This window comes from Prionailurus viverrinus, chromosome F2, assembly GCF_022837055.1.
Source record: "Prionailurus viverrinus isolate Anna chromosome F2, UM_Priviv_1.0, whole genome shotgun sequence".
Classification (NCBI taxonomy): Eukaryota; Metazoa; Chordata; class Mammalia; order Carnivora; family Felidae; genus Prionailurus; species Prionailurus viverrinus.
The window spans coordinates 83283915-83825061 of record NC_062578.1 but is presented as its reverse complement, the minus strand read 5'-3'; the positions used below and the strand labels follow the sequence as shown (position 1 = coordinate 83825061).

The following is a 541147-nucleotide window of genomic DNA, read 5'->3' as shown; positions in this document are numbered from 1 at the left end:
TCTAATTTGTCTGATATAAGTATGGCTAATCCAGCTTTCCTTTTTAAAAATTTTTAATGTTTATTTATTTTTGAGAGAAATAGAGTGCAAGCATCGGAGGGGCAGAGAAAGAGGAAGACACAGAATCTGAAGCAGGCTCCAGGCTCTGAGCTGTCAGCAGACAGCCTGATGCAGGATTCAAACCCACAAACCAGGAGATCAAGATCTGAGCTGAAGTCAGACACTTAACCGACTGAGCCTCCCAAGCACCTCACTCTAGCTTTCTTTTGATGACCATTAGCATGATAGATGGTTCTCCATTTCCTTACTTTCAATTCTAAGGTGTCTTGAAGTCTAAAATGAGTCACTTGTAAGCAGCATATAGATGGGTCTTGTCTTCTTATTCATTCTGATACCCTATGTCTTTTGATTGAAGCATTTAGTCCATTTACTGAAATATATGAATTTAGTGCCATTGTGTTGCCTGTAGAGATGGTGTTTCTGGTGATGTTCTCTAGTCCCTTCTGGTCTTCGTTGGCTTTGTTCTTTTTGTTTTGTCTTTTCTCCACTCAAAGTGCTGCCCCTTAAAATTTCTTGCAGGGCTGATTTAGTGGTCACAAACTCCTTTAGTTTTTGTTTGTCTGGGAAACTCTGTATCTCTCCTTCTATTTTGAATGACAGCCTTGCTGGATAAAGAATTTTTGACTGTATATTTTTCCAATTTAGCATGTTGAATACATCCTGCCACTCCTTTCTGGCCTGCCAAATTTATGTGGATAGGTCTGCTGCAAACCTGATCTCTCTTCCCTTATAGGTTAATGGTTGGTTTTTTTTTCCCCTTGTTGCTTTCATAATCTTCCTTTGTGTATTTTGTGAATTTGACTATGATATGCCTTGGTGATGAACTTTTTTTTAATTAATCTAATGGGAGTTCTCTCTGCTTCTTGGATATTCACGTCTGTGTCCTTCCCCAGATTAGGAAAGTTTTCTACTATAATTTGTTCACATAAAACTTCTCCTTTTTCTCTCTCTTCATCTTCTGGGACTCCTATAATTCAGATGTTATTCCTTTTTATTAAGTCACTGAGTTCTCTAAGTCTTATATTGTGATCTTTTGCCTTTGTTTCCCTCTTTTTTCTGCTCCATTATTCTCCATAATTTTATCTTCTATATCACTGATTTGCTGCTCTGTTTCATCCATCTTTGCCATTGCGGCATGCATTAGAGATTGCATCTTGGTTATAGCATTTTTAATTTCAGCCTGACCAGATTTTATTTCTTTTATCTCCACAGAAAGGGATTCTCTAGTGTCTTTTATGCTTTTTTTCAACCCCAGTTAGAATTCTTATTATTGCGGTTCTAAATTCTAGTTCAGACATCTTACTTATATCTGTTTTGATTAAGTCCCTGGCTGCCATTTCTTCCAGTTTTTTCTTTTGGGGTGAATTCCTTCATTTTGTCATTTTGGAGGAAGAAAAAACAATAAAATTAAAGTTAAAAAATTAAGAACAAAACAAAAATCAAATAAAGGAAGATAGATCCTAGGTGTGTTTTGGTCTCCTTGTTGAAAGAAGCTTGATAGAGGGGCGCCTGGGTGGCGCAGTCGGTTAAGCGTCCGACTTCAGCCAGGTCACGATCTCGCAGTCTGTGAGTTCGAGCCCCGCGTCAGGCTCTGGGCTGATGGCTCAGAGCCTGGAGCCTGTTTCCGATTCTGTGTCTCCCTCTCTCTCTGCCCCTTGCCTGTTCATGCTCTGTCTCTCTCTGTCCCAAAAATAAACGTTGAAAAAAAAATTTTTTTTAAAAGAAAAAAAAAGAAAGAAGCTTGATAGAATAAAGGGGGAAAGGTAAGAAAAATATATAAAAATTATTAAAAATTACATAATAGAATAGAATAAAATAAAATGAAATAGAATAAAATTTTTAAAATAAAGTAAAAAAAATAAATTTTTCTGTGTCCAAGAAAAGGAAAGAGAAAGGAAAGACAGAAAAAAGAAAACAATTTAAGCAAAAACAGAAAAAAAGAAAACGAACAAATCAATGAACAAGCAAACAGAGTGAAACCCAAATGAAGTTACATCCAGTTTACCCTAGAACTGAAACTATGAAGCAGTCTCTAGTCCGTGCATTAAGCAGGTGGAATGACTGGTGCTGGTCTTCTGGGGGATGTGCTTGGAGGGTGAGTTGGGTGGCGCTTGGTGTAATGGCTCTGTTCTCCATTAGGTGGTGCTGCTTAGCTTACTAGGGTGGATGAGTGTGTATGTGTGCTTCCGCTGCGTAGGAGAGGTGGAAATGGCTTCACCCAGCTCCTCAGTCTCTGGTGCAGGAGCTTTGGGCTCTCACCCACCCACAATCAAGCACCCTTCCTTTGTTCCAGGCCTCTGTCCACTCTCTGCCTCTACCCTCTCCGTGTCCAAGCTGTCTGCCTGCCAGATGAGCACCTCCCTCCAGAGCCTTATCTCAGACAGGGTTGTGTTTCAAAACCCCACACTTCAGAGACCCCTGCGGCTTGGACCTGCACCACCTCTCCAGGGGAAGGTCTCACTGAGGAATGGCCGGGTGCCAGCTTGCCCCAGAAAACACTTGTGGGATGGCACAGTGGCAGAGGTTCAGAGATTATGGCAAATCACAACACACAGCTGGTGCCAGGTTTCCCCACACTCTGGCATCTTTGTTCCAGTACCAGCAAATGTGGCTGCTGTGGAGTTATTTCTAGAGAGTGTATAAGTCCTAAAGGGTGAATGAGGTAATTGCTGAAACATCAGTAATATTCTGGTCTCAAGGTTGCAAATGATAGCATTATGAGGACAGAACCCCATGATCCCCTAAAGGACAGTTGAGATATAACACCTGCTATAACTCCCTGAGATTCCAAAAACCACACACACTCTGTTCATACCTTCAGGTAGCCACCAGACGTATGTCTGGCTACTATCTAAAGATCCTTTGTACTCTCTTTCCTTGCTTTGATATTCTTTGATACTTCTATCTAAATAAAGGCTATGTGCAGTCTGATGCTGCTGCTGTTTTGCTGGCAGAGGCAGCCCTGCATGTCCACTCAGCCTAATGTCTGAGAACTTTTTCTTCAGTGCGCAGCAACAGGCTGCTCTCCAGAGTCTGCTGGGACCTTTGCCTGTGGAAAGGCAAATGCAGTCCACGCAGGGGAACCACTTCTCCCTGTGTGGCACACAGACCCCTCAGACCACACTGCCTGCTCCTGGGGATTCGCCCTACTTCCTCACCAGAGCACTGCTAGGCACTGAGCTCTGAAACTTCAGACTCTACGCTCCACTGTTTACAGAATCCTGATGGTATTGAAACCCTTTCCTTTTCCCCATCAATGGTTTTGGGGGAACAGATTTCTTGTTCAGTCCCCTAATAGTGTTTTCACTCTTTCTTTCTCTTTCTCTCCAGCAATTTTCAGGAGGAGTGCTTTACTTGCATGATCCCAATGTGCCACACTGTCTCCCTTTCTCTTTCTCTCTCTGTCCTCTCTCCATGAAAATGGTTCCCTACCCTCCCTGGTTTTTCTCTCCTCCAGTTCACCTCTCCACACCATGTACCTACTGAGTTTTGTGGCTCAAGTTATGCAGATTGTTGTGTTAATCCTCAGATCAATTTCCTAGGTGTTCAAAATGGTTTGGTGCAGATCTAGCTGTGTTTCAGGGATGAGACAAGCTCAAGCTCAGGGTCTCCATGCTGCTCCACCATCTTCCTTCTCACCCCTGGTGATGAATTTTAATACACAACACCAAACACTGATCCACAAACAAACAAGTGATAATGTGAGGTTTATAAAATTAAAACTTGTACTCTGTGAAAGACCTTGGTAAGAGAACCAATGATGTTCAATGATGTTCTGATGTCTCAGAAACGCAAAGATTCGGGGCGCCTGGGTGGCTCACCCGGTTGAGCATCTGGCTTCGGCTCAAGTCATGATCTCAAGCCCACATTGGATTCTGTGCAGACAGCTCGGAGCCTGCAGCCTGCTTCTAATTCTGTGTCTCCCTTTCTTTATGCCCCTTCCCCATTCACGTTCTGTCTCTCTCTGTCGCTCTCCCTCTCTCCCAAAAATAAGCTTTTTTTTTTTTTTTAAAGAAAAAAAATGGAAAGATTCAACAGGCTGAAGAGACCTGGGAGTTGTCCAGCTACTGAAAAATATTCTAAGTGAGACCTAAGAGCAGACATGGACTCTTCAAATTACAGTCAAATGTGTCTGTTTTCTCTAAGAAGTGATAGGAAGCTCAGAGAAATGTCAATAGAGTTAGATAAATGGGCCTGAGATGTAGTAAGCCTTCAGGACAATGTCCAAATCACACTGCAGAATTGGCCTTCAAACTATACAGAAAGTTGGTGTTACCCCAAAATCCCTACCAATGGCATTGTTCAGAGATGACAATGGGCAAGCTGTCCACACTGCTGTCAGTCATAAATGAGGGGAAACTGCTATCTTATGGTAGAATTTACTAACATTGACAAAATAGTTTTGTTTCTTATTAGGACTTTACATTGTTTAAATTTATACTAGAAATTCACTTGAGAGATTAAGAGATTAATGAATACTCTCCCACCAAAAGTTAAGGTAAATGTATTTTAAACTTAGCAGGATTTGCCATTGACAATTTGGCTTTTCATCTTGTTTGATGTAATAAGAAAAATTTCAAATATAGTGAAGAGAATCATGTAGTGAATACCATAAAACACATTATCTAGACTGAATTAATAATTAGCCATATTTGCTTCACATTTTTTATTGTAAAATATTTTCTTATATTATAAAATCTTATAAATTACAAACATAACAACACTGCACACCTAAATATCTCAGTATGCACTTCCAAAAATACTAGCACAATTTTCCACAGAACTGCAATACTGATGAAGTTTTGGGGTGATGGTGGGGTGGTCCAGAGCCAATGGCCAAAAAAGAATTCTTGATAACACCTTTGGTTCAAAAAGGCGATTTTGTTAAGGCACAGGAGCAGGACCTGTGTGCAGGAAAAGCTACACCGGGGTTGTGGCAGGGTAACTGACTATATACCTTCAGGGCGGGGACAGAGGGGGGAGTTAGGGACAGAGTAAGTCTTAACATATTTTGAAAGCAGGTTTCCAGGACTTTGAGGGGCTAGCTATTGCTAGGAAAACACCATGTTTACCTTTTAGTAAAACCTCAGTCATGAGACCCTTCAGATGTATATCAAGGGCCATAAGCTTGGAGTATGATTGCAGTATGTATCTTGGGAGAGTTGGGCTAAAGGAAGTTTCCAAAGGAATTTTTATATGTTAAAGTAGACTTACAGGATCCTCAAGGTTGGGATAATGTTAAGCTAAGATTCTCTTTTGCCCCTAGCAAAGTGCCATCATCAAGGCAGCCAAGCTTCAAGGACTTGTCAGTGGGCTATAGGCAGTAAGAGCATTTAATTTTTCATTTGCCTTTGTTCCCCATATCACCATGGCAAGCACTTAAACCCCTTTCCTCTGTTCTTGGGTAGCCAGGAGTGTCTGAGGAATATCCCACCTGGGCGGAGGGGGGGTGCTGTTAGCCTGTACTTTGCCCTCAGCTTGCCCCACACTCTCTCATCACCAGTATTGAACCTAATAAAATCAGTAACTCTCACATATCATCAATGTTCAGTTAGGAGGGATTTTCTAAAAACCAATTAACATTACCATGCATACTGAAGACATAACCAGGAGAAATGATATTTGTAAATCTAAGAATCTAGTATAATTTCCCTTTGAGGAACAACAAAATAAATAGCTCCCTTGTACACTGAAGAGGAATAGAGGGGTTGGGGGGGGGGTTGTTTGTTTGTTTGTTTGTTTGCATAAAATCACCAGGGAATGAGAAATGTAAATCTAAAATTATGCATAAAGACCTTTCCTGTAGCTGCGTGGAGAAATATGTCCAAACGTTCCAATATGACTGTTTCTATAGAAATGTGTAAGAATTACCGAAACTGAGACATTACATTTCTGCTTTCTCATCAATGCAGACCACTATGTGAAGTATCCAGACAATCACTTTGGAAAGAATAAGAGAGATTGCCACCCCCCACCCCTCCCTGCCCCAAAGGCTGTGACCTTTCTGGTTTTTGAGGAAAGCTCTGGCCAACACAACTCTCTCCTCTGTTCTCACAGCTATGATACTTGGGGTCTTTGTGAGGCACTGAGAAACCCCCACAGTGAAGTTCATCAACAAACCCTCAGCTACATCCTGCTCACCTCCTTCACCCTGGGCTTCCTCTGCTCCTTATTCTTCATTGGTCCCCAACACAGCCACCTGCATCCTGTGGCAATCCACATTTAGGGTGTGCTTACTATAGGTCTTTCCATGGTTTTGGCCAAAACCATCACTGTGGTCTTGGCTTTCAGGTTCACCACACCTGGGATAAAAGTGAGTGTTGATTAGTGTCATGGGACATCTAATTCTGGCACTTCCATCTGCTACCTGATCCAAGTGAGTCTGTAATCCGGCTAGGAAGTTCTCCCAGCTTCACTGACACAGATACTCTGAGCCTAGATACGGAATCAATTGTAAAATTCTTCAAATCTTCCCTTACCAGGTGTGCAGTGATCTATTTTACATTCCACTTCTTGAACCATGTTTCTATCACTAGGTTTTCACTTTCTCTGTCTTCCTCAATTACAAAAGTCTTTCCCACACTCCAATCTTTAACAGGTCTTTCTACGTTTCCCCTAGCATTTCTAAAGGTTACTTTACAGCTTTTTGTCTTCTACTCCTCTGGAATTTATTATTGAGAATTGTAAGGAACTAGCATTTCTTTCCAAGGAAAACAACAGGGAGAAGGTCTGAGTGTGACCTGTTTCTGAAGCTCCCCATGTAGGGGGTCCACATTACCAGAAGTGAGGGGACAACTGAGCCCAGGACTGGAAGGGCAGGACTGGAGGGGGTTTCAGGCCAGTGGGCCCAGCTTTTAGTGAGTCCCACAGGGACACAGCAAGTGGCCAAAGTAGGCTGGGGGCTTCCTGGGAGTCCCAGGATACCTGGGGTATGTGCAGTTGCAAGTGTGCATTAAAGGGACCTCCAAAACCTCAGGGGTTGGGGTGTATCCTGTCCAGGCACCCAGTAGATAGGTGATACACCTCCATCTTTTCAGGAGACAATGGGACTCAAATAAGGAGGAGGGTTCGCCTCTGCTGGAAAGAATATAGTCTTTGGAACAAGCCGTCAGGCACTAAGCATGTGATGATAAAAGTTTGTAAAACAAATGATCATCATCCAGTGGTATTTGTATCAGACATGTGAGTGCAGCTGCAAAGGCCACTGGGAAAAGCCAAACATGAGCTGCAGAGCCTCGAAGCTGGTATTGAGACCCCCACCCTACACACCAGGGCCTGCTGCATAGACCAGAACACTGACACCCGAGAGCAGTGCAGGTTAAGCTCCAGTTGACCTCACCCAGAACTACCTACAACCACCCCACTTACAGATGGATGAACTGAGGCCAGGCTAAAGAGTGTGACTTAGCTGTGGTTGCCCAACATGCAAGCCATGGATGAGACACTACCAAGAACATAGCTGGGTATAAGCCGAAGGAGGAGCACCCTGAGTAGAAAAATGACCTAAGAGGGAAGCAGGATTGATGGCCCAGTCAGAGGCCACACAGTGCCCTCCCATCTCCGGCCTTCAGATGCTTCCTGTTTCCCAGTCCCCTTGCACTATATTTCCCCAGAGTCTAAGACCTGCTACAAGTAAGTGGACTTTTTGTGAACATCCTATCAGGATTGAAGCCATTAAGGCAGGATTGAGTTGGTTATCGCAGGAGCAGACAAGAAGCCAGCAAGGAGGGAACAAGAAAAGGGAGCCACATCAGAGAGAAAAGTCAGAAGCCTAAATGTGTGCAAGCCCTAAGTGGGGCTTCATCTACCAGCTTTCACACTGTTTTCTGGGTACAATAAAGCCACTAGGTCAGAGAAATAGGGCCCAATACATATGATCACTGGCTACAATGAACACACAAGATGTAAGAGTGATGTATGGGACACTAACACCTGGAGGCTCACAGAGCAGTCAGGGGAAGAGCTGGGGCCAGGACTAGAATGTCTAGCAGTAAAGAGAGAAAGCACAAAAGGTTAGAAATTTAGTTTGAAGACAGAACTCATATACCAGCTGAAGTACAGAACACACGTATGGGAGAAGGAAAGCAAGAAAGGATGACATAGGTTTTTGGCCTAATCAACTAGGTGGGCAGTAGGGCCACTGACTCAAAAGCAAAAGACAAAGGGAGATGTAGGGGCCAATAAATGTTTTGGATATGTCAAGTTTGAAATGCCCACAAAACATCTAAGTAGAAATGCTGAATAGGCAGTTGGGCTCCTGGTATCTATCCAGTTTGGGATGCAAGCTTGGGAAACACCAGCAAAGACAGCATCACAGCCACTGAGGATTAAGTCACCCAATTTGATGCAGATGTACTGGGACTATCATTTGGAGTAGCCAAACGTTGCGGAGGTCATCTACTGAAGCTCAACCCAGGTCTTCAGCCAGGATTGTTAGGGCAAGAAGCTCTCTTGTCCTAAGAACAAATCTGCCCTTCTGGGAGCTACACTGGCTCCCTGAGGATGACACATGCTCAGAAATGAAAGCAATACAAAGGACCACGCACTGTGGTGAGCCTGGACCCAGAAGTGCCAGGCACCTGCCTCCTCTGTATTCACCTAACACAGATAATTAGCACACAAATTCACTAATCCATTTGTACAGAAAATAGTTTTCTTACTACAATGTGATATTACAGCATAAAGCACTACATCATTTGACAAGACGTTCTTCTATAGGTGAGCACCACTGAACAACTCTATAGCGTCCTCCATTGTCCTTATTACAAACAGCTGCTTAATGTCAGGCTAAAGATTAAGTAAAACATTCTTTCAACGACACGCTGAACACTCACTTCAGTTTATTGTAGAAGCTTTTCTGAATGGAGCTCCTTCTTCTGGCAGGAAGCACATTTCATTTGAAAACCTACAAACGGGTCTTGTGCTTATCTGAAATTTGCCCAATATGCTGGTCTCACATCTGTCTAGCAGCCATGGCACCAGATCCACGGACCATGGACAAAACCACATCTGTCCAACAGCGCATCCCCAGAAAAGTTCTACACTCAACAGAAACCCCCATGCTCCCAGGGAGGGGAACTGTTCCAGGATGGAGGACAGGCTAAAAGAAATTGAACCTGAACTCTTCATCAGGAGTGTCCAGGGTGGCCTTGGCTACCCCTGCTTGGCGAGTCCTGCAGACCCTTCCGCTCTTCCTTCTGGTGGCCTCAGCTACAGGCCGCACCTGGGCTGTGCGGGCTGCTGTGGGGGAGAGGACAGAGTATCAGAACAGAGTAAAAGCAGCTAACATTACCTGTGCCTTAAGACAAATCAACTGATTCACTTCTCAAAGTCTTAGGGTAGGTATTATCATCACACTCCACTTAGAATCACTGAGACATTCACTAACTCTGCTGCTCTGTGTCCCAGGTCCAAGCCTGACATCAGTGTTCCAGAGAGGACCCAGCTCTCTCTCCATGTTTTCCCAGGCCTCCCTGAGTCCATCTCCTCTCTCCACCCCTGCCAGCCCTGTTACTCTAGCTTTCTTCTAGTCACTCCCTAGGTTCTTCCTCCCTACCCCCTGAAATCAACCAGTTTCCAGCTCCTCACCAGTCCTGAGAACCCGAAGGGCCTCTCGCCGCTCGGCTTCCATCTGAGCCCTGTAGTCCCCAAACAAGGAGCGCATCAGCTGCCTCTTCCGGGGCAGAGGGGTTCTTTCACTACGCAGGGTTCGGATTGCCCCAAGAGCCTGCTCTTCTGCGGATTAAAGATAAATAAATAAATAAATAAATAAATAAATAAATAAATAAATAAATAAAAACTAGGAATCTCCTCTATTCTGACCGCCTATCATCCTACAGGAAAGACAACAATTCCATCCCCTGGCACCACCTGAAGGCCACAGCTTTATCATGGTTCACCTCTCCCCAATTCTACAGAAAGGCCCCTCACTCTGTTTCTGACTGGGTCTCTGCATCTTGAGGCCCAGCTCCAGTTGCTCCACGCACCACGCCAGTTCCCGGGCCAGCTGCTCTGCCTGTGATGAAACGGGGAGAGTGGCTGTGAGACCGCACCAGGACAGCGTGGGTTCCAGCCCCATCCCACAGGCACCCCTCCCTCCCACCCTCCGTCCCCATCCCATCCCACCCCATCCCATCCCGGCCTTAACTCAGAAAAACCGAGACTACACACACCCGCCAGCACACTCACACCCGGGATGCAGCGCTGAATTCCACCCGCCCCGACAGAGGCCCGCCCTTGCCTGAGCCTCCGCGCTTAGGGGCGCTTCCTCTGAGCAGGGCTTTTCTGAGACCTTCCCGCCTCCACTCGCCACAGAGGCTCCGTTCCGGGTTTTCTTCTTCTTTCGCTTCTTAGAGGCTGCGTCGCCTTCACCACGTTCGGGGTGCGCCCGGGCGGCGGCGTCACTGCGTGTGGAGTGCCCTAAGCAGAGACGAACTGGATGGGACCTTACGGCGGAAGGACCCGGGGAGCCGGGAAACGACCCGGGGAGCCGGGAAACGACCCAGGCAGCCGCGGGCTGCGGAGCGCGGACAGTACCTGGGCCTGCGGCCACTGATGTCTCCCGAGCAGGATGTCCTAGGGCCTGGAGAAAGGGGGGCAGCACAAGGGTCATGGGGGGCCGCCAACGGCCCAAGTCCCTGGGACCCCTGTGGTCTCACCGCGCAGCTCACCGCCATGCGCCGCAGTCGCCGCCGGAGACTGCGTGGTGCCTGAGGTCCGAGGCCGAAATCCCCCCTGCAGAAACGCGTGTGCGGCGCAGAGTTCCGCTGGGCACCGACGGCGCTGTGGGCGGTGCCTTGGACGCACTGGGGGCGGGGGAGCGCGCGGCGCTTCGGCCGCAGGGAACCTCGCAAAGGTCGGAAGGGGAGCCTCCGGACGGCGCTCTCGTGGCACTTACTACGTTGAAGGCACCACTCTGGGTGAAAGGACAACGCCTGAAGCAAGGGAATGCTCTCAAAGCTCACTTAGTGCGGAGAGAAAAACCGTCGGGCAGAGAAGCGCCGTCAATAGCAGCCCGAAACAGGACGGCGAGCGGTCAGCAAAAACCTCCCAGGAGCAGCCTGTGCCTGGCCGGCGGGACTGGTCGAGTAGCCAAGAAGGAGGCCGGGGAGCTGGGGCCGTGGTGCTAGGCGGGCTCGGAGTTGTGCGAGATCTGGTCATAGACCCCGTAGGATAGCCCGCAGTCCACCTCTATTCTAAACGCAATGGGAAGCCATTGAGAGACCTTCATCCGAGGAGTGATGTGGTCTTTCTCAGATGTGTATTTTATTTATTTTGGGGGGGGGGGTTCTTTTTTTTTTTTATGAAATTTATTGACAAATTGGTTTCCATACAACACCCAGTGCTCATCCCAAAAGGTGCCCTCCTCAATACCCATCACCCACCCTCTCCTCCCTCCCACCCCCCATCAACCCTCAGTTTGTTCTCAGTTTTTAACAGTCTCTTATGCTTTGGCTCTCTCCCATTCTAACCTCTTTTTTTTTTTTTTTCCCTTCCCCTCCCCCATGGGTTCCTGTTAAGTTTCTCAGGATCCAGATAAGAGTGAAACCATATGGTATCTGTCTTTCTCTGTATGGCTTATTTCACTTAGCATCACACTCTCCAGTTCCATCCACGTTGCTACAAAAGGCCATATTTCATTTTTTCTCATTGCCACGTAGTACTCCATTGTGTATATAAACCACAATTTCTTTATCCATTCATCAGTTGATGGACATTTAGGCTCTTTCCATCATTTGGCTATTGTTGAGAGTGCTGCTATGAACATTGGGGTACAAGTGGCCCTATGCATCAGTACTCCTGTATCCCTTGGGTAAATTCCTAGCAGTGCTATTGCTGGGTCATAGGGTAGGTCTATTTTTAATTTTCTGAGGAACCTCCACACTGCTTTCCAGAGCGGCTGCACCAATTTGCATTCCCACCAACAGTGCAAGAGGGTTCCCATTTCTCTACATCCTCTCCAGCATCTATAGTCTCCTGATTTGTTCATTTTGGCCACTCTGACTGGCGTGAGGTGATACCTGAGTGTGGTTTTGATTTGTATTTCCCTGATAAGGAGCGACGCTGAACATCTTTTCATGTGCCTGTTGGCCGTCAGATGTGTATTTTAAAGATCACTCTGCTGTCTTGTGACGAAGGCCGGACGGGTTGGGGGCAGGTGAGCCTGGGGATGTGGAGGAGTTTCAGAAACTGAGGGGGGAAAGCCTGCGCACTTGCTGGTGGTCTGGATGTGAACACGGGAGGCGGGGGGGGGGGGGGGGGGGCGGTGCAGAGAGGGAGGCCCATCCCACCCCACAGTCTACCTTGCCCTTCTTCGCTTTCTGCCCAGGGCAGTCCTTCCACCTTATGGCACTAGAGACCCTGGTGCCTCCTCCCTGTCTGGGGTCACAGTCGTTAGCAGACCGCCACAACCAAGAGGAAGGAACTAGGAACTTCAGGAGAACAGGAGTCGTGAGTGTTGTCTTATGACTCCTGTCAGGGAAATCAGGGTAGAAAGCGTCGTTTCCTGACCCAGTGAATGGGAACCGCTGCCTGCCTGGGCTGAGAGGTGTCAAAGGGTAGGAGTTTGGTCATCACAGATATTTATTGCAGCATAACAAGTTGTCACAAAATTTAGCAGATTGTAAACAGTAAACATTATCTCATAGAGTTTCTGAGGATCAGGAATGCAGCAACAGCATAGTTGTGGGGTTCTAACTCAGGATTTCTCATGACCACTCTTGAAAGGAGGAATTTCAAAAACTTTTAGACATATTTTTAAACTACCACAGTCAGGATGTATCTCAGCCCTGGGAGACTGGAGGTTTTGGCGGTGAGTGGGTTCCAGATCCAAAGGGACTTTTTACTGCCTTGTTTGGCTGTGAATCAGCCTGTGTGATTTGGCCCAGAACTGCTTCTTCCAGAAAGCCTTCTCAGCCCAGACATCTGTGATTGAGCACAATCCTCACAGCCAACTGTCCTCTTCCACAGCCCTATATGCAATCAGCCACCCAGTCCTATCAGTTGATCTCCTAAATGGTCTCCCCTCCCCCTCCGCCCCGCCCCAGACCATCTCTGCCCTGAACAACCTCTATCCAAGCCTTGCTAATCTCTATACTTCCATTCCCTTTTTGTCTCTTCTGAAGCATCTTGTGGGAGTGAACTTTCTAAAACAAAAACTATATTACTCTCTTGCCTGGAAATCTTCCATTTCCTCCAGCATGAAGTCCAAGCTCCTTAGTTGACATGGACAGCTGTTTGCCTGACCTTCCAGCCAGCACATGCCCTTCAAATCATACAGAGGCAACTTTTTCCAGACCTTACTCTGCTGTGGTCCCACTGAGCCCCCAGCCTTCTGATTTCCTTACAGGCCCCTGCAACCCCTCTGTCCTTCACAGAGACTTCATTTTCCTTCCCTGGCATTACCAACACCTATTCAAACCCCCAAACCCAGAAGGCAGGTCCTTGAAGGACTTCAGAGAGGAAGGCCTAGAGGACCCAGCATTCCATGTCAATAAGTCTCCAAATCTCTCCACCACCTCCCACCTTGACACGGAAAGAGGATTCATAAAAGGAAGCTACCTCTTCCTGACTATCTACACCTCCACAACCACTCTAGAAACCACTCCTAACATTTCACTCTCCATCACCATAGCTACTTCCTATCTCTTGAATAGATAAGTTCCACTGGTCTCCACCAAAACCATATTTCCTCTGTCTACTCCTCTAGCCTCTTTAGAAAATCTATTACAAATTTCATACCTGCAAATATCAATATTCATATGCAGTCAATTATCATCCAAGGTAGTCCTATAAAATATCTGAGAACGCTGAATTTGTGAATACTGAACCATTGCTCCTAGGGGAAATACAGTTGGGTTCCTGGGAACCTCCAGTCACAACATTTTCATCAATCGATTGATACATCACCTTGTATGTTCCTATTTAAAGTCACATTTAATATACATTAACACATATATTTAGTATATGTTGTTGATTTATTAACATTGAAGTCATGGTCATGGTATAACTAGTACCTGAATGAAGTATTTTCTCCATAAGGCACAGCACACCTTAGGAACACTAGACAACACTTCAGTACTATGCTTCAGGGCCATTTTAAACAGTAAAATCCCCACCAAAAAGCACAAGAATACAAAAAGTGTACCATTGAATATACCATGAAAAGGACATTGATTTACAGTATGAGAGCAGAGTGTCACCTGTTCAGCCTAAGCTGGGAACACATGATTTTCATTACTCTGTGCATGTCCATGAATACCGTGAAAGTGTGAGTGTTGGTTTTGAGGGTTACAAGTAGATTTTAGCAACCAGGTGAATTTGCAAATATGGAATCAGAGTAATGAAGACTAACTATATATAAACATATTTGAAGTTAAAAATCATAAAAATGCATCTACCTACCACCCAGTTGCAGAAACAGACATTACCAATCTTTCAGGACTCCTGTGTTCTTACGTAACATAAATATGTATCTCTAAACAACATTGTTTGCATGCTTTGAACTTTGCATACATTAAATCACCCTATATGTGTTCTTGAGCTTGTTTTTCTCAATAAGTTTGTGAGGGTTACACATGTTGCTGTGTACAGACAGCTGTAGTTCACTGTCTTCACTGATGATAATACTCCACCGAATAAGGAAACCCAACAATAAACATTTGAGCTTCTTGCAGTTTTTTGCTATTATAAACAATGCACTAGGAATATTCTTGTATGTACCCTGTGTTCAAGAATTTATTGGGGCACCTAGGTGGCTCAGTTGGTTAAGCATCCTACTTTAGCTCAGGTTGTGATCTCACAAGTTGTGGCTCCGAGCCCCATATGGGGCTCTCTGCTGTCAGCACAGAGTCTGCTTTGGATCCTCTGTCCCCCTCTGTTTCTGCGCCTCCCTGCACATGCATGCTCTCTCTCCCTCTCTCTCTAAAATAAATTAATTTAGGGGTGCCTGGGTGGCTCAGTTGGTTAAGCATCCGACTTCGGCTCAGGCCATGATCTCACGGTCCGTGAGTTCGAGCCCCGCGTCAGGCTCTGTGCTGACAGCTCAGAGCCTGGAGCCTGTTTCAGATTCTGTGTCTCCCTCTCTCTCTGACCCTCCCCCATTCATGCTGTCTCTCCCTGTCTCAAAAATAAATAAACATTAAAAAAAATTTTAATAAATAAAATAAATTAATTTAAAAAATAATTTTTAAAAAAATGAATTTCTCTAAGATATATCCAGGAGTGGAAAAACTGAGTTGTAGGGTCTTTTCACTTCCGTTATAGTATACTTTGATGAAAAGAAATTCTTATTTTTAACAGTGTTAAATGTATCAATCTTTTTATTTTCCCCTTTTGTGTCTTAAGAACCTCTTGTTAACCTGGGAACCTAGAACTAACTTCCTCTTTTAAAAGTGTTATGGCTTTACCTTTCATATTCAAATTTTTAGTCTGGGGTGATTTTTGTGTCTTTTGTAAAGTAGAATTCAGTTTTATTTTTCAAATAGGGATAATCAACTTTTCTACCCTCATTTGTGAATTCAGATCTGCAGTGTCCATCTGTTGTAGTTCATGTCCACATATGTGTGGGTGTATTTGAGAGCTCTGCACTGTGTTCCATTAGACCTTTTGTATATCCCCACACTAATGCCACTATGCTTCACTGCCAATCTTTTTTTCTTTTAATGTTTCTTTTCGAGAGACAGACAGGCAGATCGTGAGTGGGGGAGAGGCCAAAAGAGAGGCAGACAGAATCTGAAGCAGGTTCCAGGCTCTGAGCTGTCAGCACAGAGCCCGACGTGGGGCTTGAACTCAGGGACCACAAAATCATGACTTGAGCCAAAGTCGGAGGCTTAACTGACTGAGCCACCCAGGAGTCCCTCACTACCAATCTTTATAGTGAGTCTGATCTAAATAAGGTAAACCCCACCTTTTCTTTTGCTTCAAAGGCACCTTGACTATTTGTTTTTCCGTATACATTTTTTAAATTTGTTTTCAACGTTTTTTATTTATTTTTGGGACAGAGAGAGACAGAGCATGAACGGGGGAGGGGCAGAGAGAGAGGGAGACACAGAATCCGAAACAGGCTCCAGGCTCTGAGCCATCAGCCCAGAGCCTGATGCGGGGCTCGAATTCATGGACCGCGAGATCCTGACCTGGCTGAAGTCGGACGCTTAACCGACTGCGCCACCCAGGCGCCCCTGTTTTTCCACATAAATTTTTTAATTGGCTTGTCAGTTTCTACTAAAAACTCCTTCGGGATTTTGTTCAAATTAATTCTATAGAGGATTTTGTTGCAGATTGAATCTCTTTAGTAAACAGTCATGAATCTTACATAAGCCTTGTATACCTCTCATTTATCTAAATCTTCTATAATGTTATTGTTATGTTATTGTTATATGCATATAACATTTGTTATTGTTTTTGTTATGTTATTGTTTAGTTGCTATTAGGATTCAAAGTGGGACACAAATCATACATATAATAAAAAAATTTTTTGATTTTTATTCCTGGTTCATGGCACAGAGCTCCTAAAACCCTTGGAATTTCCTAAGTGATAAAGATGATAGGAGCACCTTTTGTTCTAATGAAATGATTCTTGTGGGCCCCTAGAAAGCTTCAAGATGGGGGCTGGTCAGGGGCACCTGGGTGGCTCAGTCAGTTAAGTGTCTGACCTTGGCTCAGATCATGATCTCGCTGTTCCTGAGTTTGAGTCTCACACCAGGCTCTCTGGTGTCAGGACAGAGCCTGCTTCGGCCTCTGTCTCCCTCTCTCTGTCCCTCCCCCCACTCACGTGCTCTCTCTCGCGCTCTCTCTCTCTCTCTCTCTCAAAAAGAAATAAACATTAAAAAAAAGATGGGAGCTGGTCAGCAGAAAAATAATAATAAGCTTTTATTAGAGGCTTATACCTTTCAGCACCATCTCCCAACCTCCAGAGAGGAGAGAGGGGCTAGAGATTGAGCCAATCATCAGTGACCACACTCATGCCTACATAATGAGACCTCAATGGAAACCCCTACAGGAGGGGATTTGAGGAGCTTCCAAGTTAGTGACCACATCCATGTGCTGGGAAGTGGTACACCCCAACTCCACAGACACAGAGCTTCTGCATTTGAGACCCTTTCAGACTTCCCTTCCATACCTCCTCATCTGGCTATTGATTTGTATCTTTTATAGTAAATTGTAATCATGAGTTAGCATTTTCCTGGGTTCTGTAAGTCCTTCTAGCAAATTGTTGAGCTTGGGGGTGGGGGTTGTGGGAACTCCTGACTTCATAACTCAGTCACACAGAAGTGTGAGTATCCCTGGCACTTGATATTTGTGACTGGTATCTTTAGTGTGGGAAGTCTTGTGGGCTGAGCCCTTAGCCTGTGTGGTCTGCTCTACCTCTGGTAGTTAAGTGTCAAAATTTAGTTGAGTTATAGGAGTCTAGCTGGTATTGGAGAGGATACCACATAGTTGGTGTCAGGAGGGGAAAAAAAAACCTCAATCCTTAGATTTTTTTTTTTTTTTTTTTGTCTGTCTGGTCTATCAGTTATTGAAAAAGGCATATAACACCCTTCCACTATGATGGTATGTGTATTGTTCTTTATGATTCTCTAATTTTGAAGCATTTTGAAACTCTTATTCTGTGAATTTTAAATATTTGTATCTTCCTGATTAAATAAACATTTCAGAATTATTTAATGACATTCTGTTATCTATAGTAATACCTTGGTCTTAAAGATTACTTCATCTTCGGGCATCTGGGTGGCTCAGTCAGTTAAGCATCCGACTCTTGGTTTCACCTCAGGTCATGATCTCCTGGTTCATGAGTTTGAGCCCCACATCGGGATCCATACAACAGTGTAGAGCCTGCCTGGGAGTCTCTCTTTCTCCCTGTCTCTCTGCCCTTCCCCTGTGTGCTCTCTCTCTCTCTCTCTCTCTCTCTCTCTCTCTCTCAAAATAAATAAATAAACTTAAAAAAATAAAAAGATTACTTTATCTCTAAGTTATACAGCTTCGATAGCTTTTCCATCTTTTTTTTTTAAGTACGCTCCACACCCAGTGTGGAGCCCAGTATGGGGCTCCAACCCAGCCCTGAAATCAGGGCCCGAGCTGAGATCAAAAGTTGAACGCTTAACCGATTGAGCTACCTAGGCATTCCACCATCTTCTTACTTTTAAACTTTGTGTCCTCACGGGGTGCCTGGGTGGCTCAGTCCGTTGAGTGTCCCGCTCCGGCTCAGGTCATGATCTCACAGTTTGTGGGTTTGAGCCCCGCATCGGGCTCTGTGCTGCTGGCTCAGAGCCTGGAGCCTGCTTCGAATTCTGTGTCTCCCTCTCTCCCTGCCCTTCCCCCGCTCATGCTGTCTCTCTCTCTCTCTCTCTCTCTCTCTCTCTCTCTCTCTCCTTCAAAAATAAATAAAAAACATTAAACTTTGTGTCCTCAGGTTTTAAATAAGTCTCCATATAGCATGGGGAGAAGAAAAAAAAAAGGGCTCCTGGGTGCACCTGTCAGTTGACCATCAACTCTGGATTTCAGGTCAAGTCATAATTCCAGGGTCATGGAATGGAGCCCCACTTCAGTCTCCACGCTGAGCATGGAGCCTGCTCAAGATTCTTTTTCCCTCTGCCCTCTCCCCGACTCGCTCTCTCTCAAATAAAAATAAATAAATAAATAAATAAATGAAAATATTTTAATGGTTGCAAATATATCTAGTAGAACTAATCTGAGTCGGCTTTCAGGTAACACTATACTGCTTCATAGGTAGCATAGGTACTTATAACCAAGTATTCCCAATTCCTCCCTCCCATCCCTTATGACATTGCTGTCTTCCATTTTACTCATCCATGTGCTATAATAACCTAATATATCGTTGCTATTATTACTTTGAAAAACAGTAATCTTTCAGAATAATCGGGAATAAGAAAAATAAAAGATTTTGTTTCACTGTCACTTATTCCTTCTCTGATCCTTTTCCTTTCTTCATGAGTTTCCGCCCTGTGACAGTTCCCAACTCTCTAAAGAGCTTTTAACATTTCTCACAAGGCCAGTCGGCTTCTGGCAACCAAGTCAGGACCAGGACCCAGGAACTTGCCAGGAGCGCAGAGTCTTCTGTGAGCAGCCTCCGGAACCGGGAACCCGATTGGTGGTGAGATGGAGGGCGCGGCGGAAGTTCAAGGCGGGCACTTCCTGTCCGGCCGCTCTGGCGCTCAGGGCCTGGCGTCTGCGAGGGGCGCGTCCACCCGTGTCCGAGCTGAGTGAGTCTGGGCGGGGGCGGCCGGCGCGGAGGTGTCTGAGCGGCCGTGGGTAGCGCGCGGAGGTGGCGTGGAGTGTGGGGAGGCGGGCAGGGGAGCGGCGGAGGCCCCCGCGGAGACCCGCTCCGTGGCGTCCAGGCTCCCCGGGTCGCCGCGTGGATGAAGAAGGCCTTAACGAGGAGGCGAGGTTGGGACGTGGTCAGGGGATGAATCAAATTGTGCTTTTTCTCGAAAAGTGCTTTTCACGCAGCTGATTAGGTGAAAGGATAGAGTTGCTAAAGCTGTCAGGGAAGGGACCTCGGTTCCTGGGTCTGAAGGGGACAAGCAGGAGATCACTTTCTGGAGCTAGAACAATCACGGCGTTCGTTCATTCGTTTGTTGGGCGGTCAATAAACATTGCCTTCATGATAGTGATTAAGGTTTAGTTATATTTTTCTTGGTTGTGGTTTGCCAACACTATACAAAGTACTTTATACATTTTCCTCATTTAATTCTCAAAATAGTCGCTTAGGATAGCGGTAGTGTTCTCATTTTAAGGTCTGTGTAGAAACTCGTCACTTACCGGGGACCTTTGCATTAGTAGGTGGTGTATCCAAATTTGGAATTCAGCCCTCTTAGCTTCCAGAGCCCATGCTTCCAGCAGCAGTGTTACACGCCTTCCTGCCAGTCTGGAAGCAAAGGCAGAGTGCAGACCCACCAGCGATACACATTTCTACTTGAACTAAGGGGTTCGTTTGCATGGAGTGGGGAGCTGTGGAGGTGGGAGCTAGCTTCGTATCAGAGGCTGATTGGGAAGGTCTTGCTGAGAGTGATAACCCTCATGTCACCTGTCAGCCTGTAGTAAAACCAGAGGAGGGGTTCTAAATGTCATATGTATACTGACAGTTCCCAGTGTATACCCAGCCAGCTTCGGCCTTTCTCCTGAATTATGGACCCATATATGCAAAAGCTCTCATTCTCCACTTGTAAGTCTAATAGGCATCTTAAATACAACACATACAAAACCAATTTTTAATTTTTACCCTTCAGGTGTACTTCTACAGTCTTATCCTTTTGAGTGAACGGAGATGTCATCATCTCAATAGCTTGGGCCAGAGTTCTTGATGTTTTATCCCAGATCTAATTCATCAGCAAATCCTATTAAGTATGCCTTTGAAATGCATCTAGAATCTGATCACTTATCAGCTGCTGCCACCACTCTGGTCACCTCTCGTGGATTATAGCCAGAGCCTTCCAACTGGTTTTCCTGTTTAGGCCCTGATAGCCCCCACCCCCCACCCCCAGTCTGTTCTCAAAGCAGCAGCTGGAAAGGCCACAAGACCTCTCAAGGTCATATCACTGTCCAGACCTTCTAGATGCTTCCCACCTCATTCAGATCTAAAGCCCAAATCCTATAGTCTAGGAGGCTCTCCACCCTCTTTTCTCGTGCCCTCCCAGCTCCCCTTCAGCCCCTCTGGCCTCCTTGCCCTTACTTGCACACATCAAGTGAGCTTGCACCTCATAACCTTTGCACTTGTGCCTTCCCCTTCCTGGGATATATCTCCCCTAATATCCACATACTGCCTGCCCTCACTACAGTGAGGTCTCTCCTTTGATGTTGCTTTATCAAAGGTGCCTTCCCTGACTATCCTCTGTAAAATATCTCCTACCACCAAGTACTGCCCTCATGCTACTCATTCTTTCTATCCTTTATCGCCACCTGTCATAGGCACTTAAAATTTTGTCTGTCAGCCTCCCTACTTGTTGTGCACTGCATTAGAAAGAGCCTGGTCTGCTTGTCCTCAGGTGTTTGCCCACTCTCCAGGACCTCCTAAGTGGGCCTGAGATGCAGCCCATTGGCTCCTCCAGCCAGGTGCACTGCTGGGGCCATCACGTGGTGGCCTTAGGATGCTGTTGTACCAGGGGCTGCTGGGGAGGCCTCATGGTGGGCGAGGGGGATATAGTCTCAGGGACTACTGGGTGCTTAGTCCATCTGCCCTTCCCAGGGCTTTCTGGCAGCCCCACACTCCATGTCTGCTGCCATAGACCTCTTGAGATCCAGGCACAGAAGTCTCAGTGTTGCTGTGAGAAAAGCAGGCTGGTCACACTCCATTACAGTCTTCCCTCTCCCTGCAGTTTTGCCCACCTCCTTGGGAAAAGCTCAGAGATCCAATGATAGCCGTCAAGCAGCTCCTTCCTGATGGGCCCCAGGTGAGTGGTATGCATGGAGACACCTCTGTGTGGCCTTAGCCCTTTCTTGGCTGGAGTCTCTCCATGGTTCTCTCTATGAGGGGCTGGTCCCAGAGGGTAGTTGGCTGCCTGTCTTCACCAGTGTCCTCGGTCCCTGAGTTCAGGTCCCTGAAATGTGCCCCACACTGTGTCTTCCCAACCCCTGGACCGGACACAGTGGAGGGCAGGGGTTCGGCAGACAAAGACAAGTGGAAATGGTGCCTGCCTCAAAGAGGCCACTCTTGTGAGGATAAGTCTGGTACATGCGTTCAGAGGGATTTTGCCCATCCTGAGCCTAATGGCTCCTCCACACCCCAGACCCACCCTGGGCCTGATCCTGGGGTTGCAACAAGATCTCGTCATTCCAGGTCTCAGTTTCTTTTGAGGACGTGGCTGTGCTCCTCTCCTGGGAGGAGTGGGGCTGTCTGGGCCCTGCTCAGAAAGGCCTCTACAGGGACGTGATGCTGGAAACCTACAGAAATCTGGTCTCGCTGGGTAAGGCTTCTCTCTGAAGTTGGGCTCTGGGTTCCTTGCTCATGAATGGGACTGGGGCTAGGCTTGGGGCTAAGAGGCTCCTCATCCCCTGGGTCCGAACGCAAGACATTTATGACCCTGGTCCCAGGCAGGCCTGGTCTGCATAGAGGAGAGGACAGGCAGTGCCATGGACACCCCAATTTCCTTGTAGGAAGTATAGAAGAAGAGTATCATTCAAGTTCATACAGGCAGTCAGGGACAGATCTAGGATTTGAATCCATTTGGTTTCAGAGCCCCACCTTACACCAGAATGTGCTGCTTCCCTTTAGTCCTTGTAGACAGTCCTTGGTAGACACCAAGATTCTGTGAGTCTTCTAGTGTGATGTGTTCAGGCCCCAACTCTGTCCCTTATCCACAGCCCCCAGAAGAGCTGGGTGTAACTTTTCTTCAGCTGGGGCAGAGGCCTGAATCTGTCTCCTTGATTTGCAGACCAGGTGACAGGGGAGGTCATGACCAGCACACACGTGCTGCCCATGGGGCCATCCTGCCCTGGACTTGGATGAATTGTCAGTCTTGCTTCCTTTCTCTGGAACAGGACTTCAACGTTCCAAACCTGATGTCATCTCCAGGCTGGAGAAGGGGGAAGAACCATGGACCCCACACTCACTGAGAATTGAGGAGAGCTGGATCCGGAATCACAGGAGTGGAAGTAAGTCTCCAGGAATGCCCCCATGCTCTCCTGCCCCTGCTGGCAGGTGCTGCCACTTCTCCAGGCCCTTCTCTGTGAGCTCTGGGCCACATCTCTTGTCACTGCCAAGGCTTTGCTTTCCCTCTTCTCCATTTCTGCCTTTCTTCTCGTTTCTCTCTATACCCATAAATGAGTTCATGGTTCCCTTACCCTAGAAAATGATCAGAAAGATCCCAGAAAAGAGCTCAGGTATCTTTCTGGGGCGCTGACTCCCTGCCCTGGCTGCCCATTCCTTCTCAGGCCTTGCTGGTCAGCTCTGCCTTGGCTGCTTGGAAAGACCACCCAGAGATATGCCCTCCTGCCCAGAGTCATTCCTGCTATTGCTCACTTAGACTTCCCAGGCTGATTCAGGGCCTTGGAGAAAAACATGAGTTAGGGTTTCTTCATGTGTAGCAAAGAGTATGGGCATATAAATAGTGAACAGTAAGTGTAGCTGAATCCTCTGTGCTACCACAGCAGCTAACAACGCCTGGACATTTGTGCTCAGTACATGAACTTATGCAATCTTCCAAGGTCCTCACAGTTGGTGCTCAAGAAACTGAGGCACGAGAGATTCAGTTGCTGGCCTGAGATCACACAGCTGGCCAGGAACAGAGCTGGGTTGGATCTCTGGCATACTGGCTCCACATTCCATGCATTTTTCCCCCTTTTAGAAACAGCTTTATTAATGTATATTAAGCATTAATATGCCATGCATGTTTAAGATGTGCAATATGCTAACATTTGTGCATTACGTATGTATGTGTGAAACTATTCACCACAGTCGAGATAGCAAGAATATCCTTTACCCCCAAAACTTTCTCCTGTTTCTTTGTAATCCCTCCTTCTCACTTCTTCCCATCTCTATCGTGAAGTGATTACTGATCTGCTTTCTGTCTATATAAATTACATTTCCTAGAGCTTTATATAATTGGAATCATAGAGCATGTATTCTTTTTTTTTTGTCTGTCATCTTTTGACTCAACATAGTTCTTTTGATATTCTTCCATGTTATGTATCAATAACTTACTAATTTTTTTATTTTTTATTTTGTTTATTTTTTAGATTAGTATTTTATTGTATGGATATGCCGCAATTTGTTTATCAATTCTGTTAACAGACATTTGGGTTGTTTCCAGTGTGGGGTTAATAACAGATAAAGCTGCTAAGAACATTTGTATGCAGACCCCTGTATGACCATTCATTTCCTTTACTCTTGGGTAAATACCTAGGAATAGAATGGCTGGATTACATGGTAGGTATATATTTAACTTTTTAGGAAACTGCCAGACTCTTTTCCAAACTGGTTGCACCATTTGATATTCCCACCAGCGATGGATGAGGGTTCCATTTTCTCTACATCCTCATCAATGCTTGGTGTCATCAGTCTTTTTCATTTTAGCCACTCTGATGGATGTGTAGTGGTGTCTCATTGTGGTTTCAATTTTAATTTCTCTAGTAATTAAAGATGTTAGCTGTCTTTCCGTGTACTTGTTTCCCTTCTGTGTATTTTCAGTGGTGAAGTGTCTGTTCATGTCTTTGCCTATTTTTTAACTGGATTTTTTGCTTTCTGATTGTTAAATTTTTTTTGTTTTTTAATTTTTATTTTAAAAAAATGTTTTTAATGTTTATTTTTGAGACAGACAGAGACAGAGCATGAGCAGGAGAGGAGCAGAGAGAGGGAGACACAGAATCCGAAGCAGGCTCCAGGCTTTGAGCTGTCAGCACAGAGCCTGACATGGGGCTCAAAATCATGAACCATGAGATTGTGACCTGAGCCAAAGTTGGACACTTAACTGACTTAGCCACCCCAGTGCCCCACCAAGATTTAATTTGTTTAATTTGTTTAATTTGTTAATCCACTTGTTCCAGCACCATTTGTTGGAAAAAAAAACATTTTTTCTCCACTTGTATTGTCTTTGTGCTTTTGTCACAAATCAGTTGTCCATATATGTGTGGGTTTATTTCTGGACCCTCTGCTCTCTTCTGTTTGTCTATTGTCAGTCTCTACTGCAGTATCATACTGTTTTGATTACTGAGGCTTTACGAAAAGTCTTGAAATCAGGGGTGCCTGGGTGGCTCAGTCAGCTAAATGTCTGACTCTTGATTTTGGCTCAGGTCATAATCTCATGGATCATGAGTCCCAGCCTTGCACTGGGCTCCATGCTGACAGTGTGGAGCCTGCTTGAGATTCTCTCTCTCTCCCTGTCCCTCTCCCTGCTCCTCCCCCACTCAAGTGCGCTCAAAAATAAATAAGTAAACTTAAAAAGTCTTGAAATCAGGTAGTATTAATTCTCCAACTTTGTTCTTCATTTTCAGCGTTGCTTTGGCTATTCTAGGTCTTCTGTATTTCCATATGATCTTTAAAATCAGCTTGTTGATTTCTGCTCCTGCTAGACAGCTAGCATTTTATTGTGATTGCTTTGAATCCATAGACCAGTTTGGGGAGAATTGACATATATTGTGTTTTCTGACCCATGAACAAGATGTACGTCTCCATTTATTTATGTTTCAGTTTCTCAGTAGTATTTTAGTTTTCCACGTTTAGGCATTTAACATCTTTTGTCAGATTTATTCCTAAGTATTTTTATTTTTATGCTGCTGTGCATGGTATTTCCAATTCTTCATTACTTATGTATAAAAATATAGTTGATTTTTGCAAATCGTTCTTGTACCCTGCAATTTTGCACAGTCCATTTATCGAGTTTCCTGTATACGTGGGTGCACACAGTGGGAATGGTGGCATATAGGGAAATGAGTCCATGCTGGCAGGAAAGGGGTAGAGTTGGCAGAAGTGCTGTAAAATAACTGAGTGGTAGCATGCCTCTGTAACTCTCTTACCCAGGTTTTGCCTGATGAAATTAAACCAGTTAAACTTATTTTTGGGTCCCCCTTTGTTTCTCCACATGCACCACCCTCTGTGGGTTACACAATATGTTAAACATTGTCCCCTGATGACTTCTATTTTGTCATATCTCCTTACCTGGAAGTAAGAAGTGGTTTATCTTCCAGGAGATTTCCAAGGGCCTTTGGTGCAACCTCCCATTACAATTTCTTGAGGGCTCAGAGTCCATGCCAGAAGCATTATTTTCCCTATTTCATAGATGAGGAAGTTGATGATCAGAGAGATGAGTCAGTTACACACAGCTGGGGAGTAGCTGGGATTTGAATCATGGCTGTTTGGCTCCAAGACTGTGTGGTTTCCTCCTGAGACCAGGATGGACTTTGTCATTCTGCCCAGTTTCAGGGATGTTCACCGTCCTGCAGCTGAGCATTTAACATGCTTCTTCTCCTGGTGGCCTTGTCTGGTGGTCCTGGTGGTCCTGTGGTTTTGCCTCTTAGGTAGGAGGAGGAGCCTGAGAAGAACCTGAGCAAAAGGGAAGGGGGTCCAAGGACAAGGACACCCAGGCAGAAGAATTTGTCAAGGACAGGCTGGGAATTGGGGACAGGACATGTATGAATTCAAATGTATCACTCAGCTATGATCTGGCTTACTTACGGTGAACAAGCTGGGTAGCATCCTCGTGGCTGTCAGAGCCTATAGTGTACAGGGGAGGACAGACCAGAACAGAGACACACATGTTTAAAGAGAAGTAGACAGGGGCACCTGGGTGGCTCAGTCAGTTAAGCATCCCAACTTCGGCTCAGGTCACGATCTCATGGTTCGTGGGCTTGAGCCCCTCATTGGGCTCTGTGTTGACAACTTGGAGCCTGGAGCCTGCTTCGGATTCTGTGTCTCCCTCTCTCTCTGCCCCTTCCCAGTTCACACTCTGCCTCTTTCTCTCTCTCTCAAAAAATAAATAAACATTAAAAAAAAAGAGAAGTAGACAGGACTGCATTAGGGCCTAGCAGGCTGTGTTAGATGTGTGTTAGATGTGATTCTGATCCCAGAGGAGTAGGAAGCTATGAAATGTGTGTTGAAAATTAATTTATTTTGGGGGTGCCTGGGTGACTCTGTCAGTTAAGCTTCCAACTTCAGCTCAGGTCTTGTCTCAAGGTTCATGAGTTCGAGCCCCACACCAGACTTATATTGATAATGCAGAGCCTGCTTGGAATTCTCTCTCTGCCTTTCCCTGCTTGCTCGCTCTCCCTCTCAAAATAAATACATAAACTTAAAAAATAAGATAATTTATTATTTTTAGAGGTGACTGGGTGACTGTTTTTTGAGTGGCTGACTCTTGATTTCGGCTCAGGTCATGATCCAGAGTGGTGGAATCAAGCCCTTCATCGGCTGTGCAGCTGAGCATGGGGCCTGCTTGGAATTCTCTCTCTCTGCCTAAAAAGAAAAAAAAAAAGTATTTTTATACAGTGAACACGTATCATCTTACCAAAATAGTCTTGTAGAGAAGTACAGCAATGAGAATAAAATCACCCCAAATCTTCCTATGTAGAAATGTTCATTCTTGGCACTAGGTGACAGTATTTCATAGACCACATATACGTTGGCTTGAACAGATAAAAGTTTCTTTTCCTCATGTAGTAGAGTCCCTGTTTGGTGTGTTCCCTGTTGGACATGCTTGTTCAGAAGCCAGTTTATCTGTTTTGTCTGCCGTCCTCTGGAGCAGCATGTCCAAATGCTCATCTCCAGCCCCGTCTCTATGCTCCGCGTCATAAACACATCTGTCCTCAGACTTGTGAGACAGAGAAAGAGCAGAGGAGGTAAATCCTGGCCTTGAAGAAGCCCGAATCACTGCCTCTCCCGTTCCAATGGTGAGTTCAGCTACATGGCCATACCTAGTACCTTTAGTTTCTTCGTGGTTGCTCCAGAACTTACCAGGTACATCTTAACTTATCAGAATCTCCTTCTGGTTTATACTAACAATTCCAGGGGCATGTAGAATTGTTGCTTCTACATGGCTTTATTTTCTCTTCCTCTCTTTGTGCTAATGTTACACAGTTCCATCTCTGTATGTTCCGAGTAAAACAATACATTTTCATAATTCTTACTTTATATAATTAATTATGTCTATTATGAAAATTGAGGAAAAAATGAGAACAAGAATGAATATAGAGTTTGTTGTATTTACTTTCTTATTTACCATTTGTCTTCATTTGTTGCTGTACATTCCATTAGCCACCTGCTGTCATTTTCTGACTCCCAACAGCACTCTGCATTCACTCACCTCCTCTGTGCTGTCTTTGTCACCTATAAAATATTCCTATCTGTGATACTGTGATTTATAATGAATACATATTTGGTTCTCATCCCCATTTCTGGCACAGAGCTCCTGAATCCCTTGGAATTTCCTATGTGAGGAAAGCAACAAAGATTGCTCTACTGTTTTGATAATACCCTAGGGTATAAATAGCTCAGCAGTCTGATCCAATTAAACTTGGGCTGTGGTATTTTTTTTTTTAATTTTTTTTTTCAACGTTTATTTTTGGGACAGAGAGAGACAGAGCATGAACGGGGGAGGGGCAGAGAGAGAGGGAGACACAGAATCGGAAACAGGCTCCAGGCTCTGAGCCATCAGCCCAGAGCCCGACGCGGGGCTTGAACTCACGGACCGCGAGATCGTGACCTGGCTGAAGTCGGACGCTTAACCGACTGCGCCACCCAGGCGCCCCAAGGGCTGTGGTATTTTTAAAGCATTGTTAGAGGTTTGTTCTGACTCCAGCAGGGTGACTCCCTGCCCTCTCAGCCACACTCACCAGGACTTTTGCCTCTTTGCCTTGGAGTTGGAAGGAATGGTAACTACCCGTGGCCTAACCTCCTGGTGAGATGTGGTAAGCTTTCACTAGGAGCCAAGGAGAAAGGCCCCTTCTTCCTGTCCCCACCGAACCCAAGTACAGCATCTGTCAGGCTGAGCTGTGGGTAGAGATGGAGTGGGTCATGGCTCAAATGCCCTACATTCTCAGTGTTCATACCAAATTTTAGTAGATTTTCTTGAATAAGAAAACTGCTTGATTTGCAGTTTGCCCTTAGGATAATTTCCGGAGACTAAATCATTGTTAGTTTGGTTTTTTGTTGTTGTCATTTTTGTTTTTTGGTTTTTGGTTTTTGTTTTTAATTTAAATCCAGGGTGGTTAACATACAGTGTGGTCTTGGCTTCAGGAATAGAACCCAGTGATTCATCTCTTACATATGACACCCAGTGCACATCCCAAAAAGTGCCCTCCCTAATGCCCTTCACCCATTTAATCCGTCCCCCTACCCACCTCCCCTACAGCAACCCTGTTTGTTCTCTATATTTAAGAGTCTTTTATGGTTTGCCTCCTTCTCTGGTATTATCTTATTTTTCTATCCCTTCCCCTGTGTTCATCTGTTTTTATAATTCTTACCATCTTTGTTTTGCTGTAACATGGATCCAGTGAGTTCTTTACACTGTCATCCTGGAAATGCAATTTCCTAGCTTTCAGTTTTGAAGACTGTTTTTGCTAGATGCTGAAATCTGTGTTGCCATTTATTTTCTTCAGCCCATTAACAACACCCTTTTGTCTACTGCCTTCCACTTCTACAGTTGAACAGTCAGCCTGCAGTCTTATTTTGCTTTTAAGTTGATAAGTCTTTTTCTTCTTGCTGCTCTAAATATTTTCTTTCTTTAGTTTTTAGCACTTTGATTATGTTATACCCAGGTGTGGGGTCTTTTTGCATTTATATTGCTTATGATTCTTCAAGCTTTTTGCAATGATTTGTAGATTTTTGTCAGTTGTGGAAAGTTGTAAGCTAATATTTATTTTTTTTTTGAAGTTTTTATTTTAATTCCAGTTGGCTAGCATACAGTGTGATATGAGGTTCAGGTGTACAATAGAATGATTCAACAATTCCATACATCACCCACTGTTCATCAGAACAAGTGCACTCCTTCATCCCCATCACCTATTTAGCCCATCCCCATATCCACCTCCCCACTGGAAACCATCAGTTTGTTCTCTATAATTAAGAGTCTGTTTCTTAATTTGCCTCTCTCTCTTTTGTTTTTCTTTGCTCATTTGTTTCTTAAATTGCACATATGAGGGGCACCTGGGTGGCTCAGTTGGCTAAGCATTTGACTTCAGCTCAGGTCATGATCTCACAGTTCGTGGGTTTGAGCCCCGCATCGGGCTCTGTGCTGATGGCTCAGAGCCTGGAGCCTGCTTTGGATTCTGTGTCTCCCTCTCTCTCTGCCCCTCCCCCGCTCATGCTCTGTGTATCTTTCCTTCAAAAATAAATGTTAAAATTAAAAATAAAATAAAAATAAAATAAAATAAATTGCACATATGAGTGAAATCATATGGTATTTTTTTTCTCTAACTTATTTCACCTAGAATAATACTCTCTAGCTCTATCCATGTCGTTACAAATGGCAAGATTTCATTCTTTTCTATGGCTGAATAATATTCCATTGCCCATATATACACCATGCGTATCCATTCATCAATGGATGGACACTCGGGCTGCTTTCGTATCTTGGCTATTGTAAATAATGCTCCTGTAAACGTAGGGGTGCATGAATCCCTTTGAATTAGTGTTTTTGTATTCTTTGGGAAAATTCCCAGTATCGCAATTGCTAGGTCATATGGTAGTTCTATTTTTAACTTTCTGAGAAACCTTCATACTGTTTTCCAGGGCAGCTGCAACAGCTTACATTCCCACCAGCAGTGCACAAACGTTCCTTTTTCTCCATATCCTTGCCAGCATCTATTATTTCTTGGGTTGTTGATTTTAGCCATTCTGATAGGTGTGAGGAAGCCAGTATTTCTTTTGTCCTGTTCCTTTTCTCCTCTTTTTCTGGGATTGTAACTATACATATATTACACTGTTCTACCATATCACACCTGTTTCTTATGCTCTTTTCTATATTTCCTGTCCTTTTTTCCCCCTCTGTGTTTCAATCTGAAACTTAAGAATACTTTTACTTGTGTACCTTCCAGTTAAGTAATCCTCTGTTCTATTATGTCCTATCTGCTAACAAACTCTCTATTGAACTCTTAATTTCAGTTTCCGTTTGATTTCTGGTCACATTCTGTATCTCTTTATGTTCTTATATATACTAATCAGTTTTGCTTTTGATATTGGTTCATGACAGTATCTGAATCACCTGTGGGTTTGTTTCTATTGTGTATTTTTTTCTCTTGGTTTCTTGTCATTATTCTTTTTCTTAACATACTTTCTGATATTTAATTGAGAGTCAATATTATAGATAAAACATTATAGAGTCTCCATTTGATGTCATACTCTTGAAAGAAGATTAAGTCTCCTTTTGGTAGAAAGATAACATGACATTGAATCACCATGTCTTGTCAAGGGGTTGGTCTTAGGCTTTGTTAGAGCTGTTAGAGTTGGACTTTGTTAGAGTAATTTCCTACTCATTGGTCACCTTTGAGGAATGCTAGGGAGTTGATTCATTATTCTGAAAACTGGTGAATAAAAATATCAAGTGTTTATTCTGCCTTTATAAGATGTATTATACCTCAGGATAAGTGAACAATTGGTGAGTAGAAATTTCTCTTCATAGAGCTTCCAGCTTTAAAAAAAATAAAAGAGGGGCGCCTGGGTGGCTCAGTCAGTTAAGCGGCCGACTTCGGCTCAGGTCATGATCTCACACACTCCGTGAGTTCGAGCCCCGCGTAGGGCTCTGTGCTGACAGCTCAGAGCCTGGAGCCTGTTTCAGATTCTGTGCCTCCTTCTCTCTCTGACCCTCCCCTGTTCATGCTCTGTCTGTCTCTGTCTCAAAAATAAATAAACATTAAAAAAATTTTTAAAGAAAAAGAAAAGAATGACAGAATTAGAAATCACTATTTCAAAATTCCAAATTTAAAAATGAATATAGGGGCGCCTGGGTGGCTCAGTCGGTTAGGCAGCTGACTTTGGCTCAGGTCATGATCTCGCAGTCCGGGAGTTCGAGCCCCGCGTCGGGCTCTGTGCTGACAGCTCAGAGCCTGGAGCCTGTTTCCGATTCTGTGTCTCCCTCTCTCTCTCTGACCCTACCCCATTCATGCTCTGTCTCTCTCTGTCTCAAAAATAAATAAACGTTAAAAAAATTTTTAAATAAAAATGAATATAAATAATGATCACTAATGGCTGCTAACATTGCAAAAAAGAGAAGCAACCAGACATCTTGCACCTCCTGATGGAAAAACAGTCTACCACTTATAAAGAGTTGTTTTTAGTTTAGTTTTTTTTTTTTAAAAGACCTGAATCCTGAGATATCAACTAAAAGGTGTAAATACAGAAACAGCTAATAGTGACACATCCTTCCTCTGACTTTGTACAAAGAATACCCAACAGTAAGGCATCGTCTATCTAAGGCAAAAATTAGGGGATTGCCTCAAAAAACCAACCATAGAAGAAAGACTTCTAAATTTTGACATTTGGGGATGCCCTGGCCTTATAACTACCACCTTACTCAAATGTGCCTCCACTTGACAAGTACCATTCATCCACAGAGTTCCCAAGCATCTTTTTATTGTCTCATGTTAAAATACAAATAGGCAACCAAGGATCACTAGATTCCTGAGGGAAAATGACAGCATGAATCAGCATGCGATGTTGCTTCTTGACCCACAGATCATTCTATTCTGTGGTTGGTTGGTTGGTTGGTTGGTTGGTTGGTTGGTTTTGAAAGGGAGAGAGTGCACACAAGTCAGGGAGGGACAGAGAGAGAGAAAATCCCAAGAAGGTCCACACTGTGAGCACAGAGCCCAAAGTGGGGCTCAGTCCCACAAACCGTGAGATCATGACCTGAGCCAAAATCAAGAGTCGAACACTTAACCAACTGAGCCACCCAGGCACCCCTCTTCTGTGGTTTCTCATTTTGTTCACATTCTTCATTGTTTCCTACCCAGTGAAATAATACCTCTCGACTGGGATCTTTTTAGACTCCACTCCTAAGATGTTGAGGACTCTTGACACTTCAGATACTCCTGATAGAAGCCACAAGAATTCTGGATGTTTACATCCAGAGTCTGCCCCTTCAGACTGCTCATAAGTTTCTAGAATAAATTTTTGTTTGTTTTTAGCTTCCATACTTAAGTAAATCCCTTTGAAGTACTGTGAGTAGTTCACTGAAGTCTGTTAAAAGGACTTAGCCCAATGCTAGACACCATCTAATCAACGTTTTCAGCTCTGTTTCCTTGTCTGGCCAAACAGTCTGCAAGTAACAGCCTGTTACAGCTCTATAAGAACTAGCTTACAGGGGCGCCTGGGTGGCGCAGTCGGTTAAGCGTCCGACTTCAGCCAGGTCACGATCTCGAGGTCCGGCAGGCTCTGGGCTGATGGCTCGGAGCCTGGAGCCTGTTTCCGATTCTGTGTCTCCCTCTCTCTCTGCCCCTCCCCCGTTCATGCTCTGTCTCTCTCTGTCCCAAAAATAAATAAACGTTGAAAAAAAAATTTAAAAAAAAAAAAAACTAGTTTACAAAAGAGGTTCAATTATGCTTTCATGGCATCCCACAACAGGGCTCCCCTCTCAGTGTTCTGACCTGGGTTATCCTTCCAACGGTCATTGTGTCCACATGATTCAGTGGTTTAGTGTGAAATTTTTGTCTTTAGTAAATTTCCTTTCATTGAATTTCAGAATTCGGTTGTATCACAATTTTTACCAATACTCAGGTAGTTTTGTACATTGGGAATGTGTGGTATGGACTGTTGCACACATTTAGCTTTTCTGCCTTGTACTGTGCCTGCTGTTTGGATGAGTATCTGTTTTTGTATCTTTTCTTTGTATCTATTTTTCTCTATTTACCCTAATTTGCTTCTATAAAGCCAATTTGTCCATATCAAATCATTTTGCATTATCTGTTACTCTGTATACCCTTTATTCATTACAAGCCATTTATCATTCATTTATTTTTAAACAAATATTTGAATATCTATTATAGAAAGCTATAAGCAGCTATAAGAAGATACCTTGTTTGCAAAGTATGCAGCAATGACATGATCAGCAGAGGTGGTGACCTTCCGAGCCTCCACTCCTGTTACCCTCATCACCTTTCTGAGCGCCCTCAAGTCATGTCTCACTGTTTCTGCTCCATCTGTGCCTAGTTGGCCCATCTGGAGATGTAACATTTTGACCTTGGGCTTCTCCTTACTTCCTCCCCACACCAGCTTTTGTTGCTTTGATAGAATGCTTCTCTCCCCTCTTTCCTCATCCCAGTGAGGTCATTTTTTGCTTTTGCATTCTGAAAATCCAGTATCCTCCTAGGAGATACTTGTTTCATATAAATGTTCCTATTTATGCTCTAATTCTTTTTCCCATAGTAGAATACACATAACTCATTTTTCTTCATTCTTTCAGGTTTTGAGTCTCTAATGGAAAAAAAGGAATTAACTCCAAAACAGGAAATTTCCAAAACAGTGGAGTCCCAGAGAGCAAAACCAGAAGAACATGCAAGAAATATATCCAAGGAATCTGATTTTGAAGGAATGTGTAAAACTGAGGGAAAGATAAAGAATTACTGGGGAAAATCTACAGTGGAAAGACTTAAGAAATCCTTCTCCCAGAAGAACAATTCCAGACCGGTGACATTGACACGTGTGAAAACCCCTATGGGGGAAGGCCAGATATCCAGTTCCATGGAGGAAAACTGCACTGCAGACCCAAACCCTGTCGGATTTCATCGAGGATCTAGAGGGGAGAGTCTCCACCAGAATGTGCCACATGTAGATGACTTTCAACAAACTCAGGGCCTCATTAATCTCCCATGTTTCCATCTAGGAGAAAGATCATGTCAGACAGATGTGTTTGTGAAAGTGGCCAGGCAGAGTTCAGTTCCTGGTGAGAGTCAGAGGGTTAACAGGCCAAAGAAATCCTTTGAGTGTACTGAGTGTGGAAAACCTTTCAGCCGGAGTAGACCTCTTTCTCAACATGGGAGTAATCACACCAGAGAGAAGCCCTTTGAGTGTGGTGGATGTGGAAAAACTTCCTGCCATTGCTCTGTCTTCAACCAACATCAGAGAGTTCACTGTGGAGAGAAGCCCCACACCTATGCTGAGTGCGACAAAGCTTCCAGGGCTCATGCCTACTTCATTCAGCACCATAACATTCACACTGGAGAAAGACTTTATGAGTGCAGTGAATGTGGAAAAGCTTTCAGTACATGTTCATCTTATAGTCAACATCTTAAGATTCATACTGGGCAGAAACCTCATGAGTGTAATCAGTGTGGGAAAGCCTTCAGTCATAGCTCTAACCTGATTCATCATCAGAGAACTCATAGCGGAGAGAAACCTTACACGTGTAAGGAATGTGGGAAGGCTTTTAGTAGACAGTCACACCTCCTTCAGCATGAGAGAACTCATTCTGGAGAGAAACCTTATGACTGTACTGAGTGTGGCAAAGCCTTCAGTGCACGATTATCTCTCATTCAACATCAGAGAATTCACACAGGAGAAAAACCCTATGAATGCAATGAATGCGGGAAATCCTTTAGCCTGAACCGAACCCTTATCGTTCATCAGAGAATTCATACTGGAGAGAAACCCTATAGGTGTAATGAATGTGGGAAATCCTTCAGTCAACGTTCCCAAGTCATTCAGCACAAGAGAATTCACACTGGTGAGAAGCCTTATATATGCAATGAGTGTGGAAAATCATTCAGCGCTCGCCTGTCCCTTGTCCAGCATCAGAGAATTCACACTGGAGAAAAACCTTATGGATGCAATGAGTGTGGGAAGACATTCAGTCAAAAGGGACATCTGATTCAGCATCAGCGAATTCACACTGGAGAAAAACCCTATGAGTGTAATGAGTGTGGAAAAGCCTTCAGCCAGAGTTTTAATCTCATTCATCATCAAAGGACACACAATGGTGAGAAGCCCTATGAATGTAATGAGTGTGATAAAGCCTTCAGTGTGCTCTCTTCCCTTGTTCAACATCAGAGAGTCCATAATGGTGAAAAGCCCTATGAGTGTCACAAATGTGGGAAGGCTTTTAGCCAGGGCTCCCACCTCATTCAGCATCAGAGGAGCCACACTGGAGAGAAACCCTATGAGTGTAACGAGTGTGGGAAAACCTTTGGGCAGATATCCACCCTAATTAAACATGAGAGAACACACAATGGAGAGAAGCCCTATGAGTGTGGAGACTGTGGAAAAGCCTTCAGCCAGAGTGCACACCTTGTCCGCCATCGAAGGATTCACACTGGAGAGAATCCCTACGAGTGCAGTGACTGCGGGAAGGCCTTCAACGTCCGCTCCTCTCTCATCCAGCATCACAGAATTCATACAGGAGAGAAGCCTTACGAATGTGAGAAGTGTGGCAAGGCCTTCAGTCAGCATTCACAATTTATTCAGCATCAGAGGATTCACACTGGAGAGAAGCCCTATATGTGCAATGAATGTGAGAAAGCCTTCAGTGCACGCTTGTCCCTTATCCAACACAAGAGAATTCACACAGGAGAGAAACCCTACAAATGCACTGAATGTGGAAAATCCTTCCGACAAAGCTCTCACCTCATTCGTCATCAGAGAGTTCACAGTGGAAAACGACCTTATACGTGTAATGAATGTGGGAAAACTTTTAGTCAGAGAATAACTCTTACTGGTCATGAGAAAATTCACACTGGAGAGCAAGCCTATAAGTGTATTAATTGTGGGGCCCTCTTTAGTGCACAGGCAGCTTTCATTCAGCATCGTAAAGTTCACAATGGAGAATAACTCCACTTTATTCGATAGTCTTCCCTGTTTTACCTCAGAAGCAATATACTGATGGGAAAGCTGTCACTTTTACAGCTTTCATTTTGGAGATTCATCTCTCCAGTGATTTAAGATCTCCCGGTGTGCTGTTAACTAAAGGTAGGCTGCAAAATTATGTGCTAAAAATTCCAAGGTCACATGCCTTCCCTCAGATTCAGAGGGTGGCGCTGTGCTTCAGTACTTTAAACAAGCACGGCTTAAATATACTTATTTAAAATCATGTTTTCATAGCACCAGATCTTAAGGTGCAGTGAGGTATTTTATGTGGTCACCTGCTTTTCTTTCCTTGTACTCATCTATTTCAGGTTCAAGAAAAGTTCACCGGAATCCTTGCACTTTCAATCATGATAGAGCCAGGTTGGGATTTCTTTGTTAGGGCCTCTTCAAAATGTTTTCGTTCTGTTGTGAGGAATATCCCTTTAACTTCAAAAATGTTATCCCTTTTCAGCATCAGGTAATTCAGACAGGAGACAAACCTTATGAGCTTGAGCAAAGTTTGTTAAGGAACGACATGAGGCTTATGTGTAGATTGAAACTTGTAAGGTCCTGCTAAGGAGTCGAATGACACAAGTAAAATGGGTTTTTCTACAAGGTAATTGGGAAAGACAAAATCCTGTGAATTGGGAGGAAAGCAGCCATAAAGTAGACACACAGTGGTATATGGGATATGACTTAACAGGTTTTGTTCTCAAAACCAAGGTTGGTGTATTCTGTATCAGTTTCTCAGGGGGAGAAGGTGAGTGGTCATAACTGTGTTCTGGGCAGCCTGGCACTGAGCAGACTCTGGTGAGGAGTGGCAGGTCCTTCTGCTGCCAGAGGACAGGATTCCAGGTGAGGTAGGTAAGTAGTTAATTGTGCAGGTTGTTTGTCAGCCTGGGAACTCTTGTGTGCATGTTTTAAAGCTGCCTTTTGTCCTCCAGAGTGATGTTGTTCAGCAAGGTCTCAGTGTCCTTTGGTTCTTGATATTTGAGATGACAAATATCCTAGGAGCTCTGTTTTCCTAAAGCCAGTTTCCAGAGTTACCACCCTTGCCTGTGGTGCTTCTGGCCCAGGTTCCCTTATGAGTGGTTCACTTCAGTATCCTCAGGACCCTGTTCTCCAGAAACTTCTTTAGCACTTTTTCCTACTTTCTTTGTGGAGGAAAGATTAACATCAAAATGGTCTGAAACAGGCTATAAATAAATAGAAATTCAGCAACAGCAGTCTGTGAGAAACAGTTGTAGAAGCTGAAATCTGACGACTGAAAGTAGCTTAGAGTCTTTGATGAACAATTTGAATGCCATATGAACAAACACTTGAGAGGAGATTGACCAGTTAATATTTGGGATAAGCTATAATGGAATGGTGCTTTGTATATAAGAATCAGGGTAAGAAAGAATAAGTGAGAGCAATTGGCCATTTTATTCCTTAATAGTGTCATTTTCACTAATAAAATTATTCCAGTTTTCCCATTTATTAAAGGAGCTTTCTTAGAATTTGACTCCATTCTTTTTTCTTACATTGACTTGACCTGTACTTCAGATTTTATTTTCCAGGCTGTTGTCCATATGGTAGTGGCAGTGGTCTTTACTTCTCTTAGAATGTTGAAAAGCTGATTAGAAAAATCTGCCTCTTGATGATAATCCTCCTAAGCATACTTCACCGCAAATAGCTTTGACTTAAAAAATGAAAATGGGAGTGAATTTACTGTGATAATAATGGTCGTATGCTGAATGAAAATTGTGATTCAGTCAATAAACCTTTACTTTTTTACCTTAGCATGTGCCAGGCATTGTGATTAATGCTTTGCATGGGTTTTCTCATTTAGCCCTCACATCAATTCAGTGACGTAGGTACTTTTATTTACCCTGTTTCACAGTGAGACCTGAGGCACAGTCCGCTCAGTGGGAGTGCTCTCTGTGTGGCTCCACCACCCAGGCTCTTGATACCTCCTGAGTCCTGCAGGCTAGCACCTGCTGCACCCCAGCACCCCAAGAATGAAGGCAGTGCTGGTAGGAAGCTTGCAGCCCCAAGGCTGGCCCATCTGCTGATTCCAAATGGTACATCTTACTTAAATGTGGTTTGGTAGATGGGTTTTTAGGTGTTTGATCAATGACAGAAAACGAGAAACAGTTCAAAGGTAGGAGCTTCTGGCTTATGACTTCACTAACCATTGCCCGACAGGCATGTTCCACATAAGAAAGAGAATGTCTGTCTTTTCCTGAGGTGGCTGGAAACTTTAGTCTCTGGAAGTTGTGTCAGAAGCTCCTTCTGGCTCTCCTGGTTTCTCAGTCTGAGATAGGGCCTTGGAGCTTTTTATTCAGTTACAACTTTTGCTTCTAGAGAAGGGCCCTTTAGGAAGGAAGACAAATTAACTGTTTTTGCTCCAAGGGTCTCCCATCCTTTCAAGAGACAGAAAGACTAAGAAGCCATGACAGTGTCTTCCTCAAGATTGCATGCGATCTTAGAATGCCAAATCCAGAAGAAATATTTTTTTTTCTTTTTAAATCCATCTTTATATACAGTGCAGATATTTACTTAATTAAGAATTCCAGCCTTTATTTTAATCCTCTGTTTAAGTAACTATGGCTAAGACATCCCTTCTAATTCCTGTGATGAATTTTTAATTGTTTTAGTTTTCAGTTAAGTATTTCACCCAAATTGTATTAGATCTTATTTACATAGTTGTTCATATGCTCCATTCCAGTCATAAATTTCTCTCTTACATAATTTTTTACTTAGCGTGGTGATGACATCAATATTGGCTGGGAGGCAGACTGTCTTCTGATGGTGCAGACCCGCTCTGTGCTACACTTGTTGCTTACCACAGAGCAGTCATCCCTTGGGACCCTAGCTTCTAAACCAAGTAAATTAATTACAATTGAGAAGAGAAGGACATTTCACTTTCTCCAGTTGATGAAAAGAAGCTTTCTGGAAGAGATACTCATTCTGTAGTGGCTGGAGCCTACTTCCCTCAAGGAGCATCACCCAGGCTTGAGAAATGCATTGGTGGGGGAGCACCAACGTCCTGGGAAGGTGATACAGTGGCTCATTTCTATAGGCTAGGAATGACAGTAGGAGGGCTGTCATGAAAATGGGTTCCATAACTCAGTGGGGAGTGTTGAATACCAGACAGGAGCTCATAACCTTTTCAGTGGAAGTGTGTCACCTTAACAGGCCCAGGGCCAGAGCAGTAATCAGAACAGTTAGAACATAGATGTTTTGGCCCTGGATAACGGTGATGGTGTCTCTGAGACAGAAATAGACGGCCCACTAAAGTTTCTATCAGTGTAAGTGAAAAAACCATATATTTGGTGAAGAGACACCTGAACCTCTTGAAAGAAGAAAAGGCCAGATTCCCTTGAGGAAAGACCCTAATGCTTTCCCCCAATTTTATACTATACCTTATTTCCTTCCCAAAAGGGAATGTGGCCAATTATGGAGTAACCATGTTGAAAGACAGGAAATACCCACCCTTATGAGAGATGAGAAAGTAAGAATTAGCTTGGACTGAGGAAGAAAACAATCTATTAAACTGCTGGAATTGCAGACGAGGATAAAGCCAGCTTCAAAGTTAATAGGAGACGATACTTTCCCAAAAACGATATGTACCTTTAAAATGTCATGACATTTTACCTCTGTTTTCTTACTGAAGAACTTTGTTCTCTAATGTCACAGAAAACAGGGATGTGTGATAAATTATCAAGAATGAAACACCCACTCTTTCCTGACAGATCTAAGTCACTGACACAGAGAAGCAGCCTTGATTTACAACTGGAACCAGATAAGGAGTTTAGGACCCCATATTCCACATCTATATTTTGTGGTTTCCAGGGAAATAGGAGACTGGGTCCACTTCACAGTCCAGAACCAATGTTGACCCACTACTCACAGCCTAGTTTTGCTTCCTGCCTGTCCAAGCACTGCTTCAGACAGATTTCACCTAAACACCCTTCCCTGAAGTCCTGTAACAACTCCATTTTCCTTTGGTGAGACACCCCACAGATCTCGTTTGTCACCCTTGTGGTAATAGCTCCATGACCCTAACTTTGTTGGAATATAGGCTTGTTCCTGGTAGTCTGAGGCTGATCAGGCAAGGGGAGGGGATACTGGACTCTGGCTCTGAACTGATGTTGGTTCAAGATATTGCTGTTGTTCACCAGAGTAGGAGTTCATGGAGTCAAGTGGCAAATGGATTTTTAACTCAGGATCATTTATTTCACAGTAAGATCACTGGGGCCCAGAACTCACCCTATGGTATTTACCCAGATCCTGAATGCATAGGTAGAGGAGACATATTGCACTTGGCAGAATCCCCACATGAGTTCTCAGGGTGTTACGATAGGAATCTTTGGATTAAACAGGCCTGGAGGTGAGCCCAGCTCCCCACTTGTAGGCTGGATTACTCTGGGCAAACTAACCTTTCTGAGTGTTTGCTTATCTGCAAAATGGGAAAAGAAATAAAAACCCATGTGGGGCTATTTGGGGGTTAGGATTAGGTAGAACCAAATATGCAGAGTGACCAATGTGCTACTCAGAACACAGTGGCCACACAGCAGAGCCAGCTCTCTTTCCTGCCACTCTGGTCAGGGCAGCAAGAACAGTAGAAAGATCACACTGCCTTTGGAGAGGGTTAGCTTGAGTCTTGGCTCCACATCAATGGGCTGTTTTTCATTGTAAAAGAGGGCATAATATAACTCCTATTGGAGAGAGATTTATGTGTAATAACTCCTATAATGGAATGTGGTGTTTTCCCATATACTACCATTCTCTTCCTTTCTTAAAAGAGAACTAGTGTGGTTGATCATGGATTCATTTAATCAACAAATGTATATGGTAAGTACTTATTCTGGGTACGGTTCTAGATGCTGGGGATACAGCAATAGATAAAACCCCTGCCCTCATGGAGCATACATTCTAGCAAGGAGAGAAAGATGATAAGCAAAGAAATTATATGGTGGTGGTGAATGCTCTGAAGAAAAACAGGGAGTAAAGTAGCTCATTATGGAACAGAAGTAAAGTGTCCTCTCGATCCTGTGGCCAAAAAAAAAAAAATATCTACAAGCTCTCATCTCAGAAGAATTTGGCAAGTAGCTGCAGGGCCTGGGTCCCCTAGCCCGCAAGACTTGGATTGGGAATTGTGCCCTGGATGGGAACAATTGTTTTCCCCTCAAAACTATGGGGCCTGCTTGAGGGTGGGGACTGGTCTTTATTTGCTGTTGTATCCTAAGTATTTCAGGTAGAACAGTGGTCATTGCATGTTTCAAACACTGGCTAACCATTGTCACTCATTCCTCACCCCTTACACCCATACCATGCCCTTGGGAAGAGATTAGGGATCAGGTTTCAGGGTTGGGGTCACAGGCTTTTCGCTATTTCAGGCTGCAGCACCAGGCTCCAAGGACTGATGACTCACCTGGGTCCCAGCAGTTGGAAGAGGAGACAGCAGCAGGAGTGAGTGCAAGTTGTTCAGGGCCCACCTGCCCTGCCTTCCTCACCAACGCAGCAGGCCGCAGGCTGGTCCTCAGTATGGGCAACCATTGTGAATCAAACTAGAGAACCAGGCTATAGTATCCCCAAGACCCATGAAACAGCAGAGAGCCTCATGGAGTTCCCATTCTCACACTTCCAGATTCCCGGGCCATTTCATTTGCTCCTCCCCAATTTGCTTCCTCTTTTCAACTGTCTGGGTTTCAAGGTCACCATTCTAACTGCAGAATGAGAGGATCGAGATCAGGAGAGTTCTCTGTATTATTCACAATCCCATTTTTCCAGAAACCTAGAACTAAAGAGGCCTTAAGAGGCTCCCAGTTGTGTTGAGAATCCCTTTTTCTAGGGATAGTGATTCCTTGCCACACTGAAACATCCATGATGGTATCCAATTCCCAGTAGTGAGAGAGGTGCACTGCATCCAAAGCCTCTTGCTGCATTTTCAGGGCAGTTTCTCTGGTCTTTTTTTTTTTCACATGTATTGGGGTAAATTAAGAAAAATAGTATATATTTAAAGTATACAATGTGATGAGTTAATATACTTATACATTGTGAAATGATTACCACAATCAAGTTAATTAACACATCCATTACCTCACATAGTTTTTCAACACTTTTCTTTATGTGATGAGAACACTTAAGATCTATTCTCAGCAAATTTCAAGTATAATACGCAATATCATTAAGTATAATCACCATGTAGGGGCACCTGGGTGACTCAGTCGGTTAAGCGGCCGACTTCGGCTCAGGTCATGATCTCGCGGTCCGTGAGTTCGAGCCCCGCGTCAGGCTCTGTGCTGACAGCTCAGAGCCTGGAGCCTGTTTCAGATTCTGTGTCTCCCTCTCTCTGACCCTCCCCCGTTCATGCTCTGTCTCTATCTCAAAAAAATAAATAAACATTAAAAAAAAAAAAGTATAATCACCATGCTGTACATTAAGTCCCCAGAACTTACCAACTTGTAACTATAAGGCTCTGTCCTTTAACCAACATCTCTCCATTTCCCACACCACAGTTTCTCTGGTCTTGATCATTCCAAGCTTCTTCATGAGAACACAAAAAATTTCCTACAAACCATCAAAATGAAGTAAACACCACTCAAGTGGGCAAAGTCATAGCTAAAAACAACCTCCCTTTCACTCCTCAAAAACAACTCTGAGAACCCAGCCCTCCCTCAGCACCCACATGGGAATGTACACCTCCAATCCTCTCAATTTCTAAAGTGAGTACTACCTATGGGTGTTGGAGCAGTAATGTCACTTCCCCTCTCTTCCATCCCCAGGTGAGTAAGGGAGAGACCAAGTCTTAGTGGGCCAGGGGCACTGGCCAGGCAGTGACAGGGAAAGGAGAGAAAGGAGCCAGGCCATGCATGATGGCAGGTGAGTATAGGCACAGGGGCAGGCCTCATGCTAGGTGCAGAGCCCCACCCAGGCAAGCAGAGGCTGAGGCTGAGGCTGAGGAAGCAAAAAGTGTCCCAACCATGCAGGACCCTGTGGACCAGGACTGGGCTTTAACTGTAAACAAAGGAGCACTGAAAGTTTTGAGAATATTTAAGCTCTGTCATGTTGGGACATTGGGCAGATAACTAATTTTATGGAGTTATTTTAATCAGCAAAAAGAAGAGGCAGGGAAGCAGCTGTTAGAGGCTTAGTGGTGGGGGAAAGAATGAGAAGGTTACAGGGAGGATCCAGGTAAAGGGATATGGGATTTAACTGGTAGTAGGGGAACTGGGCAAAAAGAATGTGTCGATTTTGGTGAAGGTGATATGGAACTGAACTTATCATACAGAAATGGTTAAGGGAGATGAAGGGGTGCCAGGTAAAGTCGTTTAGGACTGGAAGGGATAGGAATTATCTAGGATAAAGGTGATATAGGACTGAATTCTTGATAAGCATGCAAGAGAAGGAACAGATGCCAGAAATGTTTAAATGGTAAAATTGGAAAGACTACATGACTGGACACATCTATATTTTTTTAATTTAAATTTTAGTTAACATGTAGTGCAATATTGGTTTCAGGAGTAGAATTTAGTGATTCATCACTTATATACAACACTCAGTGCTCATCACAAGTGCCATCCTTAATACCTATCGTCCATCTAGCCCTCCCTCCATCAGTCCTCAGTTTGTTCTCTGTTGTTAAGAGTCTCTTATGGTTTATATCCCTGTCTCTTCTTCCCCACTCCCTTCCCATATGTTAATCTGTTTTATTTCTTAAATTCCACATATGAGTGAAATCATGTGGTATTTGGTCTTTCTCTGACTTATTTCACTTATCAAAATACATTCTAGCTCCATCCATATCATTGCAAATGGCAAGATTTCATTGTTTTTGATGGCTGAGTAATAGTCCATTGTGTGTGTGTGTGTGTGTGTGTGTGTGTGTGTGTGTGCATGCGTGCCTTCTTTATCCATTCATCAGTCAATGGACATTTGCTCTCTTTCCATAGTTTGGCTATTGTTGATAAGGTTGCTATAAACACTGGTGTCCATATACCCCTTCAAATCTGTATTTTTTTTTTTGTATCCTTTGGGTAAGTACCAAATAGTCCAATTGCTGGATCACAGAGTAGTTCTATTTATAATTTTTTGAGGAACCCCCATACTGTTCTCCAGAGCTGCTGTAGCAGCTTGCATTCCCACCAACAGTACAAGAAGGTTCCCTGGTATCTGCATCCTTGCCAACACCTGTTTTCTTGTTTGTTAATTTTAGCCATTCTGACAGGTGTGAGGTGGTATCTCATCATGGTTTTGAATTGTATTTCCCTGATGATGAGTGATGTTGAGCATCTTTTCATGTATCAGCCATCTGGATGTCTTCTTTGGAAAAGTGTCTAATCATGTCTTCTGCCCATTTCTTTCTTTTTTTTTTTTTTACATTTTATTTATTTATTTATTTTGGTAAAGAGAGAGTGCACAAGTGGGGGAGAGGCAGAGAGAGAGAGGGAGACACAGAATCCAAGCAGGTTCCAGGCTCCCAGCTATCAGCACAGAGCCTGACGCAGGGCTCAAACTCACGAACTGCGAGATCATGACCTGAGCCGAAGTTGGACGCTTAACCGACTGAGCCACCCAGGCACCCCATGCCCATTTTTTAATTGGGTGATTTGTTTCTTGGATGTTGAGTTTTATAAGTTCTTCATAGATTTTGGATACTAACCCTTTATCAGATAGGTTGTTTGCAAATATTTTCTCCCATTCTGTAGGCTGCCTTTTAGTTTTGTTGTTTCCTGACTGGACAGATTTAGAGACTGAGGAAGAAATAAGATCAAGAATGACCCCTCATTTCTTATTTTTTTTTTTTTAATTTTTTTTTTCAACGTTTATTTATTTTTGGGACAGAGAGAGACAGAGCATGAACGGGGGAGGGGCAGAGAGAGAGGGAGACACAGAATCGGAAACAGGCTCCAGGCTCCGAGCCATTAGCCCAGAGCCCGACGCGGGGCTCGAACTCACGGACCGCGAGATCGCGACCTGGCTGAAGTCGGACACCTAACCGACTGCGCCACCCAGGCGCCCCCCCTCATTTCTTATTTAAGTGTCTGAGTGGATCAGGTAAAGTTGGTGTGTTCTTGTATGGAGATGGATATGAAAGAAAGTGAGGAAGTGATGGTGCCCTGGGCCACGTAGGGGTTCTGTATATTGGCAGAAGTTTGGAGTAAAAAGTTAGGGGCTGGGGTCCTGGGCAAAAGCATCACTGAGGGCAGATAGAGGAAATGGAGTCCATCAAGGAGAGAGGGAACTCATTTGTAGAATCAGACTAAAAATAAGATCCTGGTAACATTGAAGCAGGAAAAAATTTAAAGGCCTGCGTGATAACTGCATCAAATACTACATAAGTCCTTTACAATAAGGGCTAAAAGTGTCCCAGGATTTCATACCTAGGATATCCATTGAAACTGCATGCAAATCCCTGTGGGGAGGAGGGAGAGGGGTAGAAGCCAGGCTGCGCTGGGGGTGATTGCATATGGGTGGCAAGTGCAGACAGGTTTCTGCAAACACCCCAAGCTGAAAGGGCTAAGGCCAACTTATTAGTGAGTCTATGTAAGGATCAAGAGAAAAGGTACAGAGGGGAGTGGCCTGAGAAAAGTTCACAGGAAGACATGAGATCACAAAGATTAGGCTCTGAGGTCTGATGGGTAAAGTGCATGCACCTGTAGTGAGCTTTTAGAGGCAGGCCATTGGGGAGATGAAATCTAATCCTCAAAAGGAAGGACTGCTTGAGGAGAGCATGATGTTGTGACTAGGAACACTGAAGTCCCCGCATGGAGAAGAGGGTGCCCTCAAGAGGGCCTATGGTGATACTGCTGGCACTATGAGGGAGCCAAACATCTGGCGCTCAGGGGCAAGGGGCTCCCCAGGGTGGAGCCATTAGGAGTGTGCAGTGACCCCACCCAGTAGACCTTCCCAACTTCTTGACCCTCCAAGGGGAGCATACACAGTTGCCTGTAAGAGACAATACGTGAGAAGTGCATCCTGGAGAGAAGGGGGCAGACAGGCCAGACGGGGCGGACAAACATTCCATTTCCCCACATCCTTGATTTCTTGTAGTCCTTCTATCCCTTATCTCATTGCTTCTGTCACCCCCCCCCCCTTTCCCTATACTTCTCCCTCCCGAGTCAACCACATGCTGTACAGGCCCTGGAAATGCATGGGGAAGCTAGGGAGAGGAACCCTGAGATAATAGAGGGCACAAATGACTTTTCTGAGGTGGAGGCCTGTCCACTGCCACTTGAGGGCCTCTCAGGCCAGTCTCACAGCTGGGAAATAGAAAAACAGATTGTAGTGTTGAAGAGAGGAGCAAAGGGAACTTTCAGGAGCTTGAGCAGTTGTCTTGGGTGTAGGCTACTTCAAAACTCAACCCTGAGTGCCACCAGGTATTAGTGTTCAAGGTCAAAGTGTCAATGGCCACATCAGTAAGGCTCAGTCTGTGACTGCTGGGTCATGTGGAAGGTGCTTCCACACATATATCCCAAGTGGCCATGACAAAAATCTGTGGGACCAAGTGACCTCTTAAGGGAGGATTCTGAAAAATTAGGGACTTTAATAACTTGTCGAAAGCCAGGACCCCAAAATTTTGCTTCTGAAATATCCACTATGTGTCACTGTCCCTAGAGGGTAAAGACCCCTGCTCAGCTCCCTCACTTGTTACTCCCACAGAAGGCAGAGCAGAGCAAGCAGTGTGCCTGGTCCCTATTCCCCTGACAAGTTCCTCAGGGTGCTCTGGTTTCTGAGAAGGACTGGCTTTAGGAACTGGTGTCCTCCATGTTGAGGGATCTGAGCCTGGTAGAGAGAGAGATGGTCAAACTTGTGGGAGCCCAGGGTTGACCAGCAGAGTCTCGCCTTTAAATTTTTATTTTTTTAATGTTTTTTTTGTGAGAGAGAGAGAAAGACAGAAAGAGAGAGAGACAGAACACGAGTGGGGGAGGGACAGAGAGAGAATCTGAAGCAGGCTCCAGGCTCTGAGTTGTCAGCACAGAGCCCGACGTGGGGCTCGATCCCATGAACCACAAGATCATGACCTGAGCCGAAGTCAGATGCTTAACCAACTGAGCCACCCAGGTGCGCCAGAGCCTCATCTTTAAAAGCCCCCACTCATTTCTTCCTCCTTCTGTGTTCCTGCTGAAAGACAAAAAGAGACTAAAAGAGAGTTTGGAGCCTACTTCTTACTGTCCTCCTACTGTAGATTGTCTACATTCATTAACTTTGTTGAGATCTCTTTTGTTTTCATGTTACTCATTTTGAAGGTGATGAAAACACTTTCTACTGATCCTTTTCCATCAGTCCCAAGTAAAGAAGCATTTTGTGCATTGGTCTTCACTTGACATTTCAGTGTCCCCTATTGAAAAGGAGTCCAGATGTCAGATCTGGGGGACCATCTGTGCTGCATTCTGTGAATTCTGCTCCCTGGGGAAAGATGGAGTGGTTTGTGGTATGTCTTTTGAACTCAGCAGTGATTTCTAAGTAGCCCTGATCCAGGGAGAAGCTTGGCCCAGAGACACCTGAGGTGGCAAGGTGAACCAATGTGAGTGAGGCCTATCCTCTAGGGGTCCTGAGCTCTCTTAGATCCCTTCCAACATGCTAAGAATATGGGCTGTTAGTTTGGGATAGAAGCCCTAGTCTTCACCTGACCACATGCCCTGACCAACCCATTCTCATAGGTTGAGGATGTTCCCATTTCATCAGAGAATGGTCCTCTGCTCCAGCAATTATTTTAGGAAAGTGGAAATGATGGGGTGCCTGTATGGTTCACTAGGTAGAGCATAGGACTCTTGCTATTGGGGTCATAAGTTTGAGCCCCACGTTGGGTGTACAGATTACTTTTTTAAAAAGTTTTAAAGAAAACTGGGAGGGGCTCCTGGGTGGCTCAGCTGATTAGGTGTCCAAACTCTTGATTTCCACTCAGGTCATGATTAACAGATCATGGGATCAAGCCCCGCATGAGGCTCTGCATTGACAGCTCAGAGCCTGCTTGGGATTCTCTCCCACTCTCTCTTCTCCTCCCCTGCTTGCTCTCTCTCTCTCTCCCCCCCCCTCTCTGTCTCTCTCAAAATAAATAAATAACCTTAAAAAGAAAAGAGTCTGTCTCTTTGGGGGGCTGGACCTTGGTTTCCCTTCCTTGAGTGATGTTTGTGTTTTTTAAGATCAGTTTTAGGTTCATAGGAAAGTTGAGGAGAAGGTACAGAGAGCTCCCATGTATTCCCAAACTCCCACGCATCACAGTCTCCCCCAGTTCCAACATCCCCACCAGACTGGAACATTTGTTACAATTGATGAATCTACATGAACACACTCAAAAGCCATAGTTTACGTTTCTTTTTTTATTAATAATGTTTTAATGTTTATTTTTGAGAGGAGGTGGGAGAGGCAGAAAGAGAGGCTCAGCATGTGGCCCAAACCCATCAACCCGTGAGATCATGACCTGGGCCAAAATCAAGAGTTGGACATTCAACTGATTGAGTCACCCAGGTACCCAGTTTACATTTCAATTCACTCTTGCTATTGTACATTCTTTGGATTTGGATAACTATATAATGACATGTATCCATCATTATGGTATCATATAGAGTATTTTACTGCCCTAAAAATCTGTGCTCCACTTATTTACCTGCCCCCTTCTAGCCCTGAAAACTACTGATCTTTTGACTGTTTACATAGTTTTGACTTTTCCAGAATGTCCTACAGCTAGGCTCATGCTATATTTAGTCTTTTCAGATTGGCTATGCTGGCCTCATAGAATGAGTTAAGATGTGGTCCCTCCTCTTGAATGTATTGGAAGGTTTAAGAAAAATTGGTGTCAATGCTTCTTTAAATGTTTGGTAGAATTCACCAGTTAAGCCATCAGGTCTGGGGCTTTTTGGAGGTTGCTGTTTCAATCTCCTATTTTATGACTATTCACATTGTCTCTTTATTCATGGTTCAGTCTTAGTAGGTTGTGTATTTCTGGGAATTTTTCCATTTCATCTACATTATCCAGTCTGTTGACATACAGTTGTTCACAGCACTCATTTTTTTTTCAAAGCGTCTTTTTTTTAATGTTTATTTATTTTGAGAGAGGGAGACAGAGAGAGAGAGAGAGAGAGAGACTGTGTGTGTGTGTGTGTGTGTGTGTGTGTGTGCGCGCGCGCGCGAATGAGGGCAGAGAGAGGGGAGAGACAGAATTGCAAGCAGGCTCTGCTCTGTCAGCACGAAGCTCAACTCGGGGCTCAATCTCACAAACCATGAGATCATAACCTGAGCTGAAATCAAGAGTCAGATGCCCAAATGACTGAGTCACCCAGGTGCCTTCACAGCCCTCTCCTGTATTTCTTTTTATTTCCATCAAATTGGAGGTAATATCCCCATTTCGGTTTCTAATTATAATAGTTTGGGTCTTTTATCTTTTTCTCAGTCAATATAGCCAAAGATTTATTGTTGTTCATTTCCACACATATTCATCATTTTATTGTCTTCTCCCAACTTGAGGAGGCTGACTTATCATTTATATGGAAAATTCAGGACTGGTGAACTCAGATGTGGTGACTCCTATGCCATATGAAATTCTCCATTTTTTTACTTTATTTATTTGTGAAAGAGACAGAGTGAGTGGGGGAGGGACTCGGGGGGTGGTTGCAGAGGATTCAGAGCAGACTCCATGTGGCTTGAACTCACAAACTTCGAGATCATGACCTGAGCCGAAGTTGGATGCTCAACTGACTGAGATACCCAGGCATCCTGGAAATTCTCTATTCTGAGAAAGACAGTTAAATGTGGCAAACCTCTAAGGCCCAGATTTTTTTTTTTAATTTTTTAATGTTTATTTATTTTTGAGAGAGAGAGAGAGAGAGAGAGAGAGAGAGAGAGAGAATGAGCAGGGAAGGGGCAGAGAGAGAAGGAGACACAGAATCTGAAGCAGATGGGGCTTGAATTCACGAGTTGTGGGGCTCGTGGCCTGAGCCAAAGTCGACCCTTAACTGACTGTACTACTGAGGCGCCCCAAGACCCAGATTTCAAGTAAAGTTGACTAGTGTCTTAGTCAACTTGGCTTCTATTACAAAATACAATAGATTGGGTGACTTAAACAACAAACATTTATTTCTCACAGTTCTAGAGGCTGGGAAGTCCAAGATCGGGGTGCCATCATGATCAGGTTCTTGATGAGGGCCCTTTTCCTGACTTGAAGATGGCTGCTTTCTCACCATATCCTCACATGACAGCAAGAGTGTGACTGAGAGAGAGTGGAGAGAGAGAGAGAGAGATAGCACAAGCAGAGCATCCTCTTCTTCTTCTTATAAAGATACTTATCCTATCACAGGCATCCCATCCTCATGACTTCATGTAACCAAATTATCTTCCAAATTTCCCACTTCTAAATGCTATCACATAGGGGATCAGGGCTCCAACATATGAACTTGGGAGACACATTCATTCCATAGCACTCCCTCCATGGCCCCTCAAAATTCTTGTCCTTCTTGCATGCAAAATACATTCTTTCCATTCCTACAGTCCCAAAAGTCTTAACTAATTAAGTTAAGAGTCATCAACTTTAAAGTCTAAATTCCAAAGTCTCATCTAAATATCATCTGTGTCAGGGGTGCCTGGGTGGTTCAGTCAGTTAAGCGCCTGACTTTGGCTCAGGTCATGATCTCACAGTTTGTGAGTTCAAGCCCCCAGTCAGGCTCTGTGCTGATAACCTCAGAGCCTGAAGCCTACTTCAGATTCTGTGTCTCCCTCACTCTCTGCCCCTCCCCTACTCATGCTCTGTCTTTTTCTCTCTAAAAATAAATAAACATTAAAAATTTAAATATCATCTATGTCAGATATAAGTGACACCTGAGGTATGAATCCTGAGGCAAAATTCCTCTTCAGCTGAGAACCTATGAAACCAGGTAAGTTATATACTTCAAAATGACAATGATGAGGCAGGCATAAAAAAAAATTCCCATTCCAAAAGAGAGAATTGGGAGGAAGAAAGGGGTGATGAGTTCCAAGCAAATTGAAAACCTAGCAGGGAAAATATCACTATATTTAAGGCTCAAGAATAATCCTTACAGGTTCAGGGCTCTGCCTTCCAGATCCACCAGGGCAGCAGTCTCTCCTCTGTGGCTCTGACAAACAGGTGGCATCCTGAAGTCTCCAGAAAGTCCTGCAGAGGCTGCCCAAGGCTCCAGGCCCATTGAAACCAAGGTAATAGGCACCCCCTTTGAAACTGAGAAGACAGCTTTGGTGATCTCTGTATCAGCTTTAGGGTCATTCTTCACTTGTCTTGCAGAATAGTGCACATTTGTAGCCAAGTAGCTCTGTGGTTCAGTCCTATAGGATCTTAGAAGTCTAACAACCTTCCTTCATTTTATCCGATCTCTGTCCCCTTCAATGAAAGTTGTAAGTGTTTTTGCTCATGTCCCATAAGCTCTTTATCAAGTCATAATCCAGCCACATTCCTGCTGTTCTCTTCTGAACACACTTACTTTTTTTTTTTTTTTTGCAATAAGGACAGGCTGAGAATTTTCCAATTTTTTATGTTCTTATTCCTTTTTGCCTTCTTCAATTCATCACTCCCTTCTTGCATTTTATTATAAGAAGTCAGGAGGAAACAAGGCACTCCTTCAATACGTTGCTTAGAAATATCCTCAGCTAGGGACACTTGGGTGGCTCAGTCAGTTAAGCATTCAACTCTTGATTTCAGCTCAGGTCATGATCTCATGCTTTGTGAGATTGAGCCTTGAATCCAGATTTGCAGTGACAGAGTAAAGCCTGCTTGAGGTGCCCTCTCTCCCTCTCTCTCTGCCCTCTCCTGTTCATGTGTGTTCCCTCTCTCAAAATAAATACACTTTAAAAAAACTGGCTTTGTTTAAAAAAGATCTCCTCAGCTAAATATCCAATTTAATTGCTTACAAGTTCTACCTTCCACAAAATGTTAGAACACGAACACAATTCAGCCAAGTTCTTTGCCACTTTATAACCAGGATCACCTTTCCTCCAGTTTTCAATAACATGTTTCTTGTTTCCATGTGAGACTCATCAGAAAGGCCTCTACCATTCATATTTCTTCTGACATTCTACTCATGATTATATATGTATTCTCTAAGAAGATGGAAGCTTTCTCTACATCACTCCCATTTTCTTTCTGAGTTCTCACCAGAATCACCCTCAACATCCACATTACTAGCAAAACTCTTCCAGCCTCTACCCACAGCCTAGTTCCAAAGCCAATTCCACATTTTCAGGTATCTGTTACTCATCACCCTACTTTTTGGTACCAAAATCATTACTAGTCAGCTTGGGTTGCCATAACATGACACCATTGACTGGTTGGTTTAAAATAGAATTTATTTCTCACAGTTCTCCATGCTGGGAAGCTCAAGACCAAGATGCGGGCCAATTTGGTTCCTAGAAGAGGGCTTTCTTCCTGGCTTGCAATCTGACAACTTTTCGTTGTCTTCACATGGGACGGGGGTGGCAAGGTGGGAGGGAGAAAGAGGGGAGTGGAGAGAGAGAGAGAGAGAGAGAGAGAGAGAGAGAACACTCTGGTCTCTCTTCTTATAAGGGCACTAATCCCATCATGGGGGTCCCACCCTTATGACCTCCTCTAAACCTAATCAGCTCCCAAATGTCCCACCTCCAAGTACTATCACATCAGAGATTAGGGCTTCAACATATTAATCTAGAGGGCGGGGACACAAACATTCAATCCATAACAAGTTTTAGCTTGATTTCTTCCTCATTTTTTGCTTTAATCTGGTTTCATGGTTTTTTGCTTTTGTTGTTGCAATCAACCATTAACAAAAATTTTCAGGCTTCAGTATATCACTTGTCATGTGAAAAGCAATTTACAGCAGTTCTGTGGTCCATTCTTAGTTTCAGTTTTTTCCCCTTTCTTTTATTTCTAAGTTTATTAGATAGCTTATCCTCAATAAATTTATTAGAAGTCTGCCTATTATGTCCTATTATGTATTATAGTAATAATGCCACTATCTCATGAATTAATCTAGAACTAAATATTTTTATTGCAAGGGTGATGAAAAACATTATTTTTTCAGTCAATCTTAACCATCTCTCTCTCTCTCTCTCTCTCTCTCTCTCTCTCTCTCTCACACACACACACACACACAAATATAAAGGTAAATGTGTTGACACTACACAAGATGGCCAGCTGCTGAACTGAGAAACTCCCAATGACCATGAGATAGTGATTTCCTAACCACCAGCCTACACCTCCAAATCCTGACAAGAACTCAAGGCCCATTTGAGAAGAAGGCTGAGAAGAGCATGGGACCAATGATCTATCATATTCTATACAAATGTGCTTTCCCCTAGGTACATTATGGTGGGTTTTCACAGACCTTGTGTTGGGCATCTTTATCAGTTTTTCCTCTAATATTTGCTGATGTTGCTTCCTGATTTTGTATTTTATTTTGTGTTTATTGTGTTATTCTCTCTCGTAATAGATACACAGAGAGTGCTGTTTGTCCTTTACTGCCTTTCCCTTCTCTGTGCCCTTTTTAGAGATGAAAATGTAGCTGAGCGCTTGTCCATCCATGCAGAAATGGCCTTTCTGAGCTGTGCTGGAGTAAGGTGTGACATGTGGGCCATGGGCAGAAGGAATGTGTGCATCTTCTTAGTGTGTCCTCAAAGTTTCACATTTTCATTTTCCCACTGGACATGGTAAATGCATCATGTTTGGCCATAAAGGTGCTCTGAAGAGGGTGGAATCCTCAGGTAGAAGAGGCCTATGACCCTCCAGCTTCAGGAAGACAGCCACCACACCCATGTGGACCGTTACAGGAGACCCTGTGCCTTGTTAAAGCCAATGTTTGTTTTGAGCCTCTTTATATCAGCTGAGCTTTATTCTAATTCAGAACTTGACACCTGAGAGCAGAGTGGTTCCAAAACAGAACCTAATACATGTGGAATTGGCTTAACGATCAGCCAGTCAGGACAGAGATGTTACAGGTAGAAAGCTAGTGACCCTTGATATGCATGAAAAAGCATTTGGTATGACTCTTGCTTGTGGTGTATTTATAGCCCTAGAAGAAATGGTTGAAAATAGTTCAGAATATTGGCAAGTGTTGGTTACTTCTTGACACTTTCAGCAAAGCCCACCTAGAGACTTGGGTAGAGAAAGGAAGATGGACGAGACTACAGCTGGACAAGTGGGTTTTCTTCTGCCTGTGCCCTGTGATCTGTAAGTCTGTTAAGAAGGCCCCATAGGTTGAAAATACCAGTTGCTTCTGAACCCCACATGAAGCTTTGAGAAAGCAAGGCTCTGAAAAGGCAGCCAAGTGTGTGCCCCACGTTCCTCTCAAATCCTGAGTTCTTAGCCAGATAACAGGGGTCGGTCCAGCATTAAACCAAGTGCTAGTCCTTCCAAGCAGAGGGCTCTTCTGACTACACCAGATCCAATACACGTGAAGACAACCCAGTCAAGAGAGTGGGCCTGTGTCTTGCTTGTGGAAGGTCATTCTGCAAATATTTGAGGGACAGTTGGCGGTGCAAGTGGCCTCAAGGTAGCCACCTTGAGCTGGAGAAGCAGAGAAGGATGATGAGCATATAGAGACCAACAAATAAAAGACAAGAATCCTCAGCTTAAACCCATGACTAGATGAGGCCTTTGCATGTGGAGCTGAGTGGGAGTATGTATGTAAGAAGCTGACCCAGGGACCCAGCTGTCAATCAGGAAGCCCCTGCAAAGCTAGGCAGCTGTGGCTAGGGCGGCCTCTCACATTCCTTTGCAGTTGACCATGAAGATTATGGACAAGGACACACCCCAGAAAGTAAAGTCAGACCTAATGAGGCCCAAAGTCCAGGGAGTTCCTCCTAGCTGAGTTTGGGTGATAGGGTTCTGTCCAGAGACAGAAGGAGACAGAGAATTCAAAGTAGGCTCTGTGAAGTCAGCACAGAACCCAATGTGGGGCTCGAACTCACAAGCCATGGGCTTGGGCTGAAATCAAGAGATACTTAACCAACTGAGCCACCCAGGTTCCCCTACACAGTTTTATTTAAATAACCACGTGCCAGACTTACCTTGGACAGTGCCAAGCAGAGTTTGAATGCTGCTGTGTGTTTCCCATTCTCCTCCTTTTCCACACTCCAGGTTGGGGGAGGGGGGGAGGGCGGCACACAACTGGCCCTTCAGTGATAGAACCTGTTGGAGAGCCTGTACCTTGTCCAGAGGGACTGGACTGAGCTGCATTGGGGATTGGACAGAACTTTGGGTTTTTCCTCTTGACCAGGGGCTGCATCCTGGTGCAGCAGGTGACCACATGGAAAGACTGTGGCAGAAGCAGCTCATTATCCCTATGATCTGTTCTTCTCCTCTCCTCCAAATCAGCGGGCAGAACATCCTCAGGGGAGGCACTTGGGTCCTTGATCACTGCCTAGGGAACCTGCCATAAAATTTGTGATTTTACATATGAGAAAAATATTTGAACCTCAAGTGCTAACACTAGTGTGATCCAGGCTTCTAAGTTCTCCAACCCAGCAGTATGAAGTCATATCTCACTGTCATTTATTTGTCTTTCTCTGATAGCTGATCAGCAGAGCATCTCTTTCATCCCAGGGTTTCAAAATATTTCCTGTGTAGTTTTTCTGCTAACCTCATTTCTGTTCATGTCAGGTCTTTAATTCATTTAGAGACTAACATTGCACGTGTTGTTAGGTAGGGATCTGGTTCTGTTTTTCTCCATTGAGTGAGCTCATTTTCTCAGTACCTTCTACTAAAGAACCCGCCCACTCTTTTGCCATTGATTGTGGTGCCAGAATTATCATCTATTGAATTTCTACCTCCACAAAAGTCTGACACTGATCTCTTCACTGTCCTGCTTCTGCTGTCTGTGTTTTCTTCTGTCAATACTAATAGCACATCCTCCTCTTTCCCTTTTTAGGTTGATTTGGCTATTCAATGATTTTTCTTTTTCCACGCACATTTTGAGTTTCCTCCTAACCAAGTAGAACTTTGACTAGATTGCAGTGAATGTATAGGTTAAATTGGGGGTGGGGAGGAATTTACATCTTTGAAATATTAAATTACCTGATCCAAGAACAAGAAATACCTCTCTATTGACTAAGATCGCCTTCTGTGTCCTATACTACAGTTTCAAAGTGTTCACCAGACGTCTTGAGTGCTTGTTGTTAATTACCAAATGTTTTATGGTTTTTGTTGCTATCGTGGAGTACATTTCATTTTTTGTTACATTTTCTTGTTGGTTATTGCTGGTGCAATGTATTATTCCTTTTTCTAATTTCATCAAATACACGCAATATTAACAAAACTTTTAGAATCTCTTAAAAAAAGTGAGTTTTATCTGAGTCCAAATTAGGACAGCTGCCCTGGGTACACAATATTCACAAAGAAGAGAGTCCTCCAGGACACCTGGGTGGCTCAGTCCGTTAAGCTCCAATGCTTGATTTCAACTCAGGTCATGATCTTACAGGTTCATAAGTTCGAGCCCCACATTGTGCTCCACACTGTCAGTGCAGAGCCTGCTTGGGATTCTCTCTCACACAAAATAAATAAACTTTTAAAAAAAGACAGTTTTATGCCCCATAACAACAACAACAAAGAAGAGAGTGCTCCTGGGAAAGAACATTTGGTGCGGGGTTATATACTTTTTTTTTTTTTAATAAGAAGTTAGTTACAAACCATTGGACAAAAATCATTTCAGAAAGTTACAGTTACAGTTATCTTTTTAGTATATGCAGAGCTGTATGACCTTAATCTTATGGGAACTGGAAAGGTTTTGGTTTTGGTTTTACTTTTCTCTTTATGTTTGGAATGCTTCCTTTTAGGTTATTTATAAATGAAGCAGACTACGATGTGTTCAGGGTAGAAACTGAGCTCATGCTTTGAAGTTTTGATGACTATGATGTTAAAATATAGCTTCCATGAGAGTCCATGCAGGGCCTACAAACATTAAAACTTGACAATTTCCTTTTTTTTTTAATTTCCTTTATTTTATCAATACATTATATATTTTTCTCCGAAAAACATTCAGTGAATTTTATATCTTTTACACGTTATACTGGGTCCCATAGGTTTGAGAATTAAGTGTTTCGCTTTTCGTTGCTTTATGCATTATCTGTACTTTTCTAGCTAGTATCATTTTTTATTAAAAGGTTATGTAGGCTGTTTGTAAATTCCGATACTTACGTTTTTTAAGTCAACTTTATATATTTCTAACTTTGATAATTGCCTGTCAAATACATACCTTAAAACTCGTATTCTTAATGTCTAAGTGTATAATCAACTTCTGTAAATGTTCCATGGACACTCCCACTAAATGTGTATTATCTATGTAAGGAATTTCAGTTTTTCCATCTATCTGCCCCATCATTTACTGATTCAGGGATTCAGTTCTACCACGTGCGCCCTCATGTTTTCATCAAGCTGCAGTCTGATTCCAGGAATTGGGCATCCAAGTCTCGCTACAGCGGCACGGCTCATTCTTCTGCATTTCTAACCGTCGTATTTTCACGTTTAGTCGCCACCGCACTGGTGGCTCGGTCGACTCTGAAGCAGGAAAGCTAGGGAGCTCCACCTCCGCGCCGGACCAGGGGCGGGACCACCAAGTCGCTCTGGCCTCCGGCCGCCTAGAGCGACGACGTTGGCCCGGAAGTCGGGAGAGGGACTTCCGGGGTCCGTCTCGGGGCCCAGCCGCAGTACTTCTGCGGCGGTGCCGGGAGAGATTACCCGGAGTGGGGAGTTCGAGCCGGCGAAACCCCCACGTTTTGGACCGCGCTCCCGCGTGACTCCGATACCCCAGCGGTGGGTGCCGGCCACGGGTGGTCTAGGCGGGGCGTCGTGGAAAGAGGGGCAGGCGGGCGGCTCGGCCTGGGCGGGGTTGGGGCCTCGGAGGCCCCTCCCCGGAGCGGGCCTGAGGGGCGCCCTCCAGAGGGTTCCCAGGACGGCCGATCCTGACCCGCCCGGGAGCCAGCCTCAAAGCTGCGTGGCGAGGCTGGCTTAGGCGACGGGGCAGGTGTGCGGTGTCTGGCGCATGGGGGGTGGGGTTCAGGAGAGGCCTCTGGACTTGGGTGCGAACGTCAGAACTGTACTGAGCTGCATGAGAAGTGAGCTTGTCGCTTGTCGCCTGGAGGCCTCGGGTGATGGATTCACTCTCCAGGTGGCGAAGAAGCTCTGAGGAGAGAGGAATTTATTCTCCTCCACGTGAGTGGGGCTGAGGGATGAGCCATGTCCATCCTGTGGATGCCTGCAGTGGGCTGCTGTCTGCTTGTCTTTCCCAGTTGTCTCTGCTCAGCACCCTGTTGGGCTCTTAGCTGAGAGAATCTGCTTCCAGGCTTGTTGGCAGAATCGAATCCTTTGGGGTTATTGCACTGAAGTGTCTGTTTCCTTGCTGACTGTCCTTAGCTCTTGAGGTCCCAATCTTTGCACAGAGACCTTGCATCTCAGAGCCAGCAATGGCTTATGTAATTAGATTGGGTCCACCAAGCTAATTCTCTCTGCAAAGTCTCTTTTGCTGTGTAGTGTATCATATCCACAGGTTTGGGGAGTGGGATGTGGACGTGGGTGTTGAGGGACATTCTGTTTACCATAGATTGACCCCATAGATTGGGTTTATAGCCTCCTGGGCAAGTTCCCACATATACTGAGGTGAGAGAAACAAGGTGTAAAATGAGCATAGACTATTCTGGAAGGATACATTAACAACTGGGAAGGGGAACTCAGTGGCTGGCCAGGAAGTTCTTTTTTGCCTGTTCATATTTGAGCCATATGATTGTGCCTCCATTCAGTGACAGTGATGATAATTTCAAGAATTTTATTTTATTTTTTTAAGTTTATTTATTTATTTTGAAAGCAAGAGCAAACACATGCATAAGCAGGGGAGGGTAGAGAGAAGGAGAGACAGAATCCCAAACAGGCTCTGCACGATCAGAGGAGATGCCAGTGCGGGGTTCAAACTCAGGAACTGTGAGATCACGACCTGAGCCTGGATCAAAAGTAGGATGCTTAACCAACTGTGCTACCTAGGTGCGCCTTCAAGAATTTTAAAATAAAATGAACTGGGGCGCCTGGGTGGCTCAGTCAGTTAAGCGTCTAACTCTTGATTTCAGCTCAAGTCATGATCTCAGGGTTCATGAGTTCAAACCCCACATCAGGCTCCATGCTAACAGTGCGGAGCCTGCTTGGGATTCTCTCTCTCCCTCCCCCTCTCTCTCTGCCCCTCCTGCATGCAAACTCTCTTTCTCAAAATAAATGAACTTTAAAATAAAGTGAACTGAATGAATATTGCAAATGACTGAGTCTCCCCTTGGAAGAGGGAGAGTGAAGGTTCCCCCCATGGAAGCAGCATCTGCTCTGTTCTGCTGCTGCATAGACAGACACCTTAAGTCAGTGCTGTCCCTGCTTTGAATCTTGTCTGTGCCATTCCCCTGAGCACCAGTGTCAGGTTAGTTCTGTCTGTCCTAATACAGAAATGTGGCCGGTGCCTCACCACTCAGGCAGCCAAGGGCCCTGATAGTCTCTATCCCAATGACCCTGCCTCTGAGCTCTGTCCACATCTTTGCCCCATCTTCTCCTACGTCTCTAACCAGGCATTGCCTAAGCCCTTTTCCCTGGGCCTGGTTTAAATGCCTCCTTGCCCCAGGGTGCTGCTCCTTCCTTGCTTCCTCTGTTTCCTGCGGTCTCAGCCTGTCAAAAACCAATGATTTGGTTGGATCAACCCTTGGGGTTCTTACCTGCAACAAAAACCATCAGGAAACTTTCAAAACAAGGGCCTATAGATTAGCACACCTGGAGCCACACAGTGAGGTTGCAAGTAATGAGAGAGAGAGGTGCATGGGCCTAGGCTTCTGCTTTTATTGGAGTTGAGGGTGGACACCTAGGGTTTTGTAGGCTACTCTTTATTGGTGAATTTAAAACATAAGAGTGGGAATTTAAAGTTCAGGAAGAGAAAAATGACGAGTGACCCAAATGACCAGTTATCAGAATCAACCAAGATTGCTAAAAGGAGGCTCAGTCAGGGCAGACAGCCAGGCTTTTTATCTAGTCCAGTGGCTGGCAATGCATTTATTCTCCAATAACCATCTTTGAAATCGATGCCTCTTTGCAGTGGATGCCTCAGCAATCAAAGCTTAATTCAGGCATTTGCCTTATAAAACAAAACAACACGACTGGGAGGGCTGATACTTCCCACTACCCAGTAGGCAAGTAGTGTCCACAGTGGGCTTCTGCCAGCATTTCCTGATTTGTCTTCTCAGTCTCTGAAGGACAGAGGGGTCATTATAATCTATCAATGGTTCAGTGTGAATAAGGGGCCAAGGGGTATTGCCACAAACGTGTGGGCCACTGAGCAGAGCATGGTGCATTTGAAGAGACAGGGCAGTGGGAGCGGTGGGGGAAATCACTAACTCGGACCCATCATGTGTCGTTGAGAATATTTTATCTTCTCAGAAGGAGCATTTAGAGCTGGAGATGAGCCCAAGCTTGGGAATCTTCACATAAGGGTCTTGATGCCTTCCTTAATCAAAGAAATTGGTATAGGTTCAAAAGTGAACCCTGGGGTAAGAACATGAAGAGGGAGATAAGGAGAAGCCTGGGAGGGAGCCACTGGTAGAGTGGGAAGACAGGGATACCCACTGTGGATGCTGCCAGGAGGACACAACTCAGATACCATGGTGGTCCGCCATGAATGGATCAGATGGTCCACCTTCAGGACATTGTGTCAGGAATCAGGGGTGGGCCCATGGTGGGCGCAGGTTTTGTGGGACTATTCTATCATGGCAGGATCCCTTCTAGGGGACACTGTGCTCACCTTGCCCTGGGGTCAGCATCTTACCCCTTCCTGAGACCTAGCAGCAGGCCCTCCTCTGGTCTCAGTCTATAGGAGTAGAAAAAGACACCCCTACCTGGTGGGAGGATGGATCCCTGGAGCTAGGCCCCCTGCACATTCACCTACACCCTTGTTGGTCTCCAGGTCCCAGCCATGCCCAGCCTCAGAGCGCGCTCTGAAGAGGCAGAAATGGAGCCCTCAGTTCCTAGACCATCCCCTTGGATCCCTGCAGCCCAGGCGTGTGTGAGTGATGCTCCTGCTGTGACCCACCCTGGATCAACACTCCGTGATCCCCACTGCTGTGACTACACTGAGCCAGGAACCACCCCTTCTCACCAGCAGCGGCCAGGTACTGGGAGCAAGTCCCCCACTGGTGCCCTCATTCTAGAGGGACTTTATCCATGTCACCCTGTGCTTACCCCTAGAAGGCAACCATGTCATCATTAGGGATAGGGTGCCTCGTGGACTTGAGGACCAAGGCTAGAGATCAGAACGGAATTTGGCCTGGCCCCAGGCTGTCTTGGTGCCAGAGCAGGACACATGTTTCCCCCACCTGACCTAGAGGGGTGTGGTATGATGGTCACCAGCTGAGGCCTGCCCAGCCCAACTTCCAGGCTAATGACGGTTGTCTGCATTCAGGCAGGTAGGTACTGCCTGATTCAGTTACTGCCCTACCTGATTCAGGTACTGCCCTAATTCAGGCTTTCGTCCTGCTCCCTTCTGGCTGTGTTCACACTGCTCAGCCACTCTCATCCACTTCAGAACACTGCTAGAGTCCTTTTCCAAAGAGCCCTCAACTAGCTTGCCTTTTTCATGGACCTCTCAGCAGTGATTAGGGTGGATAGTAGTGTTCACTTTCCTTACCGGGATCTGATGTTGGCTATTTTACAAAAGGCACTCTTAAATACAGGGACCTATGGTTATTCTCAGGACATCCGGGCAATGTACAGACTCTGTATGACCAGGGAAGGTTGGGATAATGGCAGTGTTGGTTGACAAACCTTGACAACTAACTTCCTGGGTATAACTTAAACTGGCCCCTATCGGGGCGCCTGGGTGGCGCAGTCGGTTAAGCGTCCGACTTCAGCCAGGTCACGATCTCGCGGTCCGCGAGTTCGAGCCCCGCGTCAGGCTCTGGGCTGATGGCTCAGAGCCTGGAGCCTGTTTCCGATTCTGTGTCTCCCTCTCTCTCGGCCCCTCCCCCGTTCATGCTCTGTCTCTCTCTGTCCCAAAAATAAATAAACGTTGAAAAAAAAAATTTTTTTTTTTAAAATAAACTGGCCCCTATACATGGAGGGGAAGGAGAAGCTGAATAACAAGGCAGGCCACCCCGATTGGTAGGTGGCAGTTTAATAAGCAAGAGAACTTACTTAAGAAGCTTGTCATGAGTGGCTGCAATACAAGTAAATCCCACCACCTGCCTGCCAAATCTTAAAAGTTGATATAGTGGCCTTAACTGGGTTTAGTCCTATGTACTGTCCAGATGGTCTCAGCACCATATCACTGTCTCAAGGCTCTGTCCTTGGGGCAGCTTCTGGGAGCAGGGAAGGCAAGCAGTATGTACATCCAAGGACAAGTGAGAAGATGAGGGGCCTCCAATTGCCTGGATCCAGCTCGTAAGTCAACCAGTGGTCGCATCCTCTCAGTGACCTTCCCCAACAAGCAGAGGTGGTACAAGGCAGTCCTGGGTGTTTTGGAGCAGGAGAGTGTTAGGGGATGAGAGACATGATGAGGTCCCAGGAAGTAGAAGTAGCCCTGAGAGACAGGTCTGCTGACTGTCCCACACAGAGGCAGAATGTGAACCGAGTGGTTAAGGGTATGCTAGGCAGAGAATGGTGAGAGAGGCCAAGCCCTGCTCCATTAAAAAAGAACAGATTGATGGTAGCTTATGTTTTAAATTTTTTTTAGTGTTTTTATTTTTTTTTGAGAAAGAGAGTATGAGCAGGGTAGGGGAAGAGAGAGAAGGATCAAGGAAAGAATCTGAAGCAGACTCCAGGCTCTGAGCTGTCAGCACAGAGCCCAATATGGAACTCCAGCTCACAAACCACAAGATCATGACCTGAGCCCAAGTCAGTCGCATAACTGACTGAGCCACCTAGGCGCATGTTTTAAAAGCCACTGTGGGGGGAGGGGAGCCTCGGTGGCTCAGTCGGTTAAGCATCTGACCCTTGATTTTGGCTTAGGTCATGATCTCATGGTTCATGGGATTGAGCCACATGTTGGGCTCTGTGCTGACAGCGTGGAGTCCTGCTTGGGATTCTCTCTTCCTCTCTCTCTGCCCCTCCCCTGCTCACTCTCTCTAAATAAACAAACATTTAAAAAAATAAAAAGCTACTTGTGGAACTAAATGGTGGAGTAGGTGGTTCCAAATACCCAGTCCTCCACAAAAACAAGCAGAAACTGCCAGGACCAACTTCTTCAGGAATCTAGAAAATAGGTTTACAGCAACCAAGTAAATGCCAAATCAAGAAAAAGGCAACTTAAAAATGATAGGAAAGCTCTGTGGTGTTTTTACTTGCTCATGTCCCCATAAATCCCCTGGCTCAGTAACAGTCTTAAAGTGAGCAGCTTATGTTCCCAGTGTGTGATCATGGTCCCTGATTCCAAAGGGAGCAAAAAAGACCTATTTAGAAATTATTTTGTTTGTCCTAAGCTATATGGGGTAGTATAAAGTATTGATGCAAAGTGCTTGTCTCTGTTTTGCCTAACTCAGAACTTACTCAGGGCAGAAAAGTAGTGGATTCAAAAACATTCTAAGGGGAACTACCTTCCCCAACCACCTAGGATATCGCTTAACAGTACAGTCAACCACCTAAAGCCTAGGAGGAAAAGCTGGGGAAATGAGGACTTTCAAAAGCACCCAGTATATCAGGGAATGTAGAAAGCCACATACATGCCCAGGACAGGAAATGTGCTCTGAAAAGACCTCTGAAGATCATAACTTCACCTCTGGATCATCTCTAAGTTCAGTAAAAGCAGAAAGCTAAGATAGTTATATATAGTATTCAAATAGTACCCCAGCATAAAAAATGGGAGAGTGGTATTACTTTTCTTTTACTGTTAGCATTCAAGGAAATCTCTGTCAAAAGACTAGCTGAACACAAGCTAAAGAAACAGAGGCCTCAGTGACCTCACATGACAGACTTGTTTTAGTTTGCAAAACTTGTTTGAAAAGTCACTAGATCAACAGATGATTGTAGCCTTCAACAATCAGGAACAGCAAACCCTGGAGGAGGGAGAGACTGATTTACAGAGTTATCACAATAAATATTCAAATGTCCAGCTTTTAACAAAAAATTACAAAGAATACAAAGAAAAAGGAAAATAAGGCTCGCCCTTCAAAGGAAAAAAAATTAAGTGGCAGAAAGTGTCCCTAAAAAAGCACAGATACTTGACAGACTGTAAACCAACTATCTTTAATGTGCTCATGTAACTAAGAGAAACCAGAAAAACAATGTGCAAATAAAATACCTAGAGGTTTTAGATTTATATAATTATACAATATATAGTTACATAATTCTAAAAAGAAACAACAGAAATTCTAGAGTTGAAAGGTACAATAACAAATGGATTCACTAGAGGGTTTCAACAGCAGATTTGAGCAGACAAACCTGAAGAATCAGCAAACTTGATGGTGTAACCGTTGAAATTATTCAGTCTGAGGAGCAGGAAGACTAAAGGTTGAAAAAAAGTGAACATGGCCTAATAGACCTATGGAATACCATCAGTCAAACCAACATATTATGGAAAAAAGAGAGAAAGGGGCAGAAAGAATATATGAAGAATTAATGGCCAAAATGTCTCAAATTTGATGAAAGATATGACTATATACATTCAAAAAGTTCAACAAACTCCCAACTAGGATAAATTTGAAGAGATTCACACAAAGACTCATAATCATATTGTCAAAAGACAGAATCTTGAAAACAACAAAAAAAAAGTGACCCGTCCCTTATAAGAGATCCTGAATAAGAGTAGTAGCCAGTTTCTTATCAGAGCCCGTGGAGGTTGGAAGGCAGTGGGATGACCTATTTAAAGCGCTGAGAGACAGAAAAAAACTGTCAACCAAGAATTCCTTATCTGGCAAATTTACCCTTTAAAAAATGATATTCTCGGGTATTTCCAGATAAAAGCTAAGGGTGTTTATTACCAGTGGACCTGCCCTATAAGAAATGCTAAAGGTCCTACAGGTTAAGATGAAAGGACACTGGGTAGGGACTAAAAGCTATATAAATAAATAAAAATCTCTGGTAAAGGTAACTATATAGGTAATTATAAAAACTACTATTATTGTATTTTTGGTTTATAACTCTACTTTTATTTCCTAAATGATTTAAAAGACAAATTTGTAAAAATAATTATAAATCTGTGTTATTAAACACAACGTATAAAGATACATTTCTGACAACATGAAAGTAGGGAACAGAGGTGTATAAGAGCAGAGTTTTTGTATGCTGTTGTGGCTAAGTTGATATCAGTTCATACTTGATGGTTATATTCTGGGGATATTATGTACAGCATGGTGACTGTAATTAACTATATTCTATATTTGAAAATTGCTAAGAGAGTAGACCTTAAAAGTTCTTATCACAATAAAAGGGGTTGCCTGGCTGGCTCAGTCAGTAGAGCATCTGACTCTTCAATTCAGGGTCATGAGTTCAAGCCCCACATTGGGAATAGAGATCACTTAAAAAAAAAAAAAAGATAACTGTGTAAAGTGACGGATGTGTTAACTAACTTTATGATGGTAATCATTTTACAGTGTACATGTATCAGTGTACAAATAATCACATTGTGATTAAACTTATATGATGATGTATGTCAGTTATGTTTCAGTAAAGCTGGAGGAAAAAAAACTAAGACAGCTGGGAAGGGGGGACCATGCTACATTGCTTCAGGATATTAGGATGTTAATTGTCCCCATTGTACAATCCCCATTGTACCACTAAGAAAATATCTTTAAAATATACATAAAAGGAAGAAAGAAGAAAATTAAGATGGTACACTACAAAAAATAACCCAAAAGAAGACAATAATAGAGGAAACAAGGTACAAAAAAAGGTGAGATACCAAAAATAAATAGCAAAATGAAGTACATCCTTCCTTATCAGTAATTATTTTAATTATAAATGGTTTAAGCTCTCCAAAGGCTGATATTAACACAGTGGATGAAAAAGCATGATCCAACTATAATGTTTACAAGAGGCTTACTTTAGATCCAAAGACACAAATAAGTTTAAGGTGAAAGGTGAAAAAAGATATTACATGCAAATAAATAGTAACCAAAAGAGAGCTATGCTATAATACCACACAAAATAAACTAAGTTAAAACCTGTAAGAGAAAAGAAGGAACTTATGTTTGGATAAAAGAAATCAATTCATCAGGAAGATATGTTATAAACTTCTACATGCAAAAAGAGAACTCCCAAATATATGAAGCAAATATACATTTGAAGGGAGAAATGGATAGTTCTACATTAATAGTTGGAGACTTTAGTACCTCATTTCCAAAAATGGATAGAACATCTAGACAGAAGATCAATAATGAAATAGGGTGCTTGAACAACACAATAAATCAATCAGACCTAACAGACATATATGTACACACCACCCAAAAGTGCACATACTCTTCTCAAGTGTATATGGACATTCTCCAACATAGACCATATATGTTAGGGCCAAAAATAAATTTTAATAAGTTGAAAACAGTTGAAGTCATGTAAAGTATTATTTCCAGTCAATAACAGCAGGAAAATTGAAAAATTCACAAATATGTAGAAATAAAACAACATACTCTTAACCAGGGGGTCAAAGAAGAAATCAAAGGAAATTGAAAAATGTCTGCAGACAAAACAAACAAAAAGTTACGGTATGCAAGGAAGGTAGTGCCAAAGGGGAAATTTATAGCAGTAACCTAATTTGATATCTTAAGGAACTACAAAAAAAAAAAAAAAAAAAAAAAAAAAAAAAAAAGGGAGGAAACTAAACCCAAAGGTAACAGAAGGAAGGAAATAATAAACATTAGAGCACAGATGAATGAAATAGAAAGTAGAAAACAGTAGAGATTCAACAAAATCAAAAGTTGGGTTTTTTAAAAAGATTAAAATCGACAAACCTCTGACACAAAAATTTAAAAATTCAGAAATGTACATTATTACCAATCTTACAAAACAGGAGTATAAAAGAAGACTGTTAACAGTTCTACACCAACAAATTATATAGCCTCAATGAAAAAAATTCCTAAAAACAAAAACAAAAAAAATTACCCGAGTGACTCAAGAATACATCCCATGACCAAGTGGGATGTAACCCAGGAATGAATACAAAGGTAGTTTAACATGGGGCACCTGGGTGGCTCAGTCATTTAAGTGTCCAACTCTTGATTTTGGCTCAGGTCAAGATCTCACGGTTTGTGGGATTGAGCCCTGTGCTAGGCTCCATGCTGACAGCACAGAGCCAGCTTGGGATTCTCATCCTCTCCCTCTCTGCTCCTCCCCCACTCTCTCTTTCTCTCAAAAATAAATGAACTTTTAAAAAATGTTTAAAGGTAGTTTAACATAACAAAACCAATGTCACTTACCACATTAATAGAATGAATAGAACTAATAGAATGTAATCATCTCGATGCAGAAAAAGTATTTGACAAATAAACACTCTGTGATTTAAAAAAAAAAAAAAAAAACAGAAAACTCAATACAGGGGAACCTCCTCAACATGTAAAAAGGCATTCATTCGTGAAGTACCCACAGCTAGCATCATTTAAAGCATCAAAAGAAAAAAAAATACCTACAAATAAATTTAACCAAGGAAGTGAGAGACTTGTGTATTGAGAATTACAAAGCCTTGACAAAAATTAACAGATACCTAAATAATTAGAAAGACATCAAGTCCTTGAATTGGACTTAACAGTGTTAAAATGTCCATGCTATCCAGAGCAATCTACAAATTCAGTACAAATCCTAGCAAAATTCCAATGGCCTTTTTTTTGCAGTAATTGAATAGTCCTCAAATTCAGATAGAATTACAAAAGGCCCTAAACAGTCAAAACAAGCTTGAAAAGGGAGAACAAAGTGAGAGAACTCATACTTACTAGTTTCTAAAATTACTACAAAGCTGCAGTAATCAAAACATTTTGGTCAATGGAATAGAATTGAGAGCCTAGAAATAAACCCAGACATCTATGACAAATTGATTTTCAACATGGATGCCAAGACCATTCAGGGAGAAAAGATAACTCTTCAACAAAAGATGCTGGGACAAGTGGATATCCACATGCAAAAGAATAAACTGGGACCCCTACTTCATACTGTATACAAAAATTAACTTAAAATGTCCCGCCAACCTAAATATAAGTAATAAAGTCATAAAACTCTTACAAGAAAACAGGTAAATTTTTACGACCTTGGGTTTGGCAATAGATTCTTAAATATGACACCAAAGCATGAGCAGTAAGAGAAAAAGATGGGTAAGTTGGACTGTATCATAACTTAGAACTTTTGGGTATCAGAGGACATTATTGGGAGGCCTGGGTGGCTTAATCAATTGAACATCTGACTCTTACTTTCAGATCAGGCCATGATCCCAGAGTCATGAGATCAACATGGAGCCTGCTTAAGATTCTCTCTCTCCCTCTTCCCATCTCCCCCGCTCATGCATTCTCTCTAAAATAAAATTAAAAACAAAACAAAACAAAACAGGACATTATCAAGAAAGTAAAAAGATATCCTACAGAATGGGTGAAAATTCTGTGCCAAGTGTATTTCTGATAGGGTCTAGTACCCAGAATATATAAAGAACTACAACTCGGAGTGCCTGGGTGGCTCAGTCAGTTAAGCATCTGAGTCTTGATTTTGGCTCAGGTCATGATCTCATGGTTTGTGAGATTGAGCCACATGTTAGGCTCAGTGCTGATGGCATGGAGCCTGCTTGGGATTCATTCTCTCTCTCTCTCTCTCTCTCTCTCTCTCTCTCTCTCTCTCTCAAAATGAATAAACATTTTGAAAATAATAAAGTCCTAAAATGTATTTAAAAAAAAAAAGAACTCTTACAACTCAACAATAAAAGACAACCCAATTTTAAAATGGGCAAAGAACTTGAATAAACACTTCCCAAAAGAAAACATGCAAATGGCCAAAAAACATATGAAAAGAAAAGATGCTTAAATGTATTCAGTCATTTAAGAAATACAAATCAAAACCACAACAAGATTACCACTTCATATCTACTAGAGAAGTAGGCTCCAAGCTGTCAGCACAAAGCCCGAACCGTGAGATCATTACCTGGGCTGAAGTCAAGAGTCGAATGCTTAACAGACTGAGCCACCCAGGCAGAGCCTTTCTAGTGTGATGAGGAACGTTGTGCACATTTCTGCCTTCAGAAAGATGGACACAGCAGCTTAAAACATTGTACCAGGGCACAGAATTGTCCAGCTAATGCCGGTTAGAATTGCAGCTTTTAGGGGGTAAGCGTTGCTTTTGCAGGACAGGGCTCAGTCTCTGAAGGCCTCTTTGTTGACGGGACAGAATCTGATATTTTAGGCAAGTCCCTACTGCAGTTCTTAGCCTACTATGCAATCAGAACCACCCTTGCTTCTCTGAATGGAACAGGTCCCTCTGCACCTGCCAGCAGAGAGCCTGCCTCTCTGTACTGGTGACTTCTGAGGCAAAGCCTGAATGCCATTAGTTGGTGCTAAGAAAACAAATACTGGCCCAAGAAACATTGTGGGAAAGAAAAAACGGTAGAGTGTTTAACAATATAGCATAAGGCATGTAATGGTGGGAATGGTGAGTGCCTGCATTTGAGGCGCTCCAGGGTAGAGCTCACAAGACTTGCTGATGACCTGCTGTGAGACAGGAAAGGGACAGTTGAGGGGCAGGATTTTGGCCTGAGCCAGCAGGGAGACTACAGGTGATTTCCTGAGATATGGGTCAGGGGAGTGAGGGTCAGTCTTGTAGGTTGAATGCCCTGCAGCCTGGTCCCCTCAAAGCCATCCCAGCCCCCTCTGTGGCCCCCGGTCCCACGTTCCCAGATGTGTCATCTGTATTTTCCTGTTTCCTTCCAAGTGACTGTGTTTGTTATTTCAGATTGGGACACCAGGACTGAGGACAAGGAGTTTCTTCAGAAGAGAGAAGTTTGTGAGGATTTGGAATCACAGGCAGAAGTATCAGAAAACTATACCAGTGATTTTTCCCAGGCTTCTGAGCTTGGAGAACTCTGTGAGGATGTCCTGGAGGGAGATTGGGCAGCCCCTGACAATGAGAAAGGGGTGCAGTCCCACTACCAGGAGCGGGGCTTCACACCAGTGGCAGTGCTCCTTAGCAGCACCTTAGAGAAAGGGCTAGACTGTAATGACTTTGTGAGAAGCTTCAGTCTGAGCCCAAACCCAATGGCATCTCAGGGAATTCCTACAGAAGAGAGAACACATATGTATGACATGTGTGACCACAGCTTCCAACACAGTGTGGAGTTAACTAGCCATGAAGGGCTTCACGTAGCCGAAAGCCCACTCATATGTAATGATTGTGGGAAAACCTTCAGAGGAAACCCTGATCTTATCCAGCATCAGATAATCCATGCTGGACAGAAGTCCTTCATATGCAATGAATGTGGAAAATCCTTCAGTCAGAATTCATTTCTTAAAAGTCATCAGAGGTCTCATGTGAGTGTAAAACCCTACCAGTGCAGCGAGTGCAGGAAAACCTTCAGTGTGCATTCTAACCTCATTAGGCATCAGATTAACCACAGTGGTGAGAAGCCTTATGTATGCAATGAATGTGGAAAAGCCTTCAGCCAGAACTCAAGCCTTAAAAAGCACCAGAAGTCTCACATGAGTGAGAAACCCTATGAATGCAGTGAATGTGGGAAGGCATTTAGGCGGAGCTCAAACCTCATCCAGCATCAAAGAATTCATTCTGGAGAGAAGCCGTATGTGTGCAACGAATGTGGGAAGGCCTTTAGGCGGAGCTCAAATCTCATTAAACACCATAGGATTCATACAGGTGAGAAGCCTTTCCAGTGTAATGAGTGTGGGAAAGCATTCAGCCAGAGCTCACACCTGAGGAAGCATCAGAGAGTTCACACTGGAGAGAGACCTTATGAGTGTAATGAGTGTGGCAAACCATTCAGCCGGGTTTCCAACCTCATTAAGCATCACAGGGTTCACACTGGAGAGAAACCCTATAAGTGCAGTGACTGCGGGAAGGCCTTCAGTCAGAGTTCAAGCCTCATTCAGCATCGAAGAATTCACACTGGAGAAAAACCTCATGTGTGTAATGTGTGTGGAAAAGCCTTTAGTTACAGCTCAGTGCTCAGAAAGCACCAAATAATCCACACAGGAGAGAAGCCCTATGAATGTAGCATCTGTGGGAAGGCCTTCAGCCACAGTTCGGCTCTCATTCAGCATCAGGGTGTGCACACGGGTGACAAACCCTATGAGTGTCGGGAATGTGGAAAAACATTTGGTCGGAGCTCCAACCTTATCCTTCACCAGCGCGTTCACACTGGGGAGAAACCCTATGAATGTACCGAATGTGGAAAAACCTTCAGCCAGAGTTCAACTCTCATTCAGCATCAGAGAATCCATAATGGATTGAAACCTCATGAATGTAACCAGTGTGGTAAAGCCTTCAACCGAAGCTCAAACCTTATCCACCACCAGAAAGTTCACACTGGTGAGAAGCCATACACATGTGTCGAATGTGGTAAGGGCTTCAGCCAGAGTTCACACCTTATTCAACATCAGATAATCCACACTGGCGAAAGGCCATATAAGTGCAGTGAGTGTGGGAAAGCCTTCAGTCAGCGTTCGGTCCTCATCCAGCACCAGAGGATCCACACCGGCGTGAAGCCTTACGACTGCTCTGCTTGTGGGAAAGCCTTCAGCCAGCGGTCCAAGTTGGTCAAACACCAGCTGATCCATGCTAGGGAGTGAAACAGAGCTCCATTCCCGACTCCTCTGGCCATGTCCCAGCCTCACCCACTTCCCAGACTTGAAGCCAGGCTCACTTGCTGCCCTGTAAACCCATATCCCACTGTCCAAAAAACCTCAACCCTCCTTCCCCTGTCATCATTCCAGCCTCCTGTGACCTCTTGTTTCTTGTTTGTTTTGTTTATACATTTTGTTATCAGACTGCCACATTTATTAGGAGGAAAAGGATGATAGAAGGTGCATATTCATGAATAGAGTTTATTACTATAATCAAACAGAACCAAAAAAGTAAACTGACATTTGGTTCAAAATAACAACAGTAATTCTTTTATTTGGTAATTATTCATAGTTCTTTTCTATAGTTATAATGATACTCTGTTTACATATATCAGGTTGAGCTTTTCAGTTTGAATTATAGTCATCCTTCCCAGAAGTGGTGTGTAGTCATCACCACTGACCCTCCCATACAGTCACTGGATGCAGGACCCCTTCGCCCCCCTTGCCCTTGTGCCTGAGTCTGAGGTCATGCTTTCTGCTTACAGTTCCACTCAGGGTTGCTGCACAAGTACACATGCAGGTGTTTCCCAACTTCCCAGCTCTGTGCCTTATGGTCCTGGCTGTCGGCCCCACAGAGGCCTGCCCTCTCCATGCCCCTCCTGTTCTCCCCACAAGTTCCCAGGTTGTTTTCTCCCAGGCCCATTCATCACCAGACATTTATGGAGGACCTGTGAGTGCCCCCAGTAGGTGGGGACCGGCCTCCTCAGTTTCCCAGAGCTGTGCCCTTCTCCGTGAGCAGGGGGAGTTGGCCCAGAAGCAACACATCTGCCACGAGAGAGGCCCCTGGGTGCCAGCCACCAGGTCTCAATTTAGGAGTATCCTAGGATGGGTGGACGGAGAAGCACTTCCCTCATGGTTCAGGAGGAAAGGCATTAATGGGCAGATGTAGTCAGGTTTGCAGTTGAGGTAGGAAGATAAGGGCTTGGCTTCTCTGCTTTCAAGGATGTAGAGGCAGAGTCATCAGTTGCAAATGAGGAGGGAGAGGTTTGAAGAGAGAAGTATGTGAAAGTTGGATCAAGGGTGCACAGGTTGGTTCCATGGGCTTGGGCTACAGTGGGCTGCCTACCCTTCTCTCAGAGGCCATCAGGGTAGCCCATCACTACTCACTCACTCCCCTCCACTTCAGCCCTGCTTTCCCAAGGCAATACGCTAGATAACAAACTGTCACACTTGCAGTTTGGTGACAGCCTTGCTCTGTTATCCTCATTTGCTCATCTTTCCACTCCATGGAGACCTCCATCTGTTAACCCTCATTCTGTCTCACCGTCAGGCAATCCTTTCTGGCTTCACATTCCCCATTGTCCAGCCTGGATTCCACAACCCCACCCCCAGCCCCCAGTGAATACTTGTGAGAGACTACATGCCATTCATAGGGACACGGCAAGAAACAAGTCTGTCCTTGAGGTCAGTGGGTAGAGAAAAATGGCCTAATGGTCATGGTTGTCATGAGGTGAAAGGAAAGCAGGAAACAAGGTGTGGGTGTTTTGGCAGATTCTGTTTTAAATGGGGGCTGTCAGAGCAGGCCTTGCCACAATGCCCTTTGAGTGACAACTTGAAGCAAATGAGAAAATGACCAGTGAAAATGGGGGAGTGGGGTTGACAGCAAGAATAGCTGGTTTTGTTGGGAAGCCAGATCTGGGGTATTAGGAATGTGCAGATTATGACTGGCTGAGGTGGGACTCACAAGCCACCCACACGGGTTGGCAGGTAGCTCTCTCGTTATCCAAGCTCCTGCTTTGGGAAAGTGAAAACCCAGAGTCTTTTTTGATTGAAGGCACAGTTTCAGTACACTTACACAAAGGAAGTAAAGTCACAAGATTTGCTACACACACATCCCAGAAGCAAGGGAGCACAATGATGGAGGGCAGTCCATCATCCCAGGTCATGAGCAAGCAAGAAATAAGAGAACAGGGTAGCAGGCGCCTGTTACTTAGGAAGTGGTTAGGGTGGTGAGCACTGAATTCACGTTCTTATCTAAATGCCCAGACTCTGATAATAGGGTTATCATACAGTAAAATGCCTAGGCAATAACTGGGAAAAACAACTTTTGTTTTTCCATTCACACAGTACAAAAGCCCTGAGCAGAACAGGTCTAGAGTGTTCAAGAATCATTGGAGTTCAGTATGGCTAGGAGTTGAGTGAGCAGAGGGAGAAGCAGATGGGATAGGTAGTAATGGGCCATATCACAAAAGTCCTCATGGCCATGACAAGGACTTCGGCTTTTACTCTGGGTGAAAGGAGATGTTGGAGGATTTGGATGACTTACATTTTAACAGGGCCATTGCTGTGTGGAGAAGAGGCTCTAGGGGCAAGCATGTTCTCTGTATCACTCCCTCATCAACTCCTTTTGCTCCTTCCCCTGGCCTCCACACTGTTGGGAGACCCCTGGGGCTGAGGCATGGCTGTGGGAGTCTGGAGACAGGAAGGAGGAGTGAGTGTCAAGCTCTACTGGACCCTTGTCCATACCCAGTGTCTGGGCAGAATTGACCACATTTAGGGGCCTGCTATCCGCAGCCTGAGAGTTTTGATTTTGGAATGTCACATTTCCAAAGAGAAAGTCTGGGAAACAAATGGTCAGCCACAATTTCTTTCTTTTGACTTTGATGATGTCCTTGGAAATGTTTCTTGGGAAACGGGCTGAGAGAGAAGCCTGAGTGCCATCCCCTTGGTGCCAGCAGATTTCAAACCATTCAAGTCCCACTCAACAGGAAATGTGCAGTATGTACTGCAGCCTCATCCCAGGCACAGCAAACACCCAGTTCAGTGCCCTTCCATCATTCCTTAAGCCACTTTGGGCCTCCCCAAGGAACCCTGCCCTGCTCACCTCAGTTACGTGAGTAATAAACCATCTCATGCCCTCTTGGTATGTGTGGCATTGTCAGTCTTGACATCTGAACCAACTTTTGGGTGGGGTCCATCCACCGTGCAGGTGATGGTAAAAGTTGGAGTTGGCACTGTGAACAGGACAGCTAGACAATGGCGTCCACAGCCTTTCAGCCACAGTTTGCCTTCACCTCTGAAGGAACATGATATATCTTTACTAGGATGCCCACAGGGTGCCTCAGCAGCCTCACTGTCACATACAGTCTTGACTGCATCCACCTTCCTCTGGGAGCACAGATGTGACATTACATTGATGACATCCTCCTCCAAGGTGATTTAATTGGCATTCATTTGTGTGTCACTTATTCAGGACATACAGATACAAAGCAGCTCACCAAAGGGAATGGGCCATTGCCCCCAAATGTAGTGCAAGGCCCTGCCACTTCTGTTAAGTTGCCAAAAATGTTTTGTAAACCAAGGACTGCTCCATCCTTGAAGCTTCAGAAATAATCAGTGTCCCTATCAGCACCCACAACTCTTTTAGATCTTTTGGGGGTTCTGGAGGCAACATGTTCCTCATCTACAGATTTTACTTAACCTCATTTATGTTGCGACTTGCAAATCAGCCCACCTTGGTTGGGGCCCCCTCCAACAAAATCCTCTAGAATCTGTCCAGCTTCCAACACCACATTCCCATTAGTGTCCCTCCCACCAAGACTTTTCCATCACAGGGGATTCAACAACCTCCTTTCACATCTCCCAGAGTCTCCGGACCACCCATCATGGCCATAAATTGTCCAAGGGCTTCTGATCCAAGAAACTACCTTCCTTGCCCTATACTACATGCTACCAGAGCTGCAATTGCTGGCCACAAACTGGAACCTCCTAGAAATGGAGGCTTTCACAGGCCCTGAGTCTGTGACTTTATCTCTGTACCCAGCTGCCCATTGTGTTCTGGGTTATGGAAGTAGTACACCATGAGCTCAATACAACTGCTGAGGCCACCTTGGTACAGTATAAAGCCAAACCTGGGCCCCCTGGTATATTCCACCTGCAGAAGGGGCAGCCTCCTCTGTCCTCTGTCCCTTGCCAGATGCCAGGGTGTTGGAGGGCAGCCCTCCCCAGACCCTTTGGCTACCTGGAGAGCCACCTGGGATGAAGTAAGTTAACAGCAGAGGGAATCCACAGACTATACAAACAGCACTGCCAACCATCATAGGTGATGGAGCGCAGTGGGGAGCTACTGTTCCTTATTTCTTAACCAGGACTTCCCTAATAAAGAACCAGATCCAAACGTCAGCACAAGTGGCTGGGCTGAATTTCCAGCAATTATCTTAGCACTGGATGGCCTAGCTAATGAATAGCCCCATCTCCACATTTTTACAAACTTTTGTGCCATTGCCTTAAAAGTTGCCCCCTTTAGGGTAAAGAACTCTCAGAACCTCTTACCCCACAGATAGATGCCCCAAAATATCAATCAAGGTCAAGATATCTCTCTACCTATGCTCAGGCCTAAGTAAAAGGTCTCACCAGGACACCCTCATCCCCTCTGGAGTAGCTGAGGCACTCATGTCACTTCTCAGAAAACACAATGCTGGACTCTTGAAAAAGCAATTTAGTGGGATTTTCATCTCCCTCACCAGCCTCAGGCTGCAGGTTGCAGAGAGTGCCATATAGTTTATTTAAACGAGTACTAATTCAACTAGTGTTTCAGTCATCAAACATCAGGGATGAATTATAATGAATGGTCTGGTTCCATTTTTTAGTGTTTGCTGATAGCTTTGGAACCTCATCCTCCTACTTCTCCATGCCCACATTTGGACAAGCTGATAAGAAAGCTGGTGCTTGGGGTGTCTGGGTGGCTCAGTCAGTTAAGCCTCTAACTCCAGCTCAAGTCACGATCTCACGGTTTGTGAGTTCAAGCCCCACATAGGGCTCTATGCTGACAGCTCAGAGCTTGGAGCCTGCTTCAGATTCTGTGACTCCCTCTTTGCCCCTCCCCAGCTCGCTCGCTCTCTCTCTCTCTCAAAAATAAACATTTAAAAACAAATTTAGAAAGAAAGAAAGAAAGAAAGGAAGGAAGGAAGGAAGAAAAAGAAAAAAGAGAGAGAAAGAAAGCTGGTGCTCTCTCTTTTGACACCAGCAGGAGATTCAAACCACACAAGCCCTCACCTATGCTTGGCAGTCCTCCCACCCACCATACCTACTGACCACAATAAAGACCCAAAGTTGACATCCCTTACTTGCTCTCTTAAGCCATTTCAGACCATTCTGAGAGGCCTTCCCTACTCTCCCAAAAGACCTCCATTATGTAAGTAATAAATATTTCCACACCTTCAAAAATATAAACTCTTTGGCCCCCACACCTTCTACTCTTTGGTTTACGGACATAAACAAATTACTCTGTGTTGTGACTTCACTGAAAGCTTCCTTCAGCTTCCTGTTCAAACTAAAACCTGGTTGCCCCCTAACACATGGTCTCCTGAAGCTTTCTCCCTCCCCCATGTACCACTGGAACCAGAGATTGGATGTTCTCCTTGCTCTTTATTTCCACTCCCAGATATTATTCCTACCTTCATCCAACAATCCCAATCCCTTTAATGGGGTGCCTCAGTTGGTTGAGCATACGACTTCAGCTCAGGTCATGGTCTCACAGTTCATGGGTTTGAGCCCCGCATCAGGCTCTGTGCTGACAGCTCAGAGTCTGGAGCCTGCTTCGGATTCTGCATCTCCCTCTCTCTCTCTGTCCTTTCCCCACTCGCACTCTGTCTCTTTCTCTCCCAAAAATAAATAAACATTAAAAATTTTTAAAAAAAGAATAACAAGCAGCCCTAATAGTTGGTAGCTGGCTTGGTACCAACTGTGCCAAGAGATTCATGTGCTTGGTAGAGTCCTGGGAGATCCCCTTCACAGAACCCCACAGTTTGTGCCCCATGAAGTGTTTCCTGCAACTTCCGGAGTTAAATCGGTGAGGGATTAGAGTTTCCCCCAACATCCACAGGCACCCCTCCACACAAGGTGATGCAGGGAAACTGTGGAGCATGGTATGTGCAGAAAAGGGCCAGAATCCATGCCAATCCTAAAACCTCCATGGATCTGGTGGGAACTCCTGAATCTGAGGGGAGAACAGGGACCTGATGGCTGAGGACAATGCACTCCATGCCAGGACAGTTGTGACAGGAGCAGAGTCTTACCTGGACCATTCTCCTAGGAAGATTGGCAGGCATTGGCCGGACAATCGTCACTGGCCACTGGGCTTCCCTGGAAGTAAGATGAAGGCCTGGGGGCATCCTGACTCCTAGGTACCCCATGTGGTTTATTCTGTGTGCAGGGTCTTCTTCTGTGTCCATGGGATAGGCTCTGAGCATTTCCACATGTTAGAACATCAATTAGAAGGCCACTCCTGGTATGTACAATAGCCAAACTACGGACAGAGCCCAAATGTCCATCAACTGATTAATGGATAAAGAAGAAACAGTATATATATACAATGGAATATTACTTGGCAATCAAAAAGAATAAAATCTTGCCATCTGCAACAATGTGGATGGAACTGGAGTGTATTATGCCAAACGAAATAAGTCAAAGAAGACAAATATATTTCTCTCATATGTGGAATTTAAGAAACAGAACAGATGCATATAGGGGAAGAGAAGGGAAAATAAGATAAAAACAGAGGGAGGCAAACCATAAGAAACTACTAAATACAGAGAACAAACTGAGGGTTGCTGGAGGTGAAGTGAATGGGATGATGGGCTAAACAGGTGATGGGCATTAAGGAGGACACTTGTCAGGATGAGGACTGGGTGTTATATATAAGCAATGAATCACTGGGTTCTACTCCTGAAACCAATACTACACTACATGTTACCTAACTCGGATTTAATGTTTTTATTTGGTGAAGGGGGGGTGGGGGAGGCAGAGAGAGAGGGAGACACAGAATCTGAAGCAGGCTCCAGGCTCTGAGCTGTCAGCACAGAGCCCAACACCGGGCTCAAAACTCACAAACCGTGAGATCATTACCTGAGCCAAAGTTGGACCCTTAACCTAATGAGCCACCAGGTGTCCCTAACTTGAATTTAAATAAATAATTTTTTAAAAGGAAAAAAATATGCAGAAGGAGCAAAGGAGCAGTAGACCTTTTGAAAGTGTTTGATAATAATATAAATCATTGTTTTATTATTATTGAAATAATTTCACAAATTAACTCTCTTTGAAGAGACTGGCAATGTAGATGCCTCATAATCAGATTATATAAAACACAGACATCAAAAAGAGAAGAAGAAGAAGAAGAAGAAGAAGAAGGGGGAGGGGGAGGGGAGGGAGAGGGGGAGAGGAAGGGAGGAAGGGGAGGAAGAGGAGGAGGAGGAGGAGGAGGAGGAGGAGGAGGAGAAAAAGAAGACCACTCCTGGGATGCCTGGGTGGTTCAGTTAGTTTAAGGGGTGTCTTGGTGTCTGCTCAGGTCATGATCTCACAGTTTCATGAGTTCAAGCCCTGTGTTTGGGCTCTGTGATGGCAGCATGAAGCCTGCTTGGGATTCTCTCTCTCTCTCTCTCTCTCTCTCTCCCTCTCTCTCTCTGCCTCTCCCCCACTCACACTCTCTCTCAAATAAATAAACTTAAAAAATTATATTTGGCACAAAAACAGACACTCAGATCAATGGAACAGAATAGAGAACCCAGCAACGGACCCACAAACGTATGGCCAACTAATCTTTGACAAAGCAGGAAAGAATATCCAATGGAATAAAGACAGTCTCTTTAGCAAGTGGTGCTGGGAAAACTGGACAGCGACATGCGGAAGAATGAACCTGGACCACTTTCTTACACCAGACACAAAAATAAACTCAAAATGGATGAAAGGCCTAAATGTAAGACAGGAAGCCACCAAAATCCTCGAGGAGAAAGGAGGCAAAAACCTCTTTGACCTGGGCCGCAGCAACTTCTTACTCAACACGTCTCCAGAGGCAAGGGAAACAAAAGCAAAAATGAACAATTGGGACCTCATCAAACTAAAAAGCTTCTGCACAGTGAAGGAAACAATCAGCAAAACTAAAAGGCAACCGACAGAATGGGAGAAGGTATTTGCAAACGACATATCAGATAAAGGGTTAGTATCCAAAATCTATAAAGAAGTTATCAAATTCAACACCAAAAAACAAATAATCCAGTGAAGAAATGGGCAAAAGACATGAATAGATACTTCTCCAAAGAAGACATCCAGATGGCCAACTGACACATGAAAAAAATGCTCAACATCACTCATCATCAGGGAAATACAAATCAAAACCACAATGAGATACCACCTTATACCTGTCAGAATGTCTAACATTAACAACTCAGGCAACAACAGATGTTGGCGAGGATGCAGAGAAAGAGGATCTCTTTTGCATTGTTGGTGGCAATGCAAGCTGGTGCAGCCACTCTGGAAAACTGTCTGGAGGGTCCTCAAAAAATTAAAAATAGAACTACCCTATGACCCAGGAATTGCACTACTAGGTATTTATCCAAGGGATACAGGTATGCTGTTTCAAACGGACACATGCACCCCAATGTTTACAGCAGCACTATCACCAATAGCCAAAGTATGGAAAGAGCCCAAATGTCCATCGATGGATGAATGGATAAAGATGTGGTAGATATAGATATAGATATAGATATAGATATAGATATAGATATATACACACACACACACACATATATATACATATATATGTGTATATATATATATGGAGTCACTCATATGATGAATGACTTTAATACAGAACAGATGAACCTAAGGGAAGGGAAGCAAAAGTAATATAAAAACAGGGAGGGGGACAAAACATAAGAGACTCTTAAATATGGAGAACAAACAGAGGGTTAATGGAGGGGTTGTGGGAGGGGGGATGGGCTAAATGGGTAAAGGGCACTAAGGAATCTACCCCTGAAATCATTGTTGCACTATATGCTAATTTGGATGTAAATTTTAAAAAATAAAATTAAAAAAAATTTTTTAATTATATTTTAAAAAAGAGAAGACCATTCCCATATGGAAATTTGATATAAGTAAAAGGTAGCATCTCAAATCCATGGGGAAAGGATAAACTTCAAAATATGTAGTGTTTTGGATAACTAGATAGCCATTTAGAAAAACAACAAAATTAGATCTATTCTTCACATCATATAACAAAATAAATCCTGTTTAAAAATTTTTTTAACATTTTATTTTTTATTTTTTGAGAGACAGAGGGCAAGAGGGGGAGGGGCAGAGAGTGAGGGACACACAGAATCCGAAGCAGGCTCCAGGACCTGAGCTCTCCACACAAAGCCTGACGCGGGGCTGGAACCCATGAACCATGAGATCATGACCTGAGGCAAAGTCGGACACTTAACCAACTGAACCACCCAGGTGTCCCTAAATGATTATTTTTAAATTAGGGCTTTATTTTCAACAAATGGTGCTTGTACTATAGAATAACCATATACCAACAAACTGAACCTCAACCCTTACACCGCATCATATACAAGAATTAAAATATATCGTCAACCAAAAATGCAAAGTAGAAACTTCCATGGGACACCTGGGTGGCTCAGCTGGTTAAGCGTCCACATCATCTCAGGTCATGATCTCACGGTTTGTGGGTTCGAGCCCTGTGTCAGACTCTGTGCTAACAGCTCAGAGCCTGGAGCCTGCTTCAGATTCTTTGTTTCCCTCTCCCTCTGCCCCTCCCCACTCATGCTCTCTCTCGAAAACAATAAATAAATAAATAAATATTTTAAAAATTAAAAAAAGAAACTTCCAGAAGAAGACATAATAGAAAACCTTAGTGATCTTAACTTTGGCAAAGATTTACTGAATAGGATACAAAAAGTCATGAAATTTCAAGGAAGGAAATCAATGAACAGGACTTCATCAATTTTAAAACTTTTGCTCCTCAAAATGAAATAAAATGAAAAAGCAAAGCACAAACTGGGAGAAAATATTTGCAAAACATATATCCCAACAAATGACCTGTATCCCATGCTATAATGAAGTCCTGCAACTCAATTAGAAGACAAATGATCCAATAAAAAATGGACAAAACATTTGAATTGGCACTTCACCAAAGAATATATGCAGATGGCTAGTAAGCACAAGAAATGACACTCAGTATCATTAAACATTAGAAAAATGCAAGGTAAACGGCAAGACACCACCCCAGATCCCCTAGAATGGCCATTTTCAAAACAAATGACTCCACCAAATGTGGGCAATATGTAGAGCAACTATAGCTGTCACATCTGCTTGGGAAGGCAAAGTAGTAAAAACACTTTGACAAGAGGTTGGTAGTTTCTTAAAAAGTTAAACACACATCTACGATACCACCCAGCCAAGCCACTTTAGATGTAAACCCGAGAGAAGTGAAACATAGGTCTATACAAAGATTTGTACATAAATGTTTGTAGCAGTTTTAGTTGCAGTAGCCAAAAACTGGCAACCCAATGTCCATTAACAGGTAAGTGGATAAATGGATAAACAAGTTGTGGTATATTCTTACAATGAAATACTACCCAAGAGTAAAAAAAAAAAAAAAAAAAAAAAAAAAAAAAAAAAAAAAAAAAAAGAAAAAGAAAAAAAAACTATTGCTATATACAGTAATAAGGATAAAAATCAAAATAATTATGCTGAGTGAAGAAAGTTAGACCCACACATCCCCCCAAATATCTACTCTGGGATTCCATTTATATCTAATCAGATATACAGGAAGTGCAAAATAAGCTAAAGTGACAGAAAGCAGATCAATCACCAGCAACACTTGGGGATGCACTTAGGGCTAATAGATATGTTCATTATCTTGATTGTGGTGATGGTTTCACAGGTATATATTTATGTTGAAATTTTCATCCAAGTGTATACTTAAAGTATTTTCAATTCATACCTCAATAAAGCCATAAAAAAGAAAAACAGCAGTAAATTTTTTTTAATATTTAAAAAATATTTTTGCAATTTTTAAAATATTTTAAACAATATATTATCGGCTTTATACTGTATTTTCCCCTAAGAAATTTCCTCTGCTCTGAACATAGCATTTCTAAGTATCCTGTAAACTATGAACATTAGCTACATCGAGGATGAATACTGATAGTTAATGAAATTAGGTTTAGATAACAGAAATTAAAATGTAGTTTGAAGACTATTCTTTATAACCATCTCTCTGGTATCAAATTCCTTATTAATTTGTTGGGTTGCATCAAAAAAGACTATACAGGGCTTATTTTGTAATTTTTAATCTTAACTGATAAATTGGTGCATTGATAATAGAGTTTTATAAATATCTGCAACTTATGTCACAAAGGGTTAACATAATAGCATTTCTAAAACCAGAGGGAAGAGACCACCAACTAGGAAAAGAAGCAAGTTCACAGACAAATAAGTGAAGATGATGCTTAAATATATAAAAAGATGCCTGACTCCACCCACAAAAAAAAAAAAAAGATGCAAAAGGAAACCACACTGAGATGCTATTCTTCTCAGATAGGAAGATTACATATATTTGACAAAATACTTGGCTTACAAGGTTGTGAGGACACATCACAGTGGGAATGCAAGATTCCCACTAAAAAAGGGAACTGAGCAACATACAGCAAAAACAAATTACAAATGCCTGCTGACCAGGCAATTTCTAAGAATCTAACCCAAAATTAAACTGGCAGAACTATACAAAGATCTGCATAAGACTATTCACTGTAGCACTAAGTTTAATAGGAAAAGACAGGAAACAACCCACATGTCCAGTAATAGCTGACTAGTTGAATACTCTATGGTACATTCACAAAAGAAGGGAATTACAGCTGCAAAAAGGAACAAGGAATATCCCTAGACACTGCTAATGAGAGGTCTCCAAGATACTGTTAGGTGCGAAAGCCAAAATGCAGAACAGTAGGTACGGGGGAGTCTGGGTGGCTCAGTCAGTTAAGCATCTGACTTCATCTCAGGTCATGATCTCACAGTTCAGGAGTTTGAGCCCCGCATTGGGCTGTCTGCTGTCAGCACAGAGCCTGCTTTGGATCCTCCATCTCCCTGTCTCTGTCCCCCTCTCCCACTTGCAGTCTCTCACAAAATAAATCAATACACTTAAAAAAAAATGCTTACTGATAGGGAGAGGAAGGTAACAGGTTTGTGGGGACAGGGAGAGAAGTCAGACTTCTCTGAATGTACATTGTTTTGTAGACTTGACTTTGGAGCCATATACATGTTTTACATAATCATGAAAAAATTTTTATAAAAACCTGAAAATTTGGGGGCACCTGGCTGGCTCAGTCAGTAGAGCATGCCCCTCTTGATCTCAGGGTTGTGGGTTCAAGCCCCAGGTTGGGTGTAGAGATTGCTTAAAAATAAAATCATAAAAAAAAAAAAAAAAAAAAAAAAGACCTGAGGGGCGCCTGAGTGGCTCAGTTAAGCATTTTGATTTTGACTCAGGTCATGATCGCACTATCCAGGACATGGAGCCCCACATCAGGTTCTGCACTAACAGTGTGGAGCCTGCTTGAGATTCTCTCTCTCCCTCTTTCCCTGCCCCTCCCCCATCATGCTCTCTCTCAAAATAAACATTTTTTAAAAAACCTGAAAAACTTAGCCCTAAAGAGCATAAGCAAAATGAAACAAATGAACCAGTATATATAACCCCACAGAAACAAATTATTTTCATTGACTTTAAAGTTTTATATCTATTTTTGAGAGAGAGAGAGAGAGAGAGAGAGAGAGAGAGAGAGAAACAGAATGCAAGCTGGGGAGAGGCAGATAGAGACGGAGACACAGAATCTGAAGCAGGTTCCAGGCTCTGAGCTGTCAGCACAGAGCCCAACGCGGGGCTCAAAACTCACAAACCGTGAGCTCATGACCTGAGCCAAAGTTGGACGCTTAACCAACTGAGCCACCCAGACGGCCCTTAATTTACTTTAAAGCATGGGATATAACCTAACAACAGAAAGAACTGCAAAAGAATGTTACACTTTTCAATAACCATACCATTAGTAATATTGGCATTGTTATTCTGACATAATTATATATATATAAATAATAAAGTAAATCCTTGTGTTAAGATAATCAGGATCCAAGATTTTTTTTTTTTTTTTTAATTAGAGACGATGCATGTGCAAGTGGGGGAGGGGGGCAGAAGGAGAGACAGACTGAATCTTAAAGGACTCCTTGATTAGGGTAGAGACTGACAGAGGGCTGGATCCCGCCACCCTGGGATCATGACCTGAGCTGAAACCACGAGTCCTATGCTCAACTGAGTGAGCCACCTAGACGCCCCCCAAGATTCTAAATATGAGGGGAAAAAAAGATACAAACATAAAATTTTAAAAATTAATAGCCACCTAGCTCTAAATTTGAAATATCACTGTAAACTCATGATGTATTTTTACATTAAAAAAAAAGTTTCCTACATTTGATAATAACGGATAATCATTAACATTCACGGGTGATAATAGCTTTGTAATTACGTTTTTAGGGGCCCTTATCTTTTAGACAAATATGAGAATAATTATTATATAAAATGACCTCCTCTACGGGATTGACGAAAGAAATAACCAGAGAAATAGGTGAAGACACTGCCCATTTCAACTGTTTGATGGACACGTGGGGTTCATTACACTACTTTGTCTACCTTTGCCTATCTTTGGAAGTTTCTATAATAAAAAGCTAAAAGGAAAAAGGAAAGAGGAAAGGGTGTCACTGTTGAGGGACTCTCTGTCCCCTCCTCCTTAATTTTTCTTCCCATCCCTGCCTGAAGTTAGGGAGTCCTACTCCCAACCCAGGGTCGCTTATCCGAAAAGGCGAGATGGCCAACTCTTCCTCCGGCTCCCCAACCGCTCCTCCAAGAAAGCCCTCACCGTTCTAGTTTTTCTAGAACACGACTAAGCATTCCAGCCGTGGCTGTCTCAGCCTCCTCTCCCGGGAGTTGCTACCGCACCGTGCAACGCCCTCACGGACCGAGGCTTCACGGCCCCCCCCCCGCCCCCAAAAAAGTCCGTGAACAGCAGTGCAAGTGGTTGAGGAGGCGGTCACTGTCACACGTGACGACCACCGCTAGGTCCTCGGCGGGTCCCAGGGCACAGGAACGAGGAGGCACGTTCAGAGGGGGTGGCACCCGGTTAGGAGCGGAAAAGGAACCCGCCTGGACACAAGCCTGAAACCCGACTCTACAGGCACTAGGTGGCCCGTGGGTCCGATGCTCGGAAGCTTCACTAGAACTTTCCACAGGACCGCCGGAAGTGCGGTAAATGCGAGGCCGGAGTGCGGTGTGGCCTCTCTAGGCGCGCGGGAGATCTCGCCTCTCGGTGGCTCCGCAGAAAGCGGCCTCGCTGTCAGTCAGGAAAATGGCGCCGGCGGGGAAGGCGGGGACGACTGGGAGGTGTCCGCTCCAGGACTGGTGACCGGGGGCGTGGGCGGGGACTGAGGAGGCGGGGCCCCCAGGGATTGGCGGATGCGCAGACCAGGCGGGGCGTCCCCTTTGTCTGAGTGCGTTGCGGGCGTCCGTCCCTTCGCGCGTGAGGCTGCGGCGTGGAAGGTGAGTTGGAGGTCCGCGTGGGCACTGGCGCCCGGGCCCTTCTGCCAGCGCGCGCGCTGGAGCCGGGTCGTCCTCACGGACAGGGCACTTCCCCGCGGGCACGCTCCGCTTCCGCCCCTCCTGCCGGGTTCCTCCTGCGGGCGAGCGGTGGGCTCCTTCCCCTCCTCGGACCCCATTCTGAGCCCCCTCTCCCCCAGCGTTTTGCCGCATCCCAGTCCTCTCTCCGCTCCTCACACCCGGGCTTCTCCCGACCTCCGCCCCTCGGCCCCTGCCACGCCCCAGAACCCTCTCCCCTTACCCTTGACACACACCAGGCTGCCTGCGACCCAGTCTCCGGGCCCTCAGCCCTCCGGCCCTGCCACGCCCGGAATCCCCCCCCCCCCCCCCGCTCCAGGCCCTGAGACACCTCACCGCCCCCCTCCGACCCTCCCGGGCCCCCTCCCCCGCGGACGGCGAGCGCTGGCAGGAGGTGCAGGTTTGCGGCGCGGCCGCGGCGAAGAGAACGGCGGCGCGATTGCCCCGGGAAGGGTGGTCAGCGACCCGCGAGTCCCCGGCTCGCTCAAGGTCTCCCCAAAATACAGAACCAGAGGCTGAGAAGCCCATCCGGACCCCGCGGCGGCAGGAGCGCCTGTGCCGTTCGCAGTAAGCCGTTTCTCCGCGTCCGAACGGCGTTGGTATCTCGTTGGCTCAAAGTACTTTCCTAATTTTACATCCTTTCTCCATGTTTCTATCCGTGCTCTTCTCCTTACTACCTTGTAAGAGCCCCTTTTTAGTGAACGAGACCAACCTTTTCTAACATGGTTTGCAAATATTTCCCTAGTTTATTATTTGCTTTTTAAGATTTCAGTAGAAAATAACATGCATTTTTTAAAATGTTAACGTGTGAGAAAAATAGAAAAACTGGAAATCGTCGTTGGGAACAGCCTGCCAGTGTGCGCAGAGGCAGCACTGGCTGGTTTCCTTTGTACCCTTTCTGGATTTTGCGTGCGCTGTTTTCTGTTATTCACCTAAAAGGGAAGCTCGGGGGGCAGAGGGGTGGCCATGCTCTAACGGTCGATACTTGTTAGATTTTTCGCTTGCAAACTGTCTTCGTGGCGGTGCGTTCCGTCGGTTTTGTACACCCGGTGTTGTGCAGGGTGGACTCGGAGGCGGAGTGAGGGGGAGGCTGGGGCCTTAAGACCGCCCGCCCCGCATTGTTGTCACATGAATGTTTTAATTTCCGTTCCCCGATGACTGGTGAGGTTGAAACTGTTCGTGTGCCTTTGTATTTCCTTTTTTGTTTTCCTTTGTATTTCCTTTGTGATCTGCCAGCTCATACTCTTTTCCGTATATGTTGAAAACACTCTTCACAAACTGACATTTGACTCCAGTTATGGTGCTTTGTTCTGGTTTGGGGTTTTTTGAAGAGATTTCAAGTTTTTAATCGTAACATATTTACTCCGAAGGCTTTTGAGCTTTGCTATGTCTTAAAAGACTTTCCCCACGCCAAGATTATTTTTAAAATAGACTCTTGTTTTTCTCTGGTACTTGTGCAATGCTGGATCCATCTGGAATTTATTTTGGTGTGGGGTGAGTTGGGAATCCAGCTTCATTTTTTTCCTTCTATGCTATTTCTAACACTACCTACTGAATAATTCATCTTTCCATTGATTTGGAAAACCAACTTTGTCATGCATTAAATTCTTACATGTCTTTGGGCCCATTCTGGAATTTGGTGGCTTTGATGTGCATAAGGTATTAATTTTCATGCAGCAAATGTGGGAGTCTCTGCCCAGCAGGTTTCTGCTTTTGCTAGTTTGCTTAGAACAGCCCTTCCCACCTAAAATAATACAAATGTATCTATACTTGTATTCAAGTCCTTAAAATGTGATCTAAAATTTCAACTCTTACTCATTAGTTAGCCTAGTGGATTTATTAGACTGAGATGATCTAATTTTTTCTGGCCAATTTTTTTTGTTTGTTTAAATCTCTTTGCCTCCCTCTACTTTCTGGGAGATTTGTTGAATTTTATGTAAAGGCTTAATTTTGCTTTTCCTAAAGCATTTAAAAAATTTTGTCTTCGCACCATTTATTGAATCATCTTTCCTGAGCAATTTGAATTGTCTCATCTATTCTCCATTTGTTTATACAGACTTGGCCCTGCTCTGCCCCGTTCGGTAGCCACTGCTTTTCCTCCAGGCCCACCGGTTCTAGGCACCTTGGTTTTGTGGATACGGTGGGCAGAATTAACATCACATTCTAAAGTTCATTTTAAGCTTGTTCCTTGTTGCCATTTACGAACAGAATTTTCCCCCCTATACGTTTTCTGACTAGGTGTTGCCGGTGTATAAGAAAGCTGTTGGTTTGGATGCTTGATCATTCCCTATGGAAGATTGCAGGGTTGTGCTTTGTGTTCGCAAATGGCTCGGAGCTGCCCTTTGTGAAGATGCTTCCACCGTGGAGGTGGGGCAGGGCATTCCACCAGGAAAGCCTGTGGGTGAGGATGGTGAGGACTGAGGGAAGAAGATCCTGGGAGCCTCTCACCCCAGACCACGCACGTCTGGTATGCCCATGCTAGCCTGTCACTGTGTGCGAGCTCTTTGGACAGACATGCGTGTTCTTTTACATCAGATCTATCAGGGATTCCAACAAAGGTGATAAGTTCCTAAAGCTTAGCTTACAAAACAAAACAATAATAGTAAACTTTAAACTCTAAGCTCTTTGCATCTCTGCAGCCCCTTCTTTAGTTCCTGTCCATGTAGCTGGCTGCTCAGTCATCATGAGAGCTAGATTCTGTTTGGCTGAGTGTCTCACTGCAGTGTGGCTTCTGTCCCATTAAGCATCCAGGGCTGCTGAGAACATGGATCTGTTCTGGTTTTGTTTGGGTTATTCCCTGAGGAGATTTCCAAAAATGGAATTCCTGCATCTGAAGAATGACTGTGATTGGTGGATGGACGGTGCTCTTTGTGCTTGCCCCTTTGTGGGGGTGGCATGGCCTTGCTCACAGTCTGTTTGGGGACTCAGTGGTGGTGATTCTGGCTTGGGGGAGTCATCCAAACAGGCCTTGTCGTGCCCACCTGTTCTCTCTTCTTGTCTAAACTGTGTTTTTCTCACAGAGCATCTCACAGGGCATCAGAATCATGGAGGTCAGGGTTGGGGAGAGGGCGGCTTGTTAAAAGCCAGTTTGGGTACCCTGGATGACTCTGTTTTCCTGCCTGACAGTTGTTGGTTTTGAGATGCACAGTGTTTTGTACGTCTTTGCTTGAAGTCACAGGCTTGTTCAAAATTAGTATCACTTCTTGTGTTTATTTTGTTCTTTTTTTTTTTTTTTTTTTTTTCTTTTTTAATCAGAATACAGTCGGGGCGCCTGGGTGGCTCAGTCGGCTGAGCATCCAACTTTGGCTCAGGTCGTGATCTCGCGGTCCGTGAGTTTGAGCCCCGCGTCGGGCTCTGTGCTGACAGGTTGGAGCCTGCTTCAGATTCTGTGTCTCCCTCTGTCTTGCCCCTCCTCTGCTGATGCGCTCTCTCTCTGTCAGAAATAAATAAACATTAAAAAATTTTTTTAAAAAACAAAAGAATACAGTCATCTTAGTTCCTTGGGCTTCCAGAGCAAATTACTGTGGACTGGGTAGCCTATAAAACAACAGACATTTCTCAAAGTTCTGGAGGCTGGAAGTCCAAATTAGGGTGCCAGCATGGTCAGGGGAAGGCCCCCTTCAGGTTGCAGACTTCTTGCTGTGACCTCACGTGGTGGAAGGAGTGAGAAAGCTCTGTGGGAGTCTCTTCTTACAAGGGCACTAATCCCATCATGAGGACTCCAGACTCATGACCTAAGCACTTCCCAAAGGCCTCACCTCCTACCACCATCCTACTGGGCATTAGGATTTCACCATATGAATGTTGAAAGGACACAAATCTTCAGATCGTTGTAAAAATACTGTGTGATAGTATAACACATACTATGTGGTATGCTTTTTTTTTTTTTAACTTGGTAATGTGTGAAGGTCATCTAGGTAGAGATCCTTTGTTTTTGTGCTTTTCTAGGACTCCCCCCCGCCAGGTAGGAATCTTTTCCTTTGCCCTCTCCACCCACCTCTGTTTCTCACTCGTGTTGACAGCCTGGTTGTTTGGAGTTAGTCTAATCGAATGAGATAACACTTGGTCCAGCGGCATCTGACTCTGCGCCCAGTGGTTCTGAGCACTGTCTCCTCTTGAGGCCCACAGAGGAGGGATGTGATCTTCCTGTTTTACGGGTGAGGACAAAGCACACACATACCCTTCATGGCCCTGGAGTCATTGTTTCTGAAAGAGGAACATTTTGGACATGCTCTCTGTGTCCCACGGTGTCATTTCCCTGTCGTCTATCTAGCACAACCTAAATCTTTCTCTTAGTGGGTCTGTGACCTGTGTGTGGAAGGACTGTGGGTTGGCAGTCACACCATCCTCATCCATTCCAGCGGAGTTCCCACTGTCTAATGGCATGTCTGGTTCATCTACATAACTGTTAGGTGGCTTTTCTGAGACAGGGTGTAGAGTATGGTGTCGTCGATTTTTTAATTTCATTCACTTACTCAGCAAACATTGGCCTGATGGCTGCTTTGCTGAGACAGGAAGGGAGAAGGAGGACTGGGCAAGGCAGAGGCCCTCAAGATAAGGGGTCAGGAAGGGCTTCAATGAGAAGGTGATGTGGCCAAGCACCAGCTAAAGGGAGGGAGCCTCCCTGGCAGAGGGGAGGTTCAAGCAGGGTTCTGAGCAGCCTCATAGCCATAGAGGGGCCAGGAAGTTAGTTGAAGCCAAGGACAGTCGCTATTCCCATGGAAGGCAGATGCATGACCCTGCTGTAACAGGGCCAGGTTCTGGGTGCACTAGGAGAGTGGATTTGGAGTAGACTGTGAAAGAATGAGGAGGAAAGGTAGTTTCAGGATCGGGTCTTGGGTAGAGGTGCCCAGACCAAGCTGGGGGCAGAAATAGGAGCCTAGTGTTAGATGTTAAGTATCTGAGATGCCAAAGAACATCTCCATGAAGATGTTGAGTTGGAGGGAAGGGGATTGCCAGTTCAACTGCACCAAAAAGGAGACCCTAGGCTCCACTGAACATTCAGGCTCGTAGGATAACCATGGCCAGTGCCAGATATGTGCAGGATGTGGGGCAGGAAGAAGCATGGGCAGGAGCAGGAGTTGGTCTGGCTTAAGGCCTTATGGCCACATGTGCCACATGCCTCCTGTGTCATCTGTACCCACTGGGAAGGCCCTGAATGAGGTTCCTATTGGTGTTTATCGTTGGATCCTGGCCTAGTTGCAGTGGGGCCATAGTGCCAATGACTACTTCTGCCAGGTTCCCATAGGACCAGAGCTGTATTATACATGAAGGTCAAATTCTCAAACAGGTGAGGATGGCTGGAGGCCTTGGCTGAGGGAGCAATGTCCAGGAGACTTGGTAGAGACCAACTTGCAGGAGCACAAGAGACCAGTGTCATCCTGTCAACAGGGGGCAAGGATCTGACCACATGGAAGTCATGGGAGACCCTGACCAGGGCCACTTTCTGGTGGGGTGGGGGTACGGAGACCTCTCATGGAGAGGTATCTGGACGAGACCATGGGGAAGATGACTGACAATGAGAGATGGCAAGTCTGTGAGCTGGTCGAGTGGATGTGGGTGTTGGATACACTGCCAAGAGGGCAGGAGGTGGAGTGGGTGGTGGAAATGGCTTCCTCATCTTTGTTCTGAGATCTGGTGAGGCAGGCCCACCCTGGCTCACACCCATTTTTTTCAAATTTTATTCTTAATCTATTATCCACCATCTATCGTTCATGTGAATTCAAGGTAGTTTTACTCCTTTAAAAGGCACCTGTTGGAATCCTAATTAGAGTTGCACTGACACAAGCACACACAGATTTGGGGGGAATGGACATTCTTGGTGAATAAGTCTACCATTGTGTTCCGCAGAGGCAGCTGCAGTTGGGAGTTCAGGATTTGTATTCCCAAAAGTTGTCCATGCAAACTTACACATACATCTGATATTCTACAAAGAAATCAAACAAACAGATGAAGCACCCTGTTTGTTGAGGTACCTGCTGAGCTGCATGCATGAGAAGGTTGATCACCATCTTGTACCATTTTTCCTAGAGTGATCTGCCCACTTGGCTTCTGTGTCCCTGTTACAGACACCCTTTGGCACTCCAAAAGATGTGAACCCCATTCCCCCATTAGGAGAGCCTTTGGTCCCCCTTTTTTTTCCCCCGTATTTTGAGTATGATAGACATCTCAGCTTAATTTAGCCTGATAAGCCCCCAGAACCCGCTCACCCCCAGGCCTCCACATCAGGTGTCACCAAATCCCTGGGTGACTCTGTACTTAGTCCTCCAAAATCAACCATTTGTCCTGCCTCCGTTCCCAGTCCCTGGTGGAGCCACCACCAGGCTGATGACCCCAGCCTCAGTGGAGCATCAGGGCAACTGGGGCACAACCACATGAGACTGAGGCGTCAGTGGGGCCACAGGAGTTACGGTCAAGCCAAGCATGCCAGACCTGGGGTGAGGCCCCCACAGGAGTGTGGACCTTGAGGAAAGCCTGTCTTCACTGGGAGATTGTCTGTGGAGGCAGCCTGGCCTGGCACCCACACCAGACCTGATGAACATTTCACACCTATGTGAATGCTCTGGCATGGGCCCTTGTGCCTAGACTGTGGGCCTGAGCAGGTGCCTCAGAGTCCTTGCTAGCTCCCTAGCTGATCATAAAGACCCCAGGTCTGGAGAGCAAAACCTTGTGGCTGGGCCCATGGGAAGAGTTCACAGTGGGGGCTGGACTCCCTCAGAACTCAAGGGTCTGTGGGGGCAAGGGTGGGCCCCTCATGTGCTCCCTCCTCTTCCTCAGCCCCACAGGCTCCTCTGACTTCCACCTTCCTTGGAAACCTCAAGGGATCACGCGATGGCAGCAGCCAGGCTCCTACCACCACCAGCAGGACCCCAAGTGAGCTGCCTCCAGGGCCTTTGTTGCACCCCTGGGTTTCCTCGCAACCCTCCCATGCCCAGGGTTCTGGGTGACAGCCTGAGTGTCACTGTATCTCCTGAACAATGTGGCCCCTTCCTGATGCCACCCATCTGCTCGCATGTGTTTCCCCTCCCCCCTGACCCAGGGCATCTCCACTCCCCCCACCCACATTGCTCCATCTCAGACATGGAGACTCAATCCAACCTTCAGCAGCCCCTGTCATTCCAGGCCAAGGTGACCTTTGAGGATGTGGCTGTGCTCCTCTCCCAGGAGGAGTGGGACCGCCTGGGCCCTGCTCAGCGGGGCCTCTACCGACACGTGATGATGGAGACTTATGGCAACGTGGTGTCACTGGGTATGGCCCCTCAGCAGGCGTCTTCTGTGTCTCTGTGCTTGGCCAAGGGCAGGGACCTGGGGTGGGGGGTTTGGGGTTGCCTCCAGGTGTTACAGCTCTAGAGGGACATCACACCTGTCTGTCTCATGCCTACAGGTCACTCAGGTGGGGTAGGGGTGTTCACAGATGTTGTGCTGACAAAAGGCCTTCCTTCCCCATGAGCAGGACTTCCAGGATCAAAGCCCAACGTGATCTGTCAGCTGGAGCGAGGAGAAGAGCCATGGGTCCTGGATGGGCAAGGGGCTGAGGAGACTGGGGGCTTGGGCATTGGCCATTCAGGTGAGTGAAGGGAGCTGGCCCTCCTTCAGTTGGACTGATCAGCTCCTGGCAGCTGTGCACACTGACAGGTGACAGACAACAAGAGTAGCTTCCACCTGGGGCCTCTTCTGCCCGAGGAGCCTGTGGTCTTAACTCTGTGAATTGCACTTACCTGCTGTAACAGCCAGTGGAGGAAGTTCCTGCTCTTTTTTTTTTTTTTTTTTTTTTAATGTTTGTTTATTTTTGAGAGAGAGAGAAATAGAGTGCAAGCAGGGTACGGACAGAGAGAGAGGGAGACACAGAATCCTAAGTAGGCTCCAGGCTCTGAGCTATCAGCACAGAGCCCACCACGGGGCTCGGACTCACAAGCTGTGAGATCATGACCTGAGCTGAAGTCGATCACTTGACCCAGTAAGCCACCCAGCTGCCCCAGGAGTTCCTACTCTTAAAAACTGTTTTGTTCTCTCTTAACTCTCTTTTCTTTTTGCAGATAACTCCAAACGTGACCACACGGCAGCTTGTAGGCAGCAAGACAGTTCACCCTGTCCATGGGGTAGGTGTATGTCTTATCTTTTTAACCCAGTACAATCCCTGAAGGTGTTAATGCTGATGGTTCACCAGAATGTAAAGAAATTCCTGGGGTTCTCTGATGCAGAATGTATGCTCTTGTTATACAATACATACACTCTATACAAAATCATGGAGAGGGGTTTTTTATTTTTTTTCACGTGTTTTTTTTTTTTTTTTTTTTGGGACAGAGAGAGACAGAGCATGAACGGGGGAGGGGCAGAGAGAGAGGGAGACACAGAATTGGAAACAGGCTCCAGGCTCTGAGCCATCAGCCCAGAGCCTGACGCGGGACTTGAACTCACGGACCGCGAGATCGTGACCTGGCTGAAGTCGGACGCTTAACCGACTGTGCCACCCAGGCGCCCCGAGAGGGATTTTTTAAATTAAAAATTTGTTTCAGTGGAATTTTTTTTTCCTTTGTTTTGTCCAATGTAAAACATTCTTCCTAGTCTGTACTTGAAACAACAGCTGAAGCTGTATTGTTCTGAAAGTGAGGGCTCTGCTCTTGCAAGTTTGGTCATGTGTTGCTTTTATGCCATGGATGATTGAATAACCTTTTGTACAATTATTTATTAAAGTCATTTTGCTCATCTCGTTACTTTGGCATCAGGAAAGACACTACCTATTTAGGAAGCTTCAAACAATAGAAGAAACACTTTTCAATGGAAATGGGTAATTATTTCTTTGGCTTGCTAACTTTATGAAGATGAGGCTTCTTAAGTAAAAAAAAAAAAAAAAAACAAACTAAACCATGTGTTCTCCAGTTTAAAAAACATATAGTATAACTTTTAAAAAATGAGATGTGTAAAAATTTTATTGGCCATAAACCCAGATTTTTTAAATGAAGAACTTATTGGTATTGCCATTTTTCAAAACAGTGTATACACTTAATAATTGCTCTGAAGAGAATTTAAAAAATGCAGAAATATCAAATAAGAAAAGTGGGCACAAAACTTGAACAAGTTCTGATAGAGGAGGAAATCAAAGGGCTAATAAATGTGAGAACATGCTCAGCCTCATTATTTATCAGTGACATGGAAATTAAAACTGCTGTGATATACCATGTTAGACCTTCAGTATCAAAAAAAAAATAGATCTGACATTATCAAGTTTGGTTGAGAATATAAAGCAGCTAATGATGATGTAAACGTGCACATTCACTTTGGAAACCAGTGTGCCGTTATCAAATGAAGTTGAAAATATGGATCCCTATGGCAGATGTTCCACTCTTAAGTGTACAGTAAGAACGTTTGTGTGTAAACCCCAAGAAACATGTACAAGAATCTTCAAAGAAGCATGTTTCAAGATAGAAAAATCTGGAAACGACCCAGGTGTTCATCAGCAGTAGACTAGACAGATAAATAAGCTATGGTGTTGTAATAGAACAGAATGTACTGTAGTGAAAGGGATTTGATAACTGTTGTAGAACAATATAACGAATCAGGAACACAGTGTTGAGAGGCAATTAAGTTGCAGAACACCAGGTAACACAAAATTCTAGAAATCTCAGAAATATGCCTAATTAAGTTATTGGTTAGAGATCCAACCTTTAATATAAAACTATTAAAAAACCCAGCAGCAACAAGGGCTTCTACTTCCAGCCAAGATGGAGTAAACAGAGATGGTAGTTACCCTCTCACTTGAAACAGCTGAAAAACTGGACAATGTATATGAAACCTCGGCTCTCAAGATGTTGGACATCATTCTCTCAGTGGAAGTCAGTCAGTGAAGGAAAGTAATTCCCAAAAGACAGGAAACAAAGGGATGATCCCTACAATTGTCCCAGCTCACCACTCGGAGAAGATCCCAGTGTAAGGAGGGGAACCCTGGCAGAGCCCAGTGGTGTCCCAGACTTGAAGACATTATTGCCAGGAGTCCAGAGATGCCAGGGAGGCCAGAAGTCCCACAGGGGAGTCTGTGTGACAAAGAATTCTGGAGATCTGCAGGAAGACTTCCTGAGTATTAGCAAGGAAATCCAAAGCCAGGAAAGAGCTGCCTCTTTAGAAGGAGTAGTAGCTGTGGTAACCAGGATTTAAGATGGTCCTCATAATAGAATGAATGTTTGTGCCCCTCCCCCATTCATATGTTGAAGCCCTGACCCCCAGTGTGAATGTATTGGTGATGGAGGCTTTATGGAAGTAATTAAGTGACCTCATAAGGGTAGGACCTTGATTTGCTATGATTAGTGTTCTTAGAAGAGGAAGAGAGACCGGAGCTCTCTTTCTCAGCACAGGACCTGCCCTGCCTGCATAATCCTCAAGATTGTGAATGTGGATTTTATTCTCGTGATTATGTTACGTTAAGCTTTTGCCTTTAAGGAATGGAGAACTCTTTAAATCGGGGTCTGGGGGGTCTGGGGGTTGGAGACCGAAGCCAGATTCAAAGAATGGGAAGAAGGATTTGATGCACCATTGCTGCCTTGAAGGTGGAGGGGGCCACATGGCAAGGAATGCAGGTAGCAATCAGGAGGTGAGGGTGGCAAAGGAAACAGTCCTCTTAGTCCTGTAGCTACAAGGGGCTAAATTTTGACAACAGTAAGAATGAACTTTGAAGTGCATTTACTCCCTGAGCCTCCACGTGAGTATTCAGACTAACACTTTATTTTTCAGCCTTGTGATACACTGAGCAGAGAACCCATATGGAATTCTAGCCTGCAGAGCTATAGGCTAGTAAATACAGTGCCCAATGCTCACATAAGGCTGGGAATGCTATCTGTTCCCAACAGCAAGAGTGGGAAACTTGTAACTCACAGGGAATCCTTAATTAGAGAACTAACGTGTGTGTGTGTGTGTGTGTGTGTGTGTGTGTGTGTGTTGGGGGGGGTGGGGGGAGGGCTGGTGAAAGAGCCCTAAGCACTATTCTGTTCTGGTCTAACAAAGTTCAAAGGCAAGAACCATACATGCAACTTCCAAGTAACTTAACCAAGAATACTTAAGTTCGAGACAATTTCTAGAAATAAAAAATATCCAACATGAAGCAAGGTAAAATCCATAATATCTGGCATTAATAAAAAATTATCAAGCATTCAAAGAAGTAAGAAAACAACCATAATTAGAAGAAAAAACAGTCCTGTTAAACGGACCAGAAGTGACATCAGTGATAGAATTGGAAGACCAGGAGGAGTGCCTGGGTGGCTCAGTCTGTTAGGCATCTGACTTAGACTCAGGTCATGATCCCATGGTCAGTGAGTTCGAGCCCCGCTTTGGGCTGTGTGCTAACAGCTCAGAACCTGGAGCCTACTTTGGTTTCTATATCTTTCTCTCTCTCTCTCTCTCTCTCTCTCTCTCTCTCTCTTTCTCTTTCTCTTTCTCTCTGCCCCTCCCCTGCTCACATGCTATCTTCTCAAAAATAAATATTAAAAAAATAAAAAGATTTGGAAGACCAGGACATGAAAACAAAATAAATTTATTCTGTATGTTCAAGGACTAGAGGGAATATTCAGCATGTTAAGTAGAGTCTTGGAAGATACATGAAAGGCCCAGTTCTGATCTCTAGAGATGAAAACAATGCATGAGATGAAGAGTTTACTGGGTAAAATTAGTGACAGGTTAGATATTGCATAAGAAAGGATTAGTGAAAACAAAAATCCTAGAAACTACTGAAAAGGAAAAGGAAGGAAAAAAAGACCACAGGACATTAGTGAGCTGTGGGACAATCTGAAATTGCCTAATATATCTAGCTGAAGCCAATAAAGCAGAGGTGGGAGCATCAGAAAAAATATTCTAGGAAATGATGGTTGAAAACTTTCCAAATGTGATGAAAACCATAAACTCACAGATCTAAGAAACTCCAATGAACCCCTTACATAATAAACTTGAATAAAATCACTAAGCTATATCATAATCAAAAGAAGTGTTAAAGCTAAGAAGCCGGGGGCGCCTGGGTGGCTCAGTCGGTTGGGCGGCCGACTTCGGCTCAGGTCGTGATCTCGCGGTCCGTGAGTTCGAGCCCCGCGTCGGGCTCTGTGCTGACAGCTCAGAGCCTGGAGCCTGTTTAAGATTCTGTGTCTCCCTCTCTCTCTGACCTTCCCCCATTCATGCTCTGTCTCTCTCTGTCTCAAAAATGAATAAACGGGGGCGCCTGGGTGGCGCAGTCGGTTGAGCGTCCGACTTCAGCCAGGTCACGATCTCGCGGTCCGTGAGTTCGAGCCCCGCGTCGGGCTCTGGGTTGATGGCTCAGAGCCTGGAGCCTGTTTCCGATTCTGTGACTCCCTCTCTCTCTGCCCCTCCCCCGTTCATGCTCTGTCTCTCTCTGTCCCAAAAATAAATAAACGTTGAAAAAAAAAAAAAAAAAAAAAAAAAAATGAATAAACGTTAAAAAAAAAAATTAAAAAAGCTAAGAAGCCACAAAGGAGATAAGATAGAATCATGAGAAGTAACTTAATTTTTTTAAAGGGAGAAAGAAGAGAGAACAAAGAACAGATGGTTAGTGGCTGCCTTAGGGTTCACAATATATATCTCCAAACATTCAAAGAATGCAAACACCATTTCATATGTGTTAGAAGACTGTTGGGGTAGCATACTTGTTTATTGGTCCATTCAGGCTGCAATAACCAAGCCATGCCATGGGTTGAGTGACTTAAACATGAAAAATTTCATTCTCACAGTTCCCTAGGCTGGAGATCCAAGACGAGTGAGTTGGGGCGCCCGGGTGGCTCAGTCGGTTAAGCATCCGACTTCGGCTCAGGTCATGATCTCGCGGTCCGTGAGTTCAAGCCCCGCATCGGGCTCTGTGCTGACTGCTCAGAGCCTGGAGCCTGTTTCCGATTCTGTGTCTGCCCCTCCCCCGTTCATGCTCTGTCTCTCTCTGTCTCCAAAATAAATAAACGCTAAAAAAATTTAAAAAAAAAAAAAAAAAAGTGAGACTTTGGTGAGGGCTCTATTCCTGGCTTGCGGTATGGCCACTTTCTGTGTGTTCACATGGCCTCTGTGTGCTTGTGGGGGGAAAGTGAGTAAGCTCACTGAGGTCTTTTCTTAGAGGGCAGTGATGCCATCATGGGGGCCCCACCCTTGTGACCTCATCTAACTCTCAATTACCTCCCAAAGTCCCCACCACCAAATACCATCACATTGGGGGTTAGGGCTTCAACATGTGAATTTGCGGGGAGAGACACAAACATTTGCTCCATTACAACTATTTTTTTCAGGTTTATTTAAGTAATCTCTACACTCAACGTGGTGCTTGAAGTCATGACCCCACGAGTAAGAGTCCCATGCTCTTCCAACTGAGCCAGCCAGATGCTCTAGTGTGTAATCATTTTTGCTTTGGACAATTCTCTTAGAGTGATTTAGAAAACCGTTTTACATAGTCTTTTATATTTACCTTCACTTTAACCATTTCCAAAAGCCTTCATTTCTTGTATAAATCCAGCTTTGTCGGGTATATTTCTGCAGCCTGAAGAATTCCCTGTAACATTAGTTTGGATTTGATTGTTGGATGTTCTCTCCATTGGTGCTTGTAAATTGACTTGTTTTTTCTTTTTCTGCCCTTCAAGGGTGTCAGTCCATTGTTTTCGGACTTGTTTCTGATGAGGAGTCTACTGTAATTCTTACATTTGTTCCTCTGTGTTGTGTTTTTCCTCTACCTCTAAGATGTTCTCTTTGGTTTTTGGCAGTTTGAATATGATGTATCTAGTCAGGTTTTTTTCTTTTTCTTTTATTTTTAATGTTATTTTTGAGGGAGACAGAGACAGAGCATGAGCGGGAGAGGGGCAGAGAGAGAGGGAGACACAGAATCCAAAGCAGGCTCCAGGCTCTGAGCTGTCAGTACAAAGCCTGATGTGGGGCTCAAACTTACGGACCTGTGAGATCATGACCTGAGGCGAAGTCATATGCTCAACTGACTGAGCCACCCAGGCGCCCCTCTAGTTGGTATTTTAAAAACATGTTTGTAGGGCGCCTGGGTGGCAGAGTTGATTGAGCATTCCACTCTTGATTGCGGCTCAGGTCATGATCCCAGGGCTTGGGAATTGAGCCCCATGGCAGCATGGAGCCTGCTTAAGATTTTCTTTCTCTCTCTTCTCCTCCCCCTACCTGTCTCCCCCACTTGCACTTGCGCCCTCTCTCTCTCTCTCATATTAAAAACAAAACAAAATGTGTGACACTAATATCTTGAATCTGTGTTATGATGTCTTCCGTTATTTTTAGGAAAATCTCAGCCATTATCTTTTCAGATATTTTTACTTCCCTGTTCTCTTTCTCTTCTGCAATTCCAACTACATGTAGGTTAGGCCATTTGATATTGATCCATATCAATTTTATTTTTATGTTTCATACATTTTTGTCCTTGTGTTTCTTTTTGGGTAATTTCTGTTGACCTATTTTCAAGCCCACTGGTCTTTTCCTCATCTGGGTTGAGTCTGCAGTGAGCCTATCAGAGGCGTTCATATGTTGCTATATTTTCTACATCCAGCATTTCCAGTCCTTTCTTACAGAATCTATCTGCTGAGGTTCCCCATCTGATCATTCACATTGTTCAACGTATGGGTCATCTCTAATTCTGGTCCTGTTGGTCACTTAGTCTCTTGACTCTGTGTGTGTGTACACACAAGCAGTCTTTTTCCTTTCTCTTGGGTGTCTTATAATATTTCATTGAATGTCAGCTATCATTAATTAAGACAGGAGATATAGAAGTAAATAGTATATCTGTCTGGGAACATAGCCCCTCCTACTAGGTGGTTAGTGTGAAAGCCTGAGTCAGGAGTTTGGCTGGGTTCTGTTCCCATAGTTGCCTTCAGTATACCACTGGATTCCCGTTCTTCTGGCATTTCCTTGTGCATAGGGTGGGGACTTTCAGTCTTCCAGGTATGCCTGCAAGAGAGGGTTTTCCTCTGTGCTCTGGCCACCAGCACCCCCCACCCCCAGCAGAAGTCTTCTGTTGCTTGTTACTCAGTGCTTGCTGGCCTTTTCGATAGGAGCAGGAGGAGATGACCGTGTGCTCCACTGTTCTGATCATCCTCAATTTTAGGCAGGTGTTGTATTCTTGGGTCACAGCCCTTCCCCTAGTTGAAGCAGACTTCTCAATGTCTGGGCTCATGATCATTTTCCTGCCCCTCCCTCAGGGGTAAAGGGTAGTTTTCCCTTCCCAGCCATTGGGATGTTTGTGCCCTAGAATGAGAAGTTTGCTTTCCTTTGCCCAGTGACTTGCAGCTTTCATTCTGTCGAGGAGAAGGGTTCAGGTGGGTGCTTGTGCTCTCCTCTTGCAGTCCTGAGCCACCAAAGGAGGCTTCCTCTGGATCTAGCCCCTAGGGGGAAGACCATGGACATGAGCCCCTGTGTCCAGAATGCTGCTGAATCTGGGGTGGGTGTGGAGAGCAGGTTAATCTAGCCTGGAGTGGGACCCCAGCCTCTACAAGGCCCCTCACACTTGGGAATCTCCCAACTTCCCACTCCTGCCTCTTCTCAGATGACCCTCTGCTGAGGGCTTGCTTCAGTCTGGCTGCTACCAACTTCTACAAGAAGTATTAACATTTGGTATGTCTTTGTCCCTCCAAGGTAACCATTCCTTGTCTGTCAAAAGGCAACATAAATTAAAACAAGTGTATTTTATTTATTTAATTTCTTGTAGTCCTAATTTTTTTTGTAAGTTTATTTTTGAGAGAGAGAGAGAGAGACCGCATGAGCAGGGGAGAGGCAGAGGAAGAGGGAGACAGAATCTTAAGCAGACTCCATGCCCAGCGCAGAGCCTGACATGGGACTTGATCTCATGATCATGAAATAGTGACCTGAGCCGAAATCAAGAGTTTGACGCTGAACCAGTTGAGCCACCCAGGCACCCCAAGCATATTTAATTTATGGGCCACCTTGGCCCAAATCTTTTTCTAAACATCAGTCAGAAGTCGTTTTAGAAGGTCCCTTGGCTTGGGGTACCAGGTGACCCACTATATAGCATATGTCTTCCCAGACCAAGTTAGGAACTTACTAAAAAGTGAAGCTTATATCTCAGTAATGCTGTTACCAGCAAGGTGGGGGGCTTATTGGACTTGAAAATATCCTTATTACAGATAGGACACAATTGGAAAATCATTGCTGGTCCACATCATTTCTGGTAAAGAACCCCGGAATGAAGCATACTTGCCACCAGATTCAGGTAGGGAAGGACTTACACAGGCCCCTGTCTTGGAAACTACTACCTTTGTAGGTCTTTGAACCTGAAGGAACATTGCAAAATATGGTTCCCTAAGCTGAGAATACCCAGTTCTTACCCACATGAACCAGTGAAAAAGTTATTCCACCTCCCCTGGAGAGACGGGAGAGCCAAGAAGCAGTTCATATGCACACTTGGATGCCATCCTAGCTCAGGATCTCTGGGTACAGCTAGGTTGGCATTTGTAAATTTCCCCTCAAGGCTGCCCTCCTCCCCCCCCCCCCCCCCGCCAGTACCTGTCATAGACCTTGAGTACGCCTTTGAGAGAGAGAATTCCCTCAGATCTTCCCCTGCCCAGAGGGATTCTTACTCTGAAATTCCATTCAAGTGCAGCAGTCTAACGCTGTTCCTGGCAGAGGTCTTTGGGAAGCTGGGGTGGCAGCATGGTGTGAGGAGCTGGCCTCCTAAACTGCAGGGTTGAAATTGGATTGGGCACTTGAGAGTCCACAAGGAGGCCTGGCTGCTCTCATGCAGAGTTAGCTCTTGCTTATGGGCCTGACACCCTGTTGAACGTCCTTGATGAAGATCACTCCATGAGCGCACCCCATCCTCCCACAGCATCCCTGTACACCCCTGAGAAGTTTTGGTCTTTGAGTGGCATCTTGTCATCTCAACGGTTTGGTTTCCAAGATTTAAGAAACCTGTTCTCAAGGGCACCTGGCTGGCTTAGTCAGTAGAGCATGTAGTCCTTGGTCTTGGGTAGTGAGTTGAAGCCCCACATTGGGCATAGAGCTTTCTTAAAAAAAATTGGGGTGCCTGGGTGGCTCAGTCAGTTAAGTGTCCAACTTCAGCTCAGGTCATGATCTCATGCTTTGTGGGTTTGAGCCCCACATCGGGCTCTGTGCTGAACGCCTGCTCAGAGCCTGGAGCCTGCTTTGGATTCTGTGTCTCCTTCTCTGCCCCTCCCCTGCTCATGCTCTGTCTCTCAAAAATAAATATATGTTAAAAAAAATTTTTTTAAAAGTTATCAGCACATCCTGTAGATCCCCCAACCTGGTACTAAAAACCTCTACCCTAGTCTTCTCTGCAGTGCTCACTGCTGCCCTACAGGACTCCTCTCCAGCCTAGACATGGCAAGACTCCCATTGTGTCTCGGTTTCATCTTGCCCCCCAGTGCCTTCTCCACAAAGAAGAGGTCACAGTCCCCCATGTATAAGTCTTCTGGTCCTGTGTCTGTTGGACATGCACACAAGAGTTCACACATCTACCAGCCTGACACTAGGCTTCTCTGTTCCTGTGTTGCTGTCAGCCCCACAAAGCTCCTTGCAGTCATGGGTGGGGTCCTACGTGTATTCTTACCACAAGGACTCCAAGGAAGGCGGGACTCAGGTGGTAATGGGCTGTAGCCCTGCTGCTGTGTGACACGTGCACTTCACGCAGTGGGGGGCGGGGGGATGACTCAAGACTACAGGTCACACCTGTCCCTTAAACTGCCCTGTGAGCCTGGGCACATTTCTAATTATTGGACACAGTTGTGATTTTTCTGCACTGCAGAAAATGTGTATCCATGTGCGTTCAGGGACCGCACCCCTGATGGCCACCTGTTGTCAGCTAAACACCTTCAGGTTGCACTTTGCTCTGCTGTTTTGAGTGGGTTGACATTTGAGTTAATATTTGTACTTTGGTTTTGTTGTTTCAGAATATGAAAACAAGGGAGAGAACCAAAATAGGGACGTGAGTCGGAAGCCATTTATTTCAGAGGAAATATCGGTGATCCTGGGGAAAGCACCCAAAGGATGGATTGATCAAAAAAGTTATGAACCTGAGCAGAGTTTCTGTGTGAGTCCAAGCCCTGTTGGCCCACCTGAAGTTCAGGTCTTGAGCCAGAGTGTGCCTCTCTCTCAGAATCAGGCTGTTCCTAGTGGGGAGAGACCCTACAAGTGCACCGAGTGTGGGAAATGCTTTGGTCGGAGCTCCCATCTCCTCCAGCATCAGAGAACACACACTGGAGAGAAGCCCTATGTGTGTGGTGTGTGTGGGAAGGCCTTCAGCCAGAGCTCTGTCCTCAGTAAACATAGGAGAATCCACACCGGCGAGAAGCCCTACGAGTGTAACGAATGCGGAAAGGCCTTTCGAGTGAGCTCAGATCTTGCTCAGCATCACAAGATACACACGGGAGAGAAGCCACATGAGTGTCTTGAGTGTCGGAAGTCATTCACTCAGCTCTCGCATCTTATTCAGCACCAGCGGATCCACACGGGAGAAAGACCCTACGTGTGCCCACTGTGCGGGAAGGCGTTCAACCACAGCACCGTCCTGCGCAGCCACCAGCGGGTGCACACTGGGGAGAAGCCACACGAGTGCGCACAGTGCGGCCGTGCCTTCAGCGTGAAGAGGACGCTCCTCCAGCACCAGCGGGTGCACACCGGGGAGAAGCCCTACACCTGCAGTGAGTGCGGCCGGGCCTTCAGCGACCGCTCCGTCCTCATCCAGCACCACAACGTGCACACTGGGGAGAAGCCCTACGAGTGCGGCGAGTGTGGGAAGGCCTTCAGCCACCGCTCCACACTGATGAACCACGAGCGCATCCACACAGAGGAGAAGCCCTACGGGTGCTATGCGTGCGGGAAGGCCTTCGTGCAGCACTCTCACCTGACCCAGCACCAGCGGGTGCACACCGGGGAGAAGCCCTACGTGTGCGGCGAGTGTGGACACGCCTTCAGCGCCCGCAGGTCTCTGGTCCAGCACGAGAGGATCCACACAGGCGAGAGGCCCTTCCGCTGTGCACAGTGTGGCAAGGCCTTCAGCCTAAAAGCAACACTGATCGTGCACCTGCGGACCCACACTGGGGAGCGGCCCTACGAGTGCAGCCGCTGCGGCAAGGCCTTCAGCCAGTACTCCGTGCTCATCCAGCACCAGAGGATCCACACGGGCGAGAGGCCCTACGAGTGCGGGGAGTGCGGGCGCGCCTTCAACCAGCACGGTCACCTGATCCAGCACCAGAAGGTGCACAGGAAGCTGTGACCTCCTCTGCCACTAGGAGAACTCCCCTCCCCCGCCCCGCCCCCCCAGCCTAGGAGAAGGTTCTGGTAGCTCCGTGGGATGCCATTGGTCATTTAGTGTCACAAGTAACTCCAAAGAAAAGCACTGAGCATGTTCCTACGGAAGAATGACAGAGCATGCCTGTTTTGTTTTTCCCAACATCTTGAAGTTATATTGAAGAGTAAATGACACAACTATGGTAAATTTTGGTAAAGACACCCATAATTCTTTAACATTAGAAAGTTTATTAGAAGAAACTGAAGGAATTGAAGACATAAGGATTACTATCACAATGAAACTTTCTTACATTCTAAATAAAGATTTTGCTTAGAATATTACATGCCTTTCCTAAAAACAGTAACTATTCTAATTATTCCCTCTAAAATTAGAATTGGATTATGTGCAGTATTCTGTGAAAACACTAAAGTGTGTGGATAAAATGATATAAAAAAAGATTGTCATCAAGTATCATAATGTAATATGGCTAGAAATGCTAAGTGTGTGGAACCACTTGTTTTGTATGAAAAAAAGAAAAAGTCTAAATATTAGTGAGAAAACACTTCATCTGGTGTTTGAACTTTATTCAAGATGAGGAGGGATGTCCTAACTTTTTAGTGAAAATTCAACTCAAAAATGGATGTTTGCCTCAAAACCCACCCTTATGACTTACAGACCTTACGCTCTGGAACTCATAGGATGTCTTGGGTCTCTGGATCCCATGTGGGTAGGAAGGGAGCTTTGCCCTCAGAGCCCAGATCTTATAGCTGCTACACCAGCTGGGTGCCTCTTTGCACATTGTGGTGTTTCCCAAAAAAGTTTTACTGAAAAGACCATTCTTTGATACATATTTTTTATGATCTAAAATTTTCATTCCTGTGTTTGAGGTTTTTATTTTTTTACATGCCAAGAAGACTCTGGTATACATTATCATATACTAAAATGAACCTATTCATAATTTTTCAGTTCTCTCTCTCAAGCTTCTCAGGAGAAATGAAGGACTAGAGTTGATCCTCGAGGGCACGGCAACACACTGACACTGATAAAAGCTCCTTTTCCCCTCGCTGTGATACTGCTGAGAAGATAACATCACAGGTGAAACTCTGGAAGTTGAAGTAGCTGGTGTTACCTCAGCAAGGAGATAGGCTCCTTCTGAAAGGGACTGATGTCACTAACGTACTGCAGAGCAGTTGGGGTCACTAAGGCGTATGTTAGGAGATGAGCTCACTGAGGTGTCCCTTCACTGGACTGGAGATCACATGGGTATTTCTTCAGAGATGGCTGAAACCCCCAAGGAGAGACTGTAGTGGAGTCTGAGTCATGGGGCAATTCAGAGGAGCTGATCACTGGGTGGTTACTTCAGAGGAGAGAGCAATAGTGTCACTTCAGGGAAGCTGAAGTCCCTCAGATGTTACTGCAGACAGTAGCTGAAATCACTAAGATGAAACTCCAGATCAATAGAGTTCACAGAAGCATTACTTAAGAGAGGAGCTGAGACCAGTGAGGTGCTAGCTCATAAATTCCCACAGAGGGAAGCTTCCGCCCCGTGCTGGTTGAGTTCCTAGCTGGCATCTGACTCAGTGGCTGCCCCTCAGAGCCCACCACTACCCGGGGTACAATTCCTAATCATGTGGAAGAGTTAGAATAAGAAATAGGCATATTCCGGTCAAGATGAGAACAGGAGTTCAGTTAAATACAAGGTACAGAAATACTTGTTTGGGAAGATGCTGTGTGTCACAGGACAACATAAATTACACAGTACAGATCGTTCTGGATCACTAAATCCAAATAATCTAGGGTTTTCAGGGGGACCAAAATGTGTAGTTGGCTTTTTTACCTTCTTAAGTGAACTTAACATTCTGCCTTTGCTTGCTATCAGCCGCCATTGACCCACTGGTGAGTATAAGGCTCAAGTGTCTCTGCAGCTGGGAGGTGGCTTCAGTGCCCTTCTCCCTGGGGAGGATGCCTGGGCCATGCATTTTTGCCACTCACCTCTCCAAGGACCAGGAGGTAGTATATAACCTGCCAGAACATACGGTCAGTCTCCCTTTTTTGGAAGTGGTATCAGGCACCAGAATGACTTTGGGGTCCTTTCACCCTGTTAATCGCCATTACCTCCCACCTCTGACTGGTTAACAGTATTCCACACTTAACTTTGGATTTTTTTTTACTTTTATTTACAAGTTTTTCCATTTTATGCATTTAAATTTTTATCTTATTTCTCCTTACTGCTACCAAGAATTTAACAGTTCTCAAGTTTTCTGTTACTTAGAAAACACCTGGAACTTTATTTCTGTGTACTGTGTATAATCAGACATATTTTCCAATAAAAAAATGACTAGAACACCTACTTGTGGGTGAAGGAAGATCAGTAATTTTGGCATAAGGATCAACTACAAATCAGTGGGCAGAGGGCATGAGCCAGCTGTTCCCAATAAGGGGAAATACAATGGGGAAAGCTTGAAAAAGGCTAAAGCACACCAATTTCAAACAAAACCATGTCCCCTCTTCCCGATCAATTAGGAAAGATTATCCTGTAATACAGAGCTATGAAGGTATATTGAAATGGGTGTGTTCGTGCATTGATGACAACCTGGTCAAGTGTGGGGGCATAATTGCATGATCCATCACTTCTCTGCAGGAAGTTGACTGCACACCAGGACCCAGCTTGGCTGAGGCCGGGCAGTCCAGAGGTGGCCCTAAGGGAGGCAGGAGCATTCCTGGAGGACATGCTGGAGAAGCTCAGGCCACTCTGTGTAGAGGGGCTAGTAGTAAAGGCCCAAGAGATCTTTCCCAGGAGCTGGGTTTGCCCAGAGGAAAAATCACCAGTTGGCGGGGACAGCATTACTCTGGCCCATCTGGGTGAGTTTGGGGAACACTTGGTTTCATGCATAAAAGTTCCTGAGCTAAGAGATGTACGTGAAGTACAGGGGTCCCCAAGACTGCCCACCCCTCTGACACCAATAACAAATTGGGGGATTCGCAAGATCACCCTCAAGTTCAATAATTTGCTACAAGGACTCCTAGAACTCACCTTGAAACCTGATATACACATGGTCACAGTGTATTACAAGTGACAGACACACATTAAATTCAGACAAGGGATTGCACAGGGATAGAATCCAGGAAAAATACCAAATGTTGAGCTTCTGCAAAGTCATGGGCAGTATTACTTTCCTGGCACTGTGTGACAATGTGCATGGGGTATTGCCAAGAAGGGAGGCTCACTTGAACCTTAGTATTGAGAGTTTTTACTGGGGCTTGGTGACACTGACACACATGACCACCTGCACGACTGACCTTGATCTCCAGCCTTCCCACAGATTGAGTAGATGCCACATGGCCAAAAGCCCCTACCATAAACCATAATGTTACCATAGACTGGCTCTGAGTAAACAAAAACACTCCGGCAGGACACTCCAGCCACCCAGAATCCTAGGGCAAAGGCTACCCCTCTCCTGGTGTCAAGTTAATCCTTTCTGCACAAGTGGGTCTTATCCTGGGCCCACTTCTATCTGTTCTGTGACCTTGATCCAATCACATCCCTTCCTTAGCCTTGGCTTCTGACATGTAGATGAGAATATCACCATCCACATCACAGGGCTACCTTGAAAATTAAATGAAATCTACAGGAAGACCAGCCTAGCACTCAGTTCTGTCTAGTCTGTGTTGGAAGTTAGTACAACTCTGAACAGGTGCAGCTATCATGGGAGGCAGGGAACCACAGAGAGCAACAGGCTAGGGGAGCTGCTCACCCACCACAAAGAGACAGAAATGCTCCCCAACCCTAAGTGATCATGGAGAAGCTCAGCCCACAGTCACACAATGTGTGCAGGAAACAAGCTGAGGCAGGGTAGGGCACAGCTGGTACCGAGCGAGGACTCATTTCCCTCCTCAGCATGAAAGGCCACACGGCCACCTCCAGCAGGGACTCATGGACAGCCTAGAGGTCACTAAACTCAGGGGGCACCTGCAGACTGGTCCAGCCCTTGAGGCAGGGTGGGAGGGCCCAGATCCAGCTCTCAGTGGCCCTCTGGCTCAGATCTGATGCCCTGCCTGGGTCTTTCTGCCTTAGGGGTATGTACAGGGCCACCCACAAAGGTGTGGGCATGGGTACCACACATGCACACTGTGAGCATAACCTTACCCCGACTTACCATGACCTCTGGGTTAGGTGCTATTACCTATTTTACCTGGGGATACTGACTCAAGTCTTCCCTAACAGGCCAGGGTCCTCAGCTGTCTAATCCTCTGACACCAGTAGTTCATCTCCCTGATAACTGCCCAGAGCTATTAACAATTATTAATAATCACCCTGTGGTCTGAAATGACATTGCTCCCAAAGGCCCTTTGCCATCAGCAGGCTGACAACTCAGTTTCTAATCCTGTGAGCTGAGGAGGCAATAGGACACCTGCAAGGAGTTAACCCACCAGACACCCAGGCATGACTGTACAAATGGCCCAGTGGAAACATCCAGAACCAATGAGTCCCTTTGCCTGCACTCCCTCTCATTCTTAGATGGGCTTGACACTTGGCCCCTGTGAAAATGTGTCACCAATTCATGTTGCCAGCCCTCTTAAGCCAAAACCAAACAGCCAAGAGAACTTGTCAAACCAAATGTTCTCTAGTTTTGCACAATGAAAACCACCAGCATCTTTTTTTTTTTTCCAGGCATTTCCATTAAATATGCTTCTTCAGACTACACTGCCTCACCACACCTCCCTGGCCCCACTAGCCCTCCCACCCAGAGCTTTAATGCTCCCTTCCAGGCCACAATCCTTTGGGGGTGCCACTGGCTTAGAGGACATTGACACTGATGGGAGGAAGGACCCCCAGAGCAGGGGTTCTTAACAAACAACCCAATGAGAAAACATCTGGGCCACAAGCAGTGACAGGGCAGAAGATATGAAAGGAGAGATGGTTCCTATAAAAACCAACACAGAGAAATACAGGTTTCCTGAGTAATCAGTCAAATGCAACACTAGCCAAAGTCATGCCTATTTAATTAGCAAGCAGAGGTTAAAATTACAATATCCTGTACGGGGGGATGTGTGGAACTCAGACATGCTCTACTCAAATTTACATCCTGACACAGAAGGTAAATGTTTACAATGATTCAGTGCTGGTGACATGGTATATTGGGTCAGCCACCCTACTTATATACATCAGTGTCCATGTCATGCAGGAATCCATCCCTCCACCTAAACAGCTATTTGGCTGACAAGAATTGTCCGAAGTAACTCTTCTGGAACACCAGAGTCTAGTCAAACACTTATGTGCAGCTTCCAGGAGTGAGCCTGATGAAGACAGGAGTAAATTTCAGCAGATTTCAGTGAAATTCCACCTACCATGCCCACCTCTTATCCCACGGCATGCAGCCATGTGGATAGCAGTCTGCATTCCTGGTGTGGCTTGCTGGAGCCAGGATGGACAATAAGGGCCTGGTCCTCCAAATATCAGGGGTGTGTGTTTTGATGGTTTATTGCCATTTTTTCAATCACTGAGGGGCTGGCATAGGCTTAGCTGCCATTGTTTTAAATGCTGAAATAGTTTCTGGGAGAGAGTAGAAAGATTAGAGATAATGCTTGTTTCTTCCATTTTTGGGAGACAGACACCTAACAAAATCTTTTTCAGGATGCTGGATGACCACACACATAGCAGGACAGAACAGAAACATCAGGAGCCACACACATCAAAGAATAAACACTTTGCAAAAAAATAAATTGAAAAAGTCACAGATGGCTCTAGCCATCAACAAGCAAGATTCATCAATCTCTGAGAGGTGGGAGACTCAGAATTTCAGAATGCTCAAAATGTCCAGTTCTCAACAAAAAATATTACAAAATATACAAAGAAACAGTAAAGTATGGCCCACTCACAGAGAAAAAAAATAACTTGACAGAAAACCCTCCTGAGGAAGTCCAGACACTGGAATTATTAGTCAAGGATTTTAAATTAATGGTATTAAATATGTTGAATATGCTAAAAGAAGCTCTAGAGAAAAAAACTAAAGGAAATCAAGAAAATGATATATGAATATTAATAAAGAGACATAACTTATAAAAAGAAACCAAACAAATTCTGGAGCTGAAAGTACAATAACTAAAATGAAAAACTCACTGGGGCAGTTCAACAGATTTGAACAGGCAGAAATAAGGATCAGTGAATTTGAAGAAAGGACAACTGAAATTACCCAGTATGAGAAGAAGAAAACATAATGAAGAAAAACAGATCCAAGAAACCTATGAAATGTGATCAAAAGTACCAAAGTACACATTATACAATTCCAAGAAGGAAAGGACAGAAAGGAGCAGAAAAAGGTATTTGAAGAAATAATGGCTAGAAACTTCAAAATCTGAGGAGACATGAAAATACTTGTCTGAGAAATTCAGTGAACTCCGAACAGGATAAACTAAAAGAGACCCACACTGAGACACATTATAGTCAAACTACCAAAACCCAAAGATAATGAAAATGTTGAAAGAAGCAATAGAGAAACAATTCCACATGCATAAAGGAGCCTCAGTAGGATTAACAACTGATTTCTCTGAAGCCAGAAGGCAGTGGAGGGGTGGGGGGTGGGGGGGTATTAATAAACTTGAAAGGAAAAAAGTTGTCAACCAAGAATTCAATATCCAAAAAAACTATCCTTCAAGAATGAAGGTGAAATGAAGACATTTCCACATAAAGGAGCGCCTGGATGGCTCAGTTGGTTGTGTCCGACTTCAGCTCAGGTCATGATCTCATGGTTTGTGGGTTCGGGCCCCACATCAGGCTCTATGCTGACAGTGTGGGGGACTGCTTGGGATTCTCTCTCCATCTCTCTGTCCCTCCCCCATTTGCACTTTCTCTCTCTCTCTCAAAATAAATGAATATACTTAAAAAAAAAAAAAAAGGAAATGATGGGGCGCCTGGGTGGCTCAGTCAGTTAAGTGTCCAACTTCAGGTCAGGTCATGATCTCACGGTCCATGAGTTCGAGCCCCACGTCAGGCTCTGCGCTGACAGCTCAGAGCCTGGAGCCTGCTTCAGATTCTGTGTCTCCCTCTCTCTATGACCCTCCCCTATTCATGCTCTGTCTCTCTCTGTCTCAAAAATAAACAAACATTAAAAAAGAAAAAAGGAAATGAATTGTTTAGAAATTCTGGAGGTCTAATAACTGTTAGGGAGAGGAAGGAAGGAAGGAAGGAAGGAAGGAAGGAAGGAAGGAAGAAAGGAAGGGTGGGAGGGAGGAAAGTTGACAGAGCTCATTAACAGTACACCTGCTCTACAAAAAATAATTTTCAGGAGGCGCCTGGGTGGCTCAGTCAGTTAGGCGTCCGACTTCGGCTCAGGTCATGATCTCGTGGTCTGTGAGTTCAAGCCCCGTGTCAGCTCAGAGGCTGTAGCCTGTTTCAGATTCTGTGTCTCCCTCTCTCTCTCTGACCCTCCCCCACTCATGCTGTCTCTCCCTGTCTCAAATAAACGTTAAAAATTTTTTGAAAAAAAAAAAACAAAAAACAAAAAATACTTTTCAGGCTGAAATGAAAGTACATTGCACAGTAAATCAAAGCCATAGGAAAAAATAAAGAACACTAGTAAAAGTAAATAGGTAACTATAAAAGATAGTATTACTTCACTTCTGTTACGGTTTGTAATTTTTCCTACATGATTTGATATTCAACTGCATAAAATAATAATCATAAGTCTCTTAGTGGGCATAAAACATAAATGTGTGATCTATGACCATAACAATGTGAAGGGGGAGGGTCAGCGTTAAATATGAAGAGTGTTTATACTATTAAAATTAAGCCAGTATTATTCAAACTAGGTTGTTCTATTGGGGCACCTGGGGGGCTCCATTGGTGGAGTGTCCAACTTTGGCTCAGGTCATGATCTCACAGCTCATGGGTTTGCAGCCTGCGTCGGGCTCTGTGCTGACAGCTCAGAGCCTGGAGCCTGCTTCTGATTCTGTGTCTCCCTCTCTCTGCCCATCCCCTGCTCATGCTCGCTCTCCCTCTCTCTCTCTCTCTCTCTCTCAAAAATAAACATTTAAAAATATTTTAAAAAACAGGTTATTAAAAACTTAAGATGTTAATATAATCCCCACAGTAACCACAAAGAAAATAACTAAAAATATAAATATACAGAAAAGGAAAGGAATTAGAATGGTACATGATAACACACACACAAAGCAGATAGTAAGAGAAAAATTGAGGAACAAAAAAACCAAGACATAAGACACATAGAAGTAAGTCTCTCATCAGTAATCACACAAAATATAAATGGATTAAATTATCCTATTAAAAGTAGAGGTTGGCCAACTGGATTGAAAAACATCAGGATCCAACTACATGCATCTATGAAAGACTTCATCTTAGATATAAGGACACAAAGAAGTTGAAAGTAAAAGGATGAAAAAATATATTTCATGCAAATAATAACCAAAAGAAAGTTAAAGTGGTTCTAATATTTTCAGAAAAGGATACACTTTGAAACAAAAAGGATTAGAAGAGACAAAGAAGGAAATTATGGACTGATAAAAGTTTCAATATAGCAAGATATAACAATTATAAACATACACCTAACAGTAAAGCTCCAAAATATATTAAAGCAAAAATGATAAATTTGAAGGAAAAAAAACCCAGTTCTATAAGGATTGGAGACTTCAATATTCTACTTTTTTTTTTTTTTTTTTTTTTTTTTTTTAACAGAGAGAAAGAGAGCAGGGAAGGGGCAGGAGAGGGAGAGAGAACTTTAGGCAGGCTCCATGCCTAGGGCAGAGCCCAATGTGGGCTCTTAGCTCATGACCTCGAGATCATGACCTGATCCAAAATCAAGAGTCAGATGCCTAACCTACTGAGCCACCCAGGCATCCCAACTGCACTTTCAATAGTAGATACAACCAAACAGAAAATCAATAAGAAAACCTGAGGTGCCTGGGTGGCTCAGTTAGTTAAGCAGCCAACTTTGGCTCAGGTCATAATCTCATGGTTTGTGGGTACAAACCCCACATCAGGCTCTGCACTGACAGTGGGGAGCCTGCTTGGGATTCTCTCCCCACTCTCTCTCCCCCTCCCCAACCCGTTCTTTCTCTCTCTTTCAATATAATAAATAAATAAACTTAAAAAGAGAGAGAGAGAAGCTGAAGGACACTAAAACCAGCTAGACCTAACAGACGTCTACAGAACACTCCACCCAATATCAAAATACATATTCTTCACAAGTGTACCTGGAGCATTCTCTAGATCATACTATAGTCTACAAAACAAGTCAATATATATATTTTGTTTGTTTGAGAGAGAGCGAGCACACACAAGCAGGGGAGGGACAGAGAGAGGGGGAGAGAGAATCCCAAGCAGGCTCCGTGCTTTCAGTGCAGAGCCTGATGCAGTGTTCAAACCCACAAACCATGAGATCATGACCTGAGCAGAAATCAAGAATTGGATGCTTACCCAACTGGATGTTTACCCAGGTGTCCTGAGAGAATCTTTTTGTTGTTGTTTTATTTATTTGAGAGAGAGAAAGAGAGAGAGAGAACAAGCGGGGGAGGAACAGAGAGAGGGCAACAGAGGATCTGAAGCAGGCTCTGTGCTGACAGCAGAGAGACCTATGCAGGGCTGAACTCACTTAACCGTGAGATCATGACCTGAGCCAAAGTTGGACACTTCACTGACTGAGCTACCCAGGTGTCCCCAAGTCGTAATATATTTTAAAAGATTAAAATAATAAATTATCTTTTCCAATCACAATAGAATAAAACTAGAAATCAATAACAGAAGAAAAACTGGAAAATTAAACCAAACTCTTAAACAACTAATGGGCCAAAGAAGAAATTACAAGAGAATGTACAAAATACATAGTGACAAATGAAAACAAAAAAACACAAAATACCAAACCTTATAGGATGTGGTAAAAGCAGTGCATTGAAGGAAATCTATAGCTATAAATGCACACATTTAAAAAAAAAAATTCTCAATAACTTAACTGTACAACTTAAGAAATTAAAAAGAAAAAAAAAAGCAAACTAAACACAAGTTAACAGAAGGCTAATTAATAGTAAAGATCAGAGTGGAAATAATGAACTATAAAATAAGGAAATAGAGAAAAAAAAAAAACTAAAAGTTGGCTCATTAAAAAGATCAACAAAATTGACAAACATTTAGGCTAATAGAAAAAATTCAAATTAATAAAAACCAGAAATGAATGTGGGGACATTATGACCAGACTTAGAGAAATAGAAATTATTATATGAGAACACTAAAATGATTATATGCTAACAAAACACATAACCTAGATGAAATGGACAAATCCCTAGAAACACACAATCTACCGTTGACCCATGAAGAAGTAGAAAATCTTAATAGACTTATAACTCTAAGAAGATTGAATCAATGATCAAAAAAACCTCCCAACAAAGAAAAGCCCAACACAGATGCCTTCACTGGTCAAGTCTCTTTTTTTTTTTTTTTTTTTTTAAGAGAGAGAGAGATTGAGAACACTTGAGCTGGGGGAGGGGCAGAGGGAGAGAGAGAGAGTCTCAAGCAGACTCCATGCTTATCCAGGGGCCTAAGGCGGAGCTTGATCCCACAACCCTGGGATTCTGACCCAAGCTGAAATCAAGAGTCAAATGGTCAACAACTAAGCCACCCAGAAGCACCTTCACTGGTCAATTCTACTGAACATTTTAAAAAGAAGAAACACCAATCCTCAATATCTTCCCGAAAATTAAAGTGGAAGTTTTACTTGCCTAATGAGGTTAGCCTAATGCTAAAATCAGAGAGACAAAGACAAAAACTATGGACCAATATCCCTTATGAATATTGATTCAAAAATCCTCAATAAGGGGCACCTGGGTTGTCAGTCGATTGGGCATCTGACTTTTGGTTTCAGGTCAGGTCGTGATCTCACGGTTTGTGAGTTCAAGCCCCACATCGGGCTCTGCACTGATAGTGTGTAGCCTGCTTGGGATTCTCTCTCTGCCTCTCTCAGGAGAAATAAATAAGCTTTGAAAAATCCTCAATAAAATACTAGCAAAATGAATTCAATAGCATATTGAAAAGGATTATACACTATGACCAAGTGGGGTTCATTCCCAGAATGAAAGAATGGTCAACATGAAAATCATTGTAATAGATCCCATTAACAGAACGAAAAAAAAAACCCATGGAAACTTTTCAATTGATACAATAAATAAAATACTTAGAAATAAATTTAGCCAAGGAGGCAAAAGACTTGTACACTGAAAAACAGCAAAGATCACGAAGTTAAAGAACATATAAACAAATGAAAATACATCCCATGTTCATGTAGTGGAGGACTTGACACAAGTGATCTACAGATCCAACGCAATCCCTATCAAAAGCTGTGATTTTGGGGCGCCTGGGTGGCGCAGTCGGTTAAGCGTCCGACTTCAGCCAGGTCACGATCTCACGATCTCACGGTCCGTGAGTTCGAGCCCCGCGTCAGGCTCTGGGCTGATGGCTCGGAGCCTGGAGCCTGTTTCCGATTCTGTGTCTCCCTCTCTCTCTGCCCCTCCCCTGTTCATGCTCTGTCTCTCTCTGTCCCAAAAATAAATAAACGTTGAAAAAAAAAAAATTAAAAAGCTGTGATTTTGCAGAGATAGAATAACTCACCCTAAAACTCATATGGAATCCCATATAGGGATCCCAAATAACCAAAAAGATCTTGAAAAAGAACAAAGTTGGGGTATCTGGCTGGCTCAGGAGAGAATGCAACTCTTGATCTCAGGATTGTGAGTTAGAGCCCCATGTTGAGTGTAGCAATTAAACATAAAATCTTTAAGGGGCGCCTGGGTGGCCCAGTCAGTTGAGTGTCTGACTTCGGCTCAGGTCACAATCCTCCTGTTTAGGAGTTCAAGCCCCACATTGGGCTCTGTGCTGACAGCTCAGAGCCTGGAGCCTGTTTCAGATTCTGTGTGTGTCTCTATCTGCCTCTACCCGCTCGTGCTGTCTCTCTCTGTGTTTCTCGAAAATAAACAAACATTAATAAATAAAATCTTAAAAAAAAAAAAAAAAAAAAAAAAGAGGGCACCTGGGTGGCACCATCAGTTAAGCAACAGACTCTTGATTTCTGCTCAGGTCATGATCTCACAGTTCATGGGTTCAAGCCCCACATTGGGCTCTGCACTAAGTGTGGAGACTGCTTGGGATTCTCTCTCCCTCTCTCTGCCCTTCCCCCTCTCACACGGTCTCTGTCAAAGTTAACTTAAAAAGAACAAACAAGTTGAAGGACTCATTTCCTATTCTAAACTTCCTAGAAAGCCACAGTTATCAACAGTATGGTGCTGGCATATAGGCATATAGATGAGTTGAACAGAACCCAGAAATAAACCCTTGCACGTATCATCAATTGATTTTAGATAAGGGCACAGACCATTTGTTATGAACTGTTTGTGTTCCCTCCCCCCGTCCCCATTTAAACATTGAAGCTCTAACCCCCAATGGGACTGTATTTGTAGACAGGGCCTGTCAACTGGTGATAAAGTTTAAATAAAGTCATAAATATGGGACCTAATCTGATAGGGCTGATGCCCTTATAGAAGTAAGAGACATCTGAGATCTCCTTCTCTACCATGTGAGAGCACAGTGAGAAGGCAGCTGTTTGCAAGCCAGGAAGAAAATCCTCACCAGGGTTGAAATCAACCAGCACCTTGATCTTGGACTTAGTCTCCAGAACTATGACAGGTTTGTTTTTGATAAATTTGGTTTTTACGCCACCAGTTCTATGGTATTTTTATGGCAGCCTGAGCCAATACAGGCATACCTTGTTTTATCATGCTTTGCTTTATTGTGTTTCTTACAAACTGAAGATCTGTGACAATCCCATGTCAAGCAAGTCTATTGGCAGTATTCTCCCAACAGCATTTATTCACTTTGTGTCTGTCACATTTTGGTAATTTTTGCAATACTTCAAACTTTTTCATCACTATTACATTTGTTATGGTAACCTGTGACCGGTGATTATGATTCACATGATGACTACCATTTGTTTGAAATAAACTGTTCAAGGTATGCACACTGGTTTTTTAGACATGCTATTGCACACTTAATACGCTGTCCTGTAAATGTAACTTTCATATGAAATGGGAAACCACAAATTGATTTCACTTGCTTTACGGACATATGTGCTTTATCACAGTGGTCTGGAACTGAGCCCTCAAGATCTCTGAGGTATGCCTATACACCATTCAATAAGGAAAGCCAAGTCTTTTCAAAAAATGTTGTAGGATGGGGCGCCTAGGTGGCTCAGTCGGTTAAGCACCTGACTCTTGGTTTTGGTCATGATCTCACAGTTTGTGGGTTCAAGCCCCACATTAGACTCTGCGCTGACACACAGAGCCTGCTTAGGATTCTCTCTCCCCTTCCCTTTGCCACTCCACAACCTGTACTCTTGCTCTCAAAAATATATGAATAAACTTTTAAAAACAATGTTGTAGGGAAAATTGGAGATCTACTTCCAAAAGAAGGAATTTGGACTCTTACCTTATACCATATTAAAAAATTAGCTTAAAATGGATCAAAGACCTAAAACTACAAACTTCAGAAAAAAACAGAGGGGCAAATCTTCCTAAGCTCGGACTTAGCAATTTCTTGAGTAGGACACACAAAGCACAGGCAACAAAAGAAAAAAATACACTGAACTTCATAAAAATTAAAAACTTTTGTGCAACAAAGGACACTAATAACAATAGACAGAACTCACAGAATTAGAGTAAATATTTCCAAATCATATACCTGATAAGGGATTACTACGCAAAACATAGAACTCCTACACCTCAACAATAAGAAAGAACCCAATTCAAAAGTTGGCAAAGGACTAGGACAGACATTTCTCCAAAGATGATATACAAATGGCCAATAAGTGCCTGAAAAGATGTTCAACATCATTAGTCATCAGGGAAATGCAAACCAAAACCACAATGAGATACCACTTCACACTCATTAGTATAGATATTTTTAAAAATGGAAAAATTGGGGTGTCTGGCTGGCTCAGTCAGAAGAGCATGCGACTCTTGATCTCAGGGTTGTGAGTTCAAGACCCATGTCGTGTACAGAAATAAATATATCAACCTTTAAAAAATGGAAAATAACAAATGTTGGCAAGGATGTGGAGAAATCAGAACCTTCTATTCATTGCTGGTGGGACTATAAAACGGTACAGCCACTGTGTGGAAAAGTCTGGCCGCTCCTCAAAAAGCTAAACGTGGAATTACCATATGATCCAGCAATTGCACTCCCAGGATTATACCCCAAAGTACTGAAAGGATCCAAAAAATACTTGTATACAACACCCAAGTGCCCATTAAGAGATGAATGGATAAATAAAACATGGCATCTACAAATCAAGGTCATATTTTTCAGGCATAAAAAAATGACATTCTGATACAGGTTACAACATGGATAAATCTTGAGGACATTATGCAAAGCTAAATAAGCTAGATATAAAGGGCAGCTACTATATGACTCCATACCTGAAGAAGCCAGAATAGGCAAATTCAGACAGAAAATAGAACAGACTGTCAGCAGCCGAGAGAAAGGGAGAGTTATTATTTAATGCGTACAGAGTTTCTGTTTCAGATCATAAGAGTTCTGGAAATAGTGGGGATGGTCATACAACATTGTGAGTGTATTTAATGCCACTGAGCTGTACACCTAAAAACGGTAAAAATGGTAAGTTTCAGGTTATGTGTATTTTACCACCATATCACCTCTATTAAGATACACGGAAAAGCATGAACATTACGCTAATCTTTTTAAATTACAATATATAAATATGTAGAATTTTTCCAGTGGGACTTTTCTAGGGTCGAGGAAATAACAAAGGAAGACCCTCTGTGCTGCATTGACAAGCACGCGGTGTTTTCTTTTGACCACGCGCTGAACTGCGTGAAAGGAAGCTTATGCTAAATCAGCAGTAATGGATTCATTTTCTAAACGGGGGGAATCACAAGAACTTCTTTTTGCCTACCTCTCTCTCAATTTCTCTAAAATGAACATGCACGGCTTCGGGATTAAGGAAAGAGTTGCGTCTGTTTTTAATTAGAAATGCCCTTCATCCGTGACAACACTGTACGGACAATAAATAGAGGGGTGGGGTGGGTCATATGGAGAAGTGCACAGCAGAACTCACGGGCCCTCGTCCACGGTCACCTCGCAAAGTCCTCCCGGAGGTGAATCCTCTGATGCTGGCACATGTTGGAACTGTGCCGGAAGGCTTTCCCACACTTGCTGCACTTGTAGGGCTTCTCCCCCGTGTGGATCCTCCGGTGCTGGATGAGGTAAGTACCCTGGCTAAAGGCTTTCTTGCAATCGCTGCATTTGTACGGCTTCTCTCCGTGGTGTGACCTTTGGTGGTGGATGAGTCTGGAACTGTTGTGGAAGGCCTTCCCACACTCACTGCACTTGTACGGCTTCTCTCCCGTGTGGATCCTCTGATGCTGAATAAGGTGTGTGCTTTGGCTGAAGACTTTGCCACAGTCGTTACACTCATAGGGCTTCTCTCCAGTGTGGCTTCTCTGATGTTCAACCAGTTTGGTTTTTTGGATGAAGGCTTTCTCACATTCATTGCATTTATAGGGTTTCTCCCCAGTGTGAATTCTTTGATGTTGGATAAGGTTAGAACTTTGGGTAAAGCCTTTGCCACATTCTTTGCACTCAAATGGCTTCTCTCCAGTGTGAGTCCGACGATGCCGGATGAGGATTGAGCCATCACTGAAGGCTTTCCCACAGTCATTGCACTTATAGGGTTTCTCTCCAGTGTGGATTCTCTGGTGGTAAATAAGGGAAGAATAGGCACTGAAGTGTTTCCCGCAATCACCACACTTGTAGGGCTTCTCCCCGGTGTGAATCCTCTGATGCTTCATGAGGTTGGGCCTTTGGTTGAATGTCTTCCCGCACTCACCACACCGGTAGGGGATCTCCCCTGAATGCATCCTTCGGTGACTGATGAACTCGCAGCTCTGGCCGAAGGCTTTCCCACACTCTTCACACTTGTAGGGCTTTTCTTCGCTATGAAGCCGCTGGTGCTTGACGAGGTTAGCACTGTACCTGAAGGCTTTCCCACAGTAACCACAATGATGCAATTTTTTCCCAAGAGGAATTATCTGAGCTTCTTTAGCCAGATTTGCACTGAAGAATTCCCCAGAATCATGGACTACATTTATCTTTTTTGTCCTGTGTACACGCTTATGGTTATTGAGGTATGATCTCTGTTCAAAACTTTGTTCACATATATCACATTTGTGAGGTCTCTGGTCAGAGATCGGGCTTGACTGGAAGCTGAGGCTCCGTGCAGACTCCTGGATGCTCTCCTCATTAGTCCATGTGACTGGCCTCAGGCATCTCTGTTCCACAGGCTCGTCCAGGCTGTCCTCTGGCTCCCGGACACACGCACGGGCCTCTCCAGGCTCAGGTCCCTGGGAAACAGCACTCTGGAGTCGATCCAGTTCTTCCCCATCAAGCATTTCTCCTGAAGACAACTCACTGTACTCAGTCCTGGTCCCACGAGCTGAAACAACAAACACATCTCTGGACCACCTGTTCTGCCTTCAGAAGGAAGGTACGAAGATGCTGCCAACCATCGGTGCCGTACCGATTCCACCACCTCCAGGGTTACAACGCCTTGCAGAGAGGAGAGCCGGTAGCTCAGAGGCTTAAAGAACTCACCCAAGGCTGCAGTCATGTGGCAGTGCAAGTATTTAAACCAGGCCTGACGAATTCTTCCTGCCCGCCTTCTGCCCACAAAACCTTCCTAAGTGCGGCTATAGGGCGCAGGTCCTCATTACAAAGGGACAGGACACGGAAGCTTCATGCCACCACGGAGACCAGGGGGCCCTGAGAGTCACAGAGGACATCTGACAAAGAAGGGAGTCTGAGGCCACTTAACAACAGCTAATTCACCCCAAAATTCAGGGTAGGAAAACCAGGTGCCTCCTCAGGACATCAGAAGGCCAACCTCGTGCCAACCATGGGCCTTGGTGTCCCTGAGCTCCTCCTCGCAGGCTATACCCATTCCTGTGTCTTTCCTCAGGGGCCTGAGAGGCAATTACCAGCCCCTTAAACTCAAGGTGCCACACAGAATGGTTCCTGATACCCTCAAGCCTCCTCTCCTTCCTGCCTTGACCAGACATTCATACACCAACTCCCCTTGCAGAAACATACCACCAGAAAGGTACTTTCTGTGAACCAAGAGAAACATCCACAACGACCCCAAAACGGGGACAACCAAATGTCAACAAGAATGGAAAATATCTTGGAGTGCCTGGGTGGCTGTCGGTTAAGCATCCAACTCTTGACTTCAGCTCAGGTCATGATCTCACAGTTCGTGGATTCGAGCCCCACATCAGTGTGGAGCCTACTTGGGATTCTCTCTCTCCCACTCTTTCTGCCCCTCCCCTGCTCTCTCTCTCTCAAAATAAATTAAAAAAAAAAAAGGAAAATAATTTGTGGTAGATTCACACGGCAGAACATCATGTGGCAACGAAAGAGAACAAACTGAGTCCACCACAGCAGCCCTCACAACGTTCAGATGCGTGAGACAAGACACAGAGCTGAGGGGCAGAGTGCCGTCCCCAGGAGTCAGAGAGAAGGGTCCTGTGAGGAGCAGTGGGAAATGACAGGAGGCCCAGTGGGCTCCCAGGGAACTAGAAAAGTTCTACCTCTTGATCTGGAAGAGGATTTTTATAAAAATTCACTGAGTTATAAACAAGATTTACCCTGGTTCTAGAAGTATTTATATTTGAATAAACAAATTTACAAAAGAGAAATTCAAGTCCTTTGAACCAAGAGTTGCTTCTTAGGACATCACCAAGACGTGCAAAATAACGCTTATCAGAGTTGTTCATGGCAATGAAACTACAGAGCACCCTTTCCACTGGCACTTCCAACAAAACCAGTGACTGACTTGTGCATAAAGACGGACACTCATTGGGGCGCCTGGGTGGCTCAGCCGGTTGAGCATCCGACTTCAGCTCAGGTCACAATCTCACGGTTCGTGAGTTCGAGCCCCGCGTCAGGCTCTGGGCTGATGGCTCAGAGCCTGGAGCCTGCTTCTGATTCTGTGTCTCCCTCTCTCTCTGCCCCCCCCCCCCCCCCATTCATGCTCTGTCTCTCTCTGTCTCAAAAATAAATAAACATTAAAAAAAAATTTTTTTTTTAATAAAAAAAAAAAAAGATGGACACTCATTGAGTGAAAAAGGAGGTGACAGCAGTACACTTGGGAGCACTGCATCCCTGTCAAGAAGCAACATTCGTATGGGCGTGAAACAGCACGAGAAAGGGGAGAGTAGGAACACACTGGTATCTGGGTGATGACATATTCTCTCTTTCTTGTAATGGTCCGTGATTGCCAAGTGGCAATTTTAGTAAAGGAGAATGAAGCGATGGTCTCCATACTATGGCCCTGCCTGACCCTCCTCACAAGGCGTGAGCTCTGGAGGGCAGGGCTCCATGAGGTCCCATGGACCCAGCCTTCCCTCACAGCATACCCAAATGCCCTTCCCTCTTCTCCTCTGCCAACAATGCCCCCTCTCACCCTCCTAGAAGATTCAGCTCAAGAATTACCACAATGAGGTACTCAGAATAATGCTGCCCCAATGCACCTTGTTCTCAATTCCGGAACCATTAACCATACACCCTGGACTCCAACAGATGCCTGTTCAGCAGCTGTTGGGGAAGAGCCCCCTTCACGCACCTGAGACACTGACTCTCGATCGCCCTTTCCCTTTGGCACCCTGTGCATCCAGGACCCATGGTTCATCCCCTCGCTCCAACTGTGTGATCACCCCAGGCTTGGGACCTGCACGTCCAGCTCCTAAGAAGAAAACAGGGCCTGGGGTTGGTGCCAAGGAACAGGGCTGTACTGAGCATGATCTCACATCTCCTTCCTGTGGCAGGAAGAGAAGCACAGGCAAAGTGGGGTGATGGGGAGTCTGGACACTCTGGAGGGCTGGGGGCAGTCGTAAAGAGGCAAATTGAACACAGGGAACAAAAGTGCAGAGGGCTCTCTCCTCTTGGAAGGTACACAATCCCTCTGGGGAGGGACCTGTCTCGGGTCTGGAGCAGGAGGCGCTCTTATCTGGGAGCTCAGAGTCAGATGACAGAAGCACAGACCCAGCCCTGCCTGGCCCCTCCTCTAGCAGACCAGGCCTGCCCAGGACCAGGGGGAAGAGGCCCCCAGCCCAACCCCTGCTGAGCCCTCAGTTCCCGGGGCTGTTCCCTGAGCTGCATCCTAGTGAGGGGCCTTACCCAGGGAGACCAGATTCCTGTAGGTCTCCAGCATCACGTCCCTGTAGAGGCCCCTCTGAGTAGGGCCCAGACGGCCCCACTCCTCCCGGGAGAATAGCACGGCCACGTCCTCAAAGGTCACCTCAGCCTGGAATGACAAGGGCTGCTGCAGGCCCAGGTGCGACTCAGTGTGGGCCCTGGGGGCAGGTGCCGCAGAAGCACTCTAGGAGCAGCAGCACAGGGGCAGCTACAGGAATGATCCCCCAGCATGACCCAGGGGAGTGGCCCGGGCCCTTGGCTGCTAAGCCAGCTAACTAAGGAAGGCCGGGGGAATCCCAGGGTCACTCCTCCTCTGCTCAACGCCCCAGACCAGACATGCCTCACAGTGCCTGCTGAGGCAGCAGAAGCGGGAAAGCCCTGTGTGGAGACTTCACACCTCCCAGGGAAAACGGATGCTCACCTGGGGCAGGGCAGACAGGTGCAAAGTTGCCATCGCCTGGTACCCTGGGCTTCCAAGGGGAGGAAGTCAGCAGTAAGCCACACTGGTGCTGAGGGAAGAGAAAGGAACACGTGGAGGCCCAGCCTGGCCTCTCCTGTGGGCACCTTGAGGACCATGTTCATCCCCATCAGGGCACAGCTGGCCTCCCAGGCTGACTCTGCTCCCTGCCTGGGGCTACCCTGCCCAACCTGGCACCCAGTACACAGACACGTGCACAACTCCTCGGGTCATCTGCTCCCCTCAACGTCCCTGACACGCCAAGCTGTCTCATTCAGGAGAAAGACGGAGATACCCATTCACTTTACATGAAAGAGTAAAGACAACTCGTTAAGTATTGAGGAGAAAAAGAAAAAGAAAATCAACGGAAGGCATAGAACAAAGTCAAAGTACAGACGGCAAAAAATACAACAGTAGTCGAAACAATTCAGTGGATGAGTAATGATAAGAAATAAAACAATTAAACTCACCTACTAGAAGCACAAGACTCTCCAACAGATGCACACAACGCATCTACATAACCTAAAATAAAGTAACACAAAGGCTGAATATAAGACAGATTAAACAAACACTAATTAAAATAAAGCTGTAGAAGATATATACCTTTTCTTTGCCTTTAAAGCTCTTTATTGAAATATGACATTTATGAAGAAGAGTTGAGAAATCCTGAACACACAGCTCCAGGGGCAATCACAAGGGCCCACACCCACAGAACCAGCACCAACGTCAGCCCTCCTGCCCCTGCAGGCACTGCTTCCTCCCTGAACACCCAAGAGTGAAGCTCTACCCTGAATGCCACCACCACAGATCAGCTATGCCTCTGGTGAGTTTTTTATCAAAGGAAATATAAGCTGTCTATACTCTTGACTTCTTCCCCTCATTCATGATATTTGTGGGCTTTTAATATGCATTGCTATGTGTGGATCAGCATTTATTTAAACCAATTAAAACAGAACTGAAAGCAAAAATTATAAGAACAAAAATAACAATCCACGTTAATAAAAGGAAAATCCACCAAGAAGACATAATTACAGACATGTATGTATCTACCAACAAAATCCAAATGTAGAAAGCCAATGCTCTAACTGAAGCAGCAAAGAGGAACCTGGCAAAGCTCCACTGGAATGAGAGATTCTAACACATACCCCTCAGAAGCAGGAGGACTGAGTAGAGAACAGCCACTTAAAACATAGAGAATAGACACTTTCCAAGATGCACATTCAAAACTACTAAAATAACATCATGAACCAGGCAACAATGAAAGTTTCAACAACTTCCAAAGGCTGACACATTTGGGAAAACATTCTCTCACCAGACCGCTGTTATGCTGGAAATATATGCTAAAAACAAGTACCCCTTTCCAGAAAACCATAAAAATGGAAACAAAGGCCACCTAACAAAAAAATATACATTCTTTAAAAATTTTGTTTTAATGTTTATTTATTTGGAGAGAGAGAGCGCGAGCAGGGGAGGGACACAGAGAGAGAGGGAGACAGAGAATCCCAAGCAAGCTCCGCACCATCAGTGCAGAGCCCAACGAGGGGCTCAAACTCACCAAACAAGAGCAAGAGATCATGACCCGAGCTGAATCCAATAATCAGACATTTAACCAACTGAGCCACACAGATGCCCCGAAAAATGTGCATTCTTAATGCACTTATTTTAGCATAAGAGAGACTGAAATAAACTATCTAAACATTCAATAAGAAATTAGACACAGACTGAGAAAAGTGGATTCAAGGAAAGATTAAAAAAAAAAAAAAAAAAAAGAACACCACTTAATTTAAAGAAACAAAATAATATCTGGGGCACCTGGGTAGCTCACCTGGTTAAGCGTCTGATTTGATTTCAGCTCGAGTCATGACCTGACCTCACAGTTTGTGAGACTGAGCCCGAGATGAACTCCACACTGACAGTGTGGGAGCTTGCTTGGGATTCTTTCTCTCTCTCCTCTCTCTGCCCTGCACCCCCCTTGTGTGTGCTCTCTCTCTCTCTCTCTCAAAATAAGTAAACATTTTAAAATACATAAAATAAAGAAACAGAAAATAACACTGGTCCTTTAGAATGCTAATAACAAATATCTGGCAAGTCCAATGAGGGGGAGGCAGCAGAAAAGATAGAAAAAGAAATACTATTAAAAACAAAAAAGTCAGGGAGGGGGGCACCTCGGTGGCTCAGTCAGTTAACCGCCCAACTCTTGATTTGGGCTGTCATGATTCGAGGGTTGTGGGATCAAGCCCTGTGTCAGGCTCCACACTGAGTATGGACCCTGCTTAAGATATTCTCTCTCTCTCTCTCTCTCTCTCTCTCTCTCTCTGCCCCTAGCCCCTCTCCCCTACTGACGCTCTCTATGAAATGAAATGAAATGAAATGAAATGAAATGAAATGAAATGAAATGAGGGACACAACTCTACATACCATACATTCAACAATGGCCATCAAGTGTTGTCCATAATGCCAGGGACAAAATGGTAAAACTTCACTGAAGGACATCAAAAAGACCTACAGAGAAACAGACAGTATTCACAAATAGGAGGATTCGATATCATAAAAATGTCAACTCTGCTCAAATAAACCTATTAATTCTGTGCAATCAAAATTGCAACAGGACATAACACGAAATCTGACAAAAATGACTAAATATCAAAATAATGATCCACGATTAACTAAGACAATGCCAAAAAAGAACTAAGGTAGGCAGAGGCATGCCCTCCCACCTATCAAGACTTACTGTAAGGCTATGGTAATAAAAGCAAAGTGTAAGCAAAGTAAAGAAGATAAGGAACAGACCCATGCATATGTTAATGACATGCTATTCATAATGGTACCAACACAACTGATTTTCCTTAGGAAAATAAAATTCAATCCCTGCCTCCTAAGGCCAACAAAAATATACTTTAAGCACATAGAAGACCCAAATATTTTTTTTTCAAATTACAGCTATTCTAGGAAAATACACAAAATACAGTCCATAGAGGAGAAGTTGCTTAATTTTACTCCAAAAATTTTTCTGTACAAAACACAAAATTAAAAGACAAGATGCAGAGTGAAAGATATTTGCAGACATAATACATAAGAAAAGATACACGGAATATATCTTAAAACACACACACACACACACACACACACACACACACACACAGGACAAGACCATTCATTTAAGAAACTAAACACAGAATGACTTGGTAAGTCACAGATGATGAAATCAAAGAGTCCAATAAACATTTGAAACAATCTTCAACGTCATTGAGAATTGGAGAAAGGCAAATTCAAGACTTCTCTCCCCACAGTTTGGGAAAAATGTAAAATGCTTCGCAATATCAAATGTTGAAGACATAAAGAACAATGAGATCCTCAGGGTCCTGCGGGAGTATAAACTGGTACAGTCACTCTGGAAATCCACCTGGCACCACCTGGAAGAGCTGAAACCCTGTAAATTCAGTCAGGAAACCTAATTCTAGGTATGTGCCCTATAAAAACTCTTGCTAATGCACACAACAAGATACACAAGAATGTTACCATGTGGCTGTGTGTACCAAAACAAACAAACAAAAAAACACCCCAAAATCAGAAACTTCAGTATCTACTATCAGGGAATAGTCACGGTCACAGCGATTGAAAGAAATGAACCACATCAATGTCAGAGGCAATACAAAGCTATAAGGTTGAATGAAACTGTTAAGTCCAGGATATCAATAGTACATAATGTACGGTATGCAGACTTTTAAACACAAAAACTCTAGTGGGAATGTAAAGGTATAAGAAAATGTGTCGACAGCAAAATAATAATCAACAGAGTGAAAAGGCACCTAAGGAATGGGAGAAAATATTTACAAACCATGTATCTGATAAGGAATCAAGATCTAAAATATATAAAGACCTCACACAACTCCACAGGTTAAAAACCAAAAACCCAACTTAAAATGGGCCAAGAACCTAAATTTCTCCCTCAAAGCATACAAATGACCAACAGGTACATGAAAAAGTTCTCAACATCACTAGAGAACTGCAAATAAAACCACAATGAGTTATCACCTCACACCCGTCACAATGAGCATTATCAAAAAGCAAAAGATAAGTGCTGGTGAGGATACGGAGAAAAGGGAGCCCTTGTGCACTGTTGGTGAGAACGTAAATTGGGGCAGCCATTACGGAAAACAATGCAGAGGCGCTTCAAAAAATTGAAAATAGAACTAGCACATGATCCACCAATCCCACATCTTGTTATATTATCCAAAGGAAATGAAATCACTCCCTGAAAGAGAGATCTGCACTCCCATGGTCACTGCAGCATTATTCACAATAAATAGGCAAGACAAGGAAACAACCTAAGTGTCCAACGATAGATGTAGGGATACAAGATGTGGTACATATACACAATGGAATGTGACTCAGCCACAAAGAATGAAATCTTGCCATTTGCTACAACATGGGTAAACCTGGAAAATATCATGCTAAGTGAAATAAACCAGACACAGAGAGACAAATACTACATGATCTCACTAACGTGTGGTATCTAAGGGCCCAAATCATAGAAGCAGAGAGTAGAATGGTTTGGCTGCCAGGGTTTGGGGGTTGGGAAAAATGGAGACATATCCATCAGAGTACAAACTTTCAGTTGCGCTACATGAGTAAGTTCTGGAGATATAACATACAGCACTGTGACTACAGTTAACATTACTGTAACTCTGAAACTTGCTCAGAGGGTAGATCTTAAATATCCTCACCACAGAATAAACAAAAAAAGGGCACCTGGGTGGCTCAGTAGGTTAAGCATCTGACTCGATATCAGCTCCAGTCACGATCTCACTGCTAAGATTGAGACCTGCATCGGGCTCTGTGCTGACAGCAAGGAACATGCTTGTGATTCTCTCTGCCTCTCTCTCCGCCCCTCCCCTCCTAGTGCTCACTCTCCCTCAAAACGAAAAAAAGAAAACAAAAACAGCAAATGGTGCCTGTGTGAGGTGCTGGATGTGATTATCTCACAATGTACACCTGTATCAAAACATCAAGTGTACACTTACAACTTCCACAATTCCTGTTTGTCAATTGCACCTCCATAAAACTAAAACAAAATAAAAAACTGCTGAAACTATGTCCAAACTAAGGGTTGCTCAGGGAAGCAAATGGGACTGGGGACCCTGCCTCTAAGGGCAATTTCACTTCAACAGCTTTCTTAAAAAAATAAAAACAAAAACTAGGAGCGCCTGGCTGGCTCAGTCAGTAGAGCATGCAACTCTTAACCTCTCAGGGTCATGAGTTCAAGCCCCAGTTCAAGACTCTCATGGAGTCTACTTTAAAAAAAAAAAGGAGGGGGGGACGCCTGGCTGGCTCAGTCCCTATAGTATGCTACTTCCTTAACCTTGGGGACACAAGTTCAAGCCTCACATGAGGCATAGAGATTGTTTAAAACAAATCAATGATGTATTTTTTAAAAATTGAAAGCTTGAAATACACGTGGCAAACCCAGTCACTAGTGTTTGCTAATCTATTCTCCATATTTTTAAGTTTTCTCTAAAAAAGATTTTTTTTAATGTTTTCAAAGCACAAAAACATGGTGTATTTTTTAAAATACATTTTTTTAAAATGTCTTCAGTTCCTGACCTTGAAGAGAGGCCTCTAAGACACATAAAAACGTGGCTGCTAGGGGAGCCTGAGTGGTTCAGTCAGTTGGGCGTCCGACTTCAGCTCAGGTCATGATCTCGCAGTCTGTGGGTTCCAGCCCCCATCGGGGCTGCTCCGAGCCTGCTTCGGATTCTGTGTCTCCCTCTCTCTGCCCCTCCCACACTCACGCTCTGTCTGTCTGTCTCTCTCTCTCTCAAAGATAAAACAAACATTAAAAAAATTAAAAACAAAACAAAAACGTGGCTGTTAAGAGAAGGCCTTGGAGCGCCAGAGGCAAAAGAGGATGGTTAGGAAGGTATATCGGTGGGGCAGGCATTTCGGGGAATTGCTAAAGGCAAGAGGGAAGCGAGGGGCACGGGAAGGGGGATGGTAAATGGGAAGGACAAGAGCCGAGGAGAAAGAGTGTGTTTTGGCATTAACTGACCCAAGCTAGAGACCCGGTGAGGAGAGAGATGGGGCTAGGGACAGGGAACAGGACGACTCAGTGGAGAAGCGGGGGTGGGGGTGGGGGTGGGGGGTGGGGGGGTGGAGAGCTGGGGAGGAGTGGGGAATACAACCTGGACCCACATGCGAGGGAAAGACTTGGCTCAAGCCGGGGGCTATGGTAGCGGGGTTTATTTGGGAGAGCTGGCTTACCGTCTGCGGGGTGGAGAGGAGCTGGCAAGGAGAGGGCCTCGAGTCACCAGGCCATGAGAGTCCCGGGCATCCCGGGACGCAGCCCTCTAGGGCGACCTGGGAAGAGGAATGCGGTGGAGAGACGCCGAGGCTCCCGGAGTCATAAAACCCGGGAAGGGGAGTCTCGGGCGGGGCAGGGGCCCGGCAAGGAAGGACTCCCGGCCAGGGCGATCGGAGAGCGGGACGCCAGGTTTGGGGAGGACACCAGTCGGGGTTTGGGACCCATCGGAAAACGCCGGAGCAGGAACAGGGCTTTTCGTGAGGACTCCGAGAGTGGGGAGGGAGCCTGCCCGAGGGACGCCGGGCGGGAGAGGTCGTCGACAGCGGGGTGGGCCCCGGCCCGAGCATCGCGTTGCTACAGGGAAGGGCTGGCACCCCGCGCCCGGGAGACCTCGCGGTCACCGCCGCCCCCACCCAGCCACACTCACCTCAGCACCGCAGAGGAGCCGCCGCCGGGCCAGGCCCCAATAGCCGCACCCGCTGCAGCACGGCAACCCAACCGGAAGTGACCTCCCCACCCCGCGTCCGAAACCGGAGGTACCCTGGGGCCGCTCTGGGAAACGGACTCCTCGTCTCTGTAGTTAGTCTCCCTAAGGAACTGTAAACTCCGTGCCGGAAGCCGGGAGCGCTGCCACTGGGTGGCAGCCTGGAACCATGACCCCGAAGCTTCAGATCCGAGGCAAGGGGAGGCTTAGGAACCCATTTCGAAGATTAATAAACTACAGCAATTTTCAGGGGAAAGCTCTCTAGTAATTCCTCAAGGCACTGCCACCAACAAAAGAACAGGTCCTTTCCTTTACAGAGAATGGCAGAGAAGCCACGTGATGACCAAGAAAGATGCTTATTGGTTAGAGCCCCTTTAGTTCAGCACACTGAACGCAAGCTGCGTCCACTCTAACTGGGATAAGGGGTTCCCGGGTGCTTGCGAGTAGAACAAAGCCTCCCTGGGGCCACTTCTTGGCCAAGGATCCAGACCACTTTATCCAGAAGGGGAAAGCAGTGGCAGGCAGGTTATTCTACAGATCAGGTGACCAAGCCTAGCCCTCTCTCGTTAAAGAGGAAACCCCAGCCTCCTGTATGTTCTACCCATTACCAAGGCCTAGCCCTGCTAGGTTCACTGCCTAGGTGTGGTGGGTGGTCAAGAGGCCAGTGGAGACCGGGAAAGCAAGACCTGTGGGCAAGGTTCATGCTAGAGACAAGTGCAGAACCCACCAAGAAGCCACCTGGCAACAACAAAAAGGTCTGCTCTCTGGTGGGAGACGCCTGACTGCACACAGCCTCTCGAAACAACCCTGAGGTGACTGGTTCTGATGCACTCTGGGAGATGGTCCCCAGGAACTCTCAGTCCCTGGCCTTCCTGCCTGTGGTCGGTACAAGGAGTGTTCTACCTCAACCAGCCACCAACCTCTCTGCCCCCAGCCTTCCTGCTTCAAGGTATCACTTACAGAGGGCTGCAGCCCCTGCTTTTTACACAGGTTCACAAAGGGAACTACTGGGGCAGGGAGCTCTGGGAAGCAAGTGTCCCGGTTCTGAGGCTGCCATTACCATCTCTGCACCAGACTGGCTCAACATTATCTGCCTTGGATCTCCCACCTTTGATGAACTGTCAAAAGTTTGGGACAAGGTACCATGAGCCAAACAGGGAGCCCATTTGTCCTGAGAAACTAACCTATCCTGGTCCTGGCTTCCCACCGTAGGATGGCTTCCTGGCTCTCCAGCCTGCAGCTTCAGGAGCACCACTCTCACCCCAAAGAATCCATACCCTGACCTAGATCCTCCAAGAACTCGAGAGAAGTTAACACAGATGTGGGCAGAATTCTCTGCTCTGTGTATTGCATGGCACAGTAGTTTCCAGGAATCAAGGTGTGAAGATCCCTAGCACCCCACCTCTTCTTTCCAGAGCTTTCACTGTTCACTGGTGCTTCTAACTTCATCTTCCTTCTCCTTACACAAAGAGCTCCATGGAGGTCCTCCCGGCAAAGACCCTTCCCTCTGAAACCACAAGCAAGCACAGCTTAGTGGCAAAAGGACAGATTTTATTGAGCTCCTCGTCCCTAGTTTTCTTTCTCCTGCACAGTCTTGGTTCCCCGCAGACGCCCAGTCCGGCGGGCAGCAATAAGACCCACTTTGCGGCCAGCAGGAGCATCTCTGCGGATAGTAGAGGGTTTGCCAATGTGCTGGTGGTTGCCACCTCCAAAAGGATGCTCCACGGGCTGCAAGCAGAAAAAAGTGGTATTAACATAGGGATGTGGACCCCATCTACCTCAGGACTTGGGTAAGAGCAGGATCAACTGACACGTGCCAACAAACCGTAACACAAAAAAGGAGACACTCCAGGAAAGCACCTGTCCATCCAGCCTCCCAGCCCCCAAATCCCTCAACACCCCAACTGCCCGATTTCTGGGTTACTTACATTCATGGCCACACCACGCACACGTGGCCAACAATTCCTCTTTGCCTTATACTTGTGGTAAGCACGCCCAGCCTTCAGAATGGGCTTGTCAATGCGGCCGCCTCCAGCCACCACACCTGTTGGGGAGATCAGGCACCTGAGGGAGGTGCACCATACCCTCCCAGAACTTCAGGACCCTATCAGGCTCTGAGCATCCTTGCCAGTACCCCACCCCCACACCAACCACCCTCTCACTACAGTCCTACACCGTCACACAGTTCCCAAAATTTCATTAACACCCCAAAACTACCACTGAGCATTAAGACCCTTCGCAACCCAGTAGCCAACATTAAATTTTTCTGGATTTCTCAGGCAGCCAAGCCAAGCCTTTCCCCACGTCATCTGTAATGTCGACTTCAACCCACGATTCTCCAGGGAAGCTCCCACTTTGCTGTGTCGGAGCGGATCACTCAATCTAACCTCCAAACACCAACAGGATGGCTAACCCAGCCTGACACACACATCTTGGCCAATTTTGCTTACTTCGTAGTAAACATACACTCAACAGCATCCCTTGAGTTTGCCACAAGAATAAAAAGATGTTGCCCAAATAGCAAAGTGAGCCAGGGCTCAAATCTTCCTTAAAGCATTTCCTAGTAGCTTAAAAAAGGTTACACATCCCTGAAAAAGCTCTTAACTACGTGGACGTGACAGCAGGAATCACGGAAGAGCAGATTAGGCCACACCACAGACAAGTCTGACCAACAAGTCCCAAAGCCCAGCTCTAGCTGTTGACTTCACAGGCACACAGTGTTCAACTGCTGCCTGCCACTCACCAACCACAGCTCTGTTGGCTGAAGAAATTACTTTCTTTGAGCCGGAAGGCAGCTTCACTCGAGTCTTCTTGGTCTCTGGATTGTGGGAGATGACAGTGGCGTAGTTTCCGGAGGCTCGGGCCAACTTGCCCCGGTCACCAGGCTTCTCCTCCAGACAACACACAATAGTGCCCTCAGGCATAGTGCCCACCGGGAGCACATTGCCTATGTTGAGCTGGGCTGCAAGAAGCACCATAGGTCAGTACAGCAAAGTGGTCCCCCTTAACTACTGCTGATCAGAAGCAATGCAAACCCAAGTCCCCAAGAAGGCCAGCACAGCCCACAACATCCAGCCTCCTCCTACACAGCTCTCTGGGCATCCCCTCTAGTGTGTTTAGCCAAACAGCTCTCACTAGGTGAGACTTCTGCCTGGATGTTCCTCCTGACTTAGGATGTAACCCTCCTCCCAGCAACCACAGGTCCAATCCCCTCCCCATCTCGACCTTCCACACCACACGCAAAGCTTACCCTTAAAAAAGAAAAAAAAAAAAAAAAGGTAAAAACAAAAACGTGCGCCCAAGCGAGTCAAGGGCAGAGAGAGGAGGAGAGAGAAAATCCCAAGGAGGCTCCACACTGTCAGCGTCAGCGCCACCGCGGGGCTCGACGCCTCCAACCGAGATCAAGACCTGAACCGATATCAAGAATCCGACGCTTAAGAGACGGGCAACCCAGGCGTCCGCGAAGCCTACCCTTCTTGCCGCAGTACACGAACTGGCCGGTGTGGATGCCCTCAGCAGCGATGAACAGCTCCGTCCGCTTCTTGAACCGGTACGGATCCCGAAAGACTACCTTGGCGAGGGGTGCACCGCGGCCCGGGTCGTGGATGATGTCCTGCGGGCCGAGGTGGCATGAGTGGCGGGTCCCGGCGGGGCGCCCCGTGTCCCCACCCGCCCGCACGGGATCCCCGCACCTTCACGATGCCCTTGATGTAGCCGTGTCGCTCAGCGAAGTCCACGGCTCGCAGACGCGCAGCGCCCTTGCGGTGCTTGACGTGCGCGCGGAACACCGAGCCGGCGCCCTTTCTCTGCCCACGGATGACGCGGCCCATGGCGGCTGTCTGGAGGCGGCTTACGGTCAGCGCCCGGGCGGCCCAGGCAGCCCCACCACCCTAGCTTCAGGGTCCCAGGTCCCCAGGATCCTCCCTCCAGGTCCCGACCCTTTCCCACCCCCATCCCTGGCCCTGCACCCCAGCTCTCTCTCAGGAATCCCGCCGGGGTCCCTAGCTGACCCTAGGGCAGCGGATGGCGGCGGATAATGCCAGAGCCGCCACGCCACATACACGTCCTACCTGCTGCCGAGCGCGGCCGGAAGAGGAGACACAGCGGAGGAGAGCCGCCTTATCTTCCGGGGCGGGGCCGAGAGCCCCTTGACGTTCCGGCACGGCCGTGAGCCCAGTGCACGCCGGGATTTGTAGTCATCCCGCGGGTGCCCGCGGCCCTTACCCGGCCGCCGGGGCGCCAGGTCACGCAGGTGACCGGATGTCCTGCAGCGGGGTCCCTGTGGACGGGGCCCGGGAGGAGGCGGGAGGGATGTCCGGACTTCATAGAAGTCTCACGGAGGATGAGCGTCGCCCCCTGAGCGGCCGAGGAGACTCCCCCCTCCCCCCCCCCCGCCCCCGAGAGGTTGGGTGACTTTACAGGGTTACGCGGACCCGGATAGAGCGACTTACTCCGGGCGCGGAGTCGCAGGGGTCCTCTCTTGGCCTGGCGAATGCCCCCTTATATAGCTAGAGCTCCTTGCAAGGTTACTGGCTCCCGTCTAGGGCAAGGGCCGCTTTCTAGGGTGAGGCCCTTCCTTGTAGGGTTGTGGGCCCCCTTTTAAAATGGGTGGACGGTGTGGTGGCTTACAGAAGACGGGTGTCTGGACGAAAAATAGCAAATGTTCAACCACCGCGGGTGCGGCCGCTCCGGGCACGTTGCGACTCTGTGCACTGATAGGTTTTCGGAGAGGTCAGAGTGGCCGTACCCGGATGTGGGTATTGGGGAGAGAGACGGGGGCACCCTGGTCTTTGCTTGGACGACCCGGGCAGGGCATGGTTGGCGACGGTCGAGGAGGCTGCCACGGACAGACTGGGCGACAGTAGAGGTTCGGGAGTTTCAGTTGGGATGGTGGGACCTCCGGGGAGGAGGAGTGTCGCCCTCCTGCTCCCTACACCACTCCCTCCCGGGCACGTGGAGGAGGGAAAGTGAGGCCAGGAAATGGAGAGGGCAGAACTGGTGGCTTGGGAAGGGGGAGAAGAAGAGAGTGAACCATGTCACCGCTGCGAGAATGAGGAAAGGGAGACTGGACAAATGACCCTGAGGTGAGGGAACACGATGAGCCTGCTCAGAACCCTATAGGGAGGGGTGGGTGAGGTTGGAGTTGAGAAAGGGAACAGCTGGAGGGGGACCCTTGGAGTGTGAGCTGGAGATAAAGATCAAGTCTACCAGGGCAGGGAGCCCCCAGCTGGGCGTGTGCTGCTGAGTGAGGACTTTCCGGAGTTCCGCCCCAGAGGAGTGGGAGGAGCCTTCAGGAAAAGGTGCCAGGGGTTAAGACCTGGGGGTCAGACAGAGTGAGAACTGCCCACAGGCAGGTCCAGGTAGAGCTTCTTGACTAGGGCTGTGGGTGTGCAGGGGAGACCAGTAGCGGGAGAGGTCGCAAGGTAAGGGGAGTGAGCGCAGGGGTCCCAATGGACAGAGACTTGCACTCAGGACTTTGCAGTAGGGTGTTTGCTAGCAGCAGTGCAGTCAGGTAGGCCTTGGAGGGGCGGTGACAAGAATGACATCGTGAGAAAGTAAGAAGGGGGCCACGTGGCCACATGCTGAAGCGAAGAAGCAGAGGGGACTGGTGAGGCCCCAAGAGAGGCAACAGTTGGGTCAGCAGGGTTGGGGACTCAGGAGGCATCGCAGCCCTGGCAGGGCCAGGGGCTGAGGGTGAGATGGGAAACAAAGGCAGAAGGAAATGGCAGATAAAGTTAAATTTCCTTATAACCCGCAGCCCATTGGCAAATACTTGAGGCAGGCAGAGTAAAATGTTTCTCCTTGAACTCCCTACTGTCTTAATGGTAATGCTTTGCTAGAGGGAAAAACAACCTTAGTTTGACAATAGCGGGGCCTCCAATATCCTGTGAGTCTTCTCTAGCCTATGAAAATCTCTTTGGGAACTTCCCCTGGACTCTACCTCCCCTGACTCCATGGTATAACCAGTCTCTCATGGTTCCCAGGACAGCTCTTTCTGCCCACGGGTCCTATCCCCGTGCTTTAATAAAATTACCTTTTTGCACCAAAGACATCTCAAGAATTCTTTCTTGGCTGTTGGCTCCTAACCCCATGAACCCCATTATCACCCCAAAAAACCCCATCAAGGGGCACCTGGGCCTCCTTGGGGCAGAGTGAGGGGTTTTGAGGTCAGCCCAGGATAGGCTCAGAGGACCAGAAAGGCACAGGGAGTGGCAGGGAGGTGGGGACAGTACTTGGACACTCAGGCTATGTGGTCCCTAAGGTCTCAGATCTCTGGGATGAGATATGGTGGAGGAGGGCCCCCCACTTTCTCTTTGCCCTAGAGCTCAATGCAGCCAGAAGGTGGCTAACCAGGCCTACTGCAGGACATGTGTTCAGAGCCTTGCCATAGGCAGATGGTCAGTAATGCCAGCCCAAGAGTTCCAGGGGATGAATGGCAGCTGTGAGCCCCCAGTGAAGGTTCTGGGCCCAGGGAAGCCTCAAGAAGTGCTGTTGGGAGCGGGGGGAGGCTTGCTTGCTTGGATGCTTCCTCCTGAAGGCCCACCTGGAGATGGCAGGCATGGACTGACTTAAGGGAGGGCAGCCAGTTCTGGGGCTCTCTGAGGTGCAGACACTTGCCTGATATTTATTGTGCCCCTGCCTCAAGCTCAGTGCATCTGTCCTTGCAGAGCTGGGGATCCTGGCTGGTGCCCTCCCCCTTCAAAGTCCAGAGACCTCTGACTTGCCTCCATCTCGCTAGCCTGAATGTTAGTCCCCGTGTGAGAGGCCGCCAAGTCCGGCACACAGCAGGGACTCCACAAATCTGGGTCACCTGATGATGGGGACCTCTCCAGGGGCAGCCACACTGGGCATGGGGTTCTCAAGCCTTCAAGAGGGGTCCATCTGCCTTTGCTCATGCTGGTGAGCCAGCCACCTTTCCCATGCCACCCAAGGTTACCTCTTCCCAGCATTTCAAACTTTATTCTTAGTTCTTTATTTCCTTTTAAAGTTGCTTTTTAAATATTTTTTTGTCATGTACACACAAGAATAATTTGGTTTAAAATTTTGTTTTTTAACATTTATTCATTTTTGAGAGTGGGAGAGACAGAGCATGAGCTGGGGAGGGGCAGAGAGAGAGGGAGACACAGAATCCAAAGTAGGCTGCAGGCTCTGAGCTGCCAGCACAGAGCCCGACACGGGGCTCGAACTCACAGACCACGAGACCACGAGATCATGACCTGAGCTGAAGTCAGACGCTCAACCGACTGAGCCACCCAGGCGCCCCAAGAGTAATTTGGTTTAAACATGTATGACCACGACTCTCTTCTGTCTTTTTGCACTTGGCTCCCCGCCCCCACATCAGCTGCCCTCAGGCAAATAACAACACTATGCTTCTATTCTTTGTGTGGGAACAATAATACTGTCTTTCATACGGTTATTGTGGGAGTTAAGTGAGTGGATATACACCAAGGACATAAAGTATGCCTACAAAAGTCATCAGGGCTAGAGAAGTCAGAGTGGACACACTCGGACACAACCAGAGAGGTGTTTTGAGAGCGACCCGAAGAGAGCCCTAGGAGACTTTGAGGTACCCAGACAAAATCAGCTTGCTGACATGGGTGCTAACTTCACGGGATATTCAGGGTGTGAAAATTCATCTGGCAGTATGCTAAAGGTATTTGTGACTCCTTCCTATGTATTCTACTTTTAAAAATACTGTTTTTTTGTAAGTGTGCATGAAAACTAGTAAAAATTCTTGGGCTGTCTTTAGACCTCCAAAAGCTGTGGAAGGGGCGGTGTCCAACTCTGTACCTCCAAGCAGAAAAGGGGAGCCCAGCTAATACCTGGGGTAAAATTGGAGTAAAGGATAATTCTTATATATAAATATCCAAAGCAAAACAAAAATGAAGGAAAATATACATCTTGAGACAAACCAAACAAAATTTAAGTGAAAAAAAGAAGAATCAGTTCTTTCATGCATGTTTTTAGTATCTGAATATATGCGCTGAAAGGTTCTAAGTGTATGTAAACAGGCATACCTCACTTTATTTTTTGCTGATACTGTGTTTTTTACAAATTAAAGGTCTGTGGCAACCCTGAATTGAGCAAGACTGTTGGTGCCCTTTTTCCAACACCATTTGCTCACTTATGTCTCTGTCACGTTTTGGTAATTCTTGAAATGTTTTAAACTTTTTCATTATTATTTGTTATAGTGATCAGTGATAGGACTTGCCGAAAGCTCAGATGATGGTTAGCATTTTTTAGCAACATAGATATAGATACAGATATACATATACATATACGTATATATACATACACATATAGTTATAAGTTATTTATGTGAGAGGGAGAGCACAAGCTTAAGCAGAGGAGGGGCAAAGAGAGGGGAGAGAAAGAATCCCAAGCAGTCTCTGTGATGTCAATGTGGATCCTGATGTGGGGCTCCAACTCACAAACCATGAGATCAAGAGTCAGACACTCAACCTACTGAGCCACCCAGGCACCCCTAGCAATAAAATATTTTAAAATTAAAGTATGTATGTTGCTTTTTTAGACCTAATGCTATTGCATGCTTAATAGACTACTGCATAAACATAACTTTGTTATGTACTGGGAAACCAAGAAATTCGTTTGGTTTGTTTTATTGTCATTATTCACTTTATTGCAGTGGTCTGGAACCAAACTTGCAATATCTCCAAGGTATGCCTGTATATATATGTAAATTTATTTGTATCCTGCAAAGCATTTTCATTTTCTTTCAATTCCAAGTATGATTTTCTCTTCCTCCCATGAGTTATTTTGCAGGTTGCTATTTAGTTTCTAAGCATATTTGTTTAAACTATTTAGCCATATCTAAATGCAATATCTTATTTTCAGATAATGTAGTTTGTATGATGCCAATTACTTGCAATACAGATGCCTCCCGGGGCCCCTGGGTAGCTCAGGTTACCATCTCACGGCTTGTGAGTGGCTTGTGAGTTCGAGCCCAAGGTCGGGCTCTGTGCTGACAGCTCAGAGCCTGGAGCCTTCTTCGGATTCTGTGTCTCCCTCTCTATCTGATCCTCCCCCACTCGCACTCTGTCTCTTTCTCTCTCTCTCTCATAAATAAATAAACATTAAAAATATTTAAAATATAGATGCCTCGGGGCGCCTGGGTGGCTCAGTCGGTTGGGCGACCGACTTCGGCTCAGGTCATGATCTCGCGGTCCGTGAGTTCGAGCCCCGCATCGGGCTCTGTGCTGACAGCTTGGAACCTGGAGCCTGCTTCCGATTCTGTGTCTCCCTCTCTCTCTGACCTTCCCCTATTCATGTTCTGTCTCTCTGTCTCTAAAATGAATAAACGTTAAAAAAAAAAATTAAAAAAAATAAAATAAAATATAGATGCCTCCTTTGCTGCCTTGTACATTTTGGCTCTTGTGTCCCTCTTCAAAAAGGTGGTCTCTGCTTTTGTTCCCCCTCCCCTTTATAAAAATAAGAAAACATTTAAAGAAAAATATACGAGATTTCATCGCATAAGACTAAATAGTTTTGTTTAAGTTCTTTTAAAATTACTGTATGTGTAAGCATTTATTCATAAGCATAGATTTGTGCGTGTGCTGGGTCACACTGTAAAGCATTTTTTACCGTGTCACAAAAGTTTGAAAGACACGATCGTAGAGAAGTTTTTCAACTGTAGGGGAAGAGGGTGAAGGATACACAGGACCTCTCCGTACTGCCTTTGCAACTTGCATGATTTTATAATTATCTAACAACAAAAAGTTGAAAGAGAAAGGACGCTGCCTCAGCACCCGGTTGCCTGGAATGATGCTCGACTTTTCCATTGGCCTTTCTCGACGTCTCGCGTGGACGCGTCTGCTCTCAGGCTTGGGGGCTCTGCGCCGGGATCCCCGACTCCCGCAGCGGGCTCGCCCCTCGGATTTGGGAGTTCACGGGAGATCAGGTCCAGAACAGCGCCCCGCCCTCAGCGGCCCTCTTCCGTCACCAGCCTCGCGCCGTAGGAGCCAAAAGGCGCCCACCGAGGCGCGTGGTCCTCCGAGCCTCCTAGAGCGGCGCTGAGACCCGTTTCCGGGGGCGGGCCGGAACCGGACCGCCTGCTCCCGGCGCCCTCTGCGCGCGGTCCGGGATAGCGGCCCAGGGTGAGTAGGTCCTGGCCGCGGGGCGGGGACCGGAGTGGGGTGAGTGCGGTTCTCTGAACCCGGCCTGGCTGAGGCTGTGGCCCGCACAGAGGCCGCGCTGAGCACCGCGGGGCGCTGACCTGCAGCCGGCGCCGCCCCCTCGCTTTTCCTTCGTTCTGGGCCTTAGGGAGGGTCCGGAGTCCGGGTCCCACCGGCTGGCGCGGCAAGTGTGCGGGCCGGTCCCGCAGAGCCTGGGTGGCTGCGCAGAGCTGAGGCTGCAGTGGTGGGAGACCTGGGAGGACCGGTTCTGTCCGGGTTGCGTCCCCCTCGGCCTCGCGCCTGCAGTTGCCTGAGCACACCCGCTCGTGAGCGGCTCGTGCCGGCTGGCCACCCCATGCGCTGCCTCTCCCCTGCACCCTCGTTTTCCAACCAATTGTCAGCCCGACGCCCTTGCTTTACCCTGTGCGGTTCTTCGCCCCCGCCCCCTCTTCGCGGAGTTGCCTCATTCATTGGACAACTAGCATTCGGACAACTGGCATACTTACCTTGTCCTGACGACCCTTCTAGTGCTGGGGATACTGCAGTGAAGGGGTAACATCCCTGACTTCATGAAACATCTGTTGTAATAGAAGTGAGGCATTAATGCAATAGAGGCAACAAACAAGAAAGTAGGTTTTTTTGAGAGTGTAATCGAGCGAGGGAGGGGCAGAGAAAGAGCATCTTAATTAAGCCAGCTCCATGCCCAGTTGTGTTCAATCCCACCACCGTGAGATCTTGACCTGAGCTGAAATCAAGAGACGGATGCTTAACCGAGCCACCCAGGTGCTCTGAGAAAATAGTTTTTGATGATTTCAAGGGTTATGAAGAAAATGAACCAAGAGGATAGGTTTGTGAGAGTTAAGGAGTTAGGGGTGGCTGTAGGTGAGCAGGGAAGGTCTCTGCAAGAAGTTAACATTTGAACTGAAACCTGGTGGCTGACAGGCCTTGCTAAGCCCTTGTAGGCAAAGGAAAGTGCATCAGAATGGCATTGGCTAATTTGAGTAACAGAGAGAACGCCAGCTTGGCTGCAGTGTAGTACGCAAGGGGGTAGGTGAGGGAGTGGAGCAAGGTGCCCCAGTCCCCTGAGGAACAGAGGTTTTATTCAAAATTGGAGGGAAAGAATGACTCCTGCTGGTCCTCCAGGCCCCAATTAAATGTAATCCCCTCAAGAAGCCCTCCCTGAACCCCCATCTAAGTTAGCGCTCCCCTTCCCCTTGATATTTTCTGTCTCAGGACTCCGAGCAGGAACCTGTTTTGTTATCATTGTATCCTCTCCTCCACTTTTTTCAACTTAGCGCTGTTTTTCTCACATTAAAGACTTATTCCCTGGCTCCAAAGATAGGACTAAAATCAGGTCTTTTCCCCTCTAACCAGGTGGCCCCTCCCTGAGGACATGCATTCCCCAGAAATAAGCAAAGAGACAGGCATGGTAACTTACCCTCCTAACTGTGGAGAGCGGTATGTGTTGAGTTGACAGCCAGGTCTTCTCCTGAGATGCTCCTCCTCTTAAGATGCTGTGGCTGTCTTGGGGTGAGGAGGACAATAGCTCTGTCAACAGGGGCAGCAGCAATGGTCCACGCAGACTGCCCTGGACAGACAGCCCAGTGCCGTGTCTAGTAGTGGTGTGGCTCTGCTGTTTGCGTTTGCCGTTTGTGCTGTCCGGGCACAGATGACTCACCAAGCTTCTCAGATCATCCTCTGTAGCCTGTTATACTCTCACATGTTAAAAGGGCCTTCCTGCCAGATGTTACCTCGTAGCATCATAACCGCAGGATTTCTGCTGTTGCCAAAAGGGACATCGCTTTACAAAGCGGCAGCTACTTAGGAGGCTCAAGCCCCACAGAAAAGGGTACTCTAGATACCTCCACCCAATACACAGGAGCTCAAGTGTCCATTGAGGAGGGGACACGGAGACCAGAGTCTACTCTGAGCACCTAGCCAGAGCAGATTGTATTTACTGGCTTTTATAAATAATTTTTCCTCAACTGCGACACATTTGAAAAGAAGCAATAAGTCTTAGAGAAATCAGAAAAATGAGAAGAAGGAAAATAAAAACTACCTTGGAAGAAACTAAGGCTAATGTGCTGGGGTATGCGCTGCCAGATTTATTTTTTTGCTTAGAGTCTGCTTATTTCACGTGGTAATGCAGTAACAATGTTTTCTGGTGTTCCACAACATGGTTTTACTGGTTGCAGAATCACCCACTGTCAGGGAACCACTCATTCATTCCACAAATCCTTGCTGTGTATCAGGCCCTCCCCCAGGCCCTGGGGGTACAGCATGAATAACCAGACTGCAGGCCTCATCTCATGGGGGAAGGTGGATAAGAAGCAAGTAAGTTGACTGCATTATGTCCGATAACAGGTGCTATGGATGAAAATAAAACGGAATGAGGATAGGGAAGGAATTCTGCGGTGGGGATGGCATTTTGTTTATTTATTTAAGTTTATTTATTTTGAGAGAGAGCACACATACATGTGAGGGAAGGGTGGGGGGCGTGGGGGGTGGGAGAGAGAGAACCCCAAGCAGGCTCCAGTCTGTCAGTATGGAGCCTGACTCAGGGCTTGAACTCACAAACTGTGAGCTCGTGACCTGAGTGGAAATCAAGAGTCACACTCTTACCTGAGTGAGCTATCCAGACACTGAGTGAGCTATCAGACTTCATTTGAAGTAGGATGGTCCCAGAAGACATCCCTGGGAAAACCAGGAGTGAGAGGTGGAGGCTTGTGGGTGAGCAGGTCTCAGGTTGTGGCTTCTTGGGATGTGAGGGGTCGTCTGGGCTGACCGGGATGTGCTTGCCTCATGTCTCACGCTTTCCTGTCTCTTCTGTATCTGGGTGGTCCTTCTGGGAGACAGGGACAGGGGTGGATGGGCCTTAGGCCTGGGCTCTTCCTACTCAACACTCACCGTCCCCAGCGCCTGCCTTTCCCCTGAAGGGGACCTTGGAATGGCGGTGCCACTTGCGACGCCCAGACTCCAGGTGAGTGTCCCCTCTGAGCCTTTAGGCTGCCTTCATCCCCATCCTCAGCTTTTCAGCCCTGAGGACCTTCCCAGGGGGCCCCAGGCCCACCCATGTAGCTCCCACTCCTGCAGGTGGGTCACAGGGATGGATTCTGTAAGCCAAGGGTCAGCCTCCTCCCTTCGAAGACTCACAATGGCTCTGTCAACTCCTTCCTGAGGCTTTGGGCAGAAGTAGGCTGCCCACAGTCTCCTGAAGCCCCTGAGCTTCAAGGGTCAGCAAGCAAGGTCAGGGGCCCTGTCCCTCCCCAGCACCTGCCTCCATCTGGTGTGAATGGTCAGACCTTCTTGGTGCACACAACCTTTGGCTTCTCCACTAAGAGCAGAGAACCAGAGAACAGGACAGGAACTCTCCCCACCAGTGTGGAGGCTCGGCCACCAGCATCTCGAGGGTGCCCCTACCCAGGCCAAGGTTGAGACCCTCACTTCTCCCGTGGCTTTTGCAATAGGGCTGTTCCACTTTTCCTTGGAGAGTGTTGAGGTGTACCCCCTCCCCCCCCCCCCCATGCCAGGCCTTAGGAATGCAGCAGTGACCATACAGAAGCCTTGACTTCCCAGAGCTGAACAGGCGTCCTAAATATCCCTGACATGGTCTCCGCATCTCCTGCCCAGATAGCCCCAGACAGCAGAGTTTGTGGTTGCAGGAGACCGTTGTGTTTGAGGACGTGGCTGTGTACTTCACGAGAATAGAGTGGAGTTGCCTGGCCCCCGACCAGCGGGCACTGTACAGGGACGTGATGCTGGAGAACTACGGGCACGTGGCCTCACTGGGTGAGGCTTCCCCTTCCATCCTGGGGCTGGGCTCAGACACAACCCTGCTTCTTCCACCGGCCTCCTGGGGGAGTTGGTTCCTTTCCAAATTCAAAGCCTAACATGTTCAGAGGGGAAGTTGGAGGGGTTCCCGCTCATCTCTCCATGGCCACCCAGCTGCCCTGCTCCTGGGAAAGTAGGTGTTCCAACCCACCCCAAGTATGTGTCCTCTGAGGCCTCCAGCCAGGCAGCCAGACACCCTTCCTCCTGCTCCCTGACACGTGCTGCTCTCCTCCCTGCATGTAGGCTTTCTCGTTGCCAAACCAGCGCTGATCTCCCTCTTGGAACAAGGGGAGGAGCCAGGGGCTTTGATTCTGCAGGTGGCTGAGGAGCAAGGGACTGTGGCCAACCTGTGCCCAGGTAAGTGCAAGGCACAGCAAGGCCTGGCCTTCACACAGCTCCTTGTAGCCCCCTGGTGCTTGGAAGGCTGTACGTTTAGTTCCTCACAGCATGGCCAGATTTCTTACTAAACACCTTGTTTGTCATCCAAGGTCACCCAGGACTAACTTGTACAAGAAACCCAAGTGCATGAACATCCTTCCTTGGTGCCCCGAGGTGTCGGGCCAGATCTGTGGGGGCAGTGGGTGTGTGAGGAAGACCCAGCAGGGAAGACCCTTGAGCTGCTTTGATCCTTCCAGCTCCCCGTGGCTCACATGCCAAGGCCTGAGTTTGGGACTGCAGAGGCTGCAGAAAGGGAGGAAAGGTGGCCTGCAGTCCATGGGGCCTGTATGGGCAGGACTCTGACCTGTCTACTGAGTGGATGACCTGTGAGTGAGTGCTGGGAGGAAGAGGTGAGCAAAGGATAGCAGTACGCCACACCCTGCAGGTCCCACTCCTGCATCAGGCCTGCTCCCGACCCCCCAACCTCTGCCCCAGTACTTTGGGCCAAGCTGTGCCCTCCCCTGTCCTCCTGATGCCCCTCCCTGGTCATGAGTTCCCCTCTTGAGCTAACCTCCCACAGTGCTTAAGCCCTTGATGAACCTTCCTTTGGGTCCTCTTATACAAACCCTGATTTTACAGTTTCTTTCTTGCAAGAAGTTTCCAAACCTCTCTACCACTTTGACATGAGGATTCTGTCTTCAAATCAGAGTTCCTTTTGTGAACGTAGAGGCGAGGTCACCTTTCCATTTTCTGTTCATTCTTCCAGATTCTAGGATGGAGGCCGGGGTCAAGGAGTCTTCTCCGGGGAGAGTGTCCTCTAAGCAGTTAGGACTGTTGGGCACAGTTTGGGGGCGCCTCCCTGAGGAGAGGAATGGCCGTCCTAAAGATGGGTCAGATAAACGACAACTCGACCCCCAGGCAGGCGGCCTTGGTGGGGAACTTAGCACACCCCTGGGGACCCTGGAGGCAAAACAGCCAGGCTTGGGCCCTGCAGAGGCTGCTGGGGACAGAGTGTACAGGTGTGCTTGCGGCAAGGCGTTCAAGTACAACTCGCTGCTGCTCAGGCACCAGGTCATCCACACGGGGGCCAAGCCCTACCAGTGCACCGAGTGTGGCAAGGCCTTCAAGCAGAGCTCCATCCTCCTGAGACACCAGCTCATCCACACTGAGGAGAAGCCCTACCAGTGCGGCGAGTGCGGGAAGGCCTTCCGGCAGAGCACTCAGCTGACCGCACACCACAGGGTCCACACGCGGGAGAAGCCCTACGAGTGCGGCGAGTGCGGGAAGGCCTTTGGCCGCAGCTCCCGGCTCCGGCAGCACCAGAAGTTCCACACGGGAGAAAAGCCGTACGAGTGCGGCGAGTGCGGGAAGGCCTTCTGCCGCAGGTTCACCCTCAACGAGCACGGCCGCATCCACAGCGGGGAGCGGCCGTACACGTGCCTGCAGTGCGGGCAGCGCTTCATCCGCGGGTCGTCGCTCCTCAAACACCACCGGCTGCACGCCGGGGACGGCCCCCGAGAAGACGGCGGCCGCCAGGACCCCCAGCCCGGCGCCGCACAGAAGACCGCCTCGGGCGCCAGGCCGTTCGAGTGCCCCGTGTGCCAGAAGCCCTTCAAACACAACTCCTTGCTCCTCCTGCACCAGAGGCTGCACACGGGCGAGAAGCCCTTCGAGTGCAGGGAATGCGGCAAAGCCTTCAGCCGGAAGTCCAACCTCACTCTGCACCAGAAGACCCACACCAAGCAGAAGCCCTTTGCCTGCACGGAGTGTGGCAAGGCTTTCCGCAGGAGCTACACGCTGAATGAGCACTACCGGCTCCACAGTGCCGAGAGGCCCTACCGGTGCCGGGCCTGTGGCGGGGCCTGCGGCCGGCCGTCAGCCCTCACGCAACACCAGAAAGTCCACGGGCCCGCGTGTTCCCGGGAGGGTGGGGAGGACAGACGGGTGCCCCACTGGGCTCCCCGTTGAGTTGATGAAAGGCGGAGAACTCATCCAGGAGGGGGCCCCAAGGCAGAAGGCTGTCGGTCCTCCCCGCTTGGCTGTGAGAAGGGTCAGGGCCAGGGCTGTGGTCGAGCAGCCCGAGGGAAGGGCAGTGAGGAAGGCTGAGCCCGAGCGGGTCCCCCCACGACTGCTGAGCCCAGATAGACGCCCGCGGGAGGGCGGCATTTCTAAACCGTCCAAGTCTGCGCCTGGAGGCACACGCGGGCTCCAACACAAGTGGGGGTTGGGGGTGGGTTTCGTTTTCTCTTGCCACTCCTCGGGTTTCCAAATATTGACTTGTGATGGGGGGAGGGGAGCGGAATCTGTTGGCTTTTTTTTTTTTTTTTTTTTGGATGTTCATTTGTTACTAGAATTGACCAAGATCAGACTGTTGGCAGGGGACCCAGCCACCTAGTGGGGCAGAGGACTAGAATCCACACAACACCTGCCATGGAGATGTTGGGAACTCTCAGGTAGACCCAGGGTTTGTTGACAAGCCACGGCAAAGCTGGAGGGGTAGTGGTGGCTGAAGCAGGACTCGGGAGTGGGGTCTGCAGGCTCCCAGGCAGTGCCTTGGGAGCCCCAGCCAGGCTAAGTGTGATCCCTCAGCAGGCCTGTCAGCAGAAGGTATTCACTGGGGAGAAGCTTCCCTGGGTGGCCGCTGGTGAGAGGGGCCATCTCTTAGTGACCCTTCTTCTTCATCAGCCCCCTGGCCCCAGGAGCCCCGAGAACACGGAGGGGCTTCTACAGCATCTTACAAAAGGTGTGCCAGAAAGGAAGCCGCCAGCCCCAAGCAGAGCTACCAGTGAATGTGTATTTTTTAATCATTTTTCCCCCAAATATAAATTTATTTTAGGACATTTGGGAAATGCAAGAACTTAGAAATGTAAAAAACTGCCCTTTGGTCTCACTCTTCAGAGATCACTACAGCGATGTTTGGTGTGTTTTCTTAGCCTCTTTTTAAAAATTTTAATGCTTATTTATTTATTTTGAGACAGAGAGAACATGAGTTGGGGAGGCACAGAGAGAGGAGAGAATCCCAAGCAGTTTCTGCGCTCTCAGCAGAGCTCGATCTCATGAATCACAAGACATGACCAAAACCGAGATCAAGAGTTGGACAGTTAACTGACTGAGCCGCCCAGGCACCCTCTTAGCCTCTTAAAAAAATTTTTTTTTAATGTTTATTTACTGTCGGGAGACACAGGGAGACACAGAATCTAACCCAGGCTGCAGGCTCTTGCTGTCAGCACAGAACCCCGACGTGGGGCTCAAACCCACGAGACTATGACCTGAACCAAAGTCGGATGCTTAACCAAGTGAGTCGCGCAGGTGCCTCCCCACCCCGACTCTTTCTAATGCACACGTATGGTATTTGTTTTACAAATCGGGGTTTACTTTCACCGTGTCCCTGCTGACTGGTTTAGGTAGCAGCTTCCTTGCTGTCACACATCTGTCCTTTCCTCACACCTTCACTGTATTTGTTGGCCCCGTAGCAGACCTGTGCACATTTGCTTGTGGCTGAGGTGGACTTTCCCCATCAGGGTTACAGATGTGGAGGGACTGTTTTTAACCATTTGATTAATCATGAAAAATGCCAGTCTTGTTTTCATTTATATTTCTTGGCCTTTTCGTGAGTAAATTCCCTGTAAGCTCTTGTACCTATTTTTATTAGGTTTTTAAGCCTCTGTGTTGAGCTCCAATCCCTTTCCCTTAATACCTGTTTCTTCAACTGTGATACAAACCACAGGTCTTTTGGTGGTGGGTGAGCATGGAAGAGATGGGACGGAAACTGCGTCATACACTTGAGGAAGTGATATATTACAGATATTTTTTCCCAGTTCCTTATTTGCTTTTAGTTATGAGGTTTTTAATAAGAAAAATACATGTTCCCTATGGGCAAAACTGTCTTGTTGTGATTAGAAAGGCCTTGTCCACCCCAGGATTTTATAAAACACTTTCTTTACTCTGGTTAAGTTACAGAAATACTACATATTTGCAGTAAAGCAATAACGAAATCTCAACACAAAAATAGGAAATATTTCCCTCTTCCCTTGTCCCACATTCCCACCTTACTCCCCAGACATACACCTGTTAAGTCTGGGTAGTTCATTCCAGACTTTTTTCTCTACATTTCAAATAGTCAGCCTATGTGTGCCTGTGTTTTTACAAACAGGATTACTCTAGTGTTTGAAATGACTTTTAGTGTGTCAAGTCACCGGGCTAAACTGCCCCCAGAATTCCCTTTCAGCTGAATTCCTGAGTGGCAGGCTATGCAGGAGGAAGGAAATGGTGGTCATTTGTAGCTCACACACCTACCTAATACTTAGACACTAACCCAAAGGCTGTTGTGAAGTGATTTTGCAGATGTGATTAAAGCACCTAATCAACTGATTTTAAGTATCCTGGTAGGTCTGGAGTAATCAGTTAAAAAGCCTTTAAAAGCTTAGGGTGGGGCGCCTGGGCGGCTCAGCTAGTTGAGCGTCCAACTCTTGATTTCAACTCAGGTCATGATCTTGGTTTGTGGGATTGAGCCCTGAGTCAGGCTCCAAGCTGCCCTTGCCCATCTCTCTTCTCTCTCTCTCTCTCTCTCTCTCTCTCATTCCTCCCAAAATAAATAAATTAGCTAACTAAATAAGCAAGCAAGCAAGCTTAGGTTTCCCTATGCCTCCAGCCTGTGGAAAAGCATCAGCTGGTGATCTTGTCAGCAAATCCTCAAAGTATTTGCAAAATGTGGTTTTCTCACTAAGTAAGAATATACTTGAAGAGGTGCCCTTTTTCAAAACACAAAGCCAGTTTTCAGCCCTGACTTTTTTCCAAAATTTAAAAAAAAACTGTGGTAAAATATACACAGTGTTTGCCATCTTAACCATTTTTAAGTATACAGTTTGGTGGTATTAAGCGTATTCATATGGTGGACCCATCACAACCATCCATCTTGAGAACCCTTTTCATTTTGTAAAACTGAAACCGTTCCCATTAAACAATTCCCCGTTCCCTTCTCCCAGATCCTGGTAACTACCATTCTACTTTATGTCCCTATGATTTCTGACTACTCTAGGAACCTCATCTTAGTGGAGTAAAATAGTATTTGTCCTTTTGTGACTGCTGATTTCAGAGTATAATGTCCTCTGAATTTATCAATGTTGTAGCACGTGATACAATGTCTTTCCTTTTAAAAGGTTGAGTAATATTTACTATTGTATGGTTGGACATTTTCCTTATCCACTCATGTGTCATGGAGACTTGCATTGCTTCCACCTTTTGGCGACTGTAACTAATATTGCTGTGAACATGGGTGTACAAACATCTCTTCCAGACCCTGCTTTCAATTCCTTTGTGTATTCACCCAGAAGTGGAATTGCTAGGTCATAAAGTAATTGTGTTCAATTTTTTTCCTGTTTTCTACAGTGGCTGCATCATTCTATACCCCGACCAGCAGTGCGCCAGGGTTCCCTTTCTCCAAATGCTCGTCAACACTTGTTGTTTTTGTTGTTTTGATAGTAGCAATCCCAATGGGTGTGAGCCCTGACTTTTTTTAAACAGCAGTATTCAAATGGACACTAACAGGAAGCAGCTCTCCTCTGAAAAAGAATTCAAAAGTATCAGTGACATCTGGTAGAGTGAATTTTGTAAAAGGCGTATCTCTGAGTACCACTTCAGCCATATTTCAGTTCCATTCTAATTAAACTTGAACTCCCGTTCTGAGTGCAGGAAATCCACATAATTTTTGGAAATCCTATTTTTCCGTTTTTATGTTCCTTTAAAGAAAAATAAGTTTGCTGACTCAGGTTACTCAGTCTTTCAAACAGGTTTCTATTGATCATGTGATCCTTGTTGAGCACAGAAGAGATGCATGATGGAAACATCACAGGCTCTGCCTTTGAGGGACCTGGGCCTGAGTAGGAGAAAAGGAGTCACACAGGAGAGGGAGGAGATGGGGCCTCAGGAAGAGCCTGGTGCCCATAGACAGCCCAGGACGGGTGGGGACAAGGTCTCTCTGTGCTGGACACAGGCCCTTGTCACCAACCTCCTCAGGCCCTCTTGGCCCTACTTCCAACTCCCTTTTTGTTCTCAGGATTCCCAGCTCCTGACCTTCTCAGGCCGGGGGATTAGGGAAATTCTGCTTTTGTGCAAGGCCCTTGGGTCTATTGGTTCCTCCCACCAGCTTTGGAGCCAAGCAGGCCTAGATCCAAAAGACATTCCTAGAAATAGCAAACAACCCTTTAGAGCAAGGCTTTGATACAAGCCAACAAATCCAGAGCCCACACTCCCAACTATCTCCTTTATCAAACTCACACACCAAGGCAGAGCTCCTCCTGCCCTAATTCATCCCAGAGCCACTTATCAATCAGAAATCACATTTCTACCCTGGAGCTTGCTGAAATTATTCAAACTATCTGACCCTGATTTTACTTAGTGTACCTGCCCTGCATTGCCCATTCCTTCCTGCAGAAACCCCAATAAAGGCTCTGGGCCACACTGTACCCTCCCTCTCTCCTGCCTCCTGACCTATGCTGGCGCTTCCCAGTGTGGCCCTTCATGTTGTACCCTGCCTTCTAGAGAAACTGAGTATAATTATCTTCCTTCATGACAATCATTTCCAAGTCTGCATGTCTTACCATACCAGACTAAAACAAGCCCTAGGTATATTGTAGTATATCATGAGACTCCCGAGTGCCCAAGGATGGCCTGTGGAGAAGCTCTGTTCCAGTTTGTTGAAAGTATTATTGCTCTGGGCTACCTACTAGGATACAGAAAAAGTCCTTAGAAACACATCTTCTTGTAAGTGATTAAGGTAACGACTTTTTCCCTAGTTACATTTATGATGTGGAATCCTATTCCCAGGCTGGAAATAGCTGGAAAGCAATCTGGGCTGGCTCAGAGAAGGGACACACTGACCATTCATAGTGTTTAGGCCTCTGGCTATGAACAGTTGGTTTGTTTGCTCATTGGGCCCAAGGTTCAGTGAGGATTGTGGGACTGGGGCATGGAGGTCCTGGAATGGCCTGCAATGGATAGAAGAAATCCCCATCACTGCTAGCACCCTGGTATCTGCACCCCCAACACCGCCCAGGTGTGGGGTGGGTGGGTGCTCTGGACCAGGCTCTCGTGCTGGCTGAAACAGCTCTATCCTAAGGGTCTTTGCCTCCCCTTCTTGCTCTTTGAGTCATCTTGGGAATGACCCTACCCATCTACCTAGAACAGGCTAGCCTGCTGTGTGAAGACTCCAGTTGGAAGGCTCCCAGTAGGTGGGACCAGAAGTGTGCTCAGCGCACCCGGGTTTCTTTCTGGAAGCGCCTTGGTTGGGAATTAGGACCTGGAGGGCGGCTGGGAAGCAGGTATGTTCCCTGTCCTTCCCAGTTCTCTATTCACTCGTTTATTCATTATTTGCACAGATGCTCCCTGTGCGTAACCAGAGAGGATGTGGGACTGGTAGAGTTGAGTTAGGAGCGGCGGTGTTGCAGGCTGTGAGCGCTAGGACCGAGAGGCTCGGGAAAGGAGCTGATCTCGCCAGAGAACCCCGCAAGGCCCGCTTTTCCCTAGTACCTCCCCTCGGAGTCGGGGCGGGGGGCTGATTCAGTCCATCTCCTCCCGTAGGGTTTGCGCCAGATTTCACCGCGGCTGTCAGGGACCCCGATATTTGGGTCGTCGACGAGTCGAGTGCTAGGTCTCTTCTACCGAAAAAGTTCTGCGCATTCTCTGCCCCGCCCTTCCCGCCTCCGGGGCGCATTCTTCCGCCTTAGGTGCCCTGCGCCTCCCGCCCAGCTTCAGCGGTGTCCGCGGCCTGGACCACGTGCCCCAACCACCCAGACAATACCTGCTGTCTCCACTCGGCTCCTCTGCCCTCCTCCCAAGCTGGCCCGCTCCCCCGTGCCCACTTCGCCCGTGGTCGGGGCGTCTCCGTTGCCCGGTGCCTGGACCGTGCCCAGCGGGAGCTGCCTTCTGTAGAAAAGCCCGGGCACAGATCTGGTGCGGGGTCCAGCGTCCCCGAGGTGATAAGAGGTAGGCGGGGCCGGGCCCGGGCCACCTCAGGCTCTTCACCCGCTTCGCCAGGACCCCCTCCGCCCTTTGGCCTGCACGTCCGCCACCTTCCGCGGGCCCACCCCTCCCTTGACCCCAGCCCCGCCCCTCCCTTGACCCCAGCCCCGCCCCTCCCTTGACCCCAGCCCCGCCCCTTCCCCAGCGCCGGGGCGGGGCGGCTGGGAACCATCGAGACGGCCGAGCCTCCGAGCCGCCCAGAACGCCCGGAAGTCTGTGAGAAGAAGAGGGAGCGTGAGCCCGAGGCCCGTTTCCGGTTTTGTCCCGCGTTTCGAGGCTCGGGCGGCCCACGGGGAGGGTGAGTGGGCGCGTCCGGCGCGGACTCGGGTTGGGGCACGTTACGTGCTCATCGTCCTCGGACCGAGTGGCAACCGGCCGACCCCCGCGTCCTCCCGCCTCCGGCACTGCGGGCCCGGCGATCCCCTGCCTCCCCGCTGGGAAGCGCGGATGTCGCGAGCGGCTTGGGGAGGCCATGGGCGCCTGGCGTGGGAGGTGGTCGAACTGCGGCCGCCTTGGCCCGCGGAGGCAGGAGGCATTTGGGCGAGTCCTGCAGGCCCGGCGCGGGATCCACCCGCGGCCTCCCACCAGGTGTAGGCCTGCTCGAGAGGGGATCCCTGATTCTCCTTTCTGCATAACTACAGCTTCTCAAGTCGCCTTTTCCCCTCATTTACTGCCCGTGGGACAGTGGTAAAAAAAAGGGCTGTGCCTAGGGTAGGGTGGGGTGTTTCCCTTCTCAGGGCCTGTCCGTTTCTACTGGGAACCTGGGATCCAGCGCTTCCAGATTCACTCTTGGCCCGTCGCAGGTGGGGGCCCACCCGGCAGTGCTCACTACTGCCTGGGTCAGCTTCACTATGCCCACGGCCTGGAGCTTCCGCCCACACGCCACTTTCTGAGCCAGAAGCTCCCATAGGAAGCCCACTTCTCATTCAGACTGCCTAGGGGAATGCCTGGGATTGGGGCCAAGTTTATGTAGATTGCCGGGGCGGGGAGGGGGGAGGATTCTGAGTCCGTTCCTTTCTCTACGGTAATCCACTGTTCTGGCGTCATCCTCCAGTCACACCACCACTTCCCCTTGCTGCTTGTGAACAGCTCCATGGACTCATTCTGCCCATTCTATTTTGCTTCAGTCCCTTTGCACATGCCTTCCCTGCTGCCTTTAGCGCCCTCCCTACCTCCATCCTCTTGGCCTAGTTAGCTCCCTTGGGAAGTGACTCATCATTAAACCAGAGTTTCCTAGTTTAAATGCTTTCAGAGTTTTCTTGCACTGGGGCATGGTCATGGTTGTGATGTTGTGTTTGTATCGTTAACCCTTTAGACTGTGCTTCATGATGGGAAAGTTCTCAAGCGTTGTGCGCTGCTACATCCCCATTGCTTAGTCTAGCACTTACCACGTGTGGCAACCACCCCTTCTGTGTCTGGAGTGATTCCCACACACCACACACTCGGAAAGATGAAGCTTTGGTGGGGAGTGGGGGAAGATACTTAAGTGCTGTGGTTATGTTGGTTCCACCTTATGTCCTTGCTAATGAACATCTGGGGTTAAAGGTAAAGGATTGGAGAACACAGTACCCTCTCAGTTAGCCAGGAAGTCAGGGCTAGGGGTCCTCCAGTACCCTGACCTCTGATCCTTTCATAACTGCCAACAGGTCTCATCCAGGACACATGGATGCCCATCCACCGAGCCTCATGGTAGGAGTGTGACTGCCTCCGTTCCCTCACTTGCTCTGTGAGGGCCCCTACCTTTTCTTCTGAGAACCCACCCTGCCCACTGGGCCTTGGCCTAGACCCTCCATTGGCCCCTTGTGGCCATTCCCAAGCTCAGGCAAGCCCATCCTCTGCCCAGACTGGGGCCCATCTGAGGCTCTTGTGGGGGGAGGTTTGTAGGCCTGGCTCCTTCCCCCTCCTTCATACTGCCATTCTCCTTGATTTTAGAGCCAAAGGGGCTTGGTGACTGTCTTGCCCAGCCCTGTGGTACATGTGGCTGAGACACACCATGAGGTGGAGCCAGGATGGGGCTGGCACCCAGGTTTCCCTGGGGTGCTGGTGTATGTTTTTTCAGGAGGCTGTGACGTTCGGTGATGTGGCCGTGCACTTCTCGAGGGAGGAGTGGCAGTGTCTGGACCCTGGCCAGAGGGCCCTCTACAAGGAAGTAATGCTGGAGAACCACAGCAGTGTGGCTGGACTAGGTGAGGCTGCATCTTGGGACCCCTCCCCCTGCATCATTGGTCAGCACCCACCTAGCCAGGCCCTTGTCAGGGCTGTGGTTATGGGGGCCGTGGGTCTTTGTGGGTCAAGAGCTGACCCTGGGAGGTGTTGTGGTGAGTTTTGTGCGTTGTAAATAACTTTTCCCGTTCTCTTGTGTTTGTTAACTTTAACAAAAAAATTTTTTAATGCTTATTTTTGAGAAAGCGAGAGAATGCAAGCAGGGGAGGGGCAAAGAGAGAGGGAGACAGAATCTGAAGCAGGCTCCAGGCTCTGAGCTGTCAGAACAGAGCCCCACGAACCATGAGATCATGACCTGAGCCAAAGTCAGGTACTTAACTGAATCGGGTGTCCCTGTGTTTGTTAACTTTGTGAGGTCAGATTTTAATGAATCAAATCCATTAGTTTTTGCCTTATGCGCTGTATCTTTGAAATTTTATTTAAAAGTTCTTTCCTCTCCAAGGTCATAGAGACAATTTGTACGTTCGCCTGTGAACTTTATCTTTCTTATTTAGATCTTGGCACCACGTTTGTGTCTGGAGTTAGGTAGGAGTCTTGCTTTATTTTTGTTTATATACTGAGCCATTTCCTGATATCACCGCCTAAGCAGCCCATTGTCTTCCGTTGATTTGTGGAGCCACCTTTTTTCATGTGTGTGACTGTGTTTCTGAGCTGGCCTCGTAGTGTGTCTTAATACCTGGTAAGACAACTTTCCCTTTTTATTCTTTCATAAAACTTTGCTTATCTACTCGTGGGTAATAAGATAATTCTTTCATATAAGTTTATAGTAAGTGAGTTATTCAATACTTGGAACTGGAATTTTTATTGGGAGTGCTTTGAATTTCTAGAACTAACAAGAGAAGAACTGATCTCTTCCTCATTAATTGTTCCCACCCAAGACCATGGAATGTGTCTCCATTTATTCTCTGTAATTTATTAGAATTCTAGAAATTTAGGGGCGCCTGGGTGGCTCGGTTGGTTAAACGTCCGACTTCGGCTCAGGTCATGATCTCATGGTCCGTGAGTTCGAGCCCCGCGTCGGGCTCTGTGCTGACAGCTCAGAGCCTGGAGCCCATTTCAGATTCTGTGTCTCCCTCTCTCTCTGTCCCTCCCCTGTTCATGCTCTGTCTCTCTGTCTCAAAAATAAATAAACGTTAAAAAAAAAAAAAAAGAATTCTAGAAATTTATTAGATTTTCTCCAGAGTGGTCTGGTCCCTTCTAGATGCTTTATTTTTGGTTGCTTTGTGAATGTATCTTTTTTTATGTTGCTATATTTTTAACTGAGTATAGCTGCTCTACAGAAATGCTTGTATTTGGTAACTTTGTTGAACTTCCTGCTGCTCTGGTGCTGTATTCTAGGAGGAGTCACCTGCAGCTGAACCAGTGGTGGTTTCCCCCTTGGTGCCCCCAGTGTCCTGGCCTTTAGCTGTGCCCAGAGCCACAGTGGTGTGTCAGACAGGACTTATGTGGATATGCCTGTTTTGTTCCTTATTTAATTTTTTTTTATTTGAGAGCGAACGTGTGCAAGTCGGGAAGAGGGGTAGAGTGAGAGAGAGAGAGAGAGAGGGAGAGAACTTTAGGCAGGCTCCATACTCAACAAGGAGCCCTACTTGGGGCTCGAGCCCACAGCCCTGGGATCATGACCTGAGCCAAAATCAAGAGTTGGTCTCTCAACCAGATGAACCACCCAGGCGCCCTTTGTTCCTCGAGTTAAAGGGAATACTTCAGGGCACCTGGGGGGCTCAGTCGGTTGAACGTGCAACTTCAGCTCAGGTCATGATCTCAACGGTTCGTGGGTTTGAGCCCCATGTCAGACTTTGTGCTTTGGATTCTTGGTCTCTCTCTCTGCCCCTCCCCCACTTGTGTTCTCTCTCAAAAATAAATAAACATAGAAAAAAATCTAAAAGGAAGATTTCTAGGGGCACCTGGCTTCGTCTGTGGAGCGTGCACCTCCTCCATCTTGGGACTGTGAGTTCCAGCCCACCTTGGGTGTGGAGATTACTGAAAAAATAAATTAAAAAAATAACTAAATAAAAAGACCCCCCCCTTTTTTTTTTTAAAAAGGAATACATTTAATTAACATCAGAAGTTGACTAATCATAATCGTAAACAAATTCTTTTTCTGCATCAATTGAAGTGTTTGTATGATTTTTTTCACCTTATTAGTCTTGTAAATCTTATTAACGTGTTTTGTATTTCTGGAGTAAACTCTACTTAAATTATATTTTACATATAAATTTCAGTACTATTTTGGATTCAGCTAGGCAGTATTATGTTTCAGATTTTTGCTTCCCCGTTCATGAGCAAAATTGACTTTTAATATGTTTCTTTGTATTGTTTTTTGTTGTTTTGGGTTTTTTTAATGTTTATTTTTTGAGAGAGAGAGAGACAGAGCATGAGTGGGTGAGGGAAAGAGAGAGAGAGAGACACAGAATCTGAAGCAGGCTTCAAGCTGTCAGCACAGAGCCCAATGTAGGGCTTGAACCCACAGACTGTGAGATCATGATCTGACCTGAGGTTGGATGTTTAACTGACTCAGCCACCCAGGCACCCCTGTTTTTTGTTTTTTGTTTTTTGTTTGTTTGTTTTTGTGTTTTAATTTAAAAAAGGTTTAAAAAAAATTTTTTTTTGAGGAAGAGAGAAAGAGTATGAGCGGGAGAGAGGCAGAGAGAGAGGAAGACACAGAATCCGAAGCAGGCTCCAGGCTCTGAGCTGTCAACACAGAGCCCGACGCAGGGCTTGAACTCATGAACTGTGAGATGATGACCTGAGCTGAAGTCATTTGCTTAACTGAGCCATCCAGGTGCCCCTATATGTTTTCTTTTTGTGAATTGTTTTTCTATTTTTTTGGCAAATGGCCCTTGGCATATGAGTTTCATAAGATGAACTGGGCACATTTTGCTGTCTTTAATTTCTGGAAGAATTTATGTAGGTGGAATTACAGTGTTTGGTAAAACTCACCGGTAAAACTGTCTGGGCCTTGGGCCCTTGGGAAAGGAAGGTCTTGCGCTAGTGTTTTTTGCTTTTAGTTTTGTTTTTGTTTGTTTATTTTTTTAATGTTTATTGATTTTTGAGAGACAGGGAAGGGGCAGAGAAAGAGGGAGACACAGAATGTGAAGAAGGCTCCAAGCTCTGAGCTGTCAGCGCAGAGCCCGACGCGGGGCTCAAACTCACAAACCGTGAGATCATGACCTGAGCCATCGTCAGATGCCCAACCGACTCAGCCACCCAGGCGCCCCTGGTTTTGTTTTTTAGTGAATAATATCTGTCAAGTTTGCAGGTTTCCTTTTGTGCTGATTTTGTCATTTTTAGTTTTCCTGTAAAGTGATGTGTTCGTTTAGATTTCCAAGTTTTTTAGCATCTGTTTGTTCATGATACTCTTTTATTTTTAGTCTGCATTGTGTGTGTAGTTGTTTTCCTTATTTATTTTATTTTTTCACTGTGTTGACCTCAATCAGTTTTGCCACAAGAGCTGTCGTATTCATTTTTTCAGAGAACCAGGTTTTGGTTTGGCTGATCTTTCTCTGGGGGATAGTGTTGTTGCCTTTGTTCTCTATTTCATTGAATCCCACCCCACCTTTATTATTTTCTTCCTTTTTATTTATTTGAGTTTGCTGTGCTGTTTTGTTCCCAACTTCTTGAGTTTAACATTTATCTCATTTGCGTTTTACTATGCTCATTTCTATAATAAATGTATTTAAAAATGTAAAATTTTATTTGCAAACACTGCTTCAGCTTCATCCCATGAGTTTTGTAGTAAATAGAGCTGCTACTTAGTAATTCATTATTTAGTTTTCAAGTAGTTGTTTGTTTTTAGTTTTTTAATGTTATTTTTGAGAGTGTGTGTGTGGTGTGTGTGTGTGGTGGGGGGGGGGGAGGGGCAGAGAGAGAGAGAGAGAGAGAGAGAGAGAGAAAGAAACCCAGAATCCGAAGCAGGGTCCAGGCTCCGAGCTGTCAGCTCAGAGCCCGATGTGGGGCTCGAACCCATGAACCGCGAGATGATGACCTGAGCCGAAAGGAGATGCTTAACCGACTGAGCCATCCAGGCGCCCCAAGTACCTAATAGCTTTGAGCTCCGTGTTGTCATAACCTTCACATCCAATTATATTTTGGGTTGGGGCACAGTGTTGTATTGTCCTGTGGACATGACTCCCTTCACAGTTGGCCTAGAGTTGTTTTCTTTGTACATTCCACATGTTCTTCGAGAGAGCACGTTTCCTGCTGAGCATGGAGTCCTATGTGCACCTGAGGCCTTTATCCTGCAGGGTCTCTCTGCTTGCCCTTCCCCACCCCCACAGCCGGAAACCTGGGGGAGGGAAACCCTGACCACAGGGCTTAGCGCCCTCCGAATTAAAATCCATTCATTTGTTGGCTTACTTTTGTTGTTTCTGTCTTGCTTCTTGGCCACTCCTATCTCCTGGAATGTTCCTGCCCTCTGAACTGAGGGACAGGCCATCTCTGCTGAGGGAGGTGCTGGCAGTGCCTGGCTGCTGTCTCCTAAAGCTAGACCTGGCCTGTTCCTTGCAGATTCTTTGGTGATAGATCCCCTGAGGATCCTGGCCCTGGTGTGGATGGGGATGGGCTGGGAGTCCAGGTATCTCTCATTGTCCAACTTGAGGAGCTGGACAGAGAGGACCACTGTGTCCAGACCCTTTCCCCCTGATGTTCCCTTTGGAAGCTCTGCTTGTGCTCCAACAGCCCCCTGCCTCTTAATTCCTGGAAACCAAGAGCATTGGGCCCTGGGATGTACCCTCAGCCATGCTGACATGGTCCCCTTCTCTGCCATCCCCACAGCAGGATTCCTGGTCTTCAAGCCTGAGCTGATCTCCCGGTTGGAGCAGGGACAGGAGCCATGGGTCCTTGACCTGAAGGGAGTCGAGGGGAGAGAGGTGGCAAGGACCTCCCTTACAGGTGAGGCTTAGGCCTGTGGCAAAGAGGTTTCCAGGTAAAGGAGTGAGGAGATGTTCGGGGAACCCATGCCCAGCAAGGGTTGAGGGTGGGAAGCTGAAGGCAGACCCCAGGGACCAGCCAAGAGGGCATGCCGGGCTGCCTGGGGGCACCACGGGGCCACAGGTGGGCCCGTTGACAGAACTATCGCCTGGTCGTGGGGTTGTATTGGGAGAGACTGAACTACAGAAAAGCAGGGACATGAGACTCTTACGTGTTATAGCAAAAACAGAGTTTGCTTTTCAGGCATAGGTTCAATTTCCAATTTTACTGATGTTCTTGTTAAGCAAAGTGCAAAGGAACTTTCAAGGGAAGCACTAAGCTTGGCTCTGAGCAGCCTCTCAGGCAAACATCAGTCATCCCTGAGACAGTTGCCGCCCACCTGCCAGCAGCTCCTCCAGAACTGCTTGGGCTCCTGGGTGACCCCAGCCTCTCACATCAGGCTTCAGGGCTGTGTTGGGTCCTAGGGCTGCTGTACCAAAGCACCACAAACTTGAGGCTTAAAACCACAGAGGTTAATTGTCTCACAATTCTGGAAGCCACACGGCCAAAATCGAGGCATCAGCAGGTTCGTGTCCTGAGGTATGAGTGTATGGGCAGGAGTGTTGGGAACATTGACCCCAGCCCCCAGCCTCCTTGGCCTTGCCTTCCTGCTTAGACCCCTTTTTGATCCTTCCTGGGAAGGAGGTAAAGCTGTAGGCTAGACCAGTTAAAACCCAGCTCCTACTAAGTATTCCCAAGGTGGAGGAGAGATTTCAAAGAGGGTACCATGGCGGAAAAGCTAGCTGGGGCTGGCAGAATTGGGTAGTTCCATGGGTTTGTACGCAGCAAATGGTCTTTATGGTGATGAGGCAGCAGCAAAGAAAACCTCCCCACAATAAATGTAGACTTGTCACAAGCCTGAGACATAGGACAAGAGTACGGACTCACAGATGAAAACCTGTGGAGCGTGTCAGAAAAATGTAAGTACCCAGAGATGTTATCTGTGCCTGGCTAGTGCAGCAGGTAACTGAGGAATGGCCCAGAGCGGCAGCAGGTTGCAGAGCCACACCCCTAACCCACCACCACAGCTACCTTTGTCCCCAGCACAAGAGACCTTAGTGCCTGTCAGCCTGCAGGGACAACATCTGTTGTCTGAGGGAAAACCACTTCCAGAAGGAGGCTCTGTTTTTTAACATGTGCTTGTATCCTCTCATAGGTTGTTCAGAGCTTACAGAGAAGGGCTTTCGAGTTCTAGGGAAGGATGAGAACTCTAGGCTTCAATTATGAGTCCCCGAGGGGCCCCGTGGGCAGCGTCATGCATAGACACACACAGCGAAGCACTAGTTAAAACAGTGAGGATAGATTTTTCTTAATCCATAGTAATAAATTGCAATGGAGAAAGTCCAGTGTGAGTGAACTCGGCTTCCATTTGTTCAGACATGATCAGAGCAGGCAGGGGGTGAGTGGGGTTCAGCTAGAGCCAGGAAGTGATGGATTACAAGAGCGGAAGGGAGTGGACCCTCTGACACCTACCTGGGCTTGCTGACCTCTGCTTGTGGCATTTGGGTCTTGCCCTCCCACAGAAGTTGGGAGACAACCTGTCCCTCAGGTGTGGCTGGAATAAACAGATCGTTCTGACAGCCTTGAGTTTTCTCAGGCACACACCTTAAGGAGGGCTAGGCTCATCCTAGGGAGGAAACCTTTAGCTGTAAGTAGCGACATTAGTCTTTTGTCCTTACGGGCCAAGGATGAGGCCTGGTCAAGAAAGGCTCAGAGGAGCCTGGCTGAGCTGGTCAAGAGAGGGTCTTTGTCAGAGAAGGTGTCACTAGTAAGTAGGGTCACGTAAAAATGGGCCGTGCTGGGTACGAGTGTGACGTGGGCCCAAAGAAGAGAGGGACCGTGTGGCTACCTGAGCCTGAGGGGAAGCCTGGTGCGTAAGGAGGCTTCTCATAGACTTGGTTGCAGAAAGCCAGATGGAGGCAGACTCCGGAGAGGAGTTGGGTGGGTTTGTGGCTGCTGAGCCACGTGGATTATCTTTCTCCTTCCTGTGCAGCGGGAGGTTCTAGGCTCACAGCTATGGACGTTTCCACTGTGCTCTTCCTTGGCGTCCATGGGGGCCTTTGTTTTCCAGCAGGAGGGAGAGGAGAGCAGTGCGTGTCCACTTTCTCATCTCCAGAGTGGAGGGAGGCCTGGGCAGAGGACTGAGTGAGCCAGCACCATATGGCCACTCCTGCCCTGTCGAAAGGTTGTGTGATTGTGCCCCAGAGGCTAGGTAGGAGATGCCCTGTGTCATAAGGGCACAGAGAGGTTGAAGGGGCATGTGTTGGGGGAACAGAATTGGGTTCATTCCTGATTCTGTAATTAGCTGTGTGACTGGGGAACCACAAGCTCCTCTGACTCACTACTGACCTCATTGGATTGTCACAAAGACTAATTGAGGAACGGCCAGGGACTAAGTGTTCCTTATGCCCAGAAGATGCTCAGTATGTGATGGCCTCTTCCTCACCCTAGGACTGACTGAGAACTTCAGATCACCGAGCTGGAGAGGGGACTGACATTAAGAGCCACCAGGAACCCTGGAACTGGGCCCCTGGAGGATATTTCTGTGGGGTAGAAATGGACTGGTTATAACAGCGGTTATCGCACTGGTTACGAAGTTGGTTGTGATGTTAGTTATGACCCTGGGTGTGATCACAGACACCAAGGAGTTTAGCAAGGGTACTCTCTGGGACTGCCGAGTAGGAGAGGGGCTGACACTTATTTGGAGAGTCCAGAAGGAAGGCAGATGTCAGGAAGGCCTCGTGGGGGCCAGTCAGGGGTGAGTGGACTGACCAGAACCCCAAGGGAATGAGAAGGCAGTATAGGCCACCGGGTGTGGCCTCCTGGAAGCTGTGGGGCTGACGTACATGGCCAGGTGTGTATCAGAGAAGGTGGCTCAGCAGCAGCTGGAGGAAGCCAGATTCGGGTCTGGGGTCCTCCTCAGTACCACCCCCCTTCAGGCTCACCCAGGGCGTGCCCCACGGCAGCTGTCCAGCCTCATCTTCCTCGGAACCTGTCCGTTAACTCCCCTCACCACGCCTCTGGATCCAGGAGCCTCTGGCACCTCAAGCCCAACCTGCCTCTTGCCACACTTGCCAGGCTCTCCAGCCCAGAGCTTCCTTATGGATTTTCACTCATACCGGTTCCCCACGGGACGAGCCTCTGCTGATGTGTCCCCCCCCACAGGAACACACGGTAGTTGAACGCATGAAGTAAAAGTGTCAACGAAGCTAAATCTTGAGAACTGTCCAAGGCCCGACTTCTGGTAGTGTTTTTCCATGTGGGTGTATCCTTGCCTGATGCAGCCTCCGCCACTGCCCCTGGTCTTTGTCCTTTCTCTGAGCACAGGGGATAAGAACCATTTTATTTCCTGTTTATTTCAGATTCTGCAGTTGGGATGGCAAGTGAGCAGGCCTGTGAGGACGTGGATGCTCTAAAATCGGAACCCCGTGTGGCCATGGTCAGAAGCTCCCCACAAGGTTTTCCTCAGAGTTCTGGCTTTAGAGACACCTCTGATTCTGAGGTCTGGTCAGAGAGTAAGCCAAGCTCCCTCCTCCAGAAAAACTGCTTGAACACTGGCACTGTGGCTCCCAGGAAGACCTTCGCCAAGGAGGGTGCCCAGGGACGTGGCGAGCCGGAGGGCATTGGCGTACTGGGTTGTCACCCTGACAAAAGTAAGGGAGGTGCCGCAGAAGGGACATCCCGAAGATGTGATATGTGTGGCAGGAGTTTCAGGTCGACTCCGGACATTGCTCTGCATCAGGAAATTAATACACCGAAGAAACCTAACAGATGTCCAGAGTGTAAAAAAAAATTACCTGATTGCTTGCAGGGGAAACCTCGAAGTAACTGCCATGGAGAGAAGCCGTATGAATGTGAGGAATGTGGGAAAGTCTTCAGGTTGTGCTCGCAGCTTAATCAGCATCAGAGAATCCACACTGGAGAGAAGCCATTCAAATGCATCGAGTGTGGAAAAGCTTTTCGTCTGAGCTCCAAACTTATTCAGCATCAAAGAATTCATACTGGAGAGAAGCCTTACAGGTGTGAGGAGTGTGGAAAGGCCTTTGGTCAGAGCTCCAGCCTCATCCACCACCAGAGGGTCCACACGGGAGAGAGGCCCTATGGCTGTCGGGAGTGTGGGAAGGCCTTCAGCCAACAGTCTCAGCTGGTCAGACACCAGAGGACCCACACTGGAGAGAGGCCCTACCAGTGCCAGGAGTGTGGGAAGGCCTTTAGCCAGAGCTCAACCCTGGCTCAACACCAGCGGATGCATGCCGGGGAGAAGCCTCAACTTCCAAGAAGCCCAGGTAGTCCCAGCCACGTTGCCCATCAGAGAATCCACGCTACAGAGAAACCGTTCAAGTGTGATGAGTGTGGGAAGGCCTTCAGGTGGGTGTCTCGCCTTAGTCAGCATCAGCTGACCCACACTGGAGAGAAACCTTACAAATGCAACAAGTGTGCAAAAGCCTTTGGTTGTAGCTCACGGCTTATTCGCCACCAGCGAACTCACACTGGAGAAAAACCATTCAAGTGTGATGAGTGTGGGAAAGGCTTTGTCCAGGGCTCACACCTAATTCAGCACCAGAGAATTCACACCGGAGAGAAACCCTACGAGTGTAGTGACTGTGGAAAAGCCTTCAGCCAGAGTTCAAGTCTCATTTACCATCAGAGAATCCATAAGGGAGAGAAGCCCTACGAGTGTGTCGAATGTGGAAAGGCTTTCAGTATGAGCACACAGCTCACAATACATCAAAGGGTCCACACTGGGGAGAGACCCTATAAGTGTACCGAATGTGGGAAGGCCTTCAGTCAAAACTCAACCCTTTTCCAACACCAGATAATTCATGCAGGAGTGAAGCCGTATGGATGTAGTGAGTGTGGGAAAGCCTTCAGCCGGAGTTCCTATCTTATTGAGCACCAGAGGATCCACACTCGTGCCCAGTGGTATCATGAATATGGGAATACCCTGGAAGCTTCTACCCATGTGAGCCGTAGAAAAGTCAGCACTGTAAAGAAACTGCATAAATGTAACGAATGTGAGAAAATATTCAGGTGGCGCTCACATCTAATCATTCATCAGAGAATTCACACTGGAGAGAAACCTTACAAATGTAACGAATGTGGCAAAGCTTTTAATCGGAGCTCACGGCTTACTCAGCATCAGAAAATTCACATGGGATAGACCACCTGTCTTTATAAATGTGTATAAATGTGAATAAACCTGCAGCCTTAACCTTAACGTATTTTATATGGGATCATTTATACTGACAAGAATTTAGAATGTGGGGATAGATTCAGAATTGCTCCCTTAAGAAAGAAAATGTCCGAATTCGTACAAAGTGGATATATCTTTGCTGCAACGTGTGACCTCATCCCGCGCAGCAAAGCCTGTGTCCCTCAAGCCAGGGCGCACAGGTGTAGACTTTCGAGTTCACAGAAGAAAGACGCCACATCCCGCGGATGAGGAAGTGTCATGGGGAAAGGCCCATGAGCCCTGCCACACAAGTAGCTGAGAAGTTGCCCAAAGCGTCTTCCCTTAGCAGTTCCTTAGTCAGTTCCTCAGACTGGCTTCAGCAGTAAGGATGTGTTAGCTTGTGCTAGTGGAAGCCCAGAGGAAGCTGCCTTCTTCACCTGACTCCTTTTCCTCCAACTCCATCCCCATCAGAGCAACCCGGGGCTACAGCCAGAGGGCCTGGCACCAGCCTCTTCAGACAGGAGCTTGGATCAGTGCAGGCACTCCAGGAGTAGCACCTGCACCCAGGGACCTGCTCTGTGACTCTGGATGCCACTGTTCTCCATGAAATCCAGAGTCTGTCTGCTTATCTGAGCATCGTTACAGGGTGACCATAAGAACTGAATGTGGGAGAGCTCCCTGCTCCCACACTGAGACCCCGAGCCAGCATCTCTAGCGGAACCCAGGGCAGACCTGGCCTCAGCACTGCAGAAACCGCTCGTGTGAGCCCAGCGGAGCTACCCGGAGGCCAGGCTGCTTGCCAGACTCCCCAGAACTGCTCCTGCCACACAAACTGCCAGAACCAGGAGGGTCTGCGAGCTGCATGTGAGCCCATTGCCTTTTCCCGGATGCTGGTGGAGGTGGAGACAGACTGCTGACCCGCAGAATGAGGCTAACAGTGTTGATGGTGGCCCCGTCCTCAGGGTCCTGGCCCTGCCAACTGTGAAAAAGTTCCAGGGGACCAGAAGTCTTAGACTGGCTACTACCCACGACCACTCACTCGAGACCTGCCGATCTTTGGTGTCATTGACAGTTATCGGAGGGGTGAAATTTGGGCCAGGGACCCCTCCCCCTTGTCCCAATGGAGAGGCCCATTTCTCCCACATACAGAAAGGTAACCCAGAGGGACACAGGTCAGTCACTTCAGGATTTATTGCAACACTTGATTTGGGTCACCATCACCTGGTATGGTTAAGCCTGTGGGTAGGTCCTTGAGACACAGCCTCAATGGCCATGTGTGGTATGGCCCACCAGCAGGTTCTGGATTTGTATTAGGTGAAAATCAGGCTGGCTGATCCCTCTGTTTGCATTGGGAATTCCCCAACTTTCTGGCATTAGGAACAGCAGAGTTCAGGATGGTCAAGTCTGTGTGTTTGTGTTTCTAATACATGGACAGGGATCTCGGTCCCACAGCAGGTCAGCCCAGTTGCCACCCACTGCTGCTCAGCCAGGCACAACGCGTGATATGTTCTTAGGCCACAGTGCTAGTCCTAGGAGTGAAGATTGTCCCCCTGGCCTGTACCGCCCCCTTGGAAGTGGTGTTCCCAGCCCAGGTGTCAGGACGCCATGAAATCATTGTGCCCATTTCAGTGGCTGTAACCGCCTCTCCACCTGTACCTACTGCACCCAGAAGTGTGTCCAAGAGGGTCATTGTCAGAGGACCAGGGACTTTTCGTGGGCTCACGTGCCTTAGGAAGGCAGTTTGGTCACTGAATGTGCCATTCCCAGAAAGGAAACCTGTCTCTGCCACTTCTGGGTAATGATGGGACAGAGGGGTGGAAAGATACATGAACTCTTCCAGATTCCAGCCTGAGCATGGTGCTTTCTGTCTTCTAACAGCAACCACAGGCCAGCTGAAAAGGGCCAGAGGATTCAACCTAAATCTTCTTTACCTGGATTCTCTCTTTGGATTGATACGGTTCTAGATCAGGAGCTGACAGATTATAGCGTATGGGCAAAATGCAGTTTGCTGTCTGTTTATGCAGCCTGTGAAAATATGTACGAGGCCATTAGACTGGGCGACTCTCATGCCTTGGGAACTACACAAGCAGATCAAAAGCTAAGCCAGAGTCCGTTCCTGTAAATGCACTCCTATCTGAGAAAATGAAATTTAAGAACACCTAATCACAGTCAACTAGAATTCCCCAAATAAGGCACCTGCTTAAGCCATAACCAGTCACACAGTTTCCCAGTTTTGCTCCTGCGTCTATAAACACCTCTCCCTTTTCTCCTGCCAGCACAGCACTCCTGATGTTTCAGTGTGGTCCTGCCTGGCTCCAGGCAGTGTTTGTTCAAACATCAACTCTTCAAAAATTTAATGTACCTCAGTTTACCTCTTAAAAGGCCTAAAAGCTAAGAAGCGTTTTTACATTTTTAAATGGGAAAAATGACTATTTTATGACGTTTGAAAAGTATGTTGAAATCACATTTCAGTGTGACCAAATAAAGTTTATTGGAACAGAGCTGGCCCTTCTGTGTGCAGGCTGGCTCTGCCCACTCTTGTATTCAAGGGCCAAGTTCACACTTGCTGGTCTTGCCTTGTTAACTTGGGTAAAATCTTCATGCCCTCCAACCTTTGAGGAATTACTTTTCCTCTCAACTCTTAGTGCGGTTTGTTCATATAAATGTCCCAATACAACCAGGAATTCGATAGAAACCACTCTAGAGTTTACATTCCAGTCTAGAGCCTCCCCTGCACGAGTGTAGGGTGAGGAGTCCTTAGCTGCATCCACGTGAGACATGGGACACTGGCCTGCCCGGCAAGACTTTGTGAAATCAAGCTGCCTCAGCACCTAAAATGCCTGGAGCCCTTGAAGAGCGTCTGTGCGTGTCCTGTGAGCTGGTGGCCCTTTGGCAGAGGGGGTGGAGGAGGGCCACCTGTGGGATAGTGCAAGGTTTTGGGCATTCTGTTCTACTTTAAAAGGTATTTTCCAACATGGGCTTCAGTAGATGTAACAGTGAACGTTTTTAAGACTACCCAGAACTCTATTTCAGAGTAGATATTAAAATACCTTGGATTTTTTTTTTTTTTTTTTGAAGCAATAAGCCCATAATTTTGACTTGAAACTACTTTTTGCTCAATCAGGCTAAGCTTTGATTCATGACATTGGATTGGAACCACCAAGCTTCCTGGAAGCTTCACAAAGGTGTGGGGGGTGCAGAGCCCAGGTGAGTTTACGCAGTGTGCGTGGCGTGCACTCAGAACCTAGGAAATTTTTGTCGCACGAATGAATGCTGCATTTGGGGAGCTTTGAGGTTGGGATGTTAGACACTGTCAGAAGAGGAAATGCACGAGCATCAAGAGTTTCCACAGAGGGACACCTGGCTGGCTCAGTCAGTGGAGCATGCAGCTCTTGATGTCGGGGTCGTGATTCAAGCCCCATGCATGTTGAGTGTAGAGATTATTTTTGAAAACTCTTTTCACAGAGATCTAAATAAGATCAAGAAAATGGAAAAGGGAAATTTTTCCAAGTACAAGTGTCCATTCTCTGTACAAGACCTTGTGCAGGCTGGAGACAAAGGTGGACCTCAAGGCCTGTGAGTGGTAAGGACTGACTACAGATGAGGGTAGACAGTTGCTCTGTAGCCTAGGGGAGTCCTTTGGGCACACAGGATCCACCCACCCCAGCCTGGCTGGGTTGAGGGCCGTATGGCAGAGCCACCTGCCACCTAGTTTTGCATGTCCCCAGAGACTAACAATGGTTTTTAAATGCTTGAAAACAAGATGATTTTGTGACCTATGAAATTAAAATTTCAGTGCCAGTAAGAAAGTAATTGTGCCCGTTCATTTACGTAGCGTCTGGCTGCTTGCAAGCAACATTGGCAGAGCCGACAACCCTTGTGACCTGGAAAGCTGAAATACTCCCTTGCAGCCGTCCCCTGCTGCAGCAGCTCTGCGGAGCAGCAGTGGGAAACGGAGGGAAGGCCACCTTGCAGGTGCTGTGGGGGGGACAGCGTGGTTAGGGCTGCCTTGTCCAGCCCACCATGGATGGAGAACAATGCTCTGACCCCACTGTTACTGACTGAAAGACCAAAAGCATAGACTGTCTCTTCTGGTAAACGGCTGGTGAGTGGGCAGAACATTACACCCCCACGTGTCTGGAGCCCAGCAGGAGCAGATTGCATGTGACCAGAGTCTGCTGACTCTCAGAGTGGACACACCAATGCACCAAACTGCCAAGCAATCCCGGTCGGTCTGATGCACAAGGATGGGGTAGGGGGTGGTCCCTGCAACCCACAGGCAGAGCAAGGGTGTGCAGATCTGGGCACTTGCCCACTATCTGACTCCTGTAACTCTGAGCCTCCATCGGCCTATCTGTGAGCGGAAGTGTCCTCTACCTGCAAGAACTGCTGAGAGGCTTGATGTGGGCTCCAAGTGAGAGCTCTGTCCTCCCTGCGAGGGCCTCTTGGGAAGGAGCTGTGCGTGTTTCTCATAGATGCCGACAGTAGGGTGGCCTGGGAAGTGCTCCTCCTCTCTGCTCAGGTGTATTATTGAGGACCATGGGGGCCCAGCCACGTGGCCCTTTGGTGGCACTACAGCGTGGAGCTTCCTGCTGGGGCATAAAAGCCTGGCTCAGATCCTAGGGCTCCATTCCTGGTTGCACCTACCAAATTCCAAGAATCCTGCACAGCAGAAGCCCCTGAATCTCCATGGCTTTCAGCCCTAAATGTGTGTCCTCCTTCTGGGGCCAGTAGCCACTCAAGGCACGTGAGCCAGCAGGGAGAGCCTCTTGAAGCCCCCCCGGCTGAACCTCCTTGCCCCTCCCAGTCACTTGCCCAGTCAGTAGACCAGGGACACTGTCACAGGGGAGCCCCATCCAGGTGGGGAGGGAAGGTGGACAGCACCCCCACCAGCTGTTTGACATCGGGCAACTCTCTAACCTCTATGCGTTCTCACCTGTGAAGCGGGGGAACTTCACACTTGTGAGTTAAAGTTGTACCTAGACTGCTCAGCACCTGTTGGTTACACCTGTAATTTCTTTGTGCATCACCAGGGACTGGCCCGTGAAGGTTGAGGAGGCTGTGCTTTGGCAGTAATATCAAGGGCTTTAAAATGTTCTGCCTCATCTGTTCCCACTTCTAAACAGTTTCAGTATAAAATGGTTTTACCACTAATGTCACTGTGGTTTTTAAAAAAAAATTTTCTGAATGTTTATTTTTGTAGGGGAGAGAGAGCGTGAGCAGGGGAGGGGCAGAGAGAGAGGGAGACACAGAATCCGAAGCAGGCTGCAGGCTCCGAGCTGTCAGCACAGGGCCCTGTGCAGGGCTTGAACTCACGGACTGCAAGATCATGACATGACCGGAGCTGAAGTCGAACGCTTAACTGACTGAGCCACCCAGGCACCCCCACTGTGATTTTTAAAAGAAAAAAAGAATACAAAAGCTGCTGTGGTCTGTGTCCTCCCACCCCCACCCCCCTGGCCAAAATCTATATATTGAAACCCTAATGCCCAATGTGATGCTATGAGGGTTTGGGGCATATGGGAGGTGATTGGGATGGGTTCAGAGCCTCATGAATGGGATTAGTGCCCTTACAGAGAGACCCAAGAGAGCTCCCTCACCCCTTTAACCTTGTGAGGACACAGGGAGAAGTCTGCAGCCCTGAAGAAGGCCCTAACCCAGCCATATCGGCATCCTGATCCCAGCCTCCCAGCCTCCAGAGCTATGGGCGATCAATGTTTCAGCCACCCAGCCTGTGGTGTGTGTTTGTCTAGGTAAAATTCAGCACATCCACCGAGGGGAATGGCAGGTTTTGCAGCCATTAGCCACGACTGTCATACTCAGGAGGGGTTAAGTGAACAGAGCTAACACAGACACACAGCATAAGTATGAAGTCTGATGAACACAGTTTCCATGGCTGTCTATGGGCAAAGGGACTTTTAAATTTTTTTTTATTTTTATTTTTGAGTTTCTCCAAATGTCTCATGAGTACATATTGCCTGAACATGTCTGATGGTCATGAAAGAAACACCTAGCATAGAAAGCCTCCACTGGTTGGGCACACCTGGCACTTAGCACATGCTTCTAGGGTGGGCCAGGTGGCAGTTTGGATGGCCCAGTCCAGCTCGCATCCTTGGGGAAGCAGGGCCCGAAGATGGCAGCGGATGCTGGATGAGACACACAGGGTGCATCCCTGTTTAGCCAGGTCTGGGCCTTGCCTGGAGGGCTCGGCCTCTGAAACCCTAACTCTTGAGTGTGTAGCACCGCCCCACCTTGTTGTCAGCTTCCTGTGCAGCCGCCTCCTCTCTCTGCCCTCGGTGCACACCTAACTTGCCATGACCCTGTCTCAGGGAGAAGACTCAACGGAGATGGCGGGAGTGTTCTGTAAATGGCAGTGAGCAAGCACTGCTGATCTTGATGGAGCCTGACACAGAGCAGGGGGGCAGGAAGGGGGTGCTGGGTAAGGGCAGGGGTTCCAACACAGATGCATCAGGGTGACTGATGGGCACCCCAAGATCATTAGCTGTTTTCAGAGGAAGTTTTTCCATGAGACTTGTGACCCGGTCGCCCAGCAGAAAGCAGACCGTGGAGGCAGGGACACTGCAGGGGCAACACGGCCCTACAGCAAATGTCTATGCAAAGAGCAGGACCCCAAGTTCCCCTACCCGGCAGGGAGGGGTTATGCTGGAAGGTGCAAAGTGGCCATGGGCCCTGAACATTCCCACAGAGTCACCCAGGAAAGAGCCCGCTCCCCTCTACCCTGCACACTCTCACTGCCAACGACTGAATCGTGTCCCCCGGCCAAAGTTCGTGTGGAAGCCTTGACCCCCAGTATGACTGTTGATGGAGATGGTGCCTTTAGGGAGGGGGTTAAGGGTAAATGGAGTCCTAAGGGTGGGGCCCTGACACATCAGGACTGGTGTCCTCAGTAAGAGAAGAGAGCTCTCTTCTCTCATGCACGCACGCTTCCTGAGGAAAGGCTGTCTGCAGACTAGGGACAAGCCTCTCACACTGTGATCTCTGACTTCCAGCCTCTGGAACTGTGAGGAAATACAGTTATGCTGTTCAAGCCATTTCATCTATGATATTTTGTTATGACAACCTGAGCTGCCCAAGACACCCACCTAGAGGATCCCAGGAGAGGCCCCCGTTTCCCTCTCCAGATACCAACTCAGCCCTGGCAACAGCCTCTCCACCAGGCTCCCCGCCCCTGCCCTTGTGCTGTGCTCTCAACACAGCATCCAGTGAGATTATTTATTTAATGTTATGTATGTATGTGTGTGTGTGTATGTATGATTTAAAGTGCTCCCCTGTGATTTTTAAAAAAAATTTTTTTTGGGGCGCCTGGGTGGCGCAGTCAGTTAAGCGTCCGACTTCAGCCAGGTCACGATCTCACGGTCCGTGAGTTCGAGCCCCGCGTCAGGCTCTGGGCTGACGGCTCAGAGCCTGGAGCCTGTTTCCGATTCTGTGTCTCCCTCTCTCTCTGCCCCTCCCCGTTCATGCTCTGTCTCTCTCTGTCCCAAAAATAAATAAAAAACGTTGAAAAAAAAAATTTTTTTTTTAACGTTTATTTATTTTTGAGACAGAGAGAGACAGCATGAACGGAGGAGGGTCAGAGAGAGGGAGACACAGAATCCGAAACAGGCTCCAGGCCCTGAGCGGTCAGCACAGAGCCCGACACGGGGCTCGACCTCACGGACCGCGAGATCATGACCTGAGCCGAAGTCGGCCGCTTAACCGACTGAGCCACCCAGGCACCCCCTGTGAGATTCTTTTACAACAACTGTCAAGGGCGCCTGGGTGGCTCAGCCGGTTAAGCGTCAATTTCTGATTTCCACTCAGGTCATGACCTCACATGGAGCCTGCTTGAGATTCTGTCTCCTTGTGTCCTCCCCTGCGTGCGTGTGTGCTCTCTCTCAAAAAAACTGGGAAAGAAAAGTTATTAAAGCAATTGTCAGATCCCACCCACTCTGCTCAGAACTGAGGCCCCGGGGGCCTCCACAGCCCCTCACCCAGCCGCAGCTCCACGGTCATGCACTGCCAGCTGCCCCTCCCCAGAGCCCCCATTCCTCAGACTGCTCTGTTCCCCTACCTCCTTCAGATCTTTGCTCTTAGACCATGTCCTCAAGAAGGCCCACACCATGACCCAATCTAAGATGACAGCCCAGCTCTTCCATAACCCTGCCTCCCTTCACAGGGACCCTGCTCTAGTTCTGCATCTCTCACCCTTCTCTGACAAGATACTGGTCATTTTTTACTACCCATTTTACAATGTCACCCCCTCAGCACTAGAATGTTGGCTCCACGAGGTCAAAGATTTAAGGCAGGAGAATGAATTGTCGCCCCCTAAGACATAAGGTTCATAAAAGCAAATGAGCGGAGAGCTCAAATGCTACATCAAGCCAGGCCGAGTGGCCACAGTGTCCGCACAAAGGCCTTGGCCTGGACCCCAGATGATAACCGGACCACATGTGGCCACACCAGAGCAGCAGGTGCCCTCACCCAGCAACACGAGCAACAGCCAGGGGAGGGGTGGCAGTTTGGTGCCCACCCAGGGGAACGTGTTTGGTTTTGTTTTTTTATAGTTGCTTTATTTCCAGTACAAAGAGAAGAAAAAGTTGTCTTTCTTAATTAAACAGAGAATGACATCATTACGTTCAAACATCTCATTGAAAAATGCTTCCTGGAAGGACAGGCTTCACTTTGGAGATGCCTATCGGGGCCAGCCACCCCCAAGTGACTGGAATGGGACTGCAAGCACAGGTCAGTCCTGCAGTTTGAGCTCACACCTCTTCTCCAGGTCCGCCATCTCCTTCAGGACTAGGGCCACGCCGTACCTCAGCTCCTGGAACTTGGCTGTGGGGACCTCGAAGCGGTATGCTGACCCATCTGAAAGCTTCAGCTGCATTAGGACACTCGGCTGCAGGGAGCGGGCCAGGGCACTGGTGGAGATTGCCACATCCACCCTCCACCACAAGCTGGCAACATGGGGCAGCCAGGTCCCCTGCCGCCTGGCCACAGAGTTGAGGAGAAGCCGCTGGCTCCCAAACACCACGCTGGACAAGTCCGTGACCAGGTCCTGGGGGATGCAGAGCTCCCGGAGCTGGTCTTTGAAGGCGTCGGGCTTCAGGCTGGCTGGGGGCAGCCGGAGGGCCTGCTGGAGCAGTGTGTTGGTGCCGGCTAGGAGGGCGCCCAGCCTTTCCTCCGGCAGGTCTGCGCCAGCCCTGAGGCGCTGCACAGCCTCCCGACAGTCCTCTCCCTGCAGACTGCTGACCACCAGCTTCAACAACTTTCTGAATGTGCCCCTGTCCAGGTCCCCCAGGAGCCGGGGCATTGCTGCCACTTCTGGGGGGAGCTGGGCCCCCAGGAAACTCACCCGGCTGCTGTGACTGTCACCAGGGTAATGCAGGTATGGAGATGCAGTCCCCACGGCAGACATCGCTGTTTCCTCCCTCGTGATCAGGCAGCCCAGAGGAAAGGTCCCAGCTGCAACTGCCAAGGGCGGAGGGGGAAGAGAAGCCCAGTAACTCCTCTGTTCTTTGAAGGGCCAGCAAATGAGGACTGACATGGTCTCTGCCTTGGAGAGGCCGACGGCATGAACCACTGATGACAGCCCATGTTACGGGAGGTTCCCTGAGAGCAGGTGGCACAGGGGTCCACTCGAATCCCGCGAAGAGGAGAGCCAGGAGTGGGCAGGGAAGGGAGACGGAGTGGGGAGGAGAAGAGAACCAGAAAACAAGAGAGCTCACATAAGATCTCCAAATCCATAATGGAGAAAAGAATGAAGGAGAAGAAAAGTCCAGAGAACACAGGGACACACAGCCATGGCTGCTGCCACTGCCCACGGTAAGATGATTCAACTTTGAATTCTCACAACAGCTCTGCCAGAGCCAGTTCCTATCCTCACCTTGTCTATAAGGAAACCGGGGCTCAAACACAACTGCCAGGGCCTAGAACCAGGCCCGTCTATCAAAACTTCTCACTGTTTCCACAGCACAGGGGAAACCAGACACAGTCACTCAGGCAGGAGGGGCTGAGGTACCTGGAGAAAGGTCTGTGTCATTACCTGAAGGGACAGGATAATGTCATGACACATCGCAGGTGACCGAGCCACACACCTGCTAATACAGGACGAGGGAGCACCGCCCACCTCAGCAGCTCCAAGTGCTTGAACAGAGCTCAGCCGGGCACAGATCCTGCCCCCAAGGCTCCCACCAGGCCCAGGGCGAGATGCGGCACCGCGGAGCGCTGGGGAAGCCCCGGGGGGCACGGAAAGCCCTCTACGGGGTTCATCGTGCCCATTCTCCTCGGAAGGCCGGGCCTCCCCTCACCCTGCCTGTCAGAGATCATCCACTGACAAACAAGGGGTCGTCCCCCACTGCCTGGCCACTATCAGGAACTGCCTTCCACTCGCCCCGGCCGCCGCGCTGCGCAGGCCCTGCTCCCCGGAGGCTGGCGTGCTGCCCCACGCTGACCCTCTCGGCCCACCGGCCCGGGGCAGGAGCTGACGGAGACGGCCCGATTGGAGTCGTGCCCCCTGCTCGCCGGGGCGGCCCTGGCCGCCCAAGAGTCATGCGCTGTCCGGCCCCGCCCCAAACGGCACCACATCTGCCTCTAGAGCTCCCCGGATGTGGCGGCCAAGGGGCCGCGTCGCGGTCCGCGGTCCCCTCCCGGAAAGAGCGATCCCATTCCCCGCACCCCAAAACCCCGAGACTTCCCCGCACCTGAACGCGCAATCCGGCACACGGCGGCCTGGCGGAGGGCGGGACCCCTGCCACGCCGGAAGCAGGGCCAGGTCCTCGGAAGCGATCCAGAGACACTTCCGGGCAGCTCTAGGACCTCGGGAGGACCCGGCCCTCTGTGATCCGGGCATCTGGGCTGACGCTGAGGGCGTCGTAGCCGCTAATCTTTTAGCAAATTTTCAGTATACGATACAATATTGTTGATTACAGACACTACACTATATAGCAGATCTCTAGAAATTATTTGCCTTGCAAAACTGCAAGTTTGTACCCTTTGACCATCACCTCCCCCATTTCTCCCTTTCCCCAGCCCCTGGCCACCGTCGTTCTAATCTCTGTTTCTAGGAGTTTGACTGTTTTAGATTCCAAATATAAGGGAAATGATACAGAATTTGTCTCTCTGTGTCTGATTTATTTCACTTAGCATAATGCCCTCTAGGTTCATCCTCGTTGTCACAAATGGCAAGATTTCCTTCTTTTTTGAAGCTGAATAAAATTCCGTCGTGTGTGTGTGTGTGTGTGTGTGTGTGCATACACAAATATATATAACACATATAGTTTGCATATATATAAATGTGATATATATGTCATATTTTCTTTATCCACTTGGTTGATAGTTTGTTTCTATATCTTGTCTATTGTGAACAATGCCCCAGTGGACATGGGAGTGCTGATATTTCTTAGAGATCCTGCTTCCAATTCTTTTGGATAAATACCCAGAAGTGGGATTTTTAACTTTTTGAGGAATCTTCATACTGTTTTCCATAACGGCTGTAGCAATTTACTTTCCCACCAACAGTGCACAAGAGTTCCCTTTTCTCCACACCCTTGTCAACACTTGTTAGGTTTTTGTTTTGTTTTGTTTTGTTTTGTTTTGTTTTGTAATAGCCACCCTAACAAGTCTGAGGTTTTGATTTACATTTCCCTGGTGATTAGTGATATTGAACACTTTTTCATGTGCCTGTTAGCCATATGTATAAGTCTTCTTTGGAGAAATGTCTTTTCAGGCCTGTAGCCCATTAAAATTTTTTTTTTTTTAAGTTTATTTACTTTTGACAGAGACAGAGTGCAAGCATGAGCTGGGGAGGGGCAGAGAGAGAGGGAGACACAGAATCCAAAGCAGGTTCCAGGCTCTGAGCTGTCAACACAGAGCCTGACGCAGGGCTTGAACCCACGAACCGTGAAATCATGACCTGGGCCGAAGTCGGACACTTAACCGACTGAGCCACCCAGGCACCCCAAGAGTCTCTTATGTTTTGTCCCCCTACTTGTTTTTATATTATTTTTGCTTCCCTTCCCTGTGTTCATCTGTTTTGTATCTTAAATTCCTCATGAGTGAAGTCATATATTTGTCTTTCTCTGATTAATTTCACTTAGCATAATACACTCTAGTTCCATCCACGTTGTTGCAAATGGCAAGCTTTCATTGTTTTTGATTGCTGAGTAATACTCCATTGTGTGTGTGTGTGTGTGTGTGTGTGTGTGTGTGTGTACACACCATATCTTCTTTATCCATTCATCCATTGATGGACATTTGAGCCCTTTCCATACTTTGGCTATTGCTGATAGTGTTGCTATAAACATTGGGGTGCATGTGCCCCTTCAAAACAGCACACCTGTATCCCTTGGGTAAATAGCTAGTAGTGCAATTGCTAGGTCGTAAGGTAGTTCTTTATTTTTTAAATGTTTATTTATTTATTTTTGAGAGAGCGAAAATACAAGCAGGGGAAAGGGAGAGAGAGAGGGAGACACAGAATCCGAAGCAGGCTCCAGGCTCTGAGCTGTCAGCACAGAGCCCAACATGGGGCTCAGACCCACGAACTGTTGAATCATGACCTGAGCGGAAATCGGATGCTTAATCGACTCAGCCCCCGTAGGGTAGTTCTATTTTTAATTTTTTGAGGAAACTCCAGACTGTTTTCCAGAGCGGCTGCACCAGCTTGCATTCCCACCAACAATGCAAAAGAGATCCTCTTTCTCCGCATCCTTGCCAACATCTGTTGTTGCCTGAGTTGTTAATGTTAGCCACTCTGACAAGTATAAGGTGGTAACTCATTGTGGTTTTGATTTGTGTTTCCCTGATGATGAGGGATGTTGAGCATTTTTTCATGTGTTGATGGCCATCTGGATGTCTTCTTTGGAGAAGTGTCTATTCATGTCTTTTGCCCATTTTTTTCAATGGATTATTGGTTTTTTTGGGTGTTGAGTTTGATAAGTTCTTTACAGATTTTGGATACTAACCCTTTATCTGATATGTCGTTGGCGAATATCTTCTCCCATTCCATCGGTTGCCTTTTAGTTTTGCTGATTGTTTCCTTCGCTGTGCAGAAGGCTTTTATCTTGATGAGGTCCCAGTAGTTCAGTTTTGCTTTGGTTTCCCTTGCCTCCAGAGACGTGTTGAGTAAGAAGTTATTGCGGCTGAGGTCAAAGAGGTTTTTGCCTGCTTCCTCCTCTAGGATTTTGATGGCTTCTATCTTAGGTTTAGGTCTTTCATCCATTTGGAAGTCATTTTGTGTCTGGTGTAAAGAAGTGGTCCAGGTTCATTCTTCTTCGTGTCGCTGTGCAGTTTTCCCAGCACCACTGGCTGAAGAGACTGTCTTTATTCCATTGGATATTCTTTCCTGCTTTGTTAAAGATTAGTTGGCCATACATTTGTGGGTCCATTTCTGGGTTCTCTTTATTCTGTCCCATTGATCTGAGTGTCTGTTTTTGTGTCAGTACCATACTGTCTTGATGATGACAGCTTTGTAGTATAGCTTGAAGTCCGGGATTGTGATGCCTCCAGCTTTGGTTTTCTTTGTCAAGATTGCTTTGGCTATTTTGGGGGTCTTTTTTGGTTCCATACAAATCTTAGGATTGTTTGTTCTAGCTCTGTGAAGAATGCTGGTGTTATAAGAATTGCCCCTTGTGATTTCCAAAGTGATAGGAGAGTCTGACACAGACCCTTAGCTCCCTTGGAATTTCCTGGGTTATAGGAGTGTCTTTTGTTCTAATGAGGTGACTCTCAGTGTGCTCCTGAGTGGGTCTGAATGGAAGCTTGGAATGGTCAGTCCTACTCCCTTATCCTCCAAAGTGGAGAGAAATGGAAAATAAGTTAGTTATTGACCATGCCCATGTGATGAAGGCACCATAAAAATCCCCCCTCCAAAAAAAAGGGGGCTAAGTGAGCTTTGGGGTTGGTGAACACGTGGAGATGCAGGGAGAGTGTCATGCCTTGAGAGGTCAAGGAGGGCCCTGTCCCCCTTCCTCACCCCCGTGCATCTCCTCTATCTAGCTGTTCCTGAGCTATATTCTTCATAATAAACCGGGAATCTGGTAAGCAAAGTGTTCTCCTGAGCTCTGTGAGCCACACTAGCAAATGATCAGACTGAGGAGGGGTCATGGAACCTCAGAATTATAGCCAGTTTGTCGGAAGTGCTGGTGACAACCTGGTCTTGGCAATTAGCCTCTGAAGGAGGACTGAGTCCTTAACTTGTGGAGCTGCCTCTACTTCCCCCGTCTGTCCTCTGTGTTTGCACAAGGCTGGCATGGCCATCACTACCCACACTGCCCTGCTCTGACATGTCATTCTCATGCAGGCCTCATGTGATGACTTCCCAAACATGTCTGTGCACAGACCCCTAATTACTCCCCTGACTTTTATCTTTCGGACTGGTTGGGGGGGGGGTGGGGAGAGCAAGAATTTCATTAGCAAATATTTTCATTAGCAACTTCCTGAACTCATATGCTTTTCCTTTCCCCCAACATAGGCAACAGATATCTTGGTTGGCAACTGTGGTTTCCAGGAGAATGTTCCTAACACAACTGCAATTTCAGAGACCTCATTAATTAATGGTTCAGTGGTTGAGCTCTGAAAGTTATTAACATGTTTGCACAGAGGCCCCACTTCCCAGGGCTCATCCCTACCATCTACTGAGCATGGCAGGGACACTAAGGCAGGCCCATTCCTGGAACGCACAGAATGCCAAGATGGTTGACTTCATCTCAGTAAGTTTGCTTAGATGGCACAAGTCTGGAATGATTCCACCCAAACTTCCCTCCGGGTTGGACTTGAATTGTGATCTGATAGCTCTCCCCATCTTCCCTGACTCCTTATTTTTTCTCATGCCAACTCTTTCCCTAATAAAACTTTTGCATGCTTAATCCTGTATTGGTGTCTGCTTCTTGGAGGATCCAGACTAACACAAATGAACCATAAGTGGGTGGTCAGGAGGACATTTGGGACTGCTTCACCCACTGTCTGGCTGGTGAGGAGAACACTGTCCTGGTTAGTAGTTGGTGCCTGGAGCAAAATGGTGACTCAATTGCTAAGCATGTCACTTGTGGTGACCTGGCCAAATGACCCAGGGGGAGGAAATGCCGTGAGAGGTGCAATGATGCAGGCATTTGGAAAATATGGGGAGCATGACAGAATGACAGAATCTTGGGATTTTGGAGTATGTATGGCTGTGACATCTGCAGAACAGAATTATATGCCATTTAAGAGCCAGGTCTTGGCACATTCCTGGGCCCTGGTAGGGGAAAAAACTGCGCTGATCCTGGAACATCAAGGAGCCACCTGTCCATATGCACCTCCCATTATGAGGTGAGGTCCATAAGACCTACAAAGGCATAAAGCTAGGGAGGCCCGGCAGCAGTCCATTATAAGGTGGAAATGGTAGGTACATCCAGAATGATGCCCAAGTAGAGCCAAGGGGACACAAGTAAGCTGAGTAAGCAGATAGCCCAGTCTCCCATGTCTTCTACCCCACCCCCCAGCTCACAGTTATGGCCATAAGGGGGGTTCTGCATGACCAGCTAATGGAGGAAGGAAAGGTCTGAACTTGGTTTCTAGATAGATCAGATCAGTACATCGGTACATGTCAAGAATGGGCAACAGCTGCTGCATTACGGACACACACAAGGGTGACCTTGAAAGACAGTGGGAGGGAGGATATTTCAATGGGTAGAGCTTCAAGCAGTGCACCTGCTCCTCCACCTTGTGTTGAAACCGAAGTGGCTTGTAGTGAGAATATACAGATTCCTCGGCAGTGCCAGTATCCTGGCTGTCTGGTTGGGGGCCTAGAGAGAAAAGGGAGATTGGGAACAAGGAGGTCTGTGGGAGAGACACGTGTATGGACATGGGAGGGGGCATGGAGTGTGCAGATTTTTGTATTATAGGTGAACACCCATCAGAAAGCATCCACTGCAGAAGAGGCACCAAACAACCAAGAAGTCAAAAGAACATGGAATGTTAGCCAGCCTTCATAATCAGCCACCTTGGAGTCAATATAGTGGGCACCTGAAAGAGGTAACTGTGGTAAAAGAAATGCACTCCACATGGGCCCCAGCATGACCCTCCCCCTGTGACAGGGCCTATCTATATAACCGCTGCCCCCTTCTGACTATCCAGCATGTGAGGAAAAAAGTTGACTACATCAGGCAGGCCCCTTCTATCCTAGAAGGGCCAGCAGTTTGTTCTCACAGAGATGAATACTGATTCCAGGCATGAGTATGTATGTCTTTCCTGCAGAACCTCTGCCAGTACCACTCAGGGCTTACACTTTGCTTCATCCACAGGCATGGAATCTCACATAGCATGGTATCCAAACAGGGGACCCAATTTATAGTGAAGGAAGTGTGAGACCCAGTGGTTGTATCCTGTAACATATTATCCAAAGACAGGTGGCCTCATGGAACGCTGGACTGGCCTTCTAATCGGTCAGCTGAAGCACAAGCTTGGAGAAAACACCATCCTTTGGGACAGGTGCATTAAATCATACTTCCTTGCATACTCAGTTTGCAACAAACTTGCATTGTCCTAATACCCCGTTTTGTCTTACACAGATACTTCTCCTAGGAATACCCTTGCGTGTTTAATCTCGTCTTGGCACCTGCTTCCTAGAGCATGTTGACTAACACAGGAAGCTGTTTTCTCGTCACCGTTTACCCTGTCCACTGGATGGGACTGGTCTCATTCTTCTCACTGGGACTTCCTCATTTAGGGCCTTATTTCCACCTGATGCTGACAGGACTCTTCTAACAACACTTGGGGCTACTTTTCTCTTGGGCTTCCCTGGAATGCTGAGTCCACCTACCCCTGGTTACAGTTTTTCATATTGCCTAGGGCCTGCTTCTGAAAGCCTGACAATTACTCCTGTGATGTATATGGTGCTCTATTGGGAACCCTCAACCAGTGTTTGGGTCATGCGTTAGGAGGTTCACGTTGTATCAATTTCCATGCTGTGTCTCCAAGAGGGTGTTCTAGACCTGCTTAACTTGAATCTCCATTACTGGTCTATAAGACAAGGTTTGTACAAACAGATTTACACTATTTTGAATGCTCTAAGTGTAAAAACAAGCTTTTCCCGACATCTTTCCAACACTTTGAGGATTTTACAGCAAGACAAAGACTGACATGAAATGGCTGAGAGCTTAAACTGAAGTCTTATCCACATTTCCAGAATTAGTGATAATCCATTAAGCATGCACTATTTGATGATGACATTGATTTAATTTTTTTCCAGTATGAATTGTAGCTGTAAGAAAACATGTGGTCCCCACCTACAGGTCTTCCCATATCTATTGTGTATATACAGCTCCATTCTAGAATAAATTTGACATTTAATGAAGTTTGAAACATGAGTGGTATTCACATGTAATGCATCAACAGGGCTTTGTCCATCAGGGTGAATTTTTTTATGTAGAATAAGATACACACTCTAATTGAAGGTTTTCTACATTCATTACATTTGTGCGGTCTTTATCGGGTGTGAACTCTCATGAGTAAGTAGTGAACTCTGACTGAAAGCTTTTCTACATTCACTACATTTGTGCTATTTTGCTCCAGGATAAATGAACCCTCTGTGTAGTGTAAGCTGGGAGCTCTGGTTGAAGGTTTCCCCACACGCTGAATGCATAAGGTCTCTCCCTGTCTGAATTCTTTGTTGCTGAATATGCTGTGAGCTTTGAGTGAAGGCCTTCCCACGCATACTGCATTTATTGGGCTTTTCTTCAGTGTTAAGTAACTGATGTTGAATAGGGCATGAGCCCCAACTGAAGGGATTTCTCACATTCATTACATCACAGGGCTTCACTCCAGGGTGAAGTTTATAATGTAGAATAAAATGTGAATTTTGAATGAAGGTTTCCCCACACTCTTTACATGTGTAAGGCCTCTCTCCTGCATGAATTCTCTGACGTCTACTAAGGAGTGATCTCTGATTGAAAACATTTCCATATTCATTACATCTATGGGGTTTCTCTCCAGTATGAATTTTTTTTTAATGTGTATTTTGGGGGCACTGGGTGGCTCAGTTGGTTAAGTGTCCAGCTGTAGCTCAGGTCATGATTTCCCAGTCCATGAGTTCAAGCCCCGCGTCGGGCCCTGTGCTGACAGCTCAGAGCCTGGAGCCTGCTTTGGATTCTGTGTCTCCCTCTCTCTCTGCCCCTCCCCTGCTCACATCGATCTCTCTCTCTCAAAAATAAATACACATTAAAAAAACTAACATTAAAAAATTTTTTAGGGGCGCCTGGGTGGCTCAGTCAGTCGAGTGTCTGGCTTCGGCTCAGGTCATGATCTCACGGTTCGGGAGTTTGAGCCCTGCGTCGGGCTCTGTGCTGACAGCTCAGAGCCTGGAGCCTGCTTCCGATTCTGTGTCTCCCTCTCTTTCTGCCCCTCCCATGCTCATGCTCTGTCTGTGTGTCTGTCTGTCTCTCTCTCTCTCTCAAAAATAAATAAACATTAAAATTTTTTTTAAATTTTATTTAAAAATTTTTAATAATAAAAAAATTAATGTGTATTTTTAAAAGAGAGAGAGAGGCAGACAGAAGGAGACAGAAGACCCGAAGCAGGATCTGTGCTGACAGCACACAGCCCAATGTGGGGCTTGAACTCAGCAACTGTGAGATCATGACCTGAGTTCAATCACTGAACCACCCGGTTGCCCCCAATATGAATTATTTGATATAAAATAAGTTGTGATTTCTGACTGAAGGCTTTTCCATATTCATTACAACCACAAGGTTTTTCTACTGAATGAATTCTCTGATGCTGAAAATGACTAAAGTATTTCCTACATTCTCCACACTTAAATGGCTTCTCTCCAGGGTGAGATCTCTGGCATTATGTTGTGAGTTAAGACTGAAAGCTTTTCCATATCCACTACGCCCTTAAAGTTTCCTTTCACTATGAATTAGATGATGTTGAATAAAGCATGAGCTACAAAGGTCTCAAATATATATTGCGTTTATATGGCTTTTCTCCAGTATGAATGTTGTTACGTCCTGCAAGACTTGAACTTCAACTAAAATCTTTCCCACATTCAGGGCACCTGTGGGACTTTCTTCTAGTATGAATTTGTTGATGTAGAATAAAATCTGAACTGTATTTAAAGCTTTAGCCACACTCATCGCGGGCTTCTTTTTACTTCGTATCTTTGCTTGTGCTACTTCTGCCCCCTTCTGCCATTGTCCTACCTGTACTTCAAGGCCTGGTTCCAGTTCTTCCTCTTCAGGCCTTCCTGACTCTATAGCCACTACCTCCACCTCGCTGTGGTGGAGGTACCTGTGGTGGCGGTACCTGTGGTACGCCCAGCAGGACAAATGGAGGGGAGTGAGCAAGGCCTCCAAGGAAGTGCCTCTTTGTGACAACACCTCCTGCTTCTCCCTTTCCCTATGAGGAACCTGGAATCGAGGGCAAGACCCAGAGATACCCCCCTCCCTTTTTGACAAGTGTAAGACAACAGCTTACTCCTCCACCCGGGGCTGGGCATGTGGAGCCCTGAAGCATGTGTGGGCCTGCTTGCTCTTATCCACACTTCCGGGCTTCTCAAGATGAGGCCTCTGAAGACAGGTGCACTCGGTCAGTCTGTGCCTCTGCCTGGTGGTGAAGGAGGGCTGGCCAGATGCATTTCACATTTAGGCTTCCCCGCAAAGGCTTTCCTCCTTTCTCCTAGGATTGGGCCTAAAGGGGGAAATCTAATCTGAAACTATTTTTTCTCTCATTAAACTTTGTTTGAATGGGTCTCAAAATTTTGTGACAGAGTTTTGGTCAAGTTTTTTTTTTTCCATTAAAAAGTACTGAAAACACCAAATGGTCCTTTCCTTCTGAAGATTATGGTGCATTGTTATTATGAACCAGTCTATTACTACTAAATTTAAATGGCCAATTGAGGCAGTTCTGAGACCATTCTTCCACCACTGGTTAAGAGTGGGGTTGCAGTGGGGAACCCGGGTGGCTCAGTTGGTTAAGTGTCCAATTCTTGATATCAGCTCAGGTTGTGATCTCATGGTTGTGGGATCAAGCCCTGCATCAGTCTCTGCACCGACAGCACAGAGTCTGCTTGGGATTCTCTCTCTGCTGCTCTCTGCTCCTCCCCTGCTTGCTCGTGCATGTGCACGCCCCCCCCCTCTTTCAAAATGAATAAAAACTTTATTTAAAAAAAATTTTTTAAACGTTTATTTATTTTTGAGACAGAGAGAGACAGAGCATGAACAGGGGAGGGTCAAAGAGAAGGAGACACAGAATCTGAAACAGGCTCCAGGCTCTGAGCTGTCAGCACAGAGCCTGACGCGGGGCTTGAACTCACGAACCGTGAGACCGTGACCTAAGCCAAAGTTGGACGCTTAACCGACTGAGCCACCCAGGCGCCCCTCAAAATAAATAAAAACTTTAAGAAGGGGGGTGGGGTAGCAGATATCGGGGACAATATTTATTTAGTCTATTACGCTTTCTGAGAAGACTGGGTGACCTGGCCAGCGACAGCAGCCTTGTCCACTGCTTTGATGACACCCAAAGCAGCTGTCTGCTTCATGTCAAGAACGGCAAAACAACTTGGAGGAAGATAGTCACAGAAGTTCTCAATACACATGGGCTTGCCGGAGCCATATCAATGGCAGCATCACCAGATCTCAAGAATTTGGGGTCATCTTCCAGCTTTTTCCCCAGAATGGTGATCAATCTTCTTCAGCTCAGCAGACCTGCAAGCGATGAGCTATGTGACAACCCCACACAAGTGCATAGCCAGCACTGATTTGGCCTAGATACTTCAAAATTATCGCCTGAGCCATGAAGCTGGGGGATTCCACTGATGGAGCAGTTTTGTTGTCACCATCCACATTGCCGTGATGAACACCTTGGACAGACATATTTTTGACACAAAAGCCCACACTGTCCCCAGAAAGAGCTTCACACAAAGGCTCGTGGTGCAACTCCACAGACTTGAGTCCGCAGACTTGACTTCATTTGTAATATTGATTTGGTGATGAAGAAGACGCTGCCCCCTGGAATTGACATTCTAATGAGGAGACTGACAATAAACAAATAAATATATGACAGCAGACCAGGTAGTGACAGAGATTTCCTTTGAAAACTGGAATGTTCTCCCAAACCAAAATGCAAATGCCGCAAAGACAAGGACAAGGGCTTTGCTTGGCTTGCTCTTACCCTCAGCATCTAGAAGAATGCCCACAGGTGGCACACAAAAAGCACTTGTTGCATGAATGAATGAAAGGATGGAAGGAATGTTCCAAATGTAAACACAATGAAAAGTTCTGTTCATACAGCTGACCCTGAACAACACAGGGGTTGGGGCACCAGCTCCCCATGCAGTCGAAAATCTGCATATAACTTTTGACTCCCTAAAAACTTACCTACTAATAGTCTGTTGTTAACTGTAAGCCTTACCTATAGCATAAACAGTCAATGAACACATATTTTGTATGTTATATTATTATAAACTGTACTCTTACAATGAAATAAGCTAGAGAAAATAAAATGTCATTAAGAAAATCATAAGGTTACACTATTGGGACTACAACAGAATAAAAAGCTTTTGCACAGTGAAGGCAACCATCAGCAAAACAAAAAGGCAACCTACTGAATGGAAGAAGATATTTGCAAATGATATATCTGGTAAAGGGATTACTATTCACACCATGTCTTAAAAACTTATAGAGTTCCACACCAAAAAGCCCAGATGATCCCGTTAAAAAAATGGGCAGAGGCCTGAACAATTTTTCATGGAAGACATACAGACGTGAAAAGATGCTTGACATCATTAATCATCAGGGAAATGCAAATCAAAATGGCAATGAGATACCACCCTACACCTGTCAGAATGGTTAAAATGTAAAACACAAGTGGGGCACCTGGGTGACTCAGTTGGTTAAGCCTCTGACTCTTGGTTTCAGCTCAGGTCATGATCTCTCTGCTGTGAGATCGAGAACCGCATCGGTTTCTGCACTGACAGCGTGGAGCCTGCTTGGGATTCTGTCTCTGTCTCTGTCTCTGTCTCTGTCTCTGTCTTTGTCTCTGTCTTTCTCTCTCTGCCCTTCCCCCCAGTCACTATCTCTCTCAAAAAAATACATAAGCTTAAAGCAAAAGAAAAACACAAGAAATAACAAGTGTTGGGGAGGATGTAGAAAAAAAGGAACCCTCATGTGCTGTTGGTAAGAATGTAAATTGGTGCAGCCACTGTGGAAAGCAGTGTGGAAGTTCCTCAAAAAATTAAAAATAGAATTGCCATATGATCCAGTCATTTCGCTACTGAGTATTTACGTAAAGAAAATAAAAACACTAGTTTGAAAAGATATATTCACCCCATGCTTATCGCAGAATTATTTACAGTGCGAAGATATGGAAGGAACTCAAGTACCCACCAATAGATGAGTGGATAAAGAAGATGTGGTGTATATACACAGTGGAATATTAGCCATAGCAGAGAATGAGATCTTGCCATTTGCAATAACATGGACGGACCGACAGGGTATAATGCTAAGTGAAACATCAATTATAGAAAGACAAAGACCCTATATTTTCACTTCTATGTGGAATTTAAGAAACAAACAAAAAAAAGCAAACAAAGGAAAATAAGACAAAAAACAGACTCAAATACAGAGAACAAACTGGTGGTTGGCAGAGGGGAGTTGTGGCGAGGATGGGTGAAGTAAATAAAGGGCATCGAGAGTACACTTATCACCATGAGTACTGGGTAATGTATGGAATTGTCAGATCATTATGTTGTACACCCAAAAATAATATAATACTGTGTGTTCATCTTAAAAAGAAAAAAGCAAAAAAAAAGAGAAAATAATAAGGAAGAGAGAATAAATTTACAGTACTGTATTGATATTGTTTACATTGTCCACTAACAAGATGAATCGTCTGTCAGTACCTATGTCGATACTGTCTTATATGATATAAAACACTGTAGATATTATAGGTGTTACTAACACTAGACATCAAAAATGAAAAGATAATGTGAAAAAGACATTCATATTTATTTACAGGCATAACAATCCATGCATTGATGCGGGCAGTAACGGGATTGCTTTATGGTAGCTTAGTGTAATTAATATGATTGCTACACAGTAGCCTACCCTATGTACTAATAAATGAATTGCTATAAAATTTGTATGGCATAGAGTATTACAGTCATGTTCATAATATAGCATTAGAAACTGCTACTTAAAAAAAAGCACGCTTACCTGTGATAGGCTGATACACATTTTCTCCAATCAGGAGAGAGAGAGACATATTGTACAGTAATGTAATTCTTTGAAAGCAATGTTATAAAATAGTAAGAAAACTAACGCATGAATTTTGTATTGAACATCCCTCACGTTATGCCTTTGTTATGCCCAGTTATGCCTAGTTGATGGTGATGACACAAAATATCTCATGAAGTTCTTGCCATACGGTTACTAGATTTCCACACAAGGACACACACACAAGAGGCAAGTTTGTTAATCGGACTGCTTGATGGTTATTTACTATTCATCAAGTGGAAGCGGACCCTCATACAGTTCTCCATCTTCCTCGACTTCACGCTGAGTGGTCCGAGAAGGAGGGGAAGTGGAGGGGAGGGAGGCACACTCAGTGTAACCCTGCAGAAATACATCATCATTTCTATCTTGACTTTTTGGCTTTTTCACTTCTCTGGAAATGTTTCAGGGGTGCCTGGGTGGCTTAATTGGTTAAGCACCCGTCTTTGGCTCAGGTCACGATTGTACGATTGGGAAGTTTGAGCCCCGAGTCAGGCTCTGCGCTGACAATGTGGAGCCTGCTTGGGATTCTCTCTCTGTCCCTCCCTGTCTCTCTGCCCCTATCCCCACTTTGCGCGCCCCCCCCCCGTCTCAAAGTTAATAAAATTTAAATTATTAAAATGTATTGTATAGGTGCTCATCCTTCCTCCACTGTTTAAATTCAGGGCCCATATCACAGAAGGGTCAGTGTTGTAAAAGAAGTCAAAAGCAGTCTTGAGTAATCAGAATCTCTCTGCCAGATTGCCTTATGCCCACTTGCTCTCTGTGCTGCTTCTTGTGCATCTTCTTCCTCATCGTCTGGCACTGGGTTGGAAACACTCACCTTCATCAAGTTGTCCTCTGTTAGTCCCTTTGGTCTGGTGTCTGTTAGCTCTTGAATTTCTGCAAGACCCACATTTGGAAGCCCTTCACCCCTCACCTTTTTTGCTATATCCACAATCTCGTAATCTCCTTGATTGGCTCTGTTGTAAATCCTGTGAAGTCACGCATAGCATCTGGACACGGTTTTCTCCACAAAAATTCGTTGTTTCAGGTTTGATGGCTTTCACAACCCTTTCTATAACAATAACGGCATCTTCAATGGTGTAGTCCTTCCAGGTTTTCATGTTGTGAGTTCCTACTGGGGTTCTCTTCCATAGCATTGACATACCTTTCCATAGAGTGCCATGAATAATGAGCCTTAAAGGTCCTCATGGCCCCCTGACCTAGACAGAGTTAGAGACACTGTTTGAGGGCAAGTAGACCACTCCAGTGCCTTCAGGATTGAACTCGTGGAGATCTGGGTGGACAGGTGCATGGTCCAATACGAAAAGAACTTTCAAAGGCAAGCTACTTCCTTTACTGGCAAGGTACTCCCTGACTTCGTGGAGCCAGTCCAGGGAACGGCTTCTCATCCAGGCCTTCTGGTACAACCAAAAGACTGGCAGCTGGTGATTATTATTTCCCCTCAAAGCTCAGGAGTCAGCAGCTTTATAGATAAGGACAGTCCCAATCATAAATGAGACTGAATTTGCACAAAACGGTAGAGTTAGCCTCTCCCTTTCTGCCTTAAGGCCTTGCGCTCACTTCTCTTCCTTACTAATAAATGTTCTTTGTGGCATTTTTACCCCATGATAAGGTACTTTCATCTGCATGAAAAACCTGTTCAGGCAGATGTCTTTTCTCAATGATTTTTTTACTTTTTTTAATTTTAATTTTTTTAACGTTTTATTCATTTTTGAGACAGAGAGAGACAGAGCATGAACGGGGGAGGGGCAGAGAGAGGGAGACACAGAATCGGAAACAGGCTCCAGGCTCCGAGCCATCAGCCCAGAGCCCGACGCGGGGCTCGAACTCCCGGACCGCGAGATCGTGACCTGGCTGAAGTCGGACGCTTAACCGACTGCGCCACCCAGGCGCCCCTCTCAATGATTTTCTTAATGGCATCTAGGCACTCACCTGCTGCCTGTTGGTCAGCTGAAGCTGCGTCTCTTGACATTTTTTAAGCCAAACCTCTTTCAACAATTGTCAAACCATCCTTTGCTGGCATTGAATTCTCCAGCTTTAGATCTTTCAACTTCCTTTTATATTAAGTTGTCCCAGAATGACGTGGCTTTTTTCTCAAATCATATCGGGGTCTCCAGGTATGCCTTATAGCAATTCTGCACCCACACAAAAGCTGCATTTTCAGTATGAGATAAAAAGGTATTTCACAATAATTGTGAGGTTTTCAGTCCTCCTGGCAGAGTTGCAGCAACAGCTCCATGAATTTTCTTCACTCTATTTTTAGTGTTTTTAAGTTTATTTATTTTAAGAGAAAGAGAGGGAAGGAGGGAGGGCCAGAGAGAGACAGAGGGAGAATCCCAGGTAGGCTCCCCAGAGCCCGACACAGAGCCCGACATGGGGCTTGAACCCACGAACCGTGAGATCGTGACCTGAGCTGAAATCAAGAGTCAGACACTTTACCCACCAAGCCACCCAGGCACCCCTCCCTCTCTCCTTTTTTTTTTTTTTTTTTTTTTTAAAGTAAACTCCATGTCCAATGTGGGGCTTGAACTCACAACCCTGAGATCAAGAGTCGCCTGCTCTACTGACTGAGCCAGCCAGGTGTCCCTTTTCCTCTTTTTATAATGGTTCTTAGGCTGGATTCATTTATCTTGAGATCGCAGGCAACTGCAGCTGCAGAACTCAATCTGCAGCACATATGAAGCAATCCAACTTTTTCTTTTAACATCATTTTTCCTGCTTCCTGGGAGCATCATTAGTGGCAGTTCGTATGGGTCCCATAGTGTTATTCAAGGTTTATACTATTGCACTAAATACAATGAAAAATACATGAGAACCATGAGAGATGACTTGTATTGTGATACACAATTTACTGGAGAGGCAAAATGCTGATATGGGGTAATTAACGTCACAAGGCATTTTCAGTGGACCCTTAAAACACTGGAGCTCACAATAGCAACAGGAGGTGGCTGATATTTATCACAGTGGTACATTGTGTGCTGTGAAAAAAACAAAATTTAACCAAGTAAATTTGAAGATCTAATTGTCTTTATTAAGTGATTCATGAATCAACCATGTATCAAGTAGAGCAGAGCTCCAAAAGGCCACAGAAATGGAACAGTTTTTAAAAGCAGAACAGGGAAGTCATAACCAGAAAAAAAAAAAAAAAGGATTATTTTAGGTGAGGTCACCTTCATTTGGGGACAAAAAGCCCTTAGAAGGTGGATTATCTCATCTTCCTTTGGGAGATGGAGAGGCCCATTTGTCAGATTACCTTCCTGGTGCTGACCAGAAAATTTCTAAGACTACATTTCTGGGGCAGGGCGAAAAAGCAATTAGGTTAGGTAGTAAGCCCTGGTTTGGTGACTTGGTCTATGTGATGTCATTTTGGGTCTGCAGCTTTTTTTTTTAAGTTAATTAATTTAGGGGCGCCTGGGTGGCTCAGTCGGTCGAACGTCCGACTTCGGCTCAGGTCATGATCTCACGGTCTGTGAGTTCGAGCCCCGCGTCGGGCTCTGTGCTGACAGTTCAGAACCTGCAGCCTGCTTCGGATTCTGTGTCTCCCTCTCTCTCTGCCCCTCTCCCGCTCATGCTCTGTCTCTCTCTCTCGGTCAAAAATAAACATTAAAAAAAATTTTTTTAATTAATTAATTTATTTTGAGAGAGAGAGAGATAACACGAGTGCACAAGAGGGGGACGGGCAGAGAGAAGGAGAGACAGGATTCCAGGCAGGCTCCACACCATCAGTGCAGAGCCCGAACTCACGAACCTGGGAGATCATGACCTGACCGAGATCAAGAGTCGGACACTTAACCAACTGTGCCACACAGGAGACCCTGTAGCTTTCTTTTGAAAAAGACTGCAGCTAATTTTATGCAGTTATGATTTAATACTGCATCTTTAGATTGCTTATATTTCTCTTGACTACGAATGGCGCTATACGTGGTCTGTGAGTATTTGTGTGCATAAGTTTTGATAAATTTTAACTTTTTATAATCTCGTGTACATTTGACAGTAGTAGATGATTCAGTAGACTCGTATCTGCATATTTTATACATTCCTGACACACCTAACCTTAAAATTATTTTTTCATATTTCTAGGCTATGAAGTTTGCAAGTTTTTAAAATTTGTATTATTATTTTTTGATGTTTATTTATTTTTGAGAGAGAGAGAGAGTGCAAGCAGGGGAGAGGCAGAGAGAGAGGGAGACACAGAATCTGAAGCGGGCACCAGACTCTGAGCTGTCAGCACAGAGCCCACATGGGGGAGGGGGGAGGGGAGGAAGCCCACAAACCGTGAGCTCATGACCTGAGCTGAAGTCGGACACTTAACCAAGCCACCCAAGGGCCACTGCAAGTTTTCCTAAATTATCACAAATCTCCAAAACATCTTCTAATATATTTATTGAAGAAAATCCACATATAAGTGGATCCACACAGTTCAGAGCTATGTTGTTTAGGGACCAACTGTATATATTGTGAAACGGAATAAAGTAAACTTCGTTTAAGACGGAGTTGGGAGGCCAGCAGAGGGAGCTCACCACTCCTTGCAGCCTAATACAACTTTCGTGTACCGAACTCACTTGCAGGTAGATACTCGGTACTACCCACTTTCCTCTATAAAAGTTTTGCTCTCTTTTGCTCTGAAGACTTGCCTACGGTTTTGCTTTAGCTTGTTTATCCTGAATTGCAATTCTCTGCTAGTACCGAATAAGCCCATTTTTGCTGGCAAAATAACTGGCAGTTTTATTTTTAAAGTTACCAATATTGTTAATTATTTGTACTCTCTTAACAGAACGTAATTTCCTTTTTACCTTGGCAATGTTTCTCACTTCAATTATTTCACTGCCTCAGTGATATTAAATTTCCACCTGGGTTTTATTTTGGATCATTTCTCCAATATATATTTTCCCATATTTATTTTTTTCCATTATATAAACACTTTCACCTATGTTTGGCAGGAGGTGGGAAAGGAGAATGGAGACACACTAGTAGGTCTACATCTTTTTCCAAGGAAACCTTCATTCACCCTCTCACTTCCTAGTTCACATGTACCTGGAATGGTGAAGGGCAAAGAATTATGGAGCAGTCATTGGCAGCATCCTAGAAGCCCTGAATATAGGTGTTTGCATCTTTCTAGAATACGTGGACATGTCTTACCTGCTGTCCTTAGCCAAAATACTGACATCCTGTGTGGGGCGCCTGCGTGGCTCAGTTGGTTGAGCATCGGACTTCGGCTCAGGTCATGATCTCATGATCCATGAGTTCGAGCCCCGCATCTGGCTCTGACAGCTCGGAGTCTGGAGCCTGCTTCAGATTTTGTGTCTCCCTCTCTCTCTGACCCAGCCCCATTCATGCTCTGTCTCAAACATACACATTAAAAAAAAAACCAACTGACATCCTGCGGTGTTACATGCATATGACACACGAAGTCATTGGAGCCCTGAACTTGTACATCCAGTGCTCCCGTCAACAAAAGGAACTCAGACTCAACATGTGGGATGTTCCTGATAGGATTACCAGATGACAACAGAAAAAAGTACACTGGAGTCAGCAACAAGTGACCTAAATAGGGATGTGTTCCATGGAATTGGAGGATGAGAGGAGAAAGAGGTAAGAGTTGCAGGCAGCTTTTTGAGCAGCACAGCCACCAGGGAGGCTGAGGGGCGGCATAGACCTGGGAGGAGGCTATGAAGTTAAAGGAGCCCCCCTCCCTTTTTTTTTTGGTCTATTTGTAATGAAAAATATCAGAGTGTATTTGTATGCTCATGGAAATAATTAGAGAAAGACAAACAGACGATTAGGAGAGGAGATAGCTACGCACAATCTTTGAAAATTTAAGAGGGAGCAGGTTCCAGTTCTCCAGGGGAGGGACTGCCTTAGGTAGGAGCAGGGAAATAATGCTTGCACATTTTCAGGAAGGAAGGTGAAGGGCAGAGGATGGATATGGGTGGCCCTTTGGGTTTGGTGATAAGAAGAGTTTTGGTCTCATCTGGGAGGTTCAACTAGAGAGGCCTGAGAAATTCTGGTGGTCACTTGGAGAGTGAGGGGCTTGTGCTACCTGAGAACGTCACAAGATTGCAGGTGAGTGTGAAGTACTCATTTTAAGTTTAAAGTGAAACCACCTCGCCTGGGTGTGTGATGTTTCTCCAGCGGTCATGATGGAGAATGGTTGGGTTCATCCAGGGTGGGTTTTCTCAGGTGCCTACAATGGAGACGGAGCTCCAGACAAAATAGCAGAGACCACCTGTCCACGCGTTTGGGTATGAAGTGTGAGGATGGCCCAAAAGGGAGGTGCACGAGTGGTGCCACACTCCTGGTCAGAGAGCTCCCGAGGAGACATGGCAGCAGTGGAGCGCAGCAGGAGTGAGCTGCGGCACAGGAAATGGAACTCAGTTGAGGATTTTTTAAAATCGAGCTTCCGGCCCTTTGCGGTTTCTCCGATGGTGGGATGCAGGGTGTGGCCAGGGACCGAGTGGTGTGGGCTTCTGTGGTTCGTTGTGAGTTTCTGGCTGTTTAGCTTAGAAACAGAAGTCAAATGCAACTTTTAGAAATGGATATGGGTAATAACGATTTTTAAAAGCTTGAAGCTAGCTAGAGACATTAGAGAATGCTGAAGAGAGCACTAGTAAAGATGAAACTGAGCAATTACCAAGAGTTAGGAATGACAGAGCAAAATGATAGAAAACAATACAGACACGGAGGATACAGATCGTCCGACTTAGCTAACAAATTACGAGAGACTACGAGAATGGAGGAGAACCAATATTTTAAAGAGACAAAGGCTGATAACTTTCCAGAATCCAGGAAAAGGGAAATCTGAGATTCAGGGGGTCCGATATGGTTTCCGGAGGTAAAATGACACCAACTCCACAGCGAGACGTCTGAAGCGTCAACTGCACCCACCAAAGGGACATGGAGAGTCTCCGGAGCGATCACACTGGAAAGGTCGGCCAGGGTGCGGGCCGTGGGACTGCCAGGAGGGCTGCGGCGTCTCCCGGGCAGGGGGCCGTCCGTTCCGCGGGGCTCACCTGCCCGCTCGCCTCGTGGGCGGAGCCGGCTCGACCGCACTCCCGCCTCCCGGCAGGCCGCGCGCGCCCTCGGGCAGGATTCTGGCTCCCTGCGGGCCGCACGCCGGCGCACGCGCACCGGGCTCGCGGAGACGCCCCCTGGCGGCGGGAGCCGGGAGGCGCGGGGGCGGGGCCGGAGGCGGGGGGTTGCGCTGGTGACGGGAGGACGCGCGGCTGCGGCGCACTGGGCCGGCGGCAGCGGCGGCTTCGGTGGCGGCAGCGGCGGCTTCGGCAGCTGCGGCGGCGGCGCAGGACGCGGACCGAGCGGGCTGCTCCTGCCGCTGCTCCTGCTCCTGCGGTGGCGGCTGCGGCGGGAGAGCCGCGGAAAGCTCGGGTGCGGCGCTCAGGCCGGGATGAAGGGCTGTGGCGGCGCGGCCCGCGAGCAGCCGGCGGGTGAGAGCGCGGGCGGTGGGCGGCGCGGGCCAGGAAGATGGCGGAGGGGCCGGCGCTGCGGCCCCCGCCCGGCCTCGCCGAGGTCCGGGCCCGCGGCCTCCGAAAGGGCGGACGGGGCTGCAGCCGGGGCGGGGAGGGGAGGGAGCGTGGGTGTGCCGGGCCGGGTTGGGCGGAGGCGCGGGGCGCTGGGGGGTCGAGGCCGCGCGGGGGGCAGGGTGTGTGAGGTGGGTGTGAATGTGCCCGGCCCGTGGTGGGCGTGAGTGCGAGTGTGCCCGGCCCGTGGGTGACCGTGAGTGTGGCCCACTGACGGTGAGCGTGAGTGGCCTCGGCCGTGGGTGAGTGTGGGTGTGAGTGTGCCCGGCCTGAGGGCGGGCCCGAGTGTGGGGCGTCGGCGTGGTTTGCGGGGCTCAGTCGGGGCGGGGTGCGGGGTGGGGGCTTTGTCCGGGCGCGGGGAGTCGTGTCGCGCGTCTCTGGGTGCGGGCCGTGTCCGCAGGGCTTCGCAGATCTGGCCTCTGCAGCGCGGCAGGCTGGGGCGCCCCGGGGCGCAGCCCTCCTGGAGCCGGAATTCTCTCGGTTGCTTCCTGGTTGCGGGAGTGGTGTGGGTGGAGGCCGCGTGTTCCGTGTCGAGGGCTACGAGTGAGGCAGGCTGTGCATCTGGGGGTCAGGACGTCTTTTATTTCAAAACGTGCGGCCGGCTGCGAGGCCGCGGCAGCTGTGGGTGTGTTACATGCTGCTCCCACCAGCAGCTGCTGTGGGCGCTGCGCAACCTTCAACAGCAAAAATGCAGCGCACCCCCCCCCCCCCGTCCCCCCGCCGCCCGCCCTCCGTTCGGTGTCGTAGGGTTTAACCAAACCTCCAGTGACCTCTGCAGAAACCTACAGTTGCGAGGCTTCGTGTTCCTCCCATGGTGCAGACAATAGGAGATTTGTCTTCGGAGCCAGTGAGAGGAATTAGAGCCTGTGGGTCCGGGGTGCCTCTGTAAACAGCAGGTGGTTCCCGGGCAGCGGCTCCCCTTTCACAATGAGCTAGGTGTGTTTCTTCTCGCTGGGGGAGGGGAAGGAGATTCGATAGGAGGTGTGACTGTAAAACAAGGAGACCCTGCGTAAAGCGTTCTGGGCGCAGACTTGATGACCCTCCCGCGCTTGCTCAGTGAGTGACCAGAGGCCAGTGGATCTCTCGGCCTGCACTTTGTCTAGTCAGCCGTCTTGCCAAGAGTGGAGAAGAGGGCGGGTTCTGGAGCCAGACTGCCTGCCTTTGAGTCCTGACTCTTCTGTTTACTGGCTTTGTACTCTGTGCCTTTGCTTTCTCATCTGTAAAATGGGAACACCAGTAATACTGGCTCCCTAGGTCGCGAGGACTCAGTGAATGGAGACACAAACACGTTGGGCCCCGTACATTGTACGTGTTGGGCAGAGTTGGGAGCTGTCACTGCCGAGATCTGGTTTCCAGGGCCTGGTTGCTTGGCTGCTGGCTCTTCAGTTGTGTACTCCTGGCACCGCCTTGGTTTTACACTGACTTGAAGTCTTTGATGCTCTTTTCCTACACAAGCTAGCTGGGGTCATAGTCTTTATAAAGGTAAACAACAAATCTCATGAACTTCGATACATTATTCTGTATAAATAAAATATATATCAATTATTATGTATTTATAATGTGTACGTTATGAAAATGTTTTGAGAAGAAGAAAGCTGCTAACGAGCCACTCAGTCCTGTGGTAGTTATTTATTGTCCTTGGGGGCAGGTAGGGTTCTTGTAGACAGAAGTGAGACTTCATTCTCTGAGTTAAACCACTGAAGCAATTGTCACACTTCACTGAACAGTGTTATCCTTGTAATAGGAAAGATAATTTATTAACACACTTAAATGACAGGACACAAGCCACAGAATAAGAACTTGGAATTACCAGTTCTGTAACATTCTGTCTTGCTAAGCTGTTGGAAGAAGTGATTTAACGTGCTTCAGAGCAAAGCAGGAAAATTCCTCATTTCCCAAGGAAATGATTCTCAGATCTAGGGAGAGTATCTTGGATTCTTAGATTTACCGTAGATAACTGCATCTCATTTCCTTTAAATCTGTGACACTAAGACTGGGGGGGGGGGGGGGAATCCTTCTACTTTAAGTAGAGTCTTTGGACATTTGTGGGGTTTAAGGGTGAGAATGTTTAACGTTCAGAACAAATGGTGACGCAATAGCTTATGTGAGCAAAGTTGAAAATCTCTGAGATAGAGATAAAAATGCCTATCCTACCTAGCCTTTCCTCCTGCACGTGTGCTGGGGTGGACTTCCCCCCCCCCCCCCCAAGGAAATAGAGGGTCTGCTTTGTACTCTGGGTGGTCTCACCAGGGTGATGGTGCCAGCCAGACTAATCCCCTCAGCCTCAGACTTGGCTGCCAGCCTCCGGATGCAGAAGCCCTTTAGGCTTCTCAGACCCTGCATCCTTCTTCACCGTTGGCCTCAGCCCTTTGGTGCTTTGTGACCGTCATCTGGCTGGTTTCTACCTGGAACAGCCTGGTGTTCCTAGGTCTTCCCCTAACCACAACATCTTGCTGCGGGTTCTACTCATTGTACCCGCCAAGTAGTTACCAAATTTATCCTTCCTCAGACTGATCCTCCAGGGCCTGTGCGCTTTCGCATTATGGCTGCCCCTTCTGGGTCGGCCCCCTTTCCTCTGGCTCAGGTGATGTGTTCAGAGCATTGGTTCTCACCCAGCGGTGATTTGTCTGTAGAAGTTTTTCGGTGTCCCAGCTTGGGGGCGGGCGCTCCTGGCACTGAATGTGTGGAGGCCAGCACTGCTGCTAGGGCACCCTGCGATGTACCCAGCAGCCACCCCCCCCCCCCCCCCCCCCCCCCCGGGCAGGATGCCAGGCTGTGCTCCTCCCTGGCTTCCCGTGCCTCTTACACTGCTCTTTCCTGTGTGCCCTGACTCGCACTCTGCTCTCCAGTGACACCAGCCAGTGCTACAAGGCCAAGCCCTACTCCACGTTCCCTCCCTCCGCCCCTGAAAACAGGCACAGCTTGAGTGACCCCTTCATCTCCTTTGACCCTCAGTGGGGCTTGTCCCAGCAGGAACCTGTCTTGATCCCTCCCTTACTTAGCACATCAAGTTCTCCTTCTGTATCCCATGGTGCTCTTAGCTATGCCTTTCTTTGGTCACTGCACAGATGAGAGTTGTCTCCCCTCTGCACTGGGAGGTCTTTGAGGGCAAGAGATGTTTGTGCTCTCAGTGTCTCGTTGCAACATTTTCTTAGTGCGTTGACATCAGTAAAGATGGTGGGTTTGGGCAGGATTCACCCTGGAGAGGACTGGCCCTTTATTCGTTTCCTCCATGTTGGCTGCTTACAACTAGCTTGCTTTCTTAAGTATAATTTTTTTTAATTTAATTTTTAATTTACATCCAAGTTAGTTAGCGTATAGTGCAACAATGATTTCAGGAGTAGATTCCTTAATGCCCCTCCCCCATTTAGCCCATTCCCCCCCCCCATCCCTCCAGTAACCCTCTGTTCTCCATATTTAAGAGTCTCTTATGTTTTGTCCCCCTCCCTGTTTTTATATTATTTTTGCTTCCCTTCCCTTATGTTCCTCTGTTTTGTATCTTAAAGTTCTCATATGAGCGAAGTCATATGATATTTGTCTTTCTTTGACTAATTTCGCTTAGCATAATACCCTCCCGTTCCATCCACGTAGTTGCCAATGGCAAGATTTCATTCTTTTTGATTGCCGATTAATACTCCATTGTATATATAAACCACATCTTCTTTTTTTTTTTTAATTAAAAAAATTTTTTTTAAAATTTTATTTATTTTTTTTGGGGACAGAGAGACAGAGCATGAACGGGGGAGGGGCAGAGAGAGAGGGAGACACAGAATCGGAAACAGGCTCCAGGCTCTGAGCCATCAGCCCAGAGCCTGACACGGGGCTTGAACTCACGGACCGCGAGATCGTGACCTGGCTGAAGTCGGACGCTTAACCGACTGCGCCACCCAGGCGCCCCTAAACCACATCTTCTTTATCCATTCATCCATCAGTGGACATTTGGGCTCTTTCCATACTTTGGCTATTGTTGATAGTGCTGCTACAAACATGGGGGTGCATGTGTCCCTTCGAAACAGCACACCTGTATCCCTTGGATAAATGCCTAGTAGTGCAATTGCTGGGTCTTGGGGTAGTTCTATTTTTAGTTTTTTGAGGAACCTCCGTACTGTTTTCCAGAGTGGCTGCACCAGCTTGCATTCCCACCAGCAGTGCAAAAGAGACACTCTTTCTCCGCATCCTCGACAACATCTGTTGTTGCCTGAGTTATTAATGTTAGCCATTCTGACAGGTGTGAGGTGGTATCTCATTGTGGTTTTGATTTGTATTTCCCTGATGATGAGTGATGTTGAGCATTCTTTCATGTGTCGGTTGGCCATCTGGATGTCTTCCTTGGAGAAGTGTCTATTCATGTCTTTTGCCCATTTCTTCACTGGATTATTTGTTTTTTTGGGTGTTGAGTTCGGTAAGTTCTTTATAGATTTTGGATACTAACCATTTATCTAATATGTCATTTGCAAATATCTTCTCCCATTCCGTTGGTTACCTTTTAGTTTTGCTGATTGTTTCCTTTGCTGTGCAGAAGGTTTTTATTTTGATGAGGTCCCAATAGTTCATTTTTGCTTTGGTTTCCCTTGCCTCCAGAGACGTGTTGAGTAAGAAGTTACTGCGGCCCAGGTCAAAGAGGTTTTTGCCTCCTTTCTCCTCGAGGATTTTGACGGCTTCCTGTCTTACGTTTAGGCCTTTCATCCATTTTGAGGTTATTTTTGTCTCTGGTGTAAGAAAGTGGTCCAGGTTCATTCTTCCGCATGTCGCTGCCCAGTTTTCCCAGCACCACTTGCCGAAGAGACTGTCTTTATTCCATTGGATATTCTTTGCTGCTTTGTCAAAGATTAGTTGGCCGTACGTTTGTGGGTCCATTTCTGGGTTTTCTATTCTGTTCCATTGATCTGAGTGTCTGTTTTTGTGCTGGTACAACACTGCCTTGATAATTACAGCTTTGTAATACAGCTGAAGTCCGGGATTGTGATGCCTCCTGCTTTGGTTTTCCTTTTGAAGATTGCTTTGGCTATTTGGGGTCTTTTCCGGTGCCATACAAATCTTAGGATTGTTTGTTCTAGCTCTGTGAAGAATGCTGGTGTTATTTTTTTATAGGGATTGCAAGTATAATTTTTTTATTCTCGTAGATTGCCTTTATTTTTGCTTCCTAAGGAAAAAAAAAATCTTTTTTGGAATAGATAATTTATTCACATTCATGATTGGGCACAGTGTTGTGTCTGTCCTGTTTCTACCCCCAGGAGCCTGTGGTCCCCTGGAGGCACCCACTGTATCTCATTTAAGAGATACTTTGTAACTATAAAAGCAAATATATACACTTATTTTCTTTTTCCTACCCTTTCCAAAAAGTTTCTGAACCTTGCCTTTTTAAAAAAAAATTTTTTTTTTCAACGTTTATTTATTTTTGGGACAGAGAGAGACAGAGCATGAACGGGGGAGGGGCAGAGAGAGAGGGAGACACAGAATCGGAAACAGGCTCCAGGCTCTGAGCCATCAGCCCAGAGCCCGACGCGGGGCTCGAACTCACGGACCGCGAGATCGTGACCTGGCTGAAGTCGGACGCTTAACTGACTGCGCCACCCAGGCGCCCCCTGAACCTTGCCTTTTTAAACTAAATATGTTTGGGAGGTCATCCTGTATCAGTGCATTTCCCAGTTCATTCTTTCTCATGGCTGTGTCGTGTTTGGCTCCATGGAGGTGGTGTGATTTATCTAAGCAGCCCCTACTGCTGAATATCATACTTTGTGCAGTTACAAGTAACTTTGAAGGCACAGCGTTTGGTGATGTGGGAATATGCCTGTAGGACCCATCCCTAGAAATAGCACTTCTCTCTTTAATCATGTTTATTCCACTAGATTGAGTTTTGCTCTTGTTTCTTTATTTAACTGTCCAATTCCTTTGGTCATTTATTTCTCCCAGTTGTCTACATCTCAAATAATACAGTATTGTCAGGTTAAATGGGGTTCTCAATTGGAAGTTGGCTTACTTTTCATGTGTTCTCATGGGTAAGAGTGACTAGAACACTCCCACACAAGCACTTGTACACAGATATTCACAGCAGCATTTTCATAATAGCCAAAAAGTGGAAACAACCCAAATGTTCATCAACACATGAATGGATAAACAAGATGTGGTTTGTCTGTGCAGTGGAATATTATTTGGCAATAAATACACGTGAAGTACTGATTCATACTATAATGTGGGTAGATCTTGAAACATTGTGCTAAGTGAAATAAGCCAGACATGTAAGTCCGCATATGATATGATTTCATTTGCATGAAACGTCCAGAATAGGCAAATCCATAGAAAGTGGATTAGTGGTTGCTAGAGTCTGGGGGATTACAGCTAAGAGTCATGGGATTATTTGGGGGGTAATGAAAACATCCTGTGATCGTGGTGAAGACTGTACGGATCTGAATATACTGGTATCAGTATAGTGTACACTTTAAATTTTTAATGATTTTTATTTTTGAGAGAGAGAGGGAGCGCGTGTGCCAGCAGGAGAGGGACCGAGAGAGAGGGAGACAGGATCCCAAGCAGGCTCCCCACTGTCAGCACAGAGCCTGATACGGGGCTTGAACTCACGAACCATGAGATCACGAGCCAAAGTCAGACGCTCAACCGACTGAGCCACCCAGGCGCCCCAAAATGGGTGAATTGTATGCTATGTGAATTTTATCTCAATAAAGCTATTAAAAACAAGAGTGACTAGGATTTTTCAGGAGGGAGCATTCCAAGGTGAGAGCCCACAGGGAGTCTTGGTGTTGACGCAGTCCTGGGGTGGTGGGGAGAAGTCCAGGGGGCAGCATGGAAAGTGAGGCAGTAAATCCCTGATCTTCAGAGCTGCCGGTGTACCGGATGCAGCACTGGTCCCACTTGAGTTAAGCTTTGACTCAATCCCTGACCAGTGCAGTCACAGATAAATTGCTGGTCACAGATAAATTGCTTAACATCTGCGCCTCCGCTTTTGGTTGTGGCTCAGATTGTATCTACCTTGTTTATTTTTCAGGGGTGTTGTAAGGCTGAAGCATGACTGAGTCCTAGAGGATCCTGTAGAATACCGAGTGTTATAGGCATGTAAGGATTTAAAACCTTAATTTTAACACCAAGAGGCTGATGAGTCAGCAGAGCCTCTCTTCTGTCCTCGTGAACACTGGTCGAAGACCAGCAAAAGCCCAGGTGTTTTTGGCTGCAGTGTAAACCAGCCACCCCAGCCAGGGTGCTGGGGCTCAGACCTGAAAGCCCTCATCGGGCTCCTGGTATTGAAGCTGATTTTCCTTTTTGAATGTACTCTTATGTCCATCCTGCTTCCTCTCTTTGTCTTTCTTTCATATAACTTTTATTACAGTGTATTATTAATAACTGTTGTGGTTTATTATTATGGTTATTAATCTCGTGTCATTTATGAGTTAAACTTTATCATAGGTACGTATGTATAGGACAAAACTTTGTATGTTTAGAGTTGGTTTTTACCTGGGGTTTCAGGCATCCACTGGGGGCCTGGAACATACCCCCGTGGATGTGGGGGGCTGCTGTAATACTTACAGTGGTACAGTATGTATCAACTCCTTCAGTCCTCCTGGCAGTCCACTGAGGCCCCTTCATTACCCCCATTTTACAGATGACAAAACTGGACCCCCTCCTTCCAGTCAGGAGGCTGGGCAGGAGGGCCTCTCTTGGGCTTTTCTTGGGGACCCTAGAGTCTCCAGCACTAATCAGAGGGGCTGATACTTCCTTCATGGGTTGAGATTTACAGTAATATTGTCCCTAAGACACTGCTGGTGGCTTCCTATTATAGTCCCTTCAACCATTCCCTGGGATTTTTGTGATGGCCGGTATGTTCTTCAGAGCAGTTGGCATTGTGATGAAGCACCTGCGGCCCACGTTTCCCCAGTCCACAGTTCTCACGTTACTTGTGCATCACTTTGCATATGTTACCAATAAAGGGGAAGCGGCTTCTGAACTGTATTGTTTTTCTATTTGTGGGGTTGGCCATTATATTCTGTATTCACAATTCAGCTGTGCTATTAGGGTTCCTATTTCTTCCAACTCTGGGAAGTCCAAGAAGCAGCCTCTGTTCCCAAAAGTTGGGAGAGAATAACACTGTGGGTCCCAGCCCAGAGACCTTCATTGTAGGGATGTGTGGAGACCACAGGTGGCTGTCTAGGAATAGCATCGGCCTTCCTGCCTGTGGCCACTGGGGCCCAGGATGGGCATTGCTCAGGGGTAGAGCCCTTCTCCGTTGGTTTGTTAAGACTTGATGTCTGCTTCTCTGTCTTCCAGGCCCACCCATGTTTATCCTGCTCCTGGTCTCTCCTGTAACCTGCTATGTGCCAGCCACTTGTCAGTCAGGTGACCTGAGATGGAGACAGACCAGACCCCTGGTGGGGGACACACGGGAGTGGATTGTGATACCCTCATGTGGACAGCAGTGGTAGACGCATCTCTGGGATCTTGGGAAGAGCCCTGTGGTGGCTGTTAGCCTACCCTAGAATGAACAAAGTTTAGGTAGGCTTTTTGGAGGAAAGGGTATCTCATCTAAAAAGGAGGGGTATGTGTGACTGAGTCTCCAAGGGTGTTAGCCAGGCACAGGAACAGTGCCCCTGGTGGAAAGGGCAGCACGAGGAAGGAAACAGCAGGTGTGTAGAAAGCTTCTAGTAGCACTCTGTGGCCAAGGAAGGGTGGGCAGGGCAGGAGGTCAGCAACTGGGGGCATGTCTGCAAAGCTGAGAGCTTGGAGGGTGCCTCCTGGAGGGGCAGCCCCCTCATCTAGACCCGCCTGCTGTAGTCAGAATGCAATTAAGTTCAGTGAGGAGTGTTGCAAGAATCTTTTTTAGCCCTAGCTATAGCCATTCACTTCCTTTCCAGAAGACATCAGAACTTACATAAAGGTATTATCTGCCTTGATCCACTGTAATGTATTTTACATGATAAAATCACTTGTGAGGGTGGGACTACATGCCTGGTGGTGACAGTGCACAGCTGTGTGCGGAATGCTGTGGGGCAGGGGCTTCATCAGTGCCCCTCTGAGCCTGTGTGGTGGCCCTTATGGAGACCTCATTTCATGTCACCCATGTAGTGCCTAAAGAATGCCAGCGTTAGGAATTTACAAACTGGAGTTGGCATTTACTCAGGACATGGAGGACCCTGATGGGCATTTGGAGAAGCTTGGCTGTCCCAGGGCTTCGTAAAGCTCTGTGCTTCCTCCCGAGCATGAAGCCTGTCCTGGTCAGGGTCCCTGTGTGGGAGGAGGGAGCACCACCGGCAGCACTGTTGGCGTTGGAGGCGGGTGGTCGTTCCTTTCTCTTCATCCACTGAGTGTCAGGCAGTGCTGCTGGTTGCTGGTAATGCAGGGGTGAGGCCCCTGCCTCCTGGAGCTCAGAGGCCAGTGCAGGGAACAGACATGCACTTGCCCGATTGTGGTACCCTGCCCTGAAAGATGGGGGTGAGACTGTGAGAGCAAATCTAGGGCACCCTTTTCAGATGATGGGTCAGGGAAAACGCCTCTGGGTATGAGATCGAGTCTGAGGCCACAGTATGGATGGAGAGTGGGGAGGAGAATCAGCCACGTGGCACCCCTGGGGCAGCAGGGCCCTGTGGACTGGGAGCCTGGAGCAGGGGAAGAGATGGGGCAAGGCAGGCAGCCAACCAGATCATACCAACTACAGGAGCTGCCAAAAGGCTGACCTGAACAGCTGATCTTTTTGAAGCATCACCCTGGCTGTCCTATCAGAATGAATTAAGATGAAAGTACGGAAGTAGGTTCACGTGAGTGAACTTGGGATAGAAGCTAAGAGGTGGGCAGAGGTGTCCCATTGGTGGGGTTTGATGGGTTACATGTGGAGGGTGACGGGAGGGAGTGTGGCCACTGGTCTTAGATGCTGCTGTCCTGCTTCTCAGTGTCTTGTAGCACACATCAGAGTTGCATTCCTTTTTATGGCTGAATAATATTCCATTGTCTGAGTGCCACATTTTGTTTTTCTATCTTTTTAAAAAAATGTTCGATCATTTATTTATTTTGAGAGAGAGAGAACGCACGTGTGTGCTTGCTCGGGAGGGGCAGAGAGAGAGAGAGAGAGAGAGAGAGAGAGAGAGAGAGAGAATCCCAACCTGGCTCCACACTGTCAGCCTGACCTGGGGCTCTGGCTCATGAACCCAAACATGAGATCATGACCTGAGCTGAAACCAAGAGTCAGATGCTTAACAGACTGAGTCACCCATGTGTCCCCACATTTTGTTTTCCCATCTATCTGTTATGGACATTTGAGTTGTTTTCACTTTTTGGCTATTGTGACTAATGCTGCTGTTTGTATACATTTGTGAATAAATGTGCATGTTCCAGAACCAGTGTTTGGACATATGTTTTCATTTCCTTTGGGTATTTGCCTAGGACTAGAATTGCTACATCTTATAGTAGCTAAAGGGCTATGTTTGAGGAAATGCCCAAGTGGATGCATCAGTTTACATTCTTGCCACCAGTGTATAAAGGTTCCATTTTTTTCACATGTTCTCCAACACTTGTGACTGTGTGTCTTTTTCATTATAGCTGTCCTAATGGGTGTGAAGTACTATCTCATTATGGTTTTGATTTGCATTTCCCTGGTGGCTAGTGATGTTCAGTATCTTTCCGTGTGCTTACTGCCCATTTATATGTCAGCTTTGGAGAAGAGTCTGCTCAGATCCTTTGCTCATTCTTTAATTGGGTTATTTATCTTTTTGTTACTGTGCTATAAGTGTTCCGTGTATATTCTAGATACAAGCCCTTGATCAGATACGTGATTTGCAAGTGTATTTTCCCATTCTGTGGTTGTCTTTTCCCTTTCTTAATGGTGTCGTTAGCACAGAAGTTTTAAATTTAACTTTTGATGAATTCCAATTTATTTTTTCTTTTGTTGCTTGTATTTTGGTGTTGTAGCTAAGAAACCAATACCTAATCCAAAGTGATGAAGATTTACTCTTACGTTGTATTCTAAGAGTTTTATAGTTAATTTTTGTGTAAGGTGTAAGGTAAGTGTCCAGCTTCGTTCTTTTGCATGTGGACATCCAGTTGTCCCAGCACCATTTGTTGAAAAGACAGTTCATTCTTTCTCTGTCGAATCATCCTGACACCCTTGTTAGAAATAACCTGTGTGTAAATTGGAGGGTTAAAATTTTCAACTCTCAACTCTGCTCCATTGGTCTGTATGTCTGTCCTTATGCCAGTACCACCCTGTCTTTCTTGATTACTGAAGTTTTACAAGTTTTGAAGCCAGAAAGTGTGTCTTCCACTTGATCTTCCTTTTCAAGATTTTTTTTTTCCTCAGTCCTTTGAACTTCCATATGAATGTCATGTTCAGCCTGTCAATTTCTGCAAAAAAGTAAGCTCAATTTTGACAAGGGTCTGTAGAGTCTGTAGATCAATTTGGAGTGTTTCGCCATTTTAACAATGTTAAGATAAACATTTCATGAACATGGGATAGCTTACCTGTAGGGGTTCTTTAATTTCTTTAAGGGTGGACGGTGGGGAGCAGTGGGTGATCCAGGTGGACAGTGGGGGACAATGGGTGATCCAGGTGGACAGTGGGGAACAGTGGGTGGTCCAGGTGGACGGTAGGGAGCGAGGGATGATTCAGGTAGATGGTAGGGAGTAGGGGATGATCCAGGTGGACGGTGGAGAGCAGTTGGTGATCTAGGTGGACAGTGGGGGACCATGGGTGATCTAGGTGGACAGTGGAGAGCAGTGGGTGATCTAGGTGGACAGTGGGGGACCATGGGTGGTTTAGGTGGACAGTGGAGAGCAGTGGGTGATCTAGGTGGACAGTGGGGGACCATGGGTGATCTAGGTGGACAGTGGAGAGCAGTGGGTGATCCAGTGGACAGTGGGAAACAGTGGGTGGTCCAAGTGGACAGTGGGGAGAAGGAGGTGATCCAGGTGGACGGTGGAGAGCAGTGGGTGATCCGGGTGGACGGTGGGGAGGAGGAGGTGATCCAGGTGGACAGTGAAGAGCACGGGATGATCCAGGTGGACTGTGGAGAGCAGTGGGTGATCCAGGTGGACAGTGGGGAAGAGTGGGTGATCCAGGTGGACAGTGGAGAGCACGGGCTGACCCAAGTGGTCACTGGGGAGGAGGAGTGGCTTTCAGTGCCTGGGGCTGCAAGGTTAAAGAAGCAAGGATGAGGACTGCCACTGGATTCAACATCAAGGTCCTTGGTGACTTGGAAGAGAAGATTCTGAGGTGTGTGTGTGGTGGGGAGCCAAAACGTGTTGATGTAGACTTAGGGAAAAAATGAAAAGAAATTGGAGGTAGTGAGTACAGGCACCTTTTTTCAAGGATTTTTGCTGCCAAGGGGTAACAGAAGGTTATTTATGCAGGTGTTTTCTAAGATGCAGGAAATCACACCCAATTTATGTGCTGATGGGACTAACCCCTTAGATAGGAAGAAATGATGCAGAGGAGACACTTGCTGGAGTGTGTCAGGTTTGCTGCACACGTTTGGGGGGTGGTTGGCAAGAGGGCCGAGAGGTGTGGTGGTCCATGGTGGCCTTGGGAGTCCTCTTCCGAAACTTTTCTTGGAGGAGTAGAAAGCAGGCTCTCTGTGGAGAATGAGGGTGGGAAAGTTGCTGTTTGGAGCTTTGGGAGGGGAGTAGGTGAGCCCAGGGCTCAGCCCCAGCCCCGCCTCCCCAGATCTCAGGGGATGGGACTCATAATCCTCTAATCACCTGGTTGGTCCTCTTGGCAACCAGCGCCCCCTCGCATGGGGTCCAAAAGTCACCTTTGTTAGTAATAAGACACCCATCTCACCTTTATAGCTCTGAAGCAGTTTTTTAGGAATTGTGGATGAAGACCAAATATATATTTCTTGTAAATCATTGTATTGTAGCAACTTCATTGAATAGACACTTTGGAAAACTCTCTGTGGCTGCTGTGGGAAGGTAGAGTATGCACGTGAATGTGTGAGCATGTGTGTGAGGGTGAGCATGTGTGTGAGTGTGGGGCCGTATGTGTGAGCATATGTATGTGTGAGCATGTGGCTGTATGTGAGCATATGTGTATGAGCATGTGTGTGAGTGTGTGAGCAGGTGTGAGTGTGTAAGCATGCGTGTGAGTGTGTGAACACGTGTGTATGTCTGTGCATATGCATCTGTGTGCATGAAGGGGGCTGTGGTGGTTCAGGAGTGCCTGTGTTTGAACTGGGTGCATTCTTTTTTTTTGAGAGAGAGAGAGAAGAGAGAGAACACGTGTGCAGGGGAGGGGCCGAGAGAGTTCAGGGGATCCAAGCAGGCTCCACACTGACAGTAGAGAGCCCAACACCAGGCTCAAACTCACAAAACATGAGGTCATGACCTGAGCCAAAATCAAAAGTCGGACATTTACCTGACGAGCCACCCAGGTGCCCCTGAACTGGGTGCATTCTGAAGGTGGAGTTGGGAGGGCTCCCTGAAGCCTAGCTGGACTGGGATGTCTGGAAATGCGGGGGACTGGCGATCACCCTACGGGACCCCTTGAGGCCTTTGTGAGGAAGAGCAATGTTCCTCAGGTAGGAGTGGGACTTGGCAAGTGGGAAGCATAATTGAGGAGCAGTTAGTGAGATGTTTTTATTGGAACAGAGTGGAAATAGGAAATGATTCTGGGCCAAGATGGTAAGACAGGCACACTCTCAAGTTGTGCTGTCCAGGAACGCAACAGCCACTAGCCGTGAATGGCTATTGAGTGCTGAAAAGTGGCCTGTGAGACTGAATGTTAAGCCTTTTTTAATCTTAATTTAAATTCAAATAGCCATAATGGCCAGTAGCAACCGTTTTGTATGGCAAGTTCTGGAAGATTTTTTTTTTTAATTTTAAAATTATTAGTTTTTTAAGTTTATTTTTGTACGTTTTTATTATTTTTTAAGTTTATGTATTTGTGTATTTATTTATTTGGGGGGGGGCAGGGGAAGAGAGAGGGAGAGAGAGAGGATCCCAAGCAGGCTCCACATTGTCAGTGCAGAGCCCAGTATGGGGTTCGAACTCATGAACTGCAAGATCATAACCTGAGCGGAAACCAAGAGTCAGATGCTTAACCCACTGAGCCATCCAGGCGCCATCCCCAGAAGATGTTAGTGTAAGGAGTGTCCTTTATTTTGGGGGCACCATTTGAGGTGATGTTGGCTGGCCTTTTGGGAGATTCTTCGGTGTGGCAGTGGAGGTGAGATGGATTGGGGGAGGGAAGGCTGAAAGCAAGTGAGTCTTCTGTATTTACCCAGAGAGAGGGGATTCTGTCCCGAGTGTGTGCGTGAGGCCGTGAGACGTGGGAAAAGGTGACTGGTGGCAAATGTTGAGAACCGCGGACCGGATAGGCAGTGGTGGGGACATGATGCTGGGGGAGAGGCAAGGGAGCATCACACACCCTTGAGCCAGGGGGCAGACCAGTATGCTGTCACAAACTGAAGCAGGTATGCAGCGCAGTGCAAGCGCGTGCCAAGGTTGGGAAAGAGATCTGAGGAGGAGAGTTCCATTGGGAGCACCATTCAGGGCAGGTTCCCCCAGCATTTGGGAGAGACGTGGTCAGGGCAGAGATTCTGGACTTAGCTACAGAGAGATTATAGTGGAAACTGGGAAAAGAACCAGCAGTTGAAAGGATAGGGTGTAGAGGGAAAAAAGAGCCTTGATTGACGGCGGGCAGGGTTTGGGGGGGGGGGGCCTGGAGGGAGGTCCCGCAGTTGGAGGGGCGTGGACAAGCGGATGTGCGTGAGGCAGCTAGGGAAGGTGGGGGAGAGAAGCAGGCTGGCTCAGTGCTTGGGAAACCTCCAGGGAGGGAGTATGGTTGTGAGGTATAGCTGTCAACATGGGGAGCACTGAAACCAGAGAATGAGCCAAAGCCAGAGGATTCCTTGGAAGATTGTTTGGAATTCTCTTGTCTCTTGGTTTAGACCCCATGAAATATTCTACAAAATGTCTTACATTTTTTAGACTCTTGAACTTTGAACTTGACTTGGTGATAACTCTTGTGTCTCCATACTTAGATTATTCTAGGGCTAGTGGTGACTGAAAATGGAGCATTCAGGGGCGCCTGGATGTCTTAGATGGTTACGCACCAGACTCTTGGGTTTGGCTCAGGTCATGATCTCATGGTTTGTGGGTTCAAGCCCCACATCAGGCTCTGTGCTGACAGTGTGGAGCCTGCTCAGGATCCTCCCTCCCCCTCCCTCTCTCTGCTTTCTCTCTCTCACAAAATAAATAAGTAAACTTAAAAAATTTTTTCACAAAGGGGGCATTTACTAGCCTGAAGGATATTTTGTTGTGATTGAGGTAAGACTCAGTGGAAATACAATACGAAGTTGAACCATGTGAAATTGCAATTTTTGTAAGTTAGAAAAACTGTTAAAAAACAGCAATTTTGTATATGATTTTATCTACTGTATAACGAGAGCACTCTTCACATGTGCAGCTTTGAAGCACATGTAGGGAGTTAATCTGGTGGTTTTCCTCCAGCCTTCACTGTGTTAATCTACTTATGTTCATTATACTGTAACTGTCTGCGTTGGCATATTGCTAGTATCTAGACATCTGCCTTCTGGCTGTAATTATTATCTCACATACTTTTGTCTCCTTTCCTTTACAAATTTATAAATTTGACCCTTGGGCAACCTGGGTGTGAACTATGTGGGTCCACTTACATGCAGGTTTTTTGGATATAGTATGATACTGTAAATGTGTTTTCTCTCCCTTAAGATTTTCTTTTTTTTCTTTCTTATGATTTTAATACAATTTCTCTAGCTTACTTTATTACAAGAGTATGGAGTATACATATAACATACAACATATGTGATAACCAGCTGTTTATGTTACTGGTAAATCTTCCGGTCAATAGTTAGAAGTTACATGCAGATTTTCAAGTGTGTGGAGGTTGGCACCCCTGACCCCACACTGTTCAAGAGTCAGCTGTTAATTTTTTCTTTTTTAGTCTGTCCATGTTGCGTTCCCTGAGAAACTGACTTTGGGATGGAGATTTGCAGGAAGTTTACTGGGGAGTGCTTTTGAGATCCAACACCTGTGGGGAGAGGAAATTGCATGGGATTAGATAGATTGAACCTTCTACTTCATGAACCTAGTATACCTCTCCATAAGTGGAGATCCATTTAAATTTCTTTCATCAGTACTTTGTAGTACTCTGTGTATCTTTTGCCAAATTTATCCCTAATATTTATTAAATATTAAAATTTATCAATAATATTAAGCATTAATATGTTCTTTAATATGTGCAATCATTTTGTCTATGAATAATGGTAGTTTTATTTCTTCTTTTCCAATCTGAGTATCTTTTATTTCTTTTTCTTGCCTATTGCACTGCCTAGGACATCCAGTAAAATGTCATACAGAAGTGCTGAGAGTAGATGTCCTTTTCTTGTTATTGATCATAGGGGGAAAGCATTCAGCCTTTCACTATTGTGTGTGTGTGTGTGTGTGTGTGTGTGTGTGTGTGTGTAATATCTTTGGTTTTGATATCAGTATAATATTGGCTTCATAAAATGAGTTGAGAAATGCTTCTAGAAAGTAGAAGTAGTGGAGGAATTTGTACAGAAATGTTTTTTCTTGATTGTTTGGTAGATTTCACCACTAATACCATCTTGGCCTGGAGGTTTCTTTGTAGGAAGGTTTTTACTATAAATTCTGTTTCTTAAAATTTTTTTTTAAATGTTTATATTTGAGACAGAGAGAGACAGAGCATGAGCAGGGGAGGGGCAGAGAGAGAGGGAGACCCAGAATCTGAAGCAGGCTCCAGGCTCTGAGCTGTCAGCACAGAGCCCGATGTGGGGCTCGAACTCACAAATCTCGAGATCATGACCTGAGCCGAAGTCGGACACCCAACCAGCTGAACCACCCAGGCGCCCCTATAAATTGTTTCCTTAATAGATAACATTGGCTATTCAAGTTATCTACCTTTATAAGTGATCTTTGGTATTTTATGGTGTTCCAGGAATTTATCCTTCCTTTTCATCTAATTTGTCAACTCTAATAGTATAAAGTTGCTAATAATATTCCATTATTATCCTTTTAATATCTGTAGGATCTATAGTAATGTCCCCCTTTTTTTTAATTCCTGGTATTTTTGTTACTTTGTGTCCCCTTTCTCTCTCTTTCTCTTTCTTTCTCTCTTTCTGATCAATTTTCCTAGAGGTTTGTCCACTTCATGGATTTTTTCAAAAGTCCCTGGCTTTGGGATTAATAGATTTCCTCTATTTTTCTATTTTTTTTGTCTCATTAACTTCTCTTTATTTTCTTCTGCTTACTTTGATATTTTGCGCACCTTTTGATATTTTGTTCTTTTTTCTTTTTTTTATTAAAAAAATTTTTTTATGTTTATTCATTTTTGAAAGACAGAGAGAGAGCACAAGCAGGGGTGGGGTGGAGAGAGAGGGGGACACAGAATCTGAAGCAGGCTCCAGGCTGTGAGCTGTCAGCACCAGAGCCTGATGCGGGGCTTGAACTCACGAACTGCCAGATCATGACCTGAGCCAAAGTTGGGCGCTCAACCAACTGAGCCACCCAGGTGCCCCTATTTTGTTCTTTTTTTCTGGTGTTTAATGTAGAAGCTGAGATAATGATTTTAGTACTTTTTTTTCCCCCTACTTCAGACAGTCCCCAACTTATGATGGTTTGACCTATGATCTTTCAGCTTTACAGTGGTGTGAAAGTGATACCTATTCAGTAGAAACTGTTTTTCAAATCTTGAATTTTGATCTTTTCCTGGCCTAGCAATATGTAGTACAGTACTCTTGTGATGCTGAGTAGGGGCAGTGAGCCACAGCCAACCACACAATCACAAGGGTGATTCACCGACAGGGTGATGGTTGTGATCACCGACAACCATTCTGTTTTTCACTTTCAGTGCATATTCAATCAATTAAATGAGATATTCAACACTTTATTATAAAATAGGCTTTGTGTTAGATGATTTTGCCTAACTATAGGCTTATATAAGTGTTCTGAGCACATTTAGCTTAGGCTAGGCTAAGCTATGATGTTCAGTAGGTTAGGTGTATTAAATGTGTTTGTCACTTACAACATTTTCAACTTATGATGGGCTTATGGGAACATAACCACATTGTTTGTTGAAGATCCAAATTAAGTATTTAATGCTGTGCATTTTCTTGTAAGCACTCCTTTAGCTGCATGCAGCAAATTTTTATTTTTTTTTTGCATTTTCATTTTCCTTCAATTTAATATACTAATTTCCTATGTCCTTTCTTCTTGGCCCACGTGTTATGTAGAAGTATGTTATTTAAGTAGATATTTGGAAATATTCCACCTATCTTTCTGTTATTGATTTCTAATATAATTATGTTGTATTTAGAGAACATAGTTGGTATGATTTCATACCAAGTGTAAGTGTAAGTGGATTGATAAGGTAAGTGGGTTAATAGGACTCATATGTGTACTTAGACTAAATTTTTTGAGTTTGTCTCTTACTCTTTCAGGTCTGTACTTTTTTTTTGCTCATGTGTTTTGAAGCTCTGTCATGATGCATACACAATGAGGATTGTCATGCATTCTTTTTTTTTTAATGTTTATTTATTTTTGAGAGAGACAGACTGCAAGTGGGGGAGGGGCAGAGAGAGAGGGAGACACAGAATCCAAAGCAGGCTCCAGGCTCCAGGCTCCGAGCTGTCAGCACAGAACCGGATGTGGGGCTTGAAGTCACAAACTGTGAGATCATGACCTGAGCCGAAGTCGGAGGTTTAACTGACTGAGCCACCCAGGCATCCCAGGGTTGTTATGCATTCTTAATGAATTGACCCTCTTTGTTCCTGATAGTATTTCTCTTCTGGAAATCTGCTTTATGTGATAATATATAGGCTTTCAGCTTTCTTTTTAAATTTTTGCTTTTTTTTTTTTTTTTTTTTAATGTTTATTTATTTTTGAGGGAGAGACAGAGCACAGGCTGGGAAGGGGCAGAGAGAGAGGGAGACACAGCATCTGAAGCAGGTCCAGGCTCCGAGCTGTCAGCACAGAGCCCGATGCAGAGCCCAAACCCATGAACCACAAAACCATGACCGGAGCTGAAGTTGGATGCTTAACTGACTGAGCCACCCAGGAGCCCCTTGGCTTCCAGCTTTCTTATGATTGGTGTTTGCATGGTGTGTCTTTCTTTTTTAACTTTTACACTGTCTGTATCATTGCACTTACAATGGCCTCCTTTAATAGCATGTCTTGCTTTTTTTCATACAGTCTGGTAATCTTTTGCCTTCTAATTGGGGTTTTAAGACCATTTGCACTAATGTAATTATCAGGATGGTTTGCTTTCTGTTTGTCCCATTTTTTTTAAGTTTATTTATTATTTATTTATTTTGAGAGAGAGAAAGAAGGGGAGGGACAGAGAGAGAGGAGGAGAGAGAGAATCCCAAGCAGGCTCCGCACTATCAGCACAGAGCCCAACACAGGGCTCAAACCTACGAACCATGAGATGATAACCTGAGCCAAAACCAAGAGCTGAATGCTTAACTGACTGAGCCACCCAGGCGCCACCCCCACCCCCCAATCTGGTTTTTTTTCCTTCTTTTCCTTTATTCTTTCCTATCAGCTACACAAGTTTTGTATACGCTTGTTGCCATTGTTGGCTTATTTGTTATGCCTAATTGTTACAGTTTTTTTCCTCTTTCTGTTCAGGGGGAGTTCAATGATGCTAGGCTGCTTGATAACCTGTTTGTTTTCTCTGTGCTGCTTCTGCTCTCTTCAAGTTCACTGCCTTTCCTCCTCACAGAGTTGAAGGTGCGGTCATTTGCTTCCAGTGACTCTTGGCTCAGTGAATTGCATGCTTGGGACCCTGTCCTTGCCCCCATGGTCTCCAAATGGCTCAAGACAGAAGTGGGGGGACGGCAGGGCTCACCCCTTTGTTTCCCTTTCCTAGCAGCCACAGTCCTATGCTGCCTGTTGCCTAGCATCTGACAAGAGTGCTTTCAGACATCTGGTGTACGTCTCGTTGCTGGAGCAGGAGGACGAGGCCAGTCCAGCCGTGACTCTGGCTCCACTGAACACAAGGCCGTCCCTTAGATTTTTTAGGTTGCTTTTCTGCACACGAGGTCTTTGCAGATTAAGTGCAGATGTGGAGGTTAAGTGTCCATGTTTTTAGAGTCTCTAATGATCAGTATTGGTGATGTCACCCTGTGGGGATTTTGCATGTTGGGAGAACACAGCGTGGGGGGCTGTGCTTCCTTAGGGATGGAGGCTCTTTTTCCCCGTTTCAGCGACTTTTACCGCACAGTGAGGCGGCAGGCCTGGTGCTGTGTGTTTGTAAGTTACTATTTCTCGTTTCTGTAGTTTCCTGTTAGCACTTCAGCCTTAATTTCTATTTTGTTTATCAGTGATTTTTGATTCTGGCTGTACATGAAAACCACCTTAAGGACTTTAAAAAATGTACTGGACTTTGCCACCAGCTATGCTTAAAAATGAATTTTTTTGAAGTTCACAGGTGATTTTAAATATGCAGCCAGGATTGCGAATTGTTCTTTTATGTACATATTCTACATTTATTTTCCAGTCCACGTTGGCCATTCACTAACTGCCCCTCCTGGGTAGTCTTTATTATTGTTGAGTGAGACTTGTTCCAGCTTTTAGTATAAAAAAGCTTTTTAAACAGGCAGTGATTGAATTTGTCTCATATTTTCCCTGCTTGGCATTGTTTCCTTCCAGCCTGTTTTCTTTCCAAAATGAACCCTTTAGTAGTTTTTACCCTGAGGGTCTGTGAGTGCCAAAATCTGATACGACTTTGGTGTTTCTTGGTAGATTGTCTCCAATTATAACAAATCACCCCACAACTTAAGGGCCTATAACAATCGTGTATTGTCACCTGGGGCTGGGCCATCTTCCTTGTACCTGGAGCTGGGCTGGAGAGGCCGCTGGTGCTGGCCATCCCCTGTGGCTCTCCAGCATGGCATGGCACCGCACCTTGGTGGCTGGGCGTCTTACTCGGCAACCAAAGCCCGTATCTCAAGAGTGTGTGGTGGAACCATGGTGCCTTTTGCAGCCTGCCTCAGTGGTCACAGTGTCTCTTCTTCCTCGTCCCATACACTAGGACACGGCTGGTAAGGCCAGCTGTGGTCAAGGGCTGGTGTCCAGGAATCCTCCAGCATGTTTCAGACCACAAGTCTTTCTTTTCTCTGTGGTAGCTTGTAGGGTATTTGGTTCTTCGCAGTAGTGAGGCTAGAGGTGGATTTGTGCGTGTTTATCCTGCTTTGCTTTGGAAAACTACCAGCCAGCACTGCTTTGGCTGCATCTTCTCTTGGAGTCCCCTTGGGTATGTGGCAGCTGCCTGTGTGTCCTCTCTGGAGGGCACAGAGCTTCCCTCTGGTTTTTGTGCATTCTGCATGAAGTTCGCTAATGTCCGCTGGCTCATTTAAGTTTTCGTAGTCTTCGAGGTGTCATTCTTTCCGCTCATCCACTGAAGTTCCTAACCTGGCAAATTTAAAGTTGTTTCCATGTTGCTATTTTGTTTTATGTGGAATGCCTCCCTCCATTCTCACATACTTAGTGCACAGGCAGCTGCAGGCTAGCGGGTGGGCGACTGTGGGCTGCGGAGAGGCAACATGCTAGGTCCAGTGGGAACAGTGAGCAGGGAGCTCATGTGCATGGTGGCACTGGGCAGGGGGCGGGGGGGAGCATCCCCGGGGGTCCGTAACAGTGAAAGTGAGGACAGGTGATAGTGTTTGGCACACTGCCACCTTCAGCATGGTGACTATGAAATTTAGCATATGGACAGACTGCTTCCCTTCCCTACCATACGGATGCATAATTTTCACATTTTTAGAAGGATCAGCACAAAGGCTTCCAAACTGTTCCCTGTCAAGAGGGAAACAGATGAACACTGCCATCCTGGCCAGGGGTGCTGGGGTGTTCTGGGCACGCCTGCTCCTGGGAATGTGCATCTGCAGTGGCTGTGGCTCCTGGGAAGCCAGGACGTGTATTTCCTGGGAGGACTCTCTAAAGAAGTGCCGCCGTGCCCTGATCATGCGCCACTGTTGTGTGTAGGAGGAACGGCATGGGTAAAGGTCCCGACGTCTACTGTGCCTGGGGACTCTTGCAGTGCAGACACAGAGACAGAGGCAGTGAAGAGTGTGCCCACTGAGGAGAGAGTTTCCAGCCCGGGTCCCTAACCCTGGACCGACCTTTCTCAAGCCTGAACGGAAGTGGTGTCCCTCAGCTTCCAGGGCGGCTGCCCCCCCGTGTGCATTCTACCGTGCTCTTTTCTGGTTGCAGGACACGGGCATCTGCAGTGTGGGGCGGCTGCAGTCTGATGCTGAGCAGAGTGACGGCCGGCTGGAGTTTGCCTCTGCTTCGTTGTTGGAGAAGCGGGGCTACAGCGGACCCTTCGTGGAGGAGGCTTACTGTACCCAGGGCCTGTTTTGGTTCCCTGGGCGAGGTGTGGCAGCCTATGACAGGGGACCCGCAAGGGACAGAGTCCGATGACACTGCGTTGAGTTGTGAGGAGGGTCTAGGTTATCTCAGATTTGGCCTGGGTGCAGAGAGGGGCAGGAGTAGGGCGGAGCTGCTGGCAGAGGGCTGAGCAGGCAGGTGGCGCTCAGAGAAAAGCCAGGTCTCAGATGGGGCGTGCTTGGCACAGTTGACCCCTCCTCAGGCTGCTCGTAGGGAGAGAAGGCCTCAGATACTGGCGCTGAGTGATACGGAGCCCCAAAATGTGTGGTGAAAGCGGGGGGAGGCTGCCGAGAGCCAGCATTCCCCCTATAATGTTTTAACTGCTTTATTAAGGTATAGTTTACATAACACAGAATTCACCTGTTTTAAGAATACAATTCACTGGTTTTAGTACGTTTACAGAGTTGTGCAGCCATCACCATATCCAATTTTAGAGCATCTGCATGACCCCAAAGAGATTCTGTGAGCTCATTTCAGTTGGCCTTTGTTCCCACCACCAGCCAGGTAGCAACTCACCTGCTCTCTGTCTCTGCAGACTTCATTTGTTCTGGACATCTGGTATAGGTGGAATCACAATACACATATCTTAGTATGTGACTTTATTTTTTTTAAGAAAGGAAGGATAATGCTTTTAAATGTTTATTTTGAGAGAGAGCACACACAAGTGCAAGTTGGGGGAGGGGCAGAGAGAGGGAGACAGAATCCTAAGCAGGCTCCCCACTGACAGTGCAGAGCCCCACGCGGGGCATTATCCCACGAACCTCGAGACCAGGACCTGAGCCGAGACCAAGAGTCTGACGCTTAACCGACTGAGCCACCCAGGTGCCCCGTGTGTGACTTTCTTGCTAATGGGTTACTTTTACTGCCCGAGCATCCTGCTGTGTGGATATCCACGATCTGGTTGTCCGTTCTCTGCGTTTTTCAGGCTATGGCTCTTAGGGGTTGTGCTGCCGTGAATGCCCCCACACAGGGCTTCATATGAACGCCTGTTTTCATTTCTCTTGGGTAGAGTCCTCGGACTGCAATTGCTAGGTTGTTTGGTAAATTTATGTTTTAACTTTTTAAGAAACCGCCAAATTGTTTTCTAAGGAGGCTATATTGCTTTGCATGCCTACCAGCTATGAACGGGAGCCCCCATTTCTCCACATCCTCGACACTTGTCATTGTTCATCTTCTCGGTAGTGCCCATCCTCGTGGGTGTGAAGTGGCATCTCACTGTGGTTTTCATTTGCATTTCCCCGATGACAGTGATGACGAGCACTTTTCCATTTGCTTTCTGGCCATCCGTGTATCTTCTTTGAAGAAATGTCTATTTGCATTCTCTGCCTGATTTAAGAAAAAAAATTTTAATGTTTATTTTTTTTTTTTGAGAGAGAGAGAGAGAGACAGAGCATGACCAGGGTAGGGGCAGAGAGAGAGGGAGACACAGGATCTGAAGCAGGCTCCAGGCTCAGAGCTGTCAGCACAGAGCCTGATGCAGGGCTCGAACCCATGAACTGCGAGATCATGACCTGAGCTGAAGTCAGGCGCTTAAACCGACTGAGCCACCCGGGTATGTGCCCCTCTTTTTTTTTTTTTTTAATTTTTAAATTTTTTGGTAATCTTTATTTATTTTTGAGAGACAGACAGACTGCGAGTGGGGGAGGAACACAGAGAGAGGGAGACACAGAATCGGAAGCAGGCTCCTGGCTCCACGCTGTCAGTACGGAGCCCAATGTGGGGCTTGAACTCACGAACTGTGAGACCATGACCTGAGCTGAATTCGGATGCTTAACTGACTCAGCCTCCCAGGTGCCCCTGCCTGATTTTTAATTGGGTTGTTTTCTTCTTGTATTGAGTTTTTCCCCTACATTGTGGCTACAAGTTCTTTACCAGATATATGATTTGCAGATTTTTTTTTTCTGTCTGTGGCTTGTCTTTTCATTGTCTTTTTTTATTTTATTTTATTTTATTTTATTTTATTTTATTTATTATTTTTTTTAACGTTTATTTATTTTTGAGACAGAGAGAGACAGAGCACGAATGGGGGAGGGTCAGAGAGAGGGAGACACAGAATCTGAAACAGGCTCCAGGCTCCGAGCTGTCAGCACAGAGCCCGACGCGGGGCTCGAACTCACGGACGGGGAGATCGTGACCTGAGCCGAAGTCGGCTGCTTAACCGACTGAGCCACCCAGGCACCCCTCATTGTCTTAATGATGTCACTTGAAGCACAGTTTTGAATTTTGACAAAGTCTGTTCTTCCAATTTTCTCTTCTGTCACGTGTGCTTTAAGCATCCTGTCTAAGAGGTCTTGGGCCTTCAGCAGTATTAGTGCCAGTCATTGGCTTGGAAGTCATGGCACCCACAGAGTGGTGGGGACACAGTTCAGGTTTTTGGGATCACAGGAAGTGAGGAAGTGGAGACCGCACGGCGACCAGAACAAAGGGGAAGGGTCTCCGAGTTGCGATTGTTAATATGGGGAAATTAGGGCCTGACTGAAATCTGAAGGGGAGAGGGAGAGCACGTAGTAGAAACCAGGAATGAGAATGCAAAGCTTCCCTAGGAGGAGGGAGTGCTCCCTAGATTTCTGTTGCTGCTGTGACGAGTTACCACAGATTTGGCAGCTCGAGACGGCACTGCACTGGTGGTGCTGAGGGAGTTCAGTCCCTGTAGGGTTGGGCGTGTGTGTGAACGTGCCGAGGGACCCAGGGCTGGCACTGTGATTTGTAACTAAAGAAGTTTTGGTCTCCATGAGGTTCTGACTCACAGCCCCTAAAACCCTTCTGAGCAATAAGAGAAGAGGAAGCATCTTTTGTTTCATGTTTGGTCTTTTGTCCTCAGAGCCATCAAGGTGAAGTGGGTGTCTCGCATTAAGGAGGTGACTTTTGGAGAGCTCCTAAAGATGGTGGTCAGGGAACCATCCATGGGATTAGGAAGTTGGAACTTTCATCCCCACCCCCCTGACCTCAGGGGGGTGGGGAGCGGCCGGAGATGGAGTGCAGTGGCCGGTGGCCCGTGACTTCATTGGTCATGCCTACTAATGATGCCTCATTAAAACACCAAAGGACAGGTTTTGGAGAGCTTCTGAGTTGGTGAGCCAGGATGCATCTGTGTGCCGGGAGGGTGGCACACCGCAGACCATGGGGACAGAAACTCCTTTGTTTGGGACCTTGCTTTATGGATCTCTTATTAATCTGGCTGTTGATTCATACCCTTTCATATCCTTTGTAGTAAACTGGTAATCTAGTGAGTAAACTCATTTCCTGTGTTCTGTGAGCTACTCTAGCAAATTAATGGGGCCTGAGAAGGGGGGTGTGGGAATCTCCGGTTTACAGCCAGTTGGTCAGAAGTGCCAGCAACAACCTGGACTTGTAACTGACATCTGAAGTGGGGGCAGTCTTGTGGGACGGAGCCCTTAATCTGGGGGAGCTGAAGCTGACCCCAGGTTGATGGAGTCAGAATTGAGTCACATTTGTGGGGCACACTGGTCAGTGTCTGCAAGGATTGGAGAGCTGCTTGGCTGTGTGGAAGACACACACACATACTAGAGAGGGCAAGGGTGTTGGGTGGCCACAGGCATCACAGTGACACGTGGGGGCCTGTGCCCACGCCCCTCCAGGTCGCAGACCGCAGCTGTGGCCGGTGGTATCCTCGGGCCTCTGCTCCCCTGCACACCCTGGGAACAGCCAGCTCCCTGCCTTGGGGGACACTGTTGGGTCCCCATACAGACAGCAGGAGCTTGGTTCTTGGGTTCGCTTCCTAAATAACCCCTCCCAAACCTGCTTTTGGAGGAGCAAACAAAGGCCGTGTTTGAGGGGAAGTTGAGTGATGTGGGGTTGGGCACTGATGGGTAGGCAGCAGTGAGGTCAGGCAATGTGCCCATGTGTGCATGGCAGATGTCAGTAGGGACAGCTGGCTGTGCCTGTGCTGCAGGTAGAGGGGCCAAATGGGTGTCTGCACAGGCCGGGGTTTGCTCCTGTGAGCGCCAGGCAAGCCTGGAGGCCACATGGTGTTTCCTCCTGGAAGGGGTTTCTTGCTGGAAGGTGCTTTTGATGTGCTCATTGGCACCTCTCTTGTTTCTGCTGCCTGGAGGGCCCAGGAACTGGTGCTCACAGGTTGGCCCCAGGAACTGAAAGCGGCATGGCCTTTCTACCCGTGATCCTGTGGCCAGGGACCTCTCAGGTACCACATCCCAGATCACCTCTGTGAGGGCTGGTGCCCAAGGAGACCCCAAAGACAAATGACCCCAACCTAGAAGTCTCTTGAGATGCCCACACTAATGGGGAACCAGCTTCTGAGCTGGTGAAGAAGGGGGTCTCCAAAACCACATATGTGGGCACAATTTGTTTTATCGCGCTTTGACTTTTTGCACTTTGCAGATATTATATTTTTTATAAATTGAAAGTTTATAGCGACCTTGCATCAAGCAAATCTATCAGTATCATTTTTCCATTAGCATTTGCTCACTTCATGTCTCTGGTCACATTTTGTTAATACTCACAGTATTGGAAACTTCTCTGTTATTATACTTGTTACAATGATCTGTGATCAGTGATTACAACTCACTGAAATCTCAGATTGTGGTTAGCATTTTTTTAGCAATGAAGTATTTTTTAGAATATGTTTAATGTGTATTTATTTTTGAGAGAGAGAGAAGTGTAGAGAGAGAGCAAGAGTGGGGGAGGGGCAGGGAGAGGGCGTCAGAGCATCTGAAGCAGACTCTGCACTGACAGCACAGAGCCCGACACAGGTCTTGAACTCACAAACCATGAGATTGTGACCTGAGCTGAGGTTGGATGCTCAACTGGCTGAGCCACCCAGGTTCCCCAGCAATGAGGTATTTTTTAAATTAAGATCTGTGCAGTGTTTCTTTAGGTGTAATACTGTTGCACACTTAACAGATGACAGTGTAGTGTAAATATGTTTATATGTGCAGGGAAACAAAACAATTCATTTGACTCACTTCATTGCAATAGTCACTTTGTTGTGGTTGGTGGTCAGTAATAACCCTCAGTATCTCCGAGGCTTGCCTGGTTAATATGTTATTAAAAGAATTGTGTTTTGCATTTTTGTACTTACTAGCGTGAATACAAAGATTACTGAGATTTAAAAAATGGAGTTAAATGTGAATTTTACTTTCGTAAATAAGAAAGAACTAGAGTAATTTTGCCAATATAGATGAAAAATGATGTCAGCACACCATCTGTCCTATGCGCCAAAGCCTGATGAGGTAAAAACCAGAACAAAACAGTGGGAGATGCTAAAATTGATAACAGTGAAATGGAAAGTTTGGCTAAATTAAAAAAAAAATTTTAGAGAGAGAGAGAGAGAGTGCATGCACACAAGTGCCAGCAAGCGGGGGAGGGGCAGAGGGAGAGAGAATCTTAAGGAGGCTCCGTGCTCAGTGGGGAGCCTGACATGGGGTTCAGTCCCACCAGCCTGGGATCGTGACCTGAGCTGAAATCAAGAGTTGGATGCTCAACCCACTGAGCCACCCAGATGCCCCTTGGCTACATTTTTAACCATATTTTGTGGAATGTTTATCTGCCTCAGTGGGTACTATCAAGAAAACGCTGTTCTTTCTTGCAATACTAAAGCACTTTTTTTTTGTTAAAAAAAAAAAGTTAAATCTGTATTGAAATGTTGTTTTGTAATTTTGCCCTGAAAACTGCCTTCTTTGAATCACATTGTGTATGAACTGAGCAGAGTCAGAGGCAGAAAGCAAGCAAGGGGCAGCTTATTCGAACTTGTCTGAGTTTAGCAAATCCTTGGTATCAGGGAACCTCAAATAGGGCATAGATTTCTTGGATCTTCCTTTTAGCAGAAATAGCTTTCAATATTTTCACATAACACTTGTAATGTATTCTACAAAGAACAAGTAGTCAAGTATTTTTCACTTTCAAGTATTTTCACGGGTTCATTGGTAACCCGTCTTGAAAATCAGATATTCTGTGGGCACCTGGGTGGCTCAGTCGGTTGAGCGTCTGACTTCAGCTCAGGTCATGATCTCCTGGTTCGTGGGTTCAAGCCCCGAGTCAGGCTCTGTGCTGATGGCTCGGAGCCTGGAGCCTGCTTCGGATTCTGTGTCTCCCTCTGTCTCTGTGCCCCCCCACCTCCACTCACACTCTGTTTCTTTCTGTCTCTCAAAATTGAATAAACGTTAAAAAAGGAAAGAAAATCAGACATCCTGCATGAAAAAGCCAAGTCTTTTCCATCATATTAAATGGGAAAATTAATTCATTATATCAACCAACCAGTTTCTTTAAAACAATGGTAAAACACCCTTTTATAAGAAATAGGCTGTCATGTTAGGATGTTAGGATGTCAGAAGTGGTTTCTAGATTGCCAGACAACTGAAATATTTGCCGTTACTTCCCTGTGGTAAAACCCAGATGCTGTTGTCTGCAGCACTGGTGCAGCACATGCCCAGTTGACACGTGGCATACTTTTTAGACATGCACGTGCAATTATGATTTCTCATTGGGCTAGAAATGCAACTTGCAGCTTTTTTCTGCATGTTGCTTTAGGGAAATTTTCGATTTGGTTTTCTGACATAAATACAAATGTATACCTATAACCAGTAACTGGAATATATTTTAGAGGAATAATATGATTTATGGACTTGTAAACTATGAAGAACCAAAAGACATGCCACCAAGAAATGTTAACCAGGAAGATGTCCATGGCGTATGCCTGTATTTTTAATATGACTAATGTTAATAGATGATGAGGTTAAGAAGTTATTTCCTTTGTGTTTGAAATAATTTATAGGGTGGGAATGAAATTTTAAATTAATTAAAAATTATTTCTAGGGTCCAACTGCAATTTTTTATGCTGAAGGTAGTTTTTAAATTTTTAAAAATTTTTATTTTTGAAAGACATGTCATGAGCAGGGGAGGGGCAGAGAGAGAGAGAGGGAGCACAGAATCTGAAACAGTCTCCAGGCTCTGAGCTGTCAGCACAGAGCCCGACGTGGAGCTCGAACTCAGGAACTGTGAGATCGTGACCTGAGCTGAAGCTGGACGCTGAACCAACTGAGCCCCCCAGGCTCCCCTTTAAAGAAAGCATATTGACTTTCAGGTAAGGGTGGAAGATTAAACACAGGCGTACAATTTCACTCTCTCCCAGATACATGCTAAATGAACAGTAAAGTGGTGTTCTAAAAAGTCAAACTTAGAAGGTCGGGTAAAGCGCGAGGGAGACAATAGCAGTAAAGTTTGGGAAGCTGAAAGCAGATGGATAAGTCATAATTCACTTGGCAGATATGAGAAAGCCAGATTCTATGTTGGCAGTGAGGAAATTTGAGAACTAATCCTATTTGCACTACAGAACCCTCAAAAAGCTCAGAATTTAGAGGCTCCGGGGACTTTAAAGAGGTAAAACAGAACTATGAAAATGAGCAGAAAACTGGAAGGATCAGAAGATTTGAAAGAGACCAAATGGAATCTCTAGAAATAAATACTTGAAATTAAAAAAATTAACAGTTATCAGATTATACGCAGTTAAAGAGAGACTTTGTGAACAAACTGAAAGGAGCAAATTAGTCAGATGCAGGATAGGATGAGACCCCTGTTAAGTGTTCTGACTCTTGGTTTCAGCTCAAGTCATGATTTCACGGTTCCTGGGTTTGAGCCCTGAGTCAGGCTGTGTGCTGACAACACGGAACCTTCCTGGGATTCTCTCTCTCCCTCTCTCCTCTGCCCCTCCCCTGTTGTGCATGTACGGATGCATACTCCCCCCCCCCCCCAGGTAAACTTAAAAAAAAAAAAGCTGCAAAATAGGATGGAGAAGGTGATGGAGAGGAGGTAGAGGACACAGTGCAAAAGTTTAAGATGCATTTGATTTCAGCCCCCAAAAGGAAAATAAAAGGGAGGAGAGGCAATATTTGAAGAGCTGTTGGCTGAAAAATATTCTGGAATTGATAAAAGATGTGATGATGGAAATATAGTTTATTTCAAACAGGATCAATAGTGTCTTTATTGAGACACAGCATAGTGATGCTCCAAAACACCGAAGACCAAGGGAGGATTTTTTAAAAATATTTTTTGTTTATTTTTAAGAACGAGAGAGACAGAGTGTGGGCACGGGAGGGGTAGAGAGAGGGAGACACAGAATCTGAGGCAGGCTCCAAGCTCCAAGCTGTCAGCACAGAGTCCGATGTGGGGCTCGAACTCACAGAACGTGAGGTCATGACCTGAACCAAAGTTGGACGCCCAACCAACTGAGCCACTCAGGCACCCCTCAAGAGAGGATTTTAAAAGTAACCAGTAGTGGGACTGCTGGCTGGCTCAGTGGGAGGAGTGTGCTACTCTCAACCTCAGGACTGTGAGTTCGAGGCCCATGGTGGGTGTAGAGATTACTTAAAAATAAAATCTTTGAAAAATAAATAAACAGGGGCGCCTGAGTGGCTCAGTCAGTTGAGTGTCCCACGTCGACTCAGGTCACGATCTTGGGGTTGGTGAGTTTCAGCCCCACATCGGGCTCTCTGCTGTCAGCACAGAGCCTGCTTTGGATCTTCTGTCCCCCTCTTTTGGCACCTCCCCCCCTCTCAAAAATAAACAAACAAACAAACAAATAAGTAAAGTGCACTCAGGAGTAAGAGAGAGGCCATCCGAGTAATGGTTTCAACGCTGCTGGCTGCCTTCTCTGCAGCAGTGAGGCAAGCCAGAAGGTGGTGGAAGGGGTCTGAGATGCTGGGAGAAGACTGGGCGTCCAGCTAGATTATCTTTTAAGAACAAAGGTGAAATGAAGGTTTTCTCAAATAAACCACAGTAGGTTACTATCCACAGAACTTTGTTAAAGGTGCTTTGTTAAATAGTCTGCAAGAAGGAGGGAAATGATTTTGAAAGGAAAGAATGAGCTGTGAAAAGGAATGGTTAACAGGTGGTAACCATGTCTCTAAATCTAAGCATCGCCTGGCATAATTGCCCTCTCTAGGGCTCAGAAACAGGGAGATTACAGCAGTAGGTTACAAGATGAAGTTGGAGATCTCAGGATGTAGAACGTAGAGCTGGAAAATAGGAGGGAAGAACATTTAGAGGACCTACCTGTCTGGGGAGTCCAGTAGCCAGTAGTGAAAGTTGCGGGCATGGAAGAGTGGAGACATCAGTGACAGAAAGTCACCCACAGAGTCATTGAAGAAAACGCTGTGGAGCCACCAGACATCCAGCACAGTGTATGAAATCAGACCCATCACCTTGAAATTCTGGAACAGGACCAGGAGAAGACTCTTGAGGCTTTCCGACAGAAACAGGTCAGTTCATGAATCAAGAATCAGGATGACTTTGGACTTCTTAATAGCAATTCTGGAGTTTAGAAGTCCGTGAAGCAATGTCAAAAAATCTGATGGAAGATGATTTCTAGTATACTATCTTTTACCCATTGTAACTTTCAGAGACCTCAGAATTTGCCTCATCCTTCCTTCCCTGGAAGTGATTGAGATCTTCTTTACCAAAACAAGGTAGTGAATGGGGAAGCTAATCCCTGGGGTGTGGGAAGGACAGTGTGCTGGGTGACAGTGGGGCACCGGGGGTAGAGCATGCCTCGGTCCTGTAAACCGTATGTGTGGATAGTTTGATTAAAGAAGAAGGTGCAGAGAGCTAGCAGGTGCTGTGCATAATGGATTGTGCACAGAAGTACAGGTGAGACTTGAGGTGACCCAGGTCTGTTCTTAGATCTCCTTTTTGCAAATTCTCTGATGGCATTTCAGTATTTCCAGGAAAGGAAGGATGAGGCAGTTTCTGAGTTCTTGGACAGTTTCAATGGCTAATGCCATCTGGGAGCCTTCACATCACTTGCATCATGTGGGGACATCAGGAACTGTGGGGAGTGGGGCTGGTACCTGCAGCTCCCCTCTTCACTCTGTCTCCTGAAATTCTAAATCTTGTCATCTATGTAATCCATTCGTCACCGTTGCCTTTAGCCCGTGCCTTGCCCTGTAAGTCCTAGCTGCATGGCAGCGTGGCCTGGACAGGTGACGGATGTGCTGCACAGCCACGCTGACACTCAGCTCAATGCCCAGGCCCTCTTGAGCAGGCTCCCTTCTCCCGTGGCCTCCCCGGGTCTTGGCCCTGTGGCTCCTGGCTATACTGTAGCATTCCCTTGCCTTCAAATAGATTTATTTATTTTTAAAAACAAATTTTTTAGGTTTATTTATTTATTTTGAGAGAAACAGAGATATTACAAGTGGGAGAGGGGCAGAGAGAGGGAGAGAGAATCCTAAGCAGGCTCCTCACTGCCAGTGCAGAGCCTGACGTGGGGCTTGACCCCTGTGAGATCATGACCTGAGCTGAAATCAAGAGTCAGGCACCCCCTTCAAATAGATGTAAAATTTTTTTTGTTTTTAAGAGAGAGAGTGTGAGCTCCTGCAGGGGAGGGGCAGAGAGAGAGAGGGAGAGAGAGAGAGAGAGAGAGAGAGAGAGAGAATCTTAAGCAGGCTCCATGCTGCCAGCACAGAGCCCAACACAGGGCTTGAACTCATGAAGCCGTGAGATCATGACCTGAGCCAAAATCAAGAGTCAGATGTTCAACCAACTGAGCCACCCAGGCACCCCAGATGGAGAGACAGTCTTAACATGAGGCTCAATCCGATGACCCTGGGACCATTACCTGAGCAGAAATCAAGAGTTGGACACTTAACCAACTGAACCACCCAGGGGCCCCCCATTTTTTTTTTAATTTGGTTTTCTAGTTGTCCTCAGCAAGAGTTTTAACCACTGAACGCTCTTCCATTGTTGGATGGAAAGAGTCAGACCAGCATCTTAAAACTGGATGCATGTGACTCACCTTGTTTAAAACCCTCATAATATCGTTTCATTGTTCTCTCTTAGAGGGTTGGGCCAGCTGTCTGGTTCATTATTCTGACAGAAATGGAAGTCTTTACTCCAAAATATTTCCAGTGGGTGCTGTGGGCTGGTCTCCTGTGTCAGAGGAGGGGCACGGCTCCTTCTCCAGGGCACTGGCACCACACTCGGCTCAGCCTGGCCCTTCTGGTTCCAGGAAGTTGCTTTCCTTCTGTAACGGGGACTGGGCAGAAAGGAGCCTCTGATAGTCAGAGTTGGTGAAATGTTTCTCAAGTTTATCTGCAGTTTTCTGGAACCTCCCGTGAGTAACTGGAAGAGACTCCCTCACAGACAGCAGAAGCCCTGAAGACCGCACTCGTGACAGAAGGGTGTGGCTCCCAGGCCTCACGGTCCTCAGGGCCCTGTGCAGACCCCAGTGGGATCTGTTACCAGTGGCTGCTGGCACCAGTCTGCAGGTGTGCAGGGCTCAAATCTTCCATTTGCTGGTTACGTCTGTTTCCTGATGTTTTCTATCCTGCTTTCTGTGGGATTGATAAAATTTTTGTTTTATTTTTCTCTGGTGTTTGATTAACATTTTATCATATGCTCCCTCTGAGTCCTCCCAATAAGGAAGTTCATGGGGCGTCTGGGTGGCTCAGTCATTTAGGCGTCTGACTCATGATCTTGGCTCGGGTCATGATCTCACGGTTCGTGGGTTTGAGCCCCTCGTGGGCCTCTGCACTGACAGCCCAGGGCCTGCTTGGGATTCTCTCTCCCCTTCTCTGTCCGCTGCCCGCCACCCCCCCCCCCCCCCCGAAATAATCCATTAAAAGAAGGAAGTTTGTGGTCACGCAGCACCTTTGTTCTCCTTTTGGGCTTGAGAATAACTCTCGTAACCATCATACTAGCTGTTGTGGTTTTGACTGAAAATGTCATTTTATCACTTTGAAAAATACTTTAGCCAATGGTCAGTGTCCCCCACGTGCTTTCCTGCTCCCCTGTCCGCCCTCCTTGCTCAAGAACACTCTTCAGCAGTTGCGCTCATGGTGTCTGTGGGTGGGAAGTACTGCTATGGTTTCTGTGTTGGAAAAGGACTTGACTTTACTCCCCTTCCTGAAATGTAATTTCAGGACCTTAGAACTTCATGCTGCTCATCCGTCTCTCCGTTCTCTGTAAACTTTTCCACCACACGGACGCGGTCCCCTTGTGGCGGCCGCTCGCAAAATGCTTAGTTTCCCCGAGTGAATTGCTCCTTTGCTAGGCCGTGTTTAGCTGCGTGGGTTTATCTGTTCACAGAAATTGGCAACCTTGGCATTTGGGAATATCTGCTGGCCTTTCAGCCGTAGGATGAAGCACTCAGGAGGTGGCAGGCTTTTGTTCTAGAGCTCAGACTGAGTGTGAGGGGCTGTCCCATGCAGGCGGGAGGGTGGTGGCCTGCTTGGTTCTTAGTGCCATCAAGGTGCCCTTGCCAGTGGGACAGGCCAGGTGGGCGGGGGCAGGGAGGTGGGAGGTGGGAGGTGGCTCCGATCTTTGGCATTTTCTGTCTAGACGAGAACCAGTGAATGGAGGGTGCTGTTTAGTGTCCCAGTTGCTCACCCTGACCCGAGGGTGCCAATGGTGTCTGTGTCTGTGGGGAGTCTCGGGACTCCCTCATCACTGCCGTGGTCCCTGTCCTTTCCTAGGACACAGGTGTAGAAGTCGCTTCTGGAGAGGCTGAGGGCAGAGCCAGATATGGGGGTATCCAGGGCAGCAGAGCATGTACCCTAAGGGAGTAGGTAGGTCCACCTTGCCTCGAGCCCCATTCTGGCCTGTGTGGGGCCGCCTCTCAGACACCAGGCGGGGGTGGGGGTGCCCAAGCTTGGAGTGAGGAGAGTTGCTGGGCACCAGGAGCAGATTGCAGCTTCCTGGGACTCCTTCTCCAAACAGCCCCCATTAGGAGCCAGCACAGAGCGTCTTCTGTTCTAGGGCTCGTGTAGGAAGTTGGAATCAAGAACCTTGTCGCCCACTCATGCCCGGAACTTTCCTGCAGTGTGAGGCGGAGAGCAGTGAGCAGCTGCCCTTGGGGTGGGGGTGGGGGTTGCTGGCTCGAGGCCTGCAGTGCAGTTGGGGCTCCCCCACAACACCAGACCTGCTCTGGGCGTGCCCCTTGCCCACCAGCCGTCCTAGCTGCCCCACCACGGCTCCAGGCGTCGGCACAGGGCAGGTCTGGGCCAGCAGATGACCCTGGGCTGCCCTCTGCTCATCCGTGGGGCGAGGCCTGAGCAGGACCTGACTCCTGAGGTGGAGGGGAAGATGGCCAAGGCCCGCACGGCTAAGGGTCTGCAGAGGGCGGACGCGCATGCAGCTCCCCGGGACCGATCCCAGGACAGATGTCGCCACATCACCGTGTGTCTTCACACACACTCACTTGTCCGCACTGTGTTGGTGCTCTTCCAGAGGTGAGGCTGGGGGGCACCTGAGTAGGATCAGGACCCAACAGTCCAGGCTGAGGGGGGCAGCCCTGGCAGTAGCCTCAGTGAGAGCCAGGCACCATTTCTCCACTCAAATGCCACCTCCCCACTGGGGAACGTGTCACCCGGGCTGCAACCTGCCCCAGCTGGCCCCCGGGACCTGCCGAGCAAGGGGCAGCCTTCTGCCGCAGGGAGGAGAGCTGGCCCTCCGTCTGCGCTGACTGTGAGGAGGGTTGGGGCCTTGCCGAGGTGCGCCTGCGCTGACTTTCAAGGTAAAGGACATGTGGCAAGTGAGGGGGGTATCTCTCAGGACAGAGTGCAGGGAGCTCACACGTAGGACTCGACGGCAGGCTGACCCAGGGCCAGGAGCCCCCTTTCCTAGCCTCCCTTTACGTATTCCTGAAAACAGTCCCAGAATGCATGAGGAAGTTGTGAAGTCAGCTCTTCTGAAGGTCCCTATGAAGTCGTCCCCCCCCCCCCCCAGCAGAGGAGAGGGGCGGGGCAGGGCTGGGTGTTGGCTGCTCCTCCCACCCCCCACCCCCCCCAGGTGTGCAGGCCACTCTGCCCCACGGGCGGCTGGGACCTGCAGAGGGACAGGTTCAGGACTTTCTGAGGAACGTTGCCGTAGCCTCTAATAGAAATGAAAACATTCTGTTCTATTGAAAATACCGTTTTGGAAATAAGTGCAGATGACAAAAGCAGAGCATAGAAGTAGAGAAATGAAATGAAGGCAGGTGTGGAAACGGCCTGCCTGAGGAGACGGTTCCAGACCCCACCACCGCAAGGCGGAGGCCCCCTGCGCTCCAGAGACCAGGGGCAGCCGTGCCCCCGCGATGAGGGCCAGGCCGCGGGCTGCTCTTGTCTGTGTTTCCAGTTGCCCCTCAGTGTTTGCAGGAGCTTATTTTCCTCCTGGCTCTTCTGTCTGCGCCGGAGTCTGTGGCCTGAGGGCTGCACGCTGCCAGGCCCTGCCCTGCTGGCTGCTGCCTCCCTGGCGCCCCCAAGGGGAGGGACAGGCGAGAAGCTCCCTTAACGCCTCCCCCCTCCCCCCCACCAGGTTCCCCCGCTCCTCTGCCTGTCACACTCTTAGGCCATTTTTTCACTCAAAAGGAGGCTTCTGTTAAGAAACCAGCCAGTTATTTTAGTTTATTGAGTGTTGACTCACAATGCAGAGGTCTAGGCACTAGTACAGTAGCGAGCAGAAGGCACGATTCTAGTTCAGAGCATTTAAACCAAATTTTTTTTTTTTAACGTTTATTTATTTTATTTTTTTTTTTTTTTTAAATTTTTTTTTTCAATGTTTATTTATTTTTGGGACAGAGAGAGACAGAGCATGAACGGGGGAGGGGCAGAGAGAGAGGGAGACACAGAATCGGAAGCAGGCTCCAGGCTCCGAGCCATCAGCCCAGAGCCCGACGCGGGGCTCGAACCCACGGACCGCGAGATCGTGACCTGGCCGAAGTCGGACGCTCAACCGACTGCGCCACCCAGGCGCCCCAACGTTTATTTATTTTTGAGAGAACAGCATGCGCGGGGGGTGGGCAGAGAGAGAGGGAGATACAGAATCCAAAGCGGGATCCAGGCTGTCAGTAGAGAGTCCGATGCGGGGCTCGAACTCATGAACCATGAGATCATGACCCGAGCCGAAGTCAGATGCTTTGGATGCTCAGTCAGACCGAGCCACCCAGGCGCCCCTGAAATCAGAGCATTTTTAAACAATCATGAGATAAAAGTAATAAGAAAACCGTCGTCTACATCTGTCTTTGCAGAGAAAAGTCTGAGTCTCCCTCCATCCTGGTCCTGCCCTCAGACTCTGGCTGATACGCCCAACTTGCCAGTTGGGGGGCTGAGGCAATTGGGTGGAGTCTCCCACCAGCTGGAGGCTGGCCGGCACCCCAGCCTGTGGGCTCTGGGAAAGGTGACCGCAGGACCCAGAGCTGCTGTCACCCCTTTGTCACAAAACCCTCTCACAGCTGCCCTCATTTCTCTCAGACCCTGGTGGGGTCATGCCATGCTTGTAGAGGGTTTGGGGAACAAGAGGACCGGGCGTGGGGCTGTTCTGGTCACAGGCTGGCTTCTCTTTTCTGACCTCTGGCACCTGAATGTGTGATGCGTATTCTGAATGTGTGATGCGTATTTTGTTCTCTCTGTATGGTCCCGCGGGGGTCCTGGTACAGTTTTGTTGGTGAGAGAAGCCCCGAACAGCAAGGACCACAGGAGCAGGGACTGTGCAGCCCAGCGTGTCTGGGTGTCCTGACTGTCATGGAGCCTCCCGCGACCAGAGGCCAAGTGCTGTCCCCAGGGCGGCAGCTGTCCAAGCGCCCTCAGAGATTCACTCTGTGCTGCACCCAAGTGTCTCCAAACAAGCGTCCTTTCTGTGTGGGGTGTGGTCCAACATCCTTCCCAGAAAAGTTTGAAAAGCTGGTCCTGACCCACAAGTTGATGCCATGACTGGCAGGTCGGGTCACGGTTGAAACCTTTGGAGGGGGTCGATGAGAAGAGCCTTGCGGGAGGCGCGAGCGGGAAATGCCAGCCTGTCCTGGTCACTGAGTGTAGAGAATGGGCCATTGTGCTTCCTGCTTAGAGCCAAGCTTTCAGAACATGAAACTGAGATGCACTCATTGTTCAGAACTTGGAAAACTTATTAAAAACAGCATTGAGAATGGAACTCAGGCCTTTTGGAGATGATGGCTGACTAAAGACTTGTTTATTCTGCTTCCCTCCCTGAAACTCACTGAAATGAACAGAAAGAATGAGAAATAGAGAACGAGATTTAATCTACAATGAACCCAAGGAAGAGCCATAGCCGGAGGAGGAAGAGACGGGGAGAGGGCGGCAAGAGCCAAAGCCCTGATGCACAAAGAGGATTTAGGGACACGACTGACGGCATTTACGTGACACAGCAGTGGCTGTGGGACAGACCAGATGTGGGAGGCATGTGGTGAGGGAGGTGAGCCGGAGTGAGCTCTGGTGCTGGGCTGTCGCCGGCCCTGAAGCGGCTGTGCAGGCAGGCCCCCTGTGAGCCGCAGCTGGGCCGAGGCCACGGCAGTCGCCAGAGCCTTTGGGGGACCCTCGCTGGACCAGAGGGCAGGAACTTGTGGCGCACGGAGACAGCCCACCTGAAAGTGCCGCCAGCCTGAGCAGAGCGCCGGGGGGAGGTGGCCCTGAGGCCTTTCTGGGACCCCTGCATCGGTGGGGCCTTGGCCCAGACAGCCCCGTTAGGTCTGCTTTCGGTTTGAGTTGGATTTCCGTCACTTGCAACCGAAAGATTCTGGTCCTAATACCAGAAACTCATTTCCAGGGCAGAGCCTGTAAGAAAACTTGGCAGTAGAGCATCCTGGAATGATACACCCGGTTTGAGACTGTCTCATTCCTTGTTTAAAGATGAGCAATAATCAGGAGCCAGACCTTATGTACAGACTGAAGAAGGAGAAGAGAAGAGGGAATGAGCACAATTAAACCGTGGGTGAAGCAAACAGAAGAATTAACAGATGGAAAGTTTAGATAGAACTTTTTCTGTATACTAAAAATACAGAATTCAAAACACATGAAAAAGAGCTCAAAGAAAAGACGCCATAGCAGGAGAGGAAGTGAGCTGGCAGAACCGAGAAAGGAAACTGAAGTCCGAAATCCATTACCAACATGAGAGCCCCATTAGCAATGACAAAACGGGATGGACACTCCTAGGAGGAATTAGTCCTCCAGAGGACAGGCTGCTTGGAAAGAACATGCTGCGTGGGGAGAAATCAGCAGAAAAGTGGTCAGAGAGAAGGTGCCTGAGCCAGAAGGCTGCAGGGTGGTCCCTTGTGGGTCGGGGTGGGTGTGGGGAGTCCAGAGGAGAGATGATGTCCAGGGTGCAAGGGACGAGCAAACCAAGGCCTCCTGAGAGTAAAGGAGGGCTGGCTGTGTACAGTGAGAAGGGTGCATCACGTTTCTGGAAAAAATGGATACGGCATGACCAGGCGCTAGAACAGAAACTGGTCGGTGAACTGAGTCTGTTGTACGGGCCCAGCCCACCTCATCCTCTGCTCTGGACGGCAGTGGAGCAGAGGCAGCAAGGTGAGGGGTGAAGAAATGCTCCCCAGGAATTTGTTCTGAGCCAGCGTGGCCTCGGCACAGGCACCCCACCTCGTGGAGTTGTGTCTGCCAGGTGCTCCGCTGTGCGGCTTTGAGAGGAAGGGCGTGCTGGAGAGCCATGTCCTTGGAGGCAGAGCATTTACACAGACTGCTCTTTTCAAGGAGAGATGTGTCTGTTTTCCCCACTTCACTTATTTATTTGGTTATTCACTTATATCGGTATGGGCTCAGATATTTTATACTTTGGATTATCATCTCATATGACTTTCCCCCTCACACTGCGCCAGCTTTGGTCATTGAGAGCTCTTTCAGTTGGCTTCGTTGTCCCTTTGACAGACCCCATCACTGTGGGGCTTTGTCTTTGTTTTAGCTCTTCCTCACTGCCTCAGTGGGACCCTTCAAACTCACCTTGTCTTTTTCCTTCCCCAGGGATTTCAGCCATTTCTCCAAGGAGAATGCTGTCAGAGCCCAGAGCTGGGCACTGGGTATGATCCTCGCTGGGGGCTGTTGTTGTTGCTTCTAGGCTCTCTTAGCTCATGGAACCAGGAAATCTGTGAGTGCACGCTGACCTGTGTATGGGTGTATGTGTGTGCACACATACACACAGAGATCTCTCCAGGTTCTGAGGAACCCATCTCTCACGGGTTCTGACTTTTGTCTCCACCCTAACCGATCCCCATGTGGGGTCATCCTAGCCTCCTCCCCACGCTTACCTGTAACCTGCCATCCTTTTGCTGAATTGTTCAGTTCCCATGTACACATGTAGTGGTATCAGAGTTGGAGACCCATACTCCTGAGAAGTGACTTTATCAACTAGAGACAGTGCCTGTATGTAGTTCCTTTTGTGTTGAGTCTTATATCCTTGCTCATTTCCAAAGTCATTCAGGTTAGCACCTTTCCACCACCTCCTTTGAGGTTGTTTCATACATTTGCAATACAGGTAGATTGTTTTTTCCTATGCTGCATTGCATTTTGAGAAACCTTGACTTCCTAAATTATTTTTTTTAACTTGCATATGTTAAAGTTCACTCTTTATGCTATAAATTTCTGTGGTTTTGACAAATGCATAGTGTCAGGTATCCACAATGGCAAAATTGTACTGAATATGTTCACCACTTTAAAAAATCCCCTGCTCAACCTTCCTCCCTCCCCTGAATCACTGGTAGCCAGTCTTTGTACCATTAATATAGTTTAGTGTTTTCCAGACTCTCATATATTTGGAACCATACGTCGCATAGCCTCGAACAAACATTTTAAGTCCTTAGTTATACACTATGCCAAGATAAATTCCAGGTGATTATGGAATGTGTTTATTCAGTAAATGTTTGATTACTCCGTGCCAAGGATGCAGTGGTTCACAAAGCAAATATCATCCCTGCTCTCATGGAGCTTACCCTCTGGGGAGGAAGGGAAATTAAATATCACAGTTGTAATACTTTATTTGTGTGATTGTGGAGTGCTGAACAAGAGTACCTGCACTTCCTCCTGTTCCCAAGATGAAGCAACAGGGGTCATATTTACCCTCTCACAAGGAACTAATAAAAAGCTGGACCATATATATTTATATTTAATGTATAACATAGTTACATTTTTTTTTTTTTTACTTTCTATAATTTGTTTAATTTTTATCATTTACATCCAAGTTTGTTAGCACATGGTGCGACAATGATTTCAGGAGTAGATTCCTTAATGCCCCGCCCCCATTTAGCCCATCCCCCCTCCTACAACCCCTCCAGCAACCGTCTGTTTGTTCTCCTTATTTAAGAGTCTCTTAAGTTTTGCCCCCCTCCCTGGTTTTATATTATTTTTGCTTCCTTTCCCTTATGTTCATCTGTTTTGTATCTTAAAGTCCTCATATGAGTGAAGTCATATGATATTTGTCTTTCTCTGACCAATTTCAAACAAGCTGGACAATATTTATGAAACCTTGGTTTTCTAAGTTGTGGGTCTAAGACGACAAACTATACTGATTCCTGTGAGATGAGAGTCGAACAAGGTGAGTCCAGTGATTTCCTGGCTCCCTGCATGAGCACAGTTTCCAGGTTGTGCTGCAGGGATGCAGGGTCTGGCAGAGCCCCTGAGTTCAGGAGATGGAGCTTAGAGTCTGGGGTGGCCACGGTGATGAAGCGTGTAGGGAAGAGCAGCAGAGTGGAATGCTGCAAGTGGAGAGAACTTGGAGGCCTGTGGGAGAGTGCCTTTCAGTATGTGGGTGTGAGGAAGCTGGTAGAGGCAGGGAGAATCCCCCAGAAGAGTTAGAGGGAATGATGCTCAGAGCTCTCAGAACACTGTGAAAGGGGTCTTGTCATGAGGCAGACTGAACCTTCCTTCATGATTCACAGGGCACTGGGTTGACTACTCAGTGGAGGGTAATTATCCATAGAATAAACAGTGCTGTGGTGCCCCTAACCAGTGGTAGAAGCAAGAACTGAAGGTTTCACGCATTTTCCAAGTAACTGTGTCCCATAACAAAGCTCAAGAATATTTATAGGAATACAAAGGTTATTATAACTATATTCCACGTGTTCAAAAAGCGAAAGGAAACACTGGATACATTGAGTAGAGACAAGATGAAGTAAAGACTGAATCACAAAAAGATCCAAATTAAACTCACAGAGTTGAAACTAAAATGTCTGAATGCAAAACATACTGGGTGGGATGAACAGATTACACACTGCAGAAGAAAAGCTCAGTGAACTTGAAGACAAAGCAGTAAGATCTATGCAAAGTAAAACAAGGACAGGAAAAGTACTCTCAAATAAGCAAAAGAGCAGGACTGAGCTGTGGGACATCTGGCAGAGGACTAACACTTGTGTAATTGTAGATCCCAGTGGGGAAGGAAGAGTGCAGAAACACTATCTGAATAAATATTAGCTGAAATGCTTCCAAATTTGATGAAAACTATCAAGTTAAGCAATCTTAACAAACCCTAAACACAAACACAAATACTGTTACACAAGGCACATGATAATCCAATTGCTCAAAATCGGTGATGAAGAGAAAGTCGTAAAAGCAACCAGAAAACGGGGTGCCTGGGTGGCTCAGTTGGTTAAGTGTCTGACTTTGGCTCAGGTCATGATCTCACAGTTTGTGGGTTTGAGCGCCGTGTTGGTCTCTGCTGACAATGCAGAGCCTAGATAGAGCCTGCTATGAGTTCTGTGTTTCCCTCTCTCTCTGCCACTCGTGCTCTGTCTCTCTCAAACATAAATAAACATCAAAAAAAATTTTTTTACTGAAAATAAAAAGGCGGCCAGAAAACAAGACTACATACAGAGGAACAACAGTGCAGATGATAGCAGATGTCTCTTTGGAAAGTGTGGGTGAAGAGGCCAGGGAGCAGCTAGCCTGGAACTCTGCCCGTGTAAACACGTTGTTAAATGAAGGTGGAGTAAAGATATCTCAGATGTAGAAAAGCTGAAAATCCATCACCAGCAGACCTTCACCACAACAGATGTTACAGGAATGGCACCAAAGGCTTCAGGCTACAGGAAAATGAACCCATGTGGAAATCTAGGTCTACCCAAAAGAGTGAAGACTCCTGGAAATGGCAGCTGCATGTCTAGATATACATATACTGTCTTATTATTTAAATCTCTTTAGAAGATAACTATTTGAGGAAAAGTAATAAGATAGCAGAAGGGGGGGGGGGTTATATATAGAATAAGATATGGCAAGAATGGCACGAGGTCCAGGAGAGGAGAAATGCCAGACACATGTACTTGAAGTGGTATGATTTCTCTTGAAGGCAGACTCTAATAAATTAAATATGGACACTATAAACCCAAAAGCATCTACTAAAATAGTAAAACAATGAATTACATACAGCTGGTAAGTTAGCAATGGAGATAAAATTGAATCACATACAATACTTAATCCAAAAAGGAAAAGGGGAATAAAGAATAAATGAGACAAATTTTTTTAAATTAGCAAAATGAAGGCACCTGGGTGGCTCAGTCAGTCGAGTGTCCAACTCTTGATTTTGGCTCAGGCCATAATCTCAGGGTAGTGGGATTGAACCATGTATCAGGCTCCACACTGAGCGTGGAGCCTGCTTAGGATTCTCTCTTTGCGCCGCCTCTCCCCCCCCCCCAATAAAAAATTAAATAAAAATAAAAAAATTAAAGTAGCAGAGTGGTAGATTTCAACCTAACCATGTCAACAATCACAAATCTAGATGGTTTAAACACCCAATTAAGAGGCAGAATTTGTCAGCATTAAAAGACAGTACCCAAATATATGCTGGCTACAATAAACCCACTTTAAATAGTAAAGACACAAATAGGTTAAAAGTAAAAGGAAGGCAAAAGATGTACAATTCTAACACTAATAGAAAGCTGGATTTGCTGTAATAATGTCAAATATACTGATTTCAGAGCAAAGAAGACTACCAGATAAAGATATTTCATGATGGGAAAGAGGTTAATTCACCAAGAGGACAACATAAACTTTATGTACCTAATAGCAGAGCGACAAAACACGTGAAACAAAAACTTATAGAACTTGAGTGCCTGAGGGTCTCGGTTAAGCGTCCGATTTCATTTCAGGTCATGATCTCACGGTTTGAGAGTTCAAGCTCAAGCGTCGGGCTCTGCACTGACAGTATGGAATCTGCTTGGGATTTTCTCCTTCCTCTCTCTGCGTGTCTCTCTCTCTCTCTCTCTCTCTCTCTCTCTCTCTCTCAAAATAAATAAACTTAACAAAGAACTGATAGAACTGCAAAGAGAAATAGATAAATCTGCAATTATAAAGTTGGAGCTCTTGGTATCCTTTACTCAGAAATTGGTAAAACAGGTAGACAGAAAATGAATGCTGCTACCATCAGCCCACCTGCCCCGGTTGGCATTCATCGAGCAGTCTACCCAACACCGTGCTTTCCAGTGCATATGAGCTGTTTACCAAGATGGACCATTTGTCTGCATGATAAGTTTTTCTGAACCAATAAAAATATCTAGAAAATCATCAGCTACTGGCAAAGTAAATCATGTACGTCTATGTAATCCATGAGTTAAAGGAGAAATCAAAAGGGAAATTGGCAGGTTTTTGCATTAGATGAAAATGAAAATCAAAATTTGTTGGATGCCACAAAAGCTGTACCCTAAAGGGGACTTTATAACACTAAATGCCTGACTCACATTGAAACTTTAAAAGGTTGCAAAGCACTAAACTCAATTTCTACCTTAAACTAGAAAAATTTTAATTAAAATTAAAAAATTAAATCCAAAGGACTGCAAAGGAAATAATTCAGATCAAAGTGGAAATTAATTAAAGCAGGCAAAAAAAAAATAGGTGAAAAATTGATGAAGCCCAACACTGTCTTTTTCTTATTCAAGATCAGTATAATTGACAAACTTCTGGCTAGCCAGATCATAAATTACCTATATCAGGAACAAAAGAGACGGCATCACTACATATTATATTGATCTTAAAAGGACAATAAAAGAATGACATAACAACTTCGTGCCAATAAATCTGACACAATTTACATGAAATGGACAAATTCTTGGGAGGCCAAAACCGCTAAACATGACTCAAGAAGAAGTTTAAGAACTGGTTAGCTCTGTATCTACTGAACGAATTAAAATTGTAATTAAAAACCTTCCTGCAAAGAAAAGGACAGGCCCAGATGGTTCCACTGGCGTATTCCGCCAAACGTTTGAAGGACAAATAATAGCGATTCTGCACAAACTCTCCCAGCAAATTGAGAGGATGGAATATTCTCAGTTCATTTTCTTAGGCTAGTATTACCCTGAAAGCAAAACCAGACAAAGATAATATGAGAAGAAATTCACATGGAAATGCAAAGGAGCCAGAAGAATGAAGACAACTTCAGGAATGAAGAGCAGAGTTGGGAGGGCCATCACTGTCTGGTGTCAGACCCGGAGCATTTGGAGTCAGTGGGACGTGGTGTCTGTCCCAGATCGGAGAGCCTTTCTGGATGGAGGGACTGATCCAGGGACGACTTGAGGAAGGAGGGCCAGTCAGGCATCTCAGAGGTAATCTTCAGCGACCACTGTGCCCCCTGCTCTGGACCAGCCTTAAAGGATGGACAAGAACTGAAAGGGGATACGCAGGTGCAGGTGGTTGACTTGAGTTGCTTTCAGGTTATGGTAGATATGTTTTAGCTTTTCAGAATTTTACTAACACTGCTCAGTGTTTTTTTAATGTTGAAGCCATAAAGGAAGGCCACCTGTTTTCACCCAGATGGGCAAAGAGTTAGAAATACTTGAGTTTCGTTTTTTTTTTTAATGGCATTCCCAGTAGTTTTAAGTATTTAAGTAAAATTTGTATGGATATTCATATGGCAGAAAGGAGAAGGCTGGGAGCATTTCTTCTAGGTGATCTCAGCTCATGAGCCAAGCACCGTCAGGTTGATCTGTGCTGTCACCATCCCTCTGAGCCTTGGAGAAGGTGTCTGATTGGCTTGTAGTCTCCCGCCCTTGGGTTTCTGGCTAGCTGTACCCCATCTGGTGCTTTGAATCTGTTTTATTTCCCCTTGAATAGCATAGTTGGGTTCTGTGGACCAGCCTCTGCTGGGGAGGGTCAGGGACAGTGTCCCTAGCGATATTCTTGCTCCTCATTCTGCAGGCTTTCTACCGAAACTGAGACATGTACGTACAGAAAAGCGTGAGGGCACAGGCGGGGACACTCTTGAGCTTTCATAAACCAACACTCTCGTAAGTGGAGCCAAGCTGGAAGTCAAATGACACTGCCCTTTGGGCCCCTCCCCTCACTCTCTGGCCTGGAGGTGGCTGCTTCTGACTTCTGACAGCAGAGACTGATTCAGCCTGATTTTGAACGTATTTATGTGAGGGAATCGTACTGTATGCATCTGATTGTGTTTGGCTTTTGTCTTTCACCCTCTGGGAGCTTCATCTGGGTTGTGGGTAGGCTCCTGGAGGAACTTTGAGGGTCTGTTCTACTGTGATGAACATTTGGCAGTTTCTTGTTTTGACCATTGTGATCAGGGCTGCTGGGAACATTGTGTGCAGGTCCAGGTAAGTGTGTGTGTGTGTGTGTGTGTGTGTGTGTGTGTCCTCTGCCAGCCTTTATCACTGTAAGTGGAAGCTCTTACAGCGGGGTGGGGGCCGGGGTGTACGTGCAGCTCTAGGAAGTACTGCCAGCTGTGGTCCTGAGCAGGCTGACCCATCTCTTGAAGCCCTGATGAGCTGCCTTGCCCTTGCTAGCATGTGATGGGTTTCCTTTCCCATTTTAGCCATTTTGGTAGGTGTACTGGTTATGCTTTTTCATTAGCATTATATTTTAATTAGCCATTGGGCTCTTGATGGCGTAAGCATTTCCCTGGTGACTAATGAGGCTGAGCATACTTCCATGTGTTTATTAGCCACATGGATTTTTTTTTTAATATTTGTTAAAGGGTGCCTGGGTGGCTCAGTCAGTTGAACATCCGACTTAGTTCAAGTCTTCATCTCATGGTTTGTGAGTTTGAACCCGGGCTCTCTGCTGTCAGCTCGAAGCCTGCTTTGGGACTGTCTGTCCCTCCCTCTCTACCCTTCCCCATGCATGCTTTTCTCAAAAATAAAAAAAAAAATAAACATCAAAGTGTTTGTTCTAGTCCTCGTCCATTTTTCTGTTGGATTATCTGCCTTTTCCTAGGAATTTTGTATATGTCCTGGGACTAGTTAGATTAGATACGCATACGTGTGTCCTGTGTTGTGCATGTTCTCTGTAGCAAATATTTCCCTTTCTGGGCTTGTCTTTTTACTTAATGGTGTGTTGATAAACAGGGGCTCTTAATTTTATTATAGTCAACTCATTAATTTTTCTTTGTGCTTAGTGGTTTTTTATGTCTGATTAAGATACCCAAACCTGCTATAAGACTAAAAAACTTCTACATTTTTTTTCTAAAAACCTTATTGTTTTACTTGTAATGTTTAGAACTATAATTCGTCTAGAATGGAGTTTTGTGTATTGGATGAGATAGGGGTCAGGATCCATTTTTTCCCATGTGTGTATCTAGGCACGACAACACCATTTTTTAAAAGTCCACTCTTGGGAGCTTGGGTGGCTCAGTCGATTGAGCACCCAGCTTCAGCTCAAGTCATGATCTCATGGTTTGTGAGTTCAAGCCCCTCGTCAGGCTTGCTGCTGTTGGCACAAGAGTCTGCTTCAGATCCTCTGTCCCCCTCTCTCTCTGCCCCTCCTTCCCTCCCTCTCTCTCTAAAAAATGAATAAATATTTTAAAAAGAAAAGTCCACCCTTTGTCATCAGTCAGGTGATCCTGTGTGAGTGTTGCCTGTGCGTGAGCGTTTTCCTGTCTGGGCCATGCCACATGCTTTGTGCACAGCGCTACCACAGCCCCAGGCGGGTGGTGCTGTCCCTGTTGGAAGCCGAGGACATTGTGTCTGAGAGGTGGCAGCAGCTTCCCCAGGGTCAGCTGGCAAGGGGCCTGGGTGCCCTCCTGTGGGCTGGGGTTCAGGGGCCGGGCACAGGGAGTAGAGAAACTACGCTCGGGCCTGGATGTTCCTTACTCTGGCCAGCGCACTGGGCTGTGAGGGGCTGGGCTGGGCTGGGCCGTTTTGGGTTCCCCAAACGCAAAGATGTTTTCCGAGTTTATGTGCTTAGAGGCTTCTGCTCTCTCACAGGGCGGTGCCTTCCTGACTGACAGTGGAGGGAGAGTCCCGATGATCCTCTGACTTCTGTCCGCCTGGGGTCTCAGGAAAAGACTGCAATGTCCCAGACAAGGGATTATGAATGTGACAGCCATGATGCTGGCGTGCAGGAGCCCCGGATTTCAGGGTCGAGCACAAGGTAAGCGGAAGCCGTCTGTGCGGGCCGAGTCATCAGAGGACTGGTTTTCTTCCTTTCAGAGAAGGACCAGCAGCCGGCGGGCTGCCAGGGCTTTGCTGCCAGGGGTGAGCCCTGCTTTCTTCGGGATTTGATGTGCTCCCTTGGAAGCCCCGCCCCCGGGTTCCTGCTGCAGAGGGAGGGGGCCCAGATGCCCTGCAGGCCAGCGGTGGACCCAACTCCGTGCGCCCCTCCGGGCACCAGTCCACACCAAGGCAGTTCATCGTTTTAATGTTTCTCGTTTTCAGCTTTATTTGTAAATAATCCCACACTTACAGAAAAGTTGCAAGAGCTGGATACTTGCACCGCCTTGCCCTTCACCCTGTGGCCTCTGTGCACCCCCTCCCTCGGCGCGGTGCCGTTTTGGGGGGGCATGTGGGGCACGTCTCCCGTCTCCTCTGCCTCGTGGTCCAGCCTTTGGCAGCTGGTTCCTGTCACCCTTCACGGTGCTTCCAGCCCCTCCTGAGACACTCGCCCTACTGGACTTGCTGCTGCTGTGCGGCCCCTTCGCCTTTTATAATCTGGAAGGTTCCCTGCCTTTTGTGACACCGACACTTTTTAAGGCAATAGATGCCCTTTCAAATGGAGTGCTGGTTTGCGTTTGCCGATTTCTTAGTAGATGCCGCACAGCCGTGTCCTGCCGTTCCCGGGGTCTCACCTCTGCAGACACACGGCCACCTACTGCTCCTCCACTCTCCCCTCGCCACCCTGCCCCTCACTGCTTTGGGCGTTCTGCTCATTTCTTACACAGTTCAGTCTTTCCTGGGGTGCGTGCAGAGCGCTGACTTCCCTGCTATGGGGGGGCCTACAGCCGGCACTCTGCACCCCTTGTCCCTGCTCGTGGATTCCTCTGTTCATTCTCAGTACGGACTCAGAAATTCCTTTCTGTTTTACAGGGTCTGTAGTTCGTTCTTGCACTTAATTACTTTGGTGCTTGCATTGTCCCAGATGGGGCCGGTGAGGTTCCTTCTGCTACAGGTCCGTGCCTCTTGGATGCTCCTTCCTTCTGGCTCCAGGCACATCTTGTGCTGCCGCCCCGCCTGCAGGCGGCTGCTTCTCTGAGCAGCCCTGGTTCCTTTCCAGGAAGATGGGTATTGGAGGGCCAGTCTGAGGGCTTGGCATACTCGCGGCTCTGGCACTGTGTTTGCTTCTTGGCCCTTTAAGCAGACAAGAAAATGTGTGTGTGCATCTATGTACACACATTAAAAGTGCTAAGTTCACTCCAGTTCCTCCAGTTCCAGCGCTTTCCCCGAGGGTCTGCTCTTCTCGGCAGCCGCCTGCTCCCAAGAGCATCAGCATGTGTACTCGTTTGCTCGTCTGATAGCCTATCTGCAAACCATTTCGGAATTGCTTCACCTGTTCTGTATATGTGTGTGTGTGTGTGTGTGTGTGTGTGTGTGTGTGTGTGTGTGTGTATACACGTATATATACACACACATATAAAACACTCAAAATAAGGTCAGAATTTCTTTGTACTCCACCCCCCATGTGCACTCTGCTCAAAAACTGAATGCAGAGTCTAGTCCTGTTCTCCCTTGGATTAGTTCTTTCCCCTTGGTTGTGGTTGTGATGCTCATTGAAATACAGTTGGGTTCATTTGTTTCCATTTCCATTGAGTTTTTTCCTTCTCCCTTCTCTCCTGTTGCTTTAATTTTGTTTTGTAAACACATAGACCATTAACGTGGTTCTAAAAGACGAAACTATGCAGCACATACATTCAGAGAAGGACCACTCCTTCCCAGACTTCTGTGCAGGCCTGTGGCCGGTGGTTTTTCTGGTTTACCTCCTGTGTTTGTGAGGATCCCTGGATCACTCTGTGCATGCCCACCATAGTGTTCAGCCAGTCTTGAGTTGCGTATCTTGGCAGCTTCCAATATTGTGCAGTTACAGGGGTGCTGCAGTGCAAAGCCTGTGCTTTGTAATTTTGTGTTGTCAGAGGTATGTCTCCAGGTACATCCAGACGAGGGGCCACAGGGCCATAGATGTGTTGGCTGCTGCATGCCCTCCGTGGAGTCCTGTGTGCTGTGCCCGTCTGCCCACGGCCTCCCTTGGATGGCGCCTGGGGTAGGGGCAATGGGTCTCCACTCAACTTGGGTTTTATGTCTAATATCAGGAGAAGTGGAATGTCTCCTTTTCCCATTTTCCTATGGTATTTTTATGGGTTTTTTTGGTTCAAATCCATATATGAAGGATTAGAGCCCTTTGTAGTTTATATTAAAATATTTAACATTTTTGGGGCGCCTGGGTGGCTCAGTTGGTTGGGCATCCGACTTCAGCTCAGGTCATGATCTCATGGTCTGTGAGTTCGAGCCTCACATCCGGCTCTGTGCTGACAGCTCAGAGCCTGGAGCCTGTTTCGGATTCTGTGTCTCCCTCTCTCTCTGACCCTCCCTAGTTCATGCTCTCTCTCTGTCTCAAAAATAAATAAACATTAAAGACATTTTTTTTAATATTTAATATTTTCATCAAATGTGTCCCAAAAAACAAAATATTTTTCACTTTATTAATCTTTTCTTTTGGTGCGTCTGGACGTTTAGTCACAATTAGAAAATCTTTCCCTTTGTTGAGGTTGTGGGGAAAGACAGAGTTTTCTCATGGTGCTGGTATCGTTTTGTTCTTGTGTGTAGAGCTCAGGTCCACTTGGAGCTCATTCTTGTGTTTTGTGAGGTATGGACCTGCCTTTTCCATTCACCAAATGCTGTCCAGTTGTCCAGCACCGTTTATTAAAGGCCCTGATCCGCGAGGTCTGTGCTTGGCTTCGTAAGTCTGCCTCTGCCCTTCTGCCGGTTCCGTTGACCTCTGCGTGTGTTCTGTATGTCCTGACCTGGCCACATTCTGACCCACAGACCACATGTGCCTGCTCCTCTGAGGCCCACTCTCCTCGCAGCTGACTTCCTGCGGCTCACGTACCTCCTAGGGCGCGGTCAGCACCGGGCAGGACACATAGCAGCCAGCTCTCCCTCCCATGGTGCCTGTGCCGCTGGGTCCCAAGGGCTATCCCTGCACTCAGGGCCCTGAAAGCAGCGTAGATGCCAGATCCCCCCTGCCCCACTGCCGTGTGCCGGCTCCACCAGAAGTTCCTTCGTGGTTGGTGGTTGGCCTGTGGCTTCAGCATCCGTACCTGACACCTAGGGAGCGTTGTCTCCTCCGTCTTCTTCCCCTGAGAATAATCTCTCATCCTTTTCTTTCTGCTGAATCATTTGTCTTAACCTTTCTGATTTGTAGGCTTTCCTTTGTACTCTAGGTATGTGATTGGGTTACACGCATGGAATATTTTGTCTCTGTACTTACTTTTCACGTTATTTGGTTGGTTTTTGATGAACAAACATGTTAAACTCCAATGTCATCTGTCTCACTGGCTTTCTTGTGCCTTCCCGTCTTTTCTGTCTGATTTCATAAACCCTTTCCTGACTGAGGTCTTCAGGCTCTTCTGGATACTTCAAGGTTTGGATTCGTGTGAATCCAACTGGGCTGCTTTCCGTATAGACAGTTGGCCTAGGTTGTGAATGTCACCTGTCTCCCAAGGGGACAGATCTGTGAGGGGCTTTCTTTTCCATCCATGCGTCTGTGTGCGCACTTGAGCACACAGCCTGCCTTGGCCTCCTGTTGGGCCTTCATATGCCCCCTCCAGCCCTTTTCAAAATGCTTTTGCCTCCTCTTGGTATAAATGATAGTCAGTCTGTCCCCTACCCAGAAAAGATGTCCTGTTGGGATTCTCATTGGCAGCGTATCCAGACCGTAGGCTAATTTGGGGGGAAATGCCGGCTGTGATGTGTTCTGGCCCCTGACAGAGGCCCATCATTCGTTCATTCACCCGTGAAGATCGAGTGCCTTGCTGGACGTGTGCCCAGGACCATGTTCTTGCTGGTGTCTCGGTCCTGTGGCACTGTCTGTCATCTTTGCTTTGTCCCGTCCTTTCCCAAGGTGCTAATGTTCCTGATGTCCTTGGTGCTCAGAGTGCCGGTCCTGCCAGGCACGGGGAGTGGGGCTTGGAGTTGGTTCTCATCTGCTCAGTCACTTCTCCGTTTCATGTGGGGCCTGATTGCGCACTGAGGACCGAGAGCTGTGTGGCTCTGCTGTGGCTCTGAGGGAAGGACTGTGGCTGCTGTGGTCGTGGACGAGCAGCCCAGGCTCACACACTGGTCTCAGTGTGGTGTTGTGTTGACCTGGCGCCTCACCCCGTGGTGGCTCTGGGACAGTGTGAAAGGAGCTGCTGATGCCAGTGCCACTGGGCAGGCTCAGGAATGAGCACGTGCAAGTGTTCTGGGGCCCTGGGTCTTGCCAAGGCAGTTTGCTGGGGCATCCCTTGACCAAGGCCTAGAAGGGAAGACTGTGTGAGGAAGGGCATGCATGCCTCTCCCTGTGCTCATGGGACACAGATGGTCAAAGAGACTCAGGCTGAAGCTACAGGTCTGGAAGAATAGTTGGACATCGTGGTGGGTCCAACAGTATCTGCCCAGGGCACTGTCAGCAGAGCAGACAAGGCCTGTGAGGTTTGAGCCCTGTGCTGTTTCCTCTGGTATGCTTCATTGCCAGTTTTCTTCAATAGGTGTGAGCTTCGTGTTTCCTGAAACGTAGAAATGCACACCGTGTGCAGAGCAGCACCTGGAGGTGGGCAGGGCCGTGTGCTTGCTGCCCTCCCCTTCCCGGGTGGTGCTCGTGCTCTAACCGAGGTTCCACATGTGCAACCCTTGCTCCTCTGTGAGGGACCACCAGGCCCAGGCCCAGGCCCCAGTTCAGTCACTGGGCCACGACACTGAACAGAGCCCTTGGTCAGGCAATGCAGAGGGGTTTTCCTTTAGGCAGGGCTGTCGGGTGGGGGACTCAGCATCATCTGGCCCTCCTGCAGGAGGAAGGCAGACGCTGACGGGGCAGCGAGGCTAGTGGAGCGAGGGGACAAGAGGGCATGGCATGCGCAGCCACTTCTTGCTGGGGGACGTTGTGGGCATTCCAGCCCATCCCCTGGTTTTGCTCTTAGGGTGCTGTCTGCATTGATGAATTCACTTAGCAGTGAGAGTGGGTTTGGTGTCTGCCAGGGTCTGGGACGTGGAGTCTTTGTGGCCACACTGGCTACAGGTAGGAAGCAGTGGAATGACAAGGCCGCAGCCACACAAGAGGACGTTGTCCGACGATGGGGCGATGGGAGTTTGGGACAGAGTGTGAATGTGAGGTCTGAGGACAGGCGATATCTCTACTGGGTGCCAACAACCTGTAAAGGGTGGAAGAGGCTGATGTGAACATGGGCGACGTCCCTGCAACGGCAGGCTTTGCGGGCGAGAAGGCGGCACAGAGCAGGGGCAGCACGGGGCGCTGAGGTGGGCAGGCACGCACTGTGCGCAGGACGGGAGGGGGGCTGGTGCCGAGGAGGGCCGATTCAAGGCGGGGGGCATTCAAGGGGCTGGTGGGGGGCAACTAGGAGCTGAGCACTTACTGATGTCCTGGTACCTGCTCAGGTCGTGGCCAACTCACACTGGAGCCCAGAGGTCAGTCCCGCCCTGTCAGCCTCTGTGCTTGTCTGTCTGGGCAGCGCCAGCTGTGACCTGGGAAGCCTCCGCTCCTCCCCACTGCCTTCTGTGGCAAGCACCCCACCATGCGACCCCTGCTTCGACCTGCTAGGCTCCCCTGAAGTGGCAGTCCTTTTTTTTCAATGATACACAGTTCACATAAATTAACTTACCCTTCAAAGTGTACAGTGTTTTTAGTACGTTCGAGAAGTTATGCAGCCATCACCACTGTCTGCGTTTTTACGACCCCACCAAGAAACCCCTTCGGCAGCTGACCCCACCCCACCCCCCGCCCCAGCCCTGGCAACCACTAATCTGCCATCTCCCTATAGATTTTTCTGCTCCTGACGGTTTAAATAAATGGAATCACACAACAGGTAGTCTTTTATGACTGGCCTTTTTTGCTCAAAGTAATGTTTTCAAGGTTCATCCACGTCACAGCAGTTTTCGGGGCACATCCTCTCGTGTAGATGCATCCCATGTTGATCCGTTTGTCAGGTGATGGGTATTTGTGTTGTTTCCACATTCTCCCTATTATGACTCACGCTGTGTGAACACTTCTGTGCAGGTTTCTGTTGCTCTTGGGTCAGAGAAATGCCGGGTCATGTGGTAACTTTGTCTTAACTTTCTAGGAGCTGCCAGACTCTGTCAGAGTGGATGTACCATTTTAAGTTCCCACCGGCAGGGTATGAAGGTCACAGTTTCTCCGTATCTTCTCCAATACTTGTCGTTATGGTTTTAAGAAATTGCTGTAGCCATCCTACAGCCTCATCGGTGTGGAGTCTCATCGTGGTTGGGTTTGCCCGTCTCTGCTGACTGTTGATGTCAAGCACCGTTTTGTGTGCTTGTTGGCTTTTTGTTTATCTTCTTTGGAGAAATGCCCCTTCAGATTTTTTGCCCATTTTTTTAATTGGGCATTTGTCTTGTGAGAGTTCTTTATGCGTTCTGGATACAAGTCCTTTATCAGATACGTGATTTGCAAATGTATTTTCCCATTCCATGGCTGTCTTTTCACTTTTCTTTTCTTTTCTTTTCTTTTCTTTTCTTTTCTTTTCTTTTCTTTTTTGGTTTCTTTTTAACATTTATTTATTTTGAGAGACAGAGACAGAGCACGAGTGGGGGAGGGGCAGAGAGCAAGGGAGACACAGAATCCGAAGCAGGCTCCAGGCTCCGAGCTGTCGGCAGAGAGCTCGACGTGGGGCTTGAACCCACGAGCCATGAGACCATGACCTGAGCCGAAGTCAGATGCTCAACAGACTGAGCCCCCAGGCGCCCCTTCACTTTCTTAATGGTATTGTTGGTAGCACAAAAGTTTTAAATTTTGATCAAGTCCAACTTAGCTATTTTTCTTTTGTTGCTCATGTTTTTAGTGTCAGGTCCAAGAATCCATGGCCAAATCCACGGTCATGAAGATTTACCCCTATGTTTTCTTCCAAGATTTATAGCTTTAGCTCTTACGTTTAGGTCTTTGATCCATCTTGAGTTAACTTCCGTGTGTGGTATGAGGTAGGGGTCCAGCTTCCTTTTCTTGCATGTGCAGCACATGCAGCTGTCCCAGCCCCATTTGTTGAAAACACTCCTTTCCCCAGTGAGTGGGTCCCGCACTTGTCATAAGAATCTGGAGGGCAGAGAATGTGCTTGGTCACTGTTGTGTCCCTTTCACCTGGTCAGTTGCCTGGCACATACCTGACACTCATTACGTTATTTCAGGAAATACTTATTTGAATACATCATTGTCTGCAAGTGAGTATCTGTAAGAACCGGGGAGGCTGGAAGGGCCCTGTGTGTCGACTTCGTGCGCACCACTCCCGGCACACTGAGGGCGCCACAGGCCAGCTTGCCGCTCCTTTTCACTGACTCACCTCAGATACTACTGCCAGTCTGTCGCCCGCAGTGTTGGGCCTCTTCTGGCAGGGAAGCCCACAGGGGCAGTTGGAGCACAGTTCGTTGTCACATGGCTGGTGACTGCGTGTCCGTGCACCATGCCGGCCCCACGGGCCGAGCGCTGGGCATAGACAGCACCTACTCCAGCAAGGAGGTGGTTATCTCCAGGCCACACAAAGCTCCCCTCTCCCCAGCCTGCCTGGCAGGGGTCTGGGTGGGGGAGCTGAGCACCGGCCCAGCCCCAGCTCTGCTGTGTCTCCTCCTTACTCTGTGCAGGGATCCACATCCTATATGCATTCTCTGCCCTCTGGCTCCCCACGGGTCTTGGTTCAATGCTGTACCCCAGGGGTGACCAGAACATTCTTCTGAAAAAGTGGGGTTCTACCCACGCACACACAGGAGTGTGCCAAAAAGGGAACAGATGGTATTCTTTGTTTAGAGAGAGAGTTATAGCCATCAGATTCACTTGAAAGTGTATTTAAAGCAAAAATAAGAGTTGGTCTTGCTTCTTTAGGGCTTAGAATGTTCAGTTCAGCCCTTTGGGAGCTTTTCTGCCAGAACAGTCTTTTGGGGGCTTTTGTGGACGTCGTTCTGGTCAAATCCATCACTGTGAGGCGGGATAGGAGAGCAGCACAGCTGTGTGAGGGGGCAGGGTGCAGGGACCACCGTGGGGTGGCCGCCTGGGGGCGCAAGGGTGCCGCACTTCCTCGCCTCAGGGAGCCCAGCACGCAGCCGACCTTCCATTCCCGCCCTCCAGCAGCCTCTCACCCGCCTGGGGGTCCGTGCCCCATGCCCAACCTGACCTTGGGGCTGGCTCCTGCCTGGCCTTCCAGAAGTCTCCATCCTTGTTCCCTATGAATCAGCTTGAGTGAGATCATATCAGCCCTGCCGAGAGCCATTCTCAGGGTTTCTCTCTTCACTCAAGCAAGACTCAAGCCTCCTGCCCTGGCCCTTCACTCAAGCAAGCTCCTGCCCTGGCCTCCAGGCCTCTGCATCCAGGTGTCTTCTTGGGGGTCCCCCCACTCTGTCCCTTACTTCCTTTCCTGCCTTGGGTGGAGATAGCCCTTGGTCAGCCGGCCTGTCTTCTTTGAAACATCTGCGGGTCCCTTTCATGCTCTTTGGCCCGCGTGCATGGGTGCCTCTGAGTATAGGATGCCATCCTTTGGTGTCCCAGTATTTGCCAGGTAGCTGAGAGGAGGTGCCTGTGTAAGTGGCTCTGGGGGTGGAGGCACAAGTGGCCGGCTGTCCTGTGAGGAGAGCTTGGCCAGATCAGGAAGCCGAGAGTGGGAAGTGTGAGTTTTCTGGGAGTGCGTGTTGTCCCTGGGATGGCTCAAGCTGCCGAGGGTTTCCCAGGTACAGCGACCCAATTCACAGGGTTAGAATGTTGCTGTGTCTACACTGAGGGGAATGGCCAGCTGGCAGCCAGCCGGGTGCTGCAAGCAAGTGAAGGCGGTTGGAGCAGGGGTGAGGGTCTCTGTGCTAGGTCAAGACCTGCCTCATGGCAGGGAAGAGGGCCACTTGGCACACTCATGTTGCGTGGAGAAGCAGGGTTGGCGCAGTCCCGCTCAGTGCCGTGGGGCAGCTGGGGAAGCAGGTTTTCACGTGAGCAGCAAACCGGTGGTTGTGGTGGAGGATGGTCCTGGAGGGGGCAGACCGGGAGATGATGAGGGGACTCCTGCCCCATCTTCCACAGCCGCTGGCCTTGAGGGGTGGCTGCGGCCCGGACGGCACAGCCTGCAGGCCTGCCTCCTGTCCTCACAGTTCCGGGACATTCTCTCCCAGCCTTTGTCCCCAGGACACTCTGTTCTTCCTCACACAGGATGACTGACATGTGGTGGGTGGGGGTCGCAGGAGACCGCAGAGCCCGTCCCCCGAGAGCAGCCCAGTTTGACCGCGGGCGCAAGGAGGAGGAGAGCTGCAGCTTACCCAGACAGTGGACTCCTCCCTGCGCTGGGCTCTCAAGATGTCCCTGTTGGGTGCGGCGACCCACAGCAAAGCAGCGATTCCCTGAAGGGGGTCCTCGGGGTTCTGTAAGTCAGCGGCAGGGTTACCAGCCTGTACGTTGGGTGTGAAAAGTTTGTCGACGGGAGCGTGGGATTGGATGCGGGGTAGGCCAGGTGCTCGTGTAGGGTGTCGAGGGCGAGCTGCACTGAAGGGGCACCTCCTCGCTCTGGCCCTCTGTGGGGCAACTGAGGGATGTCTGTGGACAGGAGGGACACCTAGACCTGGGCTTCTTTGTGGGGCAGCTAAGGGACGTCTGTGGAGAGGAGAGACCTCTCCACTCTGGGCTCTCTGTGAGGCAGCTAAGGGACATCTTTGGGGAGGAGGGACACCTAATCTCTGGGTTCTCTATGGGGCAGCTGAGGGACGTCTGTGGATAGGAGGGTGATGGGAGGCCTGGGAAGCACGCTGAGCATGTTGAAGCATCCCGTGGACAGCAAGGTGAGGGCAGGTGTGGACCCTGTGGAGACGTCGCACTGTGGGGCCAGATTTATTCCCGTAGTGCTGAGCAGTCCTGTTGCAGGCACAGAGAGGGAGCGCAGAGAAGTCAGAGTCAGAGGACAGACATCTAGGGAAACAGAGCATCCGGAGTGAGACTGGCAGGGAGAGGCCCATTAAAGATGCCTATACTGGAATCATCAGTTACAGAATCGCCGAGTTTCCAGAACCGTGAGGAACTTGCACGTGTGAGTGGAGAACGAAAGACCCCGAGGAACGAACGACACTGGAGAAGGACCAGCAGCTTTAACACAGCTGAAGAGAGAACGAATGAAGTAGGAAGAGGGACTGAGGGGGCAATCTGGCGTGGCAGGCAAGATGGAGCGGGATGTGCAGGCTCCACGACACGAGTGAGGGCCCCGTGGGGCCCAGAAGGAGGCAGAGCATTGGGAGGTTTGCTTCAAAATGTGGACACGGAGAGTTTTCCAGAATTGTTTAAAGATGCCAACCTTCAGATCCAGGAGTCCCCCAGATCCTGCGTTTCACTAATTGAAAGTGAACTTGCACCTGAATATATGTCATAGTGAGTTATTTGTTCTGTTTATTTGCCAAATCGTTAACATCGTCTACAAAGACAGTTCCGTTACATTACACACAAATGACAAGAGGGCTCTTCCTTGTTTATTCCCAGGTGAATCTATAGTAAATTGTTAGAGTCAATAGGAAAATTGAGGAAGATTACTTATAAAAGTAATATACAGAAGCACCTGGGGGGCTCAGTTGGTTAAGCGTCTGGCTCTTGATTTTGGCTCAGGTCACGATCTCATGGTTCACGAGTTTGAGTTCCGCATCAGGCTCCGTGTTGACAGTGCAGAGCCTGCTTGGGATTCTCTCTCTCTCCCCACCACTCTCTCTGCCCCTCCCTCACTTGCAGTCTCTCTCTCAAAATAAATTAAAAAACAATTTTTTTTAATTTTTTTTTAACTTTTTTTTTTTTTTTTAATTTATTTTTGAGACAGAGAGAGACAGAGCATGAACGGGGGAGGGTCAGAGAGAGGGAGACACAGAATCTGAAATAGGCTCCAGGCTCTGAGCCGTCAGCACAGAGCCTGACGCGGGGCTCGAACTCACGGACCGCGAGATCGTGACCTGAGCCGAAGTCGACCGCTTAACCGACTGAGCCACCCAGGCGCCCCCCAAAAAAATTTTTAAGTAATGTACAAAATGTGTTTCTGTACACCATCACCAATCAGAAAATTATAAATTTAACAATGTAAAAATTGGACACTACCAGCAGGTGAGGGTGAGGAGCAAGCAGCATTGCTGGGCACACTTCAGAGGGGAGCAAGTCGGGGTCCTCCGGACAGTTGGTGTGCACTCCTGGGACCCAGCGTCTTACCTCTGCAGGCTTCTGCAGCCCCTGCGCAGGGCTCATGGGTGAGGATGTGCACAGCAGAGCTGTGAAACATAATCCCAGATGGCAAACCACTCAGATGTTAAAAACATGTGACCCAGATACCTGACTGGCTCAAGTCCACCTGAGTGGACTCTTGATCTCGGGATTGTGAGTTTGAGCCCCACGTTGGGTATAGAGATTACTTAAACAAAGAAACCGACAGACAAACGTAAAAACACACGCACACAGGGGCGCCTGGGTGGCTCAGTCGGTTAAGCGTCCGACTTCGGCTCAGGTCATGATCTCACAGTCCATGAGTTCGAGCCCCGCGTCGGGCTCTGTGGTGACAGCTCGGAGCCTGGAGCCTGCTTCAGATTCTGTGTCTCCTTCCCTCTCTGCCCCTCTCCTGCTCATACTCTGTCTCTCTCTGTCTCTCAAAAATAAATAAAAACATTAAAAAAAACACATGCACACACACAAAACCGTGTGACAGCTTCTGGCAGTGCAGCACTGTGCACTGTGCACTTGGGCGGGCTGCAGCCAGGTAGACGGTGTCAATGGGTTTCGGTTGCAAGTGAAAGAAACGAGACACACAAAAAATAGTTTTATTGCGTGAATGTGTGATTAAAAAATAGACACACCTCAAAAAATTTGTTTAGGGTTATCTTCAAAGATGTTTGGACTATAAAAGCAAGGAAAACGGTTGCCTTAAAACTCAGGATCGTGGTGTCCTCGGGGCAAACAGGTGTGATGTGGCTGTGTCTTGGATGCTGCCTCGTTTTATTTGTTGGTGAGTGATAGCGACACCAGTGTTGAATCATAATTGCTCATTAAACTTATCTCTGTGTTTTGTACATTTGTCTGTATATGTTATATGTCCCGATTTTGTTTTTAAAAAGAACGTGCTCCGCAAAACAATTAACGTGTTTCATCACATCAATAAAAGGACAGGAACCGTATGATCCTCTCAATAGATGCAGGGAAAGCATTTGACAAAATACAGCATCCTTTCTTGATAAAAATCTCAAGAAAGTAGGGATAGAAGGAGCATACCTCAAGATCATAAAAGCCATATGCGAACGACCCAATGCTAATATCATCCTCAATGGGGGAAAAACTGAGAGCTTTCTCCCTAAGGTCAGGAACAAGACAGGGATGTCCACTCTCACCACTGTTACTCAACATAGTATTGGAAGTCTTAGCCTCTGCAGTCAGATAACACAAAGAAATAAAAGGCATCCAAATCACCCAGGAGGAGGTCAAACTTTCACTCTTCACAGATGACATGACACTCTATATGGAAAACCCAAAAGATTCCACCAAAAAACTTCTAGAATTGAGCCATGAATCTAGCAAAGTTGCAGGGTATAAAATCAACGCACAGAAATCGCTTGCACTCCTGTACACCAACAATGAAGCGACTGAAAGAGAAATCAAGGAATCAATCCCATTTAGAGTTGCACCAAAAACCATAAAGTATCTAGGAATAAATCTAAGCAAAGAGGTGAAAAATCCATATGCTGAAAACTATAGAAAGCTTATGAAAGACATTGAAGAAGACACAATAAAATGGAGAAAGATTCCATGCTCCTGGGTAGGAAGAACAAATACTGTTAAGATGTCAATACTACCCAAAGCAATCTACATAGTCAATGCAATCCCTATCAAAATAGCACCAGCATTCTTCACAGAGCTAGAACAAACAATCCTAAGATTTGTATGGCACCAGAAAAGACCCCGAATAGCCAAAGCAATCTTCAGCAAGAAAACCAAAGCAGGAGGCATCACAGTCCCAGACTTCAAGCTATACTACAAAGCTGTCGTCATTAATACAGTATGGTACTGGCACAAGAACAGACACTCAGATCAATGAAACAGAATAGAGAACCCAGAAATGGACCCACAAACGTATGGCCAACTAATCTTTGGCAAAGCAGGAAAGAATATCCGATGGAATAAAGACAGTCTCTTCAGCAAGTGGTGCTGGGAAAACTGGACAGCACATGCAGAAGAATGAATCTGGACCACTTTCTTACACCAGACACAAAAATAAACTCAAAATGGATGAAAGGCCTAAATGTAAGGAAGCCATTACATCCTCGAAGAGAAAACAGGCAAAAACTTCTTTGATCTTGCTCGCAGCAACTTCTTACTCAACACGTCTCTGGAGGCAAGGGAAACAGAAGCATAAATGAACTACTGGGACCTCATCAAGATAAAAACCTTCTGCACAGCAAAGGAAACAATCAGCAAAACTAAAAGGCAACCGACAGAATGGGAGAAGATATTTGCAAATGACATATCAGATAAAGGGTTAGTATCCAAAATCTATAAAGAACTTATCGAACTCAACACCCAAAAAGCAAATAATCCAGTGAAGAAACGGGCAAAAGACATGAATAGACACATCTCCAAAGAAGACATCCAGATGGCCAACCGACACATGAAAAAATGCTTATCATCACTCATCATCAGGGAAATACAAATCAAAACCACAATGAGATACCACCTTATACCTGTCAGAATGGCTAACATTAACAACTCAGGCAACAACAGATGTTGGTGAGGATGCAGAGAAAGAGGATCTCTTTTGCACTGTTGGTGGGAATGCAAGCTGGTGCAGCCGCTCTGGAAAACAGTCTGGAGGTTCCTCAAAAAACTAAAAATAGAACTACCCCAAGACCCAGCAATTGCACTACTAGGCATTTATCCAAGGGATACAGGTGTGCTGTTTCGAAGGGACACATGCACCCCATGTTTACAGCAGCACTATCGACAAGAGGCAAAGTATGGAAAGAGCCCAAATGTCCATCGATGGATGAATGGATAAAGAAGATGGGGTTCATATATACGATGGAGTATTACTCGGCAAACAAAAAGAATGAAATCTTGCCATTGGCAACTACGTGGATGGAACTGGAGGTTATTATGCTAAGTGAAATTAGTCAGAGAAAGACAAAAACCATATGACTTCACTCATATGAGGACTTTAAGAGACAAAACAGAGGAACATAAGGGAAGGAAAACAAAAATAATATAAAAACAGGGAAGGGGACAAAGCATAAGAGACTCATAAGTATGGAGAAGAAACTGAGGGTTACTGGAGGCGTTGTGGGAGGGGGGATGGGCTAAATGGTAAGGGGCATTAAGGAATCTATTCCTGACATCATGCTGCACTATATGCTAACTAATTTGGATGTAAATTTTTAAAAATAAAAAATAAAAGACAATAAAAAGAACATGCAATTTACAATAGTGTGTATGTATGAAGCCTAGGAATAAATCTGATGAAAGATGTGCACATCCTTTAAGGGAGACCTGGATGAGTGGGTACACGGTTTGGGTGGAAGGCACGTCTAACCCTCCTGCGGTGGACCCAGCAGAGGTGCCGACAGGCTGATTCGAGGGTTTGTGGGCAAGAGCAAGGGCCAGGAATAGGCAAGACACACCTGAAGAGGAAGCAGGGACCTCAGCAGTGCAGACTGTCCACAGCTGTCGTGGTGAGGACACCAGGGTGCTGGTCAGATTCACACTGACCCACAGAGCCAGCCGCACACTCAGACGCGGGTCCGTCATGGAGGGAAGGGTGCCGTGTGCAGTAGGAAGATCACCAGAACCCGGCCCTGCAGACACCTTGCAAGACATCCAGACTGCAAAAGTAAATGTCTGTTGTTTGTGTGCTGCCCACTCCGCCGTGTTCTGTTATAGCACCCTCCGTGGCCAAGATGGTTTCAAAACAAAAAGTTAAAAATTTGAAAGTGAAACGGGGTGATCAGTCGTAGAGGCCCCACTGGCCTCCCTTGGAGGTGAGGTGCAGCCTGTGGGCCCCGTGAGAAGGGGGTGGCCCCATGCTGTGGGTTCAGACTCACCCAGCCATCTACTGGCGTCCCCTTTCCCTGGAGCAGCAGTCTGGGCTCGATCCCCCTGGCACCTCCTGGCACCCACAGAACGGATGGGTCCTCCTCCATCGTCCAGATGGCTGCTCTTTATCCTTCTCTTGAGACAGAACGGCGCACACCATGGCCTCACCACCTTCCCTGTCTGCTCCTGGCTTCCCTCTGCTGTTCAGGTGAGGTGAAGTCAGGTCAGGAGGGCTGTCCGCTTGCTCCCCGCCCCCCTTTCTCTCATGAGCCCTGCTGCTTACACCTCGCCCGCACCATCTGGCCCTTCTGTGGAGACCCACGAGCTGGTCCCGCATCTGGCCCCGCCGTGCTCCCTTCTCTCTCTGCCCGCCCTCCTCCCTGCCCCCCTCCAGCTCTCCGCCTCCTGCCTCTGAGGCAGTGACATCCTCGTGTGCCCCACAGCGGCGCCCCATCCCTTCCTCGCAGACTGGCTCCACACTGTGCTGTGCCGGGCACCCCACACCCAGGTGCTGGCTGAGATGGGGACCCAGGACCCACCTGGCCCTCCCCACTGGCTTCCGGAAGCATCTGCTGACCCTGAAAGAGGCCACAGAGCCTCAGTGCTGCTGGGAGTACACAGTAAGTTATGTGGCTCACGCTCCTCCCAGTACGGGGAGTCCAGTGCTGAGAGAGCGAGCCCCCCCGTGCTCCCAGCTGGAGGCCTCCAACTACCCCAGCAGTAATGAGGGTTGTGCCCATCACAGGTTTCTGGAGCAGTGGAAAGACAGACACAGAACCTCCACATGGCAGAGAGGTCTGTGGCATTTAAAGGGTTATTAATTGGTGTGAAAACTGGAAGCAGAATAAAAATGTGCCAGATGTCAGCCAGACACAGCCTGATATCACACATACAGGCATTAAAATTGCCTTATTCATGGGGCACCAGCGTGGCTCAGTCGGTTGAGTGTCCAACTCTTGATTTCAACTCAGGTCATGATCTCGGGGTCATGGGATTGAGCCCTGTGTCAGATTCTCTGCTGAACGTGAAGCCTGCTTGGGATTCTCTCTCTCCCTCTGCTCCTCTCCCCTGCTTGAGTTCTATCTCTCTCTCTCTTCTCTCTCTCTCTCTCTCTCTCTCTCTCTCTCTCTCTCTCTCTCTCTCCAAAATAAAAAATAACAATAAAATGTCCTTGTTCTGAATAGCTTCAGTTTGCATACCTTGTTTTCCAAGTCCTCTTTTGCATTAAAAAACTTAGCAGGATGAAAGCTGTATCCTTGGGGTGGGTGGGGGCACCCTGGGGGCCCCTGGAGGAAATGGCTCCAGAACACCAAGGCACATCCCAGCTGGGCCCACTATAGAGACAAGGGTGTCCACTCCTGCTGCAGGCGGATGGACGGACTGAGAGCAGCCAGGCTGTGTCCAGGTTCCTCCGAGGCCAGCTTGGCACAAGACTCCCCAGAGGGCTCCTGGGGGCTGGACAGTAGTGAGCATGTGGAAAATCTGGAGTGGGACGTCAGTTTGGCTTGGGTTTCTTGTATAAGTGATAGGATTTCTTGTATTTGGGAGCCAGTGGTGTGAGAAGGGGTCTGATACTGGGTGCGAGGGTCTACAGACCACCCCCGCCCCCTGCCATTGGGTGGACCACGCAGCAGCTGGACTGTGCTGTAGCTGGGGACACAGGGGGCACCGCTTGAGGTGCAGTGGGCCTGGGGTTGGAGGCAGCCCTCTTCTCCACTCCAACCTCCCTGTCCTGGGCCAGGCTGCAGGAGCCCCTTGAGCCCTGAGGCCGGGACCCCCCTCTAGCCAGGCTGCAGGAACCCCTTGTCCACGGAAGCCAGCGTACCCCGCTGACACCCCTTTCGCTCTTTCTCAGGCTGGAGTGGGTGGAGATCATCGAGCCGCGCACCCGAGAGCGCATGTATGCCAACCTGGTCACGGGCGAGTGCGTGTGGGACCCTCCTGCCGGCGTCCGCATCAAGCGCACCAGCGAGAACCAGTGGTGGGAACTGTTTGACCCCAACACTTCCCGCTTCTACTACTACAACGCCAGCACTCAGCGCACCGTGTGGCACCGGCCGCAGGACTGTGACATCATCCCCCTGGCCAAGCTGCAGACCCTGAAGCAGAACACTGAGTCACCCCGCGCCTCGGCGGAGAACAGCCCCGGGCGGGGCAGCAGCGTCAGCCACGAGGGCAGCACCAGCTCCTCCCTGGAGCCCGAGCTGGACGCCGGCGAGAAGGTGCAGGAGCCTTTGGGGAGGGCCAGCCGGCAGGCCGCTTTCGGGGCTCTGAAGGAAGAGAGCAGCAGGTGAGGCGGGTGGGTGGCCAGACCCTCAAGTGCCAGGTGGGGCCTGAACCTCATGCAAGCAGCTGCCTGCACCAGCTGCCACCCTTGCCCCCAGAATGCTCTCGTCTCCGTTTGGCAAGAGCCTCTGCTGGGGATGAGGAGGGCCAAGGTCTGTCCCCTGCTGGGCAGCCTCTGGAGGGATGGGGGCTGCCACGCTTGTCTTTTCCAGACAGGGTTGTCAGGAGGCATTGGGCTGGGGGTCTTCTGGCTAATGACTGTGAGATCATTGGGTTCTGTCCACTGTGGGAAGCATGAATATGGCATCAGCACCCCCCAGATGTGCCCTGTATCCCAGGTGCCCCACACCCCAGGGCCCACACCCAGCAGGCGCTGCTCCAAGCCTGGAACTCAGGGAGCCAAGTGCAGAAGGCATGGTTGGTCAGGAAGATGATGGGACGGTGTGTGCCCTGGTGACAATGAGGTGACAAACCAGGGAGGATGTAGGGATGCGATATTGGCCTTGGAGGCCAGGCAGGGACAGGGAGGTAGCAATGGGGCAGGCAGGGCCAAAGGCCGGGCAGGCTGCTTCCACTCAAGGACAGTGGAAACCACAAAGTGACCAAACGTGGTTTATGCCTCAAGGTCCATGTTGCTCCTGTGGAAAGGATGTCCAAGGGGCCAACGGTGGAAACAGGGCTGGTTGGCAGCCATCGGCAGGAACTGGACATTCCATTCCTTTGTGGCATGGTCAGGTGGGTGTGCTAGCAGATTTGGGGTGCTCTTTGGGGCCGGACAGCTAGCTGTGGTGCTCCTACGTGGCTGGGGAAGATGGGGCACGTACAGGGGTCAGACCAGTGTGGATGCTGGCGCTGGGGGGCAGAAATTTCCTTCTTTCCTCCCAGGATTCTTCCAGCTGGGTTAGGAATTAAATTGACAGAAGATAGATTAACGGGAGAAAAAATAAAGTTTTATTTGGTGCACACAGAGGTCCAGTAATGAAATTGAGACCCCAGGAAATGACCAAGGCAGTAGTTCTTATATATTTTAGGCAAAGAGACAATAAATTTGTGAGGAATTGATAGGCTAAAACAGACTTTTGCAGGGTGCGTGAGTGGCTCTGTTGGTTAAGCGTCAGTTAAGCATCTGACTCTTGTTCTTGGCTCGGGTCATGATCTTACGGTTGGTGAGTTCAAGCCCCACGTCAGGCTCTATGCTGACAGCTCAGAGCCTGGAGCTTCGGATTCTGTGTCTCCCTCTCTCTCTCTGCCCCTCCCCTACTCACACTCTGTCTCTCTCCCACTCTCAAAATAAATAAGTAAACATAGAAAGAGAAAGAGAGAGAGAGAGAAAAAGAAAAAGAAAAAGAAAAAGAAAAAGAGATCTTTGGGAGCTTTGCCAGTGAGGAATTCTAAGCACAACGTGAGCTGGGGTAGTGGATTAGTGAAAACACCAACAAGGTCTATTTCTCCAGCTTTCACAGGTATGAAGCCCATATCTCTGGTGATAAGGGTGTCTTTTTACTTCTTTTTTTTTTTTTAATTTTTTTAACGTTTATTTATTTTTGAGACAGAGAGAGACAGAGCATGAACAGGGGAGGGGCAGAGAGAGAGGGAGACACAGAATCTGAAACAGGCTCCAGGCTCTGAGCTGTCAGCACAGAGCCCGACGCGGGGCTTGAACTCACGGACCGCGAGATCATGACCTGAGCCGAAGTCGGACGCTTAACTGACCGAGCCACCCAGGCGCCCCTCTTTTTACTTCTTAGTACAGGGAGGGCATTTTTCATGTGGGAGGTTTACTTCCTGCTCTCAGGAGACAGAGGTGTGTCTGATGACCTTGCACCGGGGTTTCTCAAGTACCTTCAGTGCAAAAATAATAATCAGTTTGCCATCGTGGTACATTTTGAGGTGGCCTGCCCTGGGCCCCTGCATTGGACACACCAGAGGTCAGAGGCCGAAGAGGCAGTGGCCAGGTGGCATGAGGAGGTTCAGAGGGGCTTTTGGGGGTTGTCCCCAGAAAGTGGCGCTTCCGCTGGTGAGGTTGAGGAACCCCAGGGATGAGCACTGTGGAGAAAGCAGATGGGTGCGTGGGCTCCACCTCTGGCTCCCTATGAGGCCCACGCTGTGCAGCAGCCCAAAGGCCTGCCTGAGCTCTCTCCGACCCAGCAGCTCCAGCAGCCTCTGGGCTCATCAGATAAAGTCTCACTTTTATTGGATTGTGGTGCTTTTGAACTCTTTATCCTATTGGTTGCTGACTCATCTCTGTAATTAGGTGGACAGATTGGATTCTTTTTAGGATTCTGTTCACAAATGTGTCTGTCACCCACACTCTGGGCACCGACTGGAGAAGCGGGCCACCCTTCTCTGCCCTGCACCCTGCTACCTGGGGGCCGGAGTATCCTTTCCAAGTTCCTTGGATGTTCTGTGGGGTTGTGGGGTTACTGGGTCAGTGTGGGGCCAGGATTTCTACAAGAAGCCCTCTTTGATTTGGAGTACAACTGTGTTGAGTTTATGGATCAGTTTAGGGGAAATGGGTGTCTCCATTGTCTTGTCTTCTCCCACGTTAAGATGGTATGTGTTACACTTCTCTCCACAAAGGGCTTGCATGTTTTTTAAGGTTTATTTCCAGGTGCTTTATCTATTTTATATTTCTTGTTTCTTTGTTTTTTGAGATGTTTATTTATTTTTGAGAGAGAGTGAGAGTGGGGTAGGGGCAGAGAGGGGCGGGGGCAGAGGATCCAAAGTGGGCTCTGCGCCGACAGCATCAAGCCTGATGTGGGGCTCGAACTCGTGAACCACAAGATTGCGACCCGAGCTGAGTCGGATGCTCAACTGCCGAGCCACCCAGGTGCCCCTACGTTTCTTTTTAAAGTCCTGCTTGGGGTGCCTCCATGGCTCAGTCCGTTAAGGATCTGACTCTTGATTTTGGCTCAGGTCGTGATCTCATGGTTCGTGACATCGAGCCCCACGTCAGGCTCTGTGCTGATAGCACGGAGCCTGCTTGGGATTCTCTCTCCCTCTGTCCCTCCTGGACAGTTGCACGTACACTTGTTCTCTCTCTCTCTCTCTCTCTCTCTCTCTCTCTCTCTCAAAATAAATAAACTTAAAAAGTAAAAATAAAAAAGTCCTGTCTTCTCCTCATTCCTGGTGCATGCACACAGATTGTTATATATCAGTCTTATTTCTGGGCTCTTGCTGATCTAACACCAGGCCTGGCCTTGTCCTAGCACTCAGGCTGCATACCTATACCTGTAATGCTGTGACACTGTCAGGCACAGTGTCAGGTTCTTTACTGTGAGTCACACTTTACTGTCAGGCACACTGTCAGGTTCTTTACTGTGAGTGGATGTACCATTTTATCAAGTATTCTTTTTGAGTCTATTGATATCAGTGTTACAGGTTGAACTGTGTCTTCCCCCAAGAGATATGTTGAAGTCCTAACCCCCAGGACCCCAGGATGGGCCCTTATTTGGAAATAGGTCTCTTCAGATGTAGTTAGTAGAGTTGTGATGACGTCACATTGGAGGAGGGTGGGCCTTAGGTAGGACCCGTGTCCTAGTGAGAACAGAGACATGAGGAGAACACCCTTGGCAATGGAGCGAGAGACAGACGGATGCGTCTACAAGCCAGGGGACGCCCAGGGTCGCCAGCACCACCAGGAGCCAGAGGAAGGCTGGGAGTGGTCAGAAGGAACCAGCCCTGCCCACAGCTAGAGCTTGGACTTTCAGCCTCCGGAACTGGGAGAGAATGACTTTCTGTTGTTTTAAGCTGCCAGTTTGCTGCGCTTTGTCACAGCGGGCCCGGGACCCAGCCGCAGTCAGCATTTAATTCTATGTTTCTTGCATTCCTAGAATACCCGGTCTGTGTCATTTTCAAAATAGATTCAGATTGCTAATATTTTTTTGAGGCTTTTTTCCTGTGTTGATAGGTAAAACTGGCCTGTACTTTCCTTCTTGTGTGTTTGGGAGAGTGTCCTCTGAAACGCCCTGCTTCCAGGTTGTCTGGCTGCACACTTACACACCACCTGGGGCTGTGGCTGTGTGAATACGTTTTTAACTACTGAATCAGTGTCTTGAATATGCACAGGAATATGCAGGTTTTTTGACATCTCAAATCCAATTTTATAAAGTGTTTTTTTTTTTTTTATATTTGAGAGAGAGAGGGCGCAAGTGAGCGAGGAGGTGGGGGGGTGCAGAGAGAGAGAGAGAGAGAGAGAGAGAGAGAGAGAGAGAATGAGAACATCATGCAGGCTCCACACTGTAAGTGTAGAGGCCAGTGTGGGGTTTAAACCCATGAACCTTGAGATCATGACCTGAGCCAAAATCAAGAGTCAGACACTTAACTGACAGAGCCACTCAGGTGTCCCCAATGGTAGATCTTTTCTGACTTAAATTTTTTTTTAAGTAATCTCTACACCCAACATGAGACTCAATTTCATGACCCCAAGATTAAGAATTGCACGCTTCACTGACTGAGCCAGCCAGGCGCCCAAAATATTTTCTGATTTTAATTAAGATTTCTTCCTTGACTTGTTCATAACTTACAAATGTCTTAATTTTCAAAACTATAGGGTTTTTTTTCCATTCTTGTTCTTTATTGCCAACTTAATTTCATTTTGGTCAGAAACCATGGTTTTTGTTTTTATTTTTGTTTTTGAGACTTGCTGTGGCTTAAATCCTGAATTTTTGTAAATGATTTTACAAAATTTCAAAATAATTTCAAAAATATTTTCTTTTCCGTTTGTTAGGTCTAGGGTTCGTTAGATCAAGTCTGTTGTTTGTGTTGTTGTTTAAGTTTATTTATTTATTTTGAGTGACAGGGGCAGAGAGGGAAGGAGAGAGAGAGAGAGAGAGAGAGAGAGAGAGAGAGAGAGAGAGAGAATCCCAAGCAGGCTCTGCAGTGTCAGCACAGAGCCAGATGCGGGGCTTGAACCCACCAACCATGAGATCATGACCTGAGCCGAGATCAAGAGTCGGCCACTTACCCAGATGTGGCTCACACACATCAAATCTGTTGCATCGGTCCAGTTTCTTGCTGATTTTTTGTCTGCCTGATGTATCACTTCTGAAGAGGTAGATTCGCCTGTTTCTCCTTTTAATCTGTCACTGCTTCCTCTGTGTTGAAGCTGTGGATTGCACATGAATTTAGGACTGTTACGTTTTCCTGGGGAATTATTCCTTTAGTCATTATGTCATCACGTTTTTGCCTTGAATTTGGCTTGCTTTGATCCTGGCATAGCATTGCTGTTTCTCATTGGTTGGTATTGGCCTCTTAACATCATTCCCCAAACTACTACCCTTTCCTTATACTTTGAGTGCGTTTCTTCTAAATAATGTATAGCTGTTGGGTTTACTTGACACCTACCTGCCTTTGGTCTGACAGGATGATTGCCGTTCTGTTTACTTAGATCACTGACACAGCAAAAGGATTATCATCTTTGTGTCCTTTCAGGTATGTGTTCTTCACTGCTGCCCTCTCCTCCCCCGGTTGTCCCCATGCTGCTCCCACTCTGCGCACCTGGCATGCGTCTTGCAGGTCCCAGGTGCTCCTGTGACGTGTGGGCCGTAGGCTGGGTGCCTCCTTCATGGGTACTGCTTTTCCAACCACTGATGGCGCTGCACCCGCCCCTGCCCCTCCATTGCCGGGGTCTCGGTGCGGGCCCAGGGGTCTGTGCAGCAAGGCCACCAGCAGTCCCGGCACCGGACTTCAGTTGGTGGGGTGGGGAGCGTCTCACCAGCACTTTGATTTCTGTTTCTTCTTTGCCTCTGATTCTTATTCTTTCTTCTTGAGTTCATTCGCCTCTTGAGTTTTCTCTTGTGTTTGTTGGCTTATTTGTTTTTGCTCATTTTCCCACTGGCGTTGCTGGCTTACTTTCTCTGTTAGTTTGCAGGAGTTCCTGTGTTCCTGATATCAATTCCTCATTGCTTTTAGATACCATGAGTGTCCTGTCCTCTGTCACCTGACTGCTAACTGGTCCCTGTGTCCTTTCGATGCAACCAAGTTTATTAGTCTTTTGGCCTAGTGGTTTATGCTTTTAACGTTTTATTTAAAAAGTTCTTCCTTGGCCTACATCCAAAGATACTCCCTTCCATGTCTTGCATTTTCCTTACAGTTTATCTTCACATTGAGACCTGCATCTGCCTGGAACTACTTTCCTGGGGGGAGCTACTTTCCTTCTCATCTCCAAAATGCCCAACTTTGCCCCAGACCACAGTCACGCCTGTGTGTCTGCTCACATCAGCGGCCCGAGCCCTGGGTGGTGAGGAACCCCCTTCTCTTCTTGATCTTTAAGACTGTCTTAGCTGGGGGCACCTGGCCAGCTCAGTCGGTTAAGCATCTGACTCTTGATTTCGGCTCAGGTAATGAACCCAGGGTTGTGGGTTGGAGCCCCATGTCCGACTCCGCGTGGAGCCCACTTGATCTCTGTCCCTGTCCTGTTTGCACTCACACACGTGCTCTCGCTCACTCGCTCTTTCTCAACAACAAAAAAGACTGTCTCAGTCTCAGCTGGTTACGTGCCTTACTTTCGTCGTATAAATGCTACAGAAGATCCAGGGGGCGTTCTCATTGGACCCATTGACTTGCGTTCTGAGGAGTGCTGACCCCTGACAGGTAGCCGGTCCCCCGTGCCTGCAGGGCCACTCAAGAGGTCTGCGGTCTCTGGTTCCCAGCCGCTTATATTTGCTGCTGCTGAGTGAGTAGTTCCTAAGTTTGTGTCCCCTCATGTTTGGCTGTTACTATTACAGAGAACTAGTAGACTGCCTTTCTCTTTGGTTTTGCCTTTTACTAGGTTAAGTAGATTTGGTTTTATTTTCCCTTCTGTCATGTATCTTATTATTCCACGGAATTTTTCTTCCGTGGTTGTACTTAAAATGCTTGTGGGCATGTGGGACTTACCAGGACTCTGCAGCCAGTGTCGCCTTGGCCACAAGGTTCCCAACCCCAGGAGGCCTTCTTTCTTTTTCAGTTAGCCCCTGTGTAGATTTGCCCACTTTTCTGTTTCTTTGCCCCTGGTTCCTTCTTACCTCATTCTTCTTTAGATAATTCTTTCCTTTCTCCTCTGTAAGAACATGTGAATGGTAAATTTGCTGTCTTGATCTTATAGAAAATATACCACATTTTCCCTCATTTTTGAGAGTTAGCTGAATCCATGCACGTCAGCCGGGACATTGGCCCCATCTCCTCTCCCCAGGGCTGGCCGCCTGCCTGAAACTATTCTGGCTCATTACCAGCCACCACTTCTGTTCATGGCAGGTAAGAGCAATTCTGTGGTGAGGGTCCAGACGGTTTACACAGCAGAATGTCATCCACTAAAAATCTCCTTGTTTTCAACCAGAAGCAGCTGTCACACAACTCCCAGAGGTATTTTCCCTCTGGGTGCCACGTTTGAACAGAAGAGCCACGCTTATGTGGTGGCTGTGCCACAGGACAGAAGGTCACATGCACAACTTCAGTGCACACACTTACAGATGCACACACATGTGCTCTCACACAACACCCCACGTATAGCTGTTAAGGTGTCTCGGTTTAGGGTGCAAATCAGATTGGGTGCAGTTGGACTGGACTGCTGTGTTGGGTACATTTTGGGAAGGGCTGCGAGAGCCTCTGGGCTGCTGGAGTTCCAGGGTGCAGCAGAGCCCTAGGCTGTGGTCCCTGCAGCGTGGGGGGCATGGGGGGTTTCGGCTGCTTCTGGGTCTGGGGGTATACAGTCTGCAGGTCCCGACCCTGCTCCCCCCGAAAGAGAGCCCTGCCAGCCCCCCCCCCCCCCCCCGCCCTGCCCCAGCTCTTCTCCCAAGGGTCACCATGCTCAGCAGCTAGGCTGGCCCGGACCTGGCTGTACTCAGGTGAATCTTGTTTTAGTCTCCAAGAGTGTAAATTTATTTAGCTTCTGTTACATATTCTAATCATTATATTGTGTCTAAGGAATAACATCTAAAATGTCTGCATTCTAAAATTTATTGGGCTTTTTTGTTGTATAAGTGATAATGCAATTTGGAAATATTCTGTGGACACTTGAAAACCAGTGTTCCCAGAGGACCTCAGTGGCTCAGTTGGTTAAGTGTCTGACTTTGGCTCAGGTCATGATCTCACAGTTTGTGGGTTCGAGCCCCATGTCGGGCTCTGTGCTGACAGCGCAGAGCCTGTTTAAGATTCTCTCTCTCCCTCTCTGCCCCTCCCCTGCTTGTGTTCTCTCTCTCTCAAATAAATAAAAACTTTAAAAGAAAAAAAATAGTTTTCCTAGTTTACGAGTATGAAATCCCATGTTCATTTATGCATTTTCACTGCATCAATGACTTATTTTTTCCTTTTGATGTCACGGGCTGGGCCTCAAGGCCCTATGGGCACCTTGTTCTGCCTGTGCAATTGTAGCTCTGTGTGCTTCTGCCCTGTGTTAGCCAGTATGTCAGATTTAATTGTGTTACATCTTCGACATTGAATACGTCCTCTGTCGTCAAAAAAGGACTTTCCTGGGGGCGCCCTGGTGACTCAGTCAGTTGAGCGCCTGACTCTTGATTTTGGCCCAGGTCATGATCCCAGGTTCATGGGTTCAAGAATGCCCTGTGCCAGGCTCTGAGCTGAATGTAGAGCCTGCTTGAGATTCTCTCTCTCTCCCTCTGCACTTCTCCCCTGCTCTCCTGCTCGCTCTCTCTCTCTCAAATAAAAAAAGATTTTCCTTCTCATGGAATCCCCTTCAGGTGATGCTCTGGCATTGCTCTAAAGCCTTTCTGTTTACTTGTTTGTGTTTGTAGTTTTGCCCTTTTTTTGTTTTGTTTTGTTTTGTTTTGTTTTGTTTCAGTTTCCCAATTAGCTTTGGTTAGGACTCTCTAGAGCATCATGTGTGGATTTTATTATTTCGCCCAGTATAAGATGCTGTCCTTTTTTTTTTTTCAATGTTTATTTACTTTTGGGACAGAGAGAGACAGAGCATGAACGGGGGAGGGGCAGAGAGAGAGGGAGACACAGAATCGGAAACAGGCTCCAGGCTCTGAGCCATCAGCCCAGAGCCTGACGCGGGGCTCGAACTCACGGACCGCGAGATCGTGACCTGGCTGAAGTCGGACGCTTAACCGACTGCGCCACCCAGGCGCCCCAAGATGCTGTCCTTTTAAGGCAGGAGGCTCAGGGCCCAGCCTCTGTCACCCCATGTGTGCTTCTGACAGCTGTCTTCAGCAACCCGTGTTGGTTTTCATTCTCTCTGTTGGTGTGGAGTGTTTGTTTGCATGTGTGTGTCACTTTTGCCATAGTTTGAATGGCATCTGTCCTTTTTTATTCAAGGATATCATTACAGATTTTTATTCTTGTTGAAAACAAAAGAATTTTGTGCTTTTTAAAAATGTTTGTTTATTTTGAGAGAGAGAGCATGCACATGCATGAGTGGGGGCGGGGCAGAGAGTGGGAGTAAGAGAGAATCCCAGCGCAGAGCCCAGTTCAGGACTCGAACCCACGAACCCTGGGAACATGACCTGAGCTGAAATCAAGAGTCTGACACTTAACTGACTGAGCCACCCATGCGCCCCAAGAATTTTGTGCTGCTTAATCTTTTTTTTCCCACTAATTTACTGAAATTCTGAAATTAACCTCTGCCCCATCCATCTCTTTCAATGAAATTCTTACAAATGTGCCCTTAATAACAACAGATCAAGCCATATGAATCAATGACATTTGACCTCCGTGATGGGGCATTGGGTCAGGCGCTCGGTCTTGCCTGCCCATAGCCCGCCTGGATGCTACATCTCCCCTGCCACCTGCAGAGTTCTGGAGCCGGGTTCTCCCGGTGGAGCCTTGAGGTTGGCCTCGCTGTCCTCTCAGTCCATCAGTTTTGTCTGCTTTTTTGCTTTTAACCTTGGTTGTTGCCGAGAGGGAAAGTGACTCAGCCGTCCACCCAGTGGGCCTTTGATATAAGTTTTATGTAGACTTAGATTTCCACTTTGATTTTTGAAAAGATGCTCCTCTTCCCAGAGGGACAGAAACAACCCCTCAACAGCTTTGCTTCCTGAGGTAGAGGTTTTGGGGTGAGGCAGGTGTGGATTTTTCTTTTTCAAATTGGTGGTAGTTTGGGGCGCCTGGGTGGCTCAGTCGGTTGAGCGTCCGACTTCGGCTCAGTTCATGATCTCGCGGTCTGTGAGTTTGAGCCCCGGGTTGGGCTCTGTGCTGACCGCTCAGAGCCTGGAGCCTGTTTCAGATTCTGTGTCTCCCTCTCTCTCTGCCCCTCCCCCGCTCATGCTCTGTCTCTCTCTGTCCCAAAAATAAATAAACGTTGAAAAAAAATTAAAAAAAAAAATTGGTAGTTTTACTGATCTTCCCCCTCCCCATTATGAAGATACAAATTTTCACAAAAACCGTTGAAGTAGTCCAGGAAAGCATAATGAAAAGACAAGATCCCGCTCAATGTTACGATTCTGACCTCGTTTCTTCTCAGAGGGGGAGGTGACAGGCATCAACAGCCATGTGTAAAGCATGCATTTTGACACGTGTTGGTGTGTGTGTGTACTTGTGAGACTGCACAGTCGTGATTGTGCACATCCCTGTGGGCCACGAGAGTCTCCTTTCCCTCGTCACCCCAGCCCTTCTTGGTGCTGCCACTCACTCCCAGGGAGCCACCGATCTGCCTGGTGTTATTATGGAGCAGTTTGCATTCTTCAGGTGTTTATATAAATGGAATCAGACAGCATGGACTCTTTTTTGCCATCTTTCACTCGGTGTAACTGTCTTGAGAGTCGTTACGTATGTCAACAGCTCGTTGCCTTTTCAGTGCTGAATAGTACTCCGTTGTGTGGGCCCTCCTCCTTGAGATGGCATTTCGGTTGCTTCCAGGTTTGGCTGGTACAAATAGAGCTGCTGTGGGCATTAAGGTAAATACCTGTGCACACACACGCTTTGATTTCTCACAGGCAAATAAATGCCCAAGCACGTTGTGTGACCCTGCAGTGCGGTGCACAGACATTTACCACTGTTGTGTCCTCTTGACGAACGGATCCCATTATCATCACGCAGTGCTCCCTGATGCCTCATAGTGCTCTTTGTCCCCAGATCTGTTTGTGTTAATACAGGCACTCCAGGTTTCTTTTGAAGTGCCACCATGGTATCTCTGTTTCCAGCCTTTACTTTTAACCTGTTGTTATGCTTTTATTGTAATTTTCTCTCAGGCAGCACATTGTTGCGTCCCGCTTTTTTATACAGTCTGTCTTTGCCTTTTATTTGGGGATTTAGACCACTCACATTTAATGTGATTATTTGTTTTTTGTTTTTTAATTTTTTCTTAATGTTAATTTATCTGTGAGAGACAGAGAGAGAGCATGAGCAGGGGAGGGGCAGAGAGAGAGGGAGACACAGAATCGGAAGCAGCTCCAGGCTCCAGGCTCTAGACTCTGAGCTGTCAGCATAGAGCCCAACGTGGGGCTCAAACTCACGAACCATGAGATCATGACCTGAGCTGAAGTCGGACGCTTAACTGACTGAGCCACCCAGGGGCCCCTTAATGTGATTATTTGCATGGTTAGGTTTAGATATGTCATCTTGCTTTTGCTTTTTTTTTTTTTTGGTCCTCTCTGTTCTTTGCTTTTTTGGTTTTTTTTCTTCTTTGGGGTTAATTGAACATCTTTTAAATTCAACTTTATGCTCTGCTTTTTACTCTCTGCTATGTTTTTAGTTGCTGTTTGGGGGTTTATAGTGCATATTAACTGATCAGACTGGGCCTTCAGGCAGTTTGTGATACATCACCGCACCTGTGGTGTGAGAGCCAACAACACACTCCAGGCTTCCTCCTGGTGCTATCATAGGTAAACCACTTAATACGCTCGCTATTTTTGCTTTAAGCAGCCAGTTATGTCTCAAAGAGATGAAAATAAAAGGAAAACATTTCTTACATTAACATCTAGTTACCATCTCCGGTACTCTTCACTTCTGTTGTAGATTTTTACGTGGTTGATTGACCTCCTCTGCCCGAAGACTTCACCAAACATTGCTTGTGATGTGAGTCTGCTGGTGATACCTTCTTTTACATGTGTGTGTCTTAGAAAGTATTTCCCTCTCAGGGGCGCCTGGGTGGCGCAGTCGGTTAAGCGTCCGACTTCAGCCAGGTCACGATCTCGCGGTCCGTGAGTTCGAGCCCCGCGTCAGGCTCTGGGCTGATGGCTCAGAGCCTGGAGCCTGTTTCCGATTCTGCGTCTCCCTCTCTCTCTGCCCCTCCCCCGTTCATGCTCTGTCTCTCTCTGTCCCAAAAATAAATAAACGTTGAAAAAAAATATTAAAAAAAAAAAAAAAAAAAAAAGAAAGTATTTCCCTCTCATCTGTGAAGCGTGTCCCTGCTGGGTCTCAAATTCTTGGTGGACGGTGTTCCCATCTTGCCACACTGCCCTCCTCAGCCGCGTCACTTCTGGTGAAAGGTCTGTCCTCTTCCTCACTTTGTGTCTGGACAGATCGTGTCCTTTCTCTCTGCTTCTTTTAAAATGTTCTCTGTTGCTGGTTGCGAGCAATTTATGATTTGCCTTAGTGTAGTTTTCTTCATGTTTCTTGCTCAGGGTTCATGGGGTTTCTTGGACCTATAGGTTTATAGTTTTCATCAAGTTTGGGAAATGTTTGGGGTTTTTTTCTTCTGATATTTTTTTTGATCATCCCTGCAGAGCTCCAATCATATGTAGAGTACACCTCAGCTCACTGATGCTCTCGAATTTTCTTTATTTTCTTTCTTTCCTTTTAATCTTTGTTTTCTCTCTGTTTCATTGGGTAGTTTATACTATTATGCTTTCAGATTTGCTAATCTTGGGACACCTGGGTGACTCAGTCAGTTGAGTGCCCCCCTCTTGATTTTGGCTCAGGTCATGATCCAAGGGTCATGGGACCGAGCACTGTGTTGGGTGCTGCACTGAACATGGAGCCTGCTTGAGATTCTCTCTCTCTTCTTGCTCCTTCCCTGCTTGTGTACGTGCATGTGGGTGTGCACACACACACTCTCTGTCTCTCTCTCAAATAAAAAACAAACAACAAGAACAAAAAGACAAATCTGCTAATCCTTTCTTCTGCAACGCCTGTCCTGTTGTTAAGCCCTTCCAGTGTATTCTCCATTTCAGATATTGCAGGGTTCTCTGGAATGTAGATTGAGACTTGTTATCTATTCCTTCTCTCTGCTTACCATGTTTGGTCCTTTTTTAGCCTTTGAACATATGGAATAGTTTTAATAAGTCGTAACATTCTCGTTACTAATTCTGTCATCTGTGTCAATTCTGGGTCAGCTTTGATTGATGGATTTTCCCCTCACAGTTCATTTTGAGAGAGGGGCTGCTCCTGAAGAGGGAGGGCTCTTGATGTGCTCAAGGAACAGCAGGAAGGCTAGAGGGGCTGCTCAGAGGAATCATAGGGAGTTGCTCTGGCCTACCTTCCAAACCAGTTGTAGGTATTCATCTGTTGTGGCTTGTGATGAGATTTTACATACTTCATCTTTGAAAGTTTTTTTTTACACTGGTAGTTACTGCTAAATACTGATTGTCAATCCGTGAGCATCACTTGGAAGGCATTTATCAAATTCTCTTAGGGGCACCTGGGTGGCTTAGTCAGTTAACCGTCCGACTTTGACTCAGGTCATGATCTCCTGGTTTGTGGGTCCGAGCCCCACGGCCAGCTCCGGGCTGACAGCTCAGGGTCTGGGGCCTGCTTTGGATTCTGTGTCTCCCTCTCTCTCTGCCCTTAACCCACTCGCATTCTGTCTCTGTCTCTCAAAAATAAATGTTTATTTATCAAATAATAATGTTATTAATTAAATAAAATAATTAATTTTATAATTTAATGTTATTAATTAAATAAAAATGTTTATTTATTAAATAATAATATTAAATATAACGTTTATTATTAAAAAATTCTCTTAGATTCTCCTCTTGATATTTGCCTTTTAGTGTGCCCTTACATTGCAGATTAATAACTCCTACTGCAAGTTTTTGGAAGCTCTTCAGTTACACAGTAAAGTAGACAGAGACAGAGAGAGAGCATGAGCAGGGGAGGGGCAGAGAGAGAGGGAGACACAGAATAGGGAAATTTCGTCTGCACTGGCACTTACATAAGGTCTGGAAGTCCTGCTGGAACTGTAGTTTGACACTGGAAGGTGTGTGACCTGGCTCGAACCCCCTGCGCTTCCCCCACTCACTGCTCCTTGCGCCTTAGCACAGCGGCTTTGTTTCTGTCCTGGAGGGTGCCACACTCTTCCTCCTTGAGCTTCCTCTGCCTGGTCTCTTGTTTGCCCTGTTCACTGCCCAAACACGCCTCCCAGAGAGCTGCCTCTGACCTCCCTCCCTGGGCCTGCTCCATGTCTGGGTCCTGCAGATGCCTGAGGATCTGGTTCATTCTGCGTTGGTCCCACACTGAGGGCGAGTTCTGTGGCAGCAGAAATGTGTCTGCCTTACCCATCTTGTGTCCCTGCCCCCAGCCCAGGCCCCGCATGGAATGCTTCGGCAGCAGTCTGGAGGAGAGGTGAGCCCTGGGTACCGGTGGCTGGAGTTAGAAATGGAAAGGAAAATGTCAGGGTCCCTGAAGGCCCAGGGAAGTGTGCCACCATAGAATTCAAAAGGAGGAGGTCTGAATACCTCCAGAAGGTAATGGTGCCATCCTGGTGGTGGAAAAACTGTGTTGGCTTTGGCTTTGAAGAAAAAAGAACTGTGCGTCAACCTGCCTGGGTACAAGTCAGGCAAAGCCACAATGAGCACAGGAACATACGGGTGATAGCTGCAACTCGGGCCAACCACCAGGTGCTCCCAGCTCTGCGGGATCTCTGTCGGCTTTTGGTGGCCAGCCGGAAGGAGGAGGGATGTACCAACTGAGGTAGATACATGTATAGACACCTTACAGATGTGTTTGCGCACATCACTCTTCATGTTTCTAGCTTTTTCTGTAGCATGATTACATGTTAGGAAATACCACCAGCATTTGCCGTTCATTTATTCAACTTCAACTTCTATTCATTTATTCTCACATTTTTATGGGCGCCTAGGTGGCTGAGTTGATAAAGTGTCTGACTTCAGCTCAGGCCATGATCTCGCGGTTTGGGAGTTTGAGCCCCGCTTCAGGCTCTGTGCTGACACCTTGGAGCCTGAGGCCTGCTTTGGATTCTGTATCTCTCTCAAAAATAAATACACATTAAAAACATAAAATAAAATAACATTTTTATTAGAGAAGCAATGCACATTAGTTGTAGAAAGTACATATAATTACATGGAAGAAAAATTATAAAGCCCATTAAATGCTATGTATCAGTTTTCTGGCATTTACCTTTGCAGTTTTGTTTTCTTAAGTTATTTATTTCGAGAGAGCGAGAGAGTGCATGTGCACGAGTCAGCCAGGGACACAGAGAGAGAATCCCACACAGACTCAGTGATGTCCGTGCAGAACTTGACGGAGGACTCAATCTCACAAACCATGAGATCATGACCTGTGCTGAAATCCAGTCAGACACTTAACTGACTGAGTCACCCAGGCGGCCCCCTTTGCAGTTTAAAAAATAGTACAACAGCAGAAGGGAAGCAAAAATAATATAAAAACAGGGAGGGGGATGAAACATAAGAGACTCTTAAAATACGGAGAACAAACTGAGGGTTGCTGGAGGGGTTGTGGGAAAGGGGATGGGCTAAATGGGTAAGAGGCATTAAGGAATCTACCCCTGAAATCATTGTTGCACTGTATGCTAACTAACTTGGATGTAAATTTAAAAAATTAAATTAAATTAAAAGAATTTGGAAAAAAAATAGTACAACAGTATTTCCACAATTGCATTCTGCTTCTCAGTATGAACAATACTGAGCGAATATGAGTTCCCATTGCTAGACACGTGATTTGTTTCCAATGTACTTGCTAAGTATGAAATTTTTAATTCCTGTTTACTAAATTCTTATATACATTTAGGTCAATATTTGTGTTTTCTGCTGCATTCCAGAATCTGTGTAGTTCTCTACCAGTACAGTACTGTTTTAATTATTTGCCTCTATAATATTGTTTGTATCTAATGGTAAAAATTATTACTCCCATTATCATTTCTGAACTTTTTCTTAGTTATGCTTACATGTTTATTTTTTGGGGTTAACTTTCCAAACATTCTAAATTTTAAAAACATTTCTTTCTATTGGAAATGTTATAGAATTGAATACATTAAATGTATTAACCGATTTAGAAGGTATATCTTCATAATTATTGAATTTTCCAATCCAAGGAAACTTGTATGTATTCACATTTCTTTTTTTTTTTTTAAAGTTTATTTTTTTTTTTTATTTTTGGGACAGAGAGAGACAGAGCATGAACGGGGGAGGGGCAGAGAGAGAGGGAGACACAGAATCGGAAACAGGCTCCAGGCTCCGAGCCATCAGCCCAGAGCCTGACGCGGGGCTCGAACTCACGGACCGCGAGATCGTGACCTGGCTGAAGTCGGACGCTTAACCGACTGCGCCACCCAGGCGCCCCATATGTATTCACATTTCTTTAAGTACCTCATATATTTATAATTTTACTCATACTGACCCAACATACTCCTTTTTAACTTAATTCCTGGATTTTTAGTTTCTTTCTGTGGTGGTTATTGCTGTGATGAAAATGAACTTCTTTCCTAACCAGTTTCTGCTGAAACACAGATACTCGTCTCTCACTTCATGTGAGTGATACAACATTACAATCTCCCTAATCCTTTTGGTAGTTTTTCCCATGATTCCTTTACTTTTTCTAAGTTCACAACTAATGACAATTTTCTCTTTTTCAAATATTTAAATCTTTTTTTTTCTTGTCTTTACCGCACTGACTAGCATTTCCAAAAGTACGACATACTGGTGGTAAGAGGACATGTTCTTATTCTGACTTTAATGAGTATGCTTTCAGCCTTTTACTACTAAATATTATGCAGGCCTTGAGTTTAATATGGATACTCTTGATAAGGTTAAGTAAATTTTCTTTTACTTCTGGGTTACAGAGATTTTAAAGCATAACTAGACATTAATTTGCCCACATGCCTTTGAACATCTGCCAATATAATCACCTACTAATTTCTTTCCCAGATAATGAATGCCTGTTGTGCTCCACACCCCCACTCTTAAGAAGCTTATCATCCCAATGAGAGTATTTCTAACCCTGCTTCTTTCTCAGGTCATCTAGCCAAAGTCTCACTAACCCCATCACCATAGCCTTAGAGTAGAAGCCCCAGCTCCAAGCCATCTAAGCTCCTAACATCCAAGATGGAGCAGTCGAAGTCTTTGTCCTCCAGCTTCTGGAAGGGGCCACAGCGGGGTTGTCCCTGCTGGAGGGCAGGTGGGTCTCCAGCCCATTTTGTCCAGGCCATGTGCAGTGAGGCAGGCTTAGGGTAGAGGAAATATCCATTTGACATGGTGAAGGGGATGGCTTTGTGGGCTGGACACTGGGGTTATTCCTGAGAAACTAAAAGAATGACTCTTATCTTCTTAAGAGTGAAAGGTTTATTGTTTTGAATGTACCATATTTTAAACGTATTACAGTCATGCTCATGTCTTTTTTTCATCTTGTTGTGTTTCAGCTCTTCACCACCAGGAGTGTTCCTTGAGAAGGACTATGAAATTTACCGGGATTATAATGTGGATGGACAACTTCTTCACTACAGGTAGAACCCACTGTGTCACACTTGGCCCTGTCTTCTGACTCAAGGGTGGTGTTTCTGGCGGCTCTTAGATGAGCTGGAGAAGAATCTGGCTCAACAAGAAGCAATGAGCTAGGTGTATGCAGCACGTGGGGCCCTGTACTAGCCAGAGGAACATGAGGAAAAGCTGTTGGGGCCACCAGCGCATGGGTAGAGGCCTTTTGGAGTGGCCTCCAGGCTCATGTGGCAGCTTTGGGAAAGCTGGAAGAAGCTTGTCACTGCCCAGTTTGGAGAGCTGTGGAGCCCATTGCTCTTAACAGAGGAGTGAGTCCCTGGGCGATCCTCAGCATGTTCTCTCCTAGAGCTCTAGGCTAGGTGTCACAGTGCTTCCCCAGGCAAAGTCAGGAAGATCGGTGTTAATCACAAGGAAGGAAGTGGACATTGATTGGTCTCTCTTGGTCATGGGTTGGCCTTGCAGAGTATCGGAAGGTTCCAGAGATGACCCTTAGGACCCAAGGGCACAGAATCTGTCAGACTGGGCAGGGGCCATCCTCAGCCCACTCATAGCTCCAGGTGGGGTTCCGTGCCTCTTGGTGGCCTAGGTGCCCTCAGCACAGACCAACAGGAGTGATACCAGTGTTAAGTGAGGAATTTGACCCCCTGAGGGGTCTCTGGTGGTTTGCTCCGACATTTTAAAGATCAATGTTGGAAGTGCTAACTGGGTTTGTTGATAGGGGATGGAATCTGAGCCTGTCTGGGCCCATCAGTGTGGGTGTGTGACTGAGGGTATGTTCTGCACCAGTGTGAGTGCATTGAGCACTGCTCTGGTGGGCTGCCTATCAAAGCCCCCCACACTCTGCAGGGTACGTGTGACCACCTGGGCTTTGGTGGCCTGTTGCTGCACTGGCCCTGCCGCCCTGGGTGCCATCTGAGCTGGGCATGAGAATAGCAAGTTGTAGTTTTAGGAGTGCAGCCATTTTGCACACGTGATACCCACTTCCTAAGGAGGTGGCAGCAGAGTAATTCCTGGCCGCCGCCGCCGCCGCCGCCACCGCCTCCTCTTCTTCTTCTTTTTAATCTTTGTTTTTAAGAGAGAAAGATCAAGAGAGAGAGAGGGAGAGCATGAGTAGGGGAGGGGCAGAAAGAGAGGGAGACAGAATCTGAAGCAGGCTCCAGGCTGTCAGGCCAGAACCCAACACGGGGCTCGAACTCACAGACCATGAGATTATGACCTGAGCCGAAGTCAGATGCTTAACCGGCTGAGCCACCCAGGCGCCCCGTCCTACAGCACGATCTTGATGGCCCACAACGGACAGGCCACGCCGTGCCTCCTCGGGCCACAGCCCTCAGCACCCTCTGCCAGGCAAGGATCTTTTTTTACCTCATAGCCCCTGAGGGGGGCCTGGCGCCAGCGTTGTGTCATTACCTGCTGAGTGATGAAAAAAAGTACAAAAATAATGCTTCATGCTTGTTGAGTGTTTCCTGTATGTCAGTACTGAGCTGAGGACTTTATCGTATGCACATTATGTTACTTAATTCTCATAAGAACCAAGGAGGACACTAAGTCAGTGATGGTAAGTGATATTCCCAAGCCCCGCAACCAGGGAGCAACAGGCTGGCATCCAGTCTCAGATCTCTGGATTCCAAAGCCAGCAACCAGGAGCAGAGTTCCCAGGAATGGGAGCCTGCATCCTGAGTCCTGCTACTGTGTGACTTCTCCTCAGGACAGCGAAGCCGAGCTGCTGGGCATCATTGTCAACTGGTGGGTTCGGTTCCTGGCTGTGCTGAGTGGGCCATGTAACTGGCGTGTTGGAGTAGGCTGCCTCATCCACCTCCAGTAATTGGAAGTCGTGGCCTTATGCAGAAAGATCCAGCAGTAATCAGAGGACGGAGGCAGAGATGGCAAACTATACGACTGGTTTAAGACACTTGGGATTTCTACTTTTGCAGCGGTAGATTAACTTGTCTGAGACCAGCCTAAACACAGAGAGCAAAATAGATGAAATTGCCCTGAAGATCTACTAAGGTGTGAGGACTTGAGGGCTGAGGAGGGATCAGTACAACCCAGCACACATAAGATACTGCCTCTCCCCCAGGGTAGTTGAGAAGCTGAGCCGACCTTTGAGTGGTTCCATGACTCCAAAATCAGAGTCACAAAAAGGAGCTCTAGTTAACATTCCATGTGGACCCCTGAAAGGCTACCCCCAAACCTAAACCAGCCTTCAAACCTAAACCTGATTTCCCGTCAGCTCAGTCTGACATGGGATTCAGGTTATCTGCCCTTTCCCCAGCTGCCTGTCAGAAACAAAAATAAACCCAGAGCCTCAAATTATCTCTACAGTTTTTCATACGTAGTCCTTAGAATATCAGTCTAAAAATTATCTATGTAGAAAATCCTAAAGAATTGACCAAAAAACTCCTAGAACTGATAAGTGATTATGGCAAGTTTGCATGATACAAAGTAAGTTTACAAAAGTCAATTTCTTTCCTATATACTAGCAATGAATAAGTGGAATTTAAAATTAATACCATTATGCATTAGCACCCCCAAAAATGAAATGCATAGGTGTAAATCTAGCAAGATATATACAAAATCTATATGAGGAAAACTACAAAACTCTAGTGAAAGAAATCAAGAACTAAATAAATGGAGAGATATCCTATGTTAATGGACAGGAAGATTCAATATTGTCAAAATGTCAGTTCTTTCCAACTTGATCTATAGATTCAGTGCAACCTCAATCAAAAAACCCCAGCAAGGTATTCTGTGGATATCAACAAACTGATTCTAAGACTTAATGGAAAGGTGAAAGATCCAGAATACCTAACACAGTATTCAAGGAGAACAATGTTGGAGGACTAATACTCTTGATTTCAAGACTTACTGTGAAGCTACCCTAATGAAGACAATGTGGTATTGGCAAAGAACAGACAAATAGGTCAGTGTAAGAAAATAGAGAAATAAACCCACGACAATATAGTAAACTGATTTTGACAATAGGGAAAGGCAATTCGGTGGAGCAAGGATGGTCTTTGCAACAAACAGAGCTGGGACAACTGAACCCCCACATGTAAGGAGATGAATCTAGACACAGATTTTACTGCATGAAACTTAGCTCAAAATGGATCTCAGAGCTAACTGTAAAGCTCAGAACTTACTCATACAAGATGACACAGGAGAAAACCTAGACGATTTTTGGTATGGTGATGATTTTTAGATACAACATCAAAGGCACCATCCATGAAAGAAATCATTGATACAGTGGAACTTCATTAACATTAAAATTTTCTTCTCTGTGAAAGATGTTGTCAGAGAGTGAGAAGACAAGTCACAGCCTGGAGCAAAATATTTGCAAAAGCTAGACGTGATAAAGGACTGTTATTTAAAATATACAAATAACTCTTAAAACTCAACAGTAAGGAAACAACCTGAATTTAAAATGGGCCAGTGGGGTGCCTGGGTGGCTCAGTCGGTTAAGCGTCTGACTTGTGATTTCATCTCAGGTCACAATCCCAGGGTTGTGAGATTGAGCCCCTCATCGGGCTCTGCACTGACAGTGTGGAGCCTGCTTGGGATTCTCTTTCTCCCTCTCTCTGCCCCTCCCCTGCTCACACTTTCTCTCTCTCTCCCTCTCAAAAATAAATCATTAAAAAATAAATAAAAAACAAAACGGGCCAGAGACCTTAACAAACACCTCATTAAAGAAGATAAATAGATGGCAAACAATCATATAAAAGATGCTCCACATCACATGTTATCTGGGAAATGCAAATTAAGACAACGAGATCCGCCCGCACACCTACTAGAACGGCCAAAATCCAGAGCACCGACAACACCCGATGCTGGTGAGGACGCGGAGCCACAGGAGCCACAGGAACGTTCGCTCGTGGCTGGTGGGAAAACGGAATGGGGCAGCCACTTTGGAAGACAGTCTGGAGAGTTCTTATAAAATTAAACATGCTCTGGCCACGTGATCCTGGAGTCACACTCCTTGCTGCTTATTACCTAAAGGAGATGAGAACTTGTGTCCACACGAGAACCTGCACACGGGTGTTCACAGCGGCTTCATTCAGAGCCCCCAAACCCTGGAACAGCCGAGGTGTCCGTCAGCAGGTGAACGGACAACCTGTGGTCCATCCAGACAACGGGATGTGGGTCGGCACTAAGCAGGAACGGGCTGTCGAGCCGTGAAAAGACCTGGAGGGACCCTAAATGCATATTACGAGGTAAAAGAAGCCAGTCCGAAAAGGCTACGCACGGTACGATTCCAAGTCTGTGACATTCTGGAAAAGGCAAAACCGTGGAGACGGTAAAAGACGAGTGGGGGCCAGGGGCCGGGGGGACGGGAGGGACAGAGGATTCAGGGCGTGAAGCTACTCCGTGTGACACTCTCAGTATCGGGCACACGGATCACACGTCTGTCCAAACCCGCAGAATGTGCGGGCCTAGAGTGAGCCCTGAGGTAAACTGTGGATGCCGGCTGCTGACGAGGCATCACGATCAGGTACCCGTGTCCGTTCACTGACTGGGACGCAGGTACCACTCTGGCGGGGATGCTGACAGTTGGGGAGATCGCACACGAGCGGGGGCAGGGGGTATATGTGAAGTCTGCGTACTTTCCCCTCCGTGCTGCTGGGAACCTAAAAGTGCTATAGAAAGTTTTCTCATCTGTGCCTAGGTGCAGAATGTTATGGGTGAGGGCAAAGTTGTAGGAGGGGAGTGTGGTTGAAAAACAGGACCTGAGATGCTGGGGGCGGGGGGGCGGGCAGTGATAGGTGGCCCACCACCCCATAGGAGCACAGGCAGGTACTGAACCCAGGAGTGAGGCCTACAGAGAGATAACCATATTGAATCCAGAGTTAGGCCGCTGGAAGGACCACCCTGGCTATCTGCTGTAGAAATAGTTCTGTGCCCAGTGCTGGGGTGGGACCAGGGCAGAGATGCACACACAGAAGCCCTTGTAGTGAATGTCATGATAGGTACCAGAGGTGGGGGCGGGCCTGGGGGAAGCTGTCTGGGCAGGAGAGCCCCCTGGAGGGGAAGGCTGCAGGGCTGTATTAGGAGCTATGTGCAGGGACCTCCCAGGACAGGAGCACAGCCACTCTAGGCTGCACTGCCCAGGAGTCAGGGCCCCAGCAATGAAGCGTGCATAGGTCATTTACAGAGAAGCCCCCCCAGCAAGTATCAGGCCCCTGAAGCCTGAAGCTCCCATTTAGGAAGTGAGGAGGACGCTGAGAAATGACCAGATCTCTTGGGCCATGACCCCAGATACCTATGAGGCTGAGACTGGCAGGTAATGGGTTCAGGCTGATAGCTGGGCCAAACTTCCACCTCTCCCCAACAGGTAACCTGTGCCTGTTCCCTACCCAGAACCTCCCCCAGGTAACCTGTGCCTGACCCCCCCCCCAGAACCTCCCCCAGGAAACCTGTGCCTGTACCCCCACCCACCCAGAACCTCCCCCTGGAAACCTGTCCCCCCCAGAACCTCCCCCAAGGAAACCTGTGCCTGTCCCCCTACCTAGGACCTCCCCCAGGAAACCTGTGCCTGTCCTCCCACCAACCCACCCAGAACCTCCCCCAGGTAACTTGTCCCCCCCCCCCAGAACCTCCCCCAGGAAACCTGTGCCTGTCCCCCCCCCACCCAGAACCTCCCCGCAGGAAACCTGTGCCTGTCTTCCCACCCACCCAGAACCTCCCCCAGGAAACCTGTACCTGTACCCCCACCCACCCAGAACCTTCCCCCGGAAACCTGTCCCCCCCAGAACCTCCCCCCAGAAAACCTGTGCCTGTGCCCCACCCACCCAGAACCTCCCCCAGGTAACCTGTGCCTGTCCCCCTCCCCCCCCAGGACCTCCTCACTTCGGTGGAACTCAGGCACCAAGGAGCGTATGCTCATCAAAGTTGCGGACCGGGAGCCCAGCTTCCTCTCCTCCCAGGGCAATGGCTATGCCCTAGACGGCCAGTCTGGCGGCCGCTCCCGCAGACCCTCTGGTGGGCAGCACTCACCCAGCCTGCAGACGTTTGCCTCAGAATCTGATGGCCCCGTCTTCTTCCCTGAGCGGAGGCCATCACCCTTCCTGAAGAGGGCCGAGCTGGGGAGCTGCTCCCCGCTGCTGGCCCAGCCACGCAAGCCTACCAGCGACTCGCAGCCCTCCTCCCCACGCTACGCCTATGAGCCCCCCCTCTACGAGGAGCCTCCCGTGGAGTACCAGGCTCCTATCTATGATGAGCCGCCCATGGACGTCCAGTACGAGGCTGGCGGGGGCTATCAAGCTGGCTCACCCCAGCGGTCTCCAGGCCGCAAACCAGCACCCTTCCCACAGTCACCCAAGCAGGGCTCCACCTCGCCCTACCAGCAGCTGGTGCTGACCAGGCAGAAGTGCCCCGAGCGTTTCCTGAGCCTGGAGTATAGCCCTGCAGGCAAGGAATACGTGCGGCAGCTGGTGTACGTGGAGCAGGCCAGCTCAAGCCCCAAGCTGCGTGCAGGCCCAAGGAACAAGTATGCACCCAATCCCGGGGGTGGCTCACTGCCCCTGCAGCCCAGCCCCTGCCTGCTGCGGGATCAGCGCCTGGGGGTCTCCTCTGGGGACTACAGCAGCATGGAGGGGCCTGAGCTGCGGCATCAAGACGATGCTATGTCCTGGTCCAGCCAGCAGGACACCATGTCCTCAACAGGCTACTCCCCGGGCACCCGCAAGAGGAAGAGCAGGAACCCCTCTCTGTGCCATGTCCCCAGCGCCTTGTCCACTGAAGTCCCCGGGGACCGTGACCTCCTCGCTGAGCAGCCCCCGGCTGAGGAGCGGCCCCTGTGTGGGCCCGGCCTGGCCCCAGTGAAACGTGCAGAGGGCAAGACTGGCGAGGCTGAGCCCTTTCTGGCGCAGGCCCGGCTGGCCTGGGAGGCACAGCAGGCCCGCTTTCACACGAAGCAGAGAGGCAGCTGGGACTCCCAGCAGGACGGCTCAGGCTATGAGAGCGATGGGGCAGTGCCTCTGCCCATGCCTGGGCCTGTGGTGCGCGCCTTCAGTGAGGATGAGGCTTTGGCCCAGCAGGAGAGCAAGCACTGGCAGAGGGGCGCCTTAGAGAGGCTCGCTTTCCCCCAGATCCTACTGGAGAAGAGCATCTCTGTGCAGACCAACCTGGCGTCGCCAGAGCCCTACCTTCACCCCTCACAGGTAGGGAGGTGTGGCCGGGGTCCCTGGGCAGAGGCGGGGCAGGTGGCACTCCGTTCCCGACAGGCATGAGGACGAGCAGTGGGGCTCCCTCACCGCGGTTCCTGCTAAGGCCTGGCAGGATGCTGTCAAGGTATCTGGGGGTCAGAGGCTGTGCCCTGACTCCCTCCAGGTCACGGATGTAGGGAAGGCAGGGGAAACGGGTGGGCAGCCGCCCAACCACTCAGCCCCTGAGCTTCTGTCCTCCCACCTGTGAACGGGCTCTCAGGTGAGGAACTGTGCAGGCGGAGTGTCGGGCACCCTTGCTCAGAGCTCTTCCCAGTGAAGAGGAGAGGCCAGATACCTGGTCCAGAGGCCTGGTCTGGCTTGTCCTTCCCTGCTCAGCGCCAGGTGCCGGCGTCAGTCAGGCCCTCTGAGCCCACGTGTATCTTCTGTCTAGATCATGTGCTGGAGCTTGATGTCCCAGAATTTTGTGTGGGCCAGTATCTTAGTTTTCACCTCCTGACCCCTGACATTTCCAACCAGTCTGCCATATGAAGCCAAGGCCTGGCATCTGCCCAGAGCTGGCAATGGCCAGAGGGCCTCCCGGTATTGGGCTCCCCACTTCCACCCCCAGTCCTGCCAGGGAAGACATGCCCAAGGGCCCTGTAACCTTGGGACGCCAGTGTCCCTGGGCGGGGCTGCCTTTGTGCCCCTCCAGGCTGGAGAGCTCAGAGCATCATTTCTGTCTGAGCTGAGAAAAGAAAGGGGTGTTACCCCAGTGACACCTCGTACACTTGTGCTGAAGCCATTAAGAAGGCAGGGAGGGGGCCTGGGGCAAACCCTCCCTCCCCAGCTTCGTGGGAGACCAGGCCTGCAGTGCAGGCCCCCTTGTAGGCCGACCTTGCCACTGCACAACCTCACTCTGCCCATGATCCCATGCGAGGATCTTCGTTGGAAGGGTTAGGCTCTGATGGGAAGGGACAGGCAGTGTAGGGGACCAAAAGTGACATTGACGTGTTCTGTGGAACTTTGATATGGGCTTTTCCCCATCCTGGCGGGGTTGCCCTTTTCATCTGCTTCCCAACCTCAGAGCCCATAGAACTAGCAGAAGCCAAGGCAAACAGCAGTGGCAAGGCCAGCAGGAGGCAGCATCCTTCCGCCACCAATGGGGGCAGCATTCCCCAGCTTCTTCCCAGCTGAGGCCACAGCCCAGAAAGCCATGAAACACACCCATGGCTTCCTCCTGCCCCTAGACCTGCACTGGACCCCCCCCCTCCCCCCCCGCCAACCAACAACCCTTAGTCGCAAGAGTAGGGAACACTTCCCAGAGGCTGAGCCCCTAGGGTAAAGATTGGACGAAGGGCCTCTCTGGGTCCCCTCGCCAGCTGTGTGTTTATGAGGTGGGTAGAACAAAATGAGGCACAAGCCTCTCCAGCAGCCTCATGGACAGTGGTGGGGGGGGTGGGGGACACACCTCTCTCCTGGCTGGGTCATGTAGGGCGCACACCCGCCTCATGGCCCCTCTGTCCTTCCTAGTCCGAGGACCTCGGTTCCTGTGCCCAGTTTGAGAGTAGCCGCCAGGCCCGCAGCGTGATGCCCAGTGCTAGCTGTGTGTTCCCCACCTTCACTCTGCGCAAGCCATCCTCGGAAACTGACATCGAGAACTGGGCCTCCAAGCACTTCAACACACATACCCAGGGCCTCTTCCGACGGAAGGTGTCCATCGCCAACATGCTGGCCTGGAGCAGTGAGTCCATCAAGAAGCCCATGATTGTGACCAGTGACCGCCACGTGAAGAAGGAGGCCTGTGAGATCTTCAAACTGATCCAGATGTACATGGGCGACCGGCGCGCCAAGGCAGACCCGCTACATGTGGCCCTGGAGATAGCCACCAAGGGCTGGAGCGTGCAGGGCCTGCGGGATGAGCTCTATATCCAGCTGTGCCGGCAGACCACGGAGAACTTCCGCCTCGAGAGCCTGGCTCGCGGCTGGGAGCTCATGGCCATCTGCTTGGCCTTTTTCCCACCCACACCCAAGTTCCACTCCTACCTGGAGGGCTACATCTACCGGCACATGGACCCCGTCAATGACACCAAAGGTAAGACTCAGTGCGCGAGACCCCTTGGCCCCCCCAGGCTCTGCCACCAGCTCAGGTAAGGGCCGTGGCAAGAACGTCCTGGTAGGCGCTGGCAGCAGGTACGTGGGGGCAGGTACAGCACCTCCAAGCAGACACACGTGTCCTCTGGAGGCCATGTCCTAGGATTCCACTAGGATGTGGGGTCCTTGGGGAGCCCCTCCTTGGCACTAAAGCCCTGAGAAGAACCACAGGCAATCCTAGAACAGGGTTCCCAGCCACAGGCCAACAGGTCAGAAAGAAGGAGGTTGGATGAGCACTGGCATCCATGTCTCAGTCAGCGGGCATCCACTGTGCCGAGGCCTTCATAGCTGGTCACTCTGCCTGATGGGAGAGCCATCAGGCAGCCCTGTGTGCTTAACTGCGTTTGCTTTCAGCCATGTTGTGGCCTGGAGGGGTAGCCATCCCAGGGGACTCAGGCTGTCTGTTGTGAGTAGGGAAGAGACTGGAGGGTCCCAGAGCAGGGCTCTGGCTCCTGAGAATAGGGAGGAGCATGGTGACTCAGGCCTGCATCGGCTTAGCCCCAGGCCACCAAGGTACTGCGAACTGACTTGGCCTTGAGCCACCTCAAAGAATCAGAGGTTCGACCAGCATGAGTAGCCAGGTGCTGGTGGCTGCCTGGGGCCAAGCGTGGGGCCACATTCTGCCAAGGGATCCCAAAAGCCATGAATCAGGTTTGTCTGATCCCAGGCCTGGCCTCCTTTGGGGAGGACTCAGGGCCATGGTCTTGCCAGCCAGACGGTGCCTGTAAAGCTGACACAAGTCCTAGGCCAGGCAGAGAGAGAGGGGACAGGGCCAGAGATAACACCTGCACCTGCAGCAGGCTGTCTGCCACCCAGACAGTCATGAGTGTCCACAAGGCATGGCATGGAACCAGCACCTGACACATACGTGTGCAGATACGTGCACAGACGTGCACTTTCTAGGTCAGATGCCATGGGCTGCTGTTCTTTGGGAGCGACCGTCTACCTTGATCTGGCCAGGGCCTTGCCCCAGCCCAGGCGTGTGAGGCCAGGATGTATGCACACAATGATGGGGGCTGCAGCTACCAGGGCAGTGGTGGGTCTTAGGGAAGGCGGATCGAGCACAGCCACCATTCAGCACATCAGCCATTTGGTGGCAGATCTTAGAAGCCATGAGATTCTCATGAGGCATGCAGTTTTTGAAGCAGGGTCACTGAACACAGCAGATGGTTCTCCCCAGGTGGCTCCCACAACATGCAGAACATGCGACCTGGCGGGTGGCCCGGGGCGGCCTGGGTCTGCCTCGGTCTTCTCTGGCCTTTCTAGGACAAGATGGGCCCCCGTTAGCTTTGTGGTTCACTTCAGCGTATTCCACAAAGGCCTTAAAGTGTGTGTCCACTGCTCAACACGTAGCCCTCGGAGGCCCAGGGAGGGCTTGCTAAGTGAAAAGGTGAGTGAGCAGTGAACAGACAGAGGCCAGAGGCTCCTGGGGCCATTCCAGCCAGCTAGCTGGGGCTCCTATGAGGAACTTGAGCTCTGGGCCCCATGCTGGGCCCAGCAGGACACTCATCATGGCACAGAGGTTTGTGAGCCTTCGTCCTAGTGTCTGCACCATGGGGACAGGGCTGGTGTTTATGGGGAAATTGGTGGTCAGCCTGGACATCCATGACTTTGAACATCCACCCACGCTGAGGGAGGCCCAGGTGGTCTCAGCCCAGAGAAGGAGGTGGGGTCTGTATGGTCCCACCAACAGGAAGGACCTTCTGGGTTGTGGGATCTGATCTCACATGTGACACAGGGCTGCCCTCCAGCCAGAAACCAGCCCCAGGACCATTCCTGGGTTAGCGTCTGCTACACGCTCTGCTCAGTGCTGAACCAGAGGGGAGGTCTTGTGCTTCCTCCCACTGGCGCTGCTGGCTGCTGGTCAGGAAGGCAGGCCCCGTCAGCCAAGAAGGTGTGGCCTGTGCTTTGAGAAAGGAAACTGCACCTTGTCTTGGGGTCACTGGCAAGGGCAGAAGTAAGCCTGGCTCCCAAGTGGTGCTGCACCCTGAGCTGTGTTGCTCGCCTGGGTGCCAGCACACGTGTGACATCTGTGTGGTCACCACTGTGCGAGACCAAGGCGCCAGTGCAGTGAACCCCAGTTCACCTGTCTGCTGACCCCCAGCTTAGCCCTGTCTCATACAGGGTCGTACCTTTGTGCCAGCCACCAGCAGAACGCTTTCACGACACTTGCCTCCTCACGACCCTCCCTCGCAGGGTCTCAGCAGACATCACCGATTACAGCCCTCCCACGTGCTCCACATAGCAGCACCGTGGAGGGGTGCAGACCCTAAGGAGTTTCCTTTACTGTTAATGCACTAAGACTTAGGGCTTCCAGGTAAAGGTGTCAGTTTTGACACATAGAGTTACTCGGACTCCACCTTGAACTAATGAACAGGGAAGGAATTTTTAAAATGAGAAAAAAAAAATTTACAAGGGAATGTAAAATGTTGCAGCCACTGTGGAAAACAGTGTGGCAGTTCCACAAAAAATTAAAAATGGAATTACAATAGGATCCCTCAGTTCCACTTCTGGGTATATACCACAAAGAATTGAAAGCAGAGACATGAACAGATAGTTGTACACTCAGGTTCATGGCAGTCTATTCACAATAGCCAAGAGGTGGAAATAGCTCAAGTGTTCATCAGTGGATGAATAGATAAATAAGACGTGGTCCATACAAAAAATGGAATATTATTCAGCCTTAAAAAAAGGGAAGGGAATTCTGACACATGTACAACATGGATGAAACTTGAGAACAATATGCTCAGTGAAATGATCCAATTCAAAAAAGATACTGTATGAGTCAACTCAAGAGGGCCCAAAATATTTAGATTCATAAAAACAGAAAGAATGGCAGATGCCAGAGGCTGGGGGAGGGACAGGTAGAGACTTGTTTCATGCCTACAGAGTTTCCATTTGGACAGATGAAAAAGTTCTGGAGATGGTTGGTGATGGTTACACAAAAGTAATACTGTGCTTAGTGCCACTGAACTGTACAATTAAAAATGGCTATAATGGTAAATTTTATCTTCTGTATATTTCACTGCAATAAAAATAATAAAGCCCACAAGGACAAAGAGCATGAACACTATGTTTTGGAAGCTGAAAAGTACATGAACAAGTGGCAGGAAGCTGGCGTGGCAGACCAAGAAATGTGGATCCCAAGCAGACAGTGACAAGGCTTAGAAGCTGAAGTAGGTAGCAAACCCTTAAGAGCTGCACAGTGGGTGGAGCCAGCTTCCTCTAGCAACGGTTTGGAAAGGGTGTGACCTTGAAGCTGGAAACAGAAGGACTAGTTGGAAGTCTGTTTAAGAAACGGAGCAGCTATCATAGGTGTGCCTGGGTGGCTCAGTTGATTAAGTGTCCGACTTCCTCTTGGGTCATGATCACACAGTTCATGAGTTCCGAGCCCCACAGTGTCCAGGCCTCTGCTGTCAGGCCTTTGGATCGTCCCTCCCCCTCTCTCCCTGCTTCTTCCCAGCTCATGTTGCGTGCTCTCTCTGTCAAAAAAAAAAAAAAAAAAAAAATTTTTTTTTTAAAGAAAGAAAAGCAGCTACCATTAGAATAGGTAGGAGTATAAATTTTGGACCCAGAGCATTTGGACTCAAATCCCAGCCACATTTTCAAGATAGGCCATATTCTGAGCCATGAAACAGCCACATTTTCAAGATAGGCCATATTCTGAGCCATGAAACAGCCACATTTTCAAGACAGGCCATATTCTGAGCCATAAAACAAGTCTCAAGAAATGCTAAAGAAGGTTAATCATAGAAGTGTGTTCTCTAGTCACAACACAATTAAATTAGCAGTCACTAACACTAAGATATCTGGAAAATCCCTAAATATCTGCAAACTAAAGAACATATTACTAAATAGCCCAATGATCAAATAAAAACCTTAATGGAGGGGGGTATTGGGGAGCACCTGAGTGGCTCGGTTGAGGGCCCAACTTCAGCCCAGGTCATAATCTCACAGTTTGGGAGTTCCAGCCCTGCGTCAGGATCTGTGCTGACAGCTCAGAGCCTGGAGCCTGCTTCAGATTCTGTGTCTTCCTCTCTTTCTGTGCCCCCGCCCCCCACTCACAGTCTGTCTGTCTCTCTCTCAAAAATAAATAAACATTAACAAAATTTAAAAACCTAAGGGGAAATTAGGACATATTTTAAACTGAAAGAAAATGAAAACAAAACATACATTAATTGTGGGATGCAGCCACAGCAGTTCTTAGAGGGAGATTATTCTAAAATGATATCTCAAATTAGTGACCTCAGTTTCTACTTTAATTTTTTTTTAATGTTTAATTACTTTTGAGAGAGAGACAGAGACAGAAAGACAGAGACAGTGCGTGAGCAGCAGAGAAGCAGAGAGAGAGGCACAAAATCCAAAGCAGGTGGTTCCAGGCTCTGAGCTATCAGCACAAAGCCCCATGCAGGGCTCAAACTCACAGACGGCGAGATCATGACCTGAGCTGAGGTTGGACACTTAACTGACTGAGCCACCCAGGCACCCCTCAATTTCTGCTTTAAGAAACTTAAAAAATAAATGCTACCAAGAGCAAGCAGAAGAAAGAAAATAATGAAGATCAGAGTAGAAATCAATAAAAGTGAAAACAGAAAAACAATGCAGAAAGTCAATGAAACAAAAAGCTAATTCTTTGAGAAGATTAATGAAATTGATAAATCTCTAGCTAATCACAATGAAAAGAAGATATAAATTATCAGTCTCAAGAATGAGAGATGATATCACGACAGATTTAACAGGTAAAAGGGAAAGGAAATGTTACAAACAACTTTATGCAGTAAATTTGACAATTAAGAGGAAATGGGCAGGGGCGCCTGGGTGGCTCAGTTGTTTGAGCATTGGACTTTGGCTCAGGTCGTGATCTCACATTTCATGGGTTCAAGTCCCACGTCAGGCTCTGTGCTGACAGCTCGGAGCCTGGAGCCTGCTTCAGATTCTGTGTTTCCCTCTTTCTGCCCCTCCCCTGCTCTCTCTGTCTCTCTCTCTCTGTCTCTCTCAAAACTAAATAAACATTAAAAATTTTTAAAAAGAGGAAATGGAGAGATGCCTTGAAAGACACAAACTACCAAAGATCACTCAATAAGCAACAGACAACCAAAAAGAAAAAAAAAAAAAAATCCTGTATCTATTAAGGAAATTGAATTGTTACTTAAAACCTTCCCACAAAGAAAATTAAAGGCCCAAATGGCTTCCCTGGTAAATTCTACCAAACATTCCATTGTTTGTGTAGCAATTCTTTACAAACCTATTGAGAAAACTGAAGTGGAGGGAATATCTCTCAGTTCATTCCATACCAAATTTATAAAAGGACATTACAAAAAAAGAAAAGCACAGACAGTTCTCCTAAACACAGAAATTGTTAATGATATTAGCAAATTGACTCCAACAATATATAAAAAAGATAATGCATCTTGAATAAGCAGGGTTTATCTGAAGAATGAAAGGTTGGTTTAACATTAAAATTCCATGTAATTTGCCATAGCAACAGTGAAAAAGAAAGCCCATGTGATCATCCCAATAAGTGCAGAAAAAACATTTGGCAAAATCCAACATTTGCATTCCTGATATAAACTCTAAACAAACTAGGAACAGAAGGGAACCTCTTCAACCAGATAAAAGGCAAATATTTTTTAAAACCCTTCAGTACCCAAAAGAATGGAAAGTAAGAAGTCAAACAGATACTTGTACAGCAATATTCATAGCAACATTATTCACAGTAGCCAAAAAGTGGAACCAACCCAGGTGTCCAGCACGTGAATGGATACGCAAAATGTGGTCTGTTGATACAATGGAATATTTTTCAGCCATAAAAAGGAATGAAGCTCTGTTACATGCTACAACACAGAAGAACCTTGAAAAGTTATTCTAAGTGAAAGAAGCCAGATACAAAAGGGCAAATACTGTATAATCCAACCTTTGTGAAATATCTAAAATAAGCGAATTCATAGAGACAAAGTAGATTAGAGGTTACGAGGAGCTGGGGAAGGGTAAATGAGGAGTTTTTGCTTAATAGGTATAAGGTTTCTGTTTGTGGTGATGTAAGGATTTTAGGAATAAATGTGATGGCTGCGTGAAATCGCGAATGGATCTAATACCACTAACTTGTACACTTAAAATGGCTCTATGGCTACATTTTTATGGTTATATTTTACCACAATTAAGAAACACCTCTAGCCAGCGCCATACATAATGATAAAAGACTGAATGCTTTCCCCGCAAGATCAAGAACAAGGCAAGAACCCCCAACCCCACTGCATCTACTATACATCATGCTGGAGGCCTAGACAGTGCAAAGTCGTGGAAAAGAAAAGGCATCCAAGTTGGAAAGGAAGTGTGCAGTTTTCTTTAATCACATACAACACAGTCTTCTATTAGATCCATAAAAATACTACAATAAGTGAGTTTAGCAAGGTTGTAGGATATAAGACCAATATAAAAGTTAATCATGATTCTACATAATAGCAACACACTACTGGAAATAAACATTTTTAAAATACCATCTGGGGGCACATGGCTGGCTCAGTGTTATATGCGACTCTTGATCTTGGGGTCATGGGTTTGAACCCCACGTTGGGTATAGAGATCACTTGATCTTGGGGTCATGGGTTTGAACCCCACCTTGGGTATAGAGATCGCTTAAGAATAAAATCTTGGGGCGCGTGGGTGGCTCAGTCGGTTAGGCGTCAGACTTCTGCCCGTGTCTTGATCTTGCGGTTTGTGGGTTTGGTCCCTGCACTGGGCTCTGTGCTGACTGCTCAGAGCCTGGAGCCTGCTTTGGATTCTGTGTGTGTCTCTCTCTGTCTGCCCCTCCCCAGCTCACACTCTGTCTCTGTCTCCCAAAAAATAAATAAACATTAAAAATTTTTTAATAAAAGGAATAATAAAATCTTAAAAAAAGAAAAAAACCCAAAGTAGCATTTAAAAATATGATAAACTTAGGGATGAATCTGACAAAAGATTTCTAAAACTTCTACAATGAAAACTCCCAAACATTGCTGAAAGTCAGGAAGGCCTAAGTTAATGGAGACAAATACCATGTTTATGAATCAGAAGATTCAATAGTGTCAAGATGTTACTTCCACCCAAATTGATATATAGATTCAATCCTAATTTAGAAATTAACAGGCTGGTTCTAAAATCCATAGAAAATACAGAGGACCTGGAATAGCCAAAATAACCTTTGAAACAAAAGAGCAAATTTGGAGGACTAACCCTACCCTACTTCAAGTCTTGTTACAAAGCTGTAGTAGCCAGGAGAATAAGCTGTCGCTGGAAAGGTAGATAGTAGATCTGTGGGACAGAATAGAGTCCACAACTAGACCCGGACATATATGATCGACCAGTTTTACACAGAGATACAAAGGCACGTCAGTGAAGAAAAGGATAGTGCTTTCCTCAAATGGTGCTGGGACAGGTGGATGTCCAAATGCATAAAAAGATGAGCTTCAACCCATACTTTATGTTGTATGCAAAAGCTACCTCAGATCATAAACCAGAATATAAAACCTAAAACTGTAGCTGTGTCTGGATGGCTCAGTTGGTTAAGTGGCCGACTCTTGGTTTCGGTTCAGGTCATGATCTCATTGTTCGTGAGTTCATGAGTTCAAGGGCTGATAGTGCAGAGCCTGCTTGGGATTCTGTCTCACCCGCCTCTCCTCCCACCCCCTGCTCATGCTGTGTCTGTCTCTCTCAAATAAACTTTAAAAAACAAAACAAAACAAAAAAAAAGGAAAGTCCTAAACCTAAATTTAAAAAGCAAACAAATAAAAAACCCTAAAACTGTAAAACTAGTACAAAACACAGGAGAAAGTTTTTCTTGACTTAGGGAAAGGTTTTTATGTGTGATACTTAAAGCACTATCTACAAGAGAAAAACATTGATATATTGGACTTGAACAAAATTAAATCTCCTCTTCAAAAGACACTGTTCAGAGGGTAAAAAGATACAGCAGTTACAAATGAGTTAGAGGAGTCTAGAGGGTCCTGTGGTGGCGGATCACAGTTGGAAGCATTGGTGTGGGGATATTGGAGGGATGTGCATCTACAGGGGCTAGTGTACAAATGTATCTTTACTAGCTCTGTCGGCACCCCAAAAGCAATGAGCGCACCTCACACCCAGATCTTGGTTCCTAATACCATTTTCCACTGCAAGGAACCAGGGCTCCTTGGAAAAACAGCTGAATCTAGGGCCGGTGCAGGGAGTGTACACGATGCAGTGCCCAAAGTCAGAAAGTGCTGGTGGGGCCACGGGGAGTTGGCAGGGTGTGTCAGGACACAGGAGCCAACGGAAAGGGCTCCCAGTGGCCAAAGCTGGAGCAGTTGAAGGAAAATGAAGTCGTATTGGATTATAACTCAGAGTGTGAAATGATACGCCCACAAGTCCTTAGTGATAAAAATAAATGATAGGTAAGATAGCAATCTCCTGTGCAGAAGAATAACAAATAATTTGTGTAAATGGTCCACTGTCAGAGAAGAGCGAAACTCCCAACCTTAGTGTGGGCTGTGCATAGAGACTCCCTTCCAGAGAGCTCAGGATGGAGGGGGTGCAAAGGGCTCCCTATCAACAGTGGTAAGGTTTTTCTGCACAGAGTGGGAGGCATGCCCAGATCAACCCCAGAAGCCTGTTGTGCTGCTCGGCACCTTCTCCAACACCAGCTCAGGAGCCTGGGACCCCTGAGTGCAGCCATTTAGGAGCCAGATGGCTGGGCCAGGGGCTCCTCCAGCCAGCTAGAGGGTCAGGCACTGGCTGCCTCTCTTCTCTTGACCAGGGTCACCTTCCCTGCATCTTCCTGCCCACCTCTAGCATGAACAGAGCCAGCTTTCTGGTTGACAGTGCTCAGCAGGGCCCCAGTACCTACCCCGGGCACATGGTCCAGACACGTTCCCATACACAAGCACACACACCACATCACTGCTGGGCTGGGTGCTCCTCAGCCCCAGCTGGGCATTGGCCATGGCCCTATTTCCCTTTGAGGAATCCAGCAGGGGTGCAGTACCTTCCCAGCTGATGGGGGTCAGCCTCAAGCAGGCCCAGGGGCCTCCTCGCCAGCCACATCTCGACCCGCGTGGGCATGCATTCCTGGCTTTGTGTTCTGTGGTCCTCATGGCTCTGTTTGCTCCCCAGTGACGCAGCATATGAAAGCGCTCCTGGAAAGGAACACTAAGAAGAAGTCCAAGTTGAGAAAGAAACCCAAGCCTTATGTTGAGGAGCCGGATGGTAGGGCCTCTCCCCACAGCCCCTGTGCGCTGTGTCTGCACAGTTCTGCTCTCCGGCCTAGGCCGCCTGGCCTCCTTTCTCTAACCGCTTCTGGGCTGGAAGGGGTGTCGGTGGGGTGGCACTAACCATCAGGCCTGCGGCCTCCTGAGCCAGCCGGAGGCCCCAGGTCACTGAAGAGGGTCCTGGGAGAGGCCACACCTGCCCTGCGCCTTTCTCCGAGGTGCTTCAGAACAATTTCCAACTTCACGCTGGGCTCTCAGTGGGGAGGGGCGTGAGGAGGAACTGGGCAAGGCCTGCGGAAGCCCCCCTAGGTGAGTGTTTGCTGAGGAAGTGCCCTGAGGGCCAGTGCCTGCCCAGTCCTGACCTCCAACCCAGGCCACCCTAGCCTTGCTTCCCTGGTGGGAGCCCATGGGTTTTCCAACCTCCCCCACCAGCCTTGCCCTTCTCCTGGGCCTGGCTCGAGATCCACACCCCCATCCCGCTGCTGTCCAAGCTCCACGGAGGCCCTGTTAACCCAAAACTGTACCCTCCCTGCTGGGAGAGCTGGCGGTCTCACTGTTGTCCTGTCAGCTTCCCTTCCTGGCACCGGGGCTCTGGGACCAGCCCCTGCCCCACCCCTGGCACTTCCCTCAGCCTTGGTACACATACCTCATTCCCCAGACTTGCCCCATTTCTGTTTCTCTAATACCAGTCAACCTCAACACCCCTTCCTCTGGGAAGCTCTCTGGATGCATGCTGCCCTTGGACACAAAGGGGAAGCTGCAGTCCACAATTTTCAACTGCCCTTGGGCCACACCCATCTGGAACGGAGTGGAGGGGCTCTGAGCTCCTACTGGAGCCTGTTCACGAGTCGTGTTGCCACCGGCAGGTGGGCCTGGGGGCACAGCGAATGGGCTCCTGTGGGCCTGGGCTTGGGCTAAGCAGGACACTACAGCCCAAGATGGTGTTGGGTAGTGAGGAGGGAGCTAGAAGCCCTGGGACCCAGCAGTGTCCATGCCAAGAGGTGGCAGTGGCAGGTTCTGGCCAGATCCAGTGGCTTCTGAGGCTTGAAGCCAGGGCTCAGGGGGCACTAAGGCCCCAGGGCAGGCCTGGATCCCTGGCATAGCAGCATAGACTCAGCTGCTTCTGTCAGTCCCCTTGGGGCCACCATCTCCCCACATAAAGACTGGGCATGGCGTGTCCTGGCAAGGCTAGGACAGGTCAGTGGGCCCAAAGCAGAGCACCCCACACCACCGTGAGAGTCTCCCTGGGTTGGCCATAGGCCCTGCACATCCTCCCAGGCACTCAGCAGACAGCCCTCAGTCCCGGCCTGGGGAGCTCTGTCCACGGCAGTACAGGGTGCAGAGGGGCTCTTGGGACTCTGGGCATACATGGCCACAGCCCTGGTCCTCCCTGTGATACCCGCAGCTGCAGCTGCTGAGCTGTGCACCAGACCCCAAGGTCAGCCCTTTATGGGCACCTGTGAGGTAGGTGTCCCTGTCTCGTCCTACAGAGGAAGAAGCTAAGGCCCAGAAAGGCTGCCTTCTGACCAGGGTTACCAACTGAGAGGTGGCAGCCCCAGGATCTTCAGATCACAGTCTGTTGGAGAGGCCCTGAGACAGGAGGCATTCGCTAGGCCCTACCCAGTCTGCTGCCTGCTACAAAGTGCTCTCTGGGCTCCTGGTGGCCAGTGTAAAGCCCAAGGCCCCCTTTGCCTTCCAGGTTCCTGACAGCCTGCCCAGAAAGGCCAGGTCGGCCCGTGGCAGAAGGTTCTAGGTGCTGTGTCCTGAGCTGGCCTGTCAGAGGCAGCAGCTAGGATTCTCTGCCAGGGATCTGTGGATCCCCCCTGGGACCATAGGGAAACAGATTCTCCAGGGAGAATAAGAAGTGTTTGTTTTCACTTTACTCTAAAAGAGAATCCCCTTACCACTTACAATAATAAAACTATCTTGGGATAACTCAAAAAGATTTTCATTAAGCCATGTTTATGTTTTTCACACCGAGGTCCAAAGACCCCCATGTGCTTGGACGTCCACAAGAAACTGCTTCCCTTAAAAGAAGATGGGGGTATTTGGATTTGAGACTTGGGTGTAGAGGCCTCCCTCTGGCCGGCAGGCACTGGGGCAGGTGGATCCAGCAGGGGCAGGGCTTTCCAGAGAAGGGGCCAGTCCTGAGCCTGGAGGCACACATTACAGCTTTTCTGTCTGTCGGTCCTTGGCACCTATGCCTGGATGGCTCCTCTGGGCTCCGCCTCATTGCGTGTTCTTGGTCTTGTCGCTGCTTCTGTTTTCCCTCCCTTCCCCACCACCCCCCTCCCCTTCACCAGGAAGGATGCTGCACACATTTCAAACCCACCCTGTGTGGGATCTCCTCCCCCACTACCTCTCCCTCCTCCCCACCTTGTGCTTCTCTCTCCTTCCCCTCAGTTCTGTATCTGGAGAACCTCGTGGCCAAGGTCCCTGAGGTTCTTGCCCTCAAACTGCCACCCGAGCCATCACCCCCATGACAACTAGCCAGAACTTCTGCCAGGGGCAGAGTTTAGAAAAGCCCTCTCCCAGCCGCCTTCAGCCCTCGGGCAGAATTTAAAGGTGTCCTTCTGTGCCGTGGCCCTCCCACTGACACCCAAGCTTGGAACATGGGGCATCCTCTCCACATTCATCCCCTTTTCCACTGCGGCCATCTCCTTGGCTTCCCTTTCCATGACTCCTCTCCACACAGCCCTCAACAGACAGGGATGGGGCGCGACAGGCTGAGGCCCCTCTACCACAGCTACACAGCATCCCTGGCTGGAGGCAGGGCTGCAGGACCTTCGGCCCAAAGCCCCGTCCCCAGTGCTGGCCCAAGGCAGAGGGCACTAAGCTCCTTTAGCCCTGCTGCCTGTGGAAATGGCCCTTGTCAGGGGCTCCTCGGGGCTAACTTGCAAGGGGAGCACGGGTTTGGAGACCCCGGGGCCCAGGTCCTGCCCTACCCTGCCTGTGACTCAGTGGGAATAAGTCTCATTCCCAGCCTGCCCTTCCTGGCCGTGAGGAAGTGTGGATGGGCTGGCAGAGGAGTCGCCTCCCAAGCCTGGCTCCTTGAGGCGAGGGAGTACCTCTGGCCTCTCGATGTGGGTTTCTGCTTTCAAGGACTTAGCCCAGAAAAGCGAGGACCCACTGGCCCGGGCCCCCAGGGCTCTTGCAGAAGCTGCCTCTCCTCACCCCTGCTGCTGCTTCTCTTGGCCTCTGTGCCCCGCACACCCACGCCCAGCCGACCAGAACCTGCTCTCTTCCAGGGGTGGCGATCAGCACATATGCCAAGTACTGCTACCACAAGCTGCAAAAGGCGGCCCTGACGGGGGCCAAAAAGGTACGAGCTCCCCCAGGACAGCCGGGCAGGGGTGGCAGGCTATGCTGGTGACACCCAGGCAGGGTCCAGAAGGAAGCCTTGGCAAGCCACCCCTCACGTCCTGCCGAGTGTCCCGCTCACCTTGAGCCCAGCCTGCACATTCGGCTTCGGGGTGGGGCGTGTGACAGTTAACAGCACAGAAAGTGCTCCAGGGAGCCTACCTAGGCAGGCAGCCGGGAAAGGCCTCTGGCAGGGGCTGCACCCCAAGTTGAGGAGCCACGGCAGGCAAAGGGATGTGTAGCTAGGCCAGGGCATCAGCACACCGGCCCAAGTGAGGGTGGGACGCATTGCCGCAGCAGCACCAGCCGCCCCAGGCCTGTCGCCGTCATACTGGTGCGGGTGAGGGGCAGAGAAAGGCACAGCACGTGGGCAGGCTAAGAGACCACCCTTCCCAGAAGGGACCCTCCCACCCTGGCAGACTGCCTCTGGACCCAGGGGAGGCCCAGCCTTGGAATGCAGGGCGGGCTCAGAAGACGACCATGTGCCCCTTCACTCACACCGGGCCACCCACCTGGCCATGATGGTCCAAGAGCCCAGCCCCACCAGTGGTAGCTGTGCGGGTGGTCCCAGTAGGGGCCCCCCCTAGCCACTTCCCTGGCCCCCATTCTGCCCCTGGGGCCTCTTACTGCCTGGCAGAGCTGGACAGCCACACCCCTCCCACAACCTCTCATCTTCCCTGCCCTGAGCCCACATTTTGCGGCACCTGTAGAGGGGCCTCAGTCACACCAAACATCTGGACCTTGTTCCCTGGTCTTAGGATTTGTGGCCATCTTCTCCCTTCTGTCCCCTACCTCCTCCCTTTCAGCCTACCACCCCACCCCTACCCACGAAGCCCTCAGGGCCTCCTATGCCAGACCTTTCCCCAACTATTGAAGGCAGCTGTCCTGGAGCCTGGCTGTCCCTTCCCCCTCTCCCTTCGAATGCACTTCTGTAGTCCCGCCTCTAGAAGCTGCTGCCTGTGCCCACCTCAGGCTTTCCCCCCTCACCTCTACCCCAGGATGGTCTCACATGGTCCAGGTCAGCCGGCCTGGACTTCCCACTGCCACAGGCAGCTCTCATTCCAGGAGTCCTTCCCCTCTTCCTCCTGTGTGACCAACAAGGGCCACCTAAAAATTTGGGACAGTGTAGGTGGCCCAGCAGGTTGCCCCTCCCCCAGTGACTTGGGGACCAGGGAATTGCGGGTACCGCCAGCTCTGACTGGGCAGATGTCTGGAGTTACCGGGGATGAGAGGACAGGGGAGAAGGGAGGGTGGCCGAGCCAGAGGCAGCCCTGGGAGGGGTACAGGGTACAGGGCACAGGGAAGGCTGGGAGCAGGGCGGTGGGGCCACACTGAGACGGAGAGCTGGGCTATCTTGGCAGGGGCTGAAGAAGCCCAACGTGGAGGAGATCCGGCACGCCAAGAACGCTGTGTTCAGCCCATCCATGTTTGGCAGCGCACTGCAGGAGGTCATGAGCCTGCAGAAGGAGCGCTACCCTGACCGGCAGCTGCCCTGGGTACAGACACGTCTGTCTGAGGAGGTGCTAGCGCTCAACGGTGACCAGACGGAAGGCATCTTCAGGTGCCCCGCAACCTGGGCCCTGGGTTTGGGAGCCTCGGGTGGTTGCACTGTGTGTCAGGCAGGCAGGAACCATCAGGCACCAGGACCACTGGGCCTACCTCTTTGCTTCAGCCCTGGGTTTTGGGGTCCAGACCCATGCCCCTGCCTGGGAGTAGCCAGAGAGGCCCCCCCACAGGAGGCCGTCATCTGAAGGGGGGGAGGGACACCCTGGGGCAAATGGGCCACTAGGTAGCCTGGAGAGGCAGGGCAGGGCCGTGTCCTTAGGAAGCAAGTCAGAGAGTCGTCCCCTTGAATGGCAGCGCGCCTGACTTTAGGCAGGGGGGTCAGCCAGAGACCGTTCCTGAGCAGAAACGGCCACCAGGGTCCCAGAAGGCACTTGGACAGCAACCACAGGCTGAGCCAAAGACACGAGCCTGGAAAGACACAGCAACAGCAAGCAGACTGCTCGCCTGTGAATAGGGATGATAGCTCCTGCTCTGCGGGGGGAATGGTACAAGGCCCTCCACCCAAGCCCCAAGAGAACAGCTGGGGAAACAGGCTTGTGGGTTTGATCCTCAGTGGCCTCGGTGATGATGGCATCCGCACGGGGGTGGCTAGCAGAGTGGGGAGGGACAGCAGTCAGCATGCATGGGGTAGGAGCCCCAAGCCACCTCTCTCCCTGGTGGAAAAGAGGCCAGTCCAATGGGGAGGCGCCTGATCAAGGGCAAGACAAGATTCCAACTCGGTGAGACTCACCCGTGTATTCCACAGAGTTCCTGGGGACATTGATGAAGTGAACGCCCTGAAGCTACAGGTAGACCAGTGGAAGGTGCCTACAGGCCTGGAGGACCCCCATGTCCCTGGTGAGCCCATTCCCCTAGGAGCTGGAGCGGGTCTGGGCCGTTGGGACAGTGTGGCTCCCGGTCCATTTCCAGCACAGACACCCCCTGCCCATCAGAGTCTCCCCTGGGGCCTCCTTCCTGCAGTCCTCCTTCATTCCCTGCACAATCCCCCAGGCCTCCAGGGCCGGCCTGGGCAGCCTACCTGGGCTAGGTGGACTCTTTCCAGTCTGGTCACGCCACTTGCCTCCCCTCCCCGACACATCCCCTGCCTCGCCCTTGCTCCCACTACAGGGGTGCCTGCCCAGCAGGCTGGGCTGAGCCCTCCCCCTCCCCCCTGCCCTGTGTCTGTAGCGTCGCTGCTGAAGCTGTGGTATCGGGAGCTGGAAGAGCCCCTGATCCCGCACGAGTTCTACGAGCAGTGCATCGCACATTACGAGAGCCCTGAGGCCGCCGTGGCCGTGGTGCACGCGCTGCCCCGCATCAACCGCCTGGTGCTGTGCTACCTCATCCGCTTCCTTCAGGTACGCGGTGGGGCACTCCCCCCACCCCCCCACTCCCGCCAGCACTCAACACGCCGGCCTGGGCCCACCCTCCTCTCGCTTCCGCAGGTGTTCGTGCAGCCAGCCAACGTGGCCATCACCAAGATGGATGTCAGCAACCTGGCCATGGTCATGGCACCCAACTGCCTGCGCTGTCGGTCGGACGACCCGCGCGTCATCTTCGAGAACACTCGCAAGGAGATGTCATTCCTACGCGTGCTCATCCAGCACCTGGACACCAGCTTCATGGAGGGCGTGCTATAGCACGTGGGTCCCAAGGACCGAGGATGGGGACAGAGCCGACGCTCGGGTGTGCACCCGGGCAGGGGAGCACGCCGGGAGGGGGGAGGGAACGCCCCAGCCGCGGAGGCAGCATGCCAGGCCCCGCCCATGCCCGCCCCAGCCCTGGAAGCCCCCAGCTCTCCCACCCAGGCCCCGGGCCTGAGGTCGCAGCCAGGGCAGAGGGGTTGTGGGAAGGGCGTCTCTGTCCGCACACCCCCCTCCCACCCCGCTGCCTCGTGGCCAGTTCTGTGGGCACCGCCCCGCCCACCACCGGCCGGTCAGCCCCGAGAAAGTGCCTTCTGTTTCCTGGAGCCAAGTGACACTGCCCCTCCCGGCCGGCCCGAGAGCACATGCCACCCTCCCCTGGAGCTGGGGCTCCTGCGCTCAGCCTGGCCCTGGCCTGGACCCTGCCCGGCTGCCCCTCTTTCCTCTGCCCCTCCCCGGTTCCCCTCTGTTTCCTTCCTGGCCTGCAGCCTCCGCCTGCCCCCTGCCACCTGCGGCCTCCAACATGGAGACCGCGGGAATTTGGGGGCCCCAGGGCACTGGGCTGTCCCATCACCAGAGCAGGGCCTGGCAGACTCTCTCTGGGTAGGGAGGGGCCCCCAAACCAAAGTCCTCTGGGGTCGGGGGCAGGGTTGAGCAGGCATTCTTGGGGCAGGGTGGGGGTGGGGGGCAAGAGTATTTTTTTCTTCGTGTAACTATAAATTCAGAATCTATCCAGCACACGAACCCGCCTGTGTATAGAGATATAGAGGGAAAGATATAAGAACTAAATTTGCTAATGACATAGTTTTAACCCAAATGCTATTTATCTCTGAGCCGTCCTAGCCTGTCCTCTGCAGAGCAAGTTGATCTCACTCCTTCATTTTCTTCGCCACTTTCTTGGCTCCTGACCAAAAACCAAACCCTGCCCCATCCCCATCTGGGACCTGCAGTAGAAGAGAGGGAAGGAACCCCAAGCTGGGGAACCAGGGAGCGCCCAGGAGTGCCCTTCCTCAAGGCCAGAGCTGGGGTTAGGAAGTACCTAGACTCTCAGTCTGTACATTTTCCATTTTGGAATTTTGAGTTCCAATTGTAAAACTTAATTTCTCCCCAGTTTATATATATATACATATATATATATATATTTTTTAGAGTTGAGTTTTTATTTATTAAAAACAAAAAAGCCCAGCCCTGCCGTGGCCCCGGGTGTTCCCTGAGGTAGCGTCCTCAGTCGGGTGGTCTCCGGGCCTGGGGTGGGTGGCCCGGCCACAGACTCTGGCTCTGACGCATGGACTCAAGAGGTGACAACACTTTGTGTGAATAAAATACATACGGACACTTGAGAGTTGAGAGCCATGGTCACTTTCTGTCGACTCCTGTTCTTCCAGTCGCAGCAGGGCTGCAGGGGGCTGGTTTGGGGGTTGGGCAGCCCACCACATAAGCCAGCCTGTGGGCTGGCACAGTCACCTGGGTGGACAGACCAGAGGAGAATGCGGGGGGGAGGGGGGGGGTGCGGGGAGGGGGGGGGGAGCGGTGGGCTGCAAGCAAGGCTGGTTCCTGGGAATGAGGGCCAGGGAGGAGGCACCAGGTGGGTGTTGGGCCGCCCCTGCGCCTTCTGAGGCCCCCGGGGTATGTCTCTTGATCTCTTTATAAAGGCCTGTCTGCGCGGGGAGTGGGCTTTTTGCGACCCTCCCTACCCTCAATCTGCCATAGACGGCTAGGCAGTGTTGATTCCGAAGCTGCTTGAACACGCAGACTCCGCCCCACCAAGCTGACTTTCTGAGCGGTAGGCCGAGAGGCAAGTGCCGGCGGTCGGCCCCCGAGGACAGAGGGACAGGGACAGAACCTGCACTCCCGCCAGGGCCCCGTTCCCAGTCCGTCTCGCGTGCGCACCCCGCCGGCAGGCGGTCTCTTCCCACCCCACCCCACCCCGGCGGGATGGCAGGACGGGCCGCTCCCGCAGGCCAGAGAATGAACAGCGTCGGGGCTGCCCACGGCCCTGGAATCCCGCGCGATCCGGGAAAGCGAGCTCCGCGACAGCTGCCGGAACCAAAGTGTGAGGCCGCGGAGTCGCGGGGAGGAAGCCTGTTCACGCAGCGCCAGTCCCGCGTGACCCGCGCGCCGCTTCCGGCGCGCGGGGGGAAGATGTGGAGGGCATGCAGGGCGCGGCGGCCCTGCGCCGTGGTCTTGGCGCGGTCCCCGGGGACCCGGGCCTGCGGCGGGGGCGGGGGCGTCTCCTACACGCAGGGCCAGACCCCAGAGCCCCAGACGCGAGAGTATTTTTATTATGTGGATCATCAGGGCCAGGTGGGCCGGGAGCGTGGCCGGAGCGGGCGCACCGGTTAGAGAGGTGGGGCCAGAGAGGGGGCGCCTGTGAGAGGGGCGGGGCCGGATGGGTGGGCGGGGTCTCTAAAGAATGAGAACTTGACTGCTGAGGTGGGACCCAGAGTTGGACCGCCTGGGGCGCCCAGTCTCAGCCCGAGAGGGGTCGCCCCCCGCCCCGCCCCCCCAGCAGCCAACCTGCCACACTTTGCTGCGTCTCGTGCGCTCTGCATCCCCAGATCCTGCCCGACCCTGTGATCCCCAGCTTCGGGTCGCCCTGCCTGTTTTGCAAGCCCTGGCAGGGGAATCATCCAGCATATCCGGGAGGAAGCAGGTCCAGGAGCCTCCGCGGAGGAGGTGGCACATCTGATTAGAAACTTTTAAGGAGGAAGGGAGAGGTACAGGGAGGACATGGCAGCTCAGGAACCCGCACGGCCCGGAGTGCGGGATAGATGCAGGAATGTTGGCAGGGTCCCCAGGTTTACTTTCCACTCGCCTCCCTGCACACGGCGTGCACAGGAGCGCAAGGAGAGTGGACACTGGCCCCAGCTCAGGCCTGCCCAAGCCTCCCCGCCCTGGGGCCGACTCTGTCGGGCTTCCAGTTGGGACTCATGGGCCACGGCCTGCCCCTCTGTCTGCAGCTTTTCCTGGATGACTCCAAAATGAAGAACTTCATCACCTGCTTCAAAGGTACCGGTGCAACTTCTTCCCCACCTTTCTTCTCCCTTCGGCAAGGCCCTGGTGGGCTCTGCTCCCCAGCCTGCCGACTGGCCCGTCCGAAGCAGAGGACTGGGCATCCTGTGCTCATGAGCCCTGCTGTCTAGAGTGAGGCCAAGGTGGTGTGCCCACATCCGGCGCCAGCCCGTGGCGTTGCCCAGGGCGCGCCGATTGCCTGGGGAAGTAGGGCCCCGGGTAGGGTACCGTGGCATGGTAAGCAACCGTGTCCTTCTCCTCCAGACCCACAGTTCCTGGTCACCTTCTTCTCCCGCCTGAGACCCAACCACAGCGGTCGCTACGAGGCCTCTTTCCCCTTCCTCTCGCCCTGCGGCAGAGAGCGCAATTTCCTGCGCTGCGAAGACCGGCCGGTGGTCTTCACGCACCTGCTGGCCTCGGGCTCCGGGCCCCCGCGTCTCTCCTATTGCGGCGGCGGTGAGGCCCTGGCCGTGCCCTTCGAGCCGGCGCGTCTGCTGCCTCTGGCCGCCAACGGCCGCCTCTACCACCCCGCGCCAGAGCGAGCGGGCGGCGTGGGTCTGGTGCGCTCCGCCCTAGCCTTCGAGCTTAGCGCCTGCTTCGAGTACCCGCCCGGCGCGCCCGCGCTGCCCTCACACGTGCGCTGGCAAGGCCGCCGCCTCGCCCTCACCATGGACCTGGCCCCGCTGCTGCTCGCCGCCTCGCGGCCCTGAGCCGCAGGCAGGAAGGCTGGCGGCCGCTGGTGCCCCTGGCCCCGCCGAGGTCCCGTCCTCTCTCCCCTCACCGCTGTGGCCCGGGCCGCGCATCGCTGCGCACGCGCCACCGAAAGAGCGCGCCGGCAGAATGCGCGTGCGCGGCAGAGGTGCACCGCGGCCCCGTGGTGCTCGGCGCTGTCCGAGGTGCTGCCGCGGCTTCGAACGCGAGGAGGGGCGGGGTCGCGGGCCCTTCTACTTCCCCCCCCCCCCCCACCCCCCAACACCTCGGGCCTGGGGCGTCCTTTGGTTCGGCCCTCGCCTACAGGGGCAGGCCCCGGCGGCGCGGCTGGAGGCGCAGGGGCTCCAGTACGCGTGCGCGAGCGGCGTCCGCCCCTCCCCCGCCCTGCACTGCTCGGTGGGCCTGGGCGCCTCGGGCTCAGCGGGGGAGCCGCGCCGCGGGAGCGTCAGGTGAGGGGGCGCCCGACCCGAGGTCAGTGGGCATGGGGGTGGGATCGGGGACCTTCCCGGCTATGTCCCCAGCGCGCATCGAGAAGGGGAGGCGACCTGGCGGGGACCACGCCCTGCCCTGAACTGGCCCGGGACAGACCCAGCTGGAGGGGATGCAGGTGACACCATGGGGGATCGAGGCACGCGACTTGGGCTTCGCACTGCTCCCGAGGGGGTCGCAGGGCTTCCTCGCCGCTCCAGTCTCCGCACAGATGGGTGCCCTGGAGACGGTAACAGCCATCGCAGAATCCTGTGTGTGACGCCCCGCCCCCTGCCCAACCGGATTAGAGGGCTGTCCGCTGGGTAAAAGGATTTCTGGGCTGGCCTCCTCTGCTCTTCCCGCCTGGGCCCCTCATCCCTGCTCAGGCCGGCCCTTTTATTCCAATCAGCGTCTAGGGGGTGTCCCTGTGAACAGTGCCTTGAATCCTGAGGAGGAAGCCAAGAAGCCCCTCTACTTAAGAGGACTGGCTGCTGGAGCCTGATTGGGCAAGACCTGAACCAGCCCTTATGCTCAGGGAAGTGGATCCCAGGAGCCCAGAGTATGCCTTTAGATTCTTGGGCTTCAACGCACATCCTGAGACACCTGGGAACTGACTCTGCCTGGGCCAAAGCTATTCCATTAAAACTTTTGGTGTGCCTACCTCATTTCTAGTGACTTTAAATAATCATATGAGTTACAATTTAGAGCAAGATTCGAACAGACATCAAGGGCACTTGGTCCCTTTCCACATGACTCACTCTTGCTAGCAGAGAGACTTGGAAAACAGGCAGTTATTCAGAGTGGGGACCATTTGAGGAAGGGCTGGAGGCTGCATGACAGCACCCCCTCAGCTTTGCTGTCCCTGGCTCCAGACTAGCTGGCTTCTCAGCCCATGTCCCCACCTTTAAAACTGGACTCACTGTCCCTGGAACTAGACACAGGTCTTCCCATCTTTATAGGATCACTGGTTCATGTGCATAAATCCCCAACACACTATATATTCCTTTACCATCCAGGAGGTCACTGCTCCCAGAGCCCACTTGGGAACTATCCTAGAAACCCAGTTGGTGGCCCAAGGCCCCAACCCAGCTGTTACAGGGCCCTTCCTACTCCCCAAAACAGAAGCACTTTTCTGGGAAACAGCAGAGAGAACGTAGGCCATGGCTTGTGAACTGACTTTCCTATTGTGTATCACATCCCCCAATTGTCTAGCAAGTTCCTGAGAATTAACCCTAATTCTGTCTAAGCTGTTCCACCCACCCTCACCCCCACAAGGGCTTGGGCAGGGGCTGGCCAAGCTATGCTTGCATTTTCCTGTGGCTGGTGGCTCCCAGGATCAGTTCTACCCATGTTTCCCATCAACATACATCAGGTGGGTCCCAGGGTCAGGAGACAGAGCATGAGTTCTAGGGATAAAAGGACTAGACTTAATGCTGGGTCAGGGTCAGGTGAAGACAAGGACACGTGGTGTGGGGCCTTGGGCTTCGTCTTGGGGGCACAAGACTTCTGCTCTGGGCTCTGCTTTTGGACATCTCCATGTGGACAAGGAGAAATGTCTTCCTAGAGCCTCTTCCCCTTCTAGCCTGCACTTGGGTAACTGGGTCCTGGGCTTCACCACCTACATGTTCCCAAGCCCACACTTTGCACCAGCCTCTTGTACCTTAGAGTCAAGGAGTGGCTAATTGCTAGAAAGTAGAGACGCCCACATGCATGAGTGCAAAATCGCTTACGGTGCCAGATGGAAATAGATGGGAAGAGAAGGGGGCTGGGGTGGTGTTGGCTCTCCCCACATGGCCAGTGTGGTAAGACTAAGAACTCTGGAAATTCTAAATCGGAACCTGATGCTCCAAATCTTCATGACTGTGTTTTTGCAAAGGAAAAAAGCCAACTTTTCTGTTTGTTTCTTGTTTTTGTTTTTATCGGTTGCTTGAACTGATTTATAACTTTTCAGAAATTAGACACAGGGTGTGGGCCTCCATCCATGTTCTTCGCTGGCTCTCAAGTGTTTCAGGAGGCACATCACATCCAGGGTGGACTATAAGGCCCGTCAGGAGGTTGCAGCTTCGTGGTCCGCGGCCGGTCCCGCGGGAGATGGCCCCGGGGGCGCCCACATTGCTGCTGCTGTGGCTGCTGTGGTTCCCTGGCTTCCCGCCCCGCGCTGCCGGCTGCCCAGCCGCCTGCCGCTGCTACAGCGCCACGGTGGAGTGCGGCGCCCTGCGGCTTCGCGTCGTCCCGCCCGGAATCCCACCCGGGACGCAGGTGGGCACCGCTTGGGGCCACTGGGCCGCGGCTAGAGGTGCCCGCGACACGGAGGGAGGGGTGTGTGAATGTCCCCGTGGGTGCTGGAGAGCCCCAGGGGAGGGAGACTCCCTCAGCAGGGTAAACACCCTCCCACCCTCCCTCCGGCCCGCAGACGCTGTTCCTGCAGGACAACAGCATCGCGAGCCTGGAACCGGGCGTACTGGCGCCTCTCGCCGCCCTGCGCCGTCTCTACCTGCACAATAACAGCCTGCGCGCCCTGGAGCCAGGCGTCTTCCGCGCGCAGTCACGCCTGCTAGAGCTAGCGCTCACCGGCAACCGGCTACGCGGCTTGCGAGTTGGCGCTTTCGCGGGCCTGGCCCAGCTGCGTGCACTCTACCTGGCTGGTAACCAGCTAGTGCAGCTGCTGGATTTCACCTTCCTGCACCTACCGGTGAGGGGGGAAGGTGGGCAAGGGCAAGGGTCCTCCGATACCTCCACCTGCCCTGCGGGGCTAGAGCAGTGAAAGGGAGAAAAGTTAACCCAGGTTAGCTCCGTAAGAAGGGGACCTGGCCGCCAGGGCCCCTTCCCCTGATGATGTGCTGTCCTTCCCTCAGCGACTGCAGGAGCTGCACCTGCAGGAAAACAGCATTGAGCTGCTGGAGGACCAGGCCCTGGCTGGGCTTTCCTCACTAGCACTGCTGGACCTCAGCAGGAACCAACTGGGCACCATCAGTCGTGAGGCCCTACAGCCCCTGGCCAGCCTGCAGGTCCTGCGCCTCACAGGTACCTCCTGGGGAAGGTTCTCATGCCAGGGTATCTTCCTCGGCCACAGTGGTGGCAGTGGGAAGCAGGCCCAGGTGTGGAGTGGGCTTTGATGGCAGTGGCTCTGAATCCCAGACCATCCAGGAGCGCTCTGCAGGGTCATACCATCACCTGGACCCATGGGCGGCTGATAGGAATGGGAGTGCTGGAAGGGGCACAGCTCAGGGACCTGGCCTAAGGATTAAGACAGAAAAGGTAGAAATCCTCTGTTGAGGGACTGGACACTCGGGAGCTATGGCGGGGGGGGGGGGGGGGGGGGACAGACAGAAACTGGAAAGACGAAACTAGGGCTGGCATTTCCAGGACACAGCACCTGAGGACGAGGCTGACAGGATTGGCGAGGTCTCAGTGCTGTGGGATGCCTTTGGGGACACCGACTATCCACCCAAGTAATGAGACTTGCTGCAGGGAGAGACTTCAAAGGAGCAGAGGCTTTCTTAGAAATTAGTGAACTGGACCACGCAGCACAGAACTGCAGGGGGAGGGAAGAGCTTGCCCACACTCCAGGGAGCTTGAGGTCAGAGAAGAGGTGGCAGGGGCCCCTCTCCGGGAGGTGGGAAAGGGGTTCCGGTTCTGGCCAGCAGAAGCCCAACTGCACAGGTTGTTCTGGGACCATTCCTGAGCTACCCGTCCGCCACTGCTCTGCCCACAGAGAACCCATGGCGCTGTGACTGTGCCCTGCACTGGCTGGGAGCATGGATCAAGGAAGGGGGCCAGCGGCTGCTCAGCTCCAGGGACAAGAACATCATGTGTGCAGAGCCCCCGCGCCTGGCACTTCAAAGTCTCCTGGACATATCTGGCAGTAGCCTCATCTGCATCCCGCCCTCTGTACACGTGGAGCCGCTGGAGGTGACGGCCAACCTGGGTGAGGACCTGCGCGTTGCCTGCCAGGCTTCCGGCTACCCGCAGCCCCTGGTGACCTGGAGAAAGGTGGCCCAGCCTCGTGAAGGGCAGCCACGGGCCCAGATCCAGCCAGAAGGCGGGGCACCGCGCCCAGGCGGGCCCGGCGCCTCTGACACGGGCAGCGGCATGCTCTTCCTCACCAACATCACCCTGGCCCACGCTGGAAAGTACGAGTGCGAGGCCTCCAACGCCGGCGGCGCCGCCCGCGTGCCCTTCCAGCTCCTGGTCAACCTGTCCCAGCAGCAGCAGCTGCAGCTGGCGCCCCCGCCGCCTCCGGCCGCCGGCCCCGTCAGCCACGAGCCCCTGCAAGAGGCCGGCAGCATGGCCTTCCGCGCCCTGGGCCTGGCCACCCAGACGGCCATCGCGGGCGCCATCGCGCTCCTTACGCTCACGGCGCTGCTGCTGGCGACCATGATCTGCCGCCGGCGGCGCAAGAGAAAAAAGGCGCCGGGACTGCCGGGGGAGGGCGCGCTGTTCGTCAACGACTATTCGGACGGGCCCTGCACCTTCGCGCAGCTCGAGGAGCTCCGCGACGAGCGAGGCCACGAGATGTTCGTCATCGACCGTTCCAAGCCACTCTTCGCCGAGGGCCCGACGGAGGCTGCCGATGGCGCAGCAACCGGGCCGGCGCAGGGCCTCCCGCTGCAGCCGCCGGCAGCCTACGAGATCCACTGCTGAAGAGTGCGGCCCAGAGGGGCGGGCGGGCGGGCGGGCGCTCGCTGATGACGTAGTCTTCGCGGATTGGCAGGCCCGCGGGCTCGCCCCGCGCATGCTCCAGCGCAGTCAGTAAAGGGTAAAAGCTGCGCAGTGTGCGGCGAGCCGTGTGTGGGATCTGGGGGCCCGAGGGCGGGGCGCAGGCACCTGCGGACCCCCAGCTCTGCGGACAGAATCCCTAAGGCGTCAAGGGACGGTGGCCGAGGAGGCTCCCCACGGCCCTACCGAAGCCCTCCAGAAAAGATCCCTCCAGCATCACCCTAATCGCTAGCTCTGCAGGTCCGGCCACTGGCCCGCCAGCCTGCTGGAGGACCTGGGGCCTCCCCAAGGTGGGAGAGGCGAAGGGCTGTGGAGGTGCCCAGGAAAGAGGGAGGGGGACAGCAGACCGGAAGACAGCTGTTACCCAGTGGCTACGCTGGAGGGGACAGCAGAGCCAGTGACATGTCATTCTGACCAGTTAGGACAGAAAAAAACACCACAAATTTAAGTTCCAAACACACTGCACATTTGTACCTTAATGACACCCGCTGGCTCCAAAGCCCAGCCAGGTTGTCTCCCGGGTGCCAGGGCAGAGAGAACCATGAAAGGCTCCAGTGCGTGGGGACCCAACCCACCTTGAAGCAGGTCCCTGTTCCAGCTTCAACCCCAGAGCAGTCTGTTCTTGGGAAGGGCCCAGACAGAACACCCTCTCTCAGCTCACAGCTGGGACCCCAGAAACATTCCAAAGAGAGGACCAGGACACCAGAGGGCAGCCAAGTGCACCCAAACCAAGCCTGGCCTTAACAGGCCTGGAATCCAGCCCTTAAGCCCGCAGTCAGCCAGTCAGGGGAACAGGTACAGGGCAAAACCTCGCAAGGTGCTCCACCAAGCATCGGAAGGCTGCGAGAGCCCAAGAGCAAGGAAACCAGAGACCAGTGACTCCGTGTCAGGCCTCCAACAGGGTCCCAGCAAAGGCTCTGTCTACCTAAGGCAGGGAGGGGTCTCCAGCAGCCCTGAACACCAGGACAGCCTAGAGGTCATAGGCTGAAGTAGTCTGCGGCCAGGCGCCCATAAATGTCAGTGGTCCAGAGCACATGAGCACGACCTGAGGCCAGTAGCAGCTGGTGCAACTCCGCCTCCACACGAGCAAACTTCTCCTCATTGATGGAAGCTTCCAGCAGGACAGAGGCAGGCGGTGGCCAGGGCAAACCCTCATAGCAGTCCACAGGGAAGGGGTGCACCACCGTGCGTAGCTCAGCCTGCACTACCGAATCCCGTAGGAGCTCCTTGAGGCCCGCCATGGACAGTGGGTTGCCATAGAGACCGAGGTAGCGGAGGCTGGTACAGCGCGTCAACACAGGGAGCGTGGCCAGCAGCTGGGTATCAGCAAGCTGGCACTCAGTCAGCTCGAGGTGTAGCAGTGTGGCTGCTGCTGCCTGCAGCAGACCCTGGAAAGGCTCCAGCTGGCTGCCGGACAGGTCGTTGCCACTAAGGTCCAACTTCTTGAGGTGGACAGCATGGGGGCTCCGTGCCAGGAAGCGCAGATCCTCGGGCAGCAGGGCACAGAAGGCCAGCTCCAGGCTCTCCAAGGGACTCTGCAGGGTGCTAGAATAGGGCACACAGGTCACAACCAAGTAGGACCAGGGCAGGGTCTCGGAAGAGGGGAAAAGGACAGGGCAATAGTGGGGCTTGCTCACCTGAGCAGCTGGTCCAGCCGCCCCGAGAGAAGAGAGGAGCCCATGCTGAGTTCCCGCAGACAAGTGAAGCGGCCCATCTGGGCCAGGAAGTAGCGAAAGTTGTCCTCGCCATCCACAGAGGGCTGCCTCGAGTCCCCATGCACATAGTGCAGCCGCAGGCTGGCCAGGTGCTGGAATCGGGCCACATGTGGGATGATAACAGACAGGCCACGCAGGCCCAAGTTGTTAAAGCGCAGGTCCACACGGCGCAGGCAGCCCGCATCCAGCAGCTGCAGCAAAGCCACAGTGTTGCGCATGGGCAGGTCCTCAGCCCGCAGGTCCCGGCAGCAGAGCCGCAGGGGACTGCCCACACTGCTCCGGAGTGCCTCCCGCAGGAACGAGTAAGAGGCCCGGTTCACCCGCAGGTCCACACGAACCTCCACAGGAATGGGGGCTGGCCCAGGATCCGCGGTCCCGCCCTGCTGCTGTGCTATGCAGGTGCGGGCCACAGCTGCTGTGCAGTCCCACATGCTCATGGTGCCAGGGTCCTGCTCCACGCCGTCATCCAGTAGGCCCGTCATGTCCAGCACCCGCAGGGCATGCTTCCTGGGAGCACGGGTAGGCTGAAGCAGGAGACAAGGAAGCAGAACCCACACCCACTCCCAGCCACCTTGGGACAGAAGCCACATGCCTGTTTCCGCACTGAGCTCTTGCACTCGCCTGGAACCTCAGGGGGGAACCCTCTCTGCACCCCCCAGGCCTGAGAGCCCCTCGGGTGCACCCATACCTGCAGAGAGGCTGTGTGCCAGCCTCGGTCTCTGGGGTGTGGAGCCGGGCTGTCAGCCCCAGGATCACAGCCTGCATGCTCTCTGTGCTGGGGCGCTCTTGCAGCAAGGCCCGGCTGCAGTGAGCACATTCCTGCAGCAGCTGCTGGAAGCTGAGCAGCGGGAAGGGCCATGTGTGCACCAGCTCGCGAAGCACAACAGTCTTCTTGTCCATGAAGGCCACCTTGAACAGCAGGGGGAAGAGCTCTCGAGGCAGCAGGGGTAGGGCCTGGCAGGCAGCTGGCTGACACTGGAGCACCTGCCGCGTGCTCAGGAACACAAGCGTGTGCATGGCGCCGGGCCAGGCAGGAAGCCACCTGCAGGGAAGGGCCCTTCAGCGGGGAGGACAGACCCCAGGCCACCGCCCGGCCATAGCCTCCTCCATCGCTGGTAGTGGGAAGACCCAGCGTGGTGCTTAGCACAGAGCTGGCACTCAATGGAGGACCGTGGCACCAAAAAGCAAGTGCTAGGTGCCTGACAATGGGTTGAACTGAATGAAAATAGGAATGGGGCCACCCCCCCGGTTCCCTACTTCCAGAAGCATGGTGCCTCTTTAGGAAAACTTAGCCATCAAACAGTACATAAATAGCACAATACCAAAAATGACCACTGGCCTGGGTGTGCTTTTGATGACTGTTGCTCTGCAGGACCCCCCCCCCCCCACCACCAACATCTGTACTTCAGACCTCACAAAGCTGCTTATCAGAGATCCTCTTTTCTTCAAAACTAGAATAAAGCTCACAAAGCACACAAACACTAGAGGGGCTAAGATACTCCCAAGGGGTGGGAACCTGCCCCACCCTCCTCCAGCTCTTGCAGGTGGTCCTTGGACAGGACCTGGAAGCACTGACGCAGCTTAATAAATACCAGCATAGGTAAAAAGAACGGGTACCCAGGGAACATTGTGTCCAGACAGCCTGAGTAACCCAAGCCTTCAGCGTGACCCTCAGTCCTAACTACTATGGTCCAGTAGTACTGCCAAGCATGGAGATCTTTGCAGACTTACAGAAAAACAGAAAGCAAACCTCATCCACCAAAGTCTTTGTCACCTGTCTAAACATCTCCCTTTTCCCTAAAAAACCACAGTGACTCTCACACCTATAGGATTCATAAGACCCCAGGCCAGGAGTTGTTCAGATGGGTACAGGCAGCAGCAGAAAGCGCATCCAAGTTAACAAGGGGCATATAAAAAAGGCCTGGGACCCCGGGGGGTACCTGGATATCAGCACTGTTACTGACTTCAGCAGCAGTAACAGCCAGTGGACTCTCAGCGGGCCAAACATCTCATCCTCAAAACTGCTTCCCAGTCATCCCCCCAGAAACAGATTAGAAAACTAAGCCCTAAATCTTGCCCGGCCAAGGTCACAGCCTGGGCGATGAGCTCGGGGAAGAGGGAGCAGTCGGGCCCCAGAGTCCCTGTTCTTCCGGACCTCATACACAACGAAAGTCCTTAGGGCACTGGTTCTTGAGAAGCCCCGAACGTCAACCCTCGGCCTTGCTCTGCCTGTAGACAATTCTCGCGAGGACGACTCATACCTCGCTGTGACAGGACAGACCAACCGAGCACCTGTCACGAGAGGAAATGAAAGCAGCCAGTGTGGTCACCATGGGAGGAGCCTCTTGTGTGGTGGCCGCCGCCCCCTCCCGCCGGCCCGCGGCTCCCGGCGTTTGCCCCAAGACGCCCCCCGCCCGGCTCCTCCCGGGCTCGAGCCGAGGGACACCATCAGTGCGACGCCCTCCGCCTCCCGGACGGGATATGCCCCTCGAAGCCGGTGCGTCGCCCCCGGGGCCCGAGGTCGCTCTGCCCGACGCGGGGCTCCAGATCCTTCCCCACCCCGCAAACGAACCGCCCGACTCCCGCTCCCGCCTCCCGGGCGGCGCCCGCCCCGAGCACCCGCGCCTGCTTCGTGCAGCCAGGGAGGGCCGGGGGCGCACGCCGCCCCGCTCCATCCCCAGCCGGCCGCCCGCGCTCACCGGCCCCACAGCCGCTACGACCGCCACCGGCCCCGCCTCACGGTCCGCCGCGCCCCGCCCAGCGCCTCCGCGCACCGCGATGACGTAGCCACCACCCATTGGTCTTCCCATGAGGGTCCCACTGATTGGCTGCCCCGGAGGAGGCTGCCCAGACGCCCCGCCTCCGACCCTGCGGGACGCCCCCATTGGCTGGCGGCCGGCGTCTCCCTCGCGGCGGGAGATTTGCGGAGCCCGCGGCCGCGGGGCGAGCGCCATGGAGCGACTGCGGGACGTGCGGGAGCGGCTGCAGGCTTGGGAGAGCGCGTTCCGGCGGCGGCGCGGGAGGCGGCCGGGCCAGGTGCGGGCTGTCCGGGGACGGGGGTTGAGGGTGCGGCCTCCGGCTGACGCGCTCCCTTCACAGGAGGACGTGGCGGCGGCGCCTGAGGATACCCGGGGTGAGCCCGCCGACGCGGGGCGGAAGGAGGGGCGCAGGGTGGGTGGGGCGACCGGCGGCCCCCCGGTAACCCTTCACCCCATCCCCAGCGCTCTACCGGGAGTACCGCGCCCTGAAGGAGGCCCTGAAGGAGGCAGAAGGGGTCGGACCCCGCGGCCCCAAGCAATCGCTTTCCGTGCAGGCAGAGGAGGTACCCAGGCCTTGACGCCCCAGCCTCCCGGCCAGTCTCCTGCGTGGCAGAGCCCAGAGGAGCCGTGAACGAGCCTGTGTGGGGCACAGAACATTGGGGGAGGACTGGGCATGGTGGAGGAGGGCCTGGGGGCTGGGGAAGGGAGCTGGGGACAACTCCGCCCCTCGCACCAGCCTTTCTCTGGCTCGGACTCCCACCGCCTCTTCTTGCAGGTGCCAGAACCCAGCTGCTGGGGGCCCCACTTGAATCGGGCTGCGACCCACAGTCCGCATCCTCCTCTTTCTGGGCCAAGCCGGCCAGGGTCTGTGCGGGACTACGGGGAGAGGCTTAAGGCCAACCTCAAGGGCACCCTGCAGGTGAGAGCTGAGAGCCAGGCAGTCAGTGCATCCAACCTGTACCCAGAGCTGCTCTCCACTCAGTGACCGGACCCCCAGATACCCTTTTCTGCTAACCCTTCCACGCACATGTGCCTGTGCAAACGTGCACACGTACGCTCTTGCAGCACTAATCAGGCGGAAACTCCTGGGGGGAGTTCAGGTCGGCGGCAGCCTGGAGACCTGAGTTCCTGCTTGTTGGTCTGTTCCCCCGCACCCCCACCAGGCTGGGCCAGCCCTGAGCCGCATACCCCGGACTCCACGAAGACCCTCGTCCGAGATGCCCACCCCAAGGCCACCAGGTGCAGGGGCTGCCCTCATCTCTCCAGAAGAAGTCAGTGAGGTGCCCTTGCAGCCTGCTGGGCCCCAGCTGAGGCCGGGCTGCCTCCAGCAGCTACAGGCATCCTTGAGCCTGCGACTGGGCTCCCTAGACCCTGGCTGGCTGGAGCGGTGTCACAATGGGGCCCCAGATTTTCTGGGGGCTTCCAAGGCCTGCCAGCCTAACTTGGGTGTAGAGCAGTCACAGTCTCTGACTTCATGTGTCCCATCTGTCCCTGGTCCCAGCACTAGCCCTGAGGCTCAAGCCCTACAGACAGCTGGAGTCAGTGCAGGGAGCCCCCAACCTGGTGACAGTCAAGGCAAGAGGTGGACATGGAATAGGGAGCCAGAGGGGAGCCCTGCACAGGCCCAGCAAGACAGTGGCCAAATAGGACCCCTGCCTGAGGAAGCTGGGACTGCAGAACATGCAGAAGACCCTTCGGGAAAACCCCTGTGGGCACAGCGCCCCAGTGGCGCCACAGCCTCCAGGTACCACAGCTTCAGCCTCCCGGTAGGGTCACCTTAAGTCGAGCCAGGTTGGGGCAGGCTTGGGGCATGGCCCACTTGTACATCCCTTCCAGAGTAGCTGTGCGGAACGGAGGTAATTACGTGCGGCTCAACATGAAGCAGAAACGCTACGTGCGGGGCCCGGCTCTCCGTGGAAGGCTCCTCCGCAAGCAGGTGAGGTGCTGGCAGGCACTCCCGTCACCCCTACTGCCTCTTGCCACGTGACCCTCTCTTATGGCCCCCAGATGTGGAAGCAGAAGTGGCGGAAGAAAGGGGAGCATTTTGTAGGTGGTCGGCCCAGAGCCACGCTCAAGAATGCTTGCTTCCGGTGTGGGCAGCTAGGCCACTGGTCATCCCAGTGCCCCCAACCAGGTGAGACCTCTGCTCTGGTGGTGGGCCGGGCTGAGGTTTTTGGAGAGGACTTGTACTCTTGGGGGGGGGGGGCGGGGGAGCACCTGTAGCTCAGGTAAAAGATTCTATCTGCTTCTTCTACCTAACCTAGAGCATACCCCAGCCCCCCAGAAGAAAGGTGGTGAGAATGAAGACGACACACAGACCCTGCTCGCTTTGGAGGAAGTAGTCCAGAGGACAGGCAGTGCCAGCTGCCGACTCCCTGGTGAATGAAGGGGTGGAGGGCAGGTTGTAGCTAGGTGTGTTTTTGCTAGAATGACCCCAGCCCAGCCTGGAGTTCCCACACCACCCTTGTCCATCTGTTTCTAGTGAGTGAGAAAGATCCAGAGCCTGCTGGGCCTGAGCCGTTGGTCACCGTGGAACAGCCTGTGCCCCGGGTGCCCTGCCTGCCCCCTACCGTGCCACCACTTTACCCACCAGGGCCCTCTGGGCAAGTGGCGGGTGAGCAGATGCTTTTCAGCTGAGAGCCTTTACTGGGGGATGGGGGCAACTTGAGGCCATGCTGACCGACACCTGTGTCCACAGAGACGCCAGCTGAGGTATTCCAGACCCTGGAGCAGCTAGGGCACCGTGCCTTCCGCCCCGGACAGGAACATGCGGTCATGCGGATCCTCTCTGGTGAGCTTGGCTGTTGGGGGATGGGACAGGGCCAAGGCCCGGCCACAGGATAGCACACTGACCCTGTTCCCACCAGGCATATCCACGCTGCTGGTGTTGCCCACCGGTGCTGGCAAGTCCTTGTGCTACCAGCTCCCCGCGCTGCTTTATGCCCGGCGGAGCCCCTGCCTCACACTGGTCATCTCTCCCCTCCTGTCTCTCATGGACGACCAGGTGCGCAGACGGGACCCCTCCAGCACATGCAGAAGGCAGGAACCAGTGCCCACGGCTCTTCTGACCCTTTGGGGCTGCTGTCAGTTACTTGGCCGGAGCTGTAGAGAGCTCAGCTATTCTCAACCTGCCAGCTCTGTCCACAGTCCCCGGCCTGGCAATGGTCCAAGGGCAGCAGGGACACAGCTGGCCAGACCTGAGTCCACCCCCAAGAGGAGCAGCTCTAGGGAGGGAGGACGTCCCCAGTGGGGCCTGTCTGCTCTTGGCACTCCTGAACCAAGGCTCACAGGGGGCTCTGAATCCTTAGTCACAGGATCTACGAGCTGGGATTTTTCTCCCTAGGGAGCCCAGGTTGAAGATGGCAACAGCTGTCAGGCCAAGCACCACTGAGCGCTGTTTGAGGAAGAGCAGGGGAAGGGTGGCTTGCAACTGGTCGTCCTTTTGTACCCACAGGTGTCTGGCCTGCCCCCATGCCTGAAGGCGGCCTGCATCCATTCAGGCATGACCAGGAAGGAGCGGGACTCTGCCCTGAAGAAGGTGAGGGAGGGGCTTTACACAGCAAGATGGGTAGGGACAGAAGGCAGGCCCTCGATGATGCTCCTGACCTTGCCGTCCTCAGGTTCAGGCGGCCCAGGTGCACGTTCTGATGCTGTCACCCGAGGCACTGGTTGGGGCTGCGGCAGGGACCCCTGGCTCCCTCCCTCAGCTGCCTCCCGTTGCCTTTGCCTGTGTCGACGAGGCCCACTGCCTGTCCCAGTGGTCCCACAACTTCCGGCCCTGCTACCTGCGTGTCTGCAAGGTGAGCCTTCTTTGGGGTACAAGCGAAGGGGCAAGGGAGGGTGGGTGGGGCACCTTCACTGGCTCCTCTCCCACACAGGTGCTGCGGGAACACATGGGTGTCCGCTGCTTTCTGGGTCTTACGGCCACGGCTACGCACAGCACCTCAAGAGACATGGCTCAGCATCTAGGCGTGGCTGAGGAGCATGTCCTCAGAGGGCCAGTCACCATCCCCACCAACCTGTACCTCTCTGTGTCCACGGACAGGAACCCAGACCAGGTGAGTGGACACACCGGGGCCCGGCAGAGGCACTGCCTCTGACAGCCCGTGCTGACCACTGTCGCCCACCAGGCTTTGGTGACACTGCTGCAGAGTGATCGTTTTCGCGACCTGAACTCTGTCATCGTCTACTGCAACAGACGCGAAGACACGGAGCGCATTGCTGCGCTGCTCCGCACCTGCCTGTGTGAGGCCTGGGACCTGGGGCCTAGAGGGGAGGTCAGCAGGACTGTGCCCCACGGACCTGCCCCAGGAACACGTTCTACCCAACTGTCTGTGTCTTCTCTGCAGGCCAGGCCCCGGAAGCTGTGGCCGAAGCCTACCACGCCGGCATGTGTGCCCGGGAGCGCCGGCGGGTGCAGCAGGCCTTCATGGAGGGCCGGCTGCGGGTGGTGGTGGCCACAGTGGCCTTCGGGATGGGGCTGGACCGGCCAGACGTGCGGGCCGTGCTGCACCTGGGGCTGCCCCCCAGCTTTGAGAGCTACGTGCAGGCTGTGGGCCGGGCTGGACGGGACGGCCAGCCCGCACACTGCCACCTCTTTCTACAGCCCCAGGTTCTTACTTGCCCCACTTGAGCTCCCCCCACCCCACCCCACCCCACCGCCCCACGTTTACAGCTATTCTTTCGCAGGGTCGGGACCTGCAGGAGTTGCGTAGACACGTGCATGCCGAGGCCTCCGACTTCCTTGCCGTGAAGAAGCTGGTACAGTGCTCGTTCCCACCCTGCACCTGCACCCATGCCCGACAGCCCCCAGAGCAGGAGGGAGCCAAGAGCCAAGAGAGGCCTGTGACCGTGTCCCCGAGCGAGGCCGAGCAAGCCAGCAACAGAGGCCTAGCCCAGTGCCTGGGTCATGAGCGGGCACTCCCAGTGCAGCCGCTGGTGCAGGCCCTGGACATGCCTGAGGAGGGTGAGGAACTGGGGGCAGGAGTGGGTACCTCCCCGCATCCCCACGTCCCTGTGTCCCCTAAGCCCTGCTCTGCCTCCAGCCATTGAGACCCTGCTGTGCTACCTGGAGCTACACCCACGGCGCTGGCTGGAGCTGCTGGCACCCACCTATGCCTACTGCCACCTGCGCTGCCCTGGGGGCCTCCCCCAGCTCCAGGCCCTGGCCCGCAGGTGAGCACACATCCCACCCCAGGCTGGGGCCAGGGGCACAGGACCAGGGCTGCTAATCACATATCCCTTTCCCTGGGACAGGTGTCCTCCACTGGCGGTCTGGTTAGCCCAGCAGCCACAGGAAAACATAGGTGAAGGAAGCTATTCCGTAGAGTTTGACGTGGTTAAGTTGGCCGACTCGATGGGCTGGAAGCTCGCCCCTGCAAAGCAGGCTCTCCGTCAACTGCAGTGGTACCCAGAGCCTGGGACAGGTGAGCCCTGCCCCCAACCCTGCTCGGACCCAGCCCTGCTTGCCGCCCTCCTGCCTGTGTCTCACAAGCTCTCTGGCAGGTGCACATCGGGACACAGGGGTGCTGGTGGAGTTCCGGGAGCTCGCCTTCTGTCTGCACAGCCCCGGAGACCTGACAGCCCACGAGAAGGACCAGATCTGTGACTTCCTATATGAACGTGTACAAACCCGTGAGCAGGAGGCCCTGGCACGCCTGCGACGCACCTTCCAGGCCTTTCACAGGTGCAGGAGAGGTGGGCGGGGCCTGAGGCCACCCCCGCTTCCCCCTCTGGTGAACCGCGCTGACAGATTCCTCTCACCCCAGTGTAGCCTTCCCCAGCTGCGGGCCCTGCTTGGAACAGCCTGATGAGGAGCACAGTGCCAGGCTCAAGGCTCTGGTCAGCGGCTACTTCGAGGAAGAGGGTCCAGGAGGCATGGAAGACGAGCAGGGCCCAGAGCCAGGACAGGCCAGGGTGAGTGCCAGCCCCTCCTGGGGGGTTGAAGAGAGGACACAGGCCTGCAGTGAGGTCAGGCAGCAAAATGCGTGTACACGCTTACACACTCTGTCTCCTGCCTTGCACCACGGTGGGCTGTGCGGAACTTGGTGCTGTGGAAGTGTGGGCTGGCCTTACGTGCCTGCCACCCACAGATCCAGGACTGGGAGGACCAGATACGCCAGGACATCCGCCATCTCCTGTCCTCGTGGCCAGACCAGCAGTTCTCGGGCAGGGCTGTGGCCCGTATCTTCCATGGCATCGGTGAGGGCCTGGGAGGCTGGGTTCGGACATGGGCAGGGGCCAGGTCTGGCCCAGAGTCCTCAGGGCTGTGTCTGCCACTCCACCACAGGAAGCCCCTGCTATCCAGCCCAGGTGTACGGGCGGGACCGGCGTTTCTGGAGAAAACACCTGCATCTGAGCTTCCGTGCCCTGATGCGTTTAGCTACAGAGGAGATCCTGCTGTGGGGCCACTGACCACCCTGCCGCAGGCCAGCCCTGCTCCCCCATGTCACACACAGGGGGCTGTGTGGCCACCGTGCAGAGGGAGCCGGGTGTGGCAGTTTATCAGGGAAAAGAGAAGGGACATTTGTGGCCAAGACAGTGACTGACTACCTGGGCGAAGCCCACCACCAGAAGCGGGGCGAAGAGGCCCCAAAACGCGGAATAAAAAATGCTCAAGTCATTCTCAGGAACCCTCTTTTCTTATGGGGCAGCCCCCACGGCCTGAGGACAGCCTTGCCCATCACACATCCCAGACAGCTAGGCCGTGGGCACGCTCAGCTTTATTAGGTGGGCTGGCCACCCAGCTCAGGCCAGGGTGCTGGGTGCCAGACCCAGATACAGAATGGGCATGCCTGAGAGAGCAAGGAAGAGGGAGAAGCAGAGATGCAGCCCCAGGCTGTCAGCCAGGGCTCCAGCCAGTGTGCCCAGGAACAGCTTCCCCAGCAGCTCCAGAGTGGCCAGGAGACTGTAGTGTGTGGCCTGCGGGGGTGGGGTGGGGTGTGAGATCAAATGAGGTCTTGCTTGCATCCCAGCCCTGCAGCCCCTGGGCATCCCAGCCACACCGTCTTACCTGCAGGGCACTGGGTGCCAGCTGGCTGCAGTGCATCATCAGGGTGAATGTGGTGGTTGTAACCAGGCCCCCCAGGAAGTGTTGCAGACACAGGCTCAACAAGGCTGCCCCTGGGAGGGCCAAGATCAGTAGGGCCCGGGACTCTGGACTCCTCCCCTCCCGTGGCCAGCCCCTCACCTCTCAGGACGGTGCTGGGGCCCAGCCTGACCCCCGGGGTGTCCAGGTGGAAGAGCAGGGTGGTCTGGCAGGCCAGACCACCAAGACGGAAGCGAAGCACAGACCTCAGCAAAGGCAGTGGTTGCCTGGGGTGGGGAGATGGGGCAGGTCAGGGAGTGTGGGGCAAGGCAGGTGTGAGCAGGTGGGTGGGGCAAGCTGAGGAGGGCTCACCAGTGCCTGGCCAGCAGGGCCCCGCCCAGGGACGAGCCTACAATGGAGCAGACCACAGCGCCCACACCGTTCCACAGGCCCAGCTCTGGAGTAGAGATGCCATGGTCCAGCAGGAAGAGCGGAAACAAGCTGCTGGCGCCCTGCTCACCTGTGGGGAGAACGCGAGCAGGGGGGCTGCCCACCTCTCCACTTGGGGCCTCAGTTGCCTTCCCCTAGCCAGGCCCCTGCCTTGCCCCTGTCTTGGGCCACGGGTGCCAGGAGACAGCTGGGACTGGGCATCAGCCAAGCATAGGGTCAGCATGAAGCAGCATCTGAGACCCAAGGGGCTATGGCTGGAGCTCACAGAAGCCATGCAGCCAGAGCTGGAGAAGGACCAGAGGCAAAGCCCAGCTGCAGAGCCAGGCTGGGCTCCAGCCTACAGTTAATACCCCAGAAGGTGGCCACAAAACGGGTTCCAGGGCTCCTGGGGATCCACCTGCAGGCTCCCGTCCCTGCTGTTGCCTGACTCAAGGCCTCACTTACCCAGTTTGTAAGTGAGCACAAAGCCTGCTGTCCACAGAGTACCAGGCATGGCCAGCAATTCCTGCAGAAGGTGCAGGGTGCGGAGGGGTCGTTCTGAGGGCTGAGATACAGGCAACTGCTGCAGGGCTGGTGCAGCCCAGACCAGGGCAGCAGCCAACCAATAGATGGCAGCCAGGAGCAGAAAGAGCAGGGGCCAGGAGAGGGTGGGCACGAGGGCCAACAGGCCCCCTCCCGCCAGCACTGCCCCTAGCTTATAAGCGACCACCTGCACTGTGTTACCAGGCCCTAGCTCGGCTGGCTCCAAGAGTTGTACGGCCAGCGTGTCCAGGGCCACGTCCTGCACAGCCGCACCCAGGTTCAGCAGCAGAAGCAGCCCTGCCACGGTGACAGGCAGCCCAGCCTGGCCAGCTTCTGCAGGAGGCAGGACTGCCAGCAGCCCACACACCAGGCCCAGAGCAGCCGTGCTGAGCATCAGCCAGACCCTCAGGGAGCCCCGCGTGTCCACCAGTGGGGCCCACACGAGTTTAAACAGCCACGGCAGGTACAGCACCTTGGCCAGTCCCACACGTGTCAGGGAGAGGCCGCGCGCCCGCAGCAGCACGGGCAGCAGGCCGGACTGCAGCCCATAGGGCAAGCCTTGCACTAGGTAGAGCCCGGCCAGCGGCAGGAGCTTCCCATGCATGGCCAGGAGCGCGGGGAGCCCGAGGGCGAGTGCTGGGGGATCAGGGGCTGGGGCTGGGCCTGGAATCTAGTGGCCCGGGCTGGGTTCAAGGCCAGGTCAGAGCCCGGATCGGAATCAGAGGTCCGGCTTGGAGTAGGGGCAGGCAAAGCGGTTCCGGGTGGGGTCCGCTCCGGTCAGGATGAAGTCAGGGATCATACGGCGTCATGGCTCTTGGGCTGGGCCAGTCAGGTCAGGGCTGTGCAGGCTGGCGTCCGGACCGGTACCCTCGGGTCCAGAGGCGGCGCGCCCTCCACAGACCGCTCTCTACGCAGCCGCGAGATGCGGCGGCCACAGAGCTTGAGAAGCGGGCCAGAGCGCCGGCCTCCCTCGGGCGCCCCCCGTGGCCACTCCGGGTGCGGCCGGGGAGCCTTGAACACGCGCCGCGGGCAGCCTGGCTGATGTTGAGTCCGTGGCCCATCCCGGTCCTTCCCAAGGTTATCAGGTCCGGCTCCCAGACCCCCTGGACCCACACCCTAACTCTGCAGAAGTGCTTGCTTCCTTGGTGCCTCACCTGGAGCCTGGTTCTGCAGTGTCCACCGGGTCCTTCCGGCAGCCCCCACGGTCTACTACTGCTTACTTCCGCCGCTGGCACCCTCGCCTCCTTCTGGCTGTGCTTCCGGTGCCTTCCCCTAGCCAGTGGCCACAGAGGACCACGAAAGGCAGGTTTGTGTGAAAGGTCTCACCCGGAGGGACGCAGCCAGCTGCTCCCCGCGACGCCCTCTAGCGTCCAGTGACAAGGCCAGGAGAGGAGGGCAGGCGGGCCCAAGTCCTGCCAGACTCCAGCAGGCTCTGTGGAGGGAGGCGCCCCTCCAAGCGTTTCATGCCTTCTCTCCCCTGCCCAGAGCTGCATCCCAGAGGGCTCCCAAGGTCCAGAGGAGGTAGCGGGTGTGGCCCAGGGTTAGGAACCACCTCCAGAGCAGACAGAGCTAGAGTGCTAGTACTGGCTCCTAACCCTTGACCCCCTGGAGCCAGCCCAACCCTGAGAGCGACAGCTGGTGCAGCCACCGAGTGGGTCTCCTGTCACTTCAACAAGTTTCCTGTCTGTAAAAAGGGGACTGCCATCCCTCCGTAAGAAGACTGCAGTGACCCACAGAGTGCGCACACCGTAGACACTAGTCCTTGCTCCAGTGGCAAGGACAGAGGGCTGCACACCCGCCAGGGCCTGGGCCTCCCCAGGGCGCCCCTTTGTCAGCATTTTACACACTCGTGCTTCCGCCCCTGCCCTTGGGCGCTTGGGCTTGGGAGGGGCCTCCACCCTCACTGGCCCCAGGACTGCATTTGCGCTAGGATATCACATCTCACACTTCAAATCCATACAAACAAAGCAAGAGTCGCTTGCTCATTCTTCCTCCCCTCCCCTCCCCTCCTCTCCCCTGCTTTCCAGCAGCCTCAGGTGGCAGCACCAGGCCACCTGCCCATTTAGGAGGAAGACCAAGACGTCCTCCCTTGAGTGCTGCCCACCCATCCAGCCAGCTCCAGCCTACAGTTCACTGCTGCCAGGAGAGAGGTGGAGAGTACACCAAGGGGAGCCAGGCCAGGGGACACAGCTTTCTGTGTCTTCCTTAGGCTACTGTTTCTGATGTGGCCACCCTGGGACTCAGTTCCCCTGTTTCTTTGTCCAGCGTCATCACCAACCCTAACGGAAAGGCCCAGTACCTTCCTTCACACCTCCTTCTCTTCCTAATTTTTATGTGAAGTTTGCCACTCTCTGCCTTGGGACCAGACACCAGAGTGGAAACGCAGCCCATGAGAGGCACCGCATCTGTTGTAAGGTCACCTCCTCTGGGAGCCCTCCTTGACCACTCCTCCTGAAGGCTGACAAATGTCACCCACCCACCCCCCAGCCCCGCCGCGCAGCCTCTCCAGGCCCGCACAGAACCCCAGCTCAGAAAGGAACTCCGGAGTGGACAAAGGCAGGGGAAGCTCATACAGGTATGCACACCTGAAGTAGTCAGGCTGCTTCATAGCTTTATTGGGGGCCTGCAGAAAGGCAGGGGGCCCAGCCCCGCAGGCAGCAGGAGCAAGTCCTGAGGGCTCCAGAGACCCCCAGGGCCCTGGGCATGGTAAGTCCAGGGTCGGCCCTGCCGGCCCAGCCTGGCCCCAAAGCGGGGAGGGGAATGGTTAGGAGTACTCTCGGGTGAACTTGGCGTGGAACTGGCTCAGCTTCTCCAGCAGAGGCCGCAGCTTCTCCAAGGGGGGCAGAATGGTCATCCTAAAAAGGGAGGGAAGTAAGCAAAGGTGTTGCGGGCTGCGGGGAGGAGCCGCGCGGGGCCGGGCCTCACCGGAAGTGGTAGGTGCCTTCCTTCTGCCCGAAGCCACTCCCGGGCACCACGCAGATGCCGGTCTCCTCCAGAAGGCGCAAGCAGAAGAACATGTCGGGCGCCAGACCCAGCTCCTGAGGTCGGGCGGCGAGGAGGAGCGGTCAGAGCTCGGCGCCCAGGCCCCGCCCTCCCCCGGGGGCCCCGCCCCGCCCCGCCCCGCCCCGCCCCGCCGGTCTAGGCCCCGGACCTGAGCGCGCTGCACGGCGCGCGGGGGCAGCTGCACGCGAGGGAAGGAGTACATGGCGCCCTGCACCGGGTTGCAGCGGATGCCGGGAGCCTCGTTGAAAACTTGCTCCGTGAGCTTGGCCTTCGCCGCCAGCTCGGCCAGGACCGCCTGCCTCTCCTGCGGCGGCGGAGGGCGGGCCGATCAGGCGGGGCCGGGCCGCGGTCGCGCAGCCCCCTCCGCGCCCCCGCCCCCCTGCCCCCCTGGGCTCTTCCCCGCTCACCGCCTGGAACTGCGCGAAGGAGGGCTCCGAGGGTGCGGGAGGGCTGACCACCACGTCCAGCAGGAGCTGGCCCGGCACCGGCGGGCACAGCCGCACGCTCATCAGTTTCTGCATCTGGGACTGCACCGCGGGGTCCATGTTCACCACCTCCACGTAGCCGCCGCGGAACCCACACCTGCGGAAGAGGACAGATGTCCAGGCTGGCAGGGTCGGCGAGGCGCGGGGGGGGGGGGGGGGGGGCGGGGGCGGGGCAGGCCGAGGATGGAGGCCGCGAGCCCTCGCCCGCCCGGCCTGCACGCACTCTCCCATGTAGCCTTTGGAGACCGAGTGGAAGGAGGCGAGCTCCTGCTGCGCCGCGTAGGGCGGCCCCATCTCCGTGAGCACCTTCTTGAACGAGTGGAACTGCGAGCCCTCCGCGTACACGTTGTCTTGGTACACCTGGGCGGGCGGACGGGCGTCACGGGGGGCAGCCGCTGCTGCCCTCCGACCGCAAGCCCCAGGCGAGCCCCTGCCAGCACCTCATCCGCCATCAGGAAGAGGCGCTCCTCAAAGGCGAAGCGAATCACGGCCTCGATGCACTCGCGGGCTTGCACCTGCCCTGGGGCGCGGGACATGCAGCAGGTCCGGGTCAGACTCGGGGCGCGGCGCTCAGCGGGGAGGGGGAGCAGGGAGAGAGGGCAGACTGACCGCGGCGGGGGAAGGGGTGGGGGGGAACGGGCGGCGCACCAGTGGGGTTGCCGGGGTTGATAACGCAGAGCGCGCGAGGGCAGCAATGATCCCGCGCCTGGGCCAGGGCGCGCCGCAGCTCGGCCACGTCGAGGGCCCACGCGCGCTCCTCGTCCAGGTAGTAATCCACCTGCACAGCGTTGAGCTCGGCCAGCGCGGCCGAGTAGAGCGGGTACTGAGGGATGGGGATGAGCACACCCGTGCGCGTGCGACCCTCTCCAGCCACCAGCAACTTCAGCACCGTCTGCAGGCCGGATGGGGAGGGGAAGGGAAGACAAGGTTGGTGAGGCCAGGGGCTGCACCTGTCCCCCGCCCTGCCTGGAACCGGTGCCAGGGTGCCAGGAGGAACAGAGTCCTGCCGGCCGCCCAGAAAGAGCCCCGGTGTCCTCCTGCCTCGGCCCTGGCCTACCACGATGGCGTCGCTGGCCCCGGTGGACAGGTAAATGTTATTGGGGTCCGCGGGAATGCCCCCGTCGCGCCGCTCGATGTACCTCGCTACATCCTCCCGGATCAGCTGGATGCCTGAGCTGATGCTGTAGGCCCCTGAGCCAGGAGGCGGGGCAGAGCGGGTGGGAAGAGAGGACACGTGAGGTCCCTTAGCAGCCCTCCCAAAGATCTCCGCCCCTTCCAAGCGGGTGGGCGGATCCACCCCTCCCTTGGGACAGCCTCCCTCCAGCTCCTGCTCCTCCCTGGGGCTTTGGCTGGTTGGGGCACTGGCACTTACCCAGGCTGTGTCCCCCGCACGCCTGCAAGATACGCTCAGCCCTTCTCTTGGCATCCTCGGGGAAGTCCGGGCTGTTCAGGAGATCAGGGTGGACGCAGAGGGCCAGGACCTGGGAGGAGCGAACGCTGAGGCCCGAGCACGTGGGCCGAGGGGGGAGAGGCGCCAGGGCAATGGCGAGCCAGCCTCACCTGACGCAGGAAGGTGATGGGCTTCTGCCCCATGGCCTGTGCATCCCCGATGTTGGCGCGAATGACCTCAGTGAAGGGCTTCTTTACCCCCTAAGAGGGAGGGGGCACAGGCAGTGAGAACGGAGCCTTTATTACTCTGGCAGGTCCTTGTCCTACGTGACTCTGGGGAGGAATGGAGCCGACTCAGCTGCCCAGGTGGAGCCTGGAGGACAATGGTGGGGCCCAGAGCCATACCTGCCGCAGCTCCTGCTCCAGCTCAAGGGCACGCAGCACGATGGGACCTCGCACCGCATACTCCACCTTCCGGACACAGGGGTTCATGGTGTCCAGCGTCAGCACCTTCTCCTTCAGCCCGTTCATTGCAACCTGGCTGTGGTCACCTGCCCTCAAGGCCATGACCCTACTCAGACCAGGCAGGAAGGTCAGGATGCGGCAGGGTTCGAAGTGGGGATAAGGGTAGCTGGGTCCGGGCTCAGTGGGCTGGGGCTGGGAAGAGGGAGCCTGGGTAGGGGGGCTCAAGGTAAAGGGCACCCTCTTCACTGCAGCCTGCCGGCCCCACTGAACGGGACAGAAAAGGCTGAAGAAGGAGCTGGGGCCACTGGGCCCCGCCCCACCAGTCTGGGCACAGTTCTGCCCCCGGGAGCCATAGGGAGTGCATGAGGAGGCAGGCGGGGCTTGGGGCGAGGCCCAGTGCCCGCCCAGTGGCGCGCAGTGTCCCCACGATGGGGGGAGCAGGAGACCTACGTGGGGGGTAGGGACAGACAGAAGGTTCAAGAAGCTGTAAGGCACTCAGCCTGTGGGGCTGGGGGAGGTGCGCTGAGTGCCCTGGGGGGTTGGCAGGGCTGAGCAGGGCTAAGCCCCAAGGGGAGACGGAGCTGGGGCCTCTGGAGATTTACCCCAGCAGGGCTCTGCCAGGGCAGAGCCCTCTCAGGCCCCCCATCTTTGCTTGGGCTAGCAGGCCTGTCTCCCAGGCAACTGAGCCAGGCCTCTATAGAATCCTGGGGTTATCGGGGGAGGGGAGCAAAAGCCCAGACGCAGGGTTCCATCCGGCCCCTCCCAGGCTGGCAACCATGGCCCATAGGCTGCAAGAGCCCTGTGGTTGGACCTTGGTCCCAGATCAGCAACTGGTAGAGGCCAGAGTCTCCGGGCTGAAGTGTTGGAGGCGGGGGCAGGGCAGCTCTGGGCCTTTGGAGGGCCCTCGGACACCTGGGACACCTGGGACACCTCCACTGCTCTTGGTTGCTGTCCTGCCCTTTCACCAGGCCCCAGCCTAGAGCTGCCCTTGGGTATCCACACCACAGGCCAGGTGACCTCAGTTCCCCTTCCCTGGAGCTCCTGATTGGTAGAGACAAGGGGAAGCAAACAGTGATAGGCCCTCTGAGCCCCACCTTCCCAGGCCCTGAAGGGAGCTGATAGGCCATGCCCAGGGGTGGCTACCCCAACTGCTGACATCTGACAAGGTCAAGGCACCAGCCCTTTGACAGGGGCTGTGGGCAGCCGGTCAGGCCCGGGCTCCTCGGCTCCCGCTGGCTGGAAAGGGAAGAACAGGATCCCCAAGCAGCCAGCCGGTGTCTCACCTCGCACCCCTCGGCTCGGCTCGGCTCTGTGCTACCTCGGGCCCCCAGCGCACGGGCCTGCCCTTCCAGGACCCAGCAGCCCCAGGCGGAGCCGGCCCCCTCCCGCCCCTGGCAGGAAGGCCCAAGTGGCAGCTGTGTTAGCAGGTGGGCCTTGGCAGCTGCACCGCCCCACACACTAAATTTACCCAGCAGCCTACCCGCTGGCCCGCCCCAGCCCTGCCGAGGACACCCCTCCAACCACTGATGCTCAGGAAAGGGAGGGCCCTGCAGACACAAGGCTGACTGGGTCAATATCCACTGGGGAGGAGAAGGTGACCTCAGCCCATTTCACCCAGCTCTGGTGGCCATGCAAAGCTGCCCACCACGGACAAATGAGCTGGAAGTGCCCTCAGCCCTCCCACTCGAGGCCCCTAAAGGGCCCCTGTCACCCTGACACATCATGCCCAGCCAGCTCAGAATCTGGGCGGCCAACCACTGGCCCCCTTTGCCAGCCCAGGCAGAGGCTGGCGGCCAGGTCCCGGGATCAGGGCTACAGGCCAGGAACAGGGGACTCATCCCCCAGGGAGGTTTCTGACTCTGGCCTTGTACTGATTCTCCCCTCCGGCTATGGCTCGAGTCTTGTGGAAACACCCCGCCCACCCCCCCCACCCCCCCGCCCTTCCGAGCCAGGATCCCTGCCCCTCTGGCATGGATACCCCCAGCTGTGACCCGACCCCCCCCCCCGCCCCCCACCCCCTGCCAAGGAATGTCCTTCCAGAGCTCCCTGCTCCTCTCAGGGAAGTAAAGAGTTACAGAGGAGCCTCCAGGAGGCTGGGAGGCAGGGAGGAGGGTGCAGCACAGGCCAAGCTCCTCGCCCAGTGGCCGTGGGCCTCACCCCTACGCAGTGCCAGGCAGCCACAAGCACCTACAGGCCCCGAACAGGGACAGGCACACCCAGGAACAGCAACACGGCACTCCCCACCCTCGGGACAGCGGCCCAGCTGACACACACGACAAGGCAGGTGGCAAAACAGCCCTTTATCAAGTCACAGGATGAAACTAGGTTACTGCAGCCAGGAGCCCCCAGGATGGCTTCTGCCACAGGCTCATCCCTGAGTGAAGACGCTGGCATCCTAGATGCAGGAAACAGGGAAGGCCCTGCACCGGCCGCCCCTGAATAGCAGCACCGGGCACACACTGGGGTCTCCAGAGTGGGGTCCCGAGGTAGCCTCTGGCTGGGCCTGGCAACGGGACCCTCACCACTCTCCGTGCCAGCCCCTCACATGAGCAGGCAGCACGGCCTCTTCCCCGTGGGGGCCTCCTCCGAGGGTGCCGTGAGCTTAAGCAGGGGCGGATCTCCGCCAGCCCTGGAGCTGCGCTCGGGCTGGGGGGTCTCGGCGTCCACATGCAGGCCGGACTCCGGGACCTCGGGCCCCTCGGGTGGGGGCCGTTGCAGCTTGGCAGCAGCTCGCTGGCGCTTCAGCTCCGCCAGGGTGTGGTGGGCCTTGGCCCGGGCCAGGGCGTCAGGCGCTGTGCTGTCCAGGGGGCTCAGCTGGTAGGAGACACTCCGGTCCAGCCGCTTGGAGTACAGGTGTCGCCCTGGGGTGCCTCCAACTTGGCCGTTGTGTGGCCTGGCCAACTCGGGGTCCTCCTCCTGTTGGGGAAGCGTGGGCCCAGAGGCCATCAGGAAGGCCTTCTCTGGCCTCCCTTGGCCTTGGGCCCCAGCATGCACGGTGGTCAGGGGGCAGAAATGAGAGTGGGGGCAGGAGCCGCCCCTGTGGCACGCTAGCCCAGTTTATGGGCACAGGGACACTGCTCCCGCCGGCTAGGGAGTCGCCGATGTCACCACCCAGAGAGGGCAGGGCCTAGGCCCCCAGCCAGCATGCCGGAGGTGGACGGCGCAGGGCTCACCTCGCCGGACGTGGGTCGCAGCTCTGCATCCGTCTGGCCGTCTTCGTCCTCCTCAGGTGGTTCTGGGCTGGTGGGTGGTGGCTGTTGCCACACGATGGCCTCCTGGGCATGCTCCCTGCGGTACAGGCTGGTGCGCTGGGTCAGGCTCACCCTCCTCACCACCTTTCTGGGAGAGGGTCGGGGGGAAGGCCGTCACCTGCCCCGCAGACTGCCCAGAGCTCCAGCTGGCACCTGAGCGCCGCCGGCAGGGGCGGGGGCGGGGGTGGGGGTGGGGGGGCGGGAGGGGGTTCTGCCAGCGGAGGGTAGGACACCGGGGTCGACTGCGCGCTCACCCCCGGCTGCCCGCGCTGGAGGTGCGGCGGCGCAGCAGAGAGCGCTGGCGGCCCTGGGCGCGCAGGAGCGCATCGTGCTTGTGCTTCAGCTCCAGCAGCTTGGTCCGCACCTCCTCGTCCCCGCACACGTCTGGGGAGAAGTGGGTGGTCACCGGTGCCCTCTCACCCACCCTCTACAACCGGCGGAGGCGGCCCCAGCTCACCAAGAGGTGTCTCGTCCATCAGAGACCTCCCGTTCAGGTCGGCCCCGTGCGCCACGAGCAGCTCCACCAGGTGCACCTGAGGGGCCAGCGAGCCCGGGCTGCTGAAGGCCTCAGAGGCAGGAGCCGCCGGCCCGGGCCCGGCTGCCCCCGCCCCCGGCGCTCACCTGGCCCCAGTAGGCAGCCGCGTGCAGCGGCTCCCAGCCGTCCTGGTCCTTGGCGCTCAGGCTGGCTCGGTGTTGAAGCAGCAGGGCGGCCGCCTCACTGAACCCGTTGGCGGCAGCGATGTGGAGCTGCAGGCACACCGCCCGGCCCTGAGTCCCCGCCATGCCCCTCCAGCGGCCACCTCCCGACCTGCAACCCGCGCGGCCCCATCGTCACCAGCGTGGCCCCATGGTCCCGGGGGGCGTCGATGTCGGCCCCTGCCTGCAGCAGGCTTCGGATGTCGTCCAGCATGCGCAGCTCCGGCAAGGCCCGGGCTTCCTCGATGCCATCCTGGGTAATGCCTGCGAGGCAGGGGGGCTCAGAGCTGGCACCCGGGCACCCTGGCAGGCAGGTGGGGCCGTACTCACCGCGGTCGGCCATGGCTGTCTCAAGGCAGTCCAGCGTCCGCTCATCCTCACACAGGTCGTAAGGCATGTTCCCGTCGGTGTTGACGGCCAGGAGGTCAGCACCACTGCACGCAGAACGGACAGGGGCTTTGGCCACAGAACGCTTCTCCCCCACGGAGGCCTCCAGTCCACCGTCTGCAGAGGCCCCCGGCCCGGGGCTGCTCTCCTGGACGGTGTGGGTTGAATGTGGAGGAGGCCCAGGCCCCCGGTGCCCCTGGGACCATCTGGCTGTGGACCTCAGCTCTGGATCCTGTACTCACGCCAGGCAGGCCACCCCCCAGTCTCCACCCACGTCTGACCTCCAGGTTCCTGACACCCACCTGTCCCTGTCAACCTGCACAACGGGCCCCCGTACGAGGGGGCACTGCTGGGACTCTAGAAGCCTTGGGGAGCAAAAGACAGAGGGAGGAGAGCCCAGATGACAGAAGACAGCTGCAGAGAACGGGGCTCAGGCAGGAACGTGGCCCCAGGGAAAGACAGGGAGCTGAAGGGAGCCCAGAACACAAAGGTGGGCGCTCACTGTGGAGAGGAGCAGGGAGGGGGTAGGCGCTGTCTGTGCACATCCATCCCTCCTACTCTGCGGCATCTGTGTGTGAAGGGGAGAGACTGCCACCCGCCCACACACCCACCATCAGCACCTGGACCACTCCGAGGACAGCCTGGGCCCCCGGCCGTCTGCTCTACTACAGGGGTCCCTATGGGGGGATTCCTGGATGCCCCTTTGTGTTCACCAAGGCCTGTGTCCGAAGCAGCTCTGCCCTGCTCCGCCCTCCTTGTCAAAGGCCCCACCTCCGTCTTCACCACTGCCACCCCCATCATTCTGCCCAGAGTGGCAGTTCTCTGGGCAGACCCCAGGGAGGATCGGAGCTAGAGGTCAAGGCCTGCCCTCAAGGAGTTCCCAAACCCCTAAGAGTGCTAGGCAGGAGGGTGTGCCCAGGCCGACAGCCTGCCGGGCAGACAACCACACTGCCCTGGGCACACGCTTGTCCCCTTGGCGTCAGTGTCTGCAGCCTCTGCCCAGGCCCTGATCTCCACCAGCATGAAGTCAGGGTAGGCAAGGGTGAGAGGGAACACAAGAGGCCAAGGGCCAAGTGTGCTTCCTGTGGAGGGGACAACAGGCTCGTGTCTCAGGAAGAACTACTATCTGCGAGGAAGGCCCTGCCCCCTGGCCTGGCTGCGGCCCCTCCCCAGCTCTGGCCACACCAGCGGGGCCCTACCGGGCAATGAGCAGCTCCACCAGGTGCAGGTGGCCACAGGTGGCCGCGGCGTGCAGGGGTGTCCAGCTTTCGCTGTCACGGGCGTTGACCTCGGCCCCGGCGTCCAGCAGCTGCCGTACCACGTCCCGGAAGTCATCGATGCAGCTCTACGAACCACAGAGCCTGAGGCCAGCGCCCCGGCCAGCGCCCCCTCCTCTCCCACCCCACCCTCGGCGTGGCTGACCTGGTGCAGCGCCGTCAGGCCATCCTCGTTGGCCAGGTCAGGGCTGACCCCGCTCTCGAGGAACTGGCGGACTGTGAGAAGGGGGCGGGAAGCGTGGTCAGGACGCAGGGCTAGGGGTCCTGCCAGGCCAACACTGTTCAGCCCGGGCGCCAGGTACCTGGGCGGACTGCTGTGCCGCAGCCGGGAGCAGAGAGTGGTGAGGAAGACAGAGGTGTGGGTGGCAAGAGGGACACCCGAGTCCAGGCTGAGGGCTCAAGAGTCGGGGCTCTGGGTATCTGTCGGCCCCCAGGTGGGCATACACAGCAGCCCTCTGCCCCCAGCACCTAGCAGGACCCACCCCTCCTGAATCAGGGCACTCCCAGCGCTCAGGCTCCTGTGTGAGCGCAGGCCCCCTGCCCAGCTGCAGCCTGCAGTGTGGGCCCCAGGCATCCAGGCCCACCCCCTCCAAGGTCTCCCTCAGTAGAGCTGATCCCTGTCCTCACTCTTCAGTGGCCCCATCTGGGGCCTAGCCTGTCACCAAGGTCATCCCAGACCTCCTTACTGGCCTGGCCCTCCCAGATATGCTCCATGGGCAGCAGGGTGATGCACCCCACTTCCCACAGTTCCCTGAGCCTGGGCCAGCGGCACACCCACCACGCCCTCCTCTACCGCCCCTGCCTTGAGGCACTGCCCGCCTCTCCTTGCCCTCTGCACCCCAGCCTCTGCCCTGGAGGACGGCAGGACGAGCCTTCAGGAGCCCCTCAGGGACAGCAGAGGGGCCATGAGCACACAGGGTGCAGGGGAGGAACGAGGAGCCTGTCACTGCCCAGGGCGGTCCTGATGGGGAGGAAGAAGTCAAAGATGGGCAGAGGCAGGTGTCGAGAGGGCTGGCCTGCGGGGACCCCCGGCCCTGCACTCTAACCTGCTGAGGGGGGTGTGGCTGCCCTCCTTTACACAGGTGGAGACAGGGCCCAAGCAGGTGGTGGCCAGGCCTCTCCTGGTCATCGCCCAGCGCCCTGGCCAGAGGCACCGAAGAGGATGGGCCACCTGAGCCAAGCCCTGGGCACTACCCCGAGCTCCTGTGGGCTCCCCGATGCCCCTGCCCAATCCCATCAGCCTCACCCCCGCAGCAGCACCCCAGTGTGCTGCGCCATCACTGGTGAGCCTCAAGTGGCCGACCACTGAGAGCAAGTGCCCGAGGACACCAGGCCAGCCCCGGGGCCTCCGCAGGACAGCACTGTGCCCTCCGCAGCTCTCTCCAGGACTGAGGTGGAGGACAGGGTCTGCCCTTGGGCTCAGCCATGCTCACCTTCCTCCAGGTCATTTCGGGCAGCAGCCTCCAGGAGGGCAACGCTGGGAGGGAAAAGGACCCGCTTCTGTGGCCGGCCGCTGGCTGCCTCCTTCCATGGCCGTGGCCGCTCCTGGCGGCCCTTCTTGCCCTGGGCCTCCTTCTCAGCCTGGGCCCACATCTTCACCTGCTGGGCACGCCGCTTCTGGGCGTGCTTCAGCCGCTCCTGTGTGCTCATCCTGCCCACCATGGGCATCTCTGCCAGCAGCTCCAGGTGCTCGGCCATGGCGGGGGCCGCCTGCCCGGGGGACCGCTCGGGGCACCAGGTGGGGGAGCACCAGGGCCAGACTGGGCCTGAGGGGTGGGGCAGCTGGCTGGACTGGCACCCTTGGGGGCATCCCCTCCCCAAGGCTCAGTGGTGCCCTCCGCCCCTGGCAAGGCTGGGTCACGAGGCCCCACGCCGTGACCAGGCCCGGGCAGAAAGGGCAGGGTGGGAGGGCACCTGCTGCCTGCCTCTCAAGAGCCCCGGCACCTCGGCTACTCAACGGGCAGGGCCTCACCTCCCTCTTGGGGTCAGGGTGCACAGCTTGTGGGAAGCAGCCCACGACCTGGCCAGCCTCGGTCCAGGGTCTGAAGCTAATTACCTAGATAAGAGAGGTGCAGCGTCCTGGCACTTGGATGAGGGTGAAGCGGGGGCAGGGCAATGGGCAGAGGCCCCCTCACCTTCCAGGCCTTAGGATCCTGGGTGGGGCCTGGGAGCAGCCATGGCCTGGCCTCCCCTCCCCTCTCCCTCACTCTTCCAGGGTCAGTAGTTAGTGCTAACAGGGGGGTGTGGCCAGAGGGCGGGGCCCACAGCCACAGAGAGGGCGTGCCCTCAGAGTCCTGGGGTCTCGGCCCCCAGTGCCCAGGAGTGAGACTGTGTGAGCAGCCAGGGTACCAAGGGCACGGCAGGCCTGGCGACTATGTCTTCAGGAGGGCCTCCTTTTGGAAGAGCAGTTGATCAGGCTGCAGACAGCAGGTGGCATCCACCAGCCTGTGGAGGAGGAACAGGAAACAAACACATCAAGGCTGGCTCCAGGTGGGGCAGGCCAGCAGGGAAGAACACTAGCCCTGCCCTGTCCCAGCCAGGGCCATGGGACACATGGGACAACATTCCTGGCAGGGGGTGAGGGGGCTCACTCAGAGTTCCCAGAAAGGGCAGTGCGGCTGAGAGCAGAGAGCAAGGACCGCTGTGCTGACAGCCACAACGGAGCCTTCCCCGAGAGGCTGCCCCTCCAGGGAGTTGTTCTCTGCAAGTTTCTCGAGGCCCCAGGCTCTGACCCTGGTCCCCACGGCCACACTGACCTATCTGCCCCAGGCTTGACTGCACAAAGTCACCGTCTCCTTGGGCTCTCCTGAAAGTGCTCCGAGGGCTGTGCCAGCTACAAACCAGGGCGAGCGCCCGTCTTCTGCGAGATTATCCTTCCCTCCTGGCCACTCACAGCCCCTCCCTTCATGCTCCCCCCCACCCCCAGGAAGCAGGCCACCCCACACACACTTGGCCACAAGGTGTGACTGTCACCTCTCTGGGCCTTCCAGGGAAGCTGACCTGAACAGCCCACCCCAAGAGACCATCAGCAAGGAGCAAGGCAGGGGAGGGGGCCCACAGAGGATGTGACGATGCCCCACCCACAAGGAAGGTGGCCCACCTACAGGCCCCACAGGGCTCCAGGGGCCAGGTTCACTTCTCAAAGGCAAGGACAGGCGCCAGTCCCAGAGCCACCACCCAACTGCCAAGTTTAGCAAGATTTAGAAGGCATTATCCACCCCATCACTCTACAGACAAAAAGATTCTGATGCCCGCGTCCTACAGAAGACCAAGAGCAATCAGCTGTGCTAACCGAATACACGTCTTCTGGTTTATTCATTTTAAAGGCCATCCATGAGAACTCATCACGGAGCAGGATCTGGAGAGCACCCCCTTCCCCCAACTAAGCCACAACAGGAAGAACCCCGCAGCTAACATGGGTCCTCAGCCCCGAACTCTGGCGGCCCCAGCCTCCTGAAGCCCTGGTGTGCTGTGGGCCCCTCCGGCAGCACTCCTGGCTGTTAGATGCCCGAGGGCAGTCTCCATGTACCCTTGGGCAGGTCCTCGGGCTGACGACTATCTCCTCTAGAGCCCCAGCGACCCTAAGGTGACCCGGGGAGTCCCAGGAAAACACTGCAGTGGATGCCGGATGCCAGGACAGTCTCCCTCAAGGAGTGACACAGTGCCCAGAGCCTGGCCCCTCCGGGCTCAGCCCTAAGCTTTCTGGCCCCCAGCCCCCTCCCAGCCGCAGTCCAGGAACAGCTGCCACAAGTACAAGAGGTGACCCTTAGCTGAGCCACCGCGGCCAGGGTTAGGGTTAGTGGGGTCCCACCGAATGGCCACGACGCCATACCCACGTTGCAGGGTGGTGGGGGGTGCGGGACGGTGGTGGGGGGCAGGTAAGCAAGGCTTCTCCTGCCTCGTCTACAGATTTTGCCCCAAGTCTCTCTGGAATGTCAGAGAGAATCTGAGCGGGTTTTTTTCCCAGGTCTCAGCTCTGTGCCCAGGCAAGCTGCACAAGAGTGTGGCAGTGAGATGGGAAAGACAAGAGGAGCCTGAGGACACCCTCCCCCCTCAGCCCGCCCCGCTGGGCCATCCCCAAAGACTATGGCTGAAGGCGCAGGACCCAGAGCCCAGCCCGGCGTGAACAGACCCGTGCCGGCCTGAGTGTCTCTGCGGCCTTGCCGCATGACCCCCACAGCGCCTCCGGCAGGCCCCATTTGCCACACAGGGAAACTGAGGCCACGCTTACACCCAGAGTCCCCTGTTGACTACTTCACCGCATCACACCCTCAGCGTCTGGGTGAGGGTTAGAGACGGTGCCACAAGAGCCCGGAGCCATGGCTTCACTCGCCCACGGCCTTGCTCAGAGAGGGCAAGGGACTGGTGGTGGAGGCTGGGGGAGTCCACCTGCTGGGGGGCCACACGGGCAGCATGGGTGGTCACCGCAGGGAGCACAGAGGGCCACTGCAGGGAGCACGGGGGGGGGGGTCACTGCAGGGAGCACGAGGGGGCCACATAGGCAGCACGGGGTGGTCACTGCAGGGAGCACAGATGGCCACTGCAGGGAGCACGGGGGGGCCACACAGAGAGCACGGGGGGCCACTATAGGGAGCATGGGGGCCACTGCAGGGAGCATGGGGGCCACATAGGCAGCACGGGGTGGTCACTGCAGGGACCATCACGGAGCACGGACCATCTGCAGCACAGACGGCCACTGCAGGGAGCACGGGGGGGCCACACAGAGAGCACGGGGGGCCACTGCAGGGAGCATGGGGGCCACACGGGCAGCACGGGGAGGTCACTTCAGGGAGCACAGAGGGCCACTGCAGGGAGCATGGGGGGGGGGTCCACTGCAGGCAGCAGGGGAGGGGGCCACACAGGGAGCACGGGGGGCCACTATAGGGAGCACAGGGTGGTCACTTCAGGGAGCACAGAGGGCCACTGCAGGGAGCACGGGGGGGGGTCACTGCAGGCAGCAGGGGAGGGGGCCACACAGGGAGCACGGGGGGCCACTGTAGGGAGCATGGGGGCCACTGCAGGGAGCACGAGGGGCCACACAGGGAGCATGGGGGGCCACGCAGCACTAAGCAGGGGTAGGGGGGGAGGCTGCTTCAACACACAGCCACAGAGGGCAGGATCCACCTCTGTCCTCACACCAAAATCAACTCCAGACTCATCAGAGACACAGACCTAAGGAAAACTAAAGCCACAGGAGTACAAGAAGGAAAGAGTATCTGTGTGATCCCAGCAAAGGGGAAAGCCTTTCTAAACTGGACACAAAACCCAGGAACAAAAACAGAAAACCGATCTATCCAGTTGCACTACATGTTCAAAATGCACAGAAAAACAAAGCAAATCAAAGCAAAACCTTACAGGGGCCCTTGTGGGGGGGGGGGGCTCAGTCGGTCAAGCGTCTGACTCTTGACTTCCACTCAGGTCATGATCTCACAGTCGATAAGTTCGAGCCCCGAGGCGGGGTCTATGCTGACAGCACAGAGCCTGCCTGGGATTCTCTCTCTCTCTGCCCCTCCCCTGCTCTCGCACACTCTCTCTCTCAAAATAAATAAACTTAAAAAAAAAAAAAACAACTACAAAACCAGAAAACACATGGTCAGCTGGCCAAAATATTTACAATAAACATGACAAAGTGGTCCTCAAGTCAAGTGGCGGGGCAGTCCAAGGCAGTTGACGGGACAAAGGACACAGATCCCATCAGAAACATCCAGTCAGACAGTCGCCTCCCTAATAATTAACAGTAGGATGTGAGCTTGGTCAGCACACATGGCTGGGCCACAGAGGCCAGCCTCTAGAGAGCAAAAAAGGCCGTAGACCAAACACTCTGTTCGAGATACTTCCCTGTGGATACACCTGCCACTGCTCAGAAGACAAAGGTGAGGACACCACTGCCAGCCCAGCAGAAGACCCCTCGGAGAACTGGCAAGGACACGGTGGGGGCTCCACCTCCTCAGACCTCGACTGAGATGGAAGGGAACACAGAGATAGGGTGGATGAGGGGAGCAGCATCGAGGAGGGGGCTTCTGACCCTGTTCTCAATCCCCCAGTTCTGAAACCCTCGCCACCAATGACCTCAGCCCTGTTTCTGGGCCTTCACTCTCCCTTGGGAGTCCCAGGTCCCCTCCACCCTGCTCCCTTCCCGCCAGCCTTCTCTCCCCACCTCAGCCACCACCCCCCCCACCCCATTTCTCGCTGTGGCCTGCAGCCCCCTCCATAAGAGTCTCAGCCCCCTCTCCATAAGAGTCCCAGCCGACGTGAGCCATCAGCTGTGCCTACCACCCACACCAGCCCTTGCTGTGGGCATCGCCCCACCGCCGCGCCAGGCCTGAATTCCTGGTGGTCTCAGTATTCCTGTGACCATGTTCAGCGCCCTGCCCCTCAGTCTCGACCTCTTCTTCCTGCCAAAGGCCTCGCCCTCTGCCCCAATTATGCCCTCGACCCTGTCACCACCAGTAACTGTCCCCTGACCCCCACTCTGGCATTTCGGCTCAACACCCCCTTCTCAGGCCAGCACCTGCCCCAGCTCAGTCCTGCTGACCCTAGCACTCCAGAGCCCCCACGTCCTCATCTGCAGCTTCAGGCCGTATTCAGCCATCACACACTCTGTGGCCCTCCTGACTTACAGCGCCCAGATGGGAAGCCCGGCCTGTCCAGCACCACTGCCCCAGCTCCGCACGAACCAGCAGAGCCAGGAACTAAAGGCCACACATCAGACAAGCGCAGGGCCCACTCTGTGGAGGCTGCTTTTAGGCAGCAGGCTTGAGCAATGGAAGCCTGAGTAAGTAAGGGCACTCGTGGCGACCACCCACGGGGCTGAGTACAAACAGGCCCCTCACGACCCGCCTCAAAACAGCCACAGGTCCTAGCTGACCACAGTGGGTTACTGACAACCCGGCAGTTACCAAAAGAAAATTCTATAGTTTCCATACCTCCTCACTCCCTGACTTAGCTACAGCTCCCCCCACACCCCCCACCCCGCTCCTGACAGTCTCCGCTTTGCTGTCCTGCCTGCTGCAGTGTGTTCAATAGACTTCTGTCTCCTTTGTTCTGTCTTGGATGAACTGTGTCACCGTCCAGGTGGCCAGCGTCCACCCAACTGGGAGCCCCACACACTCCATGGCACTACTTCTTCCAGAAACCTCACAGCTTCCCTTGCCTCTTCTCCCATATTTTCATGCTCAGCTGCTGACACGTTTCATGAGAAGACAGAAGCCTTTAGACACAGATGTCCACCTAGTCCCACGACCCACCTGCCACTGGCCCCCCGCCACAGTGCTTCACCCCACAGCAAAGACCCGGACCCATGCCCAGTGGACCTCTCTAGGACCCGTCTTCCAACGTCAGCTCTCTCCTGCCTCTGGGTCCTGCCATCCCAACCTAATTGAAAAACAACAAACCTGCTGGATGAGACAAAGACGTTTGTATCGCTACTTCGAGTCATATTTGTACTAAACTTCTGGCTAGTGCACCTAGGCACGAAAAAGAAAGAAATGGAATAAGGATAGGAAGGGTGGAAAAAACTCATTATGTGCAAATGACATTGTGTAGGATAAAAACCTGAAAGGTCTTTTTCTTTTTTTAATGTTTATTTAGAGAGAGAAAAAGAGCATGCATGAGCAGGGGGAAGGGCAGAGAGAGAGAGGGAGAGAGAGAATCCCAAGCAGGCCCCATCCATACTGTCAGTGCAGAGTCCGACGTGAGATCACGAACCTGAGCTGAAATCGAGAGACAGATGCTCAACAGACTGAGCCACCCAGATGCCCTGAAAGATCCTCTAGGAAAACTATTGAAATTAATTAAAACAGAAGAATATTGGTAAATACAAGAGTAATGTAAAAAATAATTGTATCAGGGCGTCTGGGTGACTCAGTTGAGTGTCTGACTCTTGATTTCAGCTCAGGTTGTGATCCCAGGGTCATGGGATGGGGCTCCTTGTCAGGCTCCGTACTCAGTTTGAGATGAGATCCTCTCCTCCCCTCCCCTCCCCTCCCCTCTCCTCTCCTCTCCTCTCCTCCCCTCTCCTCCCCTCTCCTCCCCTCTCCTCCCCTCCCCTCCCCTCCCCTCCCCTCCCCTCTCTCCTCCCCTCCCCTCCCCTCCCCTCCCCTCTCTCCTCTCCTCTCCTCTCCTCCCCTCCCCTCCCCTCCCCTCTCTCCTCTCCTCTCCTCCCCTCTCCTCCCCTCCTCCCCTCCCCTCTCCTCCCCTCTCCTCCTCTCCCCTCCCCCCTCCCCTCCCCTTCCCCAACTCTCCTCTGCCCCTCTCTCCCCTTTGCACTCTCTAAAATAAAATTAAAAGATTTTTTTAAAAAAAAGAAAGAGGGGCGCCTGGGTGGCGCAGTCGGTTAATTAAGCGTCCGACTTCAGCCAGGTCGCGATCTCGCGGTCCGTGAGTTCGAGCCCCGCGTCGGGCTCTGGGCTGATGGCTCGGAGCCTGGAGCCTGTTTCCGATTCTGTGTCTCCCTCTCTCTCTGCCCCTACCCCGTTCATGCTCTGTCTCTCTCTGTCCCAAAAATAAATAAATAAACGTTGAAAAAAAATTTTTTTTAAAAAGAAAGAAAGTGGGCAAAAGGTACAAACAGACATTTCACTGAAGGGGATATACATATGGCAAAAAAGCCCATGAGAAGATCTTCAACAGCATCAGCCATCAGGAAAATGCAAATTAAAACCACAGTGAGATATCCCCGCACGTCTATCTGAATGGCAAGGGTTTAAAGAAAATGGGTCTCACACACTGCTGATGGGCATGTAAAATGGCACAGCCACTCTGGAAAACAGTTCGGCAGTTTCTTACAAAGAGTAAATGTGTGTTTACCATAGGACCCAGGAGGGGCACTCTTGGGCATTTGTCCTAGAGAAATGACATCCAAGTTTACACAAACACCTGAACATGAACTTCATAGCAACTTTATTAGTAATGGCCCCAAACTGGAAACACCCCAGCCCTTCAACGGAACTCTGGTCTACCCACATCATGGGACACTCTTCAGCAATGAAAGGGTCCAACTATGGATGCACACAGCCTGGGTGGTCTCAAGGGCACTGGGCACCTAACAGTCACACCCCATGTGATCCCAGTGATAAAATATCCTCGATGTGGTCAGATCCTAGGGTGTGGGGTGGGGGCTGAGGGAGAAGATGGCCATGGCTACCCAGGCAGCACAGGGTCCTTGTGGTGTAGCTGCTCTGCACCTTGATTCTGGTGGTGACAAAAACCCACACGTGTGACAAGAACGCGCAGAAGTAAACACACACGTGTGTGCACACACATCCAGGTGCACATAAAACTGGAAAAATCAGGGGTGCCTGGGTGGCGCAGTCGGTTAAGCGTCCGACTTCAGCCAGGTCACGATCTTGCGGTCCATGAGTTCAAGCCCCGCGTCGGGCTCTGGGCTGATGGCTCGGAGCCTGGAGCCTGTTTCCGATTCTGTGTCTCCCTCTCTCTCTGTGCCTCCCCCGTTCATGCTCTGTCTCTCTGTCCCAAAAATAAATAAACGTTGAGAAAAAAATTTAAAAAAAAAAAACTGGAAAAATCAGTGTGGATGCTAGTGTTCCAGACGTCTTCAGGGGACTGTCTCTCTGAACTACTTCCTACAACTGAATGTAAACCTGCAGTGATCTCCAAATAATGTTTAAAAATAAAAAGAGTGAAAAAAGGATGGCCTGGAGAAGGAAGTGGTATTGGCAATACATAACCAGCAATGGATAGAGGAACTACTAAAAAGCAAAAGGAAACCTTCTGCCAAACAGGGAATGGGCCAAAGACCTTCCAAGACCCCCTCACGTCATCCACAGAAGGTGCCCCGCCCCGCCCGCCAGGCCATCAGCCACCAGGGAGACACTCCCTCAAGAGCTGAGACCCATGCTGGGGAAGGCACAGGGGACCTGTGGCTGTCCCGGAATGGTATCCACATCCTCCAACAGCCACCCCACTGCAGGCACTGCCCTAGAAGAAGCGTGCCCGGGTCCCACACTGAACCTGCTCCAGGGGCATGGCTGTACAGGACATTCCCAGGAGAGCTGGACAACTGGGACACTGGGCTGTGGGCTCAAATGCTCAATCGATGTCCATCTCCCTGAAGCTTCAGGAAACGCATGCTCAAGGGTCAAGGGCACACATGGCTCCCTGAGCACCTGGCCTCATTGGCAGTGGGGAACCCCCAGGATCATTCCAACAGAATGGGAGGGATCGGCCGCCACATAACTCGCCTGTCACAGCATCAGGATGACTTTCAGAGACCTGCTCTGTGAGGCTGGGGGGATCATCATCCTCACTTGGCCCAGGGCACCAGAGGATTCTCAGGGGAGGAGCCACATCCACACTGTGCCACGGTCACCTGTCATTCTAGGCTTTGAAGTCTCTCAAAGCCAACACAGGAATGGGGTTAACGGCCTCCTACTCTCAAAGCGTCCTTCCTCCACGTCCTAATCTCTCAGAGTGGCATATGCCTGTTCCTCTGTCCTTCTGCCTGTCTCCCACCACAGTCTCAGGGCATTACGGGCAGCCCCTTGGTGGACCTAACTCCAGTTCTGCCTGTGCCACTGCCTGGGGCCTGGGACCTCCTCCGGTCCCTCAGACTCCCCTGGTACCAGCCTCCACCACCCAGGAGAACCCCAGGATGGGAGTGCCTGCTCTGGTTACGTCCTTGGCACTAGCCAACCCCACCGGGGCTCAACGACCCTGCCACCACAACGGCTACCAAGGCAGACCTGGGCTCCAGAAAGCCCACATTCCCTGCTCATTCACTCGTTTCTTCCACAAGCAGCAGTCCGGCTCCTGCCTCTCCAGGCTGGCTTTCAAGGGAAGGGCGCTAGGTGACCATTTACAAGGTGCCATCCCATGGGCAGGAAGGAGCAACCAGTCTGAGTGAAGGGTCAGCATAAAGGCCCAGAGGGAAGAGACCTGGTGAGTTTGAGAACTAGGAAGCAGGCAACAGCAGGAGTGGGGAGGCCCACGGGATGGCCCACGGCGTGGCTGGACCCTCTTGCCAGGGAGGGGAGGGGAGGCCCCGAGAGGCAAGGCCGGAGCTACCCCTGGGCCCCGACTCCCACTGGGTCTGTATCTTTCACAGGTGCTGCTCTGCTCCCAGCTGGAGCTCCAGCCTGTCTCCACACTGCAGCCCCAGGGCACTGAAAATGCTAACCTCAACCCCCTCACCTCTGCATGAAGCACCCCCATGGTCCCGACAGCCCCACGGAAGGCCAGGGCTCAGACACACGGCCCAGACGCCCTGGACTCAGGGCCTGCACAGGGTTCCACCCCGGCGCTCGGCAGCCCTGCTCGTCACCCCGGCGGGACACCCTCCCACCACTGTTGCGGCCAGCCTGGATCTCATGGCAGCCGTGCGTGCCTGGGCCCGGGACGGACAGGCTTCCAACATTTCCCCCAGTGTGTCGGGGCCCCCTCCGAAAAGCCTTTTTTACGGTGAAGTGTGATACAAATACAGAAGATACCGAACACACGCCTAAACTGGAGGCAGAACCATGCGAGCGCTACCCCCTCGGGACGGGGCCAGGGCCTCCCCTCACTCTTCTGGCGATCGCTACCTCGGGTGTGGTTTTCTACCTATGTGTCCACGCACACCTTCCAGGCGCGGGAGCACGGCACGTCCAGTCGGAGCTCTGTGGCCCTAAGGGGTTGGCCTCTCGTGACTGTAACAGTCCGTTATGGGACCGTACACGCTCCAATTCACTTTTCTTCCGTCCTGACCTCCAACTGTCCCAGCACCGCTTGTGTGGTGGCTGCTTCCCCACACACTGCTCTGTGGCGCCACCTTGGACAGAAAGCAAGTTCCCACACATCTGAGGCTGTTCTAGATTCTCGACTCTGTTCCACTGGTCCATTTATCGGTCCCTGAGCCTGTACGAGGTGTCCTACATGCTGTGGCTCTATAGCCCGTCTCCTCTCTGGCTCCCCGGCCTCCCATCAAGGACTAACTCACCCGGTCTCAGCTTCCTCTGAGACCCTCGCAAAGAGCCTACATCCTTTCTCAGCGGTCTCCGTGCTCCTCAGAGCCCCCTACCATGACACAGACCTGTAGAGCCGGACAAAATGCAAGCTCTCCGGGACTCTAACCCACAGAACGAAATTTCGCTCAGCTCAGTCACAACTGCCATGTGACAATCCTGCGAGGGGGTCCTGGGAGTGAGGCCCCGGGGGCCAGAGCAGGCTCTAGACACAGGCAGGGACCACAGCGAGCTCTGGTGGCAGTGCCTACGAGGGGCCAGAGTCCGGCAGGCCTCTCCCCAGAAACCGGAGGCTCCAAGCCTCCCTCTCCCCTTTCCTCACCCTTTGCCACCCAGCTCCAAAATAAACGGAATGAACTAACAGCAAGGTGTCAGGGGCCTAGACACCCTAGTGAAAGAAACTTGGCTGGAGGCATCTGCACTTGAAAAGAGGCTCACTGAGGACTGAAGGGAAAAGCCAGCTCTTGGCTAGGAGACAGAAAGGACTTCCAGAAGCTCCAGGTCACCTGGAGGCCAACACAGCCTCCAGTCCCTCAGCAGCCGCTCTGTCCCATGGTAGCCTCGGTTAGCCTAGTCCCTCCAATGGGCCAGGACCCCATCATGCAGATCTGGAAAGTAAAGTCTGTCAGATACAACAAGGGCAAAACCACAACGCTGTAACCCTGGGTCTGCTCTGACTCAAACCTCTCTCCCCAACAGACGATGACCCTTGCGCCTCGGAAGCAAGGGAAGCTGGGGGCGTGAGGGGTGGAAGAGGCATGGGGGCCACACAGCCTTAAAGCAAGAGATGTGTGGATCTGAGCACACACGTGCCCAGGGCGAGACCCTGCCCCCCCATAAACCCAGTGGGAGAACTAGAGGGGCATCAGAGAGAAAGGGAGTTCATGATTAGCATACAGATTCCTGGAAGCTGGAGGCAAGAATGGTGAACAGAGAGGACGGCGAGAGGGTGTGTCCGTGCAACAATGGAGGTCAGAAAAACTCAAGGACATGATACGGGGGACAGGTGACACATAAAACAGCAGAATCCCCATGAGCCTGAAGCCAGCAAGAACACTGTTCTTCTAGGGGTACAGGACCTGGGTGACGGGACACACAGACAAGAGCCCATAGTTCTGCATCTGGCCTAACTCTGCAACACAAAGACTGACATCGTTTCCAACTTTTGCAACACAGGATTATGAACAACGTGACAATGTAACTTCTACCACACTTGCCTTGTAAACGTGGTGGCATAGTCCACTTTAGGACATACGCGCAAAAGAACTGAGGACAGGGACTCAGATATCTGTGCACCAATGTTCACAGCAACATCATTCCCAATAGCCAAAAAGCAGAAACAACTCAAATGTCCCCTGACAAAAGAAAAGATAAACCAAACGTGGCATATACGTACAAGGGAATATTCAGTCATAATAAAAGGAGGAAAATCTGATACATGCTACAAATGTACCTGACCAAAGGGCACATGTAGTAGGGTTCCACGTCTATGAAGCACCTGGAATAGGCAAATTCACAGAGACAGAGACAGAAAGGATGGTGGTTGTCAGGGGCTGGCAGACAGGGGTGGGAATTGTTTAAAATTGACAGGGTTTCTGGGGCGCCTGGGTGGCTCAGTCGGTTGAGTGTGCAACTTCAGCTCAGGTCACGATCTCACATTTCATGAGTTCGAGTCCCGCATCGGGCCGCTTGGAGCCTGAAGCCTGCTTCTGATTCTGTATCTCCCTCTCTCTCTGCTCCTCCCCCACTCATGCTCTGTCTCTGTCTCAGAAACAAATAAACATCAAAAAAAAAAATTTTTTTTAGGGGCGCCTGGGTGGCTCAGTCGGTTAAGCGTCCGACTTCAGCTCAGGTCACGATCTCACGGTCTGTGAGTTCGAGCCCCGCGTCGGGCTCTGGGGTGATGGCTCAGAGCCTGGAGCCTGCTTCCGATTCTGTGTCTCCCTCTCTCTCTGACCCTCCCCCGTTCATGCTCTGTCTCTCTCTGTCTCAAAAATAAATAAACTTAAAAAAAAATTTTTTTTTTAATGACAGAGTTTCTGTTACAGCTGGTTAAAAAGTTCTGAAAATGGATATTGATGATGGCTGCACAATACTGCAAATGTACTCAATGCTACTGAATTGTACCTAAAAATGGTTACAATGTTAAATTTTATAATACGTACATTTTACCACAATTAAGGGAAAAAAACAGTAGGGGTGCCTGGGTAGTCTAGTTGGTTAAGCATCCAACTTTGGTTCAGGTCATGATCTCCCGGTTCGGGAGTTCGAGCCCCACATTGAGCTCTGTGCCGTCAGCACGAGTCTGCTTCGGATCCTCTGTCTTCCTCTCTCTGCTCTTCCCTTGCATGCCTTCTCTGTCTTCTTCTCAAAACGATTATTTAGTTTTGAGAGAGAGAGAGAGAGAGAGAGAGAGAGAGCAAGTGTAAATGGGGTAAGGACAGAGAGAGGGAGACAGAGGATCCGAAGCAGGCTCCACGCTATCTGTACAGAGCCCAACGCGGGGCTCAAACTCACGACCGTAAGACCATGACCTGAGCCCAAATCAAGAGTTGGCCACTTAACCCACTGAGCACCCAGGTGTTCCGCACCAAGAAAATCAGACAAACAAACAAAGTAAAAGGCACGGGGGACTAGAGGAAGAGGAGGAAAAGTGCCAGCTCCAAACCCCCCCTTGCACGAGGCAGACCAGGCTGCTGAGAACTACTGGAGCAGGATGGAGGTTCCCCACATCCTGTTTTCAATAATCATGTTACTGGCAGTGAAGCTGGTATTTTTACCCTAAGACCACCCTAGGCTTATTGTGGGATGCAACAGGTAAGTAGCTCACACCTATCGCTTGTAAGATAACAGTACTGTCATCCTGGCTCACAGAGAACCAAGATTCCTGGCATGGGAGAAAAAAGATACAAGCGTTAAGAATAAGGAGGTAAAGTTCCTGTGGTCCTAAATATGACCTGGAAGCCCCCATATAAACTTGTAATGTGGGGGTACCTGGGCGGCTAGGTCAGTTAGGCCTCAGACTCTTGATTTTGGTCCAGTCATGATCTCACAATTGGTGAGATCGAGCCCCACGTTGGGCTCTGTGCTGACAGCACGAAGCCTGTTTGGGATTCTTCTCTCCCTCTCTCTGCCCCTCCCCTGCCTGCATGCCCTTTCTCAAAATAAATAAAAGCTAAAAAAAAAAAAAGTTTTCTTTCTACAAAAAGATTTAAAAAATATTTACAGAGTGAATGACGTATTTGAGATTTGCTTCAAAATAACATAAAAAGTTTAGGTGAAACAAAACTGTCATGAGTTGGTAATTGTTGAAGTTGGGTGATGAATATTTGGGGACCATTATATCCTGTCTACATGTATAGACATTTGAAATTTTCCATTAGTAAAAGCTAAAAAAAATTTTTTTTATTTTACCAGGGTAGACCATATGCTGGGACATAATCCAAGATTCAGCAGATTTATAAGGAATGAAAGCACACAGAATATGTTTACCAACCACAATGGAATTAAATTAGAAATCAATAACAAAAATATATCTAGAAAAACTCCCAAATATTTGGAAGCTTAAAAGCATATTTCTAAATAACCTACAGGCTAAGGTAGAAATCAAAATGGAAATTAGAACATATTTTGAGCTGAATGAAAAATGTAAACATAACATATCAAAATATGTGAGATGCAGTTAAAGCAGTGCTTGGAAGGAAATATTTACCTTTGAAAGTTTAAATAAGAAGGTCAAATCAATGACCTAAGCTTCCACTTAAGAAGCTAGAAAAAGAGGGGAAAATTGGGGCACCTGGGTGGCTCAGTCAGTTAAACGTCAGACTCTTGATCTCAGCTCAGGTCTTGATCTCAGGGTTGTGACTTCAAGCCCCTTTTTGGGCTCCACACTGGGTGTGAAGCTTACTTAAAACAAAACAAAATAATGTAGTAGTAGTAGTAATAGCAATAAAAAAGAGAGGAAAATTAAACCCAAAGTAAGTAAAATACAATACTAATAAGAACAGAAAATAATTAAATAGAAAATAGACAAATAGAGGAAAATGTTGAAACTAAAAGCTGTTCCTTTGAAAATCTCAATAAAATTAATACTCTTACTCAACTGATCAAGAAAGGAAAAGACAAAAACTACCAACATCATGAATGAAAAAGCGGACATCACTACAGATCTTACAGACCATTAAAAAGATTAAAATGACAGTGTTCTGAACAATTTATGACAATAAATTCAACAACTTAGGTCAAGGGTCAACAAACTATAACCCATAGACCAAATCTGGTCTACCACATGTTACTATAACTGAAGTTTTATGAGAATATAGCTATACTAGCTTGTTTATGTATTGTCTATGGCTGTTTTGTGCTACCACAACATAGACCACATGACCTAAAAAGCCTAAAATATTTACCATTTGGCCTTGTATGGAAAAAAATTGCCATGTTTAACTTAGATAAATGGGCAAATTACCTGAATGAAACAAATTATCAAAATGAATTCAAGAAGAAACAGAAAATTTGAATAGCCCTGTATCTATTAAAGAAATTAAATTTACAGTAAGAAACTTTCCCGAAAAAAGTAACTCTAAGCCCAGATGGTTTCACTGGTAAATTACATCACTTAAGGTAGAAATAATACCAAATCTACAAAAGCCCTTTCTAAAAATAGAAGAGAAAGGAACACGTCCCTAAGTCATTTTGTAAGGCCACCATTACCCTGACACTAAAACCAAAGACATAACAAGTTAAGAATACTATATACCAGGGCGCCTGGGTGGCTCAGTGGCTTAATCATCTTGACTTCAGCTCAGGTCATGATCTCACAGTTCGTGAGTTCGAGCCCCACATGGGACTCTGTGCTGACAGCATGAAGCCTGCTTTGGATCCTCTGTCTCCCTCACTCTCTACTCCTCACCATCCCCTGCTTGTGTGTGCACGTACTCTCCCCCACCCCCCACCCCACCCTGTCTCTCTCCAAAACAAACAAACATTAAAAAAAAATACTACACACCAATTTATTTATGAATAGCTTCAAAAATCCTTTTAACATTATTATCAAATTGAAACCAGCAATATATAAGAAGAATAATACATCATGACCAAGTTGGGTATATTTCAAGAATAAAAAATTGGTTTAACACTTTAAAAATAAAAATACAATCAAATCAATAAAAGTAGAGAATCCATTTGGCAAAATCCAACATCTGATCATGATAAAAATCAAACAAACTTTGGGGCTCCTGGTGGCCAGTCAGTTGAGCATCTAACTCTTGATTTCAGCTCAAGTCACCATCCCAGGATCATGGGATCAAGCCTTGCATCAGGCTCTACACTGAGCGTGGAGCCTGCTTAAAATTCTCATTCTCTCTCTCTCTCTCTCTCTCTCTCTCTCTCCCTCAATTGCACTTTCTCTGTAAAATTAAACAAACAAAAAAACTTTGAAAACTAGGAATAGAAGGAAAATTCCTCAGCTAAATCATGCCTAATGGGAAAGGAACGAACACTTTCCTCCTAGGATCAGGGACACCAATCCTGTTCAACCTTGTACTAGAGGTCCCAGCCAGTGCACTAAGCCAAGAAACAAAAAGCATGCAAATTGGAAAGGAAAATGTAAGACTCTTTAGATTCAGAAAGCATGTAGAAAGGTATGTAGAAGATATGTAGAAAATCCTTAGGAGGGCACCAGGGGGCTCAGTCAAACAGCCAACTCTTGGGTTTCAGCTCAGGTCATGATCTCACAGTTCGGGGGTTTGAGCCCTGAGTCAGTCTCTACACTGACAGCACACAGCCTGCTTGGGATTCTCTCTCTCCCTCTCTCTCTGCCCCTCCCCCACTCATGCTCTGTCTCTCTCAAAATAAATAAATAAGCTTAAGAAAATCCTTAGGTATCTACAATAGAGATACTAGAATAAAGAAGTATATTTAGCAAGGCTGTGAAATACAAGGACAATGTCAAAATTAACTGTATGTCTGTACTGGCAACGAACAACTGGAAAGTGTAAAATGTTCATTATTATCTACAAAATTAATATCACAAAGTATGGAATATTTTGATACTCCCTTCAAAAGGTAGACCCTAGAGCGCCTGGGGGGCTCAGTTGGCTGAGCGTCCGACTTCGGCTCAGGTCATGATCTCACGGTTTGTGGGTTTGACCCCCGCGTCGGGCTCTGTGCTGACAGCTCGGAGCCTGGAGCCTGCTTTGGCTTCTGTGTCTCCCTCTCTCTCTGCCCCTCCCCCTATTCATACTCCATCTCTCTCTCAAAAATAAATAAATGTTAAAAAAAATTAAAAACAAAAAAAGGTAGAGCCTAATCCACTTCTCCCTCGGTATGGGTTGGATTTAGTTACTCACTTCTTTTTTAAGTTTATTTATTTATTTTGAGAGAGGCAGAGCATGAGCGGGACAGTGGCAGAGAAAGGAGAGAGAGAGAATCCCAAGCAGGCTCTACACTGTCAGTGCAGAACCCAATGTGGGACTCAAACTCACAAACCTCAAGATCAGGACCTAAGCCGAAATCAAGACACCCAACCAACTGAGCCACCCGGGAGCCCCTGGGTACTCACTTCTAACAAACAGAAAACAAACAAAAGCAGAAATGGCAGTGGATAACTTCAGAGCTTAGGTCATAAAAGGTCATGCAGCCTCTTGCTTGCCCTCTCTTGGATCTCTGAGGCTGGAGGAAATTAGCTAGTATGCTGAGGCACTTGAGGAGTCTATGGAAAAGCCCATGGGTGAGAGCTGGGGACAGCTAGCTTGTGAGCAGGTCCTCCGGCCCCAGTCCAGCCCTCAGCCGATGCAGCCCTGGCTATCCTAACGCAACCACATGATAACTTGAACGGGAACCACCTAGCTAAGCCATTTTTGAATTCCTGACCTACAGCAGCTGTTAGATAACAAATGTCTGCTGTTTCAAGCCCCTATCTTTTAGGGTAACGTGATACACATCAATAGACAATACAGTGTGAAAATTAATAAAACGAAACCTTATTTAGAATGGAGTCTGGCGACCAGCAGAGGGAGCTCTCGTGTCAATTACGCACCCACCAGGAGCCTTCCAGGGGGCTACTGCTTTCCTGCCTCTGCCTGCCGCAGGACTTTTACTTGCCAACAGCCCCTCCTCCTCACCGCCTTTCCTCCCTAAAGAGCCTTGCTCTCTTGTGCTTTGCAGACCTGCCTGTGCTTCTGACAGAGCTTTCTTGTCCCGGGATGCAATTCCCTATTCCCAAATAAACCCATTTTCACGGATAAAATAAGTGGCAGTTTGGGGCGCCTGGGTGGCTCAGTCGGTTAAGCATCTGACTTCGGCTCAGGTCATGATCTCGCAGTCTGTGAGTTTGGGCCCCGCGTCCGGCTCTGTGCGGACAGCTCAGAGCCCGGAACCTGCTTCAGATTCTGTGTCTCCCTCTCTCTCTGACCCTCCCCCGTTCATGCTGTCTCTCCCTGTCTCAAAAATAAATAAATATTAAAAAAAAAAAAAGTGGCAGTTTTATCTTTAAGGTTAACATTACTTGGCGATCAGAAGTGAGGCCCGGAAGACCCCCAACAAATCTGAGGCTGTTGGGCAAGCAGGTACTCGTACCCACAGCGCCAAGTGAGCTCAGTGCTTTCTTACCCACCCTGAAGTGTGAGGGGAAATTTTCTCCTGGATTCCAAGCTCTCCTCTCTGTTCGAGCTCTCAATGCTGTTCAGTGTCTGTTTCAAGGCCTTGTTTTTTTCTGAGAATAACCCATTTGGCCTCAGTCCGACTCCCACTTGGAACTAGACTGTTCCTTTTGGAACCATGCTGGCCTTTGGTCTGATTCCTTCTGGAGCCAGGCTGTTCCCACTGAAAGTATGCTGTTTAGGGATTATTCTCTTTGCTCGAGAGAAAAGCCTCTAAGAAATGGGATCCTAGGGATCATAAGTGCTTTGAGAATGTCCTCCCTACTGGTTTTAAGTTTGAAAACTATGGTCTCAGGGCACCCAGGTGGCTCATCTGGTTAAGCATCCAACTCTTAATTTCGGCTCAGCTCATGATCTCACAGTTCGTGAGTTTGAGCCCCACGTCAGGCTCTGTGCTGACAGAGCAGAGTCTGCTTGGAATTCTCTCTCTCTCTCTGCCTCTCTGCTGTGCTCACTCTCTCTCAAAATAAACAAACATTTAAAAACTATGGTCTCAGGTGGCTCAGTGGTCAAGCATCCGACTTTGGCTCAGGTCATGATCTCATGGCTCATGAATTCGAGCCCCCGGTTGGGCTCTGGGCTGATAGCTCAGAGCCTGGAGCCTGCTTCAGTTTCTGCCTCTGTGTGTGTGTGTGTGTGTGTGTGTGTGTGTGTGTGTGTGTGTCTGCCCTTCCCCCGCCTCATGCTCTGTCTCTCTGTCTCAAAAATAAAGAAACAATAAAAAAATATATAAAATAAGGAGGGGGGGCACCTGGGTGGCTCAGTTGGTTGGGCGTCCAACTTCAGCTCAGGTCATGATCTCACAGGTTCGAGAGTTCGAGCCCCACATCAGGCTCTGTGCTGACAGCTCAATGCCTGGAGCCTGCTTCAGATTCTATGTCTCCCTCTCTCTCTGCCCCTCCCTTGCTCATGCTCTGTCTCTGTCTCTCAAAAAGTGAATAAACGTTAAAAAAAAATATTAAAAAAAATAAATAAAAATAAAAACTATGGTCTCTCCACATGCTCATTTATAAGTAAATGGACTGACTTAACCAAAAGTAATTTAGAACTTTAATGGCCATTATGGGGAAGGGAGGGGAAGGGAGGGGAAGGGAAGGGAGATACTCTGAATGGGATGCCTACTTTATTTTTATTTTATTTTATTTTATTTTATTTTATTTTATTTTATTTTTATTAATTTTTGAGGCAGAGAGAGATAGAGCATGAGCAGGGGAGGGGCAGAGAGAGAGGGAGACACAGAATCTGAACCAGGCTCCAGGCTCTGAGCTGTCAGCACAGAGCGTTGCCGACACGGGGCTCGAACTCACAGGGTGTGAGATCATGACCTGAGCTGAAGTCAGACACTTAACCGACTGAGCTACCCAGGCACCCCAGGGATGCCTACTTTATTATTTAAAAAAATATATATTTTTTTAATGTTTATTTATTTTTGACAGATAGAGAGACAGAGCATGAGCAGGGGAGGGCAGAGAGAGAGGGAGACACAGAATCTGAAGCAGGCTCCAGACTCTGAGCTGTCAGCACAGAGCCCGACGCAGGGCTCGAACCCACAGACCGCGAGATCATGACCTCAGCTGAAGTCAGATGCTCAACCAACTGAGCCACCCAGGCACCACTTGGGATGCCTACTTTAAATGGTATCTTGAGGCTCCCAAATGTTTTCAGGATTCTAAATTTGCCTCTTTGAAAAATACTATTTTGGGCACTGGGGTGGCTCAGTCAGTTGACTGTCTGACTTCAGCTCAGGTCATGATCTCATGGTTTCAGAGTTTGAGCCCTGTATCAGGCTGTCTGCTGTCAGTGTGGAGCCTGCTTCAGATCCTCTGTCCCCCACTGCCCTCCGTCCTCTGCCCCTCTCCTGCTCACACCTTCTCTCTCAAAAATAAATAAACATTACAAAAAAGAAAAGAAAGATACTATTTCTCTTTTAAATTTATTCATTTATTTTGAGAGAGACAGAGAGAGAGCACCCACACGCAGAGGAGGGGCAGAGAGAGAGGGAGAGAGAGAGAATCCCAAGCAGGCTCCACACTGTCCGCATGGAGCCCGACTCAAGGCTCAAACTCACTGGCCGGGACACCATGACCTGAGCGAGATCAAGAGACCGACACTTAACTGATGGGCCCACCCAGCCGCGCCGAAAAATACTGTTTCTAAGTTAACTGAGGCAAACCAACAATTAACAGGAGTCACAATGGCTTCTGAGGCCTCCTGCCCCTTCCCCATCCTCTTTGTCTGCAGACACAGCAGCTACTTACGCCCAGTGCTTTTTTCCTCTCTCTGCCAAACTTGCCTTTTCCTTTGAACCTCTCCCCTCTCCCTCCTCTCCTGAACCTATTAAAACTTGGCCCTTCAAAGTTAAGTCTTCTGGGGCGCCTGGGTGGCTCAGGGGGTTGAGCATCCGACTGTTGATTTCAGCTCAAGTCATGATCCGAGGGTTGTGGGTTCGAGCCCCGTGTAAGGCTCTGTGCTGACAGCACGGAACCTGCTTGAGATTCTCACTCTCTCCCTCTCTCTCTGCCCCTCCCCACCCTCTCTCCTCCATTTTCACTCTCTCAAAATAAATAAATAAACATTAAAAACAAAAAGTAAAGTAACTGAAGACTCTCCTGGGTTTGCTGAAGAGTTTAACATAGTGATTCAAACTTCTCTACCTGGTCTCTCAGATTTTTATCAATTAGGCCACATATATTGGTGAGTGCCAGGCCAAATGTAGGATAAAGCTAGCCAAAAGGGAACATCCTGAAGGGACTTTAGAGAAACAAACCCCTAGCTGTGGGCAAGATACCAGCACACTAGCTAGAAACCTCTACAGAGCAAGGACAGGTGAGCCAAATTTGGACTCTTAACTGCCAGAGCCACCCAGATGGCCCTCAACAGCTTTTTTCAAGCCTGCAGACTGGAATAAAAGTCAGGCTTGTACACAGAAGCCTGATGAACCTGTTCATAATTACAACTGGCTCCAAACTGTCTTTAAAAAAAATTCTGGTCCTCCTTCAGCAACTGGATCCACCCAGGGAGCGCTCAACTCTGCGGTTACAAACAGGCTAAAGTGGTCTTTCTCCTTTAGTTAAAAGGACCAGGGTGCAACGATGTCAGCCCCAGATTTAATCTGGCAGACCACATCAGTCACATGCTAGATGAGTCACATAAAAGAAAGACCAATAAAATTCTTAATTTTCAACTCTGGGAAAGAAGCTCCCGGAACAAACCAAACCCCTCAAGTCTCTGTTGTCACCGCAGAGTGCCAGGACACCGGCAGAGCACTCCAGGTGCCCTCAGCCCTCTCGCCAGCCTTTGCAAAGTCCTCATTCCCCATGGTGGGGCTCCGAGGGACTACAAGGCTCTTCACAGCCCTCCCTCTTGTGATCAGCTTGGAGAAACCACTCCATAGATCAGGAATGAATGTTTCTGTCCTAACGGACAGCACAGCTACAGTCCTGGTGCCCGGCTACCTGCCTCGAGGTACACAAACAGCTCAGTCAGTGGGGGTCTCTAATAAACTTCTAATAAACCTGTCTCTGAGCCCACTCTCTGTCTAGGCCTCTGAGAGACACCTACCCTTTTCTCCTTAGTTCTTCCAACCTATTCAGTTATTGGATTGAGGTCTTAGAAAAGTATCATGCCAGAATTTTTTTCTCACAAAGGCGGGAAATAATTCTAGGATTTTACAACAGTAATCAAAATAGCCAACCAGGGCAGGTAAATCACGCTTTGCTGTCTTTTATTTTCTGTTTCTGACTCTCACTGCCACCCTGTTTATGGGCAAAATCCTCAACTGATATTTGCAGAATCCACAAGGCACCTCCCCTCAAGATTCCAATGGATCCCTCGAGGGGTGTCTGGGGGGCTTGGGTCATGATCTCACGGCTTGTGAGCTCGAGCCCCGCGTGGGGTTCTGTGCTGACAGCTCAGAGCCTGGAGCCTGCTTCACATTCTGTGTCTCCCTCTCTCTTTGCCCCTCTTGCACTCCTGCATTTTCTCTCTCTCTCAAAAATAAATAAATAAATAAATAAATAAACAAACAAACAAACGTTAAAAAAAAAAATAGGTCACCTCAAACCCTCTCCCCAGAATTAATACCTATAGGTAAGCCCTGGAAGGCATCAAGCCCATAACAGGTTAGGAGGCTTAGGGCCCCATCATCCCCTGCACTAGTCCCTGTAATACCATTTTACCTGTAAGAAAACCCAATGGCCACAGAAGGGAAGTTTGTCCAGAACCTCCCAGCAATAAATAACACTGTTATCCCTCAACACCCTCTTGTTCCTAACCCACATGTGCTAACGTCCATTCCCAATGAAAGCAAATTTTTCACTGTAATTGACCCAAGAGTACATTTAGTTTTCCAGCTGATAAGGATAGCCAGCCAGAATCTGTATGTATCCCTTCACCTCGGAAGGACAGGAATCCGCCTGGACAGTAATGCCCTAGGCCTCCAGAGACTTCTTCTTACTTTTCACAAACCTTAAAAGCCAATTTGGATGACAGCAAGTTTTATGCAGGCTCTACTTTGTCACAATATGTAGATGATTTGCTTCTCTGCTCCCCTCCTCCTGCCACTTCACAGGAGACAGCATCCACATGTTAAAACTTTTGGCCTTAAAGAGACAGGAAGTGGGAATGCAAGCTGGTGCAGCCATTTAGGAAAACAGTCTGGAGGTTCCTCAAAAAACCAAAAATAGAACTACCCTACAACCCAGGAATTGCACTACTAGGCATTTACCCACGGGATGCAGGTGTGCTGTTTCGAAGGGACACATGCACCCCCATGTTTATAGCAGCACTATCGCCAAGAGGCAAAGTATGGAAAGAGCCCAAATGTCCATCAATTAGTGCTAACTAATTTGGATGTAAATTATTTTAAAAAATAAATAAGTAAAATAAAATAATGTTGTTCAATCTCCAAATTAAAACAAAAAGAGAGAGAGAGAGAGAGAGAGAGAGAGACAGTCTCCCTGAACCCCACAAAAAACCTTCAATTTGCTCAAACTCAGGTTCAAAACTTTGGGCATCTGATCTTGAAGCAAAGACTACATTTGGACCCAGACAAAACCCCTCATGACTGCTTAATGCTGACAGATCACCTTCTGACCCCCATGACAATTTGCAGGAAACTCCTTTAGCCAATGCAGATGTTTCATAGTCTACTAATGGTTCTTAAAGGATGAAAATGGGACTGGCTGGCTCAGTCAGTGGACCATGTGACTCTTGATCTTAAGGTCATAGGTTCAAGCCCCACATTGGGTGTAGAGATTATTTTAAACATTTTTTAAAAATCTTAAAAAAAAAAAAAAGAACGGGGCGTCGGTGGCTCAGTCGGTTGAGCATCTGACTTTGGCTCAGGTCATGATATTGCAGTCTGGTCTGTGGGTTCGAGCCCCACAAGGGGCTCCGTGCTGACAGCTCAGAGTCTGGAGCCTGCTTCAGATTCTGAGTCTCCCTCTCTCTCTGCCCCTCCCCTGCTCGTGCTCTGTCTCTTTCTGTCTTTGTCTCTCTCTCTCTCTCTCTCTCTCTCAAAAATTAATAAACATTTTTTTAAATGTTAAAACGATAAAGGATGAAAATGGTAAATATGGTGCTGGGTATACTATTGCACCCTCTTGAAGTCACTGAGACGGCACCTTGACCTCCGGCCACTCCAACACGATAGCCTGAGCTCTGCAGCTTACTCTAGCTTGTATCTTCATCCATGACAAAACCAGAAACATTTTCCATAGAAAAAATGCTGCTTTCAAGGAAACCAATGGCCAAAACCTTTGTCATGGTCCAAAAGGATGTTCTCCCAAATGATGATTTGGAAAAGTTGATAAGAGATATCCAAGAATTGGCCCCAGAGATGAAAAACAGTATTGGAAATCTAGTAATTACCGGCTCAACAAGAAGAGAACTCTGGTTTGAACCAAATAACAATCCAGCCTTCCCAGAAATTCTAAAGTTCGCACTACCTCCCTCCATACATGCATTAAATCATGGTCTACTGACAGAATGGTAGCATTCATGAACCACTATATGTGGAGAAATAGAAGAAAGGGTGCCCATAGCGTCTACCTTGCCTTCCCACCAATCCAAAGTATAATCCAGGGAAATCTGTTCACACAAGTGGATTTCACACAGCTTTCCCATCGCACAGGTATAAATATATATGTTTTAGTCATAGTTTGTATGGTTTCTCACTGGACCAAAGCTTTCTTTTCTAGACGGGCCAATGCTTCTTCTGTGGCTAAAATTCTATTAGAAAAGAGAGCGCCTGGGTGGCTCAGTCGGTTAAGCGTCTGACTTCAGCTCAGGTCATGATCTCAAGGTTCATGGGTTCTAGCCCCGTGTCAGGCTCTGTGCTGACAGCTCAGAGCCTGGAGCCTGCTTCAGATTCTGTGCCTCCCTCTCTCTCTGTTCCTCCCCTGCTCATGCTCTGTCTCTCTCAACAATAAATAAACATTAAAAAAAAAATTACATTCTATTAGAAAAGATTATCCCTACCCAGGGATCTCCTCTTGAACTTTGCAGTCATCAGGGAACTCATTTCACTGGCCAGTTCAACAACACATTCAGTTTGTACCCCACCTTCAATCCTCAGAGTTGGGTGGGTGTACTAACTTTGGCATTGAAACTCAACTAGCACAGTTGGTAGGGACCCGCCAAGTACCTTGGCTAAAAGCATTGCCATTAGTCCTTCTAAACCTCAGATTCACTCCCTTGGAAACTCACAAGTTTTTAGCCTTTGAGGTAGTCATAAGACATCCAGTGCACTTGGCTTCTCCCTCCTTTGACTGACAGTTGAAAAAAGAAGATGTATTTCAATATTGTAAAGCTATAATTGCTTCTAATAAAAGCAACCATGCTTTGGGGAGCCTGGCTGGCTCAGTTGGTAGAGCATGTGACTCTTGATCTCGGGGTTAGGAGTTTGAGCCCCACACTGGGTGTAGAAATTACTTAAACAAAAATGAATAAAATCTTTAAAAAAAAAAAAAAAAAGAAGTAACCATGCTTTGATAATCTCTTCACCGTGCATTCCCAGGAGACAATGACCTGGAGCATCACACCTTGTAACCTGAACATTTTAGACTCTAACTTCTCTGAAAAGGCCCTTATCAGGTCCTGTAACCACCCTTTGTTCACCAAAGTCTTCGGAAGAGACTCTTGGATTCACGTGATACATCTAAAGAAAGCACCAGAGCCTGCCTAGCCCTGCACATCTGGTCACCTGGAATAAAGACCCCCCCAAACTGAGGCAGACGGCATCTGAAGAGACAGCTTTCCTAAGACGTCCAGACTAGGCCTCTGTACCTTTTTCTCACTGTTGTTTCTTACCTCTTTTTCATGGAAAGACAATGCCCTTGTCTGCATTTCCCAAGCCCTTGGGAAAGGGGGAAACTTCTAAGATTATGGCCCTTCAGAAACAACCTCATCGTGATCCCATGAGAAATTAATTTTTCACTTGCTTTTTCTGAAGGGCTAGAAGGTTCAGAATTCACAAAAGTCTTCTTTCAACTGAAATATTAACTGACTTTGGGTTCTTATTCAAACTCACGTCTCTGAATTTGCAACCCTATAGGCTATACTATCTGATCTGTAACACGTTTGGTTCCAAACAATTCTTTTGAGATAACAATTCTGTTTTAAACCATCTTTGAAGTTTTGCTGTTTTGCACAAAATTCATCAGCTATCGCTTCATGTTTATACCGTCACTGCACCTTCTCAAATGCACCTGGTTAGTTCCTCAGTGTGCTCCTCTGCCTTCATGAAGGTCTAGGTGGAGACCTCCAGGGGTATCTGGGGGTCTCAGTCGGTTAAGCGTCAGACTCTTGATTTCGGCTCAGGTCACAATCTCACAGTTCGTGGGATTGAGCTCTGTGTTGCGGATGTGCACGCGCACTTAGTCTCTCTCAAAATAAACACTAAAAAAAAGCGGGGGGTGGGGTCACCTGGGTGGCTCAGTCAGTTAAGCATCCGACTTCGGCTCAGGTCATGATCTTGCGGTTTGGGAATTCGAGCCCCGCATTGGGCTCTGTGCTGACAGCTCAGAGCCTGAAGCCTGGTTCAGATTGTGTCTCCCTCTCTCTCTCTCTGCCCATCCCCCACTCTCACTCTGTCTCTCTCTCTTTCTCTCAAAAATAAATAAACATTTTTGGCACAAAAACAGACACTCAGATCAATGGAACAGAATAGAGAACCCAGAAATGGACTCACAAACGTATGGCCAACTGATCTTTGACAAAGCAGGAAAGAATAGCCAATGGAATAAGGACAGTCTCTTCAGCAAGTGGTGCTGGGAAAACTGGACAGCAACATGCAGAAGAATGAACCTGGACCACTTTCTTACACCAGACACAAAAATAAACTCAAAATGGATGAAAGGCCTAAATGTAAAAATCCTCAAGGAGAAAGCAGGCAAAAACTTCTTTGATTTTGGCCACAGGAACTTCTTACTCAACACGTCTCTGGAAGCAAGGGAAACAGAAGCAAAAATGAACTATTGGGACCTCATCAAAATAAAAAGCTTCTGCACAGCAAAGGAAATAATCAGCAAAACTAAAAGGCAACCGACACAATGGGAGAAGATATTTGCAAACGACATATCAGATAAACGGTTAGTATCCAAAATCTAGAAAGAACTTGTCAAACTCAGCACCCAAAAAACAATCCAGTGAAGAAATGGGCAAAAGACATGAATAGACACTTCTCCAAGGAAGACATCCAGATGGCCAACCGACACATGAAAAAATGCTTATCATCACTCATCATCAGGAAAATACAAATCAAAACCACAATGAGATGATACCACCTCACACCTGTCAGAATGGCTAACATTAACAACTCAGGCAACAACAGATGTTGGCAAGGATGCGAGGATGTGGAGAAAGAGGATCTCTTTTGCATGGTGGCAATGCAAGCTGGTGCAGCCAACTCTGGAAAAACAGTCTGGAGGTTCCTCAAAAAATTAAAAATAGAACTACCCTATGACCCAGCAATTGCACTACTAGGTATTTACCCAAGGGATACAGGTATGCTGTTTTGAAGGGACACATGCACCCCAATGTTTAGAGCAGTGCTATCACCAATAGCCAAAGTATGGAAAGAGCCCAAATGTCCATTGATGGATGAATGGATAAAGAAGATGTGGGGGCGCCTGGGTGGCTCAGTCTGTTGGGCGTCCAACTTCGGCTCAGGTCATGATCTCGCGGTTCATGAGTTCAAGCCCCCACTTCGGGCTCCATGCTCACAGCTTGGAGCCTGGAGCCTGTTTTAGATTCTGTGTCTCCCTCTCTCTCTACTCCTCCCCTGCTTGCACTCTATCTCTCTCTCAAAAATAAATAAACATTAAAAAAAAAAAACTCAAATAAATATGGGGGTGCCTGGGTGGCTCAGTTGGGTAAGGCTCAGGTCATGAGCTCACGGTTCATGAGTTTGAGCCCCACATCAGGCTCCGTGCTGATGGTGTGAAGCCCGCTTGGGATTCTCTCTCTCTCCCTGTCTCTCTGCTCCTCCTCTGCTCTAACTTTCTCTCAAAATAAATAAATAAACTTAAACAAATTTTTTAATAAAAAAAAATATATGGAAGACAGATGGGAAGTACCTTTGAGTTCTCTGTCCTAACCTTCTTTGTTACTCAAATGTGGCCTTAAGTGAAATGCTGTGCAGTTTCCTTCTCACACAGGACATGACGATCAGGAAAAGTCTTCCCTGGTACTAAGGGGCAAAACCAGCAAATGTGGAGAACCTGCCTCTTGATTAGTGACGCCCGCAAAGAGAGATTTTAATCAAAAGGGGATGTGAGGATCAGTAATGAGAAGGCAGTTGGGAGGCCAGCAGGGGGAGCCCTCGCTGACCCCGCCCCACTGCTCATCAATTGCACATCTCTTAGGAGGAGACAAACCGTGCCCAGCCTTACTGCTTTACTACCCTAGCAAGAAGATTTCATTCGCCTGCAGCAACAACCCAGCCAATGATAAGCCAGTATACTTACAACCCCCAGTTTACTCCAACCCCCCTCTCCTCTATAAGACGGCGGTCCTCTGCTTTGCTCTATTCCTCCCCTTCCTTGTGTACACTTGCTTGTGGCTTGCTTGTCCCAGATTGCAATTCTCTGCTATACACAAATAAACACAAATTTTTGCTGGAAAAATAAATGCATTTTTACTTTTATGGTTAACAACTGAGAACTAAATAAATGTAGAAATATACTATTTTCTATATTGTTAAAATATCAATTCTCCCCAAAATAGATCTAAAGCTTCAATACAATCCCAATCAAAATCTCAGAGAGCCATTTGGAAAAACTGACAAGCTAATTCTAAAATGTATATAGAACTGCTTAATATCTTGAAGAGCCAAAATGACTTGAAAAAGAGAAGAAGCTGGGCGCCCAGGTGGCTCAGTTGGTTGAGCATCTGACTCTTGATCTCAGCTCAGGTCATGATCCCAGGGTCGTGGGATTGAGCCCCACATCAAGCTCTGCACTGAGCATGGAGCCTGCTTAAGATTCTCTCTCTCTCTCTCTCTCTCTCTCTCTCTCTCTCCCCCTCTGCCCCTCTTCCCCATTCATGCTCGCTCACTCTCTCTCTCTCTCTCAAATAAAAAAGAGAGAAGACAAATTGGACAACTTACACTACTTGATCTCAAGAATTATTATAAAGCTCTAATAATCATGTCTGTGGGATATTAGCATAGGATCAATGAACAACACAGAAAATTCCTGAAAATACACCCACGAATAAACCGTCAGTTGATTTTTTTTTAATATTTATTTATTTTGAGAGACAGCAAGCGAGCGAGAGAGCAGGGGAGGGTCAGACAGAGAGAGAGAGACAAAGAGCGAGAGAATCCTAAGTGGGCTCTTTGCTGTCAGCACCCAGCCCGAGGTGGGGCTCGATCTCACAACCATGAGATCATGACCTGAGCTGAAATCAAGAACCGATGGTCAACTTAGCCACCCAGGTGCCCCTCAATTGATTTTTTTTAATTAATTTTACTTTATTTTTTTAATTTACATCCAAATTAGTTAGCATATAGTGCAACAATGACTTCAGGAGTAGATTCCTTAATGCCCCTCCCCCATTTAGCCCATCCCCCCTCCCACAACCCCTCCAGTAACCCTCTGTTCTCCATATTTAAGAGTCTCTTATGCTTTGTCCCTATCCCTGTTTTTATATTATTTTTATTCCCTTCACTTATGTTCATCTGTTTTGTCTCTTAAAGTCTTCATGAGTGAAATCATATGATATTTGTCTTTCTCTAATTTCGCTTAGCATAATACCCTCCCGTTCCATCCACGCAGTTGCAAATGGCAAGATTTCATTCTTTTTGATTGCCGAGTGATGCTCCATTGTATATATAAACCACATCATCTTTATCCATTCATCCATTGATGGACATTTGGGCTCTTTCCATACTTTGCCTCTTGTCGATAGTGCTGCTATAAACATGGGGGTGCATGTGTCCCTTCGAAACAGCACACCTGCATCCCGTGGGTAAATGCCTAGTAGTGCAATTGCTGGGTCGTGGGGTAGTTCTATTTTTAGTTTTTTGAGGAACCTCCATACTGTTTTCCAAAGTGGCTGCACCAGCTTGCATTCCCATCTCAATTGATTTTTAACAAAGATCTTAAGGTAACACAATGGGGAGAGGATGGTCTTCAAAACATGGTGCTAGAATGACAGCACATACATGTGGAAAACTACGACCCTTTACCTCTACTCACACCATAAAGGAAAAAACACTGACAAACCGGACTTCATCAAAATTAAAAGTGTCCCCTTCTTAAGATACTGGTAAGAAAATTAAAAGGCAAGCCATAGACTGTGGGAACAAATTTGCAACATATATATATACATATATATATATATATATATGTATGTATATATATATATGTATATATATATGTACATATATATGTACATATATAGGTATATATATGGCAAAGAACTCACATCCTGAATATATAAAGAATTCTTAAAACTTGATAAGATAAACAATCCATATTGTAAGGGCAAAAGATTTGAACAGACACTTCACAAAAGAAGATATACAAATGGCCAGTAAAACACATTTGAAAAGATACTCAACACCATGGTCATTGGGGAAATGTAAATTAAAGTTTCAATGAGCTACCGTCTCACATCCACGAAAATGGCTAAACTTTAAAAGGATGGCAACACTGAATTGAGAACAAGGAGCAACTGGGAACATAAAATGATAGCAAACGTTTTGGCAAATAATTTGGCACTCTTATGTAGTTACTTATTACACTCCGACCCATCGTTTCTATCATTTCAGCAAGAGAAATAAACATACATCCACATATAGACTTGTATACATGAATATTCACAGCAGCTTTATTCACAATAGCCCCAAACTGGAGAGAAACGAAATGCTCATCGACAGACGTACCTATAGCTCAAATAACGGTGTATCTATTCGGTGGAACCGCGCAGCAAAGAGTGACCTACTGATACCTGTACCACCTCGATTTCCAAACTTTATGCCTGGTGAAGGAAGTCAAACACAAAGTGTTCACTCCACGGCATTCCATTTACGTGAATTCTAAAAAAGGGACACTGAAGCTACAGAAACAGCAGATCAGTAGTCGCCTGGGGCCCAGTGGAGGGAGGACTGGCCACAGAGGAATGAGGGAACTTTTGAGGGTGGGAGAATGTTGTACATCTGGACTATGGTGGATTTACAAAGATGTGTACATCTACCAAAACCCAGCAGACCACACTTAAAACAGATGTTTTATTATATGTAAGTTACACCTCAATAAAGTTTGATGTGAAAAAAAGTACCCATTCCCAAAGTTTTCTCCTGGCCTCTACACCCTTATGTGGTCTGGCCCCTGCTGGCCTCGCCATCTCCTCGCACGCCTCCCTCTCCACCTTCCACTCTATACCTGCTTCCTGCTTCCTGCTTTCTGCTTTCTATACCTCGGAAACCTCCAGCTCCAGAGACCACAGTGGCTGGGAGCTGAGTTCAGGGACCAGACTCAAACTCTGGGTTTGAAGCAGTGGGAAGCTGAGGAGACCGGTCAAGTTTCTTGACCTCTTTTCCTCAGTTTTCTTATCCATAAACGGAATGGTAATAGTCCTTTCTTCACAATGTCCTGAGGAGGATTCAGTGAGTTGACGCAGCATTTTCGGTGTCTAGCACAGGGCTGGCATACTACTTCCTGCCATCTGGTTTTATACGGCCCATGAGCTAAGACTTACTTTTACATTTTTTAATAACTGGGAAAAAAGTATTTTTGACACATGAAAATGATATGAAACTCAAATTTCAACATCGACGAATAAGGTTTTGTCGAAAGAGAACACTCGCATTTGTACTGTCTGTGGCTCCCTTCCCACAAAGTCGCAGACTTAGAAGCTGCATCGGAGACCACATGCCTGCAAAGCCTGAAGTATTTACTATCCAGCTTTTCACAGAAAAAAACCACCACCACCCTGCCAACCTCTGGTCTAGCATGTGTCCATCTTCAGCGTCAGTCCCACTTTGCATTAGCCGTTCCTTGTATCTGGAAGGGTCTTCCACCAGATCTTAGGGTAGCTCACTCCCTTTCTGTAACTCAGACTGCAACTGAAACGTTACCTCCTTAGAGGTCTTCTGTGGTTACCTTGTCACTCTCCTGTCTTTTCACTCTGTTCTAACGTTTGACATGTCCTTCCCCCCCATGTTCTTGGAACTGAACCTCATGCCTGACTCTCAGGAAGTGCTCAGCAACTGGGTTCCTGGCACTTCCTGACCGAAGGTAACCCAGGAGACTCTGAGCCTGTGGGGGAGCTGGTGTGATGGAAGAGACCATCACTCAGCGGCGCATATGGGTGTGTCAGAGGTTCATCAGCCATGGCAAGGCTCTGCCCCCGGCCCTGATGCACAAGGAGGGACGTTGAAACCTACCTGTACAATGGGAGGGCTCTGCAGGAGACTGAGCCTTCATCTGAGGCCTGGAGGCTCCCAGGGAGTCCCTTGCATCCACACCATCCTCCCTTCCTTCAAAACAGGAAGAGGTTCTGGGTAGGGGGGTGGGGGAGGTGAAGCTTACACAGCATATCACGCAAAGTCAACAAAACCATAATGGTCATATCAAAGAAAGGCCCAGGCCTCAGGGAATCCTGGGACGGCAAGTTGGGGCTGAGCGTGGAGAAGACACAGGCCTCTTCAAGCCACTCTGCACTCAGTGCAACCACCTCCACTCTGCAGCCCAGCCCCCTTCTATCTGCAGGGACCTTGAAGTCGTCAGTTACTCCTCTGCCCAAGTCCAAATGCTTCTGGACCTCCACGGACCTCCCTATTCAAGCCAACTCCCATCCCTCCACCTCCCCCACACTCTCCTCTCCTTCACACTGAAACTTCCTTGAAGACTTGTCTGCGGGCCTTATCTCCATGACCCCACCTCCCACGTGCTCTCCGCCAGCACCAATGTGCTTTGTTTGTCACAGCTGCCAAGGAAGGACACAGCCCAGAATCCAACATCCCCCATCGGACCTTTTTATACCTGCCCTAACAGGGTGCCTGCTCCATGGGACCCTCTCCTCTGGGCATCTGGAGAGCCGGACATTCCTGTATCTCTCTGTCCTTCTTTCTCAGCTGCTCTGTTGATGAGAACTTGCCCAAGGTCACAGAGCTTAGAAGGGGTGGGGGAAGGTTTGTTCTCTCCCTTCCACCACCACACAAGAGTTAAGTATGATGGCGGCATAACACACACATGGAAAAGTGCTCAGGGGTCAACCGAAGGGGCACAGGATGGGAACTAGTCTGCACAGACAGGTGAGTGTTATTCAGAAGCCCACGAGGAAGTTTCAAGAAGCAAAGTACAAGAATCAGATTTGCATTTCAGATCAATCACTCTAAGATGAGAAGAAGGGGGGCAAGGGGCTACAACAGAGCCAAGACCAGTGAGGGGCAACTGCTATAATCCCAGAGACAGGCTATGTGGTGGAAGGGATGGACAGGAAGAGCCAGAATCAAGAATATCTAGGAAGAAGTTCTGAGAGAGCCTGGAGGTGAGGGAAGAGCCTCCGAGATGTCTTACTTTGGCTAACGAGTGAACCGTGGCACAGGCACCAGGGTGGGGTGCTACAGACAGCAAGGTGGAGTCACTCAGGTCCAGCGGGGGCCTGTGTCAAGCAGCGACACAGGCAGTGAAGGACACCGCCGCTACGAGATCTCAGCCAGACCATCATCAGCGGACACCCCGGAACTGACCACAAGCAGAAGCAGAGGAGGTCTGCTGGGGCCCCGGGACCAACTAAACCCCCTTAAAAGGGGCAGACTTTTGCAGCAAACCGTCAGACTCTTCAGACACGACCCCTCTATGTGTGACCACCTCAAAAGGGCAGCTGCGGCCGAGGCCTCTGCCCGGCCGGTCTCCGAACAGCCCCGAGACCCTTCAGGGCTTGAACGTGATGAGCAGTGAGTGCCGAGAGCTGGCTCGGACGGGACCGAGGCTTCCTCTCCACTGTGCGCCCGCAGACTGACTTGGCGTTTGACCCCCTTCCGTTGCCTTGTCTGTCGTGTGGCCTGTCTCGTGTTCTGCTCCGGGTGCCGTGGAAGAAGCCAAGTTAATCACGTGGCGAAATGTCCCTGAGTTTGGAACCCAGAACCTGCTCTATGATGGCGTCAGCCTTGTTGGGTGACTGAATAAAGCCGTCACTGTGGAAAGACACAACCTGTGTGTGCGCCTTCACAGCGTGCTCATGACAGGGCTCTCAGGGAGAGTGGGGACACATCAATGTTACCACTGCCGCCAAAATCCACCCAGCCAAATGCGTCCTTGTATTTGGTGTGCTATAGGCTGAAGTTCCCAAACACACACAGTGGAGACAGGCTGTCGGAAGAGACCAAGCACTCAAACCCCTAGAACACAGATCCCAGTGTAGAGCCTAGAGGCACAGCGGCCCTCTTCCTAGGTGCCTGGCAGGGAGAGCAAAGTCCAGGCACACCCCGAGCAGGTGAGGGATGAGGCCATGACCGACCAGCGGAGCCAGGGGAGGAGGCTCCAGCCAACAGGGAGGAAATCCAGCCCCTGCACAGGAAGGGAAGGGAGGAAGCACTTTCTAAAGCTTCCCCATCCCAGCTCTGAGCAAGAGCTTGGGGAGCAGAGAAAGGGGGACACAGCCTCACAATGAGGAGCCCAGAGGTAGCCTTTGTGCAAGCTCCTTCCAGCCCCTTCCGTAACTTGGCCCGAGAGCTCCAGGCAGGGGCTCCCCTCGGTGCCCCTGAAGCGCACTAGGCAGCACAGCCAGGAGCACACAAGCCTCTTCAGCATTTCTGGGATTCAGGGAAACACATCAATCCTGCCCAGGGAGGACACCCACGGAGGGCTCATTGCTCGGCCAAGACAGGGACTGACAAGGGCAGCACGGTGCTCCCACAGCCACCTCCCCCCTCAAGTTAAAGCTCCAGGAAAAGTAAGGCCGGAGCTTTGAGGAGGGCCAGCCCTTCTCAGGCTTCCCTGAGCCTGGCATGGCTCCATGCACGCCTCCCCTCTCTGCACCCATGGAAATTAATCCCACGGTTGCCTCAGCCTCTGCTCCAGGACCCAGAGGAGCCCAAACCAGTCACGGATACTCCGCCACGGGCCTGGAGCACACGGCACGGCAGAGCTTCTCACTCTGACCCCAGTCTGTGAGGAGGAGCCCAGGATCCCCACGAGTGAGGTCACCCGAAGCCCTGAGCGGCTCCAGTTTCTCCTCTGGCCGAACTCCAAAGCCCACACAAAGCCCGGGCGTGTCACTGCCGCCGGCCTTCATTTCCTGGCTGCAAATGGAGATAAGTCTGGCGCTGCCCACCTGGCCAACAGGTTGCAAAAATGAAAACAACTCCACAGACAAAACGTGAAATGCCCTACCGGCGGCCTTCACAGGCGGCCACTTCCAGAAGCCGGTCCTGACCCCTTGGCGCCCTCGGCATCCGACTGGAGCCTGGACAGACTTGTGCCCTGGGCCTGGCATCTCCGTGTGCCGGCCAGACACAGCGCCCTGCCTTCGGTACCTCTCACCTTGCTCTACCGCGCTCGTCTCCCCTCTGCCCGCTCAGCTCTGCCCCCCTCCCCCCGCCCCTCTCTCCCCCGGGCCGGGTCCCCTCTACCGCCGCAGGCCCCGGAAGTGCGCGCCTCACCTTCCGCCTCGCGCAGCCCGCCGCAGCGTAGACGATCAGATCCCGGCGACCGGTCAGTCGGCCCCGCGTTCCTCTGGGCGCCGCGGGGGCGGGCCCCGCGCCCGGCTCTCGCCATGGCAACGCTACACTTCCGGGCCGCACCGCCCAGAGCCGGAAGCCGCGGCGCCCCCTGGGAGCCAGGAGGCGTGGCCGAGCTGCCAGGGGGCGGGGATTGCCCTTGGAGGTTGGCGGTCCGCGGTGTTGTGTGAACCTCTAGCGGGGGCATCCTCGGCGCGGATAGGGTGGAAAGGGCAAGCACTCAGAAGGCTCTCGGGAGGCGGTCATCTATTTATGCTGAGCTTTTAAGGAAAAGTCGGGGTCCACCCGACAAAGCAGAGTCATCAGGAACAGAGGGGGAAGCATGCCTATAGGTGGAAGGACCCGGTGCATTGGAGCAACGGGAAGGTGGTGGTTTGGGAGAGCGGAGGAGAATGGTCAGATATGAGTAGTGCGGACACAAGGAGCCTTGAACGTCAAAGCAAGCAAAGGAGGACCCGTAAGGGAGGGAGGGGTGACTTAAGACTTGTAGGAGAGTTGGGGCGCCTGGGTGGCGCAGTCGGTTAAGCGCCCGACTTCAGCCAGGTCACGATCTCGCGGTCCGTGAGTTCGAGCCCCGCGTCAGGCTCTGGGCTGATGGCTCAGAGCCTGGAGCCTGTTTCCGATTCTGTGTCTCCCTCTCTCTCTGTCCCTCCCCCATTCATGCTCTGTCTCTCTCTGTCCCAAAAATAAATAAAAAACGTTGAAAAAAAAAATTTTTTTTAAATAAAAAAAGACTTGTAGGAGAGAAAGACGTCTTTGCTGATGGAGTGAGGCTAGGAGGCCATAGATAGCAACAGCATGGTTAGACACAAGGACCCCCTCAACTAGAGCTCTGGGAACTTAAAAGAGGTGACATCGGAGTTCAAGGGAATCCATGTGACATCTGAAGGGAGAGTCTGAGAATGAGGGGAGTGTGTGGAACTTCACATTACATCATCCTTTTCAGCCCCAAACTTCCTCCTCCAGTGCACCTCTACCACTCATGCCTTCCCTCAGCACCTTCCATCAGTTGGGTACCTACTGCAGATTTTCAACCATTTAAGAGTATAATGTGGGTGGGGGAACTGCCCAAGAAAAGCTGAATTCTTGAAGTAGTGATATACTTCATATCATAGTGATAACAGCATCAGCCACCACTGCTAGTGTCCTGGGCCTGATACCCCCTTGGGCAAACTTGCTGGTAAGGAGCAGGGCTGGGCCTTGGGGCATGGTACAGAGCATAGGTCTTGACGGACTCAAAGGCCTTAACAGATCAGATAGCCAGAGAGAAGGTGAAGGGACAGAATAGGGTGTGGGAGGGGCACCTGTCTGGCTCAGTCAGTAGAGCATGTGACTCTTGATCTCAGGGTCATGAGTTCAAGCCCCATGTTGGGCGTGGAGCCAACTTAAAAAGTAAGAAGAGAAGAATAGGGTCTGGGAGTTAAGAGGACCAGTCAGTATCAGGGCACCTGCCAGAGGCATTTTTCTGGAACCGCACTTCTAGGGAAGGTCCTGTGCCTGCTAAAACCCTCAGAGGCTCTAGCCAAGGCCCAAGCAGCGAGTGCTGACCCCTCAGACCTCCCCAGCCTGAGCCTCCACTCTCCTACCTAGAGTGCCCCATCTCCACTCAGGCCAGCCTCCACCTGCCTGGGGAACATCTTCTATCTAGACTAAGCTTCATGGCCCTGTGACTGTCTGAGAATCCCTTCCTGTGTACTCATGCAATGCACCTGCACTCACTCCTGTCCAGAGTGAAGCCAGATGGTCCTTGCACACTCCCCTGGGCAGGAACTATGACCTATGAAGCTCTATCCTCAAGTTCTGGCACCAAGAGGTGTCCAGTAAACCCCTAAAACCCTCCAGCTAGACTTCTTCCCCCCCCCCCCCACCCCGCGCACACACACACCCAGGAGCACTGCCCAAGTGCCCCCAGAAGAACAAGAGGCATCGTCCTGGTAGCAACCTTAAGAGGATTGGACCCAGAGGACCAAAAGAGGAGGAGAGAGGCAAGCCTACCTCCAAGAAGTCCTCTGGAGCCAGGCAGGTCCAGCTCACCCAGGGCCAGAGGGGTGCACAGTTAATAATGAGAGCTGTTCAGCTCCCACTGTTAACAGGCACCACGGAGGTGAGGAAAGCGGCCTCCAAGACCTTGGGAATCTGCCGGGGCCCTGCAGCAACCCCTGGGAAAATTTCTTGAATCCACTACCTCCCTATTTTGTTCTGAGGTTTCCTCCAGGAAGCCCTCCCAGACCACCATCTAGGCCCTGGAAGCTGCTCAGCCTTGAACTCCCAGCAGGCCCCACCTATTCTTGGCAAGTCAGTTTTGAGTAAATCAACTCCCTCATCTATTAAATGGGAGCCTGAGGGCCAACCCAGACAGACAGGATAAAGTAACTATGGGTCACTGGCCCCTTCCAAAGGCTTTTCCTCCCAGCTTGTAGGGGGTGCTTAAGGCAGCCCAGGGGTGAGGAATGAGGCCCTGGGTGGCTGCCTGCAGCCCCCACTGGAATCTTCCCTGCCCCTCCCTTCCAGATTAACTGAAACCTGCTAATTGTGGCAGCCTTCTGCATGCTCCCCTCCCCCACCGACGATTCGTCCCTCCTTTTGCCTCCCCTCCCCTCCCCCTTCCATCCGAATGATAAAGGGTCTGGCCCGCCAGACCCGCGGGCCTCAGGCCCTCAGCCCTGCCTCACCCTACATAACCCCATTGCCTTGTGCCGTCCGCGGGGCCGGGCCCCTGCCCACGTTGGTTGCCTCCCCTGCATGGGGCCCTGCAGCAACCCACGCCTGGGGCTTCCTGGGTCGGAGTCGTCATCGCAGCCCCCCAAGAGGAGGAAGAAGAGATACCTGCGTCATGACAAGCCCCCCTACACCTACTTGGCCATGATTGCCTTGGTGATCCAGGCCGCACCCTCCCGCAGGCTGAAGCTGGCCCAGGTGAGAGGGACCCCCATTCTCCCTCACACTCGGTGATTGGACCTTTCTCCAGACCCGTCCCCCACCTATTCCTATGCTCAGGCTCTGGCCGCCGACCCCACCTTACCCTACCCAGCTAAGTCAGTGGGGCCAGTCCCGGCCTGGGCACCAGGGGGGAAGGAGTTGAGGTGCTCGGGCAGGACCCTTCCCTCGATCCTTTTCTCCCTCCCGCGCAGAGGTGTTCTGTTAATGGGGGGGCGGGGGGGGGGGGGCGGCGCGACGCTCCTAAGTCAGGCTGTGGGGGAGGGGCGGTGCTGCCCCACTTTGCGTCCCGGTTCAGGGCGCCGGCCCAGCCACCCACCCCCGGTCCGTGTTTCAGATCATCCGTCAGGTCCAGGCTGCATTCCCCTTCTTCAGGGACGACTACGAGGGCTGGAAGGATTCCATCCGCCACAACCTCTCCTCCAACCGATGCTTCCGCAAGGTGGGGTAGGGCGAGGGTCGGAGCCCGGGCGGAAATCCTGAGTATCTGGGGTCGGACGGCCCCACCCAAGCCTCCCCACCCCCTCCAGGTGCCTAAAGATCCTGCGAAACCCCAGGCCAAGGGCAACTTCTGGGCGGTCGACGTGAGCCTGATCCCGGCCGAGGCGCTGCGGCTGCAGAACACGGCCCTGTGCCGTCGCTGGCAGAGCAGGGGCGTGCGGGGAGCCTTCGCCAAGGACCTGGGCCCCTACGTGCTGCACGGCTGGCCCTACCGGCCGCCCAGTCCTCAGGCGCAGCCCAGTCCTCAGCCACCACCCAGTCCTCAGCAGCCGCCCAGTGAGGGCTTCAGCATAAAGTCTCTGCTAAGGGACCCCAGGGAGGGGGTGCCACAGAGCAGCCCGGGTCACACAGGATCTGGGCACAGTGGGGAGAAGGTGGTGCCTGCTCCACCCCTGCGCTCTGAGAGGCCTCTGTGGCCCCTCTGCCCCCTTCCCGGGTCCAAAAAAACAGATAGGGAGACTAATTCGCAGGGGGGAACCAGCAGGCCTTCACCCCTCTCCCCTGAGCACAGAGCCTGGCCCCTCCACTTACTGCAGGGTTCCCCAGATGCTGGGGGACTGTCTGGTGGGAGTCACAGGGCCTCACTTTGGGGGCAGCTGCCCACCTCCTACTTGCCCATCTACACCCCCAATGTGGTAATGCCCTTGGCTCCGCTACCACCCACATCTTGTCCCCAGTGCCCACCTTCTACTAGCCCAGCCTTCTGGGGGGTGGCCCCTGAAACCCATGCCCCCCCAGGGCTGCTCTGGGATCTAGATGCCCTCTTCCAGGGGGTGCCACCCAACAAGAGCATCTACGATGTGTGGGTTAGCCACTCCCAGGATCCAGCTGCTTCCAGCCCAGGCTGGCTACTCTCCTGGTACAGCCTGTGAGGCCCCCCGGGGCAGGGGCTGCTTCCCTCTCCTACCCCTTCCTGCCACCACTGGCTTGTTGGGGAACCAAGGCCAAGAGGACCTAGAGGTGTTCTGTGGCCACAGCAGCTTTGAAACACCAGGCACCAGCGATGCTGAGAATCCACGATATTTATTGGACTACCCCACAAAGGTGGTGGTCTGGCTAGGCATCACCCTGGCCCCCAGGGTCTGTCATGCCTCTCCTACCCCCAGAGGCAAGGCTGGAAAGAGTGGGGACTTTGCTTGCAGTAGCCCCTTCCTGATCCCACTTTCTCTGACCCTCTCTGTCCGTCCATCCTTCCTTCCGTCCATCCATCACCATGTGTCACTTCCTCTCCCTGGCTCCACGCTGGGGGAGGGAGAACCTAATGGTGGCTCCAGCCTGTCCTGTCCTCCCTCATCTGCCTGGGAATGAGGTAGCACCTTTTTGGGGAAAGGAAATCAAGACCCTACTCGTTTTGGGTGGTGGTAGTGGGGAAGATAACAGTAAAGGAGTAGACAACATTTTAATGCCAAGTCTGATTTTTGGTGATGGGGTGGTGATCTGGAGGGTAAGCACTTGGTCGTCGGGGGTCTACCTCCCAGGGCTCTCTCATCCCCTGCTGTGGGCCGAGATAACAGCAAATGGTGATAAGGAGGAAACTGAGGGCCTGGGGGAGGGAGGGCCAATCACGCCCCTAGGCTTGATACTCCTCGCGGGGGCAGGGGAGCCAACTCGGGGGGGGGGGGGGCGGGGGGGCAGCGGGCCCCCCCAGAGATCGAGGAGGTTGTGAGGGCGTAAGAGATTTGCCGCCTCTGCCGGCAGAGGCGGGCTCCAACTCCAGGGGCTAAACTACAAGGGCGCGGCGTCCTTTTGGGTCCCGAGGCCTGAGCTGGAGCCGCTGCCCGGGCCGGGTCCCGGAGGGCTGCCGGGGGACGGCGTAGGAGTGCAGGGGGTCCCGGTAAGTGGCGTGTCGGTGCTGAGCGAAGAGGGCGTCCCGGAGCGCGGGGCCCTGCAGCGCCGGGCTGGCCCCAGCTCCACTCGGCCCACTCGCTCGGCGAACTTGAGCGAGCACACGGTCTCGCCGAGATCCTCGGGCCGCGTGGAAATCTGCGGGGAAGCGGCTCTGGTGGGCGGGCCCGGGGCGGGCGGCGCCGGGCTTGCAAACCACCCTCCCGCGCCTGCGGCCGCCCACCTGCAACAACAGCACCGCGGTGGCGCCAGGCCCGAGCGCCGGCTGCAGCAGGCGCGTGAGCTGCGAATCGCGGAAGGGCACGTGGGGCCGGCGGGCGCGCAGCGCGGCCATCACGCCTCCCAGGGCCAGCAGCGAGCGATTGATAGTCCGGGCCTCCCGCAGACGCTGGGCGCCGTCTCGGTCTCCGCGCGACGGGCCGGCCGCCCCTGCCTTCCAGGCACGCTCCGATCCGGCCAGGTCCACCAGGTGCAGTGTGCCTGCAGGGGCGAGCGAGCCCGTCGTGGAGGGAGCCCAGGTTTCGGGTGCTGCGAGGCCCCCCGCAGGGCTCAGGCGCGCGCTGCGGTACCTGCGGTGCCTGGACCGCGCGGTGGGGACGCCGTACGCAGTGTCAGTGTGACCAGGGCATGCGACCGTGAGCTGTGCGGGTTCTTGGTGGTGGCGGCGGTGGCCCGGTTGCTCCTCCCCAGGCTCAGCATCTGGAGGGCGGAGCGATAGGGCCTGCCTGCTGCCGGGTCTGCGTCCGTCCCCGGGTGGGAGCACAGGCGGGGCCCTGAAGGCCTGCGGGGAGGCGGTGGGTGGGGGTGGGGTGAGTGCAGTGCCACCCGGGCAGCCTTACCTGGTGAAGCATCTCCAGGTCGGGCACGTCCCAGTAGGTGAGGCCAGCCACCTGAATGCCCCCCTGGCCTGCTGGGCCCTGCCTCACGGCCAGGCGCTCAGGAGGCCCTGGGGCTAGCAGGTCCCTGCAGAGAAAGAGAAGGGCTTGGTTTCTGAGGGTCCTAGGGTCACTGACAGGGCACAGGGTGCGGAGGAGGCGCTGCAGGCCCTGACCTGACAGCCTCATTGTAGATCTCCACCATGCTGAGAGTCACACGGTGCTGCCCTTCAGTCCCCATCTCCTGGAACAGTGACTGCAGTGCCCTAGGAGCTATGCCAGGGTCCTCTGGTGGGCCCTGGGCACAGGGTGGGGTGCCACATCAGGCTCCCATCCGAGCCCCTGGCCCCAGGAGCCACCCAGGGTCCCCCCCCCTTCCCACCTCCATACTGTAGGTCTTCCCTGTCCCTGTCTGACCGTAGGTGAAAATGCAGACACTGTAGCCTTGGAGGCAGGACAGCACGGCTGGCTCCAGCTCCCTGAAGACCTAGGGGTAGGAGGGGTGGGAGGAGTCCTAAGCCCCAGGACCTGAGACACAGTTGGAAGGAAGCTTGATTCCCCTGGGAGGTTGGCCCTAGGGGAGCATGGTGGAAGTGTGGATCTCCCAACAGGTAGAAGACGCTCCCCGGAGAAGGTGGCATTTAACAAGAATTTGCCAGGCAAAGAAGGGAAGGGATGTGACAAAAGAAGAAACAGGAGACGCAGGGCACTGGAATTCTGAGGTCCACTAGGGAGGCCCAGGGAGCAGCAGCCAAGAGCCCAAATGGTGGGCTTGGCTGCCAGGTTCAAACCCCAGGTGTGATTGGAAGCAAAGCACATAGCGTCCTTTCAGGCCAAGAGTTTCCCTCTGTAAGGTGATGACTATAGTGGCACCTGCTGTAGGGAGTAAAGGGGAGCATGTACCAAGAGGCCTAGCAGCATTTGGCTTACAAATGACCAGCCCAGAAAGGCTCCACAGGTGTGCAGGTTGGTGGCCAGCCAAGATCACTGGAACCCTGGCCTTGCAAGGGTGCAGAGAGGCGGCTGAGGGGGAGGCGGGGCTGGGACTTGTATCCTGTTGGCAACCGGACCCCAACAGCAGCCTTTTGAGCAGCAACATGGCCAGCTTTTGTGGCCCGGGGGGCTGGCAACTGAATAGCCTGTGAGTGCTGCCTCATGCGTTGGCTGCCAACAATGAGGGCAGAATCCACAATTGCCAGTGAGGTCACCAAGATTCCATGAACGGAAGGAAGCACTGGGGGTAACCGTGATGGAGGGACTGTGGTGCCCTTGCAGAGATGGGAAACACAGGTGAGGGGGCTCAGTGAAAGATGCCTTTGTTTCCTTTATTCAGACCCATTGAACTGGAGAGCCCTGTCCAGAGGGCTGCCCAGAAAGCAGCGGACAAGGGGGGCCTGCACAGGGCTGCTAAAGCTTGGGATGCAGGCTGAGGCCAGGGGGAGTGTGTGAAATAGAGAAATAGGTGAAAAACAGCTGTGGTGCTCCAGGAAGTGGGGGAGGGAGCCCTGACCGCCTGCCAAAGACTCATCACACAGTGTCCCCCTGAGGCCAGGTTGGAATCTGTTAGCGCTGCCCCTTCCCTACTCCCCTCCCAGCTCTGAGCCTCCATTTCCTGAGCTTTGGGAGTTCTGATGGGGAAGCATGTAGACAGAGACAGGGAGTGTGCGAAGGCCAGGTGGCTGGCGGGCCTGGCAGGAAAGGGGCGGAGGGAAGGAAGCGGGGTCTGCACCAGGCAGTGGGAGAGCACTGGGGCTGGATACCACCTGCTCACCCTTACGCCCTCACTGCCTTCTTGGCCACAGGGCAAGGAGGTGAGCCTACCCTCAGAGCTGGCCCACTCCCCCAGGGCTGGAAGAGGGGGAAGGAGGTCACAGCAGTGTCCCCACCACAGCAACACCCGAGCTGTGCTCTGCAGCCGGCTCTGCATGAGCAGTAACCATCATCTCAGACAAGTTCACCTTCCTTAGTGTCTTGGTAAAAAAGTTACTTTTTAAAACGTTGACCTTCCTGTTAAATCAGAAAAGGCTCGTTTCCACTGGAACTGCAGAGCTTGGTGGGGGGATGCAGATGGAAATTTCTGGAAGGAAAGGAGGTACCCAGCTAGGCTGTCATTCCTGCCTCCCAGATCTTCCTGCTCCCTTCCCTTCGCTGAAGTCCAGCCACTGGGGAAGCCTGATGAAAGGGGGAACCCGAAGCCTCTTCGGACTCTGGGGCAGTATGAGGGAAGGTCAGCACAGGGCAAGGGCGGAGCATCACCTCCTCCTGGCTGGCCTCTGGAGAGAAGACCCAGTCCAGGCGGAAGCGACGCTGGCGCCCTCGATAGCAGGTGGTGACAGTGCCGCTGGGGCCAGGCTCCAAGCTCACCAGGCTGGAGGGTGTCCCTGGCCTCAGTCGACACAGCACACGGATATTTCCTGGGATGGAGATCAGATCAGTAGGCTGCCTCCCACGCCCCGAAGCGTGCAGAGGCTCCACTTCCTCCAGCTTGCCGCCCCACTCCTCCACTTCCCAAGCCTGCCATACCCTTGAGCTCCAGCAGCCGCCCCGGGCATCCAGTTGGGGGCCCCTGCTGCTCCTCAGGGAGCTGAGTCCCAGCCCCTCCAGCTGACAGAGCCCCCAGGGCCCAGGATACCTGGTGGAATAGGGATGCGAGGAAGTGGGGGCAGCAAAGGAACTGGGGGTGGGGCGGGTGCTGAGGGCAAGATGGTACCACCAGCTGTGGTGACCTACAACTTTCAGTGGCTTTGAGCCCCTAGGGGCATCATACAGTGGGCCCAGGATGGAGACTCAGAATCTCAGGAGGATCATGGGAAGACCTTTGTCTCCTCTGGGGTTGGCCATCTTATGAGGGGTTTACAGTCCCCCCAGTTTGCACAGACAGAAATGAGATCACACCCAGGGTGTGTGAGATCACAAGCTGTTCTGGTTCCAGAGCCTACAACCTCCATTAGAGCAGGCAGCTCCCAGGGGCTGGGAAGGAAGAAAGAACAAGGGCTCCCCATGGAAGAACAGTGACTGGGCTGCCCAGAGAGCATGTTCTGGAGAGAGGGCAGATGGTCCTGACCTGGCCCCGGGCCTCACTGAGCGAACACTGACAGCTCTGGGTAAATGTGCTGACCAGTCCTCGGAGGTCCCCACAGCCCTGTCGCAGACTGGCCATACGTGCCCGAAGTCCTGGCAGGGAGAGTTTGTTGTGAGGGAAAGCCCAGACCACATGGCCTTCCCATGAGCCCTCTGGACCCCGCCCTTACCTGCCAGCTGCCCAAGCATCTGCTGCAGCTCCCGTCTGCAGTTCTGCTCAGTCTCCTGCTGGAGCTGCCGAAGGGCCCCCCGAAGGCCCTGCAGCTGCACCTCCTGCACCCCCAGCTGTCCCACCCAATTCCACCCCTGTCACTGAGGAAATAGGCACTTACCAGGCCCTGCCTCAGATACCCCCCTCCCAGTGCACCAAGACTTCCCGGCCCCTGGGCTCAGCGCCCACCTGGACCTGAAGTGCTTCTGTGGTGTCCTGGGCTTCCTGAAGCCGACTCTGGAGCTCCACCAATGCCTCTGCCTCCTCCTGTGGGAAGGGTGGGAGCTGTGTCAGCTATGGAGCCAGGAGGGAACTCAGGGAGGGGCACTCCAGCAGCCCCATTTCATGGATGGGGAAGTCAAACAGACAGGCAGAGCTGCTCATGAATTCATGTCTCCCAATCCCAGACAGGACTCCTTTTCCCAAGTCCCTCTGCTCTTCTGGGGTCCATCACTTGGAAAGCCATAGGACAGGGTCGAGGTATTCTCCATGGGCATTGGTCCCTTGCTGGGGCAACTTTGCACAGACCGTCCCAGGGCCTGTCCACAATCCTAGTCTCTGACCCTTAAAGGTCAAAGATGTCCCCCTGCCTCCCTTCCAGCAGCGTTAGATCCTGAGGAAGCATGGGCAGTGTTGCAGGAAGCCAAGTGTTCAGGAGCCCCAGACTGCAAAAATGGTAGCAGCTAAGGAGGATACCTGGGGGGCCCTGGTGGAGGGGCCAGGGCCCCAGTGCAGCAGAAGGTCCCGAGTGAGGCTCAGGCTCTGTTTCAGAGCCTCATTCTCCAGGGTTAGATGCTGAACCCTTTTCTCTGAGTCTGTCGCCCCCTGGCGGAGAAAGAGGCCCTCTAACTCACCTGAAAGCTGGGGCTCCCTCTCGTGTCCCCCTCCTGGAGCCCCACCCCCAGCAGCCTTACCACGCCCAGGCGCAAGCGGCCCAGCTCCTCTTCCTGCAGTTCGAGTTGCTGCTTCAGCTCCTCTAGCTGGGAAGGAGGGAGGGGCACAGGGTGGAGCATGTCCTTCCACTCCCTCCCACCCCAGTCCTGGGCCCTTCCGGGCCCCTCACCTGTCCAAGGATGAGCTGCTCCAGCCGCTGCCAAGCTCTCTGGTCCTCCTCCAACTGGGGAGGGTTCTGCCCTTGGGCCTCACCCCTTGGTGAAAGGGAAGGGCTTTCTTCTTGAGGTGGGGATCCTGGGGTGGGGTGGACCCAGTTAGGACTGATCAGGTCTCTAACCTGAAGGAGGGGACACCTCGGGAGCAAGGCTGGGCATGGGCCCTGAACAACGAGCCACTCAGTTTCTGCTGGACTTCACTCCCTCCACTCCCTTTTCAACTCACTACTCCTTACGCACCAGCAGGTGTGGGAGGCTGCACCTCCGAGCCTGGATGAATACCCTGGGGCAGGGCCTGCCTCCCCCTGGGGCTCCGAATCCATGCCAGGAGGGCCAAGAGCTGACCGGTCACCGTCAACAGTGGGGGGACATCGCTCGGCTGTAAAGGAGATAAGAATCGGAGCGAAGGAGACTGAGGTGATGACAGCCACGGGGAGACCCAGGACTGTGGATAGAGTATGAGTTTCCCGAGGAAGGACGCTCGGCAAACCGCTCACCTTGCTCAGGTCAGGGTTCCGGCAGCTCTCTTCCGCCCCCAGCTGGACGGAGAGGAACTCAGCAAGACGCACGAGAGCCTCTTCCAGGGAGACCTCGGTAGAGCGGCCCTCGGCTCCCTCTTCCGGCCCATCCTCAGACTCAGAGCAGCCTGTGAGGCCTGATAGCGGGAAAGGGAGGCTTGCGGTTCACGTGTTGGAGGGTAGGCCACCAGAAGGCACCAGCTGTGTTCCTCCCTCCCAAAGAGGTCACGGGCACCCCTCCCTCTCTCCGACGGCAGGGTTCTCTCACGGTCCCGGGGACGCAGCTCTCCCGATGCACCGACGGCACCTACCGACCAGGCCTGTCAGCTCGGTCCACAGTTCTGCCGTGGGCTGGTCGGGGCGGCGGCGACCCCCGGGCTTGCCACCGGCACTCTAGGGAGGGAGCAGCGAGACCCCGAAGGAGTGGGTAGGCAGCCTGTGGGGCTCTTTCCCCCCAGGAACCTGGCCAAGGGAGTTGCGGCTGAGGTCTCCGCTTCCAACACCAGAACAGAGACGGGGTCCTCGGCACGGCCCTCCTCCCCAGCGTCGGCGCCTGGGAACGTACGCTGCGCGGGCCCGCAAAACCCGCTCTCGAGAAGGGGGTCGCGGGCTGTGCAGCGCCCGCTCCGCTCACCTGGGCGGGGTCCCCGGGGTCGCTGGCCACCGCAGCCCCGCCATCCCTACGGAAGAGGCTGTAGAAGATGTAGATGAGCAGCGAGTAGAAGGCGTACATGGGAGCGCGGGGCGGCAGAGGGCCCCGCTTCGCGCCGCCCCGCGTCCCGGCGCCCCGACTCCGCGCCCGCGCGGTGCAAAGCCGGTGCGCATGCTCGAGACGGCCGCCCCCACGGCCCCGCTCCCGCGAGTGGAGGACGCGCGCGCGAGGAAAGGGGATGCCAGAAACAGGGGCCCCCGGGGCTGCACCCGGACACCTGCCCCGCGCCTCCCACTCCCACTTCACGGAGACCCCGGGCTGAAAGCGCCCACGGCCTCCACACACCCCCTCCTCGGAATCCTTCCTAACCCTCGGCGGAGGCCCCCACAGCTCTCGCCCCTTAGAGCCATCAGCCCTGGGGAATCCAAGAGCCCCTCCCCACGTAACCCCTTCCTCATAGCTCCGCCCCAGTCCCGCCCAGATCTCTTCACAGCCCCTCCCCACTCATCCCTCCCCTCCCAGCTCCGCCCATACCGCTCACAGCCAATCCCCTCCCCTCAAGGCTCCGCCCACGACCCTCCCCTTTCTCGGGCCCATCCCTTCACAGCTCCTCCCCTCACCACAGAGTCCCTCCAAACCACTTGGCTATCGCACCCGGGCCGTGGTACAGAGCGGCCTCCTCCTAGTCGCCTCTCCGCCCTGACAACCTCTTCTTGCTGTCCTAGAACGTCCTCTTCGTCCAGGCCCCGCCCCCACCCACCCGCCGCTCTAGCCTCCGCTCCTCTCGTTGGTTCGCGCCCGGACAGCGCGGGGAGGAAGCCGGAGACCCGGCGGCAGCCGGCGGGTGGCAGGGTGGCAGGGTGGCGGGCGACGCCAATCTACAGCTCGCCCCTGGGGTGCGGCCTCGCAGCTCAGCCACCGCCGACGGCCTGCTCCCTAGCTCCTTCCAGGCCAGGTTCTGAAAACGGCGCTTCCCAGAGCGCAGAGACCAGGCCGAGTGGGCCTGCGCGCAACTCTCCCCAAGGTCTGGCACCCCGACTTGGATTCCAGGGCCCCAGACCTCACGTCTAACCAGGTCAGGCCCTGCGCCGCTTTTTCCCTTCTTTTCCCGGCCAAATTAGGTTCTTCCTCCCCACAATTGTGTCCAGTGGCCCCAGGGCTCTGGAAAGTTTCGGATGAGCCTTTCCCAATATTTAGAAATGGGGCTCTGGAAACTGGTAGTCCTGGAGAGTCTCGCTTAGGGCTCCTGGTCGCCGGCTTCTGGGTTTTCTTCCAATCCAAAGTTGAAGATCCCCTTCTTGTTTCACATTTACTACCACCCGAGGTGGCATGGCCCCCAAGCCGTGGAGTGAGTGGAGCACGACCCTGTCCCACCTAGCGCTGGGAGTGGTGTCTCTGCACGCAGCGGTGAGCACTGCCCAGGTGAGTACACTGGGGCCAGGCAGGGGTGTATCCCACTCCCAGATTGCAATGACCTGGATCAGGTCCAGTTCCCCGGATCAGGGAAAGGGTGGTGGGAGGCTGACTGTGGGGGCCAGGGTTGCATGAGACTTCCACACTCTTCCCTCCTTAAAGGGAAGTCCTGGCTACCCGCCCCCCCCCCCCCCCCATCTCCTCCTATCCTTGTGCTGACAGGCAAGTCGAGGGGCCGCTGCTGGCTTCCTGCTCCAGGCCTTGGCCTCTGCCACCTTGCTGGCCCCAGGGCTGGGCACAGATGAAGACTGTCTTGCTGGAGCCTGGGTGGCCACTGTCATCGGCCTGCCCCTTCTGGCCTTCGATTTCCACTGGGTGAATGGGGACCGCTCCTCTGCCAACCTACTCCTGGGAGGAGGAATGGTGCTGGCAGTGGCTGGTGACCACCTTGGTGCTGAGGGCCGTTCTGTAGCTGGTCAGGCAGTGGTGCTGGTGGTTGCAGTGACGATCCTCATTGTGGCTGTTTTCACGACCAACACTTATGGAATGTGGGGGGGCGCAATGTTGGGAGCTGCAGGCCTCCTGAGCCGGCTGGAGGAGGACAAAGTTCTGCTGCTTCCAAAGGAGGATGTCTGTCGCTGTGCCCTGGCTGCAGGCAGTTGGGCCTACCACCGAGCCCTGCACACACAGCGCCTGCAGTGGGAGTGATGTTTGCAGAGAGCAAGGTGGGGCTTCAGCCCTGGCTACCACCTTCCCCTCCTACAGGCCTGCTCCTATGGGCCTCCTCCCCTAAGGATGGACTCTCTTGCCTCCCAAAGAGAGCTTGCTGCACGGTGATGGATGCCTTGGCCAGGAGACAGAGTCTGGGCACTGTCCCTCCTCTGGCTGAGTTTGGGGACTCACCTAGACAAGAATTAAGGAGATGGGGCCCCAGGCACGTTTTGGGGCCTGATGTTGGGCAGGCCATGGTTTTGGATTCAGAGAGAGGCTTGGTCTCCAATAAACCTTAGGGATTCAGCAGGAATATGGAATCTGCCCATTCTTGAAAGGGATCGAGGGAGGGGTCCTCCAGTGAGTTTTCTAAAGCTCCAGGGCAGCAACTGGTTTCCCTGTGCAAAGAAAGGGGCTGCCCTGGAACTAGCCCTGGGGCATCACCCAGCCTGACCTCCTGCTGTCACCTTTGTCAGGAGGGCCCCTAGATTGAGAAGACCTACTTCTGGGCCCTTGCTCTCTTGGGACATAGTAGAGTTCTGAATATCCTTGGTACAACCTGGCAGGTGGCACTCTGGGACAGTGACCTTCACGGGCTGCCTGTTGGGGTGGGAGCAGGGAAGGGCTGTATTACAGCTGTCCTCAGAACTGCACAATCCCACTCAGCTGACTTGACATGTACTCATCTGCCCACTCGCCTGTGTAAGGCAGGTCCTGATTTCCCAAGACCCTCACTTTTCTCAATGGACCCCTCCTCAGCTCCTAACCCCAGGGTTAGGAAATGGGTTTGGGCAGAACAGTGGGTTAGATTCGGGGTCCAGAGTCCTTTCTCGAGATATTCTATGCTTGCGTCTATTCTATGCGTGCTTCCTGTGGAAGCACACCTGGTCCCACACAAGAAGGACCTGAGTGGCCGATGGGGTTTTTCACTCCAGCGAGCCAGGCCAGAGATTCTTGCACGCAAACATGAGTGTTGGGGGACAAAAGCGCAAGCACATCCCAACGTGGCGGTCCAGGGATGCCCACCAACCGGGTGGCCTCGGCTAGTGGGCCGCACCCTAGACGGACCGGAAGCGGCGCGCACGCCCCCAACCCTAGGATTTCCCTGCCCCGAGCGCGCGCCCCCCCGCAGGTCGCCCTGGGCCCCGCCCTCTTCCTGCCTACTTTCTGCAGGGGCGGGCCCTCGGGCGTCCCTGCGCGCCCATTGGGTCTGGCTGACGTGCCATCTAGCCCTGGGCGGCTCTTCCATTGGCCCCGCACGGCTCACGTGACAGGGAGACCGAGGGGGCGGTGGCGGCGGCAGGGGGAACGAGCAGCGAAAACAAAGATGGCGGCCGCGCCGGGGTCGGTGGCCGCGGCGGCTTCGGGGCGACGCGCGGGCCAGACCCACTGAGGCGGCGGCGCAGGGAGCGGGGTTGCGGGGTCGCGGCGGCAGCGAGAGGGCGGCGGGAGCGCGCGGCGCCCCTAACCTCCAGCCGCGGGTGCGCGCCGGCACCCGCCCGCCGGGCCGACCGGCCGCGATGTCCGGCGCGGAGGAGGCCGGCGGGGGCGGGCCGGCCGCGGGGCCTGCCGGCGCCGTGCCAGCTGGGGCCGGGGTCGGGGCTGGGGTCGGGGTCGGGGCCGGGCCAGGGGCGGCCGCGGGGCCGGCGGCGGCAGCGGCTCTGGGCGAGGCGGCGGGGCCCGGGCTCCCGGACGAGGCGGGCCTGGCAGGCGCCCGGCAGCTGCAGGAGGCGGCCGGCGACCCCGACGCGCCGCCCAAGAAGCGGCTGCGGGCGGCCGAGGCAGCCGAGGCGGCGGCGGCGGCGGCGGCGGCGGGCAGCGGGAAGCTGGAGGAGCGTCTCTACTCGGTGCTGTGCTGCACCGTCTGCCTGGACCTGCCTAAGGCCTCCGTGTACCAGGTAGGGCCGCCGGCCCGACCCCGACCCAGCCCGGCTGCAGCCCCGCCGCGGCCGCCCCCCTCCCTGGGCACCGCGTATCCTCGGAAGGCAGGTCTGAGCTCCGGGGCCCAACAGTCGGGATACCGGCGGCTCTTCGGAAGCTTTACATTCTCCTTCTGTTAGCACTTTATTTCCTACTGCTAACCAGCTTCTTGTACTGACTTCTCTTGTTCCCAGATCCGAATCTTTCACTTCTTCACTTTCCGGGTTTCCCCACTGCCCCCACCTCAGCACTCCCCAGCTCACCCTCTCAAGCTGCCCCCAGGGAAAGCTGGTGACAGATACCCACATTCCGCGCCCCTTCGCTCTCCTCCCTCCGCCCCCGCCCCCCCCCCCCAGCCTGCTCCCCTCATTCTTGAGCTCCCTGGGCTTGGGGAGACCCTGGTCTTTCCTCTTCACTCAACAGCTCTTTCTCTATTCTTTTAGTAGCCACACCCCCGAAACCTGCCTTCAAGCTCTTGTCATGTACCTTCTACCTCTTTATTGAAAGAACTCTCTTTGCCTTTCATTTTGGCAGAGAATTGAAAGGAGTGGATCACCTCTTTTCCCTTCCCCTCATTTCTTCCTCTGGGTGAACTACCTGCATCAAACCCCACAGTCTGGGTCCCTCCTCTCTTCCCAGGCTGACCTTATGTTTTCTGTATATGCTATGCCTTAAGTTAGATTCCCACCCCTTCCTACTTTACCCACACCAGGCCTGGCTTCTCAGGCTACCAGCACTCCAGGAGGTGTGTCCACCCTCCTTTTACCATCTGAGAATCCAGAATGTTGGCTTGACTCCGTCCTTAGCCAGCCACAGCCCTCAGAGAGGGGACTTGGCCCAGGTGGATCTTACACGGGCATCACAGAGCAGCAGGGGCCACACCTTGGCCCTAGAATGAGTTTACAGTGTGCTCTCTTCTTTGTCCACCTGTCTCTCTCCCCACCCCCACCCCTCTTATAGGCTTCCTCCCAGAATCCTTTTGAGGAATGGAACAGGTTCTCGGTCACCTTTCTTTGCACTTATAGGACTGGTGATGGCTGATGGGGCTTTGTTCTGTTACTCAAACAGGGGGCCATGGGCGAGAGGGCCATTTTTGTAGTAAGCAGTACCGAGCTAACCTGGGTTGCCATTTCCCCCGCCTCTAGATCTCCAAATCCTTCCCTGCTTTGGCATGACGTAGCTTAGGAGGACCCTGGCGTACCCAGGTGACAGAGGAAAGAGAAGGCATTGGCAGGGAAGTGGGTTGAGTTCTTTGGGATGAGGGCACTGGCTCTCTGCCTAACCTCCTGGCCAGAGGCCCTAGCTCAGGAATACCACAGGCCTTCTGACCCAATTGGAGGAGCACTTCCCATGGACCCTCAGCCTTGGAGGGACCCTTCAGGAATTGCCCCCTCTCCAGCCCATTTTCTCCTTGCCGGTGACCTTTTGATCCTCTCAGGTGGAAGAAGTCTTCCTTCCTTGGGTCTTAAATGAGAGCCCAAAAAAGCCAAGCCAATGATGGGTTGTGGGGGAGGGTCCCAGGGGAATTTGGGGTTCTCCCCCTGTCCTGTGAGTGGGCTAGACCTGGCCCTGGCACGATGACAGGCCACATGGTGCTGCTTCCTGGTCCACTCAGCACAGAGAGCCAAAGCTGTGCCTCTGGCCAGAGCTACCGGTGATGGGGCCTCTGAGCCTGGCTGGTTCAAACCGGCCTGCAGTGTGCTGGGAGCTGAGCTCCGTCCTGGGCAGACTGGAGGCAGGCAGCTAAACAGCTGTGATGGAGAGAGTAGAGGAGCTGAGATAGCCCTGACCTGTGGCCTTCCCATGACCTAGTGGGCTCTGCTCAGCAGCTTCCCTGGAAACAGGCCTGCTGAGCAAGGAGAGACCATGACGCTGAACTGTAGGCTTTAGCACCGGCCCCTGCCCTACCTCCATTCTTCCAAAGTGACAGCTGGGCCTTGATAGGGAGTTGTTTCTCTCTCATCTCTGGATGCCTAGACAAAGCTCTAGAACATGTGATCAGTGGTAGAGCCCTTGGCTCTAGAAGGGTTGACGAGAGTCCTGCCACGGATCGGAACGTGCTTTGGTTGCTGGAAGCCATGCCGTGGGTGGGGGCATGCCTGGCATGGATGTATAGCAGTGCCCACGAGGGGCCTGAGGGATGAGCTGGAGGAAGGAGGGAAGGCTTCTTGGTGGCTCCCCACTGCGTGTGACCTGGATGGGGGCATTGAGGGTAGGGGTGGGGACGACCCTGGATGCATCTGAGCTGGGTTTGCTCCCAGGAGGATCTGGTCATAAATGGCGTAGGCCCTATACATGCTGTCTCCTAACCTTCGTGTCCCTGGTTGGGTCCCACTGCTGACCATTATCTCTTGGCCTGGCCTCGGCCCCTCCATTTCTGGGGGTCTTCTTTGGTATGCCGTGTTGACTGTCCTTTTTCGGTGGGCTGGTCTCAGGCATGTGATGTGTTCCATTCTCTGTTCCTACCAGCAACGTTTCTCCTGACTCCACCAGGACACACAGCTTGGAGCAGGCACCAGCCACGCTGTGCGTCTGGGGACTGTCTCAGATGGTGCCCAGCTCTGGGGTGAGGAGAATTACCAGTGGCCATGGTGAGCCCAGTGCACTGTGCCTGGCTGGGTCTGCAGGGGACAATTCCATGGGCCTCTGGAGTTGGCTGAGTGCGTGGCAACTTGAGAGTGCTGTGGCCACCAGCCCCCACATCCATGCCACCAGGGGAGCCTTGGTGGTGGCAAGAGCTCACCTGGAGCAGACTTCTCCGGCTGTTGTGGAGCCTGAGCCCCTGGCTTCACACAGCTGGCTCTCCCACACATCTAGCACATCAAACCACACACCTGGGCTGGGAAACCTGCTTTCGTATAAGAGCAAGGCAGTCATGCAAATGGTTTTCACCATGGCCTACTTTAAGGTAGGTCAGGTCAGATCAAGGACAGAGTAGGTTCAGCAGATGCTGGCTTTGATGTTCTTTGTGTGGGTGTTGGGTGTGTCCTTGGTGACTGGCCCGACATCTCCAGGTGGGGGCAGGAGGACTGGAGTTGCAACAGGGACACTCATGCAGGAGTGAGCAACAGGCACCTGCTGTAGATACAGAACTGTGGTGCCAGGGCGATGCGACCCGGCCCCCTCGGCATATGGGAGCGCCTCCTCTGGGGGAAACAAAGGCAGCCTTTCTGGTGACTGGAGCATTGAAGATGCAACCTTATCCTGATCTCCTTCCCAGGCTGTCCCCCAACCCTACACACAAGGCCCCGTGTGTCCTCTGTGTGACACACCTGGTATGACCCTGCAGACATCACCTAGGCCCTCAGCTGTGGTCCAGCATCTGGAGGGAGGGGCCACAAGCTCTCCCAACCCCTCGCTGGGCTCTCTGCCAGAAAAAGTTCCCCGTGACCTCCATCAGGGTGAAGGAGTAGGCAGGGGGATCTTTCACAGGATGTGGCCCCAACTGGCTTTCTGGCCCACCACTCCTGGCCTCAGACCTTGGCCTGCCAGCAACACACCTCACCCCTCCAGCCTTTTGCTCCTGTGCCCCTTCCGCCTGCGTGCCCCGTCCCCACTCCTACTTCTCTTCTGGGGCCCTACAGAGGCAGTGACCCTGTTCTGTAGCCATTGTCTCTCCCTGCTACAGGATGCTTGTCCTCGCTTCACGGGGCACTTGCCAGTTTCTGCCCTGTGGGAGCACAGGGGATGTCTTGCTGTGCCTCTCGCCCCCAGGCCTCCGGTCTCCACCAGGACCTGCCTCATGCCCTGGCGCAAGGGGACTGGATACTTGATTGGCAGTCACGTTGGTAAAAAAAAAAAAAAAAACAACTAGGAAACGGGGGTGGGTCCACCTCTGTCCAGGCTCCAGCCAGTGTGCTCACAGGCCCTGGGGGGCATCCCGTCACTGTCAGCATGCCTGATGCTGCAGGCTCTATTCTAAATGATGTTTAAGGAATCCCCTGCGGGGCTGCCTGCCCACCTGGCCTGGGATTCTCTTCTCTAGCTCCTGGCTCTCGCCTTGAGGTGAGAAAGGTAGCAGAAAAGAGCTACAGAAGTGTATCTGCCTAGGTATCTGAAACAAGAGCATAGAAAGGGCAAAGTTTCTGGACTCTGGCCACATGAGAAGTTTTATTTTTTCGTGGTGGTGGTTTGTCACTTGAGTTGCCTTTTGATCCAGGGTGTATCCACATTCTGAGCAAGAGCCTCAGTCCTGACTCCGGGGTTAGCCTGATGACAGGAGCCCAAGGTCCGGGGCTTAAAACCAGAAATGTGGCGGAGAGCTAGAGTCCTGGCTTTACCTAAAACACCTTTGTTCCTTGGACACAGTGAGGTCCCTCTTAGGCCACCTGAGTTAAGAGATTGAGGAGACCTCAGGCCAAACGTGGGGGGTGTGGAGTGCCCTGCAGCCCTGATGGGCATGGTGAAGGGGGGCCTGCAGCTGGGCTAAGGAGCAGTTTTGCGGTTAGTGCCCTCAGCTATGCTTTTGATGGTGAGCTGCTCTCACGGGCCTAGGATTTGAGGGGACGATGTATGCCAGGCTTGAAAGAGGGCCTGAAAGGCCAACTGACCAAGGCTTGGTTTCCAGAAGACAGGGTGGGGTGGCTGGGTGTTTTCTAAGACCCTCTCATAGCCCAAGGCCTGGGGTCAGGGCTCCCCACTCATGAGTCTGGAAGGTACATTCAGCTCCTTAGCCCAGGGGGAAGCTGACCTGGGTGCCTGTAAGCTGCCTGTGCCCAGGTAGAGAGAGGGAGGGACCGCTGGGTGACGTCCTGCAGGGACAGGTACAAATGCCCATTCCTGGGCCATTTGCGGAGCGCTTTGGAGGGGATTGCTGTGGCTTGGATGGGGCTAGGGACTTCAGGGATGAGGGAGGGGCTTTTGCTGAAATTGCACACCTGTGCCAAGAGTCCCTTCTGAGGCTCTGCAGGTGGGGGCCATGTGACTGGCCGGCCAGGCTCTGCTCTGTGATGGCCATGGTGAGTGTTTATTCTGTGCCTGTCGTGTTGGGAGCCAAGCCATGCTGTGGTACGTGTTGTCTCACCCCACATGATGAAGTGAGTCGGTCTTTGTCATTCTTTGTGCCTAAGTAGAGTGAGGCCCAGAGAGGGAAGCAACAAGCCAGGGTTATGCTGCTGGTGACCTATAGGCTAGAGTCTAAGCCACCATCTGTCCTGGGAGGCTCTGTAATGTTCTGAGTTGGGAGGCCCTTCTTCCTGCCCCTCCTCCCATCAGGATCTTACCGGCAGCCCGGGTGGGCGCTGCAGGAGCTGCTGCTTGGGGTACCCAGGCTCTTGGGAGCTTGGCTGTAGCATGTGGAGTGGGACATTCTGGCCTGTTCTGGCTGGGGCTGTCCATCAAAGGCTTGGCGGGCAGCTGATACTGTGCAAAGCCCTTTGGGACTCAGCTTCTGGCTGGGCAAATCAGGGTAGGTGCAGTCCAGCCTAGCCACTGAGGAGGCTGGGTCTACATTAGCATGTGGCCAGGCCTGCATGTGGAGTCAGGGTCTTGCTCGGGAGGACAGTGAGGGCCTGGATAGCAGGGAGGGCTCTGGAGCCTGGTGACTGCCCTGCTGTGGACAGATCTCCTGGGCTGGGTGTCAGCTGGACCCAGGCCAGCCACCTTGTTTCCACCCAGGAGCATCCCGTGGGTACCTGGTGAGGCGCTGGCTGTGTGTGGGTATCAGCTTGTCTCTTGGCCGGGCTGCAGCATCTTGCTGGCTCACTGTCTTCCAGCTCTCAACTGAGCTGTTGGGATCTACGGGGCAGGGGCCCTACCTCTCCCCCAAGGAGGGCAAGTTTCAGTGCTTCTTTGTGGAATCCTATCACCTAAACCCGTGTTGGGTCTAGAGGCCGCAGGAGGAAAGGGGTGGGAGCTGGCGTGAGAGCTTGGATGTTCCTGCAGCCCCCGAGCTCTAAGGAGGGGCCTATTGGGAGGGGTATGCAGGCCACCTCTCTCTGCCTCAGAATAGCGGGGTTTCAGGGCAGTGCCGGGAGGTGAGCAGTCACACACGTGGTAACCTTGGTGTTCCTCAGGTCTTAGGACGCCATCCAAGCCTCTCACCCTCAGGTCCACACACCCCCAGCTGGGCCACCCTGAAATAGAAGAGATGCCAGGTGGGTGTTGTCGCTGTTCTGCTCAGGCCAGTGGTGACTGCAGAGCTGAGCGCTGCCCGGGCAACCTCTCACCAGGAAGCATCGAGAACTAGAGTGCATATGGAGTGGTGTGGGGCCCTGGGCCCTGGGGGTGGGGGGGGGGGGCAGGGTCTCATAGTGTGCATCTGGCCAGGCTTCCTCATTGAGGGTGCCGGGCACTGGTCGTGGCTTCACTGAATGTGGTTCTCTGTGGTTTGGCCTCCCTTCCAGGGGGCGGCCTGAAGTCTCCCCCTCCTGTGAGTTAGTAGTTAGATCGCGTGTTCAGCTTCCCTGTGCCTTCTGCACACCCCAACAGTCTTCTCTCTGGGGCTCGGGTTTGGCAAACCCAGGCCTCTGTCGGGCTCAGGCCCGCGGTGGGGGCTGTGATTAAAGGTATGCCCCAGGCCCTTGGTCTCTGTGCTTCCTACAGGGTGGCAGGGGCCTATGGCATCTGTGTCCCCCTCTTCTCCAGTCACCGCATCTCTGGCTTCTCCACTGACCTCTGGGAGTAGACAGGGTAGACTGCCTTCCCAGCCTGCTCCTCCTGTGAGCAGGCCTCAGCCCTTCCCAACTACTTCTCGGATCCCTTGGGTAGCTGGTAAGGTGCTGGCTGAATGTGGGTATTGGCTTGTCCCTTGGCTGGGCCAGCAGCACTCTGCACCTAGCCTGTGTGTCCAGTGCTGGCACAGGCCCACCCCCGTCAGACCCTTTTCCTCCAAACCTGAGCCCAGCCAGCGCCTCCTCCACATCTTACACATTTTAATTTTTGACCTGACTTAGAAATTGAGATTTTAGTGCAGATAATCTGTGGGGCGTTTGTGTGGACACGGATTCAACGTGTGAGGCCTTTGTCCCCAACCAGCCTACCCCCACCGGTCCTCAGCACGTAAGTCCCACCACTCACTAGACCCCAGGCCTGGCATATGGGTGCCAAGAGCTCACAGCCTACCCTAGCTCCCCAGCTCTGGGTGCACAGACCCCTGAAGTGGTGGGATGGCAGCGGGTGTTTACTGAGGACCCCGTGTGTGTGGATGTGGCCAGGCCTTTACTGCACTGCACCCCCCTCCCAGAAGGGTCCTGGACCTCAAGGGAAGCTTGTGGCCCAGTGGCTTTCTGGAGGTTTGCCACAGCTGGTGAGCCCAGGCTAGCTGCTGGCGAGACCTCTGATGGCACTGTCTGCCCCTTTACCCCCAGCTGGCTGTGGGAGAGTCTCCAAGTGGAAATCCAGCCACCCTTGGCAGAACCCCCATGTGTCCCCTCAATGTTCCCTGACCTCTGCTCCTCCCCATCTGCCGCTGCAGGTTTTTACTAGTCAGGATCTAGGGAAGATCTAGTCTAGGGAAGGTGTGTCTGCCCTCAGGGGACACTCAGCTCAAGTCTTTGCTCTTGTGTCTCTTGGTTTCTCTGTGGGCCTCTCCTGCCCTTCTTACTAGGAGCCCCTGGAGGGCCAACCCCACAGCCTGTGTATCTCTCTCGACGGCACCAAGTGAGCACTCAGGAGGTATGTGTGGAATCAGTCAGAGACCCAACACAGGACTTGAGCAGGCAGCCCACTGCCCACATGCGCAAGGACTCCCAGCAAGGCGCAGGTTGCTGGCAGACAGTGTCTGGGCCTCAGATCTGCGGGTTCACAAAACGAGGGGGCCCGGCTCCTACCGACCTAGTTCAGCGATATGTCCTGCCTGTAGCTCCCATTCTCCCCTCCAGGCATGCACTGTGCCCACACATCTTGTCCCAGGCCAACTGGGCCTCCTCACCTGCCACAGCTCTGTGCAGTTTTTAGGAAGTGCCTTGCCGGTAGCCAGCCTTACTGCGTGGGTGGCAACTACACTCTCACCAGTGCAGGCCAAGGAGGGCTGGAGTGGAGGGGCCAGGCCCCCAGCCGCCAGCACAGGGGAGCAGTGTCTACTGCCCCACTTGACAGCTGCTGGCCAAGTGCCACAGCCATGCCCAGACAAGAGCCTGTGTTCCTGTAGGCGTCCCGAAATCAGGGCCTCTAGGGGACTCTCGAGGCAGTCCCTAGCTCCTGGGATGGGAAGAGGCCAGGCTTCAAGCCCCAGTGTGGCCAAACCAATCACCACTAGTGGTCCTGCCTCGGTGGAGATCTGTTACCTCTGTAAGCCACCAGGGGCCACTTTTGAGTCACCCACCTCTCCACAGGAGCTCCATCGGCCCGTGTCTTTGCAGTGTTCCAGGAAAAAGGCCTGTCCTACCTGAGCAGTGGCTCTGTTTGCTAAACAACAGCGTGCCTGTGCCTCTCCTCGCCAGCAGTCCCTTCTGCAGCTGGAGCTGGCAGGGCATGCTGGTGCGTGCGTGTGTGCACGTCCTGCAAGTCTGTGAGCTCATCTTCCTTTCCTTCTTCGCAGTGTACTAACGGTCACTTGATGTGCGCTGGCTGTTTTATCCACCTACTAGCAGATGCCCGGCTGAAGGAGGAGCAGGCCACGTGCCCTAACTGTCGTTGTGAGATCAGTAAGAGCCTCTGCTGCCGCAACCTGGCTGTGGAGAAAGCCGTGAGCGAGCTGCCCTCCGAGTGTGGCTTCTGCCTGCGCCAGTTTCCCCGCTCCCTCCTGGAGAGGCACCAGAAAGAGGAGTGCCAGGACAGGTAACCGCCTGGGCCGGCCTGCCCACCAGAGGCTCAGCCACGCGTGTGGGGCCCAGGACGGGTCTGGAGGCCACCCTGGTGCAGGCGAGGCCGCAGCATGTGGGATGCTCTGGTTGTGTTGCCCTGGCCTTGGGTTCTGCACACATGGCCCGGTGACAGCCTAGAAGGAATGGGCTAGGGTGGAGCTACACAGGACCCAGGCCCTCGACGGGCTGGGGGTGGGGGTGGGGCCCCACAGAGGGCAGGGGGCTTGGATCTGGACCCAGTGCCTGTTTGGACAGCACCCTGGCTCTCCAGGGTTCTCTGGCTGCATGGTGGCCTCTTAGAGGCTATCTGTCCTTGGCATCCTGGGGCCCAGGAGAGCATGACAAGTTCTAGGAACTTGGTGTGAAGCTGCACGGGCACCCCCACCCAGCCCCTGCTGGTTGACACTGCCATCTGCCAGTGGGGCCAGGCCACCGAGCCTCGCTTGGCATGAAGCTGCATAGGGTGCGAGACCATGGTCAGTGGCCACTGTTATTAAGCAGGAGAGAGAGTCCTCACAGCAAAGGGTGTAGGTGGCCTGTGTAGCCACAGCTCTCATGTGCTACTTTTCTCTCACACACACTCTGACCCCTTCCTGAGAGCTGGCACATGGGGAAAATGGCCTTCGGGGGGTAGTCTGTATATGAGCAGGGCTAGGCAGAGGCCCACCTTTGGAGGACCACTGGGCAGAGCCACCTCCCGCAGGGCGCAGGCCGTGACCACGGTGCTCGCCTCCTCCCTAGGGTGACCCAGTGCAAATATAAGCGCATCGGCTGCCCGTGGCATGGCCCCTTCCACGAGCTGACGGTGCATGAGGCTGCGTGCGCCCACCCAACCAAGACGGGCAACGAGCTGATGGAGATCCTAGACGAGATGGACCAGAGCCACCGCAAGGAGATGCAGCTCTACAACAGCATCTTCAGTCTGCTCAGCTTTGAGAAGATCGGTTACACAGGTGAGGCGCCCCACGGCCCACTGCATGCCACACAGGCTGAGGGGGGATGCGGCCGCTGGGAGCCTGGGGAGCAGTGGGCTCTGAGCAGTGAGCACAGGCCATGCTGGATGGCCAGGCTCTGGACAAGCTTTTGGCGAATGGGAGGACACCTTGGGGGCGAAGATGTGCCAGAGGCCGAGCAGGGGATGGGCCGGGGCAGGACCCCGGGGGCACCTGCATGGCTCTCAGAGGCCCTCTCACCTGTCCTCCCCTCCCCGGCCCTGCCACCCTAATGACGTGGCATCCTACTGCGTGGGGCTGCACAGCCTTGGGACAGTCAGGGTCTAAGCAGAAGGTGGGTGTGTCTTGGAGGGCCCGGGAGCTAGAGGCCTGTCCTGTGGAGCCAAAGGCGAGAAGAGCACTCAGCACATCCGGTCCTGCCTGCAGGCAATTACTGCAGTGGCCTCGGGCTTCCTGAGGCCATCGAGAAGATGCTCAGGGGCGGGGCTCCTGAATGAGCTGAGGGTGCCCGGCTCAAAATGCAGAGCCGGGAGTGGACGCCCAGAGACGGGCAGGCTGGACCGCACTCGGGCCCACTGGATCTCATGGGCTCTCCTGGCCACGGCCACTGCCTTTGGACATGCTGGGGAGCAGGAACCAGGCCAGAGCCTGGTCCAGACACAGAGAACAGCGAGAAGCACCTGCTGCCACTGGGGCCACTCAGGGAGACTGCGACCCTCTACTACTCAGCCCACACCAGGCAGCCGGCTCAGAGCATCAAGGGCGGTCGCAGGCAACCAGTCACACCATGCTGCCTGGACTAGGCCTTGGCTAGGTGTAGGCCTGCACAGGCCCGGGAGGCCGAGGGCCAGCAGCCTCAGCAGCGGCAGGTCATGGCCCCTGGTTAGTTGCAGCCTCAGCTGCCCTGGTGGGCGCCATGGCACAAACAGTCCGGGCCGGGCCTTGTGGGTCTGGGCAGGCCAAGGCATCATGATTGTGGCGGTGGCTGGGCAGGGATCCTCATCCACACAGGAAGGACTGGCCACCTCCATGGAGGGACTCGCGGGCCGTGGGCCCCGGGCTGTGCTGAGAGAACTGTGTGACAGCACAGGAGCCCAGCACTGGGCCACACGCCAGCGCTCTGCCTTGCGCCCCGTGCGGGCTCACGTGCCACCCGCCTGCCTGCCCGACCGCCCGCCGGCTTTTCTGGCAGCTCTGTATCAGAACCAATAAAGTGCACTTGTTCTCAGAACGCATCCTGTCTGTGTGTCTGCTTACCCACGCCCCTGGGTGGGCCTCCCTCTGCCTGGGCTGGGCCCCGGGGGAGGCGAAGAGGGAGGCCAGCGGGGGTCGGGCCGCTCACTTCTTTCAGCCTCTGGACTCCCTGCAGCTAATGCGTGTTACTTCTGTTTGTGGTTGTTTCCCCCAAAGCTTGTGTGCGCCTCCATTTGCCATAATTGCGTTTGACTTGCCTTGTGACAAGTAGAGCACGCTGTGTCCTCCTGGTAAGTCGCCTTCCTCCCTGGCTGAGCCTGCATCCTCGGCCTTCGGAAGGCACCGCCACCCGGCCCCACCCACACTGACTGCCGGCTCTTCCCGGCCTGTCTGTCTCCACAGAGGTCCAGTTTCGGCCATACCGCACAGATGACTTCATCACGCGCCTGTACTACGAGACGCCAAGGTTCACGGTGCTGAACCAGACGTGGGTCCTGAAGGCACGCGTGAACGACTCGGAGCGGAACCCCAACCTGTCATGCAAGCGCACACTCTCCTTCCAGCTCCTCCTCAAGAGCAAGGTCACGGCGCCCCTGGAGTGCTCCTTCCTGCTGCTCAAGGGCCCGTACGATGATGTAAAGATCAGCCCCGTCATCTACCACTTTGTCTTCACCAACGAGAGCAACGAGACGGACTACGTGCCACTGCCCATCGTCGACTCTGTGGAGTGCAACAAGCTGCTAGCCGCCAAGAACATCAACCTGCGGCTCTTCCTGTTCCAGATACAGAAGTAGGCGGCGCCGCGCTGCCCGCGCCTGCCCCGCAGCGGCCTCGCAGTGCCGTCTGACCGTTTTAGCAGAGGAGAAGGAACAGATGCAAACATTGGGAAGGTCTGCATGCGTGTGCGAAGGTGTGAGTGCTCTCACCTCGCCCTCCGCCCCGCCTCCCCTGTCCCAGGCACCGGAGGCCGGGCCACCTGCAGAGGAGACGGTGGCTCAGGGACACAATGGGGCTAAGCCCGTGGCCATGCCCTGGCCCCCATGGCGCAGTGAGGCGCACCGTCTGCTCTGGGCTGCGCCCGGCCCCTGGGCCGGGCTCAGGGAGCACGCTGACTTCAGACGGCATATTTGATTGCAATTAAAAAGGCACCCTTGTTTCCTACTTTCTGTTTTGTTCGAGGGAAAGGTGTGGCTGTAATTGGACATCGGGGGAGCTTTGGTTTGGCCTGGGGGTCAGAGCCCGCAGGTCCTTGTTATTACGCCTCCATGCACGCCCCCCGCCAGAGACTCAGAGACACTGCCCCCTCTGTCACAGGCCTGGGCAGGGGAGCAAGCAGGACCTGGGTCTTGCAGCAGCCCCAGCGCACACATGCGCGCAACCACGCACACACACACACACGCACACACACACGCACACACACACCAGCTGCTCCAGAGAGATAGGACTTGGCCGCCAGGGCTCAGCAGATGCTTCGGAATGCAGGGTGAAATTCTGTCTCTTTCCAGGAAAACAAAATTAAACTCTTCACAGGCTCTTCTATAACTTATGTAAATTTAGCAAGAGAGAATCTATTTTCTGTATTCAGCCTTGAGAGCGCAGCCTCCCCAGCCTGTGAGGGAAGCTGTGGGGGCCGCAGGCAGTGAGCTAGCCTGGCTGGGAGGTTTCCAGTGGGCTGGCCATCCCCGTGCTGCTATCAGGAACTGGCTGCCACCTCCCAGAGGTCAGTCCCTGGGCGACGTGGCTTCTCACTGGAGGGAGCTCTTCACGGCCTCAGTGAGCAGTGAGCAGGCCCTGTGTGGGGGCCTCATGGGGAGGGTAGGAGCCCTGTGTGGAGGACCCTGAGACCTTCGGAGCCGCTGGAGAGGGGAAAGCTTGGCTCCCTCCTTTGCTTAGGAGACACATCTCTTTTGCGATAGGGTTCTGCTGCTTCAATACCAAAGAACCGTTTCCTTCGACCCAGGCCTGGGCTACCCCACACTTCAGAGCAGTCTCTGCCCTCCTCCACCAGCCTCGCTCCCCATTTCCAGGGCCCTGTAGGCTCAGCACTTGGGGCAGCCCTGACAGTAAGCGTGCAGAGCCGCAGGCCTGGCCTTTCCCTGTGGTCCCTCCCTCTCCTGGCCCGAGAGTTGGGGGCTGAAAAATAGAGGTAAGGAGCCATGCATGGGGTAGAGTGAGAGTCTCATCCCAGTGCCTAGCTCAGGCAGCCCTCTGAGCCAATTCTCACCCCAGGGCAGCTCGCTTAGTTCTACTGAGAAGACTATTTGGCTTCCTGTTTCCAGTCTAGGGTGTGGGGCTTATGGGGCAACCCCCTCCTGCAAGGCCACCTGTGCCTGGCCACTGAGGACACCTAGAGGTGCTACACTTGGTTTCCTACCCTCCACAAAGACCCCGTGCCCTGGCCTCCAACACATCCTTGGGAGCACACCCTGGCATGAGTCCCCCTGTCCTCAAGTGCTGCCCACCACCCCCCCCCCCCACACACACACACACCTGGCAGATACAGAGGATGACATTCAGGTAGCCGTGTGCTAGGTCTTGTGTGTAGAAGGGATGGTCCCATGTCCCTGGATCTCCGCATCTCAAGGATGGACACCCTCCGTGTAGGGTTTCTGGATTTCTAAGTGACCATGTTGGGGAGAAGTCAGGGTAGGGGCAGGCTTGCCTGGTCTGCCTGTAATTTAGGTTTGTGTGTGAGAGATTTGAGTTGGCAGAGGAGCAGCGCCCGAAGGCTCTCCTGGGTGGGGTAGGGTGGGAGGCAACATCTCTATGCAGGTCAGGTATGTGGCTGCCAGAGGGGACCAGGCCGGGGGCCACAGGAGGGAGAAACCAAGGCCAGCTGGGCCTTTTGCGCCCTGTCCCCACAGTCCTAGGGCTAGCAGCTCTTAGATGGGGGTGGTAGATGGGCTGGGCTCTGCAGCACCAGGGCTCCCGGGTTGCCGGGGGCATACAGCCCACTATTTCTGGCAGCCCAAGGGCATGTCTGGGGGGTGCCCAAGAGGAGTAGTAATACATCCCAGCATCACCTTCCCCAACACAGCCCCCACTCTGACGGTCACCTCAGCAGCTGAGCCTTACATCCTGGTGGAGGCAGGTACCTTGGGAGATTGTAGTGTGTCGTGGCCACTCTTGGAAGCTGATGCCACAAACCTACTTGTGGCATCTCACCGGGGTCATCGATTTACTGGGGATTTCCCAACCTCCTTGTTAGGAGAGAACACCAGTGGTCTGTCTCCAGGACCCCTTGGCATTTGGCATCCTGAGCTAGAGAGAGTGGGGGTGCAACCTTGGCAGATGTGGAGGAGGCCTAGGGGCACACAGCAGGCTGCCCCCTCCACCATCACCATTCCCCTGTGTGCACTACATCCCTCAGTTCACCCAAGTGAGACATTTGCAAAAATAATAAAAATAATTTTTTAAAGAGGAAAGCGAGAGGTGTTTTTATCATTGTGGGAAATGACTTACATGTCACTATTGTGGTCTGCGTTCTCTTTGGATATTTTCTGTATGTAACTATATAGTTTCAAAAAAATTCCAAACCATGTTTTGTCTGTGTTTCCTTATGTGAAAAGCCAGCCTCATGGATGCATTTCCCTGGGTGAAGCCAGCATCCTGGGCAGGACTCAGCTGCTGCCCCTGCCGGCCCCCACTCCTTGGACCCTGCTCAGTACTGCCCCACATACACATCTTGTCTGACCAGTGGGAAAGCTGAGGCATAGAGAAGTGGGGTCCTCTCTGGGCTGTCTTGTGAATGCTGACATTGGAAGGGGAGCCCCAACACAGTCTCTGCCCTTGGCCTATTGAGCTGAGCCAGTCTCTACCCCCGTTGGCCTCGCTCTCTCACCCCTACCACATCTCCACTTACCCCTCACTGTGCTCCTCACACTCCAGCAGCCTGCCCTCCAAGCAGCTCTTTTGGTTTCAGGGCCTCCCTGTTGTGCTCCCCACCCACCAGACCCAACTAGGGACCTGCAGAGCCCTTCACCCTTCCAAGAGAAGAGGGTTCCCTGGATCCAACTTCCCATCTCCTGCAGTTCCTCAGACTTGCCCTTGCCCCCACTCCTTGCAGCCTCATCACGGGTCCTGGGCAGTCTTCCCTAGACCCACAGACCCATCTACCCCCTCTCTCACTTCCTCCACTGTGGGCCTCATGGTTCATCCACTGGCTGAGAGTTCTACCCTATTGGGTCTGTTTTGACTTCCACAGAAAATAAATGCAGCCACCTCACACTCTTTCCGGGCCTCCCCTGGGGTCTTTGGACACCAGTCTCATCACCCTGCATCCGGGGCTGGATGTGCTGTGTAGTGGGGACTGAAACCTCTAAGGCATGGCAGGTGTTGGTTCCTCAAAGCAGTGGATACAGGACAGGCATTTAGAGGTCTGAGGCCCGGGTGCACCAAGCCCTCAAGAGTTCGTTGTGTGCGCACTGAGGAAGAAGTACTTTGTTCACTTTGGAAGACACATCCATCCCCCCTTTTCCCCCAAAACACGGGGGGTTGTGTCCTTGAACGCGACGGCTCTGGGGCTGCATTCGCGGCTGTTCCGCGGGCTCTGTGAAAAGGGGCGTATTTGATTACATGCACATATCCAAGTACTCAAGGGTATTAGATCATAGATCCCTTCATTTCCTTTTATACGAAGGCAGTGTGTCTCCCAAGTAAAGTCGCTCACGCAGATAGGCTTTGCGCGTGTGTGAGTGGTTAGCGGCAGCACGAGCGCAGGAGACCGCACCCCAAGGGCGGCTGCGGGGCCGGGATCAGGGGTGAGGATGGGGCTCAGCTTCCACGCGACCCCAAGAGCCTACGGAGGTGCCGATCCTCCCGCCGCCCTCTCACTGTCCTTCCTGACCGGACGTCAGCCGGACTACAGCTCCCACGATGCCTCGGGCGGCTGGACTACATTTCCCGGGATGCCCCCCGCCTGGCGGGGGCGGAGCCGCGGCGGCGGCGGCCGGGAACGCGGGAAGTCCGGATCCCCGCGCGCGGCTGATCGAGGATGAATGTGGAGCGCGAGCTTCGTCGTGAGTCTCCGGGCGGAATGCTGGGCGAGGAGAGGGTCTGGCCCACTCAGGCGAAGAAGCTTAGCGTCCCTGCCTCGTCTCCCTCTCTCTGCAGAGCTGAGCAAGGCTAAGGCCAAGGCCCAGAGAAGCGGGCAGCTGCGGGACGAGGCCGCCCTCTCCCACCAGCTGGGCGAGCTCCTGGCCAGCCATGGTACGTGCCCCGGGCTTGGCCCATCTTGTGGTCCAGGGCCGGGAGAACTGTAGGGCTGGAGGTCGGAGCCCTGGGGGGTAGGAAGGGATGGGGGACCGGGTGAGCCAGCGGGGACGGGGGGGAGGGGGGGAGGGGGGGAAGGGGGGGGGAAGGCCGAGGGCAGGGGCCAGGAACCTTGCTGAGCCGGCCGCCCAGGGCCGGCCACGGCCTCGCTCGCCCTCGCTGGCCCTCGCTCGCCCTCGCAGCCTCTGGCCGACTGCCCAGCCAGGGCTGAAGCCTGCCGCGCCTGCCTGCCCAGGACGCTACGCAGAGGCCCTGCGAGAGCACCAGCATGAGCTACAGCTCCTGGAGAGCATCGATGACCCTCTGGGCTGTGCCGTGGCCCACCGCAAGATCGGAGAGCGACTGGCTGAGCTGGAGGATTACTCAGCTGCCCTGAAGGTGGGCAGAGCCCACTCCCACCCCCAGCACCCATGCTGACCACACCCGGCCCTGCAGAGCCCACACTTAGAGCTGGTCCCTTTCTGAGGAGAGAAGCACAGTTTTCACTGTCTTGGCCTCTGGCTAGAGGGGGACACGCTTGGACGTGGCTTCTTCAGGCAGCCCTGTGTCAGGGAATTGTAGTCCGGTCTTTGGGTAGGCACATCATAGCCTGGGACTCTGGCCCCACAAACCATTAACGAACATAACAGTTGAGCTGTGTTTGTGGGCCAGCTGGGGAGTTGGCACAACTGTCCACAAAGGGCCTGCTCGGGTCCTGGCGAGTGGGGCTGCAACAGCCCAGCTAACTCCCAGTCAGCGTCTCCTCCATATGATGATGATGGCTGGTTGGAGTGTGGCACCGCTGTCCCCACAGGCAGCCCATGGCACAGAGGATATGGGACTTGCGCAGCCTGGCTTTGTCCTGCTCTGTGGGGATTTGAGGGGCGTAGGGGGTTCTCCTTGGCAGAGGTAGGCGCCTCCTGGAGTTGGGGTACATATGGGATTTGCTTGAGGTGGGAGCTGGCTCACAATGGCCATTCCTTTGCACCCCAGCACCAGCACCGCTACTTGGAGCTGGCCCGTTCCCTGTCTAATCATACTGAGCTGCAGAGGGCCTGGGCCACCATTGGCCGCACTTACCTGGACATCTATGACCACTGTCAGTCACAGGACGCCTTGCTGCAGGCACAGACTGCCTTTGAGAAGAGCTTGGCTATTGTGGACGAGAAGCTGCAGGGTGAGGGCCCTCAGAGGCCAGGCCTTCCCAACCTCTGCCTCCTGACCTGCTAGCAGAGGAGGCCACAGCTCCAGTGTCTGCTCTGTCTGTATGGTGGGTTCTACTTGCCTGGGCCCACCCTTTGCTAGGCTGAGATCTGTCCTCAAAGCCTCCCATGAGGAGGTGCATGGCCTGTGCTCCCCACATCCTCACATCTGGGCGTTGTCTGCTCCTTCCCACGCTCTGTCTACAGCAGGAGCTTGTCACCACAGCAAGAGACAGGAAGAGGGGTGGGGGAGAGGATGCACAGACCCCGAGTTAGATACCCCAAGTGGGGATGAGGCACTGAGGATTTGTGGGGGCACCTTCTAGGGACGCTGACCAAGCGAGAGCTGAGTGAGATGAGGACCCGACTCTACCTCAACCTGGGCCTCACTTTCGAGAGCCTGCAGCAGATGGCCCCGTGCAATGACTATTTCCGGAAGAGCATCTTCCTTGCCGAGTAAGGCCTCCGCCCCTGGAGGAAGGAGCCTCCTGAGAGAGCACCGCCTGCCCTCCCTGTTCACCTGCCGCACGTCTGTGGCATAGAGCAGGCTTGGCTTAGCATCAGCAGCTACATGTCAGCGCTTGGGTGCCCCCAGTCACTCTGAGCCCTGTCGCCTCCCACAGGCAGAACCACCTCTACGAGGACCTATTCCGTGCCCGCTACAACCTGGGTGCCATCCACTGGCGCCGAGGGCAGCACTCCCAAGCCATGCGCTGCCTGGAGGGGGCCCGTGAGTGTGCACGTGCCCTGAGGAAGGAGCTCATGGAGAGCGACTGCTGCGTGCTCATCTCGCAGGTGCCCACTTACAGCTCTGGGCCTTGCCTGCCGAGGGGCTCGGGCTCCAGGGAGCCTGCAATCTCACCTTTCTTTTCTCCCCAGATCTTCCAAGACCTGGGGGACTTTTTGGCTGCCAAAAGAGCCCTGAAGAAAGCCTACAGGTTGGGCTTTCAGAAGCCTTTGCAGAAGGCAGCGATCTGCCGGACCCTTAAATATGGTGAGCCTTGGAAGGGGACCCAGGGTGCTGAACTTCCCCCGGAAGGGGTGAGGAGATGGCGGCATCAGTGTGAGGCCTTTTCCTGCTCCCACCCCCTTCTTGTTGGGAAGAGAGCCCCCCATTTCTCAGAGCCTTCAGCATGGTGTGTCAGAGGGGGACACACTGAGGGACACATTGAGGGTGCTCAGGAGGCTGGCTGGGCATTTATAGACGAGCCAGGATCTTTTTGGCAAGGCGGAGACGAAAGTGTTGCCAGAGAGGATGGGAGAGCAGACGGCACATGTGGCCCATGAGGACTGACGAGTGGCAGGAGCTAGTAGCTCCCCTTGTGAGCCAGGTGCTTCTTCAAGGTGTCAGTTACTAGTTTCCTGATCCATGCAGTAAGTCCACGAGGTGTGTTTTGTTACTGCCCCCTTACCTAGGGGCGAGCAGAGGCCTAGAGACAGTGGACGCTGTGTCCACCCAGGGCACACGAGTCACAGGTGGCGGTCGGGTCGGAGCCCCACGCTGTGTCCCCTCTTCACTAAGGCTCTTCTTGCAGTGCTGGCAGTGGTCCAGCTGCAGCAGCAGCTGCAAGAGTCGGAGGCCAGTGACCCCCGGCGTGCCATGGGCATCTGTGAGCAGCTGGGGGACCTGTTCTCTAAGGCAGGTGACTTCCCCAAGGCGGCCGAGGCCTACCAGAAGCAGGTGTGCGTCCCCTGCTGGGGCGGGAGGAAAGGGGCGGTCGTGACACTCTGGGCTGGTGGGGTGTGAGGCAGCCCTGGCCTCGCTGTCACTGCCTCCACAGCTGTATTTTGCAGAACTGCTAAGGAGGCCGGGGCCCGAGCTGGCCGTCATCCACGTGTCCCTGGCCGCCACCTTGGGAGACATGAAGGACCACCGCCGGGCCGTGTCCCACTATGAACAGGAGCTGAGGCTGCGTGGTGGCGACGCCCTGGAGGTGAGCAGTAATGGCGTCCGGTCCCACCCGGGGTGCAGAGGGGCTATGCGAGTAGGTCTCCACGGCTCTGCCTCAGGACCGCCACTCTCGAGTGTTTGTGTGGACAGGCATTCCCTTTCTAGGGCTGCCGTCCTCCTGTTTCGTGGGGGCAGCAGTGGGAGCTGGGCCTTGGCTGGGGCCAGTTCCATGGGGCGGACAGCAGCCACAAAGCTCATCCCTCCTCCTCCTGCTCCAGGAGGCCAAGACCTGGTTGAACATTGCGCTATCCCGAGAGGAGGCCGGCGATGCCTATGAGCTGCTGGCACCATGTTTCCAAAAGGCTCTCAGCTGTGCCCAGCAGGCCCAGCGGCCCCAGCTGCAGGTACAGAAGCCCATCCGCGCACGTGGAACCCCCCCCAGTGCAGCTTTCCTGCGACCTGCCTGTCCTCGTTCCCCACCCTCATCTCCCCGTTCAGGGTGTCTAGTGCCCCTGGAGCCCTGAACTGGGCATCCCCTGCCCCTCAGAGGCAGGTCTTACAGCACCTCCACAGCGTGCAGCTAAGGCTGCAGCCCCAGGAGGCCCCTGGCACTGAAGCCAGGCTGCAGGAGCTGAGTGTGCCCAGAGACCAGGAGGAGGACGAGGATAAGGAGGAGGAGGGTGATGGTGACACCCCCGAGGCCAGCGACGTGGAGCTCTCGGAGAGTGGTGAGGCCCGAATGCTGCCTTGGCCCCTATGCCAGCTGCACGTGGCATTTCCTCCCTGACACCTGCTGGGGCTGGGCCCTGGGCTGGGCCGGGCGAGGGGGAGTCCTCATTGGGGCTGCTCACCGCCTCGAGACAGGAGGATTCAGCCTTGTGGAGGAAGGGCGGTCTGTGCTGGTAGATTGAAGAGGGGAGTGGGGGCGGGGGGCTCTGGGGCAGCTCCGGAACCTTCCTGGAGGAGTCATTGATGGGAAGGCTAGTGGGTATCTGCTGGGGAAGGAGGTGCAGGGTCAGACCTGGAGAAGTGGCACCACGAGAGGAGGGCACAGGGAAGACAAGAGGGGAGTGGAGACAGCATGCTGGCTGCCAGGCACAGGAGCTCAGCACTTCCTGAAACCCTTGAGAGCTGGTGCAGGCTTTCTCTCAAGGCTGGCAGGGTCAGCCTTGTGGGAGGTGGGTGTGCCGGATAGGCTGGAGCCGTCACCCAGGGGGTGCCAGGCTGGTGGGTGCAAGCCGGTGGCTCGCTTCTGGCTGAGAGGCGGGAGGTGGGAGACCTGTCCCTGGGGCCACAAGGAACAAGTTCAGTTTTGAATTTGAGGGGCTTCCAGAACCTCTCAGTGAGCAGCCAACAGCTGTGGGAAGGTTATGCCATGCTTTAGAAGGGGGTTAGGCTGCGTGTCACCGGTATGTGGGTGTAGGCAGCCAGAGGAGAGTTAGAGGACCAAAGCAGGAACTATAGGTAATACCACTCAGCAAGTGGTCACGTAAGAGGAGCCTGTGAAGTAGAAGAAGGTTCTAGCAAAGACCAGCAGCAGAGGGAGTAGAGGACAAGAGCAGAGAAGAGGAGTGGGGTCAGCCAAGTGAGTTGGGGGAGGCAGATGCAGACAGGAAGGCCAGGCACGTGCAGGTGGAGGGCACCTGGGCTCACGGGATGAGCTATTTGTAATGTGAGCGTGACTTGGCCCAACAAGGGTGCTTCCCAGGAGGGGACAGAAGTCTGGGGTGGGGAGATCCAGAGGGGTCTGGGGATGGGGTCAGCACATGATGGATAGGGGTCAGGTGGGCAGAAAGGTCGGGTGCATCCCCTGTGGGCCGGGGGTCTGTGAGTGAGGAACAACCACGGACAGGGCTGGGAGTGGAATAGCAGTCCACACTGGACCCCCGTCCTCCAGGCCTGGAAGGTCAGGGGAGCCTGGGGACGGCGGGGCTTGGCTTACGTGGAGTGGGCCGGGCTCTGTTCCAGAGGGTGATGCTGAGGGCTGGTCCCAGCAGCCGGAGGAGGACGAGGAGCTGCGGGCCTGCCTGGGCCGGCAGAGGGTGAACAAGGTGAGGATGGTGTGGGGGTACTGCGTGTGTCCCTCCCATGCTTGCCAGGACTGCCTGGTCCCCTCACACCTCTGCTTCCTGTCCTGGGACAACTGTCCACAGTGGAACCGGCGCAATGACGTTGGGGAGACTCTGCTACACCGAGCTTGCATCGAGGGCCGCCTGGGTCGTGTCCAGGACCTTGTAAGGCAGGTGGGTCTGCTGCCTCGTTCTAGCTACTCTGTGGGTCATGGGGACTCTCTCCTGGGGTGCACTGTCTCCCTGAGGGGATAGGGCAGGGCATGGGGGCTGCAGGGTGCATCGTGGCTGCTGGGCCTGCACATGTCCCTTCAGGGGCCTCCCTGAGATGATGCATCTTGTGTGGGGACCATCTCTCTCCGCTAGGACCTAGGCCAGGGCAGAGCCAGGCCTGAGGGTAGACTTACGGGGCCCGTTCTGAGTTCTGAGACCCAGGCCCTGGCTCTCCTGGGACCTCAGAGCCCCACAGTGAGGCCAGCCTGAGGAATACTCAGGTTAGGCTCCTTCCCATCCTTGGTCTCAGGGCCACCCCCTGAACCCTCGGGACTACTGTGGCTGGACACCCCTGCATGAGGCCTGCAATTACGGGCATCTGGGTGAGTACGGGGCTGGTACGTGCCAAGGACGGGGGCCAACAAAGGCTGGGAGCTAGCTCACATCTCCTGGCCCACAGACATTGTCCGCTTCCTGCTGGACCACGGGGCTGTGGTAGATGACCCAGGCGGCCAGGGCTGTGAAGGCATCACCCCTCTGCACGATGCCCTCAACTGCGGCCACTTCGAGGTGGCTGAACTGCTCATTGAACGGGGAGCGTCAGTCACACTCCGAACCACGAAGGTGAGTGGGGGTACAGGCCAGGCCGTGGCGGGTGGGGTGCTCCTGCCGGCCCTGCTCAGCCAACCGCCACGCAGGGGCACAGCCCGCTGGAGACACTGCAGCAGTGGGTGAAGCTGTATGGCAAGGATCTGGACAGCGAAACCCGAGAGAAGGCTGGTGCCATGGAGAGGCTGCTCCGGGCGGCCCCCTCAGGCCGAGGCAAGTACAGACCGTCTGCCCCTGGGGACAGCTCTCCCTGACCTGAGAGTGCCCCAGGCCCTGATTCCAAGTGACATCTTAGCATGGGTGGTTGGGTAGTGACGGACGCCGCCTCACACGAGATTCTATCCCCCCACAGCTCCCCACGGCTCCCAGGCTCCCCACGCTCTTCCACGTAACCAGCTGTTTGACCCTGAGGTCTCTCCTCCCTCGAGCCCCTGCCCAGGACCCCCAGAGACCTCTCAGGCTCGTGCCAGGGTCTCTCTGGGGCAGACAGTTCCAGCTGTGACCAGGCCTCGGAGGAGCAGGCACAAACTGGCCAGCAGTAGCAGCTCAGAGGGTGAGGACAACCCAGGCCCCCCCCGACCGAACCAGAAGAGGCCCCGGCATTCTGTCCAGCCACAACAGGACAAAGCCTGGACGCCCGGATCCACCAGCAACTGGGAGGCGGCGGCAGCGAGTGCTCCCTGGGTGGGCGTCCGAGGCGTGGGCAGTGCCCAGAGCTGCCACCTGGGGTCCGGCCCACCTTGGGGTCCAGGCGAGGCCACCCTGCAACGGCCAGCGCTCATCCCTGAAGAGGAGTGTCTGGCCTCAGACTGGCTGGAGGACGACTCACCACTGCTCCACAGCCGCCAGGATGGCCATCTGCCCCGCTCCCCAGGCAGTGGTGACAGTACCGGTCGTAGTGCCTCGGGGTCAGGCAACAAGAGCTCCAGCAGGCCCCGGGCCCGGGCCAGGCAGAGCCGGCTGCCCCGTCTCAGGAGTTGCGGTGCACTGGTCAGGGCAGGTGGAGACGGTAGCTCGGCTGCAGAGCCTCCGTGGAGCCCGGATGTCTCCAGGGCCTCGGGGCCCAGTGGGGAGAAGAGCCCTGTGGCGGGCCAGCCCTCGGTGGGTGCACTCCCTGGGTGGGGGCGGTGGGGGCAGTGAGGCTAGACGGCTGTGTTTTCTGACTGAGGCTGTTGTGCCCTGCCCCCACCCAGCAGGGTCCATCTTTGCCCCCTCCCATCCGGGTGCGAGTGCGAGTTCAGGACAGTCTTTTCCTCATCCCCGTCCCACACAGGTAAGGCATCACGTGCCCTCCGAGTCCCAGCTTCCCCAGCACCCCTGGGAGAACCCTCACGTTTGCAGATCAGATGGCGCGGGTCACAAGGGCTTACTTTGACTTGCGTCACCGTGCTGTCCAGGGGCCCTCCTATAGCTAATGTGAGGTTGCAGGCCAGGGCAAGAGTGCCCCGCAGGAGCATAGACAGGGCACTGGAGTGGTTAGGCCAGGCCCCGTGGCCCCTAGGAAAAGCTTGGAAGAGCTGCAGAGAGCACGGGCATGTCCTGGGCAGGGGCAGCGGGAGGAGGGGAGGGAGCCAGACAGAAGAGCTATAGACCTAGAGATGGCAGGACCCTAGAGGCTTTTCCTCAGTGTGTGCAGGGACCCAGCCAGCTCAGCTTCCCCTTTGTCCCTGCAGCAGGGAGGTCCACTCCGTGGCCTGGCTGGCTGATCAGGCTGCCCAGCGCTACTGCCAGGCCTGTGGGCTGCTGCCGAGGCTCGTCTTGCGAAAGGAGGGAGCCTTGCTGGCCCCACAGGACCCCATCCCTGATGTGCTACAGAGCAACGAGGAGGTGAGTGGTAGGAGCCTGGGCCCTGAGCATAGGAGAGCCCCCAGCGTGGGGGGCCCCCGGGGCTGTTTAGTGACGGTGCTTTGCAGGTATTGGCTGAGGTGACTTCGTGGGACCTCCCCCCGCTGGCTGACCGCTACCGCAGGGCTTGCCAGAGCCTGCAGCAAGGTAGGAGCCCAGGAGAGCCTCAAGTGGCCTGGGCAGAGGGGCTGGGTGTTCATGGTCCACTTTCCTGTGCCACTCCCAGGTCTGTGGGCCTAATGTCCCAGAGCCCTAGATATCCACCCTCCCCCCGACATCTGGCCTCACGTTTTCCTCCTCTGCCCAGTGCCCACACATGTGGGTGTTCCCCAACACTGGCCCTGTGGGAGGCGGGATGGCATAGAGTCACCAGAGCCACTGAAGGGTAGGTCCAGGGTGGCTCTCCAAGGGAGCTTGCCTTGGGCCCTGAGATACGGCGGTGACAGAGGTTGGAGCCCTGCCGAGAGGACCTGACAAGTCAGAGAAGGGACATCCCCACCCACCAGCCATGCGTGGGGGCTCAAGTGATGCCGGGCCCACAGGCTTGTGGGATTGGGATCTGCAGCACCTCTGGGGTGTCCCAGGGCTCATGAGTGAGGAGGGAGATGTTTGGTTTGACCCCCCAGGATTCCCAGGGCAGAACGGCAGGTTCTGGTCCTGGTGACGCTATATCCCCCCCTCCAGAGGAGCACCAGGAGGTGCTCCAGGCCATGGAGTGCCAGGGCTCGGGCCCCTCATTCAGCGCCTGCTCCCTGGCCCTGCGCCAGACCCAGCTCACCCCACTGCTGCGGGCCCTGAAGCTGCACGCGGCTCTCCGGGAGCTGCACCTGGCAGGGAACCGGCTGGGGGATGGATGTGCTGCTGAGCTGCTGGCCGCCCTGGGCACCATGCCTGGCCTGATTCTCCTCGATCTCTCTTCCAATCACCTGGGCCCTGAAGGCCTACGCCAGCTTGCCACAGGCCTCCTGGGGCAGACCACCTTGCAGGTAGAGGCATGGGGAGCAGCAGGCTGGCAACAGGGCGGCATCAGAACGTTTGCAATCAGCCCGTCGTTGGGTGGGAAGGTGCAGTGGCGAGTGCTGACCTCTGCCCAGCTCTGGGATGGCAAGGAGACCAGATTCTCCAGGGGGCCCATGTCTTCCACAGAACTTGGAGGAGCTGGACTTAAGCATGAACCCTCTCGGGGATGGCAGTGGTCAGGCCCTGGCATTCATCCTGCAAGCCTGCCCCTCACTCAGTACCTTGCATCTCCAGGCCTGTGGCTTTGGCCCCAGCTTCTTCCTGAGCCACCAGGCAGCCCTAGGTAGTGCCTTCCAAGGTGAGCTGATGGGCATGTCCACTCCCTGGCCCCAGAGTTCCAGTTGCCATCAGAAGGGCATGTCCAGGGGCACAGAGAGCCTTGAGCAAGAGGGGCCCCGGGCGACCAGGCGTGGTGTCTAGGAGCACATAGGTGGATGTGCTAGGTCTTCCTGGGCTCGGGTCATTCCCCTAGGACGTGCCATGGGCCGCTGTCCCTGTCTCCCTATTCTCACCAGCCTTTAGCGTTCCGTTTGCCTTAGATGATCCCACCACGGACACCGAGGCCGCGGAGAGTGGTGGTCCCAGTACTGAGAGACTGGGAACTAGGAGTCCTCCAGGGGGCCTTTCTGCAGAAGTGGCGGGCTGGGAAGTGGGGCTTGGGGATGTGAGAGCAACAGCAGAGGAGAGGCTGGGATTAGGGCAGCAGGAGGTGCTCTCCAACCCCACCCCATCATTCACAGACACCCTGGCCCAGGGCCTGTCTCAGGTACTCTGTCCTGGCTTGGGTTGGGGGAGGCAGGTAGCCCAGAGATGGTGGGGAGAGGGTGGGCTCAGGAGTCTGGCCCTGTCCCCTCCCTGCCTGGGAAACCCCAGGTGGGAGTTCCCTCAGTTCTGCATGCACAAAATCTCAGGGATGATAGCTTCCCCAGAGGGATCATGAAGGTGTTGGGCCTAGGATTGCAGCTGGGCTGGGTTGGTGACCGTGTGTGGCTGACAGTGGTTCTGGTCCCCCGTGCAGATGCCAAGCACCTGAAGACACTGTCTCTGTCCTACAACATCCTGGGCACCAGTGCCTTGGCCCAGGCCCTGCAGAGCCTGCCCGCTCACACCCTCCAGCGCCTGGAGCTTAGCTCTGTGGCAGCTAGCAAGAGTGACTCAGACCTTGTGGAGCCTGTGGTCAGATTCCTGACTAAGGTATGTATGCGGCTGGTGGGAGAGGGGTGGGGGTGGGGGGTGCCATGGCAAAGCAAGGCTGGGCTGTCCGGGCTACAGTTCCGCACCTGAGACCTGGCAGGGGTAGGAGCAGCCTGGGAAGAGGGTTGCAGGTTCAGAAAGAACAGCTGTGGGTGAAGCTTTTGGGAGAGCTGCCTTCCTCGGGCTGTGAATTCCTGGCCGGCAGGAAAGGTGCCTGGGACCCCAGGCAGATCCCAAGGTCTGGCCAGGCTTCCTAGGGCTCTCTCCCCTGACTCTTCCATGTGGGGCTGATCCCTGTGATTTTCACATGTCGGGTATGACTTAGAAGGGGAGACGTTTCCTTTTGATTTTCACATTGAAGGGATGCTGCTCCCCTCTGGTGCCTTGGGGGTCAGGCAGTCTTTGGCCCCTTGTTTCTGAGGAAGAAGGAAGGTATCTGACCTGGGTTTGGGTCCTCTACTGGGAGGCAGAGAGGGTAGGTGCCCCACTCAACCCTACTCCTTTTGGGCCTCTGCTGTGTCTAGGAAGGCTGTGCTCTGACTCACTTGAGCCTGTCTGCAAACCACCTGGGCGACAAGGCGGTGAGAGAACTGAGCAGGTAATGCTGTGCCACCCACTCCTGCACTATTCTGAGGGAGTCTGATCTCAAGTCCCAGTACCCTGGAGCCCTGGGTTGGGCAGGGAAGGGAGGTGAGCTTGGGGACCTACCCGAGGCCCTGGTAGTAACAACTGGGAGTAACAGCTTCTTCCCCTCACTCCTTCCAGCTTTCAAGCCTGCCTCCTTGTGTTTCTTCTTCCTGTACTCCTGAGGCTCCTGACAGCCTTTCCCATTACCCTTTGTTGTAGCAGCCCATACCGGGGCCACTCATGACCCTCCAGCCTCAGCTGGCTCTTGGCGCTGTTGGGCACCCAAGCCAGGGAGGCATATACCCAGGCCTGGTCACTATGGTCCTGGCCCTTGGCAGTGTCCAGCTGGCCCTAGAGAAGTACTTGCACCCGTGCATACTGGGGCAGAGCCTATAGGGCCTGGCCTGTGGCTCCCAGAGCTGTGGTTTGTCTGGGGCAGCTTTCTGCAGTACTGGGGGCCTCCCTCCCTAGAGGCTGACCCCTTTATTTCTTCCCTTGTTGTCTTAGATGCCTTCCTCTTTGCCCCTCACTCATTTCACTGGACCTGTCTGCCAACCCTGAGATTGGCCGTGTTGGCCTGGAGGAGCTCCTGTCTGCCCTCCAGGTGCGGCCCCAAGGCCTCAGTTTCCTTGGCCTGTCAGGTGAGCTTGGGGACCTACCCGAAGCCCTGGTGCTTCCTCTGAATGGGCTGTCACTGCTACCAGCCAGATGGCAAAGGTGGGCTGGGCTCCTTTAGTTAGATACAGTGGGGAACAGTGACCAGTGTGACTGGAAGGGGGTATAAGCCCGGTTCCTAACACAGGGCAGGGAGGACCATGGGGGCTTTGCCTTTGGCCTGTTCAGCCTGAACCTCAGAGACCATGGTGACTGGGGTGGGGGGACGGGGGTGGGTCCCCTTTCACAAGGATTTCCTAATTACCATTGGCAAAAGGACAGAGCTCAAGATCAGGATGGCAAAAACTTGCCACCGAGGGATTTTCCCACTTGCAGGTAGGGCCTGCCCTGACTCTACCTTCCCAGCCTGTGTATTCTCATTTTGGCCACACCCAGGCACAGTACCCTACCAGAGCTGCCTTGACGATGACCCCAGGAGACATTAATTTGGTAAACTGGCCACCCAATAGCCTGACACATCCAGCCAGGGCTTGGGGCAGGAGAGTACCAGGCTTTGCCCTCTAGGAGGATAAGGACTAGGAGTGGGTGTGTACACAGGGAACCCCTGGGTTCCTCCTGCTCCTCACTCCCACCCCACAAGGCCAAGCCGGCTCCTCCAAGAAGGCAGCCCTGAAGGCAAGCTGGTGGGATATCTGCACACAGCTAAGGGGCTGCTTCCCACACACCTGGCATCTGTACCTGTCCTCTCCCCTAGCTCCCTAGGGTCCTGAGCCTGTTGGGCACTCTGGCCTCCCTGGAGATCAAACCTTGACAGCTTAGTGTCTGTCCTCTTAAGACCCATAGGCATTCCTATAGTGTCCATTTTACAGATGGAAAGACCCCAGGCATTGTCATAGAAACTGTCAGAGGCACAGATGTGATTGCAGCATTTATTTTAGCCAGTCTCCCTCCTGCCTGCCTACTGGCTATGAAAGGAGCCCACGGACCGGGTGGCCTCTCTGGAAGCACGCACGCCTTCCTAGGATGTTAGTGGGCCTCTCCTGGGCATCTGCCCAAGCACCTGGTTGTAGCCCCTGGGGGCTCAGGGGAAGTGGCCTCTTCCTGAGGGCCACGTCGGTAGAAAAGAACACAGGCCTGGGAGTTCCATAGGTGTACTGCGAACGCCACTGGCTCCTGCGGGATTCCCCCGTCTACCTCGCTGGGGCCTGCTCCCTGAGACCAGCTCCCCCCTTCCCCCCGCTGCAGGCTGTGCTGTCCAGGGCCCCCTGGGCCTGGGCCTCTGGGACAGGATCACTACGCAGCTCCAGGAGCTGCAGCTGTGCAGCAGACGCCTCTCCACCGAGGACCGTGACGCCCTGCGCCAGCTGCTGCCCGGCCAGCCTGGAAGTGCGTGCACACTGGACCGAGGGCCCCAGCTCTTCTACCGGCGCCTCTGACAGGCGGCGCTGCCCTTGCCCTGCAACCCACCCTCGCCTCAAATAAACGATCGCCGCTGCTGCCTCCACCCCCGCTGCTGCCTGGAAGGCGGGTGGGAGGGGGAAAGCGGGGGTTCACTTTGCTGTAGGGGAGCTGAGAGCCCGCTGGAACTGGGGGCAGCTCTGGTCATTTGGTGGTTACGCGGAGAGGGCAGTCTCCTTTCCCGGAGCCCCTTCCCGCCTGTGGGTTGTACGGCCGCGGGCGTGGCCAGGAGTCGGGACGCGCCCATTTCCGGGTGCGCAGGCACGGACGTCATGGTGGTAGTCGATTGGGAGGGAGGTGTGCTCAGGGGCAGACCTTGGTGATCGAGCGTAGATTGCGGGAGCTAGGGGTAAATGCGTGCGCAGGCGCAAACGTCAAAGAGAGCGCCGAGCGGTCGATTGGGAGCGCGGCGCCGCGGGTCCCCCCGACCGGCAGAGCGAGCGCAGGTACCCCGGGCCGGGTGGGGCGAACTAGGAAGGGCCAGCTGAACCGGATGGGAAAAGGCCGCTGGGCTAGGTCCGTGCGCGTCGTCTTGTCGCACAGGGTCCCCCTCGCGCCCAGGCACCTCGTTCCTCATCTTGGGGTAGTCTCTTTAGTCCCGGCCCCGCCCGGCGTTGCGAAGCCGTTTCCCCGGGCTTGACGCCCCTGAGAGCGGCGTTCCCAGCGGGCGGGAGCCCCGGGTGTGTCCCGCGGGTGCCGGTCCGTCCCGAGCCGCACGCGGACCCCGCGTGCACCCTCCGCATCCGGTCGGGCCTCACCCCCTCGGGGCGCCTCATTGCTCGCTTGGACCCGGGGGCAGCCTGGGCGGCATCTACACAGTCAAATGTGGGCATTATCTAGAAACTCGCTTTTCGGTTCAGTGTCCGGCCTCTGAGATTTAGCTATATGTTCGTTTGTAGCTAGGGGACATTCGTTTTCGCGACAGAGTGGAATCCCACCGTAGAACTGCAGGCGCTTTCTTTCCTTTATTTCTCCACTGTTCAGTCCTCTCCGCCCGGGCGCCCCCTCTTAGAAGCTTCGGACGGGTTGCTGAGTAGTCTCCCAGCTGCCACCCGCTGGACTTCTGTAATGCATCTGCCTTCCCTGACAAGATCCCTCCCTCGGAGACGTGCTCCTTAACCCTTTCCCTCTGGTCCCTCTGATCCCTGGGTACCCTAGGGCTCCAGCCTGGGCTGCTTTCTCTCTTCGTTCCCCTTTTAATCGTCTCCTGTGTGACGCCACCTACCCCCAGTGTCGGGCGTCAGCGGTGCTAGCTAGCCTGGCCTCTCCTCTGGCCTGAACTGCCTCAGCACACCCTGGATGACTGTGGAGCCTCTGGAACCCCACACAACAGCGCCAGGGCGAGCGTTCCTGGGAGCCTGCTCCTTTTCCATCTCTTCCGACTCAGCTCACGTGACTGTCATTGGGTCAGAAATAGGGGACTTGTTCTTGATTCCTTTTCAACTAACCTTCTGTTTCAAATACTTCTTCAGTGGGTTTGGTTTCACGTCCAAAGCATGGCTGAAACTGACTCTAGGCACTGCATCAACTACCTGAGTGGGCAGGACCCTCCCAGCGGCCTCATGCTTTTGTTCTTTCTCAGCCCACTTCCCCCCTGGGAGCCCCAGGAGCTTATGTTTAATCTGTCAGTGAGTCCCGCTGCGTTAGTATAAAACTCAGTTCTGATCGCCAGAGCTGTGTACCTTGGTTCCGCCTCCATCCTCATTCGGAAAGCTCTGTCCCCCGCTTGTCTATCCCTCTCACTGCATTCCTCTGAAAGGCCTTGTGTTATTCACGCTTTTCTCTCTGCCCAAATGCTGCTCCCCTGGTCTTCTGAAACTTGCCACCTTCTTATCTTCTGCCTTGCATCCTTCAGTGCGCCCCCACCCCTCGCCACTGGTCTCTCCTCTCCTGAGATGCTCCTCAGCACCCACTTCCTCCTGACAGTCTCTAGGGCAGAACTGGTGTTCTCACCACAGCACATAACACCTTGTGTGTTCATCACTATGATGTAGGCAGGCCAGGTCCAGGGGCTCAGAGGGGGTCCCTGCTGGACCAGCCAAGAGGGTCCTTACCTTCACACAGGTTAGAAATCAAATGTGAGCCTGAAGGAAGTGAGAACAGAGTTTATTGAATAGCATAACTGACAGAGCATAGCAGAGGGAGCATCTGGGAAATTCGGAAAGCAAAGAATAGTGAGTCTCTGATTGGGGTCAGGAGTTTTTATTGAGGGTTATGTCCTCTCAGGCATCCAGACATTGGTCAGGACAAAGACATATCCTGGGGGTCTTGACATCAAGATGTCTAAAGTCCCATGGCAATGGCCTGGAATATGTACAGGACAGCCTTGCCCGGTCACTCTTCAGATGTTATCTACTGTGCTGACTCCAAAGAAATTATTAACTTCTTGACCTTTACAAGGTAGACATACATCGTTTGTGCTATAAGGCATGTGCAAGGCAGGGGTACAGGTGCTAGCAAGAATAAAAGCAGAATAGGAAGCAAAAAAGCAGATATTCATGAAGTTCTTCAGTTCCCCTATCTCAGCTATCTCTTGTCTGACTCTGACTCTGCTGAGGGCATGGAAGCTCTTCATGAGGTCCAGCACATGAGACCCAGGGGCATTAGGGGTCACCTTTGATTTGGCATTGGCTCTACTCCCCAGGTCTCTGCTGTGGCCACCTGAGCCCTACAAGATGTTTCACGGGATCCCAGCCACTCCAGGCATGGGAGGTGAGTGTGGCCCAAGCTGGACCCAGGGACCCAGAGGGTCCAGGCTTTCAGGCCCTGCTGCAGAGGCCAAGGGTTGGGGGGGTGGGGGAGGAGCTATAAGTGTCTCCCCCATACAAGCCTCAGTGGGCAGCTAGGGACTGGTGCAGTTTATCACCAGGGGGCCCAGAGATGACCTCCAGGTGGGACCCACTTGGCACAAAGGTAAGAGCTTTAGTGTGGCTGGAACCTCAGGGGGTCCTGGGTATCCTGGAGTCAAGCCAGGGGAAAGGTCACAAAGCATGTGACAAACATCATTTGTGCCCTGTCCCTGCACCGTAAGCAAGGTGTGGTGACCCTGCTATAGAGTGAGGTAACTGAGGAGCAGCAGTGGAATGAGGAGCCAGGCCTGGCATGTGTCTCCCTGGCTCCAGAGGAGTGTCGTGTGCTCAGGTCCCCCACCCCGCGACAAGTTGGTGGGCTGCTGGGAGTAGAACTCTATCTTCCAGTTCCCTCTGGGCTCTTTGGGATGTTTCACAGGGTGAGGCCTTGGGTGGGCTAATTAAATGGGGCTGGGATTAGGGCCAGTGGACAAGCCCCCTGGGGTTGCCTTTGGGGCCAGCTTGCTAGCTCTCTGCTCTGTTGCAGCCCCTGGAAACAAGCCGGAGCTATATGAGGTGAGTGGCAGATGTCCACCTGGCCAGCATTGGCCAGCGCCTGTGTGAGCCTCACCTAGACCCCGCAGCCACCCTGGTACCATGGGCTGACACGCTGTCCTCTCTCCAATAGGAGGTGAAGCTGTACAAGAACGCCCGGGAACGGGAGAAGTGAGTCCCGCCCCTGGACTGCCCCCACCCAACACACACTCTCACACACACACACACACACACACACACACACACACCATGTTCACCTGCCTCCCCTGAGTAACTTCCCCCAACCTCTGGACCACCCCCATTCTGGGGTCAGGCTGGCGAAACAGTTCCCAAGGAGCCTCTGCTGGGGCGGGGAGGGGAGAGGCCGCTGAAATGCAGAGCTCTGCCACAGCTTCACCCTGGGAGGGCTAGTGCCCTCCCTGGGCTTTGGTAGCCGTGGCCTGATGGACACACTATCCTCAGATATGACAACATGGCGGAGCTGTTTGCGGTTGTGAAGACAATGCAGGCTCTGGAGAAGGCATACATCAAGGACTGCGTCACCCCCAACGAGTGAGAGCCCACTGACCTTGCACCGGTGATAAGAGCCAGTCTGTGGAAGCTTGTTTCTGCCTTCCAGGGCATGGGTGCTCAGGAGGAAGCAAGAGCAGGGGTCTGAGGCCTGAGCTGGGGATTCGTATGAATCCTGCCTCCTCCAGGCTGTGAGGGGCTCCACTCCTGTGGGAACCACCCAGCACAAGGAGGCTGCCCCTGGGTGCTTGTGGCTTTGGCACCGTCTCAGCCAGGAAGTCCTAGTCGTGGTACAGAAGTGTCTCAGGAGGAGAGACCTGTCTACCACCTTGGTCGGGGGTTCCCCCTGTGCCGGGGGCTCTCCCTGGGCACAGATGTCCTCATTGACAAAAGGGCTTCAGAAGGCAAGCAGAAGGGTCAGGGAGATCAGCATGTGAGGCGATGTTGGCCAGGCCTGGCACTTAGGAGATACACGGGGCCTTTGTTCAGTGAGACAGGCCTGCCTTGTAGGTCCACAAGCTGTCGATGTGGAGGTGTGGCCAGTGTATTCCAGAAGAGGGGGCTGGCCAGGCTTCTGCCTGGGTCTGGGCTCATCCCGTGTGGCAGCCAGCCATATTTGGGCCACTTCCCTCTTCTGCTTACTGTCCTCCCAAGGTCTTGTATTTAGACTCCAAGGGAAGCCTCAGCCTTCGTGGCCCATCTCTGATCTCTCTGAGAGCTGCCCTGTGTCTGGATGGGCCGAGAGAGAGAGAGGAGGTGTGGGCAGGGCTAGCCTGTACTGAGGGCAGCAGCCTGGCCCTCTCCCTAGGTACACTGCAGCCTGTTCTCGGCTCCTGGTCCAGTACAAAGCCGCCTTCCGGCAGGTTCAGGGCGCAGAAATCAGCTCCATTGATGAATTCTGCCGCAAGTTCCGTGTGAGTGAGCTGGCCCCTCCATTTCCCGGGGAACAGCAGGCGGGAGGTGTGGGTGCTGTTGGGGAGGGTCTGGCCACCTGCCCCGTGAGGCCCAGTACCCATGGTACCCGCCCTCCCTCAGCTGGACTGCCCACTCGCCATGGAGAGGATCAAAGAGGACCGTCCTATCACCATCAAAGATGACAAGGGCAACCTGAACCGCTGCATTGCAGACGTGGTCTCGGTGCGCTCCCGCGGCCTCGGGGAGCTATGAGGGGCCAGGGGGGCTCCTGCGGCCTCGGGGGCCTACGAGAGGTCAGGGGGGCCAACGCTGCCTGCTGTGGCCACCGTGTACACAGAAGCCCGGGGCTCCCAGGGCTGCGCAGCCCTCACACACACCGGGAGGGGGTCTTCATAGTTAGGAATGAGGGGTGGGCAGGACCTTCTCCCTGGGCAGCATCCAAGAGAGACCCCTGTGGGAGGCACCGAGGGTCAGTGCAGCCAGGGTTCCCATGCACCCACAGCTCCAGGAGGCCTAGCCAAAACCCTGTGGGCCAGGTGGCATAGAGGAGAGCTCATGGGCTATGGGAACAGGGGGGTCCAGCAGGGACCCAGTGACCAGATAGCCAAGGAGAGAGGCTGAGGAGGGAGACAACGGGCCAGACGGGCTGGGTGGGGGCTGACCTGGGCCTGGCCCCGCAGAGGAACCAGGCCCGAGAGCTGCAAGGAGTCCCCCACCCTGAGCCCCTACGGCGGGTCTGTGGTACCTCACACACACACTTCTTCCCAGCTCTTCATCACGGTTATGGACAAACTGCGCCTGGAGATCCGTGCCATGGATGAGGTGCGGCTCCCGGAGGGGACAGAGGGATGGAGGGGTGGCTTGGAGAAGGGAGTGGCAGGGGCGGGGGTAGGAGAGGGTTCCTGGCAGAGGAAGCCGAGCGTCCTGTCCACAGATCCAGCCTGATCTGCGGGAGCTGATGGAGACCATGCACCGCATGAGCCACCTGCCCCCCGACTTCGAGGGCCGCCAGACCGTCAGCCAGTGGTGAGCATCCCTGCCCGAGACTTCCCTGCCCCGTCAAGGACCCAGAAGCCCCTCCCGTGCACACACCTCAGTGCTGTGCTCCCACAGGCTGCAGACCCTGAGCGGCATGTCGGCCTCTGATGAGCTAGATGACTCCCAGGTGCGCCAGATGCTCTTTGACCTGGAGTCGGCCTACAACGCCTTCAACCGCTTCCTGCATGCCTGAGGCCCCCTGTCCCGGGGTCTGGGGAGGAAGGCTCTCCGGTGGGCCCGGTGGAGGGGCTGCAGCTGCGCTCCACGCTCGACCCCTGGATGGTCTGCATGCGCCTTGCTGTTCATAGCAGCTCCTCCGTCTGTGTGTCCGTCCACCCCAGAGCTCTCTCCCTGCCCTCCCCACAATAAAGATGCTTTCTCACCCCCCATGCCTGCTGTGGCTGCCCTCCCCCAGCCGGGCCTGCCCTGCCTTTTTGTCTTCCCTCTGGGCCTCGGGTGGGATCCTGCCTCGCTGGAGCACAGAGGCTCTGAACGTGCGGCCCGTTCCTCAGGGAAGGGTCTGACGCCAGCTTCCCTGGGTGATTGGGAGCAAGGGCCAGGTAAGGCTTGAATCTGACCACAGAGGAGGCTGCCTTTCACATCCGCTTCCCCACCCTTCACCTGAGAGCTCTAAGCAGCTGGGGGGCCGGAACACTGCTGTGCTGCCCCCGGTACCTCTCCCTGCCCTGGGGGACGCCACAGGCCAGCGCAGGGCCTTGTCCTTGTAGTGGTTCACCGGGGCCCCAGTAGATGACTCACGGGACAGACAGTTTGTCTTGCCCACCACAGAGGGTGTCCCTTGCTCGGGAGCAAGGTCAGGTGGGGGAAGCAACAGTCCTCGGGTGGGGACACGGGTGTTCACAGGCCGATGCTGGCTCAGTTACCAGTGTTTACTGCACCTGCTGCGAGGCCAGGGGCTGTCAACCCTGCAGAAGCCCTGGCCCCCGGCGTCACAGCCACCTCCTCACAGGCAGCTGGCAGCAAGCCACAGACCAAGGCTCTGGATTCCAGGGTGCATCGTGTCACGTTTTGGCGACTATGGCACTGGGATGAGAGACAGGCTAGAGCTTAATTGTAGCATTCCTTTTTCCTAGTAGTACTTCTGGATGTCTGTAGCATTAAAGGCAATTAAGTAAGGTGTGTAGTATTTCGGATGGTGATAAAGTCTGTGTGTCAACTGGCTGCCAGTTGGGGAGGTGCCGTTTTGCACGGGGCAGGTGGTCAAGGATAGCAGAGTCGGCAAGGAAGAGAGGAGTAGAGAGCCATTTGGCAGAAGGGGGGCAGAGAGGCCAGGTGAGGACTTGGGATTGTACCTGGAGCCCCGGATGCCAGCAGGGGCCTCAGAGCGGAGGCGTGCCCCATGTCCTTTGGGTCTTAGTAGGGAAAGACAGCAGAGAGCGGCGACTGGCATGGGGGGCCTGGCCCGGTGGGGGTTGGGGGGGCAGAGAAGGGTCCTTCGGTTCTGGGTGTGGGCCGTGCTGTGTGTCACACCCACAGTGTTTGCTGCTGGGCTGGATGCGGTGTGCAGTGAACACCCAGGCCTTGCACTAGAACAGCTAGACGGAGGAGCTCCTGTGGACATGTGGACACCTGCACCCAGAGGGGCTCCGTGAGGGTGTGGCCAGAGCTGTCGGCACAGGCGGAATCTAATTGTGTCAGCTGGCCAAGGGCATCAGGTGGGTGGCTGGACATCAGAAGCTGGAGTTTCAGAATGAAGGAAGTGAACACGATGAAGGCTTTTTAGTTCCATGGCAAAAACTCACTCTGATAGGTGCCAGGAACTGTACCCAAGAGGCCCTGGGACTGGTACTGTCACACTTGGAGGTTGGGGATAGAAGCACCACAAAGGAGCGGAAGAAGGGATGGCTGGGGCCAAGGAAACCCAGAGACGCCCTAGCCGCGGACAAGCAGCTGGGTCCAGGGCAGACTGAGATGGGGAAACTCGCCACTAAGAGGCCTGGGGAGCCCTTGGGGACTTTGACAGGATTGGGGGGGGGCTTCAGGGGAGCCTGGAAGAGACTGCCAGTGCCAGAGACCCCAGATCCTGATGTCGATGGCAGCTGAAGGGGCAACGGAGGTTGTTTTGGTCGATACGGTTTTTTCTTTTTGTTGTAATTAAGCGCAACATAAAATTTGCCTTTTTTGGTAAAGATTTTATTTTTTGTGTGTGGGGCTTGAACTCCACAACCCTGGGATCAAGAGCCACACGCTTTAGGGGCGCCTGGGTGGCACAGTCGGTTAAGCGTCCGACTTCAGCCAGGTCACGATCTCGCAGTCTGTGAGTTCGAGCCCCGCGTCGGGCTCTGGGCTGATGGCTCAGAGCCTGGAGCCTGCTTCTGATTCTGTGTCTCCCTCTCTCTCTGCCCCTCCCCCGTTCATGCTCTGTCTCTCTCTGTCCCAAAAATTAAAAAAAAAATTTAAAAAAAATTAAAAAACGTTGAAGAGCCACACGCTTTACCGACGGAGCCAGCCAGGCGCCCCGACCATTTTAAACGTTTTAAAGCTCAGCGGCATGAAGTACACTAAGAATGCTGTACAGGGGCGCCTGGGTGGCGCAGTCGGTTAAGCGTCCGACTTCAGCCAGGTCACGATCTCGCGGTCCGGGAGTTCGAGCCCCGCGTCAGGCTCTGGGCTGATGGCTCGGATCCTGGAGCCTGTTTCCGATTCTGTGTCTCCCTCTCTCTCTGCCCCTCCTCCGTTCATGCTCTGTCTCTCTCTGTCCCAAAAATAAATAAACGTTGAAAAAAAAATTTAAAAAAAAAAAAAAAGAATGCTGTACAGCGATCACCACATCCAGACAGAAACTGTCCTCAGTAAACACTAGCTCCCCGTTCCCCTTCCCCAGCCCCTGGCCGCCACCATCCTGCCTTCTGTCCCCAGATTTTGACTAGGTGCCTCCTACAAGTGGAGTCATACAGGGTTTATTTTTTTGCGATTGGCTTATTCATGTTGTACATGTGTCAAAAAATTTTTAAAGTGCTATCCCCAATGCGGCGCTTGAATTCACGACACTGAGATCAAGAGTCACAGGCTGTACCAACTGAGCCTGCCAGATGCCCCTAAGTTTCCTTCCTTTTTAAGGCTGAGGTCGCCCTCCCCCCACCCCCCATTCAGGCTCGATGGCACCACAGTGTGATATCCCTGGGTCCTAAGGAGGGGCTGGGGCAGAGGAGATAGGAAGAGCCTGACAGGGTTCCCGTTATATCACGTAGACCGTATTTCATTCATCCATCCATCCTTCAGTGGACACCTGGGTTGTTGCTGTGTTTTGGAGGTTGAACTAGTGCTGCTGTGGACACAGGTGTGTTTGAAGACAGGAGGGACTGCAGTGTGCGTGTTGGATGATGGGATGGTGTAGGAAGGGCCCAGGGACACGAGAGGGTGCAGCACCCAGAGGGTGACCCCAGCACCAGGGAGGGGGCAGTCAGATGTGCAGGGGCACTGGTGATGCCTTCTGTGGCCGCTCTGGGCTGGGATGGAGGGCATCTGCTGGGAGGGGTGGAGGGTGCATGAAGCAAAGGAATATGGGCCAGCATGAAGTTCCTGAGGTCAAAGGGGGCTGCCCCAGGGAGTGCAAGCCACAAGCCTCAATGGCTCAGGCAATTCTGCCACTCAGCCCAGGGACCTGGGAAGGCCAGCCTAGGCGGCTGGTCTGAGATCTTTGCCCAGAAGTAATAGACCCTTGAGCAGTGGGTGGCCTGAGGCAGCAGCCAGGTCCCCAATTCCTGCTGCAGCCAGCCCCGTGGTCCTAGTGCAGTGGGGTAGGAAAAAGGCCAGTTTGTGCCTACAGTCTTCAGAGTGCCTGAATCTCTCCAGCTTCCCTCCTTGCTGACTCAGGGTTCCAAGAATCATCCAAATCCCTGGCAGGCTCTTCCTATCTCCTCTGCCCCAGCCCCTTCTTAGGACCCAGGGGTATCACACTGTGGTGCCATCCAGCATGAATGTGGGGGGGTGCGGGGGCGACCTCAGGCCCAGGACTCTGCCCTCAGCATGATGCCCTGCCCTGGGCCCACGGGACTCTGGGGACAGAGTCCCTTGGGCCTTGGCTCCCAGCTGCCCCAGGACTTCACCTCTTCCATCCCAACCACACCTCACAGGGCTCAGGGTCAGTGGCCAGCTGAACCAGGTGGGGAAGGGGACGCCCACACACTCCCTCCAGGAAGCAAAAAAAAAACCCCACAAAGGCTGCCCTGAGACCTGGCCAGGGGTGCGAGCTGGCTCCCTGGGGCCTGCCCCTCCCCTGCCAACCAGGCAGAGATAAGCCAAGAGGTTCAAAGGCCAGAGACGGAGCCAACAGGGAGGGGCGGGTGCAGAGCTGGCAGTCACAGCCCTCCCTGGAGCCCCTGGGCCTGGAGCTTGGGATCCTGCCCCACTTCCTCCTGCCAGGAAAGCCCAAGAGACCTCTGCCAGGAGGCAGCAAGCAGAAGGCCCGGTGGGCTCCCCTTGCGTCCTGTGGGGATTTGGCCATTTCCTCAGGCATTTTCCCCAGAGTTTGGGAAGGGGAGGACGACTCCCCAACGCATGGGAGAAGAGGGCCCCACCTCCCCACCCCCAACTGGGACCTAAGGCTGAGGGTGGGGTGAGGGTGTCTAAGCTGCCTGAACCAAGGAAGCCAAGCAGGGAAAGGGCTGGGAGGGGAGTGGGGCAGGGGTGTGTTCAGGCCTCTCAGGTGGAATGTTGGGGACCTCTGGCCCAGGCCCCCCTTGTTGGCGGCAGACCTTAGAGAGAGGGTTACCCCTCGGGCATAGAAAACGCAGCCCTGCCCCACAGTTCTGCAGAGCCACAGACAAGCTAGCCGATGCCCAGGCTGTCCTTGCAGAGGAAGGGGCCCAGCTCTTGCCCCCCACGGGCAGTGGCTCCAACCTCGGGGAGGACCTGTGGCTGGAATGGTTAACCTGAGGTGCCTCAGTCAGCCAATCACAGAGCCCTGCAGGAAAAATACCTGGGAGAGGTCCTCACGCGTTCGGGCGGGTCAGAGCCCAGCCCCAGTCCGGCCCTAGGCAACCCGAGAGCCCCAGCCAGCCCTGGCGTCAGCGGCCTCCCCAGAGCACAGAGTGCACAGGGGCCTCAGCATGACCATGACAGTCCTGGTTCGACTCCAGCTGGGGCTGCTGCTGTCTGTGCTGATGGTGACCATGGTGGCAGCTCAGCCTACCCGTCTGCTGACCTTGCTGTCCTCGGGCCAGGGTGTTCTGGACCGTGTGGAGCTGGGCAGCCTGTTAAATACACTGGCGGACCGTGTGCACTGCGCCGACGGGCCGTGTGGAAAGGTAATTGCCGCACCCGATGGGTCCCCCAGCCCAGGCCCGCTCCGCCCCAGGGCTGGAAGCAAAGGGCCTGGGCAAACTCCAGGAGGCGGGCCGAGGCGAGGCGGGTGGCCAAGCACCCAGGCCCTGCCTGCAGGCCAGCGCCCACCTTCCTCTGCTCTGAGTTCAGACAGGCCTGCGCTCCCAGGATCGGGGGCTGTGACGGAAACATATAGCTCCAGGATCCCAGGGCCGCCTCCTCCATCAGTCCCCAGGCCATCAAACTGGCAGTGGTTCCGGGAAGAAGCCACCCTGGGATGGGTGGACCACTGCCCCGAGCCCGTGTGTGTGTGTGTGTGTGTGTGTGTGTGTGTAATCGAGAGGGTGGTGACGGTGGGAGTGTGTGAAAGAGTGATGGTGGAGGGGTGGGTGGGAGAGGGGAGGGCAAGACCAGTGTGTGTGGGCCCCACAGGGAAGCAGGCAGCTTCCTGACCATAGGCACCTGTCTCTGCCCATAGTGCCTCTCTGTGGATGATGCCCTGGCCCTGGGCAGGCCTGAGAAGCCAGGGCTCCCCGGGGGGGCAGTCCTGGAGCACAGGCACATCGCCCGCTTCAGTGCCGCCGCTGCCCTCTACCTCAGTGACCCCAAGGGCACATGTGCAGATGTCCAGGCTGGCCGCTGGGCCACCCGTGCTGACCATCTCTTGGCCCTGTTGGAGGGCCCCAAGGCCCTGACCCCAGGCCTGAGCAGGCTGCTGCAAAGGATTCAGGCCCAGGCTGCTGGCTGGCCTGCTGCAGAGAAGGTGAGGGCCTGCGTAGGTGGGGCAGAGGGACTAGATGGGGAAGACCTAAGGGGATCCATGGAGAAAGGAGGCCACTTAGGGGGTTGGGCCTGGCTGCAGTGGGCAGAACATCCCAAGCCTTCCTGGACACCTGGGGGAGTCTGGGGACCTACTTGGGAGGTTCAGGGATCACAGATGGATGTCCGGCACCACTCAGGACAGGGACCTGGGGAGCCCCCGGGGCCCTCATCAGACAGGGGCTGAGAAGAATCCTGGGCCCATAGGGAGGGCCCTCGGGGAGGGGTCAGACCCAGCACAGGCCGTAGGCTGGCAGGGTTAGGTGGTGGTGCTCTGAGAAGCCTGATCTGGCACCGTGTTAGGGCGGGTCTCGGGGTCGGTGGCATGCAAGGGCACTAGGGTTGATGGTCGAGCTGGAGGCCAGGAAGGCCGCCCTGCAGGCAAGGCTGAGCCCTGACCCCTCCCCCAGGCCTGTGTGGACCTGCCCCAGCTGCTGGAGGAGGCAGCAGGGGCAGGAGCTCCCAGCAACCCTGGCCTGGTCCTGGCCGCCCTGTTGGACCATGTCAGCAGTGGGTCCTGTCTCCATGCCCTGCCGACCCCCCAGTACTTTGTAGACTTTGTGTTCCGGCAGCACAGTGGCGAGAATCCCAACATCACACTGGCTGGTGAGGCTGTGGCGGGGCCAGAGAGTTGGGAGTACCCTGAGTCCCCGACCTCCATGTCCTTGGGGAGGGCAGGCCTGGAGCCCATACACACTTTGTGATTCTGTCCCCCCTGCCAGAGCTGGAGGCCTTGATGCAGCGCCTGGGGGTAGGGAGAGTGGCGGAGACACCCAGCGACCACAGCGACCATGGTCATCTGGGAAAGGGGGCCAACCACCAGGGCCCTGTGCCCCCTGCCACCCCTAACGGCAGCTCCAGCATGTGGGACACAGTGAGCAGCCCATGCACCACCGTCCTGGGGAGAGGTGGGGGCTCATGGGTCTGCTCAAGTCCCTGACCCCCTTTCCTGCCACCCCTCAGGTATGCCTGAGTGCCAGTGAAGTGATGGCCGTGTACGGGCTGTCTGAGCAGGCGGGGGTGACTCCAGAGCTCTGGGCCCAACTGAGCCCGGCCCTGCTCCAGCAGCAACTAAGTGGGGCCTGCAGCCCCCAGTCCAGTCCCCCCACTCAGGACCAGCTCAGTCAGGCGGAAAGTGAGTGCCTGCCTCCCCAGTTGTGCCTGCTTGCCGTACCCATCGGTGCTGGGTGCCGGTGCCACAGAGGTGGGGCCTCACAGGGAGGAGGAAGTGGCCGCTGGGGTCACAGGGAAGTGTGGGGGCCTAGATGGGTAGAGGATGGGGCTTCAAGGGTTAGCGTAAGCAGAGGAATGGCCGGAGCCTGACCACCTGCATCCCTGGTGAGCCGGCTCCTGGGCCCTGCTTGGACACCCTCCCCTGGGAAGCAAGAAAGGCTCTCATCTCAGCCCTGTGGCCCCGCTCCCTCTCCAGGATATCTATATGGCTCCCTAGCCACGCTGCTCATCTGCCTCTGTGCCATTTTCGGCCTCCTGCTTCTGACCTGCGCCACCTACAGCGCTGCCTCCCACTACATCATCCAGACCTTCCTGAGCATGGCTGTGGGTGCACTCACTGGGGATGCCGTCCTCCACTTGACACCCAAGGTCAGCCCGCTGCCCCTCCCTCCCCAGACGGGAACTTCCCTGCCCAGTCCTTCGAGGCCCATCCTCCTGGAGCCCTTCCTGCCTCCCTGGCCTCTCCGTCCTTGTCCCCAGGGGTGGGTGGGGTGGGGGAGGCCTTAAAGCCCCCTTCCCTCCCCAGGTGCTAGGGCTGCACACGCACAGCGGGGAGGGCCTTGGCCCACAGTCCACCTGGCGCCTTGTGGCCATGCTGGGTGGCCTCTACACCTTCTTCCTGTTTGAGAACCTCTTCAACCTCTTGCTGCCCCTGGACCCTGAGGTCAGGTGGGAGCTGGAGGTGGTGGGTGGATGGGGCGGAGTCATGGAGGCCCATTGGGCCCTGAGCCACTGTCCCCACAGGACTCAAAGGATGGGCCCTGCAGCCACAGCCACGGTGGCCACAGCCACGGAGTGTCCCTGCAGCTAGCGCCCAGCGAGCTCCGGCCGCCTAAGCAGCCCCACGAAGGCTCTCGCGCAGACCTGGTGAGCTGGCCCTTCCCCAGTGTCTCCATCCCACATGGAGTTTCCCCTGCAAGAACCCCTTTCTGCCCCCGCCCCCGCCCCCGCCCCGCCTCCACCCCAGCGCTTCTGTCCATGGGCTCCTCTGTTGCCGATCAGGAGACCCAGCCCCGCCACGCCCCTCCTCACCTCCCTGCCCAGGGGCTCATCCACACGGACCTACCCCCTCCAGGTGACAGAGGAGAGCCCGGAGCTGCTGAGCTCGGAGCCCCGGAGACCGAGCTCAGGTGAGCCCCGAGGGAAGCCCCAGAAGGATTAGGGGCTACGGATTTGTGCAGAGCGCCAGCGCGGGCCTGGGGAGCAGAGGTGGGGGCGCCGAGGTGGGGGACCAGGTCGGCGCCCACCCACGTCCACCACACCCGCAGAGCTGAGATTGCTGCCCTACGTGATCACGCTGGGCGACGCCTTGCACAACTTCGCCGATGGGCTCGCCGTGGGCGCCGCCTTCGCGTCCTCCTGGAAGACCGGACTGGCCACCTCGCTGGCCGTGTTCTGCCACGAGGTGCCACACGAGCTAGGTGAGCAGCGCGAGGCAGGGCCTGGGGACCCGGCCGCCGGCCAGGGGCGGGGCCTGCCCGGCTGTGGGCGGGCCTCTCGACCTGACCCCAGATCCGCCCACCCCAGGGGACTTCGCTGCCCTGCTGCACGCGGGGCTGTCGGTGCGCCGGGCTTTGCTGCTGAACTTGGCCTCAGCGCTGACTGCCTTCGTCGGCCTCTACGTGGCGCTCGCTGTCGACGTTGGAGAGGACAGTGAGGCCTGGATCCTGGCGGTGGCCACTGGCCTCTTCCTCTACGTGGCGCTCTGCGACATGGTCAGGACCGAGGGCGGGAGTCGGCTGCCCTGGGGGTGAGCCGAGCAGGGGCTCAGAGCTGGTCGCTCACCTGTGCCTACCTCCTCCTCAGCTTCCAGCCATGCTTCATGTGCGGGACCAGCGGCCCTGGCTCCTCTTCCTGCTGCACAACATGGGTCTGCTGGGCGGCTGGACCGTCCTGCTGCTGCTGTCGCTGTATGAGGACAACATCACCCTCTGATGCCCACCCCCCCTACTCTCGGGCCCTTGATGCTGGCTGCTGGCCCCCTGGGCTATCTCAGCTCCTTGGGTCTGCTAGCCAGTGTGGAACCTGTAGCTGGGTACCCAGAGAGCCCCAGGCCTTTGAGAGTCTCCCTCTCACATGCCCCAGCATCCCTATTCAATAAAAATATTCTTGCCCTTGGAGCCCAGCTGCTTTCCTTGCTGTTAGGGAAGCTTCTCCCACCAAGAAAGGCAGCGGGGCGGGGGGGGGGGGGGCAGTACCTCTCTTTCCCCCTGGGGCTCCGATGAGGCACCAGGAGCCTGTGCTAAGGGATCTCCAGGCAGCCAGCCCCAGTCCTGCGTGGGGAAATGTGGGAGCCCTGTGTGGGGAGTGGACTCAGAAAAATTGGCCAGAGTCTGCAGGTAGCAGGGGGACCCGGTCTCCAATCAGGAATCAGACTTGTTTACTTCTCACAGAAGGGCCGAAACAAGCACCGCGCTCACAGAGACGAGGGTTTATCACTAGTTGGAGGTAGTCGGACCCGAGTATGTGACAGCCCGTGGTCAGTGGGGCCCCAGCCCCTTCTGACTCTGCTGCACTGTCCTCGGCACAAGTGTCCATCCTCACAGACCCTTGTAGTCCCCTAAGGTTGTAGCTCAGCCTATCACAAATTAGGTGCCTTAAAACAACAGAAATTTATTTTCTCACAGTTCTGGAGGCAGAAGTCTAAATTCAAGGTGTCTGTAAGCCGTGCTCCTTCTCAACTGTCTATTTTTTTGATGTTTATTTGTTTTGAGAGAGCATGAGTGAACAAGTGGGGGTGGGGCAGAGAAAGAGAGAGAATCCCAAGCAGGCTCTGTACTATCAGCACAGAGCCCGACGCGGGGCTTGAACTCATGACCTCAGGTGAAATAAAGAGTCGGATGTTCAACCAGCTGAGCCTCCCAGGTGCCCCTGCTGCTCAACTCTCTAGAGACAATCTATCACATGAGGCTGCCCTGGCTTCTGGCGGCCACGTGTGGTTTGGGTCTTGTAGCAGGCATAGCTCCAGTCTTCCTCCATCTTGTGACCTTCTCTGTTGTATCTCTTCTCTTCTGATGACACCAGTCCTACCGATTACCAGCGTGGCTACTCCAGTATGAGCTCATCTGAACTAATTCCATCTGTCGATGATTCTATTTCCAAATAAAAGTCACATTTTGAAGTACCGAGGGTTAGGTTTCCAACATATCTTTTTTTGGGCTCACAATTCAATCCACAACACCCCTCACAGTCCAAAATGGCTGCCAGAGCTCTAGCCCTTAAATGCACTTTCCAGGTAGCAGAAAGGAGGTGGGAGGAAAGACCAAAAAGAGGAAGGGGTCCAGGGGACATCAGATTCGGCCTGTTGTTCACACACACAGACACAAAAGCGCGAGAGTGGAAGTCAGTCTTATGTTACGCTCCGTGGGTCCACCTGTGCTGGAGGGAGGTGGAGGCTGCATGCCAGTAATCTGTGGCAAAGCACGCAGAAAAGGCCGTATCTGAGAACTCCCGGGCCTGACCCCGGTAGACAGACGCTCCGGCCTCTCCAAGAGGTATTGATTCTCTAAGAATCTTCACCAACAGCACAAAAGAGAAATGTGGGAACTACCACCTTCCTCCTCAACCTGGTCTACAACACGGAGATGGCCTCTTGGCACGGAAGGAAGGTGCAGAAAAACCGCTGACTCCCAGCACAGCGCTGCCTCAGAGGAGCAAGAGCATGGCCTGTAGTGTCCACTAGCCCCAGGGCCCAAGCTCAGGGTCAGAGGGCAAGGCCAGGGCTTGTACTGGCATTCCCCCCCGCCCCCCCACCCCCCCCCCACCGCCAGCCTTGGACGATTCTTCAGCCCATCATGGTCCCTCCCCAGCACCTTCAAGCCCCAGATCTGCTGATAGGCCCCTACCTTCATCTCTCGTTGAGAAAGTACATCCACCCGGCAGGCTCACCTGTGTCTTCCCACTGCCAACCTTGCAACCTCCTGGTTCCGCTGCCCACCTTCTCCTCTCCTCTGACTGGGATGGAGCCTCATCCTATCCACTGCTGCCCTCCCCGGGACTGTGCTCCTTCAGGATCTCCCGCCCTCTCTGCACTGACCACCTCTCTCACAGATGAGTTCTTGTTCATTTGTTAGGGCATTTTCCAATGTGCCAAGCTCCAGTCCAAGGGTTCTGTGGGCCCTGATTTTTTCAATCATCACAGACGTCCTATGATGTGGGCACCATGACTGTGCCCATCCGACAGAGATGCCAAAACTTAGTGTCCCGGCTACAGTTTTTCTTATGACCTTTAAAGGGGTTTGGTGTGGTTCAGGGGTCACACGCCTGCCTGGGCATTCGAGTGACCCCTTTGTTCACTACAAAAGGGTCAGCCTTGTTGCTGACACGAGCAAGTGGGCAGATATGGGTGCAACATAAACCCATGTTTCTATGTCATTTTCTTGGGTGTAACTATACTTCCTTATTTATTTTTTTTTTTTTACTCATTATAATTTTTATTCGAGAGAGAGAGAGAGAGAGAGAGAGAGAGAGAGAGAGCGCGAGCACACACAGGAGCACGGGAGAGGGGCGGGGGAGAATCCCAAGCAGGCTCCAGGCTCAGCGCGTAGCCGGACGTGGGGCTGGATCCCATGACTCTGATCATGCCCTGAGCCGAAATCAAGAGTCAACAGACTGAGCCACCCAGACGCCCCTTACTTGTTTTATTTCTTATTATTCCATTCCTAAGTCCCAGGTCTGTACAACGGTACCCAGGGCGAGTCCCTGCCAAGCGAGGAGACATCTCCGTTAGCTGTGCTTGGTCGTGGCTCCAGAGTCTTCCACGTGGGCAACTGTGCTGGGCCTGGGGAGGGAGCAGAGGACGGGAAGGGCGAAAATCGCTGCCCTGGGGCGAGCGCTCACGTTGTAGAGGGCGGACCGGCATACCGGCAGGGCCAGACCTCCTCGGGAGGCGGCAGGGACGCGGCCAGTCATCTCTCCCGGAAGCTTTCCCGATCCCCGGACTGCTCGGGCCGCCGCGGCCCTTGCCGAGAGCCTCACTGGGCACATGTCTTCCCTCACGGCCTCCACACCGCGAGGCTCTCCTGGCCCACCCGGGCACCGCGTCTCGCCCACGCGGGCTTGGTGGGGGCAAGTCGCCTCTTCCTGCGGCCTAGACCCTCCTCGGTGACCCCACCCTGCGTCGGGGAGAGCGGCCCCCGGCCCAGCGGGCCCTGAGCCGCCGCACCCCCAGCCCCGTTTCCAACCCCGCCGCCGGCTTCTCCACGGAGCCGAGCGCAGAGCGAGCTCGGGGTTTCGGGGCTCCGGACGCAGAGCCTCGGAGCAGAGCCGCGAGGCTGCCCTGCCACCCCCTAGCCACCGGGGGTCGCTGTCGCGCGCGCAGCCACTCTGCCGCCGCGGCGCTGCGCAGGCGCGGGAGCCCGGAACCCGGGCGCTCAGCTTCCGGTCCGGCCGGGCCGCGTCCGCCGCGGTGCGGTTCCCCCACGAGCCGGCTCCAACTGCCAGGTGGGCGGGCGCGCGCGGGCGCGCGCGGCCGGGGAGGGGGCGCCGGGCCGGGACCGTGCGCGGCGGCCCTGCTCATCCCGTCGCCTCCCCGCGCAGCTCGGGCTCGGCGCCATGTACGCCGTGTACAAGCAGGCGCACCCGCCCACCGGCCTGGAGTTCTCCATGTACTGCAACTTCTTCAACAACAGCGAGCGCAACCTCGTGGTGGCCGGCACCTCGCAGCTCTACGTGTACCGCCTCAACCGCGACGCCGAGGTAGGTGCGGGCCGCGCCGGCCCCTCGCAGCTCCCTGCAGCCTCCCGAGTACTCGCCGAGGGCGGCGCGCGGCGGCGGACGGAGAAGCGAGCCCCGCCGAGCGCGGCGGCCTCCGGGGCGGCTCTCTCCGCGCCGGCTCTCTCCGCGCCGCAGCGCTCCGCCTGCCTTCCGCTCCCCGCGCCTGTGCGTCTTCTGTGCTCTTCGGTCTTTGCAGCAAATCACGCGAGCGCCTACTGTGTGCTGGGCAGTGGAGGTACAGCGGTGAACAAAAGCTACCAAAACTCGGCGGCGGAGACCGCGCGCGAAGTAGAAACACACCTGTAAACAGGCTTGGAGGTTGGAGCGAGTGCAGCTGAGGTAGAGGAGGGAACGAGGGAGACCAGAGTGTCAGTCCGACAGGAAGACTGACAAAGACGGGACAAAGTTCCTGGCCAAAGGAACGAGGCTGGGTCTCGTGTGGGGCCAGAGAGCCCACAGGAGTTTTTCTAGAGTGTGATGGACCCATCCGTAGAGGAAACAAGTGCTCTGGTTGCCCAAGCGGTGAGAGTTGGTCCACGAAAGTTTCTTGCCAGAGCTGGTTTCTTACCTGTTCTCAAGGGGGCAGTAAGACTTCTCCAGGCACAAGGATGGGGAACGGAGGGTGTTCCGGGCCGAAGGAATAGCCGGCACACAGGCCAGAGCAGCTGCGGATGGCGGGGGCAGGCACGGTTGGACTGGGGTGTAGAGCGGAAGTGGGGTGAGGGGAAGAAGGCACATCGTGGTCAGGATGGTTGACCCCAGAGCAGGGAGGAATCACCGAAGGCTCTGAGTAGGGGCTGACGCAGCATGCACGTGGGGTCAGAGGGGCGGACGGAAGGAGGCTGACCTTCCTGGGCGCCTACTTCAGGACACGTGTGTTTGTTTTTGCATTAAATATGTAGAGTACTAGGGGCGCCTGGGTGGCTCAGTCGGAAGAGCATAGGACTCTTGATCTTGGGGTCATGAGTTTGAGCCCCGTGTTTGGCGTAGAGGTTACTAAAAGTGATTGAATGGATCTGTCAGTCCCCATATTGTAGGAGAGCGTCTTTGCTGTCATCACTAGAGTTTTTTCACTCCTGTGTTCCAATAAAGTTCCCCCTTCTCTGATGCCTGTCATCCTTTAGAGACAAATGGGAAGCATTTACATCATTATATATTTTTAAAAATTTTTTTACATTTATTTTTGATAGAGACAGAGCACAAGTGGGGGCGGGGCAGAGAGAGCGAGAGCGAGAGAGAGAGAGGAAGACAGAGAATATGAAGCAGGCTCCAGGTTCTGAGTTGTCAGCACAGCCTGACGTGGGGCTCGAACTCACAAACTGCGAGATCATGACCTGAGCCGAAGTCAGAAGCTTAACCGAGCCACCCAGTCACCCCTACATCATTATATTTTTTACATAAGGTTTCACAGCCCACTGGAATTCACTCGAGTCTTTTCAGCAGATGTTTGTTAAGCTTGTTTTGGGAGATGTTGGTGAGCACTACAGGTAGAGAGGCTTGCCCTTGTGGTGCTGCTGTTCCAGTGGGTGACAGACCACACACAGCCAGTAATACCGTGGGCTAGAGTTCGTTTATTTGTTTTGTTTTTTTTGTTTATTTTTGAGAGAGAGAGAGCGAGAGTGCGTGCGTGCATGAGTGGTGGAGGGGCAGAGACAGGGAGACACAGAATCTGAATCAGGCTCCAGGCTCTGAGCTGTCAGCACAGAGGCTGACGCTGGGCTGGAACCCATCCATGAACTGCGAGATCATGACCAGAGTTGAAGTCAGATGTTTAACTGACTGAGCCACCCAGGCGCCCCGCCTTGGGCTATAGTTTAAAGTGCTGTGGAAAGCATCAGAGCAGGGTTGGGGAGTAGGGAGCCAGGTGTGGTGTTAAATTTTGCCTCCTTGCAGAGTTGAGATTTGAGTAGGCAAGGAGGAGGGGCTGGAGAGAGCTTTGTGGGTGTCAGGTGAAGGTTCCAGGCAGGTGAAGGCCTTAGGCCAGTAGGGACTGGTGTTCAAGAACCAGCCAAGAGATGGGGCACCTGGGTAGCTCCGTTGTTTAAGCGTCTGACTCTGGATTTCAGCTCAGATCATGATCCCCCAGTTTGTGAGTTCAAGCCCCACATCGGGCTTTGCACTGGCAGTGTGGAGTCTGCTTCGGATTTTCTCTCTCTCTCTCTCTCTTTCACTCTGCCCCTCCCCAGCTCTCTCTCTCAAAGTAAATAAATAAACTAAAAAAAAAAAAAAAAAAAAGGAACAGAACCAGCCAAAAGGCCCCGAGGAAAAGAGGAGTGAGTGCAGAGGGGCGCCTGGCTGACTCAGATGGTGGAGCAGGTGACTGACTCTTGATCTCAGGGTCATGGGTTCGAGCCCCACAGTGGCTGTAGAGATTACTTAAAAAAAAAAAAGAGGGGCGCCTGGGTGGTGTCAGTTAAGTGTCTGACTTCAGCTCAGGTCACCTCGGTCCGTCACGTGAGCCTCACCACAGGGCGGCCTCCCCCAGAATGAAGGCTGAGAGAGAGAACAGCTCACCCAGGTGAAAGCACAGTGTCTTCGTAACCTGATCTGTACATGATACGCCGTCCCTTCTGTCACAGTGGGAAGGGCTCACAGGTAATGGACTCTGAGAGGCTGGAGCCGTTGGGACTTTCTTGGACTCCAGACCCTGACAGGTGTACCGCGGTGCCGACGGAACAGCGCACTGCGAGGTTGCGGGAGAGTTAGAGCGGCAGTCGTGCTGAGGAGCAGGGTGTGGTCTGGAGCTGAAGTTGGGCCCGTCAGACCCTCAAGCTGGTCGGGGTCACCCAGAAGGTGGCCATCTGGGCCCTGGGGTGCCCCAGCGTTGAGCGGTTGGGAAGAAGAGAGGAGGCCGAGGAAGACTTGGAGGAGGTGTGGCCAGGGAGGAGGGAGGAAAGCCCGAGCCCAGAGGAGGTGGCCGATTGGGACCCTGGGTCTCCTACCGCTGGGCCTCAGGTGAGGCCCATGATCTGGAGGCCCTGGTGACTCTTTTATTTATTTAAAAAAAATTTTTTTTTTCAACGTTTATTTATTTTTGGGACAGAGAGAGACAGAGCATGAACGGGGGAGGGGCAGAGAGAGAGGGAGACACAGAATCGGAAACAGGCTCCAGGCTCTGAGCCATCAGCCCAGAGCCTGACGCGGGGCTCGAACTCCCGGACCGCGAGATCGTGACCTGGCTGAAGTCGGACGCTTAACCGACTGCGCCACCCAGGCGCCCCTGGAGGCCCTGGTGACTCTTGACAGGGGCGTCGGGGATGTGGGCCTGCAGGGTTCAGAGCCGAGCAGAGAAAGAGAATTAGTACCGGTGAACATAGACGGCTTTCTGGAGATTTGTGCAAAGAGGGAATCAAAGAGATGGAGTGGTGACTGGCGGGAAAAGAGGGTTTTCGAAAGACGAGTGGGAGAGCAGGGCGTTGCCCGCCGGGGCGGAATCAGCCAGTGCAGCAGGCTCGCCAGCCGCCCCCACTCGCAGCCCACTGAGATCCACGGGAGCTTTGTACACCCTCAGGGTTGCGAGAATTCAAGAATTCCAGACTGCGTGTGGCTGCGAAGGCCAAGGCAGGTAGTTGCTGTTTGGCCCATCGTAGGAACGTTTGCAACTCTCGGGTCAGAGAAGCGTGTGGGGCGGGAGGTGGAGCGGATGGGGGGAAGCTGGAGAGGGCTCCTCAGGTGGGTGAGAGCGCTCGGGATCAGTCTGGTCATTGCTGTGGAGCAGGCTGCCCTGGAGCTTCCAACAGCAGTCTGGGACCACGGACGCATACGTCTGTGAGTCCCTTGGGGGTTTGGACAGCGCACAGTGTGGACCGTGGAGGCACCTGGCCTATGCTCTGTGAGGTCTGGGCTTCCGCTGGGTGACTTGAAGGGTTGGGGGCAAGCCGGGTGTGTCTGTCTCTGTCTCTCTGCTCCTCTCTCCCCACGCAGCTGGCTTGGTTTTGCTGGCATGGTGGCCTCCAGGTGGTGGGGCCTCTTACTTGGAGCGCTCGCTTACTCGGAGGAGGAAGCTGCCAGTGATCCCAAGGGCTGGGCCCTGGGGAACCTGGTCCCCCTTCCCCACGGCCTGTTGTTGTTCAGAGCTGCCTCTAGTCCAGACTCAGGAGGGGGGCGATGGGCCCCGTTGAGGCTGTCTTCAGTCTGCCCCCGTGGAATCCAGTGCAGGTGGCTGCAGTGGGGTGACAGGAGTGGGGAAGTCCTGGAGCACAAAGCGGGTGGGGATGTGTGTGGGGTGGGCAGTGTGGCTGGGGCCTCCGTCCTTTGGGTGAGCTGGGAAGCAAGGGCCGTTCTGTCAAGAGGCAGGGGGTGCAGAGCAGAGAAGCTGTGTGTGGGAGGGGGGTGAGTGCGTGGCCTGGGGCCGCCTAAGGGGAGCAGCTGGGCAGGAGGAGAGGCCCCTGTGACCTTTGGGAGGGAAAATACGTTGTGGTTGATTGAAATTAACAGAAGCCCCAGCTAAATAGAAAATAGATCACGGTTATGGATGGAAAGTCTCCACGTCGTATAGATGCCAACTTTCCTCAGGTTAACCCATAAATTCAGTGTCTTCAAAGTGGCAGTAGGTTTCTCATTAGATTTAGTAATCTGATTCTCAAATTTACATGGAAGAGCCAAAAATGAAGAATATCTAGGATAGTTTTTAAAAATTTTTGAAGTTTATTTATTTATTTGGGGGGGTGTGGAGAGGGGGAGAGGGAAAGAGAGTGAGAATCCCAAGCAGGCTCTGCACTGTCAGTGCAGACCCCCATGTGGGACTCGAACCCACGAACTGTGAGATCATGACCTGAGCTGAAACCAGGAGTCGGAGGCTTAACTGACTGAGCCACCCAGGTGCCCCTAAGATGATTTTAAAATGACCAACGGGCACTTGCCCCATAGGACTGTCGAGAATTTGTGTGTTGTACATGTGTTATTAGGTACATACAAGACAAATTTAGAGTAATTTTTGGGGTTGCCTGGGTGGCTCAGTGGGTTGAGTGTCCAGCTCTTAATTTCAGCTCAGGTCATGGTGCCAGGGTTGTGGGATCAAGACCAGTGTCGGACTCTGTGCTGATCATGGAGCCTGCTTAAGATTCTCTCCCTCTGCCCCCTCCCCATTGCATTTTTTTTTTCTCTCTCTGAAGTAAAAAAAAAAAGAATAATGTTTTAATTTTGAACTGAACTTTTTGTGATGAAATATCCCTTTTTGCCTTTTTGTTTCTAATATTTTTTGCCTTAAAATCTGGTTTGTCCAATAGCAGTGTAGCTATCTCAACTTTGTTCCCGTTTTTTGTTTTTTTGTTTTTTGGGGTTTCTTTTGACGTGAATCTCTACACCCAATGTGCGACTTGAACTCGCCACCCGGAGTTCAAGATGGAAGTCCGCATGCTCCAGTGACTGAGCCAGCCAGGGGCCCCTCTTTTTCTTTTTTTTAAATCTGTGTCCCTACATTGAAAGTGACTCCACAGCAGATAGTGGGTGTTATCATTTGGCAGTTTCTGTCCCCTATTTGGGTGTTTGGCAGATGTACACTTAATGTAATTTTGTGTGCACTTGAGCTTGAATCACTGTCTGTCTCACTGTCTTTCTAACCACACCCTCATTCTTTTTCCTTTTCTGTGCTTTGTTTTGGGTTAGTGAGGACTTTTTAAGTCATTTTGTCTTCCTGTTGGCTTTTAGTTACGTGTTTCGTATTATTTTCTAGTGATGTTAACGGTTACACTAGGCCTCCTGGATTTATTACAGTTTGGCTTAGATGAGCATTTTTGCTGCTCCCGGAACAGTATAAAATCCTTTATACTTTAGCCCTGTTTATCTCCCTGGGCCCCTGGTTTGACCTACGTTATCAGCCCTGCAGTACGTTATTACTGTTTTTAGGCTCTCAATTTTACATCATTTCAGACTCGAGAGAAGTTTCAAGAGCAGAAATTTCCAATGTACCTTTACCCACAGTCCCAGATGGAACGTTGTGCCATATCTGCTTGCTTTCTTCTCTTTTTTTCCCTAAGCCTGGAGAGTAAGTCGTAGACAGGAGGCCTCTCAGCTCCTGGAGGTCAGCGTGTCCTGTGCACCCTGACAGCATGGAGGTCTGTCTCTTGCAGAGCCACAGAACAGTGGTCTGATGACGACAGTGACACTGGGAGAAGGCCAGGCCTGGTCAGATCCTGCCAATTTACCCCGATATGACGTCTTTTGTAACAGAAGATGTCTCTTTGTATAGTCCCTGGGCTGCTGGCTTGGATGGCGGGGTTCCCCCCGGAACATCACTGCGTTTCCCGTGGTAGCTACTAAGTACCTTGTGGGACCTATTTTGAGGTTGTGTAAACGTTGTCTTACTCCTCAAACTTTAATTTACTCCTGTTGGTTCCACCGATGGTTTCTGTTTCGGCTGCTTTTCCTGCCTCTTCCCTCTTCTAATTGTGTGGGCTTCCTGCCGCCAAGAGTGCTCCTTTCTCCCACGCGTCCTTCATCCCCTTATATCCTCCCAGCCTTATGAGCTCTTAGCAGCTTATAATCCTTTTTTATGCCGGGCTTTTCAACCTGAAGAACTTCCTTTAATAATCCTGCAGGTTTTCTACTGGCCGTGAGTTTGCTCCACTTTTGTATTGGAAATGCCTTTATCTCAGCTTCCTTTTCGAGGGGCATTTTCACTGGGTTTAGAATTCTAGGTTAATTGTTTCCTTTCAGCGCTTTCAAGATGTTATTCCACTGTCTGTGGCTTGTATGGTTTCTGGTGAAAATCAACTTTTATGGGGGCACCTGGGTGGCTTAGTTAAGCGTCTGACCCTTGATTTCCGCTCAGGTCATGATCCCATGATCCCAGGGATTGAGTCCCTGGTTGGGCTCTGTGCTGAGTGTGGAGCCTGCTTGGATCCCCCCCCCCCGCCCCCCCCCCCCCGCTTGCTTGAGAGTTCTCTCTCTCTCTCCCTCTCTCTCTCTCTCTCTCCCTCCCGCCCTAGAAAAAAAAAAAAAAAAAAGTGAAAACCAGCTTTTATGAAGGTGATGTCTCCTTTTTCCTCTGGCTCCTTTTAAGGTCTTTTTCTTTGTCCTTGGTTTTGTCTTTTTTTTTTTTTTTTTTTTAACGTTTATTTATTTTTGAGACAGAGAGAGACAGAGCATGAACAGGGGAGGGGCAGAGAGAGAGGGAGAACCAGAATCCGAAACAGGCTCCAGGCTCGGAGCTGTCAGCACAGAGCCCGACGTGGGGCTCGAACTCACAGACCGTGAGATCATGACCTGAGCCGAAGTCGGACGCTTAACCGACCAAGCTACCCAGGCGCCCCCTTGGTTTTGTCTTTTTACTGTGATGCACCTGGTTGTAGTTTTGTTTTCTTTCTCTTTTTTCAACAAGAAGGAAATGGCTTACTCCTGTGGCAGGGCATTTGTAAACATAGGGCTGAAGTCTAGGTCAGGGGGCTCTGTCCAGGGACGGGGCCAGGACGAGAAATGGCTTGTTTTCTGGACTTGCCTGTTCTCCTCCTGCATATCCCCTCTCACCCATTGTCCTTCCTCCCTGGTTGTGGCTTCGTTATTATTATTGTTGTCGTCGTTATTATTACCTTTTTACTCAAGCTTATTTATTTATTTTGAGAGACAGTGAGAGCATGAGCAGGGGAGGGGCAGAGAGACAGGGAAAGAGAATCCCAAGCAGGCTCCACACTGTCAGTGCAGAGCCCGACATGGGGTTTGAACTCAGGAATCAAGAGATCATGACCTGAGCTGAAATCAAGAGTTGGACACTTAACTGACTGAACCACCCGGGCACCCCTGGTTTGCTTTATATTTATCTTGTTTTGGGGTTTGCTGCTCTTCTTGAGTCTGTAGATTGATGCTTTTCATCAGTTTTGGAAAACGATTGGTCAACATCTTCATTTATTGATTCTGTCCTTCCTCCGTCGATGCCAGTGGTATGTTAGAGCATTTGACTAGGTCCATATGTCTCTTGAAGTTCTTCAAGATTTTCACTCTGCATTTTGCTTGTGGGTGGGACTACAGTTGGTCTGTATGTGTTGACCTCACCCCCGGCAAGGGGTGTGTGGGTGTCCCGGCTGGTCCTGGTCACAGAGGTGACTGGGACACTTCACTCCAATGGGACCTTGTTGAAGGGTTGTTGTAGATGTCCCTTGTTTGGTTGAGGAAGTTGCATTCTTGGCTTACTAAGAATTAAAAAAAAAAAATTTTTTTAATGTTTATTTATTTTTGAGACAGAGCATGAACGGGGGAGGGCCAGAGAGAGAGGAGGACACAGAATCTGAAACAGGCTCCAGGCTCTGAGCGGTCAGCACAGAGCCCGACGCGGGGCTCGAATTCATGGACCGTGAGATCATGACCTGAGCCGAAGTCGGACGCTTAACCGACTGAGCCACCCAGGGGCCCCTTTAATTTTGATGTTTATTTATGTTTGAGAGAGAGGCCGAGTGTGAGTGGGGGAGGGGCAGAGAGAGGGGGAGACACAGAATCAGAAGCAGGCTCCAGGCTCTGAGCTGTCAGCACAGAGCCCAATGCGGGACTTGAACTCGTGAACTGCAAGATCATGACCTGAACCGAAGTCGGACGCTCAACTGACTGAGCCACTCAGGCGCCCCAATGTTTATTTATTTTTGGGAGACAGAGAGAGAGAGAGAGGGGGAGAGAAGGAGTGGGGGAGGAGCAGAGACAGAGAGGGAGACACAGAATCCGGAGCAGGCTCTGGGCTCCGAGCTGTCAGCACAGAGCCCGACACGGGGCTCGAACTCACAGACTGCGAGATCATGACCTGAGCCGAAGTCAGACACTTAACTGACTGAGCCACCCAGGAGCCCCTCTTTTCTTTAAGAAGGCTTCGTGCCTAGCGTGGGGCTTGAACTCATGACCCTGAGATCAAGAGTCACGTGCTCTCCTGACTGAGCCAGCCAGGCACCCCCTAAAATGCCTTTTTTGAAATGAGTTAATTATTTGGCTTTTCTCAAGCAGCTCTTCTCAGGACGTTGCCCAGTAGCACGAGTATGTCATTAAAAACGCTCTTGTTTCTCGTCATTAAAATTTCTACTTTGCTTTGAAGTGACGATTTACGAGTGTGTGTGTGTCAGTGTGCTGTCACCACTAACAGAGAACAGTCTCTTATGGGCACGAAAACGTACCGAAGCTTGGAGCCCTTGTTTTTCTGTAAAAGAAAAACGTGCCCCTGCGTGGCGGTACCGCCAGGCCCTCTGTGTGGCACAGAGGACGGCGGCACTTGCCGCGGTTTCGTTACCCGAGGTTACGGACGCTCTGCAGTCTGGATAGCGCAGTCCGGACGCCCTCTCCCACCCTGGGGAGGCCCTGGCCGGCTGCGCGATCGGGCGAGGCCACGGCCCTCTGCGGCACATGCCCGGCGCAGGCTCAGTGGGCACCCTACGTGTCAGGGGAGCCGGGGGCGGTCGCTTGTGGTCGGCAGCTGGTGGCAGCTCTCAGGGCAAGCTGGACGCCTGTCTTGTAGAGTGATGCCCGTGCTGTGGCTGGGCCCAGGGGTGAGTTTGTGGGGGGCACGGCCAGGCAGGATTGAGGGTGCACGGAGAGAGCTGCCATCCAGCCTCTGACCCTGAGCACTGCTGGCATCGGAGTGAGCCGGCTGCTGGGAAGCCAAGTTGGGGACTCAGGCTGTGAGCACGAGTTTGTGCACATTGGGTTGGGGTGTGCACGGCTGTCTCTAGAAGTGTCTGGAAGCATGGTCCCCACGGCAGTGAGGGTTTGGGCAGGGCTGGCCCTGCGTTGTCTCCCCTCCTGGTCCCACCATGAGGTAGGACTCGCAGATGTCTGGCTGCAGCAGTGTGGTTTCACTGCCCACCCTCCTCTTCCCTCTCCCAGGCGCCAACCAAGAATGACAGGAGCACAGGTGAGTGCGGGGGAGGCTGCCCTGGCCCCAGACCTGGGGCCGTGGGGGCTGGGGTGCGGGCCCAGAGCTGTACCCACCGGCCTCTCCCCCAGAGGGAAAGGCCCACCGGGAGCACCGGGAAAAGCTGGAGCTGGTGGCTTCCTTCTCCTTCTTCGGCAACGTCATGTCTATGGCCAGCGTGCAGCTGGCGGGTGCCAAGCGGGATGCCCTGCTCCTGAGCTTTAAGGATGCCAAGGTAGGTGATGGCCTTGGAGGTGGGAGTGGGTGTGGGAGGCCTGTGGGGGGAGGGGAGTCTGGGGCCATAGCTCTGACCTGCCCTCCAGCTGTCGGTGGTGGAGTATGACCCAGGCACCCATGATCTGAAGACCCTGTCTCTACACTACTTTGAGGAGCCTGAGCTACGGGTAGGTCCAGGCCATGCCCCCAGCCCTCCCTGCCCCCCTCCCTCCCGCCCCAGCCCCTTGCCCCCTGCTCCCCTCCTATCCCCAGGCCGGCCTAACGGTGCCCTCTGCCCCCAGGATGGGTTCGTGCAGAATGTGCATACGCCGCGGGTGCGGGTGGACCCCGACGGACGCTGCGCGGCCATGCTCATCTACGGCACACGCCTGGTGGTCCTGCCCTTCCGCAGGGAGAGCCTGGCCGAGGAGCACGAGGGGCTCATGGGGGAGGGGTGAGTACTGGGGCAGGGGAGGGGCTCGTCCAGCCGGAGCTCTCTCCTTCCTTCCTCTGCCCACTAAAGCCTGTCGCCCCCAGGCAGAGGTCCAGCTTCCTGCCCAGCTACATCATCGATGTGCGCGGCTTGGACGAGAAGCTGCTCAACATCGTAGACCTGCAGTTCCTGCACGGCTATTACGAGCCCACCCTGCTCATCCTGTTCGAGCCCAACCAGACCTGGCCTGGGTGAGGCCCCTCTGCTGTGGCTGCAGCTGCCAAGGCCTGGGGTGGGTCTCATTTGGGACTAGGACCAGGCCACCCCGCCCTTGGAGTGCTGTGACTGGCCCCCTGGCTGACCTACTTCTTTGTCCCCAGGCGGGTGGCTGTGCGGCAGGACACGTGCTCCATTGTGGCCATTTCACTGAACATCACGCAGAAGGTCCACCCTGTCATCTGGTCTCTCACCAGCCTCCCCTTCGACTGCACGCAGGCCCTCGCTGTGCCCAAGCCCATCGGTGAGCCCTTATGGGGCTGGGGGTGGGGGGGGGTGGGGGGAGGGCGCTGAGCCCCGCCCACCAGCATGTCCATTTCCAGGTGGGGTGGTGGTCTTTGCTGTCAACTCGTTGTTGTACCTGAACCAGAGCGTCCCCCCATATGGCGTGGCTCTCAACGGCCTCACCACCGGCACCACCGCCTTTCCCCTCCGTGAGTGTGGGCTGGGGCAGGACCGCAGGGCAGGGAGGGCAGGAGGGCTGCGGAGTCTGTCTAACCGCACCCTGCGCAGGCACCCAGGAGGGCGTGCGGATCACCCTCGACTGTGCCCAGGCCGCCTTCATTTCCTACGACAAGATGGTCATCTCCCTCAAGGGTGGTGAGATGTGAGTCTCCCTCCCTTCGGTGAGCCCCGTGCCCTCCGCCCTGCCCACACCCTCCCTTCGGTGAGCCCCGTGCCCCCTCTCTGAGCCCTGCCCCCGGCTCAGTGCTCCCCGTCCTGGCAGTTACGTGCTGACCCTCATCACGGACGGCATGCGCAGTGTCCGCGCCTTCCATTTCGACAAGGCGGCCGCCAGTGTCCTTACCACCAGCGTGAGTTGGGACTGGGTGGGTGGGAGGTGGCCCTGGGTCTGGGCCTGGTTTCACCCTGACCGCCCACTGGTCTTCAGATGGTCACCATGGAGCCTGGGTACCTGTTCCTCGGCTCTCGCCTGGGCAACTCGCTCCTCCTCAAGTACACGGAGAAGCTACAGGAGCCTCCGGCCAGCGCCGTCCGAGAGGCTGCTGACAAGGTGGGTGCCCGGGGCCTGTCAGGACGCTGGCCTCTTGTGCAGGGCCAGCCTCAGAGGGCTGCTCACTGTCCCCTCCTGCCTCGCAGGAAGAGCCTCCCTCGAAGAAGAAGCGAGTGGACTCCACGGTGGGCTGGTCAGGTGAGGACAGGCCTGCACGGGACAGGCAGGGGCTGGTGGGGTTAGGCCTGGCGGCCAGGCAACCGGGCCTCCTGGCCCGACGGGGTCTCTTGTCTGCTGCAGGGGGCAAGTCGGTGCCTCAGGACGAGGTGGATGAGATTGAAGTATACGGCAGCGAGGCCCAGTCGGGCACACAGCTGGCCACTTACTCTTTTGAGGTGAGGTTGGGCACAGGGAGGGGCCTCCCACGCCAGCCGGCCTGCCTGCCTGCCTGAGCACTGCTGTGTCTGTCTGCAGGTATGTGACAGCATCCTCAACATCGGACCCTGTGCCAACGCTGCCATGGGCGAGCCTGCTTTCCTCTCTGAAGAGGTGCTTTTGGGTGAAGAGATGGGGGGCAAGGGGCTCACTCAGCAGTGGGGCCCTGTCCTCACTCTGAGCTGCTGTGCAGTTCCAGAACAGCCCCGAGCCAGACTTGGAGATCGTGGTGTGCTCCGGCTATGGGAAGAATGGGGCCCTGTCGGTCCTACAGGTATGTGGGGGCAGGCGGTGTGGTGCCTCCTGGCGGGACCTGGGTGAACTGACACCCCCCGCCCCCCATTCGTCCTTCTAGAAGAGCATCCGGCCCCAGGTGGTGACAACGTTTGAGCTTCCTGGCTGCTATGACATGTGGACAGTCATCGCCCCTGTGCGCAAGGAGCAAGTAGGTGTATCCTGGGCTGGTGAGGAGGCCCTGAGCGGGGCAGGTGACCCGTTGCTGTGTCCACATGGACTCAGCCTGAGCGTGCGGGTGGCTTGGAGGCAGTGGGGCCCAGGACAGGGCTGGCCGTGACATTTCAGGCAGGCCTGGGTGCACACTTGCTCTGGTTTGGCTGGGGGTCTGCCCTCCCCCCACCCTCTTCCCAGGCACCCCTGGTTGGGTGGTGTGATTCCTGCTCTCCTTCTGCTGTCACAGGAGGAGACCTCCAAGGCGGAGGGCGCAGAGCAGGAGCCTAGCACTCTTGAGGCGGAAGACGATGGACGAAGACACGGGTTCCTTATCCTGAGCCGGGAAGACTCCACCATGGTAAGGGGTGGGGGTCCCGCAGCCTGGGGCGGGGTCCCACGGTGAGCGTGCGTCTCACTCTCCCATTACCTGCAGATCCTGCAGACAGGGCAGGAGATCATGGAGCTGGACACTAGCGGCTTTGCTACGCAGGGCCCCACGGTCTTTGCTGGCAACATTGGGGACAATCGCTACATCGTGCAGGTGTCGCCGCTCGGCATCCGCCTGTTGGAAGGAGGTGGGCTCGGGCGGGTGGGCAGGTGGGCAAGGGTGGGCGGTGCTGACCACCCGGTGCTGACCGTCCTGTGCCCACAGTGAACCAGCTGCACTTCATCCCCGTGGACTTGGGCTCCCCCATCGTGCAGTGTGCCGTGGCTGACCCTTACGTGGTCATCATGAGTGCCGAGGGCCACGTCACCATGTTCCTGCTCAAGAGCGACTCATATGGGGGTCGTCACCACCGCTTGGCGCTGCACAAGCCCCCGCTGCACCATGTGAGCCACCCTCCCCTCGCCGCGCCCACAGCCTGCTGACTCCCCTTCCCCCGGAGCTGAGCCCGGCCCCTCTCCCTGCAGCAGTCCAAGGTGATCACGCTCTGCGTGTACCGTGACGTCAGCGGCATGTTCACCACTGAGAGCCGCCTGGGCGGGGCCCGTGATGACCTGGGGGGCCGCAGTGGCTCGGAGGCGGAGGGCCAGGGCTCCGAAACCAGGTATTCTGGGTGGCCGGGGGACGGGCTGGGGCCAGGTTCCCTGTGGCAGGCCACGCGTGACCTGTCTTCTGGCCCCGGCCTCCAGCCCCACGGTGGACGACGAGGAGGAGATGCTGTACGGGGACTCGGGCTCCCTCTTCAGCCCCAGCAAGGAGGAGGCCCGAAGGAGCAGCCAACCCCCTGCTGACCGGGACCCTACCCCATTCCGGGCCGAGCCCACTCACTGGTGCCTACTGGTGCGGGAAAACGGAACCCTGGAGGTGTGTGATGCCCTGCACCCCACGCAGCTCCCTGTCCCCTGCTCCCTGCGGCTGCTAATCCCACTCCCCACACAGATCTACCAGCTCCCTGACTGGCGGCTGGTGTTCCTGGTGAAGAACTTTCCCGTGGGGCAGCGGGTCCTGGTGGACAGCTCCTTTGGTCAGCCCACCACACAGGCTGAGGCCCGGAAGGAGGAGGCCACGCGCCAGGGGGAGCTGCCCCTTGTCAAGGAGGTGCTGTTGGTGGCGCTGGGGAGCCGCCAGAGCAGGCCCTACCTCCTGGTGAGTATGGGCCCTCTGTCCCCTCATGGTGGCTCTGCACTGCCCCCCTGCCCCTCCCCCTATGACCCTGCAGGGCGCCCCCCCTGTCCCATGGTGACCCCACAGTGCGCCTTTCCTTTCCCCTGGTGACCCCTCACTGCCGCACAGGTGCACGTGGACCAGGAGCTGCTCATCTACGAGGCCTTCCCCCATGACTCCCAGCTCGGCCAGGGAAACCTCAAAGTCCGTTTCAAGAAGGTGCGGTGACCAGGTTGTGCTGGGTGTGGGGTGGATGTGGAACGTGTGGGGGGGGGGGGGAGACCCGGCCCTCATGGTGCACACACCTCCACCCCCAGGTCCCTCACAACATCAACTTCCGTGAGAAGAAGCCAAAGCCATCCAAGAAGAAAGTGGAAGGCGGCAGCGCTGAGGAGGGGGCTGGGGCCCGTGGCCGTGTGGCACGGTTCCGATACTTCGAGGACATTTATGGCTACTCAGGGGTAGGCAGGTGGCTTTATGGGGGGCCCGTGGGGGGTGCAGATGGGGCTTCCTCTCATAGTACCTGCCTTCAGGTGTTCATCTGTGGCCCCTCACCTCACTGGCTCCTGGTGACTGGCCGGGGGGCCCTGCGGCTGCACCCCATGGGCATCGATGGTCCCATTGACTCCTTTGCCCCATTCCACAACGTCAACTGCCCCCGTGGATTCCTGTACTTCAACAGACAGGTAGGGAGACCCCAGGACTGAGGCTGCTTCACGTTGCCCTCCTCACTTCCATCTGACACTCACCAGTGATGCCTGGGTCAGGAAGAGGTGCGGGGGCCCCCGAAATGAGGCCCTCAACAGCTCGTCACAGGGCAGGATCCTGGGTTTCATCTGGAGGGTCAGGGAGCTGTCTAGACAGTGGACAGGGCCAGGGTCAAAGAGGTGCAACCTGGGGCAGTGGAGACCGTAGCCCACAAGGGCACCCGTTTGCGGGGCCAAGGCCTAGTCACTGCTCTGTGGCTCAGACCCCAGCCCTGCCCTTCAGGAGCTGTGTGACTCTGGGCAAGACACCCACTCTCTCCGAGCCTCCCATTTCCTCCTCCACGATGCCAGTATATTGATAGAGGTGACCCCAGGTGACTGAGAAAACAGCGATGATAGCACCGCCAGGGCTTTGTAGATGCTGACACACTTGGGACCATGGGTGAAGGGGGACCCTGGCAGGGGCTCCCTTGCCCGTCTGTGCAGACTCTGGTGTGGTCAGTGTACCGGTAAGCTTTTGCTTCCAGCCTCTAGCTTCCTGTGAGCCTGGTCCCCCCTTGCCCTGGCCCAGACAAGTCTGTGGCCAGCATCCCAGTCCTGGGTGAGCCTGGGGGAGGGGACAGCAAGCCGGTGAAGCACAGGACAGCTGGTCTCAGCCCCTTGCACACACCTGTGCCAGTAGAGCTGAGGGCTGTCCGCACGGAGCCCTCAGAAGCCTGGAATTTGCCTGGCCTGTCTCTGGCGGGTGCCTGGCTTCCCTGACCCTTGTACCCTGCCTCCCAGGGTGAGCTGAGGATCAGTGTCCTGCCTGCCTACTTGTCATACGACGCCCCGTGGCCTGTCAGGAAGATCCCACTGCGCTGCACAGCCCACTATGTGGCTTACCACGTGGAGTCCAAGGTCTGACCCCGTCCCCTCGAGGCCAGAGACCCTCTGGGTCTTGCCCCCGGCCTGCCCGTGACGCCCTCCACTCTCCCAGGTGTATGCTGTTGCCACCAGCACCAACATGCCGTGCACCCGCATCCCACGCATGACTGGCGAAGAGAAGGAGTTTGAGACTATCGAGAGAGGTGCGAGATGCCCAGAGGGGGGCTTGGCGTTCGGGATGCCCACCCTGACCCTCGCCTTTTGTCCTTGCAGACGACCGGTACATCCACCCGCAGCAGGAGGCCTTCTCCATCCAGCTCATCTCCCCAGTCAGCTGGGAGGCCATCCCTAATGCCAGGTGGGGCTGGGTCTGGCTGGGGACCTGGGGCCAGCCCGTAGGCTGCATCCTGACCCTGTCGTGTGCAGGATCGAGCTGGAGGAGTGGGAGCACGTGACCTGCATGAAGACGGTGTCGCTGCGCAGTGAGGAGACCGTGTCCGGCCTCAAGGGCTACGTGGCTGCTGGGACCTGCCTCATGCAGGGGGAGGAAGTCACGTGCCGAGGGCGGGTAAGGGGCTAGCAGGAGGGGGCAGGCCGTGCCCGGCAGCCCCAGCACCGACCCTGTGCCTCACCCACCCTCCTTCCCCGGCAGATCCTGATCATGGATGTGATCGAGGTGGTGCCTGAGCCTGGCCAACCCCTGACCAAGAACAAGTTCAAAGTCCTGTATGAGAAGGAGCAGAAAGGGCCAGTAACTGCCCTCTGCCACTGCAACGGCCACCTAGTGTCTGCCATCGGCCAGAAGGTGTGCCCTCTCCCACTGCCCTCCCGAGTCCTGCCCGCTGCCTACTGCTCGCTGCCTACTCCTTCTGTCCCCCTAGATCTTCCTGTGGAGCCTGCGGGCCAGCGAGCTGACCGGCATGGCCTTCATCGACACCCAGCTCTACATCCACCAGATGATCAGCGTCAAGAACTTCATCCTGGCCGCCGACGTCATGAAGAGCATTTCGCTGCTGCGCTACCAGGAGGAGAGCAAGACACTGAGCCTTGTGTCCCGGGTACCCGTGGGGCCTGCGCACAGTGCTGGGTGGGTGCTGGCCTCAGGCCGACCTTGACACCCCTCCTCCCCGTCCTCAGGATGCCAAGCCCCTGGAGGTGTACAGTGTGGACTTCATGGTGGACAACGCCCAACTGGGCTTCCTGGGTGAGCACGGGGCCTGGGGGGGCTTTGGGGTCTTCCAGACCTTGGGTGTGGCCGGGCTGACCCTGGGCGCTCTGCTCCCCAGTGTCTGACCGTGACCGCAACCTCATGGTGTACATGTACCTGCCAGAAGGTGAGTGTTCCCTCTTCCCCTTTTGTGGGGCTGGGGGTCGGGCGGGCAGTGACCTGAGCTCCCTCTGGCTTAGCCAAAGAGAGCTTTGGGGGCATGCGCCTGCTCCGCCGGGCGGACTTCCACGTGGGCGCCCATGTGAACACGTTCTGGAGGACCCCATGCCGGGGGGCTGCCGAGGGACCAAGCAAGAAGTCGGTCGTGTGGGAGAACAAGCACATCACGTGGTTCGGTGAGTCCCGGGTCAGATGGGGGCCGGGTGTGTGGCGCGGGGCAGGGGACGGTCAGCCCGGCTCACCCCGTGCCTCCCGCAGCCACGTTGGACGGCGGCATCGGGCTGCTACTGCCCATGCAGGAGAAGACCTACCGGCGGCTGCTAATGCTTCAGAACGCGCTGACCACCATGCTGCCCCACCACGCCGGCCTCAACCCCAGGGCCTTCCGGTGAGTTTGCCCCGTTCCCTCCTCCAACTCCTCTCCCCCCCGCCCTCCCACCACGTCCTGCTGCCCTGCTGCCTGCCTGCCTCCCCAGGATGCTGCATGTGGACCGGCGCATCCTGCAGAACGCGGTGCGCAACGTCCTGGACGGGGAGCTGCTCAACCGCTACCTGTACCTCAGCACCATGGAGCGCGGCGAGCTGGCCAAGAAGATTGGCACCACCCCCGACATCGTAAGCCCACCCCGTCTGCCCTGCCCTCCCCACTGCCCCCTACCCCCTCACCAGCCCCTCTCTCTCTGCAGATCCTGGAGGACCTGCTGGAGACGGACCGCGTCACCGCCCACTTCTAGACCCACCCCCGTGCACCACCCCCACCCCTTTTTGTACAAAACACGAGGAAAAAGAGTGATTTGAAGAGAGTTTGTGGTCATTACAGGGTCTCCCGGCTGGGCTGTGGCCACAGCCCCGTGTTGTCCCCCACACCCACTCCAGGCCACCGCTGCCTCAGCGCCCCCGGTCTTGGGGTACGTGCACCTTCAACCCTGATCTGTTGCTTGGACGCTGGGTGAGCTCTGAGGTCTGCTGTCCCTAGGTCTCCAGGTACTGGGAGAGCTCCTGGGTCTCCGGCAGGAGGCCCAGCTGGAACAACAGCCGAACCAGGAGGGCAGTGAGCCGCATCGATAGGGTCTCCACCCTGGGGTGGGAGGGCAGAGGGGTCACAGGTTGGTGGGGAGCAGGTATTGGTGGCCTGCCCCAGCCTACCCCCTCCCACCCCCTCACCTTAGGGCCACTTCAAATTTGAATGTCTCCCAGATGACCTTGATGTGGCGCAGGAGGCTGGCACCGTAGACGCTCTGGTACGCCACACCCACCAGGCGGCTCCAGCCCCTGACCGCACTGCCCAGAGACACGGTCAGTCTGGCACAGTCATTACACACACACACACACACACACACACACCCCGGGCATCACCAGCCAGCGCCCACCTCTTGGCCATGAGGAAGTAGCGGTCAACGGGGGCGCCCAGGGCGGTGGTGATGGCGCGCACGGTGTTGATGTTGCGCAGCACGAGCAGCATGGACCGCGGCAGGGCCTTGAGCACCTGCACGATGTCCGCGAAGTGCTCTCGCGCCATGGCCTGCATGTAGGCTGCCTCCTCGTGGCTCAGCAGGTGCGAGCGCCACAGCTGCCCCAGGCGCACGGGCCGCTGCATGAGCATCTCGGAGAAGAGGATATAGTCTGGGGGAGCGGGGGACAGTGAGCCAGGCCCGCGTGCCCCGCGAGCCCACACGCCCGCACGCCCCAGCCTCACCTTGCACCCCAAGTGCGGCTGCGTGTGTCTTCATTGCCGCGTCGTCCCTCAGGATGATGGCCCGCCACAGCTGGCACAGGGCTGCCCGGTCCCTAGGGGAGCTCAGCAGTAAGGCCAGAGCGCCCCGGCCAGTGCCCCCCCCCCACCTCCCCCACCTTGCTCCCTGCTTACTTCTCATCCAGAAACTGGTAGAGCCCATGGTCCAGCAGCACCAGCTGTGCCTTCCCATCTGGGCCTTTCCGCACCAGAACTAGGGACACAAGACATTGGCTCCCGCCCCCTACCCCTGGCCCCCCACCCTCACCCCCGGGGTGGGGGTTCTTCCTACCATTGCCAGGGTGGGGGTCAGAGTGGATGAAGCCTGTGTAAAATATCTGCTCAGCAAAAGTCTGAATGAGCTTCTCTGCTATCTGGAGAGAGAACAGGACTACGCCACCATGGCCCTGTGCTCAGGGCGCCCACACACCCCTCCCACATCCACGCGCCGACGCGCACGGCACTCACGTCCTTCACTGCCAGCCCCATGGTCTTGATGGCCTCCACATCGTTGACCTTGCAGCCTTCACAGAATTCAGCTGTCAGCACACGCTGGGAGAGAGCAAGTGGCTGAGCTCAGCAGGCCCGTACTTTCCCACCCAGGAGGGGGCCCAGCCCACCTTGCTGGACGTGTCCCAGTACACGCGGGGGACCACGATATAGCGGAAGTGCTGCAGCTCCTGTGCACAGCGCTCAGCGTTTCGGCCCTCGTTCTCGAAGTCCAGCTCCTGGGCCAGGGTGCCCTTCAGGTCCTGGGGGCCACACGGGCAGCTGGGGGTCCAGGTCAGGGACCAGCCCACCCCCAGCACACACGTGCAGACACTGCTCCAGCCTGCCTCTGGGCAGCGGTTACCTGGAGGACCCAGCTGAAGCCGAAGCTGGGGTGCATGAACTCGATGAGCTGGAGCAGGAGCTCCAGGGTGTGGATGTCGCCGTCAAAGCGGTCCCGCAGATCGATGTACTGCACCTGCGTCAGGCAAGGCTGCAGGGAGGACCCAGGGCCGCCTCCACGGCCCCAGAGCCCGCTGTGGAGCGGCGCCCCCCACCCCCCCATACCTTCACAGCCACGGCCGTGCCGTCATGCAGCTTGGCTCGGTGCACCTGGGCCAGGCTCGCAGCAGCGATCGGCTGGTAGTCAAACTCCTGGAAGAGCTTGTGGGGTAGGGCCTGGAAGTCTTCAAGGAACAGCTCGTCCACCTGGCAGGAGAGGCTTCTTGGAGCAGCGTGGGGGCCGCTGCAAGGCCCCCAGCTCCCAGCCCAAGAGTAGGGCTCACCTCCCGGAAGCCGCGGGTGAGGGCCCTGTCCTCCAGCACACGCAGGGTCCTGATATACTCCGGGGGCAGCAGGTGGTTGAAGGAGCACAGCCCCTGGCCCAGCTTCACGTAGAGGCCCCCGTTGCTGATGGCCCCGGCCACCAGCGCGTCAGCCGCCCGCTGGTGACATGCAGACATCACCTCCAAGTACCCCGGGCTGTTCTGACCACAGGCATGGAGGGAAGGGATGGGGGCAGGCAGGCGCCTCCTTAGTGCTCCCAACACCTACCTCCGTCTGGCCTGTCCCCTTCCCCTGGCCCTCCCCCCACCGTGGCCAGGACACGGACAAACCTCTTCCACCCCTCGCAGGACGACGTTTGCACACCACCAGTAGTCCAGGGAGATCTGGAGGCCGATCCTCAGAGACCTGTGGGCACAGGCTGTCCTCAGCCCTTGGCAGGCACTGGGCCTCAGACCCCCCACTAGCCCACCAGACCAAAGTGAGCACGTGGCAGGGGCTGTGGGGATCACAGGCCGGACCAGGACACAGAGGACGGGCTTAGTCTAGCCTCCTTGCTCCCAGACAGCATTGCCGGCAGGGCGGTCTCCGTTCCTGGTCTGCACAATGGGCAGCCCGCGTCCATGCAACCCCTGTCCCTGAACGCGCATCAGCGAGCATCCAGGATGTCTGGGGACGGCTCACGCCCTACCAGTCAGGCATGGCTTCTTTCTCATTCTTTCACAGCACCTGAGAACTGGTGCAGCAGTGATGGGCAGCAAGCTGGCTGCTGTCACCAGCTCCTATGTGCAGATGTGACCTGGCTCCAGGCCCCTCCGTACTGCTGGCCCTGCCTCTGTACTCAGCCTCCTTTCCCGGACTGGGCTCTGCCAGCCCCCCAGGCACTCTCCACATGTCCCCGGACAGCTCCACGGAGCTGTCCTGGGGGCCCAGGCCCCTCCTTATGACAGCGAGGGTACTCGCTCCCCGCCCTCCAGGCTATGGACAGGGACCCTGGGTCTGGAGAGGGAAAAAAACCAGGGCTGAGTCCAGGCCTCTGGCGTCACAGACCACAGACCCTCAGACCTTTGAGTGGGGTGTGGGGCTCCTGTTCTTCAGGAAAAAGCCCTGAGAGGACCTGAGGCCACTGGTCAAGCCAAACCTCTACCTCCCTGCCTCTCGGTCACCTCTGCCACAGAAGGGTCGGAATTAAAAGGCAGGAAGGAATAGGCTGCTAGATCCTGGATAGGTTTGCTTCCTTGCGGCAGTACACGCTGCTCCCAGCAGTCACGTAGAGCAGCGTCTGAGTTCAGCCCGTGCCCCGTGCCTTCCAGACTGTCCCCCGTAGACCAGCTCTGCCCCACTCACCCCCCAGCCTGACACAGGAAACAAACAGGACTGCCTGTGAAGAAGGGAATGCACGGTTGGCAGGGTGAGCAAGGACACAGGATTTCTCTGAGCTCCACAGACGCAGGGGAGAGGGCTTCCCTCCCTTAATAATTCAGTCCAAAAGCCAATGCAAGGTCTGCAAAGATGGGGGGGGGGGGGGTGGGGTGGGGCTGGGTAACTGCTTCACGCAAGGTGACCGATCAAATAAGCCACTAAATTAAAGACGGGGAAGCCAGGATTCTCCCAGTTGGAGAAGGGCGTCACAGATCTAGAAAGGGAGAGAATGAGAAAGGTCCCTGTGGGGAAGTATCTGTGTGAAAGCAAGGTTTAGCAGGAAACAAACACACCTAAGTACGCGCGCGTGCACACATTCACGTGCCCTAACGGCCCCCAGCGCTAGTCTGGGAGGGCCTGGGAGCACACACACCCAACGTCTACATCATCCTTAAGACCCTTCTCCCACTCCCTTGGAGAGAAGCTGACTCCAGGCCTGGGAAAGAACAAGATGAGCCTGGAGTATCTCAGTGCAAAAGGAGGAACCAAATGCTCCAGAAATGGAGACATGCCAAAAGGATTCAGGGGTAGGAATTGATGGGAGAAAAGAAAAGAAAAAGCTGAGACGTTAATGGCAAAATCTACGTTCACTGCATAGTGTCTCCAATTCCACTGTTTTAAGTGTTTACTATAAAATGTTGGAGATAGAAGGAAGGATGTACACCTGAAACAAATAGTACACTATGTTAGCTCATTGGAATTTAGATACAAACTTGGGGAGGGGGGGAGGAAAAAAAGGATCGCGAAGGCCAGGTTGAAGGGGCTCCCACCAGCCAATCCCGGAGCAGTAGGCAACAAAAAAATCCACAGTGATGTCAACAGAGAGCGACCCACAGAATAAAAAATCCATGAGTCCAGACTGACACGAATAAATGGGGAAAAGAGAAATTTTTTTCTTACAGTACAATGACAACTAACAAACGTGGAAAGACTGAATTAGAAAAAAACACCGTCTGGCGAACATATAAGAATGAATTCACCTGAGATGCCCCGGGAGCCCTGAGCCGGTGGGCAAGGGGCGGCAGGGACAGACATCGACATGACGCAAAGACCAGGAACCAAACAGCAAAGCTCACTGGGACGCACTGCAACCACGTGCCACCTGACAGGTGCGGAACGGTGTCATTTCCGTGCTGTTCCTGCCCAAACGCACCAACTGAATCCGGCTGTGAGCACGCATCAGACAAACCCAACCAGAGAGGCCTTCTACAAAAGGGGTCAGCAAAACTTTTCCTCACAGAGTAGTTTGGGCTTTATGAGCCACACGGTCTCCACTCTGCCGTTGTAGTGAAAGCAGCCGCAGGCAACATGTACACAACAGACGTGACTACGGTTCCAAGAAAGCTTGATTTATAAAACACGCAGCAGCCACTTTTGGCCACAGTTTGCTGACCCCTGTTGTACACTACCGGCCTACAAGCCTCCAGATGTGTCAAGGTCACTGTGTAATGAAGAATTAGCTTTATTCAGAAGGGCCTGCCTGGCCTTTGCCCCAAGCTCCTGGCAGGGGGCCTCTAAAACCGTGGGATTTCCTGAGTGACAGGAGAGTCTGATTCATGATGGGCCAGAATGGTTCATGCTAACGAAGAGCTCAGATCTCTAGAAAGATCAACCACGTGACTAGAATTTGGGGGGCTCTAAGCCAAGATATCAGCCCAGCTGGGGAGGGGAGGGAGGCTGGACCCCGAGTTCAATCAGGAGGCCAATGATTCAATTGTTCCTATGTAATGAAACTCCACTAGAAACTGCTTGCCGAAGCTCAGGGAATACCCAAATGCACGGTCGCACAACAACAGGGCAGGAGTGGGGGTGTAACGTGTCACTGAGGACATGGGAGCTCTGAGTTTGGGACTCTCCTGGACCTTACTCTGTCCATCTCTTCCTTGGGCTCATCCTAATTTGTATCTTTTTTGCTTTGATAACAACATAATTCAGAGGCCAGAACTTTCCTGAGTTCTGTGATTTGTCCTAAGGAACTATCGAAACTGTCTATGGGGATCCCTGAGGACAGCCCTAGGCACACATGGGGGTCTGGGGGATCACGCTTGACCTCAAGTTTAGCCATAACAGCCAAGGAGAGGAGCGCCTGGTTGGCTCAGTCGGTTAAGCACACAACTCTTCATTTTGGCTCAGGTCATTATCTTGCGGTTTGTGGGTTTGAGCCCCACATCGGGCTCCACACTGTTAGTGTGGAGCCTGCTTGGTATTCTCTCTCTCCCTCTGCCTCTCTCTGTCTCAAAGTAAATAAATCAACTTTTAAAAAAAAAGAGCCAAAGAGACAAGGGGGAATGTTCCAGACCGCAGGAGATTAGAGATGGGCCTAGCATGGGATCCTTGTGCTAAAAAGGCTATTGCCATACGTGTGAATGAGCTAAGGTGGTTAGAGGCTTATAACGTATCAGCTTCCTGACTGTGCTTATGGAGAATGTCCTTGTTTGGGAAATACACTCAAGGTTTCAGGGATAATGGAGCACACGGACAACTTATTTGCAGATGTTTCAAGGAAAAAGAAAAAGTTCTTTTGTATTATTCTTACAACTTTTCTCGACATTTGAAATTGTATCCAAAAAAGGAAAGCCCAAAAGTTTCTGAAAAGTTAAAATTAAGTAAGGGGTGGGATAAGAAACCAAGGCCTTGGTGTGAACTTTCCACCACCCCCGTCTTTGCGTCCTCACACATGCACGACATGTTCTGATCTCTGCTCTCTGCGCCAGAACAAGCCCCCGACTCTCCTGGTGCCGAGCCGGTCCTGACCTGCCCCTGGCCTGTGCTCCGTCCGTGGCTCCTGAGTGCACAGTGCCCCTCACTCCGGAGGCCCTGTGGTCACCCTGTGCCCAGCCTGCCTCTCCTAGCAACTGCTGGGGCTTACAGCTGACAAGGACAGCTCCCCTCCCTCTAATCCCAGCTCAGCCTCAGAAAGCAAGCTGTAAAATCACATTTTCTTTTTAAAAGTTTAACTTTTTTTTTTTTTTTGAGAAAGAGAGAGAGAGCGTGAGCAGGGGAGGAGCAGAGAGAAGGAGACACAGAATCTGAAGAAGGCTCCAGGCTCTGAGCGGTCAGCACAGAGCCCAACATGGGGCTCGAATTCACGAATCGTGAAATCATGACCTGAGCCGAAGTCGGCCGCTTAACCGACTGCGCCACCCACGCGCCCCTGTAAAATTGCATTTTCTCAGGAAGGAGGCAGAGAAGGCAGGCATGCCAAGCCTGCTGACGGGGCACCCGATGCTGGGAAATAACAGCACATGAGAGGCAGAAGGCGACACAAGCCCAGACCTGCTGAGTGTGCATTTCAGAACCAGGCTGCATGGGGACAGTCCCCAACAGTCCTGCCCAGTCCCACGTGGCGGAGGCTCACAGGAGACAAGACTCCGGGCCGGCCCTCGTCAACCTGAGGGCTGTGGAGACTGTGCAACCCTGCAGGACAGAGAAGTCATGGCCCAGAAGCTGCCCTCGAGCAAACCTGAGCACCTAGGGAGACAGCCATCGGTGAGCCAAGAAGTGATGGGTTTGTGTCCTCACAGCAGGAAGTGGTCAAGCATTCAGCTCTCCAGCCATCTATGGCCTCCATTAGCATAAACCTCAGAGAAGTTTCTGGCTAAGTGCTGAAGGCCTTAGCAGTCCTAAGCCTTCCCTTGAGAAATGACCCAGGTTTGAGAGGCTGCAGGTGCTCAGAGCTGGCAGAGCAGGACCACCCCCACACCCCGACCCTGCAGCCTCCTTGACCAAGGTCTCCCGTGAGCCGCTCTGCTGAGCAATCACGTGCACCCCCGGCCCAGCCCGACAGTGGGTTTCGCTAGAAGGAGGAGGTTTCACTCAACGCCAGGAGCTGCTTGTCAGGACTTCCGGCTGTAGGAACTCCTGAACCTGACCAACAGCGGAAATGTCTAAGGTGCTCCAACAGGAAGATCACCCTTACTGCCTCCCTCCAAGAATCTCGCACTGACACGTAAGGGAGCATGAAAAGGGCCTTTAGTTCAAGGCACCCTCGATGTTAACGACCAGACACAGTCCATCGCTAGTCCAGTCCAATGGGAGTGGAGGAGGCATAACAGCCCTCCTCTCGGAGCCCCAATCCTCTCTGGATGCCTGCTTTCCTGGGGGCGAGGAGGGGGAGGAGGAGGGAGAGGGCGAGAGGGGCGAGCGGGGGGAGGGGGAGGGGAGGAGGCGGTGGTGGCAGCAGCCCGTCTGCCCGCCAGCTGGCCGAAGCCTGAGGCGGGGGAGGCACCAGCTCTCCTCCCCGCAACTGGTCAAAGCTGACCTGAAGGGTCTGCAGAGGTGCGGCCCGTGTGGGCGGCTCGCCGGCACTTCGCCCCCCTGGACGCTGCGGCGCTCAGCTGCTTCGGCCGGCGGCACGAGGGCGCCCGGAAGGCAGCCTGCAAGCGCCAGGCGGAACCCCAGCCCTTCCTGGCCCCAGCTCAAGCCCACACGTGTCGTGTCGGGCCGGGGCTGCGCCGGGGAGGAACCGCGCCGCCCCCGGCCCCTTTTACCTGCTGAAGCGCCCGACACCGTCCACCACAAGCCGCATCCTTCTCTTCTCCTGAGGCTCTGCGGTGAAATAGCGGATCCCAAGAAGCAGGGGTACCCCCATCCCCGTGGCAGACAGCGCCTTCCTCCACAGGGGCCGGGGTCTCAGGGACCTGGAGGGAGACAGGTACATGGCTCAGGTGACTTCGCTCCTGCCCCTGCCCACCGGGGCCCGGCTCTGCAGCTAACACGGGTTCCGGGTGCCCACGTGGACACTCGAGTGTTCCCGGTCACCTTGGACGCCGGGCTCCGAGGGGCCGCTGAGCACAGGAGGGGGCCCCTCGGCTACATGGGAAGCAGCTCGCAGGCAGAGCTGTGACCCTCGCGGGACCGGGGCCTCCTGCGCCGTACGGAGCTATAGCCCGTCACCTCCACGACGGCCCAACCAGGCGGCAGAGCGTCAGACAGCAGCGTGGGGCAACACGCACGGGTGACGGCTACTACGGTGCGAGGCCGCCAGGAGCCCAGCATCCAGTCACACGTCTGCCCCAGGGTCACCAAGCAGCAGCTCCACCAGGCCCGGATCCGGCCTCCTGACACAGCCCCTCAATGCTGCCCCACCCCACCCACGGGCCCCAGGCCTGGAACCCCCTCACCCACATTTCTTGCTGCTTCCACCCCTGGCCGTGGCCCCATCCACCGCACTCCCGCCCTCCTGCACCGGCCTGGACCGGTCATTCTGTCTTCTCAGAGCACACGGCTCCAGCTGCGGTCTACTGGCCGCCGCTGGCCGGGAGTCCTGCCCCACGAACTCTGGGCCCTGGCGGTGGGGGTTCCAAGCCACCTCACCAAAGAGCAAACGATCTGTCTTGGGGTGGAAGCAGAGAAGCCCAGCCTTGGGCCACACAAGACAGGTCTTCCCTCCCTGCCTGGCAAGAAGCACGCGCCCTTGAGGGCACCTGTGGCTGCAGAGAACTCACCACCTTGCAGGCAGGACCCCGAGGCTTCTCCTGAAGAAGGTGGCAGAGGATGGGCAGGGCTCCTGCCCGCTCCGCAGCAGGGAAGAGTGGACGCGGCAGAGCTGGGCCTGCAGGGTGAGCGAGCGGCAAGGGGTCAGGCGCGGCAAGAACTCGCCCTCCAGCTTCCTGCTGCCCCGGCATTCCCAGGCCTGGATCTGAGGGGCACCTGTGCCTTCCGGTACCCAAATATGCCATCGAAGCAAGTCAGCATTGCCGGGCCCTGTGCGCGGGGCCCGGCCTGCATGTCTGACTCAGGAAGGCAAAGACCATCCCATCTCCTGCGAGTAAGGCCAAGATCCGGGAATCACAGGAGACAAGGAAAGGCTACACACAGTCTGCACCTCGACAGGTCACTAGAGACATCCCCGCCTCTGACACCCCTCAGTCCCTGCCTGACACTCCACTGGGGCCCTGGGACCTATGACGCCCGCCTCTGACACCCCTCAGTCCCTGCCTCTGACACTCCACTGGGGCCCTGCGACCTATGATTTACTCTTTTTCTGCTGTTTGCCCACTGACCAGCAGCCTCAGGAAGTCATTCTTAATTTCTAAAGGAAAGATCAATAATGCTTCATCACACAATCAGAAAGATGTCAGGGGGTACCTGGGTAGCTCAGTCGGTTAAGCATCCAACTCTTAGTTTAAGCTCAGGTCATGATCTTGCAGTTCGTGGGTTTGGGCCTGCGTGGGGCTCTGTGCTGACAGCGTGGAGCCTGCTTGGGATTCTCTCTCCCCCATCCCTTCTCTCTCTGCCTCTGCCTCTCTCTCTCAAAATAAATAAAGGAAAGGAAAAAAGGAAGGAAGGGAGGGAGGGATGGACAGAGGGAGGAAGACAGGTGTCAGACTCTCAGGTGGAAGACCAGAAGCAGGAAAAAGTTGTTCTGAGAGCACGTGCTAGGACCCAGAAGCAGGGACCCGGAGCGGGGCAGATGCACCGAACCAGAAAGAGTGCGGGGACTGCCTGGGGCGCCGCTTACTCCAGTGGCCATGGAAACCTCATGGCTCTCCTGCCCCGACAGCCTTGCTCTCTCGATCTTATTTTAATTATGAAATAAGAGTTCCTCAACCACAAATTCCCCAACTGCAAATTCTCCTTTTAGGGAAGAAAAGGTGGTGCGTAGTAAGTCATGACCCACGGCACAGATGCTAACGTTATCATCATGAAGCCGGCCCAAATAAGGAATTGACTTTCCTAACATTTTCTGGCCAATGTACACAGCCCTGAAGACAATTTCAAGGACTGCAAAACAACACAAAAGTCAAAGGAAAAGGTCCATGACCTATTGTCCCAAGAGAGCGCAGGCTGACAGAAAACCTCTGCTCAGCAAGGCCACACACAGTGAGTGCAGATGCCCAAGGAAACCCCACAGAGGCCAGAAAGGCGGCCACAGGCAGAAGAACGGGGGCAGGCAGAGTCCCTAGGCTTTCTGTGCAAGGGACAGCATGGCCCGGCGGCGCCCCCACCGCCCTCAGGGCACCCCACCCCCGCCACCGCCCTCCAGCCCACGCGACCTGATTTGGCCACGCTGAGGCTCACCAGAAGAGGAAGCCCAGAGAATGGGCGTCTGTGAGCTCAGACATCTGGGGGACAGCTGCTCTGAACACTAGTATGTACCTGCAGGATGTGTGGTTCCCGCCAGGGTCTCCCGCCTTGTCTGTCACACACCCAGACCGCACACTCCCCTCAGACGCAGCTCTGTCCAGGCTCCGTCCGGCCCCCGCCTGTTCCCTTCAAGGTCTTCGGATATCGTACGCCTCACCTGGTTCCGCATCTTCTAGCACACATACGCATCACACAGACCCTGCCAGAGATGCCCAGGATGACACTGGATCCTGCATGTGACCAGGGACCTCAGACAAATGTAGACAAAGCCCAGAAGTCACAAGGACAGTGTGAGGGCACAGGGAGGGAGGATCCATGACCCGGCAGCAAGTGGGACCTCCACGTGGACACCGAAGACGGTCTTCTGTGCAGAGGATGTGGGTTCAGGGAAGGCCTGAAGCCAGGAGAGCACAGGGCACCTCTGGGGAGGAGAGCTCCGCGTGGAGACACTGTATGCTCACAGGTGCAGCGGGGAGGGGGGCCGCTGCCCGAAAAGACCAGACTGGGGAGCAAGGTGAGCGGGGGCCAGGCAGGGCACCCCAAGGGGCCCTGGGGGGTTTCCTGCAGGGAACGGACGATGTGCTGGGGAGGTCAGCCCATGAGGAGGGGGCTGGGTGATGGAGCCAAGTGGATTCAAGACAAGTGCGAGGGACCGGCAAGATGGCCCGAGGCCGGTGCCTGAGAGCCTGGGAGTGTCGCCACGCCGTCACTCGCCAGCTGCCCGAAATTCTGGCCAGCGAGAGCTGTGCTAGGAATCTGATCTCTGGAAGACAGTGAGCCCACTGAGTAAGAACAAGCCCACCGAGCAAGAACTGACGACAGCCACCAGCTGCCAGCCACTGGAGCTCAGCACTCAGTATCAGTGACCCTGAGCACACGCAACAAGTGGATCCAGGCTGTGGGACATTCTGTAAACAGCCTGCTCTCTTCAGAAAGTCATTAGGACCCATGACTTGGGAATACTGGTGCTGGGCACAGCCATTTATTAATTATCTCTACTTCTGTAAATATTTTCCAGTTTTTATAACAAGAAGTTAAAAAAAAAAGTCACAAGAAAAAAAAGCGGGAAGACTTCTAGATCGAGAGGCTAAATAGACATGATACCGCGACGACGCACTTCAGGCTAAAAAAAGGCGCCTGCAAACACATTTCTGGGCAAATGAGCAAGTCAGAATATGGACAGACATTACAGGATTATTGTTCACATCTTTAGGCACGATTAAGCGAGAATGTTCTTGTTGAGGGCATGCACACTGGAATGTTTAGAGACTGTTTATGTCTGCAACCTACTTTCAAATGGTCCAATGACAACAAAATACACAATTTCAAACAAAAATAAGAACAACTAGGGCAGGATATTAAAAACGGGTGGATCTAGGTGGCCAGTAACTGGACAATTAACGATGTGGCAGCGTTCTGTCAGAGTGTGTCCCTATATTTAAACTTTCTCATGATCAAAGCTGCTATGATGCTCCAAGTCCCAGCCAGGAAGGTGGCATTGTTTTTGTGGTTTTTTTAAATTTATTTTTTAAATGTTTATTTTTGAGAGAGAGAGAGAGAGAGAGCACACATGCTTGCAAGCAGGGGAGGGGCAAAAAGAGGGAGACAGAGGATCTGATGCGGGGCTCGAACTCACAAACCTTGAGATTATGCCCTGATCTCAAAGTCAGATGCTCAGCCAACTGAGCCACCCAAGGGCCCCTGTTTTTGTTTTTTTGACTTAACTTTTTACCTTTTTAATGATTCTATCGTTTCCCTTATAAACTTTTAGTTCGTTGCAATCACTTACAAAGCTTTGTGTAGTTAACACAAATGACTAAACTATGAATTCTCTACTTGAAATATAGTCACAAACTTTTACCACCTCCTCCAAATGCAAATACTTTTACACACTTTCTATTTTTAACCTTCCTGACTTTTATGTTATTGTCATGCATTTTTTAAAGTTTGTTTTAGTTTCAGTATAGTTAACACACCAGGTCGGATCAGCTTCAGGTGTAGGATATGACTCGGCACCTCCATAGGCCACCCGGTGCTCATCCCAAGTGCACTGCTTCACCCACCCCTCACCCCCTCTGGTGGCCAGCAGTGTGTTCTCCGGAGTGCAGAGTCTGTATTTTGGTTTGTCTGTTTCCCCCTTGTATTTGTTCTGTTTCTTAAATTCCACGTGAGTGAACTCACACAGTATGTCTTCCTCTGACTGACTTACTTTGTTTAGCATTATGACTCTCTGGCTCTATCCGTGTTGTTGCACATGGCAAGATTTCATTCCTTTTTATGGCTGAGTAATATTCTGGTGTGTGTGTGTGTGTGTGTGTGTGTGTGTGCGCGCGCACGCGCGTGCACGCACACGTGTGTGTTCGCACGTGTGCACATCTTCTTTATCCAGTCATCAGTCGGTGGACACTACAACTGCTCCCGTATCTTGGCTACTGCAAATACGCTGCAATAAACACCAGGGTGTATGTGTCCCTGTGAATTAGTGTTTCTGTATTTTGGAGGGAAAATAGCTAGTAGTGCAATGACTGGACGGGGGGGTGGTTCTATTTTTAACTTTCTGAGGAACCTCCACACTGTTTTCCGCAGTGGCCGCACCAGTTTGCATTCCCACCAACAGTGTGCAAGGGTCCCTTTTTCTCCGCGTCTGAGGAAGGTGGCATTTTGAAGATGAGGCAGCTGGTGCAGGGCAGGGGTACTCACCAGGGGAGACTGTGTGCCCAGGACGTCTGGCACTGTTTGGAGACACTCTTAGCTGCCACAACCTGGGGAAAGGCGTGCTCTCGGTATTGAATGGGTGGAGGCCAGGGACACTGCTCGACACCACCCAGTGCCCAGGGTGGCCCTGCCCTAGAGACTCAGGCGGAGCCAAGGCTGAGGAGCTGGGGCAGACTATGAACCCAGACTTCTGAGCCTGTTAACTGGGATGCAGGCTCCGGCAAATGCTACCTGTGCGGTGTGTGGGGGTAAGTGACTTCCCTCTCTGTACCTTAGTTTCCCCATCTGTAAAGCAAGGACCGCTGTACTATTAACGTACAAGACAAGTGAACGGACATTTGCAAAGCACTCTGCACAGTGCCCAGCCCACACGACAGGCCAGGCAGACGGGCATGCTGAGGTCACGCTGGGGTCAAGGAGAAGCTACTCTCCACAGCCTTCCTGTGCCATGCCACCTGTGGGTCCCCGTGCCCTTACTCTCCTGCCAACAGCCTTGTCCCCACAAGCCCACACCTCCTAACATGAAGAAGTACATACCTGCTAGATTAACGTGAACTACTTATATTAAAAGATCATCAGCCTCTTACTGCTTTTTCACAAGGAAGAAAAGCGGTTAGCCAAGAAGATGAGGGAGACTATTTCCCGCATACAAAAACTTGGAGATCGGTTATATACAGAATATGCAGAAATGCTTTAGTTAACTGGAGAAGGGTATGAGCAAAGTGAGAGGGCAGAAGAGTTCCGATGGGTTCATTGGTTCAGAGGCTGCACCACTGCAGGCGAAGCGGGAAAACGCCAGAAGCCGATGGACAATGATTATTCTGAGACATCAGCTTTCAGAAGGGAAGGGAACGATCAGGGAGCTATTCCAGCCAATGAACTGGGGGGACAGAGCAAAAGGCCTCACGACGCGGAGGCTGAGGCAAGGGCTGGCCGGGAATGCAGCCTGCCAGCACCAGGCGTGGCTGCCTGAAGACCAGGGGCTGACCCCAGATTCCCCAGAAGCCCAGGCCCTCCGGATGGCCCTGTGAGCGCTGAGCGGGAGGGGCCACGCTCATGTTCTTTCAGGGAGGAGAATGCTAAATCTGAATTATCTTTTATTACTGAGCACATAGTAATAAATAACACATTTATTACTAAAGCACAAGGCCCTGGCTGCACCCCAAGCTTCAGGGTGGGGGAGGCCAGAAAGGTAACAGCCCCGGCCATAGCCCCCAGTAACAGTTTTCTGTTTTCTTAGATGCCGCTGCAGCAGGAGTGACTCCTCAGTCGCCTTCCCGTAACAAAGATCCCTCTGGTGGACCCCAGACAGCCCACGCAGCACCAGGCCCAGGCCTCTGTCCAGGCTGCTATTCTGCCTGGAACACCCTTCGCCAGACCCTACATTCATCGGTCCTGTCTGTCATCCCCCCGTCCGCCTCTGTACCTTGCACACACTTCTCCCGCCGTCCTCATCACACTGGAGTGTGACTGGTAGCTTACAGTCTCTGCCCCCCACCAGACTGTGCAGGGCTCACCTCGCCATCATCTCTGTGCTTCTAGGATCTAGTGCAGTGCCTGTCCGATAGAGCAGGAACTCGAGGAAGGCTTGTTGAATTGAGACAAACGGTGCTAAGCACAGAACGAACTAGCACCCCCACATGGCCCAGCCTTGGATGCCAGGTGAGCAATATGCACAGTCAGGTAAGAGATGACAGCAGCCCGGCTCTGGACAGGACTTCTAGGAAGAGGCCTCATGCTGACAACTCCAGAGCCCCCACCAGGGTCCACAGGCACATTCCCGAACCTGGCTCCCTCCAGTCTGGGATGTCCAGTGCTTCTCAAACTATCCCCATCACCCAAGAGACATCCCCAAAGCCCAAAGAAGGCATGTGGCTATAAACACAGGGCAGAATCTGCAGCCAGATCTTCGAGGAACCAGCCCAGGACAACTGCCACCACATCACATATAACCCAAACCAGCCAGAGCTTGGGCACCAGGACACACCAGCAAACAGGAAGAGAGCGAGCTGTGGCTCCCCAGAATACCCCCCCCCCACCCCCACACCAGGCCTTCTCACCAGGACGGCCACATGCCCTGGCTTGCCTGGGACAGTCCTGGTGCACGCGTGTCTCAACGGCCACCACTTCAGAGCCTTCCAGTTTGCATGAGCTGAACTGGGCCTCCTCTACCCCAGCCTCTCATGCTTTCTTAGGGCGTGTGCACAGCCTGCCTGCAGACACAGTGTTCATCTGGAACTCAGCTAACAACCCATAAAGTAGCAACAACAACAAAAAGCTCTCAGTAGTCAGAATCAAACAGATATTCCAAAGTCAAAGACAAGCTGAGGTGCCGGTTTTTTCTAGCACCGTGTGGATCAGACAGAGCAGATTAGCAGATGAAAGGTCACTGCAGGCGACCCAGCCCAAAGCGCTAAGAAGCAACTGCTGAACCTCACGATGAGGCCCTAAAACAGGAAAACTAGAGGTGACGAGAACCCGGGCACTTTCCAGCAGGGAGGAAACCAAGGCACAGCAGTGTTCCCGCAGGTAGGAAGTGAGACTGGAGAGGGCTCTGAGGGCCACGAACAGCCTGCCCTTTCTTTTCCAAGGGTCTGTGGCCTCTTGGCACCAGTCAGGACCCAGAAGCTGAATGGGCTCTGCTCCACTCGGCGGCTGTGAGCAGCACCTGATCAGAAGCTAACGCCTGCCTGCCTGCTCCTTAGGCTGCCGGATTAAGTGACCCGACTATGTGCAGAAGCTCTGTAAGCTGTAAAGTGCTGTGCCCAGGCCCACTCGGCGTCTCTCTGCCGGACTCGGACTAACCCTGTTCCACCTCAGACTACAACGCCTGTGCAGGGCAGCTGCTCCTGGCAAGGCACGACGCCGACCCGGCTAGGCTCACTGGAAGAACACAAGCTCTGCGCAAAGCTCCAAGGTGAAGGTGTCTTCAGCTCTAAGCCCTCTGACGAAAAGCCCAGATCCCTGGGGAGGCCGTGGCTAGGACCTGGGTCAGTGATCGTGACAGCCGGTTTAAACGGTGCCCGTCCTAACTGCAGATACAACACAAGGGGAGGCCCAACCAAGACAGAACTCGAGTAGCACCGCGATGGCAGGGCAGCCGAGGGCCAGGCGGAAGTCTGGGTGGGGGTGGGGGACAGACCGCCTCCGAGCCAGGGCCGCTGTCAGCCCACCGGAGACACCGCGGCCCCCACACTCCCCAGAGTCCTCTCATCTCCTCGCAAGCCGGGGCAGGCGTCAGCTCAGGACGGTCTCAGGTGGCTTGGTGGCCAGGGGCAGGGTTCCCAGGGGAGCAGGCAGAAGGAAAGACGGGGACTCCGGTCTGGGATTCTGGCAGAGATGAAGCAGTGAGGGCTAGGAAGGGTGTCCATCGGTCCAGGAAGCCAGGGCAGACTGCCCTGGGAAAAGGTGTGTCTCTGGACAGCGGTGTCCACGAGGGGATACGGTTTAGAGGTTGTCTCCGAGGCGGGTCCCTAACCCAGCACACGTGCTTCCGGCGAGAGGAGAGGGCTCTGCGGTGGGCTCGGGCTCCTAGGTGGTACCCAGCATCTCCCAACACAGCCTAGGGGCTTCTACCCTGAGGAACAGGGACTCTGAGAGATGTGAAGGACGCCCCCGAGAGCCCTGGGGCCCCTGCCGGGCAGGGGGTCAGGGTCCCGGGGAGGGGGGGGTGTGGGGGGAGGGACCCTGACAGGTGGGAGCGACGGTCCCGGGGCGGGGAGGAAGGGTCGGTGGGTTGGGAGGGTCCCTGACGGCGCCCAGGACGGGGCGGCTCTGGGGTGGCTCCGAGGGCTCCGGACGGAGACTGACGGGATCTGTGACGCCCGCGCGGGGGGACGACTCACCGGCCGCCACATCTTCCAGGCCGCCGCTCGGCTCCCGCTCGCCGCAGACTCGCGTCTTCCGGCCCAGCAGTCCCCGCGAGGCGGGGAGCAGGGCGCACGCGCGCCCTGCCCCGAAGACGGTGGGCGGAGCCCGAGGCCACGCCCCCGCGTGCTGGCCTCCGCGGCGGAGCAGCGCCTCCTGGCGGCGCCCGTGAGCTTGCTTTAGGGCTTGGACAGCGCCAGGCGCCTGGGCCGGGGAGGACGCTGCCCGGGCGGCGGCGTCCAGTCGGACAGGCAGCTCCCGCGTCAGGGCTCACTGCCGCTCGGGACGGGGAGTGGGGTGTCTTCTCCCACCCGGATGGAAGCTGAGGCTCGGGGAGGTCTGCGCACTCGCTCCCCAGGAGCTCACAGCGTGGGCGGACGCCGGAGGGAGATGGGAGCGCACGGCGGGCAGGGGGCCGCTGCTCAGAGAGCCGGAGCCCCGCCGGTGGGGCGGGGAGGGGCGGCCCGCCAGCTCAGCACAGCTGTGCCACGGGTTAGGGTGAAACTGCTTTGCGGCTCGCTTTCCCCGCTGCAAAATGAGGCTGTGACTGAGTTGCCGAGGCAGCTCCTTGTTCCGTGCAATGCCCTTGTTCCTTGGACCCAAGCCGGGGATGCCTCGGAGCGCCTGCTGTGTGCGGGGCGTCAGGGAAGGCGGGCAGTCCAACACGCCGCGATTGGGGCGCACAGGGCAGGCAAGGCCCACGGGCAGTCTTCTTCCTCCCGCACCCGCCCGCCAGCCGGCCCGGATGGCAGGGCAGGACCCCGTCCCCTCCCCTCAAAGGCCCTCTGAGCCCGGGCCGGTGCTCCTCCTCCCTCCTCTCACCCCTGCCAGGGTAACCCCACTCGCTCGGGGTTCTCTCCTCGGGCAGTCAAAACCCCGCCTCCCCGGTACCCCAGCCTGCTACCACCCAGCGGAGCTTCCCCAAAGGCCGCCTCTGCGCAGAGCTCGCGCCGCCCCCCTCCCGGCACCTCCTCTCAGCAGCCACGCCCCTCGAGGTCGGGGACTCGGGGACGGAGCCTCCAGCTGCCCGGCCGTCCTGCAGCGGCCGCCCTGGGCCTGTGTCCCCTGCTGCACACCTGCTAGCCCCACCGTCACGTGGACTGCCCTGAAAGCTTTCTCCACGTTGGCCGATCCCACCTGGCAGCTCCTCCCCTTCCTCCCACATTGATCCTTTCCTCCAGCACGGCCCCCTCTCCTCCCACCTGGTTCCTCCCTCTCCTCGTAGTTCCTCCCCGTCCAGCCCAATGGTGCCTGCTCTTTGTCGCTACCCCTGGGCCAAGTGAAGCCAGCGTCTCCGGCCACGGGACACACCACCCCAGGTCTCTTCTGCTACAACATGGCTGGCTATCCAGAAGCACCTTGTTCCCGTTGTCCGCAGTATGACAAATGCTGGGCTCCATACTCGGGCCGAACACAGACAGCTGCCTTCGCTGTTTTGTGGTTGTTGTTGTTGTTGTCGTTGTCGTTGTCGTTGTTCTGTCTGCCTTGCCAGGAAGACAGTCTTCACCACCGCGTCCCTGGAGTCCAGGCCATGGCCTGACAGTGGAACTTGAGCCCCTCCCAAGGCCAGGCTTTCTGGAATGTTCCCAGTTGCCCACATTCAGCCTCCTCACCTAACCCCATAATGTTTAATGAAACAGGTCCAGGAGGTACCCCATATGGAAATGCTCCCCGGGTGTCTGAGAAGTGACCCTAGCAAGGCTGAGAGTAGCAACATGAGCTCCGACACGGACACTCAGGAAGCCTGGGCCACCTGCCCTGGGGCTGGGAGTGGAGGTGGGTGAGGGGCTTTCTTGTCCACTTTTGGGAAACAAGGGACAGCCAGTTACCACTCCCCAGACTCACAAAGGAATGACCTCTGTTCTGTTGCCACATCAGAGGACCCTAGTACTGACTGGGGCTCCTGTCCCAGGCACAGGCACCTGGACTGAATGGGGGGCTCTACCCCTGGTGGTGCTATGTGAAGTGATTTCCCCAAAACTGAGGCAGCTGGGTCCCAGGAACAAGAAAACCTTCTACCAAGTGACCACTACTCCTGGTCCACCCAAACCGCACGCACAGTCCACTCCAGTGCTGTCCGCCAGTCCCCCATGCCAAGCACATCTCCCAACTCTCCCAGCAGCCCTGTGTTCCCAGGCCTGTGAGTCTACAAAACTGTTGTTGTTTTTTAATGGATTTACTAAGAAGCGTGACTCTCACACAAACATAAACGAACACGTATCTGATGACTGAACAGTGTTCCTGCGAAAGACAGGTCCAGGTCCTAACCTGTGCATTTTGTGATAGGGCTTTATTTGGAAACAGGGGTGTTACGGATGTAATTGAGGTAAGGCTCTCCTGATGAGATCATCCTGGAGGAGGATGGGCTCTAAGTCCAGTGGCTGGTGTCTTTAGAAGAGAGAAAGAGAGCTGAGACACGGGGAGAAGCCGATGTGAAGGCAGAGTTGGAGACAGAGGGATGTGGCCACGAACCAAGGGACGCCCAGGATCACTGGCAACACCATAAGCAGGGAAGGGCCTTCAACGGGGTCTGCCTCAACATCCAGAAAGAGCCAGCCCTGTCAACACCTTGATTTCAGGTCTCTGGCTTCCAGCGCTCTCATGGAATAAATTTCTGTCATTGTAAGCCGCCAAGTTTGTGGTGATTTGTTTCATCATTCCTTTTTTTTTTTTTTTAATGTTTAATGTTTATTTATTTTTGAGAGAGAAACAGAGTGCGAGCAGGAGAGGGGCAGAGAGAGAGGGAGACACAGAATCCGAAGCAGGATTCAGGCTCTGAGCTGTCGGCACAGAGTCCGATGTGGGGCTAGAACCCAGGAGATGTGAGATCATGACCTGAGCCGAAGTCAGATGCTTAACCGACTGAGCCGCCCAGGCGCACCTGTTTCATCATTCCTAAAAAACCAGTACAGTGTGTCAAAGGTTGACTAAACTCTTAACTACTGAGAGAACAAGGAAGTGACTACAGATTCAAAAGAAATTCAAAACCCACAAGTTCATGTGGAGTAAAGAGATGATGAAATGAATTTTTTCTTTTCTTTATTTAAAATATATTTTTAAGTAACTTTTACAGCCAACTTGGGGCTCAAACTCACAACCCTAAGATCAAGAGTCACACACTCTACCAACTGAGCCGGCCAGGTGCCCCTGTTTGTTTGTTTTTAAAATTCCGTTTTATAATCTGTAAAATAAAGTGTTTATGACATTTACATTTTTTGAAATGAATTTAAACATAGATGGAGATTGGCATTTTCCACACACAAAAAAGCAATCGAATCTCCACCGGACCACATTTATTCACAAATCTATGAAAACGAAATGTCTGCATTGTTATTGGTCATCTACGATTTAGAGAGCTGCAAGACAGCTCCGAGGGGATGAGAAGTAGATCTGGTAGAATCAGAATCGAATAATCCAGAAAGGTGGACTCTGACCAGGTGTGGTTTTCTGTTAGAAATACCACTAATGTGGGGCACCTGGGTGGCTCAGTCGCTTGAGCGTCTGACTCTTGATCTCAGCTCAGGTCATGATCTCACGGTATTTATTACATGGTATTAATACATTTTGTTTATTCCAAAATTTAAAGTGCTTATTACTGTCTCCTCCCAACTTCCAATTAAAAACAATTTTTTTTTTCATGGGACACACGGGTGGCTCAGTTGGTTGAGCATCCGACTTCAGCTCAGGTCATGATCTCACCGTTAGGGAGTTTGAGCCCCACAACAGGCTCACTGCTGTCAGCACAGAGCCCTCTTCGGATCCTCTGTCCTCCTTTCTCTCTGCACCTCCCCCACTTGTGCTCTCTCTCAAAAATAAATAAATATTTAAAAAATTTTCAAGAGAGAGAGAGCGCACGCTCATGTGTGCATGCACATGAGTGGGGGTGGGGGGCAGAGAGAGAGAGAGAGAGAGAGAGAGAGAGAGAGAGAATTCCAAGCAGGCTCCGCACTGTCAGCACAGAGCCCCATGCGGGGCTCAAACCCACAAACTGTGAGTTCGTGACCTGGGCTGAAATCAAGTCAGAGGTCTGACTGAGCCACCCAGGCCCCCAAAAATAAACATTTAAAAAAATAAATAAGGAGTGCCTGGGAGGCTCTGTCAGTTAAGCGTCTGACTCGTGGTTTCAGCTCAGGTCATGATCTTGTGGTTCATGAGTTCAAGCCCCAAGGTGGGCCCTGCGCTGATGGTGCAGAGCCTGCTTGGGATTCTGTCTCTCTCCCTCTCCCACTACTCCTCCCCTGCTTGTGTTTCCTCTCACTCTCAAAAATAAATAAATAAACTTAAATTTTTTTTTTTTTCAAATAAGACCACTCTGGGCCATAAAATGAGGCTGGTCTTAGTAAGTGTGATCCAGTCATTTATGGGGGTGTAACAAGTGTTAAACCATAGATTTGCTTTGCTGGAAGTTTTCATAAGAAATCTCGGAGTGAAGTTTCAAAAGTCTCTATTATTCTCCCAAGGTGCGAAACACAACACCTATTAGTTGGGTGAATTTCTACATTCCTGAACCTGCTAGGAAGTGAGTCTTCCTGACCACCTCCTGTAAGGCCCAGAATCCGAGGAGGGTTTTGAGTCTTTTTTTTTTTTTTTTTTTTTTTGAGTGTGGCTAAAGTTTTCTCACTTTTGTTGATCTTTTCAAAGAACCAGCTCCTGTTCACTTGATTTTTTTAGTTTCTGTTTCATTTATTTTTGCTGTAATGTTTATTATTTTCTTCCTCATATTTATTTTGGTTTCTGTTCTTCTGTTTCTAGCTATTTCAGGTGTAAAGTTAGGTTGTTTATTTGAGATTTTTCTTGCTTCTTGATGTAGACCTGTATTGCTATAAACTTCCCTCTCCCTCTTAGATCAGTTTTGCTGCATCCCAAAGACTTTGGACAAGTGTGTGCTCATTTTTATTTGTCTCCATGTAGTTTGTAATTTCCTCTCTGCTCTCTTAGTTGGCCCACTCCTCGTTTAGCAGCATGTTATTTAGCTTCCGTGTGTCTGTGCTCTTTCCAGATTTTTTCTTGTGGTTGATTTCTTTTGGTTTCAAAAGATGCATGATATGACTTCAATCTCTTTGAATTTGTTGAGACTTGTTTTGCGGCCTAACATGTGATCTATTCTGGAGAATGTTCCGTGTGCACTTGAAAAGAATGTGTATTGCAATCCCTATCAAAATAACACCAGCATTCTTCACGGAGCTAGAACAAACAATCCCAAGATTTGTATGGCACCAGAAAAGACCCCGAATAGCCAAAGCAATCTTCAAAAAGAAAACCAAAGCAGGAGGCATCACAATCCTGGACTTCAGCTGTATTGCAAAGCTGTGATCATCAAGGCAGTATGGTACTAGCACAAAAACAGACACTCAGATGAATGGAACACAATAGAGAACCCAGAAATGGACCCACAAACGTATGGCCAACTAATCTTTGGCAAAGCAGGAAAGAATATCCAATGGAATAAAGACAGTCTCTTCAGCAAGTGGTGCTGGGAAAACTGGACAGCGACACGCGGAAGAATGAATCTGGACCACTTTCTTACACCAGACACAAAAATAACCTCAAAATGGATGAAAGGCCTAAATGTAAGACAGGAAGCCATCAAAATCCTCAAGGAGAAAGCGGGCAAAAACCTCTTTGATCTTGCTCGCAGCAACTTCTTACTCAACACGTCTCCGGAGGCAAGGGAAACAGAAGCATAAATGAACTACTGGGACCTCATCAAGATAAAAACCTTCTGCACAGCAAAGGAAACAATCAGCAAAACTAAAAGGCAACCGACAGAATGGGAGAAGATATTTGCAAATGACATATCGGATAAAGGGTTAGTATCCAAAATCTATAAAGAACTTATCGAACTCAACACCCAAAAAACAAATAATCCAGTGAAGAAATGGGCAAAACACATGAATAGACACTTCTCCAAATAAGACATCCAGATGGCCAACCGACACATGAAAAAATGCTTATCATCACTCATTATCAGGGAAATACAAATCAAAACCACAATGAGATATCACTTCACACCTGTCAGAATGGCTAACATTAACAACTCAGGCAACAACAGATGTTGGTGAGGATGCGGAGAAAGAGGATCTCTTTTGCACTGTTGGTGGGAATGCAAGCTGGTGCGGCCACTCTGGAAAACAGTCTGGAGGTTCCTCAAAAAATTAAAAATAGAACTACCCTAAACCCAGCAATTGCACTACTAGGTAACTATCCAAGGGATACAGCTGTGCTGATTCGAAGGGACACATGCACCCCCATGTTTGTAGCAGCACTATCAACAATAGCCAAAGTATGGAAAGAGCCCAAATGTCCATTGACTGATGAATGGATAAAGATGTGGTATCTATATACAATGGAGTATTACTCACCAATCAAAAAGAATGATATCTCACCATTTGCAACTACGTGGATAGAACTAGAGGGTATTATGCTAAGCAAAGTCAGAGAAAGACAAATATCATGTGACTTCACTAGTATGAGGAATTTAAGATACAAAACAGATGAACATAAAGGAAGGAAGCAAAAGAAATATAAAAATAGGGAGGGGACAAAACATAAGAGACTCTTAAATATAGAGAACAAACAAAGAGTTGCTGGAGGGCTTGTTGGAGGGAGGATGGGCTAAATAGGTAAGGGGCATTAAGGAATCTACTCCTGAAATCATTGTTGCACTATATGCTAACTAACTTGGATGTAAATTAAAGAAGAAAAAGAAAAAGAAAAAGAAAACAATGTGTATTCTACCCTTTTAAGATGAAGTGTTCTGACTATACCTGTTAGATTCGTCTGGTCCAATGTGTCTTCAAAGTCATTATTTCCTTGTTGATTTTCTATTTGGATGAGTCGTGCATCGACATAAGTGGGGTGTTGAAGTCCCCTACTATTATTGTGTTACGATTGATTGCTTACTTTATGTTTGTTATCAGCTGCTTTATGTTTTGGGTACTCCCATCTTGGGTGTATAAATATTTACAATTGTTATATCTTCTTGTTGGATTGTCCCTTTTATGATTATGTAGTTTCCTTCTTTGTCTCTTATTGCAGGCTTTGGCTTTTTTTTAGGTTTATTTATTTATTTTGAGACAGTGTGAGAGAGAGCGAGAGCGAGAGAGAGGGCAGGGGCAGGGGAGGGACAGACAGAGAGGGAGAGAGAGAGAATCCCAAGCAGGCTCTGCCCTGTCAGCGTGAAGCCCAACACAGGGCTCAATCTCACAGACTGGACCATGAGATCATGACCTGAGCCCAAATCAAGAGTCAGATGCTTAACCTGCTGAGACACCCAGGTGCCCTGCAGGCTTTGTTTATAGTCTATTCTGTTGATATACGTGTTGCTGTCCCAGAAACTTCCACTTACATGATTAATCCTTTCCCACCCCTTCATTTTCAACTGCAGATGTCCTTACATCTGAAATAGGTATCTTGTAGGCATCATAAAGATGGGTCTTGCCTTTTTTAAAAAAATGTGTATTTTTGAAAGAGAGAGAGAGAGAGAGGGAGGGAGGGAGAATGAGCTGGAGAGGGGCAGAGAGAGAGGGGGACAAAAGATCTGAAGTGGGATCTGTGCTGACAGCAGAGAGCCCAACATGGGGGCTTGAGCCCACAAACCATGAGATCATGACCTGAGTTGAAGTCAGACGCTTAACCAACTGAGCCACCCAGGTGCCCCGGGTCTTGCCTTTTTATCCGTTCTATCACCCTATGTCTTTTGTTTGGAGTGTTTAGTCCATTTACATTGAAATTAATTATTGACAGGTAGGTATTTCTTGCCATTTTGTTTCTTGTTTTATGGTGGTTTTTGTGGTTCTCTGTTCCTTTCTTCTCTTGCTCTCTTCTCTCACGTCTTGCTGGCTTCCTTTAGTGGTTGGATTCCTTTCTCTTTATTTTTTGTGTATCTATTATAGGTTTTTGAGTTGTGGTTACCATTAGGTTTGTACACAACCTCCTCTGCATATAGCAGTCAGTCTGTGTTAAGTTGATGATAGCTTAAGTTTGAATGCGTTCTTTACTCCTCCCCACCCCACCATGTTTTAGGCATATGGCATCATACTTGACAACCTTTTATTTTGTGAATCCTTTGACTGACTTTTATAGATATACTTAATTTTGCTGCTTTTGTGCTTCCTACTTTTTTTTTACTCTTACTCACGGTCTTTTCTTTCCACTCAGAGTTCCCTTTAACATTTTTTGTAGGACTGGTTTAGTGGTGATGAGTTCCTTTAATTTTTGTTTGTCTGGGAAGCTCTTTCTCTCACCTTCTGTTCTTTTTTTTTTTTTTTTAACGTTTATTTATTTTTGAGACAGAGAGAGACAGAGCATGAACGGGGGAGGGTCAGAGAGAGAGGGAGACACAGAATCGGAAACAGGCTCCAGGCTCTGAGCAGTCAGCACAGAGCCCGACGCGGGGCTCGGACTCACGGACCGCGAGATTGTGACCTGAGCCGAAGTCGGACGCTTAACCGACTGAGCCACCCAGGCGCCCCTCTCTCACCTTCTGTTCTAAATGATAGCCTTGCTGGATAGAGAATTCTGGCTGAAAGTTTTTTTTCTTTCAGCACTTTGAATATATTATACCATTCCCTCTGGCCTGCAACGTTTCTGCTGAAAAATCCCCTGATAGCCCTATGGGGTTTCCCTTATATGTAACAGTTTTTCTTTCCTGTTGCTGCTCTTAAAATTCTCTCTTTATCACTACTTTTTGCCATTTTGATTACTATGTGTCTTGGTTTGGACTTCCTTGGGTTGATTTTGTTGGAGGCTCTCTGTGCCTCGTGCATCTGGATTTTTGTTTTCTTCCCCAGATTTCAGAAGTTTTCAGCTGTTATTTCTTCAAGTTAATTTTCTTCCCCCTTTTCTCTTTCTTCCTTTTCTGGGATCCCTATAATGCGAATGTTATTATATTTGATGGTGTTGCTGAGTTCCCTTAACCTAGTCTCAGTTTTTATTATTCCTTTTTCTTTTTGCTGTTCAGCTTGGGTGCTTTCCATTAGTCTATCCTCCACGTCGCTAATCTGTTCTTCTGCTTCCTCTAATCTGCTATTTATTATTCCTTTTGATATATTTTTATTTTCAGTATTGAGTTCTTCATCTCTAATCAGTTCTTCTTTGTTTTCCATCTGTTTGGTGAGGGTCTCACTGAGGTCCTCCACTCTTTTCTCAAGCCCAGTGAGTATCTTTATGACCATTACTTTAAATTCTCTATCAGGCATATTACTTACCTCCATTTCATTTAGGTGTCTTGCTGCGGTGTTTTCCTGTTCTTTCATTTGGGACACATTTCTCTGTCTCCTCATTTTGTCTAACTCTCTGTGTCTGCTCCTATGTTTTAGGAAATTCAGCTACAACTCTTGTTCTGGAAAGTAGTGGCCCTTAAGAAGAAGTCCTATAGTGCAATGTCCCCTGTTCACCCCAAACTGGTGCTTCGGGGTCTCTTCCATGTATGTTGCATGCACCCTACTACTGTGACTGAGCCACTTTTTTCTTCAGTCCATTCATCTGTAATGGCTCTCTTTGCCTGTTGTGGGCAGGGTTTGGTCCCTGTGTTGTCAGTGGGCCAGTCTGGGGCCATCTTGTGCTTCAGTTGAGTCAGACCAGGCATTTGCCAGAGCTGTGGCAGCACTGAACTGCAGGGCACCTTCTCTGTGTTGTCCGCTGAGCTTTTACTGAAGTCAGACTAGGAGATTTTTTTTTTTTCCAGACTAGGAGAGTTTTGTAGGCTGTGACTCCATAAAGTCAACCCAAGCTCCATACAAGTGGTCAATCATACCTGATTAGTGAGTGACACTCTCAGCATAGCAGTCTGAAAGACCTTGAGTGCATAGCTGGTTTTTCCAATTTTGTCTTGGTAAAAAGGAGGATAAGCTACTGAACATATGTAAATATCTATAGCGCCATGAAAGGTACAACACTCAGTTTCTGACTATCAGGGTCAGGGAGGTGACTCAGTGAGAATCGAATGTCATTTAAATGGAATATTGGGGCACCTGGCCAGGTGGAAACACATGAGATTATTCATCTTGGGGTTGTGAGTTCAGGCCCACACTGAGTGTAGAGATGACTTAAATAAATAAACAAACAAACTCTAAAACAAACAAACATGTAGATAAGTGGAATATTACTCAGAATGAGATCTTGCCATTTGCAACAATATCAATGGACCCAGAAGGTATTATGCTAAGTGAAGTAAGTCAGACAGAGAAAGACAAATACCACATGATTTTACTTATATGTGAGATCTAAGAAACAAAACAAATGAACAAATAAACAAACAAAAGACCCATAAATACGGAGAACAAAATGGTGACTGCCAGAGGGGAGGTAGATGGGGGAATGGGCAAAATGGGTGAAGGGGAGTGGGAGATACAGGTTTCCAGTTATGGAATGAATAAGCCATGGGTATGAAAGGTACAGCACAGGGAATATAGCCAATGATATCGTAACAGTATCATATGGTGACAGATGGTAGCTACACTTGTGGTAAGCACAGCATAACATATAGAGTTACCAAATCACTATGTGACACACCTGAAATTAATGTGACATTGTGTGTTAACTATACTTCAGTTAAAAAAAAAACTGAGGGGGTGTCTGGCTGATGCAATCAGGGTGTGCAACTCTTGAGCTCAGGGTTGTGAGTTTGAGCCCCACATTAGGTGTAGAGATTACTGAAAAACAAAATATTTTAAAATATAAAGATTGCATTTCAGTTTATAGAAAGAGTCTACTAAATTGATATGGTTACAAATAGCCTGAGGGAAAGAGAAAGGGCCTCGTTAGGTACCCAGGAAATAGAACATTAAAACATCAATGGTATTCAGGCAAATGACCGTAGTGACATTTGCCTTACCTGCACACACAGTCTTGTTAGCAATCCTTGGTCTGCTGGGTTTGGAGTGAGCATCCAGCCCATGGAATCAGCTTCTTCTTGGTTAGAGACTGGAAACACTAACTCAGCCCCAGAAGTGGTTTGAAAGTCACCTGAGTGATGCCAGCAGAAGCTGTGCCCAGAGTCCATTCTCCAAGTGGTCAATAGCTCGAAGTCTGCTTCTTTTTCTAGGGGGTTTTGGGACTGTCCTTAATTGAAGACACAGCCTCCCCCCTGTGGCTGACTGCAGAGCCTCAGGCCAAACAAAAGATGACAGAGACTCAGTGGATGTGGTTAATTTACTACCGAACATTTTCAAATGTAAGAGGTCTTATGAGAGTTTAAAATAAGAATAATGCAACCGATAAAGAAATTTCGTTGTTTCTGTGACATGCAAGGCAAAGATCATAAAATCAATTTTTAAAAAATGTAGATAAAATCTCTTTAAACCCGTTTAAACCTGATTCAACCTGTTTTCAGAGAAGATGGTTAATGTTACATCTGATTTATAAATGTGGGTGAATAATATCTACAGTGGAAAAAATTATGATATATAACAGTAATTCTGAGGCAAAATATACACTAAAGCCAAAGAATATGCCAAAAACACCAGTAAAGTAATTCAGTGAGTCTGAAGCAGGGCTAAGATACCTATATTTTTTATAAAACTCCATGGATGAGTCTGATGTGCATCCCAGGTTGAGAACCCAGAATTAGAAGGTGCTAGATTCAGATTACAGAAGTCAGTATGGGCTGAGCTAGATTTAAATAATAACTGAAATTTGGTGATTAATATTGCACTCCTGTTGCCAAAGACCATCAGGCAAAGGGCCAGCAGGACTCCTGCAAACGTAGGGACATGTGGCAGACCTACTGCATGTTGTGACAGATGTTTCACTGAGGTTAAAACATTATGGACAATGTGAACTTTGGCAAATCTCCAGGGACTTCCCATGGCGCTTTCCCATGGAGTATGTGATTTCTAAAATGTTTTTGTTAAAACCTTTTTACCTGTACAAATTTGACCTGGAGAAGGCTGAGCACCTCCTCTGTTAGGATGCCTCTTTACAATAATGGCATATCTAACAAACATGATTAATTCTAGAGTCTCTCTTTTCATAAAGTAAGAGGTCACGGGGCTCCTCGGTGACTCAGTCGGTTGAGTATCTGACTCTTGATTTCAGCTCAGGTCATGATCTCACAGTTTGTGGGATTGAGCCCTGTGTCAGGCTCTATGCTAACAGCGCAGAGCCTGCTTGGGATTCTTCTCTCTCTCTCTCTCTCTCTCTCTCTCCCCTCGCCCTTCCCCCTGCTCACGTGCGCGCGCACACACACACACACACACTCTCTCTTTTACAAAATAAACATTAAAAAGAATAATAGTAAATACAAATGTTTTTAATTTTGATGAAGTCCAATTTATCTACTTTTCCTTTTGTATGCTTTTAGATTCTGAAATTTTATTCCTATGTTTTCTTCCAAGAATTTCATAGTTGCAACTCTTAAATTTAGCTCTATGGTCTGTTTTGAGTTAATTTTTGCATATGGTGTGATGTAGGGGTTCAACTTCATTCTTTTGCTTGTGGATGTCCAATTGTATAAAAGATTATTCTTTCAACATTGAATTGTCTTGGCACCTTGTCAAAAATCAAATAACCATAAGTGTAATGTACCATCTGAACTTCAGAGTCTACTTTATTGACCTTGCGTCTATTCTTACATTGGTACCATACTGCCCACTCTTTTTTTTTTTTTTTTTTTTTAAGTAATCTCCATGCCCAACATGGGGCTTGAAATCATGATCCTGAGATCAAGAGTCACATACTCCACCAACTGATCCAGCCAGGACATCAGTACTGCCCAATCTTTTGGTTTTTTTTTTAATGTTCATTTATTTATTTTGAGAGAGAGAGAGAGAGAGAGGTGGGGGGTGGGGGTGGGGGTGGGGGTGGGGAGAGAATCCCAAGCAGGCTCCTCACTGTCAGCACAGAGCCAGATGCAGGGTTTGAGCTCATGCCGTGAGATCGTGACCTGAGCTGAAATTGAGTTGGACGCTTAACCGACTGAGGCACCCAGGTGTCCCCATAATTTCTCTTCAAATTGTTCATTGTTAGTGTATATAAATACAACTGATCTCTGTATATTGATCTTGTATCTACAACCCTGTTAACTTCCTTTTTAGTTCTAACAGGTTTTTGGGAATTCCTTAAGATTTTCTATACCTAGAATCATGTCATCTGAGAATAGAAATACTTTTACTTCGTCTTTTCCAGTATAGATGTCTTTTATAAATATTTCCTGCCTAATTACCCTGACCAGGACCTCCAGTACAATGATGATTAGAAATAGCAAGCAAACATCCTGATCTTGTTCCTGACCGTAAGAGAAAACCTTTCGGTCTTTCCCCAGTGATATGACGGTAGTTGTGGGTTTCTTCTGTCCGTCCTTTATCAGGTTGAGGAATTTCTCTCCTAATCCTAGTTTGTTGGGTGTTTGTTTGTTTTACCATGAAAGGGTGTTAGACTTCATTAAATGCTTTTTCTGATGTTTATTGAGATAGTCGTGGGTTTTGTCCTTTATTTTATTAATATGGTGTACTATATTGGTTGGTTCTCATATCTTTTTTTAAAATGTTTATTCCTTTTTGAGAGAGAGAGAGAGAGAGAGAGAGAGAGCAGGGGAGGGGCAGAGAGAGAGGGAGACACAGAAACTTAAGCAGGCTCCAGGCTCTGAGCTGTCAGCACAGAGCTGGATGCAGGGTTCAAACCCACAAACTATGAGATCATGACCTGAGCCACACAGGTGCCCCTGATTTTCATATCTTAAACCAGCTGTCATTCCTGGGATAAATCCCACTTGTTCAGATGATATATTCCTTTTTAGATTCTGCTGCATTCAGACTGCTAGTATTTGGTGCAGGTATCTGTGCCTATGTTCATAAGGAATACTGGTCTATAGCTTTCATTTCTTACGATATATCTGTCTGATTTTGGTACTCTAATCTTTGTTATTTCCTCCCTTCTGCTTGTTTTGGGTTTACTCTTCTTTTTCTGATTTCTTAAGGTAGAAATTAAGGTGTTCTTAAGTTATTACTTAACGTTTGTTTATTTATTTATTTTTGAGAGAGAGCATGCAAACGGGAGGGGCAGAGAGACAGAGGGAGACAGAGAATCCAAAACAGGCTCAGGCTCCAAGTTGTCAGCACAGAGCCCAACGTGGGGCTCAAACTCATAAATTGTGAGATCATGACCTGAGCCAAAGTCAAACGCTTAACCGACTGAGCCACCCAGAAGCCCCCAGAAACTAAGGTTATTGATTTGAGATTTTTTTCTTTTCAGTTTACTGATCTAAATTTTCCTCTAAACACGCCTTTCATTGTATTATATATATTTTTTGTATATAGTATATTCATTTTCATCCATATCAAAGTATTTTCTAATTTCCCTTGTGATTTCTTCCTTGGCCCATTGGTTATTCAGAAGTGTAGTTTAATTTCTACATACTTGTGGATTTTCCAGCTTTCCTTCTGTTATTGATTTCTAATTTTTAATTTTTTAAATTGGAATTTGTAGCCAGAGAACGTACTCTATGATCTCAATGCTTCTAAAATTTTTAAAAACTATTTATTTTTGAGAGAGAGAGAAAGAGCATGAGCAGGGGAAGGGCAGAGAGGGAGATACGGAATCCAAAGCAGCTGTCAGCACAGAGCCTGATGGGGACCCGAACTCGTGAACCGCGAGATCGTGACCTGAGTCGGACGCTTAACCGACCGAGCCCCCCAGGCGCCCAGACATTTTAATTACTGTAAAGTGTCCTTCTTTAGCTCTAGCAACAATGTTTGCTTTAGTCTATTTTGTTTGGGGGCGCTTTGGTGACTCAGTCGGTTAAGTGTATGACTTCGGCTCGGGTCATGATCTCGTGGTGAGTTCAAGCCCCGCGTCCGGCTCTGTGCTGACAGCTCGGAGCCTGGAGCCTGCTTCGGATTCTGTGTCTCTCTGCCCCTCCCCTGCTCGTGCACTGTCTCTCGAAAATAAATAAACATTTAAAAACTTAAAAAATAAATAAAATGAAGGCTATTTTGTTTAAACTTAGTATAGCAACTCTAGCTCTCTTTTGGTTACTGTTTACATGGAATATCTTTTTCCATCCTTTAACTTTTAACCTAATTGTAATTGAATGTAAAATGCCTTTTGTAGACAGCAAAATGTGAAGTCATTTAAAAAATCCATTCTGGGGGCGCCTGGGTGGCTCAGTCGGTTAAGCGTCTGACTTCGGCTCAGGTCATGATCTCACAGTCCGTGAGTTCGAGCCCCGTGTCGGGCTCTGTGCTGACCGCTCAGAGCCTGGAGCCTGTTTCCGATTCTGTGTCTCCCTCTCTCTCTCTCTGACCCTCCCCCGTTCATGCTCTGTCTCTCTCTGTCTCAAAAATAAATACATGTTAAAAAAAATTAAAAAAAAAATTAAAAATCCATTCTGTGTGTAGTCTGTTGACGTTTAATGTACGGACTGATTAGGTTAAGATCTACATTTGCATTTTGCAATGTGTTTCCCTATGTCTTTTTGTCCCTCTGTTCCTCCATTATTGCCTTCTTTTGTGCTATTTTCTAGTGTACTATTTTTTCTTGTTATTTCTTTTACTATGTATTTTTGTTATTTTCTTAATGATTTCCCTGGGGATCAAACACTTTTATTTATGAAAATCTTGTTCATATTAGTACCAACCTAATTTCAATAATATATAAGAATTTCACTCATATATTTACTCCCATGTATCTCCATTCCATCCTTTCTTTTTGCCGTTATTGTCACATGAATTATAGGTTTATGTTATAAATCCACCAACGTGGGTTTATGATTATTGCTTTATGCAATTATATTTGAAGTCAGGACAAATAAGTTAAAAATGCATGAATACTGAATTTTGTATTTACTTACGTAGTTATCTTTACTAACAAGTGCTCTTTTTTATGTGGAATTAAGTTACTGTTTAGTGTCGTTTCATTTCAGCCTGAAGGATCACCTTTAGTATTCATATGGGGGAGGTCTGCTGATGACAAATTGGTTTTTTTCCTCTCAGTTTTTATTTCTCTGGGGATGTCTTAATTTTCCTTCACATCTGAAGGAGAGTTTTGCCGAACACACAATTCTTTGTCAACAGATTTTTCTTTCGACACATTGAGGAGGTCATCCTACAACCTCCATGATGTTTGATGAGAAGTAAGTTGTTAGTCTTGCTGAAGATCCCTCGGAGATGGCGAATCCCTTCTCTCTTGCCGTTTTTAAGATCGTCAGTCTTTGACTTTCGGCAGTTTGATTATAATGTCTCCAGGTGTGGACTCCCCTTTTTTATCCCACTTGGAGTGAGTTGAGTTTCTTATATGTTATATTAACATTTTCATTAAATTTGTAAAGTTTTCAGCCATTCTTTCTTTTTAAATGTCATTTCAGAGTGAGAGAGCATGTGAACAGGGCAGAGGGACAGAGGGAGAGGGAGAGATTATCAAGCAGGCTCCACATTCAGTGTGGACCCCGATGCAGGGCTCGATCCCACGACCCTGGGGTCATGGCCCGAGCCAAGATCATAAGTCGGAAACTCAACTGGCTCAGCCACCCAGGCACCCCTCTTTTTTTTTTTTTTAAGTTTTAAGTAATCTCTACACCCAACATGGGCTCAAACCCACGACCCCGAGATCAGGAGTCGCATGTTCCACTGACTGAGCCCGCCAGGTGCCCCTCAGCCATTGTTTCTTTAAGTATTTTTTCTGCTACTTTCTCTCCTCTCCTTTTGGGACTCCCATCATGTGTATGTTTGGTATACTTGATGGTATCCCATATGATTCTGAGGCTCTGTTCATTTTTCTTCATTCTCTCTTCATTTTCTTCCCTAGGCTGGATAATGTCAATTGATCTATCTTCAAGTTTGCTGATTTTTTTCTTCTGCCAGCTCAAATCTGCTATCGGCCTCTTTAATGATAATAGCTTAATGGTCAAAAACAAAAAATTAACAATCCAGAATCTCCACCGTGTCCCATCCAATAGACACTAGATGTCTATAAATCGTTAGTTCATTTACAGAGCTCACCAAATGGTCAGACCATGAAACCAATAACCCCCTTGCTCCACTGCTGTCAGCAATCAGGAATAACTTACTGGCCACTGGCCAATTATAATTTGAGAGGAAAATTATAATTAGAAAAATTACATTTAGAAAATCACAAATCTAGGGGCACCTGGGTGGCTCAGTCAGTTCAGCGTCCAACTTCAGTTCATGAGTCATGATCTCACGGTTGTGGATTTGAGACCCTCACTGAGCTCTGTGTTGACAGCTCAGAGTCTGGAGCCTGCCTTGGATTCTGTGTCTCCCTCTCTCTCTGCCCTCCCCCCACTCACACTCTGTCTGTCTCTCAAAAAATGAATAAACGTTAAAAAAAATAAAGAAAATTACAATTCTAGGGGTGCCTGGGTGGCTCAGTCAGTTAAGCATCTGATTTCAGCTCAGGTCATGATCTCTCTATCCGTGGGTTCGAGCCCCACATTGGGCTGTGTGCTGACCGCTCAGAGCGTGGAGCCTGCTTCAGATTCTGAGTCTCCCTGACTCTCTGCCCCTTCCCTGCTCACACTTTGTCTCTCCTTCAAGAATAAACATTAAAAAAAAAAAGAGAGAGAGAGAGAGAGAATCACAATTGTATTGCCACTTCAGACTCCTCTGTAGAAACCAAGAACAGACATGCCTGGGCTTAGCCTGTGAGGTATAAACTCAGGAAACACAGCTCACCCAGGTCAGTCAGGGGGTTCGCTGGCCATCTTGGCGGAGGACCTCCAAAACCGTTACAGGATAACATTCAGGAAAATGCAGAATCTTTTTTCTTTTAGTTCTTTTAATGTTTTTAATTATTTATTAAACATTTTTTACTATCTATTTTTGAGGGAGAGAGAGAGAGAGACAGAGCCTGAGTTGGGGGGGGGGGGGGGAGGGAGGGAGGGAGGGAGAGAGAAAGAGAGAGAGAGAGAGAGAGAGAGAATCTGAAATAGGCTCCAGGTTCTGAGCTGTCAGCACAGAGCCCGACGCAGGGCTCGAACTCAGAAACAGCGAGATCTTGACCTAGGCCAAAGTCAGACGCTTAACCATCTGAGCCACCCAGGTGTTCCTGTTTTTACTTATTTTTTAATTTTTTTTTTAATGTTTATTTATTTTTGAGACAGAGAGAGACAGAGCATGAACGGGGGAGGGGCAGAGAGAGAGGGAGACACAGAATCAGAAGCAGGCTCCAGGCTCTGAGCCATCAGCCCAGAGCCCGACGCGGGGCTCGAACTCACGGACCGCGAGATCGTGACCTGAGCTGAAGTCGGACGCTTAACCGACTGAGCCACCCAGGCGCCCCTGTTTTTACTTATTTTTGAGAGAGAGAGAGAGAGATGGAGAGAATGAGTGGGGGAGGGGCAAAGAGAGAAGGGGACAGAGGATCCAAGCAGACTCTCCACTGACAGCAAGCCCTATGTGGGGCTCGAACTCACAAACTGTGAGATCACGCACGACCTGAGCTGAAGTCAGACACTCAGCAAACTCAGCCACCCAGGCACCCCAGAAAGAGGCAGAATCTTAACTCATACACGTATAAAATTAACACCTGTTAAAGATCTTAAGTCATTTTAAAAACGGGATTCGGGAATGTTACAATTGCTTCAAAGACATCAAAGAATCACAAATCTATATAGAATAAAGAAATGTTGGAGTTAAAGGAAACGACTTTTTCCACAGCTGGAGGAGAGAAGTCACTTGAACTTCCACAGCGACAGAATTCATTTTCAAGTCTATGGAAAACAATTATTTCCATTGCTACTAGTTATCCACAGAGTTGTAAACTGGGTTGAAGACAACTGAGAGGCACCAACCTCATAAATCCGAGAGCCTGGCAAGATGTGCTTTAAACAGAGCATAGCTTTTCTTAGAGACACCAGTAATCTGCTCTGCTCATTTAGACTTTTTTTTTTTTTTTTTTTAGGTAGGCTTCACACCCAGCATGGAGCCCAACGCAAGGCTTGAACTCACAACCCTGAGATCAAGTGTCACGAGTCTGAGCTGAGATCAAGTCGGACGCTTAACCAATGGAGCCCCCAGGCGCCCCTGCTCATTCAGTTTTGAACTTTTTACAGCCCGGGCCCCATCCCCTAAATGCCCCTGATTTTCAGGCCCCAGGATTCCCAGACTCCAAGCCCCTCCCCGAACCCTGCTCCACTCTGTCCCAGACCACCTCCCCAAACCCCAAGTTTCATCTCTTGTCACCCCAGCGACAAGTCTAGTCTCCACCTGCCACATCCTCAGGCCCCAATCCCTCAAGGTCTTGGCCCTCGAATCCCCCCACTCAATTCTCCCCAGTTTGCTCTAGCGCAGCTCTGACGGCAACTCCCACGGACTGGAAGCCAGACCGCCTCCCACGCTGCCCAGAGCCCCTGTGCTTCTAGCCCACCCGGGGAAAGGGGAGGCCCAGTGATGGTTGAGCTTGGCTGACCTCTGGCGCGGTGGGTGGAGGGGAGGGGGACGGTGACCTTTCAGTCAGAAAGATAAAGCGTGATGTGATGTTCCTCACGTCAGGAGTCCTGGGGCCAGGTGCCACCACACTGCTTGGGAGAGTGACCCAGCCGAGCGGGCCATCCTCATTCAGCACAGCGGACCCTCAAGGGGAAGCCCACCCCCGCTCCATGTTGAGGAGAGCTCAGCGGGCGGGGGTGCCCGGCTCCGGGCTCCCAGCCCGACAGTCATCTCACCACCAGCTCGCCCCACTCCTGAAGGGTCCCCCCACCTCACCACAGACCACAGGCACCTTTCTCCCCCTCTCTGCTCTTCAGGGGAGGCTTCCAGACCCCCAGCTTCTCTGAGTACCTGCTTTCTTTTTCCCTCTGCATTTGTCTGCAACACCTTCTCTTCTCTGCCCTGTGTTCTCATGCCTTCTGGAGGCTGGCTGGAGGCCTGCCTCCCCAGAGACTCGCGTGCACTCAGCCCTTTGCAGCCACACCACACTCTCAGCAGGTGCCATCCACAGAATGACTTTTCAAAGAGAACATTCGGGAAGGCTCAGGGGGTGCCAGGAGGCGCCGGGCAGGAAATCTCTTCCAATCTGCTCTGGGAACTAGCTTAGTTTTCTCACCGCCCTTGCAAAGGGGTATAAATTTCAAGTCGTTCGTAGCTTTTCACCGAGTCAAAATGCTCATACTTTCCGCAAACAGAAAAAACACTTCCCCTGGGAGCGGGCCCGGGGAACTTATCTGGGTAGTCGAGCTGAGAAGTCCCTGCCTGCCACCTGCCTGGCTGGGCTCTGGGTGTTCTTCTGAGAGGCTCAGGTGCCTGGGGAACTCTCCCTTGCTGTCAGGAGCAGGTCAGGGAAGCACTCTGCCAAGGAGCTGGGCTGGCCTACTAGAGGGAGGGTCACGGGCAGTGGGACGGGGAGAGTCGCCAGAATGAACTCTCCCCCGGGGCAAGGAAGGATGGACCACTGCTGGGTGTCCAAAGGTCTGAGCTCCCTGAGTGTCTCAGGGAAGGGACGCCCTCCACCACGCCCTCAGCTGTGACAGACAGCAACCCACTCTCCCTTGCTTAAACAAGCAAGAAATTGTGGGCCCACATAACTTGGAAGTCCAAGGGTCTGGCCTCAGGTGTGACTGGATCCAGGCGATCCCAGCATGTCTGGGTTCTGCCTCTCTCCACCTCTCCCCCTGCTTGCCTCTGGGCTGCCTTCATTCCCAGGCGTGCTCCCTGAATAGTCTGGGTAGCTTTTCATAGCTCTTGGCATGACGGACACACTAGGGGAGACGTCACGGTAGACCCTGATCTGCTCCACAGAGGCAACGTCCCTCAGTACGGTGACAACGGGCAGGAGGCGTGCACCCGGATTGGATCATCTGGGCCACCCACCCAACCACAGGGTGGAGGCAGGTGGTCCTGTGATTAACGCCCCATCAGAACCCCCTGGAAGGTGCAGGGGAGAGAACAAGGCCAGTGCTTGGAGCAGGGGACACCCAAGTGGCCTGTGGCCTCAGGCAGTTAGCTTCCCTGAGACAGGGTGGACGTGACCAGAACAGCTGATTCTGGAGACCCAGATGCTCCCACATTCCCAGTTTCTGGTGCCACAAAAGCTAGGAGGTCCTTTTGAATCCCACGGAGGAGAGGAAGCCCCTCCTGTGGAGGTAGACCACAGTCAGGCAGCGGGGGCCCTGAGCAGAGGAGAATGAGAATGCAAGCATCTTATTTTCCGGGAGTCGCCACGCCTCCAACCGCATCGGAGCCCACACCTCCCTAGGGACCCCGCAGGACTGAGGACAGCGAAGGCTCTACCTTTCCTCATCCCACCAAAGCCAGGTGAGGCCTATCCGGACACTCCCGAGCTCTGTCTCAGGTGCAGTGGCCACACGCCTGGGAGAGGGGGCTGCACGGGGCAGGTTCTGAGGAACCAAGGAGCCTGCTGCCGGTGGTGGCACAGGCAACAGTGGCCCTGAGGCTCAGGCCTCGCTCCTGCCCAGGGAGTGCCCTCTGGGGACAGCCAGGCACCAAAGGTCCTGCCTCAGCCACTGCCTCCCCTCTGGGTCTCCTTCAAATTCCCCCAGCCCTGAGTTTGAGAAAGCCTTTGGGCAGGGCTGTGAGCCTGAGTGGCTGGCTACCTGCTGTCCAGCTGGAGGTGTGGGCACCCTGGCGACCAGCTTCAAGTAGGGAGAGTGTGCCGTGGCAGCTCTCGAGAACTTGGTTCTTCGGCATCTCCCTCCCCTAGTTACTTCCCACGAGGCGCTAACAGGAAGGCCCTTGAGGCTTCTAAGGGCAGTGGCTTCCTCAAATTGTCTACCTCCAGCCCTGGCCTCAGGCTCAGGGCCACCTGCCCCTCTCTCCAGGAGACCGTGCATGTCCCACACAGCCTTCCTCCTTTGTCGCCCTCTGGCCTGGTACAGCTAGTACAAAGGCACACGTGGGCAGACGGGAGGCTCTTGCAAATACCTTTGATCATCTCCTGATGGAAGAGAGGGCAGGACGGAACTGGGAGGCAGCTCCACAAGCCTCAGTCCCAAGGTGGGCCGGGGAGAGTGCTAATGGGTCTGAGGGCAGAGGCTGTGCCGAGGCGCGTGGCTACCCGCCCCTGCCACCCCCACCCCCCATGCCCTCATCCTCCTCCCTCAGAATCTCTCCACTGACAACCACCAAAGGCACTTATGCAGCTCGCACCCCACCTGCCAGCCCCCACTCCCAAAGGCAAACAGCCACATGAAACCCCCTGCCCCTGCCTTTTTTCTAGGCCATCAGCATCCCAGGAGGCTAAGGCCTGGCAGGTGGCCTCCCGTCCTCAGCACTGAGCTGTGTCTGAGCTACTTGGGAGCCTGACTCCACCCAATACTTGATGTGACCCCAGACCAGAGGCTCCAGTGGTTAGGCCTGGGGGTCCTTCCCTCCTTCCTGCTCAGCTGGTCCTGTTAAGGGCGGGGGGGGGGGGGGGGAGAATAAGGAGCCTTCAAAAGCCCACATGCAGGCCAAGTCAAGGACAGGCAGCTTCTGAAGTTTAGAAGGGGCATGCGGAAACCAGAACAATCATGGGAAGGGGCTGGGTCAGCAGGAGCAGAAGCCGCTATTCCCAGCCCCCACAGTCATCAGGTGAGGTCCTTGCAGCTATGGGCTCCCTGCTGCAGAAATGAGACCCCTTGTCTGGGAGAATGGGATCTCAGTTCCACACCAGTCACGCCGGATCACAGCTCAGGCGTCCTGCCTCCCCTGTGGAGCCTGTGTCCCCCATGGGTCTCTTGCTTCCTGCTGGCCTAGGCAGCCAAGAGGAGGGGCCAGAAGCCCCGGCCCTTGTTCACTGCAGCCTCCTCTCCTGAACCCTTGCAGCCCTCTTGCCTGGCTTCCCTGCAGCCCTCTGTGCAGGAGATCGACGCAGCCCGCCACAGGCTGCGGTAAGGGCTACGGCTCTGCTCCCTGTGGACGTGAGGCAAGCACAGACCCAGACCATTGTCCCAGCACTGCGGCAGATGTAGGCTGCTCAGGGGCAGGGGCCATTTACCAGAAGCCCAGAAAAAAGGTAGCTGCTGCCTGTCTGTCTGAATAAAGAGTTTGGAATGTTTACAGGTTTGATCACACAAGAAGCTAGAAACTAAAGGCTTGCGGCTCAGGAAGAGGAGCGATGCTTCTGACCAGAAGGATCCCAAGATTGGCTGAAGCCTCACACCCCAGTCTCTTCTAAGCCCCACTCACTGAGCCCCTCTGTGCCTGCACCTGGCGAGAAGCCCCTGGCAGGATGCTCCCGCAAGGGAACAGACACTACGATTGCTAGGTCACAGAAAGACAGCCCATTCTGCCCGACCCTCGCACCCAGCTGGCCCAGCACAGCACACAGCCCAGACATGCTTGCTGAACAGTGGCCCTGCTGGGAAGAGGCCTCTCCACGCAGCTGCAGATCCTGGATGAACTGACGTTGGGTGGGTGCCACACTGCCTCTGACCACCACAGCCTGTTCTCTGAGGAAATTCCAAAGAGCAATGGAAGGAGGGGGGCAAGAGTCTGGGGCTCAGAGGGCGCAACCCCAGGATCTAGGAGAGCAACCAGCCAGGGGTGACGCGGCCCCGATGGACAGTCCAAGTCACCCCAGCTCCGTGGAGGTCTGTCTGCACAGAGAAAGGTGCTACACAAGTTCACTACTCTGACCCACGAAACGATTTATTGTGCAAATCCCACACAGGCTCCAGGCCTGGGCCAAGTCCGGAGCTCTAGCTGGGCCCTGGCTCTGGGCCTGTTCTGTGGTCCCCACTCTGGCCAGTGTCTGCTGTGGAGTGTACAGGTGTCCGTGAGCGTGCCCATGTGTGAAGAGGGCCTCGCTCTTGGGTCATGGGCGCTTGGGCGTTGTGGCATCCCAGCCCGAAGTCAGGTCCCCATCTGCTCAGGCTTAGGGACCACACTGGTCCACACAGTCCTTCCCGCTGCGGAACACGTGATAGATGCTGGTGGGAGGGAACATGGCGACAGCACCGAGCAGGGAGCCTACCTGGATGGCCACACCAGCTGCCAGCAACGCCGGCCGGCCACCACCATGCAGCAGGGAGCTGGCGGCCACCTTCACGTATGAGAACACGCCCAAACACAGCACCCAAGACAGCACCTGGGAGGGTGGACACGGCAGCAGGCTGAGCATGAGATGCTCGCTGCTCTGAGGCAAACCCCCTCCCCACTGCCACCCTCTCTGCTTCAGTGTCCCAGCGTACTTACCACGAGGACCACTCCTGCGGAGGTGCCCACCAGGGGTGGGCAAGGACTCAGGATTGCCAGCGCCATCAGATAGGCCCCAAAGAGCATGCCCAGCACGGAGAGACCTCCCAGCCCTGCCAGAGACCTGCAGGGGTGGAGCAGAAACTCAGGGCTGGCTGCACCACGACCCAGCCCCCATCCTTCAACTCCACCCTAAGCGGCCTGGGCATCCACGTGTACCTGCACAGGACGCCCATGGCCAGGAAGCAGGCGAGGGGGTTGGCAGCACTGCCCAGCACCACTGCCAAGTGGTAGGCCAGGCGCCCATAGGGCAAGCAGGAAAAACTCTGCACGGCAGGCAGCACGCCATTGGTCAGTGCGTTGGTGACGGCCAGCAGGCCCAGCAGGCAGGCTCTGTGCACGGGGAGCAGCCTGTGGGCCTCAGGGTCTGGGCTAGCAGTGGCGCCTGTTGCTTGGCTCGGTGACTCCCGAAGTGGCAAGGCCTCTTCCTCCTCCTCTTCCTCCTCCTCCTCCACTCTGGGGGCTCTCACCTGCAGGTCAGACTCTGGACCTGCCGTGGGTACAGACGGTGGCGACGGCAACAGCAGCAGAAGACCCTGGAAGGCGGCAGCTGAAGTGACCAGAAGGGCGGTCAGCATCCAGAAAAAGGTGCTGGCAGGAAAACGCTCCGGGAAGTCGTGGGGGAGCCAGAGGGTGCCACTGTTGGGAGCCGGCAGACATTCAAGGTGGCCTACACCCTGCACTAAGGCCAGCACGCAGGGCAGCAGGGCACTGAGGCCCTGACCCAGGAAGAAAGAGCGCAAGAAGGGAGGTGGGAGGTGGCTCAAGAAGGGCAAGAAAGTGACGTTCGAGGCACAGCAGGCCAGTGCCAGCACCAAGGCCAGTGTTAGGAAGGCCACAGAGTGGAGCTGCCCTGCCACTGGGGCCACGTGGTGCCACAGTGGGGCCAGCAGGGCTGTGCCCACCACGCTCAGTGCCTGCACCACCTGGATGGGGGCCTGCTCGCTCTTGCCAGGGGCCAGCCGTCTCCACAGGGTCACCACCAGCAGACCCAGGTTCCCCAGCGCTACAAGCACAGAGAGATAGGATGGGAGGCTCCAACCTGCAGGGAAGGGAGATCACGTCAGGGGCTAGATGCTCAGGGACAAAGAGCAGCTGCCATCCACCTCACCTGGCACATGTCCCCCCACTTCCCTGCACACTCCCACTCACCCTCAGGAAGGTCTTTTACCACCACAGGCAGCTCCACCCAGATCCCGTTGATGGCAGCCCAAGAACCCATGCCAAAGAGGGCCACCAGCAGGTGGGTCAATACCAGACGGCCCAGCGGGGGTGCTGCCATTCAGCCCGAGGCTGGGTCCTTCCGAACAGGACAGGGTCACAGCCTGCTCCTCTTTCCCCACCTAGGTCCAAACAAAAAACAAAAAACAAAACAAACACAACGCTTCAGTTCTTCTGGGACCTCATGACTTCTTCTACCTTGAAAGTTAGTAGACCCGTATTCGGGATCACAGACCAGAAACGCAGAACTGAACTCTGAAGAGGACCAGACCGCCTAGACCAGGAAAACGGGAAGGTGCCCGGGGGTGGGGGCTGAGGATGAGACGGGCCAAACATACCAAATAGCACGGCTAGGTGTGCGCTAGGTGTGCGAGCAGAGAAGCAGAAAGCCTGTCCAAAGCGCCAACGGCCCCAGAGGAAGATGGGGAAAGAAAGACCCGATCTGCGGGTCTGAGTAGCCCAGACCACCACCACCACCCTCACTCCAAAACGGACACGACTCCGGGACAGAGACACCCATCAGGCGCCGCGCACACCTCCGCGGCTTCTGCGCCCAAATGGGAAACCGAGGCTTCAGCGAGACCCAGTACCGCAGGAGTCAAGACCCGCGCGGCGGGGAGGGGCGGGCCCGGCGCCGCCCCTCTCTGCATCAGGTGGGCTGCGAGGAGCCGGCCCGTGCGCAGGGGTGCGTGCGCCTCCTGATCCAGCACCTGCGCGCTCCCCGACCCGACAGCCAGTCGTCTCGCCACGCTACGAGGGCGCTGCCTCCGGCCCAGGATCGCAGCCTCGACCCAGAGCCGGTGGGACTGGGAAACGCTGCCCGGACGGAGCGAAAACTCCAATCCACCGGGCGAGGGACAAGGAAGCGGCGGGGGCCAGCCCCCGGCATGGCCTGTCGCCGGAAGCCCCGCCCCGGAAGTCAGTGCTGAGCCGACGCGGAGGGGATTGGTCCGGGGCTCAGGCCCCGCCTTTACGCGGGCACGCTGCGCCTCCGCCCGGCGGCCTCGCCTGTTCCGCCACAGGCCCCGCCCCGTCCGCTCCCCTGGGGCGGTCCGGGAGTTTGACCGGTAGCTATGGCTCCCGGGGTGGCGCGGCGAGCTCGGCGGCGGCCCCCGCGCAGCGTACGGAGCGCACGGCCGGTCGGGGTGCGGGCTCGCTCGGCGGAGGACTGGTGGTGGGACCGGCTGGCGCCGAGCGGCTCCGGTTACCATCTGCTGCAGTCGGACAGCATGCTCCTGGTGCTGCCCGGCCCTGGGCCTGCCCGCACTCGCGTGCAGAGGCGTGCAGCCCGCCGCACTCAGCGGCCAGTGCCCCCAGCGTCCCGCGCCGCGGCGGTCAAGGCTAGGCCCAGACCTGCTCCGGTTTCGGAGCCGCAGCAGGGGCCCGACCCAGGCTGGGGCGACCGCATCCCCCTGGAAATCCTGCTGCAGATTTTCGGGCTGCTGGTGGCGTCCGATGGGCCCATGCCCTTCCTCGGCAGGTACCCCAGGCCCATCGAGCGCAGCAGCATGGCTCAGGCTGACCTCTTGGCCACCGAGCGGGTGGCTGAGGCGGGGGCCGAGGGCGAAGCCATCTGAGCGTTCACACACGCAGACGAGAGAGCACAGTCTCTCACGAGGTCCAGTTAGAGCACCGAGGGCCTGTCTTTGTGCTGAGGTGTCTGCAGCGTTGTGAGAATAAAATGGGACAGGTTACTCCTCTTAGAAAACCCCACAGCGGCGGCTACGGAAAGGCCCAGCCCCTCAGCAGAGATTTTCTCCCAGGGCTGCACGCGTGTGCCGCCGCTGGCACGAAGCTGCCTCCCAGCCTGCGCTCTGGCACACCGTGACCCTGTCGCCCCCGTTGGCTGGCCGCCTCGCCAAGAGCGGAGCCAAGGCGGAGAAGAAGCTTCTCGCTTCTCTGGAATGGCTTATGCCCAATCGGTGAGACGCTCCCTCTTTTCTTTTATGCCCTCATTTCATCTCTGTGGCTTGTACAAAGCCCCAAGCCCCTTCGTGTTTCCATATACCGAAGTGATGGGTGGGGAGGACGCCAACAGAGGGGCACCGTGGGAATACTACGCAGCTCTGCCTCTGCTGTCGGCCCAGGTTTTCACAGCTCCAGAGGCTGACCCTCATCCACTGGAAGTCCCAGGTACACCCTGTGTTGAAGGTGAGAGCTCTGGACTGCCCTGCGCACCAGTCATGACACTTTGGGGTTGCCCAGTACTTCCAGGGAGTGGGGCAGGCACATGGAGCCCAATGTTGCCCCGTGGGGAGGCCTGTCCGGTTCTCATTTCCTGTTGTTTCAGTAGAGAGGTGTTAGAAGTGGGAGCACCCATGTTGGCCTGGCATGGGCAGGAAGGAGATCATAGTTGAGTCACCAAAGAGGGTTTGATGTCAGCCACTGGTTTCTTTCCTTTGTGGACCACAGCTTGCCTTCCCCCCAATCTCTGCCGGTGCTCTGTCTTCCCCAGCTGGTTAGCGAGTCCTGTCCTCGGCTCACCTTCCTCAAGCTTTCTGATTGCCACGGTGTGACCCCTGATACGTTGGTCATGCTAGCCAAAGCCTGCCCCCAGCTCCACAGCCTGGATATACAGCACTCCATGGTGAGCCCTATGTCCCCAGGGGCCCTGAAGAAGCCTGGGCCGAGGTGACAGGTACCCGTGTGCTGGGTTCCCAGGTGGAGTCTACAGCCGTGGTGAGCTTCTTGGAGGAGGCAGGGCCCCGAATGTGCAAGCTGTGGCTGACTTACAGCTCCCAGACGACAGCCATCTTGGGTGCGCTGCTGGTAGGTTGGTGACAGGTAGGAGCGGAACCAGACGCTGCGCCAGGTCAGCCAGGCCACTGACCCTGTGTTCTCTTCCACCTCTGTAGGGCGGCTGCTGCCCCCAGCTCCGGGTCCTGGAGGTGAGCACTGGCATCAACCGCAACAGCACTCCTCTCCAGCTGCCTGTCGAGGCCCTGCAGAAAGGCTGCCCCCAGCTGCAGGTACCTGACACCCCTCTTCTCCCACCTGCCACTCTCCCTCCCCACCTGCAGCCTAGGCCTTGCTCCAGGTGCTGCGGCTACTGAACTTGATGTGGCTGCCCAAGCCTTCCGGGCGAGTGGTGACTCCTGGCCCAGGCTTCCCGAGTCTTGAGGAGCTCTGCCTCGCCGGCTCCAGCTGCAACTTTGTAAGCAACGAAGCCCTGGGCCGCCTGCTCCACGATTCCCCTAACCTGCGCCTGCTGGATCTTCGCGGCTGTGCCCGCATCACACCTGGTGGCCTGCATGATCTGCCATGTCAAGGTCAGCTTTCTCTGGGCAGGAGGGGTGTGGGTACCCTTGCCCACCCCACAGCTCATGCCTGCTCTTCACCTCCAGACCTGGAGCAGCTTCACCTGGGTCTTTATGGCACGTCAGACCGGCTGACTCTAGCCAAAGAGGGCAGCCATCTGTTGACCCAGAAATGGTGCCACGCTCTGCGGGAACTGGACCTGAGTGGCCAGGGCTTCAGCGAGAAGGACCTGGAGCAGGCCTTGGCCGCCTTCTCAGTCACGCCTGGGGCCTCACACCCAGCCTTGTGCTCGCTCAACCTCAGGGGCACCCGGGTCACACCGAGCACAGTCAGGTCAGCCTCCCCTCCCTCGGTCCTTGCAATCAGTACAGCTTGCCTCCCTGACAAGCCTGGTTTGCAAGCTTCAGGGATCCAAAAGGGGAGCACATACGGACCAAGCCCCTGCTCAGGATTGACCTTAGGGATGCCAAGGGGGTACTGGGCTTGGGCCTCAGTGGCTGGGGGTGGCAAAGCCAGTTGTGGCATGGGCAGAGAGGGCTCCTTACCCGGGCCTAGCCCTGCCAGGGCCTGGGTCTTTTGGAGCCAGTGGCTCAACTCCCCATGGCCTGCCCTGCCCCACAGCTCTGTGATCAGCAGCTGCCCAGGCCTGCTGTACCTCAACCTGGAGTCCTGCCGCTGCCTTCCCCGGGGCCTGAAGCGGGCCTACCGAGGCCAGGAGGAAGTCCAATGGTGCCTGGAGCAGCTGCTCACCAGCCCCCCTTCTTCCAGCTAGGCAGTTCCAGACCTCAGACCCTCGGGCAGCCTGCGGCGCCCTCCACCCTTTTCCAGTTGCGATGTTTGAACGTTTTGTTACAATAAAACATTTTTAGGAACTCTGTGTGATCCTTGGGGTGTGGTTGAGAGGACAGGTACTGTGCCTGAGGAACCATTCAGGGCTAGGGCTGGGGGAGAGCTTGTGCCATGGGGGAGGGGTGGTCTGCCAGGGCTCCTGAGGCTGCGTGTGCTCGTGCCTTGCTGACTCACTGCTGGGCTTGAGTCTTGGACTGGGTGTGTGTATCCTGTTCTCAGGGACACTGAGATAGGTTTGTGCCTGTGGTTGTGCTTGAAGCTCTGCCTGGGCAGAAGTGGCAGTGGAAAGGGGGAGGCCCTACTCAGCCACGGGGTTCAGTGTGGGGCGCCTGCCTGCAGATATCTCTGCAGCTTAGGCCTGGGACATCCAGCCACCTTCCCTTCAGGTGAGGATTGTGAACCGGGCTGCTCAGGGGGCCGCTGGTGGTGTGGGGACTGGCGGGGAAGAGCACGCTCACTTCAGGGTGGGGCTCGAGGACTCCCGGCAGAAGGGACAGTCAACAGAACAGCCCCTTCTAGAACGCGCTGTGCAGAACTTCTAGAACCCGGGCTTCGCCCAGCCTACACCAGCCTACACCACCACCTGGTGTCTCTCTCCTCTTCTCTTTGTCTGAAAGCCGCTCCTTCCTGGACCGCAGCCCTGGAGCCTTTCTTCTCCCAGGTAGAAGTGCGACTGTGAGCCTCTGGGCGGTGCCAACCTCCTAGCAGCCCAGCTGACCCTCTGTGCCTCCCCCAGACCCCCAAGGGCCGGGTTGGCGGCCTGCCCACCACCTCCGGCGGCAAGCGCTTCCAGCTCTGGGCCCTAGGACTGTTCTGCACCGAGCGCCACCTGGCCAAGCGCCTTAAGAACAACAGCTTCTACCCGTTCATCCAACAGCAGCCCAATGGTGCGCGCGGACCCGGAACCCGAGCAGGGCGGGTGCGGGAGCCGGGGGCCTAACGTCTGAACCTGGTGGCGTAAAATCCCGGGCGGGGTTGGCGGCGGAGGGGGCGGGCCTGGACCCGGGATCTGCATGGGGGCGGGGCCTGGAGTCGGAAGGGGCGGGGGCGGGGCCGAGCCCTGGGCTGGCGGCGATGCAGCTCGCTCGGGGCCGGCTGCCAGCGGGGACCGGCTGTCTTCACGCACCGCCACCGCGCCGCCCCCAGTCTTCGTGCTTGAGTACTACCTGGACACGCTGTGGAAGGGGACACTGCTCTTCGTCGTCTGCCTCCTCCTCGTCAGCTTCGGCTTCGTGAGCCAGGTCTGAACTCCTGGGCCCGCCCCCCACGGCCTTCCTCCCGGGGGGCTGGACTCACCTCGCGGTGCCCCGCCCCCGAAACCCCGGGCTGCTCAGGTCCCTGTGGCTGCCGCAGGTGCAGAAGCAGGAGACTTGGGGCTTCCCCGCGTGCGGCGTGGTCGTCGGCCTGTGGCTCATGATTTCGTCTTTGCCGCGGCGCCGCCTGGTGCTGAACCACACGCGTGGCACGTACCACTTCTCCGTCCAGGGCCGCACCGTGTGCCAGGGCCCCATGCACCTAGTCTACGTGCGCCTGGCGCTCAGCTCCGACGGTGAAGCCCGGCGCGGCCACGGACGGTGGGCGCGGGGAAGGGTGTGCAAGGGAAACAGCTCCGGGAGTGTGGCGGGGCTGGCTAGACAGCCCACTGTCCCCCGCCCCCGCCACGGTCCTCAGAGCCACACACACACACACACACACACACACACGCACGCCCCTTCTCCCCTCCCTCACCCCCCCCCCCCCAGCTCTCTCCCCACCAGAGCTGCTATCCCCTAGAGCCTCTGGCTGAGCCCCTTGCCCCTCTCCAGCTTATGGAAGGTGCTTCTTCCAGTTGGTTCTATGCGGCCACAAGCTGGAGCCGCTGGTGCTGGTGCAGCTGTCGGAGCGCTACGAGGTGGGTCTTGCCCCAGTCCACCCTGGGGCCCCTTCCCTCCTTGGTTCCACAGGAGGCCTGCCACTGCTTAGGGTCTTCAGATGGGGCCATTTCCCAGGCAGAGTGTGAATACCACGTGGTCCTTGGCCCAGACTTTAGTGCTGGCAGCTGGTGGAGAGGTGACAGGTCCTCTCGGTCCAGGTGAGAGCTCACCGCCACCCATTCCCACAGCAAATGGAATACTTGGGCCGTCACATTGCCCGGAAACTCAACATCAATTACTTTGACTGCCTGGCCAAGTCGTACAGGCACGTGGTCCGTCACTGGCCGCTGGGGGCCACCTTCAGCCCCGGCATCGTGCAGCGCAAGACCGGCACTTATGGCCAACAGACCTTGCAGTCTGACCTGGACGTGTGATTCTGAAGGCAGGTGCCCCAGCGCTGCCCCTGCCCCTCAGGCGTACAGTCTCCCTTTCCCTGTGATTTCCCACCTTCACTGGACCTTAGTCTTCCCCTCAATAAAGCCACCTCTTGCTTCCAGGCAAGTGTTTCCTGGGGGGGGGTGGGGGGGGGGTGGGGGCGGGAGGCACAGCTAGGGGGCCTCAGGGAGCAAACCTCGGAGTTTTGAGCTGGTTGAGGGTAACCGGAGGAGGAGGGTGAGTAATGAACAGCAGCACCGCCAGGAATTTGGAGTCCTCACTGGACAGGTGTGGGACCCACGGCCTCCCTTGAGCAGCAACACTCACCTGGTCCTGTCCGGGCTCGGGAGTGCAGAACAGTGAGCAGCGTGCAGGGGTCAGAATTTGACTGGTCAGCCTGACTCGGTGCCTGGTCCCGTCAGCAGTGGGATGGAGTACAGCTACAGGTCCAGCCTTGTGCCCAGGGTACAGCTTGGCAGACAGCCCCCAGAGTTGCTGCTTCAGTGCTCCTAGGGAGTAAGCTGTGGAGCCCTAGACCAGAGCTCAAGCCTGCCATGCAGGGCAGGCCTGTGTGTCCCTGGAGCTTGCCCCCCACACCTGCTGGAATACCAGTCCCATATGCCCTAATCCAGTGGGTGTTCCCATGTCCTGGGCACTGGGAGCTGCTGCGGGCGCAGAGAGGGCAGTAGGCCATCGGGGACCCAGCAGAAGTGGCAGCTGGTGCTGTCCGCGTGGCTCTCTTGGTCAGCATGTCCCCTCAGCGCCATGCTGGTGACCCGAGTCTTTGGGCATCGTGTCAGTGAGTGTCACTGGAACCAGAACCTTCAGGCCTTATGTAAACTGAAAATGCGGAGCCCCTTGTTAAAAAGTTACTGTGGCGCCTGGTGGCTCAGTTGGTTAAGCATCCGACTCTTGATTTTCAGCTCAGATCATGATCTCACAGTTCATGGGATTGAGCCCTGCGTTGGGCTCTGTGCTGGCAGTGCTGAGCCTGTTTGGGGTTCTCTCTCTCCGTCTGTCTGCCTCTTTTCTTGTTCTCTCTCTCTCTCTCTCTCTCTCTCTCTCAAAATAAATAAATAAGCTTTAAAAATAATTATTAAGAATTTCCAGAAGGAGACGCTAGAGTATCAAACCCAGTATGGGGGAGCCTGGCTGGCTAGTCAGTAGAGCATGTGACTCAGGTTCTCTGGGTTGTGAGTTCAAGCCCCACATTGGGGGTAGAGTTTGCTTAATTAAAACAAACAAAACAACAACAACAAAACCCAGTATGGGCTGGGATTGGGGCCCTGTGTGACTGCCCAGGTCACACATGCTATGAAGCTGGCCCTCCCTGGAACCATGGCTCAGAGCCACTCACTGACCAACTCCTGATCCTCAAACTGGCCAAACCCAGTGGGGCACCAGCATCCCTGCCTGTCCCCAGCAGGGTCCAGGGACTGCTGGAATTGCTTTAGGCAGCCCCAGGGAGCAATTGTTATTCATGGCACAAATGCAGAGTCCTCTTGCCCCTCTGAAGAGGGTCTAAGCTGTCTGCCTACAGACAGACAGAGTGCCCTGCTTTTACCAGGGGGACAGACTGGAGAGGGTAGACAGAGCTCAGCAGTGATGGGGTTGGGACAGGTTGGGGGACAATGTTACGCAGGAAGGTGACAAGTGTAGGCCATGGGGCTAGGCTGACTGGGTGAGTGCCATGTGACTGAGCCAGACCTGGGGTGCCCAGGCTGCCTGTAAGTTTTGGATGGGTTAGAAGGGCATGCCAGTCCCTTGGGCTCTGGGAGGCTGCTCAGATCTCTCAGCCTTCAGGTTGCGGACTCAGTTTCATCTAGGAAGGCAAAGTTCCCTCCCTCCTGGAGCTGACGATCATAAGAGGCACATATATTGAGGAGCTAACTTCTATACTGCTGAAGTGGCTGGAGGTGGGGTGGTGTCCTCTAGCCGGGGGGTGGGCGGGGGGAGGGTGTCAGGGAAGACCTTTCCAAGGATGCAGCACTTGAGCTGATACAAGCAGGCGGGGGTCATGTGGAGCTCTGGGGAAGGGGACAGGAAGTGTAAAGGTATCATGCAGGAACAAATTTCTTGGCTGGGCAGAAGATGAGAGGATTGGGAAAACATGGCAATTGTAAGCAGGCTCTCCTTGCCCATCCTGCACTAGGCATACGGTCCCACAGAATAAAGACTGCATTTCCTACTCTCCATTGCAGATAGATATATGTGGTCTTGAGACTAATTCCTGGCCGATGCAATATAAGAATCAGTATGTATAATTTCCAACTGTGTCCTTAAAGGGAGGGGTTTGGTATCTTTGCCATTTCCTTTTTTCTTATGGCCTGGAATGCACCCACAATGACTGGAGCTCAAGCAACCAACTTAGACCATGAGGTGGAACGCATGTGTTGAGGATAGCAGTGCAACAAGATAGAATTGTGGAACTTGAAGACTGTGCAACTGTCCTGCCAACTCTGGATGGCCTATGTAGAACTCTATGCAAAAGAGAAAAACTTGGGGCACCTGGGGGTGCCTGACTTCAGCTCAGGTCACGATCTCGCAGTTTGTGGGTTCAAGCCCCGCGTTGGGCTCTCTGCTGACAGCTCTGAGCCTGGAGCCTGCTTCGGATTCTGTGTCTCCGTCTCTCTCTGCCCCTCCCCTGTTTGCACCCTCCCTCTCTCTCTCAAATAAATAAACATGAAAAATAAAGTAAGTAAAGGATGAGTATGGTTTTGTGTTTTTCTCCAGCAAAGTTTTGCTGCTTGGATGCAGGGGAGGAATAGGCAGATAGCTTGGCCTAACAAGGGTTGGAGATTACTAAGGACAGTATTGTAGGAGTGTGGGGTCAAGGGAGCGGTTGTCATTTTGGGCCATGGGGCCTGAGCTGGGCAGGCAGAAAGTGAGGACAGGAGTCGAGGGGCAAAGAACAAGGGCCTCAGTTCTCTATTGCCACATAACCAACCACCCTACACTTAAGGGCTTAAAGCAGCAAATACTTTCTCATTGTCTTGCGGATTGGGTGGGCCCAGCCGGCTGGTGACCCCGCGTGTAGCTGGGGTGCTCATGGCTGCATCAGCTGCAGCTCGGCTGGGGCCAGGTGTCTAGGTTGACCCCCATCCTCCAGGGCCTCTTTCCAAGTGGTGCCTGATCACTCAGCAGACTGTTTTGCTCCTGGTTTCCAAGAGAGAGAGTTGCAAGAGGACTAGCCCCAGTGCCCCACAACCCCATTATACCTCTGCATGCATCACTCGTGCTAATATCCCGATGGCCAAGCCCAGAGAGTCAGTATGGAAGCGGTCTAGCAAGTACATGAAAACCAGCTTTATGGGGGTCATGATTGTAGGCAGTCCATGACAGACCGCCCTCCAAGGCCCCCCAGTATGTCACCTTGGCACCCAGTTCAGTCCTCAAGTCCGGGATCTCGCATCTAAGTCAGGTCCAGGTGCAAATGAGGGTTCCCAGGTGTCCTTCCGTGGGTTCAACCCAGCTGTGTGGATGCTCAGTGCAGAGACCTGTGAACTAAAAAAAACCCCAAAAAAACAAAAAAACAAGTTCTCTCCCCTCCCCCCACCCCATGTACATCAATGAGACCGGCAGACTATCTTCAATAGACACTTCTATGAAAATATGGGGGAAGCCTTGGGTGTGGGCTGGGTTTAGTCACTTGCACCCAAAGAACAGAGTATGGAAGAGGAAAAACAACAACTTTCAAGTAGAAAAACCTGGCAGACACCGCCTTAAGCAAGCGATTAAGGTTAACATCTTCAGCGATAAGTCATGTTGACATCGTGTACTCTCTGTTCTGACACCAGGAGAAGACCACATCACCTCTGTGATCTCCTCCCCAAACCCTAAGCTCCAGGCTAACTACAGGAGAACATCACACAAACCTCAGGTGAAGGACATTCTACAGAAGTGACCGCACTGTCAGTCAAGGTCATGAAAAGGAAGGAAAGACCAAGAAATCCTCAGACCACAGGAGACTAAGGAGACTAAATGCAATGTGGTGCCTTGAATTGGTTGCTGCAACCAGTAAAATGTTAGCATATAAAAAAGGGGGAGGGGCGCCTGGGTGGCTCAGGCGGTTGAGCGGCCAACTTCAGTTCGGGTCTTGATCTCGCAGTTAGTGGGTTCAAGCCCCGCATCGGGCTCTGTGTTGACAGCTCGGAACCCAGAGCCTGTTTCCGATTCTAGGTCTCCCTCTCTCTCTGCCCCTCCCCTGCTCGCTGTCTCTCAAAAATGAATGTTAAAAAAATTTTAAACAAAACACAGCAAACTCCAAATAAAGCCTGGAGCTCCATCAATAGTAACATACTAGTGTTGGCTTCTTGGTTTGTGACAAACGCACCACAGAAGTGTAAGATCCTAACATTAGGGGAAGATGAGGGGAGAGTGTGCAGGAGGTATCTGTATTATCTTTGCAACTTTTCTGTAAATCTAAATTTATTCTGAAGTAGAAAGTTTATTTAAAATCTTTTTTCAAAACACTTCTATTTCTTTATATTAAACATAATTTATTGTCAAATTGGTTTCCATACAACACCCAGTGCTCATCCCAACATATTTAAAAATTTTAATGTTTATTCATTTTTGAGAGAGAGAGAGAGAGCACGAGTGATGGAGGGGCAGAGAGAGAGAGAGGGAGACACAGAATCCGAAGCAGCTCCAGGCTCGGAGCTGCCAGCACAGAGCCCGATGCGGGGCTCGAACCCACGAACCGCGAGATCACGACCTGAGCCGAAGTTGGACACTTAACTGACTGAGCCCCCCAGGCGCCCCTGAAGCACAAAGCTTATTTAAAAAACGGGAGGGGTGGGAAGTATGTAGCAATTATGGTCAGTAGAAATTCTGCAATGCAATTGAGCCCCCGTTGCTAGACATCTGCTCCAGGAGGAAGCCTTCCCTGACCAGGACCCATCTATGCTTTCCGCTAGTAACTTCCTGGTTGGTTGGTCTCAGAGGCCCCTGACTCTGCTCGCTCACTTCTCGGCTCTCTCCTGAGTCACCCTTTCTTTTCCATAGGAAATGGCCCGTGTTCTGACTTACTATCTGCACACAGAAATTTTGAACCCTAAAGGTGCTTTTTCATTTTGAACAATCTCTATCTCTTTTAGTCCAAGACAGTATGATTCCTTTAAAAACCCCATGTAGCTTTTCTGTATATCAAATTATACCCCAGTACATTGAACAAGATGTACATCAAGACGTCTTTTCTAGGCAGACCTCATTGTACTTGGATTGCAAATCAGAGCGTTGCTGGGGTCTGTTTGTTTGTTTGTTTGTTTGTTTGTTTAAGTCATCTCTACACACAACATGGGGCTCCAATCATGGCCCAGAGATCAAGAGTCACACCTCTTCTGACTGAGCCAGTCGGAAGCCCAGAGTGCTGTTGACAGTGTCCTTGAGATCCTTAGAAGCCCTTTCCTCGAGCTGACGGGGTCTACAAGATCCTGCTTTACGTCTCTCAGGGGTCTTAGGGCTTCACTTTGGCCTTCATCTGTACATTGAGAACGCATTTCTGTGGTGGTGCTCTGGATCTGATCTTTGCTCAGAGGCCATTTCTCACTCTGAGTACCTTTTACAAGCTGGAGAGACTGGGAATGAAAAAATATTTTACTTTTCAATCCAGCAAGTCCTAAGTAGGAAATATTTTCTCTAAATTCTTCATGAAAACTAAACAGTTCCCTCTCCAGCTCATTCATCGCTCGTGATATCATTCATTGTGAAAATAAGCCAGCTGGCACTGCACTGGTTTCCTACGACTGCCGGGTGGATTAAAATAACAGCACCATATTTTCTCATGCTCCTGGAGACCAGAAGTCTGAAATCCAGGTGAAGGCAGGACTGGTTCCTGCCAGAGTCGCTGAGTGAGAATCTGTTCCAGGCCCCTCTTCCAGCTTCTCGTGGTGCTGGCGGTCCTTGGTGTCCCTCGGCTAATCTCCCTCTGCTTCTCATGATGGTCTTTTGTCTCGTGTGTGTGGTTCGTCTCCTTGTAAAGACACCGGTCCTGTTGAATTAAAGCTCCCCCGTACTCCAGTTATGACCTCCTCTTAACCAATTACATCTGTAATGACTTTGTTTCCAGATGGGTCACATCCCGAAATACTGGGGGCTAGGACTTCGACAGAGCTGTGTTTTCTTTTGGTCGTTGTTTTGTTTGTTTGGTTTTGCAGGTGACACGATTCAACACGTGGCAGGCCTTCTCACCGTTTTCCTGGAAATCTCGCCCAGAACCGGTTCATTAAGTACATTTTCCATCTTCCGTGTGGCGGTAGGCAGCCGTCTCACTGATTTTTCTGCTAACGTGGGTCCACACTCTATAGCCTCTGCTAACAGTCTCCTCAATCTGGGGGCCCCGGGAGCAGCCATGGCCTTCAGCTCAGTGGGACTGTAGCTGTGTCCCTGGCAGAGACTCTCATCCTGTGGGACTGACCCCGGAGCTGCGGGGACAGAGAGCCCAAGCTCCCAGTGGCTCACTGGGCGGAGTGTGTGTGGGGGGTGGAGCCACGTATGCTCTTGCCCCGTGGTTCCTGGACCCGCGTGGCCCGCCGGCAGGGACAGGTGCGTCACACCCTAGTAGCGCAGCCCCTCCTGGACGTTTCTTCTGAAGAACACTGTAACCCACTACAGCTCTTTTGGGGTTTAGTGCTTGCCCCCCTTTCCATGCCCACAACATGTGTTGGGATGGGTTAAGCTACGGTTTCCATTCGAGCCACAGGCTCTGGGGTGGGAAGTGGAGACCGACCCTAAGGGCGTCTCTGAGGTCTGAAGAGGGCATGGTCCCTGTACATCTTCGAGGAGAGGAAGCACTTCTGCCGGCCCAGATCAGGGGGTCCGGGAATCCAAGATGTCCAGCTATCCACATCCCACGTGTCAGGCTGTCCTTCATCCCCAACCAGGACGTGGTCCCGGCACAGCTTTTGCCGAAAGTTTACCCTTTTTGAAACAACCCTCTCGATCCCTGGCAACATTCTTTATTTGGAAATCTGCTTTGTCCAGTATGAACACAGCACCCTGCCTTCTTTAGCGCTCATGTGGGGTAACTTTCCCACCCCGATTTTAACTTGTCTTTACTCACCACCGGCTTGTTGCTGGCGGCACATAACCGGGCCCTGCTGTTTCTGAGCCAGCGCACGGCCTCTGCCTTGTAGTCGGGCGCTCCCGTCATTTCCAGGTAAGGTGACGACTGACCCGGCTGCTTCGGACCCACCGTCTCGCCATGCGCCTTCCTTCTCCTCCTTCTCCGCCTTCTTCTGGATTTGTCGAGAATTTTGTATGATTTCTTTTCCTTGTTATCACCTGCCACTGTCGTGCTGTTTTCATTTCCTTACTCCTTACAGATACATCTTTACCTCCTCACAGTCCACGTTCCAGTGACTTTGCCACTTCACTTAGGCTGTAAGAACTCTGCCTCCTGTCCTCCCATTTCCCCGCCCAAACACTATCCTATCCAGGTACACATTTTACTTCCATACATGTTATAAATTTCACATACATTGTTAATGCTATTTAATCATTTGCTTATCTTTTAAATAAAAAGAAACAAATTAAAAAAATTTTTTTAATATTTATTTATTTCTGAGACAGAGACAGAGCATGAGAAGGGGAGGGACAGAGAGAGAGGGAGACACAGAATCAGAAGCAGGCTCCAGGCTCTGAGCTGTCGGCACAGAGCCCGACGCGAGGGTCGAACTCACGAACCGTGAGATCATGACCTGAGCCGAAGTCGGTCGCTCAACGGACTGAGCCACCCAGGCGCCCAGAAACAATTTTTTTTTTTAAGTTTTATTTATTTATGTAATCCCTACACCCGACGTGGGGTTCAAACTCATGGCCCCAAGATCAAGACTTGCCACTAAGCCAGCCAGGCACCCCCGAAACAAAGTTCTTACATTTACCTAGTTACAATTTCCATACTTTTCATTTCCTTGTGGAGATCTAGATTTCCATCTGGTGTCACTTTCTTCTGTCTGTCAGACTCTCTTTAGGATTTCTTGTAGTGTGGGTCAGCTGGTGATGAATTCTTACAGCTTTCGGGTGTCTGAAAAGTCTATTTAATCTGTGTTTTTGAAAGATATTTTCATTGGGTATAGAATTCTAGGTTGACAATGTTTTTCTTCCAGCACTTTGTTTTACTTAAAAAAAATTTTTTTTTAATGTTTACTTATTTTTGAGAGGAGGGGGGGGTAGGGGCAGAGAGAGAGGGAGACACAGAATCCGAAGCAGGCCCCGGGCTCTGAGCTGTCAGCACAGAGCCCGACGCGGGGCTCAAATTCAAGAACTGTGAGATCATAACCTGAGCTGAAGTCAGACACTCAACCGACTGAGCCGCCCAGGCACCCGAATGTTTACTTATTTTTGAGAGGAGGGGGGTAGGGGCAGAGAGAGAAGGAGACAGAATCTGATTCAGGCCCCAGGCTCTGAGCTGTCAGCGCAGAGCCCGACGCGGGACGCAAACTCACAAACCCTGAGATCATGACCTGAGCCCGAGTCAGATGCTCAACTGACTGAGCCACCCCGGTGCCCCTCTTCTATCTTTAAAGGAAGGTGCCCCTTTAAGATGTTGCCCCACAGTCTGCTAGGTTAGGCCTTGCTTTGTGTCCATGGGAAATCTGTCACCCTTATTTTTGCTCCTTTGTACGTAGCATGTGCTGATTTCTGCCCTCGCCCCTGGCTGGCTGCTTTTAATAGTTCCTTTTATCCTTTGATGATGATGTGCCTTCGTGCGGTGCTCTTCCTGTAACATATGCTTAGGGTTTGTGACCTTCTTGGGTTTGTCCCTTTATAATTTTCATCAAATCTGGAAACGTTTTGACCATTTCTACGTTTTTTCCCCCCAATCCCTCTTCCCTCCCGGGATCCCGTCACATGCATATTAAGCCATGCGAAGTAACGCCACAGCCCGCTAATGTCCTGCTCTGCCTCTTCCTGTTCAGCCTTTTCTTCCTCTGTGTTCTAGAGAAAATGTGGAAAGTGTGCAACCCCAGGGGGAGGTCAGGGAGGTGGGGGCAGGAAGGTCCACACGGGAGTAAGAACTACGAAGTGGTCAGCTGACCCCTGGCCGAGCAGGCTGTGCTCACTGCTACCAGAGTGTTCCCCCTGGTCGCCCTCTCTTCCCTGCACTTCCTCCCCTCCCCCAGGGCTCACTCTCCTGCTCCTCCTTCCCTCTCAAGCTTCCTTTACAAGTCCCCCAAAGAACTGTCCCGGAGAGAGACGGAAGTGTCCTGTGTCTCGATAGGGGCATTGGTTAAAAGAGCACTTGTATTTGTTAAAACGGATGGAGCCTCCACACATAAGGCATTTTACTGAAACTCTGTCTCGGGCTTGCAATGAGGCCAGAGGGTCTGACCAGTTCGGGCCGTTGGACCCCTTGGAACAAAGTAGGACCTGGGCCACTTGGGCCTCTCTGATGGCCCTAAACACGGGCAGCTGAGGGGACATCCTTTCTGAAGCAAGAAGGGGGCAGTGCCCTGTCACATCTGGTGCCCCCAGCCGGGGCTGGGTCAGCTCAGGGCTGGGGCAGAGGCTCCCTCACGCAAGTCCTGTGTCACTCTGTGCTCTCATGTCATTGTTTACTTGCCAAGAGAAAAGTGGCATTTTGTGATATGACATCTGAGATTTGGGGGAGGGAAAGGGGGCAGAAAAGAATCCAGACTGGCTGTGAGCCGGTCTTGGGTGATGGTGGTGACGGCCACATGTGTCATTATCTGACTTTCTGCACTATTATGTACATCTGATATTTTCTATAACAAAAACATTTTTAAAAACCCTGAAATTTCTATCTTGTTTAATTTGCATGTTGTTTTCTGGTAAGGTCTCTTATTTATTGTGTAGTAAATTGCCTGTTAACCCCTTGAGGGTGTCAGCATCTTTGTTCTGTAGAATTCATGTATAGCAACTATTCTAGAATCAGAATGTTAACTCCGTGTTATACAAATACTATACTTCCTGCACTTTGATGTTTGATCTTTGTTTCTCCTTGTGTGTTCCAAGTAGACAATTTTAGTTGCCTTGTGGTCTCACCTCTCCCTTGTAGCTCCAAAGCTCCTGTCCCAGCGGGGACCTGTTCTGCCTCACGCCCTCGTCCTCACCTAGTACACATCACCTGTTCTGGAATCCAGTCAGGCACCAGCAACCCCTCCCACCAATGACCTCAGCCCTGTTTCTGGGCCTTCACTCTCCCTTGGGAGTCCCAGGTCCCCTCCACCCTGCTCCCTTCCCGCCAGCCTTCTCTCCCCACCTCAGCCACCACCCCCCCCACCCCATTTCTCGCTGTGGCCTGCAGCCCCCTCCATAAGAGTCTCAGCCCCCTCTCCATAAGAGTCCCAGCCGACGTGAGCCATCAGCTGTGCCTACCACCCACACCAGCCCTTGCTGTGGGCATCGCCCCACCGCCGCGCCAGGCCTGAATTCCTGGTGGTCTCAGTATTCCCGTGACCATGTTCAGCGCCCTGCCCCTCAGTCTCGACCTCTTCTTCCTGCCAAAGGCCTCGCCCTCTGCCCCAATTATGCCCTCGACCCTGTCACCACCAGTAACTGTCCCCTGACCCCCACTCTGGCATTTCGGCTCAACACCCCCTTCTCAGGCCAGCACCTGCCCCAGCTCAGTCCTGCTGACCCTAGCACTCCAGAGCCCCCACGTCCTCACTCTGTTTGGATGCCACAATCACTGCCACCTCTCCCTTGCACACCCCCTTGGCTCAGATGCCCCCTTCAGAAGCTCACTTGGCAAAAGCCCAAACCTGGATACATCCAACCGTTTTGCTTACTACCCCCTGCCCCGGGCTTCCTGCTGTTCCTCAAAGATCTGCGACCCCATCTCCTCTGGAGCAGAGGCCAAAGCACACACTGTCTCCCAGGCCTGGTCTCTGAGCCTTCCTGCTCTCACTCTCCAAGCTATGGTCTACTCATCCTTCTGGTTAGCATCTGTGTCCTGGGCTGGACCACAGGCTCTAGGAGCAGGTGGAGAGTGGATGCTCCGAGCTGCGAGTCTCACCCCACGGATAGGAAACCGGGGGTTGAGCCAGAATGAGCAGGTCAGGGACAGCCCACTATGCACACAGGATCTGAACTAGCTTCCAGGTAAACAAAACACCACTCCCCCACCCTACAGGAGAGAAGGCTGAGGAAGGGGGTTTGGGTGCCAAGGAGGCAGACCAAAAGAGGCTCCTAACCAGGGTGGGATCTTGGCAGCCAGGGAGAGGGATTCCGAAGGAGGAATGGACCCTCTAGGCTAGGCTAGACTGGACTGGAGCTCAACTAGAGTGCAGGCAGGTGAGACAGTGGCCACAGGGCCCACGAATGAGCACACACAGGGCCCCTGGCTCTGCTGGAGGGTGGGGTGCTGGGGACATAACACCGCGAGTCTCTCCTTTGGCCACATGGGGCCTGCACAGGGCTGGAGGTGGCACACCCAGAAGCAGAGGGAGGCAGGACATAAAACCAATACCACATCCCCCCACCCCAGATGGGTAAGAGGCTAGAGGTCAGAGGGAACAGAGTCTCTGAGGACCAGAGACTCTGTGGGGACAGGGTGGAGAGACCAAGCACGCTGGGTGCTAAGGCCCTGAGGGTCAGAGTATCCCTCAACTGGCTGGGTCTTCTGGGAGCCAAAGCAGCCTTGTTGGACCCTGTCCTCTCCTGCAACAAAGTCCCCTCCCCACCTCCCCCACTCCGCCTCCAACCCTCAGTGGGAGATTCAGGGTGGCCTCCAGTGGAGGAGAGCTGAAACTTTCCACAGGCATGAGAATCACCATCTCTCCCAGCTGGACCCCAGGACTGGGGCGCAGAGACCTTGGGGATGTCGGCAGGGGAGGGAGGGGTGCTGGAAAGGAGGTGGAGCGAGGAGGCCCAAGTAATTGAGCCCGGGCCGCATGTGCGTTCTGCACGCTGGCCACTGCGGACTGATGGCCAAGGCCCGGGCCCACCTGCCCCTCCCCGCCAGGCGCCCCGAGGGGCTGCGGACTCCACCCAAACGAGAGCGATCAAGGGCTGCCCGAATAGTCCCCTCGGGAGCACGCGGCCGTGGGACACATGTGTCCGTGCTCTGACGCCCTGTCCGTCAAGAGGGTTTGGAGCCTAGGGGGCGGGGAAATTGACAGAGAGGCGGGGACTCGGACAGCGAGCCAGGGGATGGAGGGACAGAGAAGTTGGATGGAGGGATAGAAAAATGACGAAAGAGGTGAAGGGGGGAGGCACAGAAGACGTGGACAGGACAGGTGGCTGAGCGGAAGAATGACGGAAGGGGTCGGGGAAATGCAAGCACAAGGCTGGGGGGCAGGGCGACCGGGACCGGCGGAGGGGACAGGGGTGTAGTCAGAAGAAGGAGTTAGGGGGCGGGTCGTCCGGGAGGAGACGGCAGAGGGGGGCCGGAGGGGGGGGGGGGGACGGGGCTGGTGAAGGGACTGCGCCGGGCACGTTCCGCCCGCGCCCGGAGGGTTTGCCCGGTAATTAGGCCTCGGTCCAGATGGGCCCCCAGTCCCGCAATCAAAATGCTAATTGGCCCCGCGCCTCCGGCTGCGCCTCGGCCGGGCCCCCCCTGGGAGCGAGCGGGGACGACAGTCTCGACCGAGGCGGGGGGGGGGGGGGTCCCCGTCCCCGCCCCCACTTCGGGCCTCGCCGGCTGCGGCTCCGCGATAAGGGGGCGGCGGCGCCCGGTCCCCGCCCCTCGGGGACTCCTGCCACGCAAGATGAATATCCAGCCGCGGCCGCGGCCGCTGCCACAAAGCGGCCCTGGAGTCTCCGCCGCGCCCCCCGATGCGGGGCCAGCTCGCTCACACCCTCGCTCGCGTGGCTCCCGGGCCGAGGCGCGGGCGGAAGCGGGGCGCCGGCAGACTGCTGCGTGGCTCCCGGCGCCGCACTCCCCGCACGCGCCCGCACGCACGCTCCCGGTGCGGCCCGCCCGCCGCGCGCTCCCGGCCGGTGTCCGCGGTCCCGCCGAGCCGCCCTGCACAAGGTCACTGCGTGCAGCGACGGGTGCGCGCGCGCCCCCACCTTGCACGCGCTCCCGGCTCGGCCGCGCCCGGACACTCCCCGGAGCCGCCCCCGCGACCTTGGTACTCAGTGCCAGCAGGCCGCGCGGAGGCGCGCTCCGAAAGAGCGTGGACACCCGAACCACCCGGCGCAGGCGAGGGAGGGGACAATGGCAGCGCCGGGCTCTAATTGAGGACATATGTCCCCGCGCGCGGCCATTGTGCGGCCTGCAGCCCCCGACACCCCCGCTCCCGGCCATTGGCGGCTGGGCCTGACGTCATGGGGGCTGCAAACTCGGGGCGGGCGGCCGCGGGAAGGGTTATCCGCCTGGTTGCGGAGCCGCCGGGGGGAGCTGCGGCCGCGCGGAAGGGTGTAAAACCACCAATGAAGTCGCATTTCCAGAGCAAGGGCATGGCAGCCCCTCTCCCCCTTCACAGCCCGCTCGCTGCGTCGCCGCTGCACTCGACATCCACCCCTTGGGAAAGAGGCGGGGGTGGAGGGAGGCCTCTCCAGCGGGCACGGGGTCAGCCCGGGTGACCGAGTGGCAGGGAGACACTGCGGCACGGGGCGCGCGCTGCGCTTCCACACTGCGCTTTCGCTGCCTCAGCATTCGCTCCTTCGCCTCACGCCTCCCCCTCTCGCCCCCGAAGATCCCTAGCCTCCATACCCGAAAGCTAGGCAGGCTGGACCAGACTGGGATCCGCCCTGCGTTCCTCCCCCAAAAGATCCCCAGTCCGGGGCGCAGGACTCCCAGGCCTGTTTCTGCCTCTCCCCCCACGCACGACAATGCCGCAGACCGCTGGGCCTCTATTCCCGAAGCTGCCTGGGGGAAATCCACACACGCGGGGGCCGCGGCATCCCCAAGACCCCTCCCAGGAGACCCTGGACGGGCCCGGCCCTGCGCAGCCATTTCCGCCGGCCTCCCCTCCCTCCCCTCCCTCCCCCTCCCTCAGCTTCTGGGCTTTAAAAGCCGGAGGCTGGGCCCGGCCGCAGGCAGAGGCGGCCGCGGGCGCAGGAGGCCGGGCCCTGGAGCTGTCCGAGCGCCGAGCCCCGCCCCCGGAGCCCCCGTCCCTCCCTCTCTCCTTCCCTCGGCCCGCCTTCCCTGCGCACCCCTCCCCCCGAGGACCCCCGCCCCCCGCTCGCCGCCGCCGCCGCCGCCGCCGCCGCTCGCTCGGGCTGCAGAACAATAAAGCAAGCCTCCCAGAGACCCCCGCCGAGGACCCCCGCCTGGCGGCAGAGCCCCCGCGGCCCGCCCCTCGCCGCCCGCGGCGGCTGAGCGCGCCCGGTCGCTGGCCGAGGTGCTGGCCGGGCCGGCGCTGGCCGCGGTGCTGAAGCTGCTGGCGCTCCCGCCGCCGCCGCCGCCGCCGCCGCCGCCGCCGCCGCCGCCGCCGCGTTCCCCGGCCCGGCGCCTCCACCCCCAGGGGCATGGGGGGTCGCTGACTGAGGCTCCGCCGCGGCGGTGGGGGGGGAGGGGGAAGGGGGCCGCGGAGCCGGGCCAACCCTGCACACCACTCGCAGCCTCCGGGCCCGGGACGGAGCCGCTCCCCCTTCCCCACCCCCCCACCCCCCGGCCTCCTCCCCCGCCTGTCCAGGGGCGGCACTGCGGGCTGGGAAGCCGGGACCAGAGGAGGGAAGGAAAGAAGGAAGGAAGGAAGGAAGGAAAGAAGGAAGGAAGGAAAGAAGGAAGGAAGAAGGAAGAGAGGAGAAGAGAAAAGAAGAGAAGAGAGAAGAGAAGAGAAGAAGGAAGGAAAAGAAGAGGCGTCCAGAGGAGGAGAGGAGGAAAGGCAGGGCAGGCAGGAGAAGAGAGGACGGCACTCCAGCGGCAGCATCCAAAGGCCAGAGTGGGGACCCGTGCTGCCTCCGCCGCTCCTCGGATGGTGACGGGGCCCCGCCGCGGCCGCAGCCCCCCCCGCGCCCCGGCTCCGCAGGCCCGCAGCGCCGGAGCCCCGCAGGAATCATGCCCAGGTCCTTCCTGGTCAAGAAGGTCAAACTTGACACGTTCTCCTCGGCGGACCTCGAGAGCTCCTACGGGCGCGCCCGCAGCGACCTCGGAGTGCGACTGCACGAGAAAGGTGCGAGCTGGGCTGAGTCTGGGGGCAGCAAGGGGCCCAAGGCAATAGCTGGAAGGGGCAGAGGGCCAGAGTGTGGGGCTGGAGGGGTCAGGAGCCCCCGGAAATAGACCCGAGGGAAGCAGAACCAGAAGGAGGCAGTGGCTGGAGCCGGACTGTGGAGGAGGGTGGGGAGAGGGGAAAGCAGAGGCAGGCCAGAACAGAGCCAAGACCCGGGCAGGGAGAGTGTCAGTGCAGGAGAGAAGGTGGGGAAAAAGGTCAGAAATAGAAAGTACCCCACACCTTGAGCATGCGAGGACATATACAGTCATATGGGCACTTGCTGACATGACAGGACCTGGATGCATGCAAACCCACACCCAGAAACCTGGGCCTTCCTCAGTATCCTCTCTCTCTCTCTCTCTCTCTCTCTCTCTCTCTTTCCCTCTCTCTCTCTTTTGGCTATGGTTAGCAGAATGCTGTGAGTTCCAGGGAGTAGGCATGGGTCCAGTGGGGGCCGCCACCTGTCAGGGCTAAGGTACCAGCAGAGGCAGCAGCAGTATTTCCCCTGCAACCAGGGTCAGGGAGGAGAATGTGAGCAGGAGGGTTGTAGGTAGGGAGGTCCATGGTGCTGGTGTCAGGGGGAGGCTCTTTGTGTAAGGGTGCCCAAGTTCAAGGACAACTGTTAGCATGCAGGCAAGAGAGCTGGGGGTGCCAGCAGCGTGGGGTGGCAGAACCAGTGTGACCTGAGCCTGTGTGAGCCTGTGTGTGAGCCTGTGTGCGCCCATGTGACTGCGTGCAGCCATGTGACTGTGTGCGCTTGTGTGTGACCCTGTATGAGTGTGTGCCTGCCTGTGTGCCACTACATGGGACCATGTGACTCTGAGGCTGCTGGGCACCCATGTGACTGGCGACCCTGGCTGAGAGTGTGTCCAGGGTGGCCGCATGTGTGACCCTGCACGAGTAGGTGCTTTGCCGGGATCTTCGTGCAACCCCACCCTGTGAGGGCACTCCAGGGTTGACCGTGGCTGGGAGGCTGGGTGTAACCCTGAAGAAGCCAGAGGCTGCATCGTTCGGTGTGTGCATTTGTGACTCTGAGGCTGTGAGATTCATCTTGTGCCTTGAGAACAAGTGCAGTTACCAGCATGAATGATGCTGCCTGCCTGCAGCTTGTCCCACGGAAGGTGTCCCCTTGCGGAATGCCCCTGCACTCTCCAACAACACAGCGGCTCCCTGGTCACTTGTCCTGAGGCTTGGGAAGGCGCCCACAACGGGTTAGGGCCTGGGGAAGAGGGCAATGTGTAACAAGGTAGGACCCAGGGGTGGAGGATGACCGAAGGGAGCTGGGGAAGAAGGAGAGTGGATGGAGGAAGATAAGGCTGGAGCTGGAAGGGGGTCAAGTTCAGTGAGTAGTAGAAGACCTGGGAGGTAGGAAGGAAGGTGGAGAGGGTAGGAGGGCCTGCCGGAGGCAGAAGTCTTCGGGGCTTGGGGGGGGGGGGGGGCTAGGGGACCAAGGAGGGGCAGCATCAAGGCTGGGCGCGAGTTCCAGGTGCCGCGGGAAAGAGCAGTTGGGAACCTCGAGAGGCGGGAGCTACGGGGTCCCTCGGTGGGCGGTCCTGGCTTTGTGCGCTGCGGGTCCGCAGTGTGTTGCATAATCAGGGAAAACTGCTGAAGTGGGGAGAACCCGAGGGGGAGGAGGGGTGGAAGAAGGAGGGCGAGGGAAGCGCCGCCCCTCCCCCCTGACCTTGAGGCTCCGCGGAAGGGGGGCAGCCGCACCCGAGGATGCGCCTCTTTCCCTCCCCCTGTGAGGGTGGGGCCGGCGGGCGGCGGGGGCGGAGCCGGGGCCCGGCCCAGTCTCATCTCTCCTCTCTTCTCTTCCCCTCCCTGCCTCCTCCGTCCTCCTGGCCCCGCGGTACCCCGGCCCCTTCTCCTTTGTCCTTCTTCTGGTCCCCTCCTTCCCGGACCCCGTGTCTCCCGCCGCCTGCCCGTGTGTGTCTCGCCCGCTGCCCGCCTCCCCTCCCTCTGTGTCTGCCTGTCTGTCCGCCTCGGCCCTCAGGATACCTCAGCGACTACGCGGGGCCCGCCTCCGTCTACGATGGCGATGCCGAGGCGGCCTTGCTCAAAGGGCCGTCCCCAGAGCCCATGTACGCGGCGGCCGTGCGTGGAGAACTGGGCCCGGCGGCCGCGGGCTCGGCACCGCCTCCCACCCCGCGCCCAGAGCTGGCCACAGCCGCGGGCGGCTACATCAACGGCGACGCGGCGGTCAGCGAGGGCTACGCGGCTGACGCCTTCTTCATCACCGACGGGCGCTCGCGCCGTAAAGCAGCCAACGCCGCCGCTCCCTCCACGGCCTCCGCGGCGGCTCCCGACGGCGACGGCGGAGGCGGGGCCGGGGCGGGCGCGCGCGGCGCGGGGGCCGGGGCCGCGGGCCGGGGCGGCGCGCGCGCGGGGGTGAGCACGGAGGCGCGCGCGGGGCCCGGGGCCGGCGGCGCAGGGGGCCGGCACGCGTGCGGCGAGTGCGGGAAAACGTACGCCACGTCGTCGAACCTGAGCCGCCACAAGCAGACGCACCGCAGCCTGGACAGTCAGCTGGCGCGGCGCTGCCCGACGTGCGGCAAGGTGTACGTGTCCATGCCGGCCATGGCCATGCACCTGCTCACGCACGACCTGCGCCACAAGTGCGGCGTGTGCGGCAAGGCCTTCTCGAGGCCCTGGCTGCTGCAGGGCCACATGCGCTCCCACACCGGCGAGAAGCCCTTCGGCTGCGCGCACTGCGGCAAGGCCTTCGCAGACCGCTCCAACCTGCGCGCGCACATGCAGACGCACTCGGCCTTCAAGCACTTCCAGTGCAAGCGCTGCAAAAAGAGCTTCGCGCTCAAGTCCTATCTCAACAAGCACTACGAGTCCGCATGCTTCAAGGGCGGCGCGGGCGGGGGCGGCCCCGCGGCCCAGGCGCCCGCCGCCTCGCCGCAGCTCAGCCCCGTGCAGGCCTAGGGCGGCGGTGCCTCCGCCAGCCCAGCCGGGGCGGCTCTCAGCAATACGGGCCCCCAGGGAAGTCTCCGCCAGCGCCCGGGCGGGGGGGGGGGGGTTGCGGGGGGGGGGCGGAGGGCGGGCCCCTCCTCACAGCAATAGAGGGAGGGGGCCCGGCCCCGCCCCGCCCGCCAGGGGCCTTGTCGGCCCCTTCAAGCAATAGGGTCCTGAGGGGAGACCCACCCCGAACCCCCTCCCTTCCCCTCCAGGGTGCCCCAGGCTTTTTCCCAGCAATAGGGTCGAGGAGACCCAGAACCGAACCTCATCTCCGAGTTAGGTCTCTGAAGACCGGGGTGGGGTGAGGTGGGGAGCACCCCCCCTCCTCCCTCCTCTGCGCCCCTGGATCGCGTCGCAGAGACTCAGGTCTTCCCCACTCCTTTCCCAAACCTTCAAGGGCCAGGCCTGCGGCCTAGACGTCCGGGGAGCAGACCGGGGAGGGGGGGGGGGGAAGAGGGGGTAGAGCAGGAGGGAGGGGCCTGCAGAGGCGTCCCTACTCCTCAGTCTTCGCTGAAGCCCAGGAGTGATAGACGCGTTGGGGATCGGGGAGAGAGGCGGACGGCGGCACCCCTCTCCCTCGGGTTCTTTCTGGGGCCTCAGTCCAAGCCGCTCTCCCACCCTCGCCCCGCATCCTCTGCCAAATCCGAATTCTTCCAGCCCAGCTTCCCGGGCTCTGTCCTTCATAACGAATAATAATGACGCATATCGAATCGCATGGACTTATCCGACCTCCTCAGACCCCACTCCCGCCCTGCCCCGGGGCCCCCTCCCTCGTCCCCCGGCATTCGGTGTTGGAGGACGGATCCTGGGGCCCGGCAGGCAGGCCTGGGCACGGCCCATTACACACCTCTCTGTATTCGCTTTGCGGGTAAAGCCCCCTGGGGGGGTTGCGGACGCGTCGGGTTTCTTTCTTTCTGTATTTGTACGTTTTATTTATGAACGGATTGCACTCGGGTCAGGGAAGGGGCGCTGAGGCCCCCATCCTTCCCGCCGACGCCCGGGGCTTGGGATGTCCGGGATCACTTTCCCCGCCCCCGAACCCCGCCCCCACCTGGGCCCCACCCTCGAGCCCCAGGCCCCGCCCCCACTCTGTTGCCAACTTTCGCCCGTCTATGCCAAAGCCTCGGCGGCGACCCCGCCCCAAGGGCCCGCCCCATTGGCCGCCGCCTTTGTGACGTCACTGCATGCAGCCCCAGCCCTCCTCCCGTCCCTTCCCGGGGCTGCCCGCTCCCTCTCCCTCTTAGTTAGTCCGATGCCGACTATAGAGCAATAATGCGCACTGCATGCGAAGCTGCCGCCGCCTCTAGAGTTACTGAGAATCAGGTATCCCCCTGCCCTATCCACCCCATAGGCCCCTAGATCAGGGACATTGCGCGGGGCCGGACGCGCAGACTTTCTTCCCCTCCTCCTCCCTACTCCCCCCCACGGCAGAGTCCTGCGGGTGTAATGGTTCCAGGGGGCAGGGGCGGGGTGGTTGCCCCCAAGACCCCTCCTTCAGTCATCCATTACCCACCAACTGTTCATTGGGCACCTACTATGTGCCAGGCCCGCTGCAGAGTCGGCCAGGGATGCAGCGGCCTGCAGGGGCTGCACGCTCGTGACAGGCGTCCATCAGGTTTGGGTGGGCCAAGGAGGGCCGCACATGCAGAGAAAGGCCTGGCCCCTAGACCCAACCCTGCATCCCCTTTACCTCTTCCCCACCCCGGCCCGGGTCCAGTGCTGGGTGCACTTGGGCTCTACCTTTGACTTGGGCCTAGCGTTCTCAGCTCAGGTGGCACAGACCCAGGGCCCCCAAGGCCCAGCGCGACCAGGGCCACCCATAACGACTCTCAGTCCTTCCATCTCTCGGCCACTTAGGCTCTGCTGTGTGGGGCCAAGGCCCCAGGCCAGACAAAAGGTGCACACTGCAGTGTATGACCTGGTCAGCGCCACCCCAGTGGGCACCGAGTTGCCGCCGAGCCGCACCTGCAGGAGCAGACTGAGGGCCTAGCGCAGCAGGGCCCGTATCCAAACCCTCTATACCGCAACTCGTGTCCACACAGCTCCCAAGCTGGGGCCTGCCCTCCTGTGCTGGGCACACCCGCATGCACACGCACACACAGGCGCCCCACCCAACCCCCACACGCCTGTCTACCTACCTAAGGAGAAGGCCAGAGGGCCGTGGGCCGGCCAGGGTCTCCCGCTTCTCCGTACACCCCGCCGCCGTGGAAAGCCATGGGCCCCCTCCCGCCCCCATAACTAAGCAGCACAATAACCGACTTAGCGAATTCAGGTAGAAGGAACGTTTAGGTAGCACCTATTTTGTACTGATTCTACGAGTAGGGCCCGAGATGCGGGGGCCCTCGGGTGGGGGTTGCGGCCGCCGGCCTGCCCCGCCCCCACCCCCGCCTGCGCCCCGCCGCCTTGTACATACTCCCACCCGGAACAGGCCGGGATTTTTACTCGGGCCGCGCCCCTCTTCCGCCCCCGTTTGGGGCTGGGCCGGCCGGACAGACGGACGGACGGACAGACCTCCTTCCTAAGCACAATAGCACCAGCTCCCCGGAGCGCCGCACCTCCACGAGGAGAATAAATGCCACTCTTGATAGAACTTGGAGTGTCGGGTTGATGTATCCAGTGCTGGGCCCATGCCACAGGGGGTGCTGGGATGTCTGGGGGGCGGCTTCCTAGCCCTGCTGCATCCCAGAGGCAAGGTTGGTGCAGGTCCAGTGCTGGGAGTGGCAGCCTGCCCACACAGCCCTGAGGTCATGTCACTACCTTTCGTGAGGGTGTGGCACTGTCCCCTTGCTCGGGAGGGCTATCTTCTTCCCCATGGGAGGGCCAACTTGGCAGGCCAAGCCACGGGAGAACCGCCCCCCTCCTACCCCCCCCCCCCCCCCCCAATGCAAAGCAGCTGGCAGGTTAGTCTGCTCTGAGCCAGGAACTGGGGTTAGGCTCTGCTGTTCGGCTCTGCTTAGGATCTCCAGCCTGAATTCAGGCCTGGCCCAAGAGTGATCTAGAATCACCCGAGTAGGTACAGCAGGGCCTGCAGAGGTGTGTCTACTCTTCCCATAGGGGCTCCTGCTGCTCCTCAGGCTTGACAGCCACCAACAAGCCCTTCTCAATGCCAGTGGAGAAAATGGGAACAGGAGAAAGTGCAAAGTCTGGCCTCTTTCTGCTTCCTGCTGCTCACATCTTGACCCCCACTGTCTGAGGAGGCCTCCACAGACAGCTGACTCATGCTGCTTCTGGGGAGGGGCCACCCAGGGGACAGAGAGGCTTCCACAGCCACCCACAGCCCTCAAGCTCTAGACAGGATGAATCAAATTGAGATGAGGGGTGGGACTGTGCTGGTCAGGGACAGGCCAGGAACAGGGACCCCCCTGCCCCAGCAATGCCCCCTGATACTCAGGTTGGCAGGTATGAGCTGAGAGGCCCAAAGTCTTTGGAGACATGTAGTCAAACCAGGTCATCCCAGAGCCAGCTGAACCCCAGCAGAGACAGGCCTGCCTAGACTTCATCAGAGTGGACAGCAGGGGCGCCTGACCTTCAGGAGGATGTCAGTTGGTAGGCTGCTCGTGGTGGGGCTCACATGGAGGTGGGCACCCTCTTCTGGGGAGCACTGTCAAGAGTAAAACCCTAGGAGTGAAAGCCCCTGTTATTGGTAGAGGTCAGGGACCTTTGACCTTCACTGTCCCCAGGCTGGGGTAAGCATTCGCCAAATTTGCACACGGACAATCAGCGGGGAGAACAGCTTATCCAAGGCCTGCCTTTGACATAAGTCCTGTCCCAGTACCTCACCCACCCTACACCTGGAGTCACCCCTGGGTGGGTGCCAATGGCAGGGAGGAATGCCCATTCCTTCCCAGCTTTTGAGTCTAGACTGGTGATTTCTGCTTCTTCAGGACCCTGAGGGGCAATGGGGGGTGGAAGGATGAAGGCTGACTCCCTGAGGCCTGGGATGAGTCCAACCCTCAGTCTCCACAGACTTCCGTGGACAGGACTTTGTATCCCAAAGAATGGGCAGCATGGTCTGCTAACCACCATGTCCCATGTCTCCCGGCTGGCCGCACCCTTCACAGACCTCAGTGGCCTGCCTGGGGCACCTCAGCCACAGGTTGAGGTTCTAACCTCTGAACCTCTTCCAGCCAGGCCTGCAAGGCTCCTGGCCTCTAGTCCCTTAATCAGTTGCTGCCCCTGGCAGGGAAATCCCCACTGAGCTTTCTTCCACAACCCCTCTTGTACACCTTTGTCACCAAGAAACCCCACCTACCTTAACCTTTACCCTCCCCCCCGGTGCCCTGGATCCTAAGGTAACTGGAGCTTCCGGGGTAGGGGGAATTCTAAAGCTGCTGCACTGGCCCACTCTCCCTCCCAAGGCCTGGCCCACACTCTCCCACAGGCAATGTCCCCCTCCAGGACCAGCCCACACCAGTACTGAGGCTCTTCCTTATTGGTGTTCTCACAGCCTGTGCCTACCTCTTAACTTGATGCCTGGCTTTCCTCTCACTCAACTCCAGTGCCAGAACCTTGGCTGTCCCACCAGTTCCCCACCAGACTGGTCCCCCCTGGTGATCCCTTGTCCACTCTGGTTGCTTTACTCCCACTGCCACTTGACAGCCGACAGTTTGGAGCTGGGATGTGGGCACAGGCAGCTGCCTCCAACATGACCCTTCACTCATTATTGACTACTGCACTCGGCCTCTGCAGGCCTCCTGGAAGCCCGAGTCGCCAATCTCTGCCCGCCTGGGCGGGGCCTCCAGTTCTTGGCGCTGTATTGAAGGATGGCACGGCCAGAAGGCATGCAGAGACTCGTGGGTGTGTGTGGCAGAGCTCCCAGGGCTCACTCCTCCATGCTGGCCTCCCGAGAGGACCCTCTCCTTTGTTCCCCCTCCATTGGGATCAGTACTCAGAAAGGCCTAGCTCTGCCTGGCCCAGACCACCCAATGAACAGATGAGAGTTTTGGAAGACTGGATAGGAGACAAGATTGATCCTGACTCACCCAAGTTGAGCTGCGTGGGTGTGTGGGAGTGGCTCTCCAGCCCCAGTCAGGGCAGCCCGGTTACTCGAAGCCACCTATCAGATAGCCCTAGCCTGCCAGGTAGAGAGGCTAGGCTGGTATCAGTCCTAGATGGCCCAGTGGCAACAGGAACGTGTCACTAGGGGGCCCAGGCACTGTGGTGAAGGTGGTGGAACAGGGGTGTGTCCGGGGAGAAAGGCAGTGGCCAGTCCATGGAGGCCACTAACTTGAGGCTGAACCTCTCAGTTCATTTGCTTCTAGACAGGTGCTCTTGGTCCTGCTCACCTTGGGAGTGAATGGCTAACGCATTTTGCTGCTGGGTAAACCCTCCCTCAGCCTCCAGTGAACCCTCACACTCTGAAATCCAGGGTGCTCACACTCCATGCCCTATGCAAAGATGTGTGTCAAGCTAAGGTGGAAGGCACACTTGCTCCCTAGCGGGTTGTACTGTGCGGTTGTGGAATGATACGGAAGCCTCTGGGTCCCCACCATCCGACACTCCAGGCTCCACGAGCCCTGGCAAAACTAGCCGGAGTGGAAGTGAGGGAGGCCCTGCAAGTCTGTGGAGGTGGGTGCAAGGGGGGCCGGGTGGAGGCGGGCCACAGTGTGGCCACGCGGGGATGGGAGTGGGGGGGGGGGGCTGCACCTCCCCTGTCCTTGCTGGGCACTTTGAGGTAGGGTCAGTGGGCCGGGCGGGCTTCCCAGGGACACGGGGCCTGGGAGGGCTTTCTCTTGCTCCATCTTTTGGTCCGGCGCTTGTTGGAACAACCTAAGCCGAAGTAAAGAGGGTGCTTCTGCGGTGGTAACCAGAGGGCTCGTGGAGCACAACTGCGTCGCGCCGCGCGCTCCGGAACCAACACGCTGGGTGGTGGGCGAGGCGAATCCCCAGGGACGTGGGCGGCCGGACGGTAACGCAAGAGGCATTTCTCCATAATCTACACCCCACACTGCGCGCCTCGGCTGGGGAATGACGAAACCCGGTGTTTACACAGTGGGAGAAGAAGCAGGCAAGCGGTCAGGGGCGGCCCGCAGCTGCCAGGAAGCCTGACGAGTTCCGCAGAGACGCTGAGGCCCGCGGGGCAGTGGCCCCGTCGCGGGCCGTCCGCCAGCAGACACGCTCCCGCCTGAGCCCCGCTACCGTGACTCCCAGCGTGCGCCGCGCTGGGCGGCCCCGGCTCCCAGGGTGCCGCGCGCGCGGGGGGGGGAGGGACCACGACTCCCAGAATACCCCTCGCGCCCGCGGACTACAAACGGGCGCGCGCCGCCGCGGCTGGCCAGTTAGAGGCTCCCGGAGAGCCCAGACCGTGGTCCTCGGGCTGCCCGGAGGGCGCGCGCTGATTGGCGGCCCGGGCCTGCGCGCGGGCTACGGCGTCCGGCAGGGGGCGGTGGCGGCCGTTGGCCGAGAGTCCGGAGGCGGGGCCGCGGGCCTTGGGCGCTGCGAGCCCGGCGGGCCACGACTCGGCCGGGACGGGGTGCGGGCTGAGGCAATGGGCGACCGCGGCGGCGCGGGCGGCTCCCGGCGCCGGAGGACGGGTTCACGGCCTTCGAGCCAGGGCGGCGGTGGGCCCACGGTGGCGGAAGAGGAGGTGCGGGACGTGGGCGCCGGGGGAGACGCGCCGGCGCCGACTCCGGCCCCGGACAAGGGCGAGGACGGAGACTCCGACGTGGGCAGCGGCCACTGGGATCTGAGGTAGCGAGGCGTCTCACCCCTAACCCCTGCCCGAGACCCTCCCCACATCCCCGGGCGTGACCGCAGCAGCGCGGGCTCCGAGTCGGAGAGCCTGGCTCCCGGACTTTGGCGTGGACAGGTGTGCCCCCCCTTGGGCCCCTGCGGGGGCACTGAGGCATAGGAGTGGAGAGTCACTTGCCAAGGTCACCCACGTGGGGGCCAGAGGGGATCCGGCGGCAGTCCGGCTTTCAGACCCCCGCCCCTCTCTCTACACATCCTCATGTGGGTCCTTAGGCTCTTCCTCAGGGTAACTCGGGACGCGGACCCCCAGGCCGGCTGGCTTCTGCTACGCACAAGTTTTCTGTGTCTGGAAGAAGGAGGGATCAGGTCGTTTGTAATTGAGGGGGTCTCTCCTGGGGGTTGTGAGGGGTGCCTTGGTGGTAGGAGGTCTCCCATAGGAGGGTGGACCTGCTGGGGAGGCAGCCGGCAGGAGCCTGGGACTGCCTGAGGGTCGGCACAGGGCAGCGTGAGAGTCTTTCTCTCCCTGCAGACCCTCCCAAGAGTCGTCTTCGCGGGGGTCCCTTCCTCCCTTCCTGACACACTCGTCCCTCCGTCACCCAGTGCCTGGCTGGGCTGGGGCCCTGCTTACCTTGTCAGAACAAGTTGGGTCCTATACTGGGACTCTCAACCCCTGGTTGGGGTACAGGAGAGGGGTTCGAAGTGCCCACAGGTGGGCACCCTGTTTATCTGAAGGTCTGGCGGGAAGGGGTTGGGGGAGGAAACCTGACTGACTGGGAGGACTTGGAAGGACAGGGTGTCGGCTGCCTCCAACCTCCTTCTCCCACTTCTGGCCTTCAGTGTGGCCCGGGTGTCCTCGGGGGCTCTGGCTTTGGGGGCGCCTTTGGGGCTAGAGGTTATCAAGGAGGAAGTGGGCAACCAGGCAGCCTGTTGGCAAGGATTTGCTCTCTCAGTACCCAAGAACGGAGGCTTTCTTCACTGTGCTGAGAGGGTGGGTGAGGTGGCCAGGGGCCTTGCCCTTGTGGTGCTCCCAGTCCACCTGAGAGATAAGATGATGTCAGCACTGAGCAGTGTGAGCAAAGGTCAGGCCCGGAGTCCCTGAAGGCGCTGTGGTGGAGGAGCAGAAGCGAGGAGGAGGGTGCCTTTCCTGCAGGGGTGGGGTTGGGGGGGGGGGCGGGGAAAGGGGCTTGTTTCCTGCGGGCCTGGGAAGGTGCTGAAGGAGGCTGCAAAGGACCGAGGGTCCTGGAGTCCCCTCTGCTAAGTGCCGGTCAGGAGGCAGGGGCGTGGCTAGCATGCTCTCCTCCAGGGGTGGCAGGAGTTGGTGTCCTTTTGTGTAAGATGGGGAGTGCTGACTTTGGGCCAAGTTGCACCTCTGGGATGGGCAGTCACTTCCCTGCTCTGCCAGGGCCAGCTGTCCAGAAGCCTCTCCCATGTCCCTGGGAGCTGGGCTGAGCAAGTGGCAGCCCCGTCTGCCAGGCCTGGAAGTCTGGGCCCCCTGGGAAGAGGAGCAGTAGACGGCAGGGGTGGGCCTGCCCAGGGCTGGGGAGGGAGCTGGCAAGGACGGTCCTCTCCCGGTCTCCAGGTCGTGCAGGCTGTGTGTGCTTGTTTCTCAAAGGCCGGTGACCCAGGGCCCAGAGGGCCGCCAGGGTCAGAGCTGGCTCTGGCTGCCCTCCTGGGATTTGGCTCCTACTCATCTCCTTGCCAGCCTCCTCTCAATTGTCTCCCCTCCCTTCTGCTTATTGCCTTTCCCTCCCTATTCCTCCTTGCTCCCTGGGCTCTAGGCCTCCTCCCCTCCCTGCACTTCCTGCTCGCCTTGGCCTGGGCAGGTGGGTCAGGCTCTGGGTGTGAACTCATTTCTTCCGGGCCATGGCCAGGTGTGGCTCTGGGGCAGGAAGGAGAGGGCACCCCACACACTGCCCGTGGCATCTGGCTCTCTGTTCATGGACACTCCCGGCAGGGCCTTCTAGTCTCAGGGCTCTCCCAGGGTGTTTGTTCCTGGGTTGCCCTCTGTTTCTTCCTTTCCGCTGGGGTCTTCCCAGATGCAGAGCCTGCCTCCTTACCTTGTACCCCAGGGCTCAGCCCCGAGGCCTGGTGAAGGAAGTGCTGAGGAAGTGGCAGCTGGGAGGAGAGCTGGCAGTCTGCCCCCTCCTGGCTCCCCTTGGCCCTGGAATTGGACCACGTGGTCCCCAGTTGTGATCCACACTTGAGGGCTGTGCCCCTGGGGAAGCTTTGAACTTTGGCCAGGCTTAGTTTTCCTTTGCACCTACCTCCCAAAGTTGATGGGAGAGTTGAGCGAGATGATACACGCGATGAGTTACAGTGGCCCTGGGGAGCAGGTGTGGGGCCGCTGGAAGGCACAGAGGTGTGGGTGGCCCTGGTAGTAGGGGAGAGGGTGACAAAGGTAGCTCTGGAGACTGTGGCCATATCCTGCCTGCCTGCCCTCTGGCCCACTGCTGCTGAGCGCACCGGCAAGGCTGGGCCTTATGGGTTTTGGTGGGTGGTGGGCTTCCTTCCCTGGGTCTCTGATGTGCGTGGAAATGGGGTTGCCTGGGGCAGGGGGATGGTCGGGAGCCCGGTGGGGGGACCTAGGGAGTGGGTGTGGGCAGGTTGGGAAGGCCTTGAGAGCCTGACACAGGAATCTGAAAAAGCTTTTATAGTATCATTTGGTGTCAGATATGGAAAACAATACCCGTTTCCACCCCTGTTTTCATCTTAGAGATTGCTGAAAATAAAGCCGGCATGGTCTCCTTGGTGGCCCGAAGCGGGCAAGGGGTCACACTGTTGTGAAACGCTGTGCAGATGGGGGTGGCAGGTTGTGGCACCAGGGCCTCTGGGACACTTCCAGTGAAAGTGGACAGATTCAAACTTGGCGGAAGGGCTGGGGAGGCCCCTGTCTAGTGGACAGGCCCAGAGATTGTCCCCTCTGGGGAGTGAGGCCCTGGACCTGTGCTGGCCTCACAGGAAAGCAAGTGCAGAGACTCGGGGAGAAGAGGGCCCCTGGTGGCCTCACCGCCAGGCCCAGGACAGACTGGGAAGCTGGATGCAAGGAGGTCAGACGTGGGCCAGGCGCGGTACAGACCTTGCCACTGCCCTCGCTAAAGAGTGCTGAGTAGCATCTCAGCCTTTCCAGTCCCTCACTTCCTGTGTGGCGCTGTCTAGGTGTTGACCCCGACCAAAGGAAGGCTTGCCACTGAGGAGGGGTCAGCACTGAGAGGACATCTGTGCTGTCGCGATTCTGGTGTGTACACCTGAGCCCACTTTTCCTACCTGGGTGTCTCAAGAGGTGGAGATGTGTGTCCCTGGCCTCATGTCTTACAAAACCGGAGGCCTTGCTCAATGTTGTGTGGGGCTTCTTGGTGGCATGGCAGCTGGGGTGGGGTGGGGCCGCAAACTGAGAGAGCTGGGAGCTGGGTCTGGGCCTTGCCCCAGCCGTGCTGTGGCCCTTCCTCTACCTCTGTGTCATCCGGAGGATCAGGCAGGGATGTGAGAATCTGCTTATGTGTCCCCGACCTCAGCAGTAGGTGGGAAGTCTCATGGGTGGGCACTGAAGTTGCCTTTTCCTGCTTCTGGGGGAGACCTCTCTGCCCTTAGGCATCTGGCACCTGGGTGGGCTCCTCTCGGCCCCCTCGCTCTGGGCAGGAACACAGCGCTCATCCTGTGGCCGAGCTGGGACAGGTTATGATTTTTGAGAAACAACCGGAGGCTACGTGAATGTATGAGGGTTGGGCCTCTGACCCCGGGAAGGTGCATGTACGTCCAGGTGCTCAGCTGGCCCTTGGCCTGGATCCCTGTGCACACTCAAAGCTGTGTAGGCCAAATGGAGGAGGAGGTTGTCTGAGGTCGGGTGGGGGGGGGGCCCTCAGGGTGCTGGGTGGTACGATAGGCTGACTCAGTGAGGCCCTCGCTTCTGCACAGCATTGCAGGTGGGCCTGTAGATCCTGGAATGGCCTCTTCCTGTGGGCCTATCACCACTCTGTAGCCAGCGTTCGTGGTGGCAGCCAGAGGCCTCTGGGGAGTGAGGCCAGGCTCTTGGCCTGGGGTGCTCCAGCTGCACGTAGCCCTGGGCTGGGCAGGGCCAGCTGTGCTGTTCTTGTTTGTGGCATGACCCTGCCCACTGCCTGGGAGGCCAGGCTTCTGGTGGCCCTGAGAGCTCATCCCTGCCTGGCTCTCCTGTGATTGTAGATGGGGAGTAGGATGTGTGGGCAGAAGAGAGGGCTGGGTGGGGCCCGGACCACCCTGCCGGGCCAGGATGGGTGAGAGCCGCTCAGGGGAAGGGGCTGGGGTCTGCCCTGCCCTGGGCCCTGAGGTTGGCTCCTGAGGGGCTGAACTTGGCTGGGCTCTTGGGCCCTGACCTGCCCTTGGACTTGGAGGAGTGAGCCCGCTTTTGGTCCTGCCCAGGGTTCTCATGGCCCAGGGTGCTCTGCTGGTGCCTACTTATGAGGGTGTGCCTCCTGCCCTACCAGGTGCCACCGCCTGCAAGATTCTTTGTTCAGCTCTGACAGTGGCTTTAGCAACTATCGTGGGATCCTGAACTGGTGTGTGGTGATGCTGGTGAGTAGCATGGTATCGGAGTAGGTGGCCCTGTGGCCAGGGCTCCGTTCGGGGCTGACCTTTGCCTGGGTACCAGCTCTGCCCTCTGGGGGAAAGGGGCCAGCGCTTATGTGGCTGGGTTGCGTGAGGCACTGGGCTGGCGGGGGGAAAGTTATGGTGATGGTCCCTGCATCGGCCACACACGCAACTCTCGTCCCTGTTGAATCCCAGGAACAGCACATGTGAGTGGTCTTGGGGGTCCAAAAAAGAGTTTCTTCTGCTGTTCTGAATGGCCCTTGTGGGCGTGGAACCCCTGGCAGGCCTGGCCTGGCGGGGAGCAGGGTTTAGCGGATGGCTCTTGGGCTTAGTCTGGCAGCCCCAAGCCCCGACTCTGAGGGCACCTGGCCTCTCTCCCTCAGCCTTTGTCCTAGGTGCCCCCACGAAGGGATTAGACAGAGCTCTTGCCTCCACCTCACCGTGTGGCCTGGCTGTGGCCCCTGCCTCTGGGGCCCGGTTCCCGCTGGCACCTTGTGGGGGTGGGGCCAGCAGCCCTGGCCCAGAAACAGCTAGAGCCCAGGGCTCAAAGGGGCAAGCCCACAGGGTGGGGCAGGGGGCAAGCTCCTGTCTGGGTCCAGCCCCCACCGCTCAGACTGATGTGGCCAGAGACCTTTGACCCTTGCCCCGACATGACGGCCTCGGGTACGGCTCCGGTGGTTACCCATGTGGAAGGGGCTCCAGGCACACCCACGCCCTCCCTGCCGGTGGCCCCAGGAGGCTCTCCAGGGAGCGGTGGGGGGCAACACAGTCTGGTGGGTGGGAAGCTGGCTAGGCAAGGGGATGGTGGGTCAAACGCCTGCCTGACGTCATCTCAGGAGGTGTTGTGTCCTTGGCCTCTGGAGGCCATGCTTGGGCTGGGTTTGTACTGGCAGCCTGAGCAGCAACCTGTGTTCCCTGCAGCCCTTGGGCCTGCCTGGCCCTTTGGCGCAGACCCAAAACCTTTCCCCTGCTTCCGGTGCCTGGCGCAGACCCAAAACCTTTCCCCTGCTTCTGGTGCCTCCACTGCCCCCTCGCTGAAGGAGATTGTGTCCCATGTTTAGGCTGCTTGCTGCGTCCCTCCGTGGCCTGGGTCTTGAGGTGAGCGCTGCCCGTTAGCAGCTCTGGCTCCTGCCTTCTGTGGGCTCTCAGGACAGGCCACTACCAGGTGTGACGGCAGCACATCTGTGCCTGGCAGGAGGTTGGCAGGTCAGGCGGGTGGCTTGGGAGGGCAGGACCCCCGTCCCTGTTTGTCATCTCTGTGCGAAGTCCTTACCTGGCAGTCAGGGGACCCATGAGTGTCCCCTTGCTGGCATCACTTTTCCACAGGACCTACCATGAGCCCTGGTCAGGGCCTGAGCTTGGGGCACTTGGCAGGGTGTGTGTGTTGTGGGTGGAGGAGGAGACCCAGGTGCCTGCAGAGGGAAGCCACTCCCCAGCCCCAGGCTGGAGCCAGGAGCCCAGCTTGAGGGGGTTTCTGCCCTTGGAAGCTGCTCTGGGGCCACGTGCCCAGGCTTGGATGCTACAGGGATAGCGGGAGAGGGGCAGGGGCCCAAGCACCAGGTGGCACTCCAGGCCTGGCTGCTGAGCCCCTTAGAACTCTGGTCCGCTGCTTCTCCCCACTCCCCAGGGTATGGGCACCCCTGGTGTGGCACCTGCCGCTCACCCAGGCACTGCAAGTTTTGGGTGAGGCACTGCAGGGACATTCTTGGGCAGGCTTGGGCCTTGGGGCCGTCACCAACCCAGTGGGACAGATGAGGGCTGCTAGGCGTCAGGTCATTTTGCAACACTGCAGACGCCAGTATCGTGTCTGGGGTGATGCGGGCAATGGCAATACTTGCTGTCCCTGCACCAGTGTGGGGTGAGGTGGGTGGTAAGTCTCAGCGTTGGCGTGGAGGTCAGACAGGGCTTGCGTCCTGGGTTTGCAGGTGCGGGTTGCCATCCGGACCCAGGGCTCCTGCCGCTATAGGTGCTGGGACGAGCTGGGGTGGGTGCCCTGTGGCCAAGGCTCATGGGGCTGTGCCCTTCCTCTCTCTTGCAGATCTTGAGCAATGCACGGTTATTTTTAGAAAACCTCATCAAGTGAGTGTCTTCCCCAGGGCCCCTACCCTGCCCCTGAGGCCTCTCCCCACCTGCTCAGGCCCTCATCCCCACCCCCCACTCCCCCATCCCCAGGTATGGCATCTTGGTGGACCCCATCCAGGTGGTGTCTCTGTTCCTGAAGGACCCCTACAGCTGGCCTGCCCTGTGCCTAGTTATTGGTGAGCTGGGAGCCAGGGAGGGCTTCGGGTGGGGACAGGCCTTGACCTGGGCCTGAATCGCCCCATGGCACTTCCATCCTCAGTGGCCAATGTCTTTGCTGTGGCTGCATTCCAGGTGGAGAAGCGCCTGGCAGTGGTAAGCAGTGCCTTCGTGTCCCCTGCCCTGCCTAGAGGTCTGCTCTCCTCATTAGGCCTGTGTTTCAGGCTGTGTGTAGCTTCCCTGGGAGGGCCTGTGCCCCAGGCCTGGCAGCCCTTCCCCAGGGAGTGGGGGCTCTGGCTGAGCACGCTGCCCCCGCCCCCCCCCCCCCCCCCCAGGGTGCCTTGACGGAACAGGCAGGGTTGCTGCTGCACGTGGTCAACCTGGCCACCATTCTCTGCTTCCCGGCTGCTGTGGCCTTGCTGCTTGAGTCCATCACTCCAGGTGTGCCCCTTCCCTCATCCCACCCGTTCCCACCTGTCTTGGGCCCGCAGGAGAGACCCAGGTCAACCACAGGGGCTGTGCCTGTGGCCGTGGCTCTCCCGCGGGTGGTGTGGGGGGGCTGTGGCCTGAGCCTGCCTCTCCCGCAGTGGGCTCCGTGCTGGCTCTGATGGTGTACACCATCCTCTTCCTCAAGCTCTTCTCCTACCGGGACGTCAACCTGTGGTGCCGAGAGCGAAAAGCTAAGGCCAAAGCCAAGTCTGGTGAGGGGCTGCCTGGGGCTGGGGCCTTGGAGCCTGTGCCACCTGCCATGGGGCCAGACCTGGGCAGCAGCGAGGCCTCACACGCCACCCCCCTACCCCCCCCACCCCCCCGCCCCAACTTGCTTGCAGCTTCTGCAGGTAAGAAGGCCAACGGGGGAGCGGCCCCGCGCACCGTGAGCTACCCAGACAACCTGACCTACCGTGGTGAGGACCGTTCCCGGGGTGTGGCTAGAGGGCAGCCAGGGAGGGATAGCATGGAGCAGGCCCCCTAGCCCCACCCTGCCATTCCAGATCTGTACTACTTCCTCTTTGCTCCTACTCTGTGCTACGAGCTCAACTTTCCCCGTTCTCCCCGCATCCGAAAGCGCTTCCTGCTGCGGCGGCTCCTTGAGATGGTGAGGATGGAGGCGGGGCGGTGGTGCCTCGAGGGGTTGGGGTTGGGGTTGGGGTCTGCTGGCTGCTGGGGGACTCAGCCTGCTGCTCTGCTTCTTCCCTCAGCTGTTCTTGACTCAGCTGCAGGTGGGGCTGATCCAGCAGGTATGCGGGGCCGGCGGGGCCGGGCCGGAGCGGGAGCGGGAGCTCAGGGTAGCCAGGGGGCTGACGGTGTGCCCTCTTTTGCAGTGGATGGTCCCCACCATCCAGAACTCCATGAAGCCTTTCAAGGTGAGGGGTCAGGCTCTCCTGTGGTGGGGTGGGGGATGACGGGTGGGGGTGGGGCTGCGGCTCGGGGAGCCAGCTCAGCTCTGTCTCTGCAGGATATGGATTATTCACGCATCGTCGAGCGCCTGCTGAAGCTGGCGGTGAGCCACGGGGCTGGGTAGGGTGGGGCACGAGTGAGCCGGTGGGTGGGGTGTTCTGGAACCTGGCACCTGCCTCCCCCCAACCACAGGTCCCCAACCACCTCATCTGGCTCATCTTCTTCTACTGGTTCTTCCACTCCTGCATGAACGCCGTGGCTGAGCTCATGCAGTTTGGAGACCGGGAGTTCTACCGGGACTGGTGGTGGGTGGCCTTGGGCGTGGGGCTGGGGGCTGGGCTATGGTGCCAGCTGGTCACTCACTGCCGCTGTCTGTTCCTAGGAACTCTGAGTCCGTCACTTACTTCTGGCAGAACTGGAACATCCCTGTGCACAAGTGGTGCCTCAGGTGGGCACGGGCAGGAATGAGCCTGGTGGGTGTGCGGTTTCGTGTGGTCCCGGGCACCCATCCCACGGCCCCCTCCCTCCACAGGCACTTCTACAAGCCCATGCTTCGACGGGGCAGCAGCAAGTGGGTAGCCAGGATGGGGGTGTTCTTTGCCTCGGCCTTCTTCCATGAGGTCAGTGCTCTGCAGGCATCATGGCCTCACCTTAGGGGTGTGTGTGTGTGGCCCGAAGTGGCAGCTGACCCTTTCACTCCCCCTGCAGTACCTGGTGAGCATCCCCCTGCACATGTTCCGCCTCTGGGCCTTCACAGGCATGATGGCTCAGGTGAGCATTCCCTCTGCAGCCACCCTCTCCCGCTGCCCCGGGAGCCGCCAGCCCTGTGGTCACTATGGCCCACTGACCGTGGCCCCGTGTCCCCAGATACCCCTGGCATGGATAGTGAGCCGCTTCTTCCAGGGAAACTACGGCAACGCAGCTGTGTGGCTGACGCTCATCATTGGGCAGCCAGTGGCCGTGCTCATGTATGTCCACGACTACTACGTGCTCAACTACGAGGCCCCGGTGGTCGGGGCCTGAGCTGCTCCACAGCAGGTCCTCGCTGCCGACGGCCGGGGCCCATCACCCACCTGTGTGCTAGGGAGGGGGCTCGGCTGTCCACTGCCTCCTCCCAGCCACGCCCCCCTCCCCCGGAAGGCCTCTCTGCCCTCATGGGGCTCCTTCCTGCCCTGCTCAGGGATGGCAGACCAGGCACAGGCCAGCGCTGGTGGGAAGTGCCAGTGCCCCAGGAATCTGTGTGATCCTGCCCAGGGGTCTGAGGAACTCAATAAAGTACTGTCCAGAGTGGCTGCCCTCAACCTGCTGGGGTTGTGGGGTGCTAGTTGTGCTCTTGGGAGGGGGAGCTGGGTCCCACCGGCCTTACTGGTGCCTATGCCCGTGTCTCCTGGGGTGCTGTGTCCTGGAACACCACTGGGCAGGGCACCATGGTGATGTTGAGGCTGGGGATGGGGGCCAGGTATTGGTGGTCAGGCAGATTCCTCCTCCCGGCACACAGCTCATCACAGGTGGCAACTCCCATTTGCCTAACAAGGCTCAGCGGAGGTGACACTCCCTGACCTTGTCACTGCCCTTGTTAACCTTGTGTGCGAGTTTGTGGGGGGTGGTGGTTAGCTCAGAGCTCCGTGGTCCCTGTGATAGGGCCTCAGAAGAGGCTGACCAAGGACTTCCTGGCAGCAGACCTTGGCTCGGGGTCGTGGCCGGAGACTGGGGTGTGTAAGAGGGTCAAGGGTCGGGACCAACCGGGGGGCTGGCGGAGTTGCATGTCGAGTGCGGTTCTCAGACAAGGCCATGGAGCTCACAGAGGCTGAGTCAACGGACCCTTGGGGGGCTGCTGCTGCCCCTAGGGTGGCTACACGCTGGGGTGCTCACCGGGGACAGATGCAGAGCCTCGGGGACTCTTGCCTCTTGGAGGAGGCAGGTGGCCTGGCCCAAGCCTTGACCTGGGTCTCCCTCATGAGCACACGCATCCGTGGAGATGCTTCAACACCAGCTCTCTGCACCTCCTGGGTGCTGTTGGCCTGACGCCTGCCCCTTCTCTGTACTGGAAACCCCAAGGCCCTGTTGGGTCAGATGTGCCCTGACTCACAGATGTGGCCTGATAAGACAGGGGTCTTCAGGAGGTGTCTGGGCGGCCGCCTCAAGACCTGTGCTGCCCCTGCCCCACCCAGCACCTGTTCAACTCCACATCCTCCTTCCCTTTGGCTATAGTGGAGTTGCCACGGTGGGGATGGGGGATGGGGAAGGCTCCCTTTGGTGGGGGGGGGGGAGTTCCTTTTTGGATCCCAGGGTGGAGGCAGTGTCTCCCTGGCCCCTGCTGAGGACGGTGAGCAGGGAGTGAACTCCTGGGGGCACAGATCA

At 52.0% G+C, this 541147-nt stretch overlaps 32 protein-coding genes across 92 annotated transcripts; 20 read left to right on the top strand and 12 right to left on the bottom strand.

Annotated features, from left to right (window-relative positions):
• Window positions 1-8883: 8883 nt before the first annotated feature.
• Window positions 8884-10844, bottom strand: CF2H8orf33 (chromosome F2 C8orf33 homolog). Of its 2 annotated transcripts, XM_047842848.1 has the most exons (6): window positions 10731-10844; window positions 10597-10642; window positions 10301-10479; window positions 9991-10075; window positions 9649-9795; window positions 8884-9300 (listed from the first exon to the last, which is right to left on the bottom strand). In XM_047842848.1, the coding sequence occupies exons 1-6, from the start codon at window positions 10734-10736 to the stop codon at window positions 9161-9163; spliced, it is 603 nt and encodes a 200-aa protein (XP_047698804.1). In that variant the 5' UTR covers window positions 10737-10844; the 3' UTR covers window positions 8884-9160. The 2 variants fall into 2 exon arrangements, with proteins under 2 accessions (XP_047698804.1, XP_047698803.1); XM_047842847.1 differs by having other exon boundaries at window positions 10597-10827.
• An 8366-nt stretch (window positions 10845-19210) lies between these two features.
• Window positions 19211-37776, top strand: LOC125156458 (zinc finger protein 252-like). Of its 3 annotated transcripts, none has more exons than XM_047842525.1 (5): window positions 19211-19280; window positions 21393-21467; window positions 21854-21980; window positions 22555-22668; window positions 33903-37776. In XM_047842525.1, exons 2-5 carry the CDS (start codon window positions 21429-21431, stop codon window positions 36260-36262), a joined length of 2640 nt encoding a protein of 879 aa, XP_047698481.1. In that variant the 5' UTR covers window positions 19211-19280; window positions 21393-21428; the 3' UTR covers window positions 36263-37776. The 3 variants fall into 3 exon arrangements, with proteins under 3 accessions (XP_047698481.1, XP_047698483.1, XP_047698482.1); XM_047842527.1 differs by lacking the exon at window positions 33903-37776 and adding an exon at window positions 26880-27068; XM_047842526.1 differs by lacking the exon at window positions 19211-19280 and adding an exon at window positions 19555-20005.
• Window positions 37777-57883: 20107 nt separating this feature from the next.
• ZNF16 (zinc finger protein 16) lies at window positions 57884-74878 on the top strand. 2 transcript variants are annotated; one of them, XM_047842529.1, is made up of 3 exons: window positions 57884-58010; window positions 61177-61381; window positions 70116-74878. In XM_047842529.1, exons 2-3 carry the CDS (start codon window positions 61186-61188, stop codon window positions 71960-71962), a joined length of 2043 nt encoding a protein of 680 aa, XP_047698485.1. In that variant the 5' UTR covers window positions 57884-58010; window positions 61177-61185; the 3' UTR covers window positions 71963-74878. The 2 variants fall into 2 exon arrangements, with proteins under 2 accessions (XP_047698485.1, XP_047698484.1); XM_047842528.1 differs by lacking the exon at window positions 57884-58010 and adding an exon at window positions 58060-58409.
• Window positions 74879-86318: 11440 nt separating this feature from the next.
• On the top strand, window positions 86319-108038 carry ZNF250 (zinc finger protein 250). Of its 6 annotated transcripts, XM_047842176.1 has the most exons (7): window positions 86319-86375; window positions 90473-90607; window positions 93228-93323; window positions 93558-93699; window positions 93904-94017; window positions 94487-94549; window positions 104351-108038. In XM_047842176.1, exons 3-7 carry the CDS (start codon window positions 93282-93284, stop codon window positions 105673-105675), a joined length of 1686 nt encoding a protein of 561 aa, XP_047698132.1. In that variant the 5' UTR covers window positions 86319-86375; window positions 90473-90607; window positions 93228-93281; the 3' UTR covers window positions 105676-108038. The 6 variants fall into 6 exon arrangements, with proteins under 6 accessions (XP_047698132.1, XP_047698133.1, XP_047698130.1 ...); XM_047842177.1 differs by lacking the exon at window positions 90473-90607 and having other exon boundaries at window positions 86320-86375; window positions 93573-93699; XM_047842174.1 differs by lacking the exon at window positions 90473-90607 and having other exon boundaries at window positions 86320-86375.
• Window positions 108039-120702: 12664 nt separating this feature from the next.
• Window positions 120703-132483, bottom strand: ZNF34 (zinc finger protein 34). Of its 12 annotated transcripts, none has more exons than XM_047842162.1 (8): window positions 132140-132458; window positions 131673-131768; window positions 127830-127913; window positions 125882-125933; window positions 125376-125463; window positions 124937-125081; window positions 124383-124502; window positions 120703-122198 (listed from the first exon to the last, which is right to left on the bottom strand). In XM_047842162.1, exons 5-8 carry the CDS (start codon window positions 125406-125408, stop codon window positions 120838-120840), a joined length of 1659 nt encoding a protein of 552 aa, XP_047698118.1. In that variant the 5' UTR covers window positions 125409-125463; window positions 125882-125933; window positions 127830-127913; window positions 131673-131768; window positions 132140-132458; the 3' UTR covers window positions 120703-120837. The 12 variants fall into 12 exon arrangements, with proteins under 12 accessions (XP_047698118.1, XP_047698127.1, XP_047698119.1 ...); XM_047842171.1 differs by having other exon boundaries at window positions 124937-125063; window positions 132140-132452; XM_047842163.1 differs by lacking the exon at window positions 127830-127913.
• A 1243-nt stretch (window positions 132484-133726) lies between these two features.
• On the bottom strand, window positions 133727-136386 carry RPL8 (ribosomal protein L8). Its single transcript, XM_047842187.1, has 6 exons — window positions 136267-136386; window positions 135889-136035; window positions 135668-135809; window positions 134940-135158; window positions 134125-134240; window positions 133727-133924 (listed from the first exon to the last, which is right to left on the bottom strand). Exons 2-6 carry the CDS (start codon window positions 136024-136026, stop codon window positions 133766-133768), a joined length of 774 nt encoding a protein of 257 aa, XP_047698143.1. The 5' UTR covers window positions 136027-136035; window positions 136267-136386; the 3' UTR covers window positions 133727-133765.
• Window positions 136387-142289: 5903 nt separating this feature from the next.
• Window positions 142290-149590, top strand: ZNF517 (zinc finger protein 517). 6 transcript variants are annotated; one of them, XM_047842182.1, is made up of 5 exons: window positions 142290-142311; window positions 144525-144663; window positions 145992-146118; window positions 146404-146517; window positions 147305-149590. In XM_047842182.1, the coding sequence occupies exons 2-5, from the start codon at window positions 144610-144612 to the stop codon at window positions 148504-148506; spliced, it is 1497 nt and encodes a 498-aa protein (XP_047698138.1). In that variant the 5' UTR covers window positions 142290-142311; window positions 144525-144609; the 3' UTR covers window positions 148507-149590. The 6 variants fall into 6 exon arrangements, with proteins under 6 accessions (XP_047698138.1, XP_047698140.1, XP_047698139.1 ...); XM_047842184.1 differs by lacking the exon at window positions 144525-144663 and adding an exon at window positions 145186-145309 and having other exon boundaries at window positions 142296-142311; XM_047842183.1 differs by lacking the exon at window positions 142290-142311 and adding an exon at window positions 145186-145309 and having other exon boundaries at window positions 142902-144663.
• A 4810-nt stretch (window positions 149591-154400) lies between these two features.
• Window positions 154401-170730, top strand: ZNF7 (zinc finger protein 7). Of its 11 annotated transcripts, none has more exons than XM_047842160.1 (6): window positions 154414-154521; window positions 154703-154855; window positions 156204-156246; window positions 156617-156743; window positions 161554-161670; window positions 165111-170730. In XM_047842160.1, the coding sequence occupies exons 3-6, from the start codon at window positions 156220-156222 to the stop codon at window positions 166907-166909; spliced, it is 2070 nt and encodes a 689-aa protein (XP_047698116.1). In that variant the 5' UTR covers window positions 154414-154521; window positions 154703-154855; window positions 156204-156219; the 3' UTR covers window positions 166910-170730. The 11 variants fall into 11 exon arrangements, 10 of the variants coding, with proteins under 10 accessions (XP_047698115.1, XP_047698116.1, XP_047698112.1 ...); XR_007148528.1 differs by lacking the exons at window positions 154414-154521; window positions 154703-154855 and adding an exon at window positions 154862-155244 and having other exon boundaries at window positions 165111-170128; window positions 170387-170730; XM_047842159.1 differs by lacking the exon at window positions 154703-154855 and having other exon boundaries at window positions 154401-154521.
• Window positions 170731-175469: 4739 nt separating this feature from the next.
• On the bottom strand, window positions 175470-177694 carry COMMD5 (COMM domain containing 5). The gene is made up of 2 exons (XM_047843004.1): window positions 177625-177694; window positions 175470-176392 (listed from the first exon to the last, which is right to left on the bottom strand). The coding sequence occupies exon 2, from the start codon at window positions 176337-176339 to the stop codon at window positions 175665-175667; it is 675 nt and encodes a 224-aa protein (XP_047698960.1). The 5' UTR covers window positions 176340-176392; window positions 177625-177694; the 3' UTR covers window positions 175470-175664.
• Window positions 177695-197412: 19718 nt separating this feature from the next.
• Window positions 197413-307517, top strand: ARHGAP39 (Rho GTPase activating protein 39). Of its 4 annotated transcripts, XM_047842344.1 has the most exons (12): window positions 197413-197615; window positions 245977-246142; window positions 263118-263552; window positions 281043-281126; window positions 286952-288275; window positions 289791-290352; window positions 299535-299627; window positions 302878-302951; window positions 304351-304550; window positions 305301-305392; window positions 305723-305892; window positions 305980-307517. In XM_047842344.1, the coding sequence occupies exons 2-12, from the start codon at window positions 246063-246065 to the stop codon at window positions 306172-306174; spliced, it is 3309 nt and encodes a 1102-aa protein (XP_047698300.1). In that variant the 5' UTR covers window positions 197413-197615; window positions 245977-246062; the 3' UTR covers window positions 306175-307517. The 4 variants fall into 4 exon arrangements, with proteins under 4 accessions (XP_047698300.1, XP_047698303.1, XP_047698301.1 ...); XM_047842347.1 differs by lacking the exon at window positions 263118-263552; XM_047842345.1 differs by lacking the exon at window positions 299535-299627.
• Window positions 307518-308281: 764 nt separating this feature from the next.
• Window positions 308282-309904, top strand: CF2H8orf82 (chromosome F2 C8orf82 homolog). 2 transcript variants are annotated; one of them, XM_047841726.1, is made up of 3 exons: window positions 308282-308481; window positions 309138-309186; window positions 309454-309904. In XM_047841726.1, the coding sequence occupies exons 1-3, from the start codon at window positions 308320-308322 to the stop codon at window positions 309897-309899; spliced, it is 657 nt and encodes a 218-aa protein (XP_047697682.1). In that variant the 5' UTR covers window positions 308282-308319; the 3' UTR covers window positions 309900-309904. The 2 variants fall into 2 exon arrangements, with proteins under 2 accessions (XP_047697682.1, XP_047697683.1); XM_047841727.1 differs by having other exon boundaries at window positions 308315-308524.
• Window positions 309905-312459: 2555 nt separating this feature from the next.
• On the top strand, window positions 312460-315546 carry LRRC24 (leucine rich repeat containing 24). Of its 3 annotated transcripts, none has more exons than XM_047841722.1 (4): window positions 312460-312627; window positions 312782-313060; window positions 313233-313392; window positions 314084-315546. In XM_047841722.1, the coding sequence occupies exons 1-4, from the start codon at window positions 312460-312462 to the stop codon at window positions 315010-315012; spliced, it is 1536 nt and encodes a 511-aa protein (XP_047697678.1). In that variant the 3' UTR covers window positions 315013-315546. The 3 variants fall into 3 exon arrangements, with proteins under 3 accessions (XP_047697678.1, XP_047697677.1, XP_047697679.1); XM_047841721.1 differs by having other exon boundaries at window positions 313224-313392; XM_047841723.1 differs by lacking the exon at window positions 312782-313060 and having other exon boundaries at window positions 313224-313392.
• LRRC14 (leucine rich repeat containing 14) lies at window positions 315531-319756 on the bottom strand. 8 transcript variants are annotated; one of them, XM_047841711.1, is made up of 5 exons: window positions 319502-319756; window positions 319064-319094; window positions 317491-317711; window positions 316725-317326; window positions 315531-316632 (listed from the first exon to the last, which is right to left on the bottom strand). In XM_047841711.1, exons 1-5 carry the CDS (start codon window positions 319754-319756, stop codon window positions 316065-316067), a joined length of 1677 nt encoding a protein of 558 aa, XP_047697667.1. In that variant the 3' UTR covers window positions 315531-316064. The 8 variants fall into 8 exon arrangements, with proteins under 8 accessions (XP_047697667.1, XP_047697670.1, XP_047697673.1 ...); XM_047841714.1 differs by having other exon boundaries at window positions 316725-317309; window positions 317491-317844; window positions 318958-319094; window positions 319502-319552; XM_047841717.1 differs by lacking the exon at window positions 319064-319094 and having other exon boundaries at window positions 317491-317844.
• Window positions 319706-326117, top strand: RECQL4 (RecQ like helicase 4). Its single transcript, XM_047841710.1, is given in 23 exon segments — window positions 319706-319838; window positions 319902-319935; window positions 320024-320124; window positions 320337-320480; window positions 320725-321333; window positions 321336-321497; window positions 321569-321695; window positions 321826-321939; window positions 322044-322175; window positions 322260-322352; window positions 322429-322565; window positions 323016-323099; window positions 323182-323361; window positions 323440-323619; window positions 323692-323806; window positions 323911-324173; window positions 324251-324527; window positions 324607-324736; window positions 324818-324987; window positions 325067-325247; window positions 325330-325477; window positions 325654-325762; window positions 325851-326117. Coding segments are annotated over 23 exon segments (3699 nt in total). The 5' UTR covers window positions 319706-319754; the 3' UTR covers window positions 325976-326117.
• A 69-nt stretch (window positions 326118-326186) lies between these two features.
• Window positions 326187-328697, bottom strand: MFSD3 (major facilitator superfamily domain containing 3). The gene is made up of 5 exons (XM_047841725.1): window positions 327483-328697; window positions 326961-327108; window positions 326751-326875; window positions 326574-326683; window positions 326187-326482 (listed from the first exon to the last, which is right to left on the bottom strand). The coding sequence occupies exons 1-5, from the start codon at window positions 328162-328164 to the stop codon at window positions 326309-326311; spliced, it is 1239 nt and encodes a 412-aa protein (XP_047697681.1). The 5' UTR covers window positions 328165-328697; the 3' UTR covers window positions 326187-326308.
• A 1433-nt stretch (window positions 328698-330130) lies between these two features.
• On the bottom strand, window positions 330131-334810 carry GPT (glutamic--pyruvic transaminase). The gene is made up of 12 exons (XM_047841724.1): window positions 333505-334810; window positions 332843-333008; window positions 332609-332698; window positions 332421-332529; window positions 332106-332239; window positions 331697-331940; window positions 331489-331568; window positions 331272-331408; window positions 330971-331145; window positions 330712-330867; window positions 330486-330598; window positions 330131-330415 (listed from the first exon to the last, which is right to left on the bottom strand). The coding sequence occupies exons 1-12, from the start codon at window positions 333546-333548 to the stop codon at window positions 330325-330327; spliced, it is 1539 nt and encodes a 512-aa protein (XP_047697680.1). The 5' UTR covers window positions 333549-334810; the 3' UTR covers window positions 330131-330324.
• Window positions 334811-335187: 377 nt separating this feature from the next.
• PPP1R16A (protein phosphatase 1 regulatory subunit 16A) lies at window positions 335188-375383 on the bottom strand. Of its 2 annotated transcripts, XM_047841719.1 has the most exons (12): window positions 375251-375360; window positions 372029-372121; window positions 339947-340958; window positions 338659-338729; window positions 338436-338581; window positions 337180-337283; window positions 336989-337113; window positions 336775-336900; window positions 336611-336686; window positions 336408-336537; window positions 336076-336241; window positions 335188-335818 (listed from the first exon to the last, which is right to left on the bottom strand). In XM_047841719.1, exons 3-12 carry the CDS (start codon window positions 340209-340211, stop codon window positions 335444-335446), a joined length of 1584 nt encoding a protein of 527 aa, XP_047697675.1. In that variant the 5' UTR covers window positions 340212-340958; window positions 372029-372121; window positions 375251-375360; the 3' UTR covers window positions 335188-335443. The 2 variants fall into 2 exon arrangements, with proteins under 2 accessions (XP_047697675.1, XP_047697676.1); XM_047841720.1 differs by lacking the exon at window positions 372029-372121 and having other exon boundaries at window positions 375251-375383.
• A 2672-nt stretch (window positions 375384-378055) lies between these two features.
• FOXH1 (forkhead box H1) lies at window positions 378056-379638 on the top strand. Its single transcript, XM_047841655.1, has 3 exons — window positions 378056-378244; window positions 378603-378707; window positions 378796-379638. Exons 1-3 carry the CDS (start codon window positions 378071-378073, stop codon window positions 379636-379638), a joined length of 1122 nt encoding a protein of 373 aa, XP_047697611.1. The 5' UTR covers window positions 378056-378070.
• A 132-nt stretch (window positions 379639-379770) lies between these two features.
• Window positions 379771-387426, bottom strand: KIFC2 (kinesin family member C2). Of its 2 annotated transcripts, XM_047842037.1 has the most exons (19): window positions 387040-387426; window positions 386717-386798; window positions 386385-386542; window positions 386128-386266; window positions 385842-385966; window positions 385693-385758; window positions 385475-385603; window positions 384968-385045; window positions 384738-384852; window positions 384551-384660; window positions 384010-384118; window positions 383743-383900; window positions 383490-383563; window positions 381904-381973; window positions 381663-381784; window positions 381451-381574; window positions 381181-381310; window positions 380835-381091; window positions 379771-380749 (listed from the first exon to the last, which is right to left on the bottom strand). In XM_047842037.1, exons 1-19 carry the CDS (start codon window positions 387136-387138, stop codon window positions 380492-380494), a joined length of 2403 nt encoding a protein of 800 aa, XP_047697993.1. In that variant the 5' UTR covers window positions 387139-387426; the 3' UTR covers window positions 379771-380491. The 2 variants fall into 2 exon arrangements, with proteins under 2 accessions (XP_047697993.1, XP_047697994.1); XM_047842038.1 differs by lacking the exon at window positions 383490-383563 and having other exon boundaries at window positions 381869-381973; window positions 387040-387421.
• A 36-nt stretch (window positions 387427-387462) lies between these two features.
• TMEM276 (transmembrane protein 276) lies at window positions 387463-390525 on the top strand. Its single transcript, XM_047842040.1, has 3 exons — window positions 387463-388132; window positions 388382-388479; window positions 388693-390525. Exons 2-3 carry the CDS (start codon window positions 388387-388389, stop codon window positions 389176-389178), a joined length of 579 nt encoding a protein of 192 aa, XP_047697996.1. The 5' UTR covers window positions 387463-388132; window positions 388382-388386; the 3' UTR covers window positions 389179-390525.
• Window positions 390526-390686: 161 nt separating this feature from the next.
• LOC125156257 (cysteine and histidine-rich protein 1) lies at window positions 390687-403153 on the top strand. Its single transcript, XM_047842039.1, has 4 exons — window positions 390687-391079; window positions 399581-399819; window positions 400587-400798; window positions 402395-403153. Exons 1-4 carry the CDS (start codon window positions 390702-390704, stop codon window positions 402784-402786), a joined length of 1221 nt encoding a protein of 406 aa, XP_047697995.1. The 5' UTR covers window positions 390687-390701; the 3' UTR covers window positions 402787-403153.
• Window positions 403154-406920: 3767 nt separating this feature from the next.
• On the top strand, window positions 406921-420031 carry TONSL (tonsoku like, DNA repair protein). 3 transcript variants are annotated; one of them, XM_047841664.1, is made up of 26 exons: window positions 406921-407010; window positions 407105-407200; window positions 407499-407641; window positions 408236-408419; window positions 408771-408900; window positions 409068-409239; window positions 409324-409438; window positions 409980-410083; window positions 410226-410378; window positions 410614-410739; window positions 410883-411063; window positions 412304-412386; window positions 412489-412578; window positions 412928-413000; window positions 413078-413241; window positions 413316-413439; window positions 413579-414327; window positions 414420-414499; window positions 414900-415053; window positions 415140-415218; window positions 415756-416057; window positions 416218-416389; window positions 417110-417285; window positions 417810-417883; window positions 418420-418553; window positions 419773-420031. In XM_047841664.1, the coding sequence occupies exons 1-26, from the start codon at window positions 406986-406988 to the stop codon at window positions 419961-419963; spliced, it is 4074 nt and encodes a 1357-aa protein (XP_047697620.1). In that variant the 5' UTR covers window positions 406921-406985; the 3' UTR covers window positions 419964-420031. The 3 variants fall into 3 exon arrangements, with proteins under 3 accessions (XP_047697620.1, XP_047697619.1, XP_047697618.1); XM_047841663.1 differs by having other exon boundaries at window positions 409980-410125; window positions 414423-414499; XM_047841662.1 differs by having other exon boundaries at window positions 409980-410125.
• Window positions 420032-420297: 266 nt separating this feature from the next.
• On the top strand, window positions 420298-426181 carry VPS28 (VPS28 subunit of ESCRT-I). Of its 3 annotated transcripts, none has more exons than XM_047841672.1 (10): window positions 420298-420431; window positions 422630-422697; window positions 423322-423350; window positions 423463-423500; window positions 423792-423881; window positions 424648-424753; window positions 424875-424976; window positions 425523-425576; window positions 425689-425780; window positions 425868-426181. In XM_047841672.1, exons 2-10 carry the CDS (start codon window positions 422661-422663, stop codon window positions 425983-425985), a joined length of 666 nt encoding a protein of 221 aa, XP_047697628.1. In that variant the 5' UTR covers window positions 420298-420431; window positions 422630-422660; the 3' UTR covers window positions 425986-426181. The 3 variants fall into 3 exon arrangements, with proteins under 3 accessions (XP_047697628.1, XP_047697627.1, XP_047697626.1); XM_047841671.1 differs by lacking the exon at window positions 420298-420431 and adding an exon at window positions 420466-420501; XM_047841670.1 differs by lacking the exon at window positions 420298-420431 and adding an exon at window positions 421249-421391.
• Window positions 426182-430535: 4354 nt separating this feature from the next.
• Window positions 430536-435244, top strand: SLC39A4 (solute carrier family 39 member 4). 2 transcript variants are annotated; one of them, XM_047841669.1, is made up of 12 exons: window positions 430536-431062; window positions 431557-431841; window positions 432308-432503; window positions 432620-432771; window positions 432861-433032; window positions 433327-433499; window positions 433657-433794; window positions 433875-433997; window positions 434206-434260; window positions 434399-434551; window positions 434658-434845; window positions 434937-435244. In XM_047841669.1, the coding sequence occupies exons 1-12, from the start codon at window positions 430865-430867 to the stop codon at window positions 435063-435065; spliced, it is 1962 nt and encodes a 653-aa protein (XP_047697625.1). In that variant the 5' UTR covers window positions 430536-430864; the 3' UTR covers window positions 435066-435244. The 2 variants fall into 2 exon arrangements, with proteins under 2 accessions (XP_047697625.1, XP_047697624.1); XM_047841668.1 differs by lacking the exons at window positions 430536-431062; window positions 432308-432503 and having other exon boundaries at window positions 431535-431841.
• Window positions 435245-435771: 527 nt separating this feature from the next.
• On the bottom strand, window positions 435772-438648 carry LOC125156232 (uncharacterized). Its single transcript, XM_047841983.1, has 4 exons — window positions 438627-438648; window positions 437994-438565; window positions 437766-437910; window positions 435772-436222 (listed from the first exon to the last, which is right to left on the bottom strand). Exons 1-4 carry the CDS (start codon window positions 438646-438648, stop codon window positions 436176-436178), a joined length of 786 nt encoding a protein of 261 aa, XP_047697939.1. The 3' UTR covers window positions 435772-436175.
• On the top strand, window positions 438472-456802 carry CPSF1 (cleavage and polyadenylation specific factor 1). Its single transcript, XM_047841661.1, has 38 exons — window positions 438472-438572; window positions 438669-438827; window positions 448641-448668; window positions 448761-448903; window positions 448992-449072; window positions 449187-449338; window positions 449422-449568; window positions 449698-449837; window positions 449917-450027; window positions 450107-450200; window positions 450321-450408; window positions 450486-450608; window positions 450695-450746; window positions 450849-450943; window positions 451023-451097; window positions 451177-451257; window positions 451339-451428; window positions 451681-451791; window positions 451867-452008; window positions 452086-452264; window positions 452346-452482; window positions 452568-452742; window positions 452818-453024; window positions 453172-453261; window positions 453360-453503; window positions 453576-453728; window positions 454533-454649; window positions 454729-454819; window positions 454890-454974; window positions 455043-455184; window positions 455269-455421; window positions 455498-455674; window positions 455754-455820; window positions 455903-455950; window positions 456024-456179; window positions 456262-456391; window positions 456480-456618; window positions 456690-456802. The coding sequence occupies exons 2-38, from the start codon at window positions 438684-438686 to the stop codon at window positions 456735-456737; spliced, it is 4335 nt and encodes a 1444-aa protein (XP_047697617.1). The 5' UTR covers window positions 438472-438572; window positions 438669-438683; the 3' UTR covers window positions 456738-456802.
• ADCK5 (aarF domain containing kinase 5) lies at window positions 456794-474827 on the bottom strand. 3 transcript variants are annotated; one of them, XM_047841667.1, is made up of 16 exons: window positions 474079-474163; window positions 470219-470280; window positions 465877-465983; window positions 464920-465069; window positions 459340-459415; window positions 459010-459210; window positions 458792-458932; window positions 458589-458702; window positions 458356-458487; window positions 458204-458287; window positions 458028-458109; window positions 457871-457949; window positions 457700-457791; window positions 457374-457626; window positions 457168-457284; window positions 456794-457081 (listed from the first exon to the last, which is right to left on the bottom strand). In XM_047841667.1, the coding sequence occupies exons 4-16, from the start codon at window positions 465018-465020 to the stop codon at window positions 456976-456978; spliced, it is 1578 nt and encodes a 525-aa protein (XP_047697623.1). In that variant the 5' UTR covers window positions 465021-465069; window positions 465877-465983; window positions 470219-470280; window positions 474079-474163; the 3' UTR covers window positions 456794-456975. The 3 variants fall into 3 exon arrangements, with proteins under 3 accessions (XP_047697623.1, XP_047697621.1, XP_047697622.1); XM_047841665.1 differs by lacking the exon at window positions 470219-470280 and having other exon boundaries at window positions 474079-474826; XM_047841666.1 differs by lacking the exons at window positions 458356-458487; window positions 470219-470280 and having other exon boundaries at window positions 474079-474827.
• A 22896-nt stretch (window positions 474828-497723) lies between these two features.
• SLC52A2 (solute carrier family 52 member 2) lies at window positions 497724-500367 on the bottom strand. Of its 3 annotated transcripts, none has more exons than XM_047842677.1 (5): window positions 500007-500367; window positions 499402-499592; window positions 498409-498799; window positions 498190-498313; window positions 497724-498082 (listed from the first exon to the last, which is right to left on the bottom strand). In XM_047842677.1, exons 2-5 carry the CDS (start codon window positions 499529-499531, stop codon window positions 497870-497872), a joined length of 858 nt encoding a protein of 285 aa, XP_047698633.1. In that variant the 5' UTR covers window positions 499532-499592; window positions 500007-500367; the 3' UTR covers window positions 497724-497869. The 3 variants fall into 3 exon arrangements, with proteins under 3 accessions (XP_047698633.1, XP_047698631.1, XP_047698632.1); XM_047842675.1 differs by having other exon boundaries at window positions 498409-499291; window positions 500007-500364; XM_047842676.1 differs by having other exon boundaries at window positions 498409-499291; window positions 500181-500364.
• Window positions 500368-500411: 44 nt separating this feature from the next.
• FBXL6 (F-box and leucine rich repeat protein 6) lies at window positions 500412-503600 on the top strand. Of its 2 annotated transcripts, XM_047842673.1 has the most exons (9): window positions 500412-500950; window positions 501234-501392; window positions 501558-501621; window positions 501926-502057; window positions 502132-502239; window positions 502326-502439; window positions 502508-502739; window positions 502815-503061; window positions 503350-503600. In XM_047842673.1, the coding sequence occupies exons 1-9, from the start codon at window positions 500544-500546 to the stop codon at window positions 503498-503500; spliced, it is 1614 nt and encodes a 537-aa protein (XP_047698629.1). In that variant the 5' UTR covers window positions 500412-500543; the 3' UTR covers window positions 503501-503600. The 2 variants fall into 2 exon arrangements, with proteins under 2 accessions (XP_047698629.1, XP_047698630.1); XM_047842674.1 differs by lacking the exon at window positions 501926-502057.
• On the top strand, window positions 503562-505986 carry TMEM249 (transmembrane protein 249). The gene is made up of 8 exons (XM_047841981.1): window positions 503562-503576; window positions 503765-503963; window positions 504195-504238; window positions 504314-504464; window positions 504724-504818; window positions 504931-505126; window positions 505383-505468; window positions 505679-505986. The coding sequence occupies exons 1-8, from the start codon at window positions 503562-503564 to the stop codon at window positions 505862-505864; spliced, it is 972 nt and encodes a 323-aa protein (XP_047697937.1). The 3' UTR covers window positions 505865-505986.
• A 14793-nt stretch (window positions 505987-520779) lies between these two features.
• On the top strand, window positions 520780-523864 carry SCRT1 (scratch family transcriptional repressor 1). The gene is made up of 2 exons (XM_047842754.1): window positions 520780-520894; window positions 522927-523864. Exons 1-2 carry the CDS (start codon window positions 520780-520782, stop codon window positions 523862-523864), a joined length of 1053 nt encoding a protein of 350 aa, XP_047698710.1.
• A 6284-nt stretch (window positions 523865-530148) lies between these two features.
• DGAT1 (diacylglycerol O-acyltransferase 1) lies at window positions 530149-540076 on the top strand. Its single transcript, XM_047842295.1, has 17 exons — window positions 530149-530587; window positions 535048-535135; window positions 537189-537229; window positions 537323-537408; window positions 537492-537544; window positions 537724-537829; window positions 537976-538089; window positions 538219-538293; window positions 538381-538484; window positions 538588-538626; window positions 538711-538752; window positions 538845-538889; window positions 538979-539091; window positions 539169-539234; window positions 539319-539406; window positions 539495-539557; window positions 539654-540076. The coding sequence occupies exons 1-17, from the start codon at window positions 530385-530387 to the stop codon at window positions 539807-539809; spliced, it is 1482 nt and encodes a 493-aa protein (XP_047698251.1). The 5' UTR covers window positions 530149-530384; the 3' UTR covers window positions 539810-540076.
• The last annotated feature ends 1071 nt before the right edge of the window (window positions 540077-541147 follow it).

Coding starts and splice junctions, on each gene's coding strand:
- CF2H8orf33 (XM_047842847.1), bottom strand. CDS start 10,672: ATGACCCTTGTGCTGCCCCCCTTTCTCCAGGCCCTAGGACATCCTGCT. Junction 9,796..9,990: donor GAGACCCAGTCAGAAACAGA/GTGAGGGGCCTT, acceptor TTTAATCCGCAG/AAGAGCAGGCTCTTGGGGCA. Junction 9,301..9,648: donor CCTTCGGGTTCTCAGGACTG/GTGAGGAGCTGG, acceptor TCTCCCCCACAG/CAGCCCGCACAGCCCAGGTG.
- LOC125156458 (XM_047842525.1), top strand. CDS start 21,429: ATGATAGCCGTCAAGCAGCTCCTTCCTGATGGGCCCCAG. Junction 21,981..22,554: donor CAGAAATCTGGTCTCGCTGG/GTAAGGCTTCTC, acceptor TCTCTGGAACAG/GACTTCAACGTTCCAAACCT. Junction 22,669..33,902: donor CCGGAATCACAGGAGTGGAA/GTAAGTCTCCAG, acceptor TCATTCTTTCAG/GTTTTGAGTCTCTAATGGAA.
- ZNF16 (XM_047842529.1), top strand. CDS start 61,186: ATGCCCAGCCTCAGAGCGCGCTCTGAAGAGGCAGAAATGGAGCCCTCA. Junction 61,382..70,115: donor TTCTCACCAGCAGCGGCCAG/GTACTGGGAGCA, acceptor TTGTTATTTCAG/ATTGGGACACCAGGACTGAG.
- ZNF250 (XM_047842176.1), top strand. CDS start 93,282: ATGGCAGCAGCCAGGCTCCTACCACCACCAGCAGGACCCCAA. Junction 93,324..93,557: donor CACCACCAGCAGGACCCCAA/GTGAGCTGCCTC, acceptor AACCTTCAGCAG/CCCCTGTCATTCCAGGCCAA. Junction 94,018..94,486: donor CTTGGGCATTGGCCATTCAG/GTGAGTGAAGGG, acceptor TTCTTTTTGCAG/ATAACTCCAAACGTGACCAC.
- ZNF34 (XM_047842161.1), bottom strand. CDS start 132,059: ATGCTCGGGCCGGGGCCCACCCCGCTGTCGACGACCTCTCCCGCCCGG. Junction 127,914..131,672: donor TCCTCTCCACCCCGCAGACG/GTAAGCCAGCTC, acceptor GTTTCTCTGTAG/GTCTTTTTGATGTCCTTCAG. Junction 122,199..124,382: donor ATCGAGAGTCAGTGTCTCAG/GTGCGTGAAGGG, acceptor TTGTTGTTTCAG/CTCGTGGGACCAGGACTGAG.
- RPL8 (XM_047842187.1), bottom strand. CDS start 136,026: ATGGGCCGCGTCATCCGTGGGCAGAGAAAGGGCGCCGGCTCGGTGTTC. Junction 135,810..135,888: donor ACATCAAGGGCATCGTGAAG/GTGCGGGGATCC, acceptor CTCGGCCCGCAG/GACATCATCCACGACCCGGG. Junction 134,241..134,939: donor AGCCAACAGAGCTGTGGTTG/GTGAGTGGCAGG, acceptor TCTCCCCAACAG/GTGTGGTGGCTGGAGGCGGC.
- ZNF517 (XM_047842181.1), top strand. CDS start 144,484: ATGTTTTCTGGTGTTCCACAACATGGTTTTACTGGTTGCAGAATCACC. Junction 144,664..145,991: donor GGAAGGTGGATAAGAAGCAA/GTAAGTTGACTG, acceptor TTGTGGTTGCAG/GAGACCGTTGTGTTTGAGGA. Junction 146,518..147,304: donor TGTGGCCAACCTGTGCCCAG/GTAAGTGCAAGG, acceptor TCATTCTTCCAG/ATTCTAGGATGGAGGCCGGG.
- ZNF7 (XM_047842150.1), top strand. CDS start 155,030: ATGGGCGCCTGGCGTGGGAGGTGGTCGAACTGCGGCCGCCTTGGCCCG. Junction 156,247..156,616: donor CCCATCCACCGAGCCTCATG/GTAGGAGTGTGA, acceptor ATGTTTTTTCAG/GAGGCTGTGACGTTCGGTGA. Junction 161,671..165,110: donor GGCAAGGACCTCCCTTACAG/GTGAGGCTTAGG, acceptor TGTTTATTTCAG/ATTCTGCAGTTGGGATGGCA.
- COMMD5 (XM_047843004.1), bottom strand. CDS start 176,339: ATGTCTGCCGTGGGGACTGCATCTCCATACCTGCATTACCCTGGTGAC.
- ARHGAP39 (XM_047842344.1), top strand. CDS start 246,063: ATGTCCCAGACAAGGGATTATGAATGTGACAGCCATGATGCTGGCGTG. Junction 263,553..281,042: donor CTGAAGGAAGAGAGCAGCAG/GTGAGGCGGGTG, acceptor GTTGTGTTTCAG/CTCTTCACCACCAGGAGTGT. Junction 302,952..304,350: donor CCCTGACGGGGGCCAAAAAG/GTACGAGCTCCC, acceptor CTATCTTGGCAG/GGGCTGAAGAAGCCCAACGT.
- CF2H8orf82 (XM_047841726.1), top strand. CDS start 308,320: ATGTGGAGGGCATGCAGGGCGCGGCGGCCCTGCGCCGTGGTCTTGGCG. Junction 308,482..309,137: donor ATGTGGATCATCAGGGCCAG/GTGGGCCGGGAG, acceptor CTCTGTCTGCAG/CTTTTCCTGGATGACTCCAA. Junction 309,187..309,453: donor CTTCATCACCTGCTTCAAAG/GTACCGGTGCAA, acceptor CTTCTCCTCCAG/ACCCACAGTTCCTGGTCACC.
- LRRC24 (XM_047841721.1), top strand. CDS start 312,460: ATGGCCCCGGGGGCGCCCACATTGCTGCTGCTGTGGCTGCTGTGGTTC. Junction 313,061..313,223: donor TCACCTTCCTGCACCTACCG/GTGAGGGGGGAA, acceptor TCCTTCCCTCAG/CGACTGCAGGAGCTGCACCT. Junction 313,393..314,083: donor GCAGGTCCTGCGCCTCACAG/GTACCTCCTGGG, acceptor CTCTGCCCACAG/AGAACCCATGGCGCTGTGAC.
- LRRC14 (XM_047841717.1), bottom strand. CDS start 319,756: ATGGCGCTCGCCCCGCGGCCGCGGGCTCCGCAAATCTCCCGCCGCGAG. Junction 317,845..319,501: donor TCGTAGCGGCTGTGGGGCCG/GTGAGCGCGGGC, acceptor CCTTCCCTGCAG/GTGGCTTCCTGCCTGGCCCG. Junction 316,633..316,724: donor CGGCTGGACCAGCTGCTCAG/GTGAGCAAGCCC, acceptor GCCCTATTCTAG/CACCCTGCAGAGTCCCTTGG.
- MFSD3 (XM_047841725.1), bottom strand. CDS start 328,164: ATGCATGGGAAGCTCCTGCCGCTGGCCGGGCTCTACCTAGTGCAAGGC. Junction 327,109..327,482: donor TGTGCTCACTTACAAACTGG/GTAAGTGAGGCC, acceptor TTCTCCCCACAG/GTGAGCAGGGCGCCAGCAGC. Junction 326,483..326,573: donor TGGCACCCAGTGCCCTGCAG/GTAAGACGGTGT, acceptor CCACCCCCGCAG/GCCACACACTACAGTCTCCT.
- GPT (XM_047841724.1), bottom strand. CDS start 333,548: ATGGGGGGCCTGAGAGGGCTCTGCCCTGGCAGAGCCCTGCTGGG. Junction 331,569..331,696: donor CAACCCCGGCAACCCCACTG/GTGCGCCGCCCG, acceptor CCCGCGCCCCAG/GGCAGGTGCAAGCCCGCGAG. Junction 330,868..330,970: donor CCTTCGCGCAGTTCCAGGCG/GTGAGCGGGGAA, acceptor CCGCCGCCGCAG/GAGAGGCAGGCGGTCCTGGC.
- PPP1R16A (XM_047841720.1), bottom strand. CDS start 340,211: ATGGCCGAGCACCTGGAGCTGCTGGCAGAGATGCCCATGGTGGGCAGG. Junction 337,114..337,179: donor GACAGCCATGGCCGACCGCG/GTGAGTACGGCC, acceptor CCTGCCTCGCAG/GCATTACCCAGGATGGCATC. Junction 335,819..336,075: donor TGCGACCCACGTCCGGCGAG/GTGAGCCCTGCG, acceptor CTTCCCCAACAG/GAGGAGGACCCCGAGTTGGC.
- FOXH1 (XM_047841655.1), top strand. CDS start 378,071: ATGGGGCCCTGCAGCAACCCACGCCTGGGGCTTCCTGGGTCGGAGTCG. Junction 378,245..378,602: donor GCAGGCTGAAGCTGGCCCAG/GTGAGAGGGACC, acceptor TCCGTGTTTCAG/ATCATCCGTCAGGTCCAGGC. Junction 378,708..378,795: donor CCAACCGATGCTTCCGCAAG/GTGGGGTAGGGC, acceptor CACCCCCTCCAG/GTGCCTAAAGATCCTGCGAA.
- KIFC2 (XM_047842037.1), bottom strand. CDS start 387,138: ATGTACGCCTTCTACTCGCTGCTCATCTACATCTTCTACAGCCTCTTC. Junction 386,799..387,039: donor ACCCCGGGGACCCCGCCCAG/GTGAGCGGAGCG, acceptor CTCCCTCCCTAG/AGTGCCGGTGGCAAGCCCGG. Junction 381,785..381,903: donor TGTCTGCATTTTCACCTACG/GTCAGACAGGGA, acceptor CCCTGTGCCCAG/GGCCCACCAGAGGACCCTGG.
- TMEM276 (XM_047842040.1), top strand. CDS start 388,387: ATGGCCCCCAAGCCGTGGAGTGAGTGGAGCACGACCCTGTCCCACCTA. Junction 388,480..388,692: donor CAGCGGTGAGCACTGCCCAG/GTGAGTACACTG, acceptor TTGTGCTGACAG/GCAAGTCGAGGGGCCGCTGC.
- LOC125156257 (XM_047842039.1), top strand. CDS start 390,702: ATGTCCGGCGCGGAGGAGGCCGGCGGGGGCGGGCCGGCCGCGGGGCCT. Junction 391,080..399,580: donor CTAAGGCCTCCGTGTACCAG/GTAGGGCCGCCG, acceptor CCTTCTTCGCAG/TGTACTAACGGTCACTTGAT. Junction 400,799..402,394: donor TGAGAAGATCGGTTACACAG/GTGAGGCGCCCC, acceptor CTGTCTCCACAG/AGGTCCAGTTTCGGCCATAC.
- TONSL (XM_047841662.1), top strand. CDS start 406,986: ATGAATGTGGAGCGCGAGCTTCGTC. Junction 410,126..410,225: donor CCGAGGCCTACCAGAAGCAG/GTGTGCGTCCCC, acceptor CTGCCTCCACAG/CTGTATTTTGCAGAACTGCT. Junction 415,054..415,139: donor TGCTACAGAGCAACGAGGAG/GTGAGTGGTAGG, acceptor GGTGCTTTGCAG/GTATTGGCTGAGGTGACTTC.
- VPS28 (XM_047841670.1), top strand. CDS start 421,285: ATGACTGTGGAGCCTCTGGAACCCCACACAACAGCGCCAGGGCGAGCG. Junction 422,698..423,321: donor AGCCACTCCAGGCATGGGAG/GTGAGTGTGGCC, acceptor GCTCTGTTGCAG/CCCCTGGAAACAAGCCGGAG. Junction 423,501..423,791: donor AACGCCCGGGAACGGGAGAA/GTGAGTCCCGCC, acceptor CACTATCCTCAG/ATATGACAACATGGCGGAGC.
- SLC39A4 (XM_047841669.1), top strand. CDS start 430,865: ATGACCATGACAGTCCTGGTTCGACTCCAGCTGGGGCTGCTGCTGTCT. Junction 434,261..434,398: donor GCCCCGGAGACCGAGCTCAG/GTGAGCCCCGAG, acceptor CCACACCCGCAG/AGCTGAGATTGCTGCCCTAC. Junction 434,846..434,936: donor ACGTGGCGCTCTGCGACATG/GTCAGGACCGAG, acceptor CCTCCTCCTCAG/CTTCCAGCCATGCTTCATGT.
- LOC125156232 (XM_047841983.1), bottom strand. CDS start 438,648: ATGAGCAGGGCCGCCGCGCACG. Junction 438,566..438,626: donor GAGCAGGGCCGCCGCGCACG/GTCCCGGCCCGG, acceptor CCCACCTGGCAG/TTGGAGCCGGCTCGTGGGGG. Junction 436,223..437,765: donor AATAATAAGAAATAAAACAA/GTAAGGGGCGTC, acceptor ATTTGGAAATAG/AATCATCGACAGATGGAATT.
- CPSF1 (XM_047841661.1), top strand. CDS start 438,684: ATGTACGCCGTGTACAAGCAGGCGCACCCGCCCACCGGCCTGGAGTTC. Junction 453,504..453,575: donor ACATTTATGGCTACTCAGGG/GTAGGCAGGTGG, acceptor ACCTGCCTTCAG/GTGTTCATCTGTGGCCCCTC. Junction 454,975..455,042: donor GAGGCCATCCCTAATGCCAG/GTGGGGCTGGGT, acceptor TGTCGTGTGCAG/GATCGAGCTGGAGGAGTGGG.
- ADCK5 (XM_047841665.1), bottom strand. Junction 459,211..459,339: donor TCCTGCGAGGGGTGGAAGAG/GTTTGTCCGTGT, acceptor GCCTGTGGTCAG/AACAGCCCGGGGTACTTGGA. Junction 458,288..458,355: donor ACTGGGACACGTCCAGCAAG/GTGGGCTGGGCC, acceptor GCTCTCTCCCAG/CGTGTGCTGACAGCTGAATT.
- SLC52A2 (XM_047842675.1), bottom strand. CDS start 499,531: ATGGCAGCACCCCCGCTGGGCCGTCTGGTATTGACCCACCTGCTGGTG. Junction 498,314..498,408: donor GCCATGGGCGTCCTGTGCAG/GTACACGTGGAT, acceptor CCACCCCTGCAG/GTCTCTGGCAGGGCTGGGAG. Junction 498,083..498,189: donor CCGCAGGAGTGGTCCTCGTG/GTAAGTACGCTG, acceptor CCACCCTCCCAG/GTGCTGTCTTGGGTGCTGTG.
- FBXL6 (XM_047842673.1), top strand. CDS start 500,544: ATGGCTCCCGGGGTGGCGCGGCGAGCTCGGCGGCGGCCCCCGCGCAGC. Junction 502,058..502,131: donor TGGATATACAGCACTCCATG/GTGAGCCCTATG, acceptor CTGGGTTCCCAG/GTGGAGTCTACAGCCGTGGT. Junction 502,440..502,507: donor AAGGCTGCCCCCAGCTGCAG/GTACCTGACACC, acceptor GCCTTGCTCCAG/GTGCTGCGGCTACTGAACTT.
- TMEM249 (XM_047841981.1), top strand. Junction 504,239..504,313: donor TGGAGCCTTTCTTCTCCCAG/GTAGAAGTGCGA, acceptor TGCCTCCCCCAG/ACCCCCAAGGGCCGGGTTGG. Junction 504,819..504,930: donor GCTTCGGCTTCGTGAGCCAG/GTCTGAACTCCT, acceptor TGGCTGCCGCAG/GTGCAGAAGCAGGAGACTTG.
- SCRT1 (XM_047842754.1), top strand. CDS start 520,780: ATGCCCAGGTCCTTCCTGGTCAAGAAGGTCAAACTTGACACGTTCTCC. Junction 520,895..522,926: donor AGTGCGACTGCACGAGAAAG/GTGCGAGCTGGG, acceptor CTCGGCCCTCAG/GATACCTCAGCGACTACGCG.
- DGAT1 (XM_047842295.1), top strand. CDS start 530,385: ATGGGCGACCGCGGCGGCGCGGGCGGCTCCCGGCGCCGGAGGACGGGT. Junction 538,753..538,844: donor ACTCCATGAAGCCTTTCAAG/GTGAGGGGTCAG, acceptor CTGTCTCTGCAG/GATATGGATTATTCACGCAT. Junction 539,092..539,168: donor GAGTTCTACCGGGACTGGTG/GTGGGTGGCCTT, acceptor GTCTGTTCCTAG/GAACTCTGAGTCCGTCACTT.